The sequence below is a fragment of the Paralichthys olivaceus genome, chromosome 17, assembly GCF_024713975.1.
Source record: "Paralichthys olivaceus isolate ysfri-2021 chromosome 17, ASM2471397v2, whole genome shotgun sequence".
In the NCBI taxonomy this organism is placed as follows: domain Eukaryota; kingdom Metazoa; phylum Chordata; class Actinopteri; order Pleuronectiformes; family Paralichthyidae; genus Paralichthys; species Paralichthys olivaceus.
This window is the reverse complement of record NC_091109.1, coordinates 6583262-7052299: the sequence shown is the minus strand read 5'-3', so window position 1 is coordinate 7052299 and position 469038 is coordinate 6583262. Positions and strand designations below refer to the sequence as shown.

The 469038-nt window shown below is 40.1% G+C and overlaps 11 protein-coding genes and 5 long non-coding RNA genes across 25 annotated transcripts; 6 read left to right on the top strand and 10 right to left on the bottom strand.

Moving 5' to 3' along the window:
- The first annotated feature begins 8986 nt into the window (after positions 1-8986).
- LOC138405271 (uncharacterized) lies at positions 8987-44332 on the top strand. Its single transcript, XR_011238963.1, has 3 exons — positions 8987-9328; positions 41795-41888; positions 43460-44332. It is a non-coding gene; the product is annotated as an uncharacterized lncRNA (long non-coding RNA).
- A 4551-nt stretch (positions 44333-48883) lies between these two features.
- On the top strand, positions 48884-352912 carry cntnap2a (contactin associated protein 2a). 2 transcript variants are annotated; one of them, XM_020087434.2, is made up of 27 exons: positions 48884-49384; positions 172466-172576; positions 190003-190196; positions 206263-206410; positions 214138-214190; positions 214478-214628; positions 215980-216164; positions 219755-219898; positions 221183-221444; positions 233771-233920; positions 245327-245489; positions 251790-251896; positions 254181-254300; positions 255180-255295; positions 256768-256852; positions 300194-300350; positions 301633-301760; positions 312259-312429; positions 319041-319259; positions 321308-321337; positions 324201-324437; positions 328806-329039; positions 329803-329936; positions 336400-336493; positions 347072-347362; positions 349730-349801; positions 350489-352912. In XM_020087434.2, the coding sequence occupies exons 1-27, from the start codon at positions 49282-49284 to the stop codon at positions 350686-350688; spliced, it is 4059 nt and encodes a 1352-aa protein (XP_019942993.2). In that variant the 5' UTR covers positions 48884-49281; the 3' UTR covers positions 350689-352912. The 2 variants fall into 2 exon arrangements, with proteins under 2 accessions (XP_019942993.2, XP_019942994.2); XM_020087435.2 differs by lacking the exon at positions 321308-321337 and having other exon boundaries at positions 49142-49384.
- A 906-nt stretch (positions 352913-353818) lies between these two features.
- LOC109629665 (lipocalin-like) lies at positions 353819-357258 on the bottom strand. Of its 2 annotated transcripts, XM_069512655.1 has the most exons (7): positions 357219-357258; positions 355290-356361; positions 354959-355098; positions 354774-354853; positions 354411-354524; positions 354214-354315; positions 353819-354120 (listed from the first exon to the last, which is right to left on the bottom strand). In XM_069512655.1, the coding sequence occupies exons 2-7, from the start codon at positions 355467-355469 to the stop codon at positions 354104-354106; spliced, it is 633 nt and encodes a 210-aa protein (XP_069368756.1). In that variant the 5' UTR covers positions 355470-356361; positions 357219-357258; the 3' UTR covers positions 353819-354103. The 2 variants fall into 2 exon arrangements, with proteins under 2 accessions (XP_069368756.1, XP_019942999.2); XM_020087440.2 differs by lacking the exon at positions 357219-357258 and having other exon boundaries at positions 355290-355449.
- Positions 357259-357502: 244 nt separating this feature from the next.
- Positions 357503-359053, bottom strand: LOC109629662 (lipocalin-like). Its single transcript, XM_020087438.2, has 6 exons — positions 358754-359053; positions 358488-358627; positions 358301-358380; positions 358055-358168; positions 357860-357961; positions 357503-357762 (listed from the first exon to the last, which is right to left on the bottom strand). Exons 1-6 carry the CDS (start codon positions 359036-359038, stop codon positions 357743-357745), a joined length of 741 nt encoding a protein of 246 aa, XP_019942997.2. The 5' UTR covers positions 359039-359053; the 3' UTR covers positions 357503-357742.
- Positions 359054-360360: 1307 nt separating this feature from the next.
- c8g (complement component 8, gamma polypeptide) lies at positions 360361-364268 on the bottom strand. Its single transcript, XM_020087439.1, has 7 exons — positions 363898-364268; positions 362664-362809; positions 362316-362386; positions 362118-362225; positions 361900-362004; positions 361489-361524; positions 360361-360565 (listed from the first exon to the last, which is right to left on the bottom strand). The coding sequence occupies exons 1-7, from the start codon at positions 364078-364080 to the stop codon at positions 360546-360548; spliced, it is 669 nt and encodes a 222-aa protein (XP_019942998.1). The 5' UTR covers positions 364081-364268; the 3' UTR covers positions 360361-360545.
- A 259-nt stretch (positions 364269-364527) lies between these two features.
- Positions 364528-367291, bottom strand: msrb2 (methionine sulfoxide reductase B2). The gene is made up of 5 exons (XM_020087400.2): positions 367159-367291; positions 366530-366627; positions 366128-366204; positions 365271-365418; positions 364528-365053 (listed from the first exon to the last, which is right to left on the bottom strand). The coding sequence occupies exons 1-5, from the start codon at positions 367259-367261 to the stop codon at positions 364919-364921; spliced, it is 561 nt and encodes a 186-aa protein (XP_019942959.1). The 5' UTR covers positions 367262-367291; the 3' UTR covers positions 364528-364918.
- Positions 367149-374553, top strand: LOC138405270 (uncharacterized). 2 transcript variants are annotated; one of them, XR_011238962.1, is made up of 3 exons: positions 367149-367286; positions 369260-369749; positions 374033-374553. It is a non-coding gene; the product is annotated as an uncharacterized lncRNA (long non-coding RNA). The 2 variants fall into 2 exon arrangements; XR_011238961.1 differs by lacking the exon at positions 367149-367286 and adding an exon at positions 367309-367437.
- On the bottom strand, positions 368400-376676 carry armc3 (armadillo repeat containing 3). 2 transcript variants are annotated; one of them, XM_069512652.1, is made up of 17 exons: positions 376289-376676; positions 376007-376077; positions 375788-375905; positions 375019-375144; positions 374707-374775; positions 374345-374520; positions 374039-374233; positions 373460-373643; positions 373180-373332; positions 372984-373092; positions 372130-372379; positions 371760-371896; positions 371321-371489; positions 371013-371107; positions 369295-369462; positions 368937-369099; positions 368400-368693 (listed from the first exon to the last, which is right to left on the bottom strand). In XM_069512652.1, exons 2-17 carry the CDS (start codon positions 376052-376054, stop codon positions 368487-368489), a joined length of 2367 nt encoding a protein of 788 aa, XP_069368753.1. In that variant the 5' UTR covers positions 376055-376077; positions 376289-376676; the 3' UTR covers positions 368400-368486. The 2 variants fall into 2 exon arrangements, with proteins under 2 accessions (XP_069368753.1, XP_069368754.1); XM_069512653.1 differs by lacking the exon at positions 376289-376676 and having other exon boundaries at positions 375019-375149; positions 375789-375905.
- Positions 376677-377921: 1245 nt separating this feature from the next.
- On the top strand, positions 377922-404298 carry pip4k2aa (phosphatidylinositol-5-phosphate 4-kinase, type II, alpha a). 5 transcript variants are annotated; one of them, XM_069512087.1, is made up of 11 exons: positions 377926-379040; positions 388475-388572; positions 388687-388783; positions 390326-390478; positions 390826-390972; positions 391929-391967; positions 395902-396006; positions 398716-398829; positions 399609-399849; positions 400045-400148; positions 400256-404298. In XM_069512087.1, the coding sequence occupies exons 1-11, from the start codon at positions 378900-378902 to the stop codon at positions 400334-400336; spliced, it is 1320 nt and encodes a 439-aa protein (XP_069368188.1). In that variant the 5' UTR covers positions 377926-378899; the 3' UTR covers positions 400337-404298. The 5 variants fall into 5 exon arrangements, with proteins under 5 accessions (XP_019943173.1, XP_069368188.1, XP_069368187.1 ...); XM_069512086.1 differs by having other exon boundaries at positions 395902-396015; XM_020087611.2 differs by having other exon boundaries at positions 395899-396006.
- A 1976-nt stretch (positions 404299-406274) lies between these two features.
- On the top strand, positions 406275-406708 carry LOC138405227 (uncharacterized). The gene is made up of 3 exons (XR_011238893.1): positions 406275-406409; positions 406560-406598; positions 406637-406708. It is a non-coding gene; the product is annotated as an uncharacterized lncRNA (long non-coding RNA).
- Positions 406709-422037: 15329 nt separating this feature from the next.
- Positions 422038-427131, bottom strand: LOC138405311 (uncharacterized). The gene is made up of 2 exons (XR_011239027.1): positions 427025-427131; positions 422038-425735 (listed from the first exon to the last, which is right to left on the bottom strand). It is a non-coding gene; the product is annotated as an uncharacterized lncRNA (long non-coding RNA).
- A 793-nt stretch (positions 427132-427924) lies between these two features.
- Positions 427925-432551, bottom strand: LOC109629895 (sperm-associated antigen 6-like). Of its 2 annotated transcripts, none has more exons than XM_069513003.1 (11): positions 432338-432551; positions 432164-432259; positions 431921-432087; positions 431346-431529; positions 431024-431259; positions 430340-430513; positions 430060-430212; positions 429741-429932; positions 429318-429434; positions 429043-429188; positions 427925-428345 (listed from the first exon to the last, which is right to left on the bottom strand). In XM_069513003.1, exons 1-11 carry the CDS (start codon positions 432360-432362, stop codon positions 428267-428269), a joined length of 1569 nt encoding a protein of 522 aa, XP_069369104.1. In that variant the 5' UTR covers positions 432363-432551; the 3' UTR covers positions 427925-428266. The 2 variants fall into 2 exon arrangements, with proteins under 2 accessions (XP_069369104.1, XP_019943444.1); XM_020087885.2 differs by having other exon boundaries at positions 431054-431259; positions 432338-432549.
- A 150-nt stretch (positions 432552-432701) lies between these two features.
- Positions 432702-433840, top strand: LOC138405309 (uncharacterized). The gene is made up of 2 exons (XR_011239025.1): positions 432702-432926; positions 433507-433840. It is a non-coding gene; the product is annotated as an uncharacterized lncRNA (long non-coding RNA).
- Positions 433841-436375: 2535 nt separating this feature from the next.
- Positions 436376-442259, bottom strand: spag6 (sperm associated antigen 6). The gene is made up of 11 exons (XM_069513004.1): positions 442081-442259; positions 441908-442003; positions 441217-441383; positions 440012-440195; positions 439717-439922; positions 438759-438932; positions 438447-438599; positions 438128-438319; positions 437436-437552; positions 437161-437306; positions 436376-436681 (listed from the first exon to the last, which is right to left on the bottom strand). The coding sequence occupies exons 1-11, from the start codon at positions 442103-442105 to the stop codon at positions 436615-436617; spliced, it is 1527 nt and encodes a 508-aa protein (XP_069369105.1). The 5' UTR covers positions 442106-442259; the 3' UTR covers positions 436376-436614.
- Positions 442260-444227: 1968 nt separating this feature from the next.
- On the bottom strand, positions 444228-452949 carry bmi1a (bmi1 polycomb ring finger oncogene 1a). Its single transcript, XM_020087703.2, has 10 exons — positions 452428-452949; positions 448862-448996; positions 448505-448601; positions 447833-447888; positions 447127-447174; positions 446894-447002; positions 446090-446129; positions 445712-445810; positions 445453-445533; positions 444228-444832 (listed from the first exon to the last, which is right to left on the bottom strand). Exons 2-10 carry the CDS (start codon positions 448971-448973, stop codon positions 444467-444469), a joined length of 1008 nt encoding a protein of 335 aa, XP_019943262.2. The 5' UTR covers positions 448974-448996; positions 452428-452949; the 3' UTR covers positions 444228-444466.
- A 993-nt stretch (positions 452950-453942) lies between these two features.
- Positions 453943-458245, bottom strand: commd3 (COMM domain containing 3). The gene is made up of 8 exons (XM_020087704.2): positions 457961-458245; positions 456943-457054; positions 455922-455985; positions 455783-455817; positions 454977-455037; positions 454838-454894; positions 454671-454724; positions 453943-454159 (listed from the first exon to the last, which is right to left on the bottom strand). The coding sequence occupies exons 1-8, from the start codon at positions 458097-458099 to the stop codon at positions 454100-454102; spliced, it is 582 nt and encodes a 193-aa protein (XP_019943263.2). The 5' UTR covers positions 458100-458245; the 3' UTR covers positions 453943-454099.
- Between the last annotated feature and the right edge of the window lie 10793 nt (positions 458246-469038).

Below are 469038 nucleotides of genomic sequence, written 5' to 3'. Positions count from 1 at the left end.
TGGCTGTTCTTGTCACCAAATACTTTCTTTATGTGTCTTTGAGCAAGGCATTAAAACCCTGCAGGCTTGGATTGAGTTATTAAGCACATGTCAAGCTTTTCATGCAGTTTGACACCCTCTCTTTTCAAGCTCTTTTACTGTCCTTTGTCGGCTGGCAAATTGATCGACAGACTTGCCTGCATTGCTGACTGCTGAGCTGATGCACCAGCAGCTACAGAATTACGTGGCTCTGTACCAGGAAAGAGGAAAATCAATAGCTATTGAGGATGTGTAAATAAGAAGCAGTGTTTAGGGTATTTTCACAAACTTATATTGTTTTTTCTCTCCAGCCATGTACCAATAATATTAATTGTACGAAATACATGAAAACAGGGGAAAGAAAAATGTCTACTGAAGACAGGCTGCATGGGGAAATTGTGATAAAAGCACTTGGCAGGGATCTTACATAAAACTATGAGCTCAAGTACCCAAAGCAATGGTGCTACCACTGTGCCAACAAGAGGGTTTGTCAGCAGGGAGCTAACAGGCTCTTTCCAGGCAGTTACCAAGATTTCCTTATGCCCCATGATACAAAATGATTGAAAAATATAGTTTAATATGTTGTGGAAATACTAGTGGGGAACTTTCTGGGGCCCAGGTTATATATTCATGTAAATTATTTCCCTCTCTCGACCTCCCGTTCTTGAGGCCATGGTCATTTCTACACAATTTTGAATTCTCACGTAACGAAATTTTAACAGTAAAGCAGGATTGCCATTGAAGAAGGTCATGCCCTCCCGAGGAAACAAACTAGGCCATAAAAGACCAAATTTGGTGGCCTGTGGCTCATTCTAAAAAAGTTGCTTAGTTGTGTTTCTTCATTAAATCTCATCAGCTCATAATGAACGCAGAGTTTACAAGCCTTCTATTCTCGTTGCACTTTCCATACCTCACTCTTGAGGGAGCAGGTTTTGTCCCTGAACAATGGGGGAACTTTTGAAGACGATTTATCTGGTTCTGGCTGTCGCAGCTAAATCAAGGCAGAGGTCCTTGAAGGAGTTCACCAGAATGTCATTATCCGGCAGGAGAGAATGGCTGAGAAGAGTTAGAAGAGAGAGGGGGTTCACAGTCCTTTTAAAACAAACAACATTTTCAAAACAAGATTAATACAGTTTGTAGTGCGCTCACGACTCCTGACAAGATGTGTCGTGTGTCCCAACACACAGCACTATCCTCGGGACAGAGTTTGGGAGCAAGGGCAGTGAATGCAGACATCTGTCCAAAATAACACGGTCTGCGGCACCAGGGAAACAACTTGTTAAATTATAGACATAGATATAACAAAGGAGGATGAAGAGGTGATGTGTGCGAGGTGAGGATGGCTGTTGTGGTTGGAGGGCCTGTGTATGTGGGTGGGTCAAATGGTTCCACAAGTAGCCAGAGGAGTAAAATGTGTTTGGAGAGCAATTCTTAAGAGTCTGAATCATTTAGGTCCGATGGCTTAGTCTCATAATAGATCAGGGCTTCTAGTACATAGTGACAGCTCTGTTTTCACTTCTCCAATTTGACTTGAGCAGCGAGCGAAATATGTAATGTTTGGCTGAGGAACCACGAGAAAGTTCCAGAGAATTGTAATCAAAAGCATGGGACACGGAAAGGCCAGAGGTACTCAAAACACAGAGGCAAAAAGGCAAGGTCAAAAAAGAAAGCTTTGTCATAATCTTGCAAGATAACATGAGGACAATGCTGGAACTCTGACAAGGAAACTGAATAGTTGAACTGACAACAAGGGAGGGGAAACAAGGCTTAGATACACAATTAACCAAGGCACAGATAAAACTAATACAGGAAGTGGAGTGAACTCAAATGAGAGACATGCAAGGGAAAAAGGGAAATAAAGAAGTGCCAACAGAGATATAAATATAAAAATCGAATGCACGGAAAGCAACAAGGTAAAAGTTCACAAACACAATGAGTCCAACAAAAGGCAGATGAAGGAGATAAGTCAAAAGTCCTTCAGAGGTTATAAACAGGACAGTCGCCTTTTACTTTGTTTTGCACTAAGAGTGAGTCGATGTCAACATGAGTGGTGACATCCTCTTCACCTGGTTCGCCATCGCAACCTCTCCACTCAGTGTATGTGTTCAACACCATTTGCACTTTGTCTCAAATTGAGACCAATTACACTTAAGAAATAAAGGGAATTAGAAATAAAGGCCTGTATCTAATGCAAGCCTGCCTCAAATAAAGGCCTGTTACCTCCTGCAGTTGAGGTCACAATTTGATGGAATACAGTAATAAAGTAGCTGCCTGGACTTTAGTGTCGGCTGCTTCTCCTGCAGCCGGCGCTTATGGGATGCTCTGCTCCAAATGTCAGCAGTCTCAGAAACTTATCTTGTAAAAAACACCTTTTCTAAATCATTTTTTGGGGGGCGGAGAAGAGAAGAAGACCGATGTAGGAGGTTTGACAGGATGACCAAGGCAATTCATCGCTGCCTCGCTCTCCTGTGGTCAATAAAGACTATTGAAGAGCGGAACATTTCGGCCTTATCATCCAGAATTTCTCAGCGAGTCTGCCTGTGTAAGTATGCCTGCCAGCCACTGCCGTTACTGATTTTTTTTTTTCCACTGAAGGAGCAAGGCAGCAGCGCAGTCTAATGCAAAAAAGTGAGAACATTTTTATCCATTTGTTTTTGTGCAGGCACAAAAATGAGTGCAGGAAGGGAGATAATACAGGAAAAAATAGTGCCGGTAAGTTCACATGACGGGTTCAATTCAAGAGAGAAATAATTCCGCATTTGAGTCTGTGTCAGTCTGTGATTGTACAGTTTGCTCATTGCCTACCGCTGAGATATTGATTCCCCACAGACGTGCACACCAAATGATTTCTACCCCGCCTTATAATTTACCTGGGGTTTTTGCATCTCTGCCAGGCTCTAAAGCAGATATACATCATCACCATTACCCAAGAGAGCAAGTGGTGGGAGATCATTATGATGTTGGGAAAATACAAGATGAAAAAACAGAATGATTACTCTCTCCTGACTCTAGATATAGAAAAAGAAAAATGTTAAATAAAGTAAAGATGAAAAATAGGCACTTTTCAAGTATCATCTTCAGAGTTCAAAAAGGCATCGCTGCTGTAGGGAAATACTATGATATGCTCACAGTTGGATGTGAGCTGAGAAGAAAAAAAACATACCTGAATTACTGAGATCATCTATTGATGCCCTTCTCATCTTACTTTTTTTAAATGGTGAAAGATTTATTGCTCTAAAAATTGGTCCCATAACACATACGTGACATCGAGAGAGCTCAGGAGATAACAGGTGCCAGATTAGAATTTATCAGATGTAAAAGAAAAAGATAGAAGATGTGATAGGGTGATATTCAGCAGACCACGTGCATGTGTGTGTAAGTGATCCCAGGGATAATGGTATTGGCTGATGTGGGGAGGCTCCTTCAGAGTGAACAGCTCCTTCACCCCGGAAACAAATCATGTCAGAGAAAACCTCTAATGCCAATCTTACTGAAATATCCCATCCGGGAGAAAACCGTATATATACTGTATATGATGAACCCGTGTGTCTCACTGCAAAAGAGGGTCTGAGGGATTTTTGTCTCAGCAGATGAAATATTACTTTGTGCAGGAAGAAAAGTCTGAGAGGTTACAGTCATACAGTCACATAGGACCTGACTCTATAAGAAAAGATAATTATTATGTTGACAAAAATTTAAACTGTACAAATAAAAAATATGAAATAAAATAAATTTTATCTTTAACATTTTTACTATAGCCCGGTTAACCAATGGAAAATCAGCCGATATCAGCCTCATGTCTATCGATATGAAACCTCTGATAATAAAGAAATCTAAGAATAAACAATGTAGGAAAGATTTCTTTGTCATGAGGGTTTGATAATTACATCTTCTGGATCACTGCAATTTTTTTTTTAAAATATATTGGTGTTAGAAATGTCTTTCTCCCTAGTATTGGCCCATAACAAAGTATGATCATTATTGTCTCTATTTTTACCAGTTAGACAAAATTGGGTGACACCAAAACACAATTTCAAGACAAACAATCCAAAAAATATCCCATGCTGGTGGCTCTGCTCAGGTAACCAGTGACACATGGAACTTTTCTATAGTTTTATGAGTAAACTAAGCAGGTTAAACATGTCAACACTTTATCCCAGAAGCCTGTAATGATAATCCGTGGCATGGATGTGTGACAGTTTTTTATTTCCAACACCAGTGTGTTCATCTGAGTGACTGAAGAGAAATTGTGGTTTATCAGTCCAGGCAATTTTTTCCACAATCCCTCAGAGCCCAAATATTCAATCTACAACCCATGGAAAACAATTTTTATTGTTTCTAAAACTCTGTGAAGTTGTCAGCTGCCAAACCCTGTTTGTGTCGAGGCGCAGCTACCAGGACTTTTTTTCTCAGGTCTTTTTGAGGCAATTATTGAGCTGGACGTCCAAATAACTAACTGTGGACTGTCAGCTCAGTGTGTGTCAGCCTCCTTTGACGTCTTTCATTAATGAGCCGGTTTTGACCACGGTCCTGCTGTTACCTTCATGTCCTTCGGGAGGTGGACCAATCGAGACGCAGACGTGCTGGGCTTGAAAAATCCATCAGTGTTGCAGTTCTATACGCACTCACGCTAGCTTCCATCATTTCCTGTTCAAAGGCACATAAATCCCATATTGTTCATTCTCTCACTCACAATCCAGAGTCGAGCAGGTTTCTGAAGCCTTGAAAATCCTCTCTCCCTTCATTCATCTGCATTGATTAAGGTGGATTTAAAGGTGAAATTAAATAGGGATCAGAGCTTTTACCTTAATTTACCGGATCAGTCTGTTTCAGGAAAAGAAAGAGAGAGTGTTCGCATTTTGAAATATTTTGCGCATCAAAGCAATGGAATTAAAAATAAATTTGCAGTGCAATAAATGTTGCTGATCCGGCCAGATATAATCACTGAGGCTCCGGGAATCTCTTCATAGAAGCCAAATTTCTTTTCCTCACCAAAGCAGCACATCTGCTAATCAGATCTCAAACTCACCAAGCACCTGACGGAGAATTGGAATCCTGCATTTGCTTTCATCCAAACAAACCATAAATCAGGCTGCTGCATTTATATTCTTGTACTCCTGTTGAAAATTACATCTTCTGCAGTTTCACCATCTAAGGAATATGTAGATGTTTGTTTTCTTTCCTCCAGTGAAAGAAAGAAAAAAAACTTTGAATACTGAATAAACATGAAGAGATTAAAAAGTTGAAATGACATAGCAAGCAGAAATATGAACTTGTATTTAGCAAAAATATAAGATAGTTATTAAAACTTTCTTGTGTTGAGATACAGACTCCTTATTTTGAGTTAATAAGTCATTTTTTAAGATGCTAACTTATCTTCAGCTACTTAATAATTTTATAATACTTTATAATACTTGAGATATTTAGTCAGTACTTTGAGATATTTACTTAAATGTTTGAGATACTAAGTCACTATTTTCAGATACTTTGTAAGTATTTTCAGATTCTAACTCATTATTTTCACTTGGTAACTCATTATTTTGAGATCTCAATAGTATGACACTGGATTTTTTAAACATAGTGGCAGACCTAAGTTTCCATAATGGAGCCTGTCGACTGAAGTCAACAAATATTAGAAGATGTTTATGAGCCAGAGTTGTGTTGGTTACAGCCAAAATCCATATGGAAAATCTTCATTCTTTAAACCTTTTCACATCTCAGACACTACAAAGGCATGTCTTTACAATATATATATATATATATATTATATGGGTGCTCTGAGTATGCACCCTGTGAAAACACAGCCAGGGAAAGTGTGATCAAGTCAAGAAAGCAATCCACACGCACATACAGTAAACACACAGATTTAAAAACCATAAACACCAATAAATTCCAACAACACAGACCATGATTTGCAGGTTGAACCTATAATAACAGTGTTTTGCAGGTGTAACGTTTCTGCTTCAAACACTTTAAATCCCTTGTAATAGCGAAAAAAAAACAATTCCTCCTTTCAACTCGAGCTTCTAACTCCTTTAAATTGCTCTGCTTAGAGGCCATTCAGTGACAGTACAGCCACATGACATCAATCACACAGTGCTTCTCATCTTTTCCAAGAACAGAGAAACAAATGGCTATTTGACAATTTGCTTACACAAATGATGCATGCGGTGATGCATGTCATTTTTTTATGCCCTCTACATCTTTGGAATATGTCCTACATGGTTCACGATTCATATGCATTGGTTCTGTTTTTTCTCATTTTGCCGTACGGATTAAACTCAGAGGGGAATTAACGCATCAAAGCACAACGATAGATTAATTTAAACGCAGAGAAAAGTGAGGGGGACCAGGAGCGTTTCACAAACCGTTAAATCATAAACAGAATGGATGGTTTAAGTTGTAGCCCCCACACACACACATGCACAAAGAGCCTGTGGATGGGCGGGTTAAACAGAATGAAATTAGACACAGGCTGGATACTTTTAAAGTCCCATCTGGTACTCAGTCAAGCAGTCATGACACCAAATTAGCTTTTATGGCGAGGAGCAATTACCGAGAGAAAAGCTAACTGTGCTCAGCGTTCTGCGACCGTACCTGTCTTTAAAACCTAGGACACCATCTCTTTCACAATGGACCCACACATTCAGTTTTTATTTCTTCTGTTTGTTCTTTGACTCCTTCTTTCTCACTTATTCATTCCCCTGTCTTCATATATGCACATGTGGACATACCCATGATCTTGCTATGACATCAATTTCCTGAGCGCCGCGGCCAAAAGAAAAGAGAGCAGGAGCGAGATATAGAAGGAGGCGGGAGCGAAGGAATTAGAGTGTATAAGTGGCAAACGAGTAGATGCCGGTGAGAAATTCATTTTATGCATTGCACGCTAAGCCAAGACTCCTCATCCACCAGCTTTCTCTTTGGTCCCTTATGCATTTGGAACAATATTGGGTCACCCTCCCATAGACACTAAGCCCCCGAATCTGTCTTCATGTCCCTGACTGCTTTTGTGTGTACTGCTGAGACAGCATGTAGCCCTCCACTATGAAATGGCAGGGTATTAAAAAGTATTAAGAAAGAGTCCGAGTGGGAACTGGAAGTGATAAGAAATGAAAGTTTACGTACAGCGCGGCTATCTTTGAGGCTTTTCACTCAGAGAGGGATTAGTGCCAGTGCGGGTGGCATCACGGAGGTCAACATGTGAAATTCTTCTGAAGATAACAGACAATTATAATGCGTATGATGATCTAAAAATCAAGAGAATCATTCAATTGTATAGTGAGATATCAAACTCCATCATAAATGTACTACTGCAGAACAAGTGTGGGGTGACAGGTCATATCTTGATGCCACATTCACAAACTCATATGCACATAAATTAATTTATCATCAAAGGTGATTCCTGCAGCCGTCCCAGTAATAATGAATTCCAAGTGTTTCTAATCAGAGGCAGATAACATGGGCCCAGCTCTGATTAGCGCTTCCTCCTCCTCAGGGTTGACCACGGACCGTCTACATTAGCAATCACCGGTGTTTACAAGGGCAAAATCTGACGCAGTTGGTCATTTACATGCTATTCACCCCCTGTAACTTCTGCATATATATGAGCCAATTACCTAGCCTCAGCCCTCAATGAGCACTCTTAGGCTGAGTTATGACTCGTCTCAATGAATGGCACGGCACAAATCTGAGATCCGCAGTTGAGGGTGGAAGTGGAAGAAGTAAAGTCGCAAAGTTTTGATGGTCCCAATCAATCTTATTATCATTAGTCATTCAGTAATTTCTTGACATGACAATCTTTTTTAACATCTAAGACGTGAAGACTTGAATCTATATATCATGTTCATTATCTCTTTTGCTTTGTTTTAGATTTTGGGATTAAAGTACAGCACTTATCCCACCTATGAAGACAGACAGTTCCAGGCACACAGTCTCTGCTATCTAATACTAGAAGACACTGAAAGTTTCAGTGCTCTTTGTTTATTTTGGAATTCATTCAACGCAGGAAATGCTTTAATCCTGAATACTAAGGGGATGATGAAAGCTCTTGTCAGTTAGAAAAAGTTTAGCCTCCTCAAACTTTTCCTCTCAGACAGAAATCTGGCAGAGACAGATGCATTATCAGCATTGTACAGCAAGCAGACGCTCACCACTGAAAAAAAAGACAAAACAATTACAAACAAACATTGCTGAACCCTAAATCCAGACTTAAATTCATTCTTTAAGGACAAGGACTCCATCACCTTCAAGGTACTATATGCTAGTGGAAAAACAGTCATTGTGAATCCCCAGCGCTAAAGGCAGGTTTTTTTTTACACCCTTTACCTGCTTTCACGCTCTGATATCGTAATGACGAGTGTTACTCAGTCATCCAGTCAGCCAGGCTACAGATTATAATTGCCTTCCTTTCAGCAGTTTCTCCGAAAGTCAGTTTGTTTTTCTATTACCCTTTGGTTTTTGCTTTGAAATTCATTGCATAAATGATACAGAAGTAACTGTCCTAGGTTAAAAAAAAAAAAAAACTGTAATAAATCATACATTTAATAGAAACAGGTTGTTTTTGAGAGATTAAGAAATCTGTTAACTTAAAGCTTTTCTGCAGCAATTGCAGTTAATAATGCCTTGAGATGTAATGCACACAATTGAGTTGCCCCATCTTCTGTAATGACTGACAAATCCGTTGTCTCACAGACTCTATATATAGATGAATGGGCTTTTCTCCACTTCTTCCCACTATCCAGAAATGAAGCATTATGTCATCCATCTTTAAATACAGACAATGCTCTGTCTGTACAAAGGCAGTGTTGCTGTCATGACTCTGGCTGTCATGAACTTTTAAAGACTTGTCATTCTTGTTTTGGAACTAGTGTTGGATTGGTATTTCTGTTGACTATGAACTTGAATTTCACTTGTTTGCATTTTGTATTTCTTTGTTCATGTTTCACTTTATTATTTATTATTTTGTCTTTACAGACTTTTGAAATATCTGTTGTGGACTTTTGAGTTACTTTGGGAAATTGTGTGATTGAACTTTGAGATGATTATTTCCTGTTTTACTCTGAAGTAACTCAACCTATGTGTCTCTTGCTAGATTCACTTACTTGTCTTCTTCCTGTTTCCTGCCCCTGTGATGACCTGCACCTGCCCTAATGTGTCACACCTGTGTTCAGTTATCTCAGCCTCCCTTTGTGTTCTCAACTCTTCTCCGTGCTCCTCAACCTCATTTGTATTTTTGCTTTTTGGAGTTGAATGTTGCCGTCTTTCCTGCCACCAGCCGCCTTTATTCGTTTACCTGTCAGCTAAAAATGTAAGTCTGTTTTATTTATTACATTAACACATCATACAAGCCTTATTGCCCTTTGGTGTGTTACTTGGGTTCAGCAAACATGAAACTTGGCATAATTGACAAAACTTGATACCTGTATAAAATGGAAAATATTGCGGACGCTGCCATCCTGCTGAGAGTCTGTGCAGTGATATTCCACCTGTACAGTTAGTCCCAGTTGTCAGTCATAACGTTCATCCCATTAGCAAATCATCAAATAACTAATTAAAACCAGATCGACCTAAAATGACAGAAACCACTTTTGAGAATGTTAAATATATTTGACATCTTTTACTTTTTAGTTTGGTCAGTGTCCCATTCACCCTCATGGAGGAGGCAGGGGTCACAACCTATGCTGTAGTAACCACCAGGGGGCGATCAAGCCTTCACTTTTGGGCAGCTGCCATGTTGTCAATCTTTATATACAATCTATGGTTGGGACAATCTGTGATCCTTCAGTCTCTGATGCATTATTAGGACAACACTGTACTGCAGGAAGTAACAATTATGAGTACGACCTCAAATATTAGATAAACAGAACTAAACTGTGATTTCAAATGATGGAAGAGCAGCATCCGTGTAGCCCATTTGAACTTGACAGATGTGAATTGATGTGGATTGGAGTATATGTAGTTTCTTTTTGAATTTGTATTCATTTAAAAGGGACACTGTACATTAATTCATATGAGCGCATTGGTTCATATACATGTACCAGTGTTAGTCTCTTAGACTAATTTACATCTGCAGTCGCAAGTTGATGTTAAAATGAGAACAGACAAACAAAGAAACTGACAAACGGACAACAAACTTGCATTTATAAATATATATAAAACGGAAACATACATTTACTATATAACTATATTTTTCCTTTGCTGCAAAATCACACACTGCTCTACACCTTTTCTGTTGTATAGCACCTATATATTAGCACCTTTGGAAAAGCACTGCCCATTTTTTTTGCTGGAAATCCTTGCCTCAGTAAGACCTTGACAGCCCCAGTATAAACCCTCCAGTGACCCCCCTGTACTTCACTGACGTGGATCCCAGTGTGACCGCCAGCGACCTTTTAAACCTCACTTTGCCCCGACGCGATTGAGAAGATTTACAACATCTGTCAAATCCAGCCTTTTCTCTCCAGGGATTCTGCTCAAGTCCTTGTACAAGCCCCCCCCCCATCATTTCCTGACCAGACCCCCTGTCGGCTCAGCCGTACGCTTTTAGTCTGTGCCGTGCAATTCACCTGTTAAACTGCAGTCCATCTTCTTAAATTCCTCCAAGTCACCCAGTGCTGACATCAATATAAAGGATAGGAGAGGAACTGTACCCCCTACCTCAAGGCAGTGGTTCAACCTTATATTCCAGCTTTGCACTCTGTAGTTAATAGGTGCTCAGCATTTTCTTCCCTGTGGCGACCAGGCTATCAGTGCGCCCTGTCTGGATGATTCTCCCTCCTGGGTGAAATGATCCTCCTGTCAGCTGCAAGACAGCAGAATCACTCCTTATCATACTGTATAATGAAATCTTCAGGCTTCACCTCGCCAAAGACATTATCATTGTCCTCCCTTTGCTTTCCCTTCTTTCTTTCCATTTTACACATTACAGCTGAAACTGAACCATTAGTTTAACTTTTATTTTAAACCTCATTTCCATTCTTTCCATTTTGATGCCCTTTGAACTATTTCCATTGCTGGACTATTTTAAGTATTTCTATATTCTACATCAGGACTGTGTCTATATGTTTTCTGCTGAGTTGCAGACAGTCAGGGGGCTAGCAGTAATGCTGAAATGTAATTTTAAATACCATAGACTGTGTATAAAGATGGATGACAGGTTTCCTTTTTCTCCCATCGGACAAAAATGAATGATGAAAATATTTTGGATATGGGAGAAGCAGAGGCGATCAGAAGTGATCATGGTGTGGAGCCATGGTAACGAGGTCCTGCGGATGCGCATGCTCTGCCAATAGTTACTGAGTCTCAGCTGTCAATCATGATGTTTCACATTGTTTTAAAAAAAAAAAGTCATTTGAATCAAACCTGCCAGAGGAATAAAGACTTTTTGCCTTTTATCTTTTGGCAATGTCCCATCAACTAACATGGAGGATTTTATGACCTATACTGCAGCCAGCCACCAGGGGTGATCAATAAGATTTGGCTTCATTGTTTGTGCAAATGTCATCTATCTTTATATACACTCTTTGTTAATACAGTATAACCGCACGCAGCCACTCAGCCGCCACACAACATAGAGACACACACACAAGCACACGCGTGTGCATGCACGTACACATCAGGCTTCACCACCTCGCTTGCTCTCAGCGGATGACTTTTGTGAATTTGTAAGTGGCAGAGAGACGAGCAGTCTTATTCACACGCACACAGGGGAGTCACATGATGTGTCAAATAGACGAGGCTCTATCAGCCTGAACATTTTTGTTGTTGCATAAGTGCTTCATATTCATTAAAAATGATAGCTCTTTCTTCCATGCATGTATTTAGTATAATGTAGCATGCACATATGTATATTCGTGCATTAAATGATGCCAGTCAAATCTCTTAGTTTTGTTGTTTGAAAATCCGAAATTTAAAGTGCTGGATTGTCAGATGAGAAATCTTCCTCTCCTGCACTTTATGCAATTTCCTGCAGTCCACAGTATAGGCTGCAGGGCAGCTTATTTCCCAAATGTTAACCAGGATTAGATTAAGAACCCCACTGTCAGTGTCAAGTCAAAAGTATGTATTTTCTTCTGTGCGTGTAGCTGCTCGAACCACAGGAGAATCAGATGGAGTTAAATTTGAGGAGACATTCACGTCCATCCCAGTCTCTTCCCATAACTGGAGATGACGGGGGAAATGCTGACACCACCCTCTTCTCAAATTGAATATGAGATATAATATATTCCTGTTTTAATATGAGTGGTAAATCATGTGTGAATAACCCTAACTCACTCTCTCTTTTACACTCTCTGGATCAGTGAATGGTGGGGTGGCGTGTGGACGGAGAGGTTAAATGGGATCTCCGTCACACAGAAAACATGCGCACAAAGAAAAATATAAAACAGATTCTGCTTGAAAGCCTGTGTCCTGCATACCTCACAGCAGGGGCAGGGAACTGCCGGCCTCTAGGCCATAACCAACCTGTGAGGCAATTCATAAATACAAAAACAGGTTCTTGGATAAAGTTAACACTCCTCATGTATGAATAATCACACTTGTTCAGACATACAAGCCTCCACACAAATACCCCACACATACACTGGTACTGAATCTCTTCCCCGTGGTGTGATAATTACTGCAGGCAGACCGTGTAGTTTTGCAGAGAGAGCCAGAAATGTGATGTGGCAGAGTTCGGTGCCCGTCAAGCAGCTTTCACAAGACCTCATTCTGACAGAGACAATATTACGAAGGCTGCAGGTTTTTGCTGTGAGTGAGCTAATAGCCAAGAAGCTGAACCCTCATACAGAAGGATTTGTCAAGCAGTGCCATGTCGCAGAGCTGCTACCACCAGACAAAGTCAAATTGCTGCAAAGTGAAGATTCATCACAGTGCCGATTACTGATATGGACTAAGAAATATTGAAAAAATCCTGAGACTGTAAGATGGTTTCAGTTTTGCTCAGTGTGCTCATTTTAGTGTGTGGGATCACTGCTGACATTAATACAAGGAGAGATTGTCGTCTGTGTAAGACCGGCATGGCCGAGGATTAGTGTGAGGGAGTTATTTAGCTGAAACCAGATGTGAGTGGAATCACTTTCACCTGATATCAGATGCCTCGCCAAAAACAAGCACTATCCATTTAATGTGGTCAATAAAGATTATTGTACAAATTTAAATGGTCCAACAAGGAAAAAGGTCCCTCACCCCTGCCTCACAGCTTGTGTGCATCCAGTCTTTGTGCTAAGCTAAGTTATCCGGCTGTTGGCAGCAGCCTCTCACAGTTATCATTGAGTCATGTAGCTGTACTCAGCAAGAAAATGAATATTCTTCTTTTCAAAATGTTTCTTTATCGTAATTGTGCTATAACCCAAAAAAAAGTCACTTGCAAATTTTCAAAATCAAAAAATAATGCAGAAAGACAAAATAAATTACTGCAGTGAATCTATGTCTTAGATTTGATGATGAGTCACGTTTTCCCACGATCCAGAAGTAAAGGCCGAAATAAGGAGAATCATTGATTTCCCTTTGTCGCAAAATCAACGCGTTCAATCGACTGATAAGGGCAAAATAAGATCCAGCCACCAGACGCAACAAACACTGCAAAAAACCTTGGCAATGGCCCCACATCACTAAACGTCTAACTGTCAGCTTGGAGTTCTAACAGCTTAACAACGACAAAACCAGGACAACAGGCCCAGAGCTGATAATGCCTTGTCTGCTGTGCTATCAGTCACATTGACACCACAGAGTTAAAAATGATTTCACTTGTTTATTTGTTTAGAATTGGCCCATTTATCACGATTCCCAAAGGCCACAAAAAGCCATAAATAATTGAGAGGGGGAAAAAAATGGGAAATAGCAAAAACAGTAAAATGCATGACACAAGTGGCACTTTTCCACTCAGCCATTTATTTTTATGTGTTTTTCATGTTCAGCAGGAAAATTGGGTAAACAGTGGGAGCTTAATAGCAGCATAATGTGTTAAAATTCCCAAATCAATTCATTTGACAGCACATTTTATTCTCGCTCAAGTCCAGGACGTGGGATCAAAACGATGCCTTTCAGTAATGTGTCTGATTTTAATTCTTGCCTTCTGTCAATTGTTTTTCTTCACTTCATATTATCGTACGGAATCTCCAGCAGCTCAGGCTCCAACACAAACCCTGTACACACAACGTGCACAGATAAATGTGAATAATCGCACTCGTTCGTACATACAAGCCCCCCGAGCGAATGCTCCATACTTGCACGTAAGTGCTAAATTTCTTCCCTGAGCTGTCATAATTACTGTAAGCAGAGCTTGTATTTTTGCAGGGAGAGGTCGAAGTGTGATGTGGCCCTCAGTCTTACCTGGCATTCATTCCTCTCAATATGGAGACATTAGGCAGAAGTCATTAACCACAGCAGAGACAAGGAGAGATGGGGGGAGAATCCAGCTCGCTCACTGGGCTGAATGCGTGAAATAAAAAGGTAGCGGCGCGTGCTGCACGAGAGGTGTGTGCGTTTCAGTGTGCGTGTGTTTTTAGAGCAGAGAATGACTTTATGCCTGCATCAGTAATTTGAATCCTTGACTCCTTTGATGCAATAAGGTATATTTTGTTTATGCAGCGAAGAACAGTGATGTGTGTGTGTGTGTGTGTGTGCGTGCGTGTGCTCATATTACCTGTCACTGTGCAAAGCAACAGACAACACATACAGTGCGACTCTGATAAAGTGCATCTGTCCTTGTGCTCGCTGACATCTCTTTACACTTCAACATTCAACATTCCACATTCAGCTTAAAAAATAAAAATAGAGTTGGTTACATCCCTGCAAAATGTCAACATATGCCAACAGTCATTTGCATTTGCTTTCTTATTCAAATCCGTTCCCCCCCATGATGTTCTGCAAAGGGAGTAAAACAGCAGCATAAACAACATCTTGCAGAACATATAGATCTAATGTCTCTGTGTTTGGTGCAACCTCTGTTTGATGCATGTATTTCATTACATTCACATGTACCCATCAGTGTTTAGCAGTATTGTAAATGATTTAAATTTACAATGTATTCAGGTGGAATGATAAAACCTATGGTGCCGTCTTTCAGTACTTATTTCTGCGTCAAAACATGTTGAAGTAATGGTTTCTTATGCCTGTGTGGGCATCGTGTGTCTGTGTGTGTGTGTAAAGGTACAAAATGAGGTGGACTTAAGAAGCATTTATCATTATTAGTCTTTCATCAGTGGACCAGAAGAGGCCTTTAATATCATTGACAGTCATTCCCTGCTTTTTCCATCTTCATTTTTTATCCCACCCACCTTGATTCACTGGGTTCTGCTTTCCAGAGGCTGTTTTCATCAAAGAAGCTCAATAACCAGCACCGGCCCCTCCTCCCATCTCCTTTCCATCACCTCAGACTTACAAGAGCACTCATTAACTTGACCTTGCTTGCTGTTGGGAGCGTACGGTCGAGCGCTTGTTATCCCTATCTGGCATCGTAGACTAAGTTAAGCAAGCTAACCTGATAGGATGATACCCTGAGCATTTACTATAGTATTCCAGAGCGTATTCCTAATGTTTGACATTTTGTTTGATTCATTTAAATTGCTATTGATTGATTGTAATTTTTATTAATCAATATTCAGCAATGCTGTAGAAGAAGGACTCAATTATTTTCTCTCGAATTTCAGAGTACTGAAAAATAAAGCTTGGGTCAAGCAGATTCCATTCCATGAATCTGTCTGTGGCTCGTATGTCTCCAGAACCGTTCGTCGTGTCGGTTTCACACTTGACATTCTTGTCAAAGGTTCAAATATGTGCAGCGTTGAATTTGATGAGATTGATAGTTTAAACTTTAAATAAACTGGTTCTGTGTAACAGTGGCAGCACACAACAAATGAATAAACAGGTGGACAGCTCTTTGTGCAGCAGCTGGTCTTTACTCACCATGGCTCAATGCTGGTCACTTTTCCAGTTCTAGAGTTGCAACCAGGATTTCCACAAATAGGCATGTTCGCAACAGGCACTGCACAAGTGTATGAAATGATGAAATGGCAAAGATCTATAATTGCGTCACTGTGTGTCAATAAAACCATCAGATAAAAGCTGTTGAGAGATCAGACTTTGCTTTGCCAGAGAGCCAGTCAGAAAACCAGCCCTCTATTTGTCACTTTTGAGAAATATACTTAAAGTTGAAGTGTCAGGACAGAGCCACACACAGCCTGACTCCCTGCTCCTCATACTTGTGGAGAACAGCGGTAGCTACCAGCACTGAGCCCTTTATGTGTCTTTTAGCTACAAAGTATCTGTCTTGTTCGCTGTTGATTTCCAGCGAGACAAAGGGGATGGCAAAGAATCGCTACACAGTCATTTCTTACCTTTCTTGGCGGGCTGAAAAAAAAAATCAAGTGCGGTGTTAAATCTGATCCTGTCAGTGCACTTGACGGCTAAAAGGGACTCTGTAAGAGGCTTTATTTCTGCCGTGGATCTGTTGTCTGTGGGATTTCTCTTTAAAAGCTGGTGGAAAGATGGAGAAAGTATTTGGGAGCTTTTTTTTCTCTGCCTGGAAGAAAGAGAATAGCAATTCTTGTTTGATTTTACTTCATGGTGTTTGGATTAGGACAAAAACAGTGTGCACACTCGCTCCATACCTTATGTGAACAAGCAAACATGCAAATACACAAAACATACACAGAAGATGTATTTGTATGGTATATTTTTACCTCCTTTCTTCAGTTGTGATCTGGATGTACGAGATCTGTGAACCAAGACGTAATATTATGAGAATAAAGATAAAAGTATAGGACAGTAAAGTCAATTTAAATTAAGGCTGTGTGTTGTTTTAAAGGGTAAATATCAGAGGATCTGCCTGTCAGCTTTGTTATAATGATGATTGTGGAGTATAGTTATATTTTATTGAAAGTTTCTCAAGTAACAAAATACTTTTAGTGTTTTACTCAGCCATATCCAGTGTTTTCTTATATATATATCTGAAAATTTGACCTTTTGCGCAGCTATAACTCAATGTTTTTCTTCCCTGTATGTGTGATTGAAGCTTCTGTCTGTCCATCTATAGTATTTTAACATAACAGCACATTATCATAAGTATAAGGACTTTGAACCTACCTCAATGCATATTTTCTTTCACCCTATAATTCATAAGTGCATGCTCCATCCGCACACACTCACACTGATGTGAATGTACACAGACACATCAATGTGCACAGAGGCAAACAGGGCAGTAGGCACCCACTGAGAAGCAGCAGGTTGGGAGACTGCTTAATCTGTTATTTTGTCATTTTCAGGTTTTGGTTTCGGTAAATTCCAGGAGCCCGAGGGAGACTAACATTTTGTTTGTTTATTTAAGTATTTGTGACTTTCGGTCAGTCTCTTTTTCTGCATGCTATTAAACACCAGGTTGATCTGACCTGCTTTATTCATAACAGAGGAGAAAAGGGAAAACATAAGAAAAGAAACACAGTTTCCTGTATAAAGAAGAAGCCAGGGAGAATATTTTCTCTTGTTTGTTCTACCTGGAAAATTAGATATTTACTGCAGAATATTTTTTTCATTTCAATGAGAACAGAGGCATGTCAGCACTGAACTAACTAAATAAACTAAACTAAATATCCCAGATATGAATGTCGGAGTCATAATCAAGTGCCGCAGTATAGAGGTTGCACCAATACATGCCATCAACCCATCGAGAGAAAGTCTCAGCTGTCAATTATGGCATTTCACCCTGTTCGATATCAAATCACTTTTTAAAAACAATCTTCCCTGAAATGTGCACTTGAACAAACATCACTGTGATAAGAAATGTATTTTGCATGTACTTTGGCATTCTAGTTTAGTCAATTTCCCATTCACTAACATGAAGGAGGTGGGATTTCTGACCTATACTGCAGATGTTGGCTTCTATTTTCAGGAGACTGTCATGTCATCCATCTTTAAATGCCATCTACTTCAATAGAGTCTTACTTTGCGACCTTTAAAGAGTGGAAGTGTGCACTTGAACAGACGTCCAGGGTTCAATCCAGGGTTCCACATATCAGTGTAATTCCATCTCTAGTTTAAAGCCATTCGTCAAAACCAATTTCCAATTTTGTTTTGGCGAATTGTGATACCACTTGTAGTTAATATATTAAAGACATCAATCCTTTTGTTACAAAATTATAGTATACAAAATTTTGAATTATAATTCCAGTTTTTTTCCCTTCTTTTAAGGCTCTCTTAGTAAATATAGCATTAAATATGAACATTAAGAATGCCTTAAGAATGCCTTTATTGTCATTGAACAGGGTGTACAATGACATTATAGACAGGGTGTACAATGAAGTTATATACATACATACAGTATGTGCTGGTGGGAATTAACTACGTCAGAGCTAAACTGACATCATAGTCAAAATGGTTCTCAAGAGAAAACTGGTATTCTTTCCATTTCTGTCATATAGCCATTCACATATTAATGGGAGTTTCTTTGTCCAACAGCCAATTAATGTTGAAATTGCTGCTGTTGGACACAATCATGTAATAATGGTAGAGTAATGGTAAAGTATAGCTCCGGCTGCATGGAGCTGATTCAGGCTTCTAGTAGTGGGGAAAAATCTGTTGAATATCTTTTGTTGGGATGCCAATAAAAAGTGAAATCCATGGTGAAGCTCATTTGGAGCATTATTAAAAGGCATAAATTGACCCATAATTATCCTCTTTGCCGAGCACTTGACAATCTGCACAGAACTTGTTCACCACGAAGGCAGTTATCAAGAAGTTATTATTAGTTCCAGGAAAGACCAAAAATTCTATCTGCTGTTGCTAGGAGATTCACAGTAACAGAGGTGCCACTGTAATGAAATGTAATGGTGTTGATTATTGTTTTCATTTTGTCAACCCTTTCTAGAGTTGGTCTTAGACCTAAAATAATAGATCTGTTTGGCTCATTAAGTCAACCTTTGAGGAGGTCGAGCAGCTCATCGAGTAATCAGAAGGTTGCGGTTCGATTCCTGGTTCCTGCTGTCTTAATGTCAAAGTGTCCTTAGGCTGCCGACAGCTATGGTGTCTGTGTAAATGGGATGTATATTGGAAATTTGAGTCTCGTCTTAGTCAGAGAAGAACATAAACATCTTAGTCTAGTTTAGTCAAGACCCCAAATTACCATTTTAGTCAAACTTCCGCAAAGTGCTTTCAGTTAAGATTTCATCCATCTGATTTTAACAATTACTTCAGGAAGCATGCAACATTGGTTGGGATGCAGTCCAACTCTCACAGTAAAAATCAATCAGAAAGTAACCAGCAAAGACCTTTCACCATCCAAAGGAACAAAATCAAAAAGAATATTGTGCAACAGTCCTGCAATAATACCTTCCTCCTAATGTTGAGTTTCGTCACGACTATGCCAGAAAGGTGTTGGATTGCTCAATGTGCACATAAACCCATCACAGTTGACATTGGGCAAGAGGCAGGAAATACAGGTCTTGTTAACAGTTATTGTTATTGTCACACTTACTGTTTAATGGTGGTGCTATCTCATCCCTGTCTTGTCCAAGTTATGGAAAAATTGGGAATCACAAACATATTTGGTCCGGGTTTTTCTTAGAGAAATAAACACCAATTTAATTCATTTTCACTAATTTTCTCTGCATAACTTTTGTTTCACCGGCTTCATGCTCAGTTCATGTTTGCCTGCTTGACTCTCTGCCTGCCCTCATCGCAACATAACTCACCTCTCCATAACCAGCTCATCTCCAAAAGTCTCCAGCTTCGCTCAAAGCCCTGCCTCATCAGTCTGCTCCCCAGCTTATTCCGCTGCCTGCTGGCCAGTCATCCAGCCTCGCTCACAGCTCAGCCGTCTTTGGCCCTCTCCCGCAAGCCGCCATTTCCCTCTCTTCCCGCAACCTCTGCCTGCCAGAGCCCTCGTCTCCCCAATAAATCTTTATTTTTTTCACATGTAGCTGTGTTCTGAATATAGGTTCATCCATTCAAACATAACAGCTTCTGGGATAAAATCATGAGCATGTCCTTATTTCTTCAATTCAGTTGCAGGCTTTTGTTGTTCGAATATTTTAAACTTTTTGTCAAGAAAAATTGTGACTTTAATCTCGGAAATGTAGGACTTTATAACATCAGAAGTTTTTCTTGTACATTGACAGCATTAATGTTGCAAAATATTTTTTCTTGCAATATTATCCTCTTTTTCCTGGCAATGCCCCAAACATGACATTGTACGTTTGAATATTTATATATTTATGAATATTAATATTTTCTAACCTCCTAAATTTCCTATTTCTTATCTACTGCTGTATTCATCTGCCTCTGCCACCTCTCTCTGTCCCTGGTGTTCTCTGTTTCAGCTGAGGCGAAGTATCAATCCATGCATGAATGAGTAATGAGAGATTTTTCTTTTTTACAAAATGATTTTCATTTCTCTGTCTCCTGCCTTTGATTATGTCACATACATCGAGTCGCACACAAAGGCACGTATATGGACATTGACACTTTTATGTCGCACAGAGTGGGTTGCGTACACGCATTGATCTGCAAGACAGGAATGCCACTGCTGGACAGAAATGTGTGTTTGTGTGTGTGTTGGTGACAGGATCAAAGGTGCTTGGTCGGAAGGGATGGAAATGATAATCCTTTGGTAACAAAACTCTCTAATCATTTATGCATGGATTTAAACTTTTCCTCTCCTCTAATGTTGCATCCCAGAGCAAGAGAGAGACAGAACTATGACATTATTAATATATGGATTAATTTGAAACAGAGTTGCTACCACAGCTGCAAAGGCTGCTGAGAAGATAACCAACTTCAAAGACCAAAGAAACTCCCAAGCAGGAACACGTCCTGTTCTAAACTAAAAAAAGTAACTTTAAATTGCTTCCACAAGACACTCAAATCAAAAGACATTGTCAACCACAGCTTTAAAACTTGTAATAATGCAATTTGATGCAGAGGCTTTTATCCAAAGTACTTTATTCTAGAGCCCTGTCCCCTAGAAATTACATTTTTACACAACTAATTTCTTCTTCAGACGATGTTTTCTATTAAAGTGATAAAGGGAATAAAAGTGATGAGTCATGCAGCAATATTCCCTTATAATGACGACAGCATAATTATAGTTTTTTATGGTTATATTTAGACATTTGTGATCTGGTTTAATACAGAATAGTTTACAAGTAACATTTAACCAAACCTGGATCTTTTCCCAAACTAAAACCAACATAACTGTGTTTCAGTGATGGCATTGCCTCTATGTAACTTGTAAAACAGTTAGTGTTTGGTTTGAATTTGATTTTTGATGCGATAAAAACGAGGTGAAATGTCACGGTTGACAGCTGAGATGGACTCATGACTGGTCAAGTGTGTGTGTGTGTCAGCGGGACCTCGTCATTTCTGGATCGTGGGAGGAAGTGAAGACGAGCTGTCTATCATTAAATACAGTCTAAGATTTCTATGTTTATTTTTGTATAATATTTTTGCTCCGATTCAATGTTGTCATCTTGAGTGTGTAGGAGCAAGCACTCAGAACCTCTCATTCTTGAAAAGGAGTTGGACAGGTTGTTTGTCCATGTTATCAGTTGGAAAGTATAGCACTTAGAGAGAACAGTGCAGTAATCATAGGCCTACAGCATATAGGGTATAATATGAATGTAATAACTTGGAGAAAGTCTATAGTAATATAAGAGCATGGAAGTATGTGTAATCAGTCAAACTATTTAGATCCACAGATCTTGTTATATTTTACAAAGTTAACTTGACATGAAAATGAAACACTTCAATTTCTCTCAACAACATTTACATTGACATCTTTTCAGAGTTATTGCAAATATATCCAATTATCACCGTAATTCATCTGCTCAAACTCTCATCCTGACTGTTATTCTGCTTTATTACAAATCAGCAGACATATGAGTATTTTTAGTGAGTGACAATAATTTCCTCTAACTGGATTTCAGCCGATGTATAGGTAGAGGAAAAATAACGCCACATATGCACGACTTGCACTCTTGCAGAAGTCAGGGATTAAGAGAGGCTGTGCAAGTAGGCAAGTCTGTCTGTGCATGTTCATTCTGCTGAAACTAAAAGATCTTTGGCTTTGCTTTGAACAGCACTCTCGAAGAAACTCGCTCCCACCTAGAGGACAGTTTAATTCTGTTGATAATTGACAACGGATCACAGAGTTTACTGGTCAATAACCCATCTCCAATCTCTTTTACACTCCATCTGGTTCTCCACAGGGTCGTGTTCTCTCATCTTATTTTTTTCTCCCGAACACTGATGGCTCCAGATCCACCTTGTTAGATCTGCTGTCCTCCTTTCTTTGCTTACGGCCTCATACCCCAGCTCTCCATGAGGTTTTGCAATAGTGCGATAAATGGGGAGTCCATTTTAACAAGACTATGGAGATGGTAGTAGCCTCCTGCCCAAAGCAGAGATAACCGGTTACGGCAGCCATCACCACCATCCATAAAGCCTGTAAAGCTTGTGGAGCAGTAACAACTGCCCAGCCACAATCTTCAATAACTTCTCGAAATTTAGCTGTGGTGGTACGTTCTGGAAAAGCTCAACTCCTCAGGGGTCAGTATATTATCGTAATGTTTTTCTACTTCTTCATGGAGCACGTCATTATAATTTCCTTCACCTGCTGGTTCCATTCCATCAGCATCCAAAACAAGAACTGCCTGCAGTGAAAAAACTATTCTCTAAAATGAATGGGATCTCTGTTCGAGCCCCCTCCCCCCTCATGTGAGCAGCAGATGCTAAGGAAAGCTGACAGAATTTTACAGGACCCCTCACGTGTATTGTTCCCTGCTTGTGAGCATTCCCAACCTTCAATCAGCTTATCTTGATTCCACACCTTTACTCACTAGACATGGTTCTTACATTGACCTCATCTAGATTTACACCCATACACACCCATTTACTGACTGGCTCTAGGTTGCCACTTTAGCAGACAGACACAGTGTGTAATTATATTTATTGAACTATTTCATACAATGTAATGGAAATATCCATTATCTGTTACACATAACATGTTATACTATGTAATTGCAATACTTTACATAGTGACATTTTTTATTGCATGTAATTGTACTAATCTTTTTGACCCTGCAAATTGGCCTTCTGGGACAAATATGACGTGACGTTCCTTTCAGTTCCTGCAGAGAGAAGACTTTATTATAAATTGTGATTAAGAAATTCAAGAGCTGTAGTTTTGAATCAAAATCCAGCCATGTAATCAGAGTGATAGTGACCTCACACACACAGCTGGAGAAGACCACCCTGAAGGACATGTTGGTCGACTATTTTCTTTTCTTTAACAATAGAAACAATGAATTGCTCTAATGATTTTTATTTATAAATGGCCTCATGGGCCAGATTAAACTGTCATGTGACCTGCAAAGTGCTTCGATAAACCCTTCCAATGAAGCGCCACGCATGCAAAAACCTGTGGGCATACATTAGCGTTCAGAGGTCATGCACACAGGTGTAAATACACGTGCACATTTGTTAGGAGACACACGGGAACATGCATGTGCATCTGGATGCCGAGTTGTACTCATTATACATAGAAGCACACTCATGGGACTTTTAATAAAACATATGTACATGCACATGTTCTTGCTATATTGTTATATGTTATCCTTCACACGCACGCACACACACATATATATATATATATATAAATATATATATACACACTCCAGATGTGAGTGGTTACTAACTGTGACATTTAAATATATACATCCATGGCACACACACTTAATACTTTTGTTGTACCAGTCAAATTCTCTATTACTAGTTGTGGAAGCTGGATAAAAGTTTATTTTTATCTTTGAGCTTGATAAATAAAACTTGTGTAATTGATGAGCACTTTCCAAACCATAGCAAATGTATATAGTTGTATGTACAACCCCTTTTCACAGGCATTGGTTTCCCTGGAATCAATATTCAATAATCACAGTAGACATAAAGTATTCATAGGAGGAAAAGTACAGATCCGACAGAATTTTTAATGTTACCACTAAGCTTACACACACAATACACAGGCCCTGGGACCAGCTCAGCTAAATTTCAATCTACTCATTTCCCCCTGTTGTTAAATACACTTCTGCTTTTTCCACAATTACATGCCAAAATGTCGGCTGTGAAAAAAGCTCCATTGAAGATTCAGCTTCTGAGCAGCAACTGCTTTTTTTATGAGTAAGCCAAATATTTGCCCTTTTCAAAACCACATCACCACACAGCAATGATACAACTTTGACAGAAAATAATAAAATAAATACAAAATGAATTACCTAAACAAGTCCAGTATCTGCAGGTTTAATGTCAGACTGCAGTGAAATGAACTGAGGCCTGTAGTTGCCTTGAGGAAGATTATTCATTTCAAATGGACTGTTTGCTTTGGAAACGTTTGCTGATGTTAGATTCATGTGATTTGTGTATCAGCTCCAAGATGTGACTGAGTTTGAGTATGTATACGTAACCTGTTGTCATTCCCAGGTCACTCTGACATTTTGTGGCTCTGATATATTCAGATACACCAGCATCATTATTGTTGTTTGTTGATATTTAATAAACGGGATCAATACACAAATATTAACTGTCTGTGGTAGCGTCAGTATTAACAGATATGATATAATTATCATATTTTAAGATAATTCAACCCTCTGTATGATCAATAATGCCAAAATTCCCACAATGCGCAAAAACATTTACACATTTTTTTCCTCAAAATACAATAATTTAAACCTTCTGGTATGATATTTCAAAATGTCTAATCTGACAATGCTAGGTTTTATTGCTCCTATGTGCTTTGCTACCCTGATACCTCTTTTAAACCAAAATAAGTCAGGATACAAAGTTTTTTTTAAAGGTGAGTAAACCTGCTTAAAAGGCGATTGACTCCTTTCAAATTGCCAGTAGAGGAATTAGCCTTTCCTTTTTTATCTCGATATCACATCCGCACAGAAAACTGAGTAGCCCTCTCGGAGTGTGAATGTCGATCATATTCCCATTGCAGACCAAAGCCAAATGTTAGTGGGCGTTAGTGGGTTTCTTGACCAGTGGAAAAGGGCAGAGGAAACGTGAAAAGTGCAAATGTGTCACATCGATCACCAGCTTCATGTATACTCTCCATTCCTCCTCCCTTTAACACACTACATGCTGTTACCATTGAGTAATGAGTTATTTACCAGTATACTGCACTGGTTGAGCCAATGATTAGTTTAGAATGATCCAGAAACAGGAAGGAATAATATTCAATTTGGGCAAACACAGCTAAATGAGTCCCAAAGCAGGAATGAAGTGAAAAGCTATGTTGTAGTTTGTGTTTCTTTGAGCTTCGACATCACTTGATTTAAGCACAAGCTCCGTCTCAAATCTTTTCTGCCCGCGTGTCGACAAAGTTGTTCTGTGAGTCAACGTTAATGGAGCAATTTCAGGTTTTAGTCTCCTGACATTTGTCTTTGATTGTACAGGCTGTCTTGCATTTACCCTCAAGATAAATTTGTTCCTTTTTCTTTCTCTCTAATCAGTTCTAAACCTGCTGGTTTGGAAGAATCTGAGGAATGATATGGTTTTATATTTAAATACGGAATCATTTAAAACACTAGGGGATAAGCCACGAGAAGAGTGTTAGGTAGAGTGTATATAAAGTAATTTCTTATTCTAAACTAATAGACTTTGACTTGTCTGTTTTACCTGTGAGGAAAGTCAATCTTGTCATTTGGAAAGTTGTTCAAAATATTCCAACTGAATAAACAAGGTGCATTGTTCATTCAAAAGCTTCACTTGCACTTTACTTAATATTTTAAATCTGATATCGAAAAAAAGTGTGTGTGTGAGCAGATGTGCATGTATCTTGAGAGAGGTTCCCTATGGCTGTGAGGTGTAAATATAAAACAGATGTCTCCAGTTTGAGAGAGAATGAGGAAACTACAAAGTGTCAAACACAATTAATAATAACACCCCCCCATACACACACACACACACACACACACACACATCAATAAAAGAGAGATGTGACTATATTCATTTTCTAACAGCGATGCGCTACCTTTAATGAGTGTGGATAAACTACATAAATCCATTGGTTCATTATCATTACTGGCAATAACCCCTTTATTTCTATCAGACATTTTCTTATGTATAAATACTTTTAACATTGACACAACCTTCTATTTTGTTAAAAACTGTTGCTGTAAATATTGTAATATCGTTAATATAATATAATGAAAGACACATCTACACAAATGAACATGTCATGTTTTTCCTGTGGTTCGCCCGCTGTGCTCCACTGCACGTGTGTTGCAGGTCTGGATATTTTACACTCAAGCTTGTCTTGGCACTGGTTGTTTCTTAAAGTTTATCATTGAGCCAGCAGCACTGGGTGGCAGCACTGCTGGCTGCGACACCCGGATCATTAGCTCATTAGATCATTAGAGTCTGCCACTGGCATCAAGCAATTGTAAGCCAACAATCTGAGTTACTGTGCTGCAGTGTGATAGTTTTTGTCAAATTCTGTTGCCGAAGCCAGGAGAGAGAAGCCCGGTCAGTGTGAGTGACTGAGAGGCTGGAGCTTCATTGGTAACATGCATTAATCAATATCTTTAGTTGAAAGAACACTTGTATGTGAAATGAGATGAAGAGAAGATGTAGCCTCAGCTTTATGGAGCATTTCTGTCTTTCATCTCATTGTTTTGATATTCTGGTCTATTATTGTAATGTTTTAGGTCAGTCTCACTGCTCTCAGAAGTGTTGGCAGCTGTTTTCAGTGGAAAGGTTCTTGTAGCCTTCTACACTAGACTGTCTTTTACCAGTACTAAGACAAGGTAAAGAGTTTTAAAAGCATTTAGTTGCTAAAAAGATATTTCCACCAAGAGAGAAGTGGAGACAGGAACAGAGCTAAGAGGAAATTGATGTTGGAACTACAATGACAATCAGTAAATTGTAAACACTGTTGAAGACCACTTGATATTACATTTCTGCCATTCAAGCATCCCCACACAAATTCATACATTGCATCTATATTCATCACTTTCTCTTTCACACATCACAATTTGGGTTCAGTATCTTGGACGACTGTGGCTGAGGGGGTCGTCCACAAGGATGGATACCTCTGCCAGGGCCAAACAATCCTTCACGTGATTGTCTAGTTCCTAAAGAAATATTGCCTGTTAAATTGTCTATGTAAAACATAATTAAAGAAAGCGAAGAAAAAACAAATCCCCTGCATCTGCTCCTTAATTCGCAGCCCCACCTAAATTGAAAGGTTTCCTCCCAGACCCAGGCCCCATTCCTCCAAGTTTGGAAGACAGCTTAAATAGTTTTAATGTTTTCCTGGGAACAAATAAACCAACAAACAAATTATAATACAGACATATGTGAAAATATAACCTGGGCCAGATATGTGAATCCAAATTAATACTGAAGAGGCTCCGAAGCTGCTGAAAATTTAAATGGCAACTTATTGCTCAAAAGGAGGGTTCATATATTTACATAAAAAATATATTAGTGTCATTTATAGCTTGTTTCTAATGCAACGACAAAATCATTAAATGCAGCTCTTAGTATTTCTGTCACTGAGCTTCTGTTTGTGGTCATAGCTGCATTACAGATACTTTGTCGTAGACCCACACTAGGTCGATTCAGTGATAACTTGTTAATAAGGTAATATAGGCACGTCAATTGCTTCAGTGGTCAAAAAGATGCACCATAGTAGCCATTGGTTGGATATAACTTTTATAGAAAGGTGGAAGATTAACATTTTAAATCCCAAATCAATTACGATGCACAATATGTTGGCGAATGTTTCTTAAAACCTGCCACGCAGCTCCACAAATCCTCTGCCAGTAACCGAGAAAAATACTTTTCTGCTTAGCCAGATCTGCTTTTACTCACAACAACACATTTCACCCTCACGCACACACTGTCGTGAAACAGGAACCGCCAGCAGTACATAATCTCCCTCCACCTCTGTATCTGTCCCTCTTTCTATCCTCCTCTTGTTTTCTCTCATGTATTTTCAGCCTTTAATTTCCACATCTCTCTACATTCTTGCTCTCTCCGGCTCTCTGATTCCCTTATTTCCATTTTCTCCTCGCATTTCTGGTTCGCGATCACAAAGACAGAACAGGAGGAATATTTCTCTGTGGGATATTCATATAATGCATCCTTTGCCTCTTTCTCTTGTGTTCAGCAGGCTGCTTCTAAGATCTGGCTATTGATCAAGTTGTTCAAAAGGAAAAGAATACTACTATGTACCGCTGAGTGTTAGTGTGTGTGTGTTTTATTGTACATGTTGTGTAAAAGCATATACACCTGCTGCCCGATAGTGCTGTGTGTATGTGTGCGTGTGACTGTGTGCTGCTTCTGAAAGGGTTTTCAGTCGCCCGTAACGGCTGAAATTGTATTTGCTAATGGAGCCATTTGGGGACACATAGGTTCAGACAGAAACAGAGCTATCTGACCCAAGATAACACCTTTGTTTGTTGGCATTTCTCGCAATCGCTGCTCCTAATTCATCAGGCATTGGACTGTGCTATTTATTCTCTATTAAACTCACGTAGCATAGAAATGAAGTTCGGTTTCATTGCGTCTTTTTGTGTTTCTAAGATTGATTCTATCAGTCATAATAAAAAAACACTTTCCACTTGTGTGACTGTACAAATTTATAACACAGTGATGTTGTATAACTGAGAATTGGAACTTTAAATACAGAAAAGGGAACGGCTACATTTTGGATGATTCTACAGGTATATTTGGTTCTGAATCCCGAACGCCAATTTCAGTACACAGACAATGGTATTTATTCTCATGGGGGATAATTAACCATTAGTGGTTCATCAGTTCAGCTCAGTTGCCATAAAAGCATCACCACCTGCCATTAGATCGCTAGCAAGTGACATCTGCAGGCGCATCTGGAGTTGAAAAGTGGTTGGGTATCAGCACAGCATCATATAGCACTACGCAACATTGAGTTTCCACCTACGCTTTGTTCAGCTGGGCAAATGAGGGGATCTGTTTCCAATGAGGAGTCAACAGCCTGAGAAAAACGGAACCTTGCACAGTAATTGATGCTAAAAAAAATTTGTTGACAAAAGGTCTCTAAAGTCTATACTGCATTATAGATTTTTTTAAATGGCTGCTCGAAACATTCAATTTGTGAAATATCTAACAGGATGAATGCTTTACGGGTGCTTTTTAAAAATACATTTACAAATGTTAAGCTTAGAATTAAACATTGAGAAATAAATACTTTTCTACCAAAGGTGATTATGCACAGATGACATATTAATTAATTTGGCTAAGCAGAAATATTGCAGATATATCATTGTATTTCCCAATCTTGCAAGCAAATAGTAGAGATTATTTTACATTGGTAGATTCAGTCCGTCCAGTTTTATCTCTTAGGCAAGAGGCAGCTGACATTTATTTTAATACAAAAAAAACAGAACAGGACTGTGAATTTATCCTGGTCTCCCACTTCCTGATTATTACAGTGTTATTTCCAATCATATATAGAGAGTGGAATGAGATGTCCTCTCACCTCTGAAGTAATTGAGGAGGTCTCTATCTGTCTTCAGCCCTGGTCACTTTCCTATTAGCCCCACACTCTGCACTGAAATGAGTCCTCAAGCTTCCCAACTGGAATTACCCGGGACAAGACATTACCATGGTGGAAATATTATTACATCATCATAGTTTTAATAATAAGATGATGCCCGGTAAGGTGGAGGGTGGGCCGAAGGGGGGTGGGGGGTTTGCTAATGATATTGAAAGGCATGGTGTGAGGTGTGCTCGAGTTCATGGTTGAAGTAATGAGGGTGTTAGGTGAATTAATATATTATGGTCTCGGATATGAATACATGAATGTGAAAGGTAGCTCTTGTGAATCTCCATCTTCCAAATCTATGCATATTTCAAAATGCTGGATGGCTTGGCTAACTCTCCATGGAAAATATTGATGTAACATTGAAAACACTCTGCTGACCATTACATTTTTATGCGACTGCGTAATTAATTATTAAACTCAACTATGAAAGTTACACTCTCTCAAAGGGTTCAATTTTTAGTTCAGGGCCTGAGTATTATGCTTTTTAAAAGGAAAATAATAATATACGACAAAAATATCTGAATCATGTCTGAATCATTTTGCAGAATGTGCCACAGTTATCTGACTATAAAGAGCACATTTAGTTTTACAATCTTACATAAAGATATTATGTTATAAGCCATTGAAATGTCTAACAACAACCAGACCTATATATTTTGTTGACTTGTGTGCTTCAATATTAATATGTTTCCTCTATATTTCTAAACCCAGAGAAATCATTGTGGTCGCCTTTTAACTATGTCATATCCACTTTCCCTGTAGCTTTGTCTGACTCTGCTATAACTTCCAAAAAATTGACGCTCACAAGCAACAACATACAGAAACAAATATAAACATCACAAGAGGAAAAGCAACAAAAAACATACAAAACACACTGAATTTCACTTTAATACATTACCTCATCTTTTCAACCTGATTTGCAGCTGAATTGTGTCAGGTAAACGGCAATGGTGGTGAAGATCCCATGATCCCACAGTGCTTAATGACGTCATCAAACTAGGTCTTTTGGTATTGTCTTGATAGTGAGATGCCTACGTACTGTACGTTTAAGGAGAGACTATGAAAACATAAACTTGCATTCGTTGACTTCAAAACTTAACCACAGAAAGAATGAAAACAAATAAATAAATTCTACAATAAATTCTAAAATATTTTTTTTGTTTTTGAAATCGTGCAAAAAGGTCAGTGCAATGTACCATTGAAACAATACCGTAAGCACGGCATGCATTATGTATTTAGTGGAAAAATGTTTGGGCTACACTGGAGAGAATTGGCAGGAAGATGTAAGGAGAGAAAAGTGTGTGTGTGTGTGTGTGTGTGTGTGTGGAGAACCAGGATGAAGTGGGGGCTGGAAAGGGATTTTAGATTTGTAGACTACAGCAACACAAGGGCAAAAGGGCAACTGTCCAAATTAGGCAGTAGCCAGCGGCCGGCCAATCACCATGGATTAGAAGGCATCACAACCTTCAGCCTCCAAATGAGGAGTAAAATCCTGGAACAAATAGTGCACACACACACACACACACTTGCTCTCTCTGACACATTTGTTGAGAGTAAGGACAAGCTGGTTAAGAAAGCCTTGGATTTACTACTATAAATCCCGTTTATGGACAAATGACCACCACAAATGGGGGAAAATGCCTCCGCAGCAAAACCACAAACACTGTGGGCTAGAAAGAGCAGGAGAGTCAGTTTTGGACTTTGCAGGAGAGAGTGATAACGGCTGGAACAATGACAAAGAAGGGAGGCAGCTAAAGGAAGAAAATGAATGGGTGCATTAGAAAGACCACGATTTCCCACTGCCTACCTTCTTTTGTGGAAGTTAGGTTGAATCATACCATGGCCTTGTCTCTTCCTCATGTTGGGGGAGAGAAAACTGTGCAGATGTGTTGACAAGAATAGAAATCTACAGTCACAATAGGAGTATCTTCAGGCAGAACAGTGCAGCAGGCTAAACGCTCACATCGGCATGGTAACATCCCTACAAAAGCAATGTCAACGTGTGAATGTTTCGCAAGTTTAATGAATTTTACATGTAAGCATGCCAATATTTGCTAATTGGGACATGGTTACAACCTGAGGTGTGAAATTGAAAACATTCCAGTTTTGCAGGTGTTAAAACAAAACAACAAAATTGAAATTCTGCTCAGAGGCAATTCATTCTGATGGCAACATGAATGTGTTAATTCAATCCAATGGCATCTGTCAAACTGTAGCTGAGACTCAAAACCAAACCAGTTAAATTCATGGTGGAGCCAGAGGAAACATGAGGACATTAAAGTAATAAGAAGCCATCGTCTAGGAAACTTAAATGTCTATCATAGACGTTCACCATGTAAGTGTCGAGATATTGCTCAGGACATGTCAGAACTGTGAGCTGATAATCAATTCTATCTGGAACTGTCCTCAGGGGAGCATGGGTATTTATTCCCAGTTGACATTGCCAGGATCCAAAAAACAAAATCAGGCCATTATAAAAATTTCAATGAACCAACTTTGTTCAAAATTAAAAGTCAATTCATCCAAACGTTCTTGGAGATTTCTATAGACAAAACTGAATGAAAAGCTATCGCTGAAAGAGCATGGTAACACTGTCCTTCATCTTCCAGTTGCCCTATTGCTGATTTAACACCATGAATTCCTTCCTGCTTCACTCAGTGTATGAGAAACATCCTCATTCAGGTATGACAGCGATCAGCTCACTAATTCCATTTTGATTAGCCATCTCTTATTGCCTCAGCCACACCTGCTTGGACATGCGCCACTACCCGCCCCCTCATTAAGGGGAGAATGCTCCATCATTAATGAGAAGCCCAATAACCAGAGTGACCTGGCAACACATTCCCTAAACATTCCATCAGTCAGCAGTCCATGTGCATAAGATTGTTAACGGAACGCTCATTAATTACATAGGCGATGGGATTGGCTGGGTTTGGGGTGACTGTGGCACTTGAGATGATAAAGCATAGAGCTAATGTGATCCGTCATTATAGTTTAACAGTAGGCAACTGAGATGAAACATGCTTTATAATCATCATACTGCAAGATAGGGTGAGGTGAGTCGAACAAGGTGATCAAAATATGATACAAAAAAGTTTGTCGGATGAAAGTATTTGGAGGAGAGGGATGTAAAGGTAAGAATGAAAAGTATGAAAAGATCAGAGAAAACCAAAAGTGCAGGAAGGAAGGAAAGTCAATGAGCTCAATAGCTTCTTTTTTTTTATTGTTCGAGCTTCTCTGCACACTTTTATGCCTTCCAGTTCTCTGGCTCAAGCAGCTGCATTTTCTTTTTAATGAAAATTCATTTAGTGTTCTCAGTTTTCAATGCTGCCCTGTCATAAACGTGACAATTTATTGACCAAAATGTCATTTCATAAATATAATTGGATAACTGCATCCACATTAAAATCTCATCATGTATTTCATTTAACGCAAACTGTAAGAGATCAAAAGATCAACATCTATTGCTTCCAGCTGAGCTGAATTAAAACAAATTACTAATGATGCTGCAGGGTAGATTAAGCGATTCTAATCCAATATGCTTATTGTCAAAATCAGTGAATCTCTTCCCACAGTCCACCAGCTGTCCCTTCTGTGTGTGTGAGCTGATATAAAAGTCTGATGGTCCTGCAGTTTTGGCTCTGAAAATGTGAAATACGCAGCAATATTCCAGCGAATGTGCAACAGGGGGCGTTCATTTTTGTGCACAGGACAAATGACGGAAGAAGAGAAGAGGGGAGATTAGAGAAAGGGGGAAGCATATGCTCACAGAACGGGCTTGAATGCGCACTGGCAATTACGTCTGTGGAACATGGGGTTAAGGGATGGATGGGGCCAGTAAAAAGGATGTTGAAACGATCCACCAGCCGAATGGCTTGATGGCCCAACAAGATGTGTCCCCCTGGCCAGTCCAACTCAGCTCTCTCTTTTCTCTCTCAGGGCCAAGCTGGCTCCAATCCTGGCTTACTCCCCCTTCAGTAACTGTTATACTACAACCTGAGCTCATGTATACATTTTATGGCTGACGAAAGTGATGTTGTGCACTTTTCTGTGGCTGCATCACTGTGCTGGTACTGCTCCCACACTTCACAAAAGAATCACATCCAACAACAAACCGAGTAAATTATCGGCTAGTGAGTCACATACAAAAGTGCAGTGAAGTTGTTGAAATTGTTGAGTTAAGTACTGGAGGTGGGCGAAATGTTGATGACTTACTTAAAAAAAAAACAAAGCTAAAACTGTCTCTGAAAAACGATACACTTGTAATTATATTAAATGTGCTGTGTGCCTCCATCAACAAAGCACGAACATGGATTTTATGGAAGACAGAGCTCAGTGAGGGACAGATGAATAAGTAAATAGCGCAGGATGAGACAATACAAAGACACATAGGAAGACTGGATACAGATTGGCTTGATGTTCCAAGATTCAAGCCTGGGTTGTACCGTACTTTAAATCATGAGTGTACAAACTTGCTATGTAAAATAAGATTACATTGCTCCATATATTCATTTAAGTACAATGGTAAAGCACACAATTCCACCAAAGCCCAGCAGTCCTCTTAAATTCATTTAAGCCCAACCAAACTGCACAATCTCATCGATATCAGTCCTCTAAATATGAGTTTTCATGATGATACATGTTATTCCTGGTGAAATTTGTGAAAAGGTAAATAACAAAACCATATGTTGCGTTGTTAAAGAAGGTGATAAAACACTAGGATCTGTTTTTATTTGGTTCTTTCTTGAAAAATTACAACCATCAAACAAAGGAATGGAGGTAATGAATCACTTACTACTTCCATGTTCACATTGCCCACACACTGACCTATACAGTTGTATGGCCGGTTTGAAAATATTTTGGCCAGTAATCTTTTTTAGGATCTCTTTAAGGATCTTTAACCCTAAACCCCCCTAACCCTAACCCTAGCGATTGACCAAAACGTTTTGTGCCATAGTTCAAATATCAACAGTCTATCTGTCAGAATTGCTCACTCCACCTGAATTTACTTAAAGAAATATTGGTATTCAAGGAAGAAAAATAATTGTCTAACTTTCTGCAAACTGCGGGTCGGTCAGGAACTCCCCCAGGGCTGCATTGCACAAGCAGCATGTAAGCATCTTCTGATCTACGTCTTCCATCTGTCTGTTTTCATGAGTTTCCTTTGCTTGAGAACAACATCCTCGACACACATCTAATTTTCCAAAACACAATTATATTTTGGCTTTGTTTACGTCTGCATAAGATTCAGTCACAATTTATGCTCGGTGGGTCATTGTCGACTCAGTATATGAAAGATAAACTGTACCGCAATATGATTGGAATGGAGGGAAGATGGAGATGATTCATGAAGTGGTGAAAATTGTATCCTAGTCACATGTAGACGTGTATGGAGCCAGCTGGCCAGACAAGCAGTGTGACAACCTCAAGGCCATGACCTTGGATGTTCATGCCTGTGTCTTCTGTTGTCTGCCTTTTCCCAATGTGGTCCGGCTCCTTGAAACCTTCAATGGGAATGGCAGCACTTGTAAAGAAGAAGACAAAGCTCACACACAAGTTGACTCTCACTCTTGAGGCCTACCTACCTCGTGGCCTTGTTCCTGCCTGAAGGGTGTACATCCATTCTAAATTTGTTTCAGTTTTGTTGTTTTGCTACTTTTGCTTGTTCACAACATGCTTGTCCAGTGCAAATGGCACAGATTGAATAGGAAGCTAAAAGCACCTACTGTGTTCAAAGGGACGTCTCCTTCATAAATACACCCCCCTGTGACCAAAGGGTAAAGACTTGCTAGTTTCTTGCACATCCCCCATCACCCAAGTTCATGACAGAACCTGTGGGAGATTTTTAAACAGGTGCAAACTCAGTACACAACTGTACTTGCTCATCGTGGGAACTGTTGGTGCCTTGTGGGAATGAATATTATTATTTTGTGCTTTACAAATAAGATTAAATTGAAAAGGCTGAGCAGGAAAAGACTTGGACCACACTACGCCTCTGTCTTGAAGATTATGGCACTGCACTCCAAGCCTTAAAAAGTTGTAGGTTGCTGATCTCAAAGAAACAGTTTCATTTCCTTGCAAAATTTAATAGAAACCCCACACTGGTTTTAAAAAGCAAACTTCCTGGGAGTGATATTGAGTAAGGGTTTAACCCTAACCCCAACCCTATCTACTCAGTGAGGGGACAATATGATCAGGGGTGTGATTCCAGCCAAAAAGGCCAAAGACGTATTCAGACTTGAGTTCATAAAGGTTCTGTATGTGTCTACATCAACACTGTGGTGGATAAATTCATAGTGAAAATGAAATTCTGTCGAAATGTATTTTCTAGGTCAAAAACAAAAAGTTTGACACTGCGTACTTATTGAAAATGTATTCAATCTCATCTCCAGCGTTGGAAATAATCATGTTGTTTAACCAAGACATAATCACTGTATAGCTTCAAGCAACAACCCTTTATGGGCATCAGCGTTATATCAAAAATGTACAGCCTACATCATGTTACACTTTCATTATCTGTGCTGCAGCGTATACAGCGTGCAGTATAATCATATGAAAGGCTGCAGCCCACACATCGACATAATCGTTCCTGTAATGAGATAAAACATCAAGTTGATTGGCCCAAAATGCCATTTACTCTGCCAGCAGAAATCTGTCTAATCCTGTTTTATTTATTTATTTAATGTATTCACTCTGCACACATCCCACAATTATATACAAAGATTCAGTAGTAGTAGTAGTAGTAGTACCACCCAAAAAAAGATGAGTCCACCAGTAAAAATCCACCTTATGATATCCAAATCTCAGAAAAAGTCCAGTTGTGTGCAACCTCTGAGAAATGATGTCTTCAATCATGACCTCCGTCTAAAAACCCAGATCTAAAGGATTTAGTTGAAGTGACTGTTGGGCCTTGGTGAGATATGCAACCATTGCAATTCTTGTTTTTAGCTCAGTAACCTGTAATAATAAGATCAGGACTCAGTTCACCTTATGTTTATTTGTTGTTGTAGCTATTTTTCAGTAGTTGCAGAAGCTTGGACATCTTTAAACACAGATGTCTTCTTAGAATTACTTGCATATAAATCCTACTAATAGGAGACAGGCTAGATCGGCTCCACAGTTTGGGCCCTTTGTTAGAAATTCTGGCAATCGTCTTCACATGTGGAGGTTAAAGTAAAATATGCGAGGAACCGTGAAGGGGTTCAGTGCTACCACAAAAACTTCACTCCATAGTTAGCTGTACATTTTTACCCAGCGTGTTTGAGGCAAATGTGAAGATGAAGCAGATTAATTTGACATGAGAGAAGGGAACCCATTGAGAGTGTTGGTGCAGAGTGGAGAAGAGGGCCATGAATGAATAGGAGACTTGTGAACTGAAGAGATAAGGTATCTGATTATTCCTTGCTCTCCTCCTCTTTTCTCCCTTCTTTCTCTCTTCCCCTTGCCCCTCACTGGTTCCTTTAGGCTCATTTAGTTAATTAAGGCGATGAAATGTTCCAGGAACCAATTATGCAGTGACATTATTAAAAGACCACACTTCCATGTAAGTGTAGATTGCGTCAGTCTCTTGTCTTCCAAGAGAAAAGCATCTTGTCTGACCTAACGGTCCATTGAAATAGGGTTTTCATTCAACAAGAGAAATGCAATTTCAGCAATTTTTTCTTTCTTCCTCAACTCGCATGTGGGTCCACAGTTTCTTTTATTGCCATATTCCCTTGGAAACTTTTATGTGGCAGTGACAGACATCCACAATCTTTGCAAGTGTATTTTCTAGGACCTGACATCAGATAACAGTGAATTCATGGGCACTGATAGGATCTCCTCTTAATTTTAGGCTTGGATATGGCAGGTTGAAACCAGGGGCTGAACTTTCCTTTTTAAGAAAGTCCCCAAACACGGCTGAGACTGAAATTACACTTTGTATGTATAAAGACAATAACGTTTTTCGTGTGGTTATAACACAGTGGAATTTACTACAGTAAATCAAACCATTAAAGGGATAGTTCACCCAAAAATGAAAATTCACTCATTATCTACTCACCACTGGGCCGATGGAGGGGTTGTTTTTTTTACATTTGAAGAAGTGGTCACCATTTACTTCGATTGTATTGTTTTGTGGACTCAAACACTTCCACCACCCTTCCATCAGCATAGTGGTGAGTAGATAATGAGTGAACTATCCCTTTTGTTTTTTACATCCCTTTTTCCTCATATGCATGAAGACACTTTCCCAATTTGTGATCCAGATTCCTTGATAAAATCATTTGTTCCCCTTCAAACTATTTACTTTGCTGCATTATCCTTTTTGTTTTGCTCTGCCTAGGAATGATTAAGGGAATCTGCTCACATTAACATATTGCATGAGTTACAAGGATTTGTACATGTATAATGATTTGTATTGCAATACTATGATATGTATGAAGGGAGACACACAAGAGAATGCCAAGAGTTTCACAGAAGTAGAGATGTTGATTTTACTGCTTCTTGTGCTATTTTGAGAATATGCAAATAATCTCTGAAACGATTGACACCGAAGGTCGTTAATTAACATAAGTCAATTCCACTGTGCTTCTATTGGGAGTGAAATGTAGCAGCGGCCTACCTCATTTCTCTCTCGCTGCACGTACCGTGCGGATGAAAGATTGACAGGCCGCACACAGCAAGTGCAATGATTTGGGGGTGATGGAGATAAAATGTTTTACTTTAATTTAATCCAAAAAGTAGCATCAGAATTCAGCGAGGGGCAACACAAGAGTACAGCGCTGCCACAACACTCGGCACATATAAAGCAAAGGCTGTGGTTTCCATTTTTCATGGACTTCCAAACTCACATGTTCTTGCTCTTACTGTAATGTTCTGTCACTGCTCCAGTCTGCATGCTGTATGTAGGCCATAACACACAGCTGAATACAGTCAGTTCATGTTACCTCTCTGGGGATTCTACTGTCATTCTGGAAATGTAGCACAAATGTGATGAAAAAAGCATCATACAGGGTTAAAGGCATCTGGCATCTGGCTACAGCGGAATCAGACATTGAACTTGAGTTCAATTACTTTGTCTCTATGCTATATTTTTAATATTATTAAATATTTTTACATTTCTAAATCATGTACGTTACTTCCTGATGGATGTAGGGGTAGGAAGTGGCCACCTAGCCTTTTAAACAACCCTTCAACCGTAGTGTATTAAGGACCCCCTTAAAAATGAAGGGGTAGACGGAAACTCCTGAATGCTTTACGAGCGAAAGCGAATCAAGATGTTGGCCGCTGCGGGTATAATGCTTATAAATCCAGCAGAATATCTTAGTTTAATCCAGTAGCAAATGAAAATGTAATTGAATCGCTAGCTGTGACGGGCGTTTAAGGAAAATCGCTGTTCATGCCGTCAAAACAAGCCTGTAGTCTGAGTGAGAGTAATGAGTAAAGTTCGTTACTCTTGTGTCTGGTATATGAAGTTTGAAAAAAAAAATTCCCCGCTAATGTTATAATGTTGTCAGTGCAGGGCAAAGATTCCCAGCAGCACACTCCCAGCAAAGGGCACTTTATATCTCGGGGTAGGGCGAAGGCAGAGGGCAGGGGACAGGGATGTAACATTTAGACAGATAGTGCTAAATTACATTAAATTAAAATGACAAGGGCTGATGCAAAAGTATAATATGTTTTGCTTCAGTGTCAGCATTGACTTCACAATTAAGAGGTTTCAATTCATTGGGGATGTTACCTTGAGATTTAAATATTTTTAAAGTACTAAATTAATTTACGTTGGATCGCCTACTAGCTTACATAACATTTTATTTAGTTAACACATGATATTGATAATGTTAGCTCTATTCAGCATGGCAGACATTTTAGCTTGTGGAACACGGGTGTAACTAATCGCATTGACTACAGTTGCTTTCAGGTGAGCCATGCAGGGCTCTGGTATAACGCTGGCTCACTGTCATGGTGTACTGGCACATCTGAAATGAAGAAAGCTGCCATTAATGCGATTAGTTACACCTCTGATTTTTTTGCTGGTATGACAAATCAAAATGCCTGCTGTAACTTGAATGTCTAGAGATGTTTTATGCTTATAATTTTTTTAACAATCCACCAGATGCTGCAACTAACAGACATTAATACCAGCTTATCTTCAAGGTGAAAGGAGCTTGAAGCTGCAGTTCTTTTTGATTTTGTGATTGTGACCATATCTCCACAATTTCCTTCAATCCCAGTCAGCTGAAAAAGCTTCCAGTGCTGAACTGTCTGGTTAACCTGAGTGTGATATAACTGGGTGTAATGTTACGTGTGACAGAGGCTCTGAAGTTTCTGCGTCAAGTACGCACAACAGTTTCTGCTTAGGCTTCGTGTCAAGGTTTCTTTTTTTGAGAAATGACACATGAAACCTCAGTTGTGGCAGAATCATGGGATTATTTTTACCCAAGGTTGAAAAGTCTATGTGTCTCTATAAGCAGTAAGGGGCATTTTACTCTGTTTTTTAAGTCCTGTGTTTTATTTCATTTTCTCCTCATTAGTGATTTTTTGAGCTGGTGCTCACACATAACTTCTTTATTTTTTCAGACTGTGAAGCACAGTCACTGACGAATCATTCTTTCTTTTGTTTACATCAACTTAAATGCAAGAACAGAAAAGTACATGTTTGGCCCCATGGGGTAAACAAGGGTACGGTTTTTATGTACAACAGCCTTCACTGTCACTGTGAGAGATTTTTCATAATGTCAAGAAGCCAAAACACAGCGAAGAAAGCTTTGTTTCGTGCTAAAAATCAATAAAAGCTTCACCTTCTCTTCTCACACAACACAATGCCCCAGTCACATTGTAAACACTTGCCCAGATGAGTCCCTATTTATTTTTGTCTTCCCTGCTATACATTCATATATCCATCCATCCAAGTCTTGCAGCTAATCTAGCAGTCACACAACGATTGACAAATTTTAATAAGGTTTATGGAAAAAGTATAGAGATTTAGGATTTGATGTTTCACTATAGCCAATAACAGATACTGTTTATTCATGCTCAGATAATTTAACCAGTCCTGACCATTGATTGTAAATATTTATGGCGAGTCAGTTAAAGCTATTCATCCTGATGTTCACCCTGTTTTTATAGCATCACATAACTAATTCAAATCTGAAAAAAAGCACTTGAACAAATGTTAGTGAGATAAAAACTATCCTTAATGATATTCAACATGTTTGACTATTTAGTTTTGGCCAATGTCCCATACACTAACATGGAAGAGGCAAGGTTTATGACCTGTACTGCCGTCAGCCACCAGGGGTGTGATAGATACATTCTGGCCTCACATGGGTAGCTGTTCAGTCATCCTTTGGTCCTGGCCAAAATTGCAAATCTCTAATTGTTGTCTCCAGGAAATAGCTGTATGCCTGCATTGGAAGTTCTACTCTCACAAAAGTTTTCACCTATCCTAACTACTCACCTTTTATGAAACCAAACTGCTCTATGCATTTAATCCCTAAGAAAGCATGACTTTAAATACGCAACATTTTGCTTGCTTTAAGAAGTGCAGGTGGTGACTGACTCAATCGACTTTTCCCCTCAGGGTTCACCATAGCTGCGTGCGCTTGCTGCTGAAACTGTTGAGTACTTCAAAGTAGCAAAAGCTTGTATACTCCACTCATCTCTGCTGCTGCTAATACCAGCTCTCGTATAGCCCCGCTGCCCTCAAAACTTCCTGTACGTGCCAAAGAATACTGAGAGTCAGACAGTAAACAGTGAATATCAGCCTGTAAGCCTGTTAGCGTGTGGATATTACATCTGATTCCTGCAAACTTAAGAGAGGCGCACTGCTGCAGTTTAGCAAAGTAACAGAAAGTTTTATGCCTGTTGGTTATATAAGGATATAAATGTAACGTCAACACTATTATCACATCAAGTTAAAGGGATAGTTCACTGAAAAATGAAAATTCACTCATTATCTACTCACCACTATGCTGATGGAGGGGTGGGTGAAGTGTTTGAGTCCACAAAACAATGTTGGAGTTTCAGGGGTAAACAGAGTTGCAGCCAAATTCAATGCAATTGAAGTAACTGTGGACCATGTATTCAAACGTAGAAAAAAACAACAGAAAGAAAGCATTAAATGCCTCCATACTGCTCCTGTGGTGTCATCCACATGTCTATGTTAAAGGTACTAAAATCAATTTTTACTTCTTTTATCCCCGTTTAACACAGGACTCTTGCCGCCATGATGCCTGGACAGTTTGGGGGGTCCTGTAGAGAGCTTCACTCAGAAGAAATGTCATATTGCGACACTGACGTGGTCCAGGTATGAGCCACACATACATTTTTTTTAAAATAACACAGTTTTGTGTTTTGGAAATACCACAATGAAACCTTGACTGTCAATATCACATTACTTTGATATCACAGCAATGTACTCGCAAGTCAAAATCCAGAGCTCCAGGTGTTTCTTTAGCCAGACTTGTGAAACAAAAAGATTGCCAATGATTTAACTGCTGCCCTCGTTACCTGGTGTTGTTGATGGAGAAGGATGCTCCTGAGGGATTTATTAGCAGAGATAGACTTTTTAATTGTCCTGCAGTACCTCATGACATTGTTTAAAATGATTTCAGTGTATCTAACATGCCGGTTGATGTATTGTATAAACCGTGGAATGATTTAATCAAAATGATGATTGGTTTATCATAGAGAACAAAATTTAACCAGCGGGCCTGCCGTGCATAACTGAGGCTTGACAGTGACGTCAGCCCTGTCACAGAGTCTAGATGGAACAGATACCACCGTCCTTCAGTTGGCTGTGAAGAGACTCACCTCAGTAAAAGGGAACCTGTCAGTGGGGGTGCTTCTATGTGAGGGTACGCAGGGGACATTTCCCCTGTATGTTTTCAGAAAGCAGCATTAAACCCCCACAGTTTTTAAAGTCAGAAAATGAATGTTATTCAAAAAAAGGTGGTTGGAGTTCATCCTCCCTTCTCTTCCTCCTCTCATTCTCATTCAAAGCCCAAAATACCCAAACCCACAAGATTCTACATGACGAAGGACCTGGGAGGTTTTTTTTTTCTGAAATAGTGTGAGTGATGTCTTCAGGCACAATCTAATATGTTAGCTTAGCACTCACATTAATTATTGATCTTCAAGTACAGATCTGTTATTAGTGTGTTTTATTCAATGCATTAATTCCCAATTTACTAACATAAATTATGCAATGAACTTAGAAAGCCATCTTTACTTTGCTTCTTGCTTCCTTCATATTCATCTAGCTCGCTTGCTACATTTATAAACAGTTGTGGTTACAATGGAAATGTCTGGAGTGTCACAGACATAAAACATATATGTGGCACAATTTCCCCAATTCATTGAGACAAGGCATTTTGTAGAGGCAGTCATCCATGCTAATGTGAGTAGTTTGATATATTCTTATAGGGCCTCTGAGTGCTTGTTCTTTGTGGTATTGATTCTCCTTTTGAGATTCTGGTTCTTATTGTCTTGAGTTTTAACATATTCCAAGGTGCTCAATTGGATTCATATCAGTGACTGAGGTGGCCTCTGAAGTACACTGTGATCTTCCTTAAACCAGCTTGAGGTGGTGTTTGCTCTGAGACACAGTTCATTATCATGCTGGAGTTTGCCATTAGAAGGTGGTAAATTGTGGCCATAAAGGGATTCATATAGTCTGCAACAATACTCAGATCAGCTGTTGTAATAAAATAATGATTTATTGCTACTGAGAGACCCAAAGTGTGCCAAGAAAACATCCACTACACCATTACACCGCTGCACTATACAACACAAGAAAAATCCGTCCTTGCCTGACAGTATGCTATCCAACTCTCGAGGTTGTCGCTCACCTCCTCCAATGCCTCCCTTCATTCACAGTGAAACCCTCACAGATGGTCCTGAATTCTGCGGCGTATCTGCTCTTCGATCAGCCTCAAAGGGCACATGTCACTCCGCTGCTGATCGACCTCCACTGCCTATACCCACGGCAGCCTGAATCTAATGTTTACAGCCCACAGAGCAACATCTGGGATTGGACCCATTTCCTTGAACTTGTGTCTTCCTGCGAGGCAATCACAGTCGATTGCTGCAGCATCATATTTGTGTTTATGGCTGACAGGAGTGTAACCTGATGTGGTCTACTCCTGTTGTGGCCCATAGACGTGTTGTTCTGAGAGGCTTTTCTGCCTCGCACAGTTGTAAAGCATGGTTATCTGAGTTACCTCAGCCATTCGGTCAGCTTGTCCAGTCTCATGATTCTGCTCTGAGCGCTCTCATCAACAATGATTTCCTTCTGCAGAACTGCTGCTCTCTGGATGTTTTTTTGTAGAAATCATGCTTTAGTCAAGCCACTTATTTATGGTTTTAACTGTAGCTCCTGAACTGTAGCTGTTGACATTGCACTAGCGCTACATGATCAGCTGCATGATGCTCCAGAGCTTGGTACGTACACAGTAGATATGCAGTTTGTAATTTGAATGAAATCCATGACAGCCATTTGCAAAATTACAGGGTATAGCTGATGTTTTTGTGGGCAATCTCATTTTTGTATTTTTCAATAAACCATGAACAGTTTCCCTGGACTATACTATTAAAAATAAATAACTGCAATAATAACTACATCTCCAAGTCAAGGAACAAAGCAGCATCTCCATTCACTACTTCTGCTCTAGAAATGTGCAGACATCCAATCAGCAGCATCGAGCACAGACGAGTTCATCAAGACAGCAGCTCTACATCCTGCTGACTGGCTGAGCTCATCTAATTTGGTAAAGGCACGGTTAGCCAGCAGGGAGCCCGGTCAGGAAAACCAAAAAATAAGAAATTTCACAGCGAGGATGTGAAAACTTTTGCTCTTCTTAAAACCGTGGAATTGAATCGTTGCACCACTGCATCAGGCTGCATGTTGGGTGTAGTGCGGGTAGGTATAAGATCCAGTTTTAGTTTATTAGATAAAAGGGAAAATAATTACACTTTTTTATGTTTCTCCACCTATGTATATTCAATGCATTCAATCCTCTATAGGAGTAGCAGTCATTTATATCAAGAATTATGGTGAGACACCATGTGGGACCGAATTTACATTATGAGACCTTGAAGTAATCATCCCATATGACAACTGCACTACATATCATGTGGTGCTATTATTTGTCAGCATGATGCAAACTGTTATAAACTTGAACCAGTATTTGAAAGAAATATATATATATAGCTGTTTAAATCTTTATGTGGGAGCTTTCTATGACCTAAAGAGGAGCTTCTTTTTTCCTGTAGGAGAGTTATGTTTTCATAATTAAACTGTCTGTGACTGTGTGTCGTTTCCCTGTGATTTAAACACAGCAGGATTTGGCGTATGCAGCTAAGAGTTCATGTTCTTAATTGTGCCAGTGACGGTCACATAGACAAAGCATTTGCTCTTCAGAAATAAGAGGTTCATGTCACACACAAGAAACCGCTCTTCCCTTGAAACGTCTAAATCGATTAAGTTTGCACCAGCAACTTAATACAAGTAGTTTGGTCCTGTTCCGTACTCGAGTTTGCCATAGTAACTCAATAATGGGTGTTCTTGATGAATTTGTGGTGAGCACGCTGCACGTGAGACGCTATCATCTAATTTTCACTAGTCATTCATTTATTTCCCCCATGGCAGCAGAGCATGTTACACCAGCCTTCAGAAAAGGTTAAACTAGACTAACGGAACACTTTCACGGCTGATTAACTCTGATACACTCAAATACACTCGCCACGTAGTAACATAACGAAAAACAAAATAACTAACAAAAAGCCCATAATGCAACTCTCTGCAAGAGATCGTAGTGAAATTGCTACTCTATCCATTCAAAAAAGAGTATCCGTAAATTTCTAGTCCTGAAATATAAACCTAAATAGTCTAGGGCCAGTGTCAATCATCAATCAATCAAACTTTTGTATTGTTTGTATAGCCCATATTCACAAATCTCCTCACAGGGCGAAACAAGGTGCAACATCTTCTGCCCTCAACCCCTCGACAAGAGTGAGGAAGAACTACCAAAACCTTTTTGTTGAAGAAAAATAACATGGTAACCTCAGAGAGAGGCGCAAGTGAGGGATGGACAAAAGTGTTTAACTTTTAGATGTCGTGTTTAACAGAGCACATAAACAAAATCAAAATATTGTCTAACATAGGTAGAGTAGTATCAATGATTGAAGTGTTTTTACAAAATAACATATCTGACAGAGATGAGGGAGCAGCAATAGTTAGGCGTAATGTATATCTAAGCAATGTAATTGAAGCCATCATCTACGATTAGCTGCCACAGTGAGCCACAATCACGATCCTCAATGTGGCTGCAACAACAAAGCGCTGGTGATGATGAGGGAGAGGAGGAATTGTTTTCTACAGAGCAGTAGGACTTTAAAGAAAGGAGGTGAAATCCTAGATTCTTATCCAACACTTGTTCTCACATCTCCGGGGAAAAAAAACCCTCCACCTAAGAGAAGCGTTTAGCACAGCAGACGTTCCCCTCGTATTGTCAGCCAGAGATTAAAGTGGCATCTTTTCTAATGATCCCACAAACAGTACGTGACATCACCTCCGAGCCTTATTTTCTCTGTCCTTTCCAGTCGGCAGATAACAGCGGCGAGGCGGCCCGGGGTAGCAGCTGTCTGTGAAAATTGCTCTTTTCTTACAAGCGCTTTACTTAACAAAACAACTCTTCCTCGGGAGATTCATCACGGCTGTCATCAACTTTTTTTGTTCAGAATCTACAGGCCATCAGTCCTCACTGTTATTTTTATGAGATGAATGATGGCTGTAAATTACCATGCATGACATATTGACAAACCCATTTGCAGTCCTCGTGGGGACGGAGAAGTGTCGTACAGCTGGTGGAGTGGTGATGCGGGGGATGGAGTGATCAACAGGCAGAGGAGAGAGAGGGGGACGAATAGTAGACATGGAAAACAAAAAAGAGGAAAAGGAAGAGAATAAACTTGTGCTAATGCTTGTTCTTTAATAAAGCATAATATCTCATAATAACTCAGCTTTATTCATGTTGTTACCTTAAAAGTAAAGGTGTTTGAACAACTTGAACAAAAGTGTATTTAAGCTATTTCTTTTGAAACTACACACTCAAATAGATTGACCAATAATGAATCAACAATTTAATGACCCTGCATATTGTTCCCTTCAAATTAATTATGTATCTAGATAGTAATGATAGTTGTAATTACTGTTGGTCCCCGATGAAACACGTCCCTGTTTTTGTTTGTGGTGTAGTGACTGATAATCTTTTGAAAAGTTTCTGACCCATGGCTCAGTATCCATGATAACAGCATGGTGACTGTCTCAGTCCATCCCACATTTGGAAGAATAAATTAGACGTTGCCAGTGATGGAGCTGTCTGTTATAGATTTAACATTCTCATCTAGCTTTTTTTTTCATTCATAAAAATGATAATGACACATTACTTTCTGGACAGTTGACAATGATTGAGGCGTGCAGACAGGCAGATATGGAAGGCAATTTGTCAATCTGAAAACATTATTTCACCAGCTTTTGAGGGATATTCCTACATTTTCGTTATTATTCAAGTAGGAGAAACATCACAGACACCAGAGATGAATCACCATCATTACAATGAGAACTTATAAATTGAGCCCAATGAAGGAGAGGAAGACAATGGGGAGGGTTAAAAAACATGTTAACCCCCTCCAGTGAATATCAAGTTTTTAACCTTGTCAAACTGTCTATGTTTATATACATGTATATGATACAAGACATGAGGCAGTCGACACCATTCTTCCATTTACTAAACCACTTATTATTTGAGGACAAACAACCATTCATACCTACGTGCAATTCAGAGTCACAGTCAACACCATGACTCAGTATTTCCACCTTGGAACTGCAGTGTACCAATGACAATCTCAAAAAAACCAAACAAGATTCAGGCTGCCATGATTTCAGACATCACATTCCTGAGGAACCAGTCGTATCAAGCAGCAGGTCTTTTCCTCCGTCAGTTGTCTCACTTGCTTTAGCGTCTGGGTATCAGAGGACAAGCAAAGAGTTGCTACTTATTGGTATTTTGCAAGCTAAGTTAGCTTAGTCGGGGCCGGCAATTGGGACCAAGGTTTAGCAAACCTCAGCAATAAATTATCAGCTGTTGATAATGTTGTGGAACGAAGCTCTTGTTACCTTTTCTAACCCTGAAGCAAGTGATACATTAAAAACTTCACCATTTATATGCATCGTCTTGCTGCATGTGCTTGATGAGCAAAGTCCAAACTGAGGATGGATGCAGAGTTACATTCCAGAATCTTTAAGCCATGAAGAATATAGAATCTTAATGTCAGTGTTTTTTCAGAGAGGAACTTAATATTCTTGGTAGCTTCTCTGTCTATTGGTTTTGTTTACTCTAAACATTTGGCCCAACGTTCTGAGAAGCAGTTCATCCACAAACTAAACAAGCAGACTACAAGACCAGCCCGACAGCTATATCACACAAGTTCTGTGAGCATAGTTAAAAACTCTCTCATGCAGCTAACTACTGTTGAAAGATAACACAGCTGAAACGAGCCACAAATACTGGCAGGGTCAGACTATTAAGAAGTGTGCCCGAGCCAACTCTTTCAAACCCTTTAAAAGAGTTACAGAAAACAACAGTGTATGTGCTCCCCAAACACCTGAGTCAAACTTGTAAAAACACAGATCCAAGAAGGGTTAAAGCACCTATACCCACTGACAAATGTCTCAATAGTTTAGATTTCTTTTTTTCTTTCTTTTTAATTTAAAAAAAACTGTATATAGTCCAAAAGCACTTTGAACTTATTTTCTTTATCATTATGGGAAATCTGTAAACCCTTAAGTCTTATCTACATCTCAGCAGAAAGAGAATTCATTTAAATTGAGATATTTTCTAAAGAACGGTTTAATTAAAGTATTCTAACAAAATCTCAACTCATTCGTACCTTTGCTTTGATTTAGTTTGTCTTACAAAACCGAGCATGGACAGGTTTAAGAACCAAAAAAACCTGTGGATGTGGAGAATGAGGTTGTGTGTGCCTCGATCTTTTTCCTCATGAGGACAGATGAAGAGTGCACCGAGAACAAGGCTACCACCACCTAGAGAAGGAGGGGGGCAGTGTGTGGCTGCAAGAAGCGGAGAGACGTTCAGAGAGGGAGGGAGACCGAGACAAGTTCAGCGCCGCGGACAGCGCACCGGAGCACCGGGCAGCAGGAATCACTTCACCGGGTTTGAGTCGTGGCTCCTTGGAGCGCAGGAGCCAGAGCTGTGCCACGCAGACGCACACGGACACACACAGGCGGGAGACACGGGGCATGTTGTTGTTGTTGTTTGGTCTCAGTTGGGAATCGCCAAAAAAAGGAGGCGAGAGAGCTGCGGAGAGCTGTGCGTTCGTCTGCGCGATTCTTACATCATCTATTTATTGGAGAGAGAGAGAGAGAGAGAGTCAGAGAGACATACATAAAGAGATACAGGAGAGAGAGAGAGAGAGAGAGAGAGAGAGAGAGAGAGGAGGGGAGTGTGTGCAGCCTGTCTCCTCTCTGCCAGTCCTCAACTGCGAAGCGAGTCCGACGGAGCCACTGGCACAACCTCCTCCACCTCCTCCACCACCACCACCACCCCGCTGTTCTTTTCTCCCCCTCCTTAGCGTCTCCTCACCCCGCTCTGCTGCTGCGTCCTCACCGGCCCGTGAACATGCCCCGGCGCCGTCCTGCCCAGGGAATGACGTTGTTACTGCCGGTCGCTTTGTGGATTTTCTGCCATGTTAACGGTGCGCGCGGAGCTTTGCCAACAACCCGTAAGTTGTCTTTATCTCATTTTATTTTATTTTTTTCAAAAGCACTGGATACGGAGCGAGCCTGTCTCCGGAGCGGAGCCGTGCGCACGGGGGCATGAGGCGGTGCGTGCACCGGCGGGGCTGCAGGTATCCCCGCGGTGCGTGGTGCCAGCTGGTGCTCTCTGGAGCTTGTAGAGCCAGGCTGCACCGGGAGGAAAGGGGAGATGGGGGAGATGCAGGGAGCAAGCTTTCCTCTCTAAGTTTAGACCCACATGTGTTGACTCTTCTGGATCTCTGGTCCGTGCACTCATGTTGGGATTGTTGTGTCCGTTGGGTGATGGTGATCCAGGGGATTTCCATGCCTCCAGAAGGGGCTGAGTGTCTGGAAGTTTCAGTTGTGGGTTGCTGCTGCTTTTTTTGTGCTGTTTCATTCCTGGGGCCGATTCAATTTGACAGATGAAAAGTTTGCAACCATAACACAGATATGCTGCTGTTTCTGTTTCCAGATCCTTCAGGGATCTTTTCCATCATGGATTACCGTTATGTTAGAACATTGTATTTTCTTTTCACATTCACAACAAAAAACTATCCAAAATACATGGCTTTGGTTTGTTGAAGCCTCCAGCGTTTGCAGGAGGAGGTTGTGCTGTTAGTAATGGAAGCTTCACAGTAAAGTGACCCAGAGGCAAATTAAAGATTTCAGATTTCTTTTAGCCTATTGCTTGTGCAGCCTGATGCAGGTTGTTGTATGCAATTTGAATTTTGATGAGTCCCTCCTCAATTACCAGATCTGGGCCTTGAGCCAAACTTTATTATTTATTTTTTTGCAGCAAACACTGGGAAACTTGGAGGCAACTTCTGGAGCTCAAATGATAATCACACCAAGGATGGAGTAAAAAAACACAGACATATTCCCAGGGATTCAGAGCGTTTATTGCAAGTGCGCTTTTTGAAGCCTTCTTTTCGTTCTCGTGGTGTTTCCTATATTTTTTGAAGCCTATTCGCTGCCTGACAGTTTTACACAAAAATGTTATTTTAATTATTCTCAAATAACCTTGTACAAAGATCTATATTTTATTTCAATATCATCCACACTTGGTGCGGTGTCATTCCGGTCCCGCTGACACGGTGACAAAGCCAAACTCGGAGGCTTCTGTGTGACTGATTCCTCCGGTGATCGCCGGGGCTTCATGAACGTGTCCGGGGACGCGCCTCATTAATCATCCCGCAGGACAGACAAACAGGGATGAGACGCTCCGGGCAGTGTGCGCGTGCGAGTGCGCGTGCACACCCGTTTCCTCCTTGTGCGCGTTCGACTGGTGCATGTGAAAAAGAGACGAGGGGGAGATGAGCTGCGCGTTTTTCTCCCCTCCCTCGTCAAATCTGTGTCTCACCACAGCGACCTCGCAGCCAATAGGTGTCACAGTGGCAACACTATTTATAAAAGTGTATTGATCCCTTTATGGAAATCATCCGTCCTGCAGCAGCCCCTCAATGGGCTGCTGTGACTGGGTGAACCTCAGGTGCCCCTGGAGCAAGAGGACATTCAGTGTCTTGTTAAAGGACTGTTCCGCCGGGGGCTTGACGAGGCTGAGTCACAGACTTGAATGAAATTTAAAGCGAAAAGACCTGTTGAGAGCCGGAGGGTCTAAATAATCAACCTCTTGCATAAATGTATGTAGCCTAAAGAATATATGGAAGGAAAGGTTGTTAGCTGTAGTATTGGATATGTATTTAATCAATCTTATGTGGTTAATTTATTTTGTTTAAATATAATGCCTATACCAAATATACCACTTTTTTATTAACAATTCAGCAATGCACGATGTATGGTCTGTATTCATATAGTGTAATAGTTAATTTAAAGAAAGAGAAAGTGACGCACACTGATGCACTGTATACTTGTAAATGCTGTATTTATATAGAGCTTTAGTCTTGATGACCACTCAAAGCTCTTCACTGTGCAGTTTTGCCGTTCACTTATTCACACGTTTATTAGGGCGGCTGTGGCTGAGGGGGTAGAGCGGTCATTCCAGAAAGTCGGCAGTTCCATCCCAGTCCTCACCATCTCCAACAAGTGTCCTTGGGCAAGATACTGAACCTGAGAAGTGCTGCCCATATATACACTGTGTGAATGGATGAATGGCAAAAAACTACTGTCATGAAAACTAGAAGCGCTTCATAAATACAGACCATTTACATTTATACAGTGCATCTGGGTGCATCACTTTCTCTTTCACACACAATAAAACTATTGTGATAATAAACTTTATTTCACCTTTTAAAAACAGTAACAAGGTGTTTTACAAGTTCAAAATGAAAAATTGAGGGCAAACAATAGGAAACAATTTGAAGATCTCACAGCGATGGAGCACATCTGTCACACACCGCGGGCACAGCTGTCAGGAGCAATGTGGGGCTCAGCATCTTGCCCAAGGACACTTTGGAGCCTTAGCCCCCCCCAGTACATGAAGACTTAAATTTTTTTCATGCTTTCTATCTATAGCATTCTGACCTGTGCCGCATTACAAAAAATAATAGAAAAGGACACAACAGGAATATCCCAGTGTGGAGAGGATTTGCAAGAATGTGTGTGTCTGTCTGTCTGTCTGTGTGTGTGTCTGTGTCTGTGTCTGTGTCTGTCTGTGTGTGTGTGTGTGTGTGTGTGTGTGTGTGAGTGAGTGAGAAAGAGAGAGAGAGAGATACAAACAGAATGTTGAATTGGACCAGCCGCGCTGACTTTATCCCTCCACAGGGACCAGATGTGAAGCACTCGGGGAGCAGACAATGTCATTGTGACCAATGGTCTGAGGCATGAACTAAAAAAGATTAACATTTCCATCCTACCGGGACAGACACACACTCCCACACTAAAAGTCAATGGACTGGTTGACCCGCCGACTGTGCGGAGTCTCCCAAGTGCGCACTGAAAATGCTGAGGTGTGTGCACCAATGTAAAGAAGCAAGGGAGAGAGAGCGCAGTAAAGTGAGATTTAAGCCCCTATGTTTGTTTTGCCCTTTTTGCATATGATTTGCCTGTATTTGCATGTTCACGTATATGTTCATGCATGCATGGTTCCACGAGTGATTGTGGGTCGTGCTGTAATCCAAGGATTTTCTCCTACGCAAACTTGGCCTGAAGTGTTAGTTTTATGCTGCTTTCCAGCATCGTTTAATTGGTTAGCACAATGGTGTCAACTGCGGAAGATGTGATGTCAACAAAATGAGATGAACGCACACAAAAGCACATGAAAGAACACTCAGAAATACCAACTCCTAAGCACAAAGGTGAATGCACAGGCACAGACGCCTCAGACAAGGGAAGAAAAGAAGTCTTTGTCCTTGTTGCTCCTCAGCTAGATGCTCTAATGAGTTGTCACTAATATGTAGATCTGCTCTTGTTGCAGTATTTTTGAGCTGAGGTCTCTAACCAGCTACTGCACCATGATATCTCATAATCACAGACATTCATTTTCCATTTACACTCAACATGTTTCTCTGATTAAGACGCTTCACACGGAACATCTCAGACAGGAATATCAGCTGTAATGCAACTGCAACCGAAGTGTATTTTAAATCTGACACCAATGTATAGCTGTTTTTAAAATTTGAATGGCACACTTTGACCTCATTACTTGAACTTTTCATCCCTACTTTGCACAGAGAAGCTTTCATTTTTGACATTTCCCACAACCGGAGTGTGAAAAGTGAAGAATGTGCCTTTAAGTCACAGTGACACCGTGGGTGGCTAAATGGGATGCCCCGAGAGGCTGTCTGATATAGAATCAGATTAGCCTTTTCTCATCTCATTAAGTATGTCAGGTCATTTGACACAGACATCAGTCTGGTTGCACCTCCAGGGCCACGCAGGGCAAGACAGGGTTTCCTGTTCGTCAGTGTTATTAATTATAGGCGACGCCGTGTGAAGCTAAATGAAGGTAGTTACGTCCTGTTGCCAACAATGATGTTCTCAGGTGAGTAAGAAGCATCCACAGGTCACATTATTGTATATGGCCGAGTGCGTCTACAACCTACAGAGTGAAGACATTTGGGGAATTAGGTTCGGGTTAGGCATTTAATTGATGGTGATGGTTGAAGTTTCAGGAAGGGGCTAGGGAATGAATTATGCCAACGTGTATCCTCACTTGGATAAAAAGCAGATTTTTGGGTTCGTTGTAAGGTTTAGGTTAAAGATAAGGTGAAACAAATTTTAAGTGGTTAGGGAGTGTTAAACGATCTCGATGAATCCCACTGCCTCGTCCATCGACTGGGCAAATTAAATGGTGAGGACAAAGGTAATGCACTGGTCAGCACACGTCAGTCAGTAGCTCCCCATTTCCATATCAGCTACACAAAACATATCTTTGATTCACAGGGTCAGCTTTTAAGTTTTGATCTGGAACAGTCCAACTTTGTAACCTTCATTATTCAAATGTGACGTAGGCTTTGATTTAAAGTATGATTTCTGTTCCTGTTTGGAGTGCAGTCCCAATTTATCAATATCAGCAGGCCTCATGGGGACCTCACTATCAGGTAAAACATCATATGTGAGGTCCTGGTTAAGGGGTAAGTGTGAGTGTTTGACAAGTGTCAAACACTCAGACACCTTTCCTTCAGCATAGTGGGGAGTGAATTATTTCATTTTTTGGTGAACTATCCCTTTAAAGTTTGATGAGGTGATGTCCTAAGAAGGATAGCTGCCCAAATTTGTTTGTGCGTGTGTGAAGCCTCACATTAGGAGGTGGTTATAATAGGATTGTGGCTGGAGGGAGCAGACTGGTTTGGCTCAGATTAGATCAGCTCAGTGCTCGGTGTTTAGCTGTGTGTGTGTGTGTGTGTTTGAGGGGGGCGTGTCTGTGTGTGTGTGTGTGTGTGTGTGTACCTCCACATTAGCAGTTTTATCATCCATTGAGACAAGTGAGTCAGAGCAGGAAATAAGGTGTAGATGTTAATTGCACTGCAATTTCTCTCTTCTGTTCTGTCCATTTCTGTCCATATACCCTCCTCCTCTTGCCTTTTTTTCAACAATCGCTTCTTTCTACTTCCTCCCTTTTCAGTAAACCCCCCTCCGCTCTTCCTGTCTGTCTTTCTGGCTTCTGTTCATTGATTCCCACTCTTTCATCCATCGACTCTCCCGTGTTTCTCTCATCCTTTCATTCAGTTTTTGTACCTCAAGCCTCCTGCCCTCTCTCTTGTGCCTAAGTATCTCTAATTCTCTCTATCCCTTCTTGGCTTTCCTCTGTGGTTTTATCATCTGGCCGTAATCACTTCCCTTCTCCCTGGTACTATCTTCTATTCTTTTTTTTATCCACCCAATCTCTCTCCTCGCAATCTGTCCCCTCTCCTCTCATGCCTGATTGCAAATATGCTTGAGTTAAAAAAAGTCCCCACGAGCCACTTTTGAAGGGAGTGGTGATGCATCTGTTTCATGCTCGTGAAACTCTCAGTTCAATGCCTATATTGTGTGTGCGTGTTTTTATGTGTGCAACAGTCAAGACTGTTGTGGATCGCAGCCAGACACACACACAGCCACACTGCTTTCTCCTCTATCGGTCTTAAATAGCTCTTAAAATTTGCTTGCTCCATCAGTGTATAAATATTTTACCTGCCTAAAACTTGAGTTCATCACGGTGCTTTTAGGAGATAAAATACTTATTCAAAACTCTAAAAGCACTTTATTTAATAGCACAAGGAATCAGAATTGCATAATGTCACAGCTACCCATAATAATACATATGAATGTTGTATCGTATCAGTATAATCAGTATATGCATCTATATATATATGCATTGTTAAAACATTTATTCTCACTTTTACAGCACAAAGAGGTTTTTTGCTGATTTTCTGATAAAGGTCATAGATTGCACATATAGCAAAAATCGGATAGAAGGAAATGCATTGTCATATTCACCATGACTGTTATTTTCCCCCGATTCACTTTCAGCTTCAGTCTCCTTGAAGAATTGAGAATTTTCTCTTGTAAGTGAACGCTACAGTGGGGCTATCTATCGTTCATCTTGGGAGCGAAGCCACAGTGATACAAATGTACACTGACAAGTCATGCAGCGTAATTCCCTTAACGATGTCAGTAACCTAGCATGTACAAACTCCCACACACACACATGCACAATGCAGCTCCCCTTTTTCGTCTTCCCTCATCTGTCCTCCTCTGCAACACACACACACACAAAGTCAGTGAATGTTACTGATTTAACTTGCATTAATTGAAAATTAAATCTATGCATAATGCAAACGTTAGTAATGGTGTCTGCAAACATGGAGGATCTGAGAGTTATTCTTGTGGAATGTGTTCTCATTAGAACCTTTCAGAATCTGTCCTCCTCATTAGACAATGGTCTCTGAGAAGGGGAGTGGGCTGGCAGGATGGAGGGAGGAAGAAAGAAGGACAGGAGAGGAGGCTGCATGTTATCAGAAAGGACAGAATGATGAGAAGAGACAGCGCGAGGTGAGATGATCAGATGGCGAGAGTTGTCTCTGATACCTGGTCATTCAATGTTTTTGTAATCAGTGCAGGCGTTGCATTAGTTGGAGAATAGTCCAAGCTGTCACCTAATACTGCACCTCCCTTCAGTGATGCCTTAAAAATAGCATTCTTCACTTGGTGGGAATGTCCATTCAAAATATACTGTCATTCTCATTTCTCTATGGAATCAGTATGAACAGAATATATGGAAAATAATAACAGTAAACAAACATGAGGGGTAAAAGATGTGAAATTTAAAACCATCATGAATAACTTTACTTTGTAATTTATAGCAAAACATTTGCATGCATTTTAAAGTCCATTCATTTGTTATTGAGATTGAGGCTGACGCTTCGACTGAGGATGAGGTCAATGACAGTGTCCGCTCTCACCTGCCTTTCCCTGTGGGTAAACTCTGTAGCCAATTTGAGAGCGAGACCCTAAAACTACACAAAATGGTGTTGAAGTCTTCTTCATTTAGCCCTGATTGTTCCTGTTTAATCACTTAGAGGGAGCTAATTGATAGGGTGTAACAACTGGCCTTAGATTGATCCTGGGAGAGTGCCAGGATTGAGCTGCACCAGGGTTAAGGCAGAGTGAGCAGCTAAAAGCAGTGCACTCTAAGTGAATCTGACCCACACCCTCATTGAGTGTCAAAACACCAGTGTCAAAAGCTGCACCTCTGTCAGCAGCAGGGAGAAAGTTTACACACACCGACTCTGGTGGTGTTATACCCCTTGTACATGCTCCAGTGCTAGAGGGCATCGGTGTGAAAGGCTTGTTTGGTGTCGAGCAAACAATGCGGACATGATCCCCCACTGGCATCCCACCCCCGCATATACGTGTGTGTGTGTGTGTGTGTGTGTGTGCCAGTCGTGTTCAGGGACCAAATCCAAGGCTCTGTCACGGTTTGCAAACATTTCAACTCAGGAGAGAGGTGTTGCAACAGGTGACTGGAAATCTATACCAACACTAAGGTCCTTCTGTTATATGGTAGAATACTGATGTATCACTGTTTGTTTTAATTATTGATAATAAACCATGGATTTAATTGAAACATTAACAGCATGTTTTAATTACAGTGGCATATTATTGCTTCGGTACACATCACAGTTTATGCATCTCAGCTGTTTTAAAGCACAACATCAGTCACTGATTGACTTTATATTTCGATTTATTTCTGTGGTGGCGGGTTTTGAGTTTGACTTCCCTCTTGACATATGGAGGCAGTAAACCCATGTATGGTTTGTTTGAGAATTGCCGTTCACAGCTGTTTCTTTTTTTTTTTTTTGGTCAAATATTTTATGCTTTGTGTTTGCCTCAAATCCAAACTGTTCCCCTAATTGAAAGTAGAAAAATTGCTGTACCTCCAGTCAAGCTATTCAAAATATGTGAAATGAATCATAAGTCGCGTGATAATCAGAGAGATGTCATTGTAAGGTCCGCCAAGGAGACTTTGTTTTCATCTGTGTTTGTTAGTTAGCAAGACTAAAATACTGGACAGATTACAATAAAACCTTGTAGAAAGATGGTTCAGGGAAGAACTAATTAAATCTTGGTGCTGCAATTTGGGATGTTTTCACTAATTTCCCTGTGAGAATCTGCAATTTGTTGCAGATCCATAAAAAAATCCTGATCTATTAAATTTAACTGTGGTCTCATGAGGGGACTGTTGGTGGAAGTGTGCACTGTGCTGAGTGATATTGTAGTTTCATTATGTGAACTCTTGTGTTGTTGCCCACTGCTCCACATAAACCACTGTCTCCACCACAAGTGTGATATGGAGATAGATGATAGAGATTCGTCACAGATGTCAAAGATCAGTAGAAGTGGAGACGCTGGGTCTTTCCAGGACATGTAAGCTAACCTAAATGAATTTCAAATACGTGGAAGTGGAAACCACTAATTAATCATACATGCATTTTTAATGTATCATGAGTACATTACACAGTGAGTACAGGGCTTTAAGGAGACTTTGAGCTATAATTACATAAACTAATTAGTTATTGCTCATGTAAAAATAAGCAGCACACATTACTAAGTCATTAGTTGAGAGTGATCGAGCAGGAAAAAGCTGTATTTCTTGAATTATATATAGATGCATTGTGGTCGTTGTCTGTGCAGAATGAGAACTGTTGCTCTTGCTTGACTCCGTCTGTGAGTTTAACCTATATTCTGCAACGTTAACCATTTGATCTGCACATGCCTGATGGGTAACATGATGAATCAAGGGATTACACATTAAAAACCACTGCACAACATCTGTTCGACTCCCCCCCAACACACACACATACACACACACATACACATACACATGCAGATTCACTGATGCTAAGTCCCACTACATCTGTGTCTTCCACTCTCCTATCTTTGTGTCAATCCATACATACAGTGGGTATAATTTTAAAAAATGTGTGTTTATTTCTATTAAACTATGAGCGATCGAATGTGTGTGTGTGTTTGTGTGTGTTTGTGTTTGTGTTTGCCCGATGGTGCAGCACCTCTGTCAAAATGGATGTTGGAAATCTAGCCACCAGCTCGGGTGGAAGAATGCAGTGGAAAAGGGCATTGTGCCACCACTAAGACAAATGTTGTTATTACGCTCTGCCTTTGCATTCAATTTGTTTCTTAAGCCGCTTGAATACCCAATTTACAGACCAAGATTAAGTGAATTAATCTTTGGGCCACTTCCATTGAAAAAACATTCCTCTTTTTTTGTCTTTAGAGTCTTTATACTGTAGCCATACTATTTGTTGTGTGTGTGTATTTTTTTATTATTATTGTGAAGTGAAGCTACAGTATATGCTCGTGCATGCCCTGAGTGTACACATGACTTGGTTTGTTTGTACCTCCCAAAGTATTTGTGGAATTAAAGAGCAGGAAAAAATAGAGAGGAGAAAAAGACGGCAAACTAGGACTTAGAATGAATTTTTAATTAGGGTAAAGATTAAGGTTTGGTATGTGGTGGCGATAGTTATGGTAAAGACTGTATAAAAATATGAACAATGCATCTCCACATCCTCTCACTATCCAGAAATGACACCACAATATCCCAGATATGAAACCACTTTGAGAAAAAATGTATTTGACCATGTGCCATCTACTAACATGGAGGGGGTTAAGGATCTGTTTTGCCGCCAACCACCCAGAGGGCGATTGAAACGCTTTGGCTTCACTACACACAGTGTATGGGTTAAGGGAGAGAGAAAGGGGCTGGGGGATACATTAAAGACATGAAGACAAATATATGTGTGTGTGTGTCTTGGTTGAGGTGAGTGGCTGGCAGAGAGCTGCTTCACATAACCACTTTGTCGTATGTAAAATCACATACCATCGATAGCCAACTACGGTAAAATATGAAATTTGATTATTGGTTGAAAGAGTTCAGTGCACAACGATTTTGCCTGATTTCTAAACAAAGCTGTTTTTACAATCGTCGGGCAGAAACTACAACAACAACGTCAAATTTCAGCTTTCGTCACGACCGTGTGACACACGTTGTCAGATCGAAGACACCTGTGTCCGTGTGTGTTCCTGTGTATAGCAGATGCTTGGTGTGTTCGTGTGTGTTGATGGGATTGCTTGTGAGATAAAAAAAGAATAGGTTTGTGTGTATACAAGTGGAAAAGGGAAGAAAAGAGAGTTGAGGCCGGATGTGGATGCGCTTCGTTAGCTCTGGTTCAAGGTGTTGCTACATTGTGAACAAAGGTTAGTCAGACAGGGGTCACTGCTTCTTCTTCACACCTTTCTTTCACCTGCCATCTCTCGACCTTCCTCTATTGTAGCTGTAGGTTTTTATTCCCTGCTGCTTTCTTTGTCTTCCTCTCCCTCTCTTGGTCGTCATCTCTCATCTCTCTCCTACCTTGATTTCTCTCTCTTGTTCCTCAGACTGTTTAATCCACCCAGGTTGACCCTTCCTCTTACACATTTCTGTCTTCTTTCTTTATATCTTAAACAACCTTGTTTATGTCTTTTTGCACAGTGCTGGTCTATTCATATTTTTACCAATTAATTTTTCTGTCCTACCCTTTTATCTCTCTTTACCCACCTCCCTAGAATGTAGCTTTTGCTTTCACTCAAGCTGTCTAGTTTATTAAGTCAAGGCGACAATGACACAACAATTATGTGTGTGGAAGGCTATTATCCAAGTTTTAAAGAGTAAGTCTGAGGTTTGTGATCTTAAAATGCCTTTTTCTCTCATCCTCTGTCAACGAATGCCACTAATTAGTATCACTTTTGCTTGAATCTTGGTTTCGTGACATCGATCCATGTTTTGACATTCAAACTAAACTTTCCTTGATTCCTCTTGCTATTGTGTTTTTAGCAATTATTTATATTTGGGAAAATCAATTCCTCATGTAGAATTCTTGTGTTGCTTGCCCTTGATTAATCAGTGATTGTCTCTGCAGTTTTCTACAATAATGTGTGACAGCTGCTTAGACCCATTCAGATAAACCATGAACCAGAACATGAACCCGTCTATGCTTGTGAAAGAGTCAGTAGAGTTTCGAAGTTCTTGAAAGGTTTTTGGTTTCCAGGTCATGTTTCTCTGTTGGATTATAGGCAGCCCCACATGCAGTCAAGTCTGTTAATATGCTCTCCAGCCATGATTTGCGTTAATCCTGACCTTTGTGGAAGGAGGTCAAATTCTAATTAATATATGCTGTGTGAGTTTATTAACAATGAGCTCAATTGAGAACTGCTAAAACGGGCACAAAGACAATATTGAAGACAGCGGGCCAGCAGCGGATTGAGTTAGGTCAATCCTTTCGCAGCTCAGTTGATTAATTTGGAATTTCATTAATGCCCCATTTAACTGTTCATTAATGAGTGCTCATCATTGAAATTCACAGCTTGTGTCACATTTCCAAACTGTCGACCTGAATGGAATTATTTGAAAATTATTTTTAATAGACTTAACCTTTACAGCTGAACCTTAAAAGGGCTAGTTGACCCTGTGCAGTCTACCACTAGAGAGCCATCACTGCTACACCAGCGTGCTTGCACATCATGTCCAGGAAATCAAATAAATTACAATATAAACCTGAGTTACTGGCCATTATCGTCCAAAACCCGCAAAGGAGATTCTACCCCAATTATAGTTATACAAGCTAAACTAAACTAAACTAACCAGCTGTGCTTGAAAATGTCCTTTCTGCTGTGGTTATCCACAAGGGTCTATTCTCAGTCCCCTTAACATGCTAACCCTAGTCAATCAGACAAACACATTTTTATGTCAACAATACACAACTGTATTGGTATGTTCCTGTAAAACCTTGTACCATATTTCATCTATGTCCTGTATTGGATGTCTAACAGTTTCCTGCAGTTGAATGACTGCAAAAGTGTAACTACTCCCCCTGGCCCAACACTGGCATCATTAAAGGTCCAGTGTGTAAGATTTAGGTGAAAGGGAACCATTGGCAGAAATTTAATGTAGAATAATTCTCATGATGTTTTCTATTTCATTTCATCTAAATTGTATGAATTGTAGTTTTCTTTACCCCAGAAAAGGTCCTTTATATTTAAATAGTTTCTATTTACATCGAGGGGGTCCTCTCTACGGAGGCCGCCATGTTTTTTACAGTAGTTCAGACTGGACAAACTAAACAGCTTTTGAGTTTTTATTAAAACTGAAGGCCACCACGGGTTCTTTTTCATGTTTGGAAGGAGAGGGTGAGGTGAGGGGTAATCAGCTGCAACATGAAACTTCACCACTCGATATCACTAAATTCTACACACTGTACCTTTAAGAGTCTCCGGTCTAATCTGGATGTCCCATCTCACACTTTAAAAAAATTATCTAGGTGTTATTTTCCACCCAGATTTGTCCTCTGACAGCTAGGACACTCAAGTTTTGCAATTCTGCTTTGTACAACTGAGATATTTAACCAAGATAAGATCTGCAGAGCTAAAATAGAAGGTCATCCATGCTTTTTATCTTCTCCAGACAGGAGTATTGCAATGTCACTTATTCTACAATCAGCAGGTGAAAAATCCGAAGAGTACATCTGATAGGAAACTTGCCACCGGGATTAACACAGAGAAGCACATTCTAAGAGAAGCGTCCACATCACAGTAATCCTTCCCATCACTGGTCTACTTGTGAGTTTTACTGCACGTTTTCAAAGTCTTGCAGGCTCTTGTCTATATCTCTGATCGACTCACTCCTTATGAGCTGGAGTTTGTTGAGATCATGTGATAGGGTTCTACTATTGGTTCCAAAATCTTGATTTATCACTAAAGTTGATCAGGCTTTTGCTGCCTGGGCCTCTCAGCTGTGGAACCCAAAGCATGCAAATGTAAAACAGGAAAACCTTGTGAAAGGTGTATTATTCATCCTTGTTTTTAACAGTATTCATTTATTACTATTTTTTACTTAATGAATGCTCATCCTGTCTGCTGGCATCTATCGGAGTTGTCTAGAAATGAAATGACGATGGTCAACATGGAGGGATTACATCATGGCTGATCACAGATCAGTTTCAGCCCTTTAATCTCTGTCTGGGAGAGGCAGAGATGCTTACTGAGTTCATGGCAGAGAGAAACACAAACGCGCTCACACACACACACACACACACACACACACACACACACTCACGGGAAACATCAAATCTGATTTATAGATTTATTTACTCAGACAGCAACCTGCCATGCCCCTGTATTTCAGCAGCTTGGGTGACGGTTTGAATAAGTAAGCATACTGATTCCTACTTGTGTGGATCTCTCATGAGAATGGATGTTTAAGTGTGTGCTTGGACGTAAACATACCCATGTATGTTATTCTTCTCTCTCCATGTATTTTTAGGGAAATGCACAATCACAGTCAGACATTTTTTGCTTTTTACTAAAGAGGTTGAAAAGTGTACTATCGATTGACTGTGAGAGCAGAGGAGAGGGGAGTGCTCTTTGGCCTTCGTTGAATGACAAAGTGCAAAGTGTTGCACTAAAAGCTCAATGATTCTTTAGCAGAATATGAAGCTCCTGTAGTCTGTGCATCAAGGTGTGGAGCCAAGTATTGTCCCTGGCAGTCAGTGGCAGGTCAAGTTTTCTGGAAATTTTGCAAAAAGTAATTTATTGGATGTTTTTTCTTATTCATGACTTTTGCCTCATGAATGCAATGTCTCCCCTTTTCTGTGGGTCACGAGTTTGATTGAATTAATTGAATCAAATTTTAGTTTTGTGTATTGGTGTGTATCAGGTTAACTCAAATAAGACAGTTTCCATTTAGTATTTTACACAAAAACATATCTAATGTAGGATAGAAGTAGACTGACTAGAAAACACATTATTCACACAGTTTCTGTACCTTCAATAAGTCAATATGAATGACAGTAAATATTGCTTCTCAGATGTATTAGAATGGGAGTGATATTGTATTCTTTAAATGTGATGTGACCACATTTTTCTGAACTTAGTTTAATGCAGAAGATGTTAATGATGGAAGGTGAAGTGGATTTTAGTCCAGATGCAGAAATCGAATACAAGAGTTGTCATTCAATTGGTTTCTTGAAAAGATTCAAAGTCTGTATTCATTCATTCAAACCAAACTAAGAGTAAATGTAAAAATTATTTAATCGCATCCTCTGCCCCCGTCTGCTCTTCTCTTTTAGCCTTCTGGGTTGCTCCAACTAAATCAGACAATGACATGAGCACCTTTACCCGTCGGCGTGTATAGAAACATACACACGAACACAGGGGCACATACACACACAGACTCAGTGGGGAGGGCACTTTTGATCTTCCACTTGAAAGTGGGAGTGTGCCGGACAAGGGCAGTAGAAGTGTTGTGTTTAGTCAGCAGAGTGTGTCAGCCGGCTAATGGACAGACAGTCTGCAGGGTCTGCCTGAATGGGATCCCAAACCATTAGCAACTGACACACTCGAAAAGGTGGTAATGGGTGATCCTGTGAAAACACCCTAACATCGAGTGTGTGCATCTGTTTGTGTGTGTGCGCGCTCACCCCAACAATATTTGTGCTGAAAACAGAATACCAGCGTTTTTTGTTGCTTTTACCTGAAAACATCAATGAGACTGCACTAATCTGACAGATGGTTTGTTTTATAAGGTCCGAGACATGCATGTTAATGGGGAATGATCTTAACTGAGTGGTTTGTAGTTGCTGGGACTATATGTTTTATAGATACATTTGGAGATGAATTGGTATTATAGGCGCCACCTCTCCTCTCGCCCGATATCAGCCGGGAGAAGTATAGATAATGGATTGGTTTTATTTATAGATGAATTGTGGTAACTGCATCTGAAATAAGAATGGTGGCATACTGACCAACAAACTTTTCACCAAAATGACTTGATCAATTAATTCGATTAAATTCGTATTAATCCGATTGATGGCCATGAACATTTCTACAGACATTGACGGTTCCCTGAGGATGAATCCCTCTGATTTTGGTGAGTGATGTATTACCATGAAGAAATCTATCGATGCAAAAGGATGACTTGTAAAACTTTCCATTACCTGACGTTGGACGAACACCATCATTCAGTCAAAGTTTCTGTTGATTCAATCATTTGCAAAACTCTACTGTATGTTGTGCTTTGTGCCAGTTAGAGAATAAAAGCATGCAAAACTATAGATGGAAAGTACAGGCGTAGCTGCTAGCATGGCTGTTGACTCTTTTGTCTTTAAGACAACATCGATGTTTTGACGATCTTTCATTCGAGCACTTCTGCATGTCAGCATTTTATGCAAAGTGCAGAAGTATGTTTTTCTAATCTCGTCCTATGTGATGTACACTTCATAAATATATATATACCCACTTTCAGCAGGGTGTCCATGCACCTGCAGGAGCACATTTAATATAACACACAGAAACAGTGTTTAGCAAAGCTGGTTCAACCTCGTCACTGTTGCCTTACTGTGGTAATGTGATTTATTGAATCTTGTGTAACTCCTGAAGCCCAGAATGTCACTGTCCACGGTGCCTTGTACAGTAAATGCCTCAACTGGTTTTACACCCTTATTTTGACACATGCAAGTTCATGTGCGATATCTAGATCTTAGTCACTGTGCAGCAATTAAATTGGCTGTATTAAAAAAAATTAATAATTTGCCTGTACCCACCAATGTCTTTCCCATGTCCTCTGACTTCACTATTCATTCCTCTACTTTCCTCCCTGCCTCTTAATTCCCATCTCCTGTCCTTTCCCCACCTCTTTGTCCTTGTCTTGCTGTCCTACCATTTACCATTTGACAGCCAAATATCAATTTTGATGATGATATCAATTTCTCATATATATATCCATTTGAATAGTCTATGATTGACAGCAGCTTATCCACAGGAACGCTTCATAAGACAGCAGCATGTCAATTTGCACCTAAATGATGCTTTTATCCAGAATGGCTTGAAAGGACAACATCACAAGCAGGATGATATGACATGACAAGAACTTTCTACAGTATGTATGAGGATAGTTTGAAGTGCACTTTTTTTCTGCAACAACTCTCATAGTGCCTTTGAGCAAGAGACTTAACCCCTCAATCCTGCAGTAGATCTTTGCAGCAGCCACTAGACTGACGGTGGGGGGCAGCTGTCAAATGTCTTACTTTTTTTTGTCACCTATTCGGTTGTTTCGGAAAATGTATTCAGTCTGCACACTTTGTTGGGTCCTTTCAGCAAAATACAGCCCATGTTTTAGAATGGAGGAAATGTTCCTTGCACTTTTCCAGAGAGGATTGGACTTCCTTCACTTTCAGTCAAAAACAAATGTTTTATTTATTTTAAAATCCTAAATGTCCACACCATTCACCGCAAAAAAAAAAATGGACAGCTTCATAAAAGTGAAGCCAAATTGTCATGATTGCATGATTGTTTTGATAGATTGTCTTTTGAAGTGAATATGATTATGCTGCTTTTTTCACATATTGCAGCCTCTTCAATTCTTAGACTAGAAACATACCAACAGTTCTCCACCTCTTTGGTGCTTTGGATTAAATCACAGAAAGACAAACTGCTCCAAATTTGCTGTTTGCTTAAAGTTAGAGTGTAGAGCAGCCATTCACTTTCACAAATCAAATAGCAGAAATATATGTTTTCATTATATTAAATTCAATTTTGTCTGGCTTCGATGTAGATTTTGAAATTCCTGCTGAAAAATGTTGCATTCATATGATAAAAACATTGCATTTGCAAAAGCCTTTCAGGATATCTAAAAACATAAAAACTTGTTTTTTCTTAATATCGCAATACCTGCATCTAGAGACACTAGAGGACAGACACTTTTACTTTTTGCCCATTGTAGTGTTGATGGAATTCATTATTTCTTACACAAATGATGCAAGATTTAACTTGTGAGGAACGTCTGCTAATAGCTGTGGCTCCGTTTGGGCCCACTCTGGGAATCCTGCCCTTAATTCAGCGGCAACACATTTTTTTGGACATATGCTGCTGAAGAACAGATCACAGGGGCTACAGAATGCAATGCACATACTTCTGATTGTGGAGCGCTTGTCAGAGACGTATTTAGAGAATACCCAAGAGGAGCCATCTCAGTGTGCACTGCTAAACCAACACTTAATACAATATACAGTGTATGGGTGAGGTGCAGGTGAAGTATGTTTTGTGTGGATGCACATTACATTTCTTCTTTGCTTCAAGAACTTAAAAAAGCAGTGAATTCACAGCAGAACTTCACATTTTATAATAATTTAACCCCTCAACTGTTTCTTTCATAATCATTGGCTTTTAGATGTGAATTTAATAGTTGGGTCAACCAAAGGTTAATTAAATTATAAATCGTTAATAATGTAGGTTGATTTTTTTGAGCACTTTGATTGGTAATTACAAGACTGCACACCAAACATCGTGCCGACCCACTACCTGGCTGTTGAGTGCAGAAAACAATAAATCGACAGAAAGAAAACTTTAACCTGGACATGAATTGATCCTAATCCTAAATCTCTGTCCTCACCAGCTGTTTTGTCCTTATTGATGTGTTTGACAAACCTAAGGTAACAGGTAGTACTCAATATTTCTGATATTGCATATTTGTGCCAACAGTTATCCTCAGTTATTTTTTTAGGCTTTCATACATAGATGCATTCCAGTAGGTACCTGACACCATACGAACATTTCTTCGTTTGATTTTGTATTGTTACAGTGGGAATAAAGCTTGTTCATAACAACAACATTAGCATCAAAAAGAACCAATCTGTGCTGCGATACCTCAGGTCACAGGTGTCCCCAAGAGTATTAGACTTTCTGCAATGGAACATCAATATGTTTTCTATCTGGGCCCCGTGTTTACAAGCATTAACTCTATTTTGTGCCCCACTGTCAAATACTACTATTCAAATGATGTGTAGCATGTTATGCTTTATCTCGTGAATGAAACGCATCCACACAACTTGGTGACGGCTGTGATGCACTGTGTATATTGAGTGAACATGCTGCTGTATAATTCCTTAAACTCAAAACACCTTTAAATTCACATGGAGCCAACAAACTCGCTGAATTTATCTGAAATCAGACTCTCACAGTTTTTGGGTTTATTTTTCTAACCACCAGCGACACATTCCTCCCCAAATTTTTAACTAGAGAAGGAGTTCCATTTCTGCATCGCCTCTGGTGGTATGACTGTCAGTTCTGCTCCGATGAGGGTCTTAGCTGGCTACAATTTGCCTTGCGATAGGGATTGGAAAAAGTAATTTTGCTTCACTTATGTCTGAATCAGTGACAGACATGTCAAGCTCTGTCAAGCATTCAACTCTTCTATCAATCTCAACAAGCAAAATGAAAACAGTCCAGAAGATATAAAATATTACCAACCCTGATTAATGGCTATGTAATGTAAATTATTTTTAACAAATATATTAAACACCAAACTATAAAAGTTGGGCTCACCTTTGATTTGAAGGTGTTTTCAAATATATTTAGTTGCTATGACATAGACATTTTTTTTATTTATTCCAAAGTCAAAATAAAGTAAAAAAGTAGTTCTTAAACAGTCCACATTCAATGGTATGACTACTTTATCAAGAAAGTTTTGCCGATGAGTAGAGGAGTCACTGCAGAGGAGAATCAATTCTCTGCCAGGGTTGCAACGATCACTCCGTCTCATTCCTTCCCTTCTCCTGTTCAAAGTTGTGTTTTGTCCTGAGCTGAGCGGGTGCTGAGCCCTCTCCCTGCACCCCTGCGAGGGCTGTGAACAAAATTTTATACGGCCGTAAATATTGATGCCCTGAGACGGGTTCAGCGGAACAAAACAGCTGCACGCCGCTGTACTGAAGGAGGAGGATAATGTGCAGGAATGATCAAGGCTGTTTGAAGTCCTGCGGAGCTTTCACCGTGCAATGAGACATTCTTTGTTGTATGGAGAATGCAACGTCTGGGGGTTTGTGTGAGAGTGCATCTTTGTGTGATGTGTTTTGGTTTTTTTTCTGCTGTGGTAACTATTAGAGAGACAGTTCTCCCAGACTCCCATTAATAACAAACGGGTGGCTGCAGGTATAGCACCTTTCCACAGAGGTTGTGTTTGTTAAATAATGTACCAAGTCTAATTATGAATAATATATCTCCCCTCCTCGTCGTTCTCACTTCCCTTCACCTTACAACGATTAAAATGCCCTCTGCCTGTCACCGCTCCTTTTCCCTCTCATTTTACATGTTTCATCATCACTCAGTTTTTTTTTCTCCACCTCTTCTGCTCTCTGTCCTGGGTTCACTCACTACAGCACCGATTACACTTCTTCTCCGGCTATAAACAACTTGTCCGTAATACCCACATGAGAGTGAATCAGACAGTTTATAGTTAAACTTTATGATACGATGACATTTTTGACTGCATCATTGTTGTCGCCATTGTCCGTGCAAACATTGTTTTGTGACTCAGCCTCATTTTAGAGTTGAAAATCTTTATTGGTCTGAGCTTTGGTTTCCTACTCCTCAAACTTTTCTTCTGTGGAGGTAATCCTCTCACCAAACTCATCTCTTTTCACTAATTTCTCCCTGATTCTTCTGCTCAGCTCATTTTTTTCTCAACTGCCTTTTTTTCAATTCACAAATGAGATGAACAACATAAACAGACCCAAACAAATTAACCAAAATCTCTGCGACTTACCTGGCACCTTGAAACAGAGTTACAAGGGGTTGTGGTTGAAATTTTCCCTATGAATTGGGACATAACTTCAAGAAGCTGTTACATCATCAGTAGATATTATAATTATAATTTCAATTTTCTTTATTAATAGGGAAAATACTACATTTGTGGGTCTCTCTCCTATCTTACTGGTGATTTGCAAGGCATTCTGGGAAATAATCATAGCCCTGGTCTGAAAAATGTCTGTTTGAAGGGCTGTACAGCCCGAACACTTGCCCCCCCTCCATCCCAGCAAGGATTCCGTCAGGCTACGGTGTAGGGGTCCACGTCAACGGCGTAGCTACGGCGTAGGTACGGCGTCGACGCGACGCAGAAGCATAAACTAGGCTTAACCCTACACTTGAACTGGCGAAACAGAGTGGAAGGGCTGAGGGGTCAGGAGAAGTGTTAAAATTGGATTGGGACTTAGACACACAAGCTGCATGCAGTGACCAAGAACCACAGAAGAGGAGAGAATGATGAAAAATAAAGTTAATCTTCAGCCAGAGTGGAGGCAGTAAAAACATGACTTACAAGTGACAATAATACTCACACACAGTACAGAGACCTTGAATAGTCTATTTTTGTACCTCCAAGCTCCAGTGCACTGCGTAGATAAAGAGTAATGGAAAGGGCTAATAACAGTGTGGGTTAGAGTTGAGAAACAATAGTTACAGAGAGGTTCTGGCAGTGAGGCACATCCATGCCTACACATACAAAGGGAGTGTATTTTAGTGGATAATGCAACTTCCTGGATTCTAAAGGGATTAAATATATTCACTTTCTTTGCTCTGTTTCTCTGTACTCTCAAACTTCACTTCAAAGAATATAACTAGTTACGACACTTCATTATTTTAGGTATTTTATATTTCATAATGGGCATCAGCATAAACAGACTCTTATACAGATTCCATTGTCCCAAAAAGATGCAGTAGCAGCTGTAATATATATATAACATATATTTAATTTATATTTATTTTAAATGTAAGACACCAAAAATGAAAATATACTTGGTTCAACTAAACAGAATTATTTCTGTTAGACTCCACCGCCTTGATCAATGTTATCCCAACTTCCCAAGTTCAAAAGACTCAGCGCAGTTTACTTCATAAGCACTTCCAGGCTTTAACCACCACGAGTGCTTCTCAAGCCACTTATCACAAAACCTGCATCTTCCCATCTTCATAAACTAGCCAGCAGGCTGGTTAGAAAGACATTAGATTTAAACCTAACCAGAAACAAACGATGCAGTGGAATTAATGATCCTCCCTTTTCAATCCGGCACAGGAGAGAGGTTTTCGTGGTGACCTCTTTCCAGTTCAATCTGAATTTCAGACGTTATTACTTTTTATGCCTTTTAATGGTGCGGCAATTAAAACACTTTACAGCAAATACTGTGCTTTCACTTTGTGCAGATCTTAAACAATCCATTAGTCCAAACTGAAGACAAAATTAGGGAGACAATGCAAATAAACTCCTGATTTTGCATCAGATTTCTTTGTTCAGGAACAGCACGAGTGGCAGAGCAGATATTGAATGTTTGTTACTGTTTTAATGGGATTTTCACTAGTTTTTTGGATGAGAAATGAACACGTTTGTGTGTGTGAAAAAGTAAGCTCTGAATCCTTTGAAAGTGAAGTAATTATTTTTCCAATAAATGCTCTAAAGGAAGTAGACAATCCTCACGTTAAGTTAAGTTTTGTTTCTATCCACATACTTGACAAAGAAACAAATTTAATGAGACACTCTTTCGCTGATTATATATCCTTATGAGGAACTGACACAAATCTAACCATAAACTTTGAAAAGGCATTAAGCCAAAATGATGTCACTGTCTTGAGCACAGATGTGAGAAAACCTGCACACAGATGTGAGGAATAAAGCTTCCATATTTCTAACAGTGCAACATGTGCTGTATTTTGAAGCCCAGAGCTATTAACTTCCCCTCGCCTTCTTTCTCTGCAGGCTGTCTAATGAGCCTGTGTTTGAAGTGTCTCTCTGTGTGTTTCTGAGCTTTCAGGGATTTATGTGTTTATCTGCCCACATTTCTGGATCAGTGTATATATTCCTTTTTTTTAAGTCTGTGTACGTTTCTGTGCGTGCGTGCGTGCGGCTTTCATCATGATTTTATTTGCACACTCGCAACCGGCACTGGGGGTTCGGGTTGTATTTTCATCTTAATGCTTGTCGGAGCAAATTGAGGGTGTGATGCTGTCATGCGTTGACACAATTTTTAGCGGCGTAATCAAGAGTAGATCGATTTTATCCAAATAAAGCCTAAGGTTGCTGTTAGAAAAATCCACGCTTGAAGGGCTTGGGAATAATGAAGTAGCTCACGTGAGTGGAAAGGGAGATGTTTTCGTCTGACTCCTGCTTCCACAAACACGTTAGAGCATGGACTTGTTATTTGCTCTGCACCACATGATGGCAGGTTTGAGGACATTTTGTAACAAAGTGAAAGTCATCACTCTGTATATACAGCATATGCACAAAGACCTGTGTCTCAACTCAGGGGCTGAATCCTTTGACGGTTGCATTTGGAGGCCGATTACATCATAGCAGCATGACTAGTATGTGCCATTTCCAAGGCTTCTCCAAACGCGACGGACTAATGTGTCCCTCAAATGCTCCAACGGATGAGTCCTTGTGACAAAACGCATCACAGGATTCATTTTAATTGCGCTTCAGAGACAAACCCATTTTTCAAACTGGTAATGACACAGGCAAGTGACGAGACAGTCGATCTTATACTATCACTGTTTAACTCAAACAAACAGCTAACAGTACACATGTTAAAAAACCAAGGGGCATTCAAACGTTTGCCGTGTGTCCAACTCATAACAGCAATGAGGGCGGGACAAGCTGGTGATGTGGGCCATGATGACCGCCTCCTTCAGGGCCAGGATGCTTCAACCTGAATTTAGACACTGCTATTGTCTGCCCTTTGTCATTGTCATGGTTACAATAATAAACATCTGGATTGTGTTAAGGTTTAATAGAATATGTTTAGGCAAAAAAAACCAAAACCCCGAGATATTGTTTTGACACTGATATCATTGCTTTCTTTAACCTGATCTGCTCCAAATGCAAATGAAGCTCACAGATTCTCGCAGCTTTTACTGCAGTTGATGTGTTTGAACAACCTGTGAGCTCGCTACACTCCAAGTCTTTTCCTGGTGTTGCAACAACCAACAATTATCATAAGTTATTAGTGAAAAATAATGAATATAACTGTCATAGGATTATCAAAGGCTCCTGACTCCCAGGGGCAATGGTTGTTGTTTTTTGTTTCCCTGGAACTACACGTACAATAGGTTGTAAACCAGTGGATTTGACTTGTTTTTTCTTTTTTTCATTAGAATCCAACCTATTATTTCCTGAGGGATTTTGGACTGCACTTCTGTTTTGATAACAAGCTGTGTCTGCTAATTCTGTTTTGTGTGATTGCTTTCTTTCTGTGCTATATTTGGCAGCTTTGTTTATTTGTACCTGTAGTATTCACACCTTACCTCAAAATGGATTTGTAAAGAAAGAGATCATTTTTATTGATCTTAATCTTGCTTACGTTAGTCCATTTGGAGTACATGCTTCTCCAGTTCCAGTGACAAGTGCTCACAGTTCGGGCTCACAGAGCAACAACAGCGAATTCAATATTTAATTGGATGGGCGGACAGTGGCACTCGGAACACATGACGCCTCCAGCTGGCTTATCAGTACTTTGTAGTATCCCAGTAAAACTCTCAAAGCCTAACAAGCTGGACCATCCTGAACCTGTCTAATTTGCAACATCACCCAGTAATTACCAAACTCGCTTCATGGTCTTGACTACCGCGATGCCTTTCTGGCGTCCCTCCCTACAGATGGTCCAGAAAGCAGCAGCGCATCTGGTCATTTGATCAGCGTTACAGGGCACGTGTCACTCCGCTGCTGCCCGACCTCCACTGGCTACCCAAGGGTGTCCGAATCTGACTGTAGTCATGATCACTTGCCTGCAGAGCCTTGGTCTGCATCTATAGAACCCAGTGATTTGGACTTATGTTCCTTCTCGGCTGCTGTTTTCCTTAAGGAATTTCATCTGGCACTGCCATCCCTACACACACGGTGATCACAGTCCAGACTGTCCTGATTTGCGGTTTCCTGATGGTGGAACAAGCCACCAAATGCTATCACAGCAGGGGCATCCCTCTCTAAGTTGAAGAACCTCTTAAAAGACTCATCTGTCGTGAGATCACCACCTCCCCGAGCACCTCAAACATCCTAACTTGCCTAATTAGCACTCACTGTGCATGTCTTGTTCCTCATCTCTTACACTTTCTTCTTGGACGGACAGTAGTGTTGTCCCACTGTCCTAATTTGTACATAATTATCTAATATCTAATATGTAATATGCTTGTGGCCCTGGCAAAATGGATGTGAGCCTCAAGTAGCCAACATATAAAATAGCAAATATGGCCCAAATATCCCAAAACAAATGTGCACCTTTTCTAGCAAACATGCGATGCTCCAAAGTGTAATCTGGATGTGACCCAAATTGGCAGATGTGGTAAATGGTGAATATGGCCCAAAAAGCAGAAGAAAAAGGGCCACATTTGCAATATTGTGGGCCAGATGACAGTGTGGCAGTGCGGGCTAAATTTGCTATGTGGGATCTTATTATTAAATTAAATGTAATGTCTCAAAGGGGGAGAATTTCAAATGGCATCATAATGGCTAAATGCAAAAGGGAGGAATGTCAGATTGCAAAAATAAACCAATAAATCTATCAGGGAGTTATTAGGTTATTGCACAATGCACAGTTAATTAATTTGTATAAAATTTGTTTTGGAACTGCAGACAAATGGCATTTTGATTGTTCTATTCTCGTGTTGTGTCCGTAGCTTTGTGGTGTCGAGCTTAATTTCAGGTCAGGAGGGAAAGCAGCTCACTACAGATGGTATTAATGAAGTCTGCCGTGTGAAGCTTTCACTGATGACTTTCAAAAAAACATTATTCGAATGATAGAAAATGTTGCAGCTCTTTGTAGTCCATCTTTTTTTGTGTCATTTCTTTTTTATTTCAAAAATTCCATCTTTGATGTAATCGTGTTTCCTTGATTTCTGGTATCTCATCACGTCTGTGTGCATAACTTAAATCAAATTTCCGTCTTCTTCCAGTTACTGTTGTCAGAGTTGTAAGCCTCAAATCTCTCCCCCAGCTTCAAAGGGTGTCTGCGTCTGTGAACTCATAAAGGCCTGTCTAAACCCGGGCTTTATCATTTTCTCTTCATGTCTGTCTACAGTTTTTTTCCTCCCTCATTCCTGGGCTTCCTGCATCAGCTCTCGTTTTCGTTAAGCACACTTTTTTTCCCTCTGTCAGTTTGGGATTTTAATGCGACCAGCTTACCTTTCTGTCAGCCTTATTTTTTATTGCATTTCTGTGTGTGTGTCTTAGTCGCTATTAATTCATCTGATTCCCAAATTCTTGATTCTCTTTAGTGTTTGCTCAGTTATTTGTTTAAATGTATGTAAACTGTTGCCATGACACTCAGACTATCAGGGCAAGGTTGATGGGCAGAAAAGAAGCTGTAAACATGTGTGTGTGAGTGTGAGTGTGTTTGTGAGCTTGGAATAACGTTAGCTAGAACCTCTCTTCTTTCTGTCTGTCTCCTTCACTCTCCTTTGCATTCTGTCATTCACTGGCTGCCTCATCTGTGTAGTCACTTAGAACCTGTCTTAGCCTCTTTCTCTTGTATCTTGTTTTTTAAAGCTCTCATCAGTTGTGTTGCTCTATTTTCCTTTTTACTATTTGAAATACACCTTTCCTTATGTACTGAATATTTTTTGTCTGATTGTGGATGGTTTTAAGGAACGTACAATAGTCAATATGTAGTAGTCTTGGACAAACACAAATATTAACAATCAACGTGCGTATTTCAAAGACTACATTATAGCATCTGATTACAGTGCAGCATCATGTATATCTGTGTATGTGTATGTCTGAATTTGAGGTATATTTACTTGGATAACTGTTATGGTGGTGTATTTGTGTTTAAGGTGCATTGGGCCTCTGAGTGTGAGCAATTATCTTCCTTTTGCTTGTGACAAATTGAAAGAAAATGCCGAGCTATTGCCAGCAGATTTGGTGGTGTACGCCTCCTCTGAATGCTCACCCTGTTATTAGCAGAGTCGTCTCTTGTTAGTCACTCACTTCCTTTTTGGAAAACTCTATAACGGAGGCTAATATTATTTCTCTGTTCTCGTTTTGCCATCATAATTGTTTCTCTTTAGCTTTTCTGTTGGAGATATGACCCCCGTACAGATGTAAAAACACAAAATAGAAAACTGCTGGGGATGCTGCTTGAGATATCTAGGGGATAATATCTGAATGTGTAACTGAATTTCACTGTTGAATGTTGATTCTCATCTGTGCTCCTATGCAGAGAAACAGTGTTGCTGTCTTGCTCTTGGATACTCGAGAGGGGGACATTAAAAGCTAATCTATTCCCTCCTATACCATTTATTTCTGGTTTAATTATACATTGCAGTCCTTTTTAGTTCAAGCTGTCATTTCATGATGATGCATATTATGCAGATTCCTTGTGCTGTTATCTATTAGGAGCATGCAGGTATAGAGGCTAATTAAACTACTTTCTCCCGTCCTCTGTCATCATGGTCGTGGAACAGTCATAACCTGTGTCTCAATTCAGGGGCTGCATCCTTTGGAGGAAGCCATCTACGCGGTGCACAAAAGAGATGGTCTTCTTGGACCGCTTAAACTGCTTCCTCCAATGGCCGGAACAAAATCATCCAGTCTGGTCTACAGAGGACTTCCCTTAAAGGCGTCACCAGCTCACCACGCCCTTTTTACCGTTGCTTAGCAACAGAGCTTATTTTGGACGCAAGTTTTTTATTTACATGTTAACAGTTAGCTGTGTGGTGGAATTAAAGCCTAATACTCAAGCACTGGATGCCTTGTTGCTTACCAGTGCCATTACCTCTTTGAAAAATGGTTTGTCATCAAAGTGCAGTGAATCCTGGGATAGGTTGCGCTGGAAGGATCCACTCGTTGAGGTCTCTTTTTCTCTGGGACGGAGGGATGCATTTATCGGCCCATTTGAAGGAGCCTTTGAAATAGGACGGCCTAGTTGCGCCGCTTTGAAGCAGTCGGTTTGAAAATGCAGCCTCTGAGGGATGCAGCCCCTGAATTCAGACACCGCTTGTGTCACATGACTTAATCCTTTGCTGCTGTCGTAATTTCAGTGGCTGCTAGAGGTTCACCAACAATCAAATGTTACTGGAGGTTGTAATAACCTCATTCCACAGATGACCAATGATGTACTCTAGCTGTAAATGTTCTGTGAATGGACATCAAATGACTCATCATGTGAGCACATCACTTTAACAGAATGAGGAAAACGACACCTCAGAAAGGATCAAAAGTATATTTCAGAAGCATAAATGAACAGAGCAGTATTACTGAGAGGAGCAAGTGTTTTAGGTCACTGTGAATATAGCTTGTGCTATACTGTTTAAGATTTACAAATAAAGATACCACTATATACTGATTTCTGGAAGGAGAAACATAAAATGGTTAATATAATTTTGCTGCTAGTTCTGTATGCATCTGTGTTCAATTTTAACTTTTCGAAGACCCCTCTCATCCCTTCTTCGTCTCTAACCTTTCCTCTCACCACTTATTCTCCTTTGCTCCTCTCTTGCCCCCTGTTTGCTCTCCTCCCCTCGCCAGTGTTGTTCCTTGGGCTTACAGTGGATTTCCTCAGAGGATACAAAGTCCTCCACTCCGGTGTGTATCTCTCCATTTTGTACTCTCTTCCCATGAACTTTGCGACAGGGACTCGGCAGCGAAAGAAGGCTAAGTGGATGAGAGGGTTAATGCTCGTGACCTCTGAGAAAAGAGTGTACGCTCCATCTTCTGTGACTTTATCTTGTGTGCGTGTGTGTCTGCGTGCGTGCTCCTCTGCTTACTGTGCGAACATCCCTTTGTGACTAATGGAGAGGGTGGTGTGGAGTCCAGTTCTGAACCCCGACTGTAGTCACTCCAGGCTAAATGGACTCCTGTTGTTAACAGGTTTCTAGTGTTGTCAGGAGGCTCATGTAACAGGGGTCAGACACAGAACACTCCACTCTTTCTTTTACCTCCTCTCAGTCTCCCTCGCTTTCTTCCACCCTCTCAGTTTCTGTCCTTTTTCCGACTCTACTGTCGCCTCTCTCCCCCTCCTATATTCTTTCTAACAAATGTGCATGCCGTAAATATTTTTTACAGAATATCTCGTGCTTTTAGATAGATTATGGATTTCAGTTTATCAATACATGGACAGTGGCTGTATAGATACGTGGACAAGAGTTTGGTAGTAACAGAATTCATGTTTTAGGATTACTAATCAGAGTAATTTAGATTGGATTGAATTGGGGAAAAAAGTGTAATTAGATTTCAGGCCTGATTTCCATGAAAATTTGTGGAGGGGTGGGACATGACCTGAGGAGGAAACTATTGCATTTTGGTGCAGAACTGAAATGTTTGTATCACTTTCTTTCTTGTGTGCAATTTGGTGCAGATCCAAATTGAAATCTGGACCTTGTCATTGAAAATTTGGTTTCATAACAGGACTGAAGAGGTATTCACTCTACGGAGTCCCATTGTAGTTACTCTTGATTGGATGCTTTTAAAATGTTTGAATTAATAGTTTCTTATGATAACAATACCAGGTCTGACACATAACCTTTCTTAGACAAATTCTTTGTGGCTTGAAGACAAAGGAAGTGTGTTGAGTCAGGTTGGGTTCTAGCAGCAGCAGTCCCTCCACTCCACTCAACAATGCCATCACTTTGACTGCAAAAGTGTGCAACACAAGAACGTCTATGCAATTTGCATCGAAAAATAAAGTTGCAGCCATCAACAATTTCAAAATCACAAAAGAAACACTTAGAGGTAAGTTTCCATTTCAGTTAGCTACCTAATGGGGCATAAAAATCTACAAGTGCCACAGCAGAATGGTTTAAAGTGGTAGTGATGGTTTATCTCATTAGACAACATACAAAAGGTGAATCTGCAAAATCTGTTTTATTTGTATTTTAAGTATTTTCAGATGTTTCCAAAGGGGGAAATTAGGATTTCTGTGCATTTTAAAAATGTCCATTTCTTTTGTAGGCTATAAGGTGCAATAATAATGATAATAATTTGATTCTGATCTAATGTAAAAGTTTTCAGATTACTATATATATCTGTTCACTAACCAACTGTGTTTAGAAGTAATCTGACCCGACCCTGACATAGACACATGGATGGATGGATTCATGAATATGTGTTGCCATGATGTGGGATTGTATGTCAGTTTTAAAACACAGTATCCTCAGCATGACCCACTGAACGGCCGGATTAAGCCCCTCATCTGCATTTAGTTAGGATTTAAGTCTACTCAAGCACACACGCACAGCCAGCTGTCATCCCCTCCCCCCACATATCATTGGAGTAACAAAATGAAAATGGATAGATAGTCGAGCTGTGTTAGAATCACCATTCACAAGTGGTCACTTGGTCATTTGGTTTTTATTTCAGCATAATGCTCATGTTGCTAAGGCGTCATCTCACACAAAACTATGCTGGTTTTGCCGACAAGCTCGCAATTAAAATTTAAATTGTTTTTAAATCATTAAAAATACTATCATAACAATGGGAAGACAAATCAAGGCAATAATTATTGCCACTAAAGAGCAATTTTGGTTTCCTGTCACAGTTAAATCGGGGCATGTTAAAGCAAATGTAGTGCACATGAAAAGATAGTCATCAAATTAATCTAGGTTTTGTTAAAATTATTGCCATATTAAAATTAAATGTTGGATCGTCAAACTGGATCAAGAAAAGACTTAATGAAACAAGTAAAATAACTCATTTTACAGTTTACACTGTCAAAAAGAAAAAGAAACAGGACTACAACATTTTCCTGTCATTATTCTTGATTTCAGAGCATTGCCATGTTAATGAAAAGAGACAAAGTGAGGTATTACTACAGCAGTAGCCGAGTGTATATTTCAGTTTCTCACTAATAATGTAAAAAATAACTCCAGAACTCTCTTTTTTTTGGCATCCTAATATTTTATGAGCCACAACTTTGGCTTGGAATTTGCCCCGAGCATAAAATCCCTGCACAAGAACCTTTTTTTAAAATGAGGCCGACTGCTGTCATCAGGAGCCGTAATTGGGGGTACGACACATGCAAAGTGTAACTTTGGATGAGACATCTCAATCATGCGAAATAGCTCCAGGGAGCTCATTTTCATGATGCACAATATATCAGCATGTATGTGAACCCATCCACTGCAACTCGGTTTTTCTTCTCTACTCTGTAATCACTGTGTGTGTGTGTGTGTGTGTGTGTGTGTGTGTGTGTGTCTGTGTGTCTGTGTGTGTGTGTGTGTATGTATGGTGCAGAGACTTGCTCTAGTCTGACTGGTTACCGTGTGGTCTAAGTATCACTCATGTTGTGGCATTCTGTGGCGTTCTTCCATTCCTTATTGGGACAAAAAGCAAGTTCCCATAACGTAAATCATTATATTTTCAGGTGATGTTACATTTAAGGTTAGCGCTATTATTAGGCAATTAGACGTTATGGTTAATTCAGGCTGGTTAATGATTAAGTAAATGTACTTGGTAACTCTCACCCTCAGTAAGAATATCATAATTATAATCATGTCAGGTTCGTTGGGTGCTCTAGTTCCTGAGGACCACTCAAGCATCGAAACACAAAAGATAAATATTCAGAATCAGGATTAACAACTATTTTCTTTTTTACTGTTGTCGCCATTTGCACAATCTTAAAGATATCTTAAAGTTAAAATGCCAAAATATACATGTATCCTTTCCTCTACCCCTAGAAATGACACACTGAGCAGCTTATTTAAATGAAGGTTATCATACATCTTGAGAAATGTCTTGCAATGTAAAAAAATGGATGGAGTCTCAAAGGGTACATAACATCCAGTGGTGGAAGAAGTACCCAGATCCTAGTTTGATATTTTATTGTAATTCAATATGGGGAAGGATTGATACGTATGAAACAAGTATGGGTGTGTTGAGCTGTTTTATTACACACATTGTGTCAAACAACATGAGTCTAAATGGCTTGTTTTACAATAATGGCTCTAAGTGGGTTTAGGGCATTTGGGTGAGCTGGTTAAGTTGTGTGTGTGTGTGCATGTGTAAGTACGTGCTTTAACATATGTGTGTGTGTGTGTGTGTGTGTGTGTGTGTGTGTGTGTGTGTATATGGTGCAGAGACTTGCTCTAGTCTGACTGGGTACCGTCGTGGAAGCAAAGCAGCAGACGTATGACAGTAGCCCTCCTTTGAATGCTGTGCAGACACCAGTGTGTTTGGTGTTGCAGTGAAACCGCTCCTGATGTTACATATGAAAGGGGAAGGCTGGCACACACGCTGTTCCCTGTGACAAAGTAGAGCTGGTTTGGGGAGACATGCCAACAGGAGGGGATGGGGGAGGCGGGGACGGGATTGTTGGGAGGGTAGTAAAAGAAAATACAACTGTTTTATTCTGTTTACTTGGAGAGAAACCAAATTTCGTGGCAGCAAAAGTGAATCCACCGATAAGTAGAATGATTCATTTGGGGGGTGAGTGTCACCGACAAATGCAAAGAGAGGCAGGCTGGAAGGACATCTACACCCGCTGGCTTGTCCTCCCATGCTACAGTCCTGCTGGAGAGTGGAGAGTGGGATTAGTGTTGCATGATTGCTTTTTTTCTGAACACAAACACACTCATACGCACAATTTTAACTTTCTTATTCCGCTCTGAATCCTATTTGAAAGTCATGCAGCGATGACGAGGTACTTGTGTTGTGCACAGTTCAAGTTCTATATCAGAAAAAGGAAACTGGAATGAAACAATTGACGGTATATAAAAATGGATGTGGACTCCTGGTCTATAAAGTGAAGCCAATGCAGAAATGCCTCAAACCTGTGTTACCTTGAATAAACAGCAGGGGGCGACTCCACTGGTTACAAAAATAAGGCAGTTTCTATAGAAGTCTGAGAAAATGACACTGTTTCTGAATTAGTTTATAACATCAGCCAACGGTACATGTTAAAAACACAAGGGGCATTAAAACCTTCTCTTCATGTCCAACTGCAGCTCTGATGCTAGGTGACAGCATTTAAGGACGGGACAATCTGGTGACACCAATCAAGGAAGTCCTCTGTCGACAAAGACTGCGTCATTTTGGTTCAGCCTTCGCCATCTGCACAGCTCTAGAAGTCCACCTCTAAAGGAGGCTGCCCCTGAACTGGGACACAGCGAGACTCGAGCTCCACCCCCCTCACTCCTCCAAGTATGGTTACTCTTGGTTTCTGGCTCTGGCCAAAATGCCAAACACGAGGCTTCAAAACAGCAGCTCACAAAAGTGGGTTGCTGTTCCTGTGAAGTGAGTAGTAGAAGGTGTTAAGTTTCACTTCTCTCTACGTGCCTGTTTGTCGGTCTCTTTTTCTCTCTTTAGTTGAATCTGGAGTTCAGGATATTAAAAATTTAGCAGTAAAAGTAACAGAGTCATTTGCATTCCTAACGCCTCTCCACCAAAGCTGGAATCTACGACCTATGTCCCGTCCGGGTCGAAAGAAGGTTGAGAAGTCAGTTCGGATGACTTGCATCGACTCGTTCAGATCGACCGCCACCACAGGTTTTACTCGCATCGGCGTTTCCATCTGAAAGTGGTGATACTCCTTCTCACACCCTCTCTCTGGCTGTCCACCCTTCTATGCCCTCCATCTTTTGAGCCACCCACAGCCCTACTCTAATCCCCCAGCAGGCCCACTCTCTCTGGGACAGGATTAGAGGCCTCCCCCTTCTACACTCAGCGACGCTTGGGGCGATTTCTGTAGGCGTGTGTGCAGGCACGTGTCCTTGTCCCAGTGCGTCTGCAGGTGTGTGCGTCAAGGCACATGAGAAAGAAATGGACAATGAGCAAGAGCTAAAAGGAGGTAGGAGTGAATAGGACAGAAAGACACAAGAGGGGGAGAGAGGAAGAGAGAGAGGTATAGGTGCAGAGGTATAAATCACTGGAGCACAATGTGTCAGACGAAGGACAAAAACATCTCCTGCAGCCCTCTGGGGCACAGACGGAAGGAGTCCGATGAGAGCGATGCAAGGGTGGAGACATGGTGAGACGGAGAAGCAGAGATGAGGAGTTTTACAACTAGGATGTGAGAAGTTAAAAACTGAGATCTCAAGAGATAAAAAAATAAGATTCAAAAGTCTCATATTACCCACAGTCTGTGTGGTGAAAAATCAAGGCCTAAGCTGGGAGAAACTTGATTCTCTTTGTTAGATTTTTCTTATGCAGTAAAATATTTTCCCAACACTATGTCAAAATATGACTGACAAGACTTTTTTCCCCCTTGAGCTGTAGGTTTTCAAGCTAAAATGGTACCAAATCTGCAATGAAGAGTGAGAGCTAGAGTCAAGTATAAAAAAGAAAGTTTCCTCATGTGAATAAAGATCAGTAATTGTTGCAGAAATCACTTTTTGTCACATGCGTCTTGTTGGTTTGTGAAACGAAAATTACATTTCTGCCATAGAACCACAGCAGAAAAGCAACAACAACCAGTGCTACTACAGGGTTTGCAAAGTGAGTGGAAGGTTTGAGAACAGGGTTTGGGTAATGGTTGTCTATTTGCTGGAGTTGTGGGCAAGACGGAAGATGAGAGAAAACAGAGTCGCTGAACAAACTGCACCAGAACGCTGTCATGTTCTAAATTGAGAATATTTCTGACATTTTAGTTTTCTCACCTCAGAACTTCCTGATGCAACAAAGAGGTTGTTTGAGCAATAGAGTATCGCTGCCCAGAACGTCTGGGCACCGAAGTTCAAGCAGTCGTTTGTTCTTGTGCTGTTGGCGGTGAGACTGTATTTATAGCATATCCTGTCTCCTAGCTGATATATAACTCGTATTTTTCCAAAATCATCTTTAGAGCATCCTTTGATCGACATGTTGTGTGCATGACACTTTTTACACTTGTGAAATACGCTCCCTGTGCTTCTCAGTGCTTTGAATGGAAAGGCAGAGGTGGTGAAACATCTGTTATGATTGAGAATATTGGGTCCATCCATTCATCCAAGGGCCAAATAGACTGATTTATATCACATCAGTTTTTCAGTGCAAGCCCCTCATTGTATTGCTTATTGTTTGTCTTATACTGGGTGAAGACAATTGTTTCCCCCCATCATCCACATTAACCATGCAGCAACTCAACAATTTGCAGAGAATTACACTTCTATGTGAAAATACTTCTTCATAGCGTTCTCCCTCATGGTCTCCAAAGACAGCATTATGATGTTGGGCCCAGTCTGTCATGACACGAGCACTGACTGATCTTGATCCTGATTGTATTGATCTTATATCTCCCATTAAAGAAACACCCTCCCAAATGGATGTTTAAAGTAATGCTTTTATTTATGTATTTCTATTAACCATTCCCTGTTGTTTACAAGCAGTCCATTTAGTTAGCTGAGTATCTGACAAATGGATACACACTGTGTTGTACAGAACAGTTCTTATAATTGGAAATACTGAGGCTACTGAGCCTAAGGAGTCACGAAGAGGAATCTGCACTTGTTAATTATAATGAGCATTTCTTTGGGAAATTGTGGCTGTGTTCAAATAGTCATAGGAACCTTTCTAACTAAGTGAAATGACCAGTCAGTATGTCAGCAGCCACACCAGACCACGCTTTACAGAAGGAAAGGAGAAAATGCAGACCCACAATTCATTGCGGCTGCAACATTTATAGCCACGCACTCTTGCAGTTGCACCTGGGCAGACCCAAGTAGATATAAAATAACCAAAGTGGCTGTTTTATTCTCGTGACATGATCCAGACCTTATGTAAATCCTCACATGATCATCTGTTCTCCTCTCCTAACTCCTTACAGCCTCTCCTTTACATCTTTCCTCGACCTTGTGACATTTTCCATTAGGGTCAATGAATAGTGTTTAAGAAACGAGATTGTTTTGACTTTTCACATGCAGCCTGTCACGTCTCAAAGTGTGTATCTATACAAATGCTTCCATGTTGGTGATTGTTTAAGATTCATCTCTTCCTCAAGTTTCACTGAGGACAAGCTTCTTTATCTGCTCTCTCTCTCTCTCTCTCTCTCTCTCTCTCTCTCTATGCTTTTACCTTACTTATCGTAGTACTTTCTTCCTTTGTCTTCCTCCTACTCTCTGTCTCTATCCCTCTTTCCTACATGAAGCCACATGAGCTTAGTCAGCAGTCTTTGCTCTCTTTCAGATTGGAGCTCTCTCACTCCCATGCTGATGCGTCTTCTGCCGTTGGATCCATTACAGGAAGTGAATCACACCAGTCGATAAACAGTCCCGAGTCCTCATGTTTCAGACGATGTTGTACGGACAAACCCTGACTCTGCCTTGTTTTATTTATTAGTACAGTGTTTGTGTCTGTGTTTTAAGTTCTTTTTTTATCTCAGCGACTTGCTGGCAGCTATGACGCGTGCATTACTTGGACGGACGTGCACGCATGCACACTCACGCACATTGGTAGTTTTCTGCATGCCCCGTCGAGAGCACAGGTGTCACTGCTGCTGTCCAACTGTGTCTTGTAATTGGTAGCCTCCTGTTCCACTCCACCAGCCAGAATCCTGATCAAGTCGTTTTAGACAGTGACACAAAATGTAAGCAGTTGACAGCAGATTTATTATTAACTATTGCTGTTGTTGCTTTTTGGTGCCTCACTCTTTCTAGATGCTTCTAAAACAGTGAAACTTCGCCCATGCCTGTCTGGACCGATGTCAACGTATAGTTTCATGTTCTCCATACCTGCATTACTGCTGAATCCACAAGAGGATTGGTTTTGAATTATAGATGGTGTACTATGTATTATTCGACATAACTTACTACTACAGTTAAATCTAGGCCAGGAATTCCAGTGTCCATTCGGGTGGATAGAATAACTGTATATAGACACTTATATAGTGTGTGTGTGTGTGTATGTATATATGTTTTATATGAGATTTTCCTTCAAAGGTTTTTTTATATTGCGTAAGGCAGAGCCCTGTGGGTTTTTTTGTTTGTCAGTTGCATCAAGCAAGTGTAAGGCCAGCTAATCAATTTTCTCTGTCTCGGCTGCCTGCTATGATACCTATGGTTATTTTTGCTCTGCATGGGAGATGTAAAACAAAAGAAGTAAATCAAAGGAAAGGAGAGAAGAAAGAAGGAATTGCTGAAATTAGTTTTACATAATTTGAGGGACTTTGGTCTCTCTTCCTGTCTCTATGAGAAATATTCGAAAACTATTATTATAATTATCATATGACAGATTTGTATATATTGTCATAGTTGGACTTCCTTTCTATCTCTCTCAGAAGCTCAAGAGGTTGTGAAGTAGCTATTGATGGAGGGAACTATTCCTTATCTTGAGTGCACGCTCAGTCAGGAAAATGTATGATCTGATATCACATCTATGCAAACACATGGTGCACAAGCATGCATGTGTAGTCCACACACAAACACACACACACTTCTTAAAGCTGTAAGGTTGCAGTAGAATCTAATAAACAACGCACAGAGAATATAGTGCACATACTGTCCCTGAATGTGGAAGGCCATTAGTGTGCATGCGCTATGAATTTTAACTGCATGTCAGCAAATGGTGTGTGTGTGTGTGTGTGTGTGTGTGTGTGTGTGTGTGTGCGTGTGCAAAGCCCTATTATCTACAGCACTCACCCACCGCTTATTTAATTGGTCAAGCGAGAGTCAAATCCATTTGACCCGTGTTCAGGACGAGCTGCACCATGTCACAGTTCACAGTTCAAATTTCAGCTGTCTAGACTCGCAGCTCTGAACCTCAGAGGCTGGCGAGCATAAAGGCCAAAAGGTTTTAACCTCAGAAACGCAAATGTGCTGTTTGGAAATGGGTTGAATTCAAAAGAGGAGAGGTTTTGCTCAGAGAAATTAGACAGATAAGCAGAGTGCAAAACGGTGCACGCTATCAACTTGAGAAGGGGGTGAGAGTGAGGTGAGAGGAGAGAAAATAAACTTTTTCTGGAGTTGATGACATGTGATGACTGACGGTCACACTAGCTTCTGGGATAGAAATTGGCTTGGTGCCTCTGAAGCTTATTTGTGATGCATACTTTTATATTTGTGTGTTATACATGGATGACATTAACTGAAACAAGCGCAACAATGTGACTTCATGGACTATAATCTTGTTTTCTGGTTAATTCAAAACCTTTTTTATGACTTTTTTAACCACCAACACAAATATTGCCTTTAATAGACAAATGAAACAAGCAGTATATAATGTAAATCTATGTGAATGGATATTAAAGGTCAAATATTGTAGAGAAAAAATGATCATTAAAGAACCAAATGGGTTTCACTGCAGCACTCCGCTGATCTGAGCTTTATGAGCTTTGCCTCTGTGTAAAATGCATGAAAAGCACCTAAAGGACTCAGTCTGTGAGAAACATGATTCTCTGCTCTGATGAAACCAAGATTGACTTGTTCACTAAGCTGATAGAGAGAAAAACATCCAGAGGCATAGACTGGCATCTTCTTAAAGTGCATTTACTTGAGTCATGATGACTTCAGCAGAAATCTACATTTGCAGTGAATGACATAATCAATAATCAGTGTGAGAAGCTATCTTTGGGAAGCAGGATCGCCCACTGACCATCCCTTTCCAAGTTGGCTATTTCTAATGGTTTCATTAGAGAAATAGAGAGAGAACCAAAGGAAATGACTAATAATTAGAAAACTTACTGGGAGACAAACAGAAAGATGAAGTGAGAGCGCATTAAAACAGGTCCTACAGTCACTTTACGTTTCTCAACTACGCATTGGTGGTAAATACAGGATGTAAATCAACTAGATCCACCTTTTTTATTATATCTGCATGGATATGCACACATCATTGATACTAACCCCCTGAACACGAGTACATTTTTTTGTCAAGATGTTGAAAAATCTCACCGTTGACTGTAAATATATAAATACTGCTGAAGTTACTAGCAATAAAGTTGCTGATAAAAAAACAAATTTAGATCGACGTACACTTTGTCTTCACCAGCTATTTAAATACTGACAGGTGTATTGTGACACGTTCTCCAGCACCACAAAAGACATATGCCACCTGCATTTTCATAGCTATAAAAATCACTTCCCCCTAACAGACGCTCTGGATTCTGCCATATTTCTCTCATGTCAGCCAGTTTTTTACTATCATTGCCTTGGCGCGGTGCACGTCCATGAATTTGGAGGGCAGAGCTTCTGGAGGAGTGCTGAAGTGGGGTGGGGGTGTATTTGTTTGGCTGTTGAGTTCAAATATCTCTGGAATCTATTTAATTCCACTCGGCAGCGACAATGACACAGAGCGAGGGACACGTGGATACAGAGACAGAGACGGCGTGTGTGGGTGTTGAGAGGGAGAGACAACAGCCAGACAGAAAAACACAGCGACAAAGATAACAAAGCAGAGAACTGAGCGGGTAAAATACATTTGAAAGAAATACATCTTGAATAAATCCCTCTAACATGAGGGTGTTTACGTGCAGATGATTTAGATCTTGGCTTAGAAGAACAGAGCTTTGTCAACAATAACTCCTGCAGCCACCTCATATCTCCTCCTGCTCTCCATTATGTATTTCTTCGTCTCTGCATTATTCTTCTTCCCCAACTCTTTTCACTGTTCTGAATGTCCGACCCTGCATGTAAACTGAATGCACGCATTCCCTTATCTCAAAGCTTTTCTTTCTTACTTCCATCTCTCTCTCTTCCCTCTTCTAAACAGATTTACATGGCGGGGGAAAGTTTCCCACATTAAATGGAGATTAAACTTTTTAGATGTTCTTTCTCCTGAGATTCTACAGAAAGCTCCGATTTTGTCGCATGCCGGTGTGGGTACGAGGTTTATGTTGATGCTTTCTGTGCAGGCGTGCATACGCAGATACACTGATGTGAACAGGAAATGTGGCACAACATCCTTTTGTTTGTGTGTGTGTGTTTGTGTGTGTGCGTGTGTGTGCGTGCAATACACGAGTCAGTTATATTGCAGGTTAAGACTCTTTATGCCAAAAAAAAAAACCTTTCAGAGCCTCGGAAATTACTCTTTGTATTATCACTATTGACTAAGTTAGAAACTTGGGAAATTGCAAAACTGGGAAAAAGACACTGACCAGTTTCCTCAATCTGAGCTCCGAAAATTTGAATTTAGGGCCTGACTCACTCCCCTGTATATTAGAGAAGAAATCTGATTTGGTAGCTTGGTCGGTACTGATGTTCGGCCCAGATTATCTGGTAGTGTGATTATCTTCTTAAACCTTCCGACCTGCCCGCAGAATTGCCTGATAATCTTTAAACATGTTCAATATTTTGGATTTAGAATTATTAAGAGAGACGAGTCTGGCTTTTTCAAACGGTGACTGTGGAACAAGCTGCAGCATAAGTGCTGTGGAGTTGGAGGAAGGCTTGTGTCGATATGTGCTGTCGTATATTAACCTGACAATAAAAAACTCCCCTCACTGAAGAACAGAGAGAAGACCATTTTGTCCTCCAGACTATTTACCTCTGCCAGGTTATGTTTTTTGTTAGTATGTGTAGGTTGGTTTACTTGTTTGCAGGATTACACACAAACTCCTGGACTGATTCACACTAAACCTGGAGGAAGGATTTGATTTGGATCAGGACAAAATTGCGTCCAGATCAGGAGGAGTAACAGTGTGTGTAATTTGGTGCAGATCCAAATTAAAATACAGATCGAGTGCCCCTGAAGTTTCTTCTGCTTTTGTATTGGATCACTGCAAGGCATAATTACTGATAGAGCAAGTTTCACTTTGCCAGTCTCCATCATGTTTGTTTAGTTGGCACCTCCTCATGAGATCACGTCAGAGAGGTGAGGTGATGCATCGCAGCCTCTGGAGTTCTAATTTAGAGCATATCAACCCCCACAGGGCTTTTCCTTTTGTCTTTAGTTAGAATCGTAAGTTTAACTTAACCAGCTGTTTTCTTAGAGAAACATTTTGACATGTTTTCCTCGTTTCTACATGCAACCTCCCGGCAGAACCAATTTTTGATTTCCCCCCTTTTGACAAAAAGTGTTTCATTTCAAAACCCGACACATGTTGCGACTGAAAACTACCCACATTTTCAAAGATTTATTGGATCCATAGCCAAGATGAAACCTGCACTTGCTGGAAAGCTGTCTGTTTTTTCACAGTGACACTATTTTCCATCACTCTATTTTTTTCCATCAAGTTTATGACTTCTTTGCACAGGGCATCAGCACTTTGGTTCAATGTGATCCCCTCTATCCCCCTCTGCAGCTCCCGCCCAGGGTTCCTCCGTGCTTCCAGACTCTGAAACAAGGAAAAGAAATGATAGTGATTTTTGAGGATCTCATTTTTATGACTCATAGCTTTATCCCCAACCACACACACACACACACACAGAGACACATTGTGGGCGAGCAGGCTCACATACAGACTCACACTGGATTCTCATGGGGTGATTGTCACTGGAGCAGAAATCAGAAAGCCATTCAAATGGAGGGCCCTGCTTCGTCCCACAGTGTATTGGGAAATATCAGATAATGCATTCAGAGTGTGTGTGTGTGTGTGTGTGTGTGTGTGTGTGTGTGTGTGTGTGTGTGTGTGTGTGTGTGTGTGTGTGTGCCATAGGCTATTTCACTTAACAACCAGTTAACTGCCAGCAAAGGCCATGTCCCCATATGGGAGAAAGGTATATTTTTGCCAGGGGATCGGGTTTGGGTGAAGTTAAGTAAAAGTTAGGTGTAGGTTTCTGAAAGTCCGACAAGAGGAAGTGAAGTGTAAGAAACAAAATATACAAAACCAGAGAGACAATTGGAGAAGATGGAGAGAAATTGCAAAGCAGGATGAAGATGGAGATAAAGATTTCTTTATTTTCTCCAAGGTTGACGCACATCGCTGCTGTCACTTCAGCTGTCTGGCGTTGTCAGTTACTGCGAGCTTTATATTCCTGTTGCACTCGGCTGCTCAGTGTGTCAGCCAGAAACACGGATGCATCAACTTGTCCAAAAATAATCTGCTTTTTGTCGACCTGAGCAACAGCTGAAAAAGCAGCTGGATTGCCTCTTTGTTGCCCTGTCCTCCTCTAACCTTTTACAAGTCTTTCTCCTGCGATATTTGTCTTTGTTGGCCACAGTTGAAATCTCACACTCTCCAAGGTTTAACTCTTTTCCTCTCACTCCTCCTCTGCTCCCTCTTTTTCCTTTTCCAAAATTGTTTTGATTGTTTTGGTTTGTATTTGCTTCAGTGACCATGTGCTATATACCTCCACTCTTTTTGTTCATTACTGCTTATGTTTGTGTGTGTTTTTTTGTGTTCATGTACTAAATGTCAGCCCCTGAAAGAGCAGCTGCCGAATTAAATTGTAATTTGGGAAAATGTTTGACACTGGCTTGACAACCCTAACACAGGTATTAGTGGGCATGTACTGTTCATCTGAATAGTGCTGAGTAGATGTAAATGGTCTGTATTTATGTAGCTCTTTTCTAGAGCTACATAAGTGCTTTACACTACAGTTGATTGCCATTCACACACATATTCATACAGTGCATCTATTGGCAGCACTTTTTTCTATGAGGGTCATCAGTATCTTGCAAGGCCCAAGGACACTTCGGCATGCAGACTGGGAAGACTGGTTAGAAGACGACCACTTTACGCCCTCAGCCACAGTCGACCCTAGATCGGTTTAAAATCGTGTTGTCAGAGCTGGATACGTTTTGCCAGCTTTGCGAGGCCCAGAGGCCCGACGGATGGAGGAGGAGAAATCAGAGGAAACAGGAGAGCACCACTCAGACCTTGAACTGACTCACCAGCTGCTCCGAAGTCGAAACGCTGCGTTTCACACTGTAAATCTTACATTTCGTCACATAACTTTCATTGGATAATCATGATTTTTGCCTCCCAAGTGCTACACTGCTTTAACATTGATCTATTGTGTGTGTGTGTGTGTCTGTGTGTGCGTGCATTTTAATGCCACGGGTTCCTTGTGCACTGCAATGAAGAACGATGAGAAGCCTCTGGGAGGTACTGCTGCTCTCACATTACAGAAAATATGTTGCTGCTACCAGGCGGCTGTCAGTGTTGTGTTGTTAGCTACAGTCAAACCTATAGAATCCCAGGCTACTGTTATGTTCACTTAAAAGCAGAGATGAATTTGAAATGGCAGAAGTTGTTGTAGTGGCATTAAAAGAAGTCGGTTCAGAACTAGAAATATTTTGGTTTTGAACAATGAAACAAATACATTTTGTAAAAATCTTGTAAAAATGTAATATTTTACATCTTTTTGAGTTCACAATATTACATGTCACCAACAATAAAAAGTGTTGATTGACAATAACAAGAACTGAATATCACATTCAGTCTTTCTATTTAATATCTTTCCTGCTTAATTTTACAGGTTTTTATTTAATTTCACTTCCAGACACATCGAGACCTTCAGGTTATTGATCAAGTTTCCATGCTTTTCTGTAAGTACACGGTTTCACATGCATCACTGCAGTCATATTAGACGTATTAGCGGCAGCAGGAGTGACATAAAATGAGATGCTGGTGATTAGAGCAACAGAGGAGTCCTTTATAACTTTAAAGGGCTGACATTTGCAGTAGGTCTGCTGCACACTGTCTGCTGTTTCCATTGTGGCCCCAGCATGAGCACAGAGGAGTGCAGCGGAATTTAGTGAATAGCTATTATCAGCAGTCCAATTTAGGCCCTCAATGGCGGAGTCAGCGGGGAAGGATTGCCACAGTGTGAGCGGTTCTGGGAGAAAGAGCGAGAGAGAGAGGAATAGACCAGGAAGGGGCCGGCACTTAGTTTAGAGAGCACAATGGCAGATCACTTTAAAGTGGGGGACTGAGAGAAGTGAGGCGAAAAAGTCGAGGAGGAAAGAGAGAAAGGGGCTGCGGTGCGAGGCCGTGCAGAAGTGCAGTAGGTGCTGGATAGAAAGACTGGAAATGAAAACAGAAGGAGATCTATACTTGGAGAAGCTACTTTAGAAAAAAGAGAGAGGTAAAGATGCTGAGTGCACAGCGGCCACTGAAGTCTGTTCTTTGAATGCAGAGTTATTCTGCCTTCAGTCCTTCGTGGTTCTCCTCCGTGTGTGTGAGTTCCTGTGTGCGTGGGGGGGTTTACTTATTGAGCTGTGTTTCTTTGCCTCCTACTCGGGCTTTGTCTCCTTATGCTTTGCTGAAAGTCAAGACAATGTAAATAATACAATGTTTGTTAGACGTTAAACTTTTAATTTTTTACTTCACTTTTACTTTCGCTTCACTATTTTCTCTATGTGTGTGATTATTTCATGCCCTTTTCAAACATGAACTCCAGAGGATGTCTGCAGAAAAGTCAGGATGTCCTGACTTTCTTTCTGAGTTTATCTTTCACACATGAACAATGCAAAGGTGTTGGCAACAACACAGAGATCCAAAGAACTTTCATGTGAGGGGTAGTGCAGTGGGTGCAACGTATTCATTCTGCTGCGGTGATCACGTGTTGTAGTTTACAGCACATCGACACCATTGTTCACGCTTTTGACCAAAAACTCGTACGGCACCTCTTTCTCATGTGGAGATATTTGTTTTTGTCATTTGTGCGTCTGTTGTGTTTTAGAAACATCATCAACGTCCCACTCGCTCAGATGAGTCCTGCAGAGGCTCCTCTGATGTGTTCTCACATTGTCTCCTCTGGACTCTCTGCAGACTTTTTACTAGGGGGCTGGACAGAGAAACTGTCTGGATGCTCTCACCTGGACATTTGCGTTCTCACATACAGCCGCTCCGGAGGGTCTCTAGAGTTCAGTGCATGTCTGAAGACAGCTTTGTTTAGTATAGTTAAAGATAGAAAGCTATCAAGAGCAGGCTACACTTTGAAAAAGTGCAACTGATACATCCCGCCCCCTCTCATTGGTGCTCTTGTCAAAGCTACGCCCCCAAAACGCATGAATGTGCTCTGACAACCGCTACAAGATGACTTTTCCATGATTTGCTCACTAAATTCTGGTTATCCTGCATCCAGTCTGTTTCTCTGAAGTCATGCACAGTGAGAGCACAGGCAGGGAGCAGGCAGGCAGGTCACTAACTTACTGACAGGATCGACCACCAATAATTTCACTTGGCCAGAATGAAGTGTTTATTATAGTGCTGCAGAATTTTCTTTTTTATCAAATGACTTTATTTATAGATGGCTATCCGGATGTGAAGACATTTCATCAAATAAAATGAACGATGAAAAGTGTTTCAGGCTACAGGAATGGCTGCAGATGTACTGATTAATCCAATTAAAATTAGAGTGCAATGCATGACTAATGCCAAAAACATTACACAAGCAAGAAACTTTCCATGTAATGACAAAAGAAAAAAAAAAAAACGGTGCAAAAACCAGAGAAATAAAATTGAGGGAATAAGTGTAGCGTTGTTATTCAAGGGTGCAGATTACTGGCTTTTACAAGTTTGTAATTCATACACAGGCTTCATACTCTGCTTGGCTCTATAAAGACGTAAGAGAACACTCACCAGAGAGAGCTATTTAGCTTTGGCTTTGATAGAGCATGCACACACTCTAACACGTCTGTGTCACCTAATTCCCCAATTTTCACTAATTCAACACTAAATACAGTTTTTGGCAAAACACAAACTTTGGCAAAAGCAAGAATGCGCAGAGACACGCTGAGACGAACAGACAAACACTCAGCTTTAATAACCAGTGAGACACAACTATGTACAGTGTGTGAGTCCATACATAACCATGGAGTGTGAGCCTCTATGCTAATAAGCTCCTAATAAAGAACTGAGACACATTTACATCACAAGCATTTGCAACACTTTTCTTTTCTTCTTTCTACCCTTTTAAAAATCTCCTACTGATGTGAAAACTAACTTTATTTTAAAATATTCAAGGAACACAATGTACAAAAAGGAAAGAAAAAACTGTTTTAAAGCAAAACTGCGCTAAGGAGAAATACACAGAAATACACTGTGTGAAATTATGGAAGAATTCACTGGGGCGATGTTTCAAAACCCGTTGGGCTCATAAAGGTAGTTTCAAATGAAATGAGAACACAGGAGTCAGTGACAAGTTATTAATATGTATCAGTCCCACAGTCATTACAGTGGGAGCATTGGATAAACAGAAGCTGAAATTAACAATATTCCACTCAGGTCATTGTTGAGGCTACACTATCTAAACCTTGATTTATTTCAATCACAGCATCGAGTAAATCAACACAAATCCTTCTGTGGGTTTATTTTCTCCATTTTTATTCAAGAGTTATGTCTTTCAGTTTGAGAGCACTCAGTGATCTCACTTTCACATTTTGTAATGCTCTCACTCAAAACCCTACTTCTGCTTAGATTTCCTGCACTCCAGATTCAACTGTTGTCCTTGTGCTGCCTCGGTGCACACTTGAATAACAGCTCCTGGATTTTTCCTCTCCTCTTGGTTTCGTCCCCAGCTCAAAACTCTTCAACCAATAGAAAGCCAGATGTAGGAATGACAAATGAAATTGTCCCGCCCTCGTCATGGACGCGTTAGCTTTATCTATCCTAGAGTCCCGTGTGGGTGGTTACTTTAACCGGTTTCATGCATTCACGACTTCTGGCTTCCCATCTGTGTGTCTAAGGAAAAATTACACCTTGCTGGTCAACATGGTGCGGCAAAATCAAGAATCTAAAGTTTTGAAGTCATGGAGACACAGTGGGAAGCAACGATAAAAGCAAGATGGATGCTGCACTGTTTCTTTTTCCCTGTATTTTATGATACAGAACCAACATTTGTCAAACAAGGTTTGTCGGCCCCACATCTTGCATCTTCTATTGGTTGGGGAATTTTGACAGTTGTTTCATGTGCACAGAAGCAGCATGAGAACAGCTGAGGGTTTATTTGATTGTGAGCGTAGAGCTTGAGTGAGAGCATTAACAAATCTCCTTTTATAAATGGGGAAGAAAACAATCTTTCCTAATATAGCTTGTTTGTCATCAAAAGTTCTCAATGACATTTCTTTATTTTCCTTCCTTTATTCTGTTTCCCTTTTGTCTCTTTCCTTCTTCTTCCCCCGTTATTTAACCTGTAATCATTTAACTCAAACCATGGACTGTAATGGGATTAGCAGCTTTTATCAGCCAGGGCAAAAGGTGATGGGCAGCTTTTATCACCATAGACCAAAGGCTATTAGCTATTTGTGGCTTTAGCTAATGTGGCCGCTGTCTTATTTAAAATAATAAACATTTCGAGCTGAAACACACCACTTACCCAAGTTGTGATAATTTCCTAACAGCCAGAGCTTCCCACTGAATCCCCACAGGTCAAAAAGTTATTGGCTGCTTTCTCAATCGCCCAAACAAATGAAAAATAAAATGTAATAGTTTGCATTTTTCAGTTGGGATGCAATTCTTGTCACTCTACTTTAAATGAGACAATTACCTTAAGAGGGTGTAACTTTGACCTGTTATCTAATCAACTTTCTGTGTCTCCATATGAAGAACAAATCAGGTTCTGTGCAAAACATGTTTAATTAGTCTGGGAATATTAACCAATGGTTTTGTATGAGTGGCCATGAAGAGGATTATTCAAAGCAAAAACATACTTACTGTAAATAGACATTGCAGCTCTGACCCTGCACTGAAAAGAAATATTTATACTTGATGTTTTTGTGAACTAGAGCTTTTATCTTGACAGTTTCTGTAAATTTGTTGATAAGTTGAGTGGGTTAATGAGATCGTGTCAGGGAACATCTTTGGGATCCAGGACTTTCTCCTTTCACTTTTCTTTATCATTAATACACATTTTTGTTGATTTGCCAGAAAAAATGTTATGGATCAAATCATGTATGTTTAACTGATATTTAGCATTTTGATGGAGGTCCAAATAAAAATCCTGATTTTGTGAATCTGAGACTGTTGGGTTTTGGCGGAGGCACCTTTGTTTAAATAAGAAATGAACTTGCTCCTTAAGATGAGGTGTAGTCAGTCATCGTTAGTAAATCTTGAAGTAGTGCAAAGCAATTGACCAACAAAAACCAGGTCTGAAAGCAATGGCACTGTGCTGTACTGTTATTTTCAGAGTACAGTATCAGGATAGTAATACGGCAGTTACACAATGTACATATACTCAGCTTGTTACATAAACACAGACACACAACAGTGATGCTGAATGAAATTGGCTGATTATTTGACCGCAGGCATCTGCTACATGGACGTGGATTGTGACAGAGTGTCTCTGTAGGTCTGTGGTGATAAGAGCAGCCTGTGTGCAGTCAGTAACCTGAAGAGAATATTTTACCGAATGCCTGCAGTATGTCGACCACACACCGCAGCCATAGCCTGCACTCTTTTTAATGAACACAATAAATCCTGATTGGGTTTGGGGCACTGGGAGTTCAGCAGTGTTCAGAAATAATACCTCAGTGAATCACAGATGGATCACTTTTCAGGACAATTAAAATTTAATGTCTTGAAAGTTAACAAATTAAATAACATTACATTTGGACAGTCTGCTTTCACAGAGCGCTCATACGAGAACATTTAGAGAATCACACACCTCGGAGCACGTTCACCATACAAACGGTATCTCCCACATTATACAGTACAGTGGAAACCGAAGCCAAGAACAAGCTGATCGAGCTTCAAAAAATCAAGACTCACAACTTGCTGGGGTTTCTTTATGAGAATTTTAAAAAACTAGCATCGTAAAATTGAAGCATCCTTTGCCAAATTGGCTCAGTGCAGCACCTTTCATGTGTGCCAACAACCTACAGGAGAGATGGAAACGTAGATTCAAATAAAGCTGTTGAGGAATGATGGAAAACAGCCACACCGATTACAACATCTCCGGGATTCTGGGATTGTGTGTGTGTGTGTGTGTGTGTGTGTTGTTCTCTGTCTCTGTTTATTTTGTTTTAAGTATTCACACTCACATCCACTCTCTCTCTCTCCATTCACATTTATCTGCTCAGACGTGGGCATGACTTTTAAGATTTTTTTTTACATTTGCTTCTCTCTTCCTCCTTTTTACTTCCACCAGGGAGGTTATGTTTTCGCTCCTGTCCATTTATTTGTTGGTTTGTCAGCGGTATGATACACTCAACTACAGATTTCTAGGAAACTAGATGGGAGGATGGAACGTGGGCCAAGAAAGAACCCATTAAACTTTGGCTCATATCTGTACACTGGGGTGGATCCAGGCATTTTCTATCATTTGCCTTAAAATTGCCTTTTTTGTTTGTTTGTTTTTGTGTGTTTTTTCGATGTTTACACTCATTTCCCAGGATATATTTCATGCATCTTAATGAAAAACTCGGCTTGATTTAGTGCAGCTTGACTGAATTGACTGTTGGGCCTTGGTGGAAGTATCCACTCTACTGAGCTATTCTAATTGTTTTATTTTTCACCCTCACACACACACACGTTTTCTATTTCTGTCTGATCCTGGTCCAACCCGTCTGGTTCCGTACGGAGGCAAAATCTGGCAACTAGGAATGAACAAAGCAGAGTAGAGAAGGGGTTTCCCCACAGGAAGTACAGGGACTGAACTAATAAGGTAACAGGTGAGTCAAGCAGGATCTAGGAAAAGTTAGTAAAGTGAAACAATAACTCAGGAATCCAACTTATATAAAGTATGTTTTTCATTTTGAGTGATCTTCTGGAAAACCTTACATGATACAATGTTTTCTGCAGTGAAAGACAAATATCTCACCCGACACTGTTAATTGATAAGAAAGTGTCTTCTGGCTGAGCTCTGTGGCTTTTCCCCTTCATGCCTCCTCTTTCAAATCTGACACACATTCCTCTGCACGGCTTCTATCTCCAACCATCGGACAAGCAGGCTTCATCAATCAAATACGTTTCCATCTCGCTCAGATTGATTCGTAGTTATGGGACTTTTACATGGTGGGCCTTATCTTGTGATCTGTGGAAGGTAATGATGTCTAGCAAGCTCTCAAACAATCAGTTATTTTCAAGGGGAGGGAGAGTGTGTGAGCACTGTGTACATTTTCTTTTGTCAGAGTCCTATCGATGCTTTTGTTAACTTGATCTTAAATGTAAGGATAGCTCTGTAAAAATAGCCACGCCAATCAAATCAGGCTACATTTATACTATTATGTTTTTCCTTTTTTAAAGCAAAAAAAACAATTTCTGTCCAAACATGTTTTGCTCCTTATTTTAATTCTATACAATGATGCCTGAAAACCCGTATCACGTAAACACTGACATTCATCAAACCTGCGTGGCGATGTAAACAGGAAGGCAAGCGTATCTTGCTCAAGTCCCACTGGACACGGGAATTGTTGCAGATTGCTCAACAAATCAGCAGAGGAAAGATTGTGACTGAAAAGACGCATTTGATTTCAGTTGTGAGCTTAAAACTGAGAGTAGTGTGGATACCAGGAGTATCCATAGCAGAGTTGATGCGTTTACAAATGAATGTAGCCCTAATCTAGTTGGCTTGCACTCTGTTGTTGATATATAAGCATTTCACCCCATGTTGTTTTCCTCTAACGCTCTCCACCTTCAATCATCTAAAGATGGGTTTCGAGTATGTCTGAAAAAAAGAACATGTCCTTGAGGTTTCGGATTTCATCTGAATTAGCATTTACAAATATCTCCTTATAGAACTCATTTGATGTTGTACACTGCATCGGTTATAGGCTTGATTCCATCTGGGGCCACATGCACACAAAAACAGATGAAGCCCACAGGAGCCACAGAAATGCAGAACGAGATAAAAACGGTAAAGGGACGATTAGATGGATGTCTGATAACATTAGCACAGTCACCCCTGCACATCTATTCATTTACAGCGACACCAAATATTGTCCAAATCTGATTAATGAAAGACCTTTTCTTAATGTCAAAAATTAGATTAAGATTCAACATGGGGCAAATGTTGAGGTTCAAAACACTTATGCTAGATTCAAAATGGCCTTAAAGCGCCAAAGCTTTTCCCAGTATTGACATGTTAATTGTGATGATGCAGAGAGATGAATGGATAAAAAAAAATAAAAACCGTTTGTCAAGCCAATAGTTGTGAATATATACTAGCATACTATCTGAATGCAGTGTACATTTATTTCTGTGGTAGAAAAATTGTTGATATTTTCAGTAGACAAGAAACTATGTTTTTTGTACCAATTTTGTCTCCGAAAAATTCAGTTCACAGTGACTTCGGCCACAAACATCACAATCCTTTCTACACTAAAATTGGTTTCGCACCACAGATGCAAACCTCAGTTTCTGGTGTGACAATTGTCTCTCTCAACTGCTGCTGTACTGTTCATGAAACCAACAGTTCAATGTCTACCATTATGTTTCCTCCAAAGCAAGTTTGCTTTTGTGGGTCTAAGTTGTATAGACTGGAGATTTCTTGCAGACAAGGGTGTCTGCATAGCAGAGTGACTAGAACCAAGAGAAACAGTGGGTGTAGACACAAGTTTAATGATAATTATTCCAAGTACTGTTGGTGAACCTTGTTTTTTCTTCAAGATTCTTTCATCATCATCTTTTATTTCCCTCCCACCCAATTCCCCTTGAAATCAAAGTAAATTCATCCCACTCATCTGTATTCACACTTTACATTAGCAGTAACTCAATATCACATGACTGCAATATTATCAGCGACAAGGGACTGAATCTATAGACCCATAATGTACTTCATTATGCAGCTGTTCTGTAAAGCAACTGTTAAGCAGTTAGCATCATCTCCCAAGTATTGAAATGCCCCCTCATCCACTGCAAACCTCCTCACCGCCTCATGTCAGCCAAAAGACCAGTAGATTTTGCAATATTTATGACATTGTTTCGCTCTGTGTCTCTTTTGATCTTGTGCGTTGTGTGCCAACTTGACTGGCAGGCAGTGTAACCTTGCTGTGCAAATGTCAAGCGAAGCTCTACCTCTGCCATGTGCATGTGTTCAGAAGAGGAAGAGTAGGAGGCCCCACAGGGACCCGACCGGCTCTATCTTCACTCGTTGCCTCGGGACAACACATAAAGTGTAGAGAAAAATACACATGGATGTAATGACAGAAAATACATTTGAAGAAAATACCCACTTCTGCTTAAAGCCCATGAAAGATTCATGTGGCCAAACGTTACCTGTGTACACCAGTCAGACCATTGGTAATGTGAACTCTATGAACGCTGCAATGTTAATAAATGATCTTAGAAATCACAGCTTTACATACCTAATTAAAATGGAAAATATGGGTTGTATAAAAACACACTCCTTGGATGATAATGTCCTGCCAACTGGATTAGACGATGCAGCGACAGAGGGAAGGGTAGAGGTGTGGATGTGTGTGGCTCGACTGTACAGTTTGAACGAAAGGGACAGTGAGAGAAGGATATGAAACATTTTGTAAAAACCAAAAAGAAGTAGCCCGGAGAATATCCACAAATTAACTGATCGAGATGATTGTCTGTACGGATTGTGTTACTTTTATTGACACCTGCCTGTTTCTGTGCATATATGCATGTCTGAGCCATGTATCAGTGTCTCAGCCAAGTTTGTGTTCTGCATCTTCCTCTCATCTACCTCACAGCAGATTTATGTACATAGTGTTAAGTGTTAAACTCCATCCTGTGTGTGGAATTTCAATAGAATTTGACATGACAGCCTTTGGCATCGTATTCATTTCTTCACACTCTAATACTGGAAGTCCTCTTGGGAAGACAAGAATTAGAGCTTGTGTGTATCCAAGCTGTGTGTGTGTGTAACGTGCATGTTTCTCTTGTGTGGGTATTGAGACAGCTTTTAAATAGGACTGTTTCTGCCCAGAGAAGAATACAGCAATGAATTCTATCCACTTTATTTTCATCGAGTTGACATCAGAGTTAGCCATTTGAGGAGAATGCATTTTTTTCTGGCTCTGGGTAATTGCGTGTGCATTCCTGTCTCTTGTATTGATGCTCGGAGACTATTCAGCGGCATATGACAGCGTTGCCCTGAGGGTTTGTCCTAACTATACTCCATTAGTTTGCCCACTTTGCCCAGCGTCACACTGGCATCATGTTATGCCAAGAACACAATGATGGATTAGTTAATGGGCAAAGTGGGCACAAGCTCAGGGCCCTGGAGCCATATGGGGCAGCTGTGGCTCAAGAGGTAGAGCGGGTCGACCTCTCCAAAGAGGGTCAGAGGTTTGATGCCTGTCTCTCACATTTCCCCTGCTGAAGTGTACTTGGACAAGATACTGAACCTCAGATTGCCTCTAACAGCTGTGTGAGTGATGTGTGATAAAGTGCTGTGGTATGAATACTAATAATAAATGTACCTATTCAAGATTGATTGTAAGTATTTTCCTTATTAACAATGGAACTAGCTGTGATTTTAAAAACGTTCCATAATTATGAAATAGTTTTAATGTTTTGTGAATTAGCAGATTAGATCATGTGACGTTCTAAGACTGTATCCAACACTTCCTGTCCTGTTAAAATGTTAAAATGTTAAAATGTCAAAATAAGGAATATATCTTCTATTGGATATATGCTGTGTAGTTATAGTAGGTAGCCTCAGGGCACATGCAGTATGAAGCGCCCGGTTGGCTTTTGTTGGCAATGAATACAATCTGCAATCTTAACCCAAATGACTCTGTGGACACGGATCCAGCTCCGATCAGTACAAACGCTAATTTGGCCAATGCACTGGGGGGGAAAACAGAAAGCCAAACTCCTCTACCGGCAATGGAGTCAATTGCCTTTTTTGCAGATTAACCCATATTTGAAAACCTGTTTATACTCTCAAATGAAGTTGTAAATAAGGAATGAGTGTCCAGGCTCAGGGAACTTTGGCGAGTGGTCACGATAAATAATATATTTGTGGTCACGACTTATATACTGACACTTCCCTTCTTTTTCCATTGAATCTTCAAATATGATACATAAATTAATCCAAGCTTTCTAACTGGGTGATGTCATTTTTGCACGTTAAACAAAGTATGTAACCCAAACCATGAGTACATACGCAGTAACCTTGCTAGGCCTTGTGACGCAGGTTGTGATTGGTCTCGAGAGACTCAACTAATCCCAGGTTAACTTTTTTCTCACAGAGCTGGACCGCTCGCCACACTTGGTTTCACCTCATTTAAGCAGTATATGCCCGTGCAGGATAGAAGCTCGGCCAAAGCTCTTCTCACAAACACAATTTTAGCGGATGTTTCAGGGGTTTGAAAGCATGTGTGTAGCAGGTTAGAATCTGTGCAATCATGGAGGAGAATGCGAAAGAGAAGCAATTTCTCTGGGTTTAGTACCTAATGGCATCAGAGCCTCGGTTTGGAAGCTATTCAGCAATGAAGATTAGAGATATGACGCGATGGAGGTAATGAGTCACCTTTTACAGGGATGAAGACGGGATGTGATTTGAAACCTATTTGCTGGTAAAAATAAGAACTTCCACGATATTTCGAAGAAATGAGGACCAGCAAAAATGGCTTGGTTCTCTAAAAGACGAATGGACAATTCCACATATGCACACATAGAGTTAAAATAAAGCTCAATGATTCACAAATACAGTAGAAGTGATTCATATTTTTGAATTATTTACCCCTTGTGTTTCATCCCAGTTCTGGCATTTTTAGACCTCCGTCCTGCCACCACCACAACGACCAAGAGGATGCTGATTTATGATTTCTCCTGATTATGTCATTATGAATCCCACTTTCACGCCGTTTCATTCAGAATTTTATAGGCTGTCGTGACTGCGCCTCATTCGGCCATAAATCCAGCTCTCAAATCTTTCATTTTACCACAGCAGCATCTCTGCAGAGTTTTTTTTTGTTTATTCCTTCCTTCACTCCCTCTCTTTGTGTCACGCAATCTCGCTTCTTTCTGTCTCATCTACAATGATGTAAGAGTGTGGCGGGTTTGTTTGTTCGCTGGTGTTCGTGGAAATTGAAGTGTGAATGTGTTGCCGGTGTCCACGTGTGTGTGTCGCCTGTGTGTGTGTTTGTGAAGAACAGAAAAATGAGCAAGAGTGCCAGAGAGCTCTTAACACTAGCACTGATGAACTGTTTTTAACCAACTTAGTCTGAAAAGTGATACGTGTAATTAGCAGTCTTGGAGAGGGCTGAGAGAGTTAGAGCAAATGATGGAAGGGAAAGAAATGAAAGGAGGGAGAACGAGTTAAAGAGGGAGGAAGCACCTTCTACTACATCCCTCTGGGCTTTTTCCGTACCTCCTATCACTCCTTTTTTGATGCCACATCCCTCTGTTATGCCCCCTGTCTATGCTACATACTTTTACATTATTAATCCACCTCTTATTAGTCTCTTTTTCCTTGACCTCCCTTTCCTCTATCCCCCCCCTCTTTCCCCTCCCTTCTCAACAAGTCTGTTAAGTGATGCTTAACCTACATCCCTGTCATCCACAGCCCCCTCCGTATCCACGCATACATCTGGCCAGATGTTTTCATCCATGGAAGAAAAAAGAATTTGTGGAAATGGTTTGCATCATTCCGGAATCAAACACCTTTGATAATATGTAAGATCATTTCACAGGGTTTTATGTAACCATCTCTGGTCATTCTGCTTTAACAAGTGATCATTGCAGGCTATGAAAAACAAACTCTGACTAAATAAAAAAAAAACAGTAACAACAACATGAGAGGTGTTTTACATCTGTACATTTCTGCAAAACACTCTTTTCTCCTGACAGATTAGAGTAGAAAATCCCACCTCACACCAAACACATTAGTAAAAACCGCTTTGAACACATTTTATAAGAGAACGTCATCACAAATGTATTTTAAGCTGAATTTTTTAAAAAAACAGAAAATGCAGTGAAGATAAAGCTTTTTATTTCAGTGTGTGCACGTCGCCTTTAATGAGCACTTTCACTTTGCCCCCTGCAGAGCGGCACTTATTTGTTGCCTGGATGCTGAGTAAATATGACCTCACTCTCACAGTGGTAGCCACTGTAGCAGAGTGCAGCTCTCTCTCCCTCGTTCTCTCTCTCTGAGGTGCAAGTTAAACACATCTGGCTCAGCTCGAAATATGTTCCACCACTGGAAAAGCAAACGTTTCATATTCCATATTAAAGGAGCATCCTTCAAACTCAAGTCCGTTTCAGAGTCTCCTCCTTTATTCACAGCGACTTTGTCACATTGTGTTAAGAAACACCTCTGATGTTATTTACTTCATTCAAACTTAAATTACCTGGAATCAAATTTAAGTGACAGGTTATCGAAGCTCAAATTATACCCATCATGCTTTGTGCTCAGGAAACTGTCTGAAAACTGTGCAGCCATTATTGATGCAAATGAGATAATATTGTTAGACTAATGACGCTTCATTCGATTACCTTGTTATATGTGTTTAATTGGCTCTCAGATAAACCCTTAACCTGTCCTATTTGAAACCAGAGTCTTATTGGAGGATATTCAAAATTGGTTAATTTAATAGAATTCATTTAGAGTGGGAGGCAGGATGAAGTTCACGTTGAAGTCAAGATGTGCACGTGCTTTTTGAAAGCATGAAAACACGGGCAACATGGGCAGAGTAAAACCTGAAGTAAGTGTGTACTCTCTCCCAGTGGTGGGATATAATGAAGTATATGTTTCATTACTATACTTAGTAAGTATAATTAAGTACATTTTCTATTCGGGTTCTCCTTTATTTCACTAAATATATCAGCAAATTTCTGTACTTTCTACTCCACTACATTTTTACAATCAGTTACAGCTCATTTGTTCAGATTGTAATGTTTTTAAAAGTAATCAATTACAAGAAGTTGTGTTCCATTGATCCAATCAGAGTGGGCAGGTAACATTAGACCCTACCTTTCAATGATAAGCTGAGACTTAGTCATAATTATTCAATAGACATTTGCATTTGGGGAACAGGCTTAACCTGCGAATACTTGTGATAATTTTACTTGAGCCCACCACTGCTCACACCTGTGTGTTTGCACCCACTGTATATAAATGATCACAAAATAGTGTTTGTATTTAAGGACCTTAGTATAAGTATCTATGTGCATGAGTCTATGTATATCACTGTGTGTCTGTGTGTGTGTGCATACGTGCGTGTGTGCATGTGTGTGTGTGTGTGTGTAGGTGTCAGTTGCCACCTCTTGTCATTAAAGGCGAACCGAGGCAGGGCTTGGCCGTTTGCTGGCTTTGTAATTGATGTGCGCAGCTCAGCGGGATACAAGGTTTAATTCCTCAGTGTTAACGAACAATAAATCACACACGCACACACTCACACACACACACACACACACACACACACACACACACACACACACACACACACACACACACACACACACAAACACACTAGAAAGGAGACATAAATCAAAGACTAAGGGCCTGCCACTGCTTGCCTTACCGCAATGACAATATCATACCACCTCTCCCACCCTCTGTTATTTTTTTCTCAGCCTTTCTTTCAATGCCTGTTAATCCCTCTTCACCTCTGGCTGCAGTGACACTATCAGCACACATATCTTCCCTCTTTCCCCTCAGTTCATTTCTACTTTGACTGCAATTACAATATCACAGCACTGCCTGCCTTCCCTAACCCCCCACCCCACCCCCCACCCCACCCCATCTGACTCGCTCTCCCCACTCAATCCCTTTCAAGCTCTTTCCGAACAACAGATGGTCACCTCATCCCTCCCACAGATAGAGGGATAGACAGATAGAGAGAAAGCTGATGGGGGAGGAAGGACGGAAAGTGGAGCAACTAGCTGAATGTGTGCCTGTGAGCGAGAGAGAGAGAGAGAAAGAGAGAGAGAGAGAAACATGGCAGGCGGAGCAGGGGGAGCGCTGGTGTTTTGCGGAGGCCATATACATAAACACAGAAAATACCAAACACAAACTGAAACCTCACAGGGAATTCAGATTAGATCACACATGTAAAAAACAAACAAACACACACAGGGGCCTGTCCAAAATCCGTCTGCACAGATTGCATCCTCCACCTGATTGCACCGGGTCGCATCATTAGTTTTAAAAATCATTTACATGTGAATCACTAATACGAGATTTGGGGTGCAGGAAGGAGGCTAAAAGAAGGGAGGAGAAAGAATGAAAGAGAAGAGAGGAAGACGAGGGAGAGGCGTGCTGGCAGATTGAAGTGCAGCGTAGTGTAGGATGAGATGGAGGTGGCACAAGGTGAATTACAGCAGCACCAGAGAGGGCGGGGAAAGCGGGCCAAGCTTCTGTCGTTCTCAATTTTGCTGGCACGCAGGAATTCTGAGCACCCCAACACACACGCACACACAACACTCACACGCACCTCCATCTCCCTTCAAATTGGTATTCATGGCCTGTTGTGGTCACTACATAATTGAGCCACTAACGGAGGAAAAGTGATGACGGACAAGAAAAGAGGGGAAAGTGTGAGAGGGGGGATAAAGGTTGTTATGGTGAAGTTTGTAAGTGAGTGAGCGCTGATAATAATATGATCATCAAATCTATAAGGTTTGGAAATGTGCAGGAGAAAGAGATTCAGTGGATGCTGCCTCTTAAAGCACCGATATACTTGGAAGTAGCTGTATGATTACGTGGACAGAGTGTGGTTATAATCCCGCCTTTGGCCGCATGTGAAAACAACATCGTCTTTTTTTGGTACCATCAACCTGAAAATGGCAAGTTTTGACAACAATTCTGATTGAAACAGAAGAGCAGTGCATCAGAAGTTTTTAAAATACTTCAGAAAAGTCACACAGAACAGTACAAAGAAAATTCAACATGAAGTGGAAGATAAATAGGATGAAACAAAAAGGCTGCTTTGGAAGGAAAGTTGTTTCAATGGTAACATGTCGAGGTTAAGCAACATGATTGGTTGAATCAGGTTAAGCACTGCTCCCACTCATGTAGCCAGGCAGGTCAGGCCCTTGTGCATGCTGGGTAATATGACAGGAGTGTTAAAAATCGATCTTGTGTCAAATGCACGATTTAACGTTGTCCAATTAATTGACCTGGGTCTATGTCACAATAATAAAAAACAATATTCTGTATCCATTGCAGCGGACAACAGATTTGCAGTGTGATGTTTAGGTCAGAATAATCTTTAGGACTGAGGCAAAGGGCTGCAGGGACTTTTTATATTTAAGACTTTATCCATCATCTCTTCCTTTTTTTTTTTCTCTCGATGGCGTTTTGGAGGAAAGGTAATTCATTTTTACTGTTATTATGATGAACACTGCAAGATTAATTTGTATTGCCCCAAGCTAAGGCACGATGATTGGTGGAGGGGACTCGGTATTCACAAGAGAGATTCCGCTGTCATCTTCTCATATCTACAGCAAGTTTTACTGACACAGAGTGATGACACATACAAGATCCTGCAAAGAAAGTACCTAATGTGTTTTCTGGTTCCTGAAACACAGCTGCTGAATACAGATGGGATGTACAATACAACGCTGTTCGACAAGGCACAGCGTAATGAAAAAGTAAATGGCAAAGAAGGACACTGCAGTTGTACGTCTGACAGAACTCTGAATTAAAACAAGTAAAATACATAAAAGCGTATTCTTACTGTATTGGATAGGGATCTCTCATCTCCTGATATATATAATGTGTCATTTTCTCTTCTGTCCAGCGATTATCTTGTATTTCTCTCAAGTCCTTTGGTTTAAGGACTGTACCATCACCCCACCCCCACCCCAAAGACTGTACCATTCCGACACCTTCAACCAACCCACACCTCTACCTGTGTTACTGAAAGACACCTGCAACTCAATGTTGTCCCTTGAGTACTTGTTGTGGTACATACGTATATGTTGGGGTATTACTTATACTGAGTGCTTGATGTCTGATTATATTTTAGACCAGGGATCAGACAGAACTTTGAATTAATGTTTCACTCTGACTCTTATTAACGCCAGTTGTCGTATGGTGTGCTGATCATCAGCCCTTTGTGTAAGTGAAGTATTACAGAGGATTTGACACAGGTTGTGAATCCTGGTTTGGCAGTTTGCGTGTTGCCTTCCTGTCTGCGTGGGTTTTCTGTGGGTTACTCCGGCTTCCTCCTGCACATGCAGGTTAGGTTAAATGGAAAGTCATAGGTGTCTGTAGGTGTGATTGGTTGTTCATCTCTGTATGTCAAACCTGCAAAACACTTAAGGTGTCCAGACTTGACCCCATCTCTTGCATAGTGTCAGCTTGGATTGGCTCCCCCCCCTCCTGACCCTGAAGGTTAAGGGCCCTTATGTCCCACATGTGCACATTTTTTAGTCCAATTCACTTCCAAACAGCACAAGTGAGGAGGCAAATAAACCATTTGCTTCCTATGGTGAGGCAAGTTGCAGCATGGAGTTCAACTTTGGTGAACTTTGGCCCACGGTATTTGCTTCACATTTGTGTGACCGTGCCCTCAGTAGTGCAGATGATGGATGGATGATAAGTCATGGTGGGTTATGAAACAGAGAACACCATGTATACAGTCTTTAGAAAACATATATAAAATGTACAATGCTGGCTGTTTCTTTGAGGATGTGTCTGCACTGAAACAATCCCGCCTGAGAACAGTGGAACATTAATAACTTGCCGAATCTATTTTTCTGCAGAAACACTTTCTGGCAGACACTGCACAGAGTGGAAGTCAGTCTCTAAAGATGGCTACAGAAGTACTTCAAGAAACTTGCCGATTTCCCTTTCTACAATGCAACGTTATACTGCATTTATTTGGGAGTTCTGCCAGAAAGCACTTACCTGCCATTACATCCACAGTGGCTCACATCAGCAGACGTTTGATCAGCAGAAATGACTTTATTGCTGATGTCAGTTTTTGAGTTATTGCTGCCTGATTGCATTCAATAAATAATCTATAGGGACTAATTACATGGGGCCGAAATTGGATATTGATAATGCTCTGCACTTAATGATGTGTGCAAAATTGAGTGTGTGTGTGTGTGTGTGTGTCTTTGGAAGGTGGATGGTGGGGGTGTGTAGTCTATAAAGTGAGTGACATCATGCGTGTGGGTGTGTCTGTTTCCTCCATTTCTTTGAATGGTTGAAATTTTCTAAATCCATCCTTCGTGATGGACAGTTAAAAGTGAAAAAGGCCAGTTTTAATTTGCTGCTTCGATACCCTCCTCAGGCTCTTACACACTCTCAGCAGCACACACACACACACACACACTGCTTCACACTGACATCCAGATGCACACACTCAAAATGCATCATGCAGATGTGTGTTTGTACACAAACACACACACGACTGTGGTGAGGGGATCTCAGGACATGCCCTATTTAGATGAAATGAGTCTCAGGGATCTCATTACTGCTGTCTAGACTTTATCACTGGTTAGTGAACACTCTCTCCTCAAGAGTGAGAAGCTACAAAAGAAAATGAGAGTGAAAACAAAGACAGTGATGGTGATAAGATACAAAATGCAAGAGTGAAGTGAGTGATGAGGAAAGAAGATATAGAGAGAGATCAGAACAAAGTGAGGTGTGTGGATAAGACTTAAATGAATGAATGGAGAGAGAAAGAGAATCTGTGCCAAGTAAGTAGAAAGTCCTGTGTCAACATGTCTGCTCTAAACACACTCACAGTAGATATTTCTCAACGTTTCCCTTGTTATCGCTCAGCAATAGCTTATGTCGAGGGAATTCCGATGTAAAGATGTTATCCGACATAAAGATGATATAACACCACATAAAATACACTCACTAACAAAAACTCTGACAAACAAGTTTTATGTAAAGTTTAGCAAAGCATTGTTTATCAGATTTTTCCTGCAACACTGTTGAATGTTTTACTTAAGGATAATCCTGTGGTGCTACTGCTACCGAACCTGAATTAATTTTTTTTTTGATCATTCAACAATTGAATATATTGATTACCTTCACCAAAGAGGTTATGTTTTCATCAGCTTTTGTTAGTTTGTTTGTATGTTAGCAGCATTACACAAAAACAAATCAACAGATGCCCATTGAAGAAGTGGTACATGTCAGGAAAGAATATATACAGTTTTGCACCGGGTCAGGATCAGGAAGCGCGTCCGGAAATGTTTCTTTTCATTATTTTTGTTGATTCATTGATCTTGATGAAAAAGAAATGAATTTAAATATTTCAGAAATGGACTTGGTGGAGGTAGACTGGACACTTGGTTAAAAATAGCAACATGAATGAGTCCATAGCATTTTGTAGATATTTATGAATGATTAACTTTAAAGTAGTAAAACATTGGGTTCTGATTTTAAAATTCAAGACCATGTAAAACCACTGGCTATCACTAAAGCTATATGCACAAACAAATATTCACTTAACTTTTAGTGCAAAATATTTCCTGCCTGCCTTTTCTCACATATAAATAGTTGAAGTAATATAATGTTTGCCTTTTTTGCTTTGGCAATAACAGAAAATATTAATAAATCATCAAAATTGTTCGCAATTATATTTTCATCGATCAATTTCATTTCAGTGCGGTTCCCCTGCAGCCAAAACTCTATCTGCTGCTATCACAGAACAACAGCAGCGATTATTTTACAACTAACTGATACCAATGATACTATTAATACTGCTTGTATTGGTATTATAAGACTTCTACTACCTGTACTTAAACTGCTGCTACTTTAACTGTTGTATTGCATGCTTCCCAAGCAGCTTCCACTTTTCCTTCTGAGAACACGCAGGACATGTTGAGTTCAGCACCATGGAGAGCTCTGCAGTTGCTCTCTAAAGGCTCCTACAGTCTCTCTCTCATAATTACATCCTCACACCTCCACTCCATCTTCATTCATTTCTCTTCCTCTTTTCATTTGCGTCACTTCCTCATTCGTCCCAAAGATGCTCGGAGCAGCACGGTGTTGACACAGAGGCAGCTTCGGCGGTGCCCGTTTAAAATGCACACACAAGCAGCAGCCTTGGATACGTGGCAATGGTCAACATCGCAGCGTGGCACCTGGGGGCGTGCACTGTGGAGTTTCTTGAGAAGGATGTTCTGCAGCAGGAATGCGGAAACAGCTGATGGGATTTAAATGACTTAACACAAGTGCAACATAGTGCACAGAAGGTTAATATACCCTACCAGCATCTTCATCTCTATAGGACCATTGAGGAGGGAGGTATTCTGGGCATTGCTACAGCAGGAGTCGTGTACATTATTTATATCCACACAGGGCTGCCACTTCCACTTGTGCATTCAAGAACAATAAAAATGTTCTTGGGTGGAATAAAGCCCTGGAAATTGACAGAGGTGTTCCTTTGAACATCACAAACTGTCCCCCTCGGTGATGTGCACGGCCTTAACAGCATGCGTGCTCGCACCTCCACAAGTGTGTATGTGTGCAGAGAGTGAGGTGTGAAAGAAAACACGTAAATTCTGCAACAGGACCAACACAAAAACACACACATTCACACACGCAGGCATAAGGCTCTCTAAGACGGCAAGATGCAAAGGGAGGAGTGTAATTGCAAAAAAACATTTAATTGCTTTAGGGGAGAGAACAGATGTGAGGATTGAAACACAGCGATGGAGAAACACACACCACAAGATGAAAGGGGGAGACAGTGATATGTAGATGTCGAGAGAGATAAAGAGATAGAGCAGGACAGATGGAGAGATTGAATAAGAGGCAGAGAGAGAGGTTGAGAGATTGAGAGAGATGACGGAGATAAAGGTGGAAGTCTGTTTGACTCAGTTTTCTCACTGAGTTGCACTTGTTCCTCTTTAGTCTGTCCTGCATGGTGATTTTCTCTCACATTTTCTCAATCTCAGCCTTCCCTTCCCTGCTGATCCACACACACACACACACACACACACACACACACACTTACAGTTACATTGTTTCTAACAGAACTACCCCCTTCTTCGTCGGGAGCCGCTTGGGATTCTTAGCATCCATTTGCAGGGGGCTTGCATCATGCCTTGCTTCTCGTAACCCGCGGTCTTTGCAACACCGCACTCACAGCAGGGGCCGGAGGCTTGATGAGCATAAGGGTGCTTGAGCCTGGGAAGGAAGACCACGACTAATTTGCACGGTTAAGACTTTGAAACTTTGTCAGTGGATTAACCTGAGAAAAAGAGATAGCTTAGCTATTCAGGCTTAATCAATTGTTGGGTGTAATTTTGCAAGATTCGTGTCCTGCAGTTGGATTTATGTAGGTCATGGGTTAGGATTCAGACGATGCATGTGGAAAATCCATCTCTCAGAAACAAATCGTGGTTTTAATGTGTGTGTCTGTGTGTCATAAAATATAACTGCTGACAATTCTCTCTTTTTTTTTGGAGGAGTAACACTGTTGCTCCACTTACCAGCTTGAAGTGTGTGGAACATCCTGCAGTAATTGGCGGTTTTGTGAAACTCCTCTTCAGAGGGGTCTTTTCTTTGACCCCTCCACAAGGAGGCCAGAGCACAAGGTCAGCCTTCCTATAAAGGTATACCCCTCAGTTGTTTGCTCAAGGACACTTAGGTAGTTTTCTGTTGTTTTCTACCTGAAGATGTCCTTTAATTAGAGTCACCTTGCTGACACTCCTTCAAAATAAGGTTTGAAGCTCAGCACTGGTGCAGTGATGATGAAGTGAAGTTTAAGAGAACGCCATCTGATAAAATACGTAGTCACAAAAACCTCACAAACCTGCCGTGCCCTGTGCAGCATAACGAGGTGAGTTACACGGCCAGTGTGTCAAACACATGTTTTCAGCATGTTTAGATTCTTCCAAGAGCGCAGAGGTCAACGTGAGAGAGTTAGCAAAAGGGCTGGAATTAGGGTTGGAAAGTGCATCTGGGATGTGCAGCCTGGAACTAAAGAGAGTTCAACACATCTAAGCAGAAAGGCCAGGGGAAAATCAAAGTCTTTTGAAGTGTGAATCGCAGCTATAATTTTCCGGCAATTCAAACCATTAGGCCCCTTTTCCCTCTCTATAGGACTTGATAAAGAACTCAGCCCCTGTGAATCACACCGTAATACTTTCATCCAAACTATCCCTTCTTTAACGTTGTTATCCTGCTAATGAAGGGTAACTTCAATAGAGACCTGGGCCATTACTCTGCCAAAGTGGGATTGACTGTAAGCCTGTGGGTGGAGGGCGGTACAAAGAGACACACACACACACACACGCACATTCACATGCACTTATGCGTGTCCACACACACACGGTCGTATGAGAAAATGAACTTAAATATTCCCACAAATCCTGCTTCACACATCCTCTATCACACATGCACACATGCATCCTTAAAATGTGATGCTTCAAACGTAGCAACTGTTACGAACACGCACGCACACACACACACACACACACACGCACACACTCAACATACTGCTGTGAAGCCTGTAATGTAAGCACAAGCTGATGTTGCTGTTTGCATTTAGCACATTTTGGGAAAAGAAATAAATGTTTAAAGTCATATTTTGAAGTCGGCCACAGCTGTCAAACGTTGAAGGATAGTCTTCATAAAGCAGGTGTGCCCTATTTAACCTGAGTCTGTCTGAGTCCTCACGTCCCAAAACAACTTGTTGTGTTATTATCATTTCCACCAGACAGTTGGACAGAGGGTTCTCCACCCGGCTTTCCATTCAGATTACGTCCACGTTGATTCACTGCGACCAGTTCTTCTCAAGAATCAAAGATTGTGTCATGTGAACGTGCTTTATCTCCCCAGGCCGACGTAGAAAGAGTCACTGAATACAATAAATAGCTGTAACCTTGTGTATATTGCTTTTATGGCAGCTCAGGCTAGATAAAAGATTCACATACATTTTTAAATTATATCAAAAAAGAGATATGATGTTTTGTATTTTTTTATTTGTTACAACACAACCCACTTATTATGATAAATACGTTGTAAATGTGTATTCCAAATACTTTCATGCTTCATAGTTTTCAGTGTATTCAAATCACTATTTTCTTTTAATATATTTGTATGTTTAACTCGCTTTTTTACTTTTTTTCACATTTCACTGAAATGAAAATAATAGCTAGAGAAAAAACGTTATGTTTCCTTTATATGGATATGTTTTTTCTTAATTTAAGTTCTTATATATATTTTTTTTTAAATGTTTTTTTTTTTTTTTAATTTATAGTTATTTTTAAGTTTATGGTTAAGCTACACTATTGCATCTCAATTACAATTTGGTTGATCAGTATCAGATTTCTTTTCTCTTTTACATCTGCTCCCACAAACCCACATCGGCGGGGCTCCACGAAAGCTGCAGCTTTAAGCTCCACCCCTCAAAATCTTGTCAAGTCCCAAATCAAGCGCACCTGCTTGACAAACAGGTGCATGCTGGGTCGGGCTACATGCTACATGCTATCGCACTGAGGGAGGCTCCAGCTGTGATTCCCGCGTTCGCCTGTGCAGTAAGTGTGCGCACCGTCTTCATGTTTCTGCTTCAAACATACAGACCCATCAGCTCAGTGATCGAACCTGTGACACCAGAGAGGCTGTTCCATTATTACAGCGAACGCGCAGTTAAGCGTGTGTGTGTGTTTGTACGGGATCGCGTGAACGTGTGCTCTCAATTCTGCATGAAGTTGCAGTTTAATTGATTTCTATAACTTTATTTCACTTTCAGACTTTATTTCTCAGGGACAGTGAATATAAAGTTTCACCTGTGGTTCCTGTGCAGGCAATAAAACCGCAGACATTCAGAATAAAAGCATCGAAAATACATACATATATAAAAGTAGTGAAAACTCTGGAGACACAAATATCCCTGTCTTACATAAAAGGCTTGTTTTGAATGTTATATAGTTCGGAGTGGTGTTGGTCATGTTTTCCCAGCTCTGTTAATTGTGTATTTGTATATTTGTAGAATATCGCAGTGATTGTTTGCTTGTGGTTTCTTGTCGAGCTGTTGTTGTGTGTTTGTTCAGGGATTCTCTTGGCTTCAGTGTAGTTTTTTGTATGTATTTCCACCTTGTCAGACAGTATGTGTTGTGTCGGGGGAACATTGCTTTCATGCACATTTTGTTTCATTATTGCGTATTTGAAATTTGCCAGATGGAGTTGAATATTTCTCAGCGTTGTATTTATTGCTACAGTCATTGCTACTCAACTCCATGGAAGCCACTGTACCAGATATCACTTGTTATAGACTAAGGGTACAGTAAAGTTTGTTTCTTGAAATATCATGAACATCTGGCAGCGTAAAGATGCTCTTATTGTGATAGAGCAGGTCATTCTTTTACAGCTCGCCCGTGTTTAACTTTCATTGGACATTTACATTTTTACTTTATAGAAGTAATTCTACTGCTGCTTGAGTAAAACTTGTGCTTTTACTTGAGAGGACTTCGAGCCCGGCCACCGTGGGGCGCAATAGAAGATACGAAATTAACTTATAGCTGCAGGTGTTCAGAATGAGGTGAATAGAAATAAGAGAACATGTACATAGTATGCACCAATCATTTCAGACAGAAGTATACATATATATGATAAGTAAGTATATATATATATATATATATATATATATATATATATATATATATATGATACATACATTAGTAGAGTAAAGTTAAGTAGTCTTTAGTATCTTTTAAATATCCTGGTTGTGTCCATCATGTGAAAACGCACCCATATCCTTCGTTATCACAGCCTGTAATGTTGATCCTGGGACAGGTGGTGCTTATCACTTAGAGTGTCATAGGTGTAATTGTCCACACATCTTAATGCAGAAATAGAGATTTCTCTATATATCAGAATCTTGAGGTCAGTTTATGAATCCTAACCAAAAGGGGCATTAATATGTGATTCTGAAAATGATAAAAGACCATGCAGTTTTTTAATTGATTTAGAAAGTAGAACAAGATGGCGCATAGTTTGATGATACTTTTTGGGGCCCAGTCGGGGTCTTGTCTACTGATCCATAGCCATTGACTGCAGTGTTGTGCAGTCTGTGATGATTCTTTTATGGTCCGGTGCAGTGCTTGTCCATGGATTCCCAGATCTTTGAGCAACCTGATGGTGGATGTTTCAATAAAACCCCTGGAGGCAACCTCCACTGGGCGGACTGTTGCAGCCTCGTTGTTCTGCCTCAGATGCCATTTCTAAGTACCACAGCCTCTTCATCAACAGCATCCTCCCTGGGTTTTAAATTTGAACACATTGTAAACAACACCAGCTAGGTCAAAGATAGGAGAATTGAGATAAATCAGTCTGTCTCTGTGCCATCGGCCGCTGTCTGCTGTGTGGGTATATATACATTTTTCAGTTTTTATGTCAATCTCTCAGTCTTGCAGTTGCAGTGTTTGGCGTTTTGTTGAGGTGAAATAATATTAAACTTCTATCTACTGTGGTTCTTGCGTCTCAGAACCAGGGTAGGGATCGGTTTCTTTTTTGTCGATGGGCCGCTGTTCTCAAAAAAACATTTGATGCTGCAAAGTGAGAAAGAGCAGCGTTTTGCTGATTGATCAGCGCTGTCAGCCAATTACGTTCTCAGTCATCAACACTGATATCAATATTAACACTTAATTAAACTTACACAGCCACAGACTGCAAATGCCACTGAGGCAACTTGGAAAATATGACTGTAATCCTTCTTCAGAGGGAACATAATCCCCTAGGGAATAATTACTGATACAATATTTTTTTTGATTATGCAACATCAAGAATTTTGTTGAAATTGATACAGGACGACTGAAGCTGGGCCGCAATTAACTGCAATTAATCCATTTACCATTCCTAATTCATTCAGTCACAGCCGCACACTTATGATAGATCTCACTTTTTTGGCAGATGGCAGAGAAAAAACATGTGACACAGGTCGTAGCTTCGACTCAAACTCAAACGCTCCCTCTCCGTCTCATAGATTCCTCCTGAAAGAAACACAATTAAGCTCTTTGATCACCTCACTGTTGTGCAATATGAAGATTGATAGCACTTTCAGCTCCGGGGAGAGCTACTGCAGCATCCCTTTTTTTTTTCTTTCCCTTCTTTGTCTGAAGCAGATCAAAGTGCGGATTTGTCATTGAGACAGTATATTAATAAAACTGTCTGAACCACTAAGATATGTCATAGAACTCCTCAATCAGTATGCAGTTTGATTTTCTTTTGCGAGGTGAACAAAAAAATTGAAGTGGCCGTCTCCCCGCTGTTTCACTTGTGTGTCATCTCTGTCAAACTGGTTTTGGTCAAGATCTCAATCTCAGCGTCCCATATGAGAGGGCTATTATTTTTGCATGCCAGGTAAGGGGTCGCTCACATTAAAGGGCAACTCCCACTGGTATATTCACATCATAATTGTTATTGTACTATAATATTGATGAGAGGAGTTTGTTTGTGTGATTGAGTGGATAAAAACAATTCCAAGGAGGATAGAAATGATGTGTTTCCCTCTCCATAATCCCACTTTGGAAGAACTATATGAGTGAACTGAACCCTGTCTTGCCCGCATCCGTTTTTCCCCCTCCCTCCTTGAATCTCTCTTTCCGTCCGTCTTTTCCTGCGACTACCACTTTGGCCTTTTGTCTCAGAGCAACTTTGTGGGCGTGCATACATTACAGCCTGCATAGTCCTGCTGGGCAGCACAACGAGAGAGATGGAAGGAAGCTATCTCTTCTGCCTCGTCCTCTTCTGCTAAATTACTATTCATTGTGTCCTCTTTCTCTCTCTTGCTTTCTCGTCACACTGTTTTGCCGCCTCACCCGCGGCCATGGTAACCGGAATGGCAGGACAAGGGGAGGCAGGGGCAAAGAAAAGAGACAAATGAGTAAGGATGAGGATATGAACAAGGCTGAGAAAATCACGTAACAGAGGTAAATGTAAGGCGCAGGAATACAAAGACAGATAGTAGAGTGATGATGGAGAGATATCCATGAAAGGATTGGGACAAAGGAGAGAGGGAGAGAGGGAGGGGATGAATGATAGCAGCATAGACTAAGATTGTCATATCTGCTTTGGCTGGAGAGCCTTGCATAACCTCATGACGGACACTGACAGCTGTTCGCCCGACAAGTGCAGAATCTGTTGCATGTTGAACAGGCGCCCGATGTTTTGTTTCGTGCTTTCATTTGCTCGCGTTGCTTTTCTTCTCTGAGGAAACATTCGATTAGCACTCAATTACCTACTTGGATTGCAGAGGGAGGGGAGAGTCTTGCAGCAGGACAGTGGGCCCATTCATCCACGTTATGCAGGCACAGAGCCATGTGAATACTCTGTGGTTTCCTCAACAGCTGAGCCCCCGTGTTTATAGTGGTGCAGTTTTTAAAATCTTTTGGAATTGAATACACTGTACTTTAAGCCAACGCTTATTTAAACTTTCGAGCACTTCACCACTCGTCAAGCGGGAAGATTAAAAGAAAACATCCAAAAAATTTCCGCACTTGAAATGTAATTTAACAGCCTGTTAATATGAAGTAACACAACCGTAGACGAGTAAATCTTTACTTACTACCTCCACCATTAATTGATCGGTTGGTTGCTTTATCATCAGGATTTTGCAAAAACTACTGAATGGATTTAAACTAAACTTTGTGGAAAGATGAGACTTGGGCCAAGAAAGAACCCATTATGCAATCCAAGTACTTCAGGTACTTTTAATGTTCTTTGACATTATCACCATTTTGCAAACTTCTGAATACTGCATGTATCTCAGTAGGAAAAATAATCAGGCTTATTCAATGGACTGATGTCTATGTGTGTGTAGCTTGATTGAATATGAGGAGACTTTTGGGCCTTGGCCTTATGTGCTCCTCTGAGAGCGATTCTTGTTTTATATGAGCTTCTTATTCTGAAAAACCGAAGGACATCATTCAAAAAATATAGTCTCTAAGCTTAATTTGTAGACACCAAATTAATGACAGCTAATGTGGAGAAATGAATCCTTGTCAGAGAGTGTCGGTTCTCCTTTCACAAACTATTATTTGACGAGTACTAACAGGGCTGTGCAGAGAGCAGCACACGTTTAATGAATGAATGAAAGAATTAGATTAATAATGAAGTCAGTCATTTACCGTTGATATGAGAAACCACCAGCATGTTTAGTATTTTGCTCATTTGCAGTATATAATTATATCCATATTTACACTGCGTTGCTAATTTTGCTGATTGATTGATTTGGCAGGATTGTTTGATAATGAAGTATCAGAGTTTAGTAAATTAGTGTATTTCTCAAAAGGTTGACCTCTTTCTTTGATAAAGGTAATTCTGACAGTAATTTAAAACATATAAGCAATTGACTGAATATTAATACTGTCATTTTTTTCAATTTCATATACAGTTTTCATCTTAACACTGTTACCATGGGAGAAAAGGTTTTATTGACTTCCACCTCAACTTTTGAGCCCCAAATTTGAAGTTTTCTTTGTTTTGTTTGAAGGGATCATCACAACTTCTCTCCCCTCAGAGTCTATTGATGAGAAAAATCTCTTTTCTATTCATCCTCTGAGTTTCACATGCTTTAACATATTCTCAGTGACAGACCGTGTGTGTGAAGGGATAAGACGAAGGTGGTGAGTAAATCAAGTGGCCCTTGTTCCATTGACTGAAACATAATATGAATGATTGAGCAGCTTCTCGACCTGTATTGATAAAAGGTGGATATGCACAGCTCAGGCAGAACAAGTCTCGATTTATAATCAATACCTCTGTTGAGCACAACGGAGGAGCAATGACAGGAAATAGCCGAATACTCGCACTGTGCCCTCGGCACTCAGCGCTGTTTTATTGTGCCGTGGCTCTCTTCTAGCGTGTTGCCTGACACCTTCCATTAGTTTTTACAGAGAGATTTTGTTAACGCTTTAGATTGGAAACAAATGAATGACCTCCTGCCCCCCCCCCCTTTGCCTCTGTTTGTGTTGGTTGGTTTCCTGTCTCTCAGCCAAAGATCATACTGGAAAAATCTTTTGGGCTCTTCATTTCGTTTCACTTTTTTGGACACACACACCCACAGCCATGGAAGCCAATTTTTGTGGATGTGGGAAGCAGCAGAGGGGGCGGGTTAAGCAGCCACACTAATTAGCAACCCCTCCAGAATTCATTTTTGCCACTTTGAATGTATGAATATGAAAAGCACACAAACTAAAAAGGCTTTTTTTGTGAGCCTGTGAGTGTGCATGTGTCTAGTGAGAGGTGTTTGTGTTAGAGATTAAATTTGTTGGAAGGGTAAGGGGGGTTTTCTATGAAGCGTGTGGGTGAGTAAAACCAAAAGAAATCCAGCTTGGCACATACCAATGCTCCCAGCAACTTCAGATCTGCCAGTGTCCCACTGAGATGGATGAGGAGTCAAGGTGGACCCAGACATAACTGGCAAATCCACAAAAACAAGAAGTAAACAGTATAAAACAAAATAAATTCATGCTCGCAACGCGGGATCTTTGACTGGGGCCGTGAATGAGGATACATTATATGTCGGTAATCTTAGTCAAATTGTTTTTGTTTCATACTCTCCATGTGTTCACACAAGCCACATTTCCTTTTGTTGAAGGTGTTGCCAGGTTAAATCTGGAAGGAAGGAGGGGAGTAGGAGGAGAAAATTAGTCCTGTCTGTTGTCTGGATTATTCTTTATACTTAACAAAAACTTCTGCAAGTAACAGATCTTGTGTTGATTCATCCTTTTTCTTTTATGTTCTGACTTTCCTAAACACACATGTATAAATATATATTTGTCTCGGTCTTCCCTCAAATTAAAGCTCAGTTTTAAAAGCTTGAAGGTCTCGCTTCACACACACAGCATCTGCATGGCACCAGTATTTCTGCTTTGTAATCCTCAAATATTTCTTCTTCAATTGAGTATGATGTATTTTAGAATTGATTCAATTATTTTATTAGATATGTAAATCATTATGCAAAGGGAGTACACACACACACGCACACATAGAGAGAAACACACAGACATAGAAGCATATGAAAACACCCTGCCCTTTGTGTCAGGGCTGGTGAAAGGAAGGATCAAAGTGCTTTGATGCCGGGTGTGAAAAATCTCAATGCTTGAATCTCCAGCGCCTCAACAAAATCCTCAAATGCTCGGTCAGCTTTGTACCACATTTCTATAGACAAACCATTTAAATTCCTTTAAGTGTCTTTTTCCAGGGCCCACTCGCAGCGGATAAGTTGATTTTGCAGATAAAAGCAAATATACAGCAGGGAATGAAAATGTCCTTGTAGGCTCTCCAGGATGCACTTAATCTGAGGTCTTACATGCAAATACAAGTCCAAGTGAGGAGGAGGAGAAAGCCAGTTACATTCGCCGACCCTGAATATACGGGCATGGTGATTGTGCTTGTGTCAGTATGTGGTGTGCATAGGGCCGGTGTGGTGTCAGTGAATTACATCATGGAGGTGGGGAAGCTGGGCAAACCCTCTGTCCTAATAGAATATTCATCATTGCCAGATGAATGAGGAATGCATGGATTTATAAATAAAATATCACTTCAGAATGAGTGAATGCACATATATGTATTGTTTGTGTGTATTTTTTGTGTGTGTGCATGTCACACACACATGAACATACAATGCCGAGTTGTTTTGCATGTCTGCGGGCATGTGTTCTGCATGGATCCTTGGGCTGCCGCACTTTTCCAGATGAAAGCGGCCGTCCTTTTCCTCTAGTGTGTACTCTTCAACACACCATAAAAGCATGTTGAACCACCAGCGCCACACATTCACACTTTGCTTCCACTGCACTCCACCATGTGCTGTCAGCTGAATCTGTAAGCGAGCGGGAGGTCTGAGGTACGGACACCACACACCAGCAACCAACATCGGTGTCTGGCTGAAAGTAGGAGGAGGAAGGGAACTGGTAAAATGGACAAAAATACAACTTTTTTTTTTCTTCTTTCCTGTAGCACTCTACATGTTATTCAGTTGATTGAATAACATTTTGTTCTTATTTTTATATTATATTATATATTATATATTTATGCTTTATGCTGAGTTAACTCTGCCTCACAACACTGTCAGGAGCCTGGCAGGAGAGAGGGATTTCATGACTGTGCTACGGTCACGATGCCAACTTAATGTCTATATGAAAAATCTTCAATTTCACACACGAGTGCAGAACATGTGTTCAGAACATGCATGTTTGCGACAGGTCAACTTCTCAGCTCGCCTTGCTGCTTCTTGAAGCTTTTTCAAGAAGCGTTTATGCAAGCAACTTCACAATAGACACTAAACTTATGTTTTGTGTAATACAACGGCTATGAAAAAAACTGGTGAACACACTGGGGAAAAGGAAAATTGAGATCCAGCTTGCGGCTACTTACAGTCTGAAAGAGTGGTTAAAGAGACTCGGGTATCCTAGAAAAGGGTTCACTTTGCCATTAGGCATGTTAGTCCAGGGGCTTATTGATCATTTGCTTTGACGTAACAAATGCAGTTATTGAGTCCTGCATTTGAGTGTAGTCATCATTATAAGTTAATATGGCAATTTTCACTTGTTGATTGGCGCTGTCCCTGCAGGTTGTTCGTTATTGAACATATGCCATGTCTAAATCTCACCAAATTGGACACTGCCTTTCCTTCAACCCTTAACAATTAACTTGTGTGAAGGCGATGAGATGAATGGTTGTTGTGATAGATGAGCCGTGTACCTACAGAAAGATTTCTGGAATGATCAGATAGATAAAAAGGTATTTACCTCGTCTTGTTGCCTTGTAATCGCAGTACAGCACACCATTAACTAGTTAAATAATGTTATAATTACAGTTCATGTTTTGTGATGTCCCAACTGTATAAGATCCCAAATTTTCTTCTATCCCAAATGAATCACGCACATTGTGTGCTGTGATCGTAACTGCTACCAACAATTACAGAAATTGTCAAAGTGAAAGATTTTATGTTCAAGAGAACAAAAAAAAAAAACCAACCAGTGTTATTTTTTGTAAAAATGCTGGTTGCTGTGAGCAAGAAATGATAGGGAAGATGATTTACTTTGTGTTTCTACAGGGCAGCTAGAAGAAAAAAATGGAAGAGGGAGATAGATTAAGTGTGAGCTGTGTTTGGGGGCAACACAAATGCAAGTGGGAGACAAAAAGATATGAAAAAAAGCACTGTTGAGCAAAGAGGTGCCAAGGTGAACATTTCACCTTTGTGGGTACTGCATGTAGTATAAGAAGAAACATTTACTCACACTGCAAGGGAAGACAAAGGCAACATGGTAAAATATCTGGAGGGGAAAAAAAAACACTTGTCGGCTTGTAAAAAATCAAGATCTGATACAAACTTGAAAGGGAATGTTTGTAAAAGTCAGTAGCTCAGCTTTGCAGACTAGTAAAGGATCCCTCCAGTAAACTCACTCACTGGCTACAGATAGATGCAACATTTTGGAAGTGAATACCTGGCATGGATATTTACTGGAACGCAAGAGGCAGGAAGACAGAATGAAAGAGACAGTCCTTCCCTGGCCTCATACAGAGCGCCACAGTCATTTAACATTTGACTGTGGCAATATGAGCCTCCATTTGCATTGATTGATTTTCCCCACTCAAGTTGGGAGCTGTCATGGGATTAAATTAAGCTGCCATTACATGGGGCCCCCAGTGTTATTGCTCTCCCATTATCCCATTGCTATAGTGCACGTGTACATGTGTGGGAGCGTATGTGTGTGTGCCCATGAAGCAAACTCATGTATAGTATTTTCTACTGGACGGAGCCTTTACGCGATCAAAGAGCCTTTGATCAAACCATGCCCTCACCCTCTTACACTCCAGTTTGAGTTTAAATCACACAAGCACAGTTGTGTGTGTGTGTGTGTGTGTATATAGGTGTGTTTGCAAACTGGGACTTTTGTCTATTTAACTATCTCTCTCAAACATGCACACCCTCTCATTTGCACTCATAGCTGTGCATACGTCCCCAGCTTCAAACAAGAGTGATTTGACATTTCCTTGAGAGCTTCACTGTTAGTGACACGGCCTCTTTCCCCATGTGGGCTCCACAGCCTCAGAAGCGAGAACCAACTTTCTTTGCTTCACACACCCCAAACTTCTGTCCCCCCGCTCCTTCTCTCATTATCAGCTCCCCCTCTGGACCGCCTGAGGTCTTTTTCTACTCTATAGCAGTGTGTACTTTATGTACGTCAATGTGCAAAGCGGTGAGTTCTCTGCAAGTGTGTGCACAGTATTAAAAGTAGACACAATGTGCACATCAGCGCATTTTTAAGTATGTGCTATGTGACTGTGCAATCATTTGTTCATGCTATCAGTAGCCAAAAACGAATTTCTCTGTCTAAGTCAGTTCTATCAGGCTTTTTCTTCTTTACTTATTTATTTACTTACTTGTTTTGAGCCTGTTTAGTTCAAAGGGTTTGAATTGTGGACTCATTCTAAGCTTATTAGGTGGCTCCTACTCTCCTATGGCTTTTTTTTTAATCTTCTCTTATTCTGTTTTTATTTTCTAATGTAAAGCACTTTGTCAACTCCGGTTGTATTTAAATATGCTTTATAAATAAACTAGATTTGATACTGTCGATAATGGAGCCCTTTTACTTAACCAGATCATGACTGAACATATGATAATGCAGCTATGTGTATGTGGAAGTGTTTAATCTTTGATTTTGGTTTTATGTTCAATCTCCATTGATCATAGCTTTAGAGAGGGACACTGGAGACTTAAATGGCCTCTTTGATTTGTAGAACAGTGAGGAGTTTTAAAGTTTAAAGCAAACCACCGATATATTTGCTAACTTTAACTCCAAGCTTTAGTTGACTACAGACACAATCTGGACAGTGGAGCGACTTGATTGAAATGTCAACTGACTAATCTGTTATTTCCAATATTAGTTTATGTGAATTTTACCGTATAAAAAGTACATCTGACCATTGGACATGATGTTTTAGTAGATACTGACTGCTGAAGGACATTTCAGTTGAGACATTAGATTGAAGTGACAGGTGATTCTAGTGGTGCACTGCAATAGTTGTCACGAATATAGAGTAACTGCCTTTTATGGGCAGGGTTTCTATTTATTTGCATTGTCAAATAACCTGGTTGACCAATTCAGTTTCATTTGTACAGCAACAAATCCACTTTTACCAATCTTAAAAAAATAATTGAGAGAACAAGACAGTTCAGTGAACAATTTCTTGGTGACAGTGGAGAGAAAAAAAGATTTAACGAGAGGAAATATCTGACAGGACCAGGCTCAGAACTGTTTTGGTTGAAAAGAGAGAAAGTGGGGAGAGTAGAGAGCGAGAGCAGGAACATGTGTGTTAAAGGATTCAATTACTGTCAGACTGGTTGTTATAATGAAAATAATAGAAGTCATACTTACCTGGAGTCAGAGATACCTGCAGAATGAGGACAGAGAGGCAATCCACTAAACTAAGTTAATGACATGCAGTAGTGTGATATAATGGGGAGGGTGAGAGAGAAGAGCTCATGGCATCATGGGAGTTCCCCCGACAGTCTCGGAATATAGCAGCATAACTAAGGGATGGTTCAGAGCTCACTTATGTCAGCCTATTAGCTTTACTATAAAGTATTGTAGGTATTGGTTTCAGCACAGAACCTTGTGGCACCATGACTAGCTATATTGTGTATGGAAACATTTTATCAGGAACAACGTGGAATCTACCTGATGGGTATGATGACAACAAGCTTAGTGATTTTGTTTCTCAGCTTTCCTTCCCAATAACATGTTCCAGTGTCTGTTATAAAATCTTGACATATAAGATATAAGTGACGGTGAGGTTGAATATAGTTCACAGTTGGATCAAACATCTCGATCAAGAGCAGGCTTTCTAATCAGAGGCATAATTGCAGCAACCTTGAGGTAAATAGCAATTTAATAAAGAAAACATGATTAGCTTTAATATTTGAAGTGTTAATTAAATATTTGGAGACTTCAGTATCTTAAACAGCATGGATGGAGTATGGACGAATACAAAGTCAACTTAGAGAGCTGAGAGAAGCGTGTTAATATATATTAGGCATAAAAAAGGCTTATGAGATCATTACTACTGACATTTAAAGCAAGAGAAGGCTCAACAGAATGATGACTCTTTGAGCTCAACTATAGTGCTGAGAAGAAATCCGGGGTTATTTTTATTTTCTATTAATAAATACTAATTGGACGTTTTGGCTTAACAGGCTAGGTCATATTTTTGTAGGTTGGTGTAATGCCACGTCCTTCCCAACTTCACTACTGTCTGCTTTATCCTCCTGATTCAATACCTTCTTTTTAAGAGGGGAACAGTGTTCAATGTCGTACACAGTAACGCTGCTGCACCATCAGATTCCTCCTAATCAATGCAGGATTTAGGTTGCTGCCAAAAGGTGACAGTAGTCAGATTACTCAAATGCATGTAAACTCAGTAAATGTGACAAGGTAAGACGTTCGGTCGTGCTTGAGGAGGTCATTTGCCAAAGATGTCCTTCAGACAGTCCTTGGGGAGGTTTAACAAGCAGACCCAAGTGGGAGGAGACTCTGGGGAAGACTGACAGTATGCTGGAGGTACTGCGTCTTTTAGCATGCCTGAAAGTACGGGGATTCAAAATGGGTCTCAGTATCCCTGGGTCAAAGTTGTGCATTTGCAGAAAAAGAAAAAGTGTGCAGTGCACAATTCCTATTTTTCATTTTAAAAGAATTAGAATAGTATGAGATGTTTTTGTTAAGGAATTTTATCTATCAAATTCTCAGGTGTCAATCCGACAGTTCAAGAATCATTAGACACTTGGTCATCGGTTATCAGGGCATGGTTTGCATGTATCGCTAAAAAAATATAACTAAAGAAAAGTTCTTGCAGAATTACAGTTGACTGGTCAACACTCAGAAACATGTGCAAATCTGAAGAATCTAAGGGTTAATGCTGGTGATGAAGAATAGAAGAAGCTTCAAGTCTCCCTGCTGATGTGTTAATTGTCTTTTTGAACATTCCATCCAAATGTCCTGCCCGTGGGGAACAACAAAACAGACGCTGACAGAGGAGCAAACCCTCTGCTGACCTTTATATTTCCCAGTTGTCCTCTCAAACTCCTTTTGCACCTGCATCTAATGAGCTGGCAGGGCACATGCCCTTGAAGGCTGGACCGTACTGAGAGAGCAGGTGACTCCATCAATGTCTCAACCTTTAAAGTGATGGTGGTTGTTATCACCTGCTAGTACACCCTCTCTCTCTTTAGTGCCATGTTTGCACCTTTTCATTGATCGCCAGATCTTTTTTGCGCGTGCCACACCTCCACAGGGAGTCCAGCACTGCTACACGGCAGCAATCCAATGATCTCAGGCCTTTAGGTTAAACAACAGTGTCACCTCGGTGTCAACGCGTGATCTTACAGAAGTGAGAGAATTCAGTACAAAAGAGTGGAAATGTCTTTTATGTCAGTGAGCACTGCTGGTGATGGTTTGTCTTATTAATGCAACAGAAGGATCCCATTAATGCAAGACTCCATTGATTCAACCCATCCCTCTGGCTGAAGATGAATAGCAATCACATATTATCACAGCTGCGGAATAGGCCCTCACATATCTCTGACATTTCAGCCATAGATGTCTGTAATTTCCAGAGTGGCACACCCCAACCCTCGCTCTTTTATTTTTCTCTACAGGTTTTTTCCCCACGCTCACTCCGATTCTTTTGCTTCCCAACCATGCCCTTTTCTGGGATTCTGCTCTTGGCTACTTGGCGTTATCAGTTCCTCCTGCCTCTTTCTGTCTGTCTTTTCATTTTTTTTTTACCACCTTTTCCCATTTTGTTGCAATTCAACACTATTTTTAGACCAACTTTTCTTATATATACATATACATATACCTCACTTAATAGCCACCTCTTTCTTTCTTGGACTTCCTGCACTCTCTGCCTCAATTTCTGTTTCTGCCTCCTAATACACTACCTCACTTTATGCTTTCCCATCAGCTAATCCCCCCCCTCCCTTCTCTATCTGCGGTTGCTCTCAGCCGTGACCCCTTCTTCTCATTTGGGCCTATTTTATTTATCTCTTTCAGTTTTTCTGTCATCTGTCTTCCTCATGCTCTCTGTCTTTGTATTCCCCTCAGCAGCTCTGCTTTGTTTAAGCACCCAGCAGACAAGGCTGTTGACAAAGGTGAGAGAGAGCATATTTAAAATGTCACCGGCAAAGTGACAAAAGGTCATATAGTAAGTAAGAGACTCCCAGCACAGTTTGGACTGACTGCTAAACAGGCACTCGTGTCTGATTTGTTTGTGTGTGTGTGTTGATGGTTTACAGCCATGCATGCATATGCATGGCTACTTATGCATGTGGCCAGAGGAGGGGTGTGTGTAGGGTTTTTTGCTGTGTGTTTCTGTATGAGAGAGAAAATACAGTGAAACAATCCAATGATCTGTGTAGAAGATTATTATATCAGTGCATTCATGTGTGCCGTCCACATATTGTGTGTGGTTTCATGGCTGGCATACATTACGTGTCTGTGTTGCTATGTTAAAGCTGCTTTCATCCTTATATACCTGCATGCGGCTTCCTGCCTGAGGTAAGGCCTTGAATGGCTTATATTCTGATGAGCACGCTTCTACTGGGATGAATAGAACTTTTATTTGTGGCGCTCACACTTTGAAAAAATTGCATCTCGAAATGTCAACTGTAATATGTCTTTCCAGAAACAATGACCTGAGACAATTACAGTCGTCTCTGTCAATAAATATCTTGTCTAAGGAAATAGTCCCCTGTTAACTGCCTGTTCTGTTGATTAACCAGAGTTATGGTGGTGCTACTCTAGACAAATGCTTGTTCCATCCATAAAATGGCTGCCTTGGAAGGCATTTTGAACGTTAAGGGCTTGATTTCCCATAAATGGTTGAGGACAATGGATGACATTCACTTTTTATATTTACCCAGGTTCTGAACACCAGCTGAAATCTCAAATGTCAAAGTGTCTGCAAAACATGACATTTTACGACATTAAGTATTGTGTGGAAGTAATGGATACGAATGGAAACTCTTGAGTGTTTGATGATGCAAATGTCTTTTCAGTATGTGTGTGCGCAGAAATGCATATTTTTAGAAACACGCCCTGTCATGTAAGTCATTTCAGTGTTAGCATTCTCTAATGAATTGCATAATTGCTGAGTTTAGAGAGCTGTCTTGTTGCACTTGTGAAGCTAAATACTAGCAACACACAGATGCAAATGATATTACGATGTGCTGAGTGCAGTTGAGGAATAACTACAAGTGTCTGTGTGTATTCAGGCGGGATGGAGAGATGAGGTCATGTCTCTTCTTCTTATTTGTCATGAGTACGAAGCTTTTACCTATGGCAGCACTTCAGGTTTTGGCGTTATGAGACCTGCAGCTATAAGACAAAGAGACCTGATGACTGATACAGATAAACTGCCAGCAGCACCGGCAGGTAGGCAGAACAATGAAAAAGGACAGGTGTTGGAAAAAGTTTAAGTCAGATCATATAGTTCCTGCTTAAAGCAAAATGCTGGGTTTTTTTTCCCTCTTATTTTTCCCTTAGTTGTTTTACCTTGGAAACAACTTTAAAGCTCTTTAGCAGAGAGCAACTGTCTAGAGTGACTCATTTCACAATGCTTTTTTTTTAAAGCACTTCACATAGCACTTAAAGTTGTCATTTGGAGCCTGATTCCCCCCCCTCCTCTAACCCCATAGCACTCAACATACATTTTGTAAAGTCTCATTCTCAGTTTGAGGTGCAGATTCTCCTCCTATATACTCACAGAGCCATCTGTCTACCTGCTCCTCTGTCTGCCCCCTGCCTGTCTGCCTCCACCTGCAGGCTTACCCCCTCTCTCTGTCTGTCGGATTGGAGTGGTACAATAATCCATCTCCAGGGAAAAGGGACAGATCCATAGTGTGTGTGTGTGTGTGCGTGCGTCTGTGCGTGTGTGATGATGAGTGCTTTCCATTGACTCCTAGATATGCACTAAATGTCACCGTCGGCTTGTACAGCTTATGACAATTCACTCCTCTTTCCTCTGCCTCCTCTTTTATATTTGAACTCCTCGTTGATGTTTTGAACATAAATCTCTCTTCTTTCTCGTACCTGTCCGAATGTCTTACAGAAGAGAGCGATGGATTTTTTGCTGAAAGGTAACGGGAGCTAAACAGGTGACACGGATGGATGGATAGATGGGCATAAGGGGCTCTATATGTGTGTGTGTTTGTTTGTGTGTGTTTGTGTGTGTGTGCGTGTGCGTGTGTGCGTGTGCGGACAGAGGTAGAAAAGAGGGAAATGTCAGCAATGTGTCAGCTGTTTTGATGAGTTGATGGCAGCGCTGACACTGCATTGGGAATAAGAGGCCAGCCCTCTGCTTATCCTTCTATTCCTCTATCTTACCCTCTTTCGATCCATCCATCTACACCATCCATCTATCCTCCGTCAAGTGTCTTTCTCTTTCCAAGGGCAGAAAGGAAGAGGTGGCCCAGAAAAAAAAAAGAGATGAGGCATAACTGGTTTTCAAGCTCTGTCATCTGTGAACACAACGCTTCCACCGTCCCCTTCGGCCCTAACACGTTCTTTCTCCTTCTGTCTCCTTTTATACACTTTCTCTCCGTTGATCACACATACGCACACACACATACACACTCGTGCTTGCACTGGAATGAATGTCTGTGCGTGATTAGTCGAATATAACGATTAAATGTAGCTTCTCTCAATAGACAGCACCAAAAATACTTGTCTGTTGAATAATGTATAACTTCAGTTAACTGTTGCATCTAAGATGTTTTGCAGCTGCCTGCCACTGGCCAAGGCTGTGGTTCCAACAAACCTGCAGCCCCCTTCTCCCCTTGCTAATTCCCAGATGTTGTAAACTAGAAAGGTGGAAAGTGGGACGTGGCATTAAAACTAGCTTTGTTTGGCAATATGTTTAAGGTTGCATGCAGGCTGTGTAGGAATAAAGTAGCATATAACCACATGACTGGAGCATAGCCACATTTGTTGTACCAGATAGCCGTAGAGTTGAGTAAATTGAAATTGCCCTGTAATGAAGTGGGGAATAGGAAACATCCCTAGTGCGGATACTGAGGTAGGAATCACTGATTCTTAAAGGATTTCAGTTTCTATATATGTAGGTTAGGTTGGTGAGTGAGAATGTGACCATGAATGGTTCTTTGTCTATACGTCAGCCTTGTGATAGACAGGTGACTTGTCCAGGGTCCTGCGCAATGTCAGCTGGGATTGGCTCCTGCCCCCTACGACCTTCAGAGAATAAATTGTACACAGCTAATGGAAGGATGGATGGATGTTATGTCCCTAACCGGTCACTATAAAGGAGGGAAAGTGCCTCCTCCAATATGATGTTGACCTTCTGTTTATGAGCTCCACTGTCCACTGGACCATTGGGCTTTGCTCTTTGAGAATAAAGGTGAGGTCAGTCTATATACAGGTGTAGTCTGACTGGAGCGCTGATCTGTCTGTGCTGGGTTTTTGTAGACCAGTTCAGAGACAGGCTGCCCTTGCTGCCGTGGTTACTCTGGATCATTCTCCCACATGACACAGTCTTCTGTCAAACTGCTCTGAACCTCCAGGATGCATATCGTCAGCAGAAACAATAAGACGTGTCCTGAGAGAAATCGCCATCCTCCACCACAGTGGACAAGTCCTGATTATTCTTTTAGTGTCAAGAAATTCAGTAGTCACATTTTTGTAAACATATTTTTTATGCCATTGCAAGTTGTACATAGCTGCGAAAGTATTTACTTGGATTGCAAGTTTCAGCCTTTCGGGAGCTGTGGGTTGTTTTGACCTGCCATGAATAGTTAACTTGACCAGCTACAATATATATATAACAACAAGAATAATTTAACTGACCCATTGCATGAGTTACAGTTGTTGTCATAACACTTGGGAGAATACAAAGTGTAACACAGTTAATTAAAGAGACCAGCATTTGTCCCAGGGAGGACGTCACTGCAGTCAGTTTGTCTGTCTTGTTACAGTAGGTCTCCAATGCATCACTCGTGAGCCTCACAGTAATTACCTTTCTGACTTCTGCAGCTGTCCTTGCTGAGAGCAGGACAGTGAGGAGAAAAGTGTGTGTGTGTGAGTGTGAGAGAGAGAGAGAGAGAGAGAGAGAGAGAGAGAGAGAGAGAGAGAGAGAGAAGTAGGAGAGAGGGGGAGAGAGAAATCAGAAGCTATTATATATATTTTTGATTAAGTTGAAAAAACACATTGTGTGTGCATGGGCATGTGTAAGGGGTGTGTGTGCATGCACAGTGTGTTGCACATACTGTGTGTCATCATGTTTGTCCCTATATTGTTGTGAGTTTTCAAAATTTGGAAGGATAACAGGCTGTGAGAGGACTGATTTGGACCTGCCTGTTAATCATTTCCCGAGTAATTTAATCTAAAATTTCACAAGAAATTTTAAATTCATGAAATAAGAACTGAATCTACCATCAAACAAACGATTGGCATATAATGGTCTTTACATAGATGAGAGTGGAGGGAGAAGAAATCGTTCAGGTTTTATGACCAGGTTTCTTCACTGTGTTCAAACTGTGATTTCCGGCCTCAGCCTGATTTCTCCCTGCAGACTTCCTATCTGTCTCTGTTTTGTCTACGTGCTAGAGAGAGGGTTGTGCATCTCATTAATGGATGGTGCGGCTAGATTGTGCGCTGTGTGTTTGGCTGATCAGATGCTCTAACTTTGGAGAGTTGCTAATAAGCCTGCGCTGCCCAGCATGCCGCACACACAAACACCACCAACTCTTTTTGACAACATGAGTTGTGAGCTAAAGAGGACCAGTTGCTATGTGTCTGTTTTCACGATGACAACTCTGTGTGTGGGAGAGCTTGAGTGTGGGACTGTGCACTTTACTTGTGCTCCTGTGTGGGATCAGAGTCACTGGGCTGATAACCAGGAAGTAATGAAGCTTAGCAGCTGTTAATGAGAACATCGCCATGGTAACATACCAGCTATATTTTGCAGAAAGAGTCTCAATGAAATCAACAAGCAGAGCTAAACCACAACATGATCTGACTCAGCCACTGAAACTTACTTTGTGCCATCACTGTATTACCATGACCTGTTTATACACATTTCTATCATACATGTTTTGAGTGGCAAATTTAGAGAAAAGTCGATGATCTTCTATAACAGAAATGATTATTGTTAATTCTGATTGCTTAAATATCCCTAATTTAAAAACATCACGTTGCTCATAGTGTCCATTGCTGCAGCTCGTCTTTTCCACCTCTGCTTGAAACACTGGCACACTCTCTCATGATTCGTCAACTGCTTCCAGCGAGTTTAGGAAATTTCGCCCTGCGCTGTAGCTGTACCTGGGGCTGCGTTGAGCCCAGACTAAATGTAGCAAAACATCTATTTTATATTTCACAATGTTGTGATACACAAATGGTGCAACAATGACAGCTGAGAAGGCAACTCTTGACATCCTTCTTGAAGAAATCTCTGAGGTACATGACATGGGTTGTATACGTGCTTGTTGTGTAAAATAACTTCTTAGAAAATACTTACGGCAATTGATACGAACACCAAGCTTCAGCTGCACCATTTGTAGAGAGCTTTAGAATTCATTGAGTGCATTGCCTTTTTATTACGGCAGGGTTTCTATACAAATCGCTGCTGATTGGGCAACACCTCTGACACACCCACCTGAAGAACCTCAAAGCCTGATACACAGAGAGCAAATGTGTCCTTTGCAAATGTGCCCCAGGCTTTGTTAAGGGGTGTCCCATGTGATGATGTGGCAGTATGGGACACACTACTGATGAGGCATCTCAGGGGTTTTGCAGACTTTACATACACAAAGAAATATACATTTATTTGAATAACTAGCTGTGGAGCTGCAAGATCCCTTCAATTGCCAGGTTTGAGTGTTGAACATGTCTCTGTGGCGGCAGCAGGAGACAATGGACAGCTCTCAGTGAACCTTGTGACCATTCAAGAAAAGTTTACAGGGTTAAATAGAGTCAGTGAGGTTGAGTTTGAACCTTAATGAAAAAGAGATACACCTGTCCCTGTCTGACCTTGTGTCTGAAACTCAGACATCTTCCTTTTTGAGACTTTTCATTTAATTGAACACCTCGACACTGAACATTAAAGTGGTTGTGTTTTCTCCAGGCAAACAACCTGTCAGACTGAAAGTGGAGTTAGAAGGTTAGGTTTCTCCACTTTTGAAATACTTCTACATTATTCCGCTCTTTTTGTACAATAAATCACACGAGGCGCAATGAATGTGATGATAAACTACATTCTTGCAATTCGTGTCAAGGCGCAGAGAAGATAAATGCGGTCATGAATACTCATACCTTATTAGATAAATTCTCAGAATAATGAATTATGGTTGAGGATCCTCATATGTCATGTTCAAATTAAACACTTTTTTGTGTGCTAATAGAAGTCTCTCTCTCTCTTCTCCTGCATGCTCCCTGTTGGCAAACCTTCCATTTACATCTACAGGTAAGTCTCTTTTCTGTCTTTACACCTGTCTTGTGTTTCATTTTGATTCTTCTTCATGTGAATGCAATTTTATCAGTAGACCAAACCATAAACTGATTTTGGCTTCTGACATTGACAAACAATCATTGTAGTTTTTGCAGTAGTGTCTTGATTTCCCTTCTAAGAAAATTATAGTGGCATTACTTTATCCCTATGGGCTGTGTAAACTGATTACATCGTTGTGATTGCTTATGACACACTGAAGTTAAATCCACACTGAATAGGCTTTTGATGGCTTTAACTTAATTTCCTTTTGATTTCGCCTTAAGCTAGCGTTTGTGTATCTGCTGAGTGGCACCTCTCCAATAATATCAAACCACACACATTCATTCTGCCTCCTACTTTCAAACGGTTTGAGAAAAGAGGAGATGAAATTATTCTCTCTTATTGGAAGGCCAAGTGGCTGCGGATTCTTTTTTTTATTTTTATGTCCTTTTTTCATGCGTGGTTCTGTGGCAGCTGGATAATTTTGAAGATGTTTCTGGTTTTTTGTACGTGTAATTTAATTTTAAGAAGCTCTTTCTCCTCTGTCATGTTGTGTATTTTTCTATCTTTCTTCTCCTTGTTTTCTTACTTTCCCTTTCATTTTTCTGTATAATTGGCCTCACCACTGCTGAGGTTCTATTAGTCTGTCTTTTCTTAAGTCTGCTTTTGAGGTCAGCATTTTACAGCCTTGATTTTATCGCCTCCACTCTAAATTCAACACATCTAGCACAATGGACAAATTTGTGTTAAACTGTCATTTGAGGTTTGTGATTGGCCTTTGTGTGTTTGGATTTGTGGCTGTGATTCCCATTGTCTGGGCTTCATTGTCTGTCTCAGGTGTTTCAAAGTGAATTACACGTTTCTTTGATATTTGGCAGTGAGAGGAGTAAAGCAGATGGCCTTAAACTGATTCTTTTTCGAACGGCAGATGCAGATTGTTCATGCTTTTGAGTGTACTCGTCAAATCTGTGCATGTGTAGACTGCATAATTTTTGTACATATTTATTTCTAACTCAAAATGTTATTGTACTAGCTTTGTGTGGATGAACGACTGGATGAGCTCAAACTGGATTGGTTTTGAGAGTATGTGTCAGTTTTATAGGTGCTCACATGAAACCGTTGTCTTTGACTCAATTTCCTCAAGTTATTAATGGTATTCATGGACTTGTCTCAGCTTATGTCCACCATGTACCACGAGACACCTTGGCCTTGTCGCGATCAAGCACTTCTTAATGCCATTATACATTTATGACCACCTTGTACGGACGTTGCGGGCATCGGCCCGTCAGCAACTCATTAGTGAGAACGCAGGCAAATGTAGCAGCTTGATGCTGAATCCTGTCACCTTCCTCAACCCTGTACCCCCCACCCTCCACTTTAATGAGTCACATTTGCAAGGTGTGAGACGAAAAGGTTCTGTACACATCAATATGACAGCTATTAGGAGACACCAACAGCTGGTGGAAGGTAAAATCAGGGCTGAGGAGGTGAGAGAGGGAGTGACAGACGGAAAGAGTGAAGGAGGGCGAGGAGAAATGGGGAAAGGGAAGAGAAATAGCTGCGGAGAAGAGCCACAACATACTTTAAGGAGAAGTAGGTGCAAGAGAGCCACGGCAGTCAGTAAGAGAGATGAGGGGTACAGCTGGTAATGGTCATCACGCTCTTTGGGCCACAGTCGTCCTTCATTAGACGCATCACCTTGTTGGGGAGTGAAGGACAGAAGGGAGGAAGGAAGAGTAGGAGGCAGCGATGGGGAAAGGTGAGAAAAGGCTTAACATGCTCCAGAGAAGAACCTGCACCAAGTGTGTGTGTGTGAGTGTGTTTGCGAAAGATGGAGCACAAACATGAATACATAATGCATAAGGCAAATACAAGTGCACCAGCACTGACAAGTGCTATCGTTGCAGCAGTCCTCTCATTAGTTCTGTCATTGGGAAGTCTGCTCAAGGCTGTTGCTATCATTAGCAGCTTAAAGAGAGTTTAAAGAGGACGAGACACCCAAAAAGGGACAGAGAGAGAGAGAGTGAGAACGGGAGATGTAAAGTTATAATCAGGTTGGGAAAGAAAGCTAGAGATTGTAAACAGAGAGAAGCACATAGTTAGAAGTTTGGACAGTTCATCCCCAAGGACTTTTTCTCAACTTAGCCTGGAATCACAAAATGGAAAATGAAGAACGTGCAATTTTCTAATACAATTTTACATGTTGTCATTTTCTCTTTTTGTCTGTCACTTAATGCCATGTAAGTTCTTTATCGAAAAAGCCCACAGAAAAAGCCCACAAATCCCACAAAATACTGTTGCTAGAAAAAACAAGTGTAAATCATTGAGCAGTACATGCTGTTTTCCAAATATCTTATGTCTAAAACTAATTGGATTATTCTTGAGTCTCCTAGAAGTTGTCACACTTCCAAAAGGTGTGATACATTAATTGCACCACTGCAACTCTCATAACCAGCATGAGGAAACTAATGAAAACACAATAAAGGCAACGATACAGAGGTTGTGTTTTTCTGGCATATCTGCTCCTTCATTGGCCCTGTGGCAATGTTGGATGTGCACTGAAGTCGCAAAATGAATGCCCTGATGTTAAATGCAGACCATATAAGAATTTATGTCCTCATACTTTAGTCTTAATGCAGAAATCTGTCTTTCTGTCTCTCTCTCCTTTTTTTGACTACTACTCATCTGATCGAGACCTTACCCTTATTTTAACTAGAACCCTACCCATTCTGTGGTGTGCTGTCCATTCCAGTCATTGAATGTACTATGAATAACAATAATAATGGATTATAATAGTGTGTATTAATGTTGCTATTAGTGTGTATGGCAATTTTTTCATTATGTAGCAATTAGCTCAGCCAGCTCGCCTGTAACTGAATATTCTCTGGACAATCCATTACCACGTCTTTACTCCCCAGGCTTTACACCGTGACTAATGGAGTGGGATCAGCGATGGCAGGCCAATAAAACTTCCAGCTTACTATAAGTTAAAATCCACAAAACAGGCTCTTAGGTCCAGAAGGCTCATTAAAACTGAAACTTTTTGTTCATTATTGAAAGTAGTTGTAAATAATGAATCCCATATCTTCAGCCTGCTGTGCTGTGGTTGGAAATAAAGATGCGCAACATAAATATTTAAATAGTACACAGTGTTATATTTCATTTGCCACAAAAGATTTAACTGGATACATTAGATTTGTGTTTGTGTGTGCGTATGCGTATGTGTGTGCACCAGCATTTCATGCACCAACACAAACTGTTTAACATTTACATAATATGGCGTCGTTTTGATATCCTCATTTGTCACTTTCCTATTAGCTAAACAATGACAGTGTATGTGTTGTGTTTTTCAAATTGGAGTTTTGACTATCATCGAACTGTGAGCAGTAAATGATTAATAATCCATTTGGTTTTTGCAATTAAATCATAAAATATCCAATGTAACCCCATGTGTTTTACACACAATTCATGTTCCTCCATATATTCACAAAGCTGCACACACAGGGATACACAAAATTATATACAGTATGTATATATATATATATATATATATATATATATATATATATTACAAACCTCTGACCCATTGAGTCATGAGCATCGTTTTTACAGGTATGAAGGTTATTGAATCCTAAAAGTGATTAGCTCATTCCTTTACAACACTGTTTTACATTCAAGTTGACCTCGGTTCTCTCCTTTCTTTGTCAATTAGATTGCCACGTAGCGCTAAATCAAACAGAGCAAGATTTATTTTGCACGTTTACAGCTCATGTTTCCTATCCCCATTCAGTTGTTCAAAAATGTAATCCATGGGGGGAGATCATCTCCAGTTATACTAAGGAATTGTAGATTGTTTCTCAATGAAATCATGTATTTAAATGCATCATAGTGAAATTAAAACTGACTTTAAAAAGAAAACACAAGGCCATGAGCATTTACTTTCCATCTGTCCAGACTTGTTTCAGCTTCTGCTCAGCCACTTATAGTTGGCACGCAATTGATGGCACTCTCCTGCTTTTAGACTTGGTGTATTTAGTTGGTCGGACACCAGAGCCTCAAAATTTGTTTTGACAGTGAATAACTGTTAAATCGTTTAGTGGTTGCAGCCATTGTGTGCTTTAAGTGCTTACTTTGCCATCCCACCCTCTGCGATAGAAATACCTGCCTGAGACCGAATCCAGGGAAAGGAATCAAACACAACATCCCCTGGCTAGAAGCAAATGATGAGCTCACCGGGATGTGATGTAAATTGTGCCATATACATCACAGTGTAGTTGAAAAAGCTGCATTATCACAAAGCCACATATAATTTCAGGCACAGTTTTTAAAAGCTCATTGGGACTTTGCAGTTCAAAGATATTGGGAACAGAACTATGCCTCGCCAGCGAGACAGATGACAACGCCCATTATGAATAAACCTCAAACACTTAAACAGCAATGTTCGGTTTAATGATATTTTAATGCACACATTCGAAATGAAACTGACTACTTTACATGGTGCAATTCTTTTGTTATTGTTTATGTTTTTTTAATTTGTAGGGTCTCTTTATTTTGTGGATATAAATGTGTGGAAAGAACGGGACAAGAAGGAGAACAGGGACCAATGGGCCTTATTCACCGGTCACTCCAAAGTAGAAATTAATTCTTTGAGGTTTTGTTTTTAGAGCGGCTAAATCTTCACATACTCAATAGCATATGGTGCCAAATAATTATTTGAAAACAATAACACCTACATTCATCAATCTGCTCAACATAACATAACAAAACGTCATCCAGTAATCATGCTATTTGTAGGCTCAGCGTGAGCGTATTTATGCACCCTAATTTCTCAGTGGTATTTTTTCTGCTGCTTCAAGATGTTGCAGAATGTGCCCTTTTAAGGGAACACAACTTTCAGGACGATGTAAGGTCTATTTGCAGTGGATGAGGAGTATGTCTTAGGACACTTAAGATTACCAAGAGCTGTCCTCAAGGAGCCTTGCAATAGTTTGGAACCAACAATGTGGAGTCATCCCGAATGCTCTAACCCTGCAACACCATACATGCAGGTACTATCGGCCTTGGGCTTTTTAGCTACTATGACATTTCAGAGGGGGAAAGGATACAGAGTGGGCATATGACAGGCATCCATCAGCTCCCGCTCGTGGATGGAATACATCGACTGGCTACACAGTACATTAAGTTCCCCCATACAACAGAAGAACAAGTCCCGGCAAAGAAAGGATTCAATTGCTGGTCTACCTGAATGCATCCTCACAAGCAATATGGCTCTATTAATATAAACCTTATCTGTGACTCAAATGCGGCCCCCCTCTTATCATGTGGTTAACAAGACTCCTGCATTTTATACAGCGGTTTTGTGGGTATGCACCTCAAACCAGGAGCTGCTGAAGATGCCTGTCTCATTGGTAGGCATCTTTGAGTTATAAATTCCAGAAACCGCAGCCTCCCATTCCTTTAATGACTTTTTTTGTTAGGAGATCCAAGATATACCCTGACCCCCTGGTTAATGCCACCATTTACCAACTCTCTGACTCCAGAGGAGGTGTTGCACATAATTGCCCCAATGTGGAGCGACCATTGGTATCTTAAAATGATGTGTTTTGACATAGCAGGGGCAAAGCTGGTAGATAAGGAAATTGGTTATATTTTGACTTCCATCAAGGAAGTTGTTTTCATTCATGTCTCTTGGTTTGTTTTGTTGGTTTATTTGTTAACTGGATTAAAGAAAAACTACAAAACTGTGTTGATACAGGATGTTTTTTCCCCGCACTCTTGGGAGTGTTCAACCTTGACTGAGGTGCCCTTCTAGTTATAAAAGCGTTCAAGAGCTTATAGACGACAGAAACTAAATTTTGTCAATGATTATTTTGTTATTTTATATCCACTATACTGACTCAACTGAATAGCAGTACCTCAGGTTCTGAAATACTCACAATGGAGTCGGATGCCCTGCTGTTTGGGCATTTTTGACTTGTCAACTTTCTTTTAAATTTCTCCGTATGATTTTTGTGACAACATGTAGCACTTGTATCATCCTTTCAATTTATGAGGTTAATGGGGATTCATCTGTCCAAGAACATGTTATGAATCAGATGTAGACTTTTCTTAGAAACCTTCGCAAGAAACAATTCAGGAAAACACTTGACATGAGCCATTAGAGTCAGGGCGATGGCAGGCAATGGAGAAGCTTGCAAGGTTGTGAGAAATATGGCACAAAATTATAAATAAGTAACAAAGGGAAGGAATAAAATAAGAAACAGTTGAGACAGGTGACGGAAAAGGAGAGGTGGAAAAGGAGAGATGGAAAAGGAGAGATGGAGCATGTGAGCGAATATGAAGGCAGCTGAGACAGATACTGGAAGAAATAAGAAATGAAACAAGCTTAAGTGAGAATGAGGAGTGAGAGGTGGGGAATGCTTCTGTCAGTTGGCTTTCTCAACCTGTATGAAGACCTCAGGGACATAATGGCTAAAAGGAAGATTTGTCAGAGAGATGCTGTTAGATGGAAGCACTGTAAATGTTCATGCTGATATAATGGATTGCCTTGTCTTGGGTTACTTAAATGTTTCAAGGTAAACCAGAGAGCTATCCTCATGTATTTCCTTTTTTTTTGCATCCTAGGTTTCAATAGATTTCATGTCTTTATCTTTTACCTCTGAGTCGGTCAGTCCAAGGGAACACAATGCAATTATCTCTGACGAAGAAGATCATTAAATTGATGTCACCACTATCATTCTCTCTCAGCAGCATTGTGTTGGGGTGCAGGTGTTGTCACGATGCACTACGTTTCTGCATCTTACACATTAATTTCATAGATACACTATTTTCTTGGAGATTCACTAAATGAAAACCAGTGAATATTACATTATGGAATAATTTATTAATTTTGATTTGGTTTATTCATATGTTGAAGGGTTCACTGAGAAAACCTTGTGATCTGTATCCAGTTATTATATTTTAATAAAATTGTGACATGGTCATCAAACACAAATAGGACAGCTTTTGGGTAAATAGTCTGGATTTACTTTTAATTTTCATATGAGGCAGTGACGCTGACATAGCTTTTGTTCATGTGGTGAATGTGGAACAGAGGCTTTAATACATTTTGTGACTGCAAGCAAGGAGCCTGTAGTTTGCTTTTTGTTACGGTAAAATGGAGGAAATTATATTTACACAAAGATGATTCTAGCTGAGATACAAATGCCGTGTGAAGTGGACCATCCCTGTGAATAATCTGCAGCACTGGTCATGATATTTGCTATCTGTGTTACAAGGCAGTAATGTATTTGTCTTTGAGTAGATAAGCTATCCAGATAAAGATAACCAACTTTAAATACAACTGCGGTACATTTATAAAATAATGGTGTGTGTGTGTGTGTGTGTTTCCCATTTTGTATTTATAATGAAAAATCTTCACCTTGTTGAAAGTTGAGGAAAACATTTAGATCAAACCAAAGATTCTCAAATGTCTACATTCTCTTAGACTTCTTTTATCTGACGGTATGTCCGTGCTCCGGTCCTGACTTTGTTTTTATCCCCTTGATGGGGTAGAGAGAAGGAGAGGGTCTGTCCCCCTGTTTGCCTCAGCTCTTAGTTTTCTCCTGTTGTAACACTGTCGTCTCTGCACTCTCACACTGTTGCAGTTTCTGCCTTCACTGTGGTTGGCAGTGCAGAGCCATCTCTGTGATAGATCACTGTTATTACCACATGGTCTCCATTACTGGAGAACAGTGGGAGGCTGAAAACACACCCGTCCTCACACACAGAAGTCTATGTACTCACATTTCGACTCTTTATTGGTAAATGTGTACATAGATACACTCATTGAGCACTTTACAGGTGTTAAGACACGTGTTTGTTGGTGTGATCCAATCAACCAATCATGTAGCAGCAGTGCAATACATAAAATCAATGTAGATACAGGTCAGTGCTGGAGTTGATGTTAAATATCAGAGCGTGGAAAAATGTGATCTCAGTAACTTCATGTGTCAGATGGGCAGGTTTAAACATTTTTGAAACTGCATTCCCCTGATATTTTCATTGGGAACAGTCTCTACAGTTTAGTCAGACTGGTGCAAAACCAAGATTTTAGTGACTGTTCTGCAGACAGAAGCAACGTTTTGTTGAGAGAAGTCAAAAGATCATGGTCAGACTTGATTTGAGCTGACAGAAAGGCAGGGGTGAGTCACATAACCACTCTATTCAAATGTTTTTAGTCGTATTAAGTCATCCTCAGTGTTGAAATGTTTAGCCAGTGTTTGTCGAATAATCCTGAATTCAGTAGTAGAGTTGAACTCTGAGTTTGTGGGTGAGTCACAACATTGAAATGCAGCTGAAAAATCTTTTTCCAACAAGTCTATGCCACAAAAGTATGGCGTTCCTAATAAAGTGCTCATTGAGTGGCCAGTATGTGTATACATGTTCGTGGACATGTTGGATTTGGATGCAGTTACTAATACACAAATACACACTAATGGCAACAAACTTTTGTGTATTACTATGGGTCGACTGTCGAACAAATGCAAATACTCAGTACATGCACAATACTGTAAGCTGACAGGAGAGACACACCGTGTGCTCCACACACACGCACAGCACACATCATCCACTGGGAAACTTGAGAAAACTCCGGAGGTTGAGGAGTCTAAGTTGGAGCCAGCTGGAGTTGTTATTCGAGTGGGATGATAGAGTTAACCTCGGGCTGTAAGAGTACTTTTCAGAGGGAGAGAGAACAAGAGGGAGAGGCAGCCAGAAAGTGTGAGCATTGACAAGAAAGACAGAAGCCTGTGGTCAATATCGAACTCCAGTAAATTTAGTTTTGAGTTCAGACTCCCTCTCGTTTGATGTCTCATAACGACTGACGAAATCGATTACAGGCTTTGCAGACTCTTATGCTGAACACGTTAGTCTTCTCATCAATGGTGTCAGGTTATTGTCGACAGCCATATTTTCTCCTTCTTGTGTGTATTTGTGAATTCATGGGAAGTAAATAGGTATATATGTTTTTTGTGGACTAGCCTCAGTACTTTCCTCCTCTTTAATTCTCCACACTTAGCTTTCTTAATAAACATAACTAACAAAATCAGTTTAGCCTATGCTCTCTGTGCACATGAATAGAATTAAAATCATGCTCATCAGGGCCAGGTTTTTTCCCCCATACCAATAACGTATGCACACCTTGGCCAAAGAGAGAGAAAAAATGCTCCAAAATGATATTGTCCAAAGCAAGAGGTGCATATTTATTATTCTTGTTTTATTTATCATGACTCCTGAAACAATCCATAGTAACTTGAGCTCTGTTGTTATCACGTTTACTGAACGGATGGACAGAAACTACTTTCTGGAGAGTTTCTCCAGATGATTCCTTTTTAGAGCTGACTGGCAGGGGTTAGGACGACGGAGCAGGGCGACTGTTAACCTGAGGTCTGCCTGTGTGCTGAGAGCTTGTCATGTACATGTGCACAGCAAAATCAGTTTCTATCAAGTATATGCTGAATTGTGTTAAGGAGAGTAAAAGGATGCTGTGTAAGAATTAAGAAGGGTTAAAAACTCAATATTTAAGTTTCAAATATGGAAATTTCAGATTTAAAAAAAACAGGCCAATGGAGAATTATGTGGATAATTTAGTCTCGGAATTCAAAAGGCAAAACATAAGAAAAGCTAAGTTTGAATCTTCTCAAAGTTCTTGTAGAACAAGCCTGAGGGTTTGGCTTTGTGGTAAAGGATTGTACTGAAGCAGATACGGTGCTGGAGGACAGTGGCAGACATTGTAACAAAATAAACACAACTGAATGTCTACAGCCCACACTGTGTACACAATGGCTGTCCTCATCCAACTTCTTCTATTAACAATCAAACACCAATATCTGTATCAAAACATGAGTCACATCGTCTGCTGGTGGGAAGATGTAAAGACAATGTGGACCAGGAAAAGGAGCTGAGCTCTTGCTGTCAATAAAAGAGTGGCAGATGGAAAGGGAGGCAGAGGATGTAGAGTCAGCATGAAAAATAGATAAAAAATAAAGAGGTGTGTGTGCATGTGTGTGTGCATCTCTGCTGCAGAGCCTCGCCTGAGGGTTAGTTTTCACCGAACAGTTAAGTGCATTAATTGTTGAGTCAAGGGATAGAAGGGGAAGTCATGAGGAGAAACTGTACAGCCTGTAGTTTTGATCAAGTAGCCTCATTGGTTGAGGGCGTATTTGAATTAAGCTGATAATTCCCATTTTGCCTTGTTTCATATGAGTGATGAAGGAAAAAGTACTTTAGGAAAGTATTTAGAGAAAATCTTTGGCAAAAAACAGACTAAAATCTTAGCAATGTGTTTGTATGTGTGTGTTAGATAACGTTGCCTCCAAACAATCATCGATTCAGAAGGAAAAAGGTTTATTTGCATCACTTTGAATTCACAAATAAAATCCTATGATTAGGGAAGTTTATTTTGAAATTTTTCATCTCACAGCTGACAACACTTATCCGCAGATCATTAACTGTCACCCAAGAATAACCAACAATATTATAGTATAATAAATACTTGTCTGTGGCATATTTTATAAATTTTTTACAACAAGGGTTTAATTTTTCGTGTTTATAGCAGAATAAACAATATGAGTCACACGTCATCACACACCTGCAGCTGCTGTGAATGGAGTAAAACAGGCTTTACATACAACAGGCTTTCACAAAAATGAAATAAATCTCCTGTGTGGGAAAATATGAAATGACTTATTTAAATAAATATCAGCCACATTTTTTATTATATCAACGGAAAAATAAAAGAACAACACACAGTAAAACATCCAGTAACAGAGGCTTGTAGTCCCCCTTTTCAGACCTCAAAATAAAAGAAACCTCCGCCGTGTGGGCAGCTTGTCCACTGGTTTCTATTCAGAAAAAGCAACTTGTCCACATGCTGTGGGTTAGACTCGTGCACAGTCTGTGAACTGAGACCTGCTGCAGAGAAGACCAATTCTGTTCAATCAAGGGAAGCAAAGTGCTGGTTTTGATGTTCTACATTTTGCCAGTATAAAAACTGGCTCATCATCATTAAATTTGAGCAATCTATGTCAATGATCATTACATAGTTTTTATATATATATATTTTATTAGTAATAGTTTGGGCGTCCTTTGAGTTAAACTAATTATATATTTTTAAAACACCAGCTTGCTTCAACTAAAATAATGATCTCTCCTTTGATCCAGCATCTCTGTGCTGTGTTTTCATTATTATTATTCTGACTATTCCTTCATTTTTGTGTTTATGGGATCTATGAGGGCTGATTTTACAGTGAGGTTTAGTAAGTGACTGAAATTGACCTTTCTATGAATTGTGGATCAAAATAGTCTTTGATTTGAGATGACATTGGACAAAATGTTCTGCTGTAAAATGTATGATTATTCTTTCTACATAACATGAAAAACTATACCTCTGGTCGCCAGGTCAAGTGATGTTGGCTGTGATGGCCATATTATTCTATGGTTTCCCCTCCTGCATGTGCTCTCCCCCATGTTTCCTTGTTCCTCTGCTCCTATTCCATTTTAAACCCTTTTGATTGTCTGTCCAATTAACTGTGTTGTTTCTACAGAAAAAATCCAAGCATCCTTGTGCTTTTCCCCACTGTTGCCAGCTATGGAACAGTTTACTCATCTCTATTATAGCTCCCACTTCTATTTTTAAAGTTGGTCTGATTTTTACCTTGTTTTTTAACTAAATGTTACCACAATGCTTTAGTTTTACTATTTTCTCTCAATGTTTTTGAAGATGAATATAATAGATGAATTTTGTGTTTTGTTATTAATCATATTTATTATAACTAAATGCATTTTTAAAATGAGCCCTAATCGACTACAATTCTGCATTTGGCATATCTGTGACCTAAAATACTTCACCCACTTCATCATTGCACAAATAGGGCAATGTGTTATGGACAAAATGTAAATACTCAATGATAAAATTTAAGTTATTAAGATATTTAATTTCTACTGTAAACAAATACATTTGCTTTATATATAAAACATATGTAAGTAAATACATATCTCGTTTTAAAAGTGCCAAAACTGAAATGGAAGCCAGAGGATAAAAATGATTTGTCCATAAAGTGCATTGTAAAATGTGCGTTCATCACTTTAGGATTGATTCATGTCCAGGTGTGATTCGAGTACAGCACTTTTGAAAATAATGGATGCTGGGTGTTTCTCACCATCTCTGTCAAATCTATTTAACTCAGTTTCTCCTAGAGCGTGTGAGGAAACAGCACAGTCCTGGAGGCAAGGTAGAAACCAAAGTTTATTCAATTCAGAACATCAAAGCAAAGCATTCCTCATAACAAGTTAACATCCCAGGAGTTCTAATCTACGTGTCGGTCCACGGTGTTTTCTGCATTGTTAAAACATCATTTACATTTTGAACTAACACTTCAGAACCCTAATGAGCATATTGAGACAGACTGGGGTGCAAGAATCTACCGTGAGTCAGCTAAGCATCTCGGTGGAAGAAGCATGGGCCAACAAAACACGATCAAAGACACAATTGAAGGAAGTGTATAAATGCATTAGTATTTTTGTGTATACAGTTGTGTGTATGAATTTGTCACACTGACCCGTGCGATGAAGTATAAGAGTTTTGAATAAGTTTACATTATTTGTGAGTTAACGTATCTGTGTGGGAGTTTGTGTGAATATCTGATGAACACTGATATTGTTGGAGAGCCTGTCTTCACCCTACAGGTTATAAACATCTCTGTTGCTTCCCCCGAATAATCCACATTTTCCCATCACTGCTGCAGAGTTGCTGCACTTTTTTTTTTTTACTTTAATGATTAATACAAGTGAAATGCTCAAATAATTAAATAAAAGTACAAGGCAATTAAAAATACACAAAAAACACAAATGGGAAATGAAACGATTATTAGACAACAAGATTGCTAGATTTTTATAGGCCATTAATCACAGTTATAGTGTTCACACTGTCCTCAGAACACCCACAGTATGAACATTACCCCTGACCTTAGACTCTCACAGGAGGGAAAGAAAAGCTCCCACACAAACCTCATTAAGACAACGCACAAAACATATAGGATCTAAAATAACTTGAGTAATTTGAGTTTGTGCTATTTACCCATGTGTGCATCATGTGAAGATCTACCGATCTTTTACTTGTTTTGTTATGATGGGCATTTTTCCTCCCCTACATTGAATTCACCCTTTTGTGAAAGACTACAAAGAAAGATGTTATTTTGCTTTTTATACAAAATGAATTTTGTGCTGGGTGATGAGTAAGAATTGAGGAGCAAGATTGAAAAAGTGTTGCTTTTCTGGGGAATCAACTTTGAAAAATAGGACAATGTCATAAACAGTCACAAGGCAGCCTGTTGTACAGAAAAAATAAGGTCGTTGCCCTGACATACAAAATGCAGCAGGGTGTTTGGGAAGTAAAAATAGAAAGAACTATTTGGTTAAACATCTGGTGTTGGGAATCAAAATCTGAGCACTGTGAAGCGTTGTATGACTGTACTTGACTGTAATGAAACTTCATTGTTCACATGGCAGACCAACTTATTCCCTCAACATCCACTTTTGATAACACCTCAACATAAATGCATATTGAGATGGAAAATGAAACACCACTCAAACAAAATGCCTCCAATCAGTGTCTTAGCCAACACTGGGCTCCAGCTCTGACATTATATTTATGCTGTGGGATGTCACAGGGATATGCTATAGGCAGATCCTCTAGCTATTCTACTGTGCACAGACGCCATCGCACACACACACAAATAATCACATAAACCCACACATACAGTAGTGCAAGCTCTCATGCTAAGGAAAGAGCCTTTAGCCGGCACTCACTGTGCCCCCAAGCACAGAGTCAACCGTTTTATCCACACTGCCTGAACTGCCTTGCATCTTCTTCTGTCACACTGGCACAACAAGAGAAATGCAGCAAGAAATACAAAGCTGGAGAGTGAGGGAGGAGGAAAGTGCAGAAACAGGGGAAAGAAGGAAGGAAACTGTAGTTGTAGCTAAAGCTACAGAGGTATGACTGACGTGCTTCACTTTGTGTTTCTACTCTTTTTCTCCTCCTTTCTTTTGTTTGGAAGTGGAATTATCTCAACCTGAGCCCTGTCATATTTCAGCGCCGTCAGATAAGGAGACAAGGAATCATGGTGGCCTCTAGGGGTGTATTTAAGGGGAGAGCGAGAGGGTTCGGGGTATACGATAGGTTGCCAGTTGAGTCGCTGCTTAAAGCGGACAGAGGTTTTAATGTTGTTGAGTGGTATACAAATACATAAACTGAATACATTGAAAAGTATCTATTTTATATTTTCATTTTTGTTTTGTTTTTTAGTTGAAAGGTTAGAATACACCTTGGTTTAATTCAGTCTCGTTAGCACTAATCCATTCGCCAAGATTACCTGTGGCATATGAAGATAATTATTGCAGCGGTGTGCCTATGGGGCCATGACGACACCTCACAGATGTTGTTAGACATGGAACTGTGCAGTTGTCATGTTTATTCCAGCATTGTGAACCTGCACAACTAAATATCCATCATTCCACCATCATCCATTAATAACACCATATCTAACATCAATGTAAAACCATCCTTACATTGTTACTGTATATTTTGGTTCTCTGATTCTTTCATTTCAAAAGACAGTGAAGAGGAGAAAATTGGATAAAATGCAAACAAACTGTTGTTTATGCAACAAAATATAAATGGTGGCTGCTTTGTAATGGTCCTTTTAAAGCCAGATATCCCCCCCTGTGTTTTACCTCATACATTTTTTTAAATCTGCTTTTTGGCCATTATCTTAATTAATACAATAAACACTAATATATCCCATTAATTGAACTATAAGAAGTATGGGTTTATTTCTCATGAAGACATCTATGATTTGTTGCTGCGTGACGTACTGAATTTCAACTTTCCAACATGTACTGAACAATTTTTTGTGGCTACAAGGGATTCTTTTAAAAACCTTTAGAAACTTATGCAACCTTCCCCCATTTCTGTGCTTTTATTTCTGATGAGAAAATAGAACAGGGGACACAAACTGTCATAAATCTTACATCTTTGACACAAATCATGTTTGTTACATCAGTCACAAAGAGCAAAATGTTAAAAATTATCCAATCCATTCCTCTCTGGCAGAACAGGCAATGACGCTTGATGTAAAAATAAAGATGCCTCTGATGGCTGCATCAGGAGAAATGTTTTTGAAAGTGATAAGATGTTTGCTATGTGTTCTATAATATACTGCGTGTACATGGACTTGTGTGGGTGAAAATGTGTATGAACATTCGCTTTGATCTCTAAATTTTCTGTTATTATTTTTGCGAGCGTGTGTGTGTGTGTGTGTGCGCACACCCATGCTGATGTGCGCTGCCTTAATGGATGCTGTCCTGCAGCACACTGTCTGGTGTCTGCAGCCGGAAAGCTGTCATAAACAATCTGCTCCAGCGTCAGTTAAACAGCAAGCGTGGGAGAATTGGGTGCTCCATAGCCTACAACCAGCCCCACGCTCTCTAAATAGACCAGCCCATCTGCCTAATACACTGAAATCAAAATGAGCAATGGCGATGCGTCAACAGGTTGGCAAGGCGTTTGAGTGACACTGGCTAAAGGTGTTGAGCTTTGACACAGAGTGAAGGTGTTGAGCTTTGACACAGAGTGAAGGTGTTGAGCTACACTGTGAAAACTGGCAGACTAGGGTTATTTTATATGAAACAAGAAAATGTGGCATTTTCAGGTTCAAATGATTTCACACATGAATGTGATGAGGTTGCTCTGGTGTGTGTGTTCAATATAGCAGCAGAAAGCCCTGAAGTAATCTCCATGTCGGCTGAAGAACTTTTCAGTGACCAATTAACCGATCTACACAAAGGTCAAACTTGACCACGTTTCCACGTAATTAAAAATGACAAGATTTCCCATAGGATGATTTTGGCCTCGACTTGACCCTTTATTGACTTGACCTTGATCAACTTTATAATCCGCAAACATTGGCTTGATTTTGAGGGTTGATATTTTCCACTGTTTAGAAATGAATGCAGAACACAGTGTGAAAGGAACTCAGTAAAATTTGGTTTGATACCTGTCTATAAGTTGACTTGACCTTCTTGAGCTGTGATAACATTCAATGATCCATGCATCATGCCTTGCAAACTCTTTTTGGGACTTTACGTGCTCCAATATTTTAGCCCTGCCACGGCTCGAAATGAGCTATAATCATGATAATCAGCTGTAATGCCTCTGCAGGGGTTTGATCGGTGAGTTGATCGATACCACTGACTCAGCAATTGCTTCACAATCCGCAGATATTCCTGGCTTTGAAAAACCTAGTCTCCAGTCTTTATTACACTAGGAATTAATCACCCTCTTTTCTCAGTTTAATGCCTTTTCCATGTAGAAACAATTTTTGTTACGCCATTAAGTTTTTATCTCTTGAAAGTTTGACTTAGGCCGTGTCAGTTTTACTCAGGCTCACCACAAGCTGTGCCAGAGGCTTGAGAAAGAAGGTACCCCCTATGCTTACATTAGATCTATGACTTTAGGAGTCTTACTTCAATACTATCCTGATCATGTTTAAATCTTGCCCTTTTAGTCATGTTTGTTTTGACACCCAAGCTATTTGCTTTTTTTGGGAAAACAGATCTCAATAAAAAAAGTCTAGACGATGACATAACATTAAACATTTAGTGATGATTTAGGAGAAAATTGATCATCTTCTAGTAAACGTGTTATCCTTCAAATGTGTCTGCTGTATATTCTGACTTTTTTTGGGTTACATTGAACATTGATGTCTGCAAACTTAGACTAGATCAAAGTTAAAGACTTATTTTATACATATTATACCAATGCGAAAAAAAATGATATCCCAAATTACAGCTTGTTATCTTTTCAGTATTTTTGTGCTATTTTTCTAAATAGACATATGACTCTTGTCCCTGATGGCAAATATAATTTGAATGTTCTGTGCAGAAAAAAAATCCTTCTATCAGAGGAGTTGTTTTCCAGCCATGGAGACTTTTTCAAAGCTGCAGCTGTTGTCTCCTTTGTTTCTGCATCTCAAGTAGATGAATTCCAGAGCAATCATTTGCACGTTGCATTAACACTGTGCCATCTGTCAAGCTATAAAATGCCTGTCTTGGTGTCTCAAAAAAAAAAAAAAAAACTTAAGCAGAAACTAAGAAGAAATACAATTTTAAGCAGCTACCTTTTTTGTGCAAAGTAACACTAAAGCAGGGGTGCAAGGGTAATTCCACGCTAAATGTAAAAACCCAAACCTTTGACTCAGAATTGAAAACACTTCACCAGAAGATGTTTTACCTTGAAAATCACATCAGCAGATATTTAGCATGCTAACACAATACTCTTGCACAAACCCACATGCTCGAATAATAGAAAGATGGATGACAAAGTGAAGTGGAAGCTCGATCACCCACTTTTTGGCTGCGGTAAAGATCATGAATCATCTGTATTAATGATTGGGACATGGACTAAACTTAAAAGTCAAAGTACATGTTAAACACATTTTTCTCAAGGATGGCTTCTTGGTGTTTTCTGTTGAGTTTGGTTTAAAGTATGCTAGTTATTTAATGTTATAGAAACAGGAAGAAATGTCTGACTCGGAATTGGTTGAACGAGTTTATTGACCAGGCTTCGCAACTGCGGCTTCAACCCCCTGAGACTTTGATTCCAACTGCGCAAGATGACAATCTTCTTACACAGGATATTTTGGCTGCATTTAATGGATAGGGGGAAGGAGCGTGGCACGTTGTTCATCTTTATACACAGTTTATGGTTGGATTGCTAGTACTGATACTGCAAAGCTTCACTTAAATAACTTCTGTTTCTAAATATAGCCTCATGCTGCTGCTAGGGGTTGGAGTTTACCGTTTGTCCTTATCTCATATTGCTTCTCCCTGAGTGATATAAATCTTCTTCCTGCTCAGAAGACGATCTCATGTTTGAGGGTTTGACTGTAAAATCACCATTATATAATTATCTGTGTTTATCTCTTAGACATGTCAGCCCCACTCTTGTCTCCACTAATTAGGTGACTTATTAAATTAAGTCCCCGAGCAGAGAAAAACTACTCAGCCAATTTTGACTGAATCCGTGTTATCAGGTTTAGTTGATTGGAAGTGAAAGAGTCCCGATGTCACCGCTTCGATTGTCATTGATTGCTTTTTTTCCTCCCTGTCAAACAACAAGAGAACAAAATGACAATTTCACTTCTCTCAATGGGCTCTTTTCTTTTCTGTTGCGTACTCGCTCTTCATAGCTGGATCTCTGAAGAACTGATTCACGTTCTTTGTGATATCATTTAAAAAACTATTTTAGCCCCTTTACTGAATTCCAGATGTAAGATGTCTGATTTGTAGCTATAAACGCCGCATGCATGCAATGTAGATCTCTCACCTACACTAATGTGGAATCGCTGCACGTTCAGAACGTCCTTTCCATTTCCTTCTACGGAGAATGATGGTCCTAAAACCCTCACTACAGGCTTTATTCCCATGATGGATGTTTATGACAAGGATGTGATCCACATATTCCTACACACAAATGCACACACACACACACACACAAACACTACGTCCACTTGAGCACTAACAAACATGTACACCCACAGCGGACAAAGTGAATGACATTCCTGAGGAGATAATTCATTGTTATGGCTTTTCAAACCAGCTGACGTGCCCATATCCAGCATTCAGGCCTGTGGGGATTTATAATGGGATGCTTATCATTATGCGGCATTGCCAAGGAAGATGGGCAGATTTGGGAAATTAAATTTACACAAAACGGACAGCGGAAATCAACCGGCTGTCAAGTGAGCACATTGTGGTTTAGATTTGTGGGGATGAGTTGTGCATTTCATTTCTATTTTCGCATCAGTTTTTGACACATCTCTTTAACAATTCCTTTTACTAAAATTCTAATGCACTTTTTTTTTTTTTTTTTGCTCAGTCGACTTTTCTTTTGATTTAACAAAAGAAAAGTGTAGAAATGTGGGGAAAGACATTGCAACTCAAAAGAATGACATAATTGGAGTGAAATGAAAAGAAAAAATCTGACGCTGCCCCTGCTCTTTCAGGGACTGCATGTCTCTACACTGTATCTTTAGAACTGCAAGTTCCCAAAGGTTCCCTGGAGTCTGCACACTGTACTGTACCTTTGTTGCTTCCTGCTTTCATTGTTAAAACATGCTCCCTCTTTATTCCACTGTTACTGCCACATTGTGTTGTGAATAGTACATTTTTATAGCATGGGTATGGATGGGATAGGGTGAGGGACACAAATGTCCAAAGGTAAGACAAACTACAGTGTAAATACATTCCTTGGCTATTTTGTGCCAGTCCCTGTGGGGATGTGCTTAAGCAATGGATCCGCCTCGGAGATACTGTATGTGAAGCTACAGGAAGAGTTGTGAGATTGTCTTTGCACAATCGTTGAAAGAAATCAAGATGGGATCTCAAATCTCTATGTAGGATCATCAGATGTCAGATAAATTACATTTCTCCTGTAAAACATTCAGTTTTGAGATTTGTCTGAAGCTCTTTTGGTTTAATCTCGCTTCATCAACCATCGGAATTGTTATAGGCAGTCATTTATTTACAAAGCTAGAGTTACAGCAGCCAATCATTCTTTGCATCTGAATTCGCATCAGCTGAATCTGCAGTAGAGATCTGCAGGGATTTTAAAGGAAGCAATGAAAATCATAGGTGTGTATCATGCGTATCATTATTTCCAGGTCAGTTCATGATGTCAATTGCTTTTGTGACTCTGCCTCACATGTTGCAGCTCAGTGCTTTGTTTAATGCATAACTAGGTTAGCTTTGCACTTGTGACTTATTTATGAGCCATAAAAGATCATGTTTTGGAGCCATTTTTATATTTTCTACTGTAGACATGATATTCATTCTCTAATCCTGTCCTCTTCCTCTCTAGTTTCTCCTGTGTCCTCTGTACTTCTCTATAGTACCTCTGTCTTCTCTCCTCAATGCTCACTACTCAGCATTTACTGCTACTGTGATCTGACTACAGCCTCTCTCATTCTCCCCCTCTCTCTCTCTCTCTTTCTCTCTCTCTCTGCAGTACCACTGCAGCTCCATCAATCACGTACATACACACACACACACTGAGCAGTTCAGTATGTAGACAGTAAAGACAAAGATGGTTCTGTGATAGACATGCATGCATGTGTGCACACACAACAACAGCAACACTGTCAGTTCATAAAACTAAGAACGACCCAGTGGGGAATTAATTATTTTCAAATGTGTTAACATTATTTAATTCTGAAGTTATCTCTATAGATCTCTGTGCCAGAGTGGAATAAATTTCCCATTTAAGAGAGGTTGAGGAAGTGAGAGAGGATGCATGTGCATTCAAAGCACACATGGCCCACAATTACTGTGTGTGTGTGTGTTTGAAGTGTTGTTCATTGGAGGGAGCATAAATATGTTTACACAGTCTCATTATGGGGATTTTTTATTGGGACAAGAATCAAGTCCCAATTATGTAAATCATTACATTTGAAAGTAAGAACATGTTTTGAGATTAAGGTCAGGAATAGGTTTAGGTTAGGGTCAGGTTAAATGACGAATAGTTTAAAATTATGGTATGATTAATATCAGAGAAAGATGTGTATTAGGATCATGTTTAGTTAAAATTAAGGTTAGGATAAGGTCAGGGATAGATGAATGTTAGTGATTGGCAGGTACCAGTTAAGTCTTCCGCAGACTCTGGATAAACATCTACACACAAAATCAACACATATGCACTGCTTATGTTCACTGGCTGCTCAAGTGTAAATCGAAAACTGGACACAGATTGATGAGCTCTTATGAAAAGCCAACTTTTTGCCTTCGATGCATTCTATGCTCTGCTCCACTTTACCTATAAAATATGCAGCAGTACAGTAAATTAAATGCTACATGTCAATTCATTTATATTAAAAAGCAAACACATTGTTTAGATCCCATACAGCAGGACACCGAAGAGACATTAAGTAAATCCACAAAGAGAAATTTATTACATTTGTGCATCCACAATGAAAATGGGTTAAGAGTGTGGTTTTGGTTGAAATAAATGACTTTCAGTTAGTGGATGCTGAGACTGTGAGCTCCAGACCACTAATGGCATCACAGAGGCTTTCATTTCATGGCTTTTCCATGTGGAAAATGCCAGGGAGAAAAGGCCGTTCCTTGCATAGTGGGACTAATTTCACATGAAAGGCAAAATATCTCAGGACAATATTGCCATCTAATGATAAATCATGATGCTAATTAAAATGTTTTACCGTGTCTCGGCTGAAGAACGACAAAGCAGCAACACAGCAGCAATAAGATTCCATAATCAGAATTGTTTTTTTCCCTTACTTAAGGAAGGCACATTTTTGTTAGGAAGTTGCTGCCTTTAATCACCCAAAAAATATAATAGCAAAACCAACTGTAATTTTCCTCTTTTCAATAGTTTAGTGCCATTTTTCAAACTCAAACTTTGGCTTCTTGTTCCCTTTTTATGGTGTGTGTTTTTCAGATTGCATGGTTGCACTGCTAATGAGCATGAGGCAAACTACTGTTCACGTTCATTCCCCCTCCGAGTGGTATTTCAGAATGAATCATCTTTAATTACCAAGAAGTTGGAACACAACATCTCTGTTCGAGATGAATGTCTGTGTACACGTTTTTAAAGATGGCGAGCCCATGTCCACACATTGTTAGCATTGTTTGTCTCAGACATCATTTCACTGTAGGGTTGTTTATGTGGGTGTGACTGTCTGTGGATACATATGCCTCACGTGCACATGTATGCATGTATATTTTACATCAGGGTGTAAATAGAGTAACAACTTGTGTGTATGTGTATTTGTCTGAGCGCTACATGTCACCACCTAACCATATGTCCCTGTCTTATTGGGCTGGCACAGGCATTAGTGCAGCCATGGAACTCCTTGATTTGGTCATGCATGCGTGCATTCCTTCCCACTGTGGGCTCACATCAGGGGATGACTGCACTGACCCACAATATTACGGTCCTGCCTGGGAACAGGGCCAATGTGACCCCCTCCACGCTCAGCTGAGCTGTGTGGTCACTGTAAACTGATTGGCTCAACAAGTGTGGCTGAAAAGGCCACTGCAGAGGCTGCATCATTTTCTATAGGCTTAAAAACAGCTTTGGGATTGACATATAGTGGTTAGGCGTTATAGGTTAGGGTTAATACTATCTCCATTATAGGAATTACTATCTGATATATTGTTGTTAAGCTGCTGTCAATGTATTCCAAATAGCTATTCTATCCAGAAATCTCAGCCTGTCTGTCTTTCAAGTTTTTGGAATGAGCAGTTATAGAAACCCAACCCTAACCCGATCCATTTAGTTTACACTGACTGACATTATCAGTGACATCACAGAATTGGCAAAACAGGCAAATACATCTAATCCTCCTCATAAAAGGATTATCTGTTGTTGCTTCTCCTTTTCTGTTTGTCTGCCTGCACACAGGCACAGATGTAAAGGCTCTTTTAAAAGCATCTGAAGAGCGTTACATTCTGAAACAACGACAGTATAAATGCTGAATTAATCACAGAGATTTGTGGCCAACATCTGGAGGAGGACATTTTTCAGACCTTTTCTTTGTCCTTTGCCAAAACTTTAGAATATTTTCAGAAAAGAAAGGGAAAATAAGATGCCGCAGTGAGGAGTTACAGGAGTTGCAAGTGACAGGTGTTTACTGCATTTTGAGATAAAACCAGACCTCACACATGTCATCAAGAAGCTTCTACTGTGACCTCCTGTCAGGTGGAAAATAACATATCTGCATCAGGAGATCTAATCAGCAGCTCACACTCCTGCTCTCACACAGTTCACTGGTGTGGAAATCTCTATAATCTACGTTTAAAAGTAGAAGACATTTTATTTCACTTAATTGGAGTGAAACAATACTGTCATACCTATGTAATATTTTCTTGAGTCAATATTCTAACAGCAACATTTTGATTTTTATTCTTTCTATCGACGTTAGCATGTTTTCTTTCATTCCTGTCTCCTCAGATCCATCATGTGCCATCACAGCTCTATTTTTACCTTCTCTATTACCCTCCTCTTTCCCCCTATACCCAGATTCTAAAGATAATTACCCTAGGATGGAAGACGGGGATGGAGAGGGACAAGATGGCCAGTAATGGCAGGCAGAACGACATTGTAGGTGGAAAAATGAGAAAAATAAGGAGGCAACAGAGAAAAGGGAGAGAAACACAGTTCTCTTAGCTTATTGATAAGAGAAAAAGATACGTGGGAACAGAGGTGGAATAGTTCCAGAGAGACGAGCAGAGAGTAAACCAACAGTGGCTTCCCACACCACCTCAACTATACAGAAACAAATATAGCCACATTCCAATCCTCCCCCATTAGCAGCAAAGGTAATAATCTCATCTGAGAGCAGCGGATATTGTTAACATCCCTTGCTCCAGAAACATCACTTAATAAATGATAAGCAAACACGCTAAGAGCTTCATTGCCACAGCACAAACAACACTAACCACCATAAGCTGTGTTTTGTATTGCTTGGCCATGAGCAATGATAATTCCTGTCAACGCTGCCAGGTATTACTGACACGGAGAACAATGCTAAATCCCTGTTAGCGAACCCCAGCCACTGCAGGGGCTTAGCACAGCTTGGGTTTCCATTAGCCTTGCAGTATAGATGCGCACACACACACACACACATGCATACACGAGCAAATGCATTGTCTTGCAGGCACACACACTCATCCCCCTGATTCCCATTAACCTGTGGGAGCCCCTGCGTGGCTGGGAGAGCGAACCCTAATTTGTCAGCCTGCCGTGGGTCTTGAAGCTGAAGGTCGTTAGCAAATAGAGTTTGCCTCTAATTACTGCTGGACTTCCCTCAGCATTTGTGCACGTGTGTGTGTGCATGCATATTCTATATTTAACTGCATTAGTTAGAACACAATTACGCTCTAAAATATAGAGTTTGTGTCTTTGCATGTGTGTTTACTGCATTCTGTCTTTGTGTGTCTTATGGACTCAGACTATGGATCCAAACTTGAAAGACCTAACTTCCCATACTTTTTTTTAAACCCGCCTGTCTTTCAGTTTCTTTGTCGCTGCCTGTCATCCCTCTGCCGTGGTGTTTCATCCTCTGACTTTCTCACTGCTCGCTTCCCTCAGCCGGTTGTCTCTCTCTCTAGTTGGAATGCAGCACATCTGGTGAAAACAGAACTTATTGATTATAGGATTGTATGAGCTATCAAACTTGCACAGTCCTCCGTGACCTCCTTGTTCTATCTCACCACCAGCCCTGAGTCCGAGATAAAAAGAAAATCGCACTCTACAGGGTACTTCTACCACGTGTGGTCCAGTTGAATCGCTACCCCTACTTCTTAACACCTTCCAGCAATCCGTAGTTATTTATTTTCAGAGGTTTCTTCTGATGAAATATGCAACGGTGAGATATGAGTTAAAGGTTAGGTTCGGCTATGAAGTTGCCCCCCTACCCAAACCCCCTGTGGGGATTTAGTGTTCTGATCAAGGACATTTAAACAGAACAGGCACTTGATGATAGAAATGTTTCAGTCTGCATCCAATGTTTGAAGGAGGGTGTCTTTATCAGTGGGCCACCATGTTTTCAACTTCAAGAATTGATGTATGATCTGAAATGAATAAACTAGATGGGAATCCCGAGTGGGGCTAACAAACTAAATAAAAGTTTGACCAGATATATGATCCTTCCTCACTTCTTCTTTCTGTTCTCTCAAAGAGAAATACAGGAAACAATCAATAAGTAGGGAAGTCATTTTCAAACTTTTCTGTTGTGTAAACACATTCTTGGAGCTGGTGCAGGCCAGTGAGGCCAGTTTCAAACACCTCTCTGTCAGTGTGGTTTTCAGATTTCATATCAGCTCAAATCTGTGAATTTAAAAACTGATGCCCTTTTGTCACTGAAAAGCTCATATTGATCATTCTCTACTCTATTCAATCTTTGCCTTTTGGTTTGATAAAACCTTTGTGACTAACAAATGTTATAGTCAGATATAACCTTATTAATGGATTCAGCTTCCTGCAGACATGTCTTCCTGTGTTTATGATCTGTGTTGCCCCCCCACCAACCTCTCCTCAACACCTCTTTCTGTAAGGCAGGCTGGCCATATTGGACACCAGCAAGAGACTATTTTGAAAGGAAATTAATTGGGTACTATGAGCACATGTATCTCACAGGAAGCATGTGCAGGCATGTGTGATTTTACACATATGCTCTTATTTTTTTATTTTTTGTCTCTTGTTTTTATTCACCCATTCTTCTCCTCCATCCCCCACTCCCCGCATTTGTCTTTTACTGCCAGTCGGAACATATTGTTTCTCAGTGTAGCAGAGTTTAGGGCTGACAAAGGGGTGGAGGGCGGTGGAGGGAAGGATATTATGGGTTTCAGTTGCCAGATTGGGATTAAATCATCTTTATGAGCACGCAGGAGGGCCGGCAGAGGCCCTCTCTCTCCCAGACTCCTGCGGAGGAAATGACAGAGGTCCATCTAGACCTCACCAATGACCAGTGAACCTCTGATTAGTCTCATGTTGATCCACATTGCAGGTTGTGAGTGTGCAAAATGGCCACAGTCATGTGCATGTCTTATTGTTAAGTATTGTAGTTTATATTCATGTGAATGTTCATGTGCACCATAATAGACAAGCACACAGTTACAAATGGATATAATTACACATTATGATAGAAGACCGCCTGAGGATCGTTCATGCTTGTTCAGACACACACACACACACACACACACACACACACACACACACAAACACACAGGCAGATACAAACATATTTGTGTTGTGTTAAATTTGATTGTACCAGAAACAATTTCACACATGGGATCTCACGCTACAATTTCTCATTGCGGTGATATGGGGGAAGGTGAGAGTGTGTCTGCGTGTGTGTTCCTGCACATCAGTGCCCCCTGCACATCAGTGCCTCTTCATCATGTGTGTGCAACTTGATATCGGAGACTGGAGAAGTTAAATTCATCGGTGGAGAAACAGGAAACATTCCACCATCAATAATTGTTGAAAATGTCCAACTAATTAAATTGCAAATGTCATCAGATAGTAGTCATGGATGTGATTTCTTTTAATCACATCCAACCATATCCATCTTTTTTCAATTACATGATATCATAAAAGGTCCCAAGAAATGGACTGTTTAAACACGTAATATATCATAAACTCTGAAACTCTATATCTAATGAAACCTTTAATGATCATGTGGCATCTGGGGGCTAAATGAATTTGCTTGATCAGGTGAAGTTATTAATTGAAATCCAGTTGTGTAATTGAGTGTATGTGAAGGTATTGATTATCTTTCCTTCTCACTTTCTGGTCATGATGGACTCTGCACAGCAACGCTAATTGCAACTGGCAAAAAGTCACAGTCAAAGAATACCTGAACCTTGCAGTTTACTGCGATGAAGAGCCACTGTAGGCGGTTAATTTTCCAAATGCGGTAAACTACATCATTGTCACCACTGTAACACATATCTCACTCTCCCAATTATGTGGTTACTGGGCGACTTATTTTCTACAACAGCCACAGAAATCAGTGTTTCAAATCAATCCTTTAAATATACATGTTAAATCAAAGCAAGGTGCATGTTACCTAAATTTACTGCATGTTAATTTTGGTGGAACAGTATTTTAATGTAATCATAATGCATTCACATACCTTACAAATGGTTCAGCTGCACTGACTGTTAGATAGCACAAATTGTAAATACTATAGAACTAAAGCAATTTTATTACCCAGATCACACCTCTTTCTTTTTTGTTTTCAGACCAAATTACCTCAGTGTTACTCATCTCTCATTAAAGCACTGTTCTTGAAACACACAATGCTTGCATTTGTGTTTCTATTAGATCTCCTCTGATACCAGTATACCCACAGACCAATATACCAAATCCCACCATCCCACTGTTTTTTACGTGATGGTACTTTAATGGACTCTGAAACAAAAGCCCACCTGAGGAACTATGGGAATTAATATGACTCTGTTGTTATGAGCATTGTACAAAAACCTGAATTACCTGGGAAAAAAATACAATTGGCCACCATTGTCTTCTTTCTGCTTTGCAATTCTACCATGAAAAAGCAATTACCCACCAAGATATCTCAAGGCAAGATTTGCCAAGCTGCTTGTCTCATCATTGAAATATTATTCTTCACTTAAAGTATGAATGTTTTGTATAAAATGTTATGCACCAGCCTGGAAGCACAGTTTGACCATTATCTGCCAAACACTGTGCATCATTAGGGAAGTAGTAAACCAAAGAACAGAGGAGAAATGTGTGAGTGAGTTCATTCAGTTGGAGTGACTAAACCCTCTGTAATGTACATTAGCCAGTTTGCATGGAAACTCCCTCTAATGATGCTGTATTACAGTTTAGAAGAGAATCCAAAATGAACCGTCTGAAATTTCAGCACACAAAGGAAATATCTACAGAGATGAAGAGGAAATTTTAGTTAATAAATTATGACTAAATTGACCAAACGTGGGACAAATAAAGAAAGGACTATTTGTTGCAGGTTGAGCCACTAATGCACAGTGTGTCTCTTTCAGTGGCTGCTTACAGAGTGATGGGAAAAGGGCAATTATAGACCGTCTTCTTCATTAATAATTGAGCTGAGGGCTCTATTTAGTGTGTTTTAACTCGCCTACCCTTCTGCAAGCTACTTTGAAACCCACCTCCACCCCAGCCCCTCCTTTTCATGTTGTATCTGACTTAGTCAATGTCGTGTCTGATGTCACTGATGTTTTGAAGTCTGTTCTGAACCCAGAGTGGGGGAAATGATTTTAAATCAAATTCTTTGTTTACCTAAACTGTCCTGACTAACCTCCAGTATAACATGGGTATCACCAAATCAACCAGGACTGAAATCTTCATGATTGCCTCTTTAAATTGTATAGTAGTGGCTATATGTTTCCTTCCACTGCACATCTACTTTCTATTGAAAGCCATTTCAAGATCCATTCCTGGAATACTGGATCGTTTCGAGCTTTCCAAGTTCTGGCAGTTATCTGTTTACCAGCTGCATTACTTCTCTTTTAAATGTATGTATTAATTACTTGTAAGGACACCAGTGAGGTTGATTTAAGATTCTGAATTGTGCAGATATTACTACATCTGTTTGGTAATCCCACCAATCCCATTCATTTAGTCAAATTTATATATCTTTGCCAAAGGTAGTGTGCAAATCCCTGAGCAGTGCTCTCTAAACGGATTGGTTTATAAGTATAGAATAATACTGGGAAGCACCACCTCCTGTCTCTGTGACACACATAATTAGGGGAGGAGTGTGTATAGAACTACTCCCAGGATGTCTCAATTAGAGATATCTCCAAAATAGATCTTTGGCTATAAATTGAAAATCCTCAATGAGACTGCCAAATGATTTCTTCATCATAAAGGTCAACCCAAAATCTAAACAGTCTTATTCACCAACTTGCTCCACATAAATGGGAATGTGTCTTTATAATATTTACTTTACCCTTCAGTGAGAGATAAAGCCCAGAACATCTTTCTATATCTGTGTTGATTTTGTCTAGAAGTGGGTTTAAACTAAAGTGTGTTATGTCAGCTTTGGGAAGATAATTCACAATTTAGTTTTTCTCTTATGTGGCCACTGGAATGAGTCGAGTTGAAATAGATATCTGTGACAATAGGTCGTTTGGGGAGGCCTTCAGATGATAACCAGAGAGGCTTTAAAAGTATTAATTGAGAGATGGGCAGGTATGGATGGTGCAACAAATGCCAAAAATGTGTGGAACCCCAATTTTTGACCCAAAGAATACTGTGGTCAAGAGACGAGATTGTATTGTTTAACAAAGTAGTACATTTTGATTTACTTAAAGCACAAGCCTGCTGATCTTTTCAAACATTGCAGCTCTTTAAAGTGCGAGTCGAAGGCAGTCCCAGTCACTTATTGTGTAATGAGCTGCTCCCTTAGTAAATCAGGTGTTAATTACACGCAGATTGTGGGTGCAGAATTGAATTAACTCTTTAGTGCAAATTTGCCCCTTACTTAGATATATGGATTTAGCCTTCACCACACCCGCCCTATACATAAAAGGAGCTATACACACATACATAACCGCTTTGTCTAATTTCCTTTTAATATTTCTTTTTGTGTTTCTAACCTGTAATAGATTTTTGACACACACACACACACACACAGCTTTGCAGGGAGAGTGTATTGATGAGAGCGGAGGGTAATGCTTCATGCAGCTCTAAGCAGAGTTCACTGAATCAGGCATAACTGTTCTGACCTGGCACTGAATGGGAAGTGGGGTGGCAGAGAATTATAAAAATCCAGAATAATGAGATAATTGAGTAAGTTGATCTCTCAATACCAAATGGAAGTTCAATAAATGAATACTTTACACATCTGTATCTGGCTATATATTTACTTTTTAAGTCTTCAAATATGAATGGGCACTGCTGCATCTTTTCCAACAACTTACTATACTCCAACAGTTTGGAGTATTTTAAACCAAAAAGAAACTGAAGTAAATACTAGAATCATCAAATATACAACATCGTTGTTTGCCAGTTTTCATTTAAGTTCCACCTCATGTGTCTCTTTATATTTCTATTAACTAAAACTTCATGTATTAACAAGGCCTCTGCCTAATGTTCTTTCCAAAACTGCATCAGTAACACCACAGAATTCCAAACAGGGGGTCGGTACTGTCACCACAAGAGCAGCCCTTTAACTACAGGAAAAGTTAATTGATGACTTTTTATAGCAAACTCATAAGGGTTTATTTGATTGGCTCGGGCTAACTGAATGTAAGCCTGCAGAGAGTCCGTGAACACATTTACTGGACAAACTTTAAGAGTGTGGGCCAGTTTTATGTACAACAAACTGACTGCAAGGTCTTGATTAGAAGAGCAGGAACTGCTGCCAAGCGATCTCAGGGTTTTTATTTGAAGGAGGCAGAGTGGGACATGGAAGACAAACTGAGAACGTGGTTTCCACTCAAGTGTTTTATGTAAATACAAATAAATCTGTCAACTTGTCCATTGTTATGCAGATGAATCGTGGCTTTTGACATTCTGAAGTGCTTGTTGTGACCAAATGTTAGTTGTAAGATATCCATCCAACACATTGTCTCATAGAGATCCCAGTGATATTTGTAATAACTGGTGCAATTGAATGCTGCCAAACGCGTTTCTTAGCTTTTGTCTTCAATCAAAATCTGTGCAACATTAGCAGCCCAAAGCTCAGAATCAGCATTTCCTGAAATGATCATGGTTTCCAGTTTTCTGGTTTTCTTGTGTGATCTGTCGAAGCTTCAATCTGCATGTTGTCCAACTCCAACTCTTGGAAGGATTTTTGTTTTTGAAAAATGTCAAAAGTTAGCATAAATTTCACTTGACAGATATAGAAAAAAAGCTGGAAAGAAAAGGTGCGTGTGTGTTTTTGTGTGCGAGTGTGTGTTTGGTTCTCTGTCTTTATGTGTGGTTGCTTCATCCAGAACATCTCATTATGTGCTTGGTCTGTGCTCACATTGGCACAGGGCACCAGATCTGTTGACAAAAATTGTTTGGTGAGGAATCCAAGACATGAAAAATGAATCTGGACCAAAAAATTTAGATTAGCAGCTCAAGCAAAGAGCTGGCGGGCCCGGGTTGGGTGGTCGTGGGTAGTTGGAGGGTGGTTTGCAAAGGCAGGGGATGGGGAGAGTTGAAAGAGAAATAAGCCCAAGTGAAAGTGTGCAGAGCGAATGAGCAGCATGAGAAGAGATTCTGTGTTTTAATGAAACATCTTCCCACAAGGAGCGAGGGGAAACATGGCTAATTAGATCTGAAATTTCAATCCCTCACATATGAACCCTGTGAACAGACGTGGAGGGAAAAAAGCAGATTGAACAGAAGGAACAATGAAAATAAAGGACGAATATTTTTCAGATATGAATAGATGAATATAATAACAAGGTACCTAACCCTCAACTGAGTCAGATTTCACATACACACTATACATTTCTAAACAGAGAGATGGTTGAGAGAAGTGACTCACTTATTTTCAGTTTATTAAGAGCGATTATTTTTAGGGGCTTGAAACTATTTAAGATAAACATATTCTAACAATAGAAAATTGCCAACATTTTTCTATATATATATTCCTGGGAGAATTGTATTTCTCTGAAAAGATAAAACCTATCCTTTTATTCTTTTTTGAATTGTTGATGATAGATGGTTGTCATTCACTCTGCTGCCGTCCGCTGTTTCATGGCTGTGGGAGCCCCGCACACAAAGGTGCATAATCTGACTTTGTACTGAATTGATAGCAAAACAGTGTGTGCAATACACAACTAAAGACACACAGGATGGATTCACTTTGATATAAGCGACTTGGATTAGAATGAAAACATTGTACAGTGTTAGGAAAGTTGTTCATTCTTTGGAGCAGCGGGAGATCTAGTGAGGGTGAATCACACTGTCAGAAAATGTAAAATTTAAACCAGTTATTAATTCTGTTTATGTCAGAGCACTATCTAAAGCCAGAAAAAAAAAATGTCAGCAAGAATGAATGTCAAACTAGTATATCTGTGCTGCTTTATGTCTGTGCCTGATTGGTGTTTTCACTTGTTCTGGTTAGCAGTGAACACTTGACTACAGAACGGTGAAGTTCCATTCATTCGATTGTTGCATCTTTTATAAAAACATGTCTGATATGTCTTTTGTTCTCTTCAGGCTGCTTTGCTTTATCTTTATCTGGCGCTTGTTGTACTGTGATACGTTCTAAGGCGGTGGGAACTTCTAAGATGTGAAGACGGTGACCTTCACTGCTCACCAAAGCCATTTTCAAACAATGCAACACTGATAAGATGCTGATAATCGAGTTAAGAGTCAGCTGCTATACACAGTATTCATGTGCCTCCAGGAATGGTGCACCAACACAGTTGATGACGGTGACACCTTGACGTTGGTTGCCACCTGCCAATTATCCGAACAAAGAAGTCATGCCAACTCTGTAACTATTGCATGCCACACAAGGGTTTGGTTCTTTGAGGCTTTGTCTAGATTACACAAAAACTGCGGAACTGATTCCCAAGAAATTAGCTGGAAAGATATGGTTTAGGTCAGGAAAGAATCCATTACAACTTTAGCGTTGCAAGATAGGGGCGTTTTTTAACATGTGCCTTGATCTCTCAGTAAATAATTTATGGTTCTTGATGAAAAAAAATGGACACGCGTAGGGCAGTGATATTATGAGTGTTTGCAAATTGGTGCAGATCCATATAAAAATCTGGCTGTAGCGCATTTAAATGGGGTTTCATGGGGGGACTGTTGGACCCGGGTGGAGGTTTGTGCTCTCTGAGTGACCTTCTAGTTCACGTTGGTTTAGTGAACACACTGTATCTTGTAGTAACTTCACAATTCTTGTTTATAGACTAAAGACGGTGGCAAACGGTAGGAACAACCATCTGTAATGCCAATTAGAGAGGCTTTTTGCAGGCTGCGGAACATCTGTTAATTTGTGTCCTATACCTCTTTGTGAAACCCACTAGGGAGCTGCTGTCATGCAATTCCAGGTGTACAGGACAACATGCGTATGTATCTGCTTGCTAATTAGTGAAAGGCCATTTGACCAGTTTTTAAACTCTGTCTCTTTGACCGCATGAGGAGGGTGAGCAACTCCAAAATGCTTTTGAAAGCAATTTTGGAAGTTACTTTAATTTGAGAGGTTTGACAACTATGTGTAGAGTTTCACTTTGGTAAAATGCTCGTATAGTCACGGGTAAAGTGTATGGTGAGAGTCAATAGATGTTAGTTTCCTGATGCATATGTTTACACTGATAGCAGGATCTCAAAACAAATATTTTCTGCTGTTAATAGTTTGTTGCCAGCAGCATTTTCGTCTTTTGTTTCCAGCTATAATGTGATGATTTAAAATAATGACACACTTTTCATCCTTTTTTCAGTTATGAAAATATATATTAATTTTTGTTTGGTCGAACAGAGACTACTTTTACCTGGACCGCAATGGTCAGATTATTGACCTTATTCTGAATAAGATGTTAATTTGATCATGATTTCTACATAGGTTGCTAATAGAATAATCCATTCATATTCCTGTTTACACATGACAGAGTATAGACTGTGTATGACACACATCAACAGTATGCCCTACTACTTGTTCACACTCGAAAGCAGGCCGCAGGACATTATGCTGCAGTTAAGATGTATTCATGTCTACACAATGTGAACAAGGTCAGAAACCTCCATGTCTTAACTCAATCATTGCTTTTTCCAAATATGACCACATTCAAGTCAAGGTCATCAGAAAGTGTCTTATTCAGACGGTTGTCTTGCTCTGGCTCTCATCAGAACACTGGTGGCCATGTAAACATGTGTAATTACTGCGCCCTGCTGCATCTCATAATAGACAGTGCTCCCAGCCACAGCAGAGACCAAAGGCATGCACAGACGGACACGCTCACACTCAGTGGCTGTTTGAAACGTAAGACTGCATCTCTATGCAGCTGTTGGCACTTTTGACAGCTTGCACTGTGTTCATGACTGGAGGCCAGAAAAAGCCCCCAAGTCCCATTCTGTGTTGCTGAAGGGACGGACTTGACAGCACCAAACCAAAGCTCCACACACACACTGGTTTCACCGTCACTGAATAAAGACAGCATTTTTCTCTGTAGTGTTTTTTTCAAAGAACACTGAAAAAAGTTTTGTAATCTGCTAATGTAAAAAATGCATTGTGTGATTCCTTTGTGCCAAATACCTTTAAAATGTCTTTGTTACGGCTGTGCCTGAAGGGCCAGTGGAGCAGGTATGACAATTTATTTAAGAATTCCACAAGGCAAGGCAGGTTTTTGTGTTATCATGTCACATTCTGCATGACAAATTTTAGTTAGTTTTAGTTTTCTTTGCCAACTGATCTTTTAGGATGTCATGAATTTCACACTGGATGTATAACGCTCCATTTGTGTCCAACTCCCTTTAGCCTCAGAAATGTGGCAGCAATGTAAGGGCCTTTGAACAAGCTGGCCAAACACTGTCTATCCATGGCTCTGGTCCCAACTGTTGGCAGCCAGCTGACACATCTACCCATTGCTATTTTTCCACATCCTAGTTATTTACCTTGCTGGAAATGTCACCAGGAAGGCTTTGGTAGGCAGCCATTTTCCTTTGCTGTCGCCCTCTATCCTCTTCCTCCTGTTTCCTTTTTCTTTTTTATCTTAAGTATGTCTCTCCTAGCCTCCCTCGCTGCCCCTATCTTTTTCTCCTCTCTTATCATACCATCATGCGTAAAACTATCTATCTCTCGCCCTCAGGGGAATATGCTGACATTTGCTCTTGGACCTTGTAGTCATTTGCTTGCCCTTAAGTGGCAGAACATACAGAACCCTACTTTGCACTTTAGATGTGGGTAAATATCAGGGGATACGATTTCCCACTTCAGTCATGAGGCTGTGACCATGTGGTCTGCATTCATTAATCTTTTTTTTTTTTACAGACACCATGTGCTGATCACATTTGATACAGAGCAAACATACAACAGCATCTGCTTTTGTGCAAGCATGCATTTAGGTGTAACAGGTAAAGACACTAATCCAGTTTACCTGTGTGGGAAACCCTGCACTGCTGTTAAATCATCTTAAAGCAATAAATCATTTAAGTGTATTACTTTTGTTGGGAGAGGTGCATTCCTTTAGGATGCTGAAAAATGAGAAAACGGACAATGTGAGATTTATTGCTGGTAATTTTTAGACAATAGCCCAACCTAAAGTGCCTACCCAGGAAAGATATATATTATATATATATGATACCTCAGAGGTACACCAGTAATACCTCAGGAGGGGGTAGCCATTATCACAATTAGAGACTGTTAGACTTTAGTTCCAAGAGGTTTGGATGCTAGGCATTGCTGTGTTTCAGAGGCAAAGCACATTCTCACCCAAGCATGCACACACACAATCCATTAAATGACTATATGACTGGCTGCATTATTATGTCTTCCAAAACATTTGTATCTTGCGAGGGAGCATTAGCCGGTTAATTACAGGTATGGTCTCCATCATCTGACCACTAAATTCCTTCCACGTAGCATTTTCCCTCCACCAGGGAGCAGAGGGAGCCCTGAGGAAATAACTGCAGGCGCTGAAGAAATGCACTATATCTTTCTCTACAGCTTTAAAATCCACTTCCTTGCCATTAACGTCCCTGCTCTCATTCCATCCATTTCTTCCTGTCCCAGTCCTTATTGTGTGCAGTGATAAAGTTCTGTGTTTCGTGTGTTGTGGACCAGTTTGAGTTATAGACTTTTTTTGGGGGGGGTAGTGAGGACATTTTAGCTGGTCTTCATTTTGGGACACACCAAATAGTGAATGATCTGACACACCTTAGGTGCGGCTGTGGTTCAAAAGGTAGAAGTAAGGTCATCGATTAATGAGAAGGTCGGTGGTTTGATCCCCTAGATCCTCCTTTCCACATGCTGAAGTGCCTGTGGGCAAGATGCTAAACCCCAAATTGCCCTTGAATGTGAATGTCCATCCATCCATTATCTATTGCTCATCCTTTGAGGGTCAGCTGACTTTGACTGAGAGGCGGGGTACGTCCTGGACGTTCAATATCAGACTTACGGTCAATTTAGAGTGTACAGTAAACTTGACCCCCAGCCGGAGTATCCTGAGAAAACTGTGTTTAGAACTGGGAATCTTTAGTGTAACACTGTATGGATGTGTGTATAAATGTGGCTTGTAGTATAAAGTATATTGATAAGCGTTTTCGTTGATACGACCAGAAAAGCCTGATACAAATTCAGTCTATTTAATATCAAAGGGCTGTTTGAGGGTTAGGTCTTGGTCAGGTTAGGGTCAGGGGCTCGGGAGGGTCCTCACAAAGACAGAAGAAAGAGAGGAGTGTGTGTGTGTGTGTGTGTGTGTGTGTGTGTGTGTGTGTGTGTGTGTGTGTGTGTGTGTGTGTGTGTGTTCTTGTCTGTGTATCTGTGTTTGTAGGTAGAAGAATAATTTCTGAGACACTTGAGCATGACCTGAAGAATTCTCCTAATTTCCTGAGCAGATGCTGCTGCAGGAGCGCTGCACCTGTGGCACAGTTGCAAAAGGAGATAAGCAGGAACACGTCACAGAGTGCGCTTGCATAAGTCACATCCAATGACATCAGCCAGGAGACGGGGTTAGATGCACTGCTTTGCATTGCATACAAACTGTTTTATTATGAAGAAAAAGAGCCAGTTCACCTTCTCCCATAAGAAGCAAACGTCCTTCACTGAGAGAAGCAGTTGCAAATGCATTGATATAATATATTCACTTTATAATATAATGCACACATACTTATGGCACAGGCCAAAGTATAATTTTTCTTAAAATGACACCAGCCAACTCTATTAGTAAGGACACTCTGCTCTGCTGTACTCATTTCTGTGATGGCGAGCCAGTCTCCTTATGCTTGCTGGTGGATTTAAATACTATTTTAGTGCAAGGTCAGTGTACCACAGACACACATTACTTTTTGGGTGTGTTTGTAAAGGAGCGTCTGTGTGTGTGTGTGTGTGTGTGTGTGTGTGTGTGTGTGTGTGTGTGTGTGTGTGTGTGTGTGTGTGTGTGTTGTCAAAACAGGCTATGTGGGGTAAATATAGAGAGAGGGACGCTGCAGACCATTTCCCCTCACGTACAGAGACCTGCACACACACATTGGTACATTATCAAGATCTGACAATGCCATTTTTTTCTCACCGTGAACCCCTGTGACAAAAAAGTAATATGTATAACAAGCCAACTGCCCAAAAAGGTCTGACACTCACACACAAACATATACAGAAAGACAAACATCTCTATTTCTGCTACACCTGAATCTCCCTAGTACACACTCCAAGTCACACACACACTCACATGGCCGGCATGACAGAGAGCTATTGACTGCCTCTACCTGGCCTGACAGACCATTCACAATTTCTCTCTCTGCGTGAGGCCTAATGTACTAGAGGAGGCGAGTGTATTTTTGTTTGTGTGGATGAGTGAGTGAAAGAGAGAAAATTGAGAGAGAGTAGAGCGACTTTGTGTGTGCGTGTGTGCGTGTGTATGTGTATGTGTCAAGAATATATATTTGTGTATTTGTCCAGCATAATCTTTGTTTGCTTCAGATACATGCCGCTGTACTCGCTTTCTTGGATTTCTTTTGAGAATGCAAGGAGTTGTGGGTTGACACGGAGGTCAGCATAGACTGAACAGCACTACATCTCTGGTCTCTCTCACTATTTTCCTCATGGCTGTTCCGAGTCTTCAGGTACACAGTTCATGCAGCTGGAGGAGGGGGAAATGTGTATCTGGACGCAGGTCTGCTTGATTACCTCAGGGTTATGTGCTGTGGGAAAGGCCACTGTAAAGCCGTTGTATTCTGCATTTAAAACATTCACCTCTTTTTTCTAGTACTTTATGATTTGTCACAATCCACATATTAAACCTTCACAATGTCATAACCAACCGTGACAATCTAAATTGAGGAAACTTACATCCTCTGCCTTTAGTAATTACATTAACAATAAAAAGTTATATAGAATCTGCCTGCACAAAAAATATTCTTAGATGATCTTTATATTTCCAGTAGAATTTCACTTCAAAAGTGACCCAACAATTTGTGAATCAAGGCTGAGTAAATCTGTTGAATGATTGAATGATTCTCACTTCTAAATAAAGTATGCATCTGGTTACAAGGTCATATTGCTTGTTATTGTCATATTTTTGCAGTGCACTTGAACTCAGACGATGTTTTTGATGCCCCCGTTGGCTCAAATATGACGTGCCCGACTTAGTTCTTGACCCACAGACTACTTCCATCAACCTCCAGCTTTGCCCATATGTCTATAGTCTTGTGAGTGAGTGAAAGCATATGAAAAATAAAAGAAATTCAGATTTTTATGTGAGAGTTGAGCCAAGGAGATTTTTCTTAGAATTCATCTATATAACATTTAAATGAACAATGCTGGGATTTAGAATTAGTGGTCGGTCAAAGCCATTTTTCCGATTTTGGTGTTGATAAATGTCTGTTTCTCTAATTCAGTTAAAAAATACTAATGTATACATTTTTTCTTTTTCTTTGCTCCTCCCTTTCAAACATTCTGTCCCATTGTCCCTCTCTCGTCCTTCCTTCCTCGGCTCTCCATATTTCTTTTTCTGTCTCTCCACAGCAAAGTGTGACGAGGCCCTGGCCTCCCCTCTGCCTCACACAGCCTTCACCAGCTCATCTGTTTTCTCCAATGGATACGCAGCCGGATACGCCAAGCTCAACAGGAGAGGAGGTAGACTCACACACAAACACACACAGAAAAACCCTTTGTGTGTCCATGTACTCAGATACATGATTGCTGTATATGTAGGGTCAAGCATGCACGTGGTAAATATCTCATTCAGGCACATGTACATGCCTCCTTATAACTGAATTTACACACACACAAAATAAACGTCCAAGCCTTCATGGCGTCATCCCTTCACAGCTGCTGTCCCCCTCCACCCTGTCCTCTTCTACATTCTGGTGCTTCTCCCTTTACCCCCTTCGTATTTTCACCTCTGTTCTCTCCATCTTCCTCTCCCTTACTCCAGTCATTATCTCTGTGAGCTCATTTCCACATCAGTCCACAGCAGAGAGAGATAGGGCCAGACAATTACACCCCTCCATGTTTATACAATTAATAATTCATACTTTTCCGTCTAATATAGTCACACTACAACCGAGGAGACAGAGCTCAGAGCTGGCAAATAAAGGCCAGGTAATCTGGTGTGTTTAATCGTTCCAATAGAAATGCTGCTGAGTGAGGACACTCCCCCCCTTTAATCATGACAGCTAAGAACAAGAAAGAATGAGAGAATAAAGACCAACCTGCAGCAGTAATGAACAAGTGTAAATATACGACTTGTGCATTCTTTTCTCCACATACTTTTTTGCCGTCTCCTCAGAGCCGGAGGTCTTCAGGGAGAACGTAATGGCTCAAGCGTTGAAATTTTGTGATGTTGTTTTACAGAAGAGCGACAATAACACTCGAATTATAGTAGCTGAACAATACCGTGTGAAATGCACTCAGCCACAGTTCACAGAAGTCATTCATTTAAATATCTTGACATGGAGCTTTAATGGAAATCCTTCTTTCAAAAACAACTTTAGTTTTAACTCATGAAGAAAGCAAGAGTTTCTGAATAAGGCACAAATATCTGTGTAAACCGTTTAAAATTAAAGGTTTGGACTCAATGTGAAATTGTCTATGCCCAATGTATAGAAATAAAATAATAATTACCCAGATTAAGGGTTTCACACCTGAGTCTGGACCATACGTGGGCTGTGTCTACCTATATTTGACATTGCCATTGATTGATTGACGTGCGTGTATCTGACGTTGGTGTGCTGTTTATCAGGCTATTATTTACAAAAAAAATTTGTAACAATGAGCACAGAAAAAAGTCTCTTTCCGTTTAAAAGAATAAAATTAATGAACCATTATTGTCGTTGCCTCTGCAATATCATTATGGTATTAGTAGCAGTAGAGGTGAAGACTATAAGCAATTCTGTGAGACCCTTCAACATATTTTCTTCTTCTGCGCTTTAATGCTGTCTTAATTTCCTGTTGTTGATTCAAACTATGCTAAAATGTCTTTTCACACTGCAAACAGGTGGATTTAGTTGGAACCCGTACCGAGACCACCTCCTTTGGTCAGACTAAAATTTGGTTTCGACCGTGGTCCGAGGCACCCTTCACACCTGTTATTTTGGTCAAGAACTAAATTGAAAGCTCTGAGGGTCTGAACCAAAAAAGGTAGTTGTGAAAACCCATAAAATACTTGGAACCTCCAAATCTAAGAATACAATGGTTAAACTTAATGGCTTGGATATGACAAATTGTACTCATTCTGTACTTGGCAGAGGATTTTTTTTCTCATCTCTCCCTCTTTCGATACTTGCCAATTTGACTCGTAATTACCGAACCCTTTATTTTTCTCACACATCCCCAATTCTGTCCAGATCCAAATGAGAGTCTATGACAGCCAGAGCCACCACTGTTTTAAACAAGAAACTCACTTACTCCCATCATAGCCTTAAATGTGCCAAAATGGATGCATGCTGAGACACATGTCAAAATACTGCAGGAATTCCATCTCATCCCATCTGTCCCTGTGTCCTCAAGAGAATGACGCTGTGCTTGGATGATGAGGTCGTCATCTTGTTGAGCATAAAGCATTTGACAGGGGTGGGATATGAAATTACAGGGGATGCCGAAAGGCAGAAAAGTTTTACAGGAAGGGTCAATTATGGTTACATCCTTCTCTACAAAAAACAAGAGATGTTTCATTACAATTATTTTCTCTTTTTTAAAGGTCCAGTGTGTAGGATTCAAGTGAAAGGGATCTATTGGAAGAAATTCAATCTAAAGTAATCCTAGTGATGTTTTCACAAGTGTGTTTTATCTAAATTGTACAAATTTGTTTTATTTACCCTTGAATGGTCCCTTTACATTTAAATATTTTTATTTACATCAGGAGCGGGTCCTCTCTACGGAGGCCGCCATGTTTTTTACAGTAGCCCAGACTGGACAAACTAAGCCCCTTTTGAGTTTTTATGACTGAACTCAAGGATACCACAGGTTCTCATTCATGTTTGGAAGGGGAAGGAGAGGGGAGGGGTATTCAGCTGCAACATGCAACTTCACCACTAGATGTCACTAAATTCTACAAACTGAGCCTTTAAAAAGCCCAAATATTTATTTTATAAAATAATTCTACATTGTTATTTTATTGTCATTTTCCAACACTGGATACAAAATACAAACCACAAATATGGACATGAAATGCACATAGAGTCACATGTCACAAATTCACACACATATTTACACATACACATTACACATATTTAGAATAAGAGAATACAGTTGCAAACCCACAACAAGAGCTGAGAGAGAAAATGTTAACATCCCAACAAGCTTCCCTGATAAATGTACATAGGCATGAAAAGCACAAATCCACACATTTAACACATACTGTCACAGACACACAAACCACAGACTCCAGGATTACAGCTTCATGCCCACACAGTCACACTATGAGGAGGGGTCCCTCTAAGCAGCTGCGTTTGGCAGCCAAATGTGCCGTCAGTGACACGAGTGTGCGCAGATAAGCCAATCTACTCCAATCTCCCAGTGGTGTGGAACAAGGGAGGCATGGAATCAATGGGACACACCACTCATATTAAGCTTGTGTTGTGAATGCTGACAGCTATTAGATTGTTAGACTATATGCGTGTGTGTGTGTGAGTGAGAGAGAGAGAGAGAGAGAGAGAGAGAGGATGTGTGTATGTATATCCATTTCTTGGCTTCACACACCTTGTCTGTGTGTGTGTTTGTGTGTGTGAGAGAGGTAAAAATGATGCCATTATGATTTTCCTGGCAGGAAGTCGTTTTCTGTATGCCAGCCAGTCACCAGGCCCCTGGTCCATACCCTGCATGTTCATCCTTCTGTCACACACACTCTTACCTCTATCCGTGTGTGTGTGTGTAAATGTGTCTGAATGTGTGTCCCTAAAATATGTAACATATATATATATATATATATATATATATATATATACTATATGAGCAAAACATTTTATTTAAACTAAAAGGAAACATTATGTAGTAGTTTGGGTAATAACTAGATCACTTAGCTCATAATGTCCATTGCTGCAGCTCCTCTTTCAGCCTCTGTCAAAAACACTTGGATTTAGCTCCTGCCTCTTTAAGGCCCTCCTCCTGCTGGTGCTCATTCTGCCTAATTGGCTTGTTGCCCCACTCTGTTGTGTTGCTTTGTTGGTCAACATGCCAGCGGGCGTTCCAGACAAGCTGCCAGACGCGCAGTATGCAAATGTGGGGTATCATCACTTGACATCACGTTGAAGCTGAAGTATAAAACAGACGAGTGACAAGGAGTTTCAGATGTAGGTTTTTTTCTCCCTTTCGTTTGTTAACTTTTAGATGCACAAAAATCCACATTATTATATTTGTGTGTGCGTGTGTTTTGGGGTGGTTCTGCCTCCTGGTTTCGAGAACAGAACAGTCTAATGAAGACAGACACTTTATTTATTTCTAATATCTTAAATGCACCTTCTTCCTCAGTCTCCCTCTTTTCATAATAAAAACCTTTTATGGAAATGTCAAAAACATTTGAGAAAAGCCTCAAAATATTATATAAAAAAAGTTTTTACTTTTGGTTGAATTGGAAAGGTTGGTGTGTGTATAAATGCTAAATGGGATATTGTGCAAAGAAAACCATTTTTTGCTAATAAAACAACAACATAATATTTGTGTCTTTTAAATACCTCTTTGCATCCTCCTCTTTAGCAGCTAACAGCTACAACCGTATAACCAGAGTAAATGAAAAAACATATTCATGAGTATTTTCTATATGCAATGGCTTAAGTACATTCATGGAAGCCACCTGTTGTCATGTTCAGGCTCTTTCCTGCCTCTTGCTATCACTCCTCTTCCTCTGCTCTCCCACAGAATGTACCTTCACCCACCCCCTCACAACCTTGCCGTAGTATTGGTTCATGTATGAGACTCTCTGCACATCTCCTGGGTGTCGGGTAAAGGGAGAGATGAGCCCACTCCCCCCACAGCCCAAATTCTTTGGTCTATTTGAACCAACAGAGAAAGCAAGGAAGAGAAACACAGACTAATGAAGTGTAGAAAGGGATGATTTCCTCACATCTCTTCATCACCGGGTTTCCCAGCCACGTGGGACTGCCAGGTTTGAAGACAGGTCACAGAACATTTTCAAGACTGATATTAACATTTGTTTGATATTATGTTCAACAGTTTTTAAAAGGCTTGTGTATATAATTCTTTTTGAGCGGTCTCATTTCGAAGTGGCACACAAATTCAGTTCAGACCTTAAATAAGGCAAGGCCAGTTAAGAGACAGAAAATTGCAGATGCTGACATATCCTTCCTTTAATTTGTCTGCATCAAGCTCCACAAGCATTGGATCCTATACACTTCCCATGATTCAACACGGCAGCTTCTCTCTTAACGCCCCTGGCCCACGACAGACGTGTATAGACATTTGAGGGTTTGCATACGCAGATATATTCCACACACACAATAGCATGTGTGCTCAGCCACAGAACAGTAACAGGTTGGGAAATAAACAGCACATGCATAGGGTGTGCAAAGCAAGCATCCAGTTTGTTTGTCTTGTGCAATGGGCTGCCGGTGCACACTCAAAATATATTTAGCCACACGCACAGTGTCCACACGAACCTCGCTGGCTCGGGCAGATGATGAAATTAACATCAGAGCTTTACAGACATGAAAACGATAAATTGGCCTTTAGACCTTCCCTGCCTGCTAAACACACGTCTTCTATAGTACAAGCACTCTTATGCAGCATTTTAAGGATGAATAATTTAACTACAGCTAAACTACAGCCATTTAATAACAATAAAGGCTGTTTTCTCTACCTGAGTTTTTATGCCTCTGCAGCAGTGACAACCAGGAGGCATTATCTTTCTAGGTTGTCCATCTGTCCGTCCATCATTCCTTCTGTCCGTCCATCTATCCATCCTATTCTTGTGAACACAATATCTCGAGAATGCTTTGATGGAAATTCTTAAAATTTACTAAAAAAGTTCATTTGAGTCAAGGATGAACTCATTTGATTTTTGGTCACAGTGACCATGTAAAACATGAAAATCTTTAGTCAGCCTATAGGGAATTTCTTCACATTTTTACTAGTTATCATTCGGATTCAGAGATTAGATTTAGATTTCAGTGGACAAAGATAAAGGTCAAAGTCCTCATATGAGTCTGGAAAAAATAGATATATTAACTGTACTTTTAGGCGGAGGCCTACAACCAGTAATTTTAGTTTCTCATACACCAGGTTTTTCAGTTTCATTTCTATCTGTATTCTGATGATTAATTCTGAGGGGTTTCACAGCCATTGATAGTATTTTCTGATTCATAGAGTATTAAAACTAGATATTTAAAATACCCTTGCTACAAACTTTTCTTATTGGTAAAACATTAAAATCCAATCCACCATTCAATATTCAGACTTCAGTTCTGAAAAGGTGTTCAAATGAGCGTATGTTTAATTAGATAATTCTTTAAGCTGTTGACTTCTACCATCTGTGAGGGGTGCACCTCCTTCCTGCTGTTTCTGATAATGTCTGTTGTGGCTGCAGATCGGTTTACAGCTGCGTGTTTGAAACCAATGACACCAGAGAGGCTCATGGGACATGGTTACATTTTACATTGAGAATAAACGAGCAGAAGGACTTCACGGTGCACAAGACTTGCAGAGTGAGGTGCATACGACAAATGACTGATTGTCGTAACTCAGTACAGAGGAGAGCATCAACAACAACTGCGTTGCCTGGCAATGTGGCGCTCATCCGTGTTGGCTGCAGCTGCTTTGGATTTTATGTTGTTTATTCACCTCCGCATTTTCTGCTGCTTTGTGCTGCAGTTAATTGTATATGATGAAGCTGTCTATTTGATTTATGTTGCTTAATGTTGCTCCTTACAGTCTAAAGACACCTGCTGAGGTATTCAGGGGTTTCCATTATGTTGCCCCCGCATTCATACCAGTGAAGGTAGGTTAAATAATAGAAATACCGCTCTGTATAATGCAACACAGCTGAGCAGCACCAAATACTATGTCCTTCAAGGTGATTACACAGTTAAACACTGCTTTAAAATTATTATAATACAAATGGAACATCATAGCCTTGATGAAGGGACTGTAAGTTTAGGTGTACCTAATAAGCTGCCACTTGAGTTTCTAATTATCAGTTGTATGCATAGGCTGCATAGTTGATTGCCTTCAGTGTGGTTCTTACAAGGAAACACATCTGTTCACTTGTATATTTGTTTATTCAATAGTTTCGTTATATATGTATATTATATTTTTTGGTATATAGTCATTTTGTGAATGTAGAAATTCTGCAAATCTAAAAAGCCCATAGTCCACAATAAAGGGAACTCCTCTTCCTCCACAAAAAAACCTTCCTGAAATGTCATCGTCAGTATTTCGGCCGATACTTCTGCTGCACTGTATTGTCATATCACATAATTTGCATGATACACGCCTAACAGCTTGTATGGCATGTCCCCCAACGAAGCCACGTAAAGAGAGAACGACATTTACTACGCAAGCTCGAAGTGGTTGGCCAATCACAATGTAGTGGGGCAACTGGCCAATCAGAGAAGACTGGTCTTTATCGGAGGCTGAAAGGGGATTTGCAGTAATGGATAGTATGACGAAAATATTGACTTTTCTCAACATTAGATCATTAACACTTTTTCAAGAAATAATCAAAAGTAAGAAAGCAAAATATGTTTCCTTTAACTTAACTTGTGCCTGTGCAAGCTTTATTTTAAATAACAGTACTTTTAGTTAAGTAAAAATGAAGTAATCTCTCTGCTCCTGGTGAGCATGCATGTGCACTCACATTACTGCGCAGTGCGGACGTGGCCAAGCATGAGATTGGCCCACTAATCACCAACACGTGGCCATTGATCCTTACATTCCATTTTCTTTTCTCCTTATCTCTCTGTTCCTCTGCCCTCCGCTCTGTCTTGTCTCTCTCTGCCCTCCATCACATCATTGTCTCCCCGTCCCCCCCCTCCATCTCATTTTCCCTCCATACACTTTCTATTTTCTACAGTAACTTTCTCAATCCCACACTCCATTTTCTCAGCCTGCCCCCTTTCTTTCTGCCCAGACTTCATTATCTATATTTTTTTCTCCTCTCACATTTTCGCACTTTTTCCAAAGTTTTTCGAAGTTACACTTTATTCAAATGAAGGACATCAGAGTACACTGCAGTAAAGCTGACTCCTCATGCGTTGCTTTTCACTCTCTGTCATCTCGCAGAATTGTTTGATGTCTTCAGCCGTTGCAGTCATCCATCGATAATGGCGGTCCGCTCCTAATTAAATTACTCTGTCTCCATCCGCTCCCTTTGCTCCATGACAGAAAGATGAAGTACTAACAGAGGGCTAACCAGCTGTTTTCTTTCTTCTGCCCCCCCCCCCCCCCCCCCCCCGACGCCCCAGCATCTTAATTAATTACAAAGTTATAGTCTCTGTTAATGTGGTTTGGGTATGAAAAGTGGCAACTTTGATAAACGCTCGCTCGCATTTTCTCGCACGCACGAAGGCATGAAAGCGTTTTAAACCTGCAGGCACAGAAACAAATTGTGTCATTTGTGTACACGCCCACTCAGTCTCCCACGCTGACAGTAAGACAGAGGGAAGATGTTCCCTTGTTTGATGCTGTGATCTGCCAGCGTCACTTGTGCTTGTTGTGTCACGCCTGTCACCAGCCGCTCGTCACTCGTCCAATATGACACTCTCCAATATGACACTCTCTGAAGTCTGCTCTTTGACTCGAGAACCTCTGTGTCTCAGAAACCTTTCATCCCTTCTTCTGCACTCTCTCACACACACTTTCACTTGTTCGATCGCACTTTTGTTCCTTTTATCGCCCTATCTTGCTCACTTGCTCTTTGTGCTCTTCTCCACTGTTTGCTCTCTTTTTTTTCTCCTCTGACTGATTTTCTACCATCAGTCTATTGTAGAACCAGGAAAGCAGTTTAACGGAGCCACATGTTTTGCATCGCTCCACTCAGTAACGCAGTAAAAACACTCCAATTGACATTTGAGTAACATTTTAACATCTTTAACTTCGGAATCTAAATTGACCGTACGTGTGAATGTGTGCATGAACGGTCTCTTTATGTTGGCCCTGCGATAAGCCCCGCCTCTCGCTAAGTGTCCGCTGTGATTGGCTACGACTCCCTCTGCGAATCTCAAAAGAATTATTGGTAATTGATGATTTATACTACGGGTTTATGAAGGCAGATGCGGATATCAGTGAAATTGTCACTTAAGACAAAAACAGGCTTCACAATTTACAGTTAAATTTATTATAAATAAATGAATCATTCTGGCACCACTTGTTACTGTATAGCATGAATTGTAAGTACATGTTATCTCCCCTGCAGCTATGGACAAAGCTAGTAACTTGTCCAGCTCAGTGCGATCTGATTATCTACGTCTTAAAATCAACGACTGAGGCCAAACAGAGATAAACAGATAAAAGAAAGTAACTACACAGATTTGATGAGTTGATAGTTTTAAAAGGAATCCATTTAGGCCATTTTCTGTTGTTGATGATAGATGTTACTTACAGATGCAGCTTTTTTATGCCACTGAACCACTGATATAAGCTCTGGTTATGTGTGGTTGTACTCTGCACTGATATCAGTGTGACTCTACTCCCCACACACGCTCAGACTGTGTTACTATTGCTGCTTTGCTGGGTTATCTGTGTCATCACAGATAACTCAGACCTTGTTTTTGCAAGCTTGGATAGAACCCCAACCATGGAGTGTCTTTTTTTTTTTTTGGCCTTAGCTGGGTCTTTTTTTATCTCAGAAGGAGCCTCTCTGTGTGACTTCCATTTGGCCAGCACAGACCGTGCAGGGTGCCACACGGGAACGTTTTCACCAGGTAGCTTTCAGACAACATATTTATCTCATTTTAATTATGTGGCCTAACAAAATTGTAGCATCAGTGCTGCAGGAATCGCATCCCAGTTTGAGTGAAGTTTGTTGTAGAGTAGTAGGATGTATGTGGCAGCTCTTCACACAGATTGTAAACCATTGCACGATGGGCTGATAAATCAGTAAAGTATATCATCAATACCAGAAAATGTCTCTATGTTCATTCAAGTATGGTTAATCCTCCTGAGTAGATAAGACTATTATTAATTAATCTATTACTTTGCATTGATCCATTATCAGTTTCGTACTGTATATGATCCCTTTTACATTACAATTTTTAATGTTATCATCACTCATAATGCTGTTACTCTTTATATTTGGGATACAACATTTTTAAATATAGTACTTTAAAATAATATGAGAACTATTTCTCTGTGATCGATATTAAGAGAGATATGACTTGTCAGAGTTCTACCCACAAAGTTAAAACTTTGTTAACTCTCCTAACTGATCTGAGACTAATGAAATTTCAGACCCATGTGTTTCTCAATTTCATTAAAATCCATCAGTGTGGCCCATAAGAGTTCAAGGTTTTCTATTTTATAATTATACAAAACATTAAATAATCGAATCCTCACATTTAAGAAACTGAATCGACTGACATTTTTGGTTGATTAAAGACAAAATGAAAAAAAGCCACTGGCTAATTGATTAATCAAGTAATTGCGTCAGACAAATAAATGGAATGGTAATAGTTTATTCTTCCTCAATGTAGCATCACAACATTTTTAATGCAAACACACAGGAGTTGATGCTGCAAGTATCGATATTCCAGTGAAAGTTATTTGCTATCAGCTGTTTACTCTCAAGATTTTTATCAGCTCCAGTGTAGAAAAGTCCAGGCAGCAGTGTTCCGCTGCCTCTGTTGCTTTCAGGTCTTTATTCTCTCTGCTCTGATCTCGGACCGTTCTTATTCCATCCATTGTCCTGAGCCTTATCTCCTGATCCTTCTCCGTGTTACTCGCCTTTCTCCTTTTCTCCCTGTCTTTCTCAGAGGTGGTGTCTTTGACCTTCTCTGCTCCCCCGCTCTCTCCCCTGTCCTCCTCCTGCTCCCACTCCCCTCCTCGAACATCTGCGTGTGTGACAGGCGAGAGAACGACGACAGTCCCCCGACGCTCCCCCCTTCTTTTTCTTCTTCCCATCCTCTCACCTTCCATTCTCCCACCATCACCAGCCTCCTTCCGTCTCCACTTTATTCTGTCATCCTCTTCTCGCTTCTCCTGCTTGCTCTCCCCAGCTTTCACCTTTCATTGCACCTGTTCCTTTTTTTATATCACTCTTCCTCTGCCCCTCATCCCGTCTAACCCCTTATCTGCTCCTCTTTTTTTCCATGGCCTCTCCTTTCCTCTTTAGTCCATGACAGCATTTTCCCATCTTCATTTCCCATCCTTTATTCGTCTCTCTTTTTCCTCCCCTGACATCTGACATCAAGCTCTTACGCCCAAAGCTTTCTTCTCTCTTCACTGTTTTCACTCCATTTTTCCTGAATGCTTGCCATCACTTTCACAGTCTTTCGAAACCTTTACATCTCTCAGGACTTTTCCATCTATCTGCCTCTGTCTGACTCCCATCTGTTCCTTCTGGTGACCCTGTAACCCTAACACTCCTTATGCTCCATGCTTCCTCTTCACCCCCTCTTCCCTCACCATCAGCCTGTCCTCTCATTCACCTCTTAAAGCCACTTTCCTACTGACAGATGCGCTGCTTTAAGCACGCAGTCTGCTCATTCATTCCAGTGAGACATGGCCTGGTCTCTGGAAGAAAAGTTTCAAAGCAACACAACTTCATCCAGTGGTGTACTTTTGTTATATCATAATTTGTGTCTATATGAATATCTATATATTATATGTTCGTAGTGAACAACATGAAGACAACATACATCAGTGTGATATGATCAACCTAAAAAATAAATATATTTGCAAAAAATGTATCTAATATTAATTTTGACTTTTTCGTTTTGTCTATTTCCCATCCACAAACACGGAGGAGATGGGTTATTTTATCCACACTGCAGCCATACACCAGGGGGCGATTAAAATGCTTTGGCTTTGCCTCTGAGCAGTTGGAATTTTATCCATACAGTGTTTAATGACGAGTGGGGGGGTAGATAGATAATTATCCCCGTTAATGACTGATAATAGATATGTGCTGGCATAGTTTATTCCCCATCAGGGCCCATTGAAGATTTCAAGAAGTGATAATGGCTTTTCTGGAGAAGCAGATATTTTTCCACTGTTACACAGTATGTTCTGTCAGAAGTGTTAACCACTGATAATAGTTTTCGGTTTCCAAGTATGATGTTTTTTTGCTGGTAGTTATGGGAACTAGTGTGGTGTTTGTGTTTTCTGAGTTCAGTTGAGGATAAGTCACCAATTATCCACAATGAGGGAGAGAGGCGGTTTACTGCAACCCATGATCGGAGGGGGGCTCTGAGTTACTCAAACCAATGGTGTTTTACTGGTGGAGTCCGGAATGTCGCTCTGAGTGTAAAATGAATGTATTCACGTTTGAGAGACTTCTGCATTTTGTTTTAGATGGTGTGTGTTCTAAAGAGGATTTTTTGTTGAAAAGTTATGTTTTCATCGCAGTTAATCTCTTTTCAGGATTACGGAAAAATTACCAAACAGATTTTCTTGCCAACGATGAATCTTTTAGCTTTTGGAGTGGATCTAAGATTTAAAAAAAGCATGTGTAGAACGCCAATATTGAGTAACAGGTGAATTGTTGCAGAGAATATCTGTGTCCATGATATATGTCTCTGATTTCAATAAATGTATGTGCAATATGCTGATAAAGTGGCCAATCAGCATTGGAGCAGGTACACGCTCTCCGAGTCCCCTTTTAGTTTCAAATTATTTTTTCCATACGTATATCTAGAGGTCAGTGTCTGAGGGGAGACATACAGTAGGTAGGTGGTTATCTTCTTCAGAGATTTTTATTATACTTTAGATATTTTAAATAAATGTAAATGTTGATGGATGTGGAATATTTCATGATCAGTTCTACTGGTTGTGGTAGATGGGGCTGATACTTATCAGGCTGTATTGATCTTATTTTTTATTTGATTTGTAGGTGTTGGAGACAGTTCCCCACTCTGACCACATAGCCTCGGTCTGAGATTCATTTTCCTCTGCTGAAGTGAGGGGGAGATTTGTTGAGCTAAAACAAACAGGATACAAAGTGCGTGGTCATGAAACATACTAATCTAGCTTTGTGTGTGTGTGTGTGTTTTTATTGCAGAGCTGTTTTTGGTTTGAATGCCTGCTTACGAGGCACTGGTGGCGTAAGTGTGGTTAGTGAGGCGGTAACACTGCAGGATAGAGGATATTGGAGTTTTACCATTTAAGTGGCCTTAAGCGTTGCTTGCTTTGTGTTTCTCACTGGCCAACACAAGAAAGCTGTTTGCATTTTAACAGCTTCCACAAAACAGGCGTGAGATGAAGAAGGTTGTGGGTAGAGCAGATTTCATTGGATTATTCAATTTTTAACAAATACAAGAACATTTTTTACCACGTCTTTGACATTAAAATGTTTAAAGGTTCATCAGATATGACCGTAGACATTATATAAATTGGTCATAAACGCAGGGTTTTGAGAGTGAAGCCAGTGGAACGGCCTGAAAACTCCCGGATTACCAACAGGGGGCCACTCCACTCATTGAATAACATAAATCACTTTCTATAGAAGTTTGTGAGGAAATTAGGTTACTTTGCACTTGATATAAACCTGTTCATACAAAATATATGGTGTTTATTGCGTAATTTGTGGTCCCACTGAGAGTACAATAGAAGAGCAAGCACGGTAGGCATTGCGGCACAGATACCATATGATTGGCAGCGAGTCCTGTCCAATGGTTGCAGGGGTAGTTGGACCGGCAGTCTCCTCAATCTCTCCATCTCTCTCTCTTCTCTGGATATGGTAACCTTTGATTTCAAAAGACCAAGATGTGGTGCTGGACTTAATGCCAAACTTGACGCTTTAAATCAGCTGTTGAAAAACCAGTGGGTGACATCACGGTGGGTTGCCACTTGGATTTGACCAATTTTGAACAAGAGAGCTGTGAAAAGAATTCTCTAAAGTGTTTTAGCGGCTGATCTTTCAGTATCCACCCTCAATTCACCCCCATTAAAAGGAAATTAAGGGGGCAGTTATGGCCGCTCATATATTCCCAACACTCTTTTCTCGCTTTTCTCTGTCGCTGGCTGTTGTCCTGAACTCCACCCCGTAACTTTTCCACTCTTTGCTTTCTATTCTCTGTCATTTGAACTCGTATTCAGCCTCACTCTAAGTTGATGGTCTCCTTTTTTCAATGTTTAATGGCCTCCGTTTATCTCTCTTTCTCCCAAGTTTCGCATCCTTTTCCCCTGTGCTCTGTTCTTTCTCCCCTCTTCACTTATGTGCTCATCTATCACCTTCTTTACCATCGCTACATTGCTCCCTTTCTGTCGTTTTTTTCCCTTCATCCCATCCGCATGCTATCTCATCTCTGGCCTCCCCAATACCAGAGCCATGAAATCGTCTCTCATCACTCCCTCTTCTTCTCAACTCATTCATCTCTCTTACTCTCCCTCATTTCCATTTTTCTGCCTGCTCCCCTCTCTTGTCACCCCCCTCACCACCACCACACATGCCCTCTCATCGTTTGTCGTCAGATCTTGTTCGAGGCGTCACACTGCCTCGGTCATTGTCCACCCAGCTTGCCTTCTTAATCTTTATTTTATGCTGTCTGTTTACTTATCACTATCATCCCACCCCCCGCTGCACCCAATTCCTGACCCTTCAATGATTCCACCCTCCTCTCCCCACTTTGGATCTCCCCCCAGGGGAATGGCTTTGCTGCAACGGCTTTTTGAGGTATTGACATTTCCACTGATACAGGCCTGGTTATCTATCAAGGCCGGGGCTGGAGTGTAATGGCTCTGTAATTGGATAAGATATAGGATATTTGCCAAGGGAGGGGGATACATCGCAAGCCGCTTCGCCCTCTATTTTATCATATGACTATCATCTCTCATGCCTACTCCACCATGCTTGGCATTCTCCTACTCTCATACTTTTCTTGCTCTCACTATCTCCCTTTCTCTCACTTTGTCCTCATGTTTCACTCTCCCCCTGTCATTTCACAATCAGTCACTCTCCTTCACATTCTCTTTCTTATCTGTGTTTGTGTCTTTTGGAAAAAAGAATCCAACACAGAGAATCAAGGAAGATGACCGTGACATGCCCCGTTCGCAGTCGCCACCCACTCTGCCCGATAATCATTTCACAGATGCATTCTGTCACAGCATCGGCTGTTTGCTGCACAGATACATCCTCAGAGCTTGGTGTGTGATATGAAAGTGAACACTGGTCTCCACATCGTCTCCACATCGTCTCCACATCGTCTCCACATCGTCTCCACATCGTCTCCACATCATACATCTGTGTGCATCTTTCTTGTATATTTCATACAAAATATATACTATGGTTTTCGTAGTAGCCTACATTTAGCACAATTGTGCCATTTTTATTCCCACTCCCTGTTATTTTTAACGGCAGATGAAATCAGGTCAGTGGGATCCTACCCAACATTTCTTTGTCCCTTCTGTCTAGCAGTTGTCTTGCTCATTTCTTGTTTACGCACCATTTAACCTGAGGCTCATTTAACCTGCGAGGTCCAGAGGAGTTTGGCCCTGCCTCAGGTAGACACATGGAGGTGTGACGGGGGACACAATTTGTCTGGCAATGAAGACAGGGCCCTGTTCAGGCTAGCACAAGGATGCTGACTGCCACTGAGTGGATTATAGAACAAACACAGCCATCCATTCCAACTGTTGACAATGTAGCCATGGGAAAATGGCACTGAAATGATCTCTATGGTGCTTTCAGACAGAGTCATTTTCTTCAAAGCAATATTTCATCTTGGTAAAAATGTCTCCCAACTTTGGTGCACCCATAGGAGATCATAAAGCCTTCAACTTTGGGGCAGTGTTTTCACAAACACCAATCGGCCGCAGCATTAAAACCAACTGCAAGTCCTCCAATGCTGCCAAAATAGCTCTGACCCAGAGGCACGGACCTCTGAAGATGTCTGACACCAAGATGTTAGCTTCAGCTTGTTTTTCAAGGATATACAAAAGAGATCTGGAGGCTGAGTCAATACCTTGAACTTTATCTTGATCAATCACCAATTCCTTTCTTGGACAGCTACTGACCACTGCATACTGGGAAGACCCCACCAGCCCTGCCCCTTTGGAGATGCTCGAACCTGTCAAGCCATCACAATTTGGCCCCTGTTCGAAGTCGCACACATCCTTATGCTTGCACATTTTTCCTGCTTCCAACTTCAAGGACTAACTGTTCACCTGCAGCTCAACATATCCCACCCTCTGACAGGTGTCAGTGTTAGAAGAGAGAACAGTTTACAGTGAGTCAAATAATTAAATTAGTTATTAGAATAGCCAAAGTCAAGGGGAAACTAGTTCAATTTTTAATCTATTAGTTTTCTCTTGCAAAGATCAACAGGTGTACTACTTCTTACATTATATGCATATTTATTCTAGTTCACCAGAAGTAACCATCCAGCCAGGTTACTACAACAGTAAAAAATTACAGGAAATCCAAACCAATGCTACAGCTATATATGTGGAGAAACAAAGATGTAGCTTCACAGCTTCTTCACTAAATCCATATCAGATATGAAGCCTCACTTCTACTCCTGCCTGTGATTCACAGTAGGTTTCGTCTGTGGGAATTCCTGACTGTTGAGTCAGTCGAGCGGGTCAGGATGGCAGGGCGGGGCGATCATTTGTTTTGCACTCGTCAGCAACACCACACATTTCTGCTTTCACTCATTGTGCACAGCGGTGGAGGGGGAGAGCAGGAGGTTGTTGACGATGGAGAAAACACAGAGGAAAGGGAAACATCCTCCATCCTTCAAAACTGATTTGTGAAAAAATGTACTCAAGTACTCGAACAAAGCAACGTTAATGATACTCAGCTTTGAACAATTAAGATTATATAACCAAGATAGGCCTATATTAAATACATTCTATATATTTAGAAAATCCAATCCAGGATGTATCACCTATGGTATCCCCGGTTGCCGCCGCTCAGCAAATGTTACATGATCTTGCTGTTTGCTGTCCACTGAAATTGCTACAACTTATTTTTATATTGACTACACACAGCTACGTAGCTATGCAAACTTTGCAAGCCATGCAAACCTGCTAGTAGATGCCTGCACGCCCAGTGAGTGTGCTGTACTTTGCAGCACCCAAAAAAGCACACATTTACCAACTAGAGCACAGAGAGTCCTGTGTTTTAAATAATGGTAATATAATGAATGCACTCATTAATTGTTAGTATTTGCATTTTGATTTATTTATCTATGTAAAGGCTAATTCCTTTGTAAATCTATGTACAGGTTTATGTAGAACTTTATGATGAATGGATATCATCACGAAAAACATAGTAATTGTGGTTTCTTTCCTGGCTTGTTGTTTGTCTCTGAGCTGAAACTGTGTCGAGCTGTAGTTATATGTATGATGGTGTGATCCCTTAGCATTTCTAAAATATTATACTGTGTCTTGCATACGGAATCCACCCTGAAATGTCAATTGCCATTTCTCCAGAAGTGGAAGTTTCTGCCATGTTGAAAAGTGAATAATTTGATGGCACAGAGGAAAAGGGTACTAGTTACATATCTTTATAGTTGACAGGTTCTACCCATGTATGCAGAGCTCTTCATAAAATATTACTTCCCCCATGCTGTCCCTGTGTCTGTCTTGGAGCAGATGTCTAGGCCACTCTCTGCTGGACACTGACCATTAATAATAGGGCAGAGTATAAGCTTAAAACTACACATTTTCTGTGTGAAGAGTCATTATGGTGGTACCATGCTGCTTCTCTGTCTGTCTGGCACTCAAGAGCTGGTCTGTCCTGAACATCAGCAATTCTCTCTTCATGTGCAACAGATAGCATTTGCTAGTAATACATATATATATATATATAAATAAATAAGAAAAAAACCTATTAACTGCAATTTGTTATTTTGTATGTATGTAAGGGTCAGGAATTTTAAAAATACTATTCCAACTAAATCACTAAAGCAATTTAATTCGACACTAATTTTAAATTATCACAAACTCTGCAGGTGCCGGTGGCTGGTCACCTCTGGACAGTGACCATTACCAGTGGCTACAGGTGGACCTGGGTTCCAGGAAGCAGGTGAGCGCCATAGCAACGCAGGGTCGCTACAGCAGTTCTGACTGGACAACGCGGTACCGTCTCCTCTACAGTGACACAGGACGAAACTGGAAACCGTATCACCAAGATGGCAATATCTGGGTGAGTAAAAAAGAAATAGGTATGTGAATTGTGTGTGTATGTGTGTGTTTGATTGAAAGTTGTAATTGTACAAAGCTGTTTACATGCATTGCTCTGAAAATACCTGGCCCTGTATCTATTTTTTATTTACCGTGTGAATAATTTTCTCTATACTAATTTATGTGTGACTTTGAGATGTAGGTGTTAAAAGCGATAGTCATAAAGACAATATTTTAATGGTGATAGAAGACGACATGCTGCTGTTATTAGAAAATGAAAAGAATGTTTTCTTGTCATCATTATTCAAATGTGAAGGCCTCCTTTCACAATAAGGTAACCCAGAGCAGAAAACCTTGTGTGGGAGTAGGGCACATGGCGCACATACTTATTCATCAATCCATTATCTCAAACTTTATCTCATGTGAAATCTCAGCCAAAGACGCCATTCAAGCAGTGATGGGTTCAAGATGGAAAACATGTGGGACTCTTTATTCTTTGACACCGTAAGGATGTGATCTCTTTCTGGCTGTGTTGTCTGTGCCTCTGTTTCCAAAACAACAGGCATCCATCACCTCGCTGTTTGTAAGCACTTGAGTGGGGGCATCTCAGAATCCATGATCATTAGCTAATGGGTTAATGGCCCACACTATTCACTGTTTCAGCTTGGCGAAGGGCTTCAGGTGATAACAGATGGGCTCTCAGCTCGAGGAGAGGAGAGTAGAAGAATAGGCCTGTCATGAATAACATTGATACAACAAGCTCAGCAGAAATTCAAGACCTGGGAGTGAAGGGGAGGGGCTGTTTTTCCATGTTTATCTCCAAAAGTGGAGTCAGACAAGGTATTTTTTTCACCCAGTCCATCAGATTTTCATCTCCTTGAAGAATCTGTGTAGAAAATGTTCCTGGACATTGCCAAACCCTCAGGGTCTTGTCTACTGCAGTAGACCATTAGTTACTCATTGACAGCATTGTCAGTGACAGCACACGTTTCATTAACATCATTATGTTGTCAATGTATCAGATTTTGCAAAAAGTGGATAAAACAAAGAGGACAGAAAATGCTAGGGGGTTTCTTTTCTTAGTCTGGAATTTTGACTTCCTTTCTCAAACTTGAAAAATGCCAAATTACACATTTTAACCACGACTTTGCTAAGTCCAAACAAAGATAATCGATCTGTACGTCTCTGTCACCACAATTGCATCAAGTTCTTCACAAAACTACAGTTATGTTGCTCAAATCAACATGAGCCGAGTTTGAAGCGTTTTCGCCCATGAGCCCTGAGTACTCATTAATAATCTAACGACTACTGAGTATTAATGGCGTGGAACATCAACATGTTGATGGGCGTTGTTACTGGTGTGAGCTTCAGGCGAGATGGTCTCTAGTTAAGTGTGTTTTCGAATTTGCAGTGTTTGTTTTTTCCATGTGTGTGTTTGCGTCTGTGGGTATTAAGCTCTGCATCAAGCCCCAAACAGCTTCAACATTATTCTTTTAGGATTGGTCGTGGTGACAAATATGGATCTTTTACAGATGAAAGTAAATTAAGTCTTTGTGTGCTGCATCATAACTGTTTGCTGATTATCATTTATGCTGAAGTGTTTTCCTTCTGCCATTAACCCTGATTCATTGCCTCTAATATTTCTGCAAATAATCCAAAACACATTCATCTCCTGGGTGTTTTTGTTGCTATAGCAGACAGTTTTTTTCCTTCCAGTTTTGCCTAGTTATATGACACATATATTGCTTTCAATTTATCACCTGTGTAATTCAAAATATTGAGCATGTAAACAAATATAGAGCCAATAATTTAAAGCCAGGCATATACCATCGATAACCCCTACAGTAACAAGCAGAACTGGAGCCATTAGTTTCTCTCTGGCTCTTGTTTTATTTAGGCCCAATCCCATTTCAAACCTTCCCCTTCATTTTGTGCATTCACGTGTAATCCCCATCCTTGTTGGGATGGAGGGGGAGGGTCAAATGTTCGGGCTATACAGCCTTCGAAACAGATATATTCCACACTTCAAACCGAGGGCTATGAAAATTTCCCAGAATGCCTTGCGAATCACCTGCAAGATCGGAGAGAAACCCACATATGTAGTATTTTCACCATTAATAAGGATTGAAAAATTACAATAATAATTATCAAAATAATAATAAGTTGTTTCAATGCATTATGGTCTTTTTTTTTCATAACAACCTTAAAAAATCAGGCTCCCTTATTGTCACATAATTTAACCTTGCACCTTTCCTCTTTGAAGACGCACAATGCACTTGATTTAACCAGCGTGTGGCAGCGAGGTTACTGAAATGCTCCTCTTATAATAAAGCATCCTAGCAGGGTTGCATACAGACTACTGCTAGCAGCCTGAAGCTGTAAGCTTTGATTTATATGTAAAATAATGCAGAGCATCCAAGCTTTTTAATTTCAAACGATATTGATTCATAGATGTTATTTGGATACTAAAGGTTTGTCACTTTAGTAACTGCAAGCAATAGCATTGGTTTATTTAAGATCTCAACAATGTTATTACAAGGACATCCCAGGCAAAACTTTTTGTCTTGTTTGTTTACATCGACAACTACTGATGAGGTGTCGGGTTCCCATGAGATCTAGTGATGATGTAACCACTAACCCTGTTTCAAGGGGTAAACCTCGAAAACAAGGGGTGAGGAGAAGGGGTGAAATGGGATTGGTCCTTAGAGGAGACTGTGGGATACTACACGAGTGTCTTAGTACATGAAAACACACACACACACACACACACACAATGTGCCTCTGCACAAGTTTAGACCTTTCTTGTGTGTGTTCATATGTGTATAAGTAGTGATAATATCAGAGCTATCAGTGCTATTGATCAGAGGAATGTTGAGGATGGTTAGATGCTGAAACCAACTTACTAACACACGGACACACACATACAGTACATGCACACACACACACTCACTGCTACCATCAACCCCCTTTCAGCCCATTCAATCATACTTCTCTCACCTGTCCTGCACTCTTATGTAAGAAGATTCAATTCAGGAACCTTCTGCCACCAACCACTGCCTGGCGTTACCCCACACTGATCATTTAACCATTTCACTGCTAAACTGAATAAACAACCTTCGGTTAAAGACAGTGTGGCGATGCTAGCACCAGTAGTTAACGAAAACTAAGACTAAAACTAGCAATGAAAAAATTATTTAGTTAACTGAAATAAAAATAAAAACGAATGAAAATTTAAAAACTATAATAACCTCGGCTAGCACGACTGCTGTGACTGTGATTCACAGGCGAGGCAAAGTGGTAAAGACCTGGTATGTGCCGTATTGATTTTGTGAAAAATAATGTGTCATGGCTTGCGCTGCTGAGGAGACACCATGACACTGATACATTTGTGTAATCATAGCTGCTATAGCAGAGGACAGAGGCTGTTACAATAACCACTCTGATAGGGGAACTCTCAGTGGCTGTAATGGAAAATGCAATGGATTTATGTATGGTTATTATCTCATTGAGTTTTCATTTAATTACTTTAGAGTGTGCTATAGAGCAATCTGTGGATTAGCATTCCGTAATGTTTGTATCCTGTGTTTTACTGAGATGCTCAGTGCTCGTACAGAGGTCAGAATCCTGCACGGGTAAACCTTAAGTCTCAGACTCAGGTCAAATCAGTACCCACTTCTACCTGTTGACAAATAACCCTCGACTCGACCTGTCACCCGTGACTAACTGCATTTGCTACATACACAATCAGTCTCATCAGCTGAGTTATGGCCTCCTTGTTCTCCTGTTTTGTTGGTTGAGTTGTCTTCTTGGAAAAGTATCTGAATTGTCGCAGCACATGTGCTCCTGCAGATGTTCCTAGATTGCAGCTATCAAAAGGAATTTCTTTTTGGTACTTTTACAATCAGCAAAGCCATTGCATGTATTCAGCTATTGCTATTTTTGTAATAATGTGGTTTATTCCAATGCACTAGCTGGTTTGATGTCGTCACTGAAAGTTATCTCTGCAGAAGTGAAGGGGTCACAGGTGGTGTTGTAGGCTTCCACATGGAAATAAATCCTTGCAGCTGACTCAGCTTCATTTAGCCAGATTTAGATGCTGAAAATACACTACTATCATTTTAATTTCTGATTTCTCCAGAAAAAAAGTTATCATACGCTTACTTCATTTGTACGTGTCTCTTATAGTTGTCTGACTGTAGTTATTCATATAATATGATTTAATGTTCGGCACTGAGGCATTTTTTTACAATTAGAAATCTACAAGGCAAATCTTAATATTTTTGTCAGCGTGCACTCTGGCAATTGATGGGGAAAAATATGCTCCCTCAGAAAAGTATCACTCATTAAATGGTGACAGCTGCTAAAAAAATTTCATATGTTTTACAATTTGTAGTTCTCAATGAGAAGTAACAATTTACCATCAAAATGCATTTCTTGGAAACCTTTCAAGTGATCATCTTAACATCTTTTTTTCCTGTGAAACTGTCAGAGTTTAATACCACAGTGCTTTCTGCTCTTTGACGAGTGTCCCAGAGGAAACATTAAAAGCTAATTGTAGTGTGTTGTCAATTCTGTGAAAGCAATTAAAAAAAAAAAAATCTGTCTATTTGATTACACATGAAAACTCAATTATCTTAACAATATTGTTTACTTACATTTTACTCCCACGCACTTGTTTATCATAACTGATTCTGATAGTGCCAGCAGGCCCCTGCACTCTCACATTGTCAGATCCTCTGTATGAGACGCTTGATGTTGCTAGTGCAGCAGGTCAGTTGACAGTAATGAATGTACCTAATAAACTGGAACAGCCGCGGCTGTAACTCTTGTGTTGATACCAGATCAAACAGGGACACGTTAATAATGGTTTCTCACTGAACCGGTGAAAAATAGCCCTTTGCATGACTCTTGGTCCTGGAACAATTCTTAAACTTGGCGTAAGTTACTGCCGCCTCAAATTTCCTCCATGTGGCTCGTCATAGGATGTACACAACTCAGGGTTGGATTCAGATGAGACATGTATTTGTAGGCTTGAAGCAGAGGAGGGAATGTACCTGAGATGCATTGAGGACATTTGAGCTACAGTCCCTGACTACATTTACATGGACAACAATATTATGACTACTCACTTGTTTATATGTTACATAGCGTAGTCTGATCATGACATGGTCAACATTACCTCCTACTTCTTATTTTATATGTTTCAGTATAATGTGATTCAGAGGTAAAGATGTCTGCATAAGGTCAGTCTTCTCCACATATCTTAATTTGATTGTCGTTTACTCCGATTACCTTCTTTGTGTTAAAATAATCAGAAATTGCTGTTAACAGTGTTTTATTGAATTGATCAGATTATCATATTAATTGGGATAATATTGGAATATTGGCATCTATGTAAACACTCAATGGTGGTCTGGGACACACCTGGAAAATATTTCCTTCAATATGTCCTTCAATTGCATTCATGCTCATACAGCTAAAAGGAGAAGGAGTGCCTACTTACCTGACGTCCTCTGGCTCACTCAACTGAAAATATTTGTACACTTCTCAGGGTTTCCCAGACATTGAAACTCAACTGAATTGGCACACTTTTGAACACTAGAAAAAGGGGGCTGCTTGAATCACACTGTGGCTTACAAAAGAAGTCAGATGTAATAGGAAAAGGAATACAAAGAAAATCTCTGTTTAGCAAAATGCTTCTGCAAAATTAAATAAGACTAGAATCCCAGGGAATAGTATTTAGTATTGAGCTTTTTTTGTTTTTGGAGTGCCACTATCGTAGTTCATAAGAAAAATAAAATACTTTTTTTTATTTCTTTTTAACTGATATTGCAAGTTTAATTCTTTTGAGCGTAATGTATTGGCAGCAAGATCCTCTGTGCTGATAGACTCCAGAATGACGGCTTGATTCATGTTTACATCTCTTCCTACATTTCTCGTCGTCCGAACTGAACAAGAACAGGCTTTGAACAACTCAGTTTTGTTATAGGTCAAAAGTGACTTCTGCCAAATGGCAAAATATCACAAAGTTGTTCTTCGGCTACATGCTCGCCTGTATTCACAGATCAAATAGTGTCGGAGTTTTGCTAAAAAAGGGAGAGGAAGTGTGATGGTGTGACACTGAGGATGCTCCGCTCTCATCTGAAGGGCTTGTGGGGCTGATTTACTCCTCTCACATCGCTGCAGTCTTTACATAACGTCAGACTAATCAAATGTGCAAGTGTGAGTCTTGGCACCCAATTGTATTATTGCGCTGGTCTTTTGTGTAGTTGCGAATCAAGGTGTGCACATGTGTTTCCTCAGGAGAAGGAATAGCTGCTCGACTGTGGTTCATGTAAATGAATGGTGAAGTGTCTGTGTCTCTGTGGTAAGGACTAATTCTGTTTTCGGGAACTGCCAAGCATGCCCTGATAAATCATGCACCTGGATTTATACGCCAATGAACTCCATCTCTCTCTCTCTCTCTCTCTCTCCCCGTTGCCTGAGACCAATAGGCGAATGAATGACTTAGATTTAGAGCTGAGAAAACAAATGGAAGAGAGCAACACAATAATCAGTCAAATGGTGATTTATTGGAACTCTTACATTTCTGTAAACAAGACGTAAGTGTGAAACAAGATTACATCATCAGTGATTTGCCAGCTGCCCCTTTGCCACATGAAGAGGTTGAAAAAGAGCCAGTGTCTCTAGTCAGTGAGTCAGTGTCACTACAAATTCACAGCTAAAGGTAGGATTGGTATTTGTGTGCTTTGGCGTTGGTGTCTGTGACTAAGGAGGGGAAGCGGTTTGTCCACTAACCAGAAGATCGGCAGTTCGATCCCCTTCTCCCCCATTACGCGTGCCAAAGTTCAATGTGTGAATGGTCTATGATAGAGTGCTGCACATAGATGCAATGTATGAATGTGTGTGTGAATAGGAGGATGGCAAAACTGTACTGTAAAGTGCTTTGAGTGGTCATCAAGACTAGAAAAGTTCTATATAGATACAGACCATTTACCATTTGTTGAAATCCTCTTCACATTCTCATAGCCATCAATATATAAAGTTAAAGGAAATACAGCCAGTCAGTGTGGTCCTCTGTGACAAACACGACCAATCATTTCATTTGGACCGAATAAAATGATTGGCTGGCGTAGCTGTTTGTCACTAGGGTTGTCACTCTTCAATTCAAAATTCAAGCATTCATTCAGGCTTTGGGGGAAAAGTTCCTTTTCAGTGTAATGAGATGTTTGATTTCAAAATACACAGAATGTCTGAAGTTGTTTGCTTAATGATCCAGCCGAGGGCGTTCACTATCAGCATGAGCTATTGTTTGCCCTCTTGAGCTATCAGCCAAGTAAGACAGTACGAGTGTTCACAAGCCGGAGAGACAAACACAGCTGTAGAAGAAATGCGAGTTACGAAAAAATCTTTGATGAGAGGGCTGATGGGAGTGGTTGTGATGTAGTGGTTGCATATTGTAGCTTTTCCAGGATTACCAACTATAGCTTTAAAAGGTTTCAGGAAAAAAACACATGAAGCAATGAGACCTGAAATGTAAAATCTATTCCAAACGGAAAATAAGCAGAGTTTCTAAAACTGTAAATGTGTTTACCTTCTGCTTCCCACTTTTGATGGATTGGAACTTGGTTTAGTTGTCTGCAATATTTCACAATCCTACAATAAAAGACAGCAGCAAGAGGCAGTAAAATGCTGCGCTGTCACGTTTTTTCCACTTAAAACTTAAGTCGTCCTCCACGTTTTTGCATCTGATTAAATACAGAAATCAAGTGCCTCATACATTTCCATTCCTTGCGGGTGATTCTTTTATCTAGAGGGACTAACATTAGGAGGAATGGGAGGAAAGCGAATGTACATTAGTGAAAGAAACCGCACATAAGCAAAGGACGGCATTAAAGCAAAGGGAGCTGGTGTTGAATTTAAAAAGTCTTGGGCTGCAGTCTTTACATATTAGAACAACAGACTGTTTTTACAAGTATTTCCCAGAGCAGTTTGAAACAACTCAACAGAAGGAGGAGGTTAAATATATCCTTTTTTGAAATGGGTGCACGCATGGCTCCATCATTTTCAGACAGGCTAGGGAGATCCCTGTGATGTGAGGAACTATTACCTCACCTGTACGTGCACATTTACCTGGCAAATTTGCTGCTGCCTAAATGTCAGCATGTAATTGAAGGGTGCTCTGTATCTAAGCTAAAGTGCTGCTGTAGTTTCACTTTGTATTTACTGTGCTTCTTATGTATTTGTTTAATTTGTATGAGTGCCATATCACAGTGATATTTTTAAAGTTTCACTCATGAGAGGTCTGGCATGACCAAAGCATTTATTTTATTTCCTGATGAAGGAATTGAATGAAATGCATATTTGTCTGGGTGGGAGAGACATGGCGGCGATAATATCAAGAGATATCATATAAACCGAAATATTTGACTAAACCACATCCAGGACGACTGCTGTTAAATAGCCTCAAATATTTAAATGGCACCATTTCATGACAGCTTATAGAAATCTTTTCAAACTGCCAATATTCCACCCAAACCTTTATGCACAGAAGCGTTACGACAGGGTCGGCAAGGCAGGAAATTACCTCAGACTCCAAGCGGAGAGGGAGCCTCAGAGAGAGGCTGATATATATGATCAGCGATGTACTTGAGATTGTAATTAATGTTCGAAGATTGGTTAAAGAATGTTTGAAATAGGCCTGGGATTGTGGAGGGGGTTTGCACTTAAACTTAACTACATGGTTTTGTTTGGTTTAGTTTGATATACCTGAGCCCCAGAGGAATTCTGTGCAAGTAGTGCCTCACAATAAACACTGTCCATGTCAACAATTAAATAGATGCACCACATAAGGGAAACACTTCCCTCAAAAGATAAGAGAGTGTGTTTTAACAATAAAACGAGAGCAGCCAACAGTATTTATTGTTCTGGAGATAAGAGTCCATCTCAAAACATAAAGATGTGTAAAAATACACTCAATTGAGCGTTAGTCAAACCAATGGTCTCAGACTCGAGTCAAACTTCCACCAACCAAAGAGCAACTGGTACCAGATGAATGTAAATCACATCCAGTGACATTCATTTCCATCACAGGATATATCATCATATCCACATTAATGAAAGAGCCTGAAGTGTTTTAACATTAATTTGTGTTGTGGCAACCTGCGTGCATTAGTGCATGCACAGATTCACACTATATTGGCGGAACGAGCTGCTCTCAGTCACAGATATGACTTTTCACGGCTCCTCTTCATTTCCACATGGATATAAAGTCTCTTCTGACTCTCGTCTCTGTATCTTGATCTTCGGCTGTGACTTCAAATGACTTGGATATCAGCCTCTTTAATGTCACATCTCTTCATTCGAGATAACAGCTGTATGGAAATTAAAAATTGCTGAGTGTGAATAACAAGGGTGATGGATTAAAATAGACGGACACATCCCGGTGGATCATGGAAGTCTCCTGCGGTAGAACTTGAGTGGCTGCCATGAAATTTTAACATCACTGTCATGAACACGAATACTGTGTGAGGTGTGTGACAGTGAATGAGACAAGGCACAAAAAAGCTTAATGAAATCAGGCCTTTGTCAAGGTTGTTATTGCACTTTCTGTGGTCGCCATTTTGGATACACGCCCCACAGATGGAGCCACTGGAGAACTTACTGTTTTACCACTTACTTTTCCACAAGACTGTTTTGAGTGACATCTGTCTTAATCATTTTTGAAAAGCTGAACTTCCCTCTTTACAAATGGTTCTTGTGGGTCTTGCAGCTCGTGTCAAAGCTCTCTGCGAGTGGGTGGCGTGATGCACGAAGAGTCGAACATGAATGTGTGGGAAAGCGCGAGCCCCCTCTGACGCCGTGTCAAAGAACACATATTCACTCACACATAATGAGTTTGGAGAATGTTAGCAGGTGCAGAAGCACACACACACACTCACACACACACACACACACTCACACAAACACACACACAAACACAGCGACTTGACTCCATGTAGTGTGTGAGGTTTTATAGCAGAGCCATGGAGGCAGTCTTCACTCCATCAGCGTTGGTCCCTGGTGAGCATAGGGGAGAGAAGGTGCCAAATGTTCACAGCCTGAGTAATGGGCTCTTAAAAACCTTTTCTGTGCGTGTGCGTGTGTCTAGTGTAGGTCTTTCTTTCTGCAAAATTCAACTCGGTGCATGGGAATATTTTGTACCCCAGCAATTCCTTTATTTGATTGCTCCAAAGTTATTAATGGGCCAAATGTAAGTGTATCACAAATATATTTACAAGAACTGTTCTGCAAGTGTCCCTCATTTTTCCCGTAATGATTGTTTGTGAAGAAAAGACACATTTTCTATTCTCCTTTCGTCACTTGCTGTGTGTGTGAGTTCCTTTTCACAGGTGAGCACAGTAACTGAGATACTAAACTCGATCTGGAACGCTATGGCTATATGACACACACAAAAAGGGATATAATAATGTTCCAGGCCCATTAGAATAACATTAAGAACAGTCGAAGCACCTTGTCTGAACAAACTCAATACAATACAATTCAAATATAATGTATTCATTAAAGCGTGTGATGTGGATAAAAGCACAGAGAAAACGACAAATATACAGTAAATGGTTACAATGCAGCACTTTCCTCAAATAGTATTTAAGGATAATATTGAAGGATGTTAGACATGAAGAAAAAAGATGGAAAAAACATGATGTATGCTATGATAGACTCTATTATATCACTCTATCATAAAAACTTGATACATACAAATATTGGAAGATAAGCATTATTATTAAATATAAGGGTTATGTTTCCCCCCTGTCCATTTGTTTGTTGGTTGGTTTGTAAGCGAGATGTCTCGATGTCTGCTGTATTATAGAGACATATAGTTCAAGAGAAGGAATGTGAATAACCCACACTTTCTCTCTATGACTTACAGTTGGCATTACTACACTTTGACCTGTTTTCTTGGCACCATGAAGACACATTCAAACACCACAGCCACCCACAGGGCCTCACTGAAACACAAATTTCTCTATGGCCCATCTGTATTGTCCCGTACATTTGTCGATAAAAACAAAAGACCAGACGATGGTGGACTGATTTCCCCTGCTTCTGTTAGGAAGAAACACACACACACAAATCCTCACTTACAAAAACACACACTCACTTACAAACACACAGACCCGGTTTTCTGGGCTCGTTGAACAAAGGGTCCAGCAGCAACAAGCAAATGCCAGAAAAAGGCTTTCACTTGTTGTCTCTCAGTATCTGGAGATCTGTTCTCTGGGAATGCCTGACAGGCAGATACGTACACACACACACATGCATGCACACTGACATGCACTTGCACTCATATAGATAGATTTTCACTGTCACACAAACAGACACACAGACAGAAATGACAGATTCACATTCTGGAAATGGAAAACATGCAACCAGGGAGAATAAGTAAGTGAGGAGGCAGGGGGTAGGAGCAAGTAAATAACGGGTGTATATTTACGTGTGTTGACTGCATGAATGTGTGTTTGCATCAGCATGCTCTTACACCCCGTGTGTGTGTGTGTGTGTGTGTGTGTGTGTGTGTGTGTGTGTGTGTGTGTGTGTGTGTGTGTGTGTGTGTGTGTGTGTGTGTGTGTGTGTAAACATGTATTTCATCATTCAAACGACGAGCGATGTGTGCATGTGTCTGTGACACAGAGCAGACCACCGGGGTATTTGTTGACCAGCTGTAGTAAAGTGATTAGCCTGTTCCGTCATGAGTGACAGGAGCACCGACGTTCCAAATGCCCAACAAGGACACTGGCTGGCTCTCCGTTTCCCTCATTATTTTTGTTTCCCAAAGTCAGACTCTCTCTCTCTCTTTCTCTCTCTCTGCGTTTTCTTTTAGTGATCTCAGCGATCGCTAAAACCATGGGACAGCCCTGCAATGTTTTGAAACAAGGTTAACAAACTTCTGCTCATATTAAGTTTCACATCACAGAAAGTTCAGTCTTCACTTTTCTTTCTTCACATCCTCCTCACAGGGGTACGAAAACGGAGAGTAAATATTTTTTCCATTTTAGTTCACGAAAGAATTCCCAAATGCACCATATTTTTGTTTTGATTGAGTACAGCAATACATTTTAATAGTGGTTTGATACACATCCAATTTAAATATTTGAGGCTTGTGGAGGGAAACACACAAATCCTTAAAAGCATGTGCGCGTGCACACACACACACAATTGATGTTTTCCTTAAACTCTCTGCCGCACCTCGTCAACCAACAGACGAGACAGGAGTGCTCACACTAGCTTCATATGTAAATGTCAGAGTTCACAGGTGGATGTGGCTTGAGCTGCTCTACATGTCAGGTTATTTCAGCCTGCTGTTTATTATACAATATTAACGACTGAAGGTGAACTGATCCAGCACCGGCCGTAAATATGCCAGTTCAACATCACATTTTACATATTTTCTTCATCTATATCAGTGACAGAGATTTCCCCTTAACCTCCTCCTGTTGCAGTCATCAATCCTCACCGTGGCTCTCAACAAGATTTTTAAGCTATTTCCAAATGGAGCCATTTTTTATTGCGGTGACGGTGCAATCCACAGGTGACAGAGCATTAGTGCTTCTTTAATCGATCTCTTAATCCCACCGCAGATACTGATAAAAAGTCCAGACTCATTCTTTCTGTATCTCTGAAAGCAAACCTTCAATCTCAGAGCTTGTAAAGTTCAGTGCAATTATCATGTGCGATCTAGGAACTTTATACTACTTGTTTCTTTTTATCTCTGCATGTATGGTGTGCAATGTTTATGATATGTGTTATATCTTGTCTTTTATATGAATGTGTTCCCATGCACCTAGTGGAGTGGCATTATACATTTCCTCGTTCGACATTGGGCAGGAAGCATAGCCTTATATAGTATTATTGGGGCCTAAATATGCTAATTTGCAATCCCTCAAATACACCAAGGTGGCATTCATTGTGTTTATGCACGTCATTTACACACTTTTTCCGAAGATGGAAACATTTGTAGACGTGATATGTTTGTGCAAACTCCGTATGAACAAATGATGGAAAAAATGTAGGATAATGTTCTATCCTCAGGCTCATTGTGCTGATTTACATTCAGTGTGGATATCCTCAACCAAACCGTAAAACCTGACCTTAACCATAACCAGTTCATACTTAACCCTAATGTCAAATCAAAGCTTACTCCTCACCAGCATTAAATACTGTCTCATTAGGACTGGGCTTTGGTCCCTTATGAAGACTATTGGTCCCGACAAGGTCAGTGTTTATACGCTCAGTAAAAAGTGAAAAGTTACCTCAGATACTTTATGGCTTTTTTTGCCGTCAATTAACTCAGTTCTTGATAAAGAAAACGTCAAAGTGTCTAAGCTCTCAAGTTGCCCAAAACGTACAGATACACACTTAATCTGACATTAACCGTTACACATACACAGTATATGCGGGGACACATTCACACACAAATTCACTCATCGGTTTGCCGGTTAATGATTGGACTTTGGAGGAGAGGGAATTAAATGGTTGACTAGGCAGACCTTTGCGAGATGTTGAGCATCCACAAGTTTTTTCCTCCTCTTCATCCCGCTCCTCCTCCTCCTCCTCCTCCTCTCTTCCCTATCCTGCCTCCTGCCCCACCATTCTGCATAGTAATGCCTTTTGAATTGAGCTGTTCATTCAGCCAAGCACAGATAAGTGCTGAATAGAGGGATGAACACAATAAAGAAATAAAAGAAGGAAGCTGGAAAAAGGGAAGGGGGGGGGCCATGAAGCTTTGGCGTGGAGACTAAAAATGGTTTTGTTCACTCTCTCCCTCCTCCTTTCACTCTCTCCCTTTTACCTTGACAAGGGCAAGGAGACGAAAGTGTCAGGTGGACAAAAAGAAGTCTTGTGCATTCAGTGAGCCGAATACTCAGCAGATATACAGTCTTCTGAGTTTTATAGGATTTTGTTTCCAGCTGTAATGCGCTTAGAGGTGAGAGGTTTAAATGGCGTAATGTTCGCAGGTGGTTCTGTCTGTGTGTACATATCCATATTATATGTGTGCATATGCTTTATGTGCTTCAGTCTTCTTTTGATCTGTGGCTAAAACTGCAAACTGCAAAACTACTGTGCAGACTCTGGCTTCAAATCACGTCGATAGCACAAGGTGACTGCACCCATACCCGGATCATTTAGCTCAATATTTGTAATAATAGGTGATGTTTCATGCGTCTTTGTAACAGTTTATGTAGCTGTTTTGTGTGAATGTTCACAAATAAAACACATCTGTCCTTGAGAAAGTCACTTAAAGGTTCAGTGTGTAAGATTTAGATGCAAGGGATCTATTGGCAGAAATTGGATATAAAATAATCCTAGTGATGTTTTCACTAGTGTTTCATCACGAATTGTTGTTGTCTTTACCGTAGGATGGGCCCTTTATATTTACATCAGTTAAGTTTTTATGACAACTGAAGGCTATTTCACTGAATCCTACACACTAAACCTTTAACCCAGATCTTCAGGACCTGGATACCTAAAGCAGAAGTTAAAGAAAACATGAGGGCTCCCTGATGACTCATGTGGAGCTGGGTAAATTTGAAGTGTGTATGTGTTTGTGCGCTCAGTTAACCTTTCCTGGATAAATAAAGAATAAAAGTGAAAGTGAAGGGAGAGGGGAGATGAGATAGAGGAGCCGTTCCCCTTGTGTCCACTCTGTCGCTACAGTGGAAATTCAGTGGCTCTGAGCTGAGTGTGAACTCCTGACCATCTCCTGCTTTGCTGATAGCATATCTTCAGGGGTGCACATTTGGGTCACAGAGGAGTCGGCTTAAAGCGCACTGTCTTGAGCTGGAGCTTTTTCCTCCCTCACTCATTCACTGCCCTGCCCACTTCATGTCTTATCTGGGATAACACATGGCTGTCTAGTGTCTTGCTCTTGTCTAGTTACCTGCTAGGCTATGCATGGTGTTCCTCCATAGTAGTCCGTGCCAACTCGTCTGTGTGGATGTGTAGAAGGAAAGCATGGGGTGAGGGTTTATGGTTGGTATGTTTGTTTCAGAGAGGAAGAGGAAATCACAGAAGTGTAAATTATGCAGGGGGATTAGTGGGCAGGTGGAGCTGCACCCCATTGTGTGCAAGGTCAAGTGAATAAGAGATATAAGCGAGGGTTGGAGAGGAGAAGGGAGGTGTCAAAATGACGTTAGCCAGAGATTTTTGTCTGCTACCCATCTCCATCAAGACCTGCTAATGGCATAGCTTCAGAGTGGGGGAGAAGAGCAAAGAGACTTTAGGCTTCTTCACTTTGTTGAACTCATACTTACAAATAAATCCTCAAAAATAAAGCATCATCATTTGTAATCACAAGTCTCCTTTAAATCACAATGAGAATGCAAGCCCTGCAATCAAATGTTGCATTTTTATCTAATCCTTTTAAAGTCGTCTTAATTGTTTAAGAACAATTAAATACAAATTGTATTCCTTGGATTTGTGACACTTTTTGTTGTTGGCTCATTGCTGTCAATAGCTGCCATGCTTTCTAAAAGGTACATGTAAGGAAAAGTCTATTGTGATATAAGACAACAGCTATAGGTGTGATCTTCTGTTGTTAAGTATGCAGCTCAACAGCCATTGGACAATTATCTCACCAGCTTTGTACATGTAAGTTTTGATTGTCAGTCAATTTGTATGTGCCGGAATTTCAGTGTCAGATGTGCAAAAGACAGCTTTAATATGAAGAGGAAATCTAAACCTCATCAGTTACAAGCCATGAATTCTCAGGGACCAACAAATCAGCCTAAATATGAAGAGATGTTACCAGAGAGATTCATACCTGAAATTCAACTTCGATACAATTTCCTCTTCAAACCCCCTGCAGCCAGGCTGTCTCATGGAAGCCATACTAGATATGTAGGCCTGTAATTATCTTCTATGTTTTGGCAGTGTGAACCTTTAGGGCAGAATATGGTGAGTGTAACAAAATACTAAGTCCCAAAGCTGTTTGTTTGACTGCAGGCTTGTGGCTTTGATGTATCTAATTTCATTGTGTGTGTCTGTGTGGGTGTGTGTGTGTGTACGTACGTGACTGTTTGTGTTTGCAGGCCTTCTCTGGGAACTCCAATTCGGAGAGCGCCGTTCGCCATGAGCTGCAGCAGGGAATTGTGGCTCGCTTCCTCAGACTCGTCCCGCTGGACTGGAGTGAGGAGGGACGGATCGGCCTGCGCATAGAAGTCTACGGCTGCTCCTACTGTGAGTGGAGACAAACATACGCTCAGTGTGGACCACGTCATAGTGTATATGCATCAATATTTTTAATTACAGCTCCACAGGGAGAACCTATTGACGGTTTGCCAGTCCAAACGTGTCACAACAAGTTTTTTTCTTACTACAAGCTACCTTAGTTTAGCAATCAAACACAAACCCAGTTTAAAAACCTATCTGGACAAATAAAAACACAATGTGCAGGAATGTGCTGTGCAGTTACGGACTGACAAACGCACCCTGATAAATGCACACTGTCTCTCTCTTTCTAACAAATGTGTCATCCAGGGAACTGACTCTTGCAGCGTCTTTGCTCTCATCCTATTAAAGGCCGCCAAATTGATTTTGATAACAATTTTCAATTATAGCGCTGCATAAATTACACTATAAGTGACACACGTATATCTTTCACTCCGCAGATGCCGTTACACCAAGTGTGGATGCGTCAGTGTGTGAATAATCTCGCTTTCCAGCCAGTCAGTCAGTCAGTCTTGGGCCTTCTGATTATATGTCCCTTGTTTTCATTTCCTTCACAAGTAAAAGAAAAGCCATCAAAGATTAAGACGATAAGATGATCAACAGATGAACAATGACGTTTATACCCCCCACCCCATACACACACACACACACACACACACACACACACACACAACTCATAAATGATACACTTGATGTATTTAGATGCTTTTGTGCTTGTGCTGTATTTTCTTTTACTAGAATCATTTGAACCTCTCAGGGATTTTATTGTGGACCATGAAAACTGGATATAGAATATATTAAGCAGATATGCATATTATTATTCAATGCCACATTTTCTTTCAAGCCACTTCAGCTGTGAATGGTGCCTCGCAGGTTCACTACGATTGTTCTATTACTCCTGCTTTGAGAACCATAATGAAGGCAGCGAAGATATATTTTCAAACATCCACATCCACTGACAAGATAACGACGGTCACTGTTTTTCCGATGCTGAAAGTTTTTCCAAATTCCCTATAAAGCATGACATGCAGGAAAGACTCAACAAGATACTTTTCTGAGCTTTATAGAGAAATGTAGGAATGATCAATATCTTCCAGAACAGTCGAGCTGGCTGTCAAGCACCAGCAGTGTTGTGTGACATGTAAACAAAATTTGTCAGGAGAACATTACACACTGTATCTGATACTGCACAGCCAACACCTGCAAAGAATTGACTAAATCCAACAGAGAAAGTTGGTAAACTGGGTTATGTCCAAGTTTGCTTTTCAACACTGATTGTCACTATTTGTCATTAACTTTCTAAATGTAACAGTCACTGATACTTGCAGCAGTATCAGATACCAATTCTACAGCTGATTTGGTGGCCTTCAAAAAATCTGCCAGATATCCAGGTTTCTGCAAAGAGTTTTGTAAAGTACACTTTCTACCAGCTGTAATTGCCATCTGAACATGTGGAAGGTTCTTAAAAGGACAAAATCTCATCTCATTCGATTTTCATTTCTTTTGATTATCAAGCAATTTTGTTGGGTCATGATGCTGCACATGCTGGTTCACTGTCATAGGATACCGGAGTAGAATTGAGTAGCAATTAATGTTATGCTTAGACCGCCTGCACCCCAAAAATGACACTCCAGGTCTGTTCTGGAGATCCCTCTCTTCCATTGACCTCCAGGATTATAGATGAAAACTAAAATTAAATCCATTTTGGCACAATATTGGATTACTAGCTTTCAAGCATTGAAATGTCCACAGCCACAAGCAAGAGGGACAGAGGCAATGCTGTGCAATTTGTTATCTGTCAGTGCCTCTTGTGCAAGACTGTAAATCTTGCTCTCATTTGCACAAAGTAGAATTTTTTAAACTTGCAAAGCCTCCACTTGGTTCACTCGAAACACACAGGAGACTTTTTTTATGAAACTGATAGTCACCATTATTTCTTTTAAGCATTTTCATTTCCATGTTTATTGGAACATGGTGACATTTGATTGTTTCAGAAGCTTACCTGGTCCACCACACTGCGGCTGGTGCACCCTGCAAATGTGTTATTGTAACCATGACAACTAAGATCCGCTACAATGTACAAGACAAAATGTCTGCTGTGGAAGACAGTTATGACAGCTATCAAGAAATAAAAGAGGGTCGAATAGAAAAATATATTTACGGAAAATACATTAATTCTAATTTTATCTCCGCTTCGAAATCCCCTCAACATACATGGCAGTGGATTTGGAATGAGACAGAGTAAAAATAGGAATACATAATGAGTCCCTCTCTTTTCTGCCTCAACTGCATCTACTGCTGATGAGACCTTGGAATCGTAGCATTTGACTAGAGAAACATCCATTTTTATGAGCACTGTCTGAGGTAACAACAAAAGCTAGAATTATATATTTTTTTCGAGGCTGACATGTTGTCCACCACATCTCTGAAACTGGTTCAATCGTGTGAATTTGTTTGGCCTCAGTTATTGTAAAATAACCACACTGAGCTCTTTTGAGTTTTCTAATAGGAATGTCATCCAACCTCGATTCAACCCAACTGCCAGGTTTAGTCAACGCAAGTTGAAATGGACCAGACAATAATATAAATATATATATGTATATTTATAACTTTATTTATATAGCACCTTTCGAAACAGCCGTAACAAACTGCTTTTCAAAGAGAAGACGAAATAAAAAATAAAAACCAAATAAATAAAACACCAAAGATAACAAGCTAAATAATACAGTTGTATTTAATAATACTTTTAAAAGTCATGGCAAAAGAAAAGAATAAAATAACTAAAGTTAAACCTAAATATACTTAAAGTACATTTTGAGAGATTATCTTAAAACTGTTCTGTTTGGACATTTCATGCCCTGAGTTTCTAGAAGGTCAGGGCTCTGACAGCAAAGGTGCTTTCACCTTTGGTCTTCATCCTTGACTGAGGAATATCTAACAAGGCCTTATCATATGATCTCAGGTTAAAGGTGGGTGAGTACAGAGCTTGTAAACTTTAGTCAAGTAGTTTGGTGCTAAACCATGCAGGGCCTTAAACGACAGCAGCAATATTAGAATCCATTCTTAAAAACCCCCTCAGAGTCAACTTGTAAATGTTTCTGTTCTTTCTCATTCAAGGATGAAAGAGAGGAGAAGTGCAGGGAAAGAAAGGGGGATGAAAAGAAAAATAACAAAAGAAAAGTGGTAGGAGGAGAAGAAGGCATATGTACTGTAGATGCTATGTTCCCAGAATAATCCTCAAATGTTGGTTTAACAAGATAATTCTGAGTTGTACAAAAATTAAATGCAACACCCTACTCTGAGTCATATGGACTGTGGAGCGAAAAGCTGTGTGTGTGTGTGTGTGTGTGTGTGTGTGTGTGTGTGTGTGTGTGTGTGTGTGTGTGTGTGTGTGTGTGTGTGTGTGTGTGTGTGCCTGTGCACGCCTGTGCCAGAGCTAGAGGCTATAAAGGAGTCATGATCCGTCGTGCTGCGAAATATACATGCTCATTTCCATTTTGATTAACATAGGATCAACAGAAAATCAATTATTTCATAGATGAGTCAGGAAATAGTAGAGCCAGTACGTGCGAGAGAAAGGGGAGTCGGACGGAAACATAGAGTGCAAATTTAATTTTCTATACAAACTCAATCACTCTCATGCAAGTCGAATTTCAAAAGGAGGCAAGCGTATCAAATCTGACTTCAACCTGTGGCCTATTTATGCCAACAGTACTCTAGATCTGTTGTCAGGATGATGTATCACCGTCATCTGTCGAGTCTTAGAAATGTACTTATGTAGATTTTGTTTATGGATAGCGTCTATCTTGGCAGTCGGACCGAGGCCAAACACATAAATAGCTGAAAGAGGATTGTTGTCTTCAGGCTCAGGGGTGCAATATGTATGAGGTAAAGGGAGGCATGAATATAATATCACAAAACAGTGCTGGGAGGAACACTTATATTCATTATGCTGTAATTGAGTGATTACATTTCACTCATTTTTGTATTATTCTATAACAAAAACAATGACAAGATTTACACGAAGCACAGGGTAAAATCTAAAATTTGAATATTGTGTTCAACCAACCAAATATATTCAGTTTCCAGTTATATAAAGCAGGCAAATCCTTTCAAAGTTAAGCAAAGGTCGCTCATCCTGCAAGTAACCTGCCTTTTTCTTGCTTCCAGCCAATTACTTTGCCGCCTGTGCAGTGAAACCTATGGCCGTGAATACAATTAAACACTGGCACTATTAAATGCCAGTTAATTGCACTTTCAGTTTGCCTCGCAGGTGGCAACTCGGTGGTGTCACTTAAAATTGGCTGATTAGCAAAAATAATGTGCTGGACGCAAACAGTGATACATGTGTTTGTAAGAGGCTGATGTCATACAGTTCAGTGTCTCTCTCATGACTCCGGGTACCCGGACCTTAAATGAACGCAGACATAAAACCATTAGTTTACATTTTGTCTATGGCTGTGCAGACCATCCATCCTCCTGTTGCTATATAACAGCAGAATACAGCAATTATCAGTATTTATTATCTAAAGTGACACAGGAGTTGCATTTAGTTTGAAAGACATCTGCAGTAAAGACGTAGAACAGGATAAGCATTTGATATCTTAAAGTGAAAAATGAATATGGACATACATATACAGTATTAAATATACTACCATTAATGGCAACTGAAACAATAATTCAGGCTGCATGGTAATTCAGAGGCCTCATGCAAACCACAAGGCCACTTGGCCACTTAGTTCATCTGTGAGTAAAGTTGTCAAGATTATCAAGTAGCCCACTCCTGCCTGCTTTATTATCAAGGGCCTGTATTATCATGGGTCAAGTTGAATGTTCACAACACAAAACAACTCTCAGGCCACAAGGTAATCCGGCTGTGCTCACAACTGCATAGGTAATATATATAATTCTATCCAGAACTACACTTTACTTTCAAATGATGCAAAATTATAATGCATTACCCACGGTTTGTCTGGGGGTTTGTCAGTGAAATCAAACTCTAATATTCAGCCTCTGATAAAAACTAACTGCCAGTTTCATCTATTTAAAGATTGCATTGGCTCTCACATGGATCTGGGTATCTTGTTCACCCTCCTGTGCTTCTCATCTCTGCTGGAGAAGCACCATCTGGGTCAGGGTCCAAAATGGCATGGTCTCCTGGGTCAGGGTCTGAAAAGCTTGGCCGTGTCGTGTGCATCACCATCACAGCTGCCCTGGATAGAGACATAGTAGTCGTCACCCCTGTTACTCTGCATCACTACTTCGTTCCTCCCTCTTTATGTTTTATATTCTCCATCACCCGGTGGCCTGCATCCTTCATAAAGTCCTCCCTCCTGACGTCGAGCACTTAGTTCAGCTGGCAAGCATTTTCTGAGCAGCACTACCCAGATGTAGATCTCATAAAACAATTGGACAACTGTCAGCTGGCCCCACTGTTTGCAGCATTCGCCTTGACCCAAGATGATGATGAGAGGTGTGGGGTTGAAAGAACCAAGGAGAGGGAGGGAGAAAGCAAATTAAGTGATGGAGGGATGAGGATGGAGGCTAAACAACTGACAAGTGGGGCAGAGAGGAGAGTAATGGAGAAAGTCGAAAAGGAAAGAGAGTGATAGCAAGAAATAGTGTGAGAGAAAGAGCGGAGAGGCATGAGTTTGTACCCAGTGAGCGGCGGAGTGAGATCATTTCAGAAGCACTGAAGTTAGAACAAAGGGAACAGATGTAATTTCCCAACCACCCCCCACACTTCCACCACCACCCGCCCTCCCAAAGTGTTTAGTGTGTGTGTGTGTGTGTGTGTGTGTGTGTGTGTGTGTGTGTGTGTGGAAGCAATAGAGCACGTAAGATTGAAGCGGCAACGTGACTGTGCAAGAGTTTGTCCCTTTCCCAACCCATGTTATCCTATCCTGAATACTCTTCGCTTCCTTTACTAACCAATCTCACACACACACACACACACACACGTCCTCTCCACAATCCACTTGAGCAGCTGGGGTGACGGCAGTAAGATTGAAGAGTGCCTCAAACACTGCACTTTATTTCTGCTCTTAGCATCTTCACAAAATCTCCTCCACCCTGCATGTGTCCTCTCTGCCCTCTGCATCTCACTCTTCTGTTATGTAAAACCCTCATACTTGCATGAGTCAAAGTCTATTGTAAATTCACAACAGTTTTTTTAAAGGTTCAGTGTGTAGAATTTAGTGACATCTTGTGGTGAAGTTGCATGTTGCAGCTAAATACCTCTCACCTCACCCTTCCCTCCCAAACATGAATGATAACCTGTGTTAGCCTTCGGTTGTCGTGGAAACTAAAAAGGTGTTTAGTTTGACCAGTTTGGACGACTGTAAAAAACATGGTGGCCTCAGTAGAGAGGACCTGCTCCCAATGTAAATATAAAGTATTTTTGTTTTTGTTTACAGCACATCAACATTGGCGTCGACCCTTATATCCAAATGGACTTGAATGCATTATCTTTCCAAGACATTTTCGCTTATTTGGCAGCTGTTTTTCAGTTTAACGCCCATCGCAGGTACGAAGTGTCAACTTGGATATCATTGGAAAGGATTGAGCAGCTGATTCTGACGTGCGTTGTCACATGCAGCCTTTATAATGTGAATAATTTCAGGGATTATCTGGAGTTCAGTCTAAAAGCAGTTGAAGTGTTTAACATGCCTCCACACCCACACAGATGTTTTCAAAACTATTTGTCATGATCTCTGCTCAGGTTGAACTTTGGTTGAACTTTTATCAGCCTAGAATTTTAGGGTCTAGTTTTAATATTTGCAAGGATCATATTTAATTGCCTGAAAAATAACTTAATTTGAAAAAAAACATTTGAATTCACGCCATTCAAATTTAAGTGGTTCCCGTGTACGAATGATCAAAGAAACCAAAGTATTTCCAACACTTTTGCAGAACCCATCTGATGCACAACTTGCTATGAAAAATGTTTATTTCCTCTCAACATATGTCCCCTCTCAGTCAGAGCCATTTTCGTAGCAGTGCTGTTTGAATCTGCATCCTCTTTGCATTTATTTGGCATAAATTTAAATCCACTAAAATATTTTTAGCTAGAGGCCTTTTCCACATTTTGACTTGTCGTAGTAGTTAAAGCACAGGTATAAGTATTAATATTAATGGTTACTCTGTTTTTATTCAATTTCACAGCAAAGCCATAGCAGTGCTCCAGTGGGACAACATGTGCAGTACCAGGGCCCTGAAACCAAAACAGCTAAATGATATTCACCATCGTTGATTTTGTTATTTACACCTCTGCGTTTGCTTCAGCGACATGTCAACATGTCGGGTACATTATCATCTGAAACAAAATCTATATCAGTTATAGGAACCTGACAATTTTAACTTCCTACAATCTCAGATGGCAAACACAAGCAGTAAATAGTACACTTCAAAAGGCCCTTTGGTTCTTCACGCATTATTTACATATTAAAACAACTCAACAAGCTGAATAACCTTATTGAATCAACTGAATAACACTGCATGTGTTGTTGACATAACTCAATTTGCTATTTTTTCCAGGTCATATAAAAGTGTTGGCTCCTGTCTCTCTTGGTCAGTTTGGGATGACAGATATGACTTCAGACTTGACTCGATCACTAATCCCTTTCTTTTTCTGCTTGTCTCCCGCTGTCAACATCTTCCTCTCTTTCTCTTGTCTTTCCTTGTTCTTATTCTCTCTCTCTCTGTATCTCTGTTGTTTGTTTGTCCGTATTATTCAGGGGCCGATGTGATCAACTTCGATGGACAGGGTGTGATCTCGTATCGTTTTAAGGTGCTGGATTTACAAACTTGATTCTGTTATTTTGACTAAAACTTTTCCATTAAGTCATGTGGTCAAAGTCATTTTAGAGCATGAAGGTTAGACCGTAAAATAAATCAATAAAATACGACTTGGAATAAATCATTTAATGTCAGTTCTGAGCAGGCAGCGTGGAGACCTCTTTTAAGAAAACATACAGGCATATTTGGTTCTCTCGTTAAGTTTTTGTTAAATTTTGTTAAAAAAAAATAAGTTTAATATTACATTTTTCTGCATTTGTCACTTAAACATTTGTGCAGATGAAGAAGATGAAGATCATCAAGGATGTGATTGCACTGAGGTTTAAGACGTCAGAAAGCGAGGGTGTGATCCTCCATGGGGAAGGACAGCAGGGAGACTACATCACCCTGGAACTTGACAAGGCAAAGCTGCTGTTGCAGATAAACCTGGGTGAGCAATACATAAATGTCTTTCTATAGATATCTACATGTTTGTCAGTAACAGGTTTTGTGAAAACGTTCAAATAGAGCAGTTCTCCTCTGTTTGTTCTGTTGGTCGGATGTAATAGGTGCTCAGTCTAATGCCTGCAGCTGCTCTGGTTGAGTTTGTGGCTCACTGACAGTGTGATTATTACAATCTTTTATGGCTCGCCAATAACCCTAAACTTTTGAAATCAAATTTATGCCACGTCTGTCAAGCAGCCCTGTCACCTAGAAATTATGTTCGATTCCTTTTAAGTGCAACATGCTAAATGGAGTGCAACTAAACTGCAGCATTGTAAATGGACTGCATTTATATGGGACATTTCTGGCCTTAACAACCACTCAAAGCATTTTACACAAAGTCACATTCACCCATTCACTCAGATGGCACAGCTACGCACTGGTGGCACGGTGACACACTGATGACAGCCATCAGGAGCAATTTGTGGTTCAGTGTCTTCTCCTGGCCAAGGCTACATGGATATGAAAAGTGCAGGAGCTGGGGATTGAACCACTGACCTTCTGATTAGTAAACGAACCGAGCATACATAGTCCCTGTTTTTTGGTTGGGTCTCGGCAATTTAAGCATTTCGTTTAAAATTAGGGAAAGATCATGGTTTGGTTTTAAATGTTGAATCCCCAAATTGTATCTTTTCTTCTGTATTAAACCAGACCACTCTTTATCCTTAACCCGAACCAAGTGCTGTGAGCATCTAAATGTTATCATGAAAAGTATAATACTGTAAATTGGGCATTTCACTGAAAGATCAGATATTTTGACGGTTAAGATTTTACTGATTCACTTTCATTGTACATGTGAATTATCAAGAGTGTATAGTATGAATATATTCTCACTATGCTCATAGAAAACGTAATCTGCTTGTAATTCTTGTTTCTACAAATGCATATGCTGTTGCAGAGTAGGTTTTGTAGCTTTGACAGTGTAAACAGCAGCCACAACAATCAGTACGTGTGTGGAGCATCACTCATTGTTGTTGACCCATCTGGGTCAACAACAATGAGTGATGATCTTGCATACATGTTATAGTTGTTAATAGGTGTGCAACACATTGAGGTAACCCTTCAGCAGCTATACTTTTCCTTTTGTGAAGCTCTGGAATGATTTCTACTTCAGCAAATATCTTCCAAAGATTTGAATTTTGTGTTTATTCATTTTACACAGGATTTTAAAATTACTTTTTTATTTCGTGTTTTGCTTGGAAAAATATATTCAACTGCTCCGTCATATTTTACTCACATTTTGAGTCATTTACAGTCTGTGTTTTATTGCTAAAACTATTATAACCTGTTATGTACAGGCAGTAACCAGTACGGCTCTATCCTGGGTCATACCTCTGTGACCACTGGCAGCCTCTTGGATGACAATCACTGGCACTCAGTGGTGATCGAACGCTACCGTCGCAACGTCAACTTCACCCTGGACAGACACACGCAGCACTTCAGGACCAACGGAGAGTTTGACCATCTCGATCTGGACTATGAGGTGAGGGAAAAGGGATACTGTGTTTAAAGGAATGTAAAAAAAAAAAAAAAAAAGATAACAAGACCTAATAATACACGTTTATATGTGTTTAAACACAGATACAGGAGGTGACTGGGAAATATGCCATTTGTACAACTGTTAAAATCATATTTGCTGCTCAAACATATCATAAAACAAATCATCTCAACATAAAATTAATAAAAACTCATTTGAATGCTCAATGTTTCAACAGCCATACACTGATAGGTCATGTGTGACTTCAATTAGTGAAAAAGAAACCGGTGGACCATGGAATATGTGCATAACTAAAATGTCGGCTGATATATTCAGTTACCTCAGTTGTTTCTGAGTGATGCCTTAATGTGTGTGACCTAATGTCAAAGATGTTTAAAGAACAAATATGTTCATTTTAGTTACTGCTAAAGACCCTGCTTTACTAATAGGTCGACACAATGTGCACTTGGTAAATCAAATTCTCATTTAACTTTAGAGAAGCAAACATTATGTCAAGTCAATTTGTTTAACCCAGCATCACATACTTTACCCCATTTCCCTGCAGGCAGTGGTAGTACAAATGGAGTCCTTATGCAATTTCCCTCAGGTGGAAGTCTATCTGGTAATTTCCTGGTTCTGCAGACAGAGAGTAAGAGCTTGTCTGCAGAGTACAAGCAGGGCAGTAAGAGGTGGGAAGGTCGATAATATAAGGTCCCTCAGTGACTTAAAAACAAGGAAGGAAATTTTAAAATCAATTGTGAAAAACACGGGTAACCAGAGGAGTTAGGCAAAAAATGTATCTCATATTTTCTAGTTCTTGAAAGAACCTTTGCAGGGGGATTCTGTACAAGTGGGGGATTCCTCTGAAGGAAAGGAATGACTTAATTTGAGAGATATTTAAATTTTTGGTTTTTATGTATTAAAAAGTTATAAATCAAATGTGACTCCCAGATTTCTGGTCACATGGTTGCACTGCAAACCCTGGGAAACTAAGATACAGCTCACACAATCCTGCTGCGCTTTGGGTTTGAACACCATCACTTTAGTCTTGTCCTTGTTAAACATTTATAAAGTATGATTAGAAGACTATAAGAGAGGAAATTTAGTTGAGGGTAAATTATGGATGAGAAGAAAAGGTCATTTATATACAGGGCCAAAACTGTATGGATTGTAGGTGTCACAGTTTAAAATTTTCAGCTTGGGTTGAACTACAGCTGATTTAAAATTGTATGTACAACTCCTGAAGATTGAAAGTTCTTGCTAAATTGTTGAAATATCTGAAAACCCTCCCACAAATCTAGTGGTTAATTCATCTGAGGGACGTGATGAAGATTTCATTTGATGTCATCCAGGATTCTGATTGAGAACTCTGGTTTAAGAGCCTTGGGGACTACTGATGCTCAGAATATTGTATCTTAACAGTTCTCAGAAAAAACCTGAAGTCCAATTATCTCAAAGCTGTGAGAGACAATGTCAGCCTAAGTATATCTCTGCTCATTATGTATATATATGTGAGATTTCTCTCACTTTAGATTAGTATTATATCACTGACTTTCCAACTGCATTTTTAAACAACTAATGATGGTAGCTTGACCTCCTCTGCCTTTACAGTGCATTGATACCACAAAAGAAATTGGATACTGGTTTCACACTGTACTATAATGCTAATCCATGACACTCACATAATTAATGTCAGTCAGTAATGGGATGCAAAGCATTCCGCTAATAATACTTAAAACAGGAAATTGATTTTGGAATGCATAATGGGTATGGAAAGCATTTGTGTGTGAGTGAGTGTCTGGTAAATCCATATACGAGTGTATGCTGTGTGTGTGTTTATATTCCTATGCTTGTGTGTGAGAGTGTGACCTTTAACAGGTACTGCTGATATCGCTGATCTATTCCAGTGTTAAGTAGGATACTGAGAAATGGGGCAGGACAAACCACTGTCCAATTAAACTAAAGCTGTTGAATTAAGGGGTCTTCAGGGAAATCTATACAACAGGGTGAACCAAGAGGTTGTGTGTGTGTGTGTGTGTGCTCATTTGTGCATGCATGTGTTTGTGTGCATGTGCATGTGCATGTGTTGAACCCAGACTGGATCTCAACACTGTTATTGACTGACTCTCTCTCTGCAGATAGCAAAATTGTAGCCGGCTTTTACTCTACTGCTCTACACCATCTCATCTACACACTCCATCATGGTGTGTGTGTGTGTGTGTGTGTGTGTGTGTGTGTGTGTGTGTGTGTGTGTGTGCGTGTGCGTGTGTGTGTGTTTTTGTGTAGACTGAATATCAGGGTGCATTTGTGTCTACCCTCGGCAGTAATTACTAAGACTAGTGGAGCATCACCACAGACATACAAACATGCACACCCACACACACACTGAGATAGTCACATATTGACACTTAATTGCACACCACCCTCCATCATCTTGTCTTGCCTCAGAACTCAGTGCTATGGCTGAAGGAAAAGAAACAAGCTGGACACTTGAACAAAAAAAGTTTGAAAGATGAAACTCACTTTACATTTTCATCAGCTCTGTGTCCCTCTGTGCTTCAGACCAGATGTCTGTTTATTAGCCTCCATCTCCTCACCTCAGTCCTCCTCTGATCGCATCTGTTCCCCACGAGTCACCATGTTCTCTTCTTCTTTTAATACGTTTTTCCCTCCCTTCCATCAGGCACATCAGTAATACACTGATATCCAAATGTGTGGTTATAAATAAACAGGATGACTTGGCAGTACTGTCTTCGACGAACCAATGCAAACCAAACATCTTGAGATGCAGTTTGGGGGATTTGATTGTCTTATGTAGAAAAGCAAGAGTGACCTTGTCTATACATCCCTGCATTCAATCACGCTGGCCTAAAGGTGGCGCTACAGTACTTGTACAAGCAGAGTGTGATGCTACCACATTAAAAAATGCTAGCAGGTTTTTTTTTTTTTTTTAAAGTTAATCATTTGAGTCTTAGGCTTTAAAAAATCTTACATATGTTAAAATAGTATTTAATGGACCTTAATTATGTTGACGTTCATTTAACGCTACTTCTGTCGCACATTAGAATATAGAAATAGAAATGTTGTTGGGAATGCACGGTTCGTGATGTCTCCATGTGTTGCAGTTCTCGCTCAACGTATCATACAGATATTGGAACACCGTAGTAAAACTAGTAACAAGGAGATAAAGTTGCGAGAGATAAAACATTTCAAGGGTTCTTCTCTATTAGGATACTCCACCTTATCATAAATTGAAGTGTAAGTAATTCTAGGATTCTGATATGTCATCATATCTGTCGCACTCTACATAGGTCTTCAATTTTATTAATTATGCTCTTAAGATTCTTAAATTGAACTTGCTGAAACCTGCAGAAACCCTGAAACATGACATAGAATATAGTCACACACAGACACACACAATCTATTTCACCTTACATGTTGCTGCTGTAATTCCTGATTGTGTGTTATGCCAGAATATAATATTTCTGAATATAAAAATGTTTGTAGTAGTAGGTCTACAGGAAAACACTATATGATCATTTGTAATGTCCTTTTTCCTTCTCCCATCTCTTTCTACCTGTTTGCGCCCTGTCTAGCTGAGCTTTGGAGGGATGCCATACAGTGGGAAACCAGTGGGCGGCGGAAGGAAGAACTTTAAAGGCTGCATGGAGAGCATCAACTACAATGGAGACAACATCACAGACCTGGCCCGCCGAAAGAAGCTGGACACCTCCAGCTTTGTAAGGGAAATGTGCTGAATACCGAACATGCTCATTATTGTCACAACAGCTCTGTATTCGACCCGAGTGAGGGGGCAAATTATTCACTGCTGCCAAAATAGTTTAGCAGATTCATAATTAATTGTATTCAGCTGAACCATCAGTGTGTTTGCCTCCCGTCTCCATGCTCCCTCTTGACTTCAGGGCTGCTTCTCCTCTGCTGCCTACAAAGACTGAAGTCCACTGTTTGGTTTGAACCTATCATAACAGAATGAGGCTTGCTCGCTTCTCCTCATCAAACACAGCACTGTAGATGATGGCTGGATGTAACTTCTGCACATCAAGTATTTTCCCATACTTGGAATTATTTACAAAAGAAATATTTTTGCTGTGTCCACACTTATATGCAGATTTTGCAAATCTAACTAGTTTTGCTTTGCCTACCATTGCCAGCAATGGCAGCTAAATGCTGGTTCCTCTATGTTTGGTTAGAACTGCTATAGCTCCAATTACAAGTTTGTATCTGCATTAAGCAACACAGCTCCACATGACCAGCATCCAAAAGCATCTGCAACACCCAGTATGTTTGGGACCACAACGTTATCGCCACCACCATCACGCCATTTTTTTTTAACCATGGGGAAAATATCCCTTCAAATAAATACCAGCAGTGGTGTAGACAATGCATAAGTCTCCCCAAATCTTATCGGCAGTGGAGAGCCATTATATCATCATCGATCTCTGATGAACTGACTGAACAAATGGAGACACTAATCAAGTTCATTAAGGCCCGCACCTCTAATTCCCTCTGATGACTCACACAGTCATTCATTTCTAATCAAACCAGACCCACTCTCAAATTTCAGGGACACACATATATATACACACTCATGCAACGGGAGGCAATCAGGAATCATCTACACTTGGTACGGCAGCTCAATATTGTGCGTTTGCTAATGATTTGATGAAGAGCACAGGGTTGGAGAAGCTCAATGACAATTAGTGCCTAAATTCCAAAACTGTGTTTGTTGTCCCTCTGCACACAAACTTCACCCCGGCTTCAGAGACAGATTGAGACGAACATGGCACTTTTCAGTAACGTGTACAAGCAGCATAAGTCTTTGGATGTAGCTTCAGTCAATTGAAACATGCAGACACTTTAAAAGTGGTAAATAAATCCAGGATTTGAACATTTAAAACATTCAGGCAACATTTAAGGGATTCACTTCTTGACTTCTCTAACTGAAGAGCAGTTGACGACTTCCTGTCATCCCTCTTTGTCTTTCTTTCTCTAAATCTCAACAGCGTAACCTGTCCTTCTCCTGCGTGGAGACCCACACCTTCCCGGTCTTTTTCAACGCTACCAGTTTCCTGCAGCTGCCTGGACGAGCCAATCACAACACATTATCTGTGGGTTTCCAGTTTCGCACGTGGAACCCCGACGGACTCCTCCTCTTCAGTAATCTTGACGACGGCACGCTGGAGATCTCCCTAGACGATGGCAAAATCGTAGTTCATATCAACGTGTCGAAGGCGAACACGAACAACCAGGTGGACTTATTAACAGGTGAGTCATACAAAGACATTAAACTGTTTAATTGTGAAGTCAATTTAACCAATAAAAACTAAATAATTCATCTTTCTATATTATGAAAAGATGATAAGCAATTTAGATCATGTATGGATCTTCTATTAAACAAAATAGTAACACAGATTACAGATCATGCATTTGTAATTTGCCTCTATGGTGTCTCTGTCTCGACAATGATCTCGATTCATGTGGTTTCGAGCACAACAGCGCTGATAAGCAGATGAGGGTTTCCAACAAGTAAAACACGAACACACTACGAATACTTGCAGCTCTATTGGTTCTTTGTTTTTCCTGACGTGACTGACAATTAACAAATCAGCCATTATCGCTCAAAATATTTATAACAACTGTTAAATGAAAGTATGATGAAACAATTGTATTTTGAGGCTTTGACAGGCTGTTTTATTATTGGAGTTCTGCAACTGCTGCAGAGTCAACACATTAAAAAAATTAAACAACTGAGAAATGAAACTTCACTTTAAACAAGTAGGCTTTCAATGGCCCTTTTTATTCCGTTTTTATTCCGCCTATCTTCTCTTTTCAACCATCCTTTTCCTCCCTCACTTTTGTTTCCTGCCTCCTCTTCTCTCTCTCTCCTGCTCTTTCTCTTTCCACAGACACACTCATTTATTCTGTCCACTGCTGCTATAATAGGCCATTATGCCCAGGGGTAGGGATTATTACAGAGTTACCCTCTAGGCTAATTGGGCTTGAGCCTGCGATTACATCAGTATTACTAGAATACACAAACTCGCATGCATCCCCTCCTTTGATTCTGTTATTAGCGGTGACATTATAAAGGACTTATTAGTATCTCTAAGAAAGAAAGCCACGCCGGCTCCTGGCTTTAATGGCACAGTGGGAGCTCTCGATACTTGTAATGAAATGCTTAGGTTTTTTTAATGGCCAATATAGTGAGGGGAGACGTGTAGATGCACACTCGCTGAGGAAAGAGAGGTAGAGATAGAGAGGAAAGAAAGACTCTTACTAAGACCAGATAGTCCATCTTTGTTAATCCACTGATCTTTTCATACAATTTCAATTTTTAACTATCAAAAGCTGTAATTCACAGGAAGTGCTAACACAGCAGTAATCCCTGATATCTCTGTCTGTCTGTATGAGGCTGATATCTCAAGAACTGTTCAACTTACTTGTGTTGTTAAGGGCCTGAGGAAGTGCAGTGTTGACTTGGACATGAGATACCTTCAATATTAATTAACTTTGTTTAAACTGGTGACCAGCACTCTGTAGCAGCGTTGGCAGTGCCCATTAACAGTGTTTCCCATAATTATGTAGTCTGTGGCGGCCCGACATATTCTAATTTGACCTCAACAGTTCAATAATGAACCAAAGATTCAAACGCTTGCTTGCGTTTTTGTGTGCCTGCGCTACATGGGCCATAATGTTCTTACCGTCCTTGCAGACAGTCAGACCTCAAAGTCTCAGCTGCAGTTGTGGCATACAGTGCAGTTCCTCCCTTCATGTGAGATCTTATCTTTCACTCTCCAGTTCATTAACCTGTTACCCAGAATCTGTTGTGTGTGAGAGTGACTTTTGTATGTGCACCCTCATTACTGCCATAGATTGAACTCTGCCAGAATCAGCCACATTGAGTTTTTGTTCATAAAAACAGCAACGTCAAATATTTCTCTGGTTCAGAGTTCTGCGTACTTAGTCCAGCTTTACTGAACTTTGAATAAACAGGTGAACGGCTCTTTGTGCATCGCAGCAGGGCAGCAGCCTCAGGGTTCTGCAGACTGAGTCCAGAAGTCAAGCTTTACTTGCTGTGGCTCAATTACTGCAGGTCACTGTTTCAGAAACAAAGCTACAACCAGCATCACCACAGTTCAAGCAGAAAGCCCATTCCAAACACACGTTTAGAACCGCTAGTTATATTTCAACAGGAGATGACACATGATAAAAAAATATAAAAAGTGGTATAATATATAATTCAATAAAATATTGTATTGATCGTGTCTGAATAGATCTGTTTAAGGACATAAATGATTACAAAGTGAGTTAGAGCTTACCGCTAGAAATGTGCAAAAAATAAATAAATAAAAAAGTCTAATTCGCCTATTTAGTAGATCTAAACTGGGCCATGTGAACAATGATTATTTTGTGTGAGCTCACTGGGGAACAAATCACATTGAATAGAGGCCTCACCAGGAGGCACACTTTCTGCCAATAATGCATCAGAGTTAGATTTTTCTTTTTTGTCTGGGCTCTTATCCGCACCCTGAATAGTCTTTGAAACTCACAATGGAAAATATAACACATTATTTCCTACAAACACTTGTTAATCACATGCACATGTAAACAGGTAATGGTGAACAAATTTCCCACCTTCAACAAAAGATTTTATCACACAACCATTGATTCCAACAATAGTTTTGACCCTGGGGAACTGATTATTTTATTATATTAACATCCAATCAATAAACTCTTAAATGAGTGATTGAGGTGGTATTATTGTATCCACCTTAGTTTGAAGCTTCCGCTCAGGTTTGAAATAACATGGAGACAAACCTCCAACAGGCAGATGACGTCCACATAGCAGATTTTTCACACATGCAAATTGTGTGTCTATTGATGTGTGGTCTTTGTGTGTGTGACGCCATGAACTTGTCCCGAGGCTGTCGACCTGAGACCTGCGTAAAACGTCCTGCTCTCTGAGAAAACTTCTGTCATTTCAGAACATAGAGACAGAAGATGAAACTAAAGGGAAAATAAGGCCTGTGAGACACCACTGTAGATCAAACTGTGCGTGTGCGTGTGCATGTGCGTGTGCATGTGCGCGTATGTGTCTCATTGTGCGTTAATAGAGGGTACTCGATTGTGATTCCTTTAGGGACACTGATCTAATTTTACCATCATTTTCCTTTTACTTATTCATTAACTCTCTTCAACTGCGCTCTCATTTCTTTTGCTTTGGTTATTCAATTATTTGAATTATACAACACCTTTCTTTGAGTAGTACTGGCATGTGTATATTTTGATGTGCTAAAATGAAGATAAAATCCGTTCTCCACATGATCTACATGAAATCATTCAATAAACCATAGACAGTGTGAAATATATACCTGATACAGATAGCAGATGATTGCTGGCATTTGTTTTTGTTAAGTTGTGTACAGATGCTTCCTTTCGATCACCATCTTGATTAATTATCGAATTATTGGGCACCAGCATGGTTTCCATGGAAACAATACTCACTCTGTCTCCGGTGCGTTTGCAGAGCCTGAGAAATTTCATGTTTTCAAAGTTCTCATACAACAAAGTGTGAAAATATGTTTTTGTACTTTGTCTGAGAAGATGAAAGATGCAGTGATAATTACTTTTTATAAATAAATATATTTTAATAATTGTAGCTGCGGGAAAATATGATTCAGCTCTCTGCACTTCATTTCTTTCTCGCTGTTGACAATGACATGTATAATGGAGGCGATATAAGGATGAACACAGCTGACGAGTGACATCAGGTAAATTTAGAATTGCTTGTTTGACAACAGGAAGCTTATTCGCCAATTCTATCGATTGTGCTGCTCTCACCATTCACTCCAGCAGTTAAATGTCCAATGTGTCATTTTAACATGTATTCTAATATATATCATATAATTTGCATATTATCATCATCACAAATATTGTTTGTCTTCTTAATGTATTGATGTTTTTCTCTGTAAAGGGTTCTTTAAAAAGGGAAGATATTATGCAAAAATAAGAAAAAAAAGCTTTTTTCATTTGCTCCTCTCTCTAATTCTTCATAATTTTTGCACTTCATTCTTTTCATCATTGTGTGTGTAAATTGGCGTATTTGACGCCACCGGGGAAATCTGTAATTGCAACAAAATCCCTCTCAGTCTGAGGTGAGTCTCATAGCAAAAGTTCACAAAGCCACAGGCACCATGAATGTAAGAAGAAGAAATATTTTGCCATGTTCAAAATGCATGCGTGTGTTATTGTGTGATGCGTTCACACCCATCAACTCAGCTAGAAGTAATAACATCAGTTCCTTTGAGATGCAGAATTACTATAAGTCACATAAACACACACACACGCACACACACACACACGCACATATGGTTACTAGCACACAGCAAATAGCAAGCGTAAGGCATTACAATAATGGAAAGGCCTGAGGCACAGATTTTAGGGGGGGGGAAACACACTGCAGCCACCCCCGATTATTATGTTATATTGTTTCATTCCCCCTGAGTGCTTAGTGTGTGTCTGTGTGTGCTTGTGCGTGTGTTGGTGCGTGCAGGCCAGGCTTAATATGTCGTATTCTCAGGCTTTGCGCGGTTCAAATATTGGCATTGGTGAAGACATGCAAAGCTCCACAGAGTATCTCAGAGGAGCGGATATTTAGGAAAGGAGGAGATGGAGAAGGATATATTTATGAATGCTTAGAGGGCCCCATAAATTTATCGCAGACAAAATTCATTTATATTGTACATCCAAAATCGATACAGAATAGAAACCAGGGGAAAGTAAGAGGAGGGGAGAGGATGGAAGTATACAAAGAGAGGAGATGGGAGGAAAAAAGATAAGCAGAATGATAAGGTTACAGAAATAATATCCCTCCAAGGAGATGAAACAATAAAAAAAAAAATCAGGAATAAATGTGGATATCCATGAGTAATTGATTCTCTATTAATTTGTTATTAAGTAACAGACAATACAGAACACAGGTGATACGAAATTCCGCAGTATCCAGTTTCTTTTGCATTGCTCTTCCAAAACCTTACACTGTATTTATTATCACAAGTGCAGTAAGGAAAAGGGTGTTTGCTTTGCCAGTTCCGGTGCAGCTCGAATAAATATGCAGAGAACCGAACTGGGCAATCAGTTGTCGCTGCCATGTTGTGAACTCGCTGTTGTCATGATCGACAATGTCACTTAGGTTGATGAGTCCAAGCTGCCGCTGCTACAGAGCCCTGTTCATTCAGAGTTTATTTATATTAAATATATATCACATGTCCAAATCGCAAACAAACTCAACACTTCACTTCCTTGGGCTCTTAACAGTACACCAAGTGTGGCGGCCTTAAGATGGGCGGTTCTCAAGATATGTGTCCGACAGTAAGACAACAGACAGAGATTTCTGAAATTACATAGATGACAGTATTATAATAATGCACAGTAGTGACCTCCTGGGAACCAGCAGGATATCACTTGGTCTTGAATCTGGTGTGTTGCCTTCCTGGATCTCGTTTTTTTTAACCAGTAATCTCGTGTGTGTCATCGCCTAATTGCCAGTAATGGCTCTGAACAAAACGAGGACAATAGCTTCATCAGAGTTATTCTGTTCAACACCTGTAGCAGATTGCAGCGTTACTCTGAAACTCAAAACTGTGTTTGCCTGCGCTCTCCCTCTGCACATTAGCAGCTTTGTGTCTCTGACACTGAAGCTGAGTGTCGATGACAGTCGGCTCTTCCCTCTGTTCTATTTCCATGTTTCTCCACGCCTTCAGCTCAGCTGAGATGTCAGTGGTGATAGTGCCGGTCTGCCTGCCCCTTGTCTCCTTGTGCATCTGTTCAAACCCTTTATGCTTTACTAAATTTTCTCTGACACCCTCTACCTGAGCCCATGCATGTCAAAGTTTGACAGTGAAATTAGCAGGGCGAGTAATGGGAAACTTACTTAAGTAGGTCTCTAAAAGATCCAAATTGACTGTCAGTGCCTCAGCAGCTGCTGTTCAGTCAAACAAATTTTCTACCAACTACATTTTAATCCGCTTCCCTAAAAGATCTGACACTCTTACACTGGAATTAACTGCATCGTAGTTGAGGTGGTTCACTTGAAACTAAACTGTGTTGGTAACGGGGCAATGTGCACCTGATGTGAGCCAAATATGAGAAACTCTATGGCTCTTGTGGAAATAGGAAACTTTATGCATTACTTTTGTCTTTTAACTCTGTCTGACTGTTAAACATTTGGAAAGCAAAATCCGTTCCAGCAGAATGTCTTCATGTAGTGATATTATGGTCTATAAATGATCTCTAAGCTAAATAATGTGACATATAAAGAAAGCATCCTGTGTCTTTCAGTCATAATTATCAAGGTCAGTGTGAGACAAAACTGTTAAATTCATTTTTAAAGTATATCAATTAATACAGTAGTAATTGGGTTAGTTGGATTAAGGTCATAGACTGTGTACATCAACATATAATGAGCCAAATAATTTGTGAATAGAAATATTATCTCTATCAGTGAAGGTTTGTTAAAGCATTTCTTTTTTAAATGCTGTAATCCATGTCAGTTTATTCATTACAGTTTTTAGAATTTTGAGGGATTAGCACATCTCAATGCTGATTGTTAATTATTATAGCTGTACATGTTGATTCCATGCAGCCTTCACGCCTGATATCTCATCCAAAACCTTAGGAACAAAAATACTATTCATCCTCTCACGGGATGAAGCAGTTAAGGACGGCACTATATTGGTTATTGATGATCATGCACTTCATCATTAATTGTAGCAAACAACAGTCTGAGTCTTTCCTCTGAGAATCAAGGAGGATACAGGAAGTCACAAATTCTGACTTAAATGTCGTTACAGCGTTGAGACACTCGAGCATTGGATATCTCTCTTCACTTGCCGGCGCCATTAGCTCTTTGAAAAATGGTTAGTCTCCAAAGTGCAATGAATCCCAGGATAGGTTGGCCTGAGAAAGATCCACCCGATGGAGCCTTTGTTGAAAGGATGCATTTAGAGAAGCTTTTGAAATAGGACGGTCTAGTTGCTGTGACACAATTGGTCTTCAAATGACTGAAGGTGTTCAAAGAGATAGGATCATGATAAATCTCACATTTCTAGCTGTTGATTTAATGCACTTACACTGAAAGTATTAGCTTCCTCAAAATCATGGACAATTCCTTGACTATTACGGTATGAATTGACCGCCATCAATTTCGGCAGTGAATCTCAAGTAGTAGAGTCTATTGACAGTTCCTGTAAAGATATGTGTGTCAGTAAAGAACCAGAGAGCTCAGTTCTGTCCATCTCTCATGTACTAACACTGATACTAGTGCAATAAATGGTCAACCAAGCAGAGCAAGTCAACTTTATAGAGTTTGTAAATACAGGTTGAAACAAAAAACTGATTATTTGACCAAAACCTTAAATGGTTTCTTGGTCAAATTTAGCATTTTTAAAAGAAAGCAACAATAACAAATAGAAACAAGTGGACAACAATGAAAACAGTCAGTGCTGTATTTAGATTTGTATTGTTGTAGGTTTTCTCCGGTTGAAATATGTATGTATGTATTATGTATGTGTACTTGTGGTCTCTGTCTTCTCTGTGTTTCTCATCCACTTTGTTCTTCCAGAGCTGTGGTTCAGTCTTGGAAACATCCAGCGTTTCTCTGTTTCTTGTCACTTCTTTCTTCTTCACCTCCTTCTCACTGCTGCTGTCTGAAAATCAGGGATGCTGCTTGTGTTGTTTGGACTACAGCATGAAAGTCAATGTTTTTTTATACTTCAACTTGCTCTTTCAAGATTTAGTTTTAATTACAAATAATCAGCCTCCTCCTGGTTTCTTCTTTTTTTGTCTGGAGCTGCCGTTCAGTTGCAACTTCCACTGTAATTGCTGTCACCTTGTTTTTCAGCAGCTGTCATTCTGGAGTTCATCACTGAAATACCATAAAGGCTGAGGATGAACTTCTTTGAACCAAAGCTGTTTTAAGTAGCATCCTACAGTATATTCATAAAAAAATCCATTCTAGGTTTGCTATTGCTGTTGGTATGACACCATGTCCAACTTATCTCGTCCGTAAAAGCTTTTCTATTGAATTTTCTTTCTGCTGCTGTCGAGCATGGTTGGTTTTATAACAGGGTGAGAGCTATTTAAAACACATAGACATTTAGACAACTTTTGTTTTGATTCCTTGAAATTGGCATTAGATTTGTCTTTAAATGGCGATTTTCTTGTTGTAATATACAATCTCAACTGTGCATGATGATTTCTTAAAAGCCAAAATACCTAAGTTTGTCTTAACCTTCTGTTTCCATATAAACTACCAACATTATATGGGTTTAGCCAAATATAGGGCTGAAACAATGAATCAATGAATAATCAATAGGAAAGGAATCTGCCACAATTGCACTAATCATTAATTTAAAGGAGCACTAATATTGATTGTGCAACAGCCACTTGTTCATAATGTGTAATGCAATAAGTGTGTATTTGTATTCACCAGAAGGTCAGCTGTTCAAACCCCGTCTCCCCTATTCAGCTTGCCGAAGTGTCCTTGAGCAAGACACTGAACCAGGTGTATGAGACATGTGTGATAGAGAAAAATTGCATGAATGTTTGTGTGAATGGATGAACGGCAAAATTGCACCATAAGAGCTTTGAAGGGTCATCAAGACGAGAAATGTGCTTCACAAATACAGACCATTAATCATTCATCGTGTCGTTTGTGTGAAACAGTGTACGTCTTAGGGTGCAGAACAAATTCTGATAATAGAGTGTATTTTAAGCCACATTAACTGTCACATGATTTGACAGATGTCTTAAAATGATCTTTCATTATTGATCATCGAGTCCCTGCTACACCCTAAAAGTCTTGTTGATTATGTCTCTGTGATCTCTCTCACTTTTGATTTGTAGTTCAGCCTCGCTCAGTTCCTCTCTCTGTTCCACCACCATGTCTGTCAGAGCTCTCAGCTCATCCCAGATTTCCCCCTTTAGTCTGGCCTCTTGTCTGTAAACCTTGGTCAGAGCCTCTGCTCTCTCCTTGAACACACGTCCCAGACAGACAGACGGACAGAATAACACCAGCAGCTACAGCAAACCTCGCCTCTCCAGAAATTCCGTTATGAAATGAATTCAAATGGAATCAGATTTTTTTTTTTACAGCATACTCCCTGTGACCACAGGTGTTGTGAGCGAGAGCACTCAATGAGGACTCTCTTTTATAATTTGTCTCGAGCAGAGTTAGTACAAGCAGCGTGTCCCTGACTGTATTGAGAGGATAGACTGATGCAATGCCCACATAGTTTATATAAGAAATATCTTTCAAAATAATCCCAACTAGCTGAATACAATATTACTTTAAAACATAATTTCTCAAACATCAGTGCTTGTCTTGTTTATGCCGATGGTATTATTTCATATTTCTGCAGCTTGTTGGTGGTTTTACACTCAGAATACAGCATGGTGTGTTTTCTACATGAACAAAAATAGCTTCCAAATATAACCCATAGAATTAATGCATCTGCTGACATAAATAATAAATTGTACTCTATTAGATGATGGTATTTTCATTTCCACCAAGAATGTTATGTTTTCATGCACATTTGTTTTAGCAGGATAACACAAAACTACTCAGCAGATTTCCACGGAATTCTGTGGAGGGGTGGGGTACTTTTGTTGGGGATCCAGATCAGATGGTCGAACCAGGATTATAATTTTTTCACATTCTTTAACATGCGTGACATGCATTTTTCCAGATTTTTGTTTTTCTCAGGGAATAATTAATGGATCATATTCAGGGGACGGATATTTGTGAGCGTGTGCAATTTGGTAGAGATCCAAAAAAACAAGCCTTGGCAGAGGTGTGTGCTCTACTGAGTGTCATTGTAGTTGTTTATTAATTAATTTTTTTTAAAGCCTCAGACAGAATCAAGAAGAAAATAGTTTCATGCCTGAAGCATTTTTTTTTCCTTGCAGAGCGGGACAATTTAAATAATTATTGATCAAGTGTCTTCCTTAAATTCTAAAATTTTATAATTAGCTCCACATCTCTTCATTTGCTATGTGAAGTCATCTTCAACTTTTCAGTTGTTTTAATGGGTAATTTGTCAGTTAGGAACTCGTTTCACAGTTTGATGACTTTTTTTCAAATATTCAAGATGAGGGCTTTCCGCCCTGCAAATGATCCCACGGTGCAATTTCTTCATTTTCAGTTAATTCACAACAAAATTAGAGCAAAGTGACTGGTCAGCCTGTCACCTCTTGTTATCAGGCTCCTGCCTATGAGTGACAATCCTCCAGCAAGCAGCCATATCTCACCAAATCTGAACATGTCTCCTCCTCTCCTCCTTCTACTCTTCCTTCATTATCTGCACTCTTTTTTTATCTGGTGCAGACAGATGGCATGTGTATGTTTTGCGCACGTGTGTTTGGCGTGTGTGTGATGGAAATACAGAGCGGCGAGCCCTGATCATATTTGTGTGTTTCCTCGGGCGCTTGTTGTAACGGTGCTATCACTGATAAGCTCATCATTCAAAGCTATTGCAGGTGATGTAAAACAGATGAGGGAACACAAGGTTACAGGAGTATATTTTCCATTACCTTCGAGAGGTTATGGAGAGGGACGGGACGGGTTGGGGTGGAGAGCTTGATCGTGATTACATCAAACCAGTATGTAGTCAGAAATGTGATTGTCAGTGAAGGAGCACATCAAGGTCGCTTTCTTCCAGAAGTCACTTCTTTGTTGTCATCCAGCCAAAACAGACACAGCCTCTTATTTTCTCCCGTCATTACTTTTCAGTTCTCAAGTGCAATTACAATGAAATGTTAAACTGTCATTTTATTTCAGTCTGACAGAGCTCATGGAAAAAGTTAGGCTTAATGGCATTCATGTTTGCAGTGTGTGTGTGTGTGTGTGTGTGTGTGTGCTTGTGTGTGTTTGCATGTGCGAGCATGCATATTTAACCAGCATAGCCCTGAACGAGGCCACAGCGATCACACCCCTCAGCAGGTGGCCATCTTGGCTCTTAGTTTCTTTGGTCACTGCCCTGATCACGCTCGTACACACACAAACACACACATGCACATAGGCACCCTGCTGATAGAGATTAATTAGTGTAGACTCCCTGCTTACATGAAAGCCAGCATCTCCAAGTGAATTCTGGGAGGAAATAAACAATGTTAACTAGCACCTTGGAGGCGGCGTAGACAGATTCTAACACACACGAAGCAAAGCTTGCGTACTCTCTTTACACACATTATTCAAATATATTGACACACATAGCAAGCCAAGCTACGCACAGTATGGATTGACTTATATACACATATGTGCACTCTGCCAAAACTGATTTACACGTGACCGTGCCTTGAACTTGGCTACAGTGTCCTTACTATCCATGTATTATAGTCAGGGAAGCAATCAGCTGAGCCAAATTGAAACAGACGGTCACTGTAGCTGATGGCCACAAGAGGATAGATGTATAGAGATGGAATAAAAGGGGGGGGAGTGAAATGCAGAAATGCAGGAAAAGAAATAAAGACAAGGAGGTGAAAGAAAGAATCGGGGACAGAGAGGGAGGCTTGGATGAATAGAGATCCGTGTCAGTAAGAGGTGATGTATAGAGGAGAGGGTGATGAGAGGGAGCTGGCTCCTCTCTAGGCTCCACTAGTAATGTCCCTTTCCAATACATCACTCATATTTAATGGAGCACAGCTACGAGGGAAGAGAAAGAAAAGGAGAACACAGAAGTTGCACGAACACACACATCGAACTCGCGCCACATTGACGTATCACTGTACATCACGCGCAGATAGAAAACACACACATGCACTCCGGCACTCTGCGTACTGTAGAGAGTGTTCTCTGAGAGTTAATGGAGTTGGGACATGGGAGCCTTGAGACTGGAAGCTGCACTCGGCTAAAACGGGGAGGGAAAAGAAAAAGGATAGAGAGAACCGGGGGGAAAGTGAAGAATAGTTGGGGTGCATGGCATCTGGCAGCTGAGATGAGGCATAAGAAATGGAAAAAAACAATCTGTGAGAGATGCACATCACAGACACAAATGTTATTTCCTAGTTTGACCACCCATGACCTCCCACCCATTATGAGTCATCCAGTCGTCCGTACGGGAAATCAGCTCCTTGATGTTCGATATTCTTCTGTAACAATACTGCTGCTGTCAGAAATGCCCTAAACTCCGGACATTATCCTGAAATTATCCGAAAGGGCTGTATGAGAGAAAGAAAATATCCGAGTTAATTGCTCTGGAAGTTCTTCAAAAATACAAATAACTCAGGATGAGAAAGAGGTGCCAGATATTATACATCATGTCTGGCCTCCTGCATGTTCTACACAGTTTTTCTGATGTTGTGACCATGTCCCAGAAAGTCTCCTGTGAAAGACAAACTACATGCCACCATTTTTCATGTGTGTAAAGTCCATGAAGAAATGAAATTATGTGATGCTGTCATTTAAAAGTGTCATTTGAGATTCTGTCACAATAAATCAGTCAACAGAAACCTTGATGCGCAGGGTATTTTCAAGAGAAACCTTTTGTGCAGTGTGTGTTTTCTGAAAACATTTTCGTCTCTATAACCTCCAGGTTCAGGCTTTAACGATGGACAGTGGCACGCGATACGTTTGGTGGCCAAGGAGAACTTTGCCATGTTGATGATAGATGGCGACGAGGCGTCCGCTGTCCGCTCCACCTCACCTCTCTCCATCAACACAGGGGGAACCTATCACTTGGGAGGTAAGGGTCACCCCAACACCACCACCGCACATAGAACAGACACACTCCTATCAATGTGAGCCCACCACATATTGTAGCCTATTTAAGGATGTTGTGTTTGTCCCGGTCGGTCTGGACTAATTTGTCTTTTTGATGAAATTCATAAGTGACACAGTTAAACAGAGCTGAGTGAAACTTTTTTGATTTAAACTGTGCCAAAGTAGAGTGTGTGTGTGTGTGTGTGTGTGTGTGTGTGTGTGTGTGTGTGTGTGTGTGTGTGTGTGCAATATTGTTGGCTAAATATGTCATTTATCTCACTAGAAACTTGTATCCCAGTGGCCAGAATTTAGTAAGTTGCTCGTCTTGCAAGAGGACAGACACGACCAGATATGCGCACACACACGCACACGTGTACACCTGCTGCAGCCACAATCTATCTGAATTTGGCAGATGCCAGGTTAATGATGCCAGACACCGCTGTGTGTCTGTTGGAAGATGATTCGTATCGAAGTGTGCATGTCAGAAGTTTTGTGTGAGTGTGTGTGTTGGTTGTGTGGGCACCTTTTAAAATCCCAGTAACTGAGAGAAATAGTGCAGGCTCTGATATCTCCATCAGGCCACTGTCCCTCTCGCTCTCTCTATCGGAGCGTTATCTCCTCCATCAAGCAAATCCATTTCCCCAGGCCAGTCAATAAGGATCAGAGCACCTCACACACACACCCACCTACACACACACACATCTAAATTGTTTTATTCTGTTGTCCATCTTAATTTACTCCCCTCTGCTGTTCAATGAATCCTCAAAGTCCATTATGCTTCTGTACTTTTTATTAATGAAATCAAAGTTTGTGAACCTTTGCTGTGCTAATGGATTTGGAATCAATGAGTAATTAAAACCTGTAACATTGTTTAAACCAGTTTTTAATCAGGTAGTATACCACTGACACTTTAGTCCGACTTTCTTGCGTCGTCTTCTCTATCTGTCCTTTTTCCAGTTTCCTCTCAACTCTCCTCTCCTCCTCTCCTCTCCTCCTTCACACCCTCTAGTCTCCGTTTTGATCCAATTGGTGATTTATTGATTTTGGTAAGCTGATCTGTGACTCAATAGCAGCTGAGAGGAGAGAATATCTATAATGCTGTAATGTCTGTCCCCCTTGAAGAGGGCAAAGGAGCTGACTTTTATAAGTAGTCAAGCACCCCCACCAAAAAACCTTCAAAGTTTGATACTTCATTTCATCTCAAACTACTCAGGTTTTGTGGTGCAGAGAAGACACATTTGCAAACTTAGTAAACCTAATTAGACCCAGCAATGGTAACCAAAAGAAGAGAAACCAGTATATAGCCTCTATTGTTGTTTCTGGTGAATGCTTGTTGCAGTATAGCAACATTGAGCATGTGCAAACTAAGTTATGACCTCATTGTTTCCCATAAGCTCTGTTACAGAACATTTTTGAAGTTTTTCTCCTTTCTAGTGACTTAAACAGCGTTTGCCTGTGAACAAAAGGCCCAAACACAGAGAAAAAAGGTTGTATTAGTGTGGACAGGCTCTGAATCTAGACGTATATGGTTGACTTAGAATTGTGATTTGGATCCAGGCAGGCGAAAGAGACAGCAGTGAGAGTTTGAAAACTCTGCTCGGGTCTTGAGGACCCGTAGCATTTATTGAAAGACAAATAGCCTAAAGTGCACATACATATTGCACATAGTTCACAGCTACACTGCTCAGTTCAGCCGCACATCAACTCTCGCTGCGCACACAACTTGCACCCCAAACAATCCCTTAAAGGAGTTGCACTGCTTGTGTAATATAAAAATCACAGTACCTGTACATCAGCAGAGGGAATACTGATGTACAGGTATCCGAGCACAAACAATTCACATGTATGTGTGTATTTGTCTGCTAAGAAACAAATCTTGCACTCGGTGGCTTCCACCCGTTAACATGTGCATGCACACTCATGTACAACACATTCATGCATCTCCACAGTGCAGAAATGTACTTTCCACCCACTAACAGTGGAAGTGTTGGGGCTGAATTGGCAGAGACTGTGACTGAGGTTTAACTCGTTAATTTTACATGACAAAATGAATGCTGAGGAGCAGGGAGCCTGCATGGTGGTAAACACCAGTTTGAAGTCTGCAGGGGATACAAGTCTGCTGATTATTACATATGGCATGGGGTTTAAAGTGATATTTAGGAGACTGCTTCACAGGCATGGGGTAAAAGTTTTCTTCTTGGTTCAGAAGTGAAATGAAAGGAAATGTAGTGTATGTGCAGGTTGTTTTGGCTCTAATAGGATGGTCTTATTCATCCTGTGTCCTCTAATTTCATGCATGTCTACTTTTTTACTGTGGGTGTGTGTGTGTGTTGTTTTTTTTTACCTTAAACTTTCAAGCTCACACACACTAAGATTAGAACATTTCTAACTTTGACCAAAGTTCACATCTGTTCCCAATGAGGTCTGCTGGTTCTGACAGGGTCATTGTTTAAGGTCCTAAAGAGGTAACAAAAAAACACACACACAGCGAGATAATTGAGACAGAATATAGAAAAGATTTACTGAAAACACTCCACCTCATCACATTCTGAGGCTAATTTCCATCTCGACCACGAGGTAACTGAATAACATTGCGAGCTGCGCAAAAGATAGCTTGCTCTTTGCTTTGCCCTCAGCTACTCTCTCTGATCGCTCCGCTTGATGAGTCAGAGAGGCCAAGCACATTAAGCCGTCCTAAAGCTCTCTAACAGTATTCCATCTGCACTTTCTGTGTCACCGAGTCTTTCCTGTCACTGTGCCACAATTAGCGGAGAGCCCCTCAGTATCATGACCGAGCCGTGTTCTTTTGTGTACGGGACGAGGCTTCAGATAATTGCAGAGAGTAGGCTCAGTCATCCAGGTCACCATCTGCTTCGAATCGTGCGGCTTTAAGGCACCAATCTGCTGCGTGTGCGCTGGCAACCGCTCTCGATCAGTGACCACAGACTTGGTAAACAGAGCAGACACTGCTGAACTACCACACACATCAAATTGTTGCAGCTCTGCTTACACTCATTTTGACAATAGAGGAAGAATACGCCTGCTGTCATTTGGAGCTTCTGTTGTCTTCTCTTCATTTTACCGTCCTGCCTGTTGTGTTTGCTCTGCATGAAAAATGAATTCAGGAACTGGGAGCTAGGAGGGTTTGACTTTCTGTCTCATTCTATATCCTTCGTTTTTTGTTTTCCCCCACTGCGGTGTGCTGTTTATTTAGCATGGCCCATTGACATATTAAGTTCAATTAGAACTAATTAGTACCACAGTGACTACCGCACATATGCAGTGACCTAAACAAAGTCTGTATGTTGACAGAGGTTCAGTGCATATGTGTGTGATGGGTAATTTTCACATTACAGCAAACATTTTGCACCTACACATAAACGCACACACAAAGGTTGTTGACACAGCAGCGATATGTGTGATAATTATCATACTGTGCTTAATCAAACAGAAAGGGAGCGAGTGAGTGAGTGTGTGGGTAACGCAGCAGCGGTCCTACCTTTGTAAAGTGGACAGAATATCACCAGTGGGACATGATTACTTTGAGTGTCCCCCCAGGCTATCAATTCTGTCTCCATTAAATGTGAAACATGGAAAACACAATTAGCCAGAGACTGGTAATGTTCTTTCACTGCCCAGCTCCTAAAAATAAAAATAAAGAGAAGCTGGCTTCTGTTTGTTTGTCCGACAAACTGTGAAGATCATGTCTGAGCCGAGACAAAAAGGAAACAGTATTTAAACTACAGAGTCCCTCTTTGCAGCAGTTGATCTGTTTGATTTAATTAAGGACATTAATGCATTAATATTCCTTTTTAATTAAGGAAAACTGTTTTCTTAAACATTACAGAGCTCCTTAATGCTTTTAGATTGCATTAATATGAATCCCATTGATGTGTCATATTAAGACAGGCATGCTGAAAAATGCTACTGAAGGTTTTAATGAACTTGATAAATCAGCTCATTTGCATAAGTGGCTATGTTTAATGTATTTTGATGACTGTGATGGGGCACAATGCAGCTCAAGTACCATTCCCACAGAGTTAGAGGTTATGCAAATGTTAATACATTTTCTTTTCTTCCATATTTCTATCAGGTTTATGGGATTGTTACGTGCCGATTTTATTAGGGTTGGGTATCATTGTCATTTTAACTGATATGGTACAAAAACTGGTCTCTGAAATTCAGTATCTGTTACCATTGACCCCTTTTTCACTCTTTAGATGTAACACTTTTCTCTCATGTTGTTGTTGCAGTGCTTACACAGATTTCAGACATCATAAAAAGTCTCCATCGCAACTTTTGCCTGTTAAATTGATTGTAGTTTTGGACGTTTAAGTCACTTTTGCTTCACTTTTGTCGTCCATCTTCTTAAAGCTAACATCTGTGATAGTGATAACTTTTCTACAACTTTTCTAACTTGGAAATGATTTAACCGAACAGGGGGAGGAAGTTGTCGATGCGTCGCTTTATGCTGCGTCGTCCATGGAGGGTTTGATTTCTTGGCTGCAGGCGTGTAGGCGTTCGCCCGCAGCAGCTGTGTCTCTGCAGGCCAGACGTGTTACCCTGAAATATTGCAGCAAGCTCGGCCTGTGTCAACTGAAACAACACTTGTGAGTGCTTGCGACTCGCCATCGCCCAGACTCATTATGTTGTCATGCTGGTCTCTTCTTCTTCAGCTTTATGGTGCATTACTGCCACCCACTCTCTGTCTGTATGCTCTGTTTCTCTCACCCAGATGTGCTCTCAGGTACTAGAATTTGGCACCGTTTCATTTAACATGAATAATCTGTCGTACACTGAGTTTGGTACCCAATCCTTAATAATTTTATAACTCCCAAATTCTAGTGTTTTTAAAAAAGAAAAATAAGAGCCAGACAGGTGTTTGGTGAAAAGATGTGAAGGTGTGATTTCACTGAGACACGCATTGCTCTTGTTTTTCATACTCTGCAGTGACTCATTCCTTATTCCCTGTATTCTTTGATTCACTGCTTCTGAAGTGACAAGAAACAGGTGAGAGTGTAGCTTTAGATGTAACTGCCCAACCTTTTGTGATTCGGTGGCATTAAAATTCACGTGGCTCTGCCTGAACCCAAGGTTGCAGAGTTACAGGATAGTATACGTCAGATGTCCGAGGAAAGAGAAGAACTCAGCTTTGAGCCTCTGTCGTCAACCCTGCCCTCTTCCTTTTTTTTATTCTCCCACTCTGTTTTATTCTGCCACTTCTCTCCAATTTCTCAGTTTATGTTCCATCCTTTTTTCCAGCCCTCATCCTCTCCTCTTATCCCTCTTATCCTCTTTAACCGAGTCGAGCCCTTCCTTTGGCCCCCCTCATCTCCTCTCATCTCCACCCCTCCATCCTCCGAGCGTCTGCTTTTAGAAGCAGTCTTCTGAACCCAAAGCCTATTTTACGGGGAGTAGTTTCTCACTCCTGACGCAGCGCTTTGAGAAATTAGTAAGTGACTGACACGAGACATCCACAAATTGAATTTCTCACGAAGGAAGACAGATGGACACTCACACAAACACACGTGCACAGACACAAGGCCGCAGAAGTCCTGCCCTTTTCTCTGCAGGAACAGGGGACAAAATGGATGAACTAATTTGGAAGTAATCAATTATGGAGTTGTCTACTCTGAAGCATGCTGGTGTTTGATAATTGTGGAAAAAATGATGGTGCAGCTTTGTTTTGCAATCTCCACTCCCTTAGCAATTTATGACTCCTCTGAGTTGTTCCAGTGTCACAGCTTTTCTTAGCTCATTGCGTCTTTTTTCATTATTTCTGAAATGTCATGTTTTCTCTCACATTCATTTAATGTGCATAAATAAATTGATATTTGAAAGTCTCGGTTTGAGGGTGGGCTTGAGACACACACACACACACACACACACACACACACACACACACACACACACACACACACCATAGAGGCGTGTGCTCTCCCGCTTCATCCACACAAAATCCAGCGATGCGGCACCTTCCTGCAGAGTAATACAAAGGTGTGGGTGTGTTTATTTGTGTTTATGAATGAAACTGTGAAACAATCAGATAATAACTTTTTATTTCTCAGATTCACTGCTTTGTCCTCGCTCACTCGTTTCACTGAGCCGGGGGAGGAGGGGACATCTGACAAATCCTGTTCAGACAGCGCTACTTAAACTCTGTTTATTTTATCTGCTTACTGCATAATGTGCATTTTTCACTTGGCTGAAATGTTAAAAAATCTAGCACTTGTATTTTGAGTTAATACTCACAATATATTATTATTGCCTTTCTGTTTGTTGAAAGTGAAAACTCACACGCTTCACCCATGCGTCTGTTAGTATACTTGCACCTTGATATTTAGACTTAACGCCCACATTTATCTCAGAACAGCCTGTTCTGTCTGTATATGTGCATGGGTGCAAGTGTGTACATGAGTGTTCGTACACTGCACACTCATCTGCCATGGGTGCTACATATCATCCTATAAATGTGTGCAGTAATGTCTGATATGCATATATGTTATGTTCCTTTAGAATGTGCTCCATAAAGTGCTGCTGGTCTATCTAGCTGTTTTTGAAGCGAACATGTGCTCATTTTCCAGTTCATACTACAACATTCAAAAACTTTTCTTTTACTTTGCCCGTCTGCTGCACCTTCTTTCACCTTCTGTCTCCCACCCGGAGCAAAGCGATGTCAAGTGCATCCAAAGAGTGTGTGCAGTTGTCCTTTTTGCATTCCAGCGCCCACGTTCAGATTGCAGATGCACTTGAACCATCTGAGCACCCATGGGCGTGTTGGTCTTGGAATGAGCTGTGGTCAAGAGCATTGTTGGCACATGGCTGTCTTAAGGCATTAGAAAGTGATCGTGTTATTGAGCAACAAAAATTAATTTTTATTTCATTTTGAAGCGTATTATGGAGATAGTAATTTACACGTACATGAACAAGCGCACCAGGCTCTTAGGTAGAATGGGAGATTGAACCCTATTAGTTTATTTGCATGTTATACACAAAACACACTCACACATGATTGATTTCAAGACTGAGTGCCTTCTGAGTCATGTACCTGATAACCTTTTTTCAGCTTTGATATTTTTCAGCTCTTTTCTTTGTTTGTTTTATTTTTCTAGAATGGCAAAATCGGATTTGGAGAAACCCTAAATGCATATTTCCTACTATCATATGGTTTAGACAGGTGAAATTTCTTTTTGTGTGAGCCGCACCCTCATTTCCAATTCCGAATTGCTAAAATATACTGTTAAACTCCATAAAACATGGCAGCTCACAGATTCAAAGTTTAAATTGGGTCTGTATCTATCCGTCCTTGAGCTTCAGTTTTGAACTAAAACCTGTTTTGAACTGACAATGATATTTTGAAGTTGTCTTGGAGACATTTACCACCAATCGTTTACTTCCTCAGATTGAGGGAAGAGCCTGGTTAATACAGCCAACATTTTTTTTTTGTGGAGTTGGTTGGGAAGGTTCAGCAACAATTTTTTTGTGCGTGGTGATTTTTAGCAAGCGGAGAGGTTGGAGGAGGTCCTCAACTAAACAGATTACTTTTTGACGTCAACAGGGAAGAAAGATCTGATTTGCTTCTTCTCACCCACTTTACTGGATGAAAAGGAGAGAAGGTGGTCTATAGACTCACTGGAGACATTTATGTTGAACAGACATGAAAGAGTGGATTTTGCGTCTGGCCCCTTTCAGGGAAATAGCTCAAGGAGGAATAACAGCAGGTGGAAAGTAGATGAGCACAACTTGTTGTGATTTTTGTAAAAATTTGCATATTGTTTTTTGGCACCAATTACAGTCACTTTTGAATATGCATCCCCAGAATATTTGTTTATTTTTTTCTTACCTCTGAGCATTTTGGATTATTTCCAACCTTCTTTTTTTTTGGAAGCTGGTTCGTCCCCCCTAAATGTGTTGGGCTGTGGAAACAAGTGTTCTGCAGCCTGAGAGCCAGCCGTGCTTGTCTGATGTGTTCAGGTAGAAGAGAGCTGGTGCTGGCCCTCCAGTGTGTATTGTAAGAGAAGCTCTTTGGGCACAACAGGGGGACTGTGATAGAGTGCCAGCAAGACTACAAGCGATTATTGCTGGCATTCCAAAATCCTCAGGGGTCTTACAAGATAGCGTTTTTGTTTATACTACAAATTAAAGCCACATAGAAACACTATATTCAGGGGGAAAACTTTTTTTTTTTTTTTTCCACATACTTGGATTTAAGCTCTGGGTGTGCCATGGCTTGAGGATGCACAGATGTATGGCCACATCTGTTCCTTGTTTGCCAAGTGTTTTTCTCTGTTGGCTTCCAGCTCATCAATCTTGTTGTGTATCTTCCTCTGTTTGTCACTACAGCTGCATTACAGCTTTCTAGATATGACAATGATACATTTTTGAGAAGCATAGTGAAAGAAATTATGCCTCTCGGTTTGTTGACAGGAAAAGAAATAGTAACTGTATTTAAAATTGGTAAATAACATTCATGGCTTCTGAGCGACAATAAGGGGAAATTTGAAGCTTGACTGCTGTGTGGATTCATTATTTTACTCTTATTTAGCCAATTCAAGTGTAAAATGTCTGTTTTGTGATGAAATGTGTGACGTCAGCCCATGTTTTGGCTGAAGCACCTCTCCCTGGGAATTAAAAAAATACCTTTAGAGCACAGGATTTTTCTGACATCCGGTACAAACGGCCGGTGCATAGACAGCGGGGGCTAAACCGTTTCTGAGGAGCGTGGTGGTCTCGAGCCACATGGCACAGGCGGCTGTCTCAGCCAGTGGTTCAATCGGTGTGTGTTTGAGAAAAAGACAGCCAAGGGTCAGGAGAGGATGCTGGACATCTCTGAATAGACAATACGTTGTTGTTTTTTAAATGAGCACATTTTTCCAGATATCACGAGCGGTGGCTGATGGCAGGGGGCCACCCACCTTTGGTTAGCGGGTAATGGTGTAAAGACATCCCAGACATTTGACTCTACATAGGTATTGGCCCTGCAACGTCCAAGATGGTTTGAAATACTGTGCTGTGATATGAGCATGTGCAGATATATATTCGGTAATAAAGTGACATTAAAACCCAGATATATTTTATCATAAAACTGTTTTGTTACTTAGTTTTCAGCTCAAGTTTCAGCTAAAGTGTGCAATTTATGTTTCATGAGAAATTTCAATACAGACAATCTTCTCAGGTGCATGTCTTAGCAGTTTTCTTCATACAAAATGGCCAGTATATGAGTTAAATAAACAGGGGACACCCAACAGATAAGCCCAGCAACACATCTACCATCCCTGGTTCCATGCATTGCTCTGTTCCTTCTGCCAAACTGTCAGGAACGCTGTGTCTCCCTTGCATTCATAAGCTATCCAGAGGACACAAAGTGCTGCCAACCAGCTGTAGTGGCCTCTGTTCTCCATCTTCTTATGCCTCCCTTTTCAGTATTTCCCTCTCCCTCCTATCTCTCTGTCTGTCGGTCCCTCATTCCTCTGGAAAGACAGCGGACAGGTGTGGCAGGAGAAGAGACAGATGGCAGGGATGACAGGAGAAACTTTTGGAGTGGAAAGGGAAATCAGAAGATGTGAAGAAACGGATGTATCCAGCACCGAGCACACATGCGGACGCACACACATTTTACTTTCCCACCGCTTTACTTGCTGCTGCGTCAGCCAGCCACATAAACCATCATTATGTTGGTGTACACAAACACACAGGCACGCACAAACAAACACACAGAGTGCATATGCCCTCTATAATAAGCCTCTGATGCTCTGGCCTTGAGGCTGATAGGCACGATAGAGAGTGTGACAGCTTATAACATCACAATGATGAAGATGTCATTGAGCGGCAGTGTTTTATGAGTGACCTGTGTGTTGTGAAAAAGATTGAATTCCAGGCTCTCATCTCCCACATCCCACAGTGCACGCACACTGCAATAAAAGCTGTAGATGTGCACATGCTACATACATCACTCTTATACACATGTGCATAAATACAGATTTGCACATGGAATAAATACACACCTCCTCTATATCCACGGACATTTGTACAAAAGAATTATTACACTCTCACTGTTCCCATATGTGCACACTTTTGCCCTAGCCTTGTCCCTCTTTCATTCAAGGCCCAGTGCTACCTCTGGATGGGCCATTGACTCTTGTATCTCATAAAGGTATAGTATATAGTAAAACCTACATGTCCTCTCGTCTATTGCGGCCTTAGCAGAGGTATTAGGGCTAATGAGCCTTGTGGATAAGCTCTAAAACCAGAGGACTGATGAAGGTTCATGGCTGTAAAAAGTGACAATAACCCAGCACCAGGCAAGTCATGTTGTCCATCCTCGTCAAGGAGGATGTCTACCTCTGCCGACGGTCTTTGTTTCTCAGTGTGTTTTAAGTCATGGATCAAAAGAAGCCATCTTTCCTTGTTATTGTCTTCTACCCACACTTCACTTGATGGTTCAAACACAAGCTGCTGTGCATCCTGTTGCTTTTCCTTATTAAGTCTGTTCTGTGTTCAGGTAATTAATCTCAAACTCTGTGTTTTGTTATACATTTACACGACTACGCTGGTCAGAACCAGATTGTATATATAGATGGACGACATGTCTCGACTTCCTGCATTGTACAAAAACAAAGCCAAACTATCCTGGACATGGGAGCTGCCATCATAGCGTCTGTTGACATTTGGAGCTAGAGTCTGCACAGTAGTGATCAGTGGCATGGAGCGGCAGTATTGAGGTTCCACATTCGGTCACCCAGCTTTTATAGCATCTAATAACCTATTTAAAGACTTGCACAGCAATGTCAGAAGCCATATTCGTGAAAAATATATTTGATCATGTCCCATCTGCTAACATGGAAGGGACAGGGTTTATCACCCATACTGCAGCCAGCCACCAAGTGGCAATCTCGATAAGTGCTATGGTCTATGGTTTTCCAATTTTGAGACTCAGTGTGTCTGAAGTTAAAGCACAGATCAAATCAATTATATGAGATTTAAAAACATGGAATCTCGAAAACTAATTGTTGTTGAACTAAACACTGTGTTGGTCCTTTCCTCTCAGGGTTTAGTTCATTATCTTGCTGTAGCTTCAACCCCTGACCAACTAGTCCATCATTATATTGTATTGGTTTATTTCACATTCTGATATCATTATGCATTGCTACTATTTGCAGTCGAGTATTGTCATCATAATGCAACACAGGGTGTAGTAACACAGTTTCTTCTATCACTGCCTTTGTGCAGACAGAGGCTTTGCAATTGTTTACCTCATTTACAAGACTTAATTTAGTTTCATTGCTGCAGGAAATCTGTAAGTTGTTGGGAAAGACTTTTTTCCCTCCCGGAGTGTATGATAAAATTTTAATTTGTGATGTGTTTGTTTTTCCTCCTGTCTTGGTTGCAGGGTATTTTCTGCAGACCCTGCTCCCACCCTCCCGGCGTTCCTTCCAGGGCTGCATGCAAGCGATCCTGGTCGATGACCAACTCGCTGACTTACATGCGGTGGAAAAGGGCACCGTGGGAGCATTTGAGAATGTCAGCCTGGACATGTGTGCGATCATAGACAGGTAAGAGTGATCAGTCCTGCACGCACACACACATCCACTCAATCATTCATAAATGAAAATACTCATTCCAGTTGTATGCAGAGCACGAAAACAATGGGTGTTATAAATCAAGTGGCTCTAAATTGGAGGAGTCACAAAGTAAACAAGACTGTTATGTAGAGTCTAAATTCTTACCCAGAGATATATAACGCAGGGCTGTTGAATTCGTGCATGTGCGCCTGGTTTTTGTGTGCTTATCAGACTGATAAATTGATATAAATGATTTAGGGGATTCACGGCGAAAATAGGAATGTATGTAAACACAAATGGTATTTCGTTTTAAACTGAAAGTAAAGAGTAGGTTTGATCTCTATAAAAACGCTATGATCTTAATCAAACATCAGAAATGAGCTGCTCATTTGTCTATTTCTTTGCCAAGTACTCCAGCGCTGGAGATTCTGCACAGCATGTCTCAATGTTGGCTCACTGGAAGAATTCATTACAACTTTTTGACATTTCAATTTATTTCCTTGTCATGGACTAGACAAACACATTGGGATAGATTTGCCATATATAGAATCATCCAAGCCTTCAGCTCCATTTGAGCACTTCCTCACACCGGATTCGATGTGTGTGTGCAAAACGTTTGAATTTCTTGGGCCCGTTTAACCTTCAGCGATTACCTCTTCTGTGTTTAAAGCGGTGGTTATCCATTGGGCATGAAGAAGAGATTGGCCAATATCTTGAAGGAGAGCATGAATGGGAAGCTACAATTAGTAGCTGACCTTGCACTGATTGGAGCAGCATTTTCCCTGCGCTGAGCGATTTGTTTTTTTTAGATCAGATTTGTCTATAGCACTTACCTTCATCAATATCCCTGCTCGGAGAAGTAGACACCAGCTGCCACTGCTTGATTTAGATCAATTCTGTTCTCACTTCAAGAGGTCTGGCACACTGCGATGCTGTAGTTTGTACTTGGGCAAAGCCGCATTCAGAAACGTTTAAAAAAAAAAATTACGTGACAAGCGAGTTTTTATACCCTTCAAATTATTTACTGAAAGTTCTCAAATTAAACCGAAATTTTGTCATTGTTTTATATCACTACTTTGTATGGAACTAAATAAAAATCACTAGTTTACTAGTAAATAAAAAGCTTTAACTTTTAAAATGCATTCACCATGTGATGGGTGGGTGTGTGTGTGTGTGTGTGTGTGTATTACTCTTTTTTTAACAGTCTTGTATGTAATATACTGCGCTGTTGCTTTTCTCAGATGGATGCATGATGGTGCATGGTCACCCCCAGACTATGATGGACTGCGCTCATGTGTCTGTGTGTCTTTTATTAGATGTTTCATATATACACAAGACACAGAGACAAGGAAAGAGTGTTGCCACTCGCCTGATCCACAATAATTCACACATACAGCTCATAAAAGCATGTCACCTGAAAACACCTCGCACACGTCCAGATCAATCATGTTACACATGCTTCTGACAGCAGTTGAGGTCTGGCGCATTGATCGGGGCAGAGCCACACACATTTAAAACGACAGATGACTGGACATTAAATATCCGTCTGTACCATTTATCCTTTGAGAGTTGCGGGTCAGCCAATCCCCGCTGACTTTGACAATGAGGTGGGGCACATCTCAGATAGATCGCCACTTCACGACGTCAGCCGCTTTCAGACATGGACTGAACTGAGCCCAGAATCTGCCGCTGTGTCGTTTGTGTGTAAAAGGCAAAATCCAGAGAAAGTCTGGACCTAAATGTGCAAAGTTCATGTCTGAAATCAGGTTTACAAAGACAAACAAACACCTACTGTCATAATAACCTTACCCCAATCTGCTTGTCTTTGAACTATGGGAGGAAGCTGGAGTACCTGAAAAAGCACGCACACAGAAAGACCCCTGGCTGAACCGGGAGACGAACTGTGGCTTCCACACTTTAAATATAATTTTACATTTTACTTCTGTCATTGACAAGGATTATTTATAGGTCACTGATGATGTCATAGCTGTGTGGACATGATTACTGCTTTGTGAGTCTGTAAATTGAGCCTCTCAGGCTGTGTTGTAACAATGTCCTGCATCTACACAGACATTCTGAATAGGCCAAAACATAATTACTAACTAATAAATAATAACATTTTCCCCTATAACCTTAACCAAAGTGCATTTGATACCTTAAACAAAACATGTAGGAGTCTATCCAAATCTTGTCTGGTGTGACAGTGTGAACGTAATCCATCCAGCAATTACATTTCCTTGAAAACGCACATGCTGTTGCAATTTAAGAGTATTATTTTTTGCCCAATTATTTTTTTCCCAGTTATTGGATTACTGAACATGGAAGTAATAGTCTAGTGATTTAATCATGGCTTAAATGTCAAAATGTCATTCCCCTGCCGCTGCTGCTGCGTGATGCTACACCATCATTAAACCTCAGATTTTGTCCGGACAAAAAAAACAGAAATTGATTTGGTCCCATCTTGCTATAGGTAACTGATTGTTCTCATAATTCATCTTCTTAACTGTAGCGTATATTGTGTGTAATATTTCACCATGATTAATAGATCTTTTGACTAAATGCCTGAAACCATGTGTAAAAGATCAGAGTTATTTGTCCGACGCAGTCCCAGCACGTAATACAGTGAAACACTTCAAAGCTGATACTGGACTCTTATCTGCACTTATCTTAACGTATAGTGAATTGGGTAAAGCCTTGATACACCTGGAGGCGGAAAAGAGAGCAGCACGTTGGCATTCATGAAGTCGATGTTAGACGATACTGCTTTCTCGCTGCAATTACCCCGCAGGGCCACTGCAACCACACTGCGGTGGAGGAGCGTGTCACCTTTAAGTGTCACTGTAGATTAGAATTGTTCCACTACTGACAGTGGCTAAAAGCAGTGTTTCTTCGGTCAGATTTTCAGAAATAACTGTCATGAAGGTCCTGAGACATCCACAACTGTTTACTATCACCGCTGCTATTGTCCCAGCTCCATTCTTTCAAATGTTGTGTGTGTGAGCCCTGCAGTACTTTAGGTGGGCCCTGTTCTGCCATGCAAGATGAATGGGTGCAGTGTTGCCATCGAACTAATCAGAATGTCTTAGAAGGCAGCTCAATAGCCCTGTCTGACCTCTTTTTGATCAATGCCGTTCTACTGGGGGATTCTCTTTGGGCTGCGATGGCGGAGGAAGCAAAACACACACACACATCCGCACATACACAATTTCTCGCTCACACAAACGGGGAAAGGCTGTGCGCATGCAAATTCCTGTACCCCACAGTGTCACCATTATTCTGTAAGGGTACCACAACAGCACATGAAAGCAGACACACACTCCAGAGGTGCTCCATTCTCCTCCATTAGATTTAGCTGTTTTTCTCACACACAGCCCAGAACATCCAGGATATAGTCAGTGAACACAATTTTGTCATGCCCTTGATAGCCTGCTGAAGCTACAGAACATCACCAGACAGATTTGTTTTTAATTGCAGTAGATAGAGTGGCATTTTGAGAAAATCAAGATAACTTGATTTGACTGGAAAATAAATGACAGGGTTAAATGACTAGGTTAAGTGCGCTTTTTATTGTCTAATTTTTTAATGTCAATTTTTATCTTATAAAAGAGTGGATGTTGCTCTCTGGTACTTCCAGTTTCAAGTCTGAGCCAATGAAGAAAGTGCATACCAACAAACAATGTTCCCAGTTAGAGATGATTTACTGTCAAGTGAACTCGTCATATATCACACGAACAAGCCCTTAGTTGTGTCAGCTTCACAGTCACTGTGGCTGTGACACACTGATCATCATGTCTCCCTCCAGTGATGATACTTCTCTGCACCGCATGACTAAAGAAGATACTCAGCATTTTAAATGACCCCTGTAGCTTGCATGAGTCAGTGTTTGTTTCTCTCCAGCTGGTTTTACTCTTATCGTCACTTGTGTGTGTGTGTGTGCATTCGCTCCAGCACTACAATGCCTCAGGAGTCTGTCCCTGCTTTAAGCCCGCAGGCAGATCAAACCGCAGAACTTTGATTTGTTCAGGATTTCAATAGGTATTCAAATTTCATCAAGAAAGGCAGTGATGTCTTAACTATGATGTGCTTCATGCTGTATTCACACTGAGGCAGATAACACTGTTTACTTGAACCCAGACTCATTCATTCGAAGTGCTTTTTGAAATGTGAATACTGAATAGTAATGATAAAATTCCCTCTAGTTTGGCCAAGAAAACACAACATTGGGCACTAGAGCCGCAATCTGCATAAACCACACCCATCACTTCAGTTTATCCACAATTGGAACTGTTCTCATCTCTGTTGTCGTTCTATTTCAGAGGTCTGTTAAACAATATTCAGACACAAGTTCACAACTCTTCAAAAAGAAAAGCCCTGTAATGCCATTCAATATTAAGTATTGCAGCACTTAAACAAACATTGTGCTTTTACTTTGTGGACTAATTTCTCAAGAGGAAGTGATTGTCAGATATAATAATAATAATAATAATAACTGTGGAGCATGGAGCAGTTTAACCATCACATCTGAGCTCTCTAAGAATGGTTGTTGTAATAGAAATAATAACTTCAATTTTACCTTGGTGTCATCAAGTGTTTCAGCCTATTAATCACAACAACGTTGAGAGAGGCTAAAAGTAAATCTGACTGACTACTGGCTTGTATGGCAGTGCTATGAAAGCCATGTGGCCCGCTCAGTAGATCAGATTACCTCTGTGCCTTTTTTATTCTATTTATTTAATTATTTGTTTGTTTTTAAACTAAATTGAACTAAATACGTCATATGGTGAAATAAAAATGATCATAATTATCTGGTGGGCCAGATATTATTGCTGGCGGGACAGTTAGAGACCACTGCTGTTGTTTACTCTTATATTGTGCAGCTGAATGGATTAATGGTTGTAGAGATATGTGTTAAACAAACAGACAAAAACACAAAGAGGTTTGTGGAATTATTCAATAAAGGGTGATTTATTGCAGCTCCTAACAGCTTCCTGTCTGAACAATCAAATACTTTCATGATCATTGACAACAGCTGAATTCTGTGACATTCAAGCAACCACATCTCATCTTTGTGCTGGTATTTGTCAGAACTTTGGATTTTTCTTTCCTTGTCTACACTGTAATGTAATAGCCAGACATAAAACCAAAAAATCAAAAAGCCTTACAGAGTGTGAAACATGTTGGCTTACAGTGAACAAAAGGCCAAATTAGAGAAAGAAATGTTTTTTTCCAAAGTAAGTCACCAACTGTGTGTCTGCTCGATCTTATTGTAGCTAAGTGGACCTGGTGGGGGGGCTTTCTAACTGCTATGTTTAATAAATGTAAATATTTGCCCCCGCTGTTGGATGTTATAAATATTACAGTGTTGGAAATCCTGCTGTTGGTCTCGCCGTGCTCTGGAATTAAGATGTGTTTGAATGTGCATGTGATCAGTGAAAACATAAAACATGCACCAACCTGAACTGAGGAAAATGTTTCATGTCCAGTCACACTACATCAGTTCAGGTGTTGCTTTAGAAAAGAAGCCCCTCGCCCTTCTTGGACTTCAAAAGTTTATTTCAATGTGTGAGGTTTGGTTAACAAATAAAACCACCTCAATCACCTGGGGCCAGTTTTCCTCTTCAGGATGGATATCAGGATTTCATGTAAATTTAGTCTGATTTAATTTGCACCACAGAGTGAGATAGTCATTATACTATGTAAATGTATACATTACATACATTATACCCTTCCAATAGGAGTCACCGTCATTGTTTAATCACGACGTGTTCTCCTAAGAATCCACGGTCCGTCCATTTCATTGTGAGTTGTTTCGTTCAGAAAGATTTGCAAATTTACACCAACAAAAAAAACCGGACAGATTTCCACAAAACTTGGTGGGAAGCTGTGGAATGTGACATGAAGGAACCCATAAAATGTTGATGCAGATCAGGATCAGGAATTTTTTATAACTTAACCCAGGAATAAATCATGGATCTTGATGGGGGAAAAAATCTGGCACATTTAGGGAATTTGTGAGTGGGTCAAATTTGGCGCAACTTCATTAAATTTAAGGGCACTGTTGGGCCTTGGTGAAGGTATGCGCCCTTTTGAGTGCTGTTCTAGTTATAAATATTTCTAGTATCATCATAAATGTCCCAAAGTAACATATAAATTGGCAGTTTATGAGGTAATATAACCAATATATCAGTGTTTGGATGCTTTGTAGTAGAGAATAATTTGTGTACTTTTTCCATCCTTTTAAGGCAGCACGTTTAGTAGATACTTTAAATCTCTCTCTCCCCATCTGTCCAGGTGTATGCCTAATAACTGTGAACACGGTGGGCGGTGTAAACAGACGTGGGACAGTTTCAGCTGTACCTGTGACGGAACTGGATACAACGGAGCCACGTGTCACACTTGTAAGTACGGGAGAGTGTGTGTGTGTGTGTGTGTGTGTGTGTGTGTGTGTGTGTGTGTGTGTGTGTGTGCATGCAGTTGTGTGTCCCTTACATTAATACCACTGTGTCGTGTTCCTCGTGTTTCTCTTCTTTTGCCATCCTTTGTACACCTTCACATCATTAAAGACACAATTCTCAGTAGAGCGAAGGATGAACTTTTGAAGTGTTCGGGGGACAGACTTCTGTGACAGCGACGCATACTTTGAGGAGAAGAAATCCACCAGAATTACTGGCACACAAAGAGAACAGAGAGAAGAAAGGCAGAAAGGATTTTATTTTAAGGCTTGAAAATGTTCATCCCTTCTTCCATGTGCTACAAATGTTCTCCTTTAAGAGGGAGAGAGAGTGTTCAATCTAAAACGACAACTTGTGTGAAGCTGTTTAAAATCTGTTTTTTGTTAGTCAGCAAACTTTGTGGAAATGATTTAGAAAGTAGCTTGAGTTGAATTGTTGATGCTGTTAGTATGGTGGGTCATTATAATTTACATTTTAATCTATCAGGCAAAAATATAAGATTTTCTTTGAGTCAATATTCTTGAGTTTGAGGATTTGCTGCTTCTCTTTGTTTATGCCATCATGTCATCATATAGTAGTTTGGACTGTTGGACAAGACAAGCAATTTGAGGGACAGGAATATGACATCACCTCAGGTTGTGTAACATTATGACATGACAACATTGTGATGGGTGGTTTTCACTGTCTGACACCGATCAGCCTACACAGCTCATCAAAAAGATAATTTATTGGAAACGATGAAGCATTAGTGAAAATAATAATAAATAGTAGTAGTCAGAGCTCATAACCATAGTCCAACCCGGCAGAAAGAGAAGCTTATACTTTCTAATAAGATGCTCAAACCACCTTAACTGGCTTCTTTCAACACGAAGGAGCAACAGCTGTACTTTGAACTCCCTCCGAATGTCCAAACCAAACTTCTTTTTGCTTGCTTGTATCCTTGATCTTATAGTCAGCCACTACCCAGAGCTGATTTCCATAGCAGAGGGTCCCAGCCAACAGAAAGAACAGATAATAAAAAGCTAATTTACCCCCATAAGATGCCCAGGCCACCTTAACAGGCTTCTGTTGATGCCAAGCAGCAGCGGCTCTATACTGTGAACTCCCTTCGGCTGACTGAACTCCTCACTTATATGCATGGATTAATTTTTGTGGGTCACTATCTAACTCATGACCATAGGCTAGGGTCCAAGCCGACAGAAAGATTAGACATATGAAAAAAACTTTAAAAGTAATAACAAGCCAATAAGAAGGTTTGAGATTTGTTTCTATTTGAACTCAACTCATGAACAGCTTTGCCTCAATCAAGAAAGTTCCACTCTTACATCCGTCTGTCTGAAGTGTAATTCTTCCCCCTCTCCCCGCTCTGTCTGTCTCTGTGTAGATCAACACAAACACAACATCAATATGTTGTCAGATAGATTGCTGGAGTGTGTGGGACAAGACACCACTTCTTGACAGGCGCTGAATAGAGACTGGCAACCACATGAAGCTGCCTTCTGGAGGAGGCAACAAAAGAGCATGTGCAGACATTCATGTGCTATTTTAAATCCATCATTAAATTCTACGATATAATCAATGGTCCATTACACAATTTAAAATGTAGATGTGAAATATCGACATGGAAATTTAGAGAAACAGATGCCAGCTTTCTCAGGCAGTGATTCATCTTTATTGTCTTAATATTGTCATTGTGGGTAGCATATGATATAAGTCTATCCCAGGACGTTTCTTTTATTTCCTAACACTATGATGTCCTGCAAATCTCTTTCATAGTTACTACAGGATCAACTCTTCTGACTCCGCTGTTGGTGAAACCATGACCTAAGCATTGCCACCATGCAGCCTCAGACCACAACAAACAACATTGTCCATCCAACCACAGTGCTTTGAAATCATTATCACAACATGTGGATATTTTACGATATCAAAGAATATCTCAACATGATACTGACGTTCTCAGCAATGAGATCTTTTTCCTGTGTTATTTAAGTTTTTTTTTATTAAGTTAATTTACGGTGTCCACAGTGAATATAAATCTGAAAAACACATTAAGATAATTTAATCACAATATGACTTTTCTGATATGTCACTCACATTCTTTTCTCTTCACATTTAGCATTATAACTTCAGTAGCTATACTTAAAGTTTCCTGTTATCCATCCTCTACCTACTTTTGAGTATTTCTCCAACCTATTTTTTCCTCTATTCTCCTCTTAACCTCCACCAGCTATCTATGAGCCATCATGTGAGGCCTATAAGCATTTGGGCAGGTCGTCTGACACCTACTGGATTGACCCTGATGGCAGCGGACCCCTTGGCCCCTTCAAAGTCACCTGCAACATGACAGGTTTGTGCGCGGGAGTGCCTGAAAGTATTGTTCTCAGTGTGTGTGTGCGCACGCATGCAGTGTGTTCACACTACCCGACTCCATCCAGATACAGTGACCTGTGAGGGGGGGGGGGGGGGGACTCTGCAGCGCTGCACATTCTTAACCTTAGAAAGCAGCATTCTTAACCTGCAATACCTGGGGTTTCCATGGCAACGCTGTCCCAGCTGACATTTAACTGTGAAGAAGAATACAAACACACACACACATATGCCACAAACACATATGAAACTGAATTGTTATGTAAACTTGAGAGTGCTCCAATGGTCTGAGTGACACTTCTGTCACACAGACACACACACGGTTGAATAAGTAGATAGTCTGCAACAGAAGAGCACGCAGACGGAGCAAAGGCGAGACTTTTAATGAAATGTCACTGCCGTCCGCCGGCTAGCCCCTTGGTCACACTGAATTGAACACTCACTCACTCACTCACTCACTCACTCACACACACACTCACACATACACACACACCTCACATTCCACGACTGACAGTGTGAATGAACAGGGAGATGTCTGAGTGACTGGCTTATGTTATAACAGTGCACAAGAGTCTGTTAAACCCTGGAGCTGCAACACACAGAGGAAACTTCAGTGCCATGACAACTGCATGTCTCTGTGGTAATGTGTCTGCATACATTTTGATTTTCTAAATTTTGATAAAACTGCGATTCTAAAGAATTAATTTATTTGTTCTCTGCTTCAATTTCATAAAATATGAAAACGTTAATATGAACATTTCACGTACAACTAGTAAAAGATGAGGTGTTCTAGTGTTAATAGTGGTAATGCAAATGTTGTAAAAGTTAAAGTGTAAAATGTGTGTGTTTTTGTGTGAAGAGGACAAAGTGTGGACGACAGTTATGAACAACCTGCCACCCAAAACCACAGTGACTGGCTCAAGTAGAGAGAGACGCACCGTCCTGCAGGTCAACTACAGTGCCTCTATGGACCAGGTAAGAAATTTGACACCTTCCCCACACTTACTATGAATAAAAGAATAAAATACATATATATATATATATATATATATATATATATACACACACACACACACACACATACCTTAGTAGATATATATATATATAGCTTCGTCCTGAACAAGCATCAGCACAGGTTTGTGAAGAACGTCTACCTTTAAGTTATGAAGTCACATCTACACAGTTTCTGCTCCCTAAAAACTGCAGAGACAAAAAATCAATGGTTTCTATAAACTGTAAATATATGTCACTTCTCTCATGGCTGAACTCTGTGGTGCCAAACACATCACTCAGTGTCAGCTCTTCAAAGGTTTACAGGTAATTATTTGAGATATTTGGGTAAATTTAACAGTAGCACCTTGTGTGTGTGAGCAGAGCTGTGTGAATGAACCTTGATTGGGTTTGGTTAGAGTTTTCTAATCCTTAATAAATGATAATCAAAAATCAGATAACATCATATTCTGATGTTATTGCTTGTTATTGTTAATATGAGAATCCCCCCTTTCTGCAGTTATTATCAATGAGAGTGAAGTGAGTCATTTTCCCTGGAAAGTGTGATGGCTGTAAAAACACAGAATAAACGAGACGGGTGTTCAGACAGCACACTCTTTCGCCAAGGCTAAATGTTAAATAACAAACGAACAAGAATAAAAAACAAGCTCCTGGTTCACCCGTTTATCCGAATCCGACTCCAAATGTGTTGATTTCTTCCTTGGGTTATATGCCAACAAATTATCATGAAAATTAGATCAGCAGTTTTTGAGCAGTCCTGCTGACCGTCAGATGAAAACATAACCTTTTATGGAGTCTGTAACCACTGTAACATTCAAGCTACAAACCAATATGTCTGATGTCATAGCTTTGACAAATCTACACCAACAGCAGCGTTGTATGTAAAATGCATAATCCACACTCAGGCTGCAGCCCCCTCCACTCATCCAGTCTTAATTCTTTCTAATGCTTAATAATAACCCAACATAATAACAAGTGTATCACCTCAGGCCTCTACACGCTGCTCTGACTCTGCAGCGTATGACTGAAACTACCTGAGTCTGCTCCCTCACGCTCAGGAGTCAAATCTCTAATCTTTGTGGCGAGTGGTTATAGATTGCAGCTGTCACTCTCCGTCAAAAGCAAACTGCGTGCGAGCTTTACAGCATTCAGCCCTCCAGTGAGGAGTGACAGCCGTTTCCACCTGCAGAGTGTACACGACGACTGAGTCACGTAAGATGACAGGGCTTGTGTGGTGGATCAGTCCTGTAATTACGTTCCCTCCTAATTTGTATAGATTGCTCGTTCCATTTTCAGATCCTTCAAATCAAAACAATATTACCGTGCACTTTTGTTTCATTTTGAGGCTTGATAATTTGTCCTTTTCATTAAATTGACCTGTCTGGTTGAATGGCATAGAAATAAAAGTATACGTGTCCACGCTCGTGTGTTTGCAGGTGACCGCTATCACCACCAGCGCAGAATACTGTGAGCAGCAGATCGTCTACAGCTGTCAGAAGTCCAGACTGCTCAACACTCCAGGTAATAGCTGCGGATGATGTCTTTATTTGAGATAGACCGAATGTTTGTTCCCATCTGCATGTCTGTTTGGGGATATGACAGAGAAAAATCCTAATTAATGAAGCATAACAAATGCAGATAAATATTGAAATGATGGGAATCACATGAAGGGGAAATGGCCAGATCTTAAGCCATGAAACACTGAAGCTGTTCTTGTGGCCGAAGCTTGTGTGGATGGAGAGTTTCAGTGTTGAGATGACATAGACTTTATCGTCCGCGTGGGAAATTTGCTCTGGATGTGTCTTCAGCAAAACACAATCCAAAGTAACAAAAGCAGTCTCCGATCACACATTAATTTATATTTTTTGAATTTACACATGAGAAAGTACAAAACTAATTTTTCCTTTTATTTCTCACTTATTTGTTGCTCTTGCCTCCATCCAGCCTTTACGCAGCACTAGAAAACAAATGCAAGTATTTAAACAGACCATTGGAAATCAGTGGCGTCCTGGCTGGGATATTTCTCAGTAGATTAACTTGGATTACATTCATTTGCATGAGGTTTGTTTGCACTCAGTCAGATTGGCTTTAATGTACTTGTGCAAGCCTCAGGTTTAGTGTCAGTTTGGTTTGGCTTACTTAGGCTGGCTTTCGAAATGGTTGAGTCGTGTATGGTTTGCCCTGGATCAGATGTGTTTGATTTGTGTTATGGTTGGTATAGTAGAGTTTGAACAGGGGTTTTGTGTAGTTGTTATGCAGTACAGAGGAGCAGGGAGGAGGGCGTGCAGCTGTGCAGCTGCCACTGCTGGTGACAGAAGAGACAAAGGCAGCGGCATTTTACTCTTGTTATGCTCAGTCTGTGTCAATGCTTGGTATTTAGTCTAATATCTTGTTTGAAGAAGACGTGTGTGTGTGTGTGTGTGTGTGTGTGTGTGTGTGTGTGTGTGTGTGTGTGTCTACTCACTGTGCTTTGCGGTTATCACTTTGAGCAAGCTTGCTGTCGTTTTCTGCAACGCATGCACGCGCACACACAAGCACACACACACACACACACACACACACACACAAACCTTTGTCTTACTATATTTGTGGGAACGATTCATGGCATTCCCTCGCCCCATTTCTGAAAACCTAGTCTTAATAATCAAACAAACTTGTAGCATCCAGCATTTTGAAGCCACAATTATAGTGGACGTTTTCTATCAATAGTCCTCATGCACAAACACACACACACATACTTCATCCATATACTTCATACAGCCACACATTCATACACACATGCACACAAAAACCAATAGTGCTTCATAAAGACAAGATACCCCTGGCAATTAGAGTGAGTGAGAGACGATGGAAAGGGGATGTGGGAGAAATAGAAAATGGCAGGTTTGTTAAAAGTATATTTGTGTGTGTGTGTGTGTGTGTGTTCTATTAAATGCGTGCCCACTCCATGATTGACAAAGGAGTAAAGCAATAGGTGGTTAGTAATAGTGGGGTATTAGTGCAGCAGACCAAAACTTTGCAATTAACCTCTACTGCTCTGAGAGATGGCACTACACACACACACTCACACTATTAATTTGTATTTTTCGCAGTAAGACGATGTTGCGTGAACTCACACACACTTGTATCTGAGATCTTCCACCCACCCACCAACCGCACACACACACATTCAGTCAGTCTATCAGTCCTTCATCAACTACAGTAGTTTACTCTTAATTCACTACGTTGTAAGTTAGGGAAATCCAATTACCAGTCTAAAATGAGTGAGAATGTAGGACCGGGAAAAATCATTTACCCAAAAATATGCTTCATAAATTAGCTGTCAGCTTTCATCAAGCTACACTGTCAACAGCATTTCCACTGTGAACTACAGGCACACACACACACACACACACACACACACACACACACACACACACACACACACACACACACACACTCACACACACTCACACACACACACACACTGCTATAAAGATGTACACTTGCATCTCGATCTCATCTATTACAACAGAGCTGGCATTTTGAAAATAAACCAATTGTTCAATGGGAATTATATTCTGCCACGACGGACACCCTTAATTTGAAACTTGAGCAGTAATTGTCCTGATTGTCTGACCCCTTCCTCACCTGTTTTACATATTCTGCCCTTTGTATTATTCTTATCACCTCACAGACACAGTTTGCCCCCCGTCGAATGTCCTCATTCACTAGTTTGAAAGGATGTTTGCACCAACACAAGTACAAAGACACAACTTAGAAAGACACACTATACAATATACCACCAACCCCTCCTCCTTCTCTCCTCTTCCTCCTTCATCTTCTGCATCCAAATGTATCAATTTTATCCATCCTTCCCATGCACTTACTCCACACTTACCTCCACTCTTCTCTTACTTTGTACTCTGCTTCTTATTTATCATTTAAATTCTCCAATTTTACCTCAAGTTATTTTCTTCATTCCTTTTCAAATCTTTTTTTTCCCACTCTTTGTCTCTGCCCCTGTCTATCAGTGACTGTTGAACGGTTGTGTACGGCGAAGTGAAGTTGAGGTTTTGAAGTCTAAAGATGCACCCTCACGACTAATCGCAAGTCAATCTCAGCTGTCAATCATGATGTCTCAATCCGTTTTTTTGGCACCAACAACCAAAGTTAGTTAAAAATTGATCGTACATGATGTGTTTTTCAAATGTTTTGCATGCACTTTGACCTATGTCCAATTTGCTAACACAGAGGAGGTGGTGCTTCTGACCTATATTGCAGCCAGCCACCAGGGGGCTATTGAGATATTTCGGGTACACATTGAGGGACTCTGTCATGTCGTCCATGTTTATATGCATTCATTAATGATGGCTTAGTGCTGTATATCACCAGTGGACAGCTTCCTTGAAAGGTCTACAATTTCAAACGTAAAATGACAAAGCAATTTTATTCTGCCCTTCAGTTTCCTGAACCTGAGTCCCATCTGTCTGGCTGTGCCTTGTTTACTCAAGAGTTCTGTACTTGACCTTAACCCACCCGCAGAGAAGTTGATGGTTTCCTATTGTATCAGTTTTAAGGGCTGCAGTATAGGTCTCAACAACTCTTCTGCTTGGTATAGAGTCTTTAAGAGCTGTGAGCCATAATGACAAATCGGTATTACCTACAAATTAAAGAAGTCCTGTTGCCATTGATGCAGCAAAAGCCCAGAAATGTTCAAACGTTCATGACCAATATATTTCAGTTTGCTTTCTGCTGTTTTCCATGAAAGTCAGACATGTAACATGCCCATCCACCTCCTCCACAAGCGAAAGCTTGTTATGCTTGTCAGATCAGGTCATTGCACGAGGCGACTGTGATGTAACTTGCTTGAGGAGCAGTGATGCAGTGCAGTCTCCTCCTTAAAGATAGTTGCAGTTGCTCTGAAAAATACAACCACACCATCAGGAAAAGACAAGAAGGAGAGGTAACAAATGGCTTTTGGACAAGATTGTTTCCTCCGGGAGCACCGCTTTGGGCTCGTGTGCACTTCTTTGCCTTAATAAACCATTTGCAGAGGTGTTTCCATAGTTTCCTGTAGTATGCCTGGTGTTTACCAAAGTTCTTTGCAGTGTCCCTCCAGGAGCCATGCAGGAATTGCTAGGCTCCTTCATTAATGGCATTAGATATAGTATATATAGAGTATAGAGATGTCTGTAGAGACAGACCACCGGCCGCCATGCCCAAGGACAGGAAAAGCAAACATAAACTTGGCTGTACATTTTTCACATCTGCATTGGCACTAACCCTTGCCATTGGACATAAATCTTGAGGTGTACAAGTAATTCTACATATTTAATACAACCTCAATGTCACATACACTTTGCCTCACAGAGATTTTGTCAACTTATGAAAACACTTTGTTTCTCTCTTTATTTGTCTCTGACTTGCCTGAAGCAATTGATAGAATAATTTATAGCACCCAGGTTAATGAAGAGAGAAATGTTTCTATCAGATGGATGAGTTCATTAATTCCAGTGAACTGTCCCTCGGTACTGTAAGTGTCTGATGCAGGTTTTCTGCACATATGAGGAAGATTTGGGTAAAGTGCCCGCAAAGTGAACCCTGTGCCCCTTGTAAATATTAATCTTTAAAAAGTTTTGCAAATGTAACATAAGACGTTGGATTTTCTATAATTACATAACAATGGAATTATAGCAATTCCTCTGCCATTGCCTCCAGTAATGACTTTATCAGTGATTGAGTTAGGCATAATAACACATTGGCTGGGTATAACATTGCTGACTGCAATTTTTTGTCTGAATAATGTAATGGTGTGATCTAGTTGTGTAATCAAGCAGTCAAACTTATTTCATTCACAGACAATGTTGTAACACTCGCAGCAAAATTCAATTATAGAAAAATGTTAATGTTTTAAGATAATAACCCAAGCAGCCTAAAAATGAGATCGTCGAAACTGCGACACATCCACCTCCTCTGTGAAGGAGAGATTTCACTCACTGTCAGCAAAACCACCCAACCAATTAATCTGGGGTGATGTCACGAAGTCACAATTGTCAGAGCCATTTTCTGTCCAAAGTTATTAGGTTACTTGTAAAAATGCTTTGAAGCGCCATTATTTCAAGACATTATAGAATTTTGTTACGTTAGCATATTTATTGGCTGTTAAAATATTACAGGTCACAAAAGAAGAGATGTTAGGAGATGATAAGCTGCTCCATGGGATAGTTCGATGAACAGAGGAGAAATAGGTTTACAGACTGGAGGGAATGAAAGTAGGGAAGAAAGAAAGCAATTGGAAATCCTGTTTTCCTGTCAACACACTTCAGTCACCGACTGTGCTGTGGCCGACACAGCTGATCTTGATATGTCGGTCACTCAGTGGAAAGAAGGGACGTGTGACAAGTGATTAAATGGCTTACCACAGAGCTGAGAGCACAAGTTGTTATTGTTACTTAATCAGTTTGCCTCAGCCTCATATTAATTAGTTTGTGCTGCTCATAACATGCAATATATTAATTATTGTAAAATACATGGTTGGTTGATATAAGTACTACTACTAATGATAATAAGTAATGCCAAAAAAGAAGATTGAAAAAGTTCCTTATCAGTCAATTTAGATAATTATGACAATAAATGTGACATTATTATTTCTTTTAAGTTAAAGAGCTTGTGTTTTCTCCTTCTTCTCCTCTCTATGCAGACTGACACTTGATAAATTAAACAACTATTCATTCTATAAATCTGATGTAGATCATTTACTTTGTCACTGTGCTTACACAATACAAAATAATCATATCAATATATGTTGTACTGTTGTTGTTTTGCCTTTTATGAACATTTTATTTCGACAATCCGTTTCTCTGTTGTTTGGTTGGTTTGCTTGTTTTTACCAAGATTATGCAAGAGCTAGTGCATGTATTACACTGCATGAGAGGGATTTTGATTTAAACTGATTTTCCAGGGAATAATTCATGGATATTGATTAAAAAAAGACATTTAGGAAACTGATATCCATGACAGTGTGTAATTTAGTGCAGCTTGATTCATTTTAAGGGGACCATTTGGCCTCAGAGGAGTAATGCGCTCTTCTAAGTGCCATTCTCGTGCATGTTGTTTTGATATATATTCTTTATTGTCAGGCATTGAATGTAACACGCTACCTGACCAGCAGCATGTTCTTCAAATGGTTTGACTCATGGCTGCATGAAGTCCAGTGTTAAAGTGGCTGACCCGTAACAACCATGCACAGAAACACAGGTTATAAAATTGGTCTTTGGTGGAACAAAAAGGTTACGAGAAAAGGAGGAGAGGAGAGAAACCTGGGTGTCCATAGATATGAGACGAGTGCGGCTCAGGATAATGAGGCTGTGTGTATGCGTGGCCTTGTTCCCGTCCACTCCTTGGGCACTTCTGGTCTCAATTATTACCTCACAAGCCACAGTGATATTCCCCACACACACACACACACACACATACAAATGGTCACAGCTCTTGAATTACACCCTAATGACTTCATACAGCACCACCAGTTAACAACTTGTTTATTTTTTCCCCCCGTTTTTTGGTTTTTGATGTTCATCATTAAACTATACAGATGCAGCAGCAAACAATTGCTTTTCTCTCCCTCTCTCTCTCTCTCTCTGTGTCTGTCTCTGTGTGTGTGTGTGTGTGTGTGTGTGTGTGTGTGTGTGTGTGTGTGTGTGTGTGTGTGTGTGTGTGTGTGTGTGTGTTTGTGTGTGCACGCGTGCAAAAACAATAGGTACCAATGATGGTGCACTGCTGTGAAATGTGAACAAAGCTAGCTGACATCTAAACTACAAAAGTCTGTGTCTAATTATGTTTTATTGTGAAAAATACGTCCCTTAACCAGTCTGCAATGAGTTGTGCTCACTCCTCTGCAGTTTGCCTTTAAAGCCAACACCTCTTACTTTGTTTTGATATTTTTAGCGGTTTTACTGCAGATGGAAAGAAGAATATACAAATATGATTAGTCTGGGCCTTGTCATTGGTTTTTAACTATTTGGGATGATGTCATTATTAGGTTCAACTTCTCCCTATATGTCATGTATTCTTTTTTATTAGCCTATTGTGCTTGCACACTGCCCGATTGTGCCACGTCTTTCATTACCCGACTAATGTTCTGGTTACAGTGTCATTAATTTGTGAAAGCACTCCAGGCAAGAAGCAAGTCAGGGGCCAGGAGAGAACAAGGGCTAATATATCGAAATACAAGAAAAAGGAGAACTATCACCAGAGGCCTGGAGGCATCTCTCTTGCTTTCCCCATCAGCCCAGCGTCTGCCTCTCTCTCTTTTTTATTCTTCTTCTCCTCTCCTTACCCCCTGTAGCAAGATGCTAATTAACGTTAAATTATCCTCTCTATCCTTCCCTGCTTTAAATGCACTGATGAGAATCCGTCTCCCCTTCAAGGTTGCAGGCGGCGTTTTGGCCTCCCGACCCCAGGGGGCGGGGGGGTTCGCTCAGTTGATAAGAGGAACTCGGGGCTGACGCGTTAAGTTGGGCTTTATATGGCTATAGGAAATTAACGAATGGAATTGGCTTGAGACAATTCTCCTGTCGTCCACATATAGGTTAGAAGAGAGGGCACTTGAAGACAGACGTGGTGGTGGTGCGGAAGATAATAAGAAAAAGCAGGAGTGTGTGTGTGTGTGTGGGGGGTTGTGATGGCTTTTCAAACCTGTGTGTGCGTTTGATGGCGTACGAGTGAGCCCTTTTCGTGACAAAGTGGTGTTTAGTGAGAGCGACCGTACAACAAAGTACGATCCGTCACCGCGGAGAGCCCAAATCATTTACATCCCATAATGTGTGCTCTCTGGTTGCTGTTGCCTTGGTAATGCGTCATTGCCTGGGATAATGCTGTCATATGTTGTGTTGACAGAGTCGTGTGTCTTATCCCGCCCCGTGTCTGCCTACCTGAGTGCCACACTTACAGCTTATGGCTACACAGGCGCAGGTGTCGAAGTAAGACAGTATAACACTTTACAGTACATTAAGTTGGAGTAATAAGGTGTTTGCCAGGGCAGCATCTCTCATTTCCCTCTCTCTCTTTTATTTTCTCGGTTTTGCTTTTACCTCAACTTCTTTTTCTCTCGCTCTCTCTCATAGTTTCACAAACTCATGAAAGTCACTCTCTTTTTTTTTTGTGTAATCAGTCTGATGTCAGTGTGTGCAGATGGAGAATGTGTGTGTGGTGTAACTGTTTCTAGATACATCACCAACCGCTGGTGAAGCTTTTGATGTTTGTATCTGTATCGGTTTGTTTGTTGTGCAGTGTGTGTGTTTGTGTTTGCATGAGTGTGTGAGCTGTCTATACCCGCTGCCCACAGGCTGTAGCGTCCCCCCCCCGCATGTTAAATACTCTCCTCTGGAACACACACCACAAACTCTATCTTAACACAAAGATAAGAATAGACAATCGTGGAATTTACCCGAGCGGAAGAAAAAAGCCTAATTGATAAATTATCAATAAAACAATCAAATTATATTTGTATAGCCCATATTCACAAATATATACATCCTCTGCCTTTATGTCCTTCATATGAAAACCCTCCCCTCTTGAGAGCAGGGTCAAAGAACTTTCCTAAAAATGAAATGATGCAATCTTAAAATGAGCGGGGAACACTTTAGTTTGGTGTTGAATATAAACTGTTATTCCTAAAAAATATTTTGAGCACAGTCAAACCAGGGTTTCCACAAACCTGGATGGATTGGTTTTCCAGTCATACGAGGATAATGCAAATTGCTCTATGAAAAGGTGTTGTGCTTTCCTTAAAAGCATTTTACACGTTCTCGTATTTTTCGCTTGAGCGAAGTCTGTCTGATGTGCCCGCCACTGCTGCTGGCACCTGAAATTAGCGCTCTATTTCAGGACACGGCTACAGATCAAATGGTGTGAGGTGCCCGGGGCCAGGTAAACTGGTTTGCGCACAAAGCTAACAGTCGTCTTTTGAAGTTCACATTTGGAATGTATTTATTCATTTGTAATGCAGGAGAATAACAAGCACAGACATGCTGGGTGACGTCTCCTCGGGGTGAAGGCTCTATGATTGTCAAGGTTTGACCTCTTCCTTGTAAGCAGGTGCACATGACTGGAACTACAACTTAAACACTGTCAATAAAATTGAAGTGGCGCCAGTATAGCGCATCTCTCCGCCAAGGCACAACAGTCCCTTAAATTTATGCAAGTTGCACCAAATTGCTCACACTCACTAGATATTGTTCCCTTAAATACATCAGATTTTTTCATGAAGATGCATGAATTATTCCATTGGAAAATAAAAAATGCTGCCTACGTGCAATATTAAGGAAAGTGAATAAGAAATTCTATTTTCACCCCTTTGTCCAGATCTGTGCAAATGTAATGGGTCCTTTCTTGGCCCATTTCCCATTATTCCAGAAGGTTTTATCTGCTGACAAACAAAAACTAATGGCACTCGACAGTCCCCTTGAATTCAATCAAACTGCACAAAATCATTGATTTTTTTTCTTCATGATCCATGAAAATTGTGAAAATGTTGCAAGTTTGCAATGTTAAAGAAAGTTAAAGTCCAAATTCTCAACAAAATGTAATGCACTCATCCCTGACCGGACCACATTCTTCAACCACATTTCCTGGGAATCTTATAAATCGTTTTTTTGTGTAATTCTACTGACAAACAAACAAATCGATGGGCAGGGGTGAAAACATAATCTCCTTGGCTGAGGTAAAGATTCAGCACTTTTCAGTAATATTTATATTGATTTTTCAAATGCGCAAATAAGAAATGACTCAGTCCAGTTTTTCATTTGCTGTAAACATACATCCTGAAAACATGTGCGTGCATCATTAACAGATTAGCAGGTTATTTAAAAGCAGCTTCCTGTGCCATGTGTCTGAAGAATGAACATGAATGTATATGTGCTATAAATTGCTCTGACTCATGTTGAGTGGGAGCAGTGTGTGTTTGCAAAAACAACGTTTGCTAATTTTTATTACTCTTTATATTAGTCTTTAATTAACTATCATGTTTTAATCCATAATTCAATCAAAGGCAGGGGACATAATTAATACTGGAAGTGAAGTAAGTTTTTAATCTTCAGACACTAAACTTCATCTTGAGTTTGTAGTTTTTGGTGTCATTGGGAATTCTTGGAGTAATAAAAGGCTTCCACTATATACATATAATGGTGCAACATCACACCCCAGATAACAGGCTGTTGTTTCAGAGCAGGTTCACAAAGTGCACGCAGACTGTTGTCTCCTGCCTTTGCTCTTTTCAGGGAAAATTAGACATCAGTCAATGTAAAGAGCCTGCAACGGAGTCCATTATCCATACACAAAAGGCAGCACTCAGCACATCGAATTGCGAACAATTTGCTAATGGTTTTGTTACAGCCATTGCGTGCACTGGCGTTCAACACCAGACATTAAACTTGTTAATTGTCTTCTGGGACTAAAGAAGGGGCAGACCAGGTGAGTTATAGTAGGGATGATGGTGTGTTCTTCCCTTTGCATTTCAGTTGAGTGTAAGGTGCAGCTATAAAAAGAGGAGAGGAATGAGGACATAGCTAGAGAGAGCAACAAAGTGGGTGCCCATCATGTCTGTGAACTCGTAGGAACCCACGCTATTCAAAGCTGCACGTAATTATTATTAATAAAACACACAGGCAGAGCATCATGAGCGAGCACACAATGCAACATCCTCTCCACGCAGTGACACAAACATCTGCACAAAGCGAGCCTTATCTTTATTTTTTATTATTTTTCAGTTAAGATTTTTTTTTATTTGTGCATCTCCTCTCTTTTCCTCCCTCACTGTTATCTATTTTCAACTCCATTTCCCATATATTTATTTATTCTTCTTTTTTTTTTTTTATCTCATCCCCTCTCTGAAATGTTCACTGCTGAAGGGTGGGCCCAAGGCTCTATATACAAAGGCACCACCCAACACAGACACACACAACACACACGCATTAATGCACAGAGGGGATTCCAACAAATAGTAACTAACATGAATTATTGCTCTGGCTTCCTGTCTTTGAAGAAGAATTGCCAATCAACCAGTGTTGACTCTGTAGGTGTGCGGGTGGGTGTTTGTATGTGTGTGTGTGTGTGTGTGTGTGTGTGTGTGTGTGTGTGTGTGCGTGCGCGCGCGCGCGTGTGTGTGTGTGTGCGCGCGTGTGCGTGCGTGCATTTGGCTTCTCTGTCTGTCTGTCTGTCTGTCTGTGTGTGTGTGCTTGTGTGTCTGTTTCGTAAGGCAGTTAGCTGATCCACCAAAAAATATATGGAGGATTTTAATGTACGCATTCCATTCATATTTGTCGCATTTGAAAAGGAATGTGTGGGCGTGTGTGTGCGTGCGTTAATATCAGTGCATCCCCTATGGATGTCCATGCCCCTAATATTAATGGGCGAGGAGTGTTATGAGACGGCAGCATTAAGCTGAATCTCCGGAGAGAAAGATCTCAGCATGGTTAGCATTGAAGTGGGAGAGATTTCTGATGTAAGCATACTGGGTGATGATACAGTGTACGTGATAGCTTATCGATCTCCTTTGGGAAATTCTCATTTTCACGGCCCCAAGGGTTCAGCATGTTGCTAAAAGGAATACACAGAGTTTTTGAAAATCAGGTTGTAGCTGTACTTAACAATTAAATGAATAAATTATACACAAGGTCATACCCGTCTCCTCAGGGATTTTACATTGTGTTAAGTTCTCACACCACGGACATGACCTTTAAGCCATAGCTGTTAGCGATGAAATCCCATCGACTCTGATAATGATAATTTGTCCATATACACGTGCTTTGCAGTAAAATTAAATGTCGCATCACCCGCTACCTTCATTTTCAAATTAAGCAAAGATTTACGATTTGTAGATAGAAAGTGATATTTGAGGCAAAATACAGAAATCCATTCAAATAATTTTTCTGGAATTTACCGATTCAGCTGTTGTCATTCATTCTGCATATCACATTAGTTCACTGCTGCTGCAAGTTTCATTTTACACAACCTCGATACCGGTGCTGCCATTTTGCTCTTGCTATGTCACCTGGAGCCAGAGTCTGTGCAGTCGTGATCGTGGTGTGGAGCAACGTCATCAAGGTCCCGCTGATACACGCACACAGCCAATCGCGAGTCAGTCTCAGCTGTCAGTCATGACGTTTCACCTTGGTATTATAGCATCAAATTGATTCATTAAAATCGAACTTGGCAGAGTTAGACAAAGAGCAGAACTACCTAAGATGACAGAATCCATCCTTGAGAAACATTTATTTGATGTGTATTTTGACTTTTTGATTTGGTCCATGTCCAATCCACTGACATGAAGGAGCTGGTTTATGACACATACAGCAGCCAGCCACCACGAGTGGATCAAGATGATTTAGCTTCACTTTTGGGAGCAGTCGTGTCGTCCATCTTTATTTACAGTCTATGGGTACTGCTGACATAATGCTATGATGTTATGAGGTATGGCAGAGATGAAAGAATTTAAATCCCGGTAGTGAGATGATGAATCAGTGTCAAAGTAACCTGGTGTAAAAACCTTAAGATCTTCACACCGCCACAGCAACTTGTCAAAACCCAGTTTGAGCCTTTAGAAGACAAACACGTGTCAGACAGAGGAGTTTGGATGTTTTGAAGCTATAATGATGAGCAACACTTTGAACCTGTGCACCGACATTTTCTTTTAACTGGCTTTTTCATTGTCTTCTCTCCTGCTGTTGTTTTGATCTTACAGTGTCAATAACAATTGTGTCCCTCTAATTGTTCTGTGGGTGATGTGTTTGTATATTGTAACTACTTTGCATGTTCTGAAATCAGGTTAGAATCATACTCAACATACCGAACCTGTCATCCAGACAGGTTTCTATTAGAGGGGTAAAAACAATTGTGTACCTGTTATAACAGCCAGAGTGTGTGCTGTTGTTTTTAGTGAGTATATCTGTGTGTTTTATTGAGAACTTTGAACAAAGCAAGCACCTGGCTTTTAGCTTACACATTATATAATTGGCCTTCATGCACTGTGTAACTGAGATACGTTTGTGCGTTTTATTTGCGTATTTCTCTTGTGTCCTGTCGGGATTTGACGTTTCGCTGCTCTTGAGCACATAAGATAGTAGAGGAAACGTCTTTTTTCTTTTGTTTACAGGTTGACAGCATAACTCCAACACAATTTCAACCTGTGTGCAATTCCAAAAAACAGCCTGTACTGCTTATCAGTATAGACTTTCATGGTGTGATGAGGAGAGAAGGACGCACAGGAAGGAGGAAAATGTTGGAGCATAGCGATGAGGAGAGGGAATAAATGGAGAGAAAGGGGGCATGGGAGACAAAGATTGATGCAGAGTGACAGAGAGGGAAGAAAATAAGTAAAAGTGGGAGAAGGGAGAGGAGAAGGAGGGTAGAAGGAGAAGCAGATTAGTTTGTTTTCTGCCGCTTGCACTGACATTGAAAGATATGTCGGTACTAATGTCCCAGAAAGCCTTGAATAACACTGCAAACCAATACATATCCCCCTTAATGGGATTTTCTGAGCTGTACTTGCTCGCGCTTATGTGCACATACACACACACACAAATCCAGCGCACCCAAACAAGCACACACATACATAAACAAAGCACCATATGGCCACCGCCTGGCAGAAAGATAAAAAGCAAATGGAAAAATAGAAACAACGCTTGAGGAGTAATTATAACATTGTCTTCTCATTTGTGACGAGCTGAGAGTTTGATCTCAATTATGAAGTCTTCTGGAGCCATCTTCGCCTTTTCATTTGTCCTCACCAAGGTTGCCCGCGACATCGGATGCATGGCGAGCTGTGGCATATGACCGCAAACTGATCATCAAACATGGAGGTTTCAGTGATAGAGCACACTAGCAAGAGGATCCTGCATCATTATGTACGCATGCATCCCTGCATTTGCATATGCATACTAATGATTTCTGTCTCTTGCCTTATACCTTTCCCTCCCTCACACACACACACACACACACCAATATTCATATATGTGATGGGCAATGAAGTATTTCCAGAGTGTCATTAGTGTCATTGCATGCAGCAGAGTGTTTGCATCAGTAAGTGCACAGTGTCTGTGTGTGTGTGTGTGTGTGTGTGTGTGTGTGTGTGTGTGTGTGTGTGTGTGTGTGTGTGTGTGTGTGTGTGTGTGTGTGTGTGTGTGTGTGTGTGTGTGCACTGCTCACTGGAGGCTGTTTTAAAGCAGCTCTCGGATTACAGCGGGATATTGGGGCACAGAGAGATTAGACCAATTGGAAAAACAACAGGAGAAAAACAGAGGAAATATCACTCAGCGGTGCTAATGAAGCAACAGAGGAAAGTTGATTATCCGACTTGACCTTGAGGGGTTTTTGAACTAACCCAGGGAAAGTTACGGAGACAAAGTTTTACAGCAGCCGTATATAAAAATAAGAGGGGTTCTGTGGGTCAGTGTGAATCAGTGTGTACCTGTCATCTGGAAAATATGTGTTGTGCAACTGTTTGATAGCATTTCATAGCATGTGTGTTTGTGTCGCAGCGTGTTAATATCAGTGTGTTTATATCGATGCCTGAATGTCAGCGCGTGTGTGCGCGCGCCCGCCTGTGTCATGGTGTGTTGTTGTGTGCCAGTGTGTTTTTGTTGTGTGACGCATCTCCGTGCACTGGTTTTTGTCTTGTCTCTCACCCAGGGATAATAAACAAACGCATGAATATTCATGATGTTTGTCTTATCGAATGTTGATGTTTCATGTGACATTCTCTTGTAATTACTCAGCTCCGATTGTTTGTGTATGCATATTCCTTGTGTATTGTACAGCGTGTTTGTACACACAGCCTTTGATTCCCGAGGGCTTGTGCATGTAAACGTCCTCCTGGGTATCAACAAATGACAGCGTTATGATCGACTTGACATATTCCTAATATCCAAGTGATAGATGTAGGCTTCTTTATTAATCTTATACTTTGAGAGAGAGGGCAACAAGCAACAAGGCAACTATTTTACAGAGCATAACCAGATACCACAGCTGTAAGAGGACTGTGCTTTTTTAAATTCATATTTATATTTATCCTTTTAAACCAGATTAAAATCCAAACATGCTGTGACAAATCTGTAAATATGTCCGGTTCCACATCAAACTTTTAAGGGGTCTTTATTGGCCCACACCTCAAGTTTCCTCAAGGAAATTCATTGGTTTGATTCAATTCTGCTGATAAACAAACAAACAGGGTTGATAATTTAACTTCCCTGACAGAGTTAATCAGTGAAAGAGGGAAAATGAAAAAAACTGAATATAAGTAGTTAAAATCCGTCATCAGAACATTTCCTCGGCCACTGTGGTGTAAAACGTCTTCCCAGTCATCTGGAAGGTATGGGAGTTCACTCCAGACAGTTCCACACACTACCCTTTACTCTCAGCAGAATTATACTTGAAGTGCATGGGTCCAAATGTCAACCCATTTTTCCTGATCAAGTCCAGCCGTCCTGTTCCTCTCTCATCACTGTATGTTGTCTGAGCTCCTGCAGACACAGCGTTGAAGTGCATGCTTTAGCCTGGTTCAGGCTGGCACTGCTGGAGGTGTGTTCATGGGTGTTCTGCTGGGGTAGAGAGGGAAGATGAATCACAGGGAAGATGATTCAGGCAGGCAGGAAGAGAAAAGTGTAGTTCATTCTAGTGAAAGTAACACTGTACTGGCAGTTGTCACTCTTTTTTATAGAAGAAATACGTACAAATATGTTTTATACTTTTTTTAAATTTACACATTTCATTAGTATGCAAATGTCTGTTTGTTTTATTTGACCGCCACATGTTACATTTTTACCAAGTTAAGAAGTCAACATGTTACTGGGGATTTGAACATGAGTCAGAGTATGTGGTTTTTGGGGTGGTTCGTTAGTTGTTTGGTTGTTGGGCTGGTTGACTGATTGGCTTCTTGGTCACCAGAATTGAGCAAAAACTACTAACTGGATTTCCACAAAACTTGGTGGAAGGATGGGACACAAGGCTATGATTTGTTTCGCAGATTTTCCTCATCCGGGAATTAATCACTTTCTTCAATATTGCAAGATCAGGCAATTATGTCCATTTCCCAGGGAATCATTCATGGATCTTGATATTTAGGGGACTGCTACCTATGAGTTTGGGTAATTTGGTGCAGCTTGATTGAATTTTTGGGAACTGTTGGGTCTTGATGAAAACTAAAATATGGATGAATATTGCCTTTGCCAAATTATGTTCTGACATTTTAGTTTGTTGGTGTTCATTTATTGAATGTTCACTCTAAAAACCTAATTCACAATCCGCCTGATTTTTAAATATTCTGAAGCTAGTGCTTTGCGGAACTTTTAGGTTTTTTTAAGCTAAAGTTTAATTCAGCCAGTCCCAGGAAGTAATTTTGTCAAACAGCCCCTTAGAAAATAATCTAGTAAACAATTATCTTGACTGTGCTTAGTGTTTTTCTCCAGTTCCAGAGAACGATCAATTTGGATGAGGATCAAACACCAGCAGTAATGTTACACATCATAACACAACCTGGGCATTAGCTTTGTAGTTTATACCTTCGTAGAGCACAAACAGCGGGTCATGTTTGGCATCGACAATAATTCCAGGATGGGAACAAAAATGGTACGGCAGTTTTAATGGTTGTCTTTTTTTAAATGTGCTGTTCACTATTCGCTTCTTGTGTGGTTGTGTGCCAGCAGTTTAATGTGGGAGGGAGGTGGAGGGATGGAGAGACAAAGAGAGGAGGGGGATAGTGAGTTGGATGGATGCTGTGATACTCATTAACCCATTAGATGGAGAAACAGCTGGACACCCACAACCATCTGCAGCATGTTTCCTCTCTAAACAAGACTGTTTAACCTGATCTCTCTCTCACACACTCACGCAGTAAAACACACACATCCGCACAAATAGAAAAACTGAATAGACTCTTAATACTCTCACACACACATACACCAATCTGTCTGTACCTCTTTCTTTCCCACACACAGACTGATCCATGTGTACCTCTCTGTCTGTTGCAAACACACACACACACATGCAAGCACACAGTCACTCTGAACTTTCTCGCCTCCACAAGTCCTTAATTTTCCAGCTGTGTAGGCAAGCAGCAGTGGGCAGTTTGTCCCCATGACAAGGGTCACTGACCTGGGGGACAGAGCTCTCTGTCTCCCTGCCTGCCTGGAGGACTGGAACGCAGGCGGTGAGATAAACACTTGAAGACAGAAAGGGGACGGAGGGAGGGAGCTGGAGGGAACGAGAGGGAGGAGGAAATGGAGCGCAGATGGGTGGGTCTGAGGCAGGGCGGCACGCAGACTGAGGAAATGAGATGGAGGAAGGGTAAGCAGGAGCTGGGAGGGAAGGATGGAGCTGGGTCAGACAAGCCGCTCTAAGGGTGGAGGTGAGGATGAGAGTGAGGGATTGTAGTGGGGGTGGTGAATGGGGGGGGGTGTCCAGTGAACCACAGCGTGATGGAGCACAATGGTAACTGATAAGACGGGTGTTGAGAGGAGGCAGGCTTGGCTTGTCGAGAGCAGCTTTTGTCAGAAGGCAGCACAGGGAGAGACACACACACACACCATCACACCACCACCAAGGGAAGAGAGGGAAGAGCACAACTGAAGGGCTGATGTATTTGTTTCGGAATATCTCAGAAGAAAGGTTGAGTGGGGGAAGAGAGGAAGAGAGAGGCTGTGCATGCATCGTCCTCTCTGATTTATGTCACACCGTAAAAGGCAATTTATATGTCTAACACCCTACAAAGATTCCAGGATCTCAACCTGCCTTTCATGCAGATGTACTCTATTGCTCGAGAAAGTGCTCTGCATGCAGATTCACTCCGTTCACTGTCTTGCGCTGTAAATTCCATGTGCAGCAATAATACATACTTGTGTTCTGAGTCGGTCATAGCACAGAATTATGTGTCAGCAACCACCAAAGCAAAGTCAAATGTTTAAAAGGTTCACAAGTATAAAATGATTGTGTCCAAGTACTGAAAAAAATACACCGTATTCTTTTAAACAATTGGACAGTTTGATTGACAGCTTCCTAGCCAGCAGCACAGGAACTGTACTAACCAGGAAAACTGACTCATGTTCCTTTGAACCAAAGCAAACTAGTTGTTTGTGAAATCACAACATGCACACATTCATCAGGCCCCATTCACATGTGACAGTTAACTATGCAGGAATCCCAGTTATTTCCAATCAAATATTCTAAAGCTACCCGGTGTAAACTTCCTGGTGTAAAATGGTCCCTCCAGCAACTGGTGTTTGTGCTGATCGTCAGCTCGTAATCAACATGGTTCTTCACAAAATCAGCACACCTCTTTTTTTTTTATTTCATCGTCATAGTCATTTATTTCAAAATGTCATAATTTTGAAAATGCATGTGCAGGATGAAGGTGTGCATAGCTAGCAAGTAGGTGTCGTATTCTAAGTGAGCCAGAGAACCACTGATGTTCTACCTTTTATGTTTAAATGGGGGGTTATGCTCCAGCACATCATAGAGCATGATTTCAGTCTTTTCACTCGTTTAATGACTTAAATCTCAGAATTTCTATGACACAGTAGAGCTCGACCTCTTGGTAAAATAAGCCAGTTTTGTCCTGTTGTGCTCCGAAAATTATTTTGAACTTGCTTTTTTGAATATATTTAAGGCCCTATTGCACAGACACGTGGAAGCTTTTATTTTCTTTTAAGCTTATATATGTTCATCCCAGAGTGATGCATTGCAGTCTGACCTCCTCCTTCACTCTTCTCCAAGCCTTGGCTACAGCAACAAAACTGATAATCTGATGAAGGATGATTAATGACTTTAGCTGTTGGAGTGTTCCTATAAGCACAGATAATGGATGTGACAGTCATGGGTCAGATTATTAAAGTATAAAGTGAATCAATATCATCTTTTGATTCAGAGTTCATGCTTGAAAAGTAAAAAGCAACAGATCAGTGATGGTAGTACATTTGCTTATGTTGTTTGTGTTCCTTGTTTTAGCAGATCTCCTTAATGAATATTATGCATCAAGTGAACCTCAAAGTCACTGTGCCCACTTAATTTACATCTCCTCATGTCTTGTAGTTCAAGTTAGATTGACCAGGTTAGATCAGGTTATTCTATCCCGACATCAGAGGAAACAACAGAAGCCTGTATTTGTAATTCAAGAAACAGCATGTTAAGATAACCACAACAAACTGGAATCTCAATTTACAACCAGGTGTATATGAATTTGTCTGAACACTAATGTAAGAATATTTTTTGTATGATGCTTTGTTTGTGGTATAAGGAAATGCTAGGGATTGTTGTGCACAGGTATAATCAAGTTTGGTTATTTGAAAATGATTATCAATATAAGGGGCCAATAACCAAACTCTAAATAAAGCCTCAATAACAATGACTGATTCAAATATAACAGAATTCAAATATAACAGCAGAAATACTGATCAACAATTAATATTACAAGCATCTGTTATCAAACACAATCAACAAGTAAGTATGTGTTCAAGTGACTGTGCTACCAAACAAGCAAAGTGGCAAATCAACAGATGTGTGTGTGGTAAGTGATGTGCTTGTGTATGGATATGTGTAGGTGTGAGTGCAAAAGGAGGGAGAAAGTAAGAGACACAGCAGGCAAACAAACGTCTGTCAGGCCTGGTACTGGTCTTTTAACCAGTAAAACTGCAGCTCATTGGCTTCACTAACAACAAAAATGGCCCATAGTGTGTGAGAGTACAATCAAATGAGGAGCAAACCATGTTAAATACTCCACAGTATATCACAGCAGTCACAGGACACAACAGTTCTTCATGACAACATCAATACAGTTTACAGACAATCAAACTCACAATACCGTGTTAACAACTGAAGCTCCTGACCAGACACAAGCCTCTTACTTTTAGCTGTTTTAGAAATCAGTAGGAGTGTGTGTAGTGTGTGTCGATCTTTCCGGTGTGGCTTCAGTGTAGTCCTTGGCTGCACACTGGTGAGGCCGTTGTCTTGCTCCTCAGGCGGTCACGGTGAGCTGGTTTCCTTAGTGGCAGCAGGAAAAACAGCAGAGTCAACTCGGTTGGAGGAATCCATTATCTCCTTGTCGAAAACTTTCGTCTTTCTGCAGGCAGTACAAGAATCTGATGCCACACAGCTGCACAGTCCTCTTCTTCACATCCGGAAACACATTATTTGGTGAAAATTACTCGACCAGCAAGTAAAAGACTATGGGGCCAAGGTCTTAAGTTGAGTTCACATAGGATTTGAGCAAAATGCTCAATTTTAGTAACTAAAGTCACAATGGAAAATCTGAAGAAGCAGAGTAGGTACCCTGTTATCACATGGAGGACTTTGCAGCTGCACCACGCGGGATACCCCAAGAATTCTGAAAGGTCTTGTCCAGTAAGAGGCCAGAGTTTGATTCCAGGCAACCTTCATACATTAGTGAGACGGTGTGAATATGGTGCCATTTCAATAATGGTTACAGAACTTCTAGGCTCCCTGAGTCAGGCCTCTAACTCAATTACTAGACCAGCAAGTTAAAGACTGTAGGGGCCAAGATCCAAAGTTGAGTTCAAGATGCTCCCTTTTGGTAACTAAAGTTACAATTGAAATGTCTGGAGGGACTCCTGTGGTAAAAACGATGCATTAGTGAAAGCCAAGGTGGAGCAGAGAAGGTACACCCTCCTCTTCCAGGCTCTGTGAGTGTTGGCCCTCTATTGTTCTGAACACATGGCTAAAGATCCCAGCAGAGGGACGAGAAAAATAGGGAGGAATAGTGCTCAGAGGTAAACTAGCTCATTATCTCAGTCTGCCTGGCAAGCACATATTCACATGTATCTCCCTCCTTCAATTAAATATACATGCTGTTCCAAAACATCCACTCTTTAATTGTGAGATGCTGTTTCTTTCATGAAATATACCCTTTTTCCACTGGAGTATAAATTAACATGGCGAAATCTGACTATAACTTAAACTTTTGATCTTTGTCTTGTTGATTACCTGGACCCAGTCTTACTAAATCCCCAACATTCCTCATTCTTTTATCAAATTCGCTTGTTACAACCCTCTATTGTTTTGAAATATGCAAATTGTGTCTGTGCTTCCGCCACATTTAGGGCTGCCTCTCTCTGCCCAGACTAATCCCATCCAATTACAGGAGCAAAGAGTTTGATGTCATTTGTGGGTGCTCCTATACCCACATAGGTCTGTGTCAACCCAAGCCAGCAGTTTAGTCCATAAATTGTGAGTCCAATCAAAGTGCTAAGTGCCTGATGTCCAAATTACCTCCTCTGAGAATAAACCTAAAGTCACACCACAGAGGTGCTGAATCCACAACCATAACGGTGTTCAACAGGCAAAGGGAAGTGAATGCAAAATGAGAAATTCAAGGACCTTAATCCGGGAAAATGTGTTCATGCTCACAAATTGAAATGTCTCCTGCAGTGACCTCATTTATTTATGTAATAGAACATATCCAGATGCTATACGGTCCCACAGTCTCCAGCCTCTGTCAGTCCCACGGCAGCAGCTGATGCTGTTGTTGAAGTCGCTGCGGCCCCTGTTTAATCAGGAGAAACACATCAGTCACGAGTGTTTGCTGGGAACAAATCCAACGACTTCAAAGGAATAGCTTAACCTTATTGGGAAACACTCACTTTGTGGTGCAGCATTACAAGAGACATTGACACAATTGACATCACCCTCATATCTCTCTTGCTCTTTACAGACAAAAATTAGTTTGTTTTTCACATATAAGGAACACAGCAAGAGATTGTCCTTATTAGATGCGTTCAAAACAACAGGAACAATTCCGGAACATTAAGGCGAAGGGTGGTGCCTGCATGCAGGAAGCAGGACATGTTGTATAAAATCTTATCACCAAAAGCTTTTGAATCTTCTTGTTTTTCCATGTCGACATATTCGCCTGCATCTTGTAGTTGGCACGTCTTTTCCATCCTGAGATATTTGTTTTCCTCCAGTCCTCAGTCTGTCGCCTCTTCGAAACGCCTTCAACACTCTCTGGCTGTGAATTCTTTCCGCCGTATTCTCACATGGGCTCACTTGGATATTTTCCGGATATTTTATTATAGGCGGCTGGCAGGAAATTTTCTGAAAAAGGCTTCTCACATTCAGCCCTTTGGGGAAAATTTCAGTAAAATGTCCAGACTTCAGTGTGTGTCTGAAAGCAGCTCATGTTAAAGATGACACTGCAACCAGCAATCAGTTAGATTAGCACAAAGATGGTGTGGCTCTTCTAAGGGGGCTGTATGCAGGAAATGCAGATTTCTTTCGTAGCACTTTACTGAAATACAATTTTTAATCAGTATTCAAGTAGTTACATCACTAAAAGGTCTGGAGTTCAAGGGTTCAGGATTTAATTCTTAGTCTTTTCTTTGATTGTATCCATATACTTTATGTTCCCCCACAGACAGTCGAATTCTTGCCTCCCATTTGTGCCCCATTGCCTCATTGTCTCTCGTATTGCCTTACCATTGACCGTCTTCCTTTGCACAAACACAGCTTCCAAACGACGGAGGTTATTTTCTTTCTTTCCTTCTTTTATATGCCTTCGCTTCCAGTTTTATTTGTAATTCAAGTCGGGGCCTTCAACTTCTCACTAAGATAGTGTATTGTTTGGAACATGGCGGTTTTTGTGCCTTGTGGAGTGGAAAATAGCACACCATCACAAAACATTACAGCTGGAGACTCTAAGATGCCACGACGCTCTCCCTCCGTTCTGCCTCAATGTGAAGCTCTGGGTTTTTTATTATCCTTGTTGTCAGCAACATTGCACACTTACAATAGGCTTCGATGTTATCACAGAGTTTTACCCCATTTCAAAAGCGCTGTTGCTGTGTGTGCGTGAGTATATATGTATTCATAAAGAAGCCGTGGAAATTTAAAAAACAAAGAAAGAGTTGACGGTGAGAACTGAGAGAAGGAAGAAAGAAAATACAATAAATAAATAAAATGCAGAACAGAGAAACAAGCGGAGACGAGGGAAATGAAAGATTGTACAGAAGAATGTGTTATTAGATCTCCCAGATGATGTGCCTGGCTGTGCTCCTCTGCAGGAGGTTACACGGAGGCCACTGATGTTTTCACGTAACTCCTTCTTCCAAGACAGCTATAGAATTATCATAATCTGTTTTCAGGGTGCACTGGAAGAATCGTGCCACGTGATGGGCTGTAAACTGAGATTAGATTCTCAACGTGATAGCGAGGCATGTCTGTGCATGCAAATTCAGATGGGACGTTAGCAAAGTCCCGTTTTTGAGGCCAACTGCTTCAGGAGACGTGATTGTGAGTTTTTTACATGGAGCAAAGTTTATTTGTCTTTGTCAGTTTGGAGAAACCAAGTGAGATGCAGATTTCAAAGGAAACAGCCCCTGAAATGAGGCACAGCAAGTGCTCCTGAGTGTGTGCATATGCAGCAGCATGTGTGCAGGCTTCATACATGTGTCCCTCAGAGTTTACCTGCTTCATTGTGCACTCAGAGTGTCTGTGTTACTGTGTAAGGGTACTCCTCTGTAGCTCCCAGCCTGCCTTGGGCCATCCTGTGGTGTTTAAATCTGTGTATCATCTGTCATTTACTCTTCTATCCTTGTGGCTCTGAGAGGCCTACTGCCTCCTCCGTGCTTCCCGCCCCACAATGCTTATAGTACAATAACTCGGGAAAGCTAACAGGATCACATAACGTAGCATGACTGTTGCGAACACCAACAGTTGAATTCACTTTGTTGTTCAGCCATTCCTGTGTCTTTACTTCACAGTATTCCCATTTTCACTTGCCGGCTCTCTCTTTCTGTGTTGTTCAACTACAGGCTTTCTCCAGTCTTTCTTCTCTTTCTGCTCATTCTCTCTATCGCCTCATCCTGTCTGTATTCCACGTATTCTTCGGTGTGAAATAACCCCTTTTCTCTTTCGTGTGTGTCTTAAAGTCTGTGAAATAGAAATTCAAAGACTAATTTAGAATTTTCACATGAAAACACATGAAAAGACTGATGTTTGCTCTATAATTCTGTATATATATATTTTAAATATTGGGATTCAAACGTTTGAGCCCATTTAGAGGCCTCTTTATGGATATACTTAGCCTCATTTTTCCTTTCTTTCTACATCTCTTTGTCACATTGTTTGCATTGTGTAATGTGTTACTCACACATATAGAAATACATATTCACATATTAACCTCTCATATGCACGAGTGAGATTGATTAGAACAGAACTAAGTGCAAAGTGCACTCAAGAGTGTTTTCACAGCTGTTTCTGTAGATAACATATTTTAGTGTTTAAAACAACTGAGAAAACATTTATTACTGTCGAAACTAAGGTTTTAACTCTTTCTCAGAGCAAAAGCTGTAAGAATGGCTTTCAGTGTTTGAATAATGACAACCATCGACATGATTCTGCAGTGCTTTAATTTCACTGGATCATTTGTTTCAAGACAGCCTGAATTTATTCCAAGCACAAAAGCATAGCAAGTCTTAATGCCATCACATCTATTTTTAGCAATTGTGCAGGGATGATATAAGTTGGGTTGACCAGCACCTGACTTCCTCAGACAGCTTGATTGAGGAATCCCAGTTTTTCTTCCAGGGAGCGATAGCGTAACTGCTCAGTTTGCCATTAGAGGACGGTGACAAATTGCAAAAGACAGATAACTGAAATACTGCTCTTTCTTTCCCCTTCCCTTGGTGGTTAGCTATAGTCACTACTGGGGTTTTCGTTTCTGTAGTTTCAGGGAGGAAGGGGCCTGGAAGAGCAGACAATCATGCACACGTTGTTACCCCCAAGGCCCCATGCTTCATCTCAATAAGCCCCTGTCTTCCTCCAGCTCTGGAACAGTTGAAAATAGCATTTGGGATTTTGTGACGTATGTGCAGTTGTTTGTGTGTCTATGTCTTTGTGTGTGTTTGTGTGCGTTCACTTGCAAAAAAAGATTTCAGGGATTTCAGACAAAGTGAGAGGTCATGTTTCATACTGTCAGATGGACTGCAGGGGGAAGGAGTAGAGGTAGGAGAGAGAGAGAAAGCAGAAAAAGGAAAAATGCAGTTGTGTGAAGAAAAGGACAGATATAGAGCATGAGAGAAATATAATCAAATAGGGAGGTGCAGATAGAAAAGAAGAAGCTAGACGGGGCGATGAGGAAACGAGAGAAGTGCACAGAAACACAGAGAAAATGAGGATATATAGTTTAAAAGGGAGAAGGAGAGGAGCACACGCAGGCAGGGGAAACTCCTGGATTCTGTCTCATATATTCTGTTCAGTGCAGCTGAATTCATGAGGCCTTATGAAGGTTTGTTGCCATAGAGTAAAAATACAATTGAAGAAGAAAGAAGTAAAGAAAAAAAAAAAGAAGATAAAGCATTGGTTGTGTGTTGCTGTGCCTTGTTAGTAAAGAATCCGCTTCTAAACCAATCCACTGCGATTTGATATCAGTGTTTCTCTTTTCTTATATCACCCTGCTGGCCAATTACTGTATTCTTTCTCTCCCCCCTCCCTCTATCTCTCTCTCTGTCTCTCTCTGTTTCTCTCTCACTCTCTCTGATATGATTTCTGTTTACTGTTCGATGCCGACAATAGTGAAGGTCAGGACAGTCCATCACCTGCGATGGCCACTGTTCTGTCTCTCACATCCTTCATATCTGGTGTGTGTAAATTGATATTTCCATTATTCTGCTGCACAGCGTGTGTATGTGTTTAAATGTGCGTCTTGATGTATACTGCATATACACACCATGGCATCTGTCATGGCAATAAACTGGCAGTAACATCCCCGCTTTTCTCTCTGATGAAAACAGGAGCTTCCATTATAGCTCTTGTTTTCGTGCATCATGTTGGAGTTGGCAGTTCTGTTTGTGTGTGTTACATTAACACTGACAGTTTTTCCCGTTTGATTATTGCACTGCAACCTGCGACAGCTAATTAGTCCCATATTTCAAAAATCTCCAGAGAGGGTTGATTTGTCAAAACGGAAAAAAATAGCATTAAAGGTGAGAGGACATGTTACGATATGCATCATAATAAACTAGAATTTCTGCTTTGCGATTATATGTCTCCACCAACCAGTCTCATATGAGGTCATCATATGATGATGATACCTGGTTTAGAATTTAATAAGTATATGTAGACTAGAGATATCATGTTCAAAAGACTAAAAACTTGTTTTTGTGAGGCCACAGTGACCTTGACATGTGGCCTCACATATAAACCACACATTTTATTAATTATTATTATTGCCAGCAACTTGTCCAGGCTGTCAGTAACCACTGCCAAACTGTCAGTCATAAACCCTGGTGTCATTCTCATGACTGTGGTAAGTTGGATCCCTGTACATGCATGTGCCTTGATTAAAAGACGTCACAGGAGGATAATACACTGACAAGGTTGTCTCCATCCTCCAAGGAAACCTCTTCCACTCTGAACACAGCCCATCACTTATCAGTCTAAAATCTTACTGGGACTGAAACACCCAGAATGACCCCCCACCCCCAGTAGTTATGACAGCAGCCTGCAAAACAACTTTTCCTTCAGCAGACAGCAGTCATGTTCCAATACGCAGTGGTTCCTGACCCTTCTCCTTGTATTTCCCTCAAGCACTCCGAGAATGACGTTTTCATTTTTGCTCTAAGCACCTTGATGCATTGTTGTAATCCAGCGAGGGGCTGAAGTGCATCCAGCAAAAGGGTAGAGTTGAGGCTCTATCTCAACTGCTAATATCTTAAAATGGTGATTGGAGAGTGACTGAGGTCTATTATTACACCGAGGTTCAGCATATGGGCACAGGGACAGTTCAATATGTCTCGCATGTCTTTTCAAAGTACTTACAAGCTATGGACTGTGCAATTATGCTGATATTATGGTATCGATTATATGTCCTAGTTGCCAACTGCTAAACATGTTAGGTGCTGAACTGAAGCAAGCAAGAGGGTATTATACATCATTTTGATTGACAGAATATCATACAGGGTTTCATCATTTTGACATACAAGGCTAGTAATGAAACTTGAAAGGGCAGATTTAGTTTTACTCAAATGAAGCAGCAGAAAGACCTTTAAGCTATATGTTTCAAACATTTTTGGATTATTATCTCATTGCCTTTGCCAGGAAGGTCACGTTTTAGCCCCTGTCGATTGATTAGTTGGCTGGCAGGTTGGGTGACTGGCGGGTTGGGTTGTTGGTTAGATGCATCAAAACTAAAAAAGCATGGATCTGAAAAAAGGTCAGATCAATGAATTGTTTTATTTTCTTTAACAATGTGTGACTATTGGGCCTTGTTGGAGCGATGCCCTCTACTGAGGGCCATTCTAGTTTAGGATGATGATTGAAATGTCTTGAAACAGTGAACCTGTGTCTTCAAGAGAACAAGAAAAACTGTGACAGTAGCAACAAAAATGTACAAAGTAGGAAAACATTACTTTAAAAAAAAAAACAAGAACACAGAAACAATTTTAGGAGTGGGGTGCTCTCTTGATAAAATGTTGTACGTACGGTAGTGTGTTACAGTAACATAAAAAAACACTGGGGATGAGGTGAGAGGAAAAGAGAGACGAAAGAGGTTTGAAACAGCAAGTCAAGGTAGCTAATTGGAAACATACATGGGTGTGCGCATTTCTAGCTGAGCTGTCAGACACTAATAGGTGCATACTGCGGTCTTGACAGCCCTAACTTAGTCTAACTTCCACGAGGGATGATAAACTGACACTTTTATTTGGCATGTTTTGATTTGTTTTTTCCAGTCTTGTTTTTTCCCTCCCTTCAGGAGAGGACTTTTACTTTAATTGTGAAGGATTGTTTTTATTTCTGTCTGTTTTTACAGTTACATGAGCTCATTCACACGCACCTCTACTTATATCTGTGTCAATACTTCCATGCTAACGTGTGTCATTTATAAATGTAAATATAAACCAATACTAAGTGACATGAATGTTTGCTCTGTCAGTCACAATGTTTGATTGACAGCTGTTTATGGAGGCAGGACTCTGCTCCCTGGAGTTGATGCATGTGACTAGAGAAGATCCCCCCCTCCAGCCATTAACTACACACACACAACACGCAGAAATAGATTTTCCTTGACATTCTGAGCGTGAACTTGTGTGGAACTTTAAATTAGACGTGGGCAAATGATTCTTCTGTCCTTTTAGCCGTCCATGCTTTAAGAGGCGATATACTGCATCGATAATGGGAGGAGGGGTTGAAGGATCTCTGGGATGATAATAATAATCATGATGATGATGTAGAATTAATGTTTGCAACACACTGCTTCCTTCTTACATGTGTTTACATTAATCGGCGCACTTGTATGGTCATGCCTGAGACCCAAACATGTGAGGTACATGTTAAGGTGATGCGTTCATGCGTTATGCATGTAGTGTGTGCACGTGTGGGAGTCCGCATGTGTGTGAGCGCCATCCCCCGGGGAAGGTCAGGGACATTAGTAAGATCAGTAAAGCAGTCTTGTTCATTTTATTAACTGTCTTCCTGATTACATCTTGCCCTGGAGTACGCTGCCTCCATTAGCCAGGTCAAAGCACGATTGCACCAGAATAGATTAGCGCTCCATTTTCCTCACTTAGAAACCACCGCAGACAAGTTAAAGCTTGGATGTAAATACAACATAGAGTAAGTTCATTGTGGATTTTGGAAAGAAGGCACATGGGAGTCAAAGCATTAGCAGCTTTACTGCAGGAAAGAATATAAAGGTTACTCAGCTGGTCATTTAATGGTCAAGGGATCCATTTTTTTGGTTTCGAAAGAGGTTATAATTTCCCTGCTGTTTGTTTGTTGGTCGGTTTGTAAGCAAGATTACCCTAAAACAACCAAACACATGCAGTATGGGTCAGGGAAGAACCCATAGATTCTAGTGGATTTATTTTTCCACCTTCTTCAACATTGCGATATCGGGTTTCATTGCAATCTTTTCACAGTTTTTCCAGGGAGTGATTCATGGATCTTTAGAAAAGAAAAAAATAGGCACATTTGGGTAACGGATATCTATCTATAAGTGTGTGTAATTTGGTGCAGCTTGATTGAATTTAAGGAGACTATTGGGCCTTTGTTGAGGAATGTGCTCTACTGAGTGCCATTAGGTTTTACATTGGTTACACAGTAGGTAACGACAAAAAATCAAATATGATTTTATTTCCAAGAATGATATATTAATGAAGTGAGGTTTGTCTGCAGTTCATTCTCATCCTGAAGCTGCCCAACATGCCCCTTGTTAAAAATGAACAAATCCCCCACTGGCAAATGTTTCTATTGACTGAAATGTTAAATTTTGGATTGATAGGTACTGTCAGCCCGCTACATGCCGCATGCCAATGGGGATTTCCCCGGCTTGAAATTGCGATGGACGGATACATGTGACATTTCTAAACTCAATTTTCAATTACGGACGAGACCCCCTTCCAGCTGCCTACAGTGAGCGCTGATAACTGTCTGACAGCTCCAACAAATGATGAAGGCCTGTTCTGAAATGATTGAAGCATATTCATCATTTGCTCTCCTCTGCTGCAAGACAGGCCCTGCGCACCTCAACTCAATCATTCCTATCCTCATTAACTGGCAAAACATCACACACACACATACCTCATACCTCATACCTCATACTCAAAGCACTTAATGCACCACATACCTGCTACTTTCCGATTATTTAAAATGGATTCAACCTCGTAATTGGTACAAAAATGCTTTCAGACTCTAATGAGGCTTATATCTTAGAGACAGAGTAGGCTCTATTTATACTTACACCACCCATAACCATGCAGAACATTAATATTGTGCATCATGACTTCCCTCGTATACAAAAATAACCGTAGCGAGCAGCTCCTGTGTTTTAGAACTACAGAGATTTTCACGCAAACAAAAACTCAAAAACAAACTCGCTAGACGTAATTAATGTGTTATTTTGTTTCGAGGCTGTTTTTATTTATGATCATTCCTCAAAAGGGAACAATTTCCTGAACAAATGAAACCCACTGTTTCTGGCACTAATTGCTCTGCAAAGGTGTCCATAACCTTCAAAGCTTTTGCACAAAATACATCTTATTTCTCATCACACACCTTGAAAAGTTTCCAACCCTCATTAGAAGACTCGATTTAGAAACACAAATACCTCACTAACAAGTACAAGCATAACTTGATCATAGTATGCACTGTAATATCTAATATACAATCAAATACAATAGGCTCAAGGAAGGTTTTTTTTAATTTTCAACTGTATGATCCATTTGGCGGATTTCATTGGTATCCCTACTATTCTGGCCACCACATTTAAATCTATGAAGGTAGGGTGAACAACAGGCACATCTCTTTGGCCCTGTTCAGACCTGGTATTAACATCAATTCCGAGATATCCAATCACCAGTGGGCAGCATTAGGTCTGTGTGTTCAGACCTGGCATTACAATCTGCCCTGAATGTGTCTCTGCCAACCACTTGTGATCGGATCTCATTTTCCTGCTCTTTATGCAAATAAACACGTACCTCATTTGTGTTTGGGAAAACCAAATGATGTTGTTTTAACCCAGAGTTTACATTTACTGTTTGATGACAGTGTTTGTGTCGATGCAGGTGAGGAAAAGAGGACAAGAGGAGTCAGGCGGGGCTGAAATAATCAATGAACTGCAGATCTACGATAAGGAATAATTTTACCCAGTTGAAAAAATAAAAAAGTAGAAATCATTTTTTGGTGATTAATATTTATATTGTAGCCACAAACAAATCAATGTGGACACAGAGTGGTGTTAAAATAGGTTTGATTAATTGTGAAACTGTAGCGGGTCAGAAGATGTCAGCTGATCATTGATATGTGGCCCAGGATGCATTTGTATTCACAGAGGAAAGTATGATCGGATCTCAGCGTGCATTTTGGTGTGTTGAGACCTGTACTTTTTGTCCACAAAGTGATCGGATCACTCAGGACGGGTCAGAACGGGGTCTTTGTGTAATGCAATACAGTTCAACAGCACCACAAATCATGACCTTCAACAGGATCATTGAGTCAGCATGTCTTTGAAACGTTTTCTTAAAAAACAACAGAAAATGACAGACGACGATGACTTTCTTTTTATTGTTAAGGCGAATTGGAAGTTAGAATTTACCATATTAACTAATAGCAGTTATACTTGATTAAATAAACAAATGAAAGTAAGTGCAAAACTCATAAAAGTACATTACAAAATCACACGATACATAAAACATTATTAGTTAGCTACTATCCAATTGTGTGCTGCCAAAGCCATGTAGCGTGTTTGTTGCCAGTATCCAACCCCAAAGAAAATACAGCATAACTCAGTAAAAAAATACTAGATATATACTTTAGGTAAATACACATATATGTGCTCATTACATGTATTCAGACACCATTAAGTAAATCTTTCCTTCTCCCAGCCCCTAACTCACCCTTCCTCATATTCTATTACCATCCTGTCTGTCGTCTTAAACTCCGATAGAACTTTTCACTGGCACATCCCGACGAGCGCTCCACACATCTCTCAAAACACACACATGCACACACACATTGTGTATCACCGGCTGTCAAACCAAACCAAAGCACACACACTGCCCTTCACCAACACAGCAACCAAACAGAGGAGATTGGCCAGAGAACTGAAAAGTTTTCTAATTATGGAACACGGCACATCATTAAGACACTGTAATGAGCTTCCACTAGCCAGGTGCAGCCTCACCTGTCAGCCACGTCCTCATTACTAATATGGTCATCATGTTCCCCTGGACATCTTGGACAGGTTATTAGGGAATGATGGGCAGGTGAGCAACACTTAGTTTACCACTTAAGAATATACCGCTGCACTTCTGAACATTTGCAATTTGTTGCAAAACGCCTCTGACTTTTTTCATCTCATTCAACATGACCTATAGTAAAAAAGCAGCAGAAACCACAAGTACAATTCTTTATACAGTTTAACTGATTTACAGCTTCAGTGTTTTCTGTGAAGCATTTTTTTGCAGAAAAGTAATGTTTATTTCACGTACACTGTGCAATTATCACATTATTGTGAAAAGAAATGTATCACATTTCACAACAGTATGGCAGTTGGTGAAGAGGTCTTGTTTGGTTGGTTTCTTGCTAAATGTGATTCATTTTCTCTCTGTTCATTGTGGGCAATGATACCTACTGATGCAAACATCTGTAACTTTATAACACAAACAGGCAGTACGATGTTGTGCTGCGTCTCTTGGGTGCACCACTGACGGCACATTTACACATCTGAAGTGTGTGTAAGGGTTAAATGTGGCATTAAAACACAAATGGAATATCTTTAAAGCAAGAGGCTGCAAATGTCCGGACCTAATCATCACGCCGTATTACACATAATCATCATGCTGCATTAAATATCACTCCTTCCATTCACTTTGCCCACTAATGCATTAATAAATATTTATACCTGTTTGCTGGTATTAATATGAACCCTATATCTTCAGGCATCAACTGTTGGAGCAGTGGTATTAGTTCTCTGTCGCTCATTTTCACATTTATGCAGCAGGGTTTAAAATCACAGTATCACTCAGATGAGGTGACAACACATGCAGGGACATAAGCGGATGTTGCTCAGGTGAGGTTATAAACAGAAGTCATCACCCACATCAGGCTTTTATCGTATAATGTCTGCTACGGTAAGAAAAAAAAAAAACTGCTAGTCTGAGGTTGGTCTGTGAATATGAATACTTACACTCAGGAGGAAAAGATGGAGGGAAATGTATATAAAGCTCCTTTGGACAAGTATCGCAACTCACTACTGGTTTTCCAGCTACCTTACATAAAGATATAATAAGATTTTTATAACCATATCTATGTCATTCACTGACATCTGTCTTGTTATGCATAAAAAAATTAATAAATCGGTTGGCAGTATAAAACCTGCAATCTGTTGATCCTGATAATTTAACTTTCGATTGGCAACCTCCCTGCAATTGTCAGAACCAGCATTGTATTTTATTTTCTTAACTCCTCTGAATAACATTTGAAAAATTATTAAAAATTATATCTTAAGGCCATTGAAGAGAATGAAACACTTTCTTCTGTGAGATTTTGAGCGGTTTTTGATTTGTGTGTGCTAAAGGATATTTCTGGAAAAAAAACAAAAAGCAAACCACATGTTCTGGCCAGTGTTGCATATCTGACATGAGCACACTCTATGTCAGGCCATGTCAAGGTGAAATAGGAGTGGGAGACAAAGGACGAGACATGCTAATGTAGACTGACAGTCTAGAAGTGTCTGCCTTAAGTTATCCATTCCAGAGAAGGACAATAAGGAGTGAGGGGGGAAAATATAGTGACAGAAAGAAAGAAAGTGAATTTGAAAAGAGAAAAAGAAGGAAAAAGAAAGAGGAGGGAGTTGGGGAGCGAGAGAAAAGATAGAGAGAAGGCAGCTGCAGCGCTCAACCCTTACAGAAATCAATAACTCAAGCTAAGATGGAGACAGCGGGGCAGCGAGGGAGAGAAGGGAAGAGGGAACTGAGAGATGGTGAGATGGGGGATACCAAAGGGGGGTGAGAGAATGCAGCAGAGAGAGCGTGCAAAGCTGAAAACAGAGATTGAGTGTGTAAGAAAGGCGGAATAAGACAGAGAAGGTTGCAGAGTCTTTGTGTGCTCACGGAGAAGCCCAGTCGGTTAGTGTCTTGCCCACTGAGGTCAACCTCTTCACCTGCAGACAAAGAGCAGGATAGGAACGAAGCGGAGGAGACGAATGTAGCAGAATGGATGAGAGAGGAGTGTCAGAGGTTATTCTTTGTTCTCCTTTGAAAGACACTGTGTACCTCAGAAAGGCCGGCACTGTCGAATGCCGCCCAACGTTTTCTTTTCCTCCCACAAAGCTCTCAGCATCTCAGACTGTAATAAATGCTTGCAAGAAGTTCTCAAGGCTGACGCAACAGTGAAACCGTCTGAACACAATAAGCTCTGCAAGCAACCAACTGAGCTATACTGAACTTGAGACTCTCAAGGCCTGATCATGTTGATATTTTAATCCTGTGATTCTCCTCTTGGTCACACATCACCAAGCACAGCTGAATCTTAATACCTACAAGTGTTAAAATCAGTGTTGACAGAGGAGTAAAGCGAAACAGAGAGCGACACAATCACACTCGACCTTGATGACTGTTGACCAAAAAAACATCTTTCTACCTCTGTCGTCTTCCGTTGCTTTAATACATTTTACCCAGGATATGACTTGAATCGTGAATAAATGGAGGAGCAGTTGTGTGGGTAGCAGCACAGCTGGACAATAAAAGGGAGAAGAAGAAGTCAGAATTCAAGAAAAAAAAAACGTCTTCAAGGATAAAAGCCTGGAATCCATCATGTTTCTGACAACAAAGTGGTGCAATGATGAACATAGCACCCAGTTGTCAGCAGGATGCATATTCTCTTCATGAGTCATACAAAGCCAAAATCCAGCAAGAGCTTCTTTGACAATTGATAGACACTAGAGAGACTTGTTTCTGTTGTTTGGTGTCACAGCAACATGAAAGAACTTTAGACTTTTGTCACGGGTGTGTGGGTGCCTGCTCGTACGATTTTGAGTGGGTGGACGCACATTCACAGGTGCACTCAGTTTACAGCACACCTCGGTGCTCCGCAGGATGTCTGAAATATTTGTAATTATGTCTTTGTAACTGAGGATTAGTTGATTATAAATTCATGTAATGACACAAACTATTCCACAGAGTATTCGCAACAAATGCGAACTCATCAACATTGTATCTGAAAACGCAATGTGGCTTCCAGGATTTACGAGGACGACAGTGCTTTCAAATGCCATGTTATCTTTGTGCCTCTTGTAATCCTAATCCTCCAGAGTTTGGTTTCTTCGAGCCGCTAACACCACAGCTGAGTGTCGAACATCTTGTTGTGTGCATTGACGACAAATTTCAGAAATTGTTATTATTCCTCTTACAGAATATTAAAGCTCAAAGCGGTGTGTGTGTGTGTGTGTGTGTGTGTGTGTGTGTGTGTGTGTGTGTGTGTGTGTGTGTGTGTGTGCGTGCGTGCGCGCGCATTTGTTTGTATGTATTTGTTTGGTATAAATGTTCTGTAGATGGCGCTTTACATCCATAGAGCGTATATAAAAATGGACGACGTGACTGTTTCAGTTGCCTCCTGGTGGCTACAGTATAGGCCATAATCCCTGCCTCATCCATGTTAGCAGAGGGGACATGGACCAAACAAAAAAAATCTAAATACAAATCAATTAAGTGTTCTCAAATGTGGTTTCTGTCATTTTAGATCATACTTATCACACTGATTCATGTTCAAGTAAGTTTTGTTTTAGTTATCGATGCTGTAAAAATGGAGTGAAACATTGTGATTGACAGCTGAGACTGACTCACAATTGATACATATCATCTGTCTTTATAAACAGTCTATAGTTGTGCCTGGCTGTATAGTCATTAAATTTGGATGGTGATTTTTTGCATCTTACAAAACTCAGAATCAGAATCAGAATTAGAATTCTTTTATTTGCCAGGTATGTTTGCACATACAGGAAATTGCCTTGGTGTCATTGGTGCACTACTTATGTACATAAAACAACAATATAAAAAACAGCAATATATAAGAAATTGAATAAAATAAAATAGAATAAAATAAAATAAAATAACTTGTTTGGTGTTGCAGGTTCATCTGTGCATATTCTCTTAATATGGATAGTTAAAGGTGTTGATTAAAAAAAAATTCTGTTGTTGACTTGTTAAAGTTTAATAATTATAAGTCACGCTCATTTCACATTTCCCCCCCCAGAAAGTCCTTTCAGTTTAAACCGTAATGTAATTAATGATGTGAAGTCATAGTTGGGTGGTGACAGTTTCGTGCAGCATGAATCTTCACACATTACCTGCAAATTTTCTCAAGACTCCTACAGTTCTCTTGTCATATTTAAATATAACATATGTCAGTAAGGGACTGTAAAGTAGTTGCACTTATTTTCCATCTCTCTGCCATAATCCCTCCAAAAAAAAGAAAAAAAAAACTCCCAACCACGACCGAGGCTCTGTCTCTCCCTTCTCGTCTGTCATGTCCTAATCCTATGAGTCCTCCTTTTTTGTTCTCTCTCTTTCTGTTTGCTGTGTTGAAAGTTTTTGTCCTCTCCAACTGCCTGTTTTCTCAACTCTTTTCTTTGTTCCATCAGCCTCTCCCTCTTTGAGCTCGCCTCAGTGGAGTTGTTTATGGCCCGTTCATCCCCCTTTGTCATTATGAGTGTTGTTCACTGTATCCCCATCCATATGATGAGCCTGACGGATATGCAGGGAGATGAATGGTGCGAGTAAAAACAAGCAGAGAAAACGAAATGTGTTTTCGGCAGAAGTCATTTTCCTCATGACACAGCTGTCCATCGGCCTTGACCTGAGGCGACACGACTCTAAATCTGACTTATAGTCATAAACACACACACTGATTGAGATAACCCTGCGGTAATGATGATTATGGTTGTTTATGGGCTTCAGACTACTGTTTTGTCAGTTACAACGGCTGCCAGATGTGTTTTGTTTTTTCATGTGCACACATTCTACTAACTTTGTGTTTGTGTGTGCGTACATGCTTAGTTTAGACTCAGGAAGGGAGGAGTTATTACAGTAGGGTCAGGTTATTGTGTCCTTTATCAAGCAGACATGCCAATTAGGGACACAACCATTGATATCAATTTCCCCATCCTCCCCCTCTCTCCCCTTTCCGAGGTGTTTTTCATTTAATGGCCGGATAAACTCAGTGATGACCTGTAAAGAGTTGTAGATGACTGCAGAGGTATGCAAAGTGAATTAACTAGAGCGTAACAGTGTGATGAGGAGCGGGGCGGGGGAAGAGGGCTCCTTCCTCAGAAGTTGGCCCAGGGAGGTGGATCCCGTTACAGACGCTCTCAGGTAGAAACTGTTGAAATAACTCATTATCCTTCCCCCGACCCTGGTGCGGCGTGTTTCTGATATAGACAGCGGAGATGTCTCGCCTGACGCTGCTTGCACTGCAGGCAACAGTAAATTCATCTCTGCACTGTTCCTCTTTAACATGCCCCCTCCTCCACCATTAGAATGCAAGGTTTATAGACTTTGTTTCTCCTTTTTTACCACAGAGGACACAACAAAAACAGTAGGTGTTTTTCCTGTTGAATTTAAAATGGATCCAAAATATAACGTCTTGACAATGATTGGCAACATTTTAAATAATTTAAGTCACAAGTCCACAATACAACATAGGTCAAGTCATTTTTAGACATTGTAATTGTCACAAATTATATCTTTAAAGGTGCACAGTGGAGTTTTGTGGAAAAAGGTATGATTGCTTTTGCCAATTAAAACCAAATCCAATCCCTTGTATGTTTTAATCGTATATTCATTTAGCCACCATGATCCTGAAGTGCAAAATAGAAATATCGTCAAATAATCCAAATTTACTCAAACAAGGGTGAAGAATTACAAGGATCAAATTTAATGGAATATGGTATGCATTCATTGTAGCCCCTTCATAGATCAAACCATAAATGATAGACAGGGAGGGGGGGATGTGTTTCACATTCAACATCAGAGCAAGGGGAGGATGCAATTAGCATGGATTAAAGTGCAGCTCATAGAGAGACTAATGGGAACATAAAGAGATTAGACACCAGGAAAGAGTCATGGAGACATGGGATCAAAAACAGATATGAAGCATGAAGTGAGAGGGAAATGCCACTGAGACCTACTGATATGAGAATGCAAGGAAAAGGTGTGCAAGGTAGATACGAGGTGGGGGCGCAGCAGGAGATGCAGGAGCATAAAGAGAAAGTAGAAAGACTTAATAGGAAGAGAGATAGAGTGAAAGAGGCCTCTGAGACCAGGCGATATGAAAGAGCAAGGAATAGGTGGAAGCAAAAAGAGAGGCCTAAATATTTGAGGGCCACAGAGACAGGGAAAATGGTGTTAAAGCCTGGAGGTAAGAAGGGTTCTCAAAGTAAATGATGGATAGGTGGTCAGGGAGAAGAGAAAGATCAAGACAATAGGAAGAGACAGGGGAGCCAGACAAAAGTCTCGGAGACAGATTAAAAGGAGCAGAGAGGAGAAGACACAGACACACATGCATTTGAAGAGATAAACAAAAGCAGTGAGACAAAGAAAGAGACACACAGATGCTGTCTTTCACTTTTTCTTATATCCACACACACACACACATGCTGCATTATCTGCAGCTCCCTTGAGAGACCCCGGGGCATGGCTAATATGCCTCTCCACAGTCTTCACACAAAAACAGATATGTTAAGAGGATAGGAGGCTAATAAAGACCGAGCGGGTACAGAGAGGACACATCAGGCTTTCCGCACCATGAACAGAAATGCAAACAAACGAAGACAAAAACCAACGGCAAACTGACACAGACAAATTGATCCACGACTTTGTTTAAAAACTCTCCGACAGAGAAAATATATTTTAGCCTGAGTGCACTGGGAGATACTTTTGTCTTCACTTCAGTGAGGGAGAGTGAGAGTGAGAGCAGGGGCATAAGTGTAATGAATGAGTGCGCTCGTTTTTATTGTGTCTTCTAAAGGGGGGGAAGTGTTTCAGCAAAGACAAGGAGTTTATCCTTGCTTTTTGAAATACGGTACCTGATGTTGTTGGAGGAAAAAGATTCACTTTCACACTTCGAGATCAGTGTTGAGAGCTGTTATTTGCACAAGCTTGCACCTTGTGTTTGAAAGCTATTGCTATTGCGCTTTCACCCTGCACTCATGTGCAAACTATAAGGTGATACCAGAGACAGGTTCATGTGAAAGCCACATCTAAGGGTTATGAATGTCATTCTGGAATTTCAGCCCCATCTGACTGCCTTTCTTAAAAGCCATCATCTCCCAGACAAGAGATATGAGCCACTGAGCATGTCGAATGCCATTTTGGATCCACTGACCTTTCAATTTACGCTCCGACTGGCAGGGGTCTGATCCCTTGATATGAACAAAATGTGCCCTATGTACTTGTGGTGTGAGTACTGGTAACCAATAATATGGATTTTATTTACACGGCTTCAAACATATCTGTGATTGAAAAATCTTCAATAAATTTGATTCAACCAACAAAGTTCTTTTCTCTCTTGGGAAAATGTGTAAAATGCAGCAATGATCTCCTGCTGTATCAGTCATCCATCATGATTAAGTACTTGTAACCATCAAATTAATCCTTTGTGATTAAAAAACATTCCCAAAAAGCTCATTAATAGTTGTTCACCAGTGTCACCAGCTGTAAGACAAATTGGGAACTGTTAAAAGTTCTCCACATATGCTGGCAGCCAGTATAGGTCCTACACCCTGTATCCTCCGTGTTAATAGATGGGACATTGACAAAACAAAAAAGTAAAAGTACACTTCAATATACATTTTAATCAAAGACAGTTTCTGTCATTTAAGTTTTTTTTTATCGTAGTAATGTATGTTCAAGTGCTCGTGTATCTTTATTCTCCTGCCGCTATGCAAGCTTCAAATGATTAGCAGTATAGATAATTGATGCATGGATGGATTTTCCATTAATCATCTTTTAAAACGCAGTCAACAGGTCACAACATCCAGATACCTCATGGTGCATGATGTGTGACATGAAGGTCTTTGGTATTAAGGTGTGGCCTCCAGGCACAGATACTCTTCTAAGCTTTAGCGGAATATGAACAATATGAATGGCAGTTAGCTCCGTGGCCCACTTGTGAGTGAAAGGCTGTGATCTCTACAACATTACTCTGAGGATTTTAGGTGCCATTTTGGTTCTAATAACCTGGCTAGCGTCAATGGTTTCTGACAGGATGAAACTATGAGGTTTCATTTCACTTTGAAGACAGCGATTACTCTCTATCTCTCACACTCTCTTTTTTCATTGCTGTCCTTTATTTTTGCTGTCATTCTTTTTTATCTCACAGCCCCCTTTCTCCCTTTTACTCTCTCCTCTTCTCTTTGTGTTTTTTCCCTCCACCACTCTACTATCTGGGGTCTCTGTAGTCTCTGTACAAAATGCAGCAGACATGATGAAGATGTAGACATTAACCTCCCTGGATAAGAAGGGAGATAAATAGGTTTGTGTTTGTGTGTGTTGCTAACATAAGGGATAGATAAAGTCATCACAATAAGCGGTGTTGTGTGACTGTCCCTGAGGACAGAAGAGCAACACAAACCCAGTCCTGATCAATCCGTCATGTCTGTTCGCTCCTCTCCTGTGAACGTTTTGCATATTTGTTGGGGAATTGTCTGACAGAGAAAGGCTGCAGTAAGGATGGCTATACTGTAAAGAGTAAGATTATAAAGATACAAGTACAGACAAGAAGTTAAAGCTTGGAGCAGAGTTTATTTGTTCATCCTGTGAGGTTTAATGGATAATTCTGGTTTATGTAGGTCTATCTTGGTCTCATCTGCTTAGTTTTGGTATTATATTGTATTATATGCATTAAAGTATTAACTGAGAACTAGGAATATAAGAACTGCAAAACTACAATAACAAAGTTCAGTGTTGTGGCACCAGAAGCACCAAAGATCATGCATCCATCCGTTTTCTTTTGCTTATCCATAGTCAGTGGTAGCCAGTTAAAAAAGCAAATATGTTTCTCTCACAAGCAGTGTTTTCCATCTCCTCCTGGAGGATTTCAATCCATTCCTAGGTCAGATGAGCTACATAATTTGTGTTCTGGGTCTACCTCTTACCAGAAGACCCAGGGGGGCCTCCAATGGAAGGCACCCAGGAGGCATCCTAATGATGCCCAAATCACAACTTCTGGTTCCTTTGAATGCAGAAGAGCTGCAGCTCTATTTCAAGCTCCCACTGGATGTCGGAACCTATCATTAGACTGAGCCCAGACACCATGCTAGGGAAATTTATTTCAGCCCCTGGTATCCACGACCTTATTCGTTTGGTTACTATCCTAAGCTCATGATCATAGGTGAGGATCTGAACAGAAATCAACTTATAAATCAAAGGATTTGTCCTCCAGCTTAGCTTCCTCTTTACCATACCAGTCCAGTTAAATGTCCCCTTTACTTAACTAATGCAGCACCAATCCGCTGATCATCTCCTCCTCCATCCTACCCTGACTCGAGAACAATGCCCTTAAGACACTTGTATTCCTTCATTTAGGCAAGAGACTACCTCACATCCTAAAGGGAGCAATCCACAGTTGAAGGTGGTGACTGCCATCTCAAACACTTTACATTTGGCTGCAAACTTTTCTAGTGCATGATGGAGGTCATGGTCTGATGAAACCAATAGAACCACATCACTGGGCCTTGAATTTCTCAGCACTGTGTCCAGACCCTCTCAAGGGGTTTGGGTCCAGAGCCAGTATGGTATTGCTGCACCTCAGAGTCCTAGCCCAATAGAGAGGTCACATTCCACAACCCAGCGACTCTTCACTGCTAAAGATCAGTACGCCCAGGTCCCTGACCTGGCCTCGGTTGAGAGTGCACCCCAAGACTTTGGCGCACAGTTGAACAGTAACAAAGAAACCTTAAAATCATAGAGATATGAAAAATTTGAAATAATAAAGTATTACAAATGCATTATATTTGTCATAATGTATTCTAATAAAGAAATCAGACCTTCAGAGGCACCAGCAGACATCTTACCTAGGGCCCCATTAGTCTAGACAGAAATGCAGTTGCGGGAACACGTCTGTCCCGCAGTGCAGATCCAAGGACAAGACATACACACATCTCTTTCCATTTTCATTTAACAAGTTTTTTTTTTAGTTAATCCTTCCTGTTACAGTCTTCTGCCCCATCAAGGACTTTTGAGCACATAATCTCTCACACACTGTCCTTCTCAGTCACTCAGCCTCATCTTGGCAGTGCCCTCCCCATATGAACTCTCAGCCAAAATGATTCTATCTCTCCTTACTCACATCTCCATCTATTTTCCGTTTGCTCATCTCCCCCTCCACCATCTTCTTCACTTTCGCCACCTCTCAGTTGTTTGTTTTTGCAAAGCTTTAACCAAAGTGCACAGGAGACTTAAAGTGGCACAATAGGTAGCTCCCATTCCACCGGACGCCCTGCAGTTAATCCCACACCACTTTTCCTTTCCCCTTTTCTCCTCACTTCTCTCTGTCTTATTTGATTACTCATCCTGAGGAGCAAATTATGGGAAGGATAAAGTTGGACTCTTTTACTTGCATATCGAAATAGTACCTGCTCCCTACCTGTCTGGAAAAACTTAATAGAGTGACAGCAGGAATCGGCTGTGTTATTACATGGCAGGGTTAGTGAGAGGCCAAGCAGAAAATGAGCGAATAAAATGAGAGCTGCTGGGGCATTCGCTCACTGCTGCACACTGCATGTTTTTGTTTATTTGGTTGCGTGCCCCTTTGGCTCAGACTCAATACAAGGTGACTCTTGTCTTACTGATGTGACTTTCGTGATCGGCTGCACCACATCCGGTTTGACTGACTGAAGTGCTAAATTTAATATTTTAGTCTTTATAGACGGTTATTTATGTTTGTATATGTCCAGGTTTGTTTTTCACCTGTAGAAAAGCTTTACATTTCCTTCAATCTATCGCATCTTTTCATTGCTTTATGGCTTGTCTGTTTGGAAATGTGTGCTGCAGTAATACTTTCACTGATTATGGGGTCTTGCTAAAGCGGGTGGGGACATAACTACACCATGTGAGTAACTGCCAAGTGACTGGCAAGTGACTTCAAAGTGGCCACAGATCAGCTTCAAGGACGATGACATGACTCTCACTAATTGGGTTGGGGGTAGAAATGGATGCAGTTTTGGTTGACTGGGGGCTTAGCTTGGATGGGGCTGTGTTTGGGGACCCCACTGACCTAACTATGAAGGTCTTAGACTGAAACTTGCTTCTTACTTGTGCAGAATTGCAACAACACAAATACACACAAATGAACACACAAAGGGAGAGAATTGTGAAGTCTCTTAAGGAGACAATGTTAATCCTATTGACAATAGCTTGTCTGAACAGTGGCCTGAAGAGAGATGAGGCTAATTCTCTTTATGAACACAATAAACCCACAGGACACTGAGGCGAAAAACACACAGACAATATACAGCAACACACAAAGTCACATCTGTAGCTTCTTCCTGGACTTAAGTCCCAGTTCGGAAAATCAAAAGTATAGTAATAAACTCCCCTCAAAGCAATTGTGCTGCATCCAAAGTCTACTTCAATCCTGTCCTGTAGAAATATATGGCTCTGGAGATTTCATTGTCTCTGATGGAATTTGACAAAGTGATATTGACAATGCAGTTTATTCTTCCAGAATAAAGAGGAAAATGTAATATTGTTTCCCTGCTCTCGTCCAGTTATTGTGATATATTGCCAGCCTCCAAAATATTTACACCCGTCTCTCTACCTCGTTACAGTCTCATGCCAGAATACTCATCCAAGGCAAAGGAAAAAAAACAATATTACCTTTGTTATTGAAGAGCAGTCCCTTGAAACTCACACACACACACACACACACACACACACACATGCACACAAAGAGATGTTTGTGCGTCGACATATGTGCTCAGAGATATGATGTTCAAATGCCAAAGATTAATGTAAACGCAGAGCCGAAGCTGTTTTTGATTTAGCTCTGAAATCACAGGCGTGATCTGTGACTAAGTGTGCCTGCCACTCTCAAAGGTATTTACCATTTAGCTGTGTGCAACAAGTTGAGCAAATGAATTCCCCTCACCACTCAGCTGCTAGTTGTCAATATAAATCACATTAATGTGGCAAAAGTCTCAAACAGTTAATGATTTAACAATTAATCACTTGTAATGGGAAGGAGTGAGGCATCACAACTTTAGAGCCTTCACAGAAGTTTGTTGGGGTTTTGTGAGCATAACATTTTTCAGCCAAAAGCCAGGAATGACACGGTTTGCTGAGAGCAACTTACAATTTTTTGTGTCTGTCTGTGTTTGCTCCCCAGATGGGACCCCCTACACGTGGTGGGTGGGCCGGGGCAGTGAGAAGCACTTCTACTGGGGAGGCTCGGGACCTGGCATCCAGAAATGTGCCTGTGGCATTGACAGAAACTGCACTGACCTCAAGTACGACTGCAACTGCGACGCCGACCTCGCACAATGGTAAGTCGGTTTGTCATGTAAACATTCAGCAGGAGCACAAACAACTGTATTGTAAATAAATGTCTGCATTCTTAGTTGTGATAAGACCTGTCCTTCACATATATATAATCATGTCAAGGAGAAAGCTTATGTAACAGATGTGTACACATAGGCAGAACATAAGCAAACACGCAAACCCTAGGTCACGTATATACAGTCTATGGTGTAACCCTAACTTTGCCAACAAAAGTTTCAGCATTCTAAAAAAAAACTCTGACTAGAAATGAGAAGCTGCTATTACCTACATACGGTCTGAGTGTGTGAGTGTTATATCATCTCTGATTTTCTCATTGTGAACTGCACCTGTATCTCAGCTTTTCTATTTTGCTCTCACAATATTAACTGTTGCCTTATCTTCAATAATTCGAAATGTCAGCGTGCCTAAAAAAGACCCATTATATTTTCTAAGTACATGTTCTGTCACAGAGATTTTGATTTCATTTTACATTGGCATATTAAAGAAAATCTGAATCCCTGAATAAATAAAGTAATGAAGTCAAGTTTTATTTATGTGGCCTAATAACACAAATTTGCCTCAAGGAGAATAACAACCTTAAAATAAAACATCTGAAGAAAAGCGGAATGATTGTGTTATGATAATATCAACTGAATCTTTGAATAAAATACATGTCGTACCCATGGCGTCTCACAAACAATCTCACACTGAAACTCAAATTGCCACCATTGCTAATTGCTAATGTTAGCATTAATCTGCATAGTCAGAAATCCGTCTTGGCTGGGCGGTCTGATGAGGTGTCTCACTTCAGACGCTGAAGTGGTTGGATGATGAACGGCACCAACACAATGATGCGTTCGCTTAAGAGTGATGTTTGCTTCCAGAACCAACAGTTTGTGTTTCTCAGCTCTCTTAGCCCGCTGATGGATATTCTCATTAAACCAAGTGCATTGTTGTCTAGTGGGTGTGCGTGTGTCTATAAATACTATATGTGAGTAATTACAGCATGTTCGCAAGAAGGAGAGATTTCATTTGATTTCATGTTTCTCTCTGCTCATCTCCAAAATTGATGATATGATAAATAAGTCATTATCTGTCTCTATTAATAATGTATGCATTAATGTCTTATTCTCTGGCTGAGCGAGTTTTTGAAATTATACCCATATAACTCTATTTCTACTCACTACCCATAATTTTGGCAGCACAGACATTCATGCTCACTCAGGTACATAAAATACACGACCACAAAGTTCATTGAATTAATTAAATATTTTATCATTCTCACAGGAGAGAAGATTCTGGTCTCCTGGTTTATAAAGAACACCTGCCAGTCAGCCAGGTTGCCGTGGGTGACACCAACCGACCAGGATCTTTAGCCAAGCTGACTGTTGGACCGCTGCGTTGCCAGGGAGACAGTAAGTGTTGTCATTAATACACACTATGTACAGTGATATGAAGGTGTGGCTGCACATTTTAGCAGCAGAAAACGGACAACTTTAGGTTATAAATAATAGGGAATTGTTGGTAATTGATTGATAAGTTGACTTCCAAGATATGTGATAGGAACAAGCAATGGAAAAAACTTTCTTCCACATTATTGGAAGACCCAGTCCCCATGAGTCCTCTTCTTTTTCTTCTTCGTTGTTTTTGGTTTATTGGCGGTGCGCAACCAACATCAAGGTATCTCTCATTTGCCCCGACAGCCCCTCCCTCCCCACTCCATCTTCACCTCTCTACCCCCCCCTTCATCACCACACACCCCCACGTCCAGAGTGTGGCACAGACGTCACAGTTATACCGAGATGTGCTTTGATTTAAAGGAAGTAAAAAGGTCGGTAATGCACCCGGGAGCTGAAATTGGCTATGCTTTAGAGCAACCACTAAGATATTGAAAAGAACTTCACACCATACAGGGGGTCTGCACAGGAAGATGAAACCCGGTGTGAGCATTGAGGATTAGCTGCCGGTGTAAAAAAGGACCTTTGAGTGACACAGGAGGACTGCAGTTCACAATGGCCCTAATTGGAAATGTGTGCATTAATGATCTTCCCTGAGTAATTCCCCTGAGAGGATTGGTTTCATTTTCAAAGTAACTCTCAGCTTGTTGTAGAGGCGTGGCTGCATAACCTTTTGTGAAGGGCTCATCAGAGGTTGAATAAAGAGAACACCTCTACTCTCTTTAATATAGGACTTATTAAAATGCCCCTGTTGACACTGTGTGCAGTGTTTGAACAGTCAGTGGGAGCAAAAATAAGTTTTTTTAATATGATGTGAATTTGTAGGAAATACTGGTTAAGTGTGCTTTTGAAAAGAATACATAACTGAATAGTTTTACTATAGGAGGGAATTTATAGGGAGAATCAGATTGTGCTCCGAACTAAGGTCACTAGATTGTGCAGTGTATTCACACATTAAGTTTGTGTTACCAATAAAAACAAAGATTGCTCTGATGCCATTTCAAGCATGGTGACGTTGTTTCTGAAATACCAACACACTGCTAAAACAGTTGGTATTACATGGACAATGGAACACAAAGATCATAATATCCTTTATCTTTTGTCCCAAGGTCATTCTGCACTTAAGGAGGGTTGACTCCTATGCAGGGGAGCATCATAAAACTGGACTTTATTGTCTCTAAAATTCAATTAAAACCGAATAAATTATCATCAGATACTGGGCTCCAAACGATACACCCTCTTGTCTGAAACCCTACACCAAACAAAAGTTCTGTAGCCCCTGCCTCTCCTTAATCTCCCTCCACTCTGCTTGACTCAGCCTTTCTTAATGCATTCTCTGTATGGAGTGAAAATTACTCATAAAAACCAAGTAAATGTCGGCTCTCTCCATTACTATTGATGTATTCAGGAATGTAATAGAGGGACACTGAAAAGATGTGTAATGTCAGCGAGCAAAGTGCCAGGCATCTTACAATGATAGCTAGATACATTTATACACTCACACTTGAATTACTACCTGAACTGGCCATTTCCAGTGACAGCTGCATGGTATGCAATTCACTGCAGCTGCAGAGGGAGCAAATCACACAGTAGAAAAACTTAGAAAGGACCAATACATTAAAAAAGTTTCACTCCAGGCAAGAATATACACAAAATGATGAATGATATGTTGATTATCGCTCTCTTTGTTTGGGTGAGTCAGTCAGTCATGGATATCGAGTTGTTTTCTGGCACAGATTTCAAAGCCAACACAGTGAAAGCACAGAAGACTTTTCACTCTGCTGTAGAAGTGCCCCATCTTTGCCGTGGTTGCACTGCAGCCATTGTATGTATCAACTGGTGTCATCAGCTTACACACGTGTGAACGTCAGCTTCAAATTCACCCAGAAAATGCCTTTTCAAACTAAACTGTTTTACTATGGATGCAGCCTTTGAGGAGTATTGACAATGGATGGATGAAACTTAAAATCAAAAATATTTCTATCCATTAATGAGGTGTTGAGAAATCTTTGAAATTATTAAATTAGCAAGAAGCACGCATAAGGTGCCGCTGTAGTTAGTAGTTACACAGTATTTAGGCTTCTTTATTTTATTTTATAGAAAGAAAGAGAGAAAGAGTACTTCTCTCTCCTTTTGTGGAGGAAAATGTCTCTGTTTTCATACCTTTTCTCAGTGGAAATAATCTTTAATTACTTTAGACATTGTTAGTTGCAGTTTTTAGGACATAATATAATAAAAAATGCTCTTGACTTTAAGAATTTGCTGTAGGTGGTTTGGATGTGGCCTTGATTAAAACTATCTTGAGAGAGAACAAGGAAAAACACTACAGTGCAATTGTGCACATTGTTTTTTCAGGAGTGGCACTTGATTGTGCCAGTTACTCAGATAAACTCTTGACTGTCAATTTACTGTGGAAAATAACTACATACATATGTTTTTGTGCACAAATACACATCTGTGTGTGTGTGTGTGTGTGTGTGTGTGTGTGTGTGTGCGTGCGTGCATTTTTGGGAAAGTGAGGGCATGACTGAGAATTGGGTTTGGGTTACGGAAAGGTCTAGGTATAGGCATTTAATTGTGTGTGTGTGCATGTGTTCTCTGCACAACTTGTATCCATATGGCCAAATAAAATTGTATCTGAACTCTATTTAGACACTTTCCATCTGAGCACTCATCCTCTCACCATTTATTCTGTTCCATCTAGTCCCTGTAGTTTTGGTTGCAAACAACAGATATTACATACTGCAGAAACACACACACACAGACACACAGCGAGAGGCAGTTTAATCCTTGCTGCTTCTCTTTCCACTTCTCTTCCCGTCTATTCTTCTAATCATTGTTGGCACACTGCTCTCTGTGGGACATTGGGTCAACTGGAAGACACTCACAGATTCTGCAGCTCCGTCATATTGACCTCCTCTCTTTCCCCACAACTCCTGAGCGGGGTGTGCTCACTTTGTCCTGAGTCTACCTGCAGTGGGTCAGGCCTGCTGTGTTTTCAGGTCGGCATGGATTGACTTCATCTTGCTTCTAAGGCATCTGTTACACTTGGCTCAATGAAACAGTTCTCATTCTGGATCTGAGCACACTTCCACTCATAAAAGTCAAATTGACAATGGAAACTTTATCTTAATGATGTAAAACACTCCACAACACTGTGGCACAGCCGCACTTACAAGGGGCGTAGCTGCAGGGCTGGATTAAAGGGTAGCACACGGTTCACATCGAAATACCTAATGCTGACCTGTCAGGATATAACATTCAACAACATATAACAAGACTTTCTGCAACCCCAAGTTCAATCTGTTTAGGCCACCAGGAGCCTAGAAGCTTCTTTGTTCACTAATTTAGCCTCAGGTCAGCTATGAATCTTTTCCATTGACTGTATTTAAAGATGGATTACTCATCTCCACTTTCTCCCACTCTCCAGCAATGAAACCAAAATATCCCAAATACGATCTGCGCCATCTTGCACATTAGGAGCCATAGTCTGCGCAGTAGTGATCAGGGATGGAGCTGTGGTAGCGAGGTTCCACTGATACACGGGTTCGACCAATTGCGAATCAGACTCAGTTGTCAATCATGATGTTTAACCCCATTTTTGTAGCCGTCATGTTGTCCATCTTTATCTACAGTCTATGATATTTTCTCTCATTCCACCTGATTGTGAACAGAACAAGAAACAGATGTAAACTACAGCAAAAAGCTATAATGTATATTTTTTCTAGTGTCCACAACAAATTAATCAGTCCACACGTATGAAAGTAACCTCAATCTGACTCTGACTTCCCACATGTATGACCATCCTCTCTCTTTATTTGCTCTGTCTCCCAAGACAAAAACATATGAACGCAGCACAGAGCAGGAGTAATGTCAGTGTCTGCTGTGTGATGTAACCAAGTCCCAGAGAGGTTTGGTGTGGTGGGGTGTAATATCCTGTGCAGAGGAAAAGCAAACATGGATCTAATCTTAAGTGCAGGGCGGCATGATCATTACGATGATAACATGTCTATTGACTGCTCATTTTTCACACTAAAGGGGATAATAGAGTGGAGCAATGCAAATCTCAGTGGGCTGTGATGTGCATTCTACATGTTTTACAGAGACGCAGTGCTGGAGATAAAACTGCAAAAGATCACTCTGACGCAATGATATGCTCCATCTTCTATCAATCTGTCTGTTTGTCTGTCTGTCTGTATATCTATCTATCTGTCCGTAACACCACAGAAAACCCAGCCTTTTTGCCTCACTGATGTCTCACTCATTAATGTCCCCTCATCACAGAGCCACCAACTTAGAAACAAGCCACGACCAAATGACCCACGACATTACATCTGCGTGTGTGAGAGAGAGAGAGAGAGAGAGACTTATCCTCTGTTTTATTGAGTGACCAAATTAAAAAAGTAACTTTAAAAGAAAGATGACTTTGAGGTATGTTTGCCATAGTGCTGGCCAAGACAGCAGAACATGGGAGCATACATTATAAATCTGCCCATTAAGGCATATTAAACGTATATTAAAAATTTCACACGTGAATAGGTGCTCCGTACATGATTGATGCTTCTCATACTTTGCATGGGGCTCTGTCTCAGTAAGAGCAATGATGATTGGCGGCCATATAATGGGTTTTCATAGGCAAATGACTAATGTCTTAGTCAGTCAGGGAAAGTTTTTGTGAGGAGGTACTTATGTGTGTATGTGGATGTGCAAGCTTCTGGACGTGTACTTCTGTCTCTATGTGGTGGGTACAAGTGGGAGTACAACTTTCTTTGTGAGAGTGAGCGTGCGTGTGCCAGCATTAATGAAGCCCATTTCCATGGCTAGTTTAATGGCAGCCCATACAGTCACAGGCAGACAGAGAGAAATTAGACTCATTTATTGATGTTAAAAGGCTTCAGACATTTTATTAGAACAGAATGAAAATAAATGACTGCAAATGAAGCAAAGCAGCATATATTCTATTATTATAATGTAATGCACCTGCTGTGAGACATGCTTGGTCTGATGAGTGACCACAAATGAAACGTGCAGACAGGTCACAGATAATAGTTAAAAACGAATTAATTGGTTTGTAACGATTTGTCACTGCTCATATGCCCATTTGTAATGTCTTTCTAATTGAAGCCACTTTTACATTGAAGGTGGTTCCTTCAACCTTTCCTTTATTTTTATTTTACTTAATTATTTATACCAGAATTATGACTAAATATATTTAAAGTTACAACGTTCAGTTTTTGTTGATCATTTTGGAGGCTGCAATTTGTGTTGAGGTTGAACTACATGGTATGATGTTGACAGGTATTGAAGTTTGGTTTGTCCACCCTATTCACATCAATAAAAGAAGGTGCAATGCAACACAGTTCAGCGGTAAATCTCAACCTCCAATATGATCATACAGATAAATTAAACCTCAGGGGTTCTTAATAAACGGACAACTTTTTTAGGGTACCTCTGAGCGCTAAAGATTTTGTGCTAAAACGAATGACAAGCAGCATAATTACAGGGCGAGATTGAAAGGCTTCGCAGGTCTCAGTTGAAAGACTCAAACTAATTACCTGAAGATTCTAATGCTACATTTACTGTGAACATACTGTAGCTCGACCATAAAATGACATGCCACATATGGCTCAATTATTCTCGGATGAGATGAAATACATGGTCTGAGTGAAAATGTGAAAATGAGCAGAGAATATATATAACTGTGATGTGCCACAGTTTAACACCATATACTCTATATGTAGGATGAAGTGTTTTGAACAGTGATATATCAACCATACCCTTGGGGTGACTCTCACAACTAGTGGCGTCGCCGTCCAAAATAAGTACTGCTGTTCAGTGCTGAAACATCCTCCTGACAACTTAGCACCTGAAGTACGTAGAATAAGAAGAAGAAGTTAAATTACTTGGCATAGAATGTCTGTTACGGAAAACTTAGAAAGTAATACGTGATCTGTCAGGCCTGAGTTCAGAAATGTCATGCCTCTAATATGATGCACATGCAGTATGTATACGGATTGTGATAATGAATTAGAGCTGTTTCGATGTATATTATTGTCGAGTAGTGTTCAGTCAAGATGAGCAAGATAGGCGGTGCCTGGTAAACGCTCAAATTCGAAATCAATTAGAACAATACTGAAGTGGAAACTATATCTCTCCTGAGATCTCAGGATATAAAGGACCGGATATTGACTGTTTGTTCTCATCTTGTAGATCAATACAAAACGTCTCAGTTAATTTTCGATTTCTATGCCTCGTCAATGGTCGCAGAACAGAGAATTGTAGTAACGAAGCAACAAAAAAAGATTATCCAGACTATGATGTCCGGCAGTTGTTTGTTCTTCATCAACTTTTAAATCATAGAGCTTTCCACATCAGCGGCAGCCATCTTGTTAATGAAAATGCTTCAGTGACACTTCTGCTGTTACCATTGTAATGAAAATCTATGTTTTATTCTGGTCCATATTTTAGCTGAACGGTAGATTAAGGTCATGTCTTTTTATTGAAGGGAAGTCGGCTATTTGACTCTGCTTGCCTGTAAAAAGTCAGTCAAAGTCACATAGTGCCTGCAGTCTACATGAATTGAGTGGGTGATTTTGTGTGTGGTTTAAAATGGCCGCGTTAATGATCTGAGTCAGTCATCTGTACCATCTGCTGGTCCTAGGACATAACCCATCTGGTCAACCATAGACAAATGAATCATCTAGTTGGCTTCTGGACCCTTCACAACTGTATCTGACATCATTCCAGCCTGCACATCTCAGCAGGATTGTTTGTGTATTTGTCTCTTAATTTGTTATACTTGTTCCTGGGGGCAACAGCTTTTGTCAGTTAAATTAATTTATGGATCAATGTGGTGGATAACATTTTTTAAAAACACCATCAGTAAAGAACAAACTCTTCATGTAGTGCAAGAAACTAAAATTGTAGTAAGAGGTTTGTTGGATAAAGATGTGACTGTTCTGCATTGATATGTGCAGAGGAATAACAGTTTGGGTATCTGCTTGAATGTGATTGATTTACTTCTGTTGGTGCCGTGAGATTTCAAAACAGCTTTCTCTGAATTCAACACCTAAATGCAGGCTGTAAAAAGCAGGACAAAAAATAGTCAGAGTTTAGTTTTATTAATCTGTCCCTGTTAAAGTAATGTGATGAATAGCCCAAATCACTGAGATCCACAACAGACAAACAATATTGTTGACTATATAGCATTACTATTTTACCTCCATTCCAACAGCATCATCGCATGGCGCAGTGTCCGTACCTGTAGGGGGCATCAGACGTCAGGGTAAGGGAAATAATCTCATTAGAGTCTAAAGCGTCAATGCCATTTTCTCTTCTTCTTAAGAAACCTTCTTTAAAGTCCTCCTCCCATACCAGTCACACCTTTTCACCTCAGAATCCTTCTTAAGGGCTGAGATGCTTTGTCAGTAACTTTACCAGTATCTAGTCTTCTGCACTGTGAGGGAGGAATTATAAGAAAATATATTAATTTAAAGAATTTTCATAGAATTTCATCACTTGGCTCTTTGCACGAGGATGATTTCATTATGCCTCCAGATGTTTGGAATGTTCTTGAAACAATAAAACATATAGTGGATTTTGAAAGAATAACATCAGGGCAATCAGAGGTTCATGATTTGGCTTCCAGAACAGGGTTCTCACCAACACTCAGTTCTCACTTCTTTCAGCCCCCGATTTTTTTTTCTTTGCCTCTCACACCATGGATCCCTTTTCAACCCTTCCTCTATAACCCTTCCACCTCCATCCTTGCCTCTCGGTTACTCCCCCTCCTTCTGAAGCGTGACTCACCTCCCAGCTTTTTTTCTATACCATTGTGTCCGTCTTGCTTCTGTGTCTTCAACCTTGTTTTCACTCTCTTGCCTGGAGCCCTTAAGGTCTTACTCAGTACATGAAAATAGAGATCACACCACACATACGACTCACTTGTGTTATCTATGTATTTGTGATGATATTGCCCTGTACATCATCTTTGCAGAAAGCTGGATATTGTTTTCCGTGTGTGCATGCATGTGTGATAACACATGCATGCAAGATAACATGACAACATTGAGTGGACTGGTTTTTACTACTTTGTGAGATTATTACCTGCAGGTTCTACCAGTCCAAGGTCAACAAACATATGCTCTGAAAGCTTTCTCATGAAATCTCCACAAGATTCATGTGACAAAAGACAGAAAAGTACATCATGTAATATACACATACTTACATACAGATTCAATAACAATTTCTGATCATATGGTAGGAATGCCATCATAATGACATCACTATCGTATGGCTTTATTACAATATAAATTGCCTGAATTGGGTGAGTACAGCAGTAACCTATTGGTCATGTCTCAATCTGCAACTTAAGGCCCTGCATGTGCTGCAATCATGATAACAACTTCTTTGCAATCAGTCAGTAATTGAACATCAGCGTGACTGCACATTAAAAGCATCAGTAGGTGGTCGTGTGTGTGTGTGTTGATGCGTGCTTGGCCGCTATCGGCCCTTGCCCTCGGTGTCAGGATGTGAGGCAAGGAGCAGAGGTGGAGGAGCTCAGCCCTGTCATTGGGGAACGCTTATCGCACTGAACCAGAGGACGTACACAAACACACACAGATGCACAGCCACCGGTACATATACCTACACTTAGATACATGCACTCACGGAAATACACATACAGTGTGGTACTTTTGAACGCTTTTGCACACATATATGGCTGTGAGCTCTTACGCTTGAAAGGAAGCTCACTGGTGCAGAAATAAGTCAATGAGCGGATTATTTGCATGACAGATAATTAACCAGCAGCCGTTTTGATAATGGATAAACATTTGTAACTTATCTACCTACTCATTTCCCAAATGTTTTCTGTGTGTGGAACACATATCTCAAAAACCATTCATCGTATCACACTTGGCATGTGTATTCTTAATCGAATGAGTTTGGACATGGGATACGTTCAATATTAATACCTTTCAACTAGATCTTTGCCACCTGCACAGTAGTGGGAGCGGGGCCTTAACAATCAGTACGTGGACTGAGTTGAACGTGTTTTCTCATACATCTCGGATAAACTACCGCAGTGGTCGAGAACTGGGTCTAATCTTGGGTGAAAAATTACCACCAGATCAATTTGATCATAGGAGTACAAAAGCAACACAGTAACAAAGCAAATTCAGAATAATATTGACTTTAAAATCTCATCACATCAAATAAACAAGATAGGATGAACACAAAGTAACTTCACTCTGCACCATAGATGGTTTATGAAAAGCTCTGCACACAACATCCAGCACACAAAAAAGTGACAGCATAGGAGGACTCAACAATTCTAAAGTAGCTCCAGAGCATTTACACAGCAAAAGAAACCAGGCTCTGACAGATGACACATTCTCTGGACACAGCAGGTTGAGTTTGAATATGCAGTTTGAAGTTGTCGTCATCATCTCGGGTTCAGAGAAATTGTAATCTTTTTTTTTTTTTTTTTACTGTTTAATATGTTATACCCAGATCAGATTTTTTTTAAACCATTGGAATATTCATCGATGGTTCTGTTGATCATTAGTCGCAGCCCGAACATCACTGCTCCACTCTTCCTATGTTGCAGGGTTATGGAGGAGGGTCTGAGGCCAGTCCTCTGAGGCATCAAAGAGAGCTCACACAGCTGATACCACATTAGCCTTCACTCTCCTCCTCCATCTCCTGCCCTTCCACATGGCCCCCAGCTTTTCCTCCCCTCCTGCCATCTAACCTCTGCACTACTTCACTCTCCTCTTCTCAACCACTTCAATATTCTATCCTCTCACCCCACGCCTTGCCTCTTCCTCCTCCTCCTCTTCTTCTTCATCTTCTTGTCCTCTCCACCCCATCCTCCTCTTCTCCCACCCCCTGCTCTTCATCTTCCTTGAGTGATAAGACTGACACACAGATATGGCGAGGTTGAGACAAGACGGCGGAGAAGTCGCTTCATCAACCACAGTCTGATAATTCATCAGCAGCTGTTTAGCGTGCCGCTCCTTTGTCTTCATTAGCAGTTGCTGGTTTCGCTTCATTCAAAAGTCATTAGAAAGGTTGTAATCAGAAACAGCAGCGTACATCAGCGTGTACCCTTGTCTTCTTCACAGGTTTTCATTTAGACAGAAAGAAAATTGTCTCTGTCTTTGTTGTTTTGATATCATCTACTTTCTATTGAAAATGATTGAAGTTGTAGGAAATTACAGGCTACATTAAAACCTACACTGAGACTTTGAATAAGCCTCATTAAACAGTGAATGAGAGATAGCAATGTTTTATCCAGTGTAGATTTATTGCTCCTTGCAATGAAATGAAAATGGATGTAAAGCCTTTTGAATTCTGCAAGGAATTTAATCTGCAGCTTATCAGATCTGATGGTGGAGTTTGCCAAGGAGAGACGTAGTGACGTTGTGTTATAATCCCGTTTGTTTTTGAACAGATAACTACTGGAACGCTGCATCGTTCACCACGCCCTCGTCCTACCTGCACTTTGCCACCTTCCAGGGTGAGACCAGCGCTGACATCTCTTTCTACTTCAAGACCAGCGCACCTTACGGCGTCTTCCTGGAAAACCTGGGCAACACCGACTTCATTCGCTTGGAACTCAAATGTAAGAGTGATGTTGAGTACATGAGTCATTTCTCTCCCTGTTGGTCTCTCTTATTCTCTCTCTCTCTGTGATGTGTGAGGTTTGAACCAGCAGCAGTCAGTCTGACAGTGCTGGGCGTACTTACTCCCCACACACACACACACACACACACACACACACACAGGTATCACACAGGCACACTGGCAGATGCAGACACACACATCAGCAAAAGCCATTTGCCTTCCTGATTATGGCACCACTGCAGGAGAGGGCAATCATTTATTTAAGGTGATTGGTGTGTGCAATAATTATGTCCATTATGAACCTCTGTTTAACCAAATCATCCATTTTCAAGGTTGACAAAACACAAGCGCTCTGTCACACACACACACACATACACACACACACACACACACACACACACAAAAAGTCTGTTTCTTACCCTCTCTTTTCTTCTTCTTACAAAGATATCTTTATAAAAAATGGATTGATGGTGAAATGGGTTCATTATGTTATACAATTAACTTTTGTTTTTATCATGGACATGAACAAACAAACAATTATGTCTTGTATTTAACGACTAAAATAGAAACAAATCACTATCAACATTTTGCTCTCATTTTGTTGGCCTTTGCCCAATAAGGTAGATGTGTCTCTATGAAAAACTGAGAAAAGGTCATTTTTTAAAAAGTGGCTCTGATCTCCAAACTTATTAAAATTGCTGCTTGTTTCATGGCTGCTCAGGAGATAGTATCATGAGGTGGAAACCTGTTCATGGACAGTGAATATAAGAAAGAATAATAACCTAAGCTAATTTAGACTGATGGTAAGAGCTCAAATCCGGCTTCAGGCTGATATTTTCTTTCTGGCCAAAAATTGCTTGTTGGATTGTAAAGGTATCCAACCACTGCTCTGGAACATTTTATCAGAGAGGACTCACCACTGCATGGCAGGCTTTGATTGACCTAACACCCAGTGAACTCATAATCACAGAGTGCTGTGTGAGATCGAACAAACAGTCACTGGCTGCAGGGAACCTGTCAGGAGAAGAGAGTTTTCATTTTGGCCTTTTAGTGAGAAACCTGCAGTTTTAATGTAAATAATCAAGAGGATGTCATCTGCAGCTGTGTCTTTGTCATTTCAGGCTGCAAAAGCAACTATGGAGCTGTTTTCACTGGCAGTCTGAATCCAACCCTGGAATATGTACTTATACACACACACACATATATATATATATATATATATACTCTTTTCATCATACAATGTCATACAAGAAGGCCTTTATAAACATGTGAGATTGAAATGGAAGAAGTATAAACAGAGAGGAGGATTGCACTCCAGCAGCTGAAATGACTTAGCTGCTTTGATCGAGAGCGTTCAAATCTCAGGCTTCTACTTATTCGCCAAGCTGCATTGTGGGGGTTCCTGGCACACCGCGACTGCCAATAGTTGACTAATTGCATTTCTCTGTGTTTCAGAGGGATCTAAACATTAGAGTGCCTGACCCAACGTTGTCACCACAAAAAAATCCAACCACTGAGTAGACACAAAGTTGACAGACGAATTCTGTAGCCAAAGTGCTTTTCAAAGCCACTACACTGAATGACATTATGTCAGCTGGTGTGTGACCTAAAAGCTCCACAACTTTTTTTATTTATTTATACTTTCTTGACAATTCTCTTACAGCTGGTTTTGCACAGTCAGAGACAAACATATGCACACACACGCTTCTTTTTGCAGGAAAAAAAAAACAATGGGATGACACTCTGCTGTAAAGGCAGGTACAGTGAGTTTTGCCAAAGGCTTGTACTTTGCAGACGGGCATAAAAAAGCACAGGTAAAGATGCAGTAAGTGTCTAGTCTGTCATGGCTGCACAGCGGGCCAAAGGAGATAGGAAGCGTGTGTGTGTTTGTTTGTGTGTGTTTGTGAGTGTGTGTCTCCCGAGGCTTTGAAAACGGCCCCACATCGATTTCCTCTCTCTTCTCCTTTGCTATCATCTTGCATTTTGCCCCACAGTGCACATTTAGACACACAATCACATAACGACTTGCATGCACTCGCTCACATACACACTTCGTACACCAGTGCAAAAAAACTGTATCTGCTACAATCCAGTCAGGGCATGAAATGACTAGCATTAAGCCAGAATAGCATAGCTGTGCAACTGCAGGAGCTCAAAGCACATAAACACACAGACACACACACACACACACACGCAACTTTGTACAAGACACACACTACTGTGACCTCAGCAGCCTCAAAGTTATCAGGTGGCAGTTGCCCCTCTTTGAATCTTAATGGAAAGAAGTAGGCATAGACACATTTGAGAGGCTGCATTAAAACGCATTGAGAACCATGTGAAGTGGACTGGTAATAGGATTGAGGACAGATAAAGGTCCCTAAATGCACAAGCGCTTGACTTCTGTGGCTCAGTGGAAAGTATGTATGCGCCATGCTTTGAGTCCTTAAGAGGCTGCAGTTGATAGCCTTGCCTAAAGGTTATAAACATTTTCAGTTGGGTATCCAGTCGAGAAGTGTACTTTCCCGCTGGAGACCATAGCTTATAAAACTGTATCATCACATTTTTTTATGTGTTATATAAAATTTAGCAGCAGTTCCTGCACCTATGGTCTTTTACTCAATTCAATTCAATTTTATTTGTAAATCACAGCATACACCAAACGCAACAGACACCCTGCAACCTAGTGATGGAGGAAGTGCTCAAATATTTGACTTCAATAAAAGTGCAAGTAAATAGAATTTCTTCTTGAGTAAAACTGCTTTTAAATATACTTAGATGATTAAAAGAGACTTGCAGAAGTGCTTTGTGGAGGAGGCAGGGTCTAACGTTACCTGTTCACTCTGATTTGATCAGTGGACCAATTCCTCTTTAGTAATTGTTATTGTGGATCTCTTAAAGATATTTTGGGGCCTCTGTGCCTTAATTGACAGGACAGAAGAAGTGTGAAATGGAGAGAGAGTGGGGGGGGCAGCCCAGAACTGAACCTGTGCTCGTTTCAGGAAGACAGCTGCAGAAAGCCTCCGTATGTGGGGCACCTGCTTGTGCACCTGCAGACTGGGCACTCCATGTACTCCAATATACATACATACATATTCCTCTTGATTTTTTTAACATTTCAAAAGTAATCAATAGGTCCACCCACAAGTGCACCTTGGTAAAGTGGGTGGAGTAGAAAGTACAGATATTTGCTGATATGCAGAGGAGTAAAGGTGAAGATTACCCAAAAATAAATGTACTTAAGTAAAGTACAGATACATCCCACCACAGTCAACCAGCTGGGTTGAGAGGGGGAGAGAAAGAGGAGAGGGACGGGGTGTCGAAACAGATACACACACATTTATCTTTGAAGGAGAAAAGCAACTTGCCACCATTAATTAGGCTTTTTACTAAGATTCTTTTTTTTTTAATTGTCAGAAGTTAATCTTCATCTCAATCTTTCTGGTCCATTGACACACTGTTGTTGTTGCTGTTTTGCTGATATGCGTTTTAGTCTTAAAAAGTGTCCTTTGATGCTAAAATCTCTTTTAAGCAGGTTGGTTGCAGCACTTGAATAGAGGTTCCCTCCTTCGAGTGTCCAAACTCTGTCAAAGCAAATGAGATTTCAAAACAAAAACATCCCTGATTTTGAAGGTAAAACACGACGAAGAGATAAGACGGCCTTGTGAATGAACGACAAACTGGAACATCCCATTAGACGAACATGTGCGCACTTATGCACACCCACACGAGCAGTGATCTTGCGATCTTTCACACTGACATGCACAAACTCCTTCACTGTGCATCTTTGTGTGGTTGTGCTGTGCAGACGCATAATTCGAAACATGGCTCTTTTTCTGCCTCCATGTTAAAAGATTAATAGAAAAACAAATAAAACAAAGTTTCACTGTGTTTTCTCCAGGCCAAACGCACACACACACACACACACACCTCTGCAGTTATGTCAGCCAATCACAGCTATGTAAATACATGAGGTCTGTTCTGGGCTCTGAGGGCAGATTGTATTCCTGCCTGTGGACAGAGTAGGAGAGAAAAGTTTTAGGGCGTCCATAGTGACGCTGAAACAACCGAACAAAAATAATCACACACACACACACACTCTCTCTCTCTCTCTCTCATAGCATTCAGCATTGCTATAGCACTGTTTCTAGGGCTGTGTTTCTATTTGGCGTATTCTGATATATGTTTGGCTTTCTTTCAGCATTTAAAATAACAGATGGTGCTCCTACTTGCCCCGCAGACCTGCTCCGTGCATAAAGACATCATTAATTCAGTGTACTAAAGCCTGTCAGAGGGCTTACACTGTGTGTCTCTGTGTGCACGCATGAGTGTGCTCTGTGTTGTTTGTGTTGTTTGTTGTGGGTTGCTGGGTGCTCGAGAGCTTTTTCATATTCATCGCGTAGGTTAATGCTCTCAGCGCATCCAGACAGGCTTTTGCTGAGGTGCATCTCTCGTGTCTTTGCATCTCATCTAAGAGGCAAACGGTGATGTCTACAAGAAAGGGATCAAGGAAGAAAGTGAAGAAGGAGTGAATGATGGGAGTGAGTGGAGGGAAGGCGACGGGCGGATTGATGAGTTGGTGAATGAAAGAAAAAGCAGTAAATGAAGCAACAAATGATGCAGAAGTAAAAGTTTGAGGGAAGGAACACACGGGGAAGGGAGGTCGACTCGGGGGACGGCGGGGGTAGATGAAAGGAGGGAAGAAACGAAAGAGTGAGCAAACAGAGGAACAAAGAATGCAAAATGAAAGTAAAATGAAGGGATAAACAAACAGGGTGGGAGGTAAGAGAGAAACAGATGGGCTTCAAGAGGGCAAGTAACAGAAGAAAAGTGGAGTGAAGGAAGTTAATTAGATGAAATGATGGGAGGAAAAGTAGAAAAAAACATTTTGATTGGGAAAAGAAAAGAAGAAAGTGTATTTCCGACTACATACATTTATCCATTTTAATATTTGAGCCTAATGAAACCATAATGAAGTGGTTATTCATCATCCCCGTGACGGCAGCGCACTGGTGCCAATAATCAACATATGGCACCACCCTGAATATATTGGTTTTGTACTGTGGCCTCACAGTAGCAACACACATTCACAAATGAGTCCAATTGGGTTTTAATGTGACAGTTGCAAATCGTCTTCCTGGGAGAGAAAATCGTTTCCTGATTGTTTCCAAGTTCCCTTATTGGTAAAAAATAAAATAAAATAAAAAGTGGCGTTGTTGCAGTCAAGAGTATACGCCAGGTATCTCATCCAGACAGTGAATATGAAGTCAGGGACACTGATGTGTCGCTCTTATTAGAATTATAAATGCAACAAATGTCTTGTAATTACAATTGTCATGAGTGAGTCCTCCTCAAACAGTTCGATATACTTTCGCTTTTTATTGTTTGTGTGCTGGACGTTGTGTGCAGAGCTTTTTAAAAACAGTCTATGGTGCGGAGTGAAGTTAGAAAACGTTGTGTTCATCCTACCTGGTTTATCTACAATTAATATTTGATGTTTTTGATGAAGTGAAACTGAATTTGCTTTATTACTGTTCACGTGTGTGGTTTATGTATGTGTGCCTGTTATTTCTCGTGTATTCGTAAAACTGTTTACGTGACTGGTAGTGTCTCAAAATAGAGTTTAAATATTCTTGCCTTGTTAAGATAATTTCGCTGAGTGTATCCAGATGATATACAGCCAGAGATAAGAACACACCCACACACCCACACACACACACACACACACACACACACACACACACACACACACACACACACTTTATCTACACTTCATCCTTTTCTGTCATAACATCCACACGCACTCACTTTATAGTTTGATCACTGCTCCCTACAGGGAGGCATCAGACATTGACCTCACCACTGCACTCGCAAAAACATCTGGAATGGACAGGTGGTCCTCTCACACAAACACACACACACACACAGTATTTTAGAAATTAACATTTGACATGTCATAGTTATTAAAGGTGTGACAGTGCCCCCTTCTGGTTTGTTGGAACATCAGGCTACTGAACTGCGGAGTAGCAATAAATTCTATGGCTTTATGATAGGCCCATTTCAACATCCTCACAACACGTCTCAAACACACACACACTCAAATCCACTCATTTTAACATCATGAAGATTAATCATGCAGAAAATTAATCATGCACTCTTTCATCTCCTGTCTGCCTATTTCCTTCTCTTTCCTGTTCATTTACATGCCCTCATTTATTTTCAGCTCATTTCTGGGTTTTTTTCCTCTTTGGCTCTTTTTGTGAGTGAAACCTCTCAAAGTTCAAAAACTGCACAAAACAAACAACAAACACATGGAAAGTGCTGTGATACAACTTTATGTCATGCAAAGCCAACAGTTCCTGGCATGTATCGACTGCCTGTGGGATTAGTCCCGTCCAAAGCTGCGAGCAGTCGTGTATGGCAAAGCTGAAATCTATACAAGCCAAATGAATGGCCTTGAAGCAAATGAGCCATTAGATTAAAAATTGAACACATATTTACCTGCAGAGTGGACTGTTATGGAACAGGGAGTTTTTATTTGTGGAACGTTGTTTGTATTGTTTGCACGTGGTTTCATAAATGACTTCAGCGACTAACACACTTTCTCTGCAGCTCCTAGGGTGGTCTCCTTCTCCTTCGATGTTGGAAACGGACCCCAGGAGCTGACGGTGCACTCGGCCACGCCGCTCAACGACGACCAGTGGCATCGCGTGATGGCTGAGCGGAACGTGCAGGAGGCGGTCCTTCAGGTGGATCAGACCTATCGGGCATCCAGGCTCGCTCCCGCGCAGGGGCACACAAGGCTGGAGCTTTTCAGCCAGCTCTACGTGGGTAAGACGCACACACACATGCGCACATCTGATTCCAACTTCTTTTTATGTAGGTGCAACACTCACACAGACAAACATGCCATAATTACAAGCTCTGATGGGTAGCAAGCAAACGCCTAAGTAGACATCGTTCATTGTGATCGTTATTGGATTGAACTTTTAATTAAAAAAGTTTCCATGCTATCTGTATTTTCAGTAATGCCGCTCTCTCTCTCTCTCTCAGATATAGACATCTGCTGTGAGGACGTCTGATTGCTTTATAAGTTAAAGATGTTCCAGCCTTTACTGGAAATCAGCGTTTTTCCTTAAGAGGCTTCAGTCTTAGCTCTCTGCTTAGCCACCACAGCCACTGCTAATTAAGTTCATGTTAATCCAACACACATACAGCCATTCCACACATTTGGAAACAGACGTCCTCAGAAATTCATCAGTGTATGTGAACATACAGTAGTTTTATTAAAGTCGAAACTGAGGGCTGTGAGGGCACTTGAGGAAAACTAACGTAATTCACTTAAAGAGGTCATTTCTTTGAGCTCAGCCTTTATATTACTTTGGATTAAGAAACTATTAAAGAACAAAGAAGATATAAACCCCTTTGCCTCTCTCCCTCTCTCACATACACTTTCTACTTCAGCTATTAGACAGATCAAGTCCCTTATTATCGCACCATTTGTGCCTTTATTTTGCTAAAGAGGTCGTTTTTTTTCCTCACGGAGTGCAAAAGGCACAAGATGTTGCCGTTTTTCTCCCCCACACGCCTTCAGTCCTCTGTTGTTCCACCTTTTATGCTGAGCTGTCAATAAACCAAACTCTGGGGCGAAAATAGTTTTGGGGATTTTTGCGGATTGAAGGAAAAGTGCTGAGGTGGATCGCAAACTTCCCACTTTACCAGAGAAGAAGGAGAAAAAAAGTTCTGCCCAAAGGAGATTGCTCCAAATTCCAATCAGGCATCACGATGTGATAGCTTCAACCCCCCTGATCCCCGTTTATCATGTAATTTCATCGTCTCATCATTTTTGCTGATTCGACCGCTGCTGAAACATCCTCACCTTATCATGTCCCAATTTGCCTCTGTGTGTATTTGTTCTTTGATTTAGTGAAATGGAATGGGGCGAGAGAGGTTTTGTCACCATGCAACTCGCCGCTGCCGGGAACATAATGGCTTCCCAGATAGTACCTCGGCAGCTTCTCATCATTCTGCTCGTGTGTATTCTCGGCTTTTTTCCTGCAGAAAAGGACGGCAGGGGGAAGGCTCGGGGTTTGTGCGGGCAACACATAAAGTAGTGGAGGTTGTAGAGATAGCAAAGGGGAAGCATTGTGTGTGACAACAGCCATGGCAGCGACAGCACCGGCTCATATCAGATTTCTAATCCCTGGTTAATCCTTATTTGAGCGCCGCTTTGGGAAGTTCCAGTGTGGCACACAGGAAGTGACCCAGCCTCTGAAGGGAAGTGGTTTAGATGTGGCCTCCGACACCAGGAACAGATAGTGATCAGTGTGTAGTTTGATGTAGAGATTTGGAAAGAGAAGGAGGAAGTGAGAGAGCCCCGCAGGCATCAAGGCTTTTGTGCACAGTGGAGAATGACAACAGGAGGCTTTATTTAGCTCACCTCAGCCTCATATCTGTCTCTGTATCATCTCCTTCTCTCTTTCTCAATCAATATGCTCCTCATCAAGCATTTGATTGCTTTAGTGTTTACTGCACAGTGGCTCATTTGCTCTAATGGCCTTGAGAGTAAATGTTACACCATCAGCCGGCTGTCATTTACTTCACACTGTTAACTTTTAGCTCCCCAATCCACTTCATACATGCACATAACTATAAATCGGAGCCACATCTTATTCATTTAAACGTCACCATCTGTTCTTTTGATTTCCTCGCTTGATTAATACTCTCTATCACATTTTTTATGGTTTTGCATGTTTTTTTTTTCTCTCATGGTCGAGATGTTTTTGTCTTTTTTATTTTTTTCTTCTCGTTTGCTCGCCTCTGTCATCTTGGATCGACACCTCTAACCCTCACTGCATGCATGCGGCCCCTTGTCACAGGGAAACCAGCCTCGCTCACCTGCCAAGACAGTAGGTACCATTTAATGAGTTCGATTGTGTTTCTGTGATGTTGATAATTCAGTTTTTTTCAGCGCACACCGAAAAGCACTTGAGAGGACAAGCCCTCACCCATGGATGTTTTGTTGTATCTAATTCAGTCAATTAATGGCGAGAATTAATATCCTGCTCATGCTCTTGCTCAGTTTCTCCAATTAATATTACACATTAACACAAAGGTGTGTAGATGCAGGTTTATTTCAATACACAAGAACAATTTCCATGCAGGGCTTAGGAGCAATCTTATTACGGACCCTCACAAGATATAATTATCAAAAAAAAGCTGTAAACCAACAGCACAGTGCTGGCAAAATGGAATTTCTATGATAATATCTCCCCCCCTGGAAATGCCAGTGGGTCAGGAAGTCTTTTGAAATGACATTTAGAGCATATGAATCAAAACACTCCTCTGAAACTAATACAAATGCCATTCTGAAGTGTATCCTCAATGAACATGAAGTGGGTAAACAAACAGTGTTTGGTTTTTTTTGCAGTGTTTGAACCATAAAAAAAGACAGAAATAGGAAAAACCATGATTCTTATGCAACCGTAATGAAAAAACAGGAGGAACAGCAGAGCAGCAGATGTGAGGCCTATTGTTATGAATGTGGAATTTCTCTGCATGTTTGGATCAAAGACGGCAAATAAAGAGTCACGCCAGTCTCCACTTTCTCCTGTTGGACATAAATGAAACCAAGATATCACGGATATGGTTAGATATGGTTGGATGTATCGCCATCTTGCGCAGTAGTGATCGTGGTGTGGAGCTCAACCAGCCTCTGCTGTCAATCATGACTTTACTGCAGCCATCCACCAGGGGGCGATCCAGATGTTAGGCTTCACTGTCTGGGAGCGGCCATGTCTTCCGTCTTTACATACAGTCTGTGTGTTGAATCAGGCTTTGACCGAAGAGCAGTCCACAGGCCTTCTATACATTCACACACTCCCCTGCATGTTTGTTCATTATCGCATCATTACTCATGAATGTAGGATCCACAGAAACATCCCCCACAGGGTAAAAGGTTAGATTGTTTGACTTAATTAGGAATTTGACTATTGTAAATTGCATGTGTGTGCTTGTGTGCGCTGCATGTATCCTAATGAGTATAAAATGTTTCCTCTGGCAGATCATTAAAGGGTAAAATACCCTTGAGTCACCAGAGCCTAGAAATGTGTGTGTTTGTGTGTGTTTCAGTTTTATCACTGTGTAATTTGATTTTATCACTGTGTGTGTGCGTTTCTGCATCATGTCAGTATTTCTTTGTAGTCTTGAATTAATGGGCTTTTATTAGTGTAAGTGGTTATATTCTAAAATTGACTTATACTGATTACCAATATTTATACTGTATTAAAAATACAAATCAGACAATGAAATTTTTGGGATCAACTGAGTATTTCACAAATATACAGTGTCGTATACAGTATAAAGTGTGTATAAAAGTAAAATGAAAAGTACAGTACAGTAAACTGCTCTGAAAACCAAATGATTCAACACAAAATGAAATATATTCACTACAAATACTAGTACTTACATGAACATAACAAAATAATAATCACAAATCATGCTTATAATTACTTGACAGTATTTTGATTTGCGCCTGCCACCATATTGACATATCCGTGATACGACTGTATATAAAGATGGACGAGTTCAACCCTTTTTACAAAAATCCATCTTTCCCTTTTGACATCAACCCTATTTTGACTTCAGTCAGTATTGGTCAGGCTGTGTGTGTGTGTGTGCGTGTGTGTGTGTGGTCTCGGTGGGCCTCGGAGCCTGATGTCCGTTTAATCAGAGACTGATTTAGACCTGGGTAAACAGGTGGCAGAAACCTCCAGCCAATCAGTGGTACAACGCAGATTAATTAACAGGTCGACTAAAAGTCAAATCCTCTGTGGGACTGGAAAGTGGAGAAAGCTCTTGAAAGTGCTGCTGCATCGTGATAATGTGATTCGTGGAGAGAGTGTATGTATTCAGAATCTTTGTGCGTGTGTGTGAGATTGCTGCTGAGGGACGAAACTGTGCGAGTGAGAGTTTATGTTCAGGTCTCCATAACATATCTTCCTGAATGGATACTCCTCTGTAATTCAAAAGATGCAATCGAGAGGTTTTAATAACTAAAACGTCCCTCAGCCCTTGTTAAAGAGAGTGTGTGCGTACCTGTGTGTCTATCCAAACCATGTAACCCTCCTCTGTGTGTTCTTGTGTACGTTGGAATCTATACCTGTGGGTGTATGTTTATGAGGGTGTTTATTTCTATAGTAATTTAGGTGCACATTCATCTACTTAACACCCCTACTCTGTCCAAGTTAATGGGTAGTTAGACTGAAATGGCACAAGGCCAGAATGACGATGGAAGCACTTTGAGGAAGGGCTATCGACACCCCAAGGCGAAGCAGTAATGCTCCTACTGACTCATTCAAATCAGGTGCACTGTGTGTGTTCTGTGTTAAATGTGTGTGTTTGTCTGTGGTTTACATGCGTCCATTCACTTGTGAGATGCTTGTGGGATGTTCATTAAGACAGTCTTCATTAGGGCTGTTCTCATTAGCGAAATTCTTTTTTTTTTAAATGAGTTGAAGGTTGTTTGAAGAGCAGCGTCACAGCCACAATGATTAACGTGACATCAGTGGCTTCCTCCAGGCATCAGGATATTAACGCCTCCAAGAGATTAAAGCGGAGCGTCTTCTCGGAACGACTCTTGTGACCTGTGATTTCCATTCGTCCTCCCCTCGTTCTCTTATTTGTTGTTTTTTTACTTTTTTCACTTAATGCTGCATGTCCTGGTTACACTGATGCTATCTCCTCTTCCCCACCCTCCCCCTTGCTCTTCAGGCGCTGCGGGGGGACAGAGGGGTTTCCTTGGATGCATCCGAGCCCTACGGATGAACGGCATCACACTAGATCTGGAGGAGAGGGCCAAGGTCACACCCGGGGTCAAGCCCGGCTGCCAGGGCCACTGCACCAGTTTTGGAATGTACTGCCGGAATGGAGGGAAGTGCGTGGAAAGGTACAACGGCTACTTGTGCGACTGCACCGCCACCGCCTACAACGGCCCCTTCTGCACCAGAGGTAAGAGGCATTCTGGGTACGATTGTGTCTGCCTCTGATTGAGTGGGTTTGATTGTTGGACGATAAATGCCACTGAATCACACTTTTCTTCATCTTCACAACTTAGTTTGCGAGACAAATTGATCTCCTCCTGTTGTCGGCTTTTTTAATGTCAGATTCTGTTTCCCATTTGCCAGCAGTGCAGGAATAAGGTTCCCTAAGGTATTTTACCTTACGTCTTTTTTCCTTTTTATTCCCTTCTTCATAACAAACTACCTCGCTGCTCAGAATTTTTTGGATGACACATCGAGTCATAATCTCGCAGCTAACACCCTTCAAACAACTTTATGAAAGCACGTTATCTTCAGCTCATAACACCAGGGTCAAATATCACCCGTGTTACTGCTGCACTCGTTATATTTCAATGAGCGTCATCGACTGACAACCCACTGTGATTTTTTTGGCTGCGCTCTGTGATTGTCCTCACTTCCCATTCAGTTTGGGAGCTGTCTGTGTTGAAAGTGTTTGGGCTTATGATAAAAGGCATCGATTGAGAGTGATATTGTGCTTACCCACCAATTCTCCGCTGGCTTTAGAGTGCCTTTACTGAATGCTAATGCTGTGCAGATGCAGAGCTGAGAGATCAAAGAAAAAAACAAATAAGAATAAAATGCAAGTCACACAAAGAGCTGCAGGTTTTTGAAGTTCAGAAATGATAAATGTCTGACTCTTGCTCCTGCACGACTCCGTAGTGTTAAAGCATCATATTTGTTTCGTGGGGATTCATGAGATGCACTGTTAAAGTTCTGCTTACCAAAACAAGTTTTTGTTAAAATGCTCAGGGGAGAAGAGCAGCGGTGCTGTCAGAGGCTCCCAATCCCCGACACGTGAATTAATTTGTTTCCTAAAGCCCAAAAGTGTTTTTCCCCCTGTGCTCTCTTGGCAGGGGGGGTGACGAGGTGACAGAAAAATGTGTGTGTGTGTGTGTGTGTGTGTGTGTGTGTGTGATATGCTAATTTAAGACATGAAAAGACCTCCTCTGAATTCTGTCATAATCAATCAGGCAGTTCAGGTTTTAGAGAAAAAAGATTAGTGTCCGTGTGTGTGTGTGTGAGGGAAAGAGAGAGCGACAAACAAAGGGGCAGAGCACAACCTTGTGTCTGTTTGTTTTTGTGCGTAACATCTGACTCATTCGTAACATCTCATCTTGTTTCTTCCCCCTTTCTCTCCTCCTTGTGTGCCTCAGTCTTTTTTTTTCTTCTCTCATATCATTTCTGTATCTCTTCTCCACATTTCACTACTTTATCTTCTCTCTGCTGCCTTTTTGAAATCTTCCATTATTTTGTCATTACCACTGTCTCTTCTCCTCTTCTGCCGCGTTCCTTCATCTCCCTCATCCATTCCTCCCCTCTATTTCCCCTCATCCATCTCTGAATCTGCTTTTCCTCCAAAATGTTCCACTCTCCTTTACTCCTTCCACTCTTTTCTCCCCCCTTTCCTCCATTTAAACCTTCCCTTTGCTGCCCTTTTTACTCTTTTCCGTATAAATTCTCTTTTTTTACCTCTTTTCCCACTTGCCTGTGTTCAGCTTTCTCTCTACCCTTTTCCCCCTCTAATCTTCCCCCTCTCTCCCCCGTCCTCCCAGTGAGTGAAAAATGCATGAAACCAGCCATAATTGCATAGTGCATTTCCATTGTATCCATATTTACACACTGCTCAGGGGACCCTGCAGTATTATTATTATACACTCTCATTCTTCTGCTTTTCTGCCTTCGAGGGCTACATGGAGCCACTGTGCGTGTACACACACCGCACACAGACACAAAATTCACACGCACTTTCGACCTGTAGAGGTTTGCATGCTTGGCCACATTCCCTACCCAAAACTTCTTCACACACTGACATAAAACACACACAAACATAAAGAGCCTCTGCCCTGGAGCAGAATTTTCTCATTCTCTCTCATGCTTCCAGACAATTTGTGTGTGTGTGTGTGTGTGTGTGTGTGTGTGTGTGTGTGTGTGTGTGTGTGTGTGTGTGTGTGTGTGTGTGTGTGTGTGTGTGTGTGTGTGTGTGTGGCTCCTGGCAGCTGGTCAGAGTCTCTCTTTCTTTTTTATCAGCAGGACAGAGGAGGCTGACACATGCAAGGCCCCACATAATCTACAGTTTGCAGTTAGTCCACTTATAATGACAGCTTTTACTAGAGACTCAGGAGCCACTAAATTTAAACAGGGTCAAAATTCAGGTTTTACAAATGGATTCACTGTTAAATTTCAGGGAGCCTTCATGTCGTCCATCTTCACATAGAGTAAAATATGTTTCTTACCTGACATTGCTTGATTTTCGTGTATGAGTAACTTTTTTAATCGTCATGTGATCTTGGAAGTTTTAAAATGAAAATGCATTTCTCAAATATTTACGTTATAACATTAGCTCTGTTATCACGATCAGATATGTCTTTTCTGTCATGTTTGGTTTTGTTTGGCACCTTTTATACTCTCACATCCATCATGCATGGTTTCCTTTTCTTCCTGCATAAACTCAACTTTTGTCTGCGTCTGTTTTCTTAAAAAATACAAAGCTGCCAAGAGCCAGAAGAATGACACAGGCCACCTTGAGGGATAATCGCTCAAATTATGTTCAACGCTTCAAGGTTGCAAAAACAACTTTGTCTCCCTATTTATACACACAAATACGTTAGAAGAATACAAAATAAATGAAACACTTTTACAAGGTCTATTTATATGTACATCGATTTTTATCCCAGCTTGCTTTTGTGACTTTTATGTATGCCTGTAAATCACGGAAAATATGAATAATTCACCGCCTTAAAAAGTTATTTCAAATGGTTGAGTGTGTGAAAGCTTCACATCAGCACTACATGATAGCCTATATAAATGAAATTATGTTACGATGAATAAAACATGCTCAGTGGAAATGAGCAATAAAAACAATAGATATGCGTGTAGCTGTGAGGAAGGAGGCTGGTTTTATTTTGTGTAACGTCCCTCGTCCATGATAAACTGTGTTGAAGAATTGTTTGTTTATTCATATGCCATTTTGTAACCGATTTAAGAAATTTAATCAAGCATCTGCGAGAATTTAAGTCTGATTCTGTTAATACTCAGCAGCATGAATCCCTGGAGAGTCGAGCCACAGGAAACAAAGAATCCAGCTATTTGAGAACTTGACAAGCTGTCCGCCTGGTTAACACAGAACAATAGATAATGTGCGTGTCTACCCGGACTTCCCAACTCGACACCACATCAGTGCACGGCAGAGCGTAAGACAAAATTGTGGTGCAGCTGAATGGATGCGAGGATTCGCCTCCACGCCCAATAGCAGCCGGAGAACTTTCCCATTTTCTAGTAATAAGCCTTCCATTAGATTTAAGTAATGTAGCTTGAAGTATTTATTGTACTGTGTCCGCTGGGAGTGGATGGGTGAAGTGAGGCTTTAAAATAAGATGCATAAATGTGTTCACTTAGTATTCTACACTTGTACAGAGTGTAGTTATACATTTTTCCTGCTGCCACAGAGGAAAGGGAAACATGTCAAGGCATATTCCATGGCATTTACTACACACACACACACATACACACACACACACACACACACACTCAACCCCAGGTTCTCATCATGGAAGGCTCATCTCTGTAATTTCACGCACATTGTGTCTTTTATCTTTTATCTGCATGCACACACACACATAAAGGAGTATAACAGGAGTTTAGAAAAATAAGGTCCCCTCTTCTCAACACTTGATTACGAGAATCAATAAGCCTGCTGGATCGGCTGGAATATTCCATTAGCTTTGTTAATGTACTGGTAAACAATGTATTGTTTGGTTTCAGATGCTCGAGCGCTGCAGTTTTTTTCTTTCATTCATCATTGAATGCATTTCAAGCGCAGCAGTTTAACGCCCACTTTACTGCACCTCCTGAACACGGCCATATTTATGTGCGTGTATGTTCCTCTCTGGTAACATCACATGTCTAGCCTGTCTTCTTTCTGTCTTTCTTGTTGACTTGTTCAAAATGGTCTGTATTTACATGGGTTTTTATTTTGTCTTCATGACCTTTACTGTACTGTTTTGCCATGCACACACATTCATATAGTGCAGCAACACATCACTCAGACACTGTTGGCACAGGCAGTGTCTTGCCCAAAGACACTACGGCACGCGGAATGGAGAAGACAAGAATTAAACCGCCGTCCCGCTGCGCCCCCCTGAGCCGCAGCCACAGATATCTAGCAGATATCATAGTTCTTTTGACTGAGTTGGAACCACAAGGACAAGCAGTGTAATTGTATTGTGTGTTCACCTGCTTGTATTATACATGTGTATTTTTTAAACATTTTTATTGAAATTTTTTCTAACTCATTCAGATGTCGGGGGTTTCTTTGATGCTGGAACACTGATCAAGTACAACTTCTTGCCCGAAGCGGTTGCGGGTGCCAGTCGGGACGCAAAGATCCTGACGCACCAGCAGACGCCGCATGAGGTGAATCTGACAAAGGAGGAAATTGCTTTTAGTTTCAGCACATCCAGTGCTCCCGCCATTCTGATGTATGTCAGCTCCAAGACGCAGGACTCTCTGGCTGTGGTGTTGAGACACAATGGTGAGACACACACACACACACACTCATAAACATGCAGTTTGTGGTTGGTCGCTAGTGAGCAGTGCAGTCTGCTCGGAGTAATGCTTGTTAGTGCAGCAAAGCACATATTTAAAGGCTGTGCTCGCAGCACAGTTTGGACAGTTGTAGAATCTCCAAAATTCCCTCTCACTTCTCAGCCTCCCACTGTGCAGCTGACAGGCAGAAAAGTGCTTTGATAAAACAGAAGTAATAAAAATTTGACAGTGCCATCTAGCGTCTCAGCAATTGATGTGCACAATCACCAAACTAAAACGACAAACTACTCACATTGCTCAGGGCTGCTGCTGGAAACTCTTGGCCCTCCCGCTCACGCAGCGCCCTGAGACAGTAAATATATAATCCCCTGTCAAGCTGCGGATCGTCTGAATCATTCAGGGTTTCCTCCACTATCCATCACCTCTTCTTGCTCCATCACTTCAAAAAGAAAACTTTATTTTGGGTTTCTTTAAGAAACTGCTTTAGGATAAAAAGGCTTGTGATTATAATGAACAAAAATAAATACGGAAATATCTTATGTGTCACAAAGTAGTAATACATCTACTACCTACTTGTGGTGTTTGTACAGCCACAGCTTGTGAAATATCTTTGACATGTATTTTATTAATGCAGGTGTTTATTGATGAGGGCTCATGCTTGAATCATTTTAGAGGAGGAGAGTTGGAGCTGTGTGCAGAGATTTGAGGTTTCATGCAACCAGAGCAAACCATGTGTTGCATGTCTTCAGGTTCAATGCAGGTGCGGTATAACCTTGGCGGCCTGCAGGAGCCATTTACTATTGATGTGGACCAGCGCAACCTGGCCAATGGGCAGCCTCATAGCATAAACATGTCCCGTGTCAACAGAAGCATCACCATCCAGGTATAGAACACACACACACACACACACACACACACACACATATTTCAATTTCAAAATCCTACTTACAACAACGGAGTGCAGGGGATTGCCATCCAGCTCCAGCTCCGATTGTGCGCAATAAGTCAGAGGGGAGTGCAATGTCCTGTTCTGTCTTCTGCTGTGATGAAGCGGCTTGTCCTCTGCCCCTGTTAATCCACTTCCAGTAGACAGCCTAAGTATAGCAACAGAGAGAAAGCATCGATCTGTGTGTGTGTTTGTATGAGTGCACGGTGCTGAGCGTGCAGGTATTAAAGTGTGTGCGAGAGTGTGCATGTTTGTGCATGCATAATTGTGTGTGTGTTTGATTTTTGTGCAGCTAAACAGCCCAACGTCGATCAATACAGCCAAACCCCAGTCAGTTGCTGTCAAGGATGGATTGAGAATTCAGCTCAACTATTAAACACTTTATTCTGGGATAAAATGCCCAGATTTGGCTGCAGGCTGTAATTTAAGGTGGACTCTAAATAGAGGGTAGAGCCACGTATAAAACCCAGGGATTGGTTGCATCCAGGTGGGAATAGATATATATTTGCAAGTGTAAGTAGTTATAATGCTATGTTCATGTTGTGTGCATTATTTCTGCACCCATAACATAAATGAGCCACATAGTGTATCCACCAAGTAAACCCATCACACATGGACTTGTGCAGAACCCACCTACCCTGAGTCAACTTATAGATAATGTGTTTCAGCAGTATTGGAAAAGGAAATTTAAAAAAATTGCAAATTGGTGATAATTTAAAGTTTAGATTTAAAATGTATCATCAATCACTGTATTTCTCATGTATATAAGTATTGTAAATACTATGAATCACAGTATGTTTGCTAGATGTCCAAATGTATTTCCATATGGACACATAGGAAACAAATAACAAATGCACAAATCAGCTACAACACAAAACTGGTAACTAGTTTTAATGTGTAATTGATATATTAGTTATGAATATGAACACCATAATAAGGAGAAGCTCAGTTAGGTCTTGAGTTTTTCCTGCAGCATTATTCAGATAGTATTTGCAGAATGATCAGTGATAGACGGTGGATATTCTATTAGTTGTGCTCTTTGTCATTCTGGCAGCAGTGATGTCATCTTCTCTGGTGATAATTACAACTCTATTACAGCCCCTGCACTGTCATTTTCATTAAAGTGAAATAAAGTGTGAGCCACCGCAAATCAAATCATCATCACATCTCCTCTTCCACATAAATCTGCAACCCTCTCTCTCTCTCGCTAAGTGCACGCGGAGCAATGACCTCGTTCATTCACACTGGAATCTCATTACGCTCACTCGCACACTACAGTGAAAAATTTTGACAGCGAGAAAATTAAACTGAAACATCCAATGGAAATCGTCCTCATTCCCCGAGCAAATCACATCCTGCAGCCGCTGATCACACCGGTGGGAGCGCTTCGACATAACACATCCCTTCTTTACCGGCGCGGGAAGTGATTGGAGCAACTGTGAGATTCTTTGCTCATCAGTCACGCACACACATACACACACACACATTTGATTGCAGCCGAGTGGTGCCTAGATTGACATTATTGATATTCGGCCCTGTGTCCAGTGTGTGACTGAACTATTAACTATCAAATGCAAACCCTTACTTTACCACTCCCCATGCGCCCAGGCTGCACTCTAAACAACAACACTTCGACTCTGTTAGTCGTTAAATGAAACACACAACACTTCAGCCATTTTCTGGCATTAACTCCAGAGGATGTCTGCAGGATTGGGTCTGGACTTTCTCTGGAGTTTGCCTTTCACGCTTGAACAACACAGCAGGAGATTGTCCTCTTACACGCGTTGACAACTACACAGAAATCTCCAGAGCGTTCACGTGAGGGGTGGAGCAGCAGGCAGAGGCAGAATGTGACGTTGGGAGATCACATGTTTTTGTTTACAGCGGTGAACTCGCTTGTCACATCAGCTCCTTCAGACATTCTGCAGACCTTTCACGAGGGGACCGGCCACAGAAAGTCCAGAAGCTAACACTTGGACATTTGCGTTCACAAATACTGCCCTTCTGCAGAATGTCTGGAGGATCCTGGTGTTCAGTGCATGTCTGAAAGCAGCTTTAGTGTTAAAAAAGGAACACCGGTGAGCGTGATGTAGTAATTTAGACTTAAGGGGGGAGAAAAAAAGGAATTTAGTAATGGAGCTATGAGGGAGAAAATGGCAGAGGTTTATGGATTGGGCATGAAAAGTAGAGCCTGGAGGTTTGTTAAGAAGATAACTTTGATGAATGAAACTTTTTTATGTTGACTTGCCCCCTCTGTGCTCTTTTCAACGTGCGAACATTCACTTTAGATATAAATATATAAACAGATGTGGACATGCATACCAACAAATGCGCATGCACAAGCAAGATCTTGTCAGGTCAACTCACGACGGAGGCTTCACACATACCACACTACGAAATCAACATTATTCAAATGAATCTGTTCGCTCTACTTCCCCACCTTGTAGTTCTCCATACCTCCCACTATCTAACTCCTCACATAACCCTGAGGGATCGTAGTTATAGTTTATTTATTTTGAGCCAGCAACCGTGAACTGCACTCAAACTCGCACTAATGAGATGTGAGAAACGGGACAAATTCTGCTTGTGACATGCACAGAAAATAATATTACATGTCAAACAGCGTTTTATCATGATCTGATGCAAGTAACAACATTAAAGTGACATGCTACAGGAAGCTGAAAAGAAAAGCATTTTTTTATTGGCATATTTTGCTGCTTGAGGTGGAAGTCAGAAAAAAAAAGCTGAAAAAAGCTCAACTGCATCTTTCAGCTTATTGTTTTTAGATTCATAGCCTGCAACTCTTGTTCATGTCGTTTTATCTTAACACCACCTTTCCTATTCTAGCAGAGAGAGAAAGTTAGCATGCTAATCTAGCAGCTTAATAACCATATATTTCCCCATCTGAGTTGGTGGAGACCAAAAACAGAGCTAAAAGGAGAGGTGAACTTAAATTAATCTGGTGAAAACATCACTCGAAATCGATGTTTCTCTTTACCTGCTGGATGAACAATTTGAATCGCTTTTAAAACATCTGCTTGGTTCATCTACAATTAGATCATTATCACTGAAGCTAGAGATTCACCATGACAGCATTTGCAAAGTCAGACAAAATGGGCAGAACTTTAGCTGGATTCTGAAACCGTTAAACAAGTTCTTTCAAAGTTACAGAATCGTCTTAAGTGTAATATACTCTTTTTAATCTGGATCAGCAATCATTGCATTGTGAACGATGTATTTCATAGCCGGACATCTGCATTTGTTATTGAACTTGTCAATTATTACTATTTTTGCTAACCTGCCCATTACGGGCATTGTTGCAGCTGCTTTTATGTACGAGTGAGAGGCAGAGATACAGTACGAGTCAGAAGCAATAAAAGTCTGTCAGGCTGGTGGGCCCGCCAGTGGATCAAATTCAATTTCCAGTGAGAAGAAGAGAGTCGAGTGTTTACCTGAGGCTGCAAAGGTCTCGCCTCTCCGCTATCAGGCTGCAAATCTTAAAGGCAATTTAGACAAGCGACTATTTAGTTTAAAGACAGGCTGGAGAACAAGTGAGGAGAAAAGCAGGCATGAGGGTAATTGGAATCTGAGAGAGAAAGGGAGCGGGAGAGAAGTGGAGAACAAAATAAAACGACAGAATGAGTCAGAGAGAGAGGAGAGATGAAAAAGTAGATCCACACAATATGATAACAAAGGTTACTTTGATGCATTTAACACCTTTATAATCCCGACACTGATTTAGAGGAGTGGATTTTGCATGAGCACATAAATACCAGCAGTAAGTGTACATTCAGTCAAACAGACTGCAGTGCAGGCAGTAAGTGTTTGGTTTTTAAAGCCGTCTGTGAGATCTCGTCAGGTGAGCTCACTATCAAAGACGTATGAAGGAGAAATCAGTTCCCATCTGTGACTCTGGAGCTTTCTCTCAACCTGCTCTCACACTGTGAGGGTTCAGAGATGAAAGTGAGGAGTCGCTTCAGGCATCAAAAATGTCTCCTCGTCTCGTCTCCTCCTGTCCTTCCTTTCTTTACTCTTCTCTCCTCTCCCACTCCAATATCCTCATCTCCTCTCGTCTTCTGTTCTCCTCTCCTCTCCCTCTCCTCTCCCTCTCCTCTCCTCTACCTCTTCCTCTCTCCTTCTCTTGTCTCCTGTCCTCTCCTCTCACTCTCCTTCATTCCTCTCCTACTTGTCCTCTTCCTCTCTCCTCCTCTCTCCCTCCCCTCTCCCTCTTCCTCCTCCTCCTCCTCTGGTTGGGGTTAGTGGTGTGAATGGCTGGCTGATGGAATGTAAACTCTTTATTCAAGTGAACACAGGAAATTAAGCATTTATTTGCTTTTTGCTCGTCCTCCTCTAGATTTCAAACGAAACTTGCCACAGAAGTAAAAAAGTTCTTTGTGTGCTGTGAATGAGTTTGAATATATACAGCACATCGGCTAAATTAGATTCCTTCTGAGTACATAGTTAGGGAAATAGATTTTACCCATTGTTCATTTTCTCTTTGTCTATCCCTGATTACTTTGCTTTCCTAAGCTTTATGTAACCTGAGAGGCGAGCACCAGAGCTTCCAGGAGAAAATCATGTCGTCTAAATGGTTCAGTGTAAAGGGACAGAATCCCAGTAATTGCAGTTGTAATTGACAAAGTTTGGTAAAAATTAGGTTTCTTTCCCAGCTGTCTCCCTCTGCGGACCTTTTTGCGAGGTTTCGGGACTCAGACTGCCCTCTGCAACTGTGCAGCCAATTTGTTTTCTCAGATAAAAGTAAATAAGCTCAGCACAATTTAATTGTGCACCATTATCCCACCCTGCAGTCACTGTGGAAAACAAAACCCACACAATGCTCCGCTGAGACCAGGCTTTTGGAAAGAATCAAATTAGGATACGCTGTGTCGTGAATGGAGAGAGAGAGAAAGAGGAAGGAAATAGTCTGGTGGGGCGTTGGGAGTAGAGAGAATTTTCTGTGCGGGAGAACTGTACTGATTCAAACCTGCAAACAAGAACAATACACACACACACCCACACACACACACACACACACACACACATAAATCTCAGCCCTTTAGCGACAGTCCAGCTCAGCCTCTAGCTAACAGGCCGCGACAGCTATTCAGCACATCAATGGAACAAATTTCCAGTAAAACAGGCAGTAACAAAAGTCATTGTTTTCAATCAGCCGCTCGCTCTCTGCATGGCTGCAGGGCAGTCGGCTTGCATTCTGCAGAGTGGGTGCACGCTGAGATACATTTCTCCCGTGTGCACAAGGAAGACCTTTTTATTTCTGGAACACACAGAAACCAATTTGTGGAGGGTTGAAATGATTCTTGTCAATAGCAGCGGCTGCTGCCTTCAAGCTAATTAGAAACTTCAGTGCAACAGCAATAACAAGTTAATTATGTTGCAGGGATATTAAAGCCATGTATTCTCCTCCGGCTCCCCCCTCCATCAGCCTCTTTCCTCTCACAAATCCACTGGCACTCTTCTTTCTAAACACGCCTCTTGTTCTCGCACGTTTTTAAGGCTTTGAAGCTACTGCAGACTTCAGAAAGTACATATTCTTTAATTAATGTGCATGTCATCATTTATCTCTGGTCCCAGTGAAGAGCCGTTTGTGTACAGGATCATTACTGAAGATCACTTATCAGTTTGCATTCACCTCCGATGAGCTCGACTACACACAGAAAAAGGCGAAAAACGAAATTAACAGCAAAGCAAATGAGAGATTTTCTTTCATCGTTTGGTCTATTATGACTCCTGAGCAGCCATGATAGCGTGATGAGAGCTTTTGGAGCTGGATTTTCTGGTCGGTATTTTGAACAGGGGTATAATTAGGTAAACACAATTCTAATTGCGGATTTTAATGCATTTTCTCCAAGTTTATGGAGAAAGATCCAAGACAAACGATAACGTTTGAATAATAAACACTGGTGGAGTTTCTGGTAAATTTTAAAACTCACAATTTTCCATTTTCGTGTAGATTTTTATACCACCTGTATTTTTTTGTATTTATCATTATTGTTATTTTTTTTAAATCCTAAAACCTTTATTTTATCACTCACATGCCAAATGATGTTGTATCAGAGCAGTCTAATTTGTCCTGGCTAAAACATGTTGTCACATAATGAACAGTCATTACTTAATATACAGTTAATATTCATTGAACTGCATTGGACTATGATTCATTGGAGTAATATCAGAGTTTATTAACCTGGTGGTTATTTGCAGCTTCCTCCCACCAGAAGGAGCCATTGAGCTTTTGATTATGCTGTGCTGCAGTTTTACAGCCTCTGACTGGAGTGAATTACATTTCTTCTGCATTGTGTTATGTACTACACCTAATGTGCTGATGCAGGTCTCATCTGCTGCAGATTCTGATTTAATAAGTCTCTCTCTCTCACTGTTCCAGTTGGATCATTACCCTCCAGTCAGCTACACACTCCCAGACGCCTCAGACACACAATTCAACCTGGTCAAGACGCTCTTCTTGGGCAAAGTCTATGGTAAGTGTGTCAGTGAGTAATTCTGCTCACAACTTTGAGGAATTTGCACTTTTTCAAACACACACACAAAATGTGACTGTTCTTAATTATTTCCCTGTGACATATATCCTGTTTGTAAATCAACTCATACCACTCTGAACCCAGCATATCTTGTTTCTAAGACTTACAATCTTAACTGTGAATTACAAAAGAGAGTCCAATGGATACTATTGCCGCCACAAAACTCGGCAATAGTCACTCACGTTTCTGGAAGGTTAACGCTCCATATAGTTTTTGTTTTATTGGTTTGGTTTGACCTTAGATTCCCCAACTGGAGCTTCGAATTCATCTGGGAAAACAAGACAAAAATAATCACAGTTCAACCCTCCTTGGATTTAAAGGTGTGACTGTGTTGCAGTTTTCAGCTATTGTCATGGTGACTCTCATTTATTCTCTATGCAAACCCTTTAGATCAAACATCTCCCTTACAATTAGTCCTCACAATACATATAATAATAATATACTTTACTATACTTTATACCGTAATTTGTGATTTAGGGGGCTCTTTAGGCAAATATAATATAGTATTCAGTAGACTCTGCCATGTTTCTACTGTTGGCCAGAAAAGACAAACCAAACACAAGCTCTGTAAAGGGCCTTTCACATTTGTTCACTGTGCGCATATGGAAAGTGTAGAAGTGTAGAATTCTTGAATAAAAATCCAGATACACACATTGTAATTACACACTGAGCCCACTGGACGGTGCCAGAGGACTGCAGAAGGTTATTGGTGCAGAAACAACCCCAGCTCCTCCACCTGCCGAGTTTGAATGTCCAAGCACATTTATGGCTGATGAAATAATGATATCTGATAAAATACTATGTTCAGGTGGAACCTCTCTCCTTTAAATCCCCTTGATAATCATTTGCACAGTGTTTGAGCAGTTTTACAAAACTGTCAGACCGAACAAGTCCCTGTCTTTCATCAAAGGTGGATTTTCCTTTTGATTTGACTGTGAAGGATATGCTGTCTTTATTATGACACACAGCACAAATAGGCCCTGCAGCACCAAAGCTGCTTAAATTGTGATTCATGATCTTGTGCATCAGTGTTTTTGTACTGAGATTGTCAGTCTTAACAAATCCCCACATCATTTGCTCCACTGCCTTAGAAATCAATGATTAAACTAATTACCCTGATTATCAATAGCCACTCACCTTATTCTTTTTTGTCTCCTCTAAGTGGTAGCTGTGGTTTATGCCACAATTGTGGTTTGTTTTATGCGCTAGTGTAACTACTCATAATTGTGGGGGAGTGTATCTCATTATTAGCAGCTTGCTCTATTCTCCTCTATACTATTCTTCCTTTTTGTTTTTCTCTTGTTTTGCTTCTTCTCCTGTCGTTCCTTTTGGCTTCCACCTCAAATGCTGAGGAAGTCAGTGAAGTTGAAGTAATGGCTGACTTCACTCGCCAGCCAGCGCTATCGACTGTTACACACACGCAGTGAGACCCCCTGGGAATACAGCACGGTGCACGAACACACACACACACACACACAAAATACGTGAACATGGACGTGCACAAAATACAGCCATCCATGTTTGGAAGTAACACAGCACAGATGCTCTAAGGACGCACAGGACAAAGTCACACATAGTGAAATATTGAGTCTCTATATGAGAAAAACATCATGACAGAATGATCCATATAAACAGAGCAAGGGAAAAGGTTGAGTGTGAAAGAGACAGGGGGGGAAATTGAAGGATGAAAGACATATTGTGATCAGAGAATGAAAGGAAGTTAGAACAAACGCAGGCTTTAGAATTTGCACATCTCATCAGATCTGCTCCACTTCTGTGTCAGGACTGCAGAGACAAGAGGCGCTGTCAGACGGTGGAGATATCAGATTCTCTATTTCCAGGAGACAGAGACAGACTCTGTTTGCTACAGAACACACACACACACACACTGATCACAGCGACATCTCCTCTGTCTATTGTTAGCTGGGGCGATGCCAGAGCGGTGGTTAGGGATGGAATCTGATTGGCCATCTCTGGTTGGCCAATCAGGTAGTTGCCTTACAAGCATCAGAGATGGATTACTGCAGCCTCAAGTAAATCAAACAACCACAGAGTCATGAAAACCACCACAGAAAAACAAGATGCAAGATAAATACAAGGAGACGCAAGGTGGTACAGTGGGTAGCACTTTCGCCCCATGGCAAAATGGTTCAAATCCCAGCACCGAAAACGAGAAATGTGGGTTCCTGAAAGTGGTTAGGTTCATTGGTAACTCTAAATTGTGTGTTCAAGAGTGTGAATGGTCTCTGTATGTTGGCACAGCGGTTTGATGGCGATCTGTTCAGGGTGCACCCCGCCTCTGGCTCCGGATGGAAAAATAATGTAAACACATAAATGATGCAATTGCATCTTTGCTCCTGTGTAGTCTGAGTGGGACCCCAGTTCCATGTCTAATATCTTCTGTGCATGGCTGTAGTCTATACAAATAGCAAGTATTTATTAGTTTTATTTCATAAGAGAAGGTGTAAAGTGAAGTTATTTTACCATTTCACATTATATTGAATATGTAGTTTAACAATTCATAATTTGCAGTTTATTGTAGGAACCAGGGTTCAACATGATGAACCATTAAAGAACTTCTACATTAAGACCTGGGAGAGCTCCGTGTATCATACGTGCATCAAAACATCTTAAATAATAGATAAAGATCAATACAGAGTAGTTAATTAAACTGTGTCAGTTGTTTTTGAGAGACAAAAATAACTGTTGTTATTGGCGCTCAGACGTTTAATCGTCTGGTTATGTCGTTGTTTTACTGCTCAAGTGTTGTGTGTGTTTTATTTTAGTGTTTACGTCTGTTTCTTGATATTGTTTTACTCATCATTTGTACTTTTGTGCCTTTGGCCATGTTTTCATATGTCATTGATTCATTTATACATGCTCAGCGTCATTGTGTGTACTGTGTTTTTTTATGCATGTGTCTATATGTTATTTTTATGTTGTTATTATTTTTTATCTGCCAGAGCCTGCATGGCTAAATCTGGCACAATAACATGGACTCAAGCGTGCATATTGGTAAAGTGCATTATCCCTTTTAAATAAATTAATATAAGTATACACATAAAACATAAACATAGTGTTTTTTATTTTTGCGAACAAAATCAAACTTTTTATTTTTCTTCTTCTTGAGTTTTTATGACAATTAAAGGCTACCACAGGTTATTTTTCATGTTTGGAAGGAGAGGGTGAGGTGAGGGGTGTTCAGCTGCAGCATGCAACACTAGATATCACAAAATTCTACACACTGAACCTTTAAGTTGTTTGTGTAGCAATTATCCTTTTTCAGCTTATTTATTGTAGCTGTCAGTGTGAATCTTTCAGATTCAGGGTCATGATAATCACATTGTTTGCTGCCAAGGGTAATTGTCCTAAAGTGGTATTGATCATGGAGCACAGGAATGATTCAGCACATGCTATATACGACTGAACCTGCAGTAGCCTGACAGTAATAGAGTGTGTGTGTGTGTGTGTGTGTGTGCGTGTGCGTGCGTGCCTGGACTTTATGTGACTGTGTCTAACTAAGGGAATAGCTCCAGAGCCACAGGCAGTGGGAGAGTAATAGAAACGGTGACACTGAAAGTTGCTATCAGAGACAGATGATTGTAGCCCTGGGGGTTGGTTGTGAGGGACATGTATATCAGTGCTGCACTAACGTTCTGATTTATCTCTTGAATCTTTTTTTATTCCTTGAGCCTCTCTCATTCTGTGAATTCTGTCCATGCTCATTCAACACGTCGCTCCCTGTGGGGGCTGCCAATTATTTCACACAGGCTTAAATTCACTCTGCTGCCTCAAGGTGAGAGGGCCTCTTTTCTGAGGAAGTTAAATGAAAAACATCTGAATGCAAACAACAGCTATTACAGTTTTTATTTGCATTCAGACGTCACGCTGACCTTCAGGTGAAGCAAATAAGTGTGGTCATCAAGGCACAGCATGACTCAAATGCTTTTAGGCTACGTGGCCGGCTGTGACTCAGGGGGTAGAAAACCAGAGCGTTGGTGGTTCGTTCGCCAGGAGATTCCTGCTGCGTTTGTCTGGTTCAGGCAATTTATAGATCATGCAGGAGGCAGGATTGAATCACATGTTGTTGTTCAGAGTACCTCTATACAGGTTTGAGGTTATTCTGTTTTGTTTTTCAGTTTTGCGTCCATTGTGTTAGAAACGTCATCAATACGCTTACTTTCCATGTTCCCAGGGGGCTGGCAATCTCACCTTCCGCCCCTCCAGGAAAATGTCCAGAGTTCAGTGCATGTCTGAGAGCAGCTACAGTTTGTTGGAGGGCCGTGGCTGCATTTTATACCTGTTAGGAAGTTATGAGCTGACATTTCACCCTTCTACATCCACTCCAGTTGATCTGGACTGATTTGATGTTTGCCCTAGTAGCAAATGCCACATGTCATGCTGAGGAAGTGGTTATAATGACATCATTCAGACTGCTCTACTTCTGATGATGTTTTCCAAGGAAAGGATCCAGCACCAGAGTCAGACCACATTGATTCTATCTAAGAACAAAATCAAGCACAAATCATATATAATTCACAGAACTGCTGACTTTTGCCAGAGCGAATTACGATGACCTTTAATCAATCTACTCCCCTATACAGGCAGCCGCTAGTTCGATGCCTGTCTTTTGTGAAGAGGGGACCAGACGTCCTGACTCTGATCAAAGCATTGATGAAAATCTGACGTTATATGAGCCTGATAACATCGAGGCTGTTCTTCCTTATCTGTCTCCAGGCCAATCTCTAATCTCTGTGTGCCCTTTGATCGGTAGAGGTGACTTTACATGTGGTCACTGCTTTGTTGTGTTTATACAAGGGATGACATCATCACCATCCTCCCTGCCTGTTCACCACTAGCTGTACTTTTCAGACTGGCGAGTCCTGATCCACACTGGTGTGGAATCTGGGATCCTGGTTTTCTCCAGCTGCTTGGGGGTGGGTCTGCACTGCAGAGAGAGAGAGAGAGAGAGAGGAGGAGAGGGAGGTAGAGAGAGAGAGAAAAAAGAGAGAGAGAGATGCTTGCTAATGTGGTCCTGTACTAAGAGACTCACGTAGCAGAGAGGGAGAACGAGGGAGAGGAGAGGAAGCTTCTAAACTGTCGTTAACTCCACATATAGGTAACTACAGTGTGTGTGTGTTTGTATATGTTCGTTATTATGCATGTGTCAGTCTTTCTAAACATACACACACACAATATAGCATTTCACCTGCCTGTTTTATTCTTAAATTTGTAATTATTTGGAATTTGAAATTTCAATATTGCACCCCTGAGTTACATCGCAGGTGACTTGTATAGAAACCTGGTGCTTCTCTTCCTTCTAGAGAGTGTGCTAACCTATGTGATTGGTTCTCTCGCTGATGCATCTCTGTTGTGTCTGGAGGAAGCCGGAGGTGGCAGTGATAAAAACACATGTGGGTGTGCATGTGAAGTGCTCATCATGGGAGGGTGTAGCAACCAGGTGCATCTGGTCTAAAACTAACAAACATTCATCTGCTGCAGCTTCTGATCTCTCGTTTTTCTCTCACGTCTCACCACCTCTATCAGTTTCTCCATCTCATACCTCCTCTCCTCACAGGTCTCCGTTCACTGCAGCTCATAGTTGGACCATTTAATATGTGTGTGTGTTTGCTTTACTTTTATTTATTTCTGTTGCAGGGTGTGGTTGGTGGCGTCACATTAATATTCTTTTGATGTGTCTCAAATGCACCATACTTTCATTAACACCCCCCCCCTTTTTTTTTCCCCCTCATCCCCCCCACACATCAGCTTCCATTTGTTGCCATGGCAACTGTGTTTGATCTCCTCTACCCAGCCCCTCCATTTGAGCGCCCTACGTGTCACCCCATGTCTTTCCCACTCTCTCTCTCTCTTTTTCCACCCAGATGCACACACACACTAGAGACCCTCGCGTCTGTCTCCTTGTCCTCTCATGTCTCTCACCTTCCTCCTCCACCACCAGCCCTTTTTGGAGGTCACACCCTCCTTATCTTTTCTCTTCATCCTACATTGTTTTTTCATCGTAACTGAAGGGGTTGTCTACCCGTCTTACCATTCTCCACTCTTCCACTCTCTTCCAAAATACTCTTCATTCTCCTCACCCCAGACCTCTCGTCACAGTTTTGTTTGTTTTGTCACCTTATGAATTATTCATGTGATGTCGTTGGTCACCCTGGTGACACACCATCAGGAGGTGCAATGCTCTTATCAACATGCTGACCTTGTCGTGTCAGTCTGTGTTGGGGGGGGTCACATATGGTGCACGGTGCGACACAATTGTTGAACCTAGTTGTAATCATGTGTAATGGTACATTTCATTATTGCAGTCTTAAAACCAGACACAATTGTCCCTGCTTTGAATCATGATTAGTGAGTGTGACAGCTGTTGGTTTGTGTGTGTTTGTCAATGTTATATTGATTAGTCTGCTCTGGACAACCCATTCAGAAGTCCCCAGAGCAAGGAAAAGAAAGGAATACAAGCCTTAAGGCCACTTATACGTTAAACCAACAGAGCAGACACGGCGTAGATACAGCAAAGGTACAGCAAAGGTACAGCGTAGGGAGGCTACAAACATAGGCACAGCAACAAAGAAGCCAACAAACCGTGACAACTGTGAGTCGTCTACTTGGTAGCATGTCTCCTCCATGTCTCTCAGTGACTCTTCTGACTCAGGGGTCAATGGTCGTAAAACATATTCTCCCACCACATCTTCTCTCTTTTCTGTTTTGCAGTATTTTTAAAAGTTACTGTTGTTCAACATTCATTGGCTCCTATTCCAACATTATCTGTTCTGTTGCAGTTGCCATTATTTGAAGTATACACACAGGCACACCTGTATGGAAAACTCAACTGCCAACTAGTATGTTGAAGGTATAATGACACAGACACTCCAGTGTAAATGCTCACAACAACATGGGCTTCGATCTTACACACAAGTATAAACCAGAATTAAGATCAGCATCTGATAACTGACTCATGGTGCTCTTACTTGTGATGAGGATGACCTAACTCTGCATAAAAACACTCAGCATCGAACGTGTGGGCTCCTGTTTGTGGTGTGCTTGTATTTTATATTATCATTTCCTGTAAAGCATGTAATATTTCATAGAGCTGAATCAACATTCACAAATCAACAGAGGGTGTGCAGTTACAGGATTATTAGATCAGGTCTCATCTTAATTGTGCAGCACCTGGCCAATGGTTAAAATGCATGACAATAAAACAGCAATTCTACCTGATGACTGGTTTTACTGCTTTACATTTCGGAGACTAATATATAAATGCATTTAGAGGACTGACATTTTAATCCTCATCAAGGAAACATCACCTGTTCTGCCTAATCCTGCAGGATTACATTTGTCACACAGCTTTGTCTTGAAAAGGTGTCGGTTCATGAATCAGAAATGGTCTGGTGATATAATGCTTAGGAGCAAATGATGGTCGATGTGGGAAAATCTTTTTAGCTTGATCCTTGCATTGTTAGGCCCATGTGGTTTAACCCTGGGTTTTGCTTCTGAGCATTCATGAAAACTGTTCCTTCAAGTCACGTGCCTCAAATCAAAAATCATTTTCAGGTCAGGGAAACAAAGTCAAGTTAAGTCTTATCAGCGTTCGTCAAGAATGTCGCAAGTCCTCAAATTTGTGACTAGAGGCAAGTCCTGTGACTCGAGTCCTACAAGTCGACCTCAAGTACAGATTCCACACAAATGTACAATATTGCATACAACATCCTAACTGGTCTCAGAACAGTAGAAGCTGAGTCATGGGCAGTTTGACAAGCACACGTGTAAAGACCAGGATTATTCACAATACAAGTATTTACATTATAGACTGCCTATACAGATGGACCGCCCCCCGAAAGTGAAGCCAACGCATCTCAAATGCCCCCTTGTGTCTGGCTGTAGTCTAGTTCATAATCACTGCCTCCTCCATGTTATCGTATGGGACTTAAACTAAAAGGCAGAGTACACGTCAAAGACATTTTTCCCAAAGAAGGTTTACGCCAGTTTAGGGAGTTCTTATCACACTGACGTTTGTCCAAGTGCTAATGTTTTCAGCAAGTTTGGTTTTAAAACGTTATTTGATGATAAATAAATGGGTTGAAATGTAATGATTGACAGCTGAGACTAACTCACGACTGGCACATGTATCGGTGAGACCTCGCTATCACAGCTCGATCCCTCGATTACTACTCTGTAGACTCTGGCTTCAAATGCGCAAGATGGCAGCATTCATATCAGTGTTCGGCTTCATTTCTGAGTAGTGGGAGCAATCTATGGTCAACATGCTGTTTGAAGGGCTTTTTGGACGATCACGCCCATGAAAATGAGAGGATAGATTCAACTGCTACCTCCTGGAGACTATAGTTTACTTTGGCCACAAGAGGGCAGTCCTTAGAAGGCTCTTCAGCGATGTTAGGAAAGATCCATGTTAGTATTGATCTAATTGTCTATTTTAAGCTATAGCTTGTCTGAGGTACATCGCTGATGGAATGAACACTCCCTTGGGAAATCACAGGCACCAAATTAAAAATCCAAGACAAGGGGAGATTGTCTGCTTTAAACTAAATACTAGTATTGTCTACATTGTATGCAAAGCAGCCAGTTATAGTCATAAGAGAGAGCCTATTGGTATTCACACTCAGGCCTCTGCAGTGATCAGCGTAGGTTCAACGTGCCTGTATTCATATTCTGTATTCATGTTGTTATCAGTATTCTGCTCACTGTGCTCACTGTAATGCTGCGAGCCACTTCTCTCCTTCATGTCTGTCTGCCTCTCTCCACCTTTTGTGCACACCCCCATGCATATGCAGGATCATGCACACTTGAATATACGTAACATTCTCATGGGATTGACAGCAGGTACATTTGTCTGCTTTATCTGAGGGGTGATGCTGAGCCACATTTTAGTTATATATGTAACGCATGTATATAAATATACAGTGAAAGTGTCTGTAGGAGGTCTGGTCAGATGATGAATACATAGAAGACGAGCATTGAGCTTTATTCCTGGCATCAGCAGTGCACAAACCCACAAACACAGGCTTGTATTTGACCCATCAAAATGGAATAAAGGAAGAGAATTAAATTATAAGCCATGTCCAGATAGTCAGATCCCCATCGTCTAACATAACACGATTCATTAAACACACACACACACACACACATAGAGCAGTGCTCCACTCAGTCGTCCCTTGTTAACATTTTGCTGCAGATTTATCCAAACAGTTGCTCTTGGGTGTGGCACCATCGTCCTGCAGCAGCAGAGCAGCCATGCATGTTAAAATTAAATCCAGGCTCCGTCAGCGCACACAGCCAGTTCATGTGAAGGAGCAGGACATTTCATTTCAAAGTGTCCGAGACTGTTTGGCTGTTTTGAAATCAGTCCAGGTTTGTGCCTGTGGAAGCTCATTTTATGCAACATTCATGTTGGAGGGATTTTCTTAATCATTTTGTGTTGATTCTCTTCTCTCTTATCTTTGCTGCAGGTACAGTACCCTGTGTGTGTCTGTGTGTCTGTGTGTGTGTGTGTGTGTGTGTGTGTGTGTGTGTGTGTTTACGCCAGTGAGAATCATCTTTAGACTGCTCTTATTCAAAGATGCATTAAAATGTTTTACATTTTTTGCAAAGATACAACATTGGCTGATACAACAAGCACAGAATTGCTATTCCACCTTTATACCAGCAGCGTAGGTAGTTAAAGAGCTGATTCAATGCCTGTGCAAAAGTGACATCCAGAATCATAGAACAGGATGAGGACAAGCAGTGTAGTGAGATCTCCATAGAGAAGGAACTTGAACAGATTGTTTTTCATGAACACCCTGGACCCAGATATGATGAGGATAATATCAGTAAAAATTTGTCAACACGGGAAAGTGGACTTCTAAACCCCATAGCGATGTGCAGTAACACAACTAAGGCTTTTATTTGTTAAGTTTTGATATTTGATGTGAAGATATGGATGAGTATTAGGTCATACAGCTATGACTGCAGCTTGAAAGAGAGTCATAGTTTGTAATATCACAATAGAAGCCTGGTTCTGTCTCCCTCTGTTTGTACCACAGAGACCGAGGCTCACATGATGCATTCTGCTTTATAAACACAGTATGATAATGAAGTATGCCCTCATTAGGGGACTGATGGGAGGGAGGGAGGGAGGGAGGTGAGGGTGTTGGTTCATTATTCATCCTTTAATTTGACATTAGAGGTCGGGGCCAGTGTACGTCCTCCTCCTCCTCATTGTTCATTCTCTCTACTTCTCATTTGTGCAGATTCATGTTCTCACTGGGCGCTTTAGAATTGCTAGATATTGGTTTGATTATTTTTGTGCATCAGCAAAATTTGTGCCTACAGCAGTACTTTGAGTGTGAGCATGTGTTGATCCCCACCATCTCTCAGTAGCAGCTGATTTTTGCAGCCTTGCTTCCTCATAAGTTCCATCACATTAATCTCTCATTCTCATCAAACAAGATGAGATCAATGACTCCAGCTTCTTTCCAACACTGTGTCCTGGTACAGAAACTGGACACATAGACCCGGTCCTCATCGAGCGTTACAACACGCCAGGCTTTGTCGGGTGCTTGTCGCGGGTACAGTTCAACGGCATCGCCCCCCTCAAGTCTGCACTGAGAGCAGCCACACAGGCCAAGGCCACGCCGGCAGCCGGTCAGTCGGACAGACAACCCGCCATCACCGCCGCATCGCCAGTGTCTCACCAGGGCAAACTGGTGGAATCTAACTGTGGGGCGTCACCTCTCACCATCCCACCAATGTCTGCTGCAACAGATCCCTGGCGTCTGGACAACACAGGTAAGAAGAACCTTAAACATTCCTAAGATCAATGATTATACACAAAAGCAATAACTAGAACGACACTCTGGAGAGCCCAGACCTCTGCCAACAGCCAGAGTTCAATTTATTCCAGCCACATCAAATTACACACACTCACAGATATCAGTTCCTTAAATGTGCCTGGTTTTTTTTCATCAGGATCTCTGTATTATTTCTTTAGAATTTCACACAAAAAAGAAAACGCTCTCTCTGAAAACATTCTGCCCCCTGATCCAGATCCCAGCCAAAGTTTTATGAATTCTTCCCTCACCTATATTCCATCATTCCACCGAGTTTCATGGTAATCTGTGCAGTAGTTTTCACATATTCCTGCTGAGTAACAAACAAACATGGAGGAAAACAAAACCTCCTTGGTGAAGGTGATGATGTAACAAAGTCAAATACAGAACCATTAATGAGAAAGTGTCACTCTACACTGCCATGACGTTTTCACAGGATGCTCATTGTATCCTCATCACTTTGGTTATCCCTTTACCTTTCCTGTAGCGCCACCAGGAGGTCGACTTATGTAGTTTCAAGTACAATTTCTTGAAAACTACTGGATTGATTGCAGTGAAATCAGTCTTGACAGTACTTTACATCTTAGAGCCAATTAGCAAACCTTAGCATGTGCCGTTGTGAATCAGCTCAAATTGGCTCATTTAGGTTCCAGATGTGCACTGTTATAAACATGGAACACAACAAACAGTTATAGATCCCTTACACAGCTACACACTCCCCCTCTACACACACACACACACACAAACCTCAGTACTCTTGTGTCTAATGTTTCATTTCACAGCAGCGTTTAGTTTTCCACTGCGTCGTTATTCCGGATGCAGCCGTTTTCCTCAGGCTCGGTGCCAACTGCACCTCTGGGAACGTCAAGCTCCCTGAGATCAATCCCGCCCATCGATCCAGACTCCAGGTCCAAACCATAGACTGTATATAAAAACTCCCCGTCAGCGCTCCACCATCCCCCCACAGAAAGGATCAATATTTATTCTGCTATACCTTTTCCATACTTATCATCTATAATCATCAGTGTCAGACTTCTCTTGTTTCTCTCTTCCTCGCAGCTTTTCTGTTCTTTTCACTTTGTTGGTCCTCTCCTCTCAACTCTGTGCCTTCGAGTCTCATCGTTACACATGATGAATTGTTGACGTTATATCCGAGCACGTCCAGGCAGCTGACAGACCATAATGAGTCTGATTGCGCTCCTGCCCTGAATTACTTTCTATTTTCACCAACGTTTCCCTCCCCAGCCTCGTCATCTCCTTCTTATTCCTTCTGGTTAGTTCTCTGGAGAACTATGCAGTCAGCAGCAGAAACAGCTGACAGCTCCTTCCACTTTTGTGTGGATGTGTGCACTTATGCAGGTTGCTTGGATTGTGCACTTTGAAGTGTTTCTGTCTATTCCTTCATCTGCATTACAGACAAGTCCGACATCATCTTTCTCCTTAGGGCCCAAAGTTACACCTCAGTGTTAGCTAGTTTCAGACTGATGCAGCACCTACATTGTTTAAATAGCAAATGCGTTGGTGCACATCTGAGCACCCATGGGTGTGTTGGTCTTTAAATGAGGTGCGGTCAGGTGTACAGTTGATGCATTGTTATCTTGAGGCAACAAAAGTCAATGGTGCAGCATTTTACTGTAATTTTAAGGGCCTTTCTCATGATACATGTGTTTCTACACAGGCTGTAATACACAAGAGTGCATCTGTTCCCTCTGTAGGGAAGGGTTCTCTCGTACTTACCTGGCAAATCCACCTTTATTTTGCAATGTCAATCCAACAAGGTGTAAGCACATCTGGATTTTAAAGGGAATGGGAGTTGGCTCTCAGTGAATAATCAAGAGACGTTCAACCCTTTCAACCCTTCACTCATTCTCCCTCCACAGAATCTGAGCAAATAGACGATCGCAGCTGACGAGGACTGTTGTGCACGGACAGAAGCAGCAGCTCATTAACCTCTTAACCTGTCATGGATCTTTAAAGAAATAAACAATGCTGCGATGCATTAACAAAACTCCACTACACCTAAAGATATGATTAAATACATGTAGCCCACTGTCTGATGCACATGTGCAGTGGAGAGGAAACCTCTCAGTGCAATCAGTTCATGCCTCAGAAAACGAGACACTATTATTCAATTATTTATACGTGTGACCAATGACCAAGTGTTCTTATTTTACCAGTGCAGAACAGTCTGTCTGGATTTTCATTGTGTGCAAACTGGTCTGGTGCAGCTATTCTTGCAAAATCAAGTTAAATCATTGACATCCTTATATTCTGCTTTTATGTAGGTGTATAATTTGATTCCCTTTCTTTCTTCTCTCTGTTTCAGATGCAGAGTTCCCCTTTAATGAGGAGAGAGTGATTCCTGATGGAGTCAACAGGGACTCTGCCATTATTGGAGGTACACTGTGTCGTCATATTTGTCAAAGTAGTCAGCTTTGCATATCAACTGTCAAGAGGCAACTTTGTCTTCGATGCTCACGCTGCTTTCAGACATGCACTGATCTCCAGACATTCTCCTGAAATTATTAGAAGAGGCTGCGCACATGTCCGAGTCAGTTGCCCATGCAGATGAATATTTGAAGAATTTAGCGAGTAAGTGGGCATGTTAATGACATTTTTAACATGTGATAGATGCAAAAGGGAAAGAAAATAATTAGGCAATTATGTCAGGATGAAAAAGAGGGACATTTAATGTCACAGACTCAGACGAAGATGTAAACTTGATAACAAAGACAAGAGATTTGAGTGCTTTTGGTGATGCTGCGTCCCCCCCCAGCCTCATATTCTGTTGTTGTGAATGAGTCTGACCTGAAAATCTCCTGCTGTGTATGCATATATGAAAGGTAAATTCGTCAGGGCTCCATAGAGATCTTCCAGAGTTTGTGTCTGAACATGTAATGACAGATAAACAATTCAATACCAAACAGCATCCGTCAGTGAGCTGTTGGACTGTCTGTGTCAGGGGAGCATACCGTCTCATCATGTGCAGTTATCAGTTAACGTGCCTTTCTTTCCATCTCATCTGATAACCAACTAGGAAAATACTTGCTTTTCTAAATTAGCCCTTGATGTCCTTCTCCTGCAGGTATCATCGCCGTGGTGATCTTCACCATCTTATGTACCCTGGTGTTCCTGATCCGCTACATGTTCCGTCACAAAGGCACCTACCACACCAACGAGGCCAAGGGCAGCGGCGAGTCCGCGGCAGAGTCCGCGGACACGGCCATCATCAGCACCGACAACCCAGAAACCATCGAAGAATCAAAAAAGGAGTGGTTCATCTAACAGCCAGTGGGCGGAGGACTCGGGGAGAGGAAGTGATTCGTTATGACTAACGGCCGCCACAGAAATGGGAGGAGGTATTATTCAGCGACCAATCACGGAGGAGATGGAGGAATGGCCGCTCATGCAGGACAATAATCTCCCAGAGAGGGCGGGGATGTGGGGAAGACGTGTACAGGAATCTTTTTCGTTTGTTTGTTTGTTTGGTTTTGTTTTTTTTTTTATATATCCAGAGTATTAGAGAGAGAGGACCAGTTATTTAGCCGGGCACAGCTATAAGAGACTGTACTTGTATATACTAACCAGCTCGTCCTTCTTTGTATCGTGCTTGGGAGTTTTCAGGAGTCCTTTGAATACTGTATATGACAAATAATTATACTTACCGGGTCATGTGATAGCACAGATTTATCGCCAGTCTCTGTTGCGTTTTGATTTTATTTTTTAAGAAAAGTCTTATATTATAAATGATCAAATCAACATGCCAAAACCCTTTTTTCTTATTTCATCAACCCTCATGTATGCCACTAATACTGCGGTAATATCAGGCTGAATATGAATGCCAAAATTCACTTTGTAAATAATATTTTGTGTAATTTTTTTTTTCTTTATTGAGATTTATTCAGAGTCCGATACATAAACACTGATGAGAAATGTAATGTATCTATATTACGATTATATCATAAGTCTGTTCATTATATACGTGTGAAGTAGAGAGTTTTATGTTCAAATTTTATGACATTCGATTGTAACGGGACATTCCTTTCTGAGGAAGGGCAGAGAGGGGTTTCTCAGTGCATGATGGGAAATCATGGCACTCGTGGTTGGTTTAGCTCAGCGCGGCAGCTTTCTTTTCATTCGGATATTGGCGAAACCTTGAGCCTTTACTCGTTCATACTTAAGACGGTTGTTAGTTTCTTTGCCAAACACTTGAGTCTTACATCTTTTTGCATTAAATGCTTTCTTTGTGTATGGTTAGACGTTAGAGTGACGTTGTGGGCTGTGGGTTCGCAGTGCGTGTGGGTATATGTGTAGGTCAGATCCAACAACTTGCCTGACGCTTGCTGAGTTGTATTGATGCACTCAACACCAGGCTTTAAAGGAGACATATTCTGCTCATGTTCAGGTTCATAGTTTTAAATTGGGAAAATGTTAACCTGCTCAAATGTGTATTACGCAAAGGTGAAATGTGAAACATCGACCGGACTTCTGACGAGGCATTTCAAGAGATTCATTGTTTTCTGTGGCGGAGAAGAGCTCCCTTTACAGCTGTCTTTGGGCTTTTTAACTTTACATAACACATTTAAAAATTGTTAAAGCATTATACGTCTCCTTTAAGTGGTGGAAGCAACATAAAACAAAGATCGTAGATGGCTAATATTTATTCAAGATCTGGGACAAGGTTTAGATGATGGTTGGCTGACTTGTCCATTGTGCCTTCGCGGTCTCGAGCCATGTCGCCTTGCCCCGGTTTTACAACGACGAGCCTGAACAAGAACTTGACTGCTGTTTTCATTTCTCACGAATCTCGATCAAAGCTTGATTTTGAAAACCCGCAAATTCTTTTTTTGAGCATAGCTGTGCAGCAGGAGCAGCGGCTTTAAAGAAGAGCTGCTAACTCCACAATAGACAGGAAGTATACCTTCTGTGACACACACTTACACACATGCATGTTTGATGGAGCATGAGTTAAGGTCGTTCACTCAGTAGGAGGATCCTGCTTTGTGAGCGATGATGAATTGAGCTCCATGCTGTTGTCTAACATGCATTCAGAAATGTCATGTTTTCTAACCATGTTGTTTTCCTGATTGCAGCATTGATAGTGTTTTACAGTCATAAGCAGCTGCCAACTATTCTCATTGTGATTTTTTTTCTTATTTCAATGTTGTCAAATCGCAGCAATTGGCACCTCGTCGCGCAAATGATTTTCGTGTACGACGTCATATTCGCCTCGTGTTCCGAGCGCCAACTGTGCATCAGTGAACTCAGCCCGTCTTCTACTGCAGCCTCAAGAAGACTTTACCCACACACATCAACTCATGAAGGCAAACAAGTGAAGTCTACTTTACTTTTTTTTTTACTCTAGTTATATTACTCAGACTTTACAACAATGCCCTTGATATGTGGTAACAGCAATTATGATGGACTCTCAGCTCCAGCAGACAAAACCATAACCCATATGTTTTGCTTTCCGTTCTGTTGAGTTCAATAAAGAGTGTTTGATCTTTGATATCAGTCTTTGGTGTCACGTGTCTCACAAGTGGCAAAGAATATTCACGGGACGTCCTCTTACTTATACCCTGTAACCGTGCTGATAATGTTTTCTTTTGAATCCGACTCATAACTTTCTGCTGCATGTCGCTGCTACTCTTTTGTAACTTTGCCCCATTTTCCCCCAAATGAAGTGAAAATAACATGAAAGAAGAAAATTATTGAGAAGTGCATTAAATAATTTATTTAAAGAACGAACAAAACCTAAAACAAACCCAGAAGATTAAACTGGGAGTTAAAGAGGGAGAAGTGACACTGAGTCAGAGAGAATGAATCATAACTACACACATACTTTTTCTAACTGGGTTACTTTGTATTTAATAATAGCTCTTGTTCCATTTTTCACAAACTGAGACATACATACTTTTTCTCTCTTCACTTTCTATGAGCAGCAGTTCTTTTCTGAACAAATTGTATTAAACCATTTTTTTCAATTAGAGGTTGTGATTTCCCCCTTTGTTGTCAGAAAGTCTAGCTTCATACAGAAGTCATGTAAAAAGAGCCCTCGTTCCATGACAGATACAGTTTGTTGTTTTTGTTTTTTTATTCAAATTTTACATTTGACATTACACAACAACAGTCATGTGAAGAAATCTCTAGTTGGCACCAGGGGAAACTATTGTGTTGTCTTCAGTGCGAAGCCACTGTAAATCTAATTAATTAAATGCTCTACTTATCTGAACCTTGTTTTTCCAGACACGCTCCTGCTGAATAGTTTCACTCATCCTCCTGTCCATCAACAATTCTCGGGGTCAAATGATCGGCTCGTTCATCAACCACTAGGGGGCAGTATGGTGTTTTTTCTGAATTTCTGTTTTTCTGTGTGTGGTGCTTACAAAAAATGTAATCGCTCTTAACCATGAAGTATAGTTGCATTGTTTTTATTGTATAACAAAAGACAAAACAAAGACATGCATGCATGTATTGATTTAACAGTCATATTTATTTCTTCCCTTTGTCTCACTAATCCGGCCTTTAGAATTAGGACTAGTCTTTCATACGGAGCAGAAACTGGAATATAATGCTGCAATGTCACTGTCTCAGGTGATGCTTCAGACATCACAGTGAGAAGGTGGAGAGTAAAACTCTTGTGGGACTTGCAAGAGCTGGAGTTGGAGGGAGGAGGATGGCGGTGGACTCCTCAGACCCCTTAACAATCAATTGTTTCTGAAGACATGAGGAGGCCTGTGAGTAAAAGTCTGAACCAGCCACAATACATTTATTAAAATGTGTCTGTATATTTCTATGAAAATTACATACCATTTTTATGAATGATAAGGATGTTGTCGGGCAGGATGCCGTTGTCCTTGGAGAACTGTGAGAACTTCTCCTGAAGTAGAGCGCTGGCCTCGTTGGTGCGGCCTGCAAACACACAACCAATCACTTCAGTCTTCACTAAATTCTGAACTCATCATACAGTGCTTTCCCAGAATGCAACTGGGCTACAAATGACTTACTGTAAAGGTTGTTGAGGACCTGGGACACGTTGTCCCTGGTCTTGATGGTGTGGACCATAGCATAGTCATCATACTGGACTTCAACAATGCGCATGTCATTGTCATTTTTCCATTCTGATAAAGCAGAAATACACACATTAAACTATTGTTGTGTGTGCTTGTACTTATATATTTGTGAGGACCATTTTGAGTATAGATCTTACGGCTTGATTGAGGGTTAAGACTTAGTTTTAATTTTTGAGGTAAAGGTTAGTGTTAGGAAATTAGTTGCGATTGTTAAGGTGAGGGTTAGGTGCCAAGTATCCTCACTTAAGAAGAAGTATGAGAATGTGCGTGCGTGTGTGTCTGTGTGTGTACACTCACCCTTGCTGTGGAAGGTGAAGCGTCCAGGTGTGTCCGTTTTACTAGCATGGTAAGTATTATTCCAACAGGTGCCATTAGCACTGAAAAAACAGATTTGATTATTTATCTGTTTTCATTTTCACAAGTGAATTGTCAAGATGATCTAACATCACTGATATTAATCCCTAAACATATGAATCACTTACTCCACGTTGATGTAAGTCAGATCCAAGTCTCCGTCATCAGCTGGCTTTAATACATTAGTGCCCAGCTTCATATTTTCCTTTTGCTTCACATACCACTGAGCGTTGGAGGCATAGCCAACAATGAACCACTCTCCTGCCATCTAATAGAAAGAAGTCAAAAAAAAAAAAACATGAACCCAGCACATAATAAAACCATCATACACATAATGCCTTCTTAATCCAAAAGGGATCCTAATAACCTGTCTTTTCATATTACATTAACATAATTATCTTTGAACAAAAAGACAAATCTCTATATTATGATTATTTTATTTCTCCCTCTGTCGCTCACCTTCTCCATGTCGAAGTCTTTAACAGGCATGATGTCGGCGTGGACAGCCAGGACACACATCAAGGTGCCCAGCTTCATCAGCAGCGAGTTCCTCATGTTTCTGTCGTTTGTGTTGCCGGCTCCTCCAGTGGTGGGTGAGCAGAGGATTTTTATATCGCTCTGACTCCTGCTCCCCCTCATCTGTCTCCTCCTCTCACAGCATTAACTTTGTGCGTTACAAAAACTCTCTGGCCCTCGTCCACTGACTTACAAAATACAGCAGTTGCACAACGGGCTCACGTGATGATGCTGATTCTATGTAGTGTTGAACCTCAAAGGATTTTTGATTTATCTGTTTGGATCTTTTGTTGGACTCTTTGTGTTTATGGACTTTTGCTTAGTTGTGTTGCATCTGCATTGACACAAAGCCAGAATCTGAGTCAGAGGTTGTTTTGCCCTCCCGCTGGCTGCTTGATGTCTCGTGTCCCCGTCTGCCCTTGTTTCACGGTTTGAATTTGTTCGTGCAACAAGTCTGTAAAATTCCCCAACAACAGAATGACAGGTGTAGTGTTGATGTTGTTCTTTGTGTCTGGTTTTTGGATTTGTTAGCATACCCTTGTGTCTCATTTCAGTGAACTTTTCTTCCTGACTTTGATGGTTTCCTATGGTTTCCTTCTCTATTACTGATCACCTGCCCCACTCTCTATTTGTTATAATTTCACTTGTGCCTTGGTAATTTGTGGATCTACCTCACACTTCTGGTTTGGTCAGTCTACCTGGATGATGTCTGACATTGAGTTTTTGGTCAGCCTTTGGTCCTGCTTTAGTAAACGTAACAGTGCGAACCGACCAACCATGAAAGACTCAGCAGGTGCTTTAGTTGGAAATGAACTTCCTGACTTACTCCACAGGGGCTGTATGTGGGAACACAAATGTCCGAGTGACAGGCCCCTGAGTTTCTGCAGACTTTCTCCTTCTGGCCCCCAAGTAAGTTTGCAGAATACTAAAAAATAATGAAAGCAGGAGCCAGCAGGATGTTGATGACGTTTCCAACACGTGACAAATGCAAAAGGAACAAAAACAATACAAATATCTAAGGATGTAAAAGCAGAGCCACACACATAGAAGAGAGAAGATGTCAAGAGAGTTTGTGGTGATAAGATTTAAGGTGTCATTGTGCTGTAAACAAAAAACATTAAATCTCTACAGTGGAAATAATACATAACATCTTGCTTCTGCCTGTTACACTACCCCTCATTTGAATTCTCGGGAGGATTTGCTGCTGTTGTTAATGTGTCTGGAGCAGAAAATCTGGAGCTGCGTTGCCCATGCGTGAAAGGAAATCTCGAGGGAAAGTCTGGACTGAATTGTCAACAGAGTTCTATTAAATTTTTTGACATTCCATATGAAATTATTTCCTGCAGACCCCTGCTCCCCATCACCCCTCCTTCTGTCTCCTTCTCCTTCCTCCTGCCGCTTTTAGCTTTTGCATTGCAAAAAGACTCTGACCCTGATTCCACCAGCTTATAAAACACTGTAGTTACTGTGAGGCCTCACATGACCTGATTGCAATGAACTCAGTAAAGAGAAGTACAAACATGCATGTTTGATGAGGAGCATGAGTCAAGGTTTTTCATTCTGGACCAGGAGGACCCTGCTTGGTCAGCAATAGACTGAGCTTCACTCAATGTAATAGGCTTTCCAAACAAATTTTAATAAACCGTTTTAGCTTATAACTTTGACACTGTGGTTCGTCTTAGGCTGATGACCACAAGCCGTCTCCAAAGGAGAACAAATGCTTTTTCTATTTAACTATTCACACATTGCATTTCTATTTCTTTGTTTTTATGTTTCTTTTTGTCTTCTTTCACTTCGAACATTTCTTAGGCAGGTCATAGGCTCCCCCTTGTAACTTCATAAAAGCATCAAAGAAGAAAAGGTTTTACCTACCTGTCTATCACATAGAGGGCTGCAATAGCATCTAATACAGTGCTCACATTTTTGCTAGTGTGCAAATTCAGTTAAACTGTAAGTCCTTCACCAGATGCTCATTGGTCAACAGTGTTAGAGTGTTATGCTCCCACTTGTGTAATCTGAGGTGTTATGACCGTTTTCAACCACTAGGGAGCAGTTTACATCACAAAAAGTGCTTTAAGCACTGATGTCACTTCCACATTTTCATCATTTTAATTTCTGACGTGTTTTCCCACCAAAAAAAATCAATCACTCTGAACTATTATTAATGTTTGAACATTTTATTGTACTTTTTATTTCAACAAAAGACAAAACAGATTAAAAAAAAGAGTGTGATGCCACTGTTCATGCAATTTGAGAGAAAGAGGAGCCGGATGGATTCTTTGGTTCGCAGCAGGAACTTGAGCAAAATGCAGCAGTGTCAGTGTCTCAGGTGAAGCTCTGTGATGCTGCAGATGTCACAGTGGTTAAATGAAGGACAGAGGACGGCGGGTGACTCCTCAGACCGCGGGGCATTCAGCTGTAGCAACACACATGGAGAGGCCTGTGAGTACAAGTCTGAACCACATACACCAACAGCTCCGATGTGTTTATGAGTTTGTATATAAATCACTTACCATTTTCAGGCAGGATAACGATGTTGTCGGACAAGATGCCAGTCTGCTCTGAGAACTTAGAGAACCTCTCTTGCAGGTTAGCGTTGGCCACCTGAGTACGACCTGCAAACACACAATCAGTTCACTTAATTCATCTGAATTCAACACACAGCGTGTTCCCAGAATGCTGCTGACCTGTGAATGATCAGGACTTACTGTAAAGCTTATTGAGGACCTCAGACACTCCATTCTTTGTCTTGATGGTGTGGATCACTGCATAGTCATCATACTGGACCTCAACAATGCGCATGTCGTTGTCATTGTTCCAAACTGATAAAGCAGGAATACACATGTTAGGCTTTTGAGTGTGTGTGTTTGTGTGTGTGTGTATATGTCTGCGTGTGTGTGTGTGTGTGTCTGCGTCTGCTAGGAGTGTGTGTGTGTGTGTGTGTGTATATTCACCCTGGCTGTGGAAGGTGAAGCGTCCAGGAGTGTCGGTTTTATGAGCAAGGTGAGTCATTCTCCAGCAGCTACCATCAGCACTAAAAAAAAAAAAACAGGTCAGTTAATTTCTGTATTTTATTGTATTTTATTTATCAAGATGTTTTAATTGTATTAATATAAATGAATGAACATATCAGTCACTTACTTCAGGTTGGCATAAGAGAGATCCAGGTCTCCTTCGTTAGTTGGTGCAAATATGGCAGTGCCCACTTTCATTCCTGCCTTATGGTTCACAAACCACTGAGCGTTGGTGGCAAACCCGACAATATACCACTTGCCCGCCATCTAAGAGAAAGAAGGGGAGAAAGATATTTCATGAATGAATCAAAGTATTTCTCTCATCATCCACACGTTGTGTTCTCAACCAAACACGGATCCTAATGCTGTGTCTCTTCTCCCTCTGTCACTCACCTTCTCCAGGTTGAAGTCTTTAACAGGCGCGATGTCGGCGCAGGCGGCCAGGACACACATCATGGTGCCCAGCATCCTCAGCAGTGAGTTCCTCATTCTTCTGCCCTTGTGTTCTAAGTTTCCAGCAGCAGTGGGTGAAATGTTAGTAGAATGTGCAGTGATGAAGTTGAGCAGGGGCTCCTTATATCCTGCAGACTCCTGCTCCCCCTCATCCCTCCTTCTGTCTCCTCCTTCTCCTCCCTCCCGCCTAGATTTTGCATTACAAAAAGACTCCCTGGCCCTCATCCACCAACTTACAAAACACTGTAGTTACACAACTGGCACATGTGGCTGGAAAAAGGGGGGGTTGGTTGATGAAGATGGACGACTGAACGGAAGGAGGCGGAGAAGAAAAGGGAGAGGTGATACATAATGGGTTTTTTTTTTAACACCTCTCTCCTTTTCCCTCCTCCGATACAAGTGCTCAGACACACATGGACTATTGAAAAAGCTGTTAGTTAAGAGTTTTCACCATATGGCATGTGAACACCTCACCCCCCTTAAAAACAACAAACTTACACAACCAGAAACAAGATGCCCTCCTGCTGAACTTAAGTCAGGAAAAGCATTAATTGCACTTTCTAGATATAATAATCACAGGATATATTTATTGCACTGCCAGTATCTCTCCTTTTGTGTAATGCATTCACTTTAAAGTGTGTACGAGCGACGCACAGAATGGCTCAGTTGTTTTTTTGCTGCTCACACATTAACTCAAATCAACAGAAAACTTCGGAAACATGAAACACTTAAGAGAGAAGCGTTTCACTCTTTCTTGACTAAATAGTCCAGAGAGAATCAGAGTTGGACTAAACCAGAAACAAGATCAGCATCAACTCATAAAAAACATCAAGTTAACTCTGTGATTCAGTAAACTCCACTTGGATGTGATGATTGCAGGAAATATGCATTGCATTGAAAGCAGTGATATTTAAGAACTTCATAGTAAAAATACTTTTTCTAAAAAGCTCTGAGGTGTTGCAGTTCAGTTGTTCTTTGCAGCAACAGAAAACATTGCAAATTTAAAAGAGTAATGTTTTTACACTTTCCTCCCCAGGACATGTCTGAAATGACTTAAGTAATGACAGAGCTCGATTAATTTATTTGATATATCATGTTGCATACCCCCCCAAAAAAGCATACGAGAGTGTTGATTTGCAAAAATATACAGATTGTCCCTGAATTATTTTTTTACTGAAAAAAATTCATTGACTCCCTTTGTTGGGAGGTGAGACAGGCACTGACTTGTTATCTCAGGGTTATGTAACTAGCACACACACACACACACACACACACACACACACACACACACAAAGAGGTGCTGCTGGGTGGAGCCAAGGGAGGTAACAAAAAGAGCAAAGAGAGTCACATTTGAAAGTTTTGTAACCAAACCCCTGTTGACCCCCTTTGTGATTCTCATCTGGGCTTCATTAAGTGCACCCCATCCCCCAGTCGTCTGTGTGTGAAGTCTCAGACTAAGACGATGAGATGCAGTTAACATGATAATGATACCTGCATGACAATGGCTTCTCAGCAGAGAATCAGATAGTGGCAGACAAGACTCACTGTCAATTTAATCACAGCTGAAAACCTTTAATTTTCTGTAACTTCTGCAAGTGGTAACATTTTATCTATTTGAAGATCACAACTTTCTGTCACTTCTCTATTTTACTGTTGAAATGATGCAGAAGTCAAACAAACATGTGTTAAACTGCTGCCAGGCTGCTTCTGTCTGCTGCACAGCTCTGACTCTTCAACACGTGGGGATGCAGTCTGTGAAAAAAAAAAAAGAGGAGTGACTATTAGAAATAAAAGCTGTGTCGATGGTTTCCTCCGTCATTGGAGTTTGAATAACGTGTCGTCGACAAGGTTTAAATAACTGATTGTTACACAAGCAGAGTCCAGCACATGCCCTGCCTGGAGGAGGAAACGTGAAAAGTATTTGGGGGGAGGTCATGGGTGCAGCTCCTTGGTTTTGAAGAGTCCTCCCTTAAAGGGCTGCTCTCACCCCCTCTTTGACATGATGTAAGAGCCCATTAAAAATAGTTGTATTCATTCAGCCTTTTCCTTTTTAGTCACTTCCATTATACTGTATAAATATCACAATGTGGATCAAAACTTGTTAGGTGCATCAAATGTGCTGGTCATACTTTTTTTTTGTAAAATGTGTTAAATGTAAAATATTAAGGTACATTTCGAAAGGAACCTTTTTACCTTTCTTCATCTGACACTGTTCACTCTTTACAGCCAAACCCTGATATTCAAAGCCTATCACCTTGTGAAGAGCTTTTACAACATCAATAATAAAGCAGTAACATTTTATGATCCAGTAGCCAACAGCTTGTCCATTCAAACAACACATTATATCTTATCATTTCCAATAACCTGTCAGATTCAAATCACTTCATTCATAGACAGTATCATGTAATACAGAGTAATACAGCTAATAACAGAGCATAATATGCATGTGTTATATGAATCATTTGCAATGACCTGTGACAGTGCACACTGTACATTGAGTCTGTGAGCAACAATGCTTGTCTGCAATTTGTAGAGAATCTGCTTCTGTAAAATGGCCTTTAACAAATGTCGGCATGTTGAGGTGTTTTATAGTTTTATAGTTATGAGCTTTTTCTTTCTTTTTTCCTTATATTTGTTATTTCTTTCATATTTCATTAAAATCATATTTAACTTACTGATTACATGATCCTGGTCCACATCACGACAATGACCTAGAAAGCAAAAAACAAACACACACTTAGGTGAGGTGGGAAGTGATTTACTAAATTACAATATTTCAATCCTTAATATTCATCACTGTACTGCATAAATGTCCTCACCTACACCGACTACCTATGTATATATACATACATACATAAATACATGCCTGTGATAGTCCTTACACTGATGTAACTTTTGTGAATTCAGTGATCACAACTGTGGAGTTATATGTATACAATATTTTCTAATTTTGTATTAATTTTATTTCGAAAAGTATCACATCATATTCTTATCTATCATACCATCCAACATTAAACTATATATATGGATATATTAATATTGTATAACCCTAACCCTATTGTGTTTTGTTTTTCAGGTGGACGTACTGTAGGTAGGGAAAGGGAAAAGGTATGCAAGCCCCAAATCCTGTTTTTCTGCGAGCTGCTCAAACTTGGTCAACACTGGCTCTGACAGGTTGTCTACAGACCTGCCTGGAAAGTACAAAAGCAAATGTTATGTTATTAGAAATGCTCTTGTTTCTTTACATACAGTGTCAATTAAAATGTAAAATATGAAACAGAGATCACGTTGCTGAGGAGCCCACCATAGAGTTTTATGGTTATTTTGCCACGTTTGTGGTAGTACATGACTGCGTATGAGCTGTAGTCCGTCTCCCCGATCACGATCTCAGTGTTCAGCTCAGGACGAGCTCCTGGAGGACATGAGGACAGGAAGCATGGTCAGGCAGGGTGACGCTGATTTACTGTCAGAGTTAATAATGTCATAAAATAGATGGTCTGACCTTTGAGTGTTAGTCGTCCTGGGGTTGGGGTGATTTGGTAGAGCTGTAATATCTCCCAACACTGGTGATCACTGAGGAGAGGAGGCATTTTAGAAGAAATGGTGGAATTGGTAGAGTCGTGGTAGACTGTTAACGTCCTCTCTCTCTTTTTGCGGCTTCTGATTTAACTAGATTTCTAATTGTACTCCCCAGTGTTTTTTTTCTTTTTAGGGAACAGTGATGGATCTAACTGTTAACATGAAGTCAGCTTGAAGTAGGTGAGTGAAGCGATCTGTTGCCTGTTTGCTGATAAATCGAGGTACGGAAAAGTCACAGTATATGATTACACGTGTAGACAGCAGAACTTACTGTCGTGTTTTCGTGCTGACAGACAGTGTTTGCTCAGAGGGGGAGGAGCGGGAGAGGCTCATGACTGTGGGCTCCACTCGGGTGCCATGATTGATCAGGTATGAGCATTTGGAGGCCACGTTCAGCAGGTACCATGTTCCTGTCATCTGCAACATGTTCAAGAGGAAGGCACATTAGCAATATATTGATATATCTGTTAAAGGTTCAGCATTTGGGAAAAAGGCGGCATCTAGTGGTCAAGTTGTGTATTGCAACACCTCACCCTCCCCTCCCAGAACCCATGGCCTTCAGGTAAAATAAAATAAAACCAATGTCCTTCCTAGAGCCCATATGTGGTTTGTCCATTTTGGGCTACTGTAGAAACTTGGCAGACTCTGTGGAAGTCCGGCTCCCATTGTAGACATAAAGAATTAATTTTAAGGTAATAACAACACAAGCATTTTTTGTTTTATGTGATGAAAACATAGTACTGAATATAACATTATATTTCAGAAAGTAGATCCTACGAACAATGAAGATCCTGTAAACCCCTGTCTTCCAAACATGTGTCCTACAAAACCAGTATCATGACCAGCAATATTGATACCTGATACATTCCCAGTTTTATTATTGGGAAGGGAACTGTTTTGAAATTACCTACTTTATTATCTTTCTGACTGTTTAGTTTCACTGATAATTCCACTTATTTCCCCAAACTCCATATTGACACAATTTCACAAGCATGTCCACATTGCCACCCCCACACTAATCCATAACGAAGCAGACTCATATGTTTGTTCATATGTTTGAGGCTGTGGAGGAAAAAATTGCTGAATGGTTTTTTAAAAGCGTTCTTGGATTGACGTGTGCAATTGATCAGCCTCATCAAAAACATAAGGTATTTCAGTATCTTTTCACAGTTTATATATTATATAAAAAAACTCCGGCCATCTTTTAGGCTTGTCTGTTGTTGTAATATGACACATTTGTTGATTTTTCTAGTTCTGTTTGCATGTGTGATCGTGTTATCATGGTGCTGACAAGTGAGAACCAGAATCTAACTGTGTGTAAAGGTCAGGTAACGGCACAGTGAAGTCTTTATTGTGGCGCTCTCATCCTGCTGCTACTAATCCACCTGGAGACAACCTGCAGCTTTTGCAGAAATATTTTACCAACACGGAAAATAATCATGCTCATCAGTGCTAACACAGTCAACGACACGCACAGCACAGTACAGCTCTATTCAGTTTCTTACCCGCTCTATGTCTATGTTCTCTGCTGGTGGGATCACATCAACAGAGTCGACCTTTGGCTTCTTGGGAGGTCGTCTTTGGGGTCGTGGTCGACTCTTAGCCCCCCCTACAGCCTCACTGGACCCCCACAGACACACACACAACACAATCATAGTCGCCAACATGCATCGCCACACTCCGGCCATCCTATAGCACTGACAATGATCCGCTCAAGAATTAGACTCGTGGTCCTGTTAAATTTCTCGGCCTCCTGTGCTCTTGCTTTTCAGGTTTCTAAACACTTTTCCTTATTTTTTTCTGTCACTTCTGTCTCTGTCTGCTCTCTCCTCCCAACTGCTTTCCTCAACCTTACACACAGACAAAGAAAAACAGTCAGATAGAAAGAGACGAACAGAGGATGGCCTGTCCTGTTAAATATTAACTCGGTTTACAGGCAGAGATTAGGTCACACTGTGATGTTGACGTGTGTGCATCTGAACAACAGGAGGGCAGCGTTAAATTCAATGAAGAGTTTAATTCCCTTTAAACTCTGCACAACAATAAAGTAAAAAACACAGATTCAAAGAAGAACATTTGCATTTATTAACAAATTATCCATCTACTTGATTATTAAAACAGACAACACATTTGGATTTGTACATGTGGCACCAAAGCAACAATATCGTAACTTTCCATGTTTTGCAATCTCTACATGTGCATTGTGACATTCTTCAGACAAATCAAATATTTATATTTAAGCTGACATTTTTTTACATCAATTGATTGGCCTCTATGTCCCACACTGACATATCAAGTTGATAATTTACACACAAATTAGAAAACAATAAAAAGACAAAAACAATTGGTGGGATTTTCATACAATAAAAAATATATTTAGCAAATGGAATTTTATTTACACCAAAACTAAGATTTAAATTCTCACCTCCTGACCTGCAATGGTCAAAACACTTAAATTACGTCTCTCTGAAAACTCTGGGCCTTGATTTTCCCTCGACTGACGATGAAACATATGGCAGTGTGTTTTCAGTGGTCCGTGCAGTTTCCCTCACATTTGTTGTTTTCTCTGGATTTAAACATAAGGGCTGCACTGTTGATGCAGAACCGCTGACCTGTTGGGTCTGGTCCGTCATCAAAGACATGTCCCAGATGGGCGTCACACTGCACGACACACACAAACACACAAAAGTCAGAAAATTAAGAATGAAATAAAAATGAAGGCAAAGATGAAAATCCAAACCTCTGTCTCTAAATAAAACACTTTAATTGTTTTAGAGCAGCTATGCAAAGTAAACGCAACTTTACTATGCAAAGTAAATGCAACTTTCCTATGCAAAGTAAACACAACTTCAGCCTCTCAGCTCAGAACACAACTCACGTTTTTACAAAGGACCTCTGTCCCAGCACTACCCAGGCTGTTGTCAGGGCGACGAAAGATGGAGGCATGGCTTTCATCCCGCTCCCATGTGCCATGAGCCTCTTTGAATGCTGGCCAGCCTGTCCCAGAGTCATACTTAGCCTCTGAACTATCAAGAGGGGAAGCAACATTTCATCCACACGCATTCATTAATACCTTTTTAATAATAAATAAACAACTTACACAAAGGTGGATGGAGGGAATCTCCAGCTAATATTGATAGTGATGCATTTTATTTGTAGGCTATAGCACTTTTCAAGATTAAGCACTTCCAAGCATTTCCAAAGAAAAGAGAGTAAACCCATGAAAACCCTTGTAGGACATAAAAACATGGAACCTGGAACATAAGCACTAAACATCGCCCAGACATCAATAAATAGATGTACAGGTGTAATATTGTTATAAATGAAATGCATTAAATCAGTAAATAATCAATAAACAGTGCAATTAATTTGTAATCGGTGATAAGCTCATATAAATACAGAATGATGAGAAAACAAGGACTATTACATTTATAAAAAACATAAACATATATGGAATATAGAATATATAAAATATATAAGAAAGTAAGAATATACTGTAAAACATTAATTATACACTATAAAATAGTAAAATATGATAATAGTAACTTTTAATTATAGAGACTGAACATTAAGTAACTTGTAAAGGTTAGTGTAGAAAAAGGATTACATTTTTCCTGAAGATATTTTCTGAAAAAGATTGTTGTCCTTACTTTCTTAAGAAATATCCAAGCATATAAAAACCAATATAAACAAATCAATGTGCCAAATATCCCTCTAGGGATAATGCACTTTTACCTGAAGAGTGGAGAATCACAGCAAACACAGTGGTACATCCCCACTTCAGAATGGTTCAGATAGATCCCACTAAAGGGCTGAGACACACACAAGTGTCAAATTTCAGCATTATAGGAACAGGCAAACATGACAAATAGTTATGTAGCAGGAATGCTGTGCTTTTAAATGTGGTTTTGTGAGAATTACAATTGAATGGTTACTTTTTTATTCATAACACATCAAATGCTTGTGGCTGCAGGTCAAACTTGTCTCAGGTCAGTAATACACTGATGATCAAAGTCCAGTTTGCATGTCAGAGTGAGATAGCGCTGGTTTGACCCTGATTCCTGTATGTGCATGTTGCCATTAATGAACTCAGAGCAATTGTGTTACAGTGGCATTAGGCTACATTATGAAACTCACCAACTCCGTCCCTTTCTCTCTGGTGACCACATATTGCTCCGGGGTGAGTTTCTTTTGCCAGTCTGTGGTCTCATCGTAACGGGTGAGGGAGTGCAGACCTGGAAATTAAACGTGGGGGGTTGCATGAGCATTTGATGACTTTAGGAGGTAATTAAATCAATAGGTTCATAAAGCAAGTGCAAATAAAAAAAAGCAAGTTAACCACCCATCAACAAGACGTTAAAATAATGTGCACACAAAGCCCACAACATTAGACCCTGAGTTTGGAGCCAAATTGAGAAAATGTTCATTATTACATGATAGGGAATACAGTTAACACTATCATAAGAAATTCACTTAACTTCATAAGTGACAGAATAGAATTGGTGGGTCCCTCACCAGCCATCACCCCTGTTGTTTACTGACATCTCTGCACAAGTAAGAACCTGCAACTGCCAGTTTCTTATAATCCTTAAACCAAATTGCGCATTAGATTTCAATAACCTCATCTCCAACATCCATGGGAAAACTGCAGCATGGTGCACCTGCAGGGTTTAGCAGCTACAGGAAGCTGTGAACACCCCCCAACCCCCACGACCACCAGCAAAGAAAAAAACAAACAAGTGCCAAATAAGGAAACCAAACGCTACCGTGACATGTGGACACAGGACGGATGATGAGCACCGGGATCCTCCTCGGTGCCGCCACGGATCTGGCTGCAACAACGAAGAGACGAGCGACGAATCGGGACATGATCGCTGCTGCTGCTGAGTCAAGTGTGAGTCTAAAGTCAAGAGCGGGACACAGTGAATCCAGTGAAAGACGAGCGCACTGGCTATGCGTCGTGGGGACTGTTTACGCGCAGGTCTGGTCTGGTCCACCCTCCGGCTGCTGATACAGGACTGCTGGGTGACCCTGGCAAACTATAGGTGCTGTATATAGGTCAAAGTAAACTGGGAGCGTCGCTTCTTTAGTGTTTTAGTGCTTGTAGGTGTAGAAAAGAAGGATTATAAAAAGCTGACACATGGGTTTTCATAAAAGTAAAGAGTATTTATGTTGAATATTATCTTTGACATATGTAGCTGTTGTTTTATTTCTCATAATTTATATGTATTTCTCTGTTTATTAAACTGGTCTATTGGTCATCATGATTTAGCTGAATATTTTCTGTGTTGTCTATATTTAAACACATTTGTAAATATGTTTGTTCTACAAATTTGGTATAAACCAGGTTTTGGGTCAAAGTCATTTTGGAATAATCTGCCAGAAGAATTGTTGAATCTCTTTTCTTAAGACACACTTTTATGAAAAAGTTTTTGTCATGTATCATCTTTATTATCATAATTTTCACTCCAACTTTGTGAGTCACATTTGTTAAAGAGATGCAAGGATGGAACTGCTGAGCCACGCTGATCCCAAAAGGACTGACTAACTAAGGTGCTACCAGACAGACGGATGTCAGACAGATTCTTTTTACTGTGATTGTTTGTGAATTTCATATTGTTTGTTGTTTAGCACTTTTTTACTAGTGTTGGAAAAAAGCAATATAAAGTTATTATTATTTAAGTTATTTAAGTGGTGACCTCACAAGTTTAGTCTCAAACAAATGTTAGCTGATTTGATTTGGGTGGTCAAAAGTTAAGGTCTCAATGTGGCTTCACAAAACAGGTTTTGATCTATTCAACATGATATCTCCAGTAGGGATTTTATTTCCCAAAGATTATTCATGTAGACTGAAACTGCAGGTTGTAGTTGAACTGTAATTAAAACACTGATAATCCTCAGTGGGAGAACTGAAGGTCAAGTCAGAGACTTCAATAGAGATGCCTCATTTATAGTCAGACAGCATTTTCTTTTTGGCTTGTGGATGCACCAAAATAAACAACTGACAATCAGTCCTTTAGTTTAATGGTATAAAGGTGAACCAGTGATACAAATGAAATGACTGGTCATAGTATTCTGATGTAGTACTTCTGTTCTATATGGACTGGTACTGCACAGCAGCAGGGGTATTCACTGCCAGTAGGCTTCCAGGCCTGTGCATGAGGTCCACTAGGTAGCGGCTGGGCTGTGAAGAGCGACCATTGCTGGAGGGATCCACACTGAAGAGGAGCACCTCGTTCCAAGCCCGGTTATACTCGCCCCTAACCAGTGTGCAGCTCATCCCAATAAAATCAGCCAGACACTGACAAAGAGGAGGAGAGAAGTTTGATTATGATTTCCTGGAAATATAGGAAACTGGAGCACAAAATTAAAGAGGGACAGTAATTCTTTATGTGGAGCATGAGGAGAATTTAGAGGGTAAAAGAGGCTGAAATGTAATGCCTGCAAAGACAGGAAAGACCTGCAGGGTAAGAAAGATTAGAAGTTAAAAACTGGCATGGTGGGGAAAAGCTGATGATTCTCTGTGATAACTCAATCGTTGTACCTTGAAGAGAAGAGCCCTGTGACAGTAGATTCCCCTGGTGATCAGCCCGATGGGAATAACGTTAGACTGAAGCTGGAACTTGAGCTCGCTGAGGTGCAGCACCCACGGGAAAGCATGCAACTTCTCCATCTCCACTGCTCCACCCATGACTTCGCTCACCATCCTTACACACCACATCCATGCACACACAACCCATTACAATACAGAAACTCTAAAAAAGTTGGTGTGCAGAAAGTGCATATTGTTTAGCATAGTTTCCATGATTCTGGAGATTTAGACAAAGATGACTCCCAGTAATTTAATATATGATTTTCTTTTCCTAGAGACATCTTTACATGTGTTGATGATACTCCATCACCTGGCCAAGGCAGCACACTGCTCTCGTTCATCATCCAGCGAGAGGATGGATTCTTTGGTTTCTTTAACAAGAACCTGCAAAGAGACGTCATCCATCATCTTCCACGGTTCCTCTGCAGGAGACACAGGTTGAGTCTCATCTTTCTGTTGGTCACTGTCTTTCTTCTTCCTGCACAGAGAGATTATGTATTATCAAAAGACATGTGAGCCAGTGTCTTTAAAAGTTCTGATCACCTTTAACATACATTCTATTTAAATTTATTGGACTATACATAATTATGTAGGCTAAATGTTCTACCCACATGGCAGCAACTGAAAAAATACACAAAGAACAGATACAATAACTGCTGATGATAAACAATTTTATTCTTGTCTTAATGCGGCGGAGAGAGTTGATGTACCAGCTGAGAGGGACAACAGCACAGAACACAAACACCAGCTGCAAGGGAGACCATGGTGAGTGTGTTTGTGTGTGTGATACTTTCAGGATTGTCTTGTTTAATGTTTCTGTGCTTGTTTTGTGCCCAATTAAAACACTGATTTTAAAATAATTTTTTTTAAATGTACATTTCTTGAATATAGGTGGATTATGATGTGGTTTATTCTAAGATCTTTCTCATAAGGTTATTGAATTTTAATCATAGGCATTGGTGTAAAATTACCATTAAATATTATTATTAGAAGTATTTGCAGCTGTGTGATATATTTCCTGTTACAATTTCTATTTATAATTTCTATGATATATATATATAAGTTCGGCGAGACACCATGTTGCCTCATGAGACAGAATAATATTGAATTAATTAAATTTAAAAAACATATTGCGCTTTAAAAAAAAGTTGAACTTGGGTCACACCAAACCATTGATGAGACTGCAGATGGATTACAAAACGGCTTGATTAAGAATGCAATGGATGCTCTGTGTGTTTTCATGATGAAGGGAGGCAACGTGGATGTAAGGTACAGAAAGGGGGGAATGTGAATTCATTTACATGCTGAAGGCATTGGTGTTACATGCACAATCTTCGTTTTTTTTATTCTGTGTGTTTGTCTGTGTCTCAGTCATCTATTATTATGTAAGAGCACATTCTGGTGCATCTACATTTGTGTGCATGCACATGCACTTGTGCTTATTGTGTACGTATGTGTTGAGAAGTCTAGTCCTCTCAACACAAAGGCTCCTTCACTCTGCCTGTGTTGCTATCTTAAAAAAAGGGATCATTTACCCTGTGAGGCCACACTATGAATGAAGGCAACAGGGGAGAGGTTGGGGAAAGAGAAGAGAGGGGAAGAAAAGTAGGGCACTGGATTGGGGCAGACAAGGGGAGGGTGAACTAACAGCCACAATAAATTGTATCGACAAACTGCGTGGTGTGGCTGGTAGTGTAATGGTCCTCTACTGGTTGTGTTGTCGCTCTGATTGATTTCCTACTCTACTTTTAGAGAAATGGGTTCAGGTAATTGTAATAGATTGGGATTGCTGTGTATGTTTTCTAAATTCCAAACTCAACTGAGAGCTGGAATGTAATTTAAACCAAAATATCAAATGAAAATTGCATTGGCATTGTTGTGTTTATTACAGTATGTTTCTTATGTATCCACAACCTAAGCACCAGGGGATATGTGGGAACCATACCATAATAACATATTCCATCAATGTAATTTAAGTAAAAATTATTTAATTCATCAAAGCATGGTGTTGTGGTATTGGACTCATACTCTGTTGTTGTGTTGAAAACGATGATGGGTCGTTGCTGGTTGACTGGCTGCTTAGAAAATTCCTCTAATGTCAGAATCCTCTGTCCAGCACGAGCCTGGAAAATATAGAGAGAAACCATGTTATCATTTGAAACATAATCTTTTCGGTCATATGTTAAAGATAACGGGAACAAAGAAGGCAAATAGTCTCTTGCTGTGATCACATTACAGTTATGGTTCCAAAATAAAATCAGGAGTGGTAACTTTTGTTTATTCCACTTTAATCTACATTCCTTCCTATAGCACATAAACATCAACAGTACACGCACCTTGCCGGCATCGTAGAAGCCATCTCTAACTATATCAGTGGAGGCTAAATGATCTGTCAGGCTGTATTTAACAGGCAAGTTGGACTTGAGCAGGCTGATCATGGCTGACTCGCTGAAACTGCTCCTGCGATTCACTGACTGGTTGATTTCCTGAAGCAGTTCTACAGCTCTGAGATACACATAAACACAACAGACACACAAGCACAGTCAGAAATTTGATGATAGATATATAAAAGAATATGTAAGTAAACGTTTACACAAGAAAACACCCCTTACGTTCATGTGTAAGCACATTCAATACTGTCCTATACTGCCATCTACTGGCTGTTTACGTAATGTTTCTATGTTGCTCTACATTTCTATGGTATTGTTGAATTCTTGTACTTTACACTCATAGTCTGACATATCCTTGTGTCATTGTTATATTTCTGAGTCTTACCCAAATTTGCACATCTCCAAAGCGGTGGGCTCATCACTGGCACAAACAATTACCGCCAAGCACACACTTTGTAAAACCTCCTTGTGATAAGATCGCAGCAGATTGACCAGTGGTTGAAGGCCTCCTGCACTCAGTAGCTATGTGAGACAGAGGGATGAATTTTAGAGACTCGGGAAAGCATATAAAATAGGCAGAAGAAACTATTGTTTGTCATTAGTATTTTTAGTTTTATAGATTTTTGTTGTTGGTTAAGTATATAAAAATAACTGATATTCCCCTGAAGCACCTCTAAATTTAATCATATTTTTGTCTTTCAACAAGGCAGCATTCAGCGAAAACATCTAAATAAATAAAACACACAAACACCAACCTCTTCCCTATCTTCTGCGTCACAGGCCAGCGCTGCCAGACACAGTGTGGTGTTCACCAACACCTGTGTATCTGTAGACTTTAAGGGCTCCACCAGAGCCTGTATTACTCCATGTGACAAGATGCTGCGGCGGATTAATTCCTTTTGTGCCATGTTGCAAAGCGTGGCAGCAGCATTGGCTACTGTCCTCGGACAGCTTCCGTGAAGCTGCTGGACAAGGATCTCATTGCCTCCTGCCTCGTACACCGCACTGCAAGATACCATAGAGATGTACTGGAGATTTACTGTCAGCCTACAGAACTGGCAAATGCAGTCTCTCATGTTCATATGTGCATACAACATAGATTTTCTGTGATGACTATGGAACACATGTAGTCACATATATGTGACAGCTAACATCAGGAGTTCGGAAAGTGAGGGAATTGCTGCGTGGGAGGGAGAGACAACTGGCAGTGTCCTGAGAACTGAAGGAGACAGTAATATTGAAATATGAAGAAAGACAGTGAGAGATAATGGTGCAGAGAGAATTTGTCTGGAGAATAAAAATTTGGAAGAGTAGAGGAGGGGAGTAAGAACCATGAAGAGACAGATGAAGCATTAAATCATTTATGAGATAGTGCATTGAATGGCATACTGTTACATTTTAGTGCTACCTCATCCTAAGCCTTTGCTTTTATAGACTACAAATGTACCATTAACTGTTTTACACATCTGGAAATATGCTATATTTTTAATACAGCTTCAATTTCTCAAGTATTAATTGTCTGGTTCGTTTAGGATAACTTACTGTGTAGGAGTATAACACATAGGATAATGATGTGCATATTTATGCTCACAGCTTGTCTATGACTCACATTGCGCTGAGGTGGTTGTTATGCGTGAGGTTAGCAAGGGCATGGGCTGCTGCCTCTCTCAGCTCTATACTCTCACCTCTCAGCCCCTCTACCACTGCAGGGATCCCACCTGAAACACAAATAAATCGAATTGACACTTTGTCGTGGTCAGCGTGTGTATGATATATGCTGCGTATGCAAATGTCTACAGTAGTACCCAGCTCTCTGAAGCGGTCTTTACTGGATAGGTGGAAGCTCATGGCAGCCACAGCCTTGCAGGTGGATGTTTTCACACTGATGTCCGCCACAGACAGATAATCGACTAGAACCTTCTCCACATTCTGCTCGTGGAGCAGTTTTCGATGTTCAGCTAAATGCACATGCCCACACAGGCACAGCATAATTAATATAAAACAAATACAGCAGCAGTAAGCATTACATATTCATAACTTTCAAGCCTGCAGTTGAAAAGCTAAAACAAATGTATAATCTCTTACAGCTCTGTGCGACCCTGGCTATGCATTTAACAGCATTGAACTGGATTTCAGGCAAGTTGGGTGTGAGAAAAAAGTCCATCAGCCTGGTCAGGCCTCCACCCTCGTGGATCAGCTGCAAAGTCTCACTGTCACTCAGATAGTTAGCTACTACATGCAAGGCCTCAGCATGAAGGTCACTGAAATCCTGGAAGACACAAAAATATAGTTATGGAAAAGGTATCTGGACATTCAAAATAAATAAGCAATAACAGCCAGAATAAAATCAATTCACAACATTAGATTGTAAAATAGAAATTTGATAGATAGAAATGACAAAAATAATTATAAGCCAGAAATACAGCTATAGTGCAGCAAATCCAGCAAAAGAAGTTAGAATGAACCAGTTAATCAAACTCGTAGGAGAAAAGCAGGGTGTTAGATTTTGAAATGATTTAAGTTTGAGAATGTCAGGATGGTAGTTTCAACTGTGTCCAATTATACAATTTACATTACTTTATTATTGCAATGCTTTGGAGCAGCACGGAGACAAACATGTTTCAACAAAATAATTTGTTCTGTCTCTCTCACACGCAGACCTACCGTGTTAGTAAGGATTCCCATGATCTTCTCGAATCCCTGCTCTTCCCTGAAGGTGTGGCGTGTATCTTTATCAGTGGTGACAAGCTCCAGTGTCTCTAAAGCCTGATGCTGAATGACAGGGAAGTCTGACTTCAACAGCTCCAGAAGTGGAGGGATCCCACCCAACTCATGAACCGCCACGCGACACTGGTAGTCCTTCAAATATACACACAGTACAACAGAGGACAACTTACTATATTTTACAAATCAATCATGTATTTATTAGCTTTTAAGCAGCTGATAAATATAACTTCTACTTGGAGTCACCTGAACTAGGTTAAAGATGACCTCTAGCGAGTTCTTCTGAACATCTGGGTCTGGACTGGACAGAAGCTGAATTAGAGGTGGTAAACCATTGTTGTCAAAGATCTGGACCTTACATATAAAATCCGGCGACATAGAGGCCAGGAACAGTGTTGCAAACTCATGGACAACTCTATCCTCTTGAATATAAAAGAAAAGAGAAGATGGGGGGGGGGGGAATGAATCATGAGAAACATAGAAATATACTTACATAAGTAGGTATGTGCTACATAATGATTGTATGTGACAAATAATTAGATACGGGACACTTTAATTTGCTCTGTTTTATTGTTGCTGATGTTCATCTTACAATCAAAATTACTCACCTTCAAGTGATAGTTTGTCGATAATCGATGGAATTAGGTCTGTTTTTTTAAGAGCATCCTTAACATCACCTTTCAATGACAACAACAGACAAAGTTAATCACTCAGATATTCAGTGAGCCAACCCATGAGCCAGTCACTCAGTCTGTTAACCCAACAAAACTCTCAGTTCTGCAGCCAGTCAACAAATCATTCAACAGAGTCAATGGAAGGTAGATGATCAGGAAATTGTACTGTCCATTGGCCAATAGTTACATAATGTTGTATCATAAGCCAAGCAAGTCTGCACTGATGACATATGTTATCTGACACACCATTGGTGGCCATGGTGCCCAGGGCCATGACAGCGTTGCGTCTGACCAGCTTGTTGTTGTGAGTGATGAGCCGACAGAGAGGCTCCAATGCCCCAAGTCCCAGCAGAGAAACTTTGTTCTCATCTCCTAGCAACAGGGGGAGACAGTGAACAGGAAACATCAGCACACAGCTTTAAGAGTCTATATGGATTCATATAGTGAAGAAAGATTGTGATTTGTGAATATGGGCAAAACAAATAAAATTTGATTGATTGATTGATTGACATGGTACATCACTGATATGTGTTGCAAAAGAAGAACATAGCTGCTGGTAATGTGTAAACTACTTTTGCCCAACCAGGCCCTTAAAATCAGCTAATCCAACATGTTATGCTGTCTCAGTGACCAAATTTATAACAAAGGGTGCTTTTTCAATTTATTCATTATTATATTTTACTATGTTACGGTGTTTGATTCATTTTATAATAGAACCAGTTTTCTTAACATTCTTAATTTATGAGCTTTAAATGTAAATTTTATAGAATTACTAAATATTACTTTTAAATTTAACCATGCAGTGTTTTAATCTATTTTATTTATAAAATATGATACTTTTATATCAGTTTATCAATGCATTGGCTATGTATAATGCTCTTAATGTTGACTTGATTTATATGCTATTACAAAATATGTACGTTCTGCAAGGGAGAGTTTCATTGGTTTCTAATTTAAATTGCTGTGTGTGTGTGTGTGTGTGTGTGTGTGTGTGTGTGTGTGTGGTCAGCAGTACCTTTCTTTGCAAATGCATGGATTGCTTCACAGGCTTTAATAAGGATGTCCTCCTCTGGTGAACTCAGCAGCAGAACCACAGTTTCTGGGGTTTTGCCTTCAACAGGAAGAGACTCAAACTGTGAAAGAGGAGAATTGTGCATCATAGATGTTTTCAGGGTTTGTGGTGTGTAACAACACATTAGTCAGGATGAGAAGGCTTTTATTATCAGTATCTCACCGTGTCCTTGCACGGAGTTTCAGTTTCCTTCTTCCCTCTCTTCCCCATTCTGTGGCCACTTTAAAAACACACTGAAATAAAAAAACAAAGGTCAACACTGGGTTTAGAGGTTAGCTTCAGTTAGCTTGCGGGGAGGCTAGCTGCTCAATACAAGCTCACTGGAGTTATCTCTGTAAACCGCAGTCGTGGACATAACTATATAGTTTAACTACAAAACTAACCAAACAGCGTGGCTTAACACAAAGAGGCAGAATAAAACCATTAACACACACTACGAAGTACCTGTGTTTCCAAACGAAGGGAAATGCTGGTTTAGAGTAGTTAGCATGTAGCCGAACAGAAGAACCAGAGGAAGTCCAGTGTTTTGGAAAGGGAGGTTGACACCGCGTTGCTAGGCAACGGGTGCTCCGTTGGATAGCTAAAAGAAATAAAAATAGCTAAAATATGAGTTTTAGCTTCTTTAGCTGTTGTTATTGTTGTTTTAGCAAGTTCGATGGTGAATGGTCATATTGTGTCGTAGACTTTAATTTGTGGATCGTTTTTTAAAACGTTTTATTAGTCACATGCACATCAAAGTTTTTTTCAATCACTTTATTTGCCAAAGTACAAAATATACAGAATATTTATACAGTACAGTTTACTATGCAAGATCAATCAAATAAAATATGAACAAAATTACAATACACCTCAAATAAAATAATAAAATCAGTCCAATAACACATAACAAACAAGTTAATTAAATTTAATTAAGAATGAACAAATAAATTAAATACCCAAATATGATTAATGATGACAGGACCCTTAAACCAGGGACACAGGAAATAATTAGTTATAGTTTTTTGTTAAGAATAATAATAATTATTATATTAATTATTACATTTATTAAATGAATGTGACATATACTAATTACAATTATATGGTTGATCATGTAAGTTAAAGGCATCTTATTACATTTAAATTAAGTGATAATGGCAAACTGTCAAATGCAGACAGATTGGATTCAGTTGTCAATCTGGGTTTGTGTGTTAATGGCTTCATATTAACATTACACAATTCACATTTACAGATTGGACTCCTTCCTAATATGAGTAGTGGGAATATTGAAAAACCACAGGGGAATTTGTAGGTTGTGTTTATGTCGAGGCATGGAGATCTGTCCTTTGTGACTCATATTGAGGTGGAGTCATCATGAGCTCTACAGCATCAGCAACACATGAAGTGTCTCCTGTTCATATGGAGAGGTACTGACACAGCAGCAGTGTGAGAAGAAGAAACAGCACAGTTTGCACCAGAAAGCCAAATGTCCTCTAAAGACATTTCCTGTGCTGGTATATATTGGGACACCATCTCTGGGCAGCCTGAAATGAGCCTTTGATTAATCTCAGCTAAAGCAATCCATATTATGGAGGGGGGAGGGGGGAGTTTATATGCAGGTTATTATTCTAATGCATGATTAGATGAGGCAAAAGCGAACACATACACATACACTCACTCACAGAGACATGCACGCTTACATGCCCACCTGCAAATGGCACTGCGGTCGTGTGGTCCGTCGTTCAGAACCCAGTCAGAGCTGTCCACACTTGATGATGGTGACCCCCCCAGTCTCTGCAAGTCATGTTTCATCCAAGAGGAATGACACAGATCTTTTTTTTAAAATCAAGGACACCAAGGATAAGAGTGAGGTGAAGTATCACTGTCACCTCTCAAGGATTTGTTTAATAATAATATTTAACATGAGGAAGTTCTGAGTGCCATAATGAAAAAGTAGCCAACGTCCAAGGACCTAAACGACGGACCACGTGATCGCAGTCAAATATCAGCCATGCATTTTATGCTATTTTGTCGAAATTTACATGTGAATGCAAATGTAACCTGGTATTATAAATAGGCTTGTGCGTGCTATTAAAGGGCAGAGAGAAGTAGCATAGGCCGTGTGGAGGGTGACGGGGTTGCAGCGAATCAGCGCTGCAGACACTGCAGAGCGCTCAGCCTGTCACCTCCCCTCCGTCCAGCTGTCATCTGACAGCGGCACACATGAACCTCAGCGCCGCCGCTGCTGCAGACGGAGCTGGTCACCCGTGCGTCCAACCACCCGCTCCCCGGCGTCTTCATTCAAACGGGGACAACAACATGTCAGGATACAGTCGAGTCTCTGCGGACTGACGCGTAGGAGGAGAGCCGCGCCGCTTCTTGCTCGTTGTGCGCTAACGCTAGCTGACTTTAGTTAGCCTGCAGGCTAGTGGCAGCTAGCTGCGGAGCGGAGTCCTGCATTGTGCCGTCAGTTCGCTAGCGAAGCGAAGGTCGGAGGGACTCACGTTAGCTGGTAGTGCGGAGCGGGTGCAATTCGCCATTCGGCTCTATTAACGTGTCATTTTAATGGTTTGTTTTGATGCTGCGCGATATTTTGTTTTTCTCGTGTCACCCCGCTTCACGTTTCATGCGTTTATTCATTTAACGAAATTTATCGCTTGATGTTTTGCCAGCTAGCTAGCTAGCTACTCGGCTATGCTAACGCCAGCTCAGTGAGAGCTCGCTCGCGGGGGTGCGGAGAGCTCCAGGCGGGTCAAGGAAGAGAGGTGGCTTATGATGTGGGCTGAGGGAAGCGGCGGACAGTCAGGCGAAGGAGAGCAGCAGTATTAACTTAAACACGTTGTGTGTGTTCCTCATACTAATCCTCGTCGAGGTTAAGGGGCCATAGCGTCTGTCAAGCTGTGTGCGGGGCGTTGGATGAAGGAGGAAAGAATCGGGGCACTTTGATTTGCGAGCGGGCTAAATGAATAGTGTCGGTGTCGTTGCATCGTGAACCGGTGGCCGCCGTGCCAGCTTGAAGGGGAGGTAACTCTGTCGAGATTATCGCACGGACTGCATCAACCAGCCAGTTTGCTTTAAGATGGCTTCGGCGATCAGCATTGCCGCATCCATTGCGAGCAAAACGAAGACCAAGAAGAAGCACTTCGTCGCTCAGAAAGTGAAGCTCTTCCGTGCCAGCGACCCACTGCTCAGTGTGGTTATGTGGGGAGTCAACCACTCGGTGAGTCATCTAATCCTCACACAGTGATTCACAGTAATGTTCCCCTTCGTCCTTTTTGTGATGTGCCACATGAAGCGTTAGCTACTTGCTGTCATCTGTCAGCTGATGGACAAGTACTGGATGACATCTGTCCAGCTGTTTGGCCTCGGTGCTCTCACTGTAAATGTCTGATTGGCTGCAAGACTCGTACCGTTAATCATCAGCTGTGTTTTCTTTGGTAATCTTTTTGTACAGTTACAGCTCCCATGATATTAGTGTTGCCTGATGCTGATGTATGCACATCTCTCTCTCTCTGTGTGTGTGTGTGTGTGTGTGTAAAGTGAACTCTCTTTTTTTGGCTTCCTGTTGTGCTCATTCAGTATAATATAAGCTGCCAGGGCTCTGTGTCATGAGAGAGCAGATCTTCCCATGCAAGACAGCTTATCTCTGCTCTCTGCTCTCTTTCGCTTCCTTTTGCTGAATATCTGCACTGGGCCAATGCTCATATGTAGGAGGGATAGAGAGGGAGAGCAAACTTGGCAGGCAGAGTACACACAAATTATTCTGGCACCAAATCCCAAGTATTCAACATTTTAACGAATGTTTAACATATATTATTATAGCACACTAATAGATGGTGCTCAATCAGTAGACTCAGGCTGTATTAATCTGTAGGGCTTTCAGTTCTCTCACTCTTCACTCTCCTTCATCCTTTCTTCAGTAAAAGCCAGCCTGTTTACTGAACGTTTTATCGGATGCTTTGATTTGAGGAGAAGTGCTTTTTAATATATAAACATGGGATCACAGATGGAAGTGGGCAGCAGCCTTCAGTAAATACCTCTCCTTTTAAAAATGTGTTTGAAATTGTGCCCATGGCCTATTAGTGTAAAGAGAAAAGTATTGGCCCTTACATACGTATTGCTTCTCTGTCTGTGGTTGTCCTTGATTTTATTATATGTGGCAGTGGACAACACACCAGAAAGAGCACACCCAGAAGGGGCTTCTTTAGCAAATTAAGAATGAATTAAATTTGAAATATATAATAATCGGACTAGCTTCATAATAGATGTCACTTTTACATTAATATGTATTTGGTATTAAGTTAATGGGTCACATTTGATGTGGTTGACTTACTATAAACACAGAGTGAAACTTGTTAACTGGCCACTGTAAACATCCCTACAAAAGCTTACCTTTCTGTAACTGTATACTATATCTGACATACTGTTTTTTACAGGTAATTTTTGGGAAAATGATAATGATGCTAGACTGCATCATGTCTTTTGCGCTTTGTTTGAATAATGCAGCCATTTTTGCTCTGTTGTTTTGGCCTAATTTGGGCACTGTTTCTTAGCGTTGCTTGGAAAATTCAGATACAGTAATGACCACTCCCCTTTAACAATTTAACAGTGTTATGAATTATGATTGGGTGGAGTTAATATGTTTTGTTTAAACCCATATCTCTATTTTGGGTTAAGGAATCCAACAGTCTTTCATGGATATCAGTGTGACCGATACTTAAAGGTTCGAACTGAGGCTTTTGATGGATTACACAGCATCTAGATGACCTAATGTATATGAGGCCGATTTAGCGCTGAATCTGTATCTAAGCTGTAGTCTGTGATGGATTACAGTCACCTGGCTGTGCTGTTAAGCCTAAGGGGTAAGGCAAGGTACACACCAGGTTTTCCTCTGTGCAGTATTTATTGAATACATTCACTTTTTAAATGTCACTTGAAATGCAGATGAAAGATGAAGATTGATATCTGCTAAACGGTCGTCTGAGGAAACTCAAATCCTTCTTTAAGAGACCTGAAGTGAAACAGACATTGCTGGTTCTGTTCCTGGAGTAAGAAAACAAAAAAACTGCCTTGGAACAAACATTAACCATTTTCCAAGCACCTTTGTCATTCTCGAGTTGGATGTCACTGCCCGTCAGAACAGTCCACGAGTGAGTTCAGAGGTCAAAGCAAGCTCCAACATGTCTGTAATAACAGCATGACAGAGAGACCGAATGTGAAGTTTCTACACAGTTGAGAGTTGGACAAGAAAGTTGAACCTACTCTAGAAGAGAGCATTTATGATTTATGAATATCAATGAAACCAAGTCTGGATGACGTAAACCTGACCGATTCTAGTTTGTTTTCATGGGAGCTGTATTTTTTATTTTTTTTTCACAAAGTAAACGTATAACTTTGTTAAAATCATGAAGGCTTCCAATTTCTTACAGCCACAGCTGTAGAATATATTCAGAGTTAAATTGATTACCATCATTTAGATCATCTATCTGTGTCCATGCATGCCCAACAGAGTAATATATCCACTCTTGTGTCATATCACAAACATTCTCTGTCTTATTCATGTGTCTCAGAATGCGAGGCCACTGATTCACAACGATAAAAATCTACACGTTTGGAGGATCTACATGTTGAAACTGTTCTCCTGGATTGCATAACAGAGCAGGGCTGCCGCCAGCACATTTCCTTTTTTATGCCTTAGGCTACCTCTCCTGCTGTTTTTCTCATCACTTGATAAGGTACTGGGTTTCTCATACCATAGGGCAAAATAAAATTGACATCCCCCTGTCAGGTCACTACTTGGAACTTGCTACATCTTCTGGTAAAAAAAAATGCTTTGAATTGAATTAACTTAGTTTGGCAGTCAGTTTTAGTTTTTTACAAATGTATTTAAATGGTGGTGTGCAACCTATCACAGGCACTTACTGTATAAACAATAATAGCAACAATATTTTAAATTTATACTTCCTCCCATGTCTGCAAATGTCTGTGCTGACCCCTCAGTGGATGTCTGTGTGCAGCCTAATTTGGTGACCTCATGGACTGTATGCACAAGTGCAGTGACTGACCGTGGAGATCTGGAGAGCCATAGGCACTATTTCCTATCTTACCAGTTGAATGAAGCAAATATGTTTTGTATGATGAGTAATATAGGACTTTCTCTAAATGTCATCAGAATTACTTTGTCTGACAAAAAGCCAGGAATATGTTATCTTGAAATTTTACAGGATCTTATAGGTGTGTGGATTGCTTAAAATAGCTATATATATTCTTAGACAGGTTGCCCATTTTCAGTTTAATCTTTATACATTGAAATTTTACTTGTCCCTCACAGCCTCAATAGGTTACACAGCTCTCAGTTTTACATAAATGGATTGAGGCCAAAGCTAAAAAGTTTTTTTTCCAGTGGAAATCTCACTTTCAAACACCACAGAAGCTTAGAGGTTTGCAAAAATTCAAATCGAAAGAGAGTCTGATCAATCTTAAATTAATCACAAAAGCATTTTCGTTTTTTAATCTGCATGACAAATAAAGAATAGTTCTGGCTATATGTTTTGATGTCTGAAGTTGATTAAAAAAAGGTCTAGGTTTCTACATTTCAGTAATTCACACAAATCTTTGAGGGGCTGAAGTGTGCTGCTGGAGTAGAAACATGTCAGAATATGTTTTACTGACAGTTTTTGTGTCGATTTATCACCAGTTGGAAAAAGCTGCATTGTCACAGTTTAAGGCAAGTCCTGTGTAATTATAGCTTTGAGTGTACCAGATCCTAACCTGCTGTTGCATGTCACCTGCTCTTGTCCTTTGTAAAGACAACAAATTATGTTGATGATTCCCTCTGGTTTCATTTTATCACAGGCCTAAATACTGAATAGTTTTGCCCTTTATTTTAAAGTATTGGGCCACTCAAGTGACATGAAGAGAGAGGCCATTAATTAAGTCATTTTCAGTTTCCTCCTTTATCATTACAATTAGAGATGTAAAAATACATTTCACTAATATTTCTTTTTTATTTGGGGCCTTCTTAGGTTTTCCTTTTCTTTTTCTCGGTTTCGCTCCTGTATTTCTTTGCCTGCGTCAAACTCTCCCCAGCCTGGAGGTTCATTCACAGTTTTCATGTCATCCTGTCGATGCTGCTCACTTTCAACCCACGCCCTTCTCTGTCCCCTTTCTTTGCTCTGTCCCACCTCTCTGTCTGATTCCAAGTAGCTGATTCTGGTTCTGTTGATTGCATAAGATGGGGTATTCTATAAATATCTGTAGGAGTGACGTACAGCTCATATGTGTGATGATTATGGGTGAGGAAAAAAAGAGTTTTACATCCTGGCACCCTCAGGCAGTAGCAGATAGAGGAGCGTCTGGAAGTGACTTGTGGTTTGTTTCAGTGCACATCTCCAAAAACCTCCAAACAAAAAAAATTATTCTGTGTTCGCTCCTGCAGTGATGCAGACATACTGTAAATGCATGCACATGAGTGCTCTTGTAAATGTGTCCTTCACCACAGAGTAACTGTGTCATGGCACACTCCATTTCGAAATGTGATGCATGTTGCATCATGCATACGTGTTTGATTCACTCAACATGACAGGCCATATATTTTAAGCCTGTTTGTTGCACAGTCAGTCTAAGCCACTATATCCTTTAATAGCTGGCCTTTCGTAGCACTGACTTTATAACAGTCTCTCTCTCTCTCTCTCTCTCCCTCTGTCTGTGTGTGTCTGTGTGTGTGTGTGTGTGTGTGTGTGTGTGTGTGTGTGTGTGTGTGTGTGTGTGTGTGTGTGTGTGTGTGTGTGTGTGTGTGTGTGTGTGTGTGTGTGTGTGTGTGTGTGTGTGTGTCAGTGTGTGTGTGTGTGTAAGCGAATACATATGAATGGCATAGAACTTATTTTATCATCTAGTTTAATAGTCATGACTGAAAAAAAAATAACACAAATATATAAATAAATCTAGGTTACACTTTTATATATTTTCAATAGCTGTTAATATGCAGCCACTGTTTCGAAAAAATAATTAAAAGACCTTTTAAGTAGTGGCATTCCTTGAAACTTACATTTGGGCCACATTGCCACTTGGAAACACGTTTCCTTTCTTCAGCACTTCAGTAAGTGTTATTAAGTGACTGACTCTGACTAAAATACTTGAATGACCTGTTACTGTCAGATATGAATATAACATGAAATGACAACCACACGTTTTTAATTCTGCCACATGTGACTCACTCAGGTTTTGTCCAAGGCATCTGTTTTTCTTTCTGTGTCTCCATTTCTCTCTGCCTCACTTGCACACACAGATGCAGCATTCCGTTAACCTTAACCACCTTTCCACTTTTATCGTCAGTGTGTCCTCATTTTTGGCCGACCTCTCTTTGCTGTGGCTGTGAGCAGGTGGGGTGGGAGTTGGGGCTCACGCTGACACTGAAGTTGTCAAAGGTGTTGGTGTAGGTGTTTTATGTCCTGAAGACATTTTTTGCTAATCTGTAGAATGCAGATCAATTAAAAAGATGATAGCTGATCAGTTAGTGTGTTCTCTTCTGCCTCTTTTGCTCTTTACACTAACTGGTTACCTGCAGGCAGGTTAAGTCTGCTCGATTGTGATTGATCAAACTAGAAATGGAAAAGAGAAAGCTTCCGGCCCCAAAATCTCATCCCTCATCTACAGATTATATTAATATGCTAAATCTGTTCATAGAGATTAAGGTCTTTACAATTAAAATATATGTTTTGATCAGTTATTTAAATCTGTCGCTTCAATACGTAGATCCCTGATCCACACATCAAGATATGACTGTAATACTGTGTTTAGGGTTTTCCTGTTGAAAAGGTCTTCTGGGTTTTGCTCTGTATGTCCTTATCTGGATATTGTTAAAACTCTGAATTGTCCTGGGATTCATAACAGGTCAGATAATGATGTAATGGCCTCCGTAAGCAGTCAGTGAAAGGTCAAGTGTACGCTCAGTACAATCTACTGCAGGTATATATGACCTTTAATGCTCACTGTCTTACTGTTAAAGGGTATCTCATCTCCATCTAACTAGGTGTATCTATGCTGTGTATGATTATATTTGTGGTGTACTAATATCATTGTGTGGTCAGGAAGTAAACCAGATATATAGACAGTAAGTTGTTTTGTTTGCATCTGAGTCATTCCTTAAAAATGTGTGCATGTGCGTTACTTGGGAAAATATTTTAATATAAATGTTGAGTTTACAAGCTGTCGCTGTATAAACATACCGCCCAAACAGCTGCATTGAATTGATTGCACACTGCTAACCCACTTTCCTGTCTAATATATTTATACCCCTATGTATAAGTCAATTACGTGATCAGTCAGTCTTGCTTACACTTTAATTAGAGCCACTTACACTCTAATATCTTGTAAATAGGCTTAGAGGAAGTGCATTGCAGTGCGCCATTCAGTCTAAGAGTTGTTTCTTCAAAACACTTCCCATCACCCCACATAATTGACAGCTTGACGCTTTAACATCTGCGTAATGGTATAATATGACTACTAAGTACACAGCACACACTTACTGGTGCTTTTCTCTCCCTCACTCTGGTATTCGCCTATTAGAATTAGTTTTCTGTACTCTGCTTGTCTTATAAGACTTCTGTTTGTTCAAGCTCATAAATATTGAATTTTGAAGTATTTGTTGGGCTGGGCACATAGCATTGTGAGCACATACTACTATTAAGTGTGGAGCATACACATTATATACACCAGTGATATATCGGGTGTTTTTAGCATCTTACCACTTCTACCAAACTTTCTTATTCCACACATGCTCATGCTGAGATTCATTTATTTCCCTAAAATTAATATTTACATTTTATTTCTTAAACACATGGCATAATCAAGGGTACTTTACAAGGGGAACTTGATAATGGCTTTTTATATAGGGAACATATTCTAGCTGTAGCTTGAAACTCAGTAACTATGTTTACAGTGTCCTATGTTATCAGAAATAAGAGAAGATAAAACAGATGACAGTCTTAGGTTCCCTGTATATTGGAAAATGTCTGCCTACAGGCTTTATATCCTATTAATCCTTTTTATTATTATTTCTAGCTTTGGGAGATGCTTACTACCACTCTCACTTGCACTTAAGAAATGACCAAATCCTCATCATTATTAAACCCACATCTTATATCAAGTGTTAAAGTTGATATAGTATTTGTGCTGTCAACACTTTTAGTGAGCTGTCATCCACAAAAAGCAAGTCATCTGTATGTAATTGTTCTGAGAGATAACACTGACATGCTGCTGACAGAGCATGCTGTCCTCATCAACTTCCTGTCTAATGGAGCAACAGCTAACACTTGCTTCACTCTGGGCAGGAAAACCAGTCCTCGTCACCATGGAGACAAACAGGAAGTGGTGGTGAGAAATTTGTCTGCAAGTTTGATAGCTGCAGGAAGATAAGCAGATACGGTGGATGCATCTGATTAAACAAAACTATGCTCAAGGTAGAAAAAAATGACAAGACCTCAGCAGATTAAATAGGAGTAGGACACATGCTGTTTAAGCACTTGTGGGCACCAGTAAAATATACTGAAGAAACACAGGAGTTTGAAGAATTGTTAACTGATGCTATTTTTTTTCTGGCCTTTCTCAAGGGAATTATTATATCACTTTCTAGAAGATATTTTGACTATGTTGACATACACATGCATGTGTCAATCATCATCTCTATTGCTGTGAGTTGAATTAACATTCACTACATTTGTGTCCTAACAGAGTGCGCATGTATGTGTGTGCGCTTGCCATTGTCTCTGCCCTTGTGTGAAACACAGCTTTGTTGATTAGGCGACATCTCGCCACTGAGTACCCAGAATTCATCTGGTCTATAGCATCACTGTGACGTCAGTGCCTGTCACACCAGGACACAAAAAGATTCTCAGAAATGGCATCTGTGGGCTTGGATGCTTTGCTGACTTTGTCTCACATATCTGCTCCATTTGTAGTGCTTTTTATCCAGCTATGATTTCTGCTATTGTGTCAAATTTTTGTATTTCTTTATATTCATTTCATAGATTCCCTCTTAAAAATCTCTTCTGTTGTTAATCCTATTAATGATGCACAGTGATGCTATGTTCTCATCCTCCTTCTGTGTCTCTTCCATGGCTTAAAAGCTTACATTAATCCTAAAGAATATGTAAAGTCCACAGATATTGGTTTGAATCGTAACTCTCACCTCTAGTAAGACAATGTTACATACATAAGACACCAACTCTGCAAGTGAACATGGGATAGAATGAAATTACCAGCACTAATACTTAATTACTAAAGAAATAACAGTGAAATCAGTGACAGTTTTTTCCGCTTTGTAAAGATGATAGCATGTTGTGTTAAAAATAGCATCAATCCTGTCCTGTACTCTTTTTGCTGGCAGCCTCCAAGTAAAGCAGATTGAGCTGGCTCTCTTTTGAAATCACAACCAATTAAACACACTCATTACCCAAGACAGGGGCTGGCAGCAAGGTTCCAGTTTGCTGGCTAAAGTGGTTAGCTGAAAATCTCCTGTCAGACAAACCTTTAATATGCCAGACTTGTGTTGAAAATGGGTAGACATAAGCCGGCTGTGCACTTCCTATTTAAAGACAGAAGGAAAACCATGGGCATTCATACCATGGACATGTTTAAGAGGTGGATCGATTGTTAATATGGTTGGGAGATCAATGCAGTAATTGAATTTGGAGGATCCCAGTCACTATTGGAAACAAATCATTTTCTTCTGTCCTGCAGTTTATATTTTTGGAGACACTCTTATCAGAATCAGAATCAGAATTCCTTTATTGTCTCAATTATACAGTGGGACGCTACTGTAAAGAGATGCACGTTTATTTTGTGAGTCATACAGTCAATCAGAGTTTGTGTTTGACTTTATTCAGTACACCTGCAGTATAAATTTGATTGTTGGAATGACAAGTTATTAATAGACTGAAGCAACCTGCCAGCCTCCCTGCCTGGAGCCAACAACGACTACGTGAGCGCACACACCCATTATGTGTATCAAGCTGTGCCTGACTCATAACAAATGTCAGGTCTATGTATTACAGCCATGTGATGCATGGTCAGCTCCAAATGGAAACTCCTGCAATGCACCTTATGTGTTTTTTGAAGCCCCACTGTTGTATAATATTTATTCAAGCCTCCTCTTGTAATACAGCATTTAGGTGAATGACGGTCACGATTGTAAACATGCAGGCTAAATGATTTAGTCTAACCAACCTGATTGTCCTTAACATCTCATCTCACTATCATATGTATGATTCAAATATGCTCTAAGATGTAGTTAAACTCAATTTACTCTTCAGGGATTCTTTTAGTCCTTTTCCTGACACTGCCTAAAATGTCCTGATTTGTTGTGACTGATGTGAGTATTGTATTGATGTGTTGTGCACCATGCTGGCCTCAGCGGATTTTAAAATACGTTTTCATTGCCATCATCCACAGGATGACATGATCATCTTTGTTGCAGGAGCAACACAGAGCCTCACTTTTATTCATATGTATATACGTGTCTCTCTTCTACTGAGACACAGTGTTTGTAATGTGTATAAATAATGGCCTGGATCAAAAATTAACCTTGGTATTTTGTCATCAAATGGCTTTTGTTTTGTTTTTTGATCGTTCTTTTGTGTGTTTTTTTCTGCACAGATAAATGAGTTAAGCCATGTTCAGATTCCCATCATGCTCATGCCAGATGACTTCAAGGCCTATTCTAAGATCAAAGTGGACAACCACCTCTTCAATAAGTAAGCTATTTTTTCACTCTGTTTCCCATTATTTAGGAAACTGTAAAATGTGTTTGTCCACTGCATCTCTCAAAATGTCACTTGTAACGTCTTGTTCTTTGTGTCTGCGCTCAGGGAGAACATGCCCAGCCATTTCAAGTTCAAGGAGTACTGCCCTCTGGTGTTTCGAAACCTCAGGGAGAGGTTTGGCATCGATGATCAGGATTTCTTGGTATGTCACAAAGACAGACAAGCAACATCACTACTTCTTCTTGGTCAAATTTCGAGTTTCTTTCACTTTGTACTACTTAATGGGTGTCAATTGTCACACAATCAAATACATTTTCTGTACAAAATAAACTCATCCATCAGGTACTGCAAAAACACTAAACACTTGTAACCATTCCAAAAAACAATTTTGATCACAGTCATAACTTATAAAGTGTTGCTCCTGTTGCTCTTTTTCCTTTCCCTCTTTTGTTTCAGCCCACTCCTTGCCTTCCTTTCCTTTTTCCACTCTTTCCTACTAAATCCCTGTTTCCCAGTGCAGCCAGTGAGTTGGCAGTACTTGGAGGTCATTGTGTCCCAGTTCAGTGCAGCTGTCCTTCTCACATGTTTACATCAGTGTTCGGCTGGCTGAAGAGAGTGGGCAGTTGGGGTGTTAAGACAGCGGCCAATGCTCGAGAATGCTGTGACATTCTCGACATTAAACCACTTTATTACACGAGGCTCTAGTCACATTGTGGTCAAAAGGTTTATTTGTTTGTCCATTTTTTGACCTTGCTCTAAAACCAGCAGTATTTGTAATTACACTGATAATATTCCTCATTACAGCCAATGGTCACCGCCACATGCAATCCTGCTCTTTTGACAAAATGCACAAGTAACCTTTAGTTTTAAAGAGCAATGCTAGCAGTGTTACATGTAGTTTTGTGTCGTGTAAGTTAGGGGCAAACAAAATTACCCTTTTCCTCATATTATAATAAATGCATGGTGGAGGAAAACAAATTAGCTTTTCATCTCTGCCAGCCTCAGGCACAGGGCCTCCTAAGCATTTTCAGCCCGTGACAACCGCACTTCAATGTTCCACCAGCATCTGGACTATAGGTGGATGTCTCCGTGTTAATGTTTTTAGGGACCTCCAGAAACAAGACTGGAACTAATTTTGGGGTCTGAACACAAGAAAATTCATCTTCACAATTGTTTTAGCATGTACCTCAAAGGTTAGCTTTCACTTTGCAAATACAAGCAATTGATGCTAAAGGTTGACAAGTGGAAGGGGGAGATAAGGGCAGAGGACATTGGGAATTCTTGAAGAATGAGGTATTGAGCCAGGGGTGTTGGATCATGTTACTTTTGAGCTCCAAAGTCTGGGCAGCAGCTGTTTGCGTCTGTGTGAAGCTTTGGATGGGCGGCAGGCACAGAGGTCAGAATTCCATATGTTTAGAGGGGAGACACAAAGAAGTAAGGACAAAATGCAGTGTGAGCTTTATCATAAATACATTGGAGGAGTGGCTCTGTTAACCATTCACCTTATTGAAATATGTAATTTCCCCATTAGTTATTTAATATTAGAGACCAATCAGGGTTTTGACAGAAGAAATGTGCATTTAGTGAGACTGGCCATGAACATATACTAAATTACAAAAACATATAATAATGCATGATGTCAAAAAGTGATTGAAGGCTTAATTATCGTGATATTTCCGTGTGTACATACGTACATCCTGATTAAACTAGTTATTGTTTTCTGTCTGTCTCTGCATGTTTTCAGAACTCACTGACACGTAGTGCTCCCTTGAACAGTGAGGCCCAGGGACGGAGCGGGGCTCGCTTCCACACCTCTTATGACAAACGCTATGTCATCAAGACCATCAGCAGCGAGGATGTGGCAGAAATGCATAACATTCTTAAGAAATACCATCAGGTGATTACAGACTATGTTATATTAATAAATATAGAAATACAAGTCTTGATTCTTCCTTACGAAAGGTTTTCTAAAACAGTGTCTTTGTTAAACCACAAATTATTATTATTATCTGAAGGAAGTTACACAAAATAGGATTGTGGGATAATCACACACAAAGAATTTTGACATACACCTGTATCCTCAAAGTTTTCAACCTAATTTTCCAGTTGGAGTAAATTACAAAAAGTGTCGGGTTACACATTTTTTGTTATTTTTCAAGACAGCTGATGTAGTAGGTCCTCTTTTGTCTGTTTATCACCTTAGAGTTGATCACGTGAATGATAATCCTTGCTCTCTTTTACTAGTTCATTGTGGAGTGCCATGGCAACACGCTTCTGCCTCAGTTTCTGGGGATGTACCGACTCACAGTGGATGGAGATGAGACCTACATGATTGTCACACGCAATGTCTTTTCCCATCGCCTCTCTGTCTACAAAAAATACGATCTCAAGGTAGGAGGAAAGGACACACCAAGAAAAGGAGAGTGATTAGATAATGTGTGATTATAACTTTAAATGGAGGAATCTATGTCTGTTTGTTTATGTAGATTTTCTCTACAATGACTCATTTGATTGTCTTTAAACTTCACTGCTTTTTTGCTGAGGAAGATAGTTTTTATGGATTTTTATGGATTAGTTGAGAAATGTAAAATAGACAGTAAATAATGTTTACAAACTACACAACCATCCAACTCATGTGTCACTGATTGTGAACTTTGTCATAGGACCAGAGACATTATAGAGAGGGAGCTTAGCCTCTTTAAAAATCCTGGAATAAAAAGTCTGTAATGGTAAAGATTGAGGTTATATGAAATCAGGAAAACATAGAAAGTGCATAGTTGAGGTAATCCTATTCACTCTTAGGAAAGTTAGGCCAAGCAATCGTCCTCTACCAGTTAGCACATTTTAAACAGGTACTTTGAGAAAAAATAATCAAAATCTGACATATAGCTGCACCACAACTGTACTTTGTTGTCCCCCTTTTTTCCAAAGAACTCTATTAGCTGACAAAACAATGTGAGAAAAAACGCCTTTTTGTTGTTTCACAGGAAAATATTTTATTAAAGCATGTACAAGTCAAGTCTGTGAAATTTTAATAGTTGGTCATCTGAGGTTTGTTTGTATGTTTAAGATTAAAGAAATTAGTCATTGGGTAATAAATGTTCTTAAATAGGCTCTGGACAGACAACCTGTCTCAGAGCAGAGTAAAGCCATTTTAAGCCATGTTGCACCTCGCCTGCCTAATTGGCTGAGCTTCTGTGTTCAGGCATGCACAATGGTTCTGAGTATCTGCAGGAATGAGTGTAAGGAGGGGGGGGGGGGTGAGGCAAAGGACTGAAGCAAGACTTTCCAGTGCTCCTAGTAACAACAGGGTAGTGAGAGTAATTTTCTTTCTTTCTTTTATCTAGGGTTCTACTGTGGCAAGAGAGGCCAGCGACAAGGAGAAGGTACAGGCACCTGTCGTGAGCAAGGATCCACTACTATGCAAACCTAACACAAGTTTAAACATGGGCGTAACTTCTTACTGTATGCTTTAAACAGGCAAAATACAATACTACTACCACTAATAAAGCAGTGCTACAATTACAAAGTCCGTCAGACTAAAAGCAACAGTTAGACATTTACTGATAAATCAGAAGAAATATGGCAATACAAACAGCCAGCATGTTTTGAAAGTGTGTCTGGAATAGTTTAGCTGCTCGTTCCTCATCTTTCTCTCAGAACTGAGAGTATCAATCCACACCAACACCACAGCGTTGCATGTCAGTACGTAAACCACTTTTTCTTATTTTTGTCCTTGCACACAGTGAAACTACTGTATCTCTTCCTGTATTTTATTGTATAGTAAATTTAAAAAACAGGACACTTGATAACACTGTCATTTGAGCACATCAGCATGTTGCTCAATGGACAGCTGGTTCAGATGGAGCCGAGTGTGAATTCACCAGAGGAACATTTATGTACTGTTGATGGCATTTTTCATTCAAAGAACAAGGGCGGTCAAATAGTGTTCAGTTCAAACGAGAGAGAGAACAAACTGTTTCCAGTGGTTTCAATGACCAACATAGCTTCCCACAGTTCCAGGCTTACTGTCATCACCCAAATGGCCCAACTAACACAACTTTGGTATCTGCTTTTCATTTTTCCCCTTTGGGTCTGGATGACAGTACCAAATATCCATCTCCTTCAGTTAGCACCTACTTCATCACCCCATTCCCTTCTAGTCCCTGCACGCTATCTGTTTCTTAATTTGCTTCATCCCCTCTAACCTCGCTTCTGCTGTGCCATCGGTTCCCCTGCTTGCTGTCTTTGTGTTAGAAGTTGTGTGTGTTTGCGTGTCTACGAGTGTGTTGGTTTTATTCAATCAGATGTGATCCCATGATTTCTGAGGAGCTCTGTGTATGATGTCTTTTCATTGTGTGTGTGTGTGTGTGTGTGTGTGTGTGTGTGTGTGTGTGTGTGTGTGTGTGTGTGTGTTTGTTTGTCTGTCTGTGTGTCTGTCTGTCTGTGTGTGTGTGTGTGTTTGTCTGTGTGTCTGTCTGTGTGTGTATGCAGTATATATAAAGAAGATATTTTGTGTTTTTGACGGTGATGGACATATTGCTGTTCATATGTGTGGTTTGTGGCTCTTGTACTGGCAGATATAGCAGAGATACAGACAATACATCTTTTAGATAATTGCAATGGAAGTTGTTGACAGCGTCCTTGAACACTGTGACACTGTTCTTTTGATCTGTTAACTTTGCGTTATTGTTTGGGAATAATTGTCCAGAGATATTTTTTCTTTGTTGCATGTCTCAAAATGTTGCTCTGCAAAAGTCTGTCTGACCATGAAAAGTTATTTTTTTTAATTTCTTTTTTTAAACATTATTGTTCCATAGTTTTGACCCAGAGGGGTTTGAACTTTCCACTAGATTTTACAGGGGCTTGATCGCAGGGCACCGTGCAGTGAGGCATGGCAGACTTCAGGGAATCCCCAAAGAAGTTATAGCCTCCTCTACATGGTAGAAGAAACAAAACATAAGGGTTAAAACAGATGAGTGGAAACACAAAGTAGCTGAGGATTTAACACACGTGAGCCTACGTCAGGACTTGTCTGCGGCTCAGCTGTGTGTGAAACACCATTTATAGAAGAGCAAAATGTATTAGAAGCAACAAGATAGGTTTGGCCAAGCGAACATGAACAAAGATTTTATTTTTAAGACTCACAGATTAATACTGTGTGATTTCTATGGTTATTTGTGTGGTTGCTTTACCTTTGATTAAATGCAGCTAAGAACATAATAGCCGATATGATAATTAACACCATGGATGCGGCCTTTACTGTTTGTACTTAAACGCAAAATACATTAGTTGATCACATACTTCTGAACGTGGAGACACGTTGACAACCGGCTTCCAACAGATCTCAGAGAGACAACTAAGCCACAGACATGAAAGAGAAGAATCTGACACATTCAGTTGCCCTAAGTGCTCGGTGGCTATGAATTAAAGTGTCTCTCTCACAGAGTCCTCCTGTTGTTGAACGTCAGTGTGGACGTGACACTCATACACCCTGCAGCTGGCCACTAAAAGAAAGAAGCGGTTTTATTGTTCCAAATGAAAGGAGGAAAATAATGTGATTTGTTGAGAACTAAAGTGGTTGTGTAATTGTATCTCACACACACAGACACAAACAACAAGCATGGCAGGGCTCTCTCCTGACTGCATGACTGTCTCCCTCTCATGCATGTATCTGCATGGTATATGATGTTTTTCTGCATCTTTTTTGAAGTGACATGATTTTCTAACACATGCCGATGTGTATGAACACCAGCCCCCCCGATTCTGTTGCACATTGTGGACATGTTTGTTCTACCCGCATATTCATGTTTTTTTTTCTTTTTAATGAAATACATTTTGCCGTTCTTGTAGCTGCTGCCTCAGGGCTTTGACAACTTTACAGTGGGGGCACATGTTCATTTTACTTACTCCCAAATTATTTTTAACTAGAGGCCAAAATAGGTAAATTGGTCTTATTTAGCCCCAACCAATCAAACAAGGTTATTTTAGTTGTGTTTACCTTCAAAAACCTGTTCATGACAGATTTTAGGACACAATTTTGCATTTAGATGATTTTTGCGTTTGCAGTTTTTATTTATTTATTTTGTGACAGAAGCATATTTCTGCCATGGCAGAAAAAGAAAAGTAGATAATTTTATAATGTCAAAGGTTCTTAACATTATAAACAGGTATATTCATGTTATTGCGACACAAATGTATCACGTTATAAGAGTTTTTTCTTGTTTCAACAATATACCATTTAAATATATTATATATTTATGATATAAAATGTTTCATGTTTTAACAAAAATATATAAATTATTTATTTTTATAATGTGTTTGAAAAAGCAGAATCTAGCATTGTTTCACATTGTAAAAATATTGGAATTTATCACATTAAAACGTGAAACATTTCCACCGATAATGTGACATGTACACGTGTCGTAATAACCTGAAATATCTTCTTATAGCTATAAACTTTTCACATAACATTTGATATTTATCTGTTTTTCAAAATGTTGTGGCAGCAATATATTTCTGTGGTGGAGGTTGTGTTTGTATTTTATGAAACAGCTGCTGGTCTTTGGATTGTGAAACACCACCTGTGTCTCTGCTCAGTAGCCTGTATTGTTGTTTTTGTTTACTCTCCTCTCTCTCCTCACACCAGCATCGGCTGGTATCTCTGTTGGGAGCACATGGCTTTAATGTGTTGGTATGACTGAGTGTGAAGTGCCTTTATATTTTATTAGTAGCCACTTATTCAGTAAGCTTGTAGAAATAGTCCCACAGCTAAATAGATGTTCGGCAGAATATAAGCTCCTGTAGTGCAAATTAGTTTACAGTTTTTTCCTTGCTCTGCTTATTTCCAGCTCGTAGTTCCCTCAGAGTAGTGCTACAAGACGGATTCCTTTCACTCCATGTCATGATACCAGTGTAGGCAGACCAGAGATAAACATACATGAAAATAAAACTTATACATTTGGACCTTTAGTTATAATTTTTAGGGGCTTCAGGAAGTTTAAATTTTGAAATACTATTGATAGATAGAATGATCATGGAAATAATATAATTATAAAAACCACTGCATTTTCTTGACATTGCTATTGTTAAGATGTCTAAGAATCCTAAACATCCATACTGCCCATACGGATCTTTCGCGTTGATGCCCTTTCCAACCCTCTATCAATTTGAGAAAAAAAACAACAACAAAAAACAATTGTGTTCTGTTACATTTTAAACACTTTGCCTTTACTTCCAACTTCCTTCCTCCCTTCCTCTCTCCTTTCTTCTCTCCTCTACCCCCTACCGTCCCTTCCTCGCTACCCCCTCTTCTAGCAGCCGCCCCAACCAGAGGATGTGCCCCCTCGGCCCAAATCTGGTAACGTTCAGCAAAGGCTGCAAACACTGCGGATTGCCACGCGCTTTTACTGCGCCATGAAACACGTAAGAGATGTAAGAGAACCAGGGCTCATATTCCAGGCATGATCTATTAAACCAGTATTATTTTATTGATATTTATTTGTACGGCCGAGAATTTTTGTTTCCTCGTTTTCGCACTTTTCATCCATTTGCCGTCACCATTTGCTCAACTTGTCACAAAGTTCATCGTTAGATTTGCCGGTTCTATTTTTGTTCCTACCATTCACTCAATGACACCTACATGTATCTGAAACACTGGAGAGCAAGAAGTGAAACAGTAAGGTGGTGGCACTGATGGGAGGGACACTGCGTGAACAAAAGAACAATCAGGAACCAGAGATGCAAGAAGAAAATACTTGCACAGCTACAAAAATGAATAATGCTTGAGGGAGAAGTTCTTTCTTTAAGTATATAATAATGTTTCATTGTACAAATTGATGAGCAGATGAATTATTTAATAGAACTGTGTGTGCAAACTACGGCTGTAATAGAAACAGAAAAGACATCTAAATGTGTCTTCTTATCCAGTGTAGAACACTTGATGAAGAGTTTGAAGTAACAGTTTTTATAGCAGATGATGAAGAGAACGTGCCCCTTCTGCAACATGGTGCAGAAATTATTTCCTGGCTCCAAAGCCTTTTGAGATTAAAAAAAAAAAAGTGTATATTCTTAAAGCAACACTAAGCACCCTGCGTGATTAAGTGGAAAAAACAAAGACCATCAATGTCTTTAGCTGACTGACTGCATAGTCAGACTCACTGAATTGAAACACAACTCACTGGTTGATATTGCCCGTGATCCCCGGCTCCCTGAACAAAAAGTGCTGCTGGTGTAACAAATACGCCAAACTCTTCTTCATACCTGCTCGTCAGTTACTTACAGGTGTTCAGGGTGACGAGTGGCAGGGAAAGCAGCAAGAACTGTTGAAAAGAATTATCTTTTTGAACTGGGGGAGGATTTCACCTGTCACACAGCTCTGCACAGGCGCAGCCCACTCTCTCCTTCTGCCTCTCTCTCTATGTATATATATATTTCTCTTCCTCTACTTACTACCTAAATGTAGTGCGCCACTCCCAGAGTTGAGACACCTACAGCCTAACAAGTAGAATCTAATGCATGACTGGAAGTTAGCACATAATGAACAAGTTAGAACAACTGTCAGGAAATAAAGACCATTCAAAATGGACTTGTAGAACGGCGGATGAATGTGCGAGCGGAAGTGTCATTTGAGGTGACAGATGTGGAAAAATGCTTTCAGGTCAACGTTTGCTCTTTGCAGTCAGCCCGACGCTGCGTCCTCGTTTACCTCAGTCTAGTCAGTCGTTCATGCCATATTTTTTACAAATTGGAGGTCTATGTCTGTGTATATATTTAGATATATATGTGCGATGTTTTCCTGTGTTCATCTGTGTAAAGTTGTTTTCTGTACGTGTGTGTCTGTTTGTGCTCATTGTAGTGCTGTTTATGTGTCGCTGCTCTTCTCCTGCTGCCATAGAAACACTAGTAGCTCAACTGCTGCTGCTGCTGCTCTGTTACCTCATTTCCTGCTCTCTTTTTCCTCAGTGACTGAGAACTAGGCCCCATTTCCCCCTCACATAACACCTTCTTACCTCTACAGGCTTCTTGCAGCGTTGCAGCAGCCTGGTTTAGAAGAGTGGTAATGCCAGTAGATAGACAACTAAATAGGAAACTGTTTTCCTCTAGTTGTAGGCTGAATAGTAAATATCTGTCAGTGGTATGCTGGCTTTGTAGAGCAATAAGAGTTTTTATTAGCTGAAAATCACAACTGATTTCTGAAAAAGAAAAGGAGACTATACTCTGCTACGAACCTGATAGAAAGTGGATGCTTCTCTGTGTCCAGCCCGGTGCCGATAAGGACGTTTCATGGCTTTGAGTTGGACATCTTGTGTTTTTTTGTCTTGGCACAAAGTGTATGGATCTACTGGATGCAAAACAAATATTCAAACCCCTGTACATTTTAATGTTAAACAATATTAAAACAATGCGGATCAGTGCATCAGATGGATCTGTGCCCTGCTGTGAGCATGCTGCATGCACCAGTTGATACGGTCAAATCATTTGGCTTGAAAAGAGGTCGGCCTTAGTTTGGACAGAACTGCCTGTACTCTGTTGGCCAACTCATTTAACCAGTAATATTTTGTGTTTGGCTCAATCAAACAGGCTTATCTAACAAACCACAGGCTCAAAGCCTCATTTAAGTCATCTGGGTATTTCAACATGCAGGAATGTCTTTATCAAGAGGATGAATTTAAACACACTGCTGATGTCAATCATTACTGGGATCAGAATTAATTTTTGTTATCTTGCATATTGAAATACCCCCTGACTAACAATGTTAAACAAGGTGATATGCTGTCTTTTAGTCCCATGGAATAACATTTACAGTTTATGAAAATTTATATTTTTAAAGTATTCTGGGGAAAAAGAATGATGGACACTGATGCTGATATTATTGCTTTTAGTAGATATTTTCTTCATGTGCAGTTTTTGACCTTTATGTGAAATATTTAAATGTATTTTAGGGATTCAAACTGATTGGACGAGCTGACTCATCCTCTCAAACAAAAATTCATACTTGACTTTAAGCACCAGAATTCTGTCACATTTTTGCCCAGCTCTACTTGTTACAGTGCCGTGCCTCTTAGTTTCAAACAGCCTTGTGGTGTGGTCTTGACTGTTTTTTGTTTGTATTTGGTCAATACTAATGGGCAGGCCAAGGAGCTGCCCACCTACAAGGACAACGACTTCATCAATGATGGGCAGAAGATCTGCATCAATGACGAGAACAAGAAAATGTTCCTGGAGAAGCTCAGGAAAGACGTAGAGGTAAGTGTCAACGATGAGATACGGATGAAAATATGGATATGGAGTCAAACATTTTTGCCTTTTTTTCTCAGTTTAGAAATCCATGGTGCACGAGTGCAGTTGTCAGCAGCTTCTGATGTATTTAATTAAGCAAAATAGCTTTATTTTTAAAGAAGATACTATGCTTTTTCAGTTCTTCACTCAACTTATATATGTGTATGTATGTTATAACAGTTCTGCAAAGTCAAAATGCCCAAAGTCTGCATTAAAGAGAGCTCCTGAAACACTTCGGCCAATTCTGGGGAATCATGATGTCGTGTGATATCAGAATCAGAAATACTTTATTGATCCCAGAGGGAAATTATGCCCCACATTTGCATACTGCACACCAAGAGGCTAGTCTGACGCACCCTCTGACAAAGCCAAGTAAATGAGTGCAGAGGCTGATATTTCCTACACATGCTGGAACCACTGGAACAATCACAACAGAGTAGGCTGGCTGTCCAATCAGAGTGCTCAAAACTTCCCACAAAACACTGTGTCTAAACTTTAGAGCATGTAAACCAAGTAATAATACAAATTAAAATAACAAACCCAAACATTAACATGACATGTCTCCTTTAAATATTTTGAGGCTGCAAATCTTTAAAGCTGTAAGTTACATCCCACAGTGTCTTCTCTTCCCTCTGGATTAATGTATTTCTGCACTCTTTCAAATGACCCTCCTTTTTTAATCTTTGCTATCTATGCTCCTCATCTTCACACTTCAACTTCCACTTATTTCATCCATCGTCCCCCAGTTCCTGGCCCAGCTGAAGCTCATGGACTACAGTCTGCTGGTTGGGATCCACGACGTGGAGCGATCCGAGCAGGAGGAGGTGGAGAGCGAGGACAATGAGGCAGAGGAGGAGGGAGAGAGTGACGGAGGGGGCATTGGGACGCCCCCTGACAGCCCCAGCAACACGCTGGACAGCAACAAGCCTCTGTCACCTGGAGAGTTTGATCCCACCATCGATGTCTATGCCATCAAAAGCAATGATAGTGAGTAGCAAACTGCATTTTCAGGCTGAGAGCATAATGTTAAACGTGACCCTCACAATGCACAATGAGAGCGCCCCCTACTGGGTGTTGTGGCTCTCCTTCTAGTTATCAGATCACATAGTGCCAGATTTGTTTACGTGGCAGTGCTGTGCAAATTCATATTCCCATTTAGGATGCATTTGTTTTAAACTTTAGGTGCTCCCAGGAAGGAGGTTTACTTCATGGCTATCATAGACATCCTGCAGCATTATGATGCCAAGAAGAAAGCTGCCCATGCTGCCAAGACTGTCAAACATGGGGTGTGTAGCGGCATACAAGGACAATTTAAACAATTTAATAAACAATTTAAAAGGAAAAGATATATAAACGTACATTGTCTAAATGTCATTTGTGTGTCCCTCCGCAGGCTGGGGCGGAGATCTCCACCGTGAACCCGGAGCAGTACTCCAAGAGGTTTTATGATTTCATCACCACTATCCTGTCATAGCCTCCAGGAGCCTACAGGGGCACGGAGGCACACTGGGTGGGGGGGAAGGGAGGACAAGTGGGGTGCAGGGCAGAGAAGAAAAGTGACAGAGAGGAGAGAAGTCCCTCACTCATTCTCCTCATCCCTCCCTCTTTGTTTCCCTCTTTCAGTGGGGTGCTTCGCTCTGCAGCTAAAATCAACACCATTCGTTTACATTTAACCTCTTCCTCTGAGTTCTGTGTGTTACTTTGGATGATAAGGGTGTTAAAAGCAAGTGTTCAAGTCATTACGTATTTTTTATTTGTTTTGTCTGTGGTTGTTTATGTGGGAATATGGCTGATTTTTTTATTGCCTCTAACATAACATCCAGCACCCATTTTTTTTTAAAAATACATTGATGTTTATATTCGTCTTTTCCTTAATGATGTTCAGGAGGGAGGTTGGGGAGGGTATGAAATTATACAGAATCCAGCTCAAGGTTCCTCTTGTAGGGAGAAAGAGTATGATGTTTAAAAAAAAAAAAAAAAAAAAAGGACGTTTAGGTTGAGCCTCGTCTAATGCAATTTTATTTCAGGAAGTAGGAAGCAGTCTTCCAATAGGCCAACAGCCAGACCCCCACTCCAATGCTGTACAAGTTCTCAGCCAAACAAATTTTCCTGTTTTGGTTCCTCCTCCATCGACCGCCCTTTAAATGCCTCCCCTTCACTTGACGTCCTGTCGTGTGTAGAGATAATGAATAGAACTTCTGGGTTATCCCCTCGCAACAACGTCAAATCAACTAAATCAGCTTCTTGGCTGAGACAAATTCAATAAATGATATGTCTTTCCTAGTTGCACCTCTCTCAGTGTTTTGTCCCTTTTGTTGTGACATGCAGTGATTGATAACGACTGAGGTGAGACATGTATCTGTGTCATTTCCTCTGAATAAGTTGGGCATTGTTTGTTAAGTCACGCTTTCTGTTCCCTCGGCAGGGAATGACCCAGAAGTTTCTTGTGGCTGTCTTAGAGTGAGTCACTCCTCGTTCTTTCTTTCTCACAGTTTCAGATTGAAACATCAGCAGCCCTCAACTTTCTGTTGCCATCAGCACCTTATGAGTAAAATCAAAAAAGAAATAAAGTTGCACTTTTATGTTGTTAGAGGTTAGGAGCTCTTGTTCTGTTACATGTGCTGCAACAAAGAGGAAAAGGAACTCAGCTCTCTTAGGATTGAATTTTTAAAACCTGATTTCAAATCCTGTCTCCTCCATCGGTTCTTACCAACTGGTACAACTCACAGGGATTGTTTGGGAAGAATTCACTGCGATGTTAGAAACGGAAATAATTTCTGGTTACGCGTCGTTTGCAAGCAGATCTTTCCAATCTGTGGTGATGTGTCAGGTTTTGGGAGCAGGCGACAGTGTGACTGTGCGTTCAGGACAAACAGAGGAATGTTTACATCTAGCATCGTTCCAGCACACACTCAGTGATGGCGAGTCGTGTGTGCACTCGTGTCAGTGTTCAGAAGTTGTACAGGAGTGATAAAGAACAGAGGAGGGAGGTTCAGAAGAGCAGATGTAAAGATACGTTAAGACTTTAAGACCAACTGCATCACTCTCCTCTCTAACCTCAGCTGTGAGTCTGTTACTCATGTCGTTTGTGTCATTGTTGTTGACATTTTTTTTAAAGGTGGTTTATCTGTGTTTGAATTTGGCAGTTATGAATTGATGTGGTAATCATTTTTTTTAATTCAGTTTGAGGTTGTTGTTTTTTTTGTATATTTTGCACAAGAGGAAAGGAACCAAACGTTACAAATCTGATCCCATTTAGTCTTTACGGTCTTAACAAGGGAAATGCAATATACTTGTGTGTAAGTGAGAAAAGTTGTTGTGCGCGTGATGTTGTGTATCTCGATAACCAACTAAAACAAGTTAACGTCCTCCTCCTTGACTTATTCTTACCCATGCAAAAAGCTTCCATTGCAATATGTTTGCTTAGATATCATAGATTATATTCACAATTATATTTTTACATTGGATTTTAGTCATGAAATATAGTTGTATTTAAAAAAAGAAAAAGGAGCCACATGTGGGAATGAATGATGGTGCTGTGGTAAATGAAGAATGATAGTGCTTGAATTTATACAATGTTTAGTGTAGATGTACTTTTAAAAAAAAAAGTCATAAAAAAATTGCATGTCACAGGACTAAGTTTCCTTCGCCCTCTTGTCCGTGTCGTCGGCTGTTCAGGTTCTCGTGCGTCTCCACGTTATAACCATATTTGTGAGATGTGTTCAGCGTAAATTAGTCCCTTTTCATGCTTTAAATAACTGGTTATCATTGTATACACTGTGCAAGATGTGTGCCTTTATACTCCAAAATGATTTAATTTTATATTTTCTAATCTTTTTTTAAAAACAAAAGGTAAAAGGTTTTTTTAATAATAGGGTTTTATTTTAATGTACCATTATTTCCGACTTATTTTCAACCGTCTCCCTACTCCAACACCCCCTCTATCGTGTATTTTCAGTTTGTTCACGTCAGTTAAATGAAACCATTCTAATGATTGTGTTTTAACCAACAACAAGTGAATCACTGTCTTAAATTTGAAGTGGTCCATCCGTTTGGACTCTGATCCACCATTCTGATAATTCAGTATGTGCTGGCGTCGTCGTCCTTCTCCTCAGACTGGAGCTGGCGTGTGCTGAAGTTAACCCCTTCTCCGTCCACGCTGGTCCTGCCTTCATAAAGAACGTATTTGTGTGTTCGTGTGTGTGTGTGGAAGTGCATTGTGGAGTACGTGATTGTGTTGTGTCACACTGACTGACGGCTTTTGTGCCAGTCACCATCTTCCTCACACTTTCCCTGCAGATGCAATCACATTTTTGGAATGTGATCATTTTAAGTGTTCAAGTGTTTGTCCAAAATTTCACTTTGTTTTCGATGTACAACTTCCATTCACATTCTCTTGATTCTTTACCTCCATCTCTGTGCGAAACCCGGATCCCTTCTTGTCGTCAGGGGAGATGATCAGCTGATATCTCATCCTGAGTCAGTGGTCGATGTTTCTATGCTCCATCACTATAAATGGGCTGTTTTCTAGTTTTAATGTTCATAGGTCTTGTCATAAAGGAAACAGAGAACACGATCATCTCCGAGTCTGCTTTGCTCTGTCTGGCCCTGGAGGCTTCCTGTAGTCAAACATCAGCAAATGTAGAAAACAGAGCAGTGCATGCTGGGAGAGTGTTGTTTTTTTTATTTTCTGTTTTGTGTGAGGTTTTTCTAAGTAACAAATCTAGATTTCACTTAACAAAGACAAAACCACACTTAAACTGATGCAAATTAAAGACAATTATAATCCACGTGCCCTGCTGCTGTACAAGTCCGAGCTTTCATGACATCTCTCATTAACCAGTTGACCTGCTGCCAGCTTTAACTTGCCAAAAACAAAAAAAAGCATCTTTCAGCAATCACAACCACCCGACATGAGCTTGAAGAAAATTGTGTTTTTTTGTGAAATGTGTCTGTTTGAAATATTTTTTCTTTCCTAACTGGGAGATACGTCGCTGAATATGCCCAAAGTGCTCCATTGAGTGTAAAGGGAAGAATTCAAATTAAACAATGCACATGACTGGAGGCCGGGCTCGATCTGCAGAGCTGGGGAGATATCCTTTTGGCTTTAAAAGAATCGAAAATCATAAAATGGAAAAAATATTTTTTTAAATTCTTGAAAATAATCAAAACACAAGAGACCAGGAAATCTCCTCCTGCAGAAGGTGCTTTGACCTCACTTTTAGACTATACATCTAAAAGACTCAAGCATTAGTGTGTGTGTGTGTTTGTATTGTTGTCTGACAGTGGTTGGTGAGAGTTCCCTTTCAGTGGCTGAAAGGCCAAAACGATGTTGTATGTTTTATTGTTCTACACATTTAATGATGATAATAATACACTCCATTCCATAAGCCTTCACTCAAACCAATTAAAGCACTTGTTCTGCTTAACTCAAAATCTACCTTTGTCTCTTTTTTGCTTTGTCCTTTTTTTACAATTTTGTCTCATATTTATAACTTAAATGTTAAATTTTATTTTCGTAATCAGTATAGTTTTACTTCTTTATACTTATAGTTTGCAACGACTTAAAGGAAAAGGCACCTGTGTGAACAGTTGGATTAAAAGAGCTTTGCTGCATTTAATTATCTCCAATTAATCAATTTTGATTTCTCCTCATTTAACAATTAAAAAACAGGATTAGATTTAAAAGTAGGCTATATTTAACTCATATACTGTATGTAAAGATTGCTCCAATTTTTTCTGCAGGGATAAATGACGATAGTGAGGGGCTCAGCCACTAGGGGGCAGTAAACCACACTGAACGCCTCTCAATATTACTATTAAAATGACATATGAACTTTGTAAACTACATCTGTGGGGGAGCTGGCCTTAACCTAGGAGATGCAGCTTCATATCCATGTGTTAGTTGGCACCCACACTGCTGAAGTGTTGAGCAAAACAACCACACGTCTACCACCTCTGTCACTAATCCTCACCTTTGACCTCTCTTCAGATCAGAGAGTCGATTTTTGACAAACTCCTCACTGGTTGTTAAAGGAGAAGTTCGGTTTTTTTCAACCTGGTCCTTATTTCCAGCATATGGTGTGTAGATCTACTCACCCATAAAGGTTTGGAGTAACTTTGAGTCCTTCGGACGCTTTTAGGTCCACACGCGATCGGCGTATATCCATACAACGCAAGGGTTCGGGGTATACACAACACAGCCTCCAAATAACGCATTATCTGCCGCGAAACTCTTTATTTACGATGAATCTCCAGCACCGGTCCCCTGTGAGTCTCGCCAGCCTCGGAGCTAGCGTTCGCTTAGCGAGGTGCTTTGTTTACATCCCGGGCTTTCACTGGGGTGACGTCACCGAGGCGCGCAGCCGCAGACCAGCTGACGATCAGCTGACTATCAGCTGTGTTTGTTAACACGGAGTTTGCTGCTGCTAGTTTTGCGCAACATGGCAGAATACTTATCAGGTGCTTTACAGTACAGTAAAGTAAAGCAGCTGTGTCCTGGTGCTCGGGCGTATTCACCCGGTTAAAGGCTAGCTAACTTCAGCGGGCTAACGAGCAGCCTCGGAGCTAGCGTTAGCTTAGCGAACCGATTTGTTGATTAAACAGGAAGACAACTCGCTCTCGGTTCGCTAAGCTAACACTAGCTCCGAGGCTGGCGAGACTCACAGGGGACCGGTGCTGGCGATTCATAGTAAATAAAGAGTTTCGCGGCAGATAATGCGTTATTTAGAGGCTGTATTGTGGATGCCCCGAACCCTTGTGTTGTATGGATATACGCCGATCGCGTGTGGACCTAAAAGCGTCCGAAGGACTCAAAGTTACTCCAAACCTTTATGGGTGAGTAGATCTACACACCATATACTGTTCTTTGTGTGTTTTTTAGAGAGAGAGTTTTTTAATTCTATATTATCTTACAATTAGAGATATTTAGAGAATTAGAGATAAGAATAACTAAAAAGGTCATAAGTTAGCTAGTATGTCGTCCAAAATATGATAAAAACGTAATAGGTTAGTATGTGGTCCAAAATATGGTTAAAAAAAGTCATAGGTTAGTTTATCGCCAAAAATATGATAGAAAAGTTATAGATTACTATGTCGTCCAAAATATTATAAAAAAGTCATGTTACTATGTCATCCAAAATATTATAAAAAAGTCATGTTACTATGTCGTCCAAAATATTATAAAAAAGTCATGTTACTATGTCGTCCAAAATATTATAAAAGAGTCATGTTACTATTTTGTCCAAAATCACCTAAAAAAGTCATAGGTTAGTATGTCGTCTAAAATGTGATTAAAAAAAAGTCATAGGTTAGTGTGTCGTCCAAAATATGATAAAAAGTCATAGGTTAGTATGTCGTCCAAAATGTGATTTAAAAAAAAGTCATAGGTTAGTATGTCGTCCAAAATGTGATTGAAAAAAAGTCATAGGTTAGTATGTCGTCCAAAATATGATAAAAAAGTCATAGGTTAGTATGTCGTCCAAAATATGATAAAAAAAAAAGTCATAGGTTACTATGTCGTCCAAAATCGCTTAAAAAAGTCATAGGTTAGTGGTCTCCAAAATATGATAAAAAAGTCATAAGTTAGTATGTCGTCCAAAATATGATAGAGAAGTCATAGGTTAGTATGTCGTCCAAAATTTGAAAAATAAGTCATAGGTTACTATGTTGTCCAAAATCACTTAAAAAAGTCATAGGTTAGTATGTCATCCAAAATGTGATAAAAAAATTCATAGGTTAGTATGTCGTCCAAACTATGATAAGAAAGTCATAGGTTAGTATGTCGTCCAAAATATGATTTAAAAAAAGTCATAGGTTAGTATGTCATCCAAAATATGATAAAAAAGTCATAGGTTAGTATGTCGTCCAAAATATGATATAAAAGTCATAGGTTAGTTTGTCGTCCAAAATATGATTTAAAAAAAGTCATAGGTTAGTATGTCGTCCAAAATCGCTTAAAAAAGTCATAGGTTACTATGTCGTCCGAAATATGATAGAAAAGTCATAGGTTAGTATGTCGTCCAAAATATGATAAAAAAAAGTCATAGGTTAGTATGTCGTCCAAAATATGATATAAAAGTCATAGGTTAGTATGTCGTCCAAAATATGATAGAAAAGTCATAGGTTAGTATGTCGTCCAAAATATGATAAAAAAGTCATAGGTTAGTATGTCATCCAAAATATGATAGAGAAGTCATAGGTTAGTATGTCGTCCAAAATATGATAAAAAAAAGTCATAGGTTACTATGTCGTCCAAAATTTGAAAAATAAGTCATAGGTTACTATGTTGTCCAAAATCACTTAAAAAAGTCATAGGTTAGTATGTCATCCAAAATGTGATAAAAAAATTCATAGGTTAGTATGTCGTCCAAACTATGATAAGAAAGTCATAGGTTAGTATGTCGTCCAAAATATGATTTAAAAAAAGTCATAGGTTAGTATGTCATCCAAAATATGATAAAAAAGTCATAGGTTAGTATGTCGTCCAAAATATGATATAAAAGTCATAGGTTAGTATGTCGTCCAAAATATGATTTAAAAAAAGTCATAGGTTAGTATGTCGTCCAAAATCGCTTAAAAAAGTCATAGGTTACTATGTCGTCCAAAATCGCTTAAAAAAGTCATAGGTTACTATGTCGTCCGAAATATGATAGAAAAGTCATAGGTTAATATGTCGTCCAAAATATGATAAAAAAAAGTCATAGGTTAGTATGTCGTCCAAAATATGATAGAGAAGTCATAGGTTAGTATGTCGTCCAAAATATGATAAAAAAAAGTCATAGGTTACTATGTCGTCCAAAATTTGAAAAATAAGTCATAGGTTACTATGTTGTCCAAAATCACTTAAAAAAGTCATAGGTTACTATGTCGTCCAAACTATGATAAGAAAGTCATAGGTTAGTATGTCGTCCAAAATATGATTTAAAAAAAGTCATAGGTTAGTATGTCGTCCAAAATATGATAGAAAAGTCATAGGTTAGTATGTCGTCCAAAATATGATTTAAAAAAAGTCATAGGTTAGTATGTCGTCCAAAATATGATAGAGAAGTCATAGGTTAGTATGTCGTCCAAAATATGATAGAAAAGTCATAGGTTAGTATGTCGTCCAAAATATGATAGAAAAGTCATAGGTTAGTATGTCGTCCAAAATATGATAGAAAAGTCATAGGTTAGTATGTCGTCCAAAATATGATAGAAAAGTCATAGGTTAGTATGTCGTCCAAAATATGATAGAAAAGTCATAGGTTAGTATGTCGTCCAAAATATGATTTAAAAAAAGTCATAGGTTAGTATGTCATCCAAAATGTGATAAAAAAATTCATAGGTTAGTATGTCGTCCAAACTATGATAAGAAAGTCATAGGTTAGTATGTCGTCCAAAATATGATATAAAAGTCATAGGTTAGTATGTCGTCCAAAATATGATATAAAAGTCATAGGTTAGTATGTCGTCCAAAATATGATAGAAAAGTCATAGGTTAGTATGTCGTCCAAAATATGATAAAAAAGTCATAGGTTACTATGTCGTCCAAAATATGATAGAGAAGTCATAGGTTAGTATGTCGTCCAAAATATGATAAAAAAAAGTCATAGGTTACTATGTTGTCCAAAATCACTTAAAAAAGTCATAGGTTAGTATGTCATCCAAAATGTGATAAAAAAATTCATAGGTTAGTATGTCGTCCAAACTATGATAAGAAAGTCATAGGTTAGTATGTCGTCCAAAATATGATTTAAAAAAAGTCATAGGTTAGTATGTCATCCAAAATATGATAAAAAAGTCATAGGTTAGTATGTCGTCCAAAATCGCTTAAAAAAGTCATAGGTTACTATGTCGTCCGAAATATGATAGAAAAGTCATAGGTTAGTATGTCGTCCAAAATATGATAAAAAAAGTCATAGGTTAGTATGTCGTCCAAAATATGATATAAAAGTCATAGGTTAGTATGTCGTCCAAAATATGATAGAAAAGTCATAGGTTAGTATGTCGTCCAAAATATGATAAAAAAGTCATAGGTTAGTATGTCGTCCAAAATATGATAGAAAAGTCATAGGTTAGTATGTCGTCCAAAATATGATAGAAAAGTCATAGGTTACTATGTCGTCCAAAATATGATATAAAAGTCATAGGTTAGTATGTAGTCCAAAATATGATAGAAAAGTCATAGGTTAGTATGTCGTCCAAAATATGATTAAAAAGTCATAGGTTAGTATGTCGTCCAAAATATGATTAAAAAGTCATATGTTAGTATGTCGTCCAAAATGTGAAAAAAAAAGTCATAGGTTAGTATGTCGTCCAAAATGTGATTTAAAAAAAGTCATAGGTTAGTATGTAGTCCAAAATCACCGGAAAAAGTCATAGGTTAGTATGTCGTCCAAAATGTGATTTAAAAAAAAGTCATAGGTTAGTATGTAGTCCAAAATCACCGGAAAAAGTCATAGGTTAGTATGTCGTCCAAAATGTGATTTAAAAAAAAGTCATAGGTTAGTATGTCGTCCAAAATATGATTAAAAAAAGTCATAGGTTACTATGTCGTCCAAAATGTGAAAAATAAGTCATAGGTTACTATGTTGTCCAAAATCACTTAAAAAAGTCATAGGTTAGTATGTCGTCCAAAATATGATAAAAAAGTCATAGGTTACTATGTCGTCCAAAATGTGAAAAAAAAGTCATAGGTTACTATGTCGTCCAAAATCGCTTAAAAAAGTCATAGGTTAGTATGTCGTCCAAAATATGATAGAAAAGTCATAGGTTACTATGTCGTCCAAAATGTGAAAAATAAGTCATAGGTTACTAAGTTGTCCAAAATCGCTTAAAAAAGTCATATGTTAGTATGTCGTCCAATATATGATAGAAAAGTCATAGCTTAGTATGTCGTCCCAAATATGATAAAAAAGTCATAGGTTAGTATGTCGTCCAAAATATGATAAAAAAAAGTCATAGGTTACTATGTCGTCCAAAATGTGAAAAAAAAGTCATAGGTTACTATGTCGTCCAAAATCGCTTTAAAAAGTCATAGGTTAGTATGTCGTCCCAAATATGATAAAAAAAGTCATAGGTTACTATGTCGTCCAAAATGTGAAAAATAAGTCATAGGTTACTAAGTTGTCCAAAATCGCTTAAAAAAGTCATATGTTAGTATGTCGTCCAATATATGATAGAAAAGTCATAGCTTAGTATGTCGTCCCAAATATGATAAAAAAGTCATAGGTTAGTATGTCGTCCAAAATATGATAAAAAAAAGTCATAGGTTACTATGTCGTCCAAAATGTGATAAAAATGTCATAGGTTAGTATGTCGTCCCAAATATGATAGAAAAGTCATAGGTTAGTATGTCGTCCAAAATATGATAAAAAAAAGTCATAGGTTAGTATGTCGTCCAAAATATGATAAAAAAGTCATAGGTTACTATGTCGTCCAAAATATGATAAAAAAGTCATAGGTTAGTATGTCGTCCAAAATATGATAAAAAAGTCATAGGTTACTATGTCGTCCAAAATGGCTTAAAAAAGTCATAGGTTAGTATGTCGTCCAAAATGGCTTAAAAAAGTCATAGGTTAGTATGTCGTCCAAAATATGATAAAAAAGTCATAGGTTAGTATGTCGTCCAAAATATGATAAAAAAAAGTCATAGGTTACTATGTCGTCCAAAATGTGAAAAATAAGTCATAGGTTACTATGTCGTCCAAAATGTGATAAAAATGTCATAGGTTAGTATGTCGTCCAAAATATGATAAAAAAAAGTCATAGGTTAGTATGTCGTCCAAAATATGATAAAAAAGTCATAGGTTAGTATGTCGTCCAAAATATGATAAAAAAGTCATAGGTTACTATGTCGTCCGAAATATGATAGAAAAGTCATAGGTTAGTATGTCGTCCAAAATATGATAAAAAAAAGTCATAGGTTAGTATGTCGTCCAAAATGGCTTAAAAAAGTCATAGGTTACTATGTCGTCTAAAATCGCTTAAAAAAGTCATAGGTTACTATGTCAACTAAAATCGCTTAAAAAAGTCATAGGTTACTATGTCGTCCGAAATATGATAAAAAAGTCATAGGTTACTATGTCGTCCAAAATATGATAAAAAAGTCATAGGTTAGTATGTCGTCCAAAATATGATAAAAAAGTCATAGGTTAGTATGTCGTCCAAAATATGATAAAAAAGTCATAGGTTACTATGTCGTCCAAAATATGATAAAAAAGTCATAGGTTACTATGTCGTCCAAAATCGCTTAAAAAAGTCATAGGTTACTATGTCGTCCGAAATATGATAAAAAAGTCATAGGTTACTATGTCGTCCAAAATCGCTTAAAAAAGTCATAGGTTACTATGTCGTCCGAAATATGATAAAAAAGTCATAGGTTAGTATGTCGTCCAAAATAGCTTAAAAAAGTCATAGGTTACTATGTCGTCCAAAATATGATAAAAAAGTCATAGGTTACTATGTCGTCCAAAATGGCTTAAAAAAGTCATAGGTTACTATGTCGTCTAAAATCGCTTAAAAAAGTCATAGGTTACTATGTCGTCCGAAATATGATAAAAAAGTCATAGGTTACTATGTCGTCCAAAATATGATAAAAAAGTCATAGGTTACTATGTCGTCCAAAATGGCTTAAAAAAGTCATAGGTTAGTATGTCGTCCAAAATGGCTTAAAAAAGTCATAGGTTACTATGTCGTCTAAAATCGTTTAAAAAAGTCATAGGTTACTATGTCGTCCGAAATATGATAAAAAAGTCATAGGTTACTATGTCGTCCAAAATGGCTTAAAAAAGTCATAGGTTAGTATGTCGTCCAAAATATGATTAAAAAAAGTCATAGGTTAGTATGTCGTCCAAAATATGATAAAAAAGTCATAGGTTACTATGTCGTCCAAAATATGATAAAAAAGTCATAGGTTAGTATGTCGTCCAAAATATGATAAAAAAGTCATAGGTTAGTATGTCGTCCAAAATATGATAAAAAAGTCATAGGTTACTATGTCGTCCAAAATGGCTTAAAAAAGTCATAGGTTACTATGTCGTCTAAAATCGCTTAAAAAATTCATAGGTTAGTATGTCGTCCAAAATATGATAAAAAAGTCATAGGTTACTATGTCGTCCAAAATGGCTTAAAAAAGTCATAGGTTACTATGTCGTCCGAAATATGATAAAAAAGTCATAGGTTACTATGTCGTCCAAAATGGCTTAAAAAAGTCATAGGTTAGTATGTCGTCCAAAATATGATAAAAAAGTCATAGGTTACTATGTCGTCCAAAATGGCTTAAAAAAGTCATAGGTTACTATGTCGTCTAAAATCGCTTAAAAAAGTCATAGGTTACTATGTCGTCCGAAATATGATAAAAAAGTCATAGGTTACTATGTCGTCCAAAATATGATAAAAAAGTCATAGGTTACTATGTCGTCTAAAATCGCTTAAAAAAGTCATAGGTTACTATGTCGTCCGAAATATGATAAAAAAGTCATAGGTTACTATGTCGTCCGAAATATGATAAAAAAGTCATAGGTTACTATGTCGTCCAAAATGGCTTAAAAAAGTCATAGGTTACTATGTCGTCTAAAATCGTTTAAAAAAGTCATAGGTTAGTATGTCGTCCAAAATATGATAAAAAAAAGTCATAGGTTACTATGTCGTCCAAAATGTGATAAAAATGTCATAGGTTAGTATGTCGTCCCAAATATGATAGAAAAGTCATAGGTTAGTATGTCGTCCAAAATATGATTAAAAAAAGTCATAGGTTAGTATGTCGTCCAAAATATGATAAAAAAGTCATAGGTTACTATGTCGTCCAAAATATGATAAAAAAGTCATAGGTTAGTATGTCGTCCAAAATATGATAAAAAAGTCATAGGTTACTATGTCGTCCAAAATGGCTTAAAAAAGTCATAGGTTAGTATGTCGTCCAAAATATGATAAAAAAGTCATAGGTTACTATGTCGTCCAAAATCACTTAAAAAAGTCATATGTTAGTATGTCGTCCAATATATGATAGAAAAGTCATAGCTTAGTATGTCGTCCCAAATATGATAAAAAAGTCATAGGTTAGTATGTCGTCCAAAATATGATAAAAAAAAGTCATAGGTTACTATGTCGTCCAAAATGTGAAAAATAAGTCATAGGTTACTATGTCGTCCAAAATGTGATAAAAATGTCATAGGTTAGTATGTCGTCCAAAATATGATAAAAAAAAGTCATAGGTTAGTATGTCGTCCAAAATATGATAAAAAAGTCATAGGTTACTATGTCGTCCAAAATGGCTTAAAAAAGTCATAGGTTACTATGTCGTCTAAAATCGCTTAAAAAAGTCATAGGTTACTATGTCGTCCGAAATATGATAAAAAAGTCATAGGTTACTATGTCGTCCAAAATCGCTTAAAAAAGTCATAGGTTAGTATGTCGTCCGAAATATGATAAAAAAGTCATAGGTTACTATGTCGTCCAAAATCGCTTAAAAAAGTCATAGGTTACTATGTCGTCCGAAATATGATAAAAAAGTCATAGGTTAGTATGTCGTCCAAAATAGCTTAAAAAAGTCATAGGTTACTATGTCGTCCAAAATATGATAAAAAAGTCATAGGTTACTATGTCGTCCAAAATGGCTTAAAAAAGTCATAGGTTACTATGTCGTCTAAAATCGCTTAAAAAAGTCATAGGTTACTATGTCGTCCGAAATATGATAAAAAAGTCATAGGTTACTATGTCGTCCAAAATATGATAAAAAAGTCATAGGTTACTATGTCGTCCAAAATGGCTTAAAAAAGTCATAGGTTAGTATGTCGTCCAAAATGGCTTAAAAAAGTCATAGGTTACTATGTCGTCTAAAATCGTTTAAAAAAGTCAGAGGTTACTATGTCGTCCGAAATATGATAAAAAAGTCATAGGTTACTATGTCGTCCAAAATGGCTTAAAAAAGTCATAGGTTAGTATGTCGTCCAAAATATGATTAAAAAAAGTCATAGGTTAGTATGTCGTCCAAAATATGATAAAAAAGTCATAGGTTACTATGTCGTCCAAAATATGATAAAAAAGTCATAGGTTAGTATGTCGTCCAAAATATGATAAAAAAGTCATAGGTTAGTATGTCGTCCAAAATATGATAAAAAAGTCATAGGTTACTATGTCGTCCAAAATGGCTTAAAAAAGTCATAGGTTACTATGTCGTCTAAAATCGCTTAAAAAATTCATAGGTTAGTATGTCGTCCAAAATATGATAAAAAAGTCATAGGTTAGTATGTCGTCCAAAATATGATAAAAAAGTCATAGGTTACTATGTCGTCCAAAATGGCTTAAAAAAGTCATAGGTTACTATGTCGTCCGAAATATGATAAAAAAGTCATAGGTTACTATGTCGTCCAAAATGGCTTAAAAAAGTCATAGGTTAGTATGTCGTCCAAAATATGATAAAAAAGTCATAGGTTACTATGTCGTCCAAAATGGCTTAAAAAAGTCATAGGTTACTATGTCGTCTAAAATCGCTTAAAAAAGTCATAGGTTACTATGTCGTCCGAAATATGATAAAAAAGTCATAGGTTACTATGTCGTCCAAAATATGATAAAAAAGTCATAGGTTACTATGTCGTCTAAAATCGCTTAAAAAAGTCATAGGTTACTATGTCGTCCGAAATATGATAAAAAAGTCATAGGTTACTATGTCGTCCGAAATATGATAAAAAAGTCATAGGTTACTATGTCGTCTAAAATCGCTTAAAAAATTCATAGGTTAGTATGTCGTCCAAAATATGATAAAAAAGTCATAGGTTAGTATGTCGTCCAAAATATGATAAAAAAGTCATAGGTTACTATGTCGTCCAAAATGGCTTAAAAAAGTCATAGGTTACTATGTCGTCCGAAATATGATAAAAAAGTCATAGGTTACTATGTCGTCCAAAATGGCTTAAAAAAGTCATAGGTTAGTATGTCGTCCAAAATATGATAAAAAAGTCATAGGTTACTATGTCGTCCAAAATGGCTTAAAAAAGTCATAGGTTACTATGTCGTCTAAAATCGCTTAAAAAAGTCATAGGTTACTATGTCGTCCGAAATATGATAAAAAAGTCATAGGTTACTATGTCGTCCAAAATATGATAAAAAAGTCATAGGTTACTATGTCGTCTAAAATCGCTTAAAAAAGTCATAGGTTACTATGTCGTCCGAAATATGATAAAAAAGTCATAGGTTACTATGTCGTCCGAAATATGATAAAAAAGTCATAGGTTACTATGTCGTCCGAAATATGATAAAAAAGTCATAGGTTACTATGTCGTCCAAAATGGCTTAAAAAAGTCATAGGTTACTATGTCGTCTAAAATCGTTTAAAAAAGTCATAGGTTAGTATGTCGTCCAAAATATGATAAAAAAGTCATAGGTTAGTATGTCGTCCAAAATATGATAAAAAAGTCATAGGTTACTATGTCGTCCAAAATGGCTTAAAAAAGTCATAGGTTACTATGTCGTCCGAAATATGATAAAAAAGTCATAGGTTACTATGTCGTCCAAAATGGCTTAAAAAAGTCATAGGTTAGTATGTCGTCCAAAATATGATAGAAAAGTCATAGGTTAGTATGTCGTCCAAAATATGATAGAAAAGTCATAGGTTAGTATGTCGTCCAAAATATGATAAAAAAGTCATAGGTTAGTATGTCGTCCGAAATATGATAAAAAAGTCATAGGTTACTATGTCGTCCGAAATATGATAAAAAAGTCATAGGTTACTATGTCGTCCAAAATCGCTTAAAAAAGTCATAGGTTACTATGTCGTCCGAAATATGATAAAAAAGTCATAGGTTAGTATGTCGTCCAAAATAGCTTAAAAAAGTCATAGGTTACTATGTCGTCCAAAATATGATAAAAAAGTCATAGGTTACTATGTTGTCCAAAATCACTCAAAAAAGTCATAGGTTAGTATGTCGTCCAAAATATGATTAAAAAAAGTCATAGGTTAGTATGTCGTCCAAAATATGATAAAAAAGTCATAGGTTACTATGTCGTCCAAAATATGATAAAAAAGTCATAGGTTACTATGTCGTCTAAAATCGCTTAAAAAAGTCATAGGTTACTATGTCGTCCGAAATATGATAAAAAAAGTCATAGGTTACTATGTCGTCCAAAATATGATAAAAAAGTCATAGGTTACTATGTCGTCCAAAATATGATAAAAAAGTCATAGGTTAGTATGTCGTCCAAAATATGATAAAAAAGTCATAGGTTACTATGTCGTCCAAAATATGATAAAAAAGTCATAGGTTAGTATGTCGTCCAAAATCGCTTAAAAAATATATCTCTAATTCTCACTAACATCTCTAATCTCTAATATCTCAAATTCTTTATATATCTCTACTTTTCTAAATATCTGTAATATCTCTAATTATCTCTAATATCTCTATTATCTCTAATTCTTTAAATATGTCTAATATCTCCAATTATCTCTAATATCTCTATTATCTCTAATATCTCTATTATCTCTAATTTTCTAAATATCTCTAATATCTCTAATTATCTCTAATATCTCTAATATCTCTAATTATCTCTAATATCTCTATTATCTCTAATTCTTTAAATATCTCTAATTATCTCTATTATCTCTAATATCTCTAATATCTCTAATTTTCTAAATATCTCTAATATCTCAATTTTTTTAAATATCTCTAATATCTCTATTATCTCTAATTTTCTAAATATCTCTAATATCTCTATTATCTCTATTATCTCTAATTCTTTAAATATCTCTAATATCTCTAATAGTTCTAATTATCTCTAATATCTCTAATTCTTTAAATATCTCTAATATCTCTAATATCTCAAATTTTCTAAATATCTCTAATATCTCTATTATCTCTAATATCTCAAATTTTCTAAATATCTCTAATATCTCTATTATCTCTAATTTTCTAAATATCTCTAATATCTCTAATTATCTCTAATTATCTCTAATATCTCTATTATCTCTAATTTTCTAAATATCTCTAATATCTCTATTATCTCTAATTCTTTAAATATCTCTAATATCTCTAATCCCTTAAATATCTCTATCTCTATTATCTCTAATATCTCTAATTATCTCTAATATCTCTATTATCTCTAATTCTTTAAATATCTCTATCTCTATTATCTCTAATATCTCTAATTATCTCTAATATCTCTATTATCTCTAATTCTTTAAATATCTCTATTATCTCTAATTTTCTAAATATCTCTAATATCTCTATTATCTCTAATATCTCTAATTTTCTAATTATCTCTAATTATCTCTAATATCTCTAATATCTCTAATATCTCTAATTCCTTAAATATCTCTAATATCTCTAATATCTCTATTATCTCTAATTTTCTAATTATCTCTAATATCTCTAATATCTCTAATTTTCTAAATATCTCTAATATCTCTATTATCTCTAATATCTCTAATTTTCTAATTATCTCTAATTATCTCTAATATCTCTAATATCTCTAATTCCTTAAATATCTCTAATATCTCTAATATCTCTATTATCTCTAATTTTCTAATTATCTCTAATATCTCTAATATCTCTATTATCTCCAATTCTTCTCTAATATATTTAGAAAATTAGAGATAATAGAGATATTAGAGATATTTAAATAATTAGAGATATTAGAGATAATACAGATATTAGAGATATTTAAAGAATTAGAGATAATAGAGATAATAGAGATAATAGAGATATTAGAGATAATTAGAGATATTAGAGATATTTAGAAAATTAGAGATATTAGAGATATTTCAAAAATTAGAGATAATAGAGATATTTAAAGAATTAGAGATAATAGAGATAATAGAGATAATTAGAGATATTAGAGATATTTAGAAAATTAGAGATAATAGAGATATTAGAGATATTTAGAAAATTAGAGATATTAGAGATAATTAGAGATATTAGAGATATTTAGAAAATTAGAGATAATAGAGATATTTAGAAAATTAGAGATATTAGAGATATTTAAAGAAATATAGATATTAGAGATAATAGAGATATTAGAGATATTTAAAGAATTAGAGATAATAGAGATAATAGAGATATTTAAAAATTAGAGATAATAGAGATTAGAGAGATAGAGATATTAGAGATTGAGATATTAGAGATAATTAGAGATATTAGAGACATTAGAGATAATTAGAGATATTAGAGATACTTAAAGAATTAGAGATATTAGAGACATTAGAGATAATTTGAGATATTTAAAGAATTAGAGATAATAGAGAAAATAGAGATATTAGAGACATTAGAGATATTAGAGACATTAGAGATAATTAGACATATATAGAAAATTAGAGATAATAGAGATATTAGAGATAATTAGAGATATTAGAGATATTTAAAGAATTAGAGATAGTAGAGATATTAGACCTATTAGAGATAATTAGATATTTTAGAGATAATAGAGATATTAGAGGCAATTAGAACCTATGACTTTTTTCAGCGATTTTGGACGACATACTAACCTATGACTTTTTTAAGCGATTTTGGACGACATACTAACCTATGACTTTTTTATCATGTTTTGGACGACATACTAACCTATGACTTTTTTAAGCGATTTTGGACGACATACTAACCTATGACTTTTTTAAGCGATTTTGGACGACATACTAACCTATGACTTTTTTCAGCGATTTTGGACGACATACTAACCTATGACTTTTTTATCATATTGCAGACGACATACATGACTTTTTTATCATATTTTGGACGACATAGTAACCTATGACTTTTTTAAGCGATTTTGGATGACATACTAACCTATGACTTTTTTCAGCGATTTTGGACGACATACTAACCTATGACTTTTTTATCATATTGCAGACGACATACATGACTTTTTTATCATATTTTGGACGACATACTAACCTATGACTTTTTTATCATATTGCAGACGACATACATGACTTTTTTGTCATATTTTGGACAACATAGTAACCTATGACTTTTTTATCATATTTTGGACGACATAGTAACCTATGACTTTTTTAAGCGATTTTGGATGACATACTAACCTATGACTTTTTTCAGCGATTTTGGACGACATACTAACCTATGACTTTTTTGTCATATTTTGGACGACATACTAACCTATGACTTTTTTCAGCGATTTTGGACGACATACTAACCTATGACTTTTTTATCATATTGCAGACGACATACATGACTTTTTTATCATATTTTGGACGACATACTAACCTATGACTTTTTTCAGCGATTTTGGACGACATACTAATCTATGACTTTTTTAAGCGATTTTGGACGACATACTAACCTATGACTTTTTTGTCATATTTTGGACGACATTCTAACCTATGACTTTTTTATCATATTTTGGACGACATAGTAACCTATGACTTTTTTCAGCGATTTTGGACGACATACTAACCTATGACTTTTTTCAGCGATTTTGGACGACATACTAACCTATGACTTTTTTGTCATATTTTGGACGACATACTAACCTATGACATTTTTCAGCGATTTTGGACGACATACTAACCTATGACTTTTTTAAGCGATTTTGGACGACATACTAACCTATGACTTTTTTATCATATTGCAGACGACAAACTAACCTATGACTTTTTTATCATATTGCAGACGACATACATGACTTTTTTTGTCATATTTTGGACGACATACTAACCTATGACTTTTTTAAGCGATTTTGGACGACATACTAACCTATGACTTTTTTAAGCGATTTTGGACGACATACTAACCTATGACTTTTTTGTCATATTTTGGACAACATACTAACCTATGACTTTTTTTATCATATTGCAGACGACATACATGACTTTTTTATCATATTTTGGACGACATACTAACCTATGACTTTTTTAAGCGATTTTGGACGACATACTAACCTATGACTTTTTTGTCATATTTTGGACAACATAGTAACCTATGACTTTTTTATCATGTTTTGGACGACATACTAACCTATGACTTTTTTAAGCGATTTTGGACGACATACTAACCTATGAGTTTTTTATCATATTGCAGACGACATACTAACCTATGACTTTTTTATCATATTGCAGACGACATACCTGACTTTTTTATCATATTTTGGACGACATAGTAACCTATGACTTTTTTAAGCGATTTTGGATGACATACTAACCTATGACTTTTTAAGCGATTTTGGACGACATAGTCACCTATGACTTTTTTATCATATTGCAGACGACATACATGACTTTTTTTATCATATTTTGGACGACATAGTAACCTATGACTTTTTTAAGCGATTTTGGACGACATACTAACCTATGACTTTTTTAAGTGATTTTGGATGACATACTAACCTATGACTTTTTTATCATATTGCAGACGACATACATGACTTTTTTATCATATTTTGGACGACATAGTAACCTATGACTTTTTAAAGCGATTTTGGACGACATACTAACCTATGACTTTTTTATCATATTTTGGACGACATAGTAACCTATGACTTTTTAAAGCGATTTTGGACGACATACTAACCTATGACTTTTTTGTCATATTTTGGACAAAATACTAACCTATGACTTTTTTAAGCGATTTTGGACGACATAGTAACCTATGACTTTTTTATCATATTTTGGACGACATAGTAACTAACCTATGACTTTTTTTATGATACTTTGGACGACATACTAACCTATGACTTTTTCATCTAATTTCAGACGACATAGTAACCTATGACTTTTGTATCATACTTTGGACGACATACTAACCTATGACTTTTTTATCTAATTGGACGACATACTAACCTATGACTTTTTTATCATATTGCAGACGACATACATGACTTTTTTATCATATTTTGGACGACATAGTAACCTATGACTTTTTAAAGCGATTTTGGACGACATACTAACCTATGACTTTTTTATCATATTTTGGACGACATAGTAACCTATGACTTTTTAAAGCGATTTTGGACGACATACTAACCTATGACTTTTTTGTCATATTTTGGACAAAATACTAACCTATGACTTTTTTAAGCGATTTTGGACGACATAGTAACCTATGACTTTTTTATCATATTTTGGACGACATAGTAACTAACCTATGACTTTTTTTATGATACTTTGGACGACATACTAACCTATGACTTTTTCATCTAATTTCAGACGACATAGTAACCTATGACTTTTGTATCATACTTTGGACGACATACTAACCTATGACTTTTTTATCTAATTGGACGACATACTAACCTATGACTTTTTTGTCATATTTTGGACGACATACTAACCTATGACTTTTTTGTCATATTTTGGACGACATACTAACCTATGACTTTTTTAAGCGATTTTGGACGACATACTAACCTATGACTTTTTTATCATATTGCAGACGACATACATGACTTTTTTATCATATTTTGGACGACATACTAACCTATGACTTTTTTCAGCGATTTTGGACGACATACTAACCTATGACTTTTTTATCATATTTTGGACGACATAGTAACCTATGACTTTTTTCAGCGATTTTGGACGACATACTAACCTATGACTTTTTTGTCATATTTTGGACGACATACTAACCTATGACATTTTTCAGCGATTTTGGACGACATACTAACCTATGACTTTTTTAAGCGATTTTGGACGACATACTAACCTATGACTTTTTTATCATATTGCAGACGACATACATGACTTTTTTATCATATTTTGGACGACATACTAACCTATGACTTTTTTCAGCGATTTTGGACGACATACTAACCTATGACTTTTTTAAGCGATTTTGGACGACATACTAACCTATGACTTTTTTATCATATTTTGGACGACATAGTAACCTATGACTTTTTTCAGCGATTTTGGACGACATACTAACCTATGACTTTTTTGTCATATTTTGGACGACATACTAACCTATGACTTTTTTATCATATTGCAGACGACATACATGACTTTTTTATCATATTTTGGACGACATACTAACCTATGACTTTTTTAAGCGATTTTGGACGACATACTAACCTATGACTTTTTTGTCATATTTTGGACAACATAGTAACCTATGACTTTTTTATCATGTTTTGGATGACATACTAACCTATGACTTTTTTCAGCGATTTTGGACGACATACTAACCTATGACTTTTTTAAGCGATTTTGGACGACATACTAACCTATGACTTTTTTCAGCGATTTTGGACGACATACTAACCTATGACTTTTTTAAGCGATTTTGGACGACATACTAACCTATGACTTTTTTCAGCGATTTTGGACGACATACTAACCTATGACTTTTTTATCATATTGCAGACGACATACATGACTTTTTTATCATATTTTGGACGACATAGTAACCTATGACTTTTTTAAGCGATTTTGGATGACATACTAACCTATGACTTTTTTCAGCGATTTTGGACGACATACTAACCTATGACTTTTTTGTCATATTTTGGACGACATACTAACCTATGACTTTTTTCAGCGATTTTGGACGACATACTAACCTATGACTTTTTTATCATATTGCAGACGACATACATGACTTTTTTATCATATTTTGGACGACATACTAACCTATGACTTTTTTCAGCGATTTTGGACGACATACTAACCTATGACTTTTTTAAGCGATTTTGGACGACATACTAACCTATGACTTTTTTGTCATATTTTGGACGACATACTAACCTATGACTTTTTTATCATATTGCAGACGACAAACTAACCTATGACTTTTTTATCATATTGCAGACGACATACATGACTTTTTTTGTCATATTTTGGACGACATACTAACCTATGACTTTTTTAAGCGATTTTGGACGACATACTAACCTATGACTTTTTTAAGCGATTTTGGACGACATACTAACCTATGACTTTTTTGTCATATTTTGGACGACATACTAACCTATGACTTTTTAATCATATTTTGGACGACATACTAACCTATGACTTTTTTATCATATTGCAGACGACATACATGACTTTTTTATCATATTTTGGACGACATACTAACCTATGACTTTTTTAAGCGATTTTGGACGACATACTAACCTATGAGTTTTTTATCATATTGCAGACGACATACTAACCTATGACTTTTTTATCATATTGCAGACGACATACCTGACTTTTTTATCATATTTTGGACGACATAGTAACCTATGACTTTTTTAAGCGATTTTGGATGACATACTAACCTATGACTTTTTAAGCGATTTTGGACGACATAGTAACCTATGACTTTTTTATCATATTGCAGACGACATACATGACTTTTTTATCATATTTTGGACGACATAGTAACCTATGACTTTTTAAAGCGATTTTGGACGACATACTAACCTATGACTTTTTTATCATATTTTGGAGGACATAGTAACCTATGACTTTTTTGTCATATTTTGGACAAAATACTAACCTATGACTTTTTTAAGCGATTTTGGACGACATAGTAACCTATGACTTTTTTATCATATTTTGGACGACATAGTAACTAACCTATGACTTTTTTTATGATACTTTGGACGACATACTAACCTATGACTTTTTCATCTAATTTCAGACGACATAGTAACCTATGACTTTTGTATCATACTTTGGACGACATACTAACCTATGACTTTTTTATCTAATTGGACGACATACTAACCTATGACTTTTTTAAGTGATTTTGGACGACATACTAACCTATGACTTTTTTGTCATATTTTGGACGACATACTAACCTATGACTTTTTTAAGCGATTTTGGACGACATACTAACCTATGACTTTTTTGTCATATTTTGGACGACATACTAACCTATGACTTTTTTATCATATTGCAGACGACATACTAACCTATGACTTTTTTATCATATCGCAGGCGACATACATGACTTTTTAATCATATTTTGGACGACATACTAACCTATGACTTTTTTAAGCGATTTTGGACGACATACTAACCTATGACTTTTTTGTCATATTTTGGACAACATAGTAACCTATGACTTTTTTATCATGTTTTGGACGACATACTAACCTATGACTTTTTTAAGCGATTTTGGACGACATACTAACCTATGACTTTTTTATCATATTGCAGACGACATACATGACTTTTTTATCATATTTTGGACGACATAGTAACCTATGACTTTTTTAAGCGATTTTGGATGACATACTAACCTATGACTTTTTTAAGCGATTTTGGACGACATACTAACCTATGACTTTTTTCAGCGATTTTGGACGACATAGTAACCTATGACTTTTTTATCATATTGCAGACGACATACATGACTTTTTTATCATATTTTGGACGACATAGTAACCTATGACTTTTTTATCATATTTTGGACGACATAGTAACCTATGACTTTTTTAAGCGATTTTGGACGACATACTAACCTATGACTTTTTTAAGCGATTTTGGATGACATACTAACCTATGACTTTTTTCAGCGATTTTGGACAACATACTAACCTATGACTTTTTTGTCATATTTTGGACGACATACTAACCTATGACTTTTTTCAGCGATTTTGGACGACATACTAACCTATGACTTTTTTATCATATTTTGGACGACATACTAACCTATGACTTTTTTATCATATTGCAGACGACATACATGACTTTTTTATCATATTTTGGACGACATAGTAACCTATGACTTTTTTCAGCGATTTTGGACGACATACTAACCTATGACTTTTTTCAGCGATTTTGGACGACATACTAACCTATGACTTTTTTGTCATATTTTGGACGACATAGTAACCTATGACATTTTTCAGCGATTTTGGACGACATACTAACCTATGACTTTTTTAAGCGATTTTGGACGACATACTAACCTATGACTTTTTTATCATATTGCAGACGACATACATGACTTTTTAATCATATTTTGGACGACATACTAACCTATGACTTTTTTAAGCGATTTTGGACGACATACTAACCTATGACTTTTTTAAGCGATTTTGGACGACATACTAACCTATGACTTTTTTATCATATTGCAGACGACATACATGACTTTTTTATCATATTTTGGACGACATAGTAACCTATGACTTTTTTAGGCGATTTTGGACGACATACTAACCTATGACTTTTTTAAGCGATTTTGGATGACATACTAACCTATGACTTTTTTAAGCGATTTTGGACGACATAGTAACCTATGACTTTTTTATCATATTGCAGACGACATACATGACTTTTTTATCATATTTTGGACGACATAGTAACCTATGACTTTTTTAAGCGATTTTGGACGACATACTAACCTATGACTTTTTTATCATATTGCAGACGACATACATGACTTTTTTATCATATTTTGGACGACATAGTAACCTATGACGTTTTAAAGCGATTTTGGACGACATACTAACCTATGACTTTTTTATCATATTTTGGACGACATAGTAACCTATGACTTTTTTGTCATATTTTGGACAACATACTAACCTATGACTTTTTTAAGCGATTTTGGACGACATAGTAACCTATGACTTTTTTATCATATTTTGGACGACATAGTAACTAACCTATGACTTTTTTTATGATACTTTGGACGACATACTAACCTATGACTTTTTCATCTAATTTCAGACGACATAGTAACCTATGACTTTTGTATCATACTTTGGACGACATACTAACCTATGACTTTTTTATCTAATTTCAGACGACATAGTAACCTATGACTTTTTTATCTAATTGGACGACATACTAACCTATGACTTTTTTAAGTGATTTTGGACGACATACTAACCTATCACTTTTTTTAATCATATTTTGGACGACATACTAACCTATGACTTTTATATCATATTTTGGACGACATACTAACCTATGACCTTTTTTATCATATTTTGGACGACATAGTAACCTATGACTTTTTTGTCATATTTTGGACAAAATACTAACCTATGACTTTTTTATCTAATTTCAGATGACATAGTAACCTATGACTTTTGTATCATATTTCGGACGACATAGTAACCTATGACTTTTTGATGCGATTTTGGACGACATACTAACCTATGACTTTTTTATCATATTTTGGACGACATAGTAACCTATGACTTTTTTATCATATTTTGGACGACATACTAACCTATGACTTTTTTAATCATATTTTGGACGACATTCTAACCTATGACTTTTGTATCATATTGATATTGATATGACTTTTTTATCATATTTTGGACGACATAGTAACCTATGACTTTTTTATCATATTGCAGACGACATACATGACTTTTTTATCATATTTTGGACGACATACTAACCTATGACTTTTTTATCATATTGCAGACGACATACATGACTTTTTAATCATATTTTGGACGACATACTAACCTATGACTTTTTTAAGCGATTTTGGACGACATACTAACCTATGACTTTTTTGTCATATTTTGGACAACATAGTAACCTATGACTTTTTTATCATATTTTGGACGACATAGTAACCTATGACTTTTTTAAGCGATTTTGGATGACATACTAACCTATGACTTTTTTCAGCGATTTTGGACGACATACTAACCTATGACTTTTTTGTCATATTTTGGACGACATACTAACCTATGACTTTTTTGTCATATTTTGGACGACATACTAACCTATGACTTTTTTCAGCGATTTTGGACGACATACTAACCTATGACTTTTTTAAGCGATTTTGGACGACATACTAACCTATGACTTTTTTGTCATATTTTGGACGACATACTAACCTATGACTTTTTTAAGCGATTTTGGACGACATACTAACCTATGACTTTTTTGTCATATTTTGGACAACATACTAACCTATGACTTTTTCATCATATTGCAGACGACATACATGACTTTTTTATCATATTTTGGACGACATAGTAACCTATGACTTTTTTCAGCGATTTTGGACGACATACTAACCTATGACTTTTTTGTCATATTTTGGACAACATACTAACCTATGACTTTTTTATCATATTGCAGACGACATACATGACTTTTTTATCATATTTTGGACGACATAGTAACCTATGACTTTTTTAAGCGATTTTGGATGACATACTAACCTGACTTTTTTAAGCGATTTTGGACAACATAGTAACCTATGACTTTTTTATCATATTGCAGACGACATACATGACTTTTTTATCATATTTTGGACGACATAGTAACCTATGACTTTTTTTTATCATATTGCAGACGACATAGTAACCTATGACTTTTTTTAATCATATTTTGGACGACATACTAACCTAAGACTTTTTTATCATATTTTGGACGACATAGTAACCTATGACTTTTTTGTCATATTTTGGACAACATACTAACCTATGACTTTTTTAAGCGATTTTGGACGACATAGTAACCTATGACTTTTTTGTCATATTTTGGACAAAATACTAACCTATGACTTTTTTATCATATTTTGGACGACATAGTAACCTATGACTTTTGTATCATATTTCGGACGACATACTAACCTATGACTTTTTGATGCGATTTTGGACGACATACTAACCTATGACTTTTTCAAGCGATTTTGGACAACAAACTAACCTATGACTTTTTTATCATATTTTGGACGACATAGTAACCTATGACTTTTTTATCATATTTTGGACGACATACTAACCTATCACTTTTTTTAATCATATTTTGGACGACATAGTCACCTATGACTTTTGTATCATATTTTGGACGACATACTAGCCTATGACTTTTTTAATCATATTTTGGACGACATTCTAACCTATGACTTTTGTATCATATTGATATTGATATGACTTTTTTATCATATTTTGGACGACATAGTAACCTATGACATTTTTATCATATTGCAGACGACATACATGACTTTTTTATCATATTTTGGACGACATACTAACCTATGACTTTTTTATCATATTTTGGACGACATAGTAACCTATGACTTTTTTTAAATCATATTTTGGACGACATACTAACCTATGACTTTTTTTTTATCATATTTTGGACGACATACTAACCTAAGACTTTTTTATCATATTTTGGAAAATGAGCTATTCTGCGAGCTGAACAAATGGAGGCATGCTATATTTTTTCTGCTGTTTTATTACGTCTGAGAAAGTCAGTCAATCATTCCAATTCAAATTATTTTTAAATAATAAGGTTAGAAGTGTTAATTTTGGGTATTTTCATACGTATTAGGACTGTAACAAATTTGTCATCTTTTTAATTAGCCCTGTGATTTCAAATGAATTGACATTTAAACTGTAAAGGTCAGAGACGTCAGCTGAGTCGGTGTGCATCTTTGTGTGTCTTTAAGAGAGAAGGAGGATATCGTATACTCGAATGGGGCAGACAGACAACCCAAAAACATAATACCTCCGGCCACTGGCTGTCGCCAACGTGGAGACATCAAATGAACTGTGAAGGCTACATCCTTTGATGTGTGGCAAGCTGGTAGTTCTCTACCTTCTCCAACAAGACATCTGAGTAGCCAGGGGTGCAGTACCTGAAACAAAACACACACAATATTAATACACTCTGTTTTGAGAGTAATTTTTCTTCATCACTATCATTGTGTTAGTGTTAGATTTGGTTCTTCAAACCACATTTTAGAATTTTAGCTTGACTTTATTATTTTTATCTGCTTATGTTATTTTAACTCTTCTATTAAATTTAAATGTTTTTTTTTAATTTATTTTAAAACTGAATTAATTTTTGTTTTGTTTGTTAGCCAAGGAGGTTATGTTGCAAAAGTACTGTAAAGATTACCACAAAACTTGGCGGAAGGATTGGACACTGACTAATAATTCAAATTGAGCATTTCTTGATATTTGACACATTTCCCAGGAAAAATTATGTGGATCTTGATTTTAAAATATCTGACATATATTGAGTCTATGAGTGTGTGCCATTTGGTGCAGCTTGATTGAATTTAGGAGTACCATTGTGCTCTACTGAGTGACAGTATAGATTTATTTACTATAATTTTGTTACTGAAGCTGTTTCCCTGAAAAATGCCACAAAGGAAAATAGGAGTGGAAGATAAGATCATGTTGACTCAACAGAGTCAGACCACAACTCTGACAAGACTGTGTGTGCTCTGATGAGTCAGTCCTAGATTACTGTTTACATCTCTCACTGTTACACACACTCACAGAGGTTAGATGTTGTTGAAGTGTGTGTCTTAGCATTCTTGTGCATACCTGACTATCTCTTCTGGGAAACAGCTGTTGATGGCGTTGATGTACTCCTGCAGTGGAGAGCCCTGCTCAGCGTCGATCTCCTGCACCTTCTTCAGACCTCCGCTGGTCACAAACAAACGTCGGGCCTTACTGTCATGAGGCAGCACCTTGGATAAGAGGGAGGTCGGGGTGTATAAACACAAATGAACAAGGCCTCATGATCTGAATCACCAAATATTTGGACATTTCTTGAAATCAAAATGACAGATTTTTTAAATTCAGGTTGTGATACTCACTTTGCTGAACTGGCACGCAACATGTTTGAGGATGTTGCTGGGAGCATCGTAGAGGAGGGGCTCCAGAGCAGGCAGGTAGGTGCACTTCTGCAGGATGCTCTTCAGAGCCTTCTTACTCTGTAAAGACACAGGAGAAAATGATGAAACACAAATGATAAAGATCTCCTCTTTGCCTCTTTAACAGGAGACTTTAATAAGAGTTTGACATGTATGATTTGGCCCATGTCTCATCCAGAAAAGGGGTTTATGACCTATAATGCAGCCAGCCACCAGGTGGCGATTGAGATCACTTTTAGGGAGCTGTCATGTTGTCCATCTTTATACACAGTCTATAGCTGATACCAGTTACTAGTAATGATTAAACCTTTTTATTGATTGATTAATCAAAAGTAAAAACTAGAAATCAAAACCTGCAGTTCTTACTTTGACCTGTAGGTCCTCTGAGCTGCTGGCCTCCATGTAGAGCTGCAGCAGGCTGGGCAGCAGTTTCTCCTTGGCCACGGCGTTCGCATGCTCTGGCGTGTGGTGCCCAATCTGGCCGATGGACCAGGCCATGGCTGCCTTGATGTGTTGCTCACGCTCCTCAGACAGACACAGGGCCAGCTGTTGCACCCCCTACAGGACAGGAGGACAAGTTCAGTTTATACATTACCTAGATGCTACAAGACCTGAGGGAATGCGTATGGATTTAGTGATGGCTTCAGCTGTCACCTGAAGAGAGATTAGGGGAACGTGCACACACCTTGGAGAGAATGATGCCCATGGCGAGGTTCTCATTTTGAGCAGCGATGTATCCCAGCATCATGATCCCCGGCAGCCGCAGGCTTCCTTGGCATTCACCCAGAGAATCGATGACTGATGACATGCCACCACAGTTCACAATCACCTGGGACAGCTGGAAACACACAAGCACATGCATGTTCCTTTGTTTACTGCCATTGATGGTTGTCCCTACAAGCGAGTGAGTCAGTGTGTGTGTGTGTGTGTGTGTGTGTGTGTGTGTGTGTGTGTGTGTGTAGTACCTCTGGTGAGTGCTTCACCACCTCCCTCATCAGAGTGGTGACGTTCTTCCTCACATACTCATCTGGATCTCGGAGGCAGGCCAGGGCTGCAGGGAAGATCTCTGCCTCGATCACCATCTCTGCCAGGGCGACAGAGTGCTTGCTGATCTGACTGAGAGCTGAGAACACCTGCCTCTGCATGGACACACAAACACGTCTGATTATTCCCACAGTTCATTCACATTAAATAAACGAAGTTACTGCTTCATGTTGTGCAGCATCTATGTGGAAACTGTTTTTCATCTTCAATGAGCAGCAAATCTCAAATTTCACCACATTTTCCAGTGTGTAAGATTTAGGTGAAAGGGATCTATTGGCAGATATTTAGAATGATCCTCATGTTTTCACTAGTTTGTTTCATCTAAATTGTAAGACTTTGTAGTTTTCTTTACCCCAGAAAAGGCCCTTTATATTTAAATACTTCATATTTACATCGATGGATTACTCTCTATGGAAGCCGCCATGTTTTTTTAACAGTTGGCCAGACTGGACAAACTAAACCCCTTTTGAGTGACAACTTGTAGGTTGACAACTGAAGGTTACCACAGGTTCTCTTTCATGTTTGAAAGAGAGGGTGAGGTGAGGAGTGTTCAGCTGCAACATGCAATTTCAACACTAGATATCACAAACTGCTACAGATTGTACCTCTAAGTAAGTTCTTCTCATAACAAGCACCTTCAGTTTTGCGTCCCGGTAGCGGATCATCAGAGCCAATTGCGCCACGGCACCGGTGTCCACCACCGCCTGCGCCAGCTCCGGCGTGTGTTTGCAGATGTCGCTGAGGGTGGAGGCCGCCATGCGTTTAAGAGCCATCTCTGGTTCCCGGAGACAGAGCAGTAGCAGAGGGACCGCACCCACATCCACCACAGACTGAGCCAACACTGATGGAGAGAGGAGGAGAACGTGAAAATACAGACACCGGGTGGATGGAGAGAGAGATGGAGAGAGAATGGAAGTCTGTCCTTACGCTCATTGTGTTGGGCGACACTACCCAGAGCCCAGGCTGCGGCCTCCTTCACCCCGGGGTCAAAATCTTCCAGGCAGAGGAACATGGCATCCACACCCCCACAGGCCACCACAGCCTGGGCCAGGTCAGGGGAGTGTTTGGCTACAGCACGAAACACAAACGCTGCTGCCTTCTTATAGAACCTCTGCGCACACACACATTGATTTCCTGGTGACTTGCTCTAACCTTAACCATACTGTATATCTCTTGCCTCATCCTAGCCCTTAAAACATGTCTTCATCTTAAAATTACCTTAAATTTATCACATGAGTAAAAGCTGTACCACACACATAGATAATCACATCAATTGGTCATATACATAGTCATTTTAGACTTTTTAATCCTGTTTTGTTGACATTATCTTTATGCTCTTATAGTTCAGGGTCTCATAGGCACCACTTAATAAAGAGTAATTGCTTTCCAATGTAAAAAGGGTTTTTACATTTAATGTTTTTATACATTTTATGTGCTATAAGTGTTGTGGTAAGCTGTAATTCAAGTATCCCTGACAATGGCGATGAATAAAGATTACTTACGTTCTTCGAGGGAAAAGAATGGACCAGTTGAGGCAGGATGTCTTCTGTCACGATGACCTTCGCCAGGTCAATGCTGTGGTCGGCCAGGCGGCCAAGAGCCAAGGCTGCAGTCTGCTGGATGCCAGGGCTCACTTCCTGTATGAGGAGATGCAGTGAGGACATCACCCCTGCAGGAGAGGAAACACTGGAGTTGGCAGCTGAAGCAAAGTATTTTTCTTTACCATTATTATCTTTGTCTCTTACCAACACGCTGCAGGGTCTCTATGTTTTGGGGTCTGGATGCCCTATCTGCAATCATCTGCACAAACTGAAATCTTGACCTCTGTTCCTGCTCGAATTCTGCAAAGCACAAACATGTTAGTGTGTCACCTGATGCAAGTCTCCTCTGATGGCTTAAAACCATTCCTGATGACTCACCTCGAATGATCTCTCGCTGACTCATTGTTACTCAGATGAAACTTTTTAACGAATTAAATTGCTTTGACAAACCAGAAAACCCTTTTAAATCACAGGGTTCAGAGCAGTGATTTCTATGCTTCTACAGCTGCTTTTATGACTGACTTGAGCACTTCTTCTTAGTTCGGTTTATTGGCGGGTGGCAAATTATCAATTGTTGCACTGCATAAATAGGACTCAAATTAAAAGATGTCAAAGCAATAACCATTATTGTCAACAAAGACTTGCTTTACATTCAAGTAATTTTTTACACTCCAGTTGATATCAAAGGAAGTATGGGCTATGACTTCATCCACCCTGGCTGACATCAAAGGGTTTTACATTTTTCACAGATTTTTTTGCAGTTTTTGAGTTTCACAGTTTGGCAAATCTTTGAGAAAAATCAGGGCACACCATTCCCAACCAACCCAAATGTTTTGTTGTATTATTTGTGCATGCGTGAGCAATAGTGCAGGAGGAGTGGCATCCCAAATTTTCATATGGAGGAAGAATAATAATATGTATGGTGAAAAGTAATATGTTTGCCCATCAGGCATAGCAGGAACAGCAGGTAGGACTCAGAGACTTTATTTGATTTATCCAAGTAAGAATTGGGACAGCTTTATCAGGAATGTATATGGTGGAAAATGGTACTCCTCAGGGCAGTATCATTAGTCAAATATTGTTTTCCATTATGATTAATGATGTTTTCTCTCAAATTCTTCCTGCTCTCTCACTCCTCTTGTCTCTCCCCCACGAGCACGATGCATGATTGCATACCCTATATTGCTCAATTAGTGACCATCGGTTTTACACTACTTTTGACGATTGTGGGAAACAATGAGTGCACTATATAGGGTATAAAAAACTTCACTAAACATTTAGACACCACTACAAATTGGTAAGCTCCTTATGTAGTGCACTATAGTGATTAGTGAGTGATTTCAGACAGAGAGGTCAAAGGTCAGGTTTGGTGATAGAGCAGCCTCAGAGGCAGTAGGGAATGTATGTGTTTTGCTCAAAGAGACTTAAGCACATGGATATGAAGTTGTGTCGTCTTGTTAAAGGCCAGCTCCCCCACAGATATAGTTCATGAAGTCCATATACACTGCTCAAAAAAATCAAGGGAACACTTACTTTTGGTTGCACAGATAGTCCAGATCCTTCAGGATGGCACGTCCATATGTGCCCTTACAAGAAGGTTTGCTGTGTCTCCCAGCACAGACTCAAGATTATGGAGGAGGAGATCTGCTGTTACACAAGGAGAGCTGGACAGGGCCATAGAAGGGCATCAACCCTGCAGCAGGACCGGTATCTGCTCCTTTCTGTGTGGAGGAACAGAATGGAGCACTGCCAGATCCCAACAAAATGACCTCCAGCCGGCTACTGGTGTGCATGAACTCACCCAAATGTCAGAAACCAGACTGAATAATTGGTTCATCAAGATTTGATGCGAGATTTAAGTAAAGCATAGTTCATACATCATGTTCGTGACAGGTCCACTGTTGTTCCAGCAATTTCATATAAAACAATTATATACATCTATATATAGATAGATATAATTGAGTGAAGAAGAAAAAAATCCCTCACTTGTCATAATGAAAGACGTGTCTGTCTGCTGTTGTTTGCAGGGCTCACACTGCCCCCTGGCGGCTGTGGCCTCACGTTATCGCCTCAACGCAGCCTTGTGTGTGTGAAATCTTATGTTATCATTGTAAAGGCCTTTTTGATAATTTTCAACAAAAGTTAAATGTTAAAAACAGTTAACTAATAATATATTTTATTTTATATTTTATTGTATCATACATCTTAACAGACGCTATAATATTTAACATATAAATGTATTTTATAATAATTTAACCTTGCACACACACACACGTTTTGTGTGCTTAAGCAGCCACATATTGTTGGCGACGAGCAATCAAATTTAAGTCTTTATTTTATTTTATCTCTCATTTGTTTATTTTTGCATTTCATTTTTGAGTGTTTGTCCAAAAAATCTCTTTGTTTCCGATTTACAACAACTACAAACATTTACATTCTCTTGACTCTTTACCTCCGTCTCTGTGCGAAACCCGGATCCCTGCTTGTCGTCAGGATGAGATCTCATCCTGAGTCAGTCGTCGATGTTTCTCTGCTCCGTCACTATAAACGGGCTGTTTTCGTGTTTTAATGTCCGTAGGTCGTGTCATAAAGGAAAAGAGGGAACGCGATCAACTGTCAGTCTGCTTTGCTCTGTCTGGCCCTGGAGGCTTCCTGCAGTCAAACATCAGCAAATGCAGAAATCAAAGCAGTGCATGCTGGGAGAGTGTTGTTTTTTAATTGTCTTTTTTTTTCTAAATAACAACACTGGGTTTCATATGGCAAAGACAAAGCCAGACTTAAACTGATGCAAACTAAAAATCCTTTTTTTTTTTTAAATGCACAGAAATTAATTGAATTTGCATGGAGCCAAAACACAACAGACCAGGAAGTCTCCTCCTTTAGAAAGTGCTTTGACATCACAACAGCCATCGAAAGGACATTAATGTGTGCGTGTGTTTGTTTGTTGTCTGACGGTGGTGAGAGTTCCCTTTCAGTAGCTGAAAGGCCAAAATGATGTATGTTTTATTGGTCTTCACATTTAATAATGATAATAATACACTCCATCCGTAAGCCTTCACTCAAACTTAACTCTAAACCAACCTCTGGTGTTTACTCCCTCTTTACACTATGCTGTCTCATATTTATTCCTTTAAAAATTATTCCTCAGATGTTTTTATTTTTTATTTTATATTTTTTACACAAATACTGACAGAGGAAAAAAATACTTTCTATATTTTTGTTTTCATTTTTGCCGAGACAAACGGATTTTTTTACCGCACCTATTAATGATTCTTCACTTCGTTTTATCAGTCTCATACAATATAATGCAATTCACCTGTTGCTGAAAGATGAGAGTATTAAACCCCTTGTAGGCTATGATGCTCTTTTATTACAAGTCATTAGATTTGAATAGCGATGGATTTTGTGGTGATGTTTTTTTTGTTTTTTTGTGCTTATGATTTGATGAAAAGATTTATAGATATAGGGTTATAGATATATAGATATAGATACTATAGTTTATTTGTTGCAGTGATAAATGAGCCTTCGTTAAACCTGCTTAAAATAAGGAACATTCAATGTGTTTTGACAGAAGATCGTGGCTGCATTAGGTTTTACAGAAGATATATGTATTTTATAGATTAATAAGCTATCTAACTATGATGATTTGTTTATATTTTAAATATTAAATGTACCCTCTGCAGTTTGGTTGTATGACACAGTAAAAGATTAAATATATATAGCTATATATTTCTGCTTATATAGTCCTGACCTGTGGTTTATATATAGATCAAGAGGAAAAACTCCCTCATTTCTCTGGAAATTTGTCAAATAGGCTGAAACACGACCACGCACCCGCGCGCACGCACAGTTTTTAGGGCATTATTTGCAGACAGCTGCGCGCTCACGTCTCCTCTGCGGTGAGAGCAGGGTGAGGGGCGACGGGGCAATGTGCACGAGCAGCAGAGACAACAAACAAAGAGCGGATCGAGCCGTGCGCTACAGCTGCTGCGCGCACACATACATACATACATGCATGCATATGCATAGCTGAACTGCAGTGATAGACCACAGCCGCCAGGAGGCAGTGTGAACCAACAGCAGAGACTTTCACTATTACAGGGGAGATTCGTTCGTTATTTATACGTTTTATATAAGGGCTGGAAAACATCTGTGGGCCTGTGATGAACATATGATGCATGAGCTGTATATGGACTATGAGGGCAAAGTTGGCAAAGGAGCCGCAGGTTCAAATCCATTGTCATTAGGCATCCAGCCTGTTGAAGTGTCTTTAAGCAACACACTAATTCCTTACCACCTCCAGGGCTGCAGCTCTGTCACTAAACATGACCCCTGACCTCTGTAGAGATTAGTTCCAGACACACTCTCATGAAATGTCACATCGGTTGTGAAAAGCTATACTTAAGAGATACTTAATCAGGTTGCTGCTGTGCTTTAATTCAATTTATATTTCATCGATAAAAGATATAGAAACTTTTTACATTTGTACCAATGTTGCAGTTTTCGCCTTATTACAGCATATAAGGCAAATAACTCAAACATTTCACCCACCCTCCATCGGCATAGGTAGGTAATGAGCGAATTTTCATTTTTGGGTGAACTATCCCTTTAAAGTATGAAAAGGCTACATCTTTTGAATTCAAGATGTGTTGTGATCACAAGGCCGGCTGGTAGTTCTCTAACCTCTCCAACAAGACCTCTGAGTAGCCAGGGGAGTAGTACCTGAAATGAAACACACACACACACACATTTTTAACTTTACCCTTTTGAATTTTTCTTGTTCATTGTCTTCATCGAGGAGAAAAAAACACTGAGCTGATTTCCATGACACTTGGAGAAGGGCCAAGACAAATTTGAATTAAATTTTGCATTTTTTACAAATTCTCCAGAAAATAAGGTGACCGTTGGGCCTGGGTGGATGTACAGTATGTGTTCTACTGAGTGCCATTCTAGATTTATTTATGATCATTTTGTTAATAAAGCTTTTTGTTTCTCTAACAAAATAAAATGTGAGGTAAATGATGAGCTGTAGTAGATAGTTGGAGATAAGATCATGTTGACTCAGCAGACTCAGACCACAGCTCAGACTGTGTGTGATCTGATGAGTCAGTCCTAGATTACTGTTTACATCTCTCACTGTTACACACACTCACAGAGGTTAGATGTTGTTGAAGTGTGTGTCTTAGCATTCTTGTGCGTACCTGACTATCTCCTCTGGGAAACAGCTGTTGATGGCGTTGATGTACTCCTGCAGTGGAGAGCCCTGCTCAGCGTCGATCTCCTGCACCTTCTTCAGACCTCCGCTGGTCACAAACAAACGTCGGGCCTTACTGTCATGAGGCAGCACCTTGGATAAGAGGGAGGTCGGGGTGTATAAACACAAATGAACAAGGCCTCATGATCTGAATCACCAAATATTTGGACATTTCTTGAAATCAAAATGACAGATTTTTTAAATTCAGGTTGTGATACTCACTTTGCTGAACTGGCACACAACATGTTTGAGGATGTTGCTGGGAGCATCGTAGAGGAGGGGCTCCAGAGCAGGCAGGTAGGTGCACTTCTGCAGGATGCTCTTCAGAGCCTTCTTACTCTGTAAAGACACAGGAGAAAATGATGAAACACAAATGATAAAGATCTCCTCTTTGCCTCTTTAACAGGAGACTTTAAGAGTTTGACTCATCTTCTCCAAAGACTGAATAAAGACGGACGACGCGGCTCCACTTGCTCCCACTACCCAGAAACGAAGGTAAAAAATCCCAGAAAAGACTGCTGCCATTCTGCACACGTCATGGAGGTCACCTGCTTGTTCAATCATGATTTTTTACACCGTTTTTGGGCATCAAATAATTAATTAAGATGAACCTTACTGGAAAATTAGCTCTTGAACAAATATCAGAGTGGTAAGAACTATCTAAAATGACATCATTTTAATTTCTTTGACATGTATCATTTGGTCCATGTCTCATCCTTTAAGAGGTTTTTTGCCTACACTGCAGCCAGCCGCCAGGCGGCGATTGAGATGCTTTGGCTTCACTTTTAGGGAGCTGTCATGTTGTCCATCTTTATACAGTCTATAGCTGATACCAGTTACTAGTAATGATTAAACCTTTTTATTGATTGATTAATCAAAAGTAAAAACTAGAAATCAAAACTTGCAGTTCTTACTTTGACCTGTAGGTCCTCTGAGCTGCTGGCCTCCATGTAGAGCTGCAGCAGGCTGGGCAGCAGGTTCGCCGTGGCCACGGCCTTTGCATGCTCTGGCGTGTGGTGCCCAATCTGGCCGATGGACCAGGCCGTGGCTGCCTTGATGTGTTGCTCAGGCTCCTCAGACAGACACAGGGCCAGCTGGTGCACCCCCTACAGGACAGGAGGACAAGTTCAGTTTATACATTACCTAGATACTACAAGACCTGAGGGAATGCGTATGGATTTAGTGATGGCTTCAGCTGTCACCTGAAGAGAGATTAGGGGAACGTGCACACACCTTGGAGAGAATGATGCCCATGGCGAGGTTCTCATTTTGAGCAGCGATGTATCCCAGCATCATGATCCCCGGCAGCCGCAGGCTTCCTTGGCATTCACCCAGAGAATCGATGACTGATGACATGCCACCACAGTTCACAATCACCTGGGACAGCTGGAAACACACAAGCACATGCATGTTCCTTTGTTTACTGCCATTGATGGTTGTCCCTACAAGCGAGTAAGTGAGTGTGAGTGTGTGAGTGTGTGAGTGTGTGTGTGTGTGTGTGTGTGTGTGTGTGTGTGTGTGTGTGTGTGTGTGTGTGTGCAGTACCTCTGGTGAGTGCTTCACCACCTCCCTCATCAGAGTGGTGACGTTCTTCCTCACATACTCATCTGGATCTCGGAGGCAGGCCAGGGCTGCAGGGAAAATCTCTGCCTCGATCACCATCTCTGCTAGGGCGACAGAGTGCTTGCTGATCTGACTGAGGGCTGAGAACACCTGCCTCTGCATGGACACACAAACACGTCTGATTATTCCCACAGTTCATTCACATTAAATAAACTAAGTTACTGCTTCATGTTGTGCAGCATCTATGTGGAAACTGTTTTTCATCTTCAATGAGCAGCACTCGCATCATTCATGTTTTCTAGTTAATGTGTTTTATGTTTGTTATCAAATCTACAGAACATCTGTGATGACATTTAACATTAAGATTGAAATGTTCTTTGAATTTCAAAATGTTTCTTTCAAGAGTATAGTTGCAACATTTATGCTCATATTTCACCACATTTTATAGTTTTGCCCGTCTGATAAAAACACATGTGTTTGATTGTCTAACTTGTGACTTTGGTCCATCTTTATTGAAATAGTTAAAGAAATTATTGAATACGAAAAATAGATTTAAAATAATAATAATGCAATATAAATGTGAGAATAAGCCCAATACAAATCATAAAGGAAAATATGCATAAAAATGAAATATTTTCAATAATATACTAAAATATAATTATGAACATTGTGATATAATAACTGTATGGAAATTACATGCAAATTTAAAGCATTAAACACAGCCATTTCACTGTTTATTATTTAAAAAAATACTGAAGCTTCAATAACCAAAATAACAGAAGGCACTGACATTATATGCCTTAGTCATTAATAACTATGGTTACCACTGCCATAACAAGAAGGCGTTTTAAAGGAAAATAAAAAATGCTGATGATGTTTAATTTCTATGAGACTATTGTAAATGAACATGAGCTGAGTTTAATCCAAAACTGTTCTGAACCTTGAGTTTTGCGTCCGGGTTGAGGATCATCTGCGCCAAGTGCGCCACGGCACCGGTGTCCACCACCGCCTGCGCCAGCTCCGGCGTGTGTTTGCAGATGTCGCTGAGGGTGGAGGCCGCGATGCGTTTCAGAGCCATCTCTGGTTCCCGGAGACAGAGCAGCAGCAGAGGGACCGCACCCGCCTCCACCACAGACTGAGCCAACACTGATGGAGAGAGGAGGAGAGCGTGAAAATATAGACACCGGGTGGATGGAAAGAGAGAGAGAGTGGGAATGGAAGTCTGTCCTTCTTACGCTCATTGTGTCGGGCGACGTTGCCCAGAGCCCAGGCTGCGGCCTCCTTCACCCCGGGGTCAAAATCCTCCAGGCAGAGGACCAGAGCATCCACACCCCCACAGGCCACCACAGCCTGGGCCAGGTCGGGGGAGTGTTTGGCTACAGCACGAAGCACAAACGCTGCAGCCTTCTTATAGAACCTCTGCACACACAACACAAACACACACAACACAACAGACAGCCGTGTCTCCATGACTTTACATTGATTTCCTGCAGACTTCCTATAACCCTAACCATAGTTACCTGCCTGATCCCTAACCCTAATTTAACTGGAACCTTTATTTTAAACAGAACCTTAAATCATGTGACCGTGTTAACAGCTTTAGGTCCCCACTACATGAGGGATATCTGGAACAAACACATACACACTGCATTTGATTTGACGAAAAACTGAGGATTTGAGACTTTTATTATAAAATACATCATGAAAACCCTCTTTTGTAAAACCTGAAATTAAATTCCTTCTTTTTATTTATCATTTTAAACTTTTTGACACTTTTATTTTCAACATTTAGTTTCATATCTTATTGTCCAGGGTCTGACAGACACTTATTGTCCAGGGGTCTGACAGACACTTATTGTCCAGGGGTCTGACAGACACCATATAATAAAGTGGTAATTGCTTTTAAATATAAAAAAAATACTTTATTTCGTTAATACACTAAATTGGAAAGTTGTTTACACTCTTACATACTTATAAGTGTAGATAGCTTCTAAAGTGTCCCGAGAAACCTTAAAGACAAAATATGTTCATGTCTTCACATCAGTTGCATTGTAAAATAAAATTCTGAAGCAAACAATGACTGCTTGTCAGATTTTAACATTTTTATGCGACACTGCAAAGACTTAAACTATGTGTCCCTCTACACTGAGCCTCTGAGTGGACTGGGACAGACAGAGAGGAAACAAAGGCCTGCATGGTTGCTCTCATGCTAAAAGGGGGCTCTTGGGTTTTGAAGTAGCCCCCAAGCTTTCTGCCAAGTGAACCCACAAAAATGACACTCACACTCAGGCCCACCCTGCAGCTATCGCAGGGGCTGACCTCCTCCTCCTCTGTCTCCCCCTCTAACAGCAGCCTCTCCAGGGTGAAGACAACCTGCCTCTATGCTACAGGAGCAACAAATAAAGCAGTGTAATGTGGAAGGATGATTAGAAATACTGACATTCTGTGAGACCAGGGAGTGAACCAGCTGGGGCAGGATGTCTTCCCTCACCACGGCCTCCGCCAGGTCATCGCTGTGGTCGGCCAAGCGGCCCAGAGCCAGGGCTGCAGTCTGCTGGATGCTGGGGACCACGTCCAGTATCAGGGGACGCAGCAAGGACATCACCCCTGCAGGAGAGGAATCACTGGAGTTAGCAGCTGAAGCAAAGACACTGAAAAAGTGGTTCAGTTTTGTTTTTGAGTTGTGCAGTCTATGCATCACTTTGTACTGGATTCCTCTGTAGTATGAATTTATAGAACAACAATGAATCAAAGTCATTGCCACTTCCCAGAGCTCCGCTGATATATCTGAGTTCAAGTCCCTCTCCCAGGCCTCCCTAATGAGGTCAGAAGAAACCTGGCCAGCCAGACATTCTACACATTTTGACATAAGGTGTAGGTCCGGAGGGAGCAAGAGATTTTCAAGGGAGGGTGCAGTGAAGATGGGGGACTTAAAGTTCTTCCAAATTAAATTAGGAAGATTAAATTTAGTACTTAGTTGACTAAATGAAGCACATTTACCATCAAATATAAAGATCTAGAATCAAGCCTCTTATAAAAGGATGCATTTAAATAGTCCTTCCACATCTGGGTGAGATTATAACCGAGAAAACTCATCTCACTATAGCGCCCCCATTATCTTTGTTTCTTACCAGCAGTCTGCAGGGTCTCTATGTTTTGGGGTCTGGTTGCCAGATCTGCAACAGTCTGCACGAACTGCATCCTCGACCTCTGATACTGCTCGAAAACTGCAAAGCACAAACAGGACAGTGTGTCACCTGATGCATGTCTCCTTCTATGACAGAAAACTGCTCCTGACACTCACCTTGAATGATCTGTCGCTGACTCATTGTTTCCCAGATGCAAGAAAAATTACTTTTATCAACTTAATTCACTGAAACTAAACAGAAAACGCTTTTTTATCACGGGGTTCAGTTTTTCTCTGAACCGTTTTCCCGGCGGCTCTCTCCTTGTTGTTGAGTGTTGCCGTGACAACCGACAGGAAGCAGGATGTTCTTGAGCTCCTGACAAAGATCGTCTCTTGTGGAGAGGTGTCACTCCGCTCGCTGTTTCTGATCGGCTCGGGTGCGTGTCGACATATGTCGTCCCGCTCCTCCCGCTCCTTTGTTCCTGCAAAAAGAAGAGCGCCAAATTATCATTATTGATGTGTCACGTGTTCACATTCAACACAAAAAGCAGCAGAAGTGTTGATGTATGAACCTCTCATCATAAAGTACATTTTATTTTTCTTCTGCGCAATTTACCTGCAGGACTCGACCTGTCTGGATCACTTCTTATTATTTGTTTTGTAGGTGTTTTTTAAGGATGTTTTGTGAACCAAGTTTACATGCAAATGAAATTTTTTTTATAAATCTTTTTTTTTTTAATTTTAAAATCTCACTGAAATGAGGAACAGTCAATCTCCTGTCTGCCACAGCAAACAAATATAGATAAAGTAAATATGAAAATAATTACATACAGCATTTTTTGGATTTTATAAGTGTGCAACTAAATATCTTTGTGGAAAAAAATAATACATATACATTCAGTAAAGCACACAGACGTAATAGACATTTATGCTATTATCCTAAGACATTCTACATGTTTTGTGTTATCTTTATTTTTTCAATATTGCTTGTGGTATTTGAAGGTATTTTCACAAATGATCTCATGCAAAATAGATTTCATGGAAATACATCATCGTCTTTGATTCTTCTGTGAAATCGTATCATGCTCAGAGTTTGTTTATTCTCTTTTTTCCCATGTATTAGTTTCACACTAAACCTAACTGCGGGGTTTTGTCGATTCAACAGATGTAATAACATTAAATGTTATTATATCCTATATATTTAATCTAAATAAGGAATATTTTCTTTTCATATCTGATTCTTATGAAATCATGAAGCTGTTGTGTGAAGCCACCTTTAAAGGGAAAATGATGAATGTATGTTACATCGTAGTTATGATATTTTTCTGTTCTTACAATTTAAAAGTGATTTAACTTTCAACAAACGATTCTGCGCGAAAAAAGAAATCATATTTGAATAAACATGGGGAAAGTCATTAAAATCGATAAAAACACGGGGTTTAAGCATCCAAAAAAATCATAAATGTTAAACGTTAAATTCTCATATTTCACAATCAGCAAATGCATACATATTATTGGGAGATTAACATAATTTAAATGATTTTAATAACAATGGCTCCATTGTTATTAAAACTCTGTTTACTCACTCACACAGAGAATACACCGAGCTGATCTTCTTCCGTAAGTGTAAAATGTTTTTTTTTATTTAGATGTTTTATACTGTGCAACAGTAACAATACAATAAGTTGTCCATACAATCGAGCGATACAAATACGGGAAAACACGGGAGACATCAAAACATCCGTCAACTGAGCATGAGATGGAGCCCAAGTCATTCCTTCAGAATAAAAGAGGGGGAATAAGAGAATAACATCGCTGATTAAATATGCATTTTGTTTCTATTTACACGTGGATCATCTAAAACTGCTTATAACGTGCTTATGACGTGGAGGATAAATAAGCAATCAGACTCCACTGCGGCTACGAGGAAGTACTTTTTTCTTCCAGTAAAAGGCAAAGTTAAGATTTTTTCCTCCATATGTTATTTTTCCGTGAAGCCAACAGCGTTGTTGGTTTCCTTTCATTTAGAACTAGAGCAATGCCGGAAATACTTTAAAAAACAAAACAAAAGAAAACATCCAAATGAGACTTGTGGGGTAAACACGTGGAAATCTCTCTCTTAAAAATAAAAGTGTTCTCATGAGCATGCATGTTCAAACAGACAGCTTCAAAAAACAACATCCCAACACGCATGAAATATTCATGATTAACACGTTGAATTTGAAAAAAAGACAAAAGGAAATATAAAAGTCTATCTTCAGTCGCTTCTGTAAAATAAAGATGTAGCTTTAAAAAAGATGGGGGGTAGTCTTCTCGTTTCCAACTTTCTTTTTTTTTTTTAATCCTCAACATCAGACATTTTCTTTCATGTTAAAATTCCCCAGTCCAAACCAACTTCCGCGTTGCTTTTATTTTGAAATGTCTGTGATTCCACAAACAGGATGTCGTCATATTCCAACAACCAATGGCGAGAGAGAGATAAATGATGGAACTACGTTGGCATGGAAACAGTATCAGCTGAGCGCGTGTCTGGCGTTAGCAGGTCCCGGTCCGGAGCCCCGCGTCATCCGGAGGAAGTCGACGAGCCGTTCAGGGAAACCTTCCGGGGTTTGGTGGTGGCGGCGCCGCTACCAAACTGGGTGAAGGCGCGGCTGGGGGTCGGAGGGGCGGCGGTGGCAGCGGCTGGGGTCCCGTTGACGTTGTTGGCGCCGTGCGGTAGCTGCGGGTGCGGGGACTGGGCGGGTGTGCCGGGGCTCGGCAGCGAGGAGGACGTGGACGGAGCCCCGGCGGGACTTCCGGCTTTGTCGCTGGCGGAGTCGCTCTCTGGACCGGATCTGCTCGCGCTGTTCTGGCCTTCCTGCTGCGCGTGGCTCACCTTCATCTTCTTACAGTTGGGTCGGACTCGGTACTTCAGAGGCAACGGGCCATTCTGTGGAGAACAACAATTTATCAAATTATTACATGTTCATACATTTGAGTTACACCATGCACAAAGAGAAACTCATCCAAACTGCTGCAGATGAACTGAAATGTAAGAGTTTCAATCTAAAAACAACCTTGATCCAGTTTCTCCTCATGCACATGGAGCAACATCCAGAACAACTAAGGCTCAACTCATTTTTACTCTGAAGGCAATTTAAGTTTTTATTCTCAAACATTCCTCATGATTTTCCCATTTGGCAAATTTAATAGTGTATTTGTGTTTTCTTGGGGTCTTGAAATTTATTTTCTGTATTCATTATCAATCAGGTCCCTCCTCTATGTTTTTCCAATTTAAAATAAAATAATACATTTAAAACTCTGGATAGTAATTGTTTTAGGGGAATAAATTAAGAACTGTATTTTGAATGATAAAAGAATCATAAAATAAGACACTACAAGGTATCTATATCCATAGGATGAGTAAGTATGTATAACTGATCTGACAATGAAGAAATTACTTGATGTTTCATGCGTGAATACATTTAAACAAATCGAATGGATCAGCAGCAGCAGTTTGGATAAAGTCAACTGAAATCCAGTTTCAAAGGATTTTAAAATATATGTCACCCTTCTCCAAGTATAGATATATGCTATATCCATTAACGTGTAGTAATCTTTCAGAGGCTCTTCTTCATACATGACTTCAACCTGGAGAGAGTGAGAGAGGGAACACATCTATTAACAGCACATCAAGCTAATAAGTCTGCATTAAAGTGAGATTTTTAGAAAAAAAAACAACAATATTGATATCATCAATAAATACACTGAGAATAGTGTAAATGCACAGTTTATAATAGTCAGTGGAAAGGCGAAGAAGAGAACAGACCTGGTAGGTACTGGGGATGTCCATTTTACTTCGCAGGAACTTCCTCAGGTGCATGACCGTCATAGCTGCTGGACACTGCAGGTACCTCTTGTTAGCCACCTGCACATTTACACAAATATGCAAAAATTATAAGTATTACAGCTCACTGGTGTCCAAGTATATTAATATAAAGTGACTGAATTGTTAAAAACAGACAGGCTGGTCCACCTTAAAAAATATCAGGGAAATGATTTGCTATACAACAGCATATAGCTTGATTTAAACTAAATATGCAGTAATTGCTGAATGATAAGGAGCTCACAGGGTATTTCATCTTTAAAAAAGAATATGAAACAGGAGAAAAATAATGTCAATGTGGACAAAATCACATTGCAATACCTGATCTTTAGACTGTTTGTCCTCCACGCCACCTCCCAGCCTGCACAGAATTAAAAAGGGACAAATGTTTTTTTGTCAGGTCTCTTTTATCAATGTTCCCATGTCAAACTGGAACGCAATAATGAAATTATTATAAAAACATTGTATATTAAACAAAAATCTGATTTAGTGGACATTACATTATCTAAATGAAAAATACATACATTTATTTTCCTTTTTTTTTTTTACTTGAAATTAAATGTAACACATATAATATATAAATTTAACACTATAGTCTACTCCTCAAGTCCACTACAATCACATAAATATATATATACTTAGCAGGACACCACTGTCAGTATCTTAGCAAAACCAGTAAATTATAGAAAATAAACTAAAATAATTAATAATCTCTTATTATACATAAATGCTGAATATATAGGGACAAAATCCCCACAAACTAACAAAGCCCATTTTTTCTCATTGAAAAAATATATCATAATACATTGTCTACAGTTTGTAGACACTCAGATCCAGTCACAATGATGTATAAATATCTTTATATTTATACGTCATTATGACTGGATCTGATTTTTTTTGTTTAAACATTATCTTGTGTAAAACAGTCTAACATCTTGTTGGATCACATGATGTTACTGAATAACAACAAAGTGAACGTTTTTTTAGAAATCTGTGATTAAATTAAATGTTAAGATTTCTAGCCTGTTCATAAAAAAAAATTGTTCTACATAATTAAAAATTAACAAAGTTACAGTAACTAATAATCACTTGCTTAAACACACGTTAATGAAAAATGAAGCCTACCTGCTCTGGTCAAAGAACTCAATAGAGAGGCTGATGATCTCATCATCTGTAATGATTCTCTTGTCCTCGTCTGCCACCTCCCCGCGGTCCTCGTTTGAGCCGTTAGAGGCTGCAGAAAAACACACAAATGAATGAATGTATAATTTTTGGGGAACTTTGCTGGAGCAGAGTTTAAATTAACACCATCCTTACGTCCCAAAATGTATCTTTCCCACTTTGCTGCTATTACTCACCGTCTACAGGGTGGTCGGCATAAAAGTCTCTCCTCCTCTTCATTTCATCTGTGGACATTCAGAAAGGCAGAGGCGTTACAAGTCTGTCCACCTTCAGTCTACACTTGAAAATCATTTTAAGGCTGAAAATACACCAGAACTTGTTTCGTTTCCAGCGTGTGATTTGCACCAAAAAATCTGAACGACAAATCGAAAACACAGCAGGACAAATTACACCGGAGCGGTGGTAGGGGATGTAATAACTGACAAAATCTGCCGTGCATCCCACTTTTACACTATAATAAATGTAAAGAATTAATATAACTTTATAGTGGCACTTAACAGTAAAACCATGGCAGTTTTGTCTGACCTATTTGACAGGTTTTATCGACAGAATGTAGAGAGTAACACAAAACCAAAGCTGTCCTCACAAAGTCACTAAAACAGCAGATATAAGAAAACCAATCTGAAAAAATATTGAAATCACCCAAAGCCTGAAAACAGCACAGTGTATCCATATGCAAACCTATTTTAGAATTATGACGGGTACATTATAGGATGTTAGGACAGGATAATGCAGTTGCTGCAGTTTTCTGGTCGTTCTCTGTGACTGTGGTTAAAATGACTAATAAAAAATTTTCAATAACCTATAGCCTATATTCAAACAGTCAGAACGAAAGTAAACACAGCATCAGACTCAGAGAGGGTTTCACAGTCACGCTCTTACTTTTGAAGAGGCCGGGGACCAGCTTGTACACAATGTCCTGCAGAGTTTTATCAGACCTAGAGAGGAAGAGATACTTCAGTCAAGTCCCGGAGACACTGAACACATCAGCAGTTACAGTTAAAACTACTGAGAAAAAAAGGAAGTGACAAAAATGTAAATTCCAATTCAAAGTTTTGATACATAAGAACACCAAGCACAGTATGAGCAAACAAGAAAACATGCATTTGATGAAGATATACACTTTCCTAAATATATTTGAATCCACTGCATTACAGCACACAGACATCCAATAGATATAGCTGCTTTAAAGGCAGTGTAAAAGCTCACATATGTTATATGAGTCTCCCTTAAGTCTTTATATTCTTAAACCAATTACTTGGCTGCTGCAGCTGTCCAACGAGAAAATAAAGGGGAAAGACACAAAGGGGCAAGAAACAGGAAACAAAGACCTTTCAAAGAAGCATCACTGCTGCTTAATATTACAAACACAAAAGAAGAAATTCTTTATATATGAGAGGAAATTTAAAAATGGTGTATCAAGTCAACCCATGATGAAGCAAAAAAAGCAAAAAAAGACTTTGTACACTATGCTCCTGCGCCTACAAAATAGATGCAATTTAGAAAAAGGGAGGAAATGAGAAGATCAGATAATTCCATAAGAATGGTCCTCACCTGATGTTTAGCAGAGGCTTGGTTTTATGCACTTGTACGTCACAGATGGGACAGTATTTACTGGTTTCCAGGTAGCGCACAATGCACATCTTGCAGACTGAAAATCATAGAAAGATTTTTAAAAAACACACTGTCAGTGTCAGATCTTATTTTGGACATCCTACAGGCTATTGGTAAGTTTGGTTTAAGGGCTTGTTGCTAAGGAGAAATCTCCTTAAACCCTGCTGTAAGGTTTGAATAAAAGTGTATGTGCACAGAAACATGTAAGAATTATTCCTTGAACAACTTTCTGCAGCTCACTCTGTGTGCCATAAAATTAAGAGACATGGTTTTCACAGGAGACATGGGCTTCCTTACATGAGTGAAGACATTCGATGATGGTGGTTGCGTCTATGAAGTACCCTCCACACAGGACGCACATGAGGTGAGGGTTGAGCTCGGTGATCTTTATCCTGGTCGTTCGATGCATGTTTGGGGAAAGGAGTGACAATCCTGCATGGAAAAACAAAAGAAGCAAGTCAAAACAATGCGTGCGTGACAGGAGGAGGCATCAGAGGGCTGCGGGTTTCTGTCGCCATTTGGAGGAGAAAGCGAGAGAGCTGCTGTTTGTTTGACTGTGTTAAAGCAACATCATCTTTTATGCTAATCCGATAATAAGCAAAGGGGAAGGTGCTCGGTGGCAGATTGATAGGCAGCGGCACCGCAGTCACCTGACCAAGGCGCAGGGAATAATCATAAATCAATCGGCTGCAGAGATCGATGGAGCCGCGCGCTCCTCTCCATGGAGCTCCAATTCACACCGGCAGCGTTTAAACACATGGAGCAGTCTGACAATGTGCCTGAAACAGATTTGGATCAGAAGTGCTTCAAAGATGAGGAACGGCAGAAAGAAATGGTTGTATTATGCTCGGGCTTGGGTTGGATTTAGTTTGGTGTTTAATGCGCTTAAATCAACCTGTGTGTCCAGCTTCAGTTTTAAATTACCCAGCGTAGACAGGCACCACTGAAATTAAAACCCCAGCTTTAAAACATTGAGACATCTGCGTCTAATATCTCCCTGATCAAGCTTAATTGATTTTAGAAGCAATCATTCGGCCGACATTTGGAGTTTTTAGGACAATACTGAGACCGTGCGCACCGGGCAGAGTGTGGGTGATGTGGAGACACCAGTTCTCCGCGTCAGGTGTGCCACACTGGCTATGTGTGGGGGAAACCTGAGCGTTTCTATGGCAACTCCTTTTGCTTTCCAGCCCACATGGCTTGGGGCCAGTGACCAGAACCATGCAGGCAGGATATCAAACCACCCGAAAACAAGGGCACGGCGAGCTGGGACCGAGAGGGAGCTAGAGAGGGACCGGAGGTTCCCCCCCGACCGTCCCTCCGCGCACTGCACAGACAGCCGCTGGACTGCCGGGGCTGCCGACAGCACGGCTGCCATTTTGTGGAGGAAAAAAAATAAGCCCGTGCATCGGTTCAACGGGCTGCGGGGTTTCCTTCGATAGAGAGGGGGTCGGCAAATAAACCCGGAATACACCGTTTAGTTTGAGCTTCCTGGATCTTTGAGAGTCCGACCCCGAGGAGAATCTGGGCTTTATGCTCGTGTTTTTCGTGGCGTGTGCGCGTTAATCAGCGCCGAGCAGCAGCAACATGGCCAGACAGCAGCAACAGACCGAACTTGAAGCGAACATTGGATCATAGCGTACTCATTTATTCTGCGCCATTGTTGACTAAAGTCACGCACAGCCTCTTCATGAAACACCAACAGCTTGTTTACTTTACGCAAATTGGATATGTTGACGTTTTAAACCTGGTTCTGTTGCGCCACAAAATCTCAAACTGTGAAATAAAGTCAAAGGGTTTTTTCAACCTCTCTTAAATGTTATGATCCATGACGCGTATTTATCGCAGAATGTTGGAGAACAATAATCTGAGTTGGTGCGTAATAATAAAAGCTACGCTCTGTGATATTATGTCCGCATATTGCTTTCATTGAAGAAATAAAAAACAGCAGCCATTAAAAGTGTTGCCCATGGACAGGACTTGAGAATGTAACCGCCTTTGGATGACAGCCAGGTAAGAGAGCCTGCCCGATCCCGCAGCCGTGCACCGAGCCCCGGCTGGGTTCAGTGCTTTAGCCCGACCTCTCCATGCATGGCCGCCACCGCCGGACAAGTTTTTTGGACAGGGACTCCGTTCAAAGGACGCGTCACACATGGATAATGATGGATCATGTCTACATGTATACGGGGAGCCTGTTGCGCCATTAATCGATTGACTGGTGTTTGGACAACTGCTCTCCTTCTGTCCTGAGGGAGCTGCACGCTCACTTTATAAGACTTCACGTCAAGAACTCCATAAATCCACACGTAGGGAAGTCCATTCATGCTGCCAACAATGAATACAGTATACAGATGTCCAGTATGAAATCTGTTATGAATATAGAGAGGTTGCTTGCACACATGTACATCACACATCTATTTTAAATGGACAAATAAGGTTTAATTATATGCTATATTATAGAGATTATTATTAATTGAGAGCAGCCAGGGTACTGAGCCTTTAATTCTCCCCATAAAGCAGCAAATTGAGAGATTTCTCTCAGCTCTTGCAGTGACCAAAGAGTCCTGCCCTCCTCATTTGAGACCAGTTCCTCTTGTAAAGGTTCCCCTTACTCTTAAATCAACAGCAGCTGGAAATGACCCAATTAAATGCTGCAATGCATGGTAAAAAAAAAAAAAAAAACCAAGACCCCAAAGGCTACAAACCGCTGTCAGAGAATTTAAGGAATTAAATAAGCTGATCGAGCACATGACTGAGACTTGTGTATATCAAAACAAAAAGGGATAACTCCTGCTCTGTGTGTTGGAGCTACAAGATCCAAAGACAAGTGAGGCTGTCAACCTTCAAACAAACATGGGTACGAACAACAATATTTTAAACCATCCACCACAGCTGAAGGAGATTTTTCACCCACTGTGAGGGGAAAGCAATGGTTCATGTCCTGTCCGTATGTGTGCCACCCACTCCACACGGAATGCAACAACGTGCAAGGTGAAAATATGGAATTCCCCAATAAGCTTTAATGTTTGTATAAGAACACAGCTTATGTGGATGTAAGTGAAATTACCGAGGCTTTGGCTGCTTTGTGAGACACGACCATCACTCGCCGAGTCCTCCATACCCTATAAGGGCTGGATGTATTTTTTAAATTTCTCAAAAACCCAACCCTCCATCTAAATCAACCTCCTCATACACCAAGACATAAACATCCACAGTGAAGGTGTAGGAGCGATCCAGTGTTTCCTATAGAAGCAGCCATGAAACATTTATGCACAACAGACATGGCTCGCCTCCTCGGCACGTTGGTGGGAGCAATCCAAGTTAAGTTAATAAATCTAACATTTGACCATATGCGCCCAAACCCAACACGGCACCGTGTTCACAAGACCCCAGACATCCCAACTCTATAACATGAAGCCGCTGTGTGGAGACCCGGGCGCAGGAGGACCGTTTGGAGCACTTGCTGCCGGTCACATATCAGCCACCCCAGCCTGGTTCGCCCGAGATCTCCCTCTTTACCTAAATCCAAACGACGTAACGCAAAAACCAACCGTCACCAACTAATAAAGACGGATTACCGGGGGTTAGGTGGTGCAACTGAGGGTGTGAGGGGGTCTTTACCGGCGTCTGTGCCCGAGCAGGGAACATCTTTTGCAAAAGGAGGAAAAAAAGTGGTGCGCAGACACACACACACACTCACACACACACACACACACTGAGCTCCACGTCGGTGATCGCTGCAGCCACCGCTGAAAGCTCCACATCCACCGCTGGATCGGCGGCTTGAAAAAAACACAAAAGCACCGACCATGAACCGCGACTGGTGCAGCCGTTAGTTAGAGGCGATATCGAAGGAGACGTACCTGGAGGCTGGGCTGGGGATCGGCGGGTCTCGGGGCGAGCAGACAATGAAAGTTGGGGAGGCGATCAGCAGCAAATGAATAGGAGCCGAGCCGCCATCTTGAAGCAGGCTGCAGACGCTGTCAGTGGCGGAGAGCGCACGGCGGAGCAGAGCGCATTTCAGATGTGCGAATAAAAACTCCCCGTCTCGTCGCTGCTTATGGCGCCGTGAGCGTGTCCGTATCGCGGCGTCAAACGAGCCCGCTCCTCCGGCTCCGGCTCGGCGTGGTTCCCACTTTGGCACCGACAACTTTGCCTCCAAAACATTCAGCTTCACCCCCAGCGAAATGCAGTAGTGTATATGTGTGTGTGTCTCAGTGTGTGTGTGTGTGCGCAGTGGAAACTGACACCGTCCCCAAAATGGCTTGTAGTTCGACCGCCCCGCTTTGGTCACGTGGTCTCGTTGCTTAAGGGTGCCTAGGAATTATTGTCGGTGTACGATGTGTCTCCTGAACTGCTACGCATGATGAAAAATAACATACAAAACACACACATGTGCACAGGGATGTGTTTTTAAGCATTAATTCCCGCAAAGCGCGCAGCAGTTTGTGTGTAATTTGAGCTGTTATCGGATCGTGCGCCTAATTTTCTCAGCTACTCTGTGTATTCTGGTCTTTCTGGATGCATGACGCATGATTTAAAATAAGCCACAAGCTGCTGCACTTTGTTACACTTTTCATCACAAAAAGCCACAATCCGCGCAGTAATGCTCCTCCTTCGCCCAAATATAGCTCTGTGATTAGTGGCGAGGGGAAAGTGGACTAAACTACGGATGGTGTGCCCTGGACTCTGTGATGTTAAAAATAAAAGAGCAGAAAAACGCACAGTCCAGCGTGAACTGCAACAACGCTGCTGCTTTAGCAAATCTCTGCTGATCTTTGCTTTTGGGTTTTTTTTAATTCCCACACTTGGTTTAAAATGCGTCCATATGACAAATAGCTCTGGAGTCAAACCTTTGTCTCAGGCTGCCCTGACATCTGCAAGAACAAGGAGGGAAAATATGCGACACCACTCACTTGATGAATCGGAGCCCTTATGCTTGAGCCAGCACCGCAGAAAGTGAAGGCATCTCGGATGTTTATGGAATCTGAGCCGCTGTGGAGCCTCCAAATTTTCTGCTTTGGTGGACGCAGGACGAAAGATCTAAAAATGTGGTGGTTATATATTTTTAATAAAGCAACTCAACCTTCAGAAGTCCCAGATCTCTGTTTTAACTTCCATCAGCCTGAGAGTCCTCCGGAAAAAAGCTGGACTTGAGCCTCTTGTTGCAACAAATGCTGCAGGAAACAAAATACACTCCTGTCACGCAACTATGGCAAAAATCCTATTCAGACTGTTAAGTGCTGACAAAACACACGTCGACTAACTTTACTGGCTCCAGGTTCAAACTAAAAATCTCTCGTCTCTCTGACATCAAGAGTTGTTTATTTATTTGGGACCAGAAGGACATTAAAAAAAAGGACAAGAAAGGCACAAGGTGGATTTTACTTCTCGGTGTTTTTAATAGAAACACAAATGTGAAATATCTATCGCTTCATTCTCAGGTGAAAAAAAAAAAGTAAGACAGGGGAGAAGAATATGGTGAAGTCCTGCGCGCCGTGGCGCAGAGAAGGGGAAAGAAACCGGACACCGGCATCACATCTGACTGGCTTTCTCCACACTCTTAGCGGCGTCTTTCAACTTCCCCACCAAATCCTGCAAACAAGTGACCACTCGTTATTTTCAATGGAGATAAAAACCTTTAGGAAATAATTTAAACTATTATTTGAAATAAAATAAAATAAAAACAAATGAGCTTTACTCACTTTAAATCAGACTTGAACAGAAACAGCTTTGAGAGAACTATACATTCAGTCTGGACAGCGTGAATGCACCAGCTCACGTTATTTAAATCCAGGTCAACCGTCACATCACAGCACGACACAACAATGTTCATAAAATACCTCATGGATCCACTCAATGCATCATAGTTGGTTTCTGCAACTTACAACTGCAGCAACGTGACCAAATCAGAAGAGCTGCACTGTTGTGAAGTTGCAGAAAATAACATTCATACAATCTAAGACGTGTGATTAAAAAACAACAAGCACTTTATTAAGTCTAACTCCTTCTTGTTTTCTGCAAGACACAGCGTCTGTGCCTGAAAACCCAACTCGTGAAAAGAGTCAACAAGCAAGTGAGAAACCTGCACCATCATCTCTTCTACCTGTAGCTGCTCCATTGTGCATGTGAAGTTTACATCTTCCGGGGATCCTTCATTCTAACAAGAGGAACAAACACGGTCATTATTGTTTTTACGCACAGAAACATATATTCCGCGTTCAGGGACATTTAAAGTGCAGGTATAAGCCTATGTGTGTTTGTGAGTGTTACCTCAGTGTTCAGTGAGATCAAGTAGGAAGGCTCGTTGACCTTATCGACCTGTCCGTTCTGTGGAAAGACAAAACATTTGAATCAGAGTTTTTTTTTGACATGTCATAAACCACAAAAAAAGTCAGAATGTGTCGTGTACCTTTATGTGGTATTGCAGACGCCAGGAGACGTCGTTAACGTGAGGGGCTCGCCTTCCTATGCTGCAAGAGAAACACCCAGAGATCATGAGGTTATACAGAAGGTGAGCATGTTTTCATATCCCTTTATTAACTGGCATCAGTGTTGACATGCTGCACTTGAGACCATAGTGATGACGAAAAGACATACATTGCATTGTAAAACTCCAGAATTACAGACGTTATTTACGCATATGCTCCAGTGTATTGTTCACATTTTTTCAGGAGGAATCAAAAGGCTTTCTTTGTTTGATATAACTCGATCACTTTCCTGCAGCTGTTTTTGACTCAGTCTGGAGACACAGTGGCTCTCTGACAAAGAGCGTTTGTTTACGGCGCGTCATAACGCAGCGTTTACACCGCATCAAATCCTGCTCCTTGTCTTTCTTGGACCTGACACGCACAGTCAGAGCGACCCCTGTCTCTGAAGCAACTGCTCACCCGCCTGCTGCACCACCCTCTCCCCGACTCCACTAAACCCACTTCTGTTATTTATCCATGTTGACCCGCGCGTTTTTAATGCGTAGAAAAACGCGTATAAACGTCCACCTCCAGTTTTTAATCACCATCAAAGCATGAAAACACAAACTCTTGCAGTTAAGACTTTTGCAATGTTGAACTTTGGATTTAAACATCTCAGCGGTGCTCCAGTGTCATCCTGAGGACATGATCATTGTGCTTAAAAATACCTTTTCAGCTTAAAAACAACATTAGCTCCACTAATCTCTGTCCCATTGACAGCTCCGAGTTCCAAGCATTTCAGCCTTACCTTGCTAATAGACGTCCCAGTTCTTTTTTATGTGTCTGGAAAACAAAAAAAGCATCATTGGTTTGTGCCTGCTGCTAAAACTACAGGACCACATGGAAAAAATAAAGCTTTAACAGTTGCAACATTGTTTGAAATATACCTGATAGGTGTTATAGAATATCTCTATTCTTTCTGCACTGAAGTTGAGTTCTTCAAGGCAGGAGCTGTGAGAGGAAAACATTTTATTTAGCAGTAGCGACATTAAAAAACAACCCAATGGTCCACTTTATAAAAAAATATCTGGCTCTAAAACACATGTTTTTCCTTTTCCCAAAAAAATGCTTTATTCCTATGTAGTTGGAACACTGTTGTCTACAATTTAATATGTGGAGAAATACACAACAACCTAAAAGCATATGGGGCTTTAATGGAGTAAAAAATAAAATAAAGAGTCCAAAAAAGGAATTCTGCAGCTGTATTTTGATGCATGTTTGTTTGGTGATTACACACATGCAGTACCTTAAGGTTTATCCTCCTCATCCTCAACACCTATGATAACTCACTCTCCTCTGAAATTATACATTTGAACAAACATCCAAAGACAATGACACAAAATCAAAATGTTAAATGAAATAAGAAACTTATTTAAGGAGATTTTCACCCATTGCTGTTTCATCAATTGCTCAGAAAACATTGTCTGAAAGCCATTTTAAAAGTTAATAATATTAATTCTCCCAAAGTGACTCTTCTGTGGGTACATTGCTGCTGTCAGGACATGTGGAACATACAACCACAGCATGGACCTCCAGTAGATATTTTTAATTCAGCCCAAGTGCCATATTTTTGTTGTTAAGCAGAAAATAACACAGCTTTTAAAAATCCATTTCAGAAATGTCCTGCAGAAATCTTCAGCTGGGTTCACGCTCCCATGGGAGATGCGATTAGCAGATGACATTATCGTGCAATAAACGTGTAATATGATCAGCCACGTGCAAACAGCGTGATTTAGTGCAACATATTTCCTGTCACATACACATGATGTGAGCCCAGATTTCACAGCCATCACGTACATGACACCTAATGACTAATGAGCCTGTTGTTGAGGAGTCACCACCAGCATGTGCATGTGAGGGGGTGTGTTAATAATAATAAGGCGACGTGCACGTCGGACCGTCTCCTACCTGATCGTGGACCTGTCTGCGTTGTGTTTGGTCGCCTCCAGGATGAAGGTGGCTGCTGCAGCGTGGCTCTGCTTCAGCAGGACCCGGTCGATGTGCTGCATCTCGGGCTGATCTGCGCACAGGGGACACGGTGTGAGTGTGGATCAAGCAAATACACAACAAACCGCCTATAGACTGGAATAAATGAATGTGCGCTATAGTTTTTTTTTCTTCTTGCGATCCATACTTGGGTTCCCCCAGATTGACGTGCAGAATGGAAATCAATGACGATTTGCATGTGAATGGGCCCCTCAGCTGCAGGAGGAGGGGGGTGTTCTTTGTTTGTTTGCATAGTGGACATTTCACTTTCTAAATTATTCTGCTGTTTTCTGGTGGACAGATTCCTTTATTGTTCTCGCACACGAATTAAACCGTGATGCTGCAGAAGTTATGGTGCAGAGCAAACAGCTGGAGACCACTATAGAGCTTTTATTTGAGCTCAGTCCTCACTGTGGCAGGATGTCTAGAAGGGCTTCTTCCTGTCATTTTGCATAATTCAGGTTATATTTACTGCTCACATTCAAACCACTAACCAATAGCAATCAATAGCAGCAATACACAGAGTGCTGGTGCGTTCAAGGACCTGCTACGAGGGCGATTAAAGCGCACAATCAGGTGTGTATCCATTATTAACAGTTTAATGGTGATTTAAAAAGGACTAACATGGTGTTTTCTAACATGCTGAGGGGACTGATGGCAGTTTTAATGACAAAGGGGATCCCGAGTGGTCGCTGCGAGTGTTAAACATGCAGCGGGTGGGGGGGGTGGGGGTGTAAACATGAGCTAAGGTCGCTTTAGCGCAAAGATCAGCGCCTTGTTTGTAGATCTCACTGAAAAAACAGGGAGAGAAACCCGCAGAAAAGAGAAATCCACCGAGCAAGCTCCTCTACACATCCACACGGAGGGAAACCGGAAGCAGCAACGGAGACAAAAGCGGCAGCGGCGGCGGGGAGAGGAGAGCAGAGAGGCGGCAGCTCACCGAGGACTCCTGGGTCACCGTGTGCCGACAGCAGGCTACGGAAAGAGACGTCCAGCAGCACCGGGAAGACGGTGTGGTCGAAGCAGGACGGCTCGGCGAGGGAGCGCAGCCCTCTCTGCACAGACTCAGACAACTCCATTTTGCAAGAGAGACCCACACGACAGCAGACCACGTGACAGATCAGCTGATGTTGCGTGTGTGGAGCTCAGGGGCGGAGGGCTGAGCCGAGCAGCCGAGGAGCCGAGCGGCTGAGGCGGTTACGCGCAGGGACAGATGGGGCTGGCAAGTGTGGAGGAATCACCGGGAGATGCCAGAGAGGAGACCCGGGGAGGAAGAGGTGCTGATCTGCATCTAGACTCCGTGTAAAGATCCCTTTACCCTCGATGCAGACAAGCACCAAAACAAACTAACTAAACCATCAAACCAAACCACTAACAACCAGTGGTTACAAAGTGGGTTCAGGGCCAATATTGAAATGACGTGCCTTGACTGTCGATGATGCTATTATGACTTATCTAATACAAAAACAAAGAAATGAATGAGACTGGACATATTCTGCTGAACATGTGAAGCGATTCTCATTAGTTTTGAGGATTCAACAGATATTTATAGAGAAATTAGAAAGATCCACCACCTACAAAACCCTTTGTAAACTCACCATGCAAACACTTATATACTTCAGTTGTGTTTCCTACTAACACTACTAACACATGGTCATTCAAATAATGTGCCTTTACTTTTTATGGTGCTATTATAAATTCAGAGAGGGATGGAACAAAACTTTCACAACCAGAGGTTCTAAGGTGGGTTCAGGGGCCAAATACAGGTCATTATAATATTGTGCCTTGGCTGTTATTGGCACTAGGATTGAATTTAAAATAATGGGATGAGACTGAACCTATGAGCTGGACACATGAAAGGACTCACTCGTTTTCAGAATTCAGCTATGTGCATTTATTGAGAAATTATAAAAACCCTCGGGAAACACACAACACTATTAATATAGGTCATTAAAATGGTGTGCCTTGGTTATTAATGGTTCTATTAGATTTTAAAAGATTTAGATTTTTTCCCTCACCTCAGTGTATCTGCAGATTAAATTGAAACAAAAATATTCCTCACAGATTTTGCTCCAGTGAGATATAACAAACATCTGAAATCCTAATAAACCAGCAGCACGCAATAGTTGAATAATCACGTGTACAGTGAATTTCATCCACCATGTGTTACCCCATAATGATATTAGATTAATGTGGTTTTGCATAAGTCAATTCTGATGACTAATGAGGCTATTCACAGCAGCTATTCTCTCATTAGGCTCAATAAGGAGCTGGAGCTATAATATAAAGTCTCACCATGTTAGTGAATAGCACATGGTTTGCAGTGGTTAAGAAGTATGATTTAGAAAATGAGGGACACTTGATAGGTCATAGTAATTGACAGGGCTGGGTTGAAAACTATCACAGAGTGAAGGAAGAAAATGATCTGGATGAGCAAGATGTTTAAGAGATGAAATCAGATCATGTGATCCCATGCAAGCAGGAAATTCTCGGGTGAGAGATCGAGCAGAGGACGATAGGGAGCTGGAATTCAAATAATTAAGATACCACAACAAGCACAAGCTACAGGAGGAATTCTAATGAAACAAAAGAAGCAACGACTCCAAAGACTAGATGCAGATCTTCATCGTCATGACAACTGTCATACTGGAGGTTGTGTAGTTAAAAACACACACATCAGACAAATGGAAATGATAAAATATTGAATTGAAAAGTTACATTTGAGGCAGCATAAATGTGCAACAAGAGGACTGATTCCTGGTAGACAAAAAAGATGTAAAGTCTCTGACTGACATAGTTGAAGAGATTAAAGACTTGCAGATGTTTTGTGAATTCAAATATGGGTGTTTCTCTTTTAACCACAAAAGGACATGATGAAGATCCAACCCCCGGATCAAAAGGTTGTTTATCGAAATTTTCTGTGGCACGGACTCGGACTGACATTCTAATAACATCTAATAATAAATTACAATCACAAACATACCATCAATAAGTTAAAAAAGAAGTGTATCACACACAGAACAAATAGGAGAGTGAGAGATTTTAAAAACAAAACACATCGACCAGGTATTTTGTACATTTACTGTAAATTCCTCATAAGAGAAGACAGCATTTGTTCCTTCCACAATGAGTCCTATGTACAGTTTTGACTGTTCACAGAAACTTGTTAGTTTCAGACAATATCTTGATATTTTCAGTTACTGATTTCATTTCAGAGTTTAAAGTGAAAGGTTTCCTGTTAAAGATTCATCCGAACAGGTGTAGATAAATGGTTTCTCAATGCGTTGTGTGCAAGGATGTGCAGCAGTCTCGTACAACCACTTCACAAGTGTACAGTGAAGGCAGCACTTGGCCCTTTACAGTTTCATTGTCTGCAGTGTTGTCAACAATGTTATTTTTTCCACCACAGAGCCTGTTGAGACCTGCAACATGTTAACTCAACTATTCAGGCAGATTTAAGTCTCAGCTGCTCGTTGAAACAAACTGTGTCTCATATTGATTCATCAGAAGTTGAAACAATGGATGTTCCAGTTAGTTGACGTGTAACGTTGCAGATCATGTGCAACACGATCTTAACATCAGGTAATCTCTGGTTCACTGTTCACTATTTTTACTGTATTATCTCAAATGCTTTGTCTTTGCAGCTTTGCTGATGACAACACAGTGTTCACTGCATCCTACAACACTTGAATTGAGTTTGAAAGTTTCTACATTTAGATAATTGTTGTTTTTCCATTTATGGAACACCCACAGCTGCAGTCTTGAGGCAGTTCTGAGTTAGTGACCACTTTGAAATGTTTTTGATATTATGCCAGTGTGTTGTCAGGATGTAAAGCACTTGGACAAATAACTCTACAAAAGCCAAAAAATTCATATTTGGAAGAAAAATCTAAATTGGATTATTATTTGTGGATCTGTTCTGTAAGTACATGTTCAATATATGTGCTTTGGTAGAAACTGCCTTTCAGTGTGTAGCTAAACTGCTAGAAACCCAGATCCTTCAGGTTGTGTGATTTTCATGTGGGCTCACTGTTCCTCAAAAGAAAATTAAAGTGCATCTATGAAGAAAGACACATCTAGGGCACAGCAATTGTCGAACAGATGTTTCCTTTTTCTGTTATTTATTCTTATTTACATGCATCTATAATTCCACAGCAAGTTTTTTTTATCAACAGCCACCAGCAATGAAGTGGTTAAGCACACTTGATATATTTGCAAATGTTGCCTGATGTCGCTGCATCGCTGTCGTGTGTATTATTTTTTTATGCTGCATCATTTAACCCCTCCCTCTGTGAGATCCTGTCGTTCATTATCTACACACAGCGACCCCCTGCGCGGCCACACACACACACGCGCGCACACACACACACGCTGTAGATATCTCTGTGACCTCTGACTCCACACTTTGTCCAAAGTCCATCTCTGCTCCACCTCTGCTTGTGAAACACATTTACGCACCTCCACACCGCAGTGGAGCTTTCTCTCCGACATACTGTCTTTTACCGCGACGTGCATCCAACAAACAACAACAACAACAACAACAACAACACCAGCAGCAACTCTGCGTTTAGTTTCCATCGTTTTACTTGATAATTTTGCGTAAAAGTGCGTCACAAACCGGATATCAAACTTGACTCGCAACACTATATCTCCGAATGGGTCTGCATTCTTGCTCATACGATTTTATACATTAGCTTATAACATATTAACATGTGCAGCATCTTTATTATAACTTTATCTGACCCCTTCAAAATAAAGGTCTCGCTCATGACTCACAGCAGCCCGTGCGTAATGTAGTTTTTCCTTTTCCTAGTAGCCTTACTTGTTCCGTTTCTTAACCCAAACTAACTCCTTGATTATTAAAAGATAAAGTTAATAAAGATCAACACTTGTTTTTGTCTTGTTGTCTGGATTAAATTAATTCTGCTGATCCTGAACAAACTTCGCCACTCTTATCATTTTCCCTTTTTATACCTTTCTGACTATAGTGTGAGACAGATGTGGCTACAAAGCAATAAATATCTGACATGTTGAAAGATTAATTATTTTGACAAATGTTCAAAACTGCTCTGTTAATCTTAAAGTCAGTATGAGACTGTGAAAGGTGTGAATCCAAAACCAGAGCGCTGACGCATGCATCCATTTCGATGTAATAACCTTTAACCTTTTACACTTTGAGACCAAAAGACAAAAATGCGAAAGTGACTGAAGCCAACTGACAGTGATCCCATGAGATAACAAATATGCAACTTCTTCTGTTTGTGGATATTTTTTAGAATAAAATTGTGTTGATCTATCTCTCTGTCTGATCTATTTTTCCTCTCTAACAATCCTCGAAGTGTAATTTTGTGTTTTACGCACCAACAGTGACAAACTGCAGCATCCCCTTTAAGAAGAGCTGCGGTAACATGACCCTGATAAATGGGTACATTGCTGGTGATCACATTTTTAAAAGCAACGTGTGAGACAGAGACGTGTCTGCAGTGGTCTGCGTTTCACTGGATTTGTTTAAAGAGGCTGAAAAAGCAAAGATGTTCGATTTACTGCAATGAGGCCAAAAATGCATGACATGTCCTTGCACGGTTTATCGACTTTGTGCATATTTGAAATTTTTCCCAAAATAATAATTAATACATTTTAAGTGACGACTGTGTCTGGGATGCGAGCTCCCTCTTTTGTTCATTCTGTGGTTTTGTGGTTTGAGTTTGAATATGACAGCGTTTTAACCAGCATCGATCATTTGAGTGCGGACGAGGATCTAAAAGGTTCACGTGTACCTGCACCTGAGAATTGAATGAGCTATACTTGACCATTACCGTGTTACTGCATCGTTCCAGCCTATTGGACAATCCTCTTTAATTGTTTAAACACTGAGAGCTGACCGACCATTTGCCCAGCAAGATGCACCAACAGGATCTAAACTGAAATTCCACTATTACTACAGAGAGAGACAGAAGTGACCTCTTCACCAAATGTGGTAAATATGAGGTCAAACTATTTAGTCTATGTGTATAAACTCTAATGATTCCCAATGGAGTCCTACTTATCCTTGAGGAATGGAAGAAAGTTCAACACAGCTGCTCTATTGCTCATCTGTTTTTTTTTACCTAATGTGCTGTGGTGAGAATCAACCAGATAATTAATTTAGGGGGTTTTGTGACATGGGAATGGGGGATTTCTTAATTTTGTCTGCTTGTTTCGAGACCCTCACAGTGCAGTGTACTATGCAAATTCTGACATCTGATTTTTCTCCCACACATTATTTGCGAATGCCATAACTATTGAACTGGTGTTAACAGGTTAATGAACGTATATAAATAAAAAATAAACTGTAACCTTCATTTTCCTGATCACATGAATGTAACCATATCACATACACTCAATAAGAAACTTAAATATTTAACAATCTCAGTCCAGGCAGAATATGTGAAGAAAGTTGTGGGAGCCCAATATTCAACATGCTGCCAACCTGGGTGACTCTAAGTCACTAAATGAAGATTCATGTTTACAGATCTAAGTGAGTTGCACATATAAGCCTGAAATCCAACAGAATAAAGCCATCTTTGATTCTGTGGCTTGTAAAATGAATGTGTGGCCATAAACTTCATAAATCTAACCACAAAGTTGTATTGCATGTCAGGCAGAGCATGAGAGATGCGCCTCAGTCTAAAAATCATCCACAAATAATGTGGAATACAGATTCACACCTGACATCATTGAACTATTATTGAATTAAATAAAATAAAAAACCGAGACATAAATGCAACTTGGCCAAAATGTTTCCCACCGTCTCAATTTATCCTGTCATGTTTTATTCCACAATTTAAATCTCCAAACATGCAGATCTTATCTTACTTAAACTTTAATTAATCATGGAAATGCGTGAAGCCGCAACTCCCAAGCAGCCGAGGCTCCGGGGTCAGGACCTCGCTGTAACAATGAGGCCCCCAAGAGGCAGAAATGACTCCATTCACTGTGATTCATATCTGCTCATTGTGTTCAGAAACCGAACACTAATTACTAACAGTAACCTCAGATTATGGCAACTTCATTTCAGCTCCCGAGAGGAAAGAAGGAGAAATTGTGTGCAACCATCTGAGCACGTTTCTACTGCGCTAAAATAGATTATAAACTAAACTGGAACTAATCCACACACAGATATTCGGTTGATTTGTTAAACAAACACGCACACGCTGACCTCGGATCTGTGCGAGGCTGTTTAAAGGTAATTTCTGAGGCAGCTGCGGGATGGAGGTGAAAATTGCTTGCAGAGGAAAAACAACAGATCCGCAGCGTGTGTGTGTGTGCGTGCATGTGTGTGTGTGTGCACGTGATGGACGGAAAGAAAGAATCAGATTTTTCTTTGCAGAGTGATTCTGCCCCCTGTTGAGGAGAAAAAACAACCCGCTTCCTCTCCTCTAATTCACTTTCTGTTGATTTTAAAAACCTTTAAATTATTTATTTTTCTAACTAACACACTAGTCGTCATGTTTCCTGACAAATCTATCTGTTGGTTGTGTGTGTGTGTGTGTGTGTGTTATATTTTCTAAGATTGCTCTTCATGCAGAAATCACACATGCATGATGGAATTAACATCAGCAAAAAGATAAACAAACAAATGATTATATGAATAAATGAGAAAATATATGGGGCTGCTTGTATATCCGTAGATTAGCGCGGTCTGAATTAAAATTATGATTGATTAATAATCCCACTCACAGGCGCGTGCACGAGAAAAGAGAGGATGCCCTGCAGGATTACGCACGAGGACTTTATATAATCTGTAATTAACGTCTCGCCGTTACAACAGCTCATTAACCGCGTTATATATAGAGCTAATTAAATTATTGTCCTTTGTTGGATCATTGATAGTCGTTGAGAAAATCTACTGGAAAGAAGAAGAGGAGAAATGATAAAGAAGAGCGGCTGCATCTTCCTCATGATGACGATATGAGGAGGACGAATCCTGCTCCTCGTCCCTAAAGGTCAGCGTGGGGTCAGTGTCTTGCTCAAGGACACTTCAGCAGGGCGCGTGGGTGCGTGGAGCCCTGCAGTCAGCGGTGCATGGATGCAGCTGCAGGAGTGAGTTCGTTAAAACGTGGCGAAGCAGGAAATGAAACGCGCGGCAGGTTTTTGCTGTTGTTATTATTATTATTGTTATAATTGTTCGTAGCGGCTGATGGAAAATCCCCGGGGTCAGGGCTGTAACAAAAAGCACGCGCGCAACGGTCACGCGCGCCTCCGCGGCCGCTGGGTGGCAGTGGTGTGGTGTCTCGCTCGCTCTCTCTCTCTCTTTCGCTCGCTCTCTCTCTCTTCTAGGAGGGGAACAAAGAAAGGAGGGAAAAGAGAGAGAGGCAGGTTTGTGTGCGTCGTTTTTTTGGGGTGGGGGGGGGGGGGGTAATATATAGGGGGGGGAGGGTCTCCCTTGTGACAGGACATATACGGAAATTTAAATGTGACTCACATTCACCTCTTACGGGAGCGCGCACCATCACCACTCTCACCTCCCATGATGATGATGATGATGACCCGGGGCGCGCACCATGCAGGCTCGCCTGTAAGTGACAGATGTATTAGTGGTGCATATATCATGGTATATTTATATATACACATACATGTGAGAGCCATCTATAGGGTAAAATGTATATAGTTGTGTGTGTGTGTGTGTGTGTGTGTGTGTGTGTGTGTGTGTGTGTGTGTGTGTGTGTGTGTGTGTGTGTGTGTGTGTGTGTGTCTACCTGCATGTGGCCTCTTCATAAAATCTTTCTTTCTTTCTTTACTTCATCTACACTCCTTTAAGCCTGACTGTCACTGTTACAACATGGCAGGGCCCAACCTGTGGCGGAGGGATATTAAAAGCAAATATCAGGCAGACTCATAATGTGTTCACCTTTTCAACTGTGTGGCTGCACAATATATTAAAGTGTAAACAGTTGAATATTCTCATACAACAGGCTAATCTGCTGATAAACATAACACACATGAGAGCTGGGTTTAAAATATTGAACAGATAATTAGAAAATAAATATACATATTCACTATATACAACACAAAAATGAAAAACCCTAACTCAGAGTAATCCAAATATTTTTTTAAATTAAAATAAAATAATCATAATAATTGTTGTTGTTTTTCACATAGAAATGTCTCAGTCCATCGTTGACTGTTTTTTAATGGAATAAAATATATCTAATTTTGTCTCTACAACCTAAATTATTTTTGGCTAGATTAAGAAACTATGCCTGCCACAATATATTCAAATTGTATTTTTATATTTCAGCCATTATTGTATTTTCCAGGCAGCCTAAACGACGACAGAGCCGGTGTTTCCTCGGCACACAGGGGCAGCTGTTCCTCCTCCTGCCTGCCGGTGAAAAGCAGCTTCCTGTCGGCTGCAGGAGCCTCAACTCCCCGCCCCTCGCATCGGGCTCTGCGCGTCAGGACTGCAGCGCCTGCGAGCAAAGCACGACGGGTAAGTCGTGCTACGGAAGTGGGTTAACCATTATATTTTACTATTTGTTTAAAAAAATGAAGGACGCTGGTTTTTAGTGGGTGATTTTCAGACACACTCTCACGGTGGACCCGCCATATTTACCCGGAGCGCTGCAGCCACTGTGCGTCTGCTCCACTTTCACATACTTGGCTCTGCTCTGCTGCACTTGAGCCTAAATTAAAACCCTTGTTTTTATTCTCTAAGCTTGTTACACAAGTGGATCTGAACCCTAAACAAACCTCACAGCTGATTGTGCACCATTGTCAACACAATAAACTCAACCACTGTTATTCTTTCTAACATGGTTACTGGTGAGGAAGTCTATGGGTTTTCCTCATGGTGCAACTGTGTGTAGTTGCTGATTGATTCATTCAGGACTGAACTCCACAAGCCTCAGCCAGAATCAGAGGCCTGGACCAGAGTGACTAATTGAACTTTGTGGTTAGAGAGGTTACAGTCATGGGCTGACATGGAAAACCTGCATGTCCCCCATACTCCTCTACTTCTACAGGTTGACTCTGTGTGTGTGTAATTGGGGGTGGGTCCTAAATCTATTTACATGGTCACACTGAAAGGGCTGGTTTTCCTTATGGCAGTGAGAGCATTAAATTCCAAGATGTTTTAAGGTTACAGGATTAGGATTAAGATTAGTACTTAGGTAATGTTATTATAGGTTAAGTCTCCAGGAAATTCATGTAAGTCAAGGTGAAGTATAATTGATCTGATAATTATATCAGTATAATATATTAATTCAGTATAATAATACTATATTATACTGATATATTATCAGTATAATATATTAATTATCCTTAATACTATACTATTAGATAGATAGAACACAATCTTTTCAAACAATGATAACAACAAACTAAAAAAATGTAACGTGCTCACAGTAAAAGAAAATCAATAAAAACACATATAGTATATCATTGATCAGATAATATTCTAATTATCCCTATTTATTCCTGCTTCACCCAACAACCACGTTTCCACCCTTCACTCTCTGTGTTGGCTCCACGAGGAATAAATATGGTTATGATATGAAACGAGTAAAATGACCACACACGAGACTATAATAGTTTTCTCTGTGCTCAGTTCAGCCTCAGTCCATGGGAAAACGTAGACATTTAAAGTCAAGGTCAGTGTGATCACTGCAGCTGGAGTCTGAATGATAACAGCTAAGTATAACGGGATTGTTGTGATTGTGAGTATATGACACTGGTGTGAAAACACCTGTAAAAGCATGTTGTAAAAGCCAGTCACCTAGTTCTTCAAAACCTCTGTACGTCCAAATGAAAGCTTCTTACTACATTTCCTGACAGACTCGAACTGAGACAATAACACGTTGCTGTGTACCAGTGAATGTTAGATGTTGTGTGGGGAAACCAACTTTTTTGTCTTAGTTTATTTGGAATTTGCTGCACAAGTTGGAATTTATAAATATTTTTGTGGATTTCAATTGTTATAGAGGGTGTTTTATATATCGCAAAGTTCACTGATAACACTATTGAGCTATAGATAGAAAATTTACTTGACTTTCAAAATAAACAATAAGAATAAAATCTCAGAAAATTACAACAAATTAAAAAAAAGAAGTTATTTCCTGCATGACCATTCATCTAATGAAACAGAAAATAAAACAAATAACTACACATAGCTCAATGGTTCATTATTCTAAATGAATAAATGATAACAGTTGTTTGTGTTAAGTGTTTCTGAAGATAAGACCGACATGGAGGCTCCGCTGCTAAAGCCCAAATCAAAATACTTTATAATCAGGCAGGCTGGAGGACGGCCCTGAGGCTTCTCAGTTTCCTAGTACAGGGGGGTCTGAGCTGAGGATCAACTTTCATGCAAGCGCTCCCAAAGAAGGATGTTTCTTTGTTCCATCAAGACTCATCTACACAGCTCCTCTCCTCTCTCCTCCCTCTGTCTGTCTCTGACAAGTCAAATGAGGAAATGTGATTATGAAAGATTACAACAACATCCTTTACACACATCACATGCTGCACAGACACACCAGGCCCCTCACACTGACAGAGAAGACGACCGACCACAAACACAATTTCTACAGTCACACTGCACATTGAGCGTCCAGCTGCGACCACATGATTAATAGACATGATTCCCTGCTCTGTTTCTCCTCCTTCTGCTACTTTTGCACAAAGTCAGAGTTAATTGAAGATGCCAATTGCTGAGCGTGAGCACACGTGCACTGTTTGGTGACGCAAAATGTAGCTGATGTGCAAGGCAGAAACTCTCGGAGAGGCCGCAGTTTGGTTTGTGTGGCATGAACACAATGTTGGACACAAAAGGAGCACAGAAGAAAGAAAAGTGTCAATCTCCACCTGACTCAGAGCCCATTATAGGGTGAGAGAGGAGAGGGAGATGTGTGTGGGAAGAGGCAGAGAGAGAGGGGGGGTGAGGGAGGGAGAGAGAGGCATCTAAAGGTGTACAAAGCGCATGCATCCATTCACGGTCATGATTAGCAGCCGCTCTGAGCAGCCGGAGCTGGTCGCCAATCA

Coding starts and splice junctions, on each gene's coding strand:
- bmi1a (XM_020087703.2), bottom strand. CDS start 448,973: ATGCATCGAACGACCAGGATAAAGATCACCGAGCTCAACCCTCACCTC. Junction 447,889..448,504: donor AAGCCTCTGCTAAACATCAG/GTGAGGACCATT, acceptor CTTCCTCTCTAG/GTCTGATAAAACTCTGCAGG. Junction 447,003..447,126: donor TGCCGACCACCCTGTAGACG/GTGAGTAATAGC, acceptor GTTTTTCTGCAG/CCTCTAACGGCTCAAACGAG.
- pip4k2aa (XM_020087610.2), top strand. CDS start 378,900: ATGGCTTCGGCGATCAGCATTGCCGCATCCATTGCGAGCAAAACGAAG. Junction 379,041..388,474: donor TGTGGGGAGTCAACCACTCG/GTGAGTCATCTA, acceptor TTTTCTGCACAG/ATAAATGAGTTAAGCCATGT. Junction 400,149..400,255: donor CCAAGACTGTCAAACATGGG/GTGTGTAGCGGC, acceptor GTCCCTCCGCAG/GCTGGGGCGGAGATCTCCAC.
- c8g (XM_020087439.1), bottom strand. CDS start 364,080: ATGGCCGGAGTGTGGCGATGCATGTTGGCGACTATGATTGTGTTGTGT. Junction 362,226..362,315: donor AGGACGACTAACACTCAAAG/GTCAGACCATCT, acceptor CATGTCCTCCAG/GAGCTCGTCCTGAGCTGAAC. Junction 362,005..362,117: donor AATAACCATAAAACTCTATG/GTGGGCTCCTCA, acceptor TGTACTTTCCAG/GCAGGTCTGTAGACAACCTG.
- cntnap2a (XM_020087434.2), top strand. CDS start 49,282: ATGCCCCGGCGCCGTCCTGCCCAGGGAATGACGTTGTTACTGCCGGTC. Junction 255,296..256,767: donor ACAGTGCCTCTATGGACCAG/GTAAGAAATTTG, acceptor GTGTGTTTGCAG/GTGACCGCTATCACCACCAG. Junction 329,040..329,802: donor TGTGGTGTTGAGACACAATG/GTGAGACACACA, acceptor GCATGTCTTCAG/GTTCAATGCAGGTGCGGTAT.
- LOC109629665 (XM_069512655.1), bottom strand. CDS start 355,469: ATGAGGGGGAGCAGGAGTCAGAGCGATATAAAAATCCTCTGCTCACCC. Junction 354,854..354,958: donor CTGACTTACATCAACGTGGA/GTAAGTGATTCA, acceptor CTGTTTTTTCAG/TGCTAATGGCACCTGTTGGA. Junction 354,316..354,410: donor GGTCCTCAACAACCTTTACA/GTAAGTCATTTG, acceptor GTGTGTTTGCAG/GCCGCACCAACGAGGCCAGC.
- LOC109629662 (XM_020087438.2), bottom strand. CDS start 359,038: ATGAGGGCCAGGGAGTCTTTTTGTAATGCAAAATCTAGGCGGGAGGGA. Junction 358,381..358,487: donor CTCTCTTATGCCAACCTGAA/GTAAGTGACTGA, acceptor TTTTTTTTTTAG/TGCTGATGGTAGCTGCTGGA. Junction 357,962..358,054: donor GGTCCTCAATAAGCTTTACA/GTAAGTCCTGAT, acceptor GTGTGTTTGCAG/GTCGTACTCAGGTGGCCAAC.
- msrb2 (XM_020087400.2), bottom strand. CDS start 367,261: ATGTCCCGATTCGTCGCTCGTCTCTTCGTTGTTGCAGCCAGATCCGTG. Junction 366,628..367,158: donor TCCTGTGTCCACATGTCACG/GTAGCGTTTGGT, acceptor TTTAATTTCCAG/GTCTGCACTCCCTCACCCGT. Junction 366,205..366,529: donor GAGAGAAAGGGACGGAGTTG/GTGAGTTTCATA, acceptor TGTGTGTCTCAG/CCCTTTAGTGGGATCTATCT.
- armc3 (XM_069512652.1), bottom strand. CDS start 376,054: ATGGGGAAGAGAGGGAAGAAGGAAACTGAAACTCCGTGCAAGGACACG. Junction 374,521..374,706: donor CGACAAACTATCACTTGAAG/GTGAGTAATTTT, acceptor TTTATATTCAAG/AGGATAGAGTTGTCCATGAG. Junction 372,380..372,983: donor AACAACCACCTCAGCGCAAT/GTGAGTCATAGA, acceptor GGTATCTTGCAG/TGCGGTGTACGAGGCAGGAG.
- commd3 (XM_020087704.2), bottom strand. CDS start 458,099: ATGGAGTTGTCTGAGTCTGTGCAGAGAGGGCTGCGCTCCCTCGCCGAG. Junction 457,055..457,960: donor CGGTGACCCAGGAGTCCTCG/GTGAGCTGCCGC, acceptor CCCTGTGCGCAG/ATCAGCCCGAGATGCAGCAC. Junction 454,725..454,837: donor TGATCTCACTGAACACTGAG/GTAACACTCACA, acceptor TCCTCTTGTTAG/AATGAAGGATCCCCGGAAGA.
- LOC109629895 (XM_069513003.1), bottom strand. CDS start 432,362: ATGAGTCAGCGAGAGATCATTCGAG. Junction 432,260..432,337: donor TCAGCGAGAGATCATTCGAG/GTGAGTCATCAG, acceptor TGTGCTTTGCAG/AATTCGAGCAGGAACAGAGG. Junction 432,088..432,163: donor AGAGACCCTGCAGCGTGTTG/GTAAGAGACAAA, acceptor CCTCTCCTGCAG/GGGTGATGTCCTCACTGCAT.
- spag6 (XM_069513004.1), bottom strand. CDS start 442,105: ATGAGTCAGCGACAGATCATTCAAG. Junction 440,196..441,216: donor ACTCCCTGGTCTCACAGAAT/GTCAGTATTTCT, acceptor TTGTGTGTGCAG/AGGTTCTATAAGAAGGCTGC. Junction 438,320..438,446: donor TGGGCATCATTCTCTCCAAG/GTGTGTGCACGT, acceptor CCTGTCCTGTAG/GGGGTGCACCAGCTGGCCCT.